This window comes from Hemiscyllium ocellatum, chromosome 10, assembly GCF_020745735.1.
Source record: "Hemiscyllium ocellatum isolate sHemOce1 chromosome 10, sHemOce1.pat.X.cur, whole genome shotgun sequence".
Lineage (NCBI taxonomy): Eukaryota > Metazoa > Chordata > Chondrichthyes > Orectolobiformes > Hemiscylliidae > Hemiscyllium > Hemiscyllium ocellatum.
Genome location: NC_083410.1, coordinates 65401468 through 65978183, shown reverse-complemented (window position 1 = coordinate 65978183; position 576716 = coordinate 65401468). Strand labels below are relative to the sequence as shown.

Genomic DNA, 576716 nt, shown 5'->3' with positions numbered 1-576716 from the left:
CACTCTTAACTTAACATGGTCCATCTCAGACACCTCCCTCCCCTTTCTTGACCTCTTTGCTTTCATCTCCAGCAATAGTCTACCATCAGACTTTTATTATAAACCCACAGACTCCCATAACTACCTCCTCCCTCCCAGTATCCTGCAAGAGCTCCAACCCATTTTTCCAGTCCTCGGATGAGGAGACATTCTACTCCCATGCATCCCAGATGTTCACCTATTTTGAAAAACATGCTTTTCCTCCTCTGTCATCCAGACAGCCATCCACTGTACCACCTCCATTCCCTGTTCCACTGCTCTAAACTTTATCCCTCCAAACGCAATAAAGAGAGGGTCCCTCTTGTCCTCACCTTCCACCCCACCAGTCTCCGCATCCAACGTATCAACACTTCCACCAACTCCAACTAGACCCCACCACCAAGAACATCTTCCCCTCCCCACCCCTCTCTGCCTTCAACAATCCTTGGTTTGAGCCACTCTCCCCACCGACCCCCCCTGAACCCCCAGGTACCTTTCCTGCAACTGGAAAAGATGCAAAACCTATCAGCACACCACCTCCCTCACCTTCATGCAGGGTCCCAAACAGCCCTTCCAGGTGAGGCAGAAGTTCACCTGCTTCTCTTCTAACCTAGTTTACTGCATCAGGTGCTCCCGATGTGGTCTTCTCTACATCAGGGAGACCAAACATAAACTTAGGGAACGGTTCACTGAACATCTCAGCCAGACCCACAGGAGCCGACTGGATCTCCCAGTCACCATCCATTTTAATTCCCCTTCCCACTCCCTTTCTGATGTGACCATCCTCAACCTCCTTCATTGCTACAGTGAATCAGACCGCAAATTAGAGGAACAATGCCTCTTTTCTGCCTGAGCAGCCTACAGCCTGGAGTACTCAACACTGAGTTCTCCAATTTCAAATAACCTCCCTTCCCCTCCCTTAGTGGGCGGCACGGTGGCACAGTGGTTAGCACTGCTGCCTCACAGCGCCTGTAGACCTGGGTTCAATTCCTGACTCAGGCGACTGACTGTGTGGAGTTTGCACGTTCTCCCCGTGTCTGCGTGGGTTTCCTCCGGGTGCTCCGGTTTCCTCCCACAGTCACAAAGATGTGCGGGTCAGGTGAATTGGCCAAGCTAAATTGCCCGTAGTGTTAGGTAAGGGGTAAATGTAGGGGTATGGGTGGGTTGCGCTTCGGCGGGTCGGTGTGGACTTGTTGGGCCGAAGGGCCTGTTTCCACACTGTAAGTCTAATCTAATCTAATCCAACCCCCAACTCTCTTTCCAGCACCTCCTCCTCCCTTCTAATTCACTTACTGACCCTCCCGCCGACCAACCAACCGCCGAACTCTCTGCCTGTGTTCACCTATCACCACCTCATCACTCCGCCTCTCTCCCCTCCCAAAACCTTCCCCAAACCCCCTTTATCTGCACCTCCCTTCAGCCCTACCCCCAGTCCTGAAGAAGGGTTATACCCAAAACATTGACTTCTGCACCTCCTGATGCTGCCTGCCTTGCTGTGTTCTTGCAGCCTCCTACCTGTCTACTTTGGATTCCAGTATCTGCAGTATTTTTTTGTCTCGCACAATACATGCAACAATATTCATGAGTCTATTGGCTGGATTTGAAGCGCTCATTGTAGCTGGCCGCAGTCTAACCATTGAGTAGAAAAACTCTTGAGTCCAAGCTACTCTTTCAACTCGAGCATGTTTTTCCAACATCAACTTTCCACCACCTAGAGACGAAAGTGCCAGGAAATAGTTAAACAAAACCAGCTCACTTCACTGAATAATGTACGTCAAAAATATTCATTCCAAGGACAGTTCTCTGCATGAAAGTATGTGGAAGGATTCACAATTATTAATAAGAGAAGTGACATCTATTGCCTGGCTCGTGCCTTATCATTCGGTAAAACCGCAAAGGTGGTGTGTCTACAATGAACTTACTGCTCCAAGTGTTATCGAGTGCCGGATCTATTGCACTGAATGATATAATTTATTTCTGAGAGTGTATTGAGAAGTGTTTAAATATGATGCAAGCAGCCAGAGTGATTTTATTCCACAAGAGATACTAACTAATGTAAACATATTAGTTATTCTTATGAGACACAAATATGTACATGCCATATTTCAATAAAATGCACCTTGTAGGTTAATTATATTCACACCAGTCACATTGCAGTGTTGTTTGGCTTTTCACTCAAGCTTAATTATTCTAATTTGATGATTTGATTGCTGGCATGATAAAAACCTGCATGTTTTCTTTCTGTGTTCTGTCAATCTGCCAAAGCATGTGAGCAACAAAGTAAGTTAAAGCATTGTAAAATATTTTGGTAATTGTCCAAAGTATTTAATCTTGTACGTCAATTGTTAATAAAGCATTTCAGAGGTCTGTAAGTGTAGTTAAGCAGCCCTGATGTTAACACGCAATCTTTCTCTAACATGGTGCCAGGAAACCTGAAAACTATGACAGTTGTTCAGTAAACTCTTTCACTTTGGGATAAAGGTCAAACAACATCAATGACCCACCTTGCAGCTACTTTCAAAGGGTTTGTCTGGAGGAAGAGGAACTTTGTGTACTTCATTAATTTCACAGATCACATGTCATCCCTTAAAAAGTTGGCTGTATCATCTTACCAGATGTGAGAATGAGTCAGGAATGAAGGCAAATATTATCAGAATAGAAAAAATACTACAAATACTAGTCTAGAATACTAAAGGGTCAGTGTGGACTTGTTGGGCCAAAGGGCCTGTTTCCATACTGTAGGGAATCTAAAAAAAGTCTTAAGGAGCTAAAATTTAATCCTTCAGTAGACCTGAGTGCCTATATCTAAGGTTTGAGCAGCCAAGATAGTGGAATGCTGGCTGTGATTTTCCAAAATTCCCCAGATTCTGCAACCCTTCCAGCAGATTAGAGTTAGTGAATGTGACAGGGTTGTTCAAGAAAGGAGGGAGAGAGAAAACGGAACGACAGACCCAGGTAGTCTGATATCAGTTGTCAGGAAAGTGATGGAGTCTAACGTGAAGGGAGACTCAACAAGGCACTTAGTAAATCATGGCATGATCAAAGAAAATAAGTGTTGTCACTGAAGGAAAATCATGACTGGGAAGTTTATTAGAACTTTTTGAGGATTTGACGAGCAGGTGAAAGTTAGAGAACAGGAACAAGTGGATTTAGAGATACTTAGATTTCCAAATGGCACTTTATAAGGTGCCATACTGAATGTTAATCAGCAAGGTATGGGTTCTTGGAGTTGTGGACAATATGTTAGCATGAACACTGGATTGATTAATGGGCTAGAGGCAAAGTATATGGATAAGTGGACTATTTTCAAGTTGGCAGGCTGTGAATGGTGGAGTGCCACAAGCAACAGTGCTATTTACAACCTTATATTACTAATCTAAATGAAGTGACAGATGTTAATGTATCCTAAGTATGTGTATGATACGGAGGTAGGCTGAAACACAAATTGCAAGGAGGACACTGAGAAACTGCAATACACTCAGCAGCAGTCATGACTGTCCCTCGACTAAAGGATGAATTCTATTCAGAATCATAGAGGCCCTACAGTGTGGAAGCAGGCCATTCAGCCCATTCAGTTCCCATCAAACCTCCGATGAACATCCCACCCAGACTGACACTCTTACCTTATCTGACAAATATCATGGATATTTTGTCAGATCCATGAAGGTAACAAAACGTTTCTGGTGCTGTCTTCAATGTGTCTGGCAGCAAATACCAAATCCAAGGTCCCTTTGAAATGCAGCATAGCAATGCGTGATTTTTGGGTCAAATGAGTAGACAACAAGATGGTGAGTGCAATATAATGAGGGAAAGCGTGAGGTCATTCAGTTTGGTCATAAGAACAGAATATTTACGAAAACTTATAAACGATGTTTAGAGAAATGATAGTGTACTCATATGAAGCACACATACAGCGAGCAATTTGGAAGATGACTATTGACATGCCATATGCAAATTACATATTAACATTAATTAATTGTAAGGTGATTGGAGTATAGGAATAAAGACTCCACATTTGAGGAAGAATATATTTGTATTTCACCTCTGTAGAGAAGGTTCAGTATATTAGTACCTGGAATGAGAGACTTGTTTTATGGTGAACAGTTGAATAATTCTGGCCTATATCCTCTGGAGTTTAAAGAAATGAAAAGTGGATCCCATTAAAGCATATAAGATCCTGAAGGGGCTTCACATGATAGATACTGTAAGATTGTTTTTGCCGTCTGTAATTCTAAAACATAGTGCACAGTGTCTCAGGATAAGGTATTGTTTAGGACTGAGATGAAGTAAACCTTTTCACTCAAAGATTTAAATACTGGGAATGTTCTACTCCAGAAGATTATAGATGTATTTGATGCTGGGATTGAGAGATATTTGATGTCTTGAGGAATCAAGGATATGAGGATTGGGCAGAAAAGTAAAATGGAAGCACCAAATCAGCCTCACTCCTGTTAGAGACACTCAATGGCATTTATTGATTATCCATGCTCCTATTCTTCATTAGGTTAGATTATTTACAGTGTGGAAACAGGCCCTTTAGCCCAACAAGTTCACACCGACCCTCTGAACAGCAACCCACCCAGACCCATTCCCCTACATTTACCCCTTCATCTAACACTGTGGGCAATTTAACATGGCCAATTTACCTAACCTGCACATTTTTGGACTGTGGGAGGAAACTGGAGCACCCAGACGAATCCCACACTGACATGGGGAGAATGTGCAAACTCCACACAGACAGTTGCCTGAGGCAGGAATTGAACCTGGGTCTCTGGCACTGTGAGGCAGCAGAACTAACCACTGTGCCATCCTGTTCCTTAAGTGTTGCAGAAGGTGGTAAATGATTGGGAAAGTCAGGCAGAACAATACTGACTTGTAATAGGCATTCCTCTACAAACAGGGTAAAAAATGAGGTCTGCAGATGCTGGAGATCACAGTTGAAAATGCGTTGCTGGTTAAAGCACAGCAGGTCAGGCAGCATCCAAGGAATAGGAAATTCGACGTTTTGGGCATAAGCCCTTCATCAGGATTCCTCTACAAACAACAAAATAGTGACTCTGATTTTTTGCAGTGAATTCTGCTTGAAAGGCCCTTAGTCTCAGGCAGTGCATAAGAGGCCCTTCTGCCCATCAAATCTACCTCATAATGTGAGAAATACTTGACCTTCAACCTCATCCCATTTACCAGCACTTGGCTCACAGCCTTACATATTATGCAGTACCGAGTGCTCACCTAAGTACTTTTTAAAGGATTTGAGACAATTCACCTCCACCACCCTCCCAGGCAGGACATTCCAGACTGGCACCATCCTCTGGGTAGAAAGGTTTTTCTTCACATTCCCCCATAACCCTCCTGCCCCTCACCTTGAACCTGTATGCCCTCATGACCGACCCTTCAACTGAAGGGAACAGCCACTCCTTATAAACTCTATCCATGCCCCTTAAAATGTCGGACACCTCCATCGGATCAGCCCCCAGTCTTCTCTGCTCCAATTAAAATAACCCAACCCCATCTAACTTTTGTGCAAACTAAATTGTCCACCCCTGGTAGCATCTGGTGAATCTCCACTGCACCCATTCAGTGCAATCACATCCCTCTTATAATGTGGCCACAGTGTCACACAGTACTTTGCTGTGCTCTCACCAAAGTTTGATACAACTCCATGCTTCCATGCTTTTGTAATCAATGCCTTGATTTGATAAAAGCAAGCATCCCACAGGCCTTTTTCATCTCAAATGGCCTTTACTAACATGCCATTCCATCTTCAAAAATATAGGGACAAACAGTTCAAGGTCCCTTTGTTCCACAGAACTGCCTAGTGTCATTCCATTCATTTTCAAATTTATTCCTTCCAAAGTCTATCACCTCACACTTTTCAGGGTTAAATTCCATCTGCCACTTCTCTGCCCATTTTACTATCCTGTTTGTATCGTCTTGTAAGCTGAGATACTCAACCTCATTGTAAGCTACCCAACCAATCTTTATATCATCCTCAAACTTACCAATCTAACATCACCCCCACCCAGTCATCAGTGTCATTTTTTTTTCCTTCATTCACGGGATTTTCGCAGGTTAGACCAGCATTTTATTGCCTGTCCCTAATTTCCTAGAGGACATTTAAAGAGTCAACCACATTACTATGGATCTGCAGTCACATGTAGGCCACACCAGGTAAGAAGGGAAGATTTTCTTTCCTAAAGAACATCAGTGAGACCATGGCAGGATTTGAAAGCAGGTCAAAACCTAGATCTCTGGATTAATAGTCTACCAACAATACCACCAGGCCATCTCTGCCCCAAATTTATATAAGTGATAAATAACCCAGCACAGTTCCCTGTGGCTCACCAGCGGACACTGGTTTCCAGTCACTAAATCAGCCTTCTGTTATTGCCTGCTGTCCCCCGTGACTGAGCCAATTTTGAGTTCACTTTATCAAATTATCCTGTATCCCATGTGCAAATGTTTCCTTAATAAGTTTATATGTAGGACCTTGTCCAAGGTTTTACTGAATCTACATAAACTATATTAAATACAGCACTCTCATCTATACATCTGTTCACCCCTTCAAAAATTTCAATCAAATTTGTTAGCCATGACCTCCTTCTGACAAAGCCATGTTGACTATCCCTGATCAAACCTTACCTCTTCAAATGGAGCTAGATGCTCTCCTTCAGAATTTTCTCCAATTGTTTCCCTAACATTGACTTGAGATTCATTGGTCTATAGTTTTCTGGCTTATCTTGCAATCCTTCTCAAATATTGGAACCACATTAGCTATTTCATCCTCTGGAATTTTCCTCGTGCCTAGAGGGGAATTAAAAAATTGGATAGGTGCCCCTGCAAACTCCTCCTTTGCCTCACGCAGTAACCAGGGACACAATTTATCACAAGATAGAGATTTGTCTATTTTTAAGCCTGCTAACACCTCCTATACCTTTCCTTCCATATGTCAATTTGCTCAAGTGCCTCGCAGTCTGTTCTCCTGGGTTGTGTCCCTTCATCCATGCTGTCTTGGGTGAAGACAATGTGATGGGTTGGTTCAACACTCTATTAATGTTCTCTGGCTCCACCCATAGATTGCCGCTTGATCCCAAATGGACCCCAATCCTTCCCTGCTTAATATCTTCCCATTGATATACTTATAGAATATCTTGGGGATTTTTTCCTCCTTTTAGCAGACAGAGCTTTCTCATATCCCTTCTTTGTTTTCCTAATTGCTTTCTTAAGCTCCACCCTGCACTTTCTATACTTCAATAATGCACCTGCTGATTTGTTCGTCTAGTACCTGCTAAAAGCCTCTCTTTTCCCTCTCATAGTATCCTGAATATCTCTGGTCATCCATGGTTCTCTGGGCTTTAGTCCTTCCATTTTTCCTGTTTGAACGCCCCCACTGCTCTTCAGTAGATTTTCCCACGGGCAGCTGTTCACAGTTTATCTTGGCCAGATCCTGCCTTAGTTTTCTAAAATCCGCTCTCTATAATAACTGACTAGCAATGTGACTGCCCTCTTTTTTATTGCTAAGCTCTGCTCATAAAGCTTCATTTGATATTGCCGCCAAGATATCATATTTCTTTACTGCAGTAACTGTCCTTTTAACAAATAGTGCAATGCCTCCTCCTGTTTTAGCCCCTCCCCAATCTTGTCTGAAGATTCTATATTGCAGAATGGTGAGTTGCCAACCCTGTTCCTCCCTCAAGCACATCCCTGTGGTGGTTACTACATCACATATCCATGTGTCAATCATCACCCTTAACTCATCTTGTGTCAATATGTGATGGTTACTATATCATTCATTCTTTGTCAATCATCACCCTTTACTCACCTGCTTTGCCTGTTATATTCCTGGCATTAAAGTAAAGACCATCCAGCCTTGCTTCACTCCCTTGAAAATTAATACAGCCACACTGCCTCTAACTTGATTGTTTTCCTGTATTATTCAGTGCTCTTATTCTGCCAACGGTCTGTGTCTCCTCCCTCTGTTGAATTATTTTAAACTCCTCCCGATAGCCCAGCAAGTCAACCTACAAGAATGTTACTTCTGGTTCAGAAGTAGACCATCCCACTTGTATAGATCCTACCTTCCCCATGAATGTTCCCAGAGATCCAGGAACTATCCTCCCCTGCACCAACTGTTAAAGCCATGCATTCAGCTGCACTGTTCTCCAATTTCTGAGCACGCTAGCATTTGGCATTGGGAATAACCCAGAGATTACAGTCTGAGAGGAGCTGCTTTGTAGTCTGTTGTCTCTTTGAATTATTGATGCAAGACCTCATCCTTCTCTACCTTTGTCTTTGATGCCAACATGTACCATGACCTCTGCTTTATTATCCTCCTCCTTTAGGATGCCCTGCAGCCATTCAGTGACATCCCAGACATTAACATCAGGGAGGCAACCCACCATCCTGGAGTCATGTAGGCAGTAGAGCCTATCTGTTCTCTTAACTCCAGAATCCCCTATTACTATTTTCCTTCTAGTCATCCTTCCTTTCTACACACGTTTGCTGATTTTCTGTCTGCACTCTCTGGAGGAGCAAATGCCCACATCAGCTTCCAACCTGGAATACTGATTTGCGAGCGGGACCCTAGGGGACTCCTGAACCACATGCCTGTTTCTCTTGGACTGCCTGATGGTTACACATTCCCTTCCTTCTCTCGGCATTCAATGCAGTTTTCACCGAAACAAACTGCAATAAGAATGACTTTGCTGTAATGCCTTCTGCAGGGATCTGGGATTTGCATAAAAGTAATTGTTTATCTCCAAAAACAGATGATAAAAATGAATGATGAAGCGTGCAGGATATGAACCAGAAAGTGTTAGTTAAAAAGGTTAATTAAATTCCAAATCAGGTATAGAAAGCAGAATAAAACAAAGAGGAAAAGGAGATTAAGATGCATTGCTAAAATTATTAGTTTGATATTTTACAATCTCAAATAAAATTCAAAGAATGCAAATACACAATTAAAGATGATAGTCAGTTCTACAGTAGTAGCTGGCATTAATTTGGATTTCTCATAACATTAAAATCATCGAAATGTAATTTGATGTCACTCTATGTATTTGAATGCGGGGTTTCTTAGTGAGATACAGTGTTTCAAAACTTCTGGAGGAGCAGCGCAAATAAGGCAACAGTGCTCTGATTTCATATTTCACTGCACATGTACCATTGCCAAATGATGCTCTCCATGGGTCGAACAATATTGTGAGCAGCCTTGGGCCTCTTCACTAAGGAAGGATGTGCTGCCATTGGAAGGGGTCCAGAGGAGGCTTACATGAATGATACTGGAGATAAAGGGCTTGTCATATGAGGAGCGATTGAGGGCATCTTGATCTGTGCTTGATAAAGTTTAGGAGGATGAAGGGTTGTTCTGACTGAATTTACAGAATACTGAATGTGGATGAAATGTTTCCATTAGCAGGAGTGACTAGGACTCAAGGACACAGCCTCAGAGTGAATGAACTGAGATAAGAAATTAGAACTGAGATAAGAAATTTCTTCAGCCAGGTAGTAATGAATCTGTTGAACACAATGCAGTAGAGGGCTGTTGAGGCCAAGTTATTGAGTGTACTTAGGACTGAGGCGGATAGGTTCTTGATTGATAAGGGGATCAAGGGTTTCGGGGAGGAAGCAGAGGAATGCGGTTGAGAAACTTGTTGGCCATGATCGAATGGCAGAATGGACTTGATGGGCTGAATGGCCTAATCCTGTTCCCATATCTTATAGTCTAACATTGGACATCAACCAGGACCGTGTTAAAATATTCAAATCAAAATGAAACAAAGACATACATGTGGATTTTGCCAGCAGGTGAGCTGAGGCTGAGATGGAGGCAATTAATAAAATTGAAAATAAACACCTCAGTGATAGTTTAAACATGTGGAAGAATGCTCACTTTGGAATAGGTCACAAAAGGTCAGCTTGAGCCTTAGGCAGTTGCCAGGGAATGGGTTTGTGTTAGTGTGTAGGGAAAGGGATTTGAAGATGTGGATCAAATGCAATAGCTTCTGTCCAGGATTCAAAGCAGGACATTTCTGTTCACTTCAGGATTGGAGTGGGACAAGCCAGCTGACAATTTAGAGATAGTGAAGGGGGTCACAAGAGTTGCTTGTAAGATGGAACTGGACATCATCAGTGTACACATGAGAATTGTTGCTGTGTCTTTCAGATGATGTTACCAAGGGACATGTCAATCAGAAACAGCAGGAAGACAAGACAGCAGAGCCATTGATGTGGGAAAGACAAGAGAAGTTTCTGATGGCAATTCTCCAGCTATAATTAGATAGATAAGAATGGAACCAGGCAAACACATCCTTACCCTGCTGGAACCATGGAGAAGAATTGAAGGAGGATGCTCTGATAGCCACATTTGCTACTGCAGACTGGTGGAGAAGGATGAAGAGGGTTAGTTTAATTTTGGCAAAGATACATAGGGTGTTAACAGTGATGTTGATAGGAGCTGTTTTGGTATCATGGTATCCCCAGAAAAGATCATAAAGCTCAGTGAATGGCCAGGATACAAAAGCTGTGACCACAAATGTTCCTGCTTGTCAGTTGTTTTTTTGAGTGACTTATTGCATATTACGTTATTTAAGCTAAAAGGAAAAGGAATGAAAAGGCAAAAAAAGAGATTAAAGGAAATTAAACCAGTCAGACTACATGACATTAACTATTACAATATCAAACTCTGCCCTATCAACCCTATAAGGTACTCCTTATCAACTTCAGGGGGCCAGTGCCAAAATTTGGAGAACTGTCACACAGACTAGTCAAGCAGTAGCCTGACAGTCATATCCATAGATTCATACCTTACCGACAGGTGGCACCGTAGTATACAACCAGAGAGAGCTACACCAGAAGTCCTCAACATTGTTTATCTCATGGAATCAGCTCAAACATGGGCAAGGAAACCTCCTGCTAATTAATAGATAATCCGCATAAAGCAACATTCACACAAGGGCCAAGCATTGACCACCTCCAAAAAGAGAGAATCTAACCACTGCTCTTTGAAATTCAATGGCATTACTATCACCGAATCCCCCATTATCAACATCCTGGGGGTTGTCCATCAACCAGAAACTGAATTGGACAAGCCGTATAAACACTGTGGCTGCAAGAACAGTTCAGAAGTTAGGAATCCTACAGCGAGTAACTCATCCCGTGACTCAGGAAATTCTGTCCACCATCTATAAGACACAAATCTGGAGAGTGATGGAATACTCTCCATTTGCTTGGATGAGTGCAGCTCCAAGCTCAAGTTCTAGGATAAAGCAACCCACTTGACTGGCATTATAAAAATTCACTGCCTCCACCACTGATGCTCAGTAGCAGCAGTGTGTACTATCTAAAGGTGCATTGCAGAAATCATCAGCACCTTTCAAATCCATGACCACCACGATCTACAAAGGTAAAGGTGATACATAGGAAAACAAACACCTGTAAGTTCCTATCTAAGCGACTCAACATCCTGATAAAGAAATATATCAAGATGATGGCGGGGTAGGGTTCTTGAGCTGGGGTTTATTCACTTTGACTGCTTTTCTTCTATCTTCTTACATACCCTGAGCTCAGTGGCTGCAAGGACCTCCAGCATGGACCCGAGTGTGGGCCCTAGGGCGGACTCAAGTGGGTCCAATGTGGACCTCATGGCGGTGGCAAGGGAGCCCAGCACAAACTCAAGTTTTATCAGTACAGTGAGCCCAGCATGGACCTCTTGGCAATATCGAGTGTTCCTATTTACTCTTCTGAGCCTAGGGCATCAGAATTGGCAGTTGCTACATCAACGGGGATGACATCATTGGGGTATGCGCAACGGTGAAAGATGGCACCTGAGGATTAGTAACTTTGGCATTGGTTGGATCTGGTGGTGATTGCAGCAAAGTGGTGTTGGAAGGGCATCACAGTGACATTGACAAGGTGTGTCCAACAGTGAGAAATGCAACTCTGACATTGGCTGGTCCAGTGCAGGCAGCAGTGAGGTGGCAGTGCAGGACAGTTAGCCCAGTGGTGAAAGGTAGTGCCTAAAGAGTGGCGACTTCAACGCAGGTTGGTTCTGGTGTAGATAGCGGTGAGGTGGTGGAGGAGGAATGGTGACACAAGCATTACTGATGATGAGCTGGCTTAGGACTGATAGACTCTCTTTAAGCTATCTCTTCCGGTATTTCTTTCTTATTCTTAAAGCTATTCAAAATGGCAGTGGATCGTAGTGACTGTGGAAAAGTTTTTCACAGTATTTTTCATTTTTTCTCACTGCAAAATAAACGTGACAATAAAATCATTAAATCTAAAATAAAATCATTCACTCAATCTGTTTCTTTGGTGTTACTGGATCGAGATGCTGGAAAACCCTTCCTTTCAGCATTGTGGGTCTATCCACACCAAATGAACTGCAGTGGTGCAAGAAAGCAGCTCAGTACCTCATTTTCAAGGGCAATTAGACACAGACAACAAATGCTGGCCCCGTCAGCAAAGTTCACACACTTTGTAAATTTACTTACAAATCTATTACCTTGAAAAGTATCATTCAGGTTTATTAATCAATTACCAAATTTATTGACCTTGTGGTTGCATTGAAATATAATCATTAATTGTCTTCAAATTCAAACTTTCAGAATTCAACAAATAATGCCATGCTTTGTAACATATTCATAAAATTGTTTAAGCTGGTCTGCTGTGAAAAACAACATGAACAACTCAAATCAGAACAGAAGACTGGAGAAATAGTTGCTTCCTTTCATTAAAAATAAACACTTTAACTTAAAGGTACTTTGGTCAAGATGTGACTTGTAGATATCTAGCAACTAGTATACATTGAAATTACCTCAGTTTCCTAATCCTAATTTACTGTTTTCATCCACACCTCTGCGCTATCATCAGTGCTGCTTTGAACACAGAAACATTAGGCTTAGGGTATCACATCCAATACTTTTTCCCATTGTGACCCCATTTTGAAAACTGCCATAATTCCAAAGTTGTGAGAGTGGTGGTGGGGTGGGGGTGACTTGAGAGACCAGTGAGAACCGAGATGGAGTAACAGCTGGAACAAAAAACAAAACGGATTTCAGGGTAAGAACCATTTCACTTAGGGCTCCAGAATGGCTATGCCCACGATGAGAAAAAATACTGCTAGATTTTAAAGGGACTACAGTTGTTAGCAATTGGTCAAAGTCTATGTCAGCCATTGCTGTCTTGGTGTTCATGATCCCAAAATGTCAGCTTGCAACCAACCCAACATTTGGGAAGGCCTGACTTAGGAGCTGCAGTAGATAATTTGCCCCTTTGACTCTGCTCTGTGACTCAATGGGTGATCTGGTTGTTGTCTTAACTCTATCTTCCTCATTAACCACCTTCAATCAAAAATTTATCTAGCTCTGGATTGAATAAATTCAGTAACGCAGCATCTATAGTTTTCTGCAGAAGAGAATTACACAGTCTAATGACCCTCTGAGAGAGAGAAAAAGACTCTCGTCTCTTATATGTGTCATCTGTTTCTAGTTTCCACCACAGGATGAAACATCCTCCTGGTATCCACACCATCTCAAGTCCCCTCAGGACTGTGTGTTTTTCAATAAGATCTCCCTTCGTTCTTCAAAACTCCAATGCTACATCCCCAAACCATTCAACCTTTATTTCAGACAATACCCTTCATCCCAGTCAAGTGAACCTTCTTTGAATTGCTTTCTAATGCATTTACAGCTTTTTCCAAATGAAAGCTGAATATTGCACACAGTACTGCAGATGTAGTCTCACTATATTTCTGCAGTAAATCATTATTATTCTTATATTCCATTCCCTTGCATTAACAATAGCATTTCATTTGCCTTCCTGTTGAATCCATATGCTCACATTCTTATGATTTTTATACCAGAGCACCCAAACCTAACGATACAATTGAGTTCTGCTGCCAGTTTCCATTTATGTAGTAAACTGCATTTTTGTTCTTCCAAAGTAGACCAGTTCACACTTTCCCACATTATACTTTATCTGTCTTTTTATTCTCATTGCCTTAATGTGTCTGTATCACTTTGCAGACTCACTAACTCCTTTTGACAACTAATTTTCCTATCCATGTTGGTATCATTGGCAACTTCAGCTAACATGGATTGAGTCCACTCATCCAAGTTATTCATAGAAATTAGAGATCCTCTTTTAATATAGAGATGAGGGGACTTCGGTTTCTCTCAGAGGTTTGTATGATGGTTTACCTCAGGAACTCTTTACCTCAGAAGGTAGAGGAAGCAGAGTAATTGAATATTTTTAAAGTTGAAGTAGATTTGTGTTAGATAAGGAAACAAATAGTTATCAGGGATTGATGGGGATATGGAATTTGGAACACAAGCTGATCAGTGATGATTTTATTAAATGACAGAGCAGGCTTGAAAGCCAAATGGCCTACCTTTGTTCCAAACTTGAATAATTACTTGAGGCTCCAGCACTGATCCCTGTGGCGGTCCATTAGCTTTTGTTTGCTAGCGAAAAAATGATCCATTTATCCCTACTTGGCATTTTCTCTTGGCATTTTCTCATAAAAATTATTTTTCTTTACTCGCATGTTATCCCTTACATCTATCTTGTGTAGGAACTTTTGATGTTGTATCTTACTAAATGCCCTTTGGAGATTCAAGTACACCACATCTACAGGTTCCCTTTATCCGTATTCCTCAAAATGTGTTAAGAAATTAGTTAAACATGATTTGCCTTTCACAAAGCCACATTGTCTATACCTGATCACATTACGATATTCCAAGTACTACATCCTGTTATAACTTACTTATTAATCGATTTGAGCACCTTCATGATGACAGATGTTAGGCTAACTAGCCTACAGTCTCCTTTCAGTATCTTTTCCTTCTTGAACCCAAGTATTAAAAATACTTTTTCTATCTGCTGCATTTCCAGAATCTAAAGAAATTAGGAAGAAATTAGAAAGATATTAGAATCTAAGGAAATTACCATGGTATCCATTATTTCTGCCTCCACTTCTTTTAGGATCCTAGGTACAGGTTATCCGGTCCTTGGGACTTCTCAGCCTTTAAATTTCCCTGCACTTTTCTCTTGCTGATGGTGAGGGTTTTATGTTCCTCCCCCTAGTCACCTCTTGATTTTCAATATCTTGGAGAAGGATATAGTTTAATGCTATTTGTTTAGCAAATTACAATTATCGAACATTTTTGATTTACTTGTGGAACCTGAGCGTTGCTGACTGGCCAGTATTTATTGGAATTCCAGGATTTTGACTGAGCAAGAGTGAAGGAATGATAACACATTTCCAAGTCAAGACTGTGAGTGGCTTGGAGGGGGAACTTGTTTGTGGTGGTGTTCCCATGTATCTGCTGCCCATGTCCTTCTAGGTGGAAGTTGTCATGGATGTGGGTGCTGCTATCTGAGGATTTTTGGTGAATTTCTGCATTGCATCTTGTAGATAGTACACATTGCTACTACAATGTATTGATGGATGTGGTACCAATCAAGTGGGCTGTTTTGTCCTGGGTGGTGTCCAGTTTCTGAAATGTTATTGGAGTAGTAACTATTCAGGGCAAGTGGGGAGTATTTCATCACATTCTAGACTTGTGCCTTTGGGGAATCAGGCAGTGAATTATTTGCCACAGCATTACTAACTTCTGGCATACTCTTGTAGTCACTCTGTTTATGTGGTAAGTCTAGTTGGGTTTCTGGTCAATGGTAATTCCAAGGATGTTGATAGTAGGAATTTCAATGATGATAACACCATTTAATGCCAATCGGCAGTGATTGTTTTTTATTGAAGATGGTGATAGCCTGCTGTTTGTGGAGCTTGAATGGTACTTGCCACTTATTAGTCCAAGCCTGGATATTTTCCAGATCTTGTTGCATTTGACTGCTTCAGTATCTGTGGAGTGGTGCTGAACGTTGTATAATCATCAGCAAACATTCCATTTCTGAACATATGATGGAGGGAAGGTCATTGATAAAGCAGATGAAGATGGGTGGGCCAAAGACACTAAAAGGAACTCCTGCAGAGATGTCCTGGAGCTGAGATGAATTACCTCCAATATCCACAACCATCTTCCTCTGTGCCAAGTATGACTCCAGCCATCAAAAAGTTTGGCCTTTGATACCTGTTGAGTATTTCTGTGGCCACTTTTATTCTCCAAAGTTATTGTGAATATAATTACAAGTACATTTTATATGTTATAAAATGAGTTGGTCTTGCCTTGGACTTTGTGAATGTATAAAGGTCTATAAACATGCAGTTATTAACCACATAGAAAGATTGTAAGCTGCATCAGTTTAGGAAAATTTATAGAAGTACTTCATCTCTCAAATTTGTGGCAGGAGGAATTGCAAGGGAATTGGAGTGACAGGTTTTATTGATTAACTCTTAGTGATCAATCAAGAGACCAGTACTGGATTTTCGTGGTCAAAATTTTGTTTTCTTCTTTAAATAATTCATTTTATAAATAAAGCCACTAAATAAGTTAACTTGTTATAGAAAATGGTCAACATTGTTTGTGTTAGCAGTCTTCTGTATTGAGATGAGGCAGAATGGAATTATATGTACAATTCAGTAGCAGGTTTTAAATTTGTTTTGCATTAATTTACAACCAATGTACTAAATATAAAAAGTTTCAGGCCAAAATGAGTGCTGGCTTATTCCAGAAGATGCCATGTTGATGAGAGATTAAGTTTAAAAATATTGGCCACATAAATGGATCACAATGTGTCTAGCCTCACAACATGAACTCAGTTTAAATCTTCTACCATCTTGAAGTGTACCTCATGTAGAGGGAGATTTCCTTTCAATTGTCCCTCTGAGGAGAATAGTCATTATTGGTTACTGTATGACTGATATTATCGAACTTTTTTTATTTGAGTCCCAGTTTGATGGGACAACATTACTCTCAGAATTCTTCCCAAGTGGATTGCACAACACAAATATAAGTACATTGCTACCATTCTACTAATCACACTATGGATACTATAATCAAAAATACATAACTGTATTATGTCACTATATAAGGGGACTGTGATAGTGATGGCATTTCTTGCAGATGTTCTTGGATGTAGGTAGCATTTCTGATTGGTATTGATTGGCAAAATCCACATTACTGAGGACAATGTTTCTAAGAATATCCCCATTGCTAATAAGAATTTGACAGATCAGATCTATCCTTCGGACAAAACAATGTCACTTAACCACTTCAGCCAACAGAATGACGAAAATGAACAATTACGATATTGACATCAACATTGATCCACACTGCAGCCTAGGGTCAATTTCAATGAACTGTCATCATTCTTCCAATGAAGAAATGGCAACAGCGACTGTCATAGAAGAATTTGCTTCACAGTCTCAGGTTGCTTCCCTGTCAAAATCCAACCCATAGTGTGAACAATGGTTTTGACAATTGAAGGAATAGCATTTCATTATTTCAACCACTGGATTCCCAAAGGATCATCCCGTGACACCGGTGGAAGTCCTGACTCCATAAACTGCTACTTTAATACGGTCATGAGCATTTATATATTTTGGAAATACAATACTTCAATGCTCTGTGTGCCAAAGAGCCTCTGGCTGTACTCACCTGTCTGACTGCAGGTCACTCTGTTATAACGCACGTTTCCTCAAAGTGAATTCACTGTAATGCGATTGATGAATTAGGGAGGCTGTTTCTAAAGTGCAAATTTTTAAAACATATATTGGCGGTAACGCGATTACAGCGCCAACACTAACAGTCATAGAGTCATAGGGATGTAAAGCATGGAAACAGACCCTTTGGTCCAACCCGTCCATGCCGACCAGGTATCTCAACCCAATCCAGTCCCACCTGCCAGCACCTGGCCCATATCCCTCCAAACCCTTCCTATTCATATACCCATTCAAATGCCTCTTAAATGTTGCAATTGTACCAGCCTCCACCACTTCCTCTGGCAGCTCATTCCATACACGTACCACCCTCTTTATGAAAATGTTGTCCCGTAGGTCTCTTTTATATCTTTCCCCTCTCACCCTAAACCTATGCCCTCTAGTTCTGGACTCCCCAACCCCAGGGAAAAGACTTTGCCTATTTACACTAACCATGCCCCTCATAATTTTGTAAACCTCTGTAAGGTCACCCCTCAGCCTCCGACTCTCCAGGGTAAACAGCCCCAGCCTGTTCAGCCTCTCCCTGTAGCTCATATCCTCCAACCCTGGCAACATCCTTGTAAATCTTTTCTGAACTCTTTCAAGTTTCACAACATCTTTCTGATAGGAAGGAGACCAGAATTGCACTCAATATTCCAACAGTGGCCTAACCAATGTACTGTACAGCCGCGACATGACCTCCCAACTCCTGTACTCAATAGTCTGACCAATAAAGGATAGCATACCAAATGCCTTCTTCATTATCCTATCTACATGTGACTCTGCTCTCAAGGAGCTTTGAACCTGCACTCCAAGGTCTCTTTGTTCAGCAACACTCTCTCGCACCTTACTATTAAGTGTATAAGTCCTGCTAAGATTTGCTTTCCCAAAATGCAGCACCTCACATTCATCTGAATTAAACTCCAGCTTCTCAGCCCATTGGCCCATCTGGTCAAGATCCTGTTGTAATCTGAGGTAACCCTCTTCGCTGTCCACTACACCTCCAATTTTGGTGTCATCTGCAAATTTACTAACTGTACCCCTTATGCTCGCATCCAAATCATTTACGGAAATGACAAAAAGTAGAGGACCCAGCACTGATCCTTGTGGCACTCCACTAGTTACAGGCCTCCAGTGTGAAAAACAACCCTCCACCACCACCCTCTGTCTTCTACCTTTCAGCCAGTTCTGTATCCAAATGACTAGTTCTCTTTGTATTCTGTGAGATCTAACCTTGCTAACCAATCTCCCATGGGGGACCTTGTCGAATGCCTTACTGAAGTCCATATAGATCACATCTACTGCTCTGCCCTCATCAATCCTCTTTGTTACATCCTCAAAAAACTCAATCCAGTTTGTGAGACAAGATTTCCCATGTACAAAGCCATGTTGACTATCCCGAATCAGTCCTTGCCGTTCCAAATAAATGTACATCTTGTCCCTCAGGATTCCCGCCAACAACTTGCCCACCACCAAGCTCAGACTCACTAGTCTATAGTTCCCTGGCTTGTCCTTACCACCCTTTGTAAACAGTGGCACCACGTTTGCCAACCTCCAGTCTTCTGGCACCTCACCTGTAACTATTGATGATATAAATATCTTAGCAAGAGGCCCAGCAATCACTTCTCTAGCTTCCCTCAGAGTTCTCGGGTACACCTGATTAGGTCCTGGGGATTTATGCCCTTTTTCAGGAATCAGCCCTGAAGAAGGGCTTAGGCCCAAAATGTTGATTCTCCTGCTCTTTGGATGCTGCCTGACCTGCTGCGCTTTTCCAGCAACGCATTTTCAGCTCTGATCTCCAGCATCTGCAGTCCTCACTTTCTCCTGGGGATTTATCCACTTAAATGCATTTCAAGACATCCAGCACTTCCTCCTCTGATTCTGTGCTGTTGTAGTACTATTCATTTCTAAAGCATAATTGTTCTATAATGCGGGGTTGCACAAGAATGCAACCATCACATAACAGAAGAACTGACTGTATATGACAACTAATTTTTTGCTGTTTTCATTACTTTATGAACCCTTTGCTTTAAAATATTCAAGCATGTATTGTCCTTTCTCTCTCCTTCCCAGGTATTTCCAACTGCAGGGAGCTTAACCTTGCATTAAACTCACAGCCTATATAGTTAGTTACTCCATGTCCATTAAATGTGTTTTTGCTCTTGCTTTTGAACCAAAACCATGGCCCTGATATTTCAATCTCCAGATTGTCAAAAAGATATGAAGCAAAATGCAGACTGGGAACCTGAAAAGTTCCAGGTACACTACACTCCATGGAATTGATCAGCAAGTTTGCACTTTCCAATGGGCAAGTCAAGCTTTTTGGGCAATTCCCTTGCCCCCAGTACTTCTATGAACATCTCTGTCTTGGAGAAAAGGTTAAGGGTGGAAGTTTATAGAAGTCTGAATCACATGAGCTGAGACATGTGGCAGAATTAGATGGGAAGAGTGGTGAGGCTGAGCACAACATTGAGACGATCTCGCCCCATCTTTTATACTTTTCACAAGAGGCAGTCGAGATACTTGTCAGGCAATGGCAAGTTGCTAATTTGTTAAGATCCTTGTGGACACCCCAACTCCCCTCATTACATTTTCATTTGCAGTTGTACTGAAGCTACCAAACAAAGTAGCCAACGGGAAAACTGATAATGAAACCATGATGGCTTCATTGTGCCTCTTCCTCCGAATGACCTCCACTTTGTAATCTGCAGAGCAGGGTGCAAGCAATGAGCAACAGCCACATACACCCTTCCACTAAGACACTGGCACCTGACTTCCAGGGAACCATCACTGCCATCCTCACATCTCTCAATGTACGGGCATTGCATCCTGCAAGCCCGGCCTTCTCTGCCAGGGCACACTGGCAACCAGCAGTGCATGGCTGCAACAGATACAGTTATTGCAGAGGGACAGGTACCCAGTCTATGGCATGGATCAGGCTGCCTGCCAGTACTGCTCTCTTGTTGTCTAAGCATGCAATCACCTGTCACCTACTGATGCCCACAGCATCCCTTTCCCTGCCATGCCCTGGAGTGGAAATTGCTGTAGTCACACGACCAGGATGGCGGCCATGTTGTGCAGCTGTCTTGGTCAAAGACATCCTACAGTACATCACTGTGCCATGTTGGTCTATTACCTGTGCCGCGTGGCAGCAGCATTCACGTGGAAACTACTGCAATCAGTGAGACATGTGTGAAAGTGTCAGGGGAGCTGTCCACAGTGAAGACTGCAGGGTACCCACCAGCCAGTGGATCCAGCATCGTTATACAAGTGCAGCTTCTCATACCAGTCCTGGACTTTGGCCACAATCAGGCATTAGTCAGGGTGTCTTTGTACAGGGAGTCCCTGCCACAGTGCAGCAGAGGGCAGGTCATGGTCATTGCCTTTTCTCTTTAGAGGCCAGTTTGGTGAAGGGAGGTTGGTCTACCACATTCAGGAAATACTGTGGCCACCAGTCAGGGGTCCATACACTCCAGGCCAATACTGGAAGGTCAGTTTACTCAAAAGAGTGGCCACAGTGATCTCATTGTTTCTGTTCACTAAAATGTGGGAGAAAGTGATGTGGGCAGTGAAGGGGTCAGACAGCTGTAGGCACATGCACACAGCTTCATGGATGACTTGGGAAAGTGTGAAGCCTGTGTAATTCATGGAATGGACACCTAGGAAGGCGGGAGTGATGATGGGGGCTCAGGGGCACATTATTGCTGAGACTGAAATACAGTGGCAGAGAACTGCTTGCTGTTATTTCAATCATGAAGCACACAGAAAGTGTGCAAGGAGAAGAACATGAGTCAAAATGGGTGGTCAGTGAGCTGATACATGAGGTAGAGGGACTGCATCTGAAACTTGTCATTGGTCATTCGCAAGGAAGAATAGTGGCAGTGAATACAATAATATGTTTGCGAGATAGGAATGAAGCATGTGTACTCCCTGGCCACCCTACAGCCACTCTTTGTGTTGCTCCTCCCTGGCACAGTCACTGCTGGGGAATTTCTTAATGCACACAGCCAGCTGGACAGTAGGCAATGAGGAAGGTGAAGTAGCTTAAGGTGTCAGAGTGAGTCAATGCCATGCACATGCATTGCTAGCCCAGATCTGACATTATATATTTGGGGACTATTTGTCAATCCCAATTTAGTCCATCATTACAGTTCAAGGAGTAATGCTGCAGGGCGCAACAACATGTCTAAACCATGCACACAGACACAGAGATGTGAATGGTGAAAAACAAATATTTATGAACATAGCAAATTATTTACATAACTGTAACATGTCCACCATGCCCCCACCCCATGTTCCCTCAGTATAGTTTCTTGCTCTTCTCCATCCTGCTCCAGCACACTGGGCTCTCCTGTTCTCCAGATGGGGTGCAGCGAAACTGTTTGCCTTTGAGGTTTGGTCAGGCGACTCCATTGGTGTCTGAGTCTGGATGAGGGTCTTCTTGCAAGAGGCAAGTTGACTGTTCTCAGTCAGAACTTCCAAGGGTCGAAGAGGACAGGCAGGGTGGGAGGTGGAGGGCCCACCCACCTCTGCAGTGCCCTGGGGGGAGACTGTGGAGGAACTTCAGTGTGATTCCTTCTCCAGATGAGTTTCAGTGCAAAGGAGTGTGAGGTGATGCATCTCATCGAGTCAATTTTGTCAACATTAAGTACCAACAGCCTATCTAAGTCTTCTTCCTTATTAATTTTGAATCTTTCTAGTGACAGAGTTTTCTTCTCTGTCACCATGGTCTGGAAAACATCCTCCTCTTTTGTAAAGACAGATGCAAAATATTCATTTAATGTCTTAACCATGGCTCCTGTAAAAATCCCATTGTTGGTCTATGATTGGCCCTAATCCGCCTTTAAACGCTATTTTACTGTTTATATGCCTAAAGACAACTTGGGATTCCCCTCAATGTTAGCTGGTAATCTTTTCTCTTAGTTCCTCTTTACTTCCTTTATTTGTTTTTGTCGTCTTTCCTCTAAACCTGCCACATCCTTCTTAGTTCTCAGTTGTATTTTTTGCCTTACAAAGCACACTTTTTCTTTCCAATGTTAATTTCTGCCTCCTTTGTCATCCAGGACATTCTGGATTTATTTGTACAATCTTTCCCAGTTGAGAGACTGTACCTCTGTGGTACCTGAACCATCTGCTCTTCGAAAGTAGCACTTTGTTCAGTTACTGTTTTTGCTGGTCCTCTGGTTTTCCAATAAGTTTTGCCCAGTTCTGTTTATGCCCCATTGACATCAGCTCTCCATCAATAGATTTTCCTTATTCTGCACAAAATTCTCCAACACCATCCTGAGCCTTATGATACAATGGTCACCTGTCTCCTGAATGATGCCTCACTGACACTTGATCCACTTGGCCTACCTCGCTGGCAAGGTCCCTGTCTAACAATACATCCTTTCCTGTTGGACTGGACACACATTGCTGTAGGAAAACACAGTTTATGAACACTTGCCTCTCACCACCCTTTGCATTACAAGACTCCTAATCTAATAAAAGCAAAACACTGAAGACGCTGGAAATCTGAAGCAACCACTGAGAATGCTGGAAAAACTCGGCAGATCTGGCAGCATCAGTAGAGAGAGAAATAAAATTAATGTTCTGAATCTTGTGTGACTCTTCATCAGACTTGGCCCTGGCACCTTACTCCTTTCCAGCTGGCAACCCTACCCAGCTGATACCCTACCAACCTGGCACCATACTTATCTGGCACCCTATCTCCCCATCCATCTGTCATCCTGCCCATCCAGCACCCTAATTTACTTATTCTTTGACAGCAGCTGTCAAAGTGGTTGTCAACACATTTACATTTCAGTACGCAGCAGCTGACTACTGTGAAAAGGGGGCTAAGAAGTACTGTCAGAATTGAAGTACAGTTCTGCATTTCTGAGGGAGTTCTGAGCAGAATTACCTTCCAGAAATTCAGAGTTCCCTTTTTTGTTGACAAGGGGGATCAGAAGGGCTTGCTACTCCTTTCAAAAATGGCCAATTTTCTTTGTAACTGTCCATGATAAATGATCTCTTCTGATACTTCTTAACCTGTTTACAACTTTCATAAATTGATAACAGCATCCTCCTCAAAATCCTTTCTTTTGATGACCAACTGAGTGGAACTGCCCAAACCAATCATAGTCAGTGAATCACTGCAAAGGTTTCTCTTCCTGTACTCTGTCTGTTACCTCAGAAGTTACTTAAATCTATTCTTCACCCCACTTCTATTTCTTATCTACGCACTACCTCTCAGAACTTCCATCTGAAAAAAAAAATCATTAGGTTCCATTAGTATCCCAGCAACACTAATCTCTATCAGACCACCATCTCCACGGACCTCTCCATAGTCTTTGATTTGTCCACTCCTTGTCCAACATCCAATATTTAATAGGTAAAAATTTATTGCAGCTAAATAATGACAAGAATGTGGACATTGCCTTTGGTTTTTCACAAATCTGTTCCCATTCTTAAAAAAGACCCTTGTACCAAATCTTTCACTCATATCCTCACTACTCAATGTCACAGCTATGGGTAGTCCCACCTTTTCTATTCTCATTATATTTCCTACCTCTTGTTCCAATCCTTGTTAACTGTCTTGAATGAGCAAGACTAATCCCAACTCGTGGTGTTGCATTTGATCCTGCAATAAGTCCCAACCACATATCTGCCCCTAGGCCATCTACTTCCACCTCCGTAACATTGTTTAAATGCATGGCCGTTTCCTCTCATCTGCTGCTGAACCCATCGTTCATATTCCTGCTACCTTTAGACTTGATTCTTCCAATGAACTCCTGCCTGCCCTCCTAGCTGTCAGCCTACGTAAAGGTGTGCTCATTAGAAACTCTGATGTCTATATCTTCATTTACTCCAAATTCATTCACCTAGCAGCCCTGTTCATTCTGATCTTCATTGGCTTTTTATCTGACTCAGCCTCAATTTTGGAATCCTCATCTTTGTTTTGAAACCTTTCATGAGCCTGTAACTCTTGTTACAACATGGTGTGTTAAAGAAAATAACATCAATTGATTTTTTTACCTCTAAAAGAGAACGTTAAACAACAACTATTCACAACTCTAAGCCCCCCGTTCTCTGAAATGCTTATTATCTGCCTCCAACTCTATAACAATATGCTGTTCCAATAAGACACTTATTAAAATTACATCAACTTAGTTTCAAAACCACACAGCGACTATCATCTTTGGTGTCTGTCTTCTTCCGACTGAAGAGCTCCCTGGGTTATCTTCTTTCCTTTTACTGCAAATCTGTTTCATTTGAAAAGGTACCTTTGATAGACAGTGTTTCTTTTTTTTTGGGTCTCTCTTGATAGTAATTGCTCTCTCTTCAATTTTCAAAGTGCTTGCATTTTTATACTCCCAACATCAGATTGTCTCTTGCAAGGTTTGTAAAGGTTTGTTGCTCAGGTTGAGATTTAGGATGTAGGTTTGCTTGCTGAGCTGTAGGTTTGATATCCTAACGTTTCATTACCTGGCTAGGTAACATCATCAGTGGTGGCCTCCAAGTGAAGCGAAGCTGTTGTCTCCTGCTTTCTATTTATATCTTTCTCCTGGATGGGGTTCCTGGGGTTTGTGATGATATCATTTCCTGTTCGTTTTCTGAGGGGTTGATAGATGGCATCTAGATCTATGTGTTTGTTTATGGCATTGTGGTTGGAGTGCCAGGCCCACTGGAATTCTCTGGCATGTCTTTGCTTAGCCTGTCCCGGGATAGATGTGCTGTCCCAGTCGAAATGACAGTTAGCCACCAGGAATCACGAACACCAGCTAGCCACAAAAAGACAAGACCCTCTCTCCCTCGTAGCCCTATGCACGGATGAAAAAAACCCACCATTATAGAGGCTTATGAAATCATAAGGTCCAAAACAAGAAGGCAGAGGTTTGAAGTGAGATAGGAAAGAGTTAAAAGGGTCCCGGGGGTAACTTTTTCACACGCTGGGGGGTGCATGTACAGAATGTGCTGCCAGAGAAAGTGGTAGAGGTGGATACAATTGCAATAGTTAAAGACGTTTGGACAGGTACTTTGATAGAAAAGGTTTAAAGGAATATGGGCCAAATGCAGGCAAATGGAACTAGTTCAGTTTCGAAAACCTGGTCAGTATGGACAAGTTGGGCCAAAAGGCTTGTTTCCATGCTGTATGAATCTACGATTCCCTTTGCTCTGGAACTCCCTCATTCAACTTTTATCTCTATTTCTTTATCTTCTTTTAGATCCTCCTTAAAACCCATCTGATTGACTGTGTTTTTAGTCATCAATCCTGATAAGGCCTGAACCTCATGCCCATCTCCAACTGCTACTGGTGAGCTGTTTTCTTGAACCACTGTAGTTTCTTTTTCCCCACTGTAAGTACATCTATAGTTTTCAATAGGAAAGTGTTGTAGATTTTTGGTCCAACAACAGTGACGGAACAGCAATATAATTCCAAGTAACAATGGCTTGCACAAGAGCTAACTGATGTTGTAATGCAGCTGCTGCTGTTCTCTGACATGGTGGGTGTCGCAAGTTTGGAAGGGGTTCTCAAAGGATCCTTGACATGTTGCTGCAGTACATCTTGCACATGGCACTCACTGTGCTCTTGCATTTGGTAACATGCCTGCAGAGCAGCTGGGTCTTGACCCAGAGGTAGGAACACTTTCCCTAAGCCAGGTACAATCTATGTCTTGAGTCATTTGTGGACTTTGGGAATTATTGATTTTTATCTACATGTTTTGGCAGAAAAGGTAGATCATGTCATCTCCTACAAGTTTTATTTTCTTCTTTTTATCTTATTCCGACTTTCTTACTTTACCCATTTGTCTTTCATTATTCAGTCTGTTTTCACTTTACTAGAGGGTGATTGAGAACTATCTACTGAATGTAATCAGCCCTCCAAAGGACGGGCTGGGTCTCCCCAGAATAGGCCACTGAACCGTAGCTATCTTTTGTTCTAACTTCGCCAGTCTTTACTAGAAAGGTAGTTGCATTCAAAGTGAGTCAAAGAATTGTTGGGTCTGCACACTCTGGGTAAGCCCTGGTTAAGGAGGAGAAAGTGAGGACTGCAGATGCTGGAGATCAGAGCTGAAAATGTGTTGCTGGAAAAGCGCAGCAGGTCAGGCAGCATCCAAGGAACAGGAGATTCGACGCTTCGGGCATAAGCCTTCATCAGGAATCGTGGTTAAGACAGACTTAACTTTACATTGACAATTATGCTGTCTATTCTTCAGATCAAACAATAAATAAAACCGAGGTCCTTCTACAGCATTTTCTGTTTTTATTTCAGCTTTCTAGCATCCGCTTTTAAAAAAAAATGTCAACAGCCTGAACTCCACAAAGGCAATAGTTTCTGCAATGATTTGGGATGTTAAAAAACAAACGCGAGATTGGTTTCTATGTGGCGTTAACTGCATCCCGCTCCAATCCAGCATGCCAGGGTAGGACTGATGTATCATAATCTTTGATAATTGCAAAGTAAACAGAAGTACCAGAAACATCATCAATCCGGTTAATCTAAAGGTTGGAGATTTTCAATGTTTCCCATTTGCTGAGCTCCGCATGGTGCCTGTCATCTTGATCACTGGAGTCATATAAATAACGTGGACAGTGAACTCCTGAACATTACTGGATCATCTTGAACACGTTTTCGAAATCATGTCACATAACAAACCGTTTACATAAATCTGCTGTATCCTGATCTATATAAATCCTGCACATATGCACACCACAGCAATAGCTAATGTGCGGCCAGAGAGCTGGAACATGCAGCCTTAGATCACATTGTAATTTATTGTAGCTTTCATTTCACTTGTTCACCCGTAAAACCATAAGCTGGAGACGGAGGCTCTGCATTGACAATCATATATAACTGTAACCCCACCACCACATACACGTTATTTTCATTCTGACAATAATAACATGTTGAAACAAATCAAAACTGTAATCCCCTCCCCCCATCCACAAATGTTAAAGTACAAAAATCTTGGAGCAAAGCCTAAAAAATTGCTGGCGCAAATCTTGGGCCAGGTTTTGCAACGCATTTCAAAACTGTGCAGCTCCTGAAGTGTCCTGTGTCGCCCCCCAGTCTGTCCCAAATGTCAGGTGGCAAGAACTCCAGCATGAACAGGGGGTAAGTGACCACTGTCTGCCAGCAGAGGAAGGAGACTGCAAGGGCTGGTGGATAAAACCGCGCTTTGGCTGATCTTAAAACAAAGCGGGGGAGGCACTCCAGACTCTGAAGTATTACTTTACAATCTGGAACCGTGCGTTTTATGAATTCCATGCTCGGTATAAGGACATTTTCAACGCAATCAGTTTGCTCGTTTCTCTCTTGATGATTGCCAGAAGGAGATGATTTTTTTTTATAATCCCATTAGGGTCGCATTGGGAAAAAAAAGCTTCTTGTGTCAAAGCCAGAGCATTGACGTCAGTAGCTTTGACGTCAGCGGCTGCTCTCCCAAACCTGAGTGTTTGCTTTAGAAAGCTCATCAATAAAGAGGAGCTGCCACATACTCAGTGAAAAGGCAAGGGAACGAGGTGGGGGCATCGATCTGTTCGGGAGTGGGGGGGGGGTGGAAACACAAATAAATCCGAATTTGCCCCCTAATGCCCCCCACTCCACATTATAGTTTATGCAGTAAATAGTTTAAGATTGGAAGCAAAATAAATGGAGCAAGACACAGCCACATCTCCAAGTAGGAGCTAGCCTGACCGATGGTGATTGTTTGATTATGTGTGGCCAATGAATATATTAATGATGATTGAGGTGTTGGTATGTTCACATTACTGTGTGGAGCTGTCTCTGGGTGAGTGGGATTCTGATTACCACGCTCCTTTCCAGGGGAGCTTGTCTTGAAGTGCATTGTGTTAGCACCAACTCCCGGCGGAGTTATTTCATTCATTCGTTCATTCACAAGACCAAGGCACGTTTAAGTGGAGCCTCCTCACGCAGAAAGGAAGGGGAGAGCTGATGAAATGGCAGCAGTTCAAGGGGGTTTAGCCGACTTCTGATAGTGACAGCTCCAGTCTCCGAACTGTCAAAATCCAACCATCGACCCTGAAACCACAGCCCCAGCCCAGTGCCTCTCTCCGCAGCTACTGCTGGACCCTCAACATCTGCCGGTGCCCCGGTATGTAAATATACCTGTCCTGCTCATGTTTAAACTCGCTGATTGTTAACCCGGACTCTTCGCAATCTGCCAGGCGCAGCTTGGTATTAATGCTTTCTGTGTGTGTGGGTGGGGTGGGGAGGGGGGTAATGAATAGCAACAGGGGGCTATGTAGTGCTTTCAGGGATGGATGGGAAGGTACCCCGGGTTCACTGGAACTGGGTGGAGTGTTTCTGTTGGTCTTTAATGGACCCCAGAACGGGTTCGGGGTGAGGAAGAAAACGAGACAAAGTTGTGGTCAATAGACAAGAGAGATTTGTCGAGCCAGCAATTGCGTCGGCAGCGTGTTATCATTTTCATTATCCAAGAACGTCAAAGTCTTGCCAGTGGGCGTGAGAGCGGGGCCACCATTCCTCTCAGTCCCCAGTGCTCACTCACTCCGGCTTCTCGGCTGTGGGAGCCAGCACCCTCTGCTCCCATTCAAACCTTCACTCCTGGCCGTTGGTCTCATGAGGGCTGGTTCATTGAAACTTCAAGGTTTGTGTCCCAGCTTTGAGGAGACGGCGGAGAGACCGCTGCACAGAGGACCCCATCTCCCAGGCTGATGCTCACCCTCAAATGTCAACCCAACAGAGTGGGCTCCGCTGCGGGTCTGCAACGAAGCAATTGTTTCTTTTACTTGGACCAACTGGAAGGAACAGGCGCAATGGGAGGCGAAGGGGACCCTCTCCAGGAGGCGGTGGCTGGAGAAAAATGCAGGGACGGCTTTTGCGAAGGAGGCGAAGCAAGTTACCCCCCACACCCCCACTCTGTCTCACCTCCCCCCCCCCCCCCCACGTGAAATCTCCGGCTGTGAGAAGCGCGGAGCCCCCGGCGCCGAATGGCCGTGTGCTGCTCTGTGGCCGTGTCTCTCCCACCTCTCCTCTTGGATAAGATGCTGACTGCACAGAGCTCATGGACAAAGTGGGACCTGACACCCCCCTCCCTCCCCGGGGGGGTGGGGGCTTCCCTCTGCACCTCGGCAGATGGCAGCTCTCTGGCCAAGCTGCGGGTGCCCAGCTCGGTTTGTGTCAGCTCTCATTAGGAGCTTGGCACCGTCAGAGCACTCACCCACTGAGGCTGGGCAAAGGGGCGCAAACTGACTTTTCCGCCGAAAGCAACCAGCCCCTGGAAGCCATCCTGGGCCCACGTGATCTGGGATCCACAGCAGCAGGTCCTCCATCCCTCCCTCCCTCCTTCCCTGCCTTCGCCTCTGTGGCTGGGAAAAGCGCGGGGCTCGAAGTTTCATACTCCAAAGATGAACACAGGAAGAGATTGAGCTGCCAAGCCCCAGCGCTGCACAGGAAGCCACTGGCACGGTCAGGGAGATCTTCACTCGTCCTCCTGTCAGCTCCAGGCTTTGGAGACAAGCTCCACTTTGTCCCTCCGCCCAGCCAGTCCTGAACGGAACACCAGCCAGAACAGCAACAGACACACACACACACAAACCGGACAGCAAGGAACATCGAAACATCCTCACCGATGTCGAAGAAACGAAAAACTCTTGAAGGATCTCCGGTCTCAGCAACCTCGCCATCTTTCGACGCTGGCGATCAAGGTAAGAGACCGGTCCCCACAAAGGTGCACTTTTACATTGTCAAGGCTCGGCTCTGACCAGTTGTAAGGCCAGGCACAAGAATGGTCCAGTGGGAGAGGTGACCAATTCCCCCATCCCTCCAGCTCTTCACCCTATCCCCCTCCCCCCCCCCCCCCCCATACCTTCAGACCCTCAGTCAAAACCTGATCATTCCCCTCGGTTCAGTGTCAAAGGGGAATGCCAGGCCAGTTGGGTACATCAGATCCCTGAGTAAGCAGAGACCTTAGAGACCAGTTGGTGTAAAATTCCGTTTCAGTTGCTTTTCTTGTTGGATGTTTGTGGCCTTTATCGCATCTGACGTCAAATGGCCAGATTGCACCATTGAGTAGTGAAATTAGAGGGACTGAGCAGGCACCAAGGGCTGGATTTCCCCCAGGTTCCAATCTTCGGGGGTGTCAGTGCTTGTATTCTGCTCATAACAGTGGAATATGGAGCATCCAACAGTCCCAAGAATGTGCCCATAAATTAGGTGGCCTTTTCATCCTGGTTGTTTTCGCTGGTAGGAAACAAGCCTTTTTTTTGTGTGTTCAAAGCAGAGTTCTTCCACTCGACACAACCACGTCAGGATACTGTGGTGCAGTTTACTGAATGTAATTCAGCGTCTTCAATCAAAACGGGAAATTTGAATTACAGATGGCATTATGTGTCACCGGAGTCGACATGAATAGTAAAAATCTAAACCAAAGCTTGAGAAATAAACTCCGCATCTCTGACACTGGAAAGCAATTGATTGGAAAACGTTGTACCCACTTTGTCCAATAGGTTAAGGAGCAGGGCCCTGAGCTGTATAACAATTGTCTAGGTGCAAATATAGAATTTACATGCACTTGTAACTTTAGGAAGAAATGACATTCAACTACAGAGCTGGAACATTCTGAGCAGGCCATTGTGGCAGATTTGACTGTATTTTAATTCTCCCTTCAGGATTACAACGTTTTACGTGCATTTTTGTGTATTTATTAATGGAAATACACAAAGTAAAGATGCAGTTTACTGGGTATGTTATTTACTTAACCTGTGACCATCATTGGTGCTCTCAACTCACTGCGCCATTTGAGATTCGGAAAACATGAAACATCATTTTGTTAATGTGTAATAATGAAGCAGAACATAACAGGAACTTAAGACCTTCTTAATTCAGTCATTTTGATGTTAGCTTTTCTTTCCTCTAAGACATATTTGACTAGCAAACTACAGAATCTCTGCACGTGGAAATTCTGCTTTACTAATATTTAATAAAGAATATTTGATATTATTATTCTGGGTACCTTGTGCTGCAATGCATCCACATATTGGGATATGACAATCTATTGAACGTCATATCTTCTGGAATCTGCCTTGTTGTAAATGAAACATTCCAAATAGCTGTTGGATATTTGTAATGTAAAGGCAGTCTTGAACTCATGTCAGAGAAAGTGAGAAAACTGTTTTTTTTATTTAAGTTGTAAAGATGAATGACTGTAAATGGACTTTTTTTGCAATTTGCTCCTCCAAAAAAAATGTTTTTCATGGGATACACAATGAGTTCTTAATTGGCTTCTGAGATTTTTGGGGGGGACTGATTCATGGGATGTGAATTTCACTGACCAAGCCAGTATTTATTACCCATCCCCAATTGTCCAGAGGGCAGTTAATAGGCAACCACATTGCTGTACATCTGAAGTCACATGTATGCCTGACCAGGTAAAGACAGCAGTTACCTTCCTTAAAGGTCATTAATGAATCAGACGGGTTTTTTTTCTGAAAATCAACAAGTTTCATGGTCATCATTAGACCCTTAATTCCAGTATTGTATTGACTTCAAATTCTACCACATGTTATGGCAGGATTTGAACCCAGGTCTGCACAACATTACCTGGGTCTGTGGATTAATGATTTGCCACTAACTGATAGATTCAGAGCCAGGATTAGTTAATAACATCTTAGAATAGGCAATAGAAACTTTAACATGGCAGAATTTCGAATCCAGTTTGAAGAGGTGAAGCCTGGTTCTAAGACTAGTGTAGTTGCATCAGTATGAAGGCAAAATTGGCTAAAGTTAGCTAGGAAACTTGGTCGCACAGTAGCAAAGTAGAGATGCAGGAGGACACATTTAAGGAGATATTTAATATCTCTGAGTAAAACATTACCCCAATGAGCAAGAAAGACACTTGCAAAAGGAGGTATCATTCATGGCTAAATAAGTTAAGTTAAGCATAACTTAAAGGAACACCACAAAATCCTGCAGAGGTTAATGTTTACTTAGAAGGTTGGTCAGATTTTAAGGAAAAGAAGGAATGTGTTGTAGCTGTACAGGACATTGGTGAGGCCATTTTTAGAATACTTCGTTCTATTCTGATCTACATGCTCCACGAAAGATGTTGTTAAACTTGAAAGGGTTCAAAAAAGATTTGCAAGGATGGTGCTGGGATTGGAGAGCTTCAATGTTCGGGAGAAGCTGAATTGGCTGGGGCTGATTCTGCTGGAGCATCAGAAGCTGAGGGGTGACTTAATAGGGGTTTATAAAATGATGGAGGGCATGTACAGGGTGAATTTGCAAGGTCTTTTTCCCAAGGTAGGGGAGACCAAAACTAGAAGACATAGGTTTAAAGATGAGAGTAGAAAGATTTAAAAGGGACCTGACAGGCAATTTTTCATGCAGAGCGTGATGCGTATATGGAATGAGCTGTCACAGGAGGTGGTGGAGAAGGGTACAAAAGCAACATTTAAAAGGCATCTGGATGGGTGCATGAAAGGGAAGCATTTAGAGGGATGTGGACCAAATGCTGACAAATGGGACTGAATCAATTCAGGATATCTGATTGGTGAGGACGAGTTAGACCGAAGGGTCTGTTGTTGTGTTGTATAATTCTATGACTCTATGATAAAACGACACAGAGGGGGAAAGTGGTGTATGAGTTAAAAATTCATATTAATATAAAATCATGTAGTAGGGTTCAGGAAAGATTTACAAAGGTGTTCCAAGGTTGGAGGGTTTGAGCTATAGGGAGAGGTTGAATAGACTGAGGCTGTTTTCCTTGGAGCCTTGGAGGCTGAGGGGTGATCTTGTGGAGCTTTATAAAAGCATGAGGAGTATGGATCAGATAAATAGACAAGGTCTTTTCCCTGGGATAGGGGAGTCCAGAACGAGAGGGCATAGGTTTAGAGTGAGAGGGGCAAGATTTAAACGGGACCCAAGGGGCAACATTTTTATGCAAAGGATGGTGCATGTACGGAATGAGCTGCCAGAGGAAGTGGTGGAGGCTGGGACAATGCAACATTTAAAAGGCATCTGTATGTGTATATGAATAGAAGGGTTTGGAGGGATATGGGCCAAGTGCTGGCAAATGGGACTAGATTAATATAGGATATCTGGTTGCATGGATGAGTTGGACCAAAAGGTCTGTTTCCATGCTGTACATCTCTATGACTCTAACGTTGGTTATTCTAGAGAGTGAGTCTAAGGAAATGACAGAAACTAAGAAATGATGATTGCATTGAAAAGGTATTAGTATGTGTCTTCACTGCAGAAGACAGAAAATGTCCTAAAGGCATTGGAAATTCTGACATGGAAGGAAGGAAGAATTGAAATCAATCACCATAAGCATCAGGGAAGAGGTTTTGGGAAAAATGTTAGACCTGAAGTCTAGATCCCGGGCAAGAAGGCCAACATCCACAGAAAGAAGTGGCGGCAGAGTTAACAGAAACCTTGATTACAATTTTCCCTTGTTAGGAGAAAGTGGAACTAAGGGACAAAGTTTCAGAATAAGATGGCTTATTTTTAAGATAGAGATTAGGACAATACTTTTCTTCTGGATAGTTGTGAGTCTGTGGAATTCTCTTCCCCAGAAAGCAATAGAGACTGATTATTCACTTTACCTAAAGCTGAGATAAATAGATTTTTAATAGACAAGGGAGTCAAAGGTAATGGATAGCGTGCAGATGAGAAAGTGGAGTTGATCAGCTGTGATTTTGTTGAATGGTACAACAGGATTGAAATGCCAAATGGCCTACTTCTGTTCCCATATCCTCTGTACCTCTGTTTAGATAGACGATGGAAATGATAATCGATGATAGATGATAAACAATGGACATATGACAACAGAGGTGAAAAAGTACATCGCACTTGCTGTGTGATTCAAAATATTGCCAGGTTCATTTTCCTTCCAGAATAAGAAGTAGACTGACTGAGTTGAATTTTTCTCTTTATCCTTTAATTGGAAGTGACAAAGCCAGTATTTGTTGCCCATACCTGATTGCCCTTGAACTGAGTGACTTGCTCGGCAATTAAGAGTCAACTACGTTTCTGCAGGCCAGCCCAAGTAAAGGTGGTAGATTTCCTTCCCTAAAAGACACAAGCAAGCTAGATCAGTTTTTATAACAATTATGAGAATTTTGTGGCATCAGTTTTGAGACCAGCTTAGATTTATTTATTGATTGTAAATTGCATTCATTGTTACACTGGATTTTGAAACCATGCTCTCAAACCATTACTTTGAGCTGTTAGCTTACCCCAGTGACTTTATCATTACACCATTGTCTCTCCAATGTAGCCATTGAGGCTGAATGAGCAAGTGACGTATGACTAGCCCTCTGCCAATGCTGCACTCAATTCCACACTAAAAACCAGTTGAGAAAGGTGAACTAACAGTTTCATTGAGTTCTGAAGAAGGGTCACAGGACCTGAAACATTAATTCTGATTTCTCTCCACAGATACTGCCAGACCTGCTGAGTTTTTTCAGCAATTTCTGTTTTTGTTTCTCATTTCCAGCAGCTGCAGTTCTTTTGGTTTTTAATCAATTTCATTAGTTTGCATTTTATTTGCTTTTCACCACAAGCCAGCATTTAATTTCAAGTCAACACTTATCCACGTGTTCGGACTGAAATTGGATGCTGTGCACTCCCAGAAATCACAGCGACGATCACTTTGATACGTTGGAATTTCACATGCAGGGTCACCAAAGGGATGTACAGGCTAGGTGGGTTAGCCACGGTATATTCAGAGTTTCAAAGTTCATTTTACTAATAAATCAGAATGTCACATTTTGGGCCTTGGACCTAGGCATAGAGTGGGGAAGTAGAGTTTGGGTGAGATACTGTGCGAATGGTCACTGCAGACTTGATGGGCTGAATGGCCTCTTTCAACAGTGTAGGGATTCTATAATTGATTGTTTGATTCTATACAGAATGGTGGCAGAATCTTTGTGTATATTTAAGGCTGATATAGATAAATTCTTGGCCAGCAGGGGAATCACAGGTTATGGGGAAAACACAAGAATGAATATGAGCATGATCCTACTGAATGAAGAAACAGGCTTGAGCGCCTCCTCCTTTTAAGATCTCATGGTCTTGTGCATTGATGCGTATTTGGACCAAATACATATTAAATGTCTATTACCTTTTATTTGATTATGTGAATTCTGATTATCTACATCTGGATTCTCAATCCACTACAAACCATTAATTTCTATTATCTTTTATCTCTGTTACTTCTTAGACCCTTTGAGGTTTGAAAACATCTAGTAGAATTATATGTTTGGGCGGCACGGTGGCACAGTGGTTAGCACTGCTGCCTCACAGCGCCAGGGACCTGGGTTCAATTCCCAACTCAGGCGACTGACTGTGTGGAGTTTGCACGTTCTCCCCGTGCCTGCGTGGGTTTCCTCCGGGTGCTCCGGTTTCCTCCCACAGTTCAAAGATGTGCGGGTCAGGTGAATTGGCCATGCTAAATTGCCCGTAGTGTTAGGTAAGGGGTATGGGTGGGTTGCGCTTTGGCGGGTCGGTGTGGACTTGTTGGGCCGAAGGGCCTGTTTCCACACTGTAAGTAATCTAAAAAAATCTCATGTGCCTAATAATGAATGTATTGGATAATACTGCTTTAAAGTATGTTGCTTAAAGACTCTTCCCCTAGGCCTGTCCCAGCCAGAATTATTCTTCTACTTTTGATGTTGCTGCTCTAAAGTAATATGTTTGAAATGTAGCCAATAATTATTGTATTAGGTTACATGAATTAATATTACATCCATATGTCATTCGTCTTTCAGTTGTTTCTAACAGAAATGTTTATCTATTTTAAATACGGTGTATACAAAAATGCATTAAACATTATTGTGCTATCACTACAAACCATTAATTTCTATTATCTTTTATCTCTGTTACTTCTTAGACCCTTTGAGGTTTGAAAACATCTAGTAGAATTATATGTTTGGGCAGCATGGTGGCTCAGTGGTTAGCACTGCTGCCTCACAGCGCCAGGGACCTGGGTTCAGTTCCGGCCTCAGGTGACTGACTGTGTGGAGTTTGCACATTCTCCCCGTGTCTGTGGAGGTTTCCTCCGGGTGCTCCAGTTTCCTCCCACAGTCCAAAGATGTGCGGGTCAGGTGAATTGGCCATGCTAAATTGCCCGTAGTGTTAGGTAAGGGGTATATGTAGGGGTATGGGTGGGTTGCGCTTCAACGGGTCGGTGTGGACTTGTTGGGCTGAAGGGCCTGTTTCCACACTGTAAGTAATCTAATCTAAAGTAAATGTGTATGCACACCATCAGTATTCAATAAAGTTGAACAGAGGCATTCTTTATGCTGGTTAAATAAATTCAGTGTATAAGTCTTCAGTCTCTGAACTATGAACTGACTGTTTTCATAAAAACTGACCTTGGGTCCAAAAGATAGTAACCATGTTAATTAATTTCAAGTCAAAGATTTTCCTTAAAATGTTATCAGGATGTCGAATTATGGGCTTTGGACCTAGGTGTAGATTTCTTTTGAATTTTTGTGATAGCAAATGAAAACAATTGCATTTTTTAAACTCTGGCATCAAATCCAACAGAAGAAAAGCTTGAGTACTCATCTCAAAACACTAAGCAATTTTTTGAAGGTCTATCACAACTTTAATACATTAAATTGGATCAAGAGGACTCATTCCACCCTGTTTATCTTTTTTTTCAACTTAAAACCTGACCATTTTGTACAAATGGTTTACCATATAAATAACCACAGTCATTATATCAGTTGATGTAAAAACTGTAGCAAAGCGTGTAGCACCCTTAACTTTAAAAAAACTCCAGATATTTCACAGTATGTTACTGGAGGACATTTGACACCAAGATATATAGAGAGATATTAGAATAGATGGTCCAAAGTTGATTCATAGGTGCTTTTAAAGGGACTGCGGTGGGTGTGGTGAGGGACTGAATTTCAGAACTCAGGGTCTTGGCAGTTGAGTTCACAGAGGAATGGAGTTGTGGAATGACCAAGGATGATAGCTTTGGTCCTCCAAATGATTAGAGGAGGGAATTTCTGCTAATCCAAAAGTGGATGTAGGACCAGCAGCCTAATAACTCTGAGATAGTGGTGGGTACAAAAGAGAAATTTGTAAGAGACAACTGGAATGTGCATCAGTGAATACAATAGGAAACTAGTATTGTTATCTGCCCCATAAGCCAGATCCACCATCCAATGAGATCATGGCTGATTAGCAGCTTAACTCCAGATATTGACCTTTGTCCCATACCCATTAATACTTTTGGTTAACTGCAGCCTATTAAACTCAGCTTAAAGTATACCAATTTATGTAATATAAATTATCATTTCCAAAGTGAATTCCAAACTTTGTCCATTCATTACACATAGATTCATCATGAGTCTGGCTCTATATTTTAGGATTTTGTAGTCCTAGACACATCAACCAACGGAAATTGTTTCTCCCCTCCTACCATATATTTTCCAATTAATATCTTGATTACTTTCAACAAATCACCATTTTATCTTCTAAATTCCAGGGAGTATTACCCTTGTTCAATCTCTCCTCATAATGTATCCGTTCATGTACAATATCAATCTGGTAAATCAATGCTGTGTTTTCTGCAAGCCCATTATATCTTTCCTAAGTTGTGGCGGCCAAAACTGCACATAGTCCTCCAGGTGTGGTCTACCTAGGGCTTTGCATAGCTGAAGCATGACTTCTACCCCCTTATGTTCTAATCCTCCAGACATACTCATCACACCATGGAGCTGTAAGTGTCTTTCGACCATTTCACCATTTAGAAAATATCCCATCCTACGCTTGTTAGGTCCATTGTGGATGAACATGTATTAGTTTCTATTGAAATCTATTTGCAAAAGCTTAACCTATCAATATCTCGCTTAATTTCATGATTCCATCTTCACTGCTTACAATGTCGCCATTTTTAAATCCTGAGCAAGTTTAAATATACAACTTTCTATACCAGCATCTAATAATAAGATCTTCATAGGCTATCACAAGTCTTATTCTAGTATTTAGAGTATCTATCTCCACTTCCTGTCTCCAGCCACTGAACCAATTTCCTAACTAGGTGAATAATTTGCCTTTGGAAGCAGCTTCAACTTCAGCCAACAGTCTCTTATGAAGGGCCTTATCAAATACTTTTGAGGGGTCCATATCAATTGCATTTATAGACATGCAGCTGAGCACTACTTAAGTCACCTCTTCAAAAAATTCAGATTCAATATTTATGCTGATCGTTTCTGATCAGCTGGAAAATTTCAAGGTGTTCAATCACTCTATTCTTAACAATAATAGTAATTTTCTGACAACAGATATTGACTAACTGGCCTATAATTCTATGAATTTCCTCTCAAATCTTTTTTCAATAGCAGTGTGGTACACGCAATATTTCTATCAAAATGAATAGTTCCCAAACCATGTGAACTCTGGAAGATTAGAATTTGGGTATCTACAATGTTCTCAGCTACTCCTTTTGAAATCCAGGAGTGGAAACCATCTAGTCCTGGGTATTTATCATATGTTAGTGCCATTATGTTTTCAATTATTGTTACTTTGCTTACAATTAACGGGTTCCTGGCCCCAGTTCCATATTGCTTTCCTTGGCTAACTGGTACCTCTTCCTTTACTATTAATACTGCCACAAAGTAATTATTCATTATATTTACCATTTTTGCTCTTTCATTGGCAATATCAACGTTATGTGGCTCACTTTGCACTTAACCACTTTTAAAAAATATAAACAATTGTATAGATATAGAAATTATGGAGGGGGGGCAGGGAGATTGTGATAACATAAACAAATTAACATTGAGAGGGAGGAGGTATTAATGGTCTTAATGGGTTAGAAAGTACATAAATCCCCTAATAGTATGTATCTCAAGCTGCTGTGAAAGGCATGGAAATAGATTGCAGGAACCCTGTCATTAATTGTCGAATCCTCTATGACCATTACAGAGATGTTAGAGAACTGAAAGATATCTAATGTAGTACCATTATTCAGGAAGGGTCGTAAAGATAAACCAAGGTACTATATGTCCGTAAGTCTATTAGCAGTGGTATGGAAACTTGCAACAGAAATAATCTTCACTTAGTTAATCAAGACTATAATGACTTTATAAGCAGAGAACATACCTAACTAACTTGACTGAATTTTTTGAGAAGGTGACTCAATGTGTAAATGACTGTAATGCATTTAATGTAGTCGACATGGACTTCAGTAAGTCCTTGATAAGGTGTTACATGGGAGACTGGTCAAGAAGGTAAAAGCCCAAGGGACTTAGGGCAATATAGCAAATTGGATCCAAATTAATTTAATGGCAAGAGGCAGAGTGTTCAGATTGAAAGTTGCTTTTGTAACTGGAAGCCAGCATCATGTGGTGTACCACCGGGTTTAGTGCTGGACCCCTTATTGATTGTTGTGTACATTAATAATCTAGAATGAATGTAGGAGGTGTGATCACTAAATTTGCAGACAACATAAAAATTCATGGTGTGGTAAATGACAAGGAGGTCTTTAGGTTACAGAATGACATAGGCAGGCTGATCAGATGGATAGAGCAGTGGCAAATGGAGTTGAATCCTGATAATTGCAATGAGATTTTGGTAAGACTAACAAGGTAATGAATACACGATGAATGATGAGACCCTAGGAAAAACAACAGTACCTTGGTATACTGAAGGGTGGCACAATAGCTCAGTGGTTAGCACTGCTGCCTCACAGCATCAAGAACCCAGGTTTGATTCCAGCCTTGGGTGACTTCCTGCGTGGAGTTTACACATTCTCTGGGTTCTCTGGTTGCCTTCCACAGACCAAAATGTGCAGGTCAGGTGCATGGGAAATGCAGCATTATGGGGGTTGGGGGGGGTGTGGTGGAGGGCCTGTGGAATAGTGGTCCTGATGGGATGCTCTTCAGAGAGTTAGTGTGGACTAGAGGTGCTGAATGGCTGGTTCTACTATTATGTGGATGTACTGTACCTTTAAGAGATTAAAAGCTAACAGAACTAACTGACAGCACCAAGTGTTCTGAATAAGATAAAATGTAATATCTGGTTCAGCTACTGGGATAATGTGTTGCTGGTTAAAGCACAGCAGGTCAGGCAGCATCCAAGGAATAGGAAATTCGACGTTTCGGGCATAAGCCCTTCATCAGGAATGATGAAGGGCTTATGCCCGAAACGTCAAATTTCCTATTCCTTGGATGCTGCCTGACCTGCTGTGCTTTAACCAGCAACACATTTTCAACTGTGATCTCCAGCATCTGCAGACCTCATTTTTTTTACCCCAGCTACTGGGATAGCTGAGGTAGCTGGTTGCCTGGAAACAAAAACAGATTTGAATTAGTTCAATCAGTTTAAATTATACTTCCCAAAATACCAAACTCCAATCAAGATGAATTTAGTATATTGACAATCTTAAAAGCCAATGACACAAGTTATAAGTAGTTGTTAGTTGATTATTCTCTGTTGTACTTAAGAAATAATGTTGTTAATTTTTACTTTAAATAGTTCTTAGCCTGTCGAATTTTCACAGATTACAGCACAGGATAAATCATTTCTGTGTTGCTGGTTTAAATTAAGCAGGAGGGTTTACCCCATTTTGGGGGCTTGTCATTGGGATTTGAACTGGTTTAGACAGATTTAAGTAGATTTGGAGGTACGAAAAATCCCAGCAGATTTAAACACTTGCAGGTTAGTGTCCTAGATCTTTAAATAAAACATAGGTGAGGCAATTTGTTTAATTTTGGTGAGTTGTTGTTGATTAAATTAAAAGTGAGAGAAATGGCTCTTAAAATTGCTAAAGAGGCTCTGGGATTTGAAGATGCTTCCCAAATTTGCCAAGAAAGTTTAGAAGGAAAGAAAAAGGCCATACTTTCAAAATTAGAAAATAAGTTAGATTTGGGTTTAACCAAGGACAAAAGTAAAGCTGAAATTGTAAGGGAATTACTCAGACACTTAGATGTATCAGAGAAACAGGCAAGTGCAGTTGAGGTAGAAAAACTTAAATTAAAACTCGGGAAAGTGGAGTTAGAAGATAAACTTAGAGAGAGAGAGAGAGTTGAAAGAGAGAGAGAAGAGAGAGAAAAAGGAAAGCGAGAGAAGGCTCTTAGCTGATCAAAGGGAGAAAGAGAGAGAGGAAGAAGAGAGACAAGGTTCTTAGTTGAGCAAAAAGAGAGAGAATTTGAACTTGAAAAGTTGCGACTTAGTCAGCAAAGTCAAGTTAAAGGATGGAAATTAAAAGAGAAAGGTAGTGATAAATACAAATATGTCAAAACTGATGAGAAAGATGTTGAAGCCTTCTTTATTTCATTTGAAAAATTGGCGAGGCAGACGGAGTGGTCTGAGGATTTATGGGTAATGCTAGTTCAGACTAAACTGGTAAGCAGAGCTAGTGAGGTATTTGCCACACTGTCAGGTGAGAGGTCAAGAAATTATGAAGAGGTTAAACAGGCTAAATTAAGTGCTTACAAATTGGTACCATAAGCATGTAGACAGCGGTTCAGAAACACAAAGAAGGAACTAGGTCATACTTATGTTCAATTCGAAAGAATCAAACATAGTCATTTTGATCGATGGATGCATACTTTGAAAATAGATAGGACCTTGAGATTATTCTGCTAGAAGAGTTTAAAAACTCACTTCCAGAATTCACGTGGAGGAACAGAAAGTTCAGAAAGTGAGAAGGGCAGCAGAATTAGCAGATGAATACATGTTGGTGCATAAGACAAGCTTTCGGCCAGAATTTCATCCCGTAAGGGATGGAAGTTGGGAGAGAAAAAAGAAGCCTAAGAGGATGAAGAGGAGGTGAAAGGCCTCAGGTGTTTCCACTGTGGTAAAGTGGAACCAGTAAAGTCATAGTGATAGTCGTTAAAGAAAGACGCTTTGGAAAAAGATGTGGTAAAAGAAGCCAAACCAGTGGCATCAGTAAAGATAGCAAAGGAGATCCTAAGAAGAGCTGAGGAGCTGCAGGAGAGTGCACAGCTTAGGCTGGGACTGGGTATGGAATTAATACCTGATCTCTGCAAAGAATTTGCCTCTTTGGGTAAAGTTTACTCAGAAAGAACAGGGGGAGAAGGACAAGAAGTTATAATTTTGAGAGATACAGGATCTAACCTATCGCTGATAATAAGGAATGAGTGAATATGCACTTTTTCTGATCTGTTACCTGAGAGTGTGGTATTTGTGGGATGGATGAACAGAAATGTAGTGTTCCTTTATGTGAGATCAGATTGGAATGCCAACTTAAGACTGGAGAAGTTACAGTGGGAGTGATTGACAGAGTGTCAATTCCAGGAATTCTTGGGAATGATTTAGCAGGATCCAAGGTGGTAGCGACACCCTTTGTTGTGGAGAAGCCCAAGGAAGGCCAAGAAATTGAGAAGTTAAAACAGAAATATCCTGGTATTTTCGCAGACTGCGTAGTAACCAGATCCGACAATTATAAGTCACTGCATGAAGTGAAAAGTAAAGAGATTTCACCACAAAGGTATACAGGAAAGCCACACACACAGACCAAGTCCTGAACTATGAAAAGCAACCACCCCAACACACACAAAAGAAGTTGCATCAAGACACTATTCAAAAGGGCCACAATACACTGCAGTACACCAGAACCGCAAAAAGAGGAGGAACACCTGTACAATATATTTGCCAAAAACGGATAGCCCCACAATTTCATCATCAGATGCCTAAGGGAAAGACAACGGAATGAGGACATGCCACAACCCAAAGGACTAGCCACACTACCATACATCAAGAGAATTTCCGAACTGACAGCCAGACTACTGCGACCACTAGGACTCACAACAGCACACAAACCAACAGCCACTCTCAGACATCAAATCACCAGAACGAAGGACCCGATACCCAGCATGAGCAAAACCAATGTAGTGTACAAAATCCCATGCAAGGACTGCACAAAACACTACATAGGACAAACAGGAAGACAGCTAACGATCCACATCCATGAACACCAACTAGCCACGAAACGACACGACCAGTTAACCTTAGTAGACACACACGCAGATGACAAGCAACATGAATTCGACTGGGACAACACCACTATTATAGGACAAGCCAAACAGAGAACAGCCAGGGAATTCCTAGAGGCACGGCACTCATCCACAGATTCAATCAATAAGCACATCGACCTGGACCCAATATACCGACCACTGCAGCGGACAGCTAGAACTGACAACTGGAAGCGGCAGATTCAAACCACTACAAATGCCGGAGGAAAGATCACAGAAGCGCTTCACAGGGGACTCCCAAGCACTGAGGATGTCACCTAGACAGGGGATGAAACGTCTGCAACACAAATTCCCAGCTCGGCGAACAGAACCACAACAATTAATAGCAAAAGTTTGCAGTGTGATGTAACTGAAATTATACATTGAAAAATACCTTGATTGTTTGTTAAGTCTCTCATCTGTTAGAATGACCATGTTAGTTTCATTTCTTTCATACGTAAATCACAAAACATTTTTTACAAGTTACGTTATCAGGTTAACTTTAACAATTGGTGTCAGCCCACTGTAGCAGTGGCAGTAGTGTATACTATCTACAAGATGCTGCGATTCATTAAGGTTCCTTAGTCAGCATTTTCCAAACCCACCAACACTACCATCTAGAAAGACAAGGTCAATAGATGCATGGGAACACCACCGTCAAATTTCTTTCCAATCCACACACCACCCTGACTTGGAAATATATTGTCAATTCCTCACTGTCGCTGTGTCAAAATCCTGGAACTCTCTGTCTAATGGCATCGTGGATCAACCTCCAGCACCTATAGCAAATGGATTGGCGTGGTATGGCAATAAATGCTGACCCAGCCAGTGATGCCCAAATCTCAAGAATATATAAATATGATAATGTTCACTCACCATTAGGCTATTAACTACATTAGGCATTTTTTTACATTACTTAAGGTAATATCGCATTCTCCCTTATTGACTCTAGGACCTATTTCTTGCACAAAACTATCTTGCGCAACTTACGAAACTCATTACATTTCTTACATCTGCTATTCTATTCTATTTGGAAATAAAGTCCCTGTTAACCCATTGTGTTTCTGCCATGGATTTGACTTATCTAATCTACCACATCACACCTACTATGAAATACCCCATTCACAACTCCCATGAGTCTTAAATCTTTTTCTGTTTCTGAATTCTAAATATAAAGGCACCACAGGAAGTAAGTGAATCAGTGTTGATAAGGTGAGATGAAATTAAAGTGGTAGGAAATAAAGCATCTGCATCTCCAGCATCTGCAGCATTGTTCATTGATATTATTCTTTATTAATGTGGTAGGAGGCCAGCCTAGAGCTTAACCAATAGCATTAAACCTGCTGCACTTTCTAGTCTGCTTCTCTGCTGTAAAATCAATATGTACCTGAATGTTGAGATTAGTACTGCACAATCATTCAAAGGCAAAATACTGCAAATGTCAGAAATGTGAAATAAAGACAGAACTTGCTCAAAAGACTGAGTAGATCTTGCTGCATCTGCAGAGAGACTAACAAAAGCTAGTAGGCTGAATCTGCCCATTTTTAGGTTAAGTGTTATTTTGGGGGAGTTTCAAGACAGCTTTCTTTGTCTTAGCTCACGGCAATTGTTCTCACACTATCTTCTACCCCTCACCTCAATTATTATGCGAGTGGCCTCTTTGGCATTTTTATTGTGTAATCATGCAGCAAAATTCCTGCTGTTCCTGGGATTTTCTGACAAGCCACTGGCGCCACTTTAAAGCCTAACTGCTCCCCACTTTGGATGCTGCAAGGACCACCTTTGACACTGAGCTCTTTGGAAATTGAAATGTCTTAGAAAGGGGAGGGGGCATCTCACGTTCCAGATAGGGACCCAAAAGTCCTGGAGTTCTGGCTCTCCAGGATTTTCTGCATGAGGACATGGTAGCTGCTATACGTTGTTTTCCAGTACTTGCTATAGATTATTTTGCCAAGTGAAATCATCAGTTTCAGTTTTTAACTTCCTTGTTACAGTAAGACTTACATCACAAGGTGTCAGTCAGTGGACACAATGTAATTTTCATTGTTTTCTGAGGCTAAACTGTTTATCAGCATTATTTGACATTTACTAATCTCCAGGACAACTGAGAATTGAAGGTAGAGGTTAGCACTGCTTAAATCACGGAAGGCCTGATTACTGGAATTGCCCCTTGCAGGCCCTCCAGAACAAAAGGTTGCTAACTCCAAGCCAGTAGAAATAAAGACACTTGCTCCTCCTACTTTGTATACAGTCCAAGCCATTTTGAGAACTTACTGAGCAGTTAACTTTCAACTAAGCATGGTAAGGCTGTAATTTTAAGTTCGCACAAGTGACTTTCAGGCTCTGCCTGTGACTAATGAATTATTCCTGATTCTTCATTTCCCTCGTTCTGTTGCTACTTTAGTGATACTAATGGTCCAACCCAATCCCAACTGCATTGGGTTGAGCCCTTTCACATTATTATCAATGTGTCTCTGTATGCCCAGAGCCCAGGGATTCCTATACCCTTGATAGCTCTATATCTTCCCATGTAGAAGTCAGAGTAATTATGACCTGCTTATACACACATTGTATTTATTATTGTAATGCAGAATAAAATCAAATAGGTATGGAAAAAAATTAAATATCATTCAATCTACTGCATTAATGTTTGATTATTTTCCCTGCATCATTACACATAATTTTCCATAAATAAATTTTATACAGTAAGAAACTAAGACTTAACATGAGTAAACCTCATGAGTACAATAAAATTAACAATGCATAAGTGTGACGTGCTTATACTATTGGACTATCAATTTATAGGTGTGAATTCAAATTCTGCTGTGACAACTTGTGAAATTGAGCTCAACATATTTGACAGATAAAGCAATGGAAAAGGTTCAAAAAAGATCTGCAGCAATAATACCAGAACTGAAAAGGTATAACTATCAGGAAAGACCAACACGCTACAGCTCATTTTTTGATTTCACTGTTACAGGATCAAAATCCTTGAACTCACTTGCTAATTGTATTAAAGTATTATATGAAGGCGGCTGAAGGGCAATTAGGGATGGGCAATATAAAGCCCCATCCTCTGGACATAAGAGGAAAGAATAAACTGAAAGGTGACCGAGGAGATTTGGTAGCGATTACTGAGATATGACCAGGTCTGGGAATTGAATATCCAAGGGTACTCAGCATTTTGGAAAGATAGATTGAAAGGAAAAGGCAATAGTATAGTTTTGCTGGTGAAGGAAGGGATCAGTGTTATAATGAAAAATTACACAAGCGCGGGAGATCAAGGTGTGGCATCAGTCTGGGTAGAAATAAGAAATAGCAAAGGGAAGAAGTACTTGGTAGGAGAAATCTATAGGTTCCTAAACAGTAGTTCCATGTGGGGCACAATATAAACCAGCATATATTAGAGATTTGCAAGAAAGGTATGGCAAGAATCATGGGTGATTTTAAATGCACATAGGTTAGAAGAATCAAATTGGTGAGGGTAGCCTGGAGGCAGAGTTACTTGAATGTATTAGAGATTGTTTCTTGGAGCAGTATGTTATGGAACCACCGGGAGCAGGCTACTCTGGATGTGTAATGAGGAGAGATTAATTGATTACATAGTTAAGGTCCTCTAGAGAGTAGTAACCATAGTGTAATAGAATTCAAAATTCAGTTTTGGGGTGAGAAAGTGGAGTCCCACACTAGTATTCTGGAATTAAACAAAAGAAATTACATAGCCATTAGGACAAATTTGGCCTGAACAGATTGGGCAGGAAGGCTTAAAGATAAGACAATGGATGAGCAGTGGTAGCTGTTTAAGGAGCTACTCAATTCCTCATATATAAAATATATCCCAGTGAGGAAGGAAGATGGTAAAGGGGATAAAAGAAATCCATGTCTAAACAAGGAGGTTGAGGACAATATAAAGTCACAAACTAAGGCAAACTTGATTATCCAAACGACATGGGCGGGGAGTATTTTGTATGGATAATCGAATGTTTGGATAACTGAGGTTGCACTAACTGTCATATTGCAAAGGCCAGTGGCAGGCTAGAAGGTTGGTAAACTTTCAAACATAAACAAAAGGATACTAAAAAATTTTTTAAAAAGCGCTAATGTAAATTATGAAAGAAAGCTACTACAAAATATCAAAAAGGATTGCAAAAGCTTCTATTGGTGTATAAAAGGGAATAGCTAAGGTGAATATTGGTCCCTTGGAAAATGAAATCTGACAGTTAATAATGGGGAAAACTGAAATGGCAGAGATGCTAAATTAATACTTTGCATCATCAATACTTTCACAGTGAAGGACAACAGTACCATTCTTATTGGAACAGGAGAGTCAGAGGCAATCAACATCAATAGGGAAAAGGTACCCAGCAAACTATTAGGATTGAGGGCAGACATGTCCCCCAGGCCTGATGGCCTACATACTAGGGTGTTAAAGGAAGTGGCGGTAGAGATATTTCCTGGACATGGGAAAAGTCCCAATGGATTGGAAAAGTACAAATGTATTCAAAAAGGGAGGAGGGCAATATGTGAAAAATTACAAACCAGTTGGTTTAACGTCTGGTGTTGGGAAAGTGTTAGAATCAATTATCAAAGAAGCAATATCAGGACATTTGGAAAATCAAAGCACTATCCATCAGAGTCAGCTTGGCCTTATGAAGGACAAATCATGTTTGACTGATTTATCAGTGTTGTTCGAAGATGTAACAAGCAAAGTGAATAATGGGGATTCTGTCGATGTAATATATCGGGATTTCCAGAAGGAATTTGAAAAGGTGTTGCATTAAAAGGTTAATTCACAAGGTTGGATTATATGGGAATAGGGTAATTTATTAGTTGGTAGGTGACTAGCTGATGGACAGATGACAGAGAGTCAGGATAAATGGATTTTTTTCTGGATGGCAAGTAGTAATTATGGGCTGCCACAGGGTTCGGTCCTTGGCCCCTATCTATTTATAATCTACATTAACGATTTGGATACAGAAATAGAAGGCTCTATAGCTAAAATTATTACAAAAATAAGTGTGATGATGAGTTGCTATGAGGAAATAAGAACCTTACAAATGGATAAAGATAGGTTAGGAGAATGGGCCAAAATGTGGCAGATGGAGTTTAATTTGGATAAGTGTGTGGTCATGCATTTTAGTTGGAAAAATGGGAAGGTGACCTATTATCTAAATGGGGAAAGACTTTGGGGTGCTTTGGGTACAGAGGGATCTGAATATCCACATTCATGAGTCACAGAAAACTAGCATGCAGGTACAGCACATAATAAAAAAAAGCAAATGGAATGTTGGGTTTTATAGCTAAAGGAATAGAATATTTAAAAAAAGAAAGTATTGTTACAACTGTACAAGATATTGCTGAGACCACACTGGAGTAGTGTGCACAGTTTTGGACCCCTTATTTGCGGAAAGATGTAGTGGCGTTGGAGGCAGTTCAGAGAAGGTTCGGTAGATTGATCCGAGAGATGAGGTGTTTGTTGTATGAATTCTCTATTCCTGAGATGCTGCCTAACCTGCTGTGCTTTGACCAGCAACACATTTGCAGCTGTGATCTCCAGCATCTGCAGACCTCATTTTTTACTGTTTGTTGTATGAAGAGAGATTGAACAGTTTAGGCCTCTGGAATTTGGAAGAATGAGGGGAGATCAAATTGGGTATTCAAGATAATAAAAGGTGTGGATAAAATAGACGTAGAGCAGATGCTTCCTCTTGTGGGGCATTTTAGGATGAGAGGTCATTGTCTTAGGATAAGGGATAGCAAACTTAAAACAGAATTGAGGAGAAACTACTTCGCTCAAAGCATTGTGAATCTGTGGAATTTGTTATCCCAAGGTGCGGCGGATGTTGGGACAGTGAGTAAATTTAAGGAGTAATTAGACAGATTTCTAATAGACATTGTGTGGAATGGTTACACAGAGAAGGCAGGGAAATTGGAGTGAGGAGCATCTCAGCTATGATGGAATGGCAGAGTTGACTGGATGGGCCTAATGGTCTAACTCTGCTCCTATACCTTATGAACTTATGATTTTACAAGAGGTAACATGACCTCCCAACTCCTGTACTCAATACTCTGACCAATCAAGGAAAGCATACCAAAAACCTTCTTCATTATTCCATCTGCCTGCTACTCTACTTTCAAGGAGCTATGACCTGCACTCCAAGGACTCTTTGTTCAACAATACTCTCTAAGACCTTACCATTAAGTGTATGATTGCGGGTGACACCAAAATTAGAGGTGTCATGGACAGCGAAGAAAATTACATCAGAGTGCAATGGGATCTTCATCAGATGGGCCAATGGGCTGAGGAGTGGCAGACAGTTTAATTTAGATAAATGCGAGGTGCTGCATTTTGGAAAGGCAACTCAGGGCAGGACTTATACATTTAATGGTATGGTAAAAACAATGACTGTAGATGCTGGAAACCAGATTCTGGAGTGGAGTGGTGCTGGAAAAGCACTGCAGTTCAGGCAGCAACCAAGGAGCAAGAAAATCGACGTTTCGCGCAAAAGCCCCTCATCAGGAATACAGGCATAGTGCCTGAAGCGTGGAGAGATAAATGAGAGGAGGGTGGGCGTGGGGAGAAAGTAGCATAGAGTATAATAGGTGAGTGGGGTTGGCGATGAAGGTGATAGGTCAGGGAGGAGGGTGGAGTGGATAGGTGGAAAAGAAATTAGGCCGGTAGGACAGGTCATGGGGATGGTGCTGAGCTGGAAGTTTGGAACTGGGTTGAGGTGGGGGAAGGGGAAATGAGGAAACTGTTGAAGTCCACATTGATGTCCTGGGGTTGAAGTGTTCCGAGGCGGAAGATGAGGCATTCTTCCTCCAGGCATCGAGTGGTGAGGGAGCGGCGGTGAAGGAGACCCAGGACCTCCATGTTCCTGGCAGAGTGGGAGGGGGAGTTGAAATGTTGGGCCATGGGGCTGTGTGGTTGATTGATGCGGGTGTCCCGGAGACATTCCCTAAAGCGCTCTGCTAGGAGGCGTCCAGTCTTCCCAATGTAGAGGAGACTGTATCGGGAGCAACGGATACAATAAATGATATTAGTGGATGTGCAGGTAAAACTTTGATGGATGTGGAAGGCTCCTTTAGGGCCTTGGATGGAGGTGAGGGAGGAGGTGTGGGCGCAGTTTTTGCAATTCCTGCGGTGGCAGGGGAAGGTGCCAGGATGGGAGGGTGGGTTGTAGGGGGGGCATGGATCTGACCAGGTAGTCACGGAACAAACGGTCTTTGCGGAAGGCGGAAAGGGGTGGGGAGGGAAATATATCTCTGGTGGTGGAGTCCGTTTGGAGGTGGCGGAAATGTCGGCAGATGATTTGTTTATGTGAAGGTTGGTAGGGTGGAAGGTGAGCACCGGGGGGGGTTCTGTCCTTGTTACGGTTGGAGGGGTGGGGTCTGAGGGCGGAGGTGCGGGATGTGGACGAGATACATTGGAGGGCATCTTTAACCACGTGGGAAGGGAAATTGCGGTCTCTAAAGAAGGAGGCCATCTGGTGTGTTCTGTGGTGGAACTGGTCCTCTTGGGAGCAGATACGGCAGAGGTGGAGGAATTGGGAATACGGGATGGCAGTTTTGCAGGAGGTAGGGTGGGAATAGGTGTAATCCAGGTAGCTGTGGGAGTCAGTAGGTTTGTAAAAAATGTCGGTGTCAAGTCGGTCATCATTAATGGAGATGGAGAGGTCCAGGAAATGGATGGAGGTGTCAAAGATGGTCCAGGTAAATTTAAGGTCAGGGTGGAATGTGTTGGTAATTTAAGGTCAGGGTGGAATGTGGTCCTGGGGAGTGTTGCTGAACAAAGAGACCTTGTCGTGCAAGGTCATAGTCCTTGGGAAGTGCAGTCACAGGTAGATAGGATAGTGAAGAAAGCGTTTGGTGTGCTTTCCCTAATTGATCAGAGTATAGGAGTTGGGAGGTCACTTTGCAGCTGTACAGCTCATTGGTTAGGCCACTTTTCAAATATTGCATTCAATTCCGGTCTCCCTTCAATGGGAAGGATGTTATGAAACTTGGAAGGGTTCAGAAAAGATTTACAAAGATGTTACCAGGGTTGTAGAGTTTGAGCTACAGGGAGAGATAAATTGGCTGGAGTGTTTTCTCTGGAGCGGCAGAGATTAAAAGTGTATAAAATCATGAGGGGCAAGGATAGAGTAAATCGACAAGGTCTTTTCCCTGAGGGGCAAGTCCAGAACTAGAGGACATGGGTTAAGGGTGAGGGGGAAAGATTTAAAAGGGACCTAAGAGGCAACATTTTCCTCAGAGTGAGGTGCATGAATGGAATGAGCTGCCAGAGAATGTGCTGGAGGCTGGTACAATTGCAACATTTAGAAGGCATCTGGAAGGGTGCATAAATAGGAAAAGCTTAGAGGGATATGGGCCATGTGCTGGCAAATGGGACCACATTAATTGAGGATACCTGGTCAACATGGACTGAAGGTTTTCTTTCTGTGCTGTGCATCTCTATGACAATGACTTTATTTTGAGTGGGAATTTGCATTGGCCTGAAACCATTGGCGTGTGATACCAGGAGAAATAACTACAAAAGCTGGGAAGTTTCTGTAAAAACACAATGGAATACCTGGTCTGGCCCAGATCTGATTCTTGATCACACAAGGGTGTAATTTAGTGAGGCCCACTGGAGTGATCAAGATGGTAGCCATGCCTGGAGAATTGTATACATAGGCCTATGTCAAATTCTTTCCAATGGAGCAACTGTCCAGCATAAGAATAAGCCATATGGTTGGAGTAAGGGAGAGTTTACTCATGTGAGACTGGGATACAGTGAGTAACTGGAAGTTTGGAGTAATGTGGGAATATGGGGCAGAGGGAAAAGAGACATCTTAAGTAAGGCTTAATGCAAGAAATAAAGTATCTGGAGTGAAAGGTGAATAGGATAGGAAATAAGGCCTTATTCCAGTGGCCTACCTGAACTAAGACCAATGGCACCATTACATCATGAGTATAGGGCAAGTAACTTTTGGTGAATAGGCCTGGTTATCATGTCCAGTCTTTAAATTGAAAATTACGTATTTAGTTTGTTAAAGTCTGTAGACTTGTTTCCTCTCTTTTCTAGGAAATAACTTGTTAAGTTTTAATATTAAGGTTTATATTTATTCTAAGGGCAACAAATAGTTTTAGCATTGCGAGATGGTAGTCAGAAGGACCAAATGGAGTGCAGTATGTGTGAAACTATGGATGTGCCATGTATCCCAGACAACAACATCAGCAGGAAGTGACATCGACTTTGGAAACTGGAGCTCTGGATTCAGAACATGAACAGCAGCTGCGGTCATTGTTTTGCATCCGTGTGGATAGCACAATGGAAGGTAGTCCCAGCATACAGCCAGAGAGAGAATGGTGACTACCAGGCAGGTCATGCAGGAGTCCCCACGTCTATCCTGCTTGAAATCAGAATATTATTTTGGAAATTGAGGGTAATGGTTCCTCAGGAGAATGCAGCCAGAGCCAATGTGGGTGTCTCAGCTATACACGGGATGAGGAAGAAGAAGGAAAGTGGGATAATTGCAGGGGATTTCAAAGGGCACCAGACAGGTATTTGCATGGTAGTAAACGTGACTCCAGGATGGACTGTTGCCTGCCTAGTGCCAGGGTTAAGGATGTCACAGAGTGGCTGCAGGACATCCTTCTGAGCGAAGGGAATAAGCCAGAGGTCATAGTCCGCACTGGTACCAATGACATCAGGTGGAAGACGGGTGAGGTCCTGAATGCAAATTTCAGTGAATTAAGAAGGAAATTAAAAAGCAGTAATATCAGGATTAATCCCAGAGTCACAGACGAGTGAATATAAGAACAAGAGGATTGATTATTTGAATATGTGGCTGTAGAGCTGGTGTAAGAGGGAGGCACTGGATTTCTGAGGTATGGCAGGTGGAACCTGTAAAAACAGGAAAGGTTATGTTTTAACAGGATTGCGATTGATATTGTCCTCACAAAGAGATTTGCTAGTGCTGTTGGAGAGACTTTAAACTAGTTTGACAGGGGGATAGGAACTTGAGGGGTAATCCTAACTGGAAAGAAGTGTTGTTGATGACAGGAAGTCAAAAAGATGCCGGAGAGTCTAGGAGACAGGATAAACAAAACTGATCATTGAGTCTGCTGCAAAGGCAGAGTGGTATCAAAAGACAATGTTAATGACAGAGCACTCACATTTTACTCAGAAGTTTGTGAATTTTTGGAGTTCTCTACCCCAAAGGGGTGTGCAAGCTCTGTCTTTGAGCGTTTAAGGTAGAGATCAATAGACTTCTGATTGCTGGTTGTGTGCTAGCTTACGGGGATGGGGTGGGCATGTATTGAAATGCGATCAGATATGATTGTATTGAATGGCTAGGCAGGCACAACTGGCTAAATAGCCTGCTCCTGTTCATATGTTCCTATTAAGTAAACAGCAGCAAGGGTCTGACACAGGAAATTCTCCTATTGGATATTTTATAATCAATCGATTCAGAGATATTATTACATACCTCTGAGAAAGGTGAGACTTGAACTCAGGTCACCTGCCTCAGAGATAGGGACACTATTATTAGGGACCCCTAAGTTCTCCTGCTATTTGTGAGAAGTCAATTAGGCTTGTTTATGAGCCACTTGAATCCAATTATCCCTGAATCCATTGGGAATTAATGATAGGTAAGGAACTTGAATAGTTCCAGAAATCCAACCCATGAACCCTGTCATGGTAGCCAGTAGCCAACCAGAGCAGGCCCCTCATTCACAGACATTCTGAAGCCAGTTGAGGGACCAAATATCAGGAAGGGAAGGATCCTCTGAAAGTGACATGTCTGCCCTTGACCCATCTACCATCTTCTGACTGGCAATCCACCCTTCCAATATCCCTTGCTCCCCTTACTCTATCTAATACGAATCCCTGCTGAAGGCTCCAGCTCCCAGTAGAAGTGCTGTGTCTAGACAACTACTAGCCTCTGATTGATGGTGGCTCTTGGAGGTTGGATTTCTGCCCTATTGAGCTCCTATTCTGATGGGAGGCCCGACACTATTTAGCGAAGTGCCTGATTGCCCTGTAAATACATCAGACCTTCAGACTTTGCACAGAAAAGTGACATGATGTTCCTGCTAGATTCCCTCCAACACTAAAGATGTTGTGAAACTTGAAAGGGTTCAGAAGAGACTTACAAGGATGGTACCAGGATTGGAGGATTTGAGCTTCAGGGAGAGGTTGAATAGGCTGGGGCTGTTTTCCCTGGTGCATCGGAGGCTGAGGGGTGACTTTATAGAGGTTTATAAAATCATGAGGGGCATAGATAAGATAACTAGACAAAGTATTTTCCCCGGTGTGGGGGAGTCCAAAACTAGAGGGCATAGGTTTAGGGTGAGAGGGGAAAGATATAAAAGAAACCTAGGGGGCAACCTTTTCATGCAGAGGGTGGTACGTATATGGAATGAGTTGCCAGAGGAAGTGGTGGAGACTAGAACAATTGCAACATTTAAAAGACATCTGAATGGGTATATGAATAGGAAGGGTTTGGAGGATATGAGCCGGGTGCTGGTAAGTGGGACTACATTGGGTTAGGATATCTGGTCGGCATGGACGGGTTGGACCAAAGTGTCTGTTTCTGTGCTGTACATCTCTGTAACTCTATGACTAAATTCCAGCCTTAATGAGTGGGTTATCAATCTATTCTGTTGTCAGGACAACTACAGGTGGGGAATAAATAGGAATTTGCCAACATCTAGAGAAGATTTTTTTTAGATGTGGTGATTCAGGAGCTGTTGCTGGCTTAATTTAATTAGATCTACTCCCAAGTATTAGTTATTGATGTTCATCCACGAGCATTAAAACTTAACGTGTGTGGCATAATGTAAATTACCATTTTTGCTGCTAAGCTAAGCCATTACACCTGAAACACAGTTACTCGGAATGTTAGCCTGCCTTTCCACCTGATCAATTATTACCCTAAGGTGTTTATATAAAGTGCATGATAAACTAAGTATCAAAGGCATAATGTTTTGCCATTAACTTGAAAGTCCAAGTTTTATGTAATTAATATATATGTAAGGCATCGATTTTTACTATTTGTCAAATACTCATACCCAGATTCATGTTTAAATGATTTGACAAACCTTTTTCTCAATTAAACACCGGTGTAGGCTGGTTAACTGAATGGCCTGTTTTATATATTGCTAAATGGATCACACAATATTTGGATAAGTACCATTAAACAACATTATTATACCATTTGGCTGTGATGAGCAAAGTGATGGTATTGCTTTTATGCCTCCTAAAACAACAAGAGGATGTTTCCACTTTCTCATCTAGATAATGGTCCCTTAACTTTGGCGAGCTGGTATCGACTATTTTTACAGCTGCTAATGCCAACATGACAGATATCTGAAGATGAAAAAATATATAGTTAATGGGAAAGCTTATCAGGAATAATGAGGTAAATGGGGAAAATAAATGAGCTGAAATATAACATGTCCTCTCGTACTGTTTTGAGAAAAAAATTTTAGAACTTACAATGGGCTGGAGTATTCCAAAGAACGGAATTCCATTTTGCTGTGTATTATGAATTACAGGGTGCTGATTGAATCTAAGCTCTAAATGTTTCAACCTTGTAAGTAATCCCACTCGAGAGGATTATCTGTAATTGACATTCTTTTGTTTACCCCATTAAAGATAAACTCAAAAAAAATAAACTAATTCTCCATCTCTGATGGAACCATTTTTACCTACTAGTCTATATTCTGTGCCTTTACATACAGGGAGTAAGCAGTCTTGTGGGCTTTAGATTTAGAGAGATAGAGAATGCAGGATGATTGGACCAGGATATGGAAAAATAATTCAGACTAATTCTGAAGTCATTTTTTTGCGGAATGCTTTTGATTTTTAAAATATATTATTATAAGATGAAATCTATATTATGTGGAAAGACATGAAGTTGGCTGTAATTTTCCAGTTTGGAGTTGAAGTATGGCAATAGGGAACTTAGAAGGTGTCACTTCCTCCATGGTGCATGGGGGATTTTCTGGAGCAGTTGATGTTTCACAGCTCATTTTGTGTGTATGCAAGTTTAATGGTAACTTTCGGTATGGCTGAAGGATAGTTCTGACTGTTCTGGATGTAGGTTTGCTCACTGAGCTGGAAGGTTCGTTTTCAGACATTTCGTCACCATACTAGATAACATCTTCAGTGAGCCTCTGAATGAAGCACTGGTGGTGTAGCCCGCTCTCTATTTATATGCTTAAGTTTCCTAGGGTTGGTGATGTCATTTCCTGTGATGACGTCATTTCCCATATTGATGCCATTTCCTGTTGTTTTTCTCAGGGGGTGGTAAATGGGATCCAAGTCAATGTGTTTGTTGATAGAGTTCCGGTTAGAAGCCATACTTCAACAAATTCTTGAGAATGTCTCTGTTTGGCTTGTCCTAGGATTGATGTGTTGTACCAGTTGAAGTATTGTCCTTCCTCATCCATATGTAAGAATACTAGTGAGAGTGAGTCATGTTGTTTTATGGCTAGTTGATGTTCATGTATCCTGGTGACTAGCTTTCTACCTGTTTGTCCAATATAGGGTTTGTTACAGTTCTTGCAAGGTATTTTGTAAATAACATTAATTTTGCTTGTTGTCTGTATAGGGTATTTCAAGTTTATTAGCTGCTGTTTTAGTGTGTTGGTGGCTTTTTTTGGGCTACCATGATGCTAAGTGTTCTGAGTAGTCTGGCAGTCATTTCCGCGATGTCATTGATGTAGGGGAGAGTGGCTAGGGTTCATGGCTTGGCATCATGATAGCCCACAAACCCACCAATAATTGTTATTTCTTGAAGAATGTATGAAATATTCAAGATGGTTTTCAGTGATGTAACTCTTGTCAAAAGGCATCACTAAAGACGAGCAGTTGGCTCTGCAGTTTTTAAATGCAATGCATTCAAGAATTGTTCAGAATTTAGAGGCCTTTCAGGAGAATAGCTGGATCAAGTTTTCAGTTACCACACTGGACCCTCCAAAAGTAGATTCTTAGCTCGGCAGATAAGTGCTGGGTCACTTCCATCTCTCCTTCTCTCCCTTGCAGCAGGCAGTGCCTCAGCTGAATGCCAAACAATCCAAAATCAGGCCATAAACCCAGGCATGTGTTTTCCAATAAATAAATTGAAGCAATTAGTTCAAACCATATGATTTTCAAGATGTGTCTTTAAAAACAATATCCAATTGATCTTTTAGTGATTCCCTTTTAAGCAATGCATAGAGGGGCTATCTTGTGGCATCCCGACCCCTCAACCAGAAAGGCTGGGTTCAATTTCCGTCTGCTACAGAAGTGTGTATTGCCAAACAAGTTGATTAAGAAAAAGAGGTTAAATAAACAAAAATGAGAAAAAGCAGTTCAGATATCTCTTCCAAATGAACCACAATCCTTTCAACATTAATACTCAAAACAATAATTGTTTTCATAACAGTTAGTTAAGGAAAAAGAAATCCCATTGAGGACATCTCAGTGTTTCATCAATCTATAGAAAACATTCACATGTAAATATATACTTACTGTAGCATTCTAACATTTGTCGTAGACTAATTTCTCTGCTTGGTGCTGACCTGATTGTCTGAAGTCAAAGTAATGGAGCATCCTCTCCTATTATAGTGAAATGTTGCCATTCCCTCAGGACACTTCTGATTTTCTCAACTTGCCCCTGTGGAAATGCTGCAATTGTAGCAAAGCCATCTGTCCTGGCTGCCTGACTCCCAGCACCCAATGGTACATGGAGAAATAGGTGAACTTTATCAAAGAGAGATCACTCAACTGCCACATACATTGAGTGGATGCCTGTGAGAGATCCTACAGAGATCCCCTGTGGCTCCCTGAAGTGATCCACTGGTGTAGAAATCAAGGGCCACTGTTACTTTCAATTCAACTGGGTAGGTATTCAATTGGGTGGGTGGGGGGGGGGGGGGGGCGGTCCCAGAGAAGTATGTTGATGGCAGAGTCCGATATCAGTCTAGAGGATGGGCCATGGTCAGGGGTCCAGTTGGGCTGCACTTGATGCTATCTCCATGCCACAGTGGTCCAGCAAGTGTGCCACTGTCAGTCTATTGGCTCCATAACAGTAAGTCCAGGGAGGAAGGCTAGTGTAGGGGAGATGTATAGCAGTCTCTCACCAAGCTAAGTGAATCATCTAATCTCATTTCATATGGTGACCGCCAAGTCCAGTACCTCTGACAACTGTGACTATATCACACCTTCTTCCCAGTAAGACAATCTATGACAATCAAGCCACCCTCAAGTAAGTCTGGCAGAATTCAGAATGTATCATATAAGCAATTACATAACATACAAAAACAGAAAATACTGAAGAAACTCAGCAGGTCTGGCAGCATCCACGGGGAGAGAAACAGAGTTGATATTGCTAGTGTAGGAAGAAAAGGAAATGTAAATGAGTGGCAAACTTAGAATATAATTTAGGTGCAGAAAGAAAGAGAGGAAAATAAATATTGGATAAAGGGAGAAAGAAGGAAAATGTAATTTTTAAAAATATTCAATCACAGTTCAAATCTTAAAGAATAAAAGATCAATTTTAATAGTCAATTTTCAGTGTCAAATTGGTTCCTTGGCAGTAATTAACACACAGCATATTGCTTTAAGTATCTCTGACAGCTAATCCAGGTTTAATGAAGCATGTGCTGATATCAACTGGCTTCACAGACTCTTATGTAGGATGTTAGAATAGCTCTAACTTTCTGTGGCAAGTTTGATTCATGCCAACTACCGAAATATTACAACTACACATTTCCAATAAAGTTAGTTAGTTAATAAATGCCCTTTTACAAAGCTAACAATAGAGTAACACATTATTGATCACGATTTGCAGATGCCAGTGTTGGACTGGGGTGTACAAAGTTAAAAATCACACAACACCAGGTTATAGTCCAACAGGTTTAATTGGAGGCACTAGCTTTCAGAGCTCTGCTCCTTCATCAGATGGTTGTGAAGTATTATTGATCACTACCTTTGAATTTCTACATTCAGCCGTACATCTGCTGTTGCTGAAGTTTCAGTTGCATTTGCATATAAATATCACTGAGTGCTATTTGCCTCAGTTGTTTTATTAGCAAATTATAGGCAATGCAGTCTAGGTAAAAATACAATATTAATATTTATAAGCAATTTCTATGTATGATAAAATGATGCTTTGTGAAAAAACTTGATCAATTCAGGAAATTGATTGAGAAATGAGACTTTAATTTCTAGATAGCCTTTAATTCTTATATATGATGATGTAGTAGAGGTAAAGATGTCTTTCCATGTAATGTCCGTGGCCCAACTGAACAAAAAGTTCACCAAAATCCAAAGTTGATATAGTGGGACTGGATACAACATCTAATTAGAAAATTAACCATGGATACTGAGCTGTCGGACCAAGGTAACAGCTATTTTATGTGCAGTTAGTTATGATAACTAATATGAATAATACAACTAATATGAATAATACAATAATACTAATAAATGTAAGTGGGAGAAAGCCTTAAATTACCATTTTTTGGGCAAGGAATCTACTCATAATTCTTGCTTTCATGGTTTAGAATGAATATTTCTGTTCTTTCTTGGGTTGCTATTTCTGGCTGTCCTTCCATGGGTAGATGAGCAAAGTAGAGTCATAGAGTCATACAGCATGGAAACAGACCCTTCAATCGAACCAGTCCACACCAACCATGTTCCCAATGTAGCCCCACTTGCCTACATTATAGAAACAGGCCATTCAGTCAAGTCCATACTGGCCCTCTGAAAAGCATTCCCACCAGACCCATGCTCTCCACCGTCTCCCCACGATGACAACATCATAGAACAGCCTCAGCGCTCAATACCAACAATTGTCGATCTACAAGCAGCATCCTACAACTCATCCGCTTCATCCTCGACCACAACATTTTCACCTTTGACAACCAACTCCTCATCCAGACACACGGAACAGACATGGGGTCCAAACTTGCACCCCAGTATACCAACATTTTTATGCACAAATTTGAACAAGACCTCTTTTCTGCCAAGATCCTCCAACCAACACTAGATATCAGATATATTGACAACATTTTCTTCCTCCGGACCCATGGTGAGGAGTCACTGAAACAACTACACAGTGACATCAACAAGTTTCATTCCACCACCAGACTTACCATGGGCTACTCTTTAGTATCTGTCTCATTCTTGGATGCATCAAGGATGGGCACCTCAGCACTTCACTCTCCTGCAAACCCACAGATAACCTCATGATGCTGCACTTCTCAAGCTTCCACCAGAAACAAATTAGAACAGCCATCACCTACGGGCAAGCCCTATGCATACACAGGATCTGTTCAGATGAGGAGGAATGTGATGGGCCCTTGGAAGCACTCAAGGTTGCCCTCATAAGAACAGGGTATGATGCTCGACTGCCAGTTCCGACGTGCCCCAGCAAGAAACCATAATTACCTCCTCAAGAGACAGACATGAGCTGCAACCGAAGGGTACCATTCGTTGTCTTGTACTTCCCAGGAGCCAAAGACTATGCCATGTTCGCCACGGCCTGCAACACACTATCAATGAGGACGAGCACCTTGCTGAAGTGTTCCACGACTGGGAGGGAACAGTCCTGTCTGGTGATCATTGTACGTGTCTATTCATCCATTGTCGTAGTGTCTATTCAGTCTCGTCAATGTACCAAGCCTCTTTGCCTGCAGCGTCTGAGCTGAGATGGCACCAATTATTAGATAAGCTGACACCACCTTGAGAATGTAATTCTGGGATTTACTTACTAAGAACCTAAACCACCATATCCCATTCTAAAAGATGGAAGACTTAATCTAAATTTGTTCAATAACTATAGCCTGGTGTTGTGTGATTTTTAACTAAAATTGTTTAACATATCATTACAACTCCATGACACTTGTAACCCTTTTGCTATAAATTCTGTGTCGCATGGCCATGTTCCACAACCACATGATGGACAGACAGCATCTCAAAAGCTAGCTTCCAAATAAACCTGTTGGATTATAACCTGGTGTTGTGTGATTTTTAACTTTGTCCACCGCAGTCCAACTTCGGTACCTCCAAATCACCCTATCCCTGTAACCCTCCATTTCTGCTGGCTAATCCACCCAGTTAGCACATCTCTGGGCACTTTGGGCAATTTTAGCATGACCAATCCACCTAACTTGCACATCCTTGGACTGGGAGAAAACTGGAGCACAGAAAGAACTGAAGAAATTAATGGGACTAAAGCTTGACAAATCCACTGAACCTAATATCCTCCATCCTAGAGGCTTAATTATGGGGCTAAAAGAATAGTGGGTGCATAGGTTTTAATCTTCCAGAATTTCCTAGCTCCAAGTACTGTTCCTGTGGGCTGGAAGATAGTACATATAACTCTGCTGTCAGGAAGGGAGGGAAAGAGAAAAGGGAAGTTACCAATCATTTCATGTGAAATTTGTCAAAGAGAAAAGGTCGGAAACTCTTACTGAGGGCATTGCACTTAGAAAATCAAAACATGGTGAGGTAGAGTAGCATTGATTTATAAAATGGAACATGTGTTTGATAGACATATAGGATCAGATATTAGGTTCAACGCTAATGCTGCATGCATCACAGTTGACTGCAAAGATCATGTGTGAATGCATGAGTGAATGAAGTGATGGGGCCATGAATAAATGGTTAAGAGGGTGAGTGAATGAATGAGAGGGTGAATGGTTGAGTGAATGAATGAGTGATGGAAATGTGTAGTAGGAACAGGAGGGTGACTAGTTGGGTTGGATCGTTTGGGTGTGTTGGGAGAAAGGGTAGGTATTGACGTCAAAACAGTACAGCTGGTTAGTTGGTTTGAATGGTTAGTTATGTGTGAGGTGGATGCTCAGTTCAGAGGATGGCTAGTCACTGGAGAGTTCAGGGCAGTAGATCGTCAGATTGGGGGGGTAATTGTAGGTGTGGCAGGCGGGAATAAGTGAGTGGGAGATTGTTGGTTATGTTGCACTGTTGATCACTGAGTTATACCAGAGATTAAACAATGTAACAAATCTTGGTACCAAAATAAGTATCTGACCCATATTTCTGGCACTAAGGTCAGTGTGAGAGACACTCACGGATCATCCAAGCCAATAAAAGTCATCCCATTATAATTATAAATGTCCCTGCCAATTACAGCAGTTCTGCACACATCAGGACCCCCAGTGGATCCCAAGCACATGAGAAAATTTAGTGTATTGCTGCTCCCGATGCACAATATCTAGCCTATTAAGAATTTTTGAAGGTGCGTCAATTAAAAAGATCTTAAATCTGAGCCAGGAGGCCTGGGTCCACGACACATCTTCTCCAAAGGTGTAATTACATAACAGGTTGATATAGAAAATATCTTTAATCACCATAATGATCAATCCACCTGATTACTGATATTCAGGACAAAGATAACTCACAACAAGTTTCAACAATAACTAGAAAATAACTCTTTATTGTAAACACACTAATTCTTTAACAAATGGTAAACAAAAATGTGTTCCTCATCACTCCAATGCAACCTCCACACACAACCATTCATTCATGAATAAGACAGTGTCTCACCACTCACTGGGCTAATCAAACCGTGCTATTCCCAGAGACGTCACAAAAGTTAAAGATTTTATAGACGTCCACAAAATTCCACAATTTACCTGGTTGTTGCTTAGAAAAGGTTGATGTATATACTAGAGAACTGTGGATGCTGGAAACCAGAAACAAAAAATGGAAATTGCTGGAAAAGCTTAGCTGGTCTGGTACCATCTGTAGAGAGAAAGCAGCAATAAGGTTTCGAGTCCAGTGACCCTGCTTTAGAACTGATTATAGCTGGGAAAGGATTGGTACAAATGCTAAAGAAGGGGTCGGGGGAGGAATAAAGTGTCAACAATAGGTGTAGGTGGAGCCCAAAGAGAGAGAAAAACAATTGGGCAGACAAAGGACTGTGTGAAGGTCAGCCTGGGAGAATTAATAGCTGCTAATGGGCAAAAGATTGTTTGTGTTAGCAGCCCATGTGATGACAAGGCCTGGTGTGCAGAGGTTGGCGTAAGGACATAAGAGAACATGGGAGAAAAGCCCTAAAATTGTTGATGTCGATATTGAGTTCAGAAGGCTGCAGGGTCCCCAAGTGGAAAATGAGATATGCCAGGCTGATCTTTACACAGTCCTTTGTCTGTCCAATTGTTTTTCTCTCTCTTTGGGCTCCACCTACACCTATTGTTGACACTTTATTCCTCCCCCAACCCCTTCTTTAGCATTTGTACCAATCCTATCCCAGCTATAATCAGTTCTAAAGCAGGGTCACTGGACCCGAAACCCTATTTCTGCTTTCTCTCCACAGATGGTGCCCGACCAGCTAAGTTTTTGCAGTAATTTCCATTTTTTGTTTCTGGTTTCCAACATCCACAGTTCTTTGTTTTATTATAGAGTTACAATGGCTTATATGAACTGTTCTCCTTTGGGACCCTCGAGCCCCTCCCATTCAACATTAGTAGCCAGGCAACTATCTATAATGGCACCCTTTCACAGTGACCATTCCCTCAGTGATCCAGTGGAGTGAAGCACACCTCCAAATTTAAGTTGTCCGTTTTCACCAGGGCTCCAAGAGTTGCCACAGATAACTGCCAACAGGGCTGCCCCTAAGTATTATTGTTCTAACCCACATGACTGACAGTGGCTCAGTCCCCAGAATGATGGCTCTGCAGCATCCAACTGATCTACTTATAATCCCCTGATGAAAAGTCACTAAACTCAAAATATTAACTCTGCTTTCTTCCCACAGATACTGCTAGACCTGCTGTGTTTCGCCAGTAATTTCATTTTTGTTGTGATCCCCTGACTGGTTGTGCTTTACCTACAGGACTGTCAAGACCCAATCCATAGACCAAGAGGACACAGGACCCTTAACCCTTGCAGGATCAAGTGTCTGACTGACTGTGGCCAACACCCTTGACTAGAAAATTACCAACTTTTTGACTGACTATATTCTCCCTTCCCCTCACTAAGGACTGTTGCCCTTTGACTTTCACATTGGCCATTTGCTTGATCTACATTCTTGATGTGTTGTATAAACTGCCATATCTGCTGCAGCTCTGATATTGATGTAGCACCGTGCCATATCTCATATCACCCTACATACAATTACATATCACCCCCAGTCTGACGGATAGGTTTACTGTTCAGTGGGCCACCCTTGTCAAGCTTTCTCTGCCTCTGCTAAAACTGAGAGGCTGGCAGCGTTTCGCTCAGCACTCAAGAGCTTTTCTGCTAAAAAGCAATATCACCCACACAGAGGCAGAATGTCACCAAGTAAATGTTGAAGTCAGTCTGTACTAAGAAAGCAAACTGAGAGCCACAAGATGACATGTATCCATGTCAGTGCAAAAGTATCCTCGACAAATGCATGGGATGTGTGTTTATGTGTGTTTTTATATTCATCGTGAATTGGTAGCAATTTGCAACTCATAGGTGTCTACCACCTCCTGAGCAGTGTCGAAGGCCTGAAGTGATGCGTGACTTGGCCGAAGTGCAAGCATGGTGATACTGGTGAGGCTCGTGGCTTACTGAGGTCAAGTTACATAGTCGAAGGTTCAACAAGGGTGGTGGACATGGACCATGCAGGGATACTGTGCAGAAGAGGCAGTTGCACGATGGCTGGGACTGGCATTCAGCGAGTGCAGCCGCCAAGTGCTTGTACCTTTTTACCTGAAGGGTTTTGCGCCACCAAGTTTTTGGTTGGAGGAGAGGAGAATTGGCAGCATGATGTTAATGGGGTGAGTTGGAGGTTTAATGAGGTGCAGTTGCATGGAAATAATCTAGTCACCACTCTCGAACAAAATTCTGAAATTGCCATATAAGACTTGAGAAAAAAATTGTGACAGCTTTTTCCTTAATGTTGAGAGTCTGACTTGATTTCATTCTTGCTCAGTTTAGTCACATCACTCCCCATTATTCTCGTCCAGTCCACCCCAAGCCTCATTTACAGAGACGGAATACAAATTATGTAGTTTTGCTAATGATAAAATTCTAGGTGGGAAAGTAAGGTCTATGGAGAACGCAAAGGCATTGCTAACTAATGTAGATGCTTTAAGTGATTGGGCTAAGTGTTGATACATAGAATATAATGTAATTGTGAAATTATCTACTTTGACAGAAAGAATATAGAAGTAGAATATTTTACAGAAAGAGGAAACTAGTAAATGTTATTGGATTTGAGCATCCCAGTACATACAGATTTGACAAACAATTAGAAAGACAAAAACTATGTTAGCTAGGTTATTGGAGTGTAAGTGAGGAAGCCTTTCTGCAGTTGTAGCCTCGGTAAGACCATGCCTGGAACACTGTTCAGTTTTATGAAATGATATATTTGCTTTAAAATTGATGCAAAGAATTGATTCCTTTGATGAAAGGACTGTTCAAAGAGGAGATATTCAGTCAGATGGAGCTATATTCTCTGGAGTTCAGAAAAATAAAAGATAATTCCATTAAAGTGCATGTCATTTTTAAAGAGTAGCTGCTACCAAAATATTGTCTAGAACAAGTTTTCATAATCTTAGCTTCAGGGGTCAGTTATCTAAGACTGAGATGAAAATAAATATCTGCTCTTGAGGTTGTGAATCTTTCGAATGCTTTATCCCAAAGGGCTGTGGTTCCTCAGTCAATAAAATTGACATTATCCTCGACCAGATTTGAATCTTCATTGTTGTGATCCTAGACAAGATCACCAAATTATGCTATGATCTGCTTCGAGACCAGTAACCTTTGTTTATAAAGTAGATAAAAGTAAGATCCCAGGGGCTTACAAAGAAATAAAGCTAGAAAATTTCACAGTCTTGAATAAGCAGCAATAAAGTTCAGGATTCAGTGTTAGAACTGTAATACAATCTACAATCATTTCTAGCTCCCAGAATTAGCATATAGTAAACATTGGTAATATATTATCATCAAACCTCACAGGACATATCAAATATCAAATGTGCTCAGGACAGACCCCACAGATTTCGCAACAACCCCCTTCAGACTTTAATGGCATGATGGGTCTTAACATCTCATTAAACTAGAAATTACCATTTTTTTACTTCTGCTGATCCAATCTTAAATCTTGCTCTCAGGAACTGCTCTTCGCCTATTTTGGTTGATCATCCTTTGTTCCCAATCTATATTTTCTGGACTCTGAAACTACACTCTAGTACTCATTAATGTGTCAGTATAGTTCTTTGCTTCTGCTGAGCCAGATATTTCTCTGGGTTTTCCCTGAGCGCTATTTTGCTCTATTTTGTATGAAGCTAATTGAGCTTCTCAACCCCCACTAACTCAGCTCCATTCAAGTGTAAATGCCCACAGACGTCTTTCATGGCTTCCCTAATGCAGAACCAGTGTGCTGCCCACTTTTCCAGGTGCCTAGGATTTCTACTGAGTCCTCATTCCAATGCTTAGCTTTTCATTAATTCCTGGAACTTCTCCCTCATAACCGCAGAGCCATCCAATTGTTATGATTTCTTTCCCACAGGAAAATTAGCGCTCCTAAAATGCCTCTGTCTCTTTCTCCAACTATCCATAATCCTTGAACTGCTTTAAGCTGAGCCCTAAACTGTTCTGAATTGATCTGTTGAAACCCTTGCAATAAGCCCTGCCCCTAAAGCTAGGCTGAATTGAATGTTAACACCTAACAGTTCTGGAACTGAGCATGCCCGAATGGTACATTCTCACAGAATGCATGCTTTTCTGGTTTAAGTGAATGTATAGGAAATGGGTCTCATCATAATATTTAGAACTGAGGAGAATACATGTTTGAACATGAAAGAAATCAAGAGACATGAGGAGTGGATGGATTTTGTGCAAACATTCTGTCATGATCTTATTGAATGTGGAGCATGCTTGATAGGTTATATGTCCTATTCCTGCCCTTACTTCTAATATTCTCCCCAGCATTTTATCTTAAGAAAGCTGTCCTGCACTGTGGTGGATGGGGATGGATAAAAAGTGAGCAAAGACTGATATGTCATCAGAGTACTGACAGTATCATTTGACCTTGATTTAAATATTACCACCAACCCTTGTCTGTTCCAGGTAGGGGTGTGAGCCAATCTATGTCAAGGCACGCTTGAATATCAGAACAGATGGACTTCCAGCAATGTGTCAGTGATTAGATTTATTTTTAAATTTGCATCCTGATACAATTCTATTCACATCTAAAATTAGGCCAGGAGCAGGATTTATATAGACCTCATGGACATCTAGGGTCTGTGGTAAATAGCCATTTTGAGTGTACTATATGTTGGTCCAGCTTGAGAGCTTTTGTATTATTCCAACAGGACTCCAATAAATATGATTTCTACAGAGGTCTGGTTATGTGGTTATCATTAGATACAAAGATCTCGGTAGCCATTTTAAAAAATTTATATCAAATGTAGCAGCAACTTCTATATCACTTTCATCTTCATTGCAGCATTGTCCAACAAGTAAAATTGCAATCAAGCAATCAGCAGAACTATTCTTTCAGTTCCCTATACCCAGCGATAAAAGTATTAAATAATTGGTTGAAACCTTTGTCAGGACTCCATTAAAAGTAATAAAACCGGAATAGAACTCAAGGTAAATTGAGGCATAGTGATTCATTAGTACCAACTTGAAATTTCAAAGCCATAGATAAATGGGGAAATTGAATACTATAAATTTAGGATTGCTTGAATTAATTAATTTGAGTATGAAGTTTTCTGTTAATTTTACAAATTGAATTTTTACCATTCCACACAACTTAAAGAAAGCTGTAGGAAATTGCACTGCTTTGTATTCAAACTCATGCTTTTCAACAGTCTTAAATTTAGAATGTGCTGTCATGTTATTGCATTTATTCCATCCTGGATAAACAGTGTATCTTTAAGAGAGATGATATCATGACATGAGGCAATCCAGTATAAAGGTAACTGCCTCAGCAGAATTAATCATAACACTCTGCTTGCAGTTATTGTATCTTTGTTCTTTGTAGTTAGGAAGCACAGAACTCAGACTACGTGTAAGTCCAAAGATTCCATAGCATGTAAATAGGTAATACTGTCAATAAACATCAAGAGATTTGTCTGAAAAGAACCCAGTCTTCTTTCTTAATGTTATTTAACATATAGCTAATTTACAATACTGGCAGTGGTGACTCAGCCTTCTTGCTTTATGCTGCTTAGCATATAGCTAACCGTACAATACCAACAGTTGAATTTTACATAGAAACCACATCATGGTAGCAACTAGTTGATACTAAAAAAACAATATGGCATTGTGAAGACATTTCCTAACCCTCACTAATTATTTTCCTGAGTACAGAAATGAAATTTGCCAGCCGCAACCAGGACCAACGTGCTCCAACCTATTCTGCAACATAGTAACCTCAACAGAGGAGTGTTTATGAGTGTCAAAAACAGGAGACCACAGTTTATCTGTCTATCCAATGTTGAAAAGTGGAATCTTGCCAGCAGATAGTAACCGGGCTCAACACCAGACAGCTGGGAGGTCTGCAAGTGGTAGTTTGCACTTGTTTCTGGTTCACTCTGGCAGTGACCCTTAGACAAACACAGGCAGAACCACAGGAAAGTAAAGGTCTGCACTCTGTGCTCTGTGCACCTAAGGTCTTTTCTCCATCCAAATATTCATCAATTCCACCATCCTACATCTTAGAAATGACATGAAAGCCACAAAACAGATGCCTCAAAACATAATAAATCATGAAGCACTTCTAGACAAACCCAAACAATATACCATTGATACACTATTAAACGACAGGTGCAAGTTCAAAATCATTGTTGTGGGCCAGCAATATCTTCAGTTGCTTGGCCCTGCAACAACTATTGCAGCCATTAGAAAGGGTCAGTAAAACCTTTGAATCTTGCGTGAGGTGTGGCTTATCTTGCCCACCAAGATAGTGTCCAGCATTTTGTGATATATGAACATTATGAATATATCCAAAATAAAGGATGCATATTTCTCTGCTGAAAGTACAGCACATCGTGGAATGAAGTTACGCAGCCAAATTGTGATAACTGTAAATGGATAATCATGTCATGCACCTGCCAAGATGTTATCTCATGTATAGAGATAGTATATCTAGGTGCATCCTTGTAAGTGTTTGTCAGAAAAGAGGAAAAATTAGGGAAACTTGTAATTTTGCATAGATTTCACATTATCTATGCAAATCTTATACATTATTCGAAGGACATGGGCGGGGAGTTTTTGTTTGGTTAATTGAGTTCCGGATAATAGCTTAGCTAAGCATCAGTACCTTGCGATCTTGTCAGATAATCCGATATTCAGATAATGGAATGACAGATAATCAAGGTTCCTGTGCATAGAGGCACTGTAACTTTAAGACAGTTAGATGACACCATGACTTGTGAGGTCCCAGTATAAAAGAATCCACCTTACCTCCAGTCGCAGCAGTAAGAGAAACAGCCTGCTCGCAGTTCATGCATCTTTACTTTGTGCCATCAGTAAGCACAGAACCCAGAACTATGTGTACATTGGAAATGTTATAGTAGTGTAAAAAGGTGGTGTCTTTAATAAACTTTAAGATAATTGCCTCAAAAGGATCATGTCTTCATGGTATATGTTACGAGACTAATATATAAGGAGCATCCAGACCATATCCTATTGGCAGTAGTGTTTTACTCAGAAACTGCTTCATCTAAAGTTGTCTATTGTCTCTTTTATAAGGTCATAATAATAGTACTCTCCAAAATAGTTCAGGATGAAGTTGAAAAGGATTTCAGAGTAGAATAGACATGATACTCACTATGTATGAAAAACTCGACAAAGCAAACAGGCCTTTTAACTACATTCTGAAAATGTGTGGCTGGAAAAGTGCAGCAGGTCAGGCAGCATCCAAGGAGCAGGAGAATCGACATTTCGGGCATGAGCCCTTCTTCAGGAATGAGGAGAGTGTGCCAAGCAGGCTAAGACAAAAGGTAGGGAGGAGGGATTTGGGGGAGGGGCATTGGAAATGCGATACGTGGAAGGAGGTTAAGGTGAGGGTGATAGGCCGGAGTGGAGGTGGGACGGAGAGGTCAGGAAGAAGGTTGCAGGTTAGGAAGGTGGTGCTGAGTTTGAGGGTTGGGACTGAGACAAGGTGGGGGGGGGGCGGAATGTGGAAACTGGAGAAATCTAAGTTCATCCCTTGTGGTTGGAGGGTTCCTAGGTGGAAGATGAGGCGCTCTTCCTCCAGCCGTCGTGTTGCTATGGTCTGGCGATGGAGAAGTCCAAGGACCTGCAGGTCCTTGGTGGAGTGGGAGGGGGAGTTGAAATGTTGAGCCACAGGGTGGTTGGGTTGGTTGGTCCAGGTGACCCAGAAGTGTTCTCTGAAATGTTCCGCAAGTAGGCAGCCTGTCTCCCCAATATAGAGGAGGCCACATTGGGTGCAGCGGATGCAGTAAATGATGTGTGTGGAGGTGCAGGTGAATTTGTGGCGGATATGGCAGATTTGGGGCCTTGGAGGGAAGTAAGGGGGGAGGTGTGGGCGCAAGTTTTGCATTTCTTGCAGTTGCAGGGGAAGGTGCCGGGAGTGGAGGTTGGGTTGGTGGGGGTTGTGGACCTGACAAGAGAGTCATGCAGGGAGTGGTCTTTTTGGAATGCTGATAGGGGAGGGGAGGGAAATATATCCTTGATGGTGGGGTCCGTTTGGAGGTGGCGGAAATGACGACGGATGATATGATGTATATGGAAGTTGGTGGGGTGGTAGGTGAGGACCAGTGGGGTTCTGTCCTGGTGGCGATTGGAGGGGCGGGGCTCAAGGGCAGAGGAGCAGGAAGTGGAGGAGATGCGGTGGAGAGCATCGTCGATCACGTCTGGGGAGAAATTGCAGTCTTTGAAGAAGGAGGCCATCTGGGTTGTTCGGTTTTGGAACTGGTCCTCCTGGGAGCAGATGTAGCAGAGACGAAGGAATTGGGAATATGGGACGGCGCTTTTCCAGCAGGCAAGGTGGGAGGAGGTGAAGTCTAGGTAGCTGTGGGAGTCGGTCGGTTTATAGTAAATGTCCGTGTTGATTGTTCATCAGTAGCAATCAAAGTGGAAGACTTAATGTTTAACCTCTATACTGCTCAGGACAGATTATGCCAAGAGTATTATATAATCTAGATGATATTTAAATTATCAAGGTATTTCAAGAGCTCAGAAAATAATCTTTGGTTCATCAACAAAAATAGATCAAAGAAATTTCGGAGTTCAGACCTTGAAGTAGCTGAGTGGTAATTTTCGAGCAATATTCAAGTTGAAAAATGATACACAAAGGGTAAATCTGACAAATTATTTTAAAATAAACTATACAAAGAGATAAAAATATACAGGTTCAAACTAGTAAAGTCATAGTTAAAACAATTATTGGGAACTTTATTTCAGGTCAATTAGCGGAGATGAAATTCCCAGAAACATTTAAGGAAAACAATTACATGCTGTGACACCAGACTTGAGGTCAGTCAGCTTTGAACCTAGGTCCTCACACTGTAATCCAGGAAGCCTGAGTTAATTTATATTAATTATGCCACTCAACTGTTTGTTTATTTCATTCAGGTCTCTCATTTTTGTCCAATAAAGAAAAATCATAGACTTTGCAAATCATTTCTTATAACAAAGACCCCAAACTGTTGAATTTTTCTTCTCATTGTTTTCTCTCCTTCTTGAAGTTAAAACATTTGGAGCCATGTAAACCTTCTACATTTGCTGTTTTCAAGATTTTAAACTGAGGGTTGTCAGTAGTAGGCTGTCGAATCATCAGCTCAAAATTTGGAGCATTTTCTCATTGAGAGGTTAAAGAAAAAGTGTTATTTTTAGGTACCAGGTTTCAAAGCAAAGTTTATTTGAAAACTTTTAAGATGTAAAGATATACATTTCAAGAATGTTCATTATGCTTATGAAAGCTTGGCATTCATACAGTTGCCAAGTATGACTGGGAACTGGAGGGAAGCTATTATCTCATTGTGGTACCTCTCAACCATCACTAACACCATGTAGTGATGAAATAGAGTGGCACTCACTGTTGATCTTCCCATGTAGTGAATTTCAAAGGGAAGTGACTATGAGAAAATTAACAGTCAAACAGGAGCAGGCAGCAGAAAACAAGGCCCAATGTTTTGTCAAGTCTCAAAAAAGATGATCAAACCCTTTCATGTGAGCAGCCAATTCTTAGCCAAGGACGGAAGCTGTGAGAGCTGCTAGGTTTTTGGCAACAGAGGGCACTGTGAAAGCAAATGCAAGTAGAAACTTAGGGAAATGCATGAGTATTATTCTGTTTAAATAATGACTCATTGAGCTGTGGGAGTATGGCATATTCAAAGTTTTATGTTATTATATAAAGGCAAGACTTATTGTTTGAAGTCATAGCTTTGCTCCCATATGTTTGCTGGTTGTGAAACAAAATGGCTCAAGATTCATTTCAAAGTTTATTGCACCAAATATTCGCTTTTGACTGGGATAACAGAGGCATGCAATCATGCAAATTGATGTGAGGCCATGATGGTCAGCTCCCTTAGAGCAACATGCTCATACCAACTGCCCTTAACTTATTACATGACAAATTTTTCACTTGCAGACAGATGGAGCACAGGTCGAGGATTATGCAGAAATATACAGTAATAACACCGCCCTAGCCATCTGTATAGTCATCTTATATATGACTACAAATTTAATGATAAATACTGGGGAGTTTGCTGTTTAAATTAGTGTTTCCCAAGGAGGAAGGCTGAATAGGCTGGGTCTATTTTCCCTGGAACATCGAAATTTGAGGCATGGCCTTATAGAGGTTTATAAAGTCTTGAGAAGCATGGATAGCGTGAATAGCTAAAGCCTTTTCCCGAGGATAGGGGAATCCAAAACTAGCATAGGTTTAAGATGAGAGGGGAAAGATTCACAAAGAGGGTAGTGCACATTTGGAATGAGCTGCCAGAGGAACTGGTGAAGGCTGGTACAAGTGCAGCATTTAAAAGGCATCTGGATGGGTGTATGAATAAAAAGGGTTTAGAGGAATAAGGCCCAAATGCTAGCAAATAGGACTAGGTTAATTTAGAATATCTGGTCAGCAAGGATTAGTTGGATTGTGTCTGTGCTATCACTACTCCCTGCTCACCCTAAACCCTTGTCCTCGAGTTTTGGACTCCCTATCCTGAGAAAAGACTATGGCTATTCGTCCTATCCATGCCCTTCATGATTCTATAAACCTCTGTAGGGTTACCCCTCAGCATCCAACAGTCCAGGGAAAACAACCCCAGCCTATTCTGCTTCTTCCTCTAGTGCAAACACTCCAACTGGCAACATCCGTGTAAATTTTTCTGAAACCCTTCAAGTTGAACAACATCATTCCGACAGCAAAGAGACCTGAATTGAACACAGTATTCCAAAAGTGGCCTAACCACTGTCCTGTACAGCCTTAACATAACATCCTAACTTCTATACACGATGCACTGACCAGTAAAGGCAAGCGTACCAAATGCCTTCTCACTACCCTGTCTACCTGTGACTCCACTTTCAAAGAACTATGAACCTGTACCTCAAGCTCTCTTTGTTTGGTTACATTCCCAGGATCCCAGGATCCTACCATTAAGTATATAATCCAAGAATAGATGTGCTTCTGCAATTGGACAACATATGCCAGCTAATTCTGAGTGCAAAAGTATTTAAACTGACACTGACAAATTATGATTATCACTCAGGTTCACAGTTTGATCAACTTGTGGGTACATTTTAATAATACACAATTCTTTGTGAACAAAACATGCACATGCATTGTGCCCATTTCAACTCAACTGAACATTTCTCAGAGCAATACCCTGACTAATCAGAGTTTATTTGTGTGTTTACGTTTAAACAAAGCTTGACAGTTAACAACCATCATTAACTGGCATTTTTGCCATGGTAAAGCCTATACCAATCAAAATCTACTTTCCAACTAATTATTTGTCTTCTCAATCATTGTAATTGTTGATTTTCCCCTTGAATTGATCATTTTGAAATTGTGTGTGCAAGACAAAAATTATTGACAAACCGAATTTTTTTTCAATAATCTTCAAACTTTGTAATATCAAATGACTAATGACAATATAATGAGCTGGATATAAAGGTCATAAATAGAAAGTAGAAAAGAATAGAAAACCAATCACCAGTGAAGTCCAGCAGGGGTCGATGTTGGAGTTTTTGCTTCTCTAATGTACGTAAACCTAAATACTGATATTTTGGTAGATTGTGACGATTCTATGGCTTTAAGAGATGTGTTCTGTCCTGCTTTGTTTTAGACAGAGATTGGGGGACAGGTGATGAGCAATCTATGAGAAGATAAACAACTTGTGAAACCTTGGGGATTTCTTTTAAAAGTTGGAACAATAGAAGCAGCCTGAATGGATGTAGTCAAGCTCCCACCCACATAACCAGGGATTTTGGGTTTAGCTGCTGCAGTTGCTGTTGGGATCTTAAAGAGCTAGAAACTATTTTTTGTCCCTCTCTTGGTTACAGCCAAAAGCTGAGGATTCCACACCTACTATGGGAGCTACATGTGAGACAATCTGTTTTTTAAATTTGCCTTTTGCCAAGGGTGTGTTTATGGGATGTTACTATATTGGAACTGTTATTTAGGTAATATTTACTGTACTTATTGTTCAGTTAACTTTTCCAATAGGGTTAAGTTACTTCAATTCTTTCTTTTTTTTGTTGTGTTTTCACTATTGTATTTGAATAAATTGTGTTTTGCTTAACCTCGAGTAATTGGCATCTGGATTTGCATCTGGAACACAGCACCTCCTATTTACCTTTAAAATAAGAGAAAGTTAGAGTCTAGGCTACCTTCTTAATATATTTTGAAAGGTTTGGATCTGGTCCATAACAACATTCTGCAAATTTGCAGATAATACTAATGTTTGCGTGAGTATAGCACTGTAGGTGATTATCAAATACTTCAAGTAAATCCTGATATTTTGGAAGATTGAGATGTTTAATTTGGAAAAGTACATTCCTGTGCATATACACTTAATTAGCAGTAGAGGGGTTCAATTGCATAGAAAATTAGGAACTCAAAGGTTAAAGAAGAGGTGGGATTGCAGGTTTGTGATGGGGCTGATTTTACCAGAAAATAAAAGGAAGGGATAAAATTTGTGAATGTCATATTGCACCAAGGAAACACAAAACTGTAGAGAAATTCCATAATAGAACAAACTTAAAAGTTTTATATCTTAATGCATGAAGCATTTGGAATAAGGTAGATGAATAATGTAAATGAATAAACCATTATGTGAATACACTTACAAGGAGATCAAAACTGGGAGATTAACATGCAGGGATAATTAACAGGAGGGATGGAAAACGTTTTGGGGTAGCATTGTTAATAAGAGATGAAATGCGGACAGTTGTAAGAGATGATCTCAGTTCAGATGATATAGAGTCCATTTGGGTGGGGGAGAAAACAGCAAGGGGAGAAAAACATTGGTAGGAGTAGTGTGCAGCCTCATCAAAAATAGCCATTCTGTAGCAAAGGCTGTAAATCAACAAATAATAGGAGCATGTAAAAAGAATGGAGCAATAATTATGAGTGACTTTCATCTTCATATTGATTGGGTTCATCAAATTGAAAAGAATAGTTATGACAAAGAATTCATAGAATGCATTAGGGACAGTTTTCCTCGCGTAATATGTCATGGGGCCAATGTGTTGTCTTGGACCTGGTTATGGGTAATGATGCAGGTTTAATAAATGACCTCTGAGTAAAAGATCCCCTGGGAAGTAGAGATCATAATAGAATTTAATATTCGGTTTGAGAGTGAGAAACTTCAGTCAGAATTAACTGTTTTTAACTTAAAGGGAATTACGATAAAATGAGCTGGGTGGATAGATTAGTAGGAATGACAGTAAGCAAGCAGAGGCAGCCATATAAGGAGGTACACCCACCCCCAGTCCTGAAGAAGGGTTACACCCGAAACATTGGTGACTAGTTTGTGTTTGTATATGATGAGTCCCCTGGCCTTCTCCATCTCCTGATGCTGCCTGTTGAGCTGTGTTCTTCCAGCCTCTTGTTTATCTGCCTTGAATTCACGATTCTCAGCAAAAATATATCTCAATAAGGAGAAAATTCTAAAAGAAAGATAAACCAACCATGGCCAACCAAGGAATTTAAGGAGAATATTGGAGATCAGTATGTCGGTTTGTTATCTGAGCTGGTGGGTTTGTTCTTAGACATTTTGTCACCATGCTAGGTAATATCTTCAGTGAGCCTCCGGTGAAGCGCTGGTGTTCCATCCTGCTTGTTTTTTATGTGTCTTGGTTTGTTGTGATGGGTGATATAATTTCTGGTTCTGCTTCTGAGAAGTTGATAAATGGGGTCAAGATCTGTATGTACCTCTTTGATTAGTTCACATAAGTCAGACATGCTTGCCCTTTCATGAAACCTTGCTGATTCTGCTTGATTAGATTATGAATTTACAAAAGTTCTGCTGTTATTTCCTTGTTAATTGGTTCCAATACTTTTCCAACAATAGATGTCAGGTGAATCAACCTCTTTTTATCTCCTTCCTTTTCATAGAAGGGCTTCACATTGGCAGTTTTCCAATGCTTCAATACTTCTTCAGAATCCAAGAATCTTGGTAAAATTACAACCAATGCATCCACTGTTTCTTTAGCTGTCTCCTTTAGGATCCTAGGATGCAAGCAATCAAGGCCAGGGGACTTATCATGTGCGAGCTCAAACTAGTCACCAAAAGACCTGACCATCTATCACTAGTATCCATGCACACAGCCGAAGAGGGACACCAGTTCGACTGGGACAATGCATCCATCCTGGGACAGGCCAAACAAAGACATGCACGGGAATTCCTAGAGGCCTAGCCTTCAAATCGAAATTCCATTAACAAACCAGTAGTTGTACTTGGACTTCCAGAAGGCATTCAACAACATACCTCACAAAAGGTTAAGTCATATAATAAGAGCCATGGTGTTGGACATAGTGTATTGGCATGGACAGAGAATTGACTAATGAGCAAGAAATAACGAATGGGGATAAGGGGGTCGTTTTCAGGTTGACAACCTGTAACCAATGGGATTCGACAGGGATCTGAGACCTGGACTGTTTACAATATATATCATTGACTTAGAGGAAGGGAGAGAATGTATTGTAGCCAAATTTGGAAACAATGCAAAAAATGCTGGAAAGGCAAATTACAAGAGGGATGCAAACGTTTTACAGAGACATAGCGATAGGTAAAGTAAGTTGACAAAAAAGTTGATACATGGAGTATTATGTAAGAAAATGTGAAGTTCTTCATTTTGTAAGGGAGAACAAGATTAGATTACTTACAGTGTGGAAACAGGCCCTTCAGCCCAACAAGTCCACACTGACCCGCCGAAGCACAACCCACCCACACCCCTACATTTACCCCTTACCTAACACTACGGGCAATTCAGCATAGTCAATTCACCTGACCCACACATCTTTGGACTGTGGGAGGAAACCAGAGCACCCGGAGGAAACCCACGCAGACACGGGGAGAACATGCAAACTCCACACAGTCAGTCGCCTGAGTCGGGAACTGAACCCAGGTCTCAGGCGCTGTGAGACAGCAGTGCTGACCACTGTGCCACCACGCCGCCCACAAAAGAACATGATATTTAAATGGAGAAAAACCTGCAGAAAACTGCAACAACCTGGGACTTGGAGGTCCTTGTACATGAAATACAGAATGCTAGCACATGGGTGCACCAGGTAATCAAGAATGTGAATGGAATGTTGGCTCTTATTTCAAGGGGGCTGCAGTATAACAGTAGGGAAATCTTACTGCAATTGTACAAGATGTTAGTGAGCATTTCTGATCCCCTTAGAAAGAGGAGGCAATTCAGAGAACATTCAGTAGGATGATCCTTGGTATGGAGGGATTGTCTCATGAGCAAAGGCTAAACAGGTTGGGATTCTACTTACTGAAGTTTATAAAAATTAGAGACGATCTCATTGAGACAGAGAGGATTTGTAAGGCAATTTTAAAGGTAAATACAAATAAGATGTTTCTCCTCATGTGAGAGTCAAGGACCAGAGGTCATAGTCTCAGAATTAAGATATACCAATTTAAGATTGACATGAGGAGAAATTTCTTCTCTCAGAGGCTTGTGAATGTTTGCAACTCCTTGCCATAGAAGGCTGTGGGAAAGAGTCCTTGAGTATATTTAAGGATGAGATAGATAGATTCTTGTTCAAGGGTTGTGGGGAAAGGGCAGAAAAGTGGATATGAGGGGTGATGGATCACCCAAGATCCTGTTGAATGGCAGAGGAGGCTCGAAGGGTTGGGCATGCTACTCCTGTTCCTATTTCTTACAGTCTTACTGGTAAGAACTCAACGTGCATATGCCCATTCAGTGTCAGGCATTAAGGAAGGTGAAGAAAGGAAGCATTTTAGTACAAAGCCTCGAATAGTTACTAAGCATTGTCGTGAAGCAATATCTCAAGCGAATAAAATATTGGGTTGTATTCATTAGACTGTGGACTGGAACACAAAGCATATGATTTTGCCCTTGTGGAAAACTTTGGTCAGGACTGAGATGGAAAATTGTCCAGTCTAGGTCTTCTCACATTTACTTTTATTCTTTCATTGAGTGTGGGGATCTATGGCTGGACCAACATTTATTGCTCATCCTCAGTTGCCCTTGAGAGGGTAGTGGGGAATGACCTTCTTAAACCACTACAGTACATATAGTGTCGAAGCATCCACAATAGTGTTAGAAAGGGAGTTCAAACATTTGGTCCAAAGGCAGTGAAAGTAAGACAATGTAGTTCCAAGTCCAGAAGGTGAGTGGCTTAGACTGGAACTTGCAGATGGTGGTGCTCCCATATATCAAGATATATTCCTAATCATTTTCTAATTGGGCTGGGATTTTCATCTGATTTTTCTGACACTTCCTGGGAGTGCAAGCTTTGGTGTGGCTGAAAATTAAATGTATTGTGAGTCCTCAAATGTTGCTAAATTACTGAGCAGCTTATCTGACATCTTCAGAACTTTCAGTTTTGAATCCAGGCCCGAAGAAGGTTCACTGGACTGGAAACATTAACTCTGCTTTCTTCCCACATGCTGCCTGACCTGCTGAGGTTCACAGCAAGTCCTGTTTTTGTTTTGGATTTCTAGCATTCACAGGTCTTTGTTTTACTCATGACATTAAATCAGCCTGCTCGCATTCTTGGTACTACATTTGACTCCAAAATGAGGTTCCAACTTTTCATCAGTGCCTGATTGCACCCCATTTCATTCTCTCAAACTCTCATTCATGATTTTATTACAGTTAAAGTTTACTATTCGATTAGACTCCAACTAATGTCTCACATCCTACTCTCCGTAAACTAGAGGTCATTCAGAACTATTCTGCTCAAGCCATAACATGTACCAAGTTTTGTTCACTTATCATCAATGCGGTCTGTGACCCATTTGGTCAAGCAATGTCTTGATTTTGAAATGTTCTTTCTTGTTTTTAAATTGCTCTATATCATCAAGCTCCTTATCACTGTAATCTCCTCCAGCCCACAAAGCCTCTGCGTTTTCTGTGCTCCCCTAATTCTCATCTCTTTTGCAGCTCTATATTTAATTTTTACACTTGGTGCAAGTCTCATGCCTTTCATTACCCGGGTTCTAAGTTCTGGAATTCCATCCCTCCAGATCTCCACTTCTCTGCCTGGCTTTCTCTGTTGTGAAATACTACTTATAACCTAACACTTTGATCATGCTTTCCATTATCTTAATATTTCTTTAAATAGTTATTTTGTGTGTTACAATACCTCTGTGAAGAGCTTTTAGACATTTTATTACCCTAATAGTGCGATATAGGGGTGCTATATAATGTTAGAAAAATGGATCTTGATGGGCTTTACTTCAGATGTTTGGTGTGGATTTGATGAGCCATATGGTCTGCTTCCAAACTGTAGGGGTCCTATGATTCTAAATGGATTCTTGCAACAGTATGTAAGATACCAAAGGACCATTTCCCGCCTGCCATTGTGTATAGGTCATATGTCAAGGCCAAGAGGAAGATATTTATGGACTAGCATTGGGGATGTGAAATTTCAGTTATGTGGGAAAACTAGCGAACCTGGTAGCAGAGAATGTTAATTGATACTTTACAGAGATGTTTAAAATAATGAAGAATTTTGACAAGGTCATTAAGAAGAAACTATTTCGATACCAAAAAGGTTGATGGGCCAGACAACATGTTGCAGTAACTGGCAAAAGACTCAAAAGTAAAGTATGAGCTTTTTAAAACTCATCGAGCCATTACAATCTGGATTGTGCTGCCTGAAAAAGCCATTGTTGTCGTCTAAGCAACAGGTGGAGTGACTTATGTCTTCCAAACTTTCCCACCAGAGCAACAGTAGAGGACCTGAAAAGCTGATGAAAGCAAATTCAATAAAAATATCCAGAATTGGATAAATACTTGAATGGAAAAAAATTGGTTAAAGGACAGGCAAAGGGAACAAAATTTATTTCGAAGAGCCAGCACAGATATGAAGAACTGAATGATCTCAGTTTGCTCTGTGTTATATTATGAGTGCATGTAAACAATTATGAGTGAAGCCAGAGCAGCTTTATCATTATTGCTGACCTCAGGGTTACAATAGTACTGACATCTCTTTATTTTCTGTCGACTATCACTGTAAATAGTGGAAGAGTATTATTTGTGAGTTATATTGCATTTAGTAGCCGCCTGGGCTCTCAGCATTTTCGGTGTCTGTAAGCAATAGTGATAGTCATTCAACAGAATGTGAGATGATGATAAAATGGCTCAGCCATTGAATTAGTTCAATATTCAGATCATTCAATATTAGACAATGAATGCCCTCTTAGTATCTTTGGAACCATTATGTGTGAGATCTAAATCACATTATAATACATGTACAGAAGGTGATATTTATTAAAGCAGAAAATTACATATATGTAATGGAACATTCTCCTGCGTAAAATAAACATCACAGAGCATCTTGCAAAGTGAAGTATGGGAATAAAGTTCCAAATACTTTTAGACACCTTGGAAGGCAAAAATAAAAATAAAAAAACAAAATTGTCTTGGAAAAGGGTGTAGTCTCAAAGATTGTATTTTGATGGTATAGTGAAGGTGAAGAAGAATAAACAATAATTCACAGAGGATTGATAAACCGATGGAAATGGGTGACTTCAGGAGTGGAAAGAGGGGACAGAGGCATGTAGGTGTTTGAAATTGTGAAGGTAACACCGGAAGCTATTGGAGTTGAATGAAGATGGGGTTGGTGTTGGCAGTCTTGGTGCAGGAATCATTGTTTTGGGGGAAGTTTGCTAAAGATAGATTCATGGAAACTGGTCAGGAGACCACTTGAGGAATTGAATGCTGAGATGGTGAAACCGTAGATGAGACTTTCAGCAGGAGCAGAGGAGGATGTAAAAATGTGGGTGATGTTGCACTATTAATTAAAGAATCAATCACTACAATAAAGAGAGGTGATATCTTGGAAGGGTCCTCCCTGATTAGGGATAGTCAACATGGTTTTGTACATGGGAAATCATGTCTCACAAACTTGATTGAGTTTTTTGAGGAAGTAACAAAGAGGATTGATGAGGGCTGAGCGGTAGATGTGATCTATACGGACTTCAGTAAAGCGTTCGACAAGGTTCCCCATGGGAGACTAATTAGGAAGGTTAGATCTCACAGAATACAGGGAGAACTAACCACTTGCATACAGAACTGGCTCAAAGGTAGACAACGACAGAGGGTGGTGGTGGAAGGTTGTTTTTCAGACTGGAGGCCTGTGACCAGTGGATTGCCACAAGGATCAGTGCTGGGCCCTCTACTTTTTGTCATTTACATAAATGATTTGGATGTGAGCATAAGAGGTACAGTTAGTAAGTTTGCAGATGACACCAAAATTGGAGGCGTAGTGGACAGCGAAGAGGGTTACCTCAGATGACAACAGGATCTTGACCAGATGGGCTGAGAAGTGGAAGATGGGGTTTAATTCAGATAAATGCGATGTGTTGCATTTTGGGAAAGCAAATCTTAGCAGGACTTATATACTTAATGGTATGGTCCTAGGGAGTATTGCTGAACAAAGAGACCTAGGAGTGCAGGTTCATAGCTCCTTGAAAGTGGAGTCACAGGTAGATAGGATAGTGAAGAAGGCGTTTGGTATGCTTTCCTTTATTGGTCAGAGTATTGAGTACAGGAGTTGGGAGGTCATGTTGCGGCTGTACAGGGCATTGCTTAGGCCACAGTTGGAATATTGCATGCAATTCTGGTCTCCTTCCTTTCGGAAAGATGTTGCAAAACTTGAAAGGATTCAGAAAAGATTTACAAAGATGTTGCCAGGGTTAGAGGATTTGAGCTGTAGGGAGAGGCTGAACAGGCTGGGGCTGTTTTCCCTGGAGCGTCGGAGGCTGAGGGGTGACCTTACAGAGGTTTACAAAATTATGAGGGGCATAGATAGGGTAAATAGGCAAAGTCTTTTCCCTGGAGTCGGGGAGTCCAGACTAGAGGGCATAGGTTTAGGGTGAGAGGGGAAAGATATAAAAGAGACTTTTTCACACAAAGGGTGGTACGTGTACGGAATGAGCTGCCAGAGGAAGTGATGTCGGCTGGTACAATTGCAACATTTAAGAGGCATTTGGATGGGTATATGAATAGGAAGGGTTCGGAGGGATATGGGCCGGCTGCTGGCAGGTGGGGCTAGATTGGGTTGGGATATCTGGTCGGCATTGACGGATTGGACCGAAGGGTCTGTTTCCATGCTGTACATCTCTATGACTCTATAACTCTAAATGAAGCTTTGTGGATAGAACCTTGGAATGTTAAGGATGCAGTTACTTTACTGGAAGTGTATTATAGGCCCCCAAAGAGTCAGTGGGAAATAGAGGAGCAAATATATTTACAGAGTTTACACAGGTAAGAGTACCATTGGGTATATGGGGATTTGAACTTTCCCAACATAAATTGACATAGCTGTAGTGTTAAGAGTTTAGATGGGGTGGATTTCTTGAAACGTATCCAGGGGAGTTTTTTGTATCAATATCGTGCTGCATCAGATTCTGGGGAAATAAGCTGGACAAGTGTTCAATGTAGCAGAGGGGGATTATTTAGATGATAGCAACCACAACACGGTATGGTTCAAATTTGTTCTAGGTAAGGAAAAAGATTCCCTGCAAATGATGGCTTTGGGCTGGAGAAAGCAGATTTAATATGATAAAGTAGAATCTGACCACAGTAAACTGAGAACAGCTCCTTGCAGGTAGGTCTCCAGCAGAGCAATGGGAAGCAAGCAAAACGGAACTGGGGAGAGTACAGGTCCAACATATACCCTTTACAGGGAACTGTAGGAGCAATAAGTTCAGAGAACCCTGGATGTCTAGGACAATTCAGGACTCAGTAAAGAAGAAAAGTAGGGCTTTTAGCAAGTCCAAAGGGAGAAATTCAGCTGCGGTCCTAGATGACTACAGGAAGCACAAGAGAGAACTTGAGAAGGCAATTAGGAGTGCGAAAAGGTGGCATGAGAAAAGACTTGCAAACAGGATTGGGGAGAATCCTAAGATATTTAATAAATGGATTAAAGGGAAGAGGTTAACCAGGGAAAGAGTAGGACCCATTAGGGACCAAGAGGGAAACCAGTCTGTGGAGCTGCAGGATATTGGAAGGGTGTTAAGTGAATAGGTCTCTTTGGTCTTAACATAAAATGTAGAACAGTGCAACACAGTACATGGCCTTCAGCTCTTGATGTTGTACCAACCTTTTATCCTATCTAAAATGAAAGTAACCAACATACCCTACATTTTACTAGCATCCATGTGCCTATCCAAGTGTCACTTAAATATCCCTAATGTATCTCTCTACTACTACTATTGGCAGTGCATTCCACGCACCCACCACTCTGTGTAAAGAACCTACCTCTCACATGCCCCCCATACCTTCCTCCAATCACCTTAAAAGTATGCCCCCTTGTGATAGCCATTTCTGCCCTGGGCAAAAAAATCTGACTATCCACTCTATCTATGCCTCTCATCATCTTGTACACCTCTATCAAGTCACCTCTCACCCTTCTTCATTCCAATGAGAAAAGCCCTAGCTCCTCAACCTTTCTTGACAAGACATACCCTCTGTTCCAGGCTGCATCCTGGTAAATCTCCTCTGTATCCTCTCTAAAACTTTCACATCTTTCCTATAATGATGCAGCCAAAACTGAACATGATATTCCAAGTGTGGTTTAACCAGGGCTCCATAGAGCTGCAGCAAAACCTTGCAGCTCTTAAACACAATCCCCTGCTACTGAAAATTAAGAGTGTGGTGCTGGAAAGTGCAGCAGGTAAGGCAGCACCAGACAAGCAAGGGAATTGATGTTTCAGGCATAAGCCCTTCATCAGGAATGAGGCTTGTGGGGCAAGGGGGTAGAGAGATAAATGAAAGGGGGAGGGGCTGAGATTGTGATAGGTAGATGAAGGTGGGGGTGAAGGTGATAGGTTGGAGAGGAGGGTGGAGCAGATAGGTGGGAAGGAAGATGGACAGGTAGGACAGTTCATGAGGGCGGTGCCGAGATAGAAGTTTGGATCTGGGATAAGGTGGGTGGAAGGGAAATGACAAAACTGTTGAATCCACATTGGTATTGTGTGGTTAGAGGCTCCCAAGGCGGAAGATGAGGCGTTCCTCATCCAGTGTCGGGTGGTTGGGATTTGGCGATGGAGGAGGCCCAGCAGCTGCATGTCTTGGTGGAGTGAGAGGGGGAGTTAAAGTGTTCAGCCACATGGTAGTGGGGTTGCTTTGTGTCCCAGAGATGTTCTCTGAAGCATTCTGCAAATAGGCGTCCTGTCTCCCCCGTGTCGAGGAGACCGCATTGGGAGCAATGGATACAGTAAATGACATGTGTAGAAGTGCAGATACACTTATGATGGGTGTGGAAGGCTTCCACATCCATCATAGATTTACCTACACTTCCACACATGGCCTTCCACATCCATCATAGACTTACTTACACTTCCACACATGGCCTTCCACATCCATATAGACTTACCTACACTTCCACACATGGCCTTCCACATCCATCATAGACTTACTTACACTTCCACACATGGCCTTCCACATCCATATAGACTTACCTACACTTCCACTCATGGCCTTCCACATCCATCATAAATTTACCTACACTTCCACACATCACCTTCCACATCCATCATAGATTTACCTACACTTCCACACATGGCCTTCCACATCTATCAAAGGGTTATCTACACTTCCACACATCACCTTCCACATCCATCATAGATTTACCTACACTTCCACACATCGCCTTGTGTGCCATATGGCAGGAGATTCGACATTTTGGGCACAAGCACTTCATAGGTTAATTAGGGACAGCCAGCATGGCTTTGTCAGAGGGTGGTCATGCCTAATAGGTTTGTTAGAATTGTTTGAAAACATGATCAAATGTGAGGATGAAGAAGTTCAGCTAATGTAGTTTATATGGATTTTAGCAAAGCTTTTGACAAGGTCCCACATGGGACACTGCTTGAGAAGGTTAAAACACATGGAATTGAGGGAAACTTGGTGAGATGGGTCAGAAACTGGCTGAGTAATAGGACACAAAAAGTAGCGGTCAAAGCTGTTTGAATAACTGGAGGCCTGTATCCAGTGGTGTACCTCAAGGATCAATACTGGAACCCTCATTGTTTGTTTTATACATAAATAATATAAATGAAATGTGCAGGGAAAGTGAAGCAAATTTGCATGTGACACCAAGATTTGGTTGAGTGGTTAGTAGTGGAGATGGTTGTAGATTACAGGAAGATGTAGATGGATTGGTCAGATGGGCAGACCAGTGGCAGATGGTATTTAACCCTGATAACTGCAAGGTGATGCAGTTTGGAAAAAGAAATAAGGTTAGGGAATATTTAATGAATGGCAGGGATGGGGTTTAGCGATGGAGGAGGCCGAGCCCCTGCATGTCTTGATGGAGTGAGAGGGGGAGTTATAGTGTTCAGCCACAGGGTAGTGGGGTTGCTTTGCGAATAGACGTCCTGTCTCCCCAATGTAGAGGACACCGCATCGGGAGCAATGGATACAGTAAATGACATGTGTAGAAGTGCAGATACATTTACGATGGGTGTGGAAGGCTTAGAGGAAGAGAGGGATCCCTGAAATTGGCAGAGCATGTGAATAGGATAGTTAAGAGGGCATAAGGGACACTAGCTTTAATCAGTCATGACAAAGAGTATGGAGGTAATATTGGAATTGTACAGAGTGTTGGTCAGGCACAACTAGAGTCCTATGAGCAGTTCTGATTAGCTCACTACAGAAAGGATATGATAGCACCAGAGGGGGTACAGAGGAGGCTCACAACAATGTTGCTTGGGATGGAGAAATGGAGCTATAAGGAGAGACTAAACACACTTAGATTGTTTTCTTTAGAGCAAAGAAGACTGAGGGAGGACAGGATTAAGGTGTATAAGATTATGAGGGGTATGGACAGGGTGAATAGAGAACAGCTGTTCCCCTTAGTTGAAGTGTCAATCACAAGAGGTCAATATTATTAAAAATATTGTTAGATCCATCAGTTCAAACAACTGTTACCTGCAGGGTGGTTGGAAGTGTGAACACATATCATGACAATGAGCAAAAGAGGTTACTTAAATTTGGAGAATGGCCAATCAAACAAAGTCGCTCTTTAATCAACGAGATTTCGGGTTGAGAAATAAACAAAAAAGAAGGACTGAGAAGGCGAGTGAATTTAAATGGATGAACTAAATCAGCAATAAAAATAAAGAGCTACAGAAAATAAAACTGGATTAAGAGAGAGAAAGGAGGCAAAGAAAAGGTAATGCTTTCTTGTTTGAAAAAAACTGATATTTTGTAAATTCACTAACATCAATTCATTACGTGCGTGAGTGACAGTTTACATTTCCAACCATTTCCTCCCTTGACCAGAGAGATTGCCTGGCAGTGTTTATTCATTATCAAGCATTAAAAGGTTGCTTGTGCTCTTAATTAGTCTTTCAATTATGTGGATCTACTTCATAAAAATCGGAAGGTAGTTAGGGATGCCATTTTTGTCAATCTAAATAAACATCAGATCAAATTGATAATGACTTATAGAAATTTAAAATTGACAAGCTGATGACTGGTTATTACATTAATAGTGGCACACATTGGTCACATCTGTTTATCCAGCAAATCCTGAGCAACTGTGTGTGAATATTGTTCCAATGTTCAGAGGTCTCTTGTTTTAAACTGCTGGAATATATAAAAAAAAGTTCTGTTAGTCACTTCATTTGGTTACTACATCCCATCTTGTTTTGTGAATTTAACCTTTATCTGCTGAATTTAATAGCAACATCTTAATATAAATTTACAACAATGTCTTCTTGACCAAGTAATGAAAACTTCCGAAACATATAGGCGGGTCTGTGCTGGTGACTCTATCCTCTCTTTGTACAGATGTTGTTGATAAGATGCATTTCTGAGCATGAAAGTATTTGTGAATATGAAATTGTGTGTGTATCTTCACTTGTAAAAGATCCACCCTCCTCCATTATGATCTGTGCCCTAATCTTAACTCCTCCCAGTTACAGGTCTTAAACAACCTAACAGCAGATAAAAACTAGAAGCTGTTCAGATATTCTGCAGCTATTAGAATTAGACCAATGACTTGTCACAATTTGGTTTGATTTATTACTGTCATGTATACAGAGGTTGAGTTAAAAGTGTCACCTTACATACTTACAGGCAGATCACACTATACAAAAACATCAAGGTAACCAGGACAGAGTTTAAGATATAGTTACCGAGAAGATATAGAAAGAGATCAACATTAACATTTATAGGGTTCGTTCAAAAGTCTGATAACAGCAGGGAAGAAGCTGTTCTTGAATCTGTTTGTGCATGTATTCAAACCTTTATATCTTCTGCTAGATGGAAGAGAGTATAACTGGAGTGGGACGGACCTTTGATAATGGTTGGTGCTTTCCTGAGGCAGCAGAAAGGATAGATGGAGTCAATGGAAGGAAAGCTAATTGACCACTCTCTGTAGTTTCTTGCGGTCTTAGGAAGTGCAATTGGCATACCATGCTGTGATGTAACCAGATAGGATATTTTCTATGGTGCATCTATAAAAATTAGTAACAGTCTTTATGAACATGCTGAAACTCCTCAGCCTCCTGAGAAGTTAGAGGCATTATTGTGCTTTCCTGGCCATAGTGTCAATGTGGGTGAACCAGGATAGATTGTTGGTGGTTGTCACTTCCAGGAACTTGCCACTGTCGTCCATCTTCACTTCAGCATCATTGACACGGGTATGACCTCCACCTCCACTTCCTGAAGTCAATAACCAACTCCTTTGTTTTGCTGACATTGATAGAGAGATTGTTGTCTTTACACCATGCCATTAATCACTCTATCTCCTCCTGTACTCTGTCTCATCATTGTTTGTGATCTGAACACACAGCTGGGCTCTCCATCTGGCCTGGTTGCTTTCCTGGGGTTCACCCTTAAGAAGGAGGAGAAAGTGAGGTCTGCAGATGCTGGAGATCAGAGCTGAAAATGTGTTGCTGGAAAAGCGCAGCAGGTCAGGCAACATCCAAGGAACAGGAAATTCGACGTTATTCCTGATGAAGGGCTTATGCCCGAAACATCGAATTTCCTGTTCCTTGGATGCTGCCTGACCTGCTGCGCTTTTCCAGCAACACATTTTCAGCCTTCACCCATAAGAAGACCAATTTAATGTCTGCAATGACCGATGGTACGGGTGCATCTGAAACTGATGGGACAAGTGATATAATTTCACTGCCCTTCTGTTCAAAGTGAACGTAGAATGCATTGACCTCATCGGGTAGGGATGTACAGTTTCCCATGATTCTGGTCGATTTCAATTTGTAGCCAGTCATGTCACACAAGCCTTGGCACAAACAACTCATGGTCATGTGGTTAATCTGGGTCTCAAGCTTCATTTGGTATTGCCTCTTGATGTCCTGATGGCTTTGTTGAAAGTTGTACCTGGATTTCCTGCATAGGTCAGAGTCCCCCAACTTGAACATCTCAGACCTAGACTTCAGTAAGGAGTCTCAAGACTTTTTGTAGCGTGGTATACTTCATCCAGTGCACTCTTCACTTCTGCATGGGTTGGGATGTAGACCATGAGGTAGGATAGTGGAGGTGAATGTATGCAGCAGGTAGTATGATGGCATGTCACTGTTACATATTCTAGGTCTGAGGAGCAGTAATTTGCAAGGCTTGTCATGTCTGAGCACCAGAAGGTGTTGATTGGGAGGCAGACCCCACTGTCCTTTGCCTTACCCAAGGACACTGAGTGGCCCAATTGGTGAACTAAGAAACCCCCCAGTTGTAAGACGCAGTCAGGTATAGTGGACGCTCAATTCTCTTTGGAAGGTGAGTCTAGCTTTTAGTCGTCCATCTTGTTTGCAATAGCTTAGATATTTCCCAGAAGTAGGCTGGGGAGTGGGGCCTTGAATTTCAGTCTCACATTCCATGGGAAGAGAAAAGAAAATGAGAAAGAACAAGGAAACTGAAACTTTGTGGGAAGAATATGACATAGTGGGGAAAATAAAAGGAAAGAAAGTGTTAGCAAAGACTCAAAATTGGACAGATGGGCTTGAGAGAGACAAACAAAGACCAGCAGGTATACTCGTCTCAACTGCAGATCTATAATTCCTAAGATATAATCACATGGCATCCAGTCACATAATGTGGTGTAGATGCATAGCATTTGATCTTTTCTCATCTTATGGTGAGATTAATTGATTACAAAAAATACACAAAAGGCTACACAGATTTAAGGATAAGTAATGTTTAAGTAAGAGCTATTTGTGAGGTTTTCACACTTCAACTATATTGTTAAAGACCACCAAATCAATAAAAACTTCATTAGTGTAATGAGTAATTCCTGACATGTTCATACAACTTTGACATTCAACAAATCTCACAGGTTGTGCAAATCAGAACTAAAACCAAAGGAAAATCTACTTCATTGATTCTCACAGCCTCTAGTGAAGCTCAGCTTCAGGAAGTTGAGGCTCAGTTTTGAGGAAGAGGTACCAAAGCTGCTTGATCGTCCTAATGAAACACATCCTACAAAAGTAGACATCACAGGCTGACATAAACTGTCCTGCTTTCAGCTGAGATTTATCCTTCTTCTCCTCTCTCTGCTCTGGATAGTGTTGGAAAACAGGAAGACCTAGGGTTCACATATATAGTTCTTTGAAAGTTGTGTCACAGGTAGATAGGGTGGCTAAGAAGGTGTTTAGCACCCTTGCCTTCATTGCTCAGACCATTAAGTATAGGAATTGGGGTGTCATGTGAAGGTTGTACAGGACGTTGGTGAGGCCACTTTTGGAATACTATTTACAGTTCTCATCACCCTGCTATAGAAAAGATATTATTAAATTGGAGAGGGTTCAGAAAAGATTTACCAGGATGTTACCAGTTCTGGAGAGTTTGAGTTATGAGAGAGGCTGAATGGGCTAGGACTTTTTTTACTGGAGCATAGGATGTTGAGGGGTGACCTTATGATAAGGTGAATAGGGTCTTTTCCCTAGGGTAGGGGAGCTCAAAGCTAGGCAGCATATTTTTAGGATGAGAGGAGAAAGATTTAAAAGAGACCTGATGGACAACTTTTTCAGACCGAGGGTGGTTCGTGTGTGGACTGAACTGCCAGAGGAAGTGGTGGATGCAGGTACAGCTACAACATTCAGAAGACATTGGAATAGGTACATGAACAGGATAGGTTTAGACAGGCACAGGCAAAATGCAGGTAACAGGGACTAGTTTAGTTTGGGAAACTTGGTCAGCATGGGTGAGTTGGACAAATAGCTCTGGTTCTGTACTGTATGACTTCATGACTCAATGACCCTCCAACTTGTCTCTGTTCCCCAGTTTTTGTTGCCTTTGCTCCCTTCCTCTCTAGTTTGCTAGACCCCAATTTATTTTGGATTTCTCCCTCTCTGTCAACTCTGACACAGGAGTAATTTTGGTTTCAGGCAGTAAAAATTTGATATACAGAAGCTGTATCAATGCATCACAGATGATTGAAAATCTGGATTCAGAATGCAGTTTTAGTCCCAATTACTGATTATCCTCATTTGTACTTGCCTTATGATGCCCTCTTAGATAATTACTAATGTTTTGGCTGTACAGGACATTGGTTAGACCACTTTTAGAATATTGCATTCAATTCTGCTCTCCATGCTATAGTAAAGATGTTGTGAAACTTGAAAGGATGCAGAAAAGATTTCCAAGGATGTTGTCGAGATAGGATAGTTTGAGATATAGGGAGAAGCTGAGTAGGCTGGGGTTATTTTCCCTGGAGTGCGAAGGCTGAGGGGTGACTTTCAGAGGTATATAAAATCATGAAGAGCATGGATAAGTTGAATCGTCATGTTCTTTTTCCTGAGTAGGGGAGTTCAAAACTAGACGGTATTGGTTTAAAGTGAGAGTGGAAAGATTTAAAAGGGACCTAAGGGGCAGCTTTTTCACACAGAGGCTGGTGTGTGTATGGAATGAGCTACCAGAGAATTAGAATTAGAATTAGAATTAGAATCCCTACAGTGTGGAAATAGGCCCTTCGGCCCAACAAGTCCACACCGGCCCTCTGAAGAGTATCCCACCCACACTCATTACCTGACATTTTCCCCTGACTAATGCACCTAATCTACACATCCCTGAACAATATGCAGCAATCTAGCATGGTTAATTCACCTGATCTGCACATCTTTGGACTGTGGGAGGAAACCTGAGCACCCGGAGGAAACCCACACAGACATGGGGAGAATATGCAAACTCCTCACAGACAGTCACCCGAGGCTGGAATCGAACCCGAGTGGAGGAGGTGGTAGAGGCTGTTACAACAGCAGCAGTGAAGATACATCTGGATGGGTACATGCACAGGAAGGATGGGCCAAATGCTGGCAAATGGGATGAGATTAATTTAAGATATCTGGTTGACAGGGACAAGTTGGACTGAAGGGTCAGCTTCATTGCTTTATATCTCTATGACTCTACTATTTTAATTCAATTTAAATGCTCATTATATTCATTTTTTTGTGGAGGAAAATGTATACATGAATCCCTAGGGAGCTGCTCCCGATGCGGTCTCCTCTACATTGGGAAGACTGGACGCCTCCTTGCAGAGCACTTTAGGGAACATCTCCGGGACACCCGCACCCATCAACCACACCACCCTCTGTCCCAATATTTCAACTCCCCCTCCCACTCTGCGGAGGACATGGAGGTCCTGGGCCTCCTTCACCGCTGCTCCCTCACCACCAGACGCCTGGAGGAAGAACGCCTCATCTTCTGCCTCGGAATACTTCAATCCCAGGGCATCAATGTGGACTTCAACAGTTTCCTCATTTCCCCTTCCCCCACCTCACCCTAGTTCCAAACTTCCAGCTCAGCACAGTCCCCATGAGTTGTCCTACCTGCCTATCTTCTTTTCCACCTATCCACTCCACCATCCTCCCTGACCTATCACCTTCATCCCCTCCCCCACTCACCTATTGTACTCTATGCTACTTTCTCCCCACCCCCACCCTCCTCTCATTTATCTCTCCACGCTTCAGGCTTTCTGCCTTTATTCCTGATGATGGGCTTTTGCCCAAAACGTCGATTTTACTGCTCCTTAGATGTTGCCTGAACTGCTGTGCTTTTCCAGCACCACTAATCTAGAGCACAATAAGATGTTGGTGACCAGGCACCTACATTTTCCTGCAACTGTTATAAAGTGGAGTAGCACAATACGAACTCTTTTTAAATGGAGCGCTCAACAAAACAGGCAAAGAAAATGTTGTTCCACTACTGGTAGTGTTTTGACAGTCTCAGTAAAGCTATCAATGTTTTTCCAATGGCTTCTTACTATCTCCAGAGGCAAATGAATATGAAATTGTGAGGATCTCTTTAAACCATGAACCATGACCTTAGCATAAATGCTGTGTTTGTACCCAATTAATTGGCTGGCCCAATTCAGTGTCGAGTCAGTAGTGACTTTCCAGGATGTTGATAGTGGGGAATTCAGGAATGGTAATGGCATTGAATATCAAGAAGGGATACATAGTTAGATTCTCTCTTGATGGAAATGACCATTCTCTTGCAGTTTCATAGCATAGATATTAATTCCCACTTATCAGCCCAACATTGGACCTTGTCCATGATTTGCTGCATATGAACACAGGGAGGTGTGTCTGAGAGTCATGAATAGTGTTGAACATTGTGCAATTATCTGCAAACATGCTATTTCTGAACTTGTGTAGGAGGAAACATCAACGATGAAGATGAAGAAGCCAAACCTGAAGGTGGTTTGGCTTAGGACACTACCATTTAAAACTCCTCCAGAGATGTTATGGGATGGAGATGATTAACCTCCAACAACGACAGCCATATTCATTAGTGTTAGTTTTGACTCTAATCAGCAGAGAGTTCCCTCAATTTCCAGTGAATTCAGTTTTGCTAAGGCTCCTTGATTTTGCATGATCGAATGCTGTCCTTATGTCAGAGGAAGTCAATCTTTAAGATTGGTTCTTATGCCTATATGGCCCCTTAAGCTCCACCATTCAATACAATCATGGCTGATGTTCTATCTGAAGTTCCCTGCCGAATCCCTATCTTATGACTCCCCAAAAAATTCAACTCTATCTGTATAATAATTATTAAACAGTTGAAGCATCAGTAATGATCTATGTGGTACTCCATTTCTTACAGCCTGACAGATCGGAAGCACCCCATTTTCTCTACTTGTTGGTTCCGGACTGTTAACCAATCTTCCACCTGTACTTATATGTTACCCCTCATCCTATCTCATGTTATAGTATCTTACAGGAAGCCTTTTGGAAATTCTACTACATATGGGTGGTGCAGTGGCTCGGTGGTTGGTACAGTGGGCTCAGTGGTTAGTAATGCTGCTTCACAGTGTGAGGGACCCAGGTCCAATTCCACTCTTGGGCCACTATGCAAACTCCAAACAGGCCTTCTCCCTCTGTCTGTGTGGGTTTATACTAGGTGCTCGGTTTCCTCCGACAATCCAAAGAAGCACAGGTTATGTGGATTAAGATTTCAATCCAGTTGGTAAGACATGACTTTCCCTGTACAAAACCATGCTGCCTTTTACTAACTAGTCCATTTTCTTCCAAATGTGCATACATCTTGTCCCTCAGTATCTTCTCCAAGAGCTTTCCTACCACAGACTTCAGGCCTCTAATTTCCTGGATTATCCCTGCTTCCTTTCTTAAACAGGATATCTGCTAATGCCCCAACTGTTTCTTCCCTTTCCTCTCACTGTAACCAGGGATAGATTCCATCTTGCCCTGGGGTCTTGTCTTCCTTAGTGCAATTTAGAATACTGAAAACTTCCTCCTTCAATATATTGGCATTCTTTCGAGTATTCACACACTTATCCCTGACCTCAACATCAGTCATATCCTTCTCCTTGGTGAATAACAATACAGAGTACTCATTAAGGATCTCTCCCACCTCTTGCGGCTCCATACATAACTTCCCTCTTTTGTCCTTGAGTGGGCCTACCCTGAAGGGTACCCTTTTTCATTTAACACATGCATAAAATGCCTTGGGATACTCCTTCACCCTGTTTGCTAAAGACATTTCATGGCTCCATTTAGCCTTCCTAATTCCATGTTAAAATTCCTTCTAATTTCTCTATACTCTTCAAAGGCTTTGTCAGTTTGTAGCTGCCTAGACTTATTGTATGCTTCCTTTTTCCTTTTGACTAAGCTTACAATTTCCCTTGTCATCCATGGTTTCTGAATCCTGCCATTTCTATCCTTCAGATTTGCAGGGACATACATGTCCTGCACTTTAATCAACTGATCCTTAAGACCCACCACATGCCAGATGTAGATTTGCCCTCAAATAACTCCTGCCAATCACATTCCCCCTTCCTGTCTAATTTAAATGCAAGTGGCCCTTGCCTAATTAAACACCGTCACCTGAGGGCTGTTCTTGTCCTTGTCCATGACTACTCGAAATCTTATGGGGTTATGGTTACTAAGCCCAAAATGCTCTCCTACTGAAACATTGATCACCTATCCTGGCTCATTCCCTAATACTAAGTCTTGTATGGCTTTCTCTCTGGTTGAGTTGTCAACATACTGTCTTAAAAAGCCCTCCTGGACAATCTAACAAATTGCTCTCTATTCAAGCCCCTGGCTCTAAGGGAGTCCCAGTCAATAGAAAGCAAGTTGAAGTCACCCACCATAACTACCCTGTTTTTTTCTGATCTTTCCAGTATCGGACTATATATCTGCTTCTCTGCCTCCCATGGGCTGTTGGGCAGTCGAAAGAAAATTCCCAACGTTGTGATTTCACCCTTTCTATTCCTATGCACCACCTATAATGTCTCACTGCAAGATCGCTCCAATGTGTCCTCCCTTAACACAGCTGTGATGTGATCCCTAATCAGCAATGCAACTCCCCCATCCCTTTTGTTTCCCTTTCTGTCCCATCTAAAACAGTGATATCCTGGAATGTTACGCTAGTTAGTGGGCAGCACGGTGGTTGGCACTGCTGCCTCACAGTGCCTGAGACCCGGGTTCAATTCCCGACTCAGGCGACTGACTGTGTGGAGTTTGCACGTTCTCCCCGTGTCTGCGTGGGTTTCCTCTATCCAAAGATGTGCGGGTCAGGTGAATTGGCCATGCTAAATTGCCCGTAGTGTTAGGTAAGGGGTAAATGTAGGGGTATGGGTGGTTGCACTTTGGCGGATCAGTGTGAACTTGTTGGGCCGAAGGGCCTGTTTCCACACTGTAAGTAATCTAATCTAATCTGTCTCTCCTTTAACCATTACCTGCAGCTATTTTTCTGCTCCTATTCAGGCTGTTGAACAAAGGCCTCCGGTGTTGCTTTCCTTTTGTGAATGCTGTCTGCTCTTTTGCACCATTAGTCAGTGTTATTCCTACTTATAGTCTCGTCTGCAACCAGTTCTGCTACTTGATGCAGCCAATGTGCCCCTTCCCTTTAAGAAGTAGAGGTAAGCTTTACATGGTGCATAACTCATACTGACCTGGACCCCTTCTGAATTGAGTAATCAAAACAATACATGTTAATTCATTTCTTTTAGAGTAAGTTTGTGTGCTGCCTGCACAGAGGAAATATTAGTTCCGAAGAAATAATACCAGGCTTGAAACATTAACTGTTTCTTTCACCACATGTGCTGCCAGACTTGCTGAGTTTTTCCAGCATTCTCTGTGTTCATTTCAGATTTCCAGCTTCTGCAGTATTTTTTATCTTTATTTACACAGAGGAAGATGTTTTGGTTAGCTATGCACTGTAAACCCCAGTCTGATTTTCAGACCTGATCCAATTTTTCCCTAGTGTTTACTAAATGGAGGGAAAGTTTGCAGACTACAACATAGTGGATTTGGCAAGGATAATGTGTACATATTCCAGAATGGCAATTTGTGACATACATCAATGCTTCCTTTACAAGAATCAGTTTAGATACCATGAACAATGTCTTCACATCCAATATCAGTGAAATGACATCCTGAATTCACAATGATGTTTAAAGTTGATGAATATATTTTGATGATCACTGTTTATATCATCAGCAATCCTGATCATGTTATATATTACAGATAGGTGAAAAGGCCAATTAAAGTTTATAAAGCTAAAGGGCAGGACAAAATATTTCCAAGAAACAGCATGCCAAAAGATAAGGGAATAATGCATTTCTGTAGTATTGTAGATTGACAGGACAATCTGCACAAATAATTTCAAACATCTTTCTGACTGAATAACATCCTTAAACTGAAGATAAACTGATCGTCTTCAGATAATGTTCAAGAATGTATTACAGAAGCAGATTTTTGAATACTATTTGTGAAGTCAGATTAAAACAAGCCAAATAAAACAAATACAGCACATTGGTACTGTATTTTGGTGGGAACTTTAAGCAAACAAGCATTTGCATTGATGTAGTGTCTTTCACTACCTCAGGAAATTCCTGAGCACTTCACGTCTTAGCACAATTTGAATATTGAACTGCAGCACAATTTGTGGACAGTCACCACGCACAAACATCAATGATAATGATTACATAATGAATCATATTTTTGATGATGTTTTGTTAAGAGAAAGATCAAGGAGACTTCAGAGTAACATCTCAACCAAAAGAAATTCATTTAACAGTGCACCATTGGCAGTCAACATGAATTGTTGCTCATTCTCTGTATTGGGATTTGAACCCACTAGCTTTTGACTTATAGATAACAGTGCTGCAGCTGAACCGTGGCTGACAATTCTAAAAAGCATCAGTAATTTTTCCCAGATTCACATGCAGTCACAAGCTTAGAGATAGGAAAGGCTTCTAAATAGGTGGAGCGTGCTGAACATAAATGTTCCCACCTTCTCATTTCCACCAAAAGTAAATCCAGGGTGGAAGGGTCCCTTGTTGTCCTCTTACCCTGCCCCATTGCCAATTGGAGCCCCTAAATGGCCAATTAAGTCCTTCTGCTGCTATTGGGATTAACCCAGCTGCTGGAAAGCCTGTCAGACAGCATTTGGTCCACTTGTTCAGCCAGCTTGTCAACTGAAGAGAGTTGAATCAAACCCAATAAATGCCTGATCAATGTACTAGACATAAGGGTGCCAACAACACCATCTCCACCTGACCCCTCTCCACACAAGTTCCAACCTAGATATCCCTTCCAAAACTCACTTACTTTTTGGGTCTTGATATGAACATATGGGTGTACTTTAACAGAGTTAAAAGCAGCAGAAATACCAGACACAGCACCAAGTGTTCTCAATAAGGTAACAATGTAACACTCGGTCGAACAACTCAATTAACTCGGTGCCTGGAGACAAAAATATTCAAATTTGGCCAATCAGTTTAAATTAAACCCCGAAAAATACCAAACTCCAATCCACATTGAATTTTGTATATTGACAATCTTAAAAGCCAAAAGCTTTGGGGGGGCGGGGTGTGTGTGTGTGTGTGTGTGTGTGTGTGTGTATAAGGTCAAGGAAAATTGAACAGTTGAGAGGAGAACTGCCCAGCCAACAACATCTGCACACTGCCCAGAAAGATAGCTCTCTGAAAGATACCTTTTTGATCAGTAACCTGTGACACAAAAATTCCTAAGAAGAAAAGAATACACAGGAATATCCAAATAGATGAATCAAAAGCTTCCTGGTTTTGAAATAAGAAGTATTGTTTTATAAATCTTAATTGGGAGTTTTATTTGACTGTTATTATAGAAGGGAAGGTAAAGATAGGTTAGAGTAAGGACTTGTACATAGTTGTTAGTTAATTATTCTCTGGTATACTTTAAGAATAAAGTTGTTAATTTTAACTTTAAATAGTCCTTGGCCACTCAAATTTTTACAGGTTACTGCACAGGATAAATCTTTTCTGTGTTGCTGGTTTTAAATAAACTGGGAGGGTTTATCCTGTGTCATAACAGTCTCCAAGAGAAGTCTCTCACCACTGACATCTCAACAAGATTCCGCCCCTCAAAAGCAATTTCTACTTGTATCAGGGGTTACATTCTAGAAAACTCTGACTAGCTTAAGAGCCCACAGGGCAGTGGGCACTCCACTTGTTTTTCAGCATTTGTCTGCAATCACAGAATTTGATATCCATTTTTAATGTTAACAATTCATAGAAAAACATCCTTAGCATTAAACATCCATACTTAGATTGGTATGTGTGAGACAACATTCATGCCTCAGAAATGACAAGAAGTAAATCTTTGCCCTGACAGAGAGTCTAAGTACATCTCTTTGACCTCCAATATTGTTGCCATCTTGTGGTGCAGTAGTAGTGTCCCTACCCCTGGATCAGGAGGCCTGGGTTCAAGTCCTACCTCTTCCAGCGGTGTGTAATAACAACTCCAAACAAGTTGATTAGGAAAAGTAGGTTAAACTAAAAAAAATTCACCTTTCATAATGACCTAGGTATTTACATGAGCTCCACTGGCGCCATCACATCGATGTGGCTGCAACAGAAGGCCAATGATTAGTATTCACATCACTTGACCCATAAAAACTTTTTCATCATCATCACAAGACACAATCTAGGCATGTATTGAGGCACTTTATATTGTCTGGATGAGTGCAACTCAAACTTACAGTTGGATTGATTGACACACATTCACATTAATCTCTTTCACTCTCAAACATCCACACTGTACACGAGTTTTAAATCCCCTTTGATGCCAAAGAAAGCACAGAGTGCAAGGAAGCAACAAAGGAAGCATCTGTCAGATACTACAGAAAATTATGTGGGAACGAGAAAGGAAATTAAGGAAGCAAGTAAAATCAAGAAAAACCCAATGATGCTTCATAAATATTTAAGGAGCTAGAGGTTATCTGAGGAAATAGTAAGGTCAATCAGAAACAAAAACAAAAGTAACTTGTGTGGGGAACCACAAGGCGTGGCTTGTGATTAATACTTCGTATCTATTTTCAGAAAAGTGCAGGATGACTCAGGTATTGGAGTAGAGGAGGAGGAATATGTAGTATGAGATACTTTAAAATGTTGTGGTTCTGTTCGCCGAGCTGGATGTTTTTGCTGCAAACGTTTCGTTCCCTAGCTAGGGAACATCATCAGTGCTATTGGAGCCTCCTGTGAAGCGCTGCTTTGATGTTTCTTCCGGTATTTATAGTAGTTTGTTCTTGCCGCTTCCGGGTGTCAGTTTCAGCTGTAGTAGTTTGTATGTGGGGTCCAGGTCGATGTGTCTGTTGATGGATGTTCTTGCCGCTTCCGGGTGTCAGTTTCAGCTGTAGTGGTTTGTATATGGGGTCCAGGTCCATGTGTCTGTTAATGGAGTTTGTGGATGAATGCCATGCCTCTAGGAATTCCCTGGCTGTTCTCTGTCTGGCTTGTCCTATGATGGTAGTGTTTTCCCAGTCAAATTCATGTTCCTGGTTGTCTGAGTGTATGGCTACTAGGGATAGCTGGTCGTGTCGTTTTGTGGCTAGCTGATGTTCATGGATGCGGATTGTTAGCTGTCTTCCTGTTTGTCCTATATAGTGTTTTGTGCAGTCCTTGCATGGTATTTTGTAAACTACGTTAGTTTGGCTCGTGCTGGCTATTGGGTCCAGCTCGGCGAACAGAACCACAACATTTTAAAGTATCTCATACTACATATTCCTCCTCCTCTACTCCAATACCTGAGTCATCCTGCACTTTTCTGAAAATAGATACGAAGTATAGGCCGAACCTATCAACAAGGACGGCATACTTAAACTACTAGACCTGTGCCTCACCACACACTTTACATTCAACAATCAGATATACGAACAAATCAACGGAACACCCATGGGATCACCAATCTCGGGACTCATAGCAGAGGCAGTTATGCAAAGGTTAGAACATACAGCCCTACCACAAATCCAACCCAAACTCTGGATCAGATACGTCGATGACACCTTTGTAATCATCAAAAACACAGAAATAGAAAAAACACACCGAATCATCAACGCCACACTCACAGGAATACGATTCACGAGAGAAGAGGAAAAGGATAGCCAACTCCCATTCCTAGCCGTGTTAGTAGAGAGAACACCCAACGGAGAATTCACCACAAGGGTACACAGGAAACCAACACACACAGACCAAGTCCTAAACTATGAAAGTAACCACCCCAACACACACAAACGAAGCTGCATCAGGACACTATTCAAAAGAGCCACAACACACTGCAATACACCAGAACTGCGAAAAGAGGAAGAGGAACACCTATACAAAGTATTCGCCAAAAACGGATACCCACGCAACTTTATCACCAGATGCCTAAGAGGTAGACCACGGAACAAGGACATGCCACAACCAAAAGGACTAGCCACATTACCATACGTCAGGAGCGTCTCAGAACTGACAGCCAGACTACTGCGACCCTTAGGACTCATAACAGCACACAAGCCAACTTCCACACTCAGACAACAACTCACTAGAACAAAGGACCCAATAGCCAGCACGAGCCAAACTAACGTAGTTTACAAAATACCATGCAAGGACTGCACAAAACACTATATAGGACAAACAGGAAGACAGCTAACAATCCGCATCCATGAACATCAGCTAGCCACAAAACGACACGACCAGCTATCCCTAGTAGCCATACACTCAGACAACCAGGAACATGAATTTGACTGGGAAAACACTACCATCATAGGACAAGCCAGACAGAGAACAGCCAGGGAATTCCTAGAGGCATGGCATTCATCCACAAACTCCATTAACAGACACATGGACCTGGACCCCATATACAAACTACTACAGCTGAAACTGACACCCGGAAGCGGCAAGAACAAACCACTATAAATACCGGAAGAAACATCAAAGCAGCGCTTCACAGGAGGCTCCAATAGCACTGATGATGTTCCCTAGCCAGGGAACGAAACGTTTGCAGCAAAAACTTCCAGCTCGGCGAACAGAACCACAACAACGGACACCCGAGCTACAAATCTTCAACCAGACTTTAAATACTTTAAAATTGTGAGGTCGGATATCGTAAGGTGTTTCACTTCCTTGAAAGTGAACAAATGCAATATTTTCCTGGCTACTAAGGGTAGCGAGGGATTAAATAGCGAAGGCTTTGCCCATCAGTTCTCAGTCTGGCAACAAGCATGGTGCTGAAAGACTGGAGGACTACCAATGTTGTTGCATTGTTCAAAAAAGAAGAAAGGGATAACCAAATAATTACAGGCCAGTCGACTTAAAATAGATGGTGCACAAAATATTGGAAAAAGATTCTGAACTCTGCATGGATTAATCAGGAATTATTAGCACAGATTTGTTAAGGAAGCCATTTCTGACTAATTTAATTTTTTTGAGGAGATAAGAAGGAAGATCCACAAGGATTGTATATTTGATGTATTTTCCAATGGGTGGAATCTTCCTGATCTTTCAATAATGTGAGCCATGCAAGAGATTTTTTAAACTCGAGTGAGATGTCCAGCCAGGATTTTCCCAAACTTGAGACCAAAATGTCCCATTTTTGAATCAAATTTTGGACATTGAGATGAGGTTCTCATTAATGAGCAGTGAGAGGCCTGTTAGCATTGATTATCACTAATTATGACTTATTATTTAAACTTGCATCATTAATATGCAGGCTCCTGTTCTATCTTATGCCTGATAGACACTAGATGGTGCGAATTCCTGGCATGAAAGTCAGTGAGTGCACCTATGCAATTCTCTCCACTTGTTCTTCCAAACCTCCATCCTGGACACCTGGAACCAACATGTCAGAGTATGCCACATAGGCAACGATTGCACACATCCCATGTCCATTGACCTAAGTAGGCAAATAAGTGAAATAATTACACAATAAATAGGATAGAGGAACAGAGGAACAAGGAGTGCATCTCTACAGTGTCCTGATTGTATCAGGACAGGTGCATAAGATGGTCAAAAATACATTGAATATATGTTCCTGCACTGGCTATGGCATAGAGTATAAGCCGGACGGTTATGATAGAAAAACACTAGTTAGCCTGCAACTAGAGTTTGCCCATAATTCTGGTCACTACATTACAGAAAGAATGTGATGATACTAGCAAAAGTTCAAAGAAGACTTATGAGGAGGTTGTCAGGCATTTTTGCTATGGAATAAAACTAGGTAGGCTGGTGTTATTTTTCTTGAAACAGAGGAGGTTGAGAGCAGAAATAGTTGAGGTGTATAAAACTATGAAGGGCCTAGGTAGAGTGGATAAAATTGAGTTATTTCCCTTAGCAGTAAAGTCAGTAACTAGGAATAATGCATTAAAAGTAACTTGGTTGAAGATTATAGGTGAATTGAGAACAATTTTCATCCAGAATATGATGGGGTTTGTAGTTCATTGCCTCAAACATTCTGAGAGGAGGGAATCCTTCATTGCATTTGAAAAACATTCGAATACGCATTTGAGGTGCCATAGCCAACAGGGTTACAGAGCCAACCTCGAGTGGTATGATTCGGCTGGATAAAGTTACCTCAGCCATTGCGGGCAATATAGCTGGCTGCCTTCTTTCTCTGCTGTAAGCATTTCTATCTTTCCATGGCTCTTTAAAGCCATGGTGTGTACCATCTACAAGACACAGCAATTCACCAAGGCTTCTTCAACAAGAACAACAACTTGAACTGAACTAACATAACAATGAAAGAATTTTTGGAAGGCATGTGTGGATGCACAAAGGCCTGCTGGGTGCCTTTTGTCCAAAAAGATCGATGCCAATTCATCTGTATATCGTTTATACAGAAGGCAAAATTAAATCATTCCCTTCCTACCTGTGGGTGTACTTACATCACATGGACTGCTGTATTTTAGGAAGTTGCTCACCGTCCATCTTTTCTAGGTCAATTAGGAACAGGCTATACTTATTGCCTTGCCAGTGACACCCACATCTGAAGATTGAATTCATAGAATCAGAGAATCCCTACAGTGTGGAAGCTGGCCATTCAGCCCATGCCAACCTTCCACAAGCATCCCACCTCCCTACCCTATCCATGTAACCTTGCAACTCCTATGGCTAATATGCCTAGCCTGCACATCTTTGGACTGTGGGAGGAAACTGGAGCATCTGGAGGCAAGGAGACAATCGCCCAAGGATGGAGTCAAACCCAAGTCCCTGGCACTGTGAAGCAGCAGGACTAACCACTGAGCCACCTTGCCAAAAACCATATTTGTTTGCTTTAAACCTTGTACAGTCTTTCAGTACATTTAAAAGATGTTCTACACTCATATTGATGTTAACACTAAAATTGTTAGTCAGATTATCACAACTATTAGGCTGCATTGTTATCAGTTAGAACTGTGAAATATAGATGTTGCAGAGTATAGACAACTTTATGAAACCAACAGATAGAAACAGACTGAACTCTACACATTAATACACATTTTGTTTTCAGCTATTCTTGCAAAGATTTATGCTTTTGGAATGCATGCAAGGAACTTGAGAAGGCATGTTCATTTTAATGAAAATACGAAAATTTTCAATAAATGATCCTGCACTAAAGTTTCCAGTATACAGTACCGCACACAGAACTGTTGAAAGAGCTACTGTTCACTTTAATACACCTGGAATACTGTATGCAGTTTTTGTCCCCTTTTCTGAGGAAGGATGTTCTTCGAAGAGAGAAAGTGCAACAAACATTTACCATGTTGATACCTGAGCTGTCAGGATGGATATATGGGGAGAGATTGAATCAGTTAGGATTGTATTCACTGAAGTTTAGAAAAATGGGGAGGTTGGGGAATATTCATAAAATTCTAACAGGACTAGGATGGCTCGACGCAGGATGCATGTCCTAACTGTGGGGAGGTCCATAACCAGGGGTCATAATTTAAGGATAAGGAGTAAACCTTTTAGGACTAAGATGAGGAGAAATTTCTTCACCCAGAGAGTGGTGAGCCTATGGAATTTGCTACCACAGGAAGCCGTTGAGGCCAAAATATTGTATTTTCAAGAGGGAGATAGATATGGCTGCTGTGGCTAAAATGATGTAGGGAGAGGGTGGGATTAGGTATTGAGCTCAATGATCAGCCATGACCGGAATGAATGGCCTATTCCTGCTCTTCTATATTTCTATGTTTCTCACTTTAATTCAAAACTGCATCAAATTTTCTGAGAATTGATGTTTGTAAAGAACAGAATTCAAATATAGCTATACAAAATTACATTGCTTTTTCAAGATATAAAATACGATTTAAGTGAAGAAAATGCATGTTTGAGTAGCAGCTGTGATTCATATTTAGTTGGTTAGAGCGTGGTGCTTAATGGCAGCAAGGAAGCCAATTCAGAGCCCTTATCGGCAGACATACTTTCCAAGGCCTTCTACTTCTAATTGCCCCATTAAAATCTCATGGTATCATTGGGCTTTGATTAGTAACTATCAGAAATTGAGGACATTATATGGAGAGTGAGAGACAGAGAATATATTCTTATTTGCAAAGTATGCCTACATTTGACCAGTAGAGGACACTGCACAACATCAGTTCAGCAGGCTAAGTGTCTTCCTGCTGCAAGCTAGGACAAGCTGACTGCATGTTTTGTCAATACAGGTACAATGTTATTCATTAGTTACAAAGATCTCTACTGAATAGTGACTTTGCATGCAATAGCACGGTTTAGCAGTCGGGTAAGATTTGTAATAATGCGACCATTAGGCCACTGTAAGTCTATACAAGATAAAATTTCCATCTGATATAAAGTTACTTCATTTTTTGATCATGTAGAAAACCAGTCCAAGGTCCTGAAAGCTATATCAGCATCAGTTTCTCAAGGCATTCGGTGTCCTCAGCATAAGCAGACATTTGTCATGAGTATCAACCACCTGTTCAACTGCTGAAGTGTCACAGGAAACTATTTCATTCTCTCATGGGACTTTAATGTTGGCTTCACAACAATTATATTGGCTGTTCTCTTAAATTTTGCAATGGCTGGAAACATTTCCAAAAATGAAGAGGGAGCCCATGTCCACAGTTCTGAAGTCAATAAGACCCAGAGACATGCCTGTCATCAGTCTTTTAATGTTGCTCAGATTTCTGATCAGACACATCATTTTTATTTTGTTTTCATACAATCCAACAATGTGGAAGCAGGCCATTCAGCCCACACCAACCCTCCAAAGAGCATCCATCCAGATCCACCCCTTCATTATCCCTGTAACTTGTATTTCCTATGGCAAATCCGCCTAGCCTGCATACGATGAACAATTTAGCATGGCTAATCCACCTAACCTGCACACCTTTGGACTATAGGAGGAAACGCACACAGACATGGGGAGAATATGCAAATTCCCCACTGACAATCACCTGAGGCTGGAATCAAACCTGGGTCTCTGGTCTGTGAGGTCCTGTGCCATATTTTGTTAACCTATCTTCCAGTTTCCACTCTTTTCCAACAGTGCTGACTTTTCACTGACATGCAATCCCAATGATACCAACCAGTCTTCGACACCCCTGGCCAATTCTCCATCTTCATGGATGACTATTGAAGTACATACAGACACACCCTTTATTCAGCAACCCATCCCAATGAACTTTTTATTGCTTTATAAGCCTTAAAAGGGTTTAGTTTCGATAAGAATGTTGATCTTTTTAAATTTTGTAGCTATGAATGACAGCTGGCATTGTAACATTATATTGTAAAATGGGGGACTGTTTGTGCTGAATGTAACAGCATCTGCAACATCTGACATGAAGCACCTGGAAGGGTGGGTGTGTCCTGTGTTTACAATGGTGTTGCATTTCCTTCAAATTCAAACTCCCCAATCACAATATGGTTAACCATATTCTGAGTTCTTTATTCAAAGATTGAAGCCATTTACACACATTTCTGCAGAGCTGTTTGTGGGTAAGTCCCTTAACCTCAGAGTTGTGGCTGCTCAGGTGACTGAACAGTTCGATCTTGGAACCACATACCCTGCCACAGGGAGGGGCAAGTCAGGTTTGAAAAGGTGAGTGGGTGAGATGCTTGGGCATGCTTCTTCCGCTGTTTGCATTTGGCCTCCATGCGCGATACCTCCATGGATACTGCCTGTCCAATTTAGATGGTTTTGGGCAGTGATTCCTACAAGTTGGTGCAGAATGTTGCAATTCCTCAGGTGGCTTTGAACCCACATCACAACCACTGTGTCAACTGACAGAAGACATCTAATGCTGTCTGATTGTACAGATTATCAACAAATACAAATAAAGAGATGCATCCTCTTTGTTGTCGTGTCATTTTCCATCTCTGCCACATTTAAATATCCTGAACTTGCTCAGTTTCTCTTCCTGCATTCATTTTGGCTACTGTTCCAGACATAAGTCTATTCTTCTTCCATTTCATCCCAGCACAACACCACCACCCTGGCAGTAAGGATAATCTTCAAAACATGTACAACTGCAAAAACTTTGATGTGCAGAGCCAACAAAGTGGAAAGAAAATTTCAGGCAAAGACCAAGCTTTTCATATTGCCAACCTCATATGCCATGGTGATGGTGGAAGGCAATCAGAGGCTTTAAATGACCAGTGACATCATAAATCATAGAATCCTTACAGTGCAGAAAGAGGCCATTTGGCCCATCAAGTCTGCACCGTGCTACCAAAGAGTATTCCATCAAAACTTGGGTCCCTGGCACTATGAGGAAGCAGTGCTAACCACTGAGCCACTATGTCCTCCTTAAAGGTAGGTCAATATACCATGAAAGCTAAAGTCAACATAGGAACTAGTGCAGACAAATATCCTAGAACATGATGCTCCATTGTACAGCCATCTTACAACATTTAACAGTCGCCAATTACATGCAATGACCCAATCACACTACAGTGCCTGATACACAAGGTCAGCTTGCATTCTTGAAGTCTTCTACCTAGTAGACTTTGACAGTCCAGAAGTGACTAGACTATTGGTGTGATCGCAGTATTGTTACCATTTCTGAGATCCAAGCCACACCCACTATGATAAAACAAACCAGGCATGATTGAATTGAATTAATTAAGCTGCCACACCCAGACTGCTTTGACATAATCAGAAATTTTAAGGGTCATGAAATATTCCATTTCTAGACAATGCAACTCCAATTATTGATCATCCAAGGAAGCACAGCATGCACATTCTAAAGTAGGGACCACTAACTATACTTGGAAGATGAAAACCTTAGCATAATAACTAATTTGTTTCACTATTTCAAGACACAGCATGTTCTTCTTCAAAGGCAGAGGAGAATGAAGGAGTCACATGACCAGTAAGTAGGTAGAGACTATCACAGCTATGCATTGGACTGAGAGAGCAAATCAGAAATCCAGTCATAAATACCTTGATACCAGCAAGACTTTCTAAAGTATGCAATTTATCCCAGTTTGTTCAAGTCATTATTGGTTATGGTGCTATATTGTGAAGGAACAGGGCCAGCTCATGCTATTACACACCAATCATGAGTGCCAATGGTGAGGAAGAATATTCTGTCAAGTTTGTGCAATAGTGCTGACTGACATTGACCAACAAGAGAAAACCAAGTTGTCTGCCACCAGTAAATGAGATTTACACAAACCTTCCCAGATGGCTATACAATCACCAAATCAAAATGAGTTGTCAATGCTCCAAAAAGGCAAAGATTGATTTGCTAATCTTAACTCCTGCCTGCATGTTTATTGATTTAACAACATATGCCTATGTACAGTGCTGTGTAGCTGTTTGGAATTTTTAAATTTTCTTGGAGAAAAGGGAGATGTTGTGTTATGTCTCACAGCGAATATGCCTTTAACAGATATGAGCTTGATATTGTCATGGAATCATGGCATCTGACCTGATGGTTTAAAGGTTTCAGTCTTCATCTTACTGGGGCCACTTGCAGCATGGCATGCTCGGGTACACATGCTACAGGTTATAACCAAATTGCTCAGTGCTAGCACAGGCACAGCAATGCTGGTGATTCTAATTTATGTGAATGCTTTTGGAACTGTAATAAAAGTCTATTGAATTCTCCAGTGCTATGTTACCAATGTCTTGTTCTTATGTTATGGGAATACAGGTATTACCTCATCAGGTACAAATATCCTTCTGAAGGTAAAAAGCCCATTATTGTATCTATAGCAGATCATGTCATGTTGGGAGATGGTCTAGTTGGAGATGGTCTTTTTCTATGTCTTAAGTGGTGCAACAGTTACTGTAACCTATAAGCTCAAATCCAGACCTTTCTGCATGTGGACAGAAAGTGTTTCCTTATTGTGAAATTGTGATTGCAGTTGAACTAAGGTTATTGATGAGGTATCTGAGGACAAAGTTCAGTTCTAGGATGCTGTTCTGATGAACTCATTTAGCGATGATGTCCTAGTTCTGAGACAATTCCCTTCCAACAATCACAACAACTTTCTGCTGTTCTGGTTTTTAGAATGTTTTTGAATGAACATTGCATCTGCAAAGCAATGTTATTACACACCTTTCCTGCAGGTGGCACTTGAACCCAGGCCTCCTGGCTCCGAGGTAGGGACACTACCTCTGCACCATAAGAGCCCTCTCTGTCAATTTGGTTATGAATCCAGTCACAAGGGGCTTTTTCCTCTAATAAATGCTGACTTCAGTTCTTCTGGAATTCAGCTCTTTTATTCATATTTAACCAAGGCTGTCATGAGATCTAGGGCTGAGCAATTTGGGCAGAACCCAAACTGAGCGTCAGTAAGAAAGTTATTGGTAAAAAAAAATGCCACTGTATAACACTGTTGCTAACTGCTCCTGCCAGATAAGTTGTTTGGATTTAGGCTGGTAGGACTGCATTTTACATATAGGAGTTTTCCTGATTTTTATGAATGGCATACATTGTAGGATTAACTTTGCAATATACAGGTCTTGTGGCACAATGTAACACCTTACCTGTGTGCCAGAAATTCCAGGTTCAGATCCCACCTGAGGCCATGGTGGCCACAGACTGAATGTGAAAGCAAAACTAAATAAGTTGATTATTAGTATATGAGCTTTCATGATGTGTCTCTGCCTGGTGGGAAGAGTAGGAGAGCTTCCTGGTCAGTCAGACCCATGTGGTAGCTGCAAAAATAAACATATCCTAGCTACATTCCAAGATCTTAAAACTCTTACAGTTGAGAAGCTTGATATTGAGGGTGCAACATCTCCCCCATTAAGAGACTGCACACATAGGTTCTAACCAAGAACAAGTGCCACCTCTAACTTCAAGCTACGACCACATATGTAGGGCAACTACCTACAGATTTGTTGTAAATCCTGACCTATTGTATGGGATCAGTTTCTACTTCCTTTCTTTTGTTGGGGCTGCTTGGTGAAATTTAATGAACAGAGACTATCTTAAAAGTATGTGGATTTATTAATTCATTTATTTATAGATTCCTGGCTCTGGGAATATTCTGTTACACACTTAATCTAATTCAGGTCGTAATTCATGATGTTCATTTCATTATGGAAATCTATTTCTATATAGTAGAGTGTACCAATTAATTAATAGCAAAGCCACACACCAAGTTTCTCAATTGTCAGACTTTTGAAATCTTGGAACGTAGGTAGGGTGTGCTTATTTTTGCATGTTTTATTACATCTCATGGAAATATCAAGGTTCTTATCCACAATCATATTATGACAGTAAAGTGTAAATTCAGCAGTACTTTGTACATAATTCATACCAAATGACTTGTTGCTTTATTTTGAACATTTAGAAAGTTGTCCTGGATTGTTCTGTCATAAAAAACAGGACAAATCTAATTCTGTCAATTGTCATTCCATCAGTGCAGCCATGTGGCAATCAAATATCCTCAGCACAACCCTAATTCATATATGAGCAGAAAGGGTTTCCATTCCTGTAATGTAAAAGATATATTTGATCACAAACATTATTATTCTGCATGCTATGCCTGATATCTAGGGTGCACATTTCCATGCAAATGTATAGCACCTAAGCTATCCAGCTGGCTCTTGGAAAAACAGAATTTGCTTTGACATGAAATCCAGATGGCAGCAGAGAACTGATGTAACAACACCCATTGCAAATCACAAAGTATATTACAAGAAGGCTTGAGTAATAGTTTGCTATTTGAACAACCTTAACTATTTGAACCAAAATCACCAATGCTGCTGTTTATGCACAGTGTTGTGGTACTAAAAAGATAGGAAGCTGTTGAAGGGCTTATGCCCGAAACGTCGAATTTCCTGTTCTTTGGATGCTGCCTGACCTGCTGCGCTTTAACCAGCAACACATTTTCAGCTGTTGAGTTAGACAAAATATCTATATGCACTACAGTATGTGAAAAACTGAAAGGTATCGAACTGTTTGGGCATTCCTGGATTAAACAGGGTGTTATCGAGGATTGAGGTCAACAGTTTATTGTTGACTGTACCATCTGCTGATTGTAGAAAGATAAGTGATATCAGAAAAATAGCCAACCCAAGGTTTTGGGGAGATAAGAGATGGGGTTTATAGTCTCTAATTGCTAGAAAATCTTGTTATAATCGACTTTGCAAACCCTAAAAAGTTAAATTATTATTACTTCCCAAATTCTTGGAATTGGCTTGATTTCCTTTCAAATTGAAGCCTTGTTTGGAGGAGCTTTCATCAACCAACAGCTATTAACAATTCAAGTTTGTCAACAAGAAATCCAACAGACTCTGAGAATTTATCAAATTTTGTCTGTTGTTTCAAAGATCATTGGGCACTAAGGGCATTTTTTATCTTTTGCTCTTCTGAAATATCATTTTGCAGAGTCGGGTTGTTTTTTGTATTGTGTGAGTTAGGGTCAAATGCGAATATGGCTCTAATTCTGGAGTTTTAACCAGTTTTGTCATTTGTTTGAAATGAGGTATATTTTATAATAAATATGTTATTTTTGAGTCATATGGAAGACTTGTGGAAGTCTCTTTCACTTTAAACAGCAATGCTGAAAGGACAATCATTTTGTTGGTTGGTGCAACTCATGGGCAGTGAGTCTTCATTACCAGCACATTCCTCTAACTACTGTAGTAATAAATGAAATAGCAGACACACAGAAGGGTGCAGGGATCCAGGTATGAGCTATGCAGACAGAACAAGTAGTCTAAAATACAGCTTAAAAATTGTTTTCAGGTCACGCATTGAACTATTTATTCTCACTAAATATCATCCTTCTTCCTTGCATGTTTTCTGCTTCACACATTCCAATCTCTAAGCTGTCAGTACTATTCTCATGACTTACATTTTGAAACCTACTGGAACTCTAAAAGAAAAGACAAATAAAATTTAAACAGTTATTTATTTCATTGTCATATCCCCTTCGCTCTGCCGCTGAATCTGTAAAGGGTGCTGAATTTACTTCTTAATATTGAACTGTTACTATTTTTAATATTAAACTGTGACGAAATGCAAAATAGAATGGACATCTAAGAAAATGGTCATCTCATCAAATCTTTCTATTCGTGATGGGAATCCAGACCAGGTCCGGTTCACTATAATGTGAAAGAATTGTAGAGGTCTTGGATAGAGTACAGACTCACAATGTAATATCTATGAGGGAAAGATGAACAATTCACTCTCTTTTTCTCTTGAAAAGTGAAGGCTGATGGGTGACTGATTAAGGTTTTTGAAATTGTGAAAGCTTTTGGCGAGAAGATACAGAGACACCATTTCTTCTTGTGAGCTTGAGAGAAACCAAAGACCATTAGTAATGGATCGTCAGCACCAAATTAAATTGAGAATTTGGAAGAAGTGTTGAGAATGTAGTAGTTGAAGTTTATAGTATAGACACAGTTAAAAGAGAGGCACAGAAACAAATGAAGGAGAAGGGAATAGACAGTTACTTTCACAGAGGTAGGTGAAGAAGGATGGAAAACAGAACTATTGTCACTTCTGTTCCAAACAATCTACCTCTTTTGACTCTCTTCCTGAAAAAGTGATGGAAGCAGAGTCTTTGTATATTTTTAAGGCAGAGTTTGACATATTCATGGTAAGCAAGAGGATGAAAGCTGATCGAGGCTGGGCGGAAAGGTGGATTCGAGATTACAGTGGTGCATCAGGCTCATGCTACTTGTTCTTCAGTTTGTGTATCTTTTGAATCCAGCATCATCTAAGATGTCAAAGGGCGCTTTCTCATTGGTCATTAGCTTTGCAGTGCTCAGTCCGTTAGTCCTTTAGGATTTCCCACAAATGGCAGTGGATGATGTGGAGTGGTGGTGGGGGAGGCGGTTGGGGGAGGGGAGGCAGCATGGAGGAGTGAATGAAAGCTCTGGAAAGTCCTTGCCATGAAACTTAGCCACTTATCTTGGCTCCACCATTAAGCTTCATTAATTTCCTTGAGGGATTGAGCAATCCCTTTTACTCACATGGAATTAGATCTTGGGGCTTCGAGGCCCTCTCTCTCCCAGTGCTGATGTGCAGGAAAAAGACCAAGAAGCCACATCTTTGCATCAATGTGGAGACAAAAACCAAGTCTGGGGCAGGAAGGCGGTAACAGGATTTTCTGCTTGATTTGCCTGGTTAATTCTGTTGTGTTCCATTCAACTTAGGATGGGATAGCAGCAAAAATTCCAGCCCAATGTGCCTTTGATTTCTTGAATGCTAGTGCCTTTTACATGACATGTAAATGGGAGGATTCAGTGAGGTTTAGCTTGAAGAATGAAGATAGACTCCCAGGGCTCTGGTAACATAAGCAACGTTTTGATAATTATAGTGATGCATCACATGTGTATCCTAAACAAGGACCTCCCAGTTATGTATTACTTGCAGTGGTCACATTGTTCTTGGAGGCCTGCAATGCAGTCAGGCCACTGTGTTACGACTTAGTGAGGAGTTTAAACTGGCACCCCTCTTTTCAACTTCCACAGTGTGCAGCAGCAACGTTTTAATTCTTTTCTTCTTCTGAAAAGAGGAGCCTGAGGGGTGATTAATTAATGTTTATAAAATTGTGAAGGCTATATATTCCTGCAACTAAAGTGCAGCTAACTAATTTTTAACTGTGGAGACAGTGAGGTCTGCAAATGCTGGAGATCAGAGTTGAGAGTGTTTTGCTGGAAAAGCACAGCAGGTCAGGCAGTATCCGAGGAGCAGGAGAATCGACATTTCGGGCTGAAGCCCTTCATCAGGAATGAGGCTCCCAGCCTCATTCCTGATGAAGGGTTCTGGCCCAAAACATCGATTTTCCTGCTCCTCGGATGCTGCCTGACCTGCTGTGCTTTTCCAGCAAAACACTCTCAACTAATTTCTAACTGTAGCAGTAAGGAGTCAATCACAAGATTTTCTTGAGAGAAAATCCCAAAAGAAACAATAAAGATGGAATGTTAAATATACATATATACACACATGAGCAAAGTTAAAAATGATATTGTCCAATCCAAAAGGGACAGCAAAGGAATAGTATGGCTTAAAGTTCTTCGGGTGTCATTGAGGCGTAAATGGTTAACCTGTGACAAAATTGTTTTGTCAATATCTTGAACTCATTAGCAGGAGTAAATGTTACAGTTATCCTTTCAGGTCCTAATGTTCTGTTGTCCCTTTTTAATCCATATTTTCACCAAGTGTTTTCTCTTCTTAAGATGCAGTGAGAGAGATAGAGCTCCCCCAACCTTTTGATTCTGTATCGTTAATTTCTTCTATCTCACTATAAAAAACAGCTTTTGAAATACAAGCTTGTCTCTCAGTTCATTGACTTGAAGGTTGAGGTTTTTGTCTCCAACATGCAGTCATTCCCATCAAGGTGTAAAGTATAGGAGATGAACGCCATTTTGCAGGAGGGATTGATCCACTTCCTTGCTTTTGGATAAAATGATAACTTAACTCACTTGTCTGGTGTTTAATCCACATGGAAACTTGATCATAGAACCATAGAAAATAGGAACAGGATTTTACCCTTCAAGCCTGCTCCGCCATTCAATATGTTCATGGTTAATCATTCAACTCAGTACTACTTTCCAGCTTTCTCTCTTTGATCTCTTTAACCCGAAGAACTATAACTAACTCTTTCTTGAAAACATTCATTGCTTTGGTATCGATTACTTTCTGTGGCAGAGAATTCCACAGCCTTATCTCTCACTAGGTGAAGAAATGTCTCCTCATTTCTGTCCTAATTGGCCTACCCTGTATCCTTAAACTATGGCCCCAGTTCTGAATTCCCAAGTATTTGAGAACATCCTCCCTGTATTTACCATGTCTAGTTGTGTTTGAATTTTCGAAGTTTCTGTGACCTTCTGCCCCCGCCGCCCCCCCCCCCACCCCCCACCACTCCATTCTTCTAAGCCCCTGTATATATTCCTAACTGATCCAGCCTCTGTTTGCATGTCAGTCCTGCCATTCCAGGAATCAGTCTGGTAAACTTTTGTTGCACTGAATCCTAGGATAAGGAGTTGAAATTGGTTAACAAGTCAGCATTGATGGAGGACAAGACCATGAAGGTTGAAGGACTGGAGGAATGTACAAAGAGGAAAAAGTGAGGCCAGACAAGACCTGCTCCTGCACCTATTTTCTATGTCTCTGTGCTGCATTTTAATTGTTCCACTATTGGTGGGCATGCATTCAGTTACCTAGGCCCTATGATTTGCATTTTCCTACTTAAACCTCTCCACCTCTTTGTGTCTTTTTAAAAACAATCCTTAAAATTTCGGTCATCTGGCCTGATATCCCTTGTGTGGTTCAATGTCAAATACTGTCCCATAATGTTCCTGTAAAATGCATTGAGACATTTTGTTGCAGTAAAAACATTACCTAACTGCAAACTGTTACTTGTTGCTACTATTAAATCTTAATAAATTAATTGTCAGGCCTCACCTGGATTATTGAGCTCAATTCCACACAAGAAAAGCTTGATTTGAGGCTTCCTTGCTAGAAGGTTTGAAAACGGGGTCTACTGCAAAATTAGTCAATGTCATGTCTGGAGCTGACCTGTCCAACCTTGCCTGCACTGTAGTTTTACTGTCTGAGGAATGCAGGAAAACATTTGGTTGTCCACCTGTTCATGGGTAAGTTGAGGCTCTCAGTTAATCCCCACTTAAAGGCCTTATCCTACCTCAGCTCAGCTTTAAGCAGTGATGAGAGAAGTCCAAGAAATCAGCATGGCAGCCTGGTCTGCATGGAATGGTAGTAGGCAGAGGGATCCTTCTTCCCATAAAATAAGGTTTTCTTCCCTTCCTGGCCTTACAGCCCATCCCCCTAAACCACCTCCCTGGTACCTACCTAACTGGACCCAACAAGGCCCCTGTATTTACCTTGTGGTCCAAATCCGGCACCTCTAATCTTCCTGCAAGTCTCACTGCAGTTCTGACAATGTCCAGCCCTTCTAGTGGCACTGCCATCTTACAATTATACAAGAGCCCTGAGTTGTTTGAGAAAAGGGCCAGAGCCACATGAGAGAATGTTGTTTTATAAAGTGTGTTGCAGTGATCTGGAGTACAATGCCTGGAAGTGTGATCAAAGCAGATTCACTTGTAATCTTCAAAGAGAATTGATTACATTCTTAAAGGTTTTGTGCAAACAACAAAAAAGTGGATTTAATTGGATGGTTCTACCGATTGGTAGACTTGATGGATCAAATGACTTCCTTCTGTAGAGATGTTATTCTATGGTTCTATGAAGATCTCTAAATTCTTTAATTGAGAATATGCCATTTAGCCATGTTTAAACCTCAACATTCCTACAAGCTTCTCTTTCTAGGCTGTGCAGCCTAAAGATTACAAACTATTGAGTTCACTTCCGTTTAAGATTGAAATCTTGCTTAATTCAGTGTTTTTCAATGTAATTGCAACAGGTTTTATGCTAATTGTATGGCAATTGTGTATAAAATTAAAGATTGTTGATTATAAGTAATTAAACACTAATTTACCAAGGACTCAAATAAGTTTTAAGAGTGAAGCATTAGCAATTTATAGATGTCTTTGAGTATCAAGATGTAAGCATTCCTTTTGTCAATATAGTAATTCTTAAAATATTCAAGGCAGCCTCACTAGAACAAAGGTTGTGCAATAGTAGTTGAAAGAACTTGAATGCATTAATTAAACCCTTATGAATTATAGTGATATCAGCAATTCCGTCTATTATGGTTTCCAGGAGATTAGAATAAATAAATGGACAAGGTATATAGCCTCAGATTGATAATCCTTTTTTCATTTCTGTCCTCATATTAACTCGTTCATACGTGATGTTTCTTGTCTATCTTCTTAAAATAAACGTTGGCTGTGCTCATCTGAGCTACCTGTTTTGATCATTTCAAGGTGCAAATATATTCTATATTGCATTTGTTTTCCACATCATCTCCAAAAGGAAATCAGGATTTCTTACCCAAGGCTTCATAACTGGAGTTCTGCCAAGTTTCTTCAATCTATCCATTCTCAATTATGCAATCTAAAAAACACAAACTTGATGGTCCTTCTTTCAACTTTTAACTTTGGCAGTGCTTATGTTTTCAATTTTTTACCTAAACCCTCAACTTAAAAGCTTAAGAGTTTAGGATTAAATGTGATTTATGATGCAATTTATAATTAGACAAAAATGAAAATTTGCAGATGAAAATTTGTCGCTGTGTTTGCCATATTAGTAGTTTCTTTTAAGAATTGTTTCGATGTAGTGGTATTTTGAAGTTCATTATCGATTTTCATATTATGGTGCACCTACCAATTGATACCAGTGTTGGGCTAAACTTGAACATTATATGCATCAACTTAATGCTGCAAATGTTGGAAATCTGAAGTAAAACTAGAAATGTTGCAAATGCTCAGCTGTTCTGGTGATGTTTCATAGAGACAGGAAGAGAGTTACTGGCGTGGGTTTTATGTGGGGTGCATAATACTCATCCATTCGATACAAAAGTCAATCTTCATCCTACTGACTTTAAAAAAGGCTTTCCCATAATGATAATACATGAGGGTCAACTATAATAAGGTGGGAGTGGAACTTTTGAAAAATAAATCAAAAGTGCTGGAAAAAATGAACAAGTCTGGCAGCATCTGTGAATGGAGAATAGAGTTAATGTTTTGAGTTCAACGACTCTTCTTTGGAACTGGAACTACCCACTGTAAAGGACAGGAAGTCCTGGCCTCAAGCACTACCAGGAAGTTTGAGTGACTGGCAGCTTTTGACACACCAGGATTAAGTAGTGCCATGAAGAAAAGAAGGGAACATGCATACTGGACAGAAAAAAGCCCAGCCATTTTCTTCAGAGACAGGTTGGGAGAATCCTCGTGAGTGAGCGTGAGGGTCATGTTTTAGAGGCTGGGGATAGGGAACACTGCTGGGTAATATCTTGGGGCATAGTTGATCTATGAAAGGTAATAGGCTACCTATTTGTTTGATTCCCCAGCTGGCCTAGCCAAAGATGCTTGACTTACCTTGCAACCTCAAATGCTCGTTTTCCTTTGCAGTTGCTATTTCTAGTGCCTGCTGAATGGAAGCCTAGAAAGTGATTAAAGAGATTTATGTCATCACTGAATTTTATGTGCCCATTTTGATCTGGTTTTACCTGTGATGTAATTAGGTCATAATGGATGCCACGGTACTTACACATAAATATTTTCCATTAAGATATCATGGTCAAAATTCCAATCTATCTCAGACATAAAAAGCTAGAAATAAAAATAATGATAAACAAAGTATAACTTGCTTCCTGTCTGTTCTTTCCAGGTAAAGTAGCAATCAGCATTGCCTGCATTTGATTGGAGAGGCTGAATTTCAGTTCCAGGGAGAAAACGTGCTTTGCTTGGTGTCAGATTGCCATGTTAGGGGTTTGCAAGAGGGTTGAAATGGGGGAATTGCTAAACCGGCTGTATGACGGAGGTTGGTTAGCTAGGATGGTTGGTTCGCAATGCAGAGTAACACCCACACTGGCTGAGATTAACATAAAGTACTCTCCTTCTCAACCTTTCCCCTCATCCAAGGTATGGTGACCCTCAGGCGAAATCACCACCAGTTATTCCTCTCGAATAAGAGAGCAGCCCTTTGGTCCAATAGGACTATGGTGACTTTATCTTTACGTTGCATGTAAAAGCTTTCATGATGATGGAATTCTGATGTTGCCAGGGGCAATTCATCTCAATAGTGGCATTTTACTACTGTGTTTTGCATTCATACAAAAATAGATAGCTTTTTAAAACTCTGTGTGCATTCAAATTAATAACTGGGCTGGGCACTTCACAAGGCTTGGAGTATCATTCTGAGTTGCTGAGACAAGGTTCCATATTGCGAGTCGTGGGAACCAATTGCTAGGGCAGAAACATTCTTCAAGCTCCATTCTAATTTATCATTCAGTTATGCGTCATTATTCCTTGTAAATTCAAATTCAAATTCTCAGTTGTAAAATGTCCTCAAAAGGGATTATGCCAAGGTCACAGACTTGCTTAATAGGGTTTCTATTTCACAGCCTTGGGAGCAATCAGCTTCCTTCTTTTATATTTCCATTTTTTTTAAATTTCCATGCTCAGCAAGTCTGGCCACAGAGAATAGTGTTATTATATTCACCCTGCTTTCTTGCAGCTGATCATTGCATCAGCCTCAGATTGTGCGTCACAAAAGCTTTGGATTGGTGCCAGTTAAAACAGTAGCTATGATGCTGCTGAGAAACAAAGGCTTTTGCTGCACAGTCTTATCAAAACGGACTGGCACTTTGATGCAGTTAGTACTCAAATCCATACAGGCAGTGCATGACATTTTATACCTCGGACCCACCTTGCTATTAATCCAGAGGCAAAAATCAAGAGTAGCTGTCAGAGTTTATATTTTCCTTGTAGCAATTTTTTTTAATCAGTATCTCATGAAAGCTTTGGCATTTGTTCAGAGATGGTCCAGAGGGGTCCAAACTGACGCAATGACTGCTAGAAGGTAGATTGACTATTCTATATTTGTTCATGGGACCTCACTGGAAAGACCAGAATTAGTTGCCTATCTGTAGCAGCCCCAAGTGGCATGCTCGGCCATTTCAGAGGGGAGTTAAAAATCAGTTACATTGTTATGGGTATGGAGTTACATATAGGCCAGACCAGGTAAGGATGGCAGATTTCTTTCCCTAAAGAGCATCAGTGAACCAGATGGGTTTTAATGACAATCCATAATAGTTGTCATCGTCACCATCACTAGCTTTCAATTCCAGATTTTCTTTACTGAATTTCAATTCCGCCAGCTGCTTTTGTGGTAGTGTGAACCCACATCCTCAGGGCTGTAGCCTGGGCCACTAGGTTAGTGGCCTACTGATATTACCACTATGCCACCATTTCAACCTGTGTGCGCTATTTAATATGATTCGGTTTTCAACTGATAACAATCTGAAGAAGGAGCCCGGCTGATGTTTATTTTCTTTCCCAGGCCCAGCGAATTAGAATTCCAAATACCAATATCATAAATTTTATCAGAGACCAAAAACAAATTTCAGATGGGTTGATTAAGAATAATGTCACACCAATGATTCTGGGATTGAACCATTCTGAGTTGAGGAGCAAAGAAGGAGCTGTTATATTTTAGGAAGTTTTTTAATAAAGTTCAAAACAGTGGGAGAGAGTTGGATGAGGACATTTGATGGGAATTTTCAAGTTTCAAAGGGATGTAACAAAAATGGAGAAATGTAACAAACATTAGGAGGCTTTACTTATCCCAATGACTGAAATAGCAAAGTGTTAAGGATAGGGAAGATATTTCTGATATGTACAAAGAAAAATTCCTTTGATCCAAATGTCTCTGCTCTCTAACAACTGTCCCTCAAACAAAGAAGGAAGCAGTGTCAGCTCTGGTTCTGGGAAATGAGTTAGTGGAAGTGGAATGTGAAACAGTATGAAATCATCCAGCTCATATTGACCACAACATAATTCACTTTAAAGAAATTATGGAAAGAAAGCAGTTAATGTTGCAGATAAATAATGTCAAGCTACTTTGAATGATTCAGGAAGTGATCTGATACAATAGATGGGAAAATGTAAAGCAGTGCAAGAACACCAGGATTAAGAGCAAGCACAGTCCATTCAGCCCTTGAAGTCTGCTTTACTATTTGATATGATCATGGCTGATCTGATTATGGCATCAGCTCCACTTTCCTGTCTGACTCTTTTGTCAATCAAAAATCTATTCAAATCAACCTTGAATATTTTCACTGACCCAGTTTCCACTGCTTTCTGGGAAAGAGAATTACACAGACTAGCAATCTTCCTTCTCTTCATCTCTATTTTAAATGGTATCTCCTAGATCAAGATTCCCCCAGAAAGGGAAACACCTTGCCAAGGCTCCTGAAAATCTTGCATGTTTCAATAAGATCATTTCTAAATTCCAATGCACATAAGATCAACCTGCTCAACATTTCTTCCTTGTCTAACACCTTCGTCCCAATGATCAGAAGAATGAATCTGTTCGCTCTATCTTAGATAGAGAGACCAAACCCTCGCAATATACTGATGCAGTCTCACAAAGATCCTGTACAAGTGTAGTAACACTTTCCTACTTCGGTACTCCATTCCCTTGCAGTAAACACCAATAATCCTATGCTTTCCTTATCACTTGTCATATCTGCTCTCTAACGCTGTATGATTCATGTACCAAAGATATAAATTATATAAGCTAGGATTGTTTTCCTTGGAGCAAGAAAGTCTGATTGATGGCTGCAAAATTTTGAGGGGCATAGATATAGGGTTGATAGGAATAAACATTTCTGCTTAGTAGAGGAGTCAATTAACAGGAGGCATAGATATAAGGAAAGTCGCAGGAGTTTTAGGGGGTTTTAAAGAGAGATGATGAGAATGTGTAACTCACTGCCTGAAAGGGTGGTAGAGGTGGGAACTATTACAACATTTAAGTATTTAGATAAACACGCAAAATGATATAACAGACAAGGTGATGTACCCAGTGCTGGGAAATGGGACTAGAGTATATAGATGCTTGATGACCAGAGCAAATATGATGGGCTGAAGGGCCTATTTTTGTGCTATAATCGTCTATGCCTCAATGACTTTACATCCAAATCCCTTTATTGCCCACAGTTCTGCAGTATCTATTCATTTAAGTAATATTCCACGTATTTATTTTTCCTGCCAAGGTGGACAGCTTCACATTTTTGCCTACCCTATTTTCTGTCATAAGTGATTTTAGCAACCACAAATTTGACCCCTTCATTTATGTCATATATTTAGATTGTATATAGTCAAGGCCTGAGCGCTGAGTTCTGATTACTAAAAACAAATTTACAACTCAAAAATGATTGTTTATCTACAGCCTCTTCTTCCTGTTAGCTAGCCAACTCTTGATCCATACAACGCTATTATTCTGTGTAGTAATTGTTTGATGTAGCACCATGGCAAATGCCTTCAAGAAAGCTGAGTAGACGACACATATAGTTCCCCGTTGACCACCTTTCTTATTACCCCTTTGAATAACTCAAATAAATATTTCAAACATAAGCCTGAATTTTCACTGAATTCCTGGCTCCACGAATCTGGGAGAAAGTGTCATGCAAGTTGGGATTTTCATTCTGCGGAAATTAAGATTGCTGAGGAGTAATTGTGTAAACAGAATGGCCACTGCTGGATGGGGAGGTGAGCTGATCAGAAGGCCTTCCTTGGTGTTCCAGCACTATGACAATATTTCAATAAAAACCAATAAAACATCAAAGACATTGTAGTCATCAGGAAGCAAGAGTACAAGACAAACCTTTTATCATCGTGATCAGGAGATTACACATTCAATTACTCTCATCATTCTTGTGCCACAATAAGGAGGATCATAGACAAAATCTTCAAAATATTCAAACTCGATTCTAGTCTTTATTTTACAGATAGTGATGAGCAAATGCCCAGGAGAAAAGAAATTTGATCAAGACAAGGTAACCCCAGAATAATACAAGACTGAAGCAGTTATATTGATCCCATGGGCAAGTAGGATTGTTTCAACTTTCAATAGTCTGCCGTTGAGTGTGCTAAGTATATAAATTAGCTCGCTGAGCTTGAAGGTTTATTTTCAGATGTTTCGCCACCATACTAGGTACCACCATCACTGAGAGTCTCTGGTGAAGTGCTGACGGTATGTCTCACCTCTCTATTTATAGGTCTTGGTTTCTTAAGGTGGGTAATGTCATTTTCAGGTGTTTTTTTTTCAAGGGAAGGTAGATAGGGTCTACATTGATGTGTTTATTGCTGGAGCTCTGGTTAAAATTCCATGCCTCTCAGAATTCTTGTGTGTGTCTTTGTTTTGCCTGTCCTAGGATATGTGTGTTGTCCCAGTCAAAGTGGTGTCCTTCTTTGTCTGTATGTATAGGAACTAGTGAGAGTGGGTCGTGTCTTTTGGTGGCCAGTTGGTGTTCATGTATCCTGGTGCAAGTTTCCTGCTAGTTTGTCCAATTTAGTGGTTTTTACAGTCCTCGCATAGTATCTTGTAAATGCTATTAGTTTTGCTGGTGATATCTAATGGATCCTTTAGGTTCATTAGTCACTGTTTAAGTGTGTTGGTAGGTTTGTGGGCTGCCATGATTCCAAGGGGTCTGGAAATTATTTATGATATGTCTTTGATGTAAGGTAATGTGGTAATTCTTAGAGGCATAGCATTCTAACCAGAACTCCATCAATAAACATATCGATTTAGACCCTATCTACCTTCTGTTGAGAAAAAGAACCTGAAATGACATTATCCACCTTAAGAAACCAAGACCTATAAATAGATAGGCAGGACATACCATCAGTGCTATTCGAGAGACTCTCACTGATGATGTTACCTAGTATGGTGACGAAACAACTGAAAACAAACCTTCAAGCTCAGTGAACTAACTTACAGACTTACCATCTACGCAAGTTACAAACCTTCTCAAAAAGCGCTAATTGAGTGTGCTATTTAGCCACCGTTATGGTACTAAATATTAAAAGAAACGTTTACAGTGTAAGATTAACATAATCAATTATATTTAACCTAAGTCGTTGTAAATGCGCAAGGTGATTTAATATCTTTGTTCATGGAAGTTCTGGAAAGTATTCAATAAGGTGATATGCAATGTTTATGCACGTTAAATGTCTCATTTTAATGACTCATGGAAACTAGTCACCAAATTAAGTTAATACATCGTTTTGTAAATCCAAAATGACTCTGTTCAACAGAAAAGCCCCAGTGATGATGGTAAACATGAGTCTGTGTTTAGGAAGCAGTTCCAGTTCTCACTCCAAAAATGTAAAGCAGGAAATAATAAATGCTTATTCATTTGGTTGAAGTTTCATGAAGCAAGTAAACTCAGAACTAACTGTATTAATCAGCTTTCCTCAGCCAATGAATAAAATTATATTTTAACTTACAAGTGCATTACACTCACTGTACCTCAGAGTGTTACTTAAATTGTGCTAATGTTTAATTACATTGCCATATGTCAGATTATCTCATGGACACTGACTCTCAGGAGGTTGGTATCAAACTAAATGTTGCATTCTTCTGATTTTCTAACACCAAGTTATCAATCTCACTCCAGGACTGATAAATGACTTAAGTTTTGCTTATTAAAAGATCTAAACTAGTATTGCTCATCAGATTAATTTGGTATAGCGAACATATCCGCACACCCTTAAACTTGCATACTATAAGTTGAACTGACAGTGACTGCGAATCACAGGAAGTGCAGGACAAAATTAGCAGTTCTGGCTGCTTATGTGGGCGAGAAACAGAGTTAATCATTTCAGTCCAGTATTACACTTCTTTGAAAATAATGTGCTCCTAGCCCTTTCTGAGATGCATTAACTGTTAGGGATTCTCATGGAATATCTTTGTTTAAGAGCTCACTTAATGATGATTCTTTGATGGAAATTGGTGTTTTGCAAGGAGCAAGAATGTTAAAAGGTCCAAGGCATATCTGAAGGTCCTCTATGTTCTGTACAGAGATGGCCGTCCCGAGAGAGAGATGAAGGCAGAGCAATACCACAACAGTCAGAAAAAGCCTTCTCACCCTCATTACCCATTCTATCCTGTCACACTCACTTCATTCCATTTCAACTTTCCTCAATCCTCTTCACCATCCTTCATACCCCTGCACTCTGCTCATCCTCCGATTTGGAGAAAGTGAGCACAGCAGATGCTAGAGATCAGAGTCAAAGAGTGTAGGGCTGGAAAAGCACAATCGGTCAGGCAACATCCAAGGAGTAGCAGAATTGATGTTTCAAGCATAAATTCTTCGTCAGGAAAGTTCCTGATGAAAAAATTCCTGACAAAGGGCTTATGCTCGAAACATCCACTCTCCTGCTGCTCTGATGCTGCCTGACCTGCTGTGATTTTCCTCATCCTCCTATTCCCTCAGCTCCCCTTTAAACCTCATCACCCATTCCTTACACTCAACTCCTACCCCAACCACTTATCTCCCTCAATCCATTCCATTCTTCACCACCTATTCATCCCTGTATTCATTTTCATTCCACTTTCATCCATCCTTCCATGCTTTTCATTCTTCCCTTCAGGCCCCTCACCCAATTTTGAATACCTTTACCCCATACTCTTTAATGCTGTCATCACTCATTCACATCTCACCCTTGGCACCCTCTACACTGTCTACCCCCTCAACTCCCTGCAACCCAAACCTCTTATCCAATATATCTCCATATACATATAAAAGTTTGCAAGTCAAAATTTTGGCAAATATAAGACATCATTCAAATAGGCAATTCAAAAGCATTATCCTCTCCAGAAATTCACAAATCTTTCAAAACAGAGAAACATTATTTGACAAAACACTTGAAAAGCCAGTAGCTCATAGTTCTGTCCAAAATAAACAAACACAATTTGAACAGCCACTTGAAGTAAACATAATCCTCTTCAGAAGCTATCTGTCAAAACCGTCAACTCTCATTCCACAGAAGAACTAAGTAAAATGATCTCTCCATTACAAAATTCATTTGTGTTTTTCAAAGCAACCAAAAAGCACATATATGAATTAAAGATTTCAAACAGCCAAACAGAGAGCTGAGAAGTTCTCTAAAAAAAGTGTAGAGTTGAAGATAGTTTAAATAATTAGCTGTAGATCTCACACAAATAAATAGATTATCTGGTCATTTTTAAGTTTGAAGCAAGCCTGTTAAGTCCAGTTTATTTAGTCTAACAGTTTAATTTTGTTTGAATACACATGAGTACAACATGCTCCTAAGGTTTAAAACATATCCATTATTTTAGTAAAAGAAAAAAGAAAATCGTTCACATCATAACTTTCAACTTTCAACTTTCAGGATGATCCAAAATACTTTATGGCTGATGAGGTAATTTTGGAGTTCTTGATTAAATCCATTCCCTGCAATTTCGCTGTACCAGGGATACAGAGTGCACTCAGTTCCAGATTTGATTGGTGGCAACATTCAATTCTGCTCTGTGATAGGGCAAAACTTATTGTAAGGTTTTAATTGGTTCACTCAGAATAGTTCTATGCTGCCAGAGGATTGGAGAAAGAGACAGAGACAGGAGCAAGACTCCCAGTTAGGAGAGCTAAACTTTAGCAGTCATACAGGGAAGGACTCAAGGCAAGTGGAAGACTTCATCATAAGGACTTCACCCCACTGCTGTGTGCTAGGAGCTTCTGTGTTGCTCAGCATCAAATGGTATGGCATGATCAACAGGCATCAGGTGGATACACCCCTCATGAACAAATATTGGCATTTTGTATTTGTAAACCCCTCATGACCATCATGGCACCTCTCCCTCCAATACTTAAGATGCACAACAGGATGCACCGGCAACTGGAGTTGAAAGCTCTAATCAGGAGTTGGTGCATAGGGACAAGCACCCAGCTCACACTGGGCCAGGCTGCTTGCTTGCTACTTTAGCACTTGCTCACTTAGCACTGACCTGCACCCTTAGAGTGCCATTCAGTTAGCACTTTAGCTAGAGCCAGAAGTGTTGATGTATTCACAACCTCACACGTGCAGGCACATGGGCAGGCTGCTTGTTAGTGGGGAGGGGGCTGATATCTTGTTGCATGGCACATCGAGACATCAATTTAAATCTACAGCATGTGCCTGTCAGCTGGCTGTTTGGAAAATGCACTGCATGTTTATTTAATCAAATGGCATGCTGGAAACTGGTTGGGTGAGGTCTTTGATCTAGTCAGGCGGGGAAAGAGAAGGGCAGTGTCATACAGAAGGTCCCAGTTCCACAGTCATTGGCACAATCTATACATAGTTCAGGGCCTTGGCCACATTCAGTTGTCATTTCAGGCCACTCACAGCGAGGGGCTATAGAGATAGAGTCAACAGCACAGAAACAGGTCCTTCAGTCCAAGTCGAAAATAATTAAACTAGCCCTACTTGCCTGTTCCTGGCCCATATCCTTCCAAAACTTTCCTATTCATGTACATATCCAAATGTCTTTTAAATATTGTAATTGTACCCACAGCCACCACTTCCTCAGGATATTCATGACACATATGAACTTCCCTCTGTGTAAAAAATGTGTTCCTCATGTCTTTTTTAAATTTCTCTCCTCTCACCTTAAAAATGCCCTTCCTAGTCTTGAAATTCCCCCATCCTAGGGAAAAAGACACCTATTTATATTCCTCATGATTTTAATAACTTTTATAAGGTTGCATCTCAACTTTCTAAGCTCCAGTGAAAAAGGTCCCAGTTATCCAGCCTTTCTTTATAACTCAAACCTTTCAAACTTGGCAACATCCTGGTAAATCTTTTCTGAACCCTCTCCAGCTTAATAATATTGTTCCTATAACCAGGTGACCAGAACTGGACACAATATTCCAGAAGAGGCCTCACCAATGTCCTATATAACCTCAACTGAACAAGGAAGGTAAGTGTATTTAAGGCCTTTTTAACCACTCTATCCATATGTGACACAAACTTCAAAGAATTATATACTCAACATTTAGGTCCCTCTGCTCTACAACACTACCCAAGCCTTACTGTAAATTGTATAAAGTCCTACCCCCATTCATTGTGTCAAAATGCAATATCTCACATTTATCCAGATTGAACTCCATCTGCTATTTTTCAGCCCATTGACCCATTTGATAAAGATTCCTTTGTAATCTTAGAAAACCTTCTTCACTGTCTATTTTGATTTAATCCACAAACTTACTAACCATGCCTTCTATATTCTCATCAAATCATTTACATAAATGACAACTATGTCCAAGTACCATCAGGGCAGGGTAATGGTCAGTCCTGTAAGACCACTGCCATCAGAATCACATATTATCAGTCAGGAGCAGTAAACACAGTTCAGTTCAGTCATATCTAGAGGCAGCTCTTCAGAGTCAGATGTCTGAATAGAATAGACTTGTGGTATTGATCCATTGAATGTTAAGAGGGTTTCAAGGGGGTGCAATTTGTAGGCACGTTCAGGAGCATTGAGGAGACCAGCCGGAGGAAGGAGAAAGCAGGAACATTTGGTGAAGGCGGTAAAATCAAGGTGCACAGAAGATATGGAGAACAGCATTGGAGAGATGATGGAAGGGGAAATAATTGACAGTGACTACCATCATGGCCTCCACAAGAGAAGCAGAGAGGACTAGGATGAGCATCTTTAAGATGTAACACCAGAGTTTAGGTGGTAGGAAAAACAGTTCATAGAATCCCCATGGTGCAGTTAGAAGCCATTCTGCCCACCAAGTCTGCACTGACCCCTAAAGACTATCCCACCCAGAGCCAGCCATCCACCCTAACCCCATCATTCTACATTTACTATGGCTATCCTACCTAGGCTGCATATCCCTGGAAACTACAATTTAATGTGGCCAATCCACCCATCTGCACATCTTTGGTCTGTGGGAGGAATCTGGAAGACCTGTAGGAAACTCATACAGACAGTTTATGAACAGACTCCTTACTGCTCGAACAAGGCAATATATTAATATGACTTACAACGAGTTTCAATCAATTACTTTTAAAGGTGTAACTTGATCAGCATGGACAAGTTGGACTGAAGAGTCTGTTTCTGTGCTGCATGACCCTATGACTCTATAAAATACATTTGGAGAGGTACATGGATAGGAAAGGTTTAGAGGGATAAAGACCAAACACAGGGTATTGGGACTAGTTCGTGAAACTCTGTCAGCATGGACGAGTTGAATTGAAGGATCTGTTTCTATGCTGTATGACACAATGACACGGGGAGAACTTACAAACTCCACACAGGAAGCTGGAATCAAACCCAGATCCCTGGCACCGTGAGGCAGCAATGCTTACCACTGTGCCACCGTGCCACCCAGTTGGAGGTGCAGTTCAACGTGGTATGTCTCTGTATGGAGGAAAATGGGCTGGCAAGATAAAAGGGGCCATAGAGTTGCACCTGGTGACCAGGCAGAGCCTAGTGATTATGGACCCATCGCAAGCTGCATGCCATACAATCACTTGCCGTTTCTAGATGTGAAATGAAACTGGAAAATGGCTGGGATAGTGCCCAGCGTGGGTGAGCAAGGGCTTCATATCTGACACTCAAGTACCAAATATATGAAGCATGGATTTGTAAACCATAGCGATGTTTCATTTCCAAACATTTCTTCACCTAAATGCAATGCATGCAGAGTGAACATGGTTATGCATCAATTATTCATCAAAGATAGATTGTATCCCATTGCTGTGAGCTAAATTAACATTCTCATCTTAGTGATGTAGACACTAGCACCAGTCATTTAAAAGGAGGAGTTTGCTATCTAAAAGTGCCTGGTTATTTATGGAAGTGTGCTTTGGGAGGAGGGGATCCTCACCACATAATTTGTCATGTTAAATGTGACAACAGGTTCCACTGAATGCAGTAGAAAGTTGAATGATTAATGAGGGTCTGGGATGTGGGTCTGGGATGGGAAAGGGGTAAGAGCATGGCAGATTCTTCCTTTTCGATATAATGTGCCAGTGTGGCGCCTTCATTGAGTTGTTGCAGGTTGTAGGTCTGAAAGTCTGCTTTCTCAGTGTAGTGCAGGCAGACTGGTATTGCACCACCCTGGAATGCTGTGCTCTGTGCAGTTAAAACCGGCAATGAGGAGCTGGGGAACAGGACAACCTTTTTGAGGAAAAGAGTGAAGGTATTGATGTAGAGGGAGCTCTGCTTGTAGATAACCGAGCTCAGCTGCAACAAGGCAGACAGGACCCGACTGACCCCAGGTTCCTGTCAGTGTGAGCTGGGTGTAGAAGACCATCAAGAATTGCCAAGGGCACATTTGGTTCACATTGTGGGGGTGAACTGCAGCCCGTATCCGTTTCCTTTGAGTTCCCTTTTGCTGGCTGTCAATGAAAGCCCATGTTTGGAACAGTCTGATTGCTCTCCTGTATGTGATATTCCTCTAGCTGACAATGACAAGATGTCGGTGATTGTAATGCATTGGGGAAACACTAAGGGTAAAGTCACTATCGTCCAAGAGGACCATAATAGACAGAAAGAGGAAGAGAGAGAGAGAGGCATCTGGTGGTGGCCTGAGGGTCATCATGTCTCAGGTGTGATAGAGAGGTAGGACCATCATGGAGACCCCAGCCAGTGCAGGAATTAAACTGATGCTGTTAACATCACTGCTTCACAAACCGCCATCCAGCCAACTGAGCTAATAAACCCCAATGCAGAAACATTATTTTGCGAGTTATTAAAGGCAAAGAATATGGGATTATCTTTTTGCCAGAGATGATCAACTGCCTAGAGTCTGACAGTCCTATGAATGTCTGAATTTGGGAAAGTGAGGGCTGCAGATGCGGGAGAGCAGTGTCGAGAGTGTGTTGCTGGGAAAGCACAGCAGGTCTGGCAATATCCGAGGAGCAGGAGAATCAATGTTTCAGGCATAAGCTCCTTGGATACAGCCTGACCTGCTGTGCTTTTCCAACACACTCGCGACTGAATTTCTTCCTGGCCCAACTGTGGAGACCCATGTCAGAGATGTGTTCATTAGATTGAGTCCCCAAGTCTAACCTAGATAGCGTATCCACCAAGGTGAAAGTCTCCGAGCGGGTGAAAGCCTCCGAGCGGGTGGAGGGTCCAGGTGAAAGTCTCCGAGCGGGTGGAGGGTCCAGGTGAAAGCCTCCGAGCGGGTGGAGGGTGCAGGTGAAAGCCTCTGAGTGGGTGGAGGGTGCAGGTGAAAGTCTCCGAGCGGGTGGAGGGTGCAGGTGAAAGCCTCTGAGTGGGTGGAGGGTGCGGGTGAAAGTCTCCGAGCAGGTGGAGGGTGCAGGTGAAAGTCTCCGAGCGGGTGGAGGGTGCAGGTGAAAGTCTCTGAGCGGGTGGAGGGTGCAGGTGAAAGCCTCTGAGGGGGTAGAGGGTGCAGGTGAAAGCCTCTGAGCGGGTGGAGGGTGCAGGTGAAAGTCTCCGAGTGGGTGGAGGGTGCGGGTGAAAGTCTCCGAGTGGGTGGAGGGTGCGGGTGAAAGTCTCCGAGCGGGTGGAGGGTGCAAGTGAAAGTCTCCGAGCTGGTGGAGGGTGCAAGTGAAAGCCTTCAAGCGGTGGAAGGTCCAGGTGAATGTCTCTGAGCGGGTGGAGGGTGTGGGTGAAAGTCTCCGAGCGGGTGGAGGGTGCAGGTGAAAGCCTTTGAGCTGGTGGAGGGTGCATAGAACATAGAACAATACAGCACAAAACAGGCCCTTCAGCCCATGATGATGTGTCGAACATTTGTCCTAGCTTAAGCATCTATCCATGTACCTATCCAATTGCCACTTAAAGGTCACCAATGATTCTGACTCTGCCACTCCCACAGGCAGCGCATTCCATGCCCCAACCACTCTCTGGGTAAAGAATCTACCCCTGACATCCCCCCTATACCTTCCACCCTTCACCTTAAATTTATGTCCCCTTGTAACACTCTGTTGTACCTGGGGAAAAAGTCGCTGACTGTCTACCTTATCTATTTCCCTGAACATCTTATAAACCTCTATCAAGTCACCCTCATCCTTCAACGAGCGGGTGGAGGGTGCAGGTGAAAGCCTTGCTGGTGTATTTTCTGAGGGATGAGTAGCTTCCTCCTCAGAAATGGTGGAGCCAGGGATCTTCAGAATTAGCCTCTTCCTGGTGTGTATCTCTAGTTTCTGCATAAGAGAAGTAGTGAATTGTTTAAGAGTGATAAGAAGAAATGTAAATTATGAATGAGTTAGTACTGGTGAGAATAAGAGTGCGGTGCAGAATACCACATGAGGCTTGCTGGATTGGTTGGCCACTGGGATTTTCCTGTCCCCATATGAGAGATCATGCTCCTCTGTTGTCAATTCTCATATTTTCTCCTTGTACAGAGTGAGGAACTGAGTATGTCCTATAATTCCAGCACTTGGTTTTCTTGACCTGGCTGTGGGACAATTTTCCACCAATGAAACAAAAGGAGGGATTGTATAGAAGAGCAGTTAGTGATGATGCAGGAGGAAGAGAGGGGAGAGGAATAAACTGTCCCTAGTGAGTGAGTGAGGTCAGGAAGGGGCAGTACCTTGGGAGAGTTAGGTGGGTCAGTGGCTTTGAGTGGAGAAGATCGATGCATTGGGGGAATAGTAGCTGATGAGTCTTTTTGAGAAGCATGTGCAGTGGGAGAGTTAGTGAGTGGTGGTCCTGTTAGTTTGAGGTAGCAGAAATAAGATGGTAGCTCTTACCCTTGCAGAGTTCTGAAGATCACTGACCTTCTTCCTGCATTGCTGGGTGTTTCTTTACAACCCACGATATTAGAATTCATCTCGATTTCCTGCCACCCAGTCCTTTGTCTCGCTACCCAAGGCATCTGGCTCCAACTCCTTTTTAGCCCACAGCCAGGACTTCAGGATCTGCCTCTGCTTCTTGAAACTTCATCGCTGTTCTAGAAAGGAGCCAACAAGACCAATCAATTGCCCTGCCCTCCATTCCCCTAAGGTGACTACCACAACTGGTGATGACCCAGTGCCTTGCAGTAGGTGAAGCCAAGGTCCTGCTCACCTCTCTTGGTACAAGATAGGTTGTGAATGTGTGACAGAGATAGCTTATGATCATTTTGATGAATCTGTGAATGAAAACGTTTTGAGAAAGTGCTATGACCCAGAGACAGACGGCTTAACCAAATCAGCCATTCTACCTCTGTGTTTGCAGCACAGTAAAGATAAAGCATTCAAAGACTCTCTCAAGTTACTCCAAAGGTTCCTAACCAGAGTGTTGAATGATCAATCATAGTTGTTGTAAATAATTAATTCCAAACACCGGTTTTGTATCTTAAACAAAAGCCTTAACAATTTATTAAATATACAATAATTTTAGCAGAGAAAAAAAATTAAACAATAAGGTAATCTAATTACTGTCTATGCTTTACACCCAAAACATGTGTTTTCAAATGCTGGTCACACAAGACAAACATCAAATCAAAGAAAATAACAAAACCAGCCAGATGATTAAATGTTTTTCATGCGTTGTTTCACAGGAATAGATGTGGACTCCTTGAATGTTTTTCTGGAAATATTGATCAGGGTCACTTTCCAGTTCACTCGGGAAAAGGTAGCAATATTTCAGACACTGATCAGGGTCACTTTCCAGTTCACTCGGGGAAAAGTAGCAATACCTTTCGAAATCTTCATGCTGTGTCATTAACAGTCAAGTATTCTCAGAAAATAAAGCTTAAAAAAAATCAATTGTGGTTCCGTCCTGAATTGTCTCTTCCCAATTGCTATTCAACACTGCCATTTGCTTGAAGTAGGATCTCTTCCAGACTTGGCGGATCCAAGTTCTAGATACTGACCTTGTTAATAGCCAACTTTCGCTACCTGTTTAAAAACAATGCTCTTCTCAGTGTCACTGTGTTTGTTGGAACTCTTTTAATAAAGGATCAGTGTGTAAATAATCTGCAGGCCTAGCCTCACAAATAAACTAAAGCTTGTTTGGTCTGTTATTTTCCTTTTCCCACAAGATGTTTCTCAAAGTCCACAAGTCACCTTCAGCTCACAATTCCCAATTCATAGCTCTAAATCAAAATTGATTAAAAAAAAAGATTAAAATAATGAAAAATCAGCGAGGATTCTAACTGAAAATATCTGAGTATCTGTGTGAGAGAGATTGTGTAAGCTGCATTGACTACCAGTTCAACAACCTTCAAATTTAAAATGCTCATTCCTATGTTCAAGTCCTTTTATCTTGCTGTCTAGCCTCCATGTCCCCAGATTATTTTATTCCACTTTTAATGCCTATACCTTCAGCTGTACTGGCTTCGAACATGATATTTCCCTCCCTTTCTACCTCTCATTCCTCTTTTAAGATGCTCTTTGAAATCTAACCTTTTAGTCAAGGTTTTGGTCATCTAATAGTCTTAATGTCTTTTTATGTAGCTCTGTGTCAGATCTTCCTGGACCACCCTGCCCCCTGTAAAAACGCCATCCCATACTCCCAATTCCTTCGTCTCCGCCGCATCTGGTCCCAGGAGGACCAGTTCCAACACCGCACAGCCCAGATGGCCTGCTTCTTCAAGGACCGCAGATTCCCCCCAGACGTGATCGACGATGCCCTCCACCGCATCTCCTCCACTTCCCGCTCCTCCGCCCTTGAGCCCCGCCCCTCCAACCGCCACCAAGACAGAACCCCACTGGTTCTCACCTACCACCCCACCAACCTCCGCATACAACATATCATCCGCCGTCATTTCCGCCACCTCCAAACGGACCCCACCACCAAGGATATATTTCCCTCCCCTCCCCTATCAGCGTTCCGCAAGGACCACTCCCTTCGTGACTCCCTCGTCAGATCCACACCCCCCACCAACCCAACCTCCACCCCCGGCAACTTCCCCTGCAACCACAGGAAATGTAAAACTTGCGCCCACACCTCCACACTCACTTCCCTCCAAGGCCCCAAGGGATCCTTCCACATCCGCCACAAGTTCACCTGTACCTCCACACACATCATCTATTGCATCCGCTGCACCCGATGTGGCCTCCTCTATATTGGGGAGACAGGCCACTTACTTGCGGAATGCTTCAGAGAACACCTCTGGGCCGCCCGGACCAACCAACCCAACCACCCCGTGGCTCAACACTTTAACTCTCCCTCCCACTCCACCGAGGACATGCAGGTCCTTGGACTCCTCCACCGGCAGAACATAACAACATGACGGCTGGAGGAGGAGCGCCTCATCTTCCGCCTGGGAACCCTCCAACCACAAGGTATGAATTCAGATTTCTCCAGTTTCCTCATTTCCCCTCCCCCCACCTTGTCTCAGTCGGTTCCCTCAACTCAGCACCGCCCTCCTAACCTGCAATCTCCTTACTGACCTCTCCGCCCCCACCCCACTCCGGCCTATCACCCTCACTTTGACCTCCTTCCACCTATCCCACCTCCATCGCCCCTCCCCCTAGTCCCTCCTCCCTACCTTTTATCTTAGCCTGCTTGGCTACTCTCTCTCATTCCTGATGAAGGGCTTATGCTCGAAACGTTGAATTCCCTATTCCTGAGATGCTGCCTAACCTGCTGTGCTTTAACCAGCAACACATTTTCAGCTGTGTCAGATCTTATCTAGCTTTAGTCCTATTAAGAACCAAGAGTAAAAAATGAGGTCTGCAGATGCTGGAGATCACAGCTGAAAATGTGTTGCTGGTTAAAGCACAGCAGGTTAGGCAGCATCTCAGGAATAGGGAATTCGACGTTTCGAGCATAAGCCCTTCATCAGGAATAAGAGAGAGTAGCCAAGCAGGCTAAGATAAAAGGTAGGGAGGAGGGACTAGGGGGAGGGGCGATGGAGGTGGGATAGGTGGAAGGAGGTCAAGGTGAGGGTGATAGGCCGGAGTGGGGTGGGGGCGGAGAGGTCAGTAAGGAGATTGCAGGTTAGGAGGGCGGTGCTGAGTTGAGGGAACCGACTGAGACAAGGTGGGGGGAGGGGAAATGAGGAAACTGGAGAAATCTGAATTCATACCTTGTGGTTGGAGGGTTCCTTAGGCAGGTGCTGAGGAAGGAGATGTGGCTGTGGTAACGAGTCTGTTTGAGAACGTGGCTGAAGAGTTTCTGTGCAGAGGAGATGACCTGGGGGGTGCAGTGAAGAAGCATAGGACATTTTACTACACTTCAGTTGATAAATAAATTCAGCTTGTTGTTACAGTACAATTGAATAACGCCTACAATTTTGAGTGTATTACCTTAGTGAGTGAATGAATGCTGTGAGCATCTTATGGAACTGATTCACAAATTTGATACTAGAATGAAAGACCTTGATCATGTGAGAATACCAAAGAAATGGGACAACTTCTATTTTGAACAAAGGATAAAGAGAGATCTGAAAGTGCCATTCAAACCTTGTATTGGCTTTTAATCAGATAAATTAGGTAAGATTATTTCTGCTCGTAGATGAATGAACAACTAAAGAGCATAAATGCTAACTCCAAACGAATATATAGAAAGAGGTTAAAATAAGTATTTGTGAATCTTATTAAGGTTTGGGACAACAATGAAAACAGAATCCACTGTTGCTTTAACATGGAACTAGATATGTACATGAAACAGAAGAAAATAAATTATTTGAGGCAATGGTAAGGGAGTGAGTAGGTGGAGGTTACCAAAAGAATGATGTTGATTTTGGAAACTAAGGTACCCATGAACCTTCAGCATTCACATCAGTTTGGAAGCTGCAAGGGAGTGAAGTTGAAAATATTTTGTAGTAGAGAAGTGGAGGTTAGGTTTGTTTTTACACTCCAAGAGGAATCAGCAGAAATATGTAGTTTTGATCACAAGGGCTTGAGCTTCAGTACCTACAGCCAGGCTGCTCATGAACTATGTTTATTCCAGCCATGCTCAATGGTGGGAGCTGTGTCACAGTGAATGGAGGAGCAAAACATCCCAATTCAAACCTAATAGAAGCTGGTTATGTTTGTAAGGGAAGAGAAAACAACCTTTAATGGCATTTAAAACTTTAAAACATCAAAATGCTTTATTTTGAGGTGGTGCTCAAAACTACAATTAAATGAAATATTCTGTAACAACAGGCAGTAGACATTTGTTTTCCACCAGAATACCTATTAATATTTTCCTCAATAACAATAAACAGCTTCTAATCCTACAAAGGAGCTGCCATGTTCATAGAAAAATAGGCCAGCTAAATGAAAATCCATTTGAAATGGATTGAAGTGGGCATGGATTTCACTGCATCTATTTTCTGTTCAATTGAGTGAAGTGCTGACAAATGTATTGTGAGGCATCGCAAATTTAATGACGCAATTCCACAATGTTCAACCTCTAGTTCAAAATCATCTCTTATCGACTTTTCTAGACAACTGTCTTTAGATGTTTGCTGATGACAGAAACATTATTTATTTTTAAAAATTTTTTTAATATTTAAAATCAGCATTTTAACAGCCTTTAAAACAAATCGTGTTCTTTTTATTCAGGCGTTACATTCATGAATTTGTGTTCAATTCAGTTGTTAAGATTAGTAGAAATATTAACATTATGAGCCCCAAAGGTTTAACACTATCAGAATCCCAAAGGAACAGACTACTTTAAGGTTGGTGCAGATGTATAGTTCAACGATACTGTCAAAGCTGCAGGCTGCTGGCTTCTGCAAGTATCTGCTATTCACATCACTTAAAAAATGTGTCATTGTTCCCGTATTGAGGAGGGTTCATGCTGCTCTTGTCCTGTGCATCAAGATTATCTCCCTCCTTCATACTAATTCCTTGCTTTCTGTTCAAAGTAATTCCATCATTTTGATTTTGTAGAAAATGGATGAAATTCCAGTAGCACCAAATCTTTTGAACCACAGAACTGCACTTTGGTGGAGAAAATGGAAAATAATCTTCTCCACAGAACAATTACCATTCATTTACACATCAGCAGAATCATAAATACTTGTCGTTTTAGATAGTTTAACATATGATTTTTAGCTTATTCCAAAGAATTTATTGCACATATATTTCATCTTTTAAATACCATGCATAGTCCTTTGCATTTTTTACACAAACTGAATTTAACGTTTTGAATATTTTGAAAGCTATGATTGCACCGATCAGGCAATGAACATGTACTCTTTTCTAAAAAACATGGATTGTTGAAAGCTGAAGCTTCAAGACTGGCTAGAGGTTCAGTGCCTAGCAAAAGACCCTTGTTACAATCTGTGTTTTCAGCTGTAGTCTCTTTGATATTTCATAAGGCACTGGAGCTACTACTCTGTGAAAGAAAATTAAAGTGAAACATGATATCAAACAAAAATATGTTGATTATGAGAAGCAAGATAGAAATCTTTATTTAAATTTGAAACGCAACCAATAAAATTACTCGTGATGTAAGTGTTGGTAGGCACATAGATAACGTAATTGGGGGATTATAGATTACATATTTTTAACACACTAAGGAAAATCTCAGAAGGCGGTGAAAACGAGGATGTATTATATAAGAACAATTCTCCGTTAACTACATGATGGCAAAGTTCTTGAATGTTGGAGGCACCATTCCAACTCTGCTCTGCACTCTTTCAATCACTGTTAGCAGAACTAGGATGTCTGATTAACACAATACAGGTCTTTGTAGACTTCAAGCTTTTTTCTCTGCATGGGGTGTCTAACCCTCCAACTTTGGGAACAACTTCATTATTATGAAGAAATCAGTAACATAGTACATATATGTGGGGAACATAATCCAATGCGTAGATTTGAATCCCACCAAGGCAGATAGTGAAATTTGAATTCAATAAAATCTGGAATAAAAAGCTAATCTGATGGCAACCACTGATCATTCTAAAGACCCATCTGGTTCACCAATGTTCTTTGGGAGCAGGAAATCTGCCATTCTTACCCAATCTAGACTACATGTGACTCCAGCCCCAGAGCAATGTGGTTGACTTTTAACTGTCCTCTGAACAATTATGGATGGGTAATAAATACTGACCTAGCCAATGATGCCAACGGAGGGTCATAGAATCATAGAGATGTACAGCAGGGAAACAGATCCTTTGGTCCAACCCGTCCATGGCGACCAGATATCCCAAACTGATCTAGTCCCACCTGCCAGCACCCATCCCATAACGCTCCAAACCCTTCCTATTCATATACCCATCCAAATGCCATTTAAATGTTGCAAATGTACCAGCCTCCAGCATTTCCTCTGGCAGCTCATTCTATACAAATATCACCCTCTGCGTGAAAAAGTTGCCCCTTAGGTCCCTTTTATATCTTTTCCCACTCACCAAATAAAAAAAGTACCCTAATTTGCTATTCAAATTACATTGAACATATTAACATAAAAATAGGAGTAGGAGTAAGCCATTCACCCACTGGGGCTGGCTTTGCCATTTAAAATGATCATGGCTGATGTCTATCTCCATTGATCCCATTGTTAATCAAGAATTTATCAAACTCAACCTTAGAAGTATTCAATTACCCTACTCTCTTCCCTCCACTTCTTTTGCAGGAAGAGGATTCTTCCTGCTTTGAGAATAAAATATTCTTTTCAGCTCTGTCTTAAATGGCTGACCCCTTATTTTTAAATTGTGTCGCCTAGTTCCAGTCTCTCCCAATGGGGCAATTTTGCCAAATTTTTCAAATTGATACTATGTTGGTACTTGAAAATTTCTGTGAGCCCAGAGATGTGAGAGCCATGGTGGGGTTGTGGGTGCTGACCTGTGAGAATAGGTTGCAGAAGGTGAGACCTGTGAAAGAGGGCAGAGGAGTGCTATTTGGTCTTGGAGGCTGAGAGATTATGTACAGGCTGATTCTGGGGTTTTAAATAAAGAACACCTCCTTTTCAGCATAAATCCCGTCAGGCTGCTTTAGAATCTGTGTGCGTGTGACAAAGTAAACTTCCCCTTCTCTGTCTTGTCAACCTGCTTACAGTCCTTTGAGTCAATTGACTAAACCATCCGCCCAAAAACCTCTCTAGTATTGTCCTGCTGCTTTCAAGTGTTTCATTCTTACCTCTTTAATCATAGCTGGAGACTAATTTGCTATTTTCTTTACTTCCTGTTTCTGCACTGTTAGTTCTGATGTTCCCCAAGGGTCCATACTTGGCTGCCTTCTATATCTGAAGGCACACCATTAGTTTTCACATGTACACTGACAACACCCAGTTTTAATTCACCACCACATCTCCTGACTCCTCTACTCAAACTAAATTATTTGCTGCTGATCCAACATCCAGCACTGGATGACCGCGAGTTAAATACTGGAGAAGTTAAACCGTTGTTTTTGGTCCCCACTTCAAACACCATTCCCCAGCAACTGATTCCCTCCTGCTTCCTGGCAACAATCTGAAACTAAACTTGACTGTTCTGAACCCTGGTGCAAAACTTGATCTCAAGATGAGCTTCTGGCCTCATACTCATTTCCTGCTGAAACTTTAAATCTCATCTTTGTTTCACAACTAGTCTTAACTATTGCAAAACATTGCTGGCTGGTTTCTTAAATGTTACTTACCACAACCTTGACCTCATTTAAATCCCTGTCTTAATTCACAGCAAGTTCTCATTCCTGTGTTCACTGACTTATTTTGACACTCAGCCATGCAACATATTGATTTTGAAATTCATAACCTGATTTTGAATCCCTCCCTATTACTGTGATGTCATCCAACCCCATAACTTTCAGAGACACTTCTTTAATGCCAGGCTGTTGTGCATTCACAATCATAATCACTGCGCTTTCAGTTTTAAATCCTCAAGCTGTCTCCACCTCTTCCCTTTGTTATATTGTTTTGCTCCTTTAAAAATCTTATTAAAACCCACCACTCTGACCAAGTTATTGGCTGTATGACCCAATATTTAGGTTAGAGATTCAGTGTCATAATTTGAATCATAATGCTCTTGCTATATTTCAATGTGTGAAGGTGCTATATAAATTGTTGTTAATTGAACAGGGAGTCTGGCTCCACGCTAATTAAGAGGATGCGATCACAAAAATCCCAAAAGGTGATTGTTGTCACCATGGTTGGGTTCAGGAGCTGAATCAGTCCCAACTGATGTCTGCGTCCCTGGATGGAAAATTTATCCCAGTAAGTCTTGACCTAGTTGCACATGGGTGTGAGCTGACAGCACTAACTCACATAACAACATTGTTTATCATTGGGGAGTCAGATACCGCCAAGAGAAAGTATCTATGCTTCTCAGTGAAGCATTAACAAGATAATTATTATTTTGCATTAATTCGTGCACAGATTAAATTACACTCACCAGACAATATCTACCACCATGAGTTCTATACATATACATTAGTGACTGTCATAATGGCTTGTATGAAAACTGTTAACAACCACAGCGGTATAGGATAGGGTGGTGTTTGGAGTTGAGAACTTAACACATTTTTAAGACAAGTGAAAGAAACTTTATTCCAGCTAATATTGTTTAACCCAGTGAGCAGAATTGTGCTCAGTATTCCAAAAATGGCCTCACCCATGTCTTGTACAGGCGCAAAACGACATCCCAACTTCTGTACTCAATGTTATGACCCATGAAGGCAAGTGTGCCAAACACATTTTTCATCACCCTATTTACCTATGACTCCAGTTTCAAGGAGCTAGGTACCTGCATTCCAAGGTCTCTTTATTCGGTGACACTCATCAAGGCCCTCCCACTAAGTATATAAGTCCTGCCCTGGTTTGTCTGACGGAAATGCAACACCTTATATTTATTTAAATTAAACTCCATCCACCTCTTCTTGGCCCATTGGCCCATCTGATCCCAATTCCATTGCACTTTGAGATAATCTACTTTTCTATTCAATACACCACCTATTTTGGTATCATCTGTAAACTACTAACCACACCTCCTATATTCACATCCAAATCATTTGTATAAATGACAAAAAACAGTGGACCCAGCACCAATTGTGTACACCACTGGTCACAGGCCTCCAGTCCAAAAAGCATCACTTTACCACCAACCTCCGTCTCCTACCTTCAAATCAATTTTGTATCCAATTGGCTAGCTCCCCCAGATCCCATGTGATCTAAACCTTCCTAACCAGTCTACCATGCGGAACCTTGTTGAACACTTTACTGAAGTCCATGTAGACAATATCAACTGCTCTGCCTTCATCAATCTTCTTTGTCACCTCTTCAAGAAATTCAATCAACTTAGTGAGACACAATTTCCAGCACACAACACCATGCTGACTTTTCCTGAAGAAGGGCTCATGCCTGAAACGTCGATTCTCCTGCTTCTTGGATGCTGCCTGACCTGCTGCGCTTTTCCAGCAACACATTTTCAGCAATCACTAATCAGTGCTCACTTTTCCAAATTCATGTAAATTCTGTCCCTCAGAATCCCCTCCAACAACTTACCCACCACTGACGTAAGGCTCATTGTTCTTTGGTTCCCTGGCTTTTCCTTACAGCCTTTCTGAAATATTGGCAGAACATTAGTCAACCTCCAGTCTTCTGGCATTTCACTTGTGCCTGTCAATGATACAAATATGTCAGCAAGGAGCCCAGTAATCTCTTCCCTAACTTCCCGCAATGTTCTGGGAAACACCTAATCAGGTCTCAGGAATTTGTCTACCTTAAGCGTTTTAAGACCTCCAACACCTCGTCTTCTGAAACATGGACACTTTTCAAGATATTTCTGTTTATTTCCTCAAGTTCTCTAGTTTCCATGTCCTGTTCTACAGTAAATACTGACATGAAATACTCGTTTATTACCTCACCCATCTCCTGTGGTTCCCCACTTAGACTGCCTTGTTGATCGTTAAGGGGCCCTGTTCTCTCCGTCGTTACTTTTTTTGCATTTAATGTATTTATAGAATCTCTTTGGATTCTCCTTAACTCTATTTGTCAAAGATATCTCATGTCCCCTTTTTTCCTCCTGATTTCCCTTTTAAATATACAACTGCCCTTATACATTTTTAGGGATTCACTCAATTCCAGTTGCCTAGACCTGATAAAAACCTCCTTCTTTTTCTTAACCGAAGTCTTAATTTCCCTAGTCATCCAGCATTCCTTACACCTTTTAGTCTTTGCCTTCACACTAACAGGAACATACTGTCTCTGAACTTTCGTTATCTCATTCTTAAAGGCGTCCCACTTCCCAACTGTCCCTTTACTTGAAAATAGCTTCCCCCAATCAACTTTTGGAAGTTTCTGTCGATTAGCATCAAAATTGGCCTGACTCCAATTTAGAACTTTAACTATTTGATCATTTAACTTTTAAAGAGAAGGAATGGGGACAGTAACAGTGAAAATAGAAAGAAAGGTGAGGATGGTTCTGAATCAGAAAAGAGCAAGATAATTAGAAAAGATAGATAAGTGAAAATCAAAGAATGAAGTAACTCTGAAGAATTAAAATGCATTTATTTCAATGTAAAAGATCTTACAGGTAAGGCTGATGAACTCAGAGCATGTATGGGAACAGGGGATGAGACATTGCCTAGCTACCACAGAAACTAGGCTGCCAGAGAGACAGGACTAGCAGCTTAATTGTCAGGGTTTTAGATGCTATAGAAAGACAGAAAGGAGGGGGGAGTGTCGTTTTTGCAACATAGGATTTACATGCATTCGAAAAGACAAGAAATGAGTAGGATTAGTCAACATGGTGCAAAGAAAGGTTTGTCTCACAAGCTTGATTGAGTTTTTTTAGAAATCAGAATTTATTGTCATATGCACTTTTACAACAAAAATAAATTGAAAATTGTTATAAGTTGTCATGCTGTGGCACCTATATTACTGACAGTAGTCGCAAGTAAATTCATAACTGACAAAAAAAGTAAATTTAAGACAAAAGTTCATCAAAGTCCATTTAAAGGCTCCTGGTCTCAGAAAAAAAGCCAATCAAGAGATAATAAGCACAGCCAGTGTGAGATTACCAATCCATGATGAGAACACCATGCAGGAACGTAAACTGAAAACGCTACGACGCTGGGAAAACTGTGCCAAAAGCCTGCGAAGAAAACTGCCACCAAGAACACCACTTAAAATGCCCGGTCGTTGGATCACTTGGCTAGAAGCATCCGCCGAAGAAAACACCACCAGGATAAGACTGCCACCCATGGAAGAAAATGGTATGCTGGGCCATCGGACCACCAAGCTGGAAGCACTCGCTGAAGATTTAGCCAGGCTGCTGTTGTGGCCTCAACCAGGAAAGCCCCCTCCATCAGGACATTGTTCCGCAAGGCCGAGACCACCACTCCGGGAAAGTCTGCCAGTCCAGACTGCCAGTAGTCACACAGGAGGAGCTCTCAGCTGAAACTCTTAAATGAAGGTAAGATGAATTTTGATAATTGAAAACATTAAAAACAGTGAAAGAGAAAGAAAAATAGTAAACACAAATGGAGCAGATGAGCTAGGGGCTACTAGGCTGAGGAGCCCACATGCTGCGCTTCTACTCAACCACCGCCATCTTGGATCTTTTTTAATGAAGTAACTAAAAAGATTAATGAGGGCAGAAGTGGTTTACTTGGACTTTAGTAAAACCATTGACAACATTCTACATGGCAGACTCATTAGTAAAGATAGATCTCATGAGATTCAGCGTGAGCTTGCCAATTAAATATGAAATTGGCTTAATTGCAAGGACAGAGAGTGATGGCACAGTATTGTTTTCTGGACTGGATGCCTGTGATCAGCAGTATTCCATAGGGATTGATGCTGAATCCACTTTTATTTGGAATTTATTTCAATGATGAAGCGAAAATAAAGAAGACACGATTAGCAAGTTTGTGGATGACTCCAAGCTTATTGGTATAGTGGACAGTGACGGGCTGAGGAGTGGCAGATGGAGTTTAATTTAGATAAATGCAAGGTACTTCATTGTGATAATACAAACAAGGACAGCACTTTTATAATTTATAATAGGACCCTGGATAGTGTTGTAAAACAGAGGGACCTAGGGATTCAGGAAAGTAAATCGTTGAAATTTGTGACACGTTGTGATTAAGCAGGCGTTTAGCACACTTGCCCTCTTTGGTCAGGTCTTTGAATAAAGGAGTTGGAATGTCTTACCTTGCTTTTGTATGTCTTGACCATTTGGCCTGCTCCCCTTATCTACTGAACCAGCCTCACATTTTCCTCTTTTCTCATTATTGCTTAGGCTCCCAGCATCCCTTCCCAACACCCCCCCCCCCAGTTTAAAGCTTCCCACGTAGCATGAGTAAATCTCCCCAGAAGGATATTGGTCCCCTTCCAATTCAGGTGGAACTCATGACTCTTATACATGCCATTTCTACTCCTGAAGAGACCCCAATGATCCAAAAATGTGAATCCTTGCCCCTTGCACCAGCTCTTCAGCCAAGCATTCATCTGCCCTATCCTCCTATTCCTACTCTCACTCGCACATGCCACCAGTAGTAGTCCAGAAATTCCTATCCTGGAGGACCTATGTTTTTACCTCCTGCCTAATTTCCTATGTTCCCTCTCATCCCTTTCCCTACATATGTTGTTCGTACAAAAGTGCACAATGACACCAGATGAGAAAAGACTACTGCCTAATCTTGATATCGATGACATTAATGAGTATTGCAATTCATCAGAAACTATTAAGAAGTTGGGGAGAAAAATAGAAGAAGTTGGAAATAGATCATTGTTTCAAAAAGAATCTGGCTTTTTTCCTGGCAGGATAATCAAATCCTGTGGGATCACTATCATTGTGGTCAAGCAAAGAAAATTTTAAATTTGGAACTAGAACATTAGAACACTCATGGATAATGCCAAGAGTGACCATCCAGAGAAAAATAACTCCAGTTTTGTCATTCAGTTCCAAGGAAGGGTCACCAGACCAGAAACATTAACTGTAATTTCTCTTCACAGATGCTGCCAGACCTACTGAGCTTTTCCAGCAACTTCTGTTTTTGTTTGGGAAATAGTTTGTCTGGAAGTGTGTGAAGGTGAGGTCGAAGCGCTAGAGGGCCTTCCCTTTTTCATTAAATCTGGGACAAAGTCCCATAGCACTAAGTAAAGTCTTTTAAACAACCCACTTCTGCTCCCAGAAACCCCAATGGCTGCTTCTGATCTGAGTCAGCTGACTTGACTGCAGCCTTGCACACACACTTCTCCCATGATGAAAATGTCATCTTTGCAGGGACCTTTTCCAAGCAGGACGAGCAGGAATTTTCCCAATTCCGGCTACATGCCTCAACGGTGAGAATAAAACCCGACATCACAATAGCAATTGATGGACACCCCATCCACCACCATTCACTTCCACCATCATGGTTACAGATGGTGCAATTCACAAGCAGCTTGCTAAGGCCTCTTCAACAGCACCTGCTATGACATTTACCAAGCCTGACAAGAGTAGTAGATGCAAAAAAACACCATTATTTCTAAGTTCCCCTCCAAGTCACACACATTACCAACTGGAATGTATACCACCATGCCTTTGATATAGTGGCACCCCCCTAAAACACTGTGAGAGTGCCTGCACTAGATATGCTGCAACAATAGAAGAAGGCAGATTACTATCTTCTCAAAGGCAAAAACCAAATCGCATGAATGAATGTTAGAATAAAGTACACATGCATTATACTGACAGGTTAGCTTTAGTGAACTATTGAAAACACAAACAAGAAGTTCTCGTCTATGCTAACTTAAAGAAAGAACTTGCATTCATGTAAACCTTCCATGTCTTCAGTAGAGATCAAAAAAAGCTCAATAACCATTTGACATATTTTTGAAGCCAGGTTATTATTCTAATGTTGGAAAAAGCAGCAGCCAATTTGAATATAGCAAAATTTCACAAACTGCAATTAGATTCATGATCAGATTTTCTGTTTTTGTGATTTTGAGGGATAAATGTTGGGTATGACATAATGCAATTATTAACTCATTTTCAGTGACATAATTTAAGTGGGATGGATACAATTTAAACACAATTGCATTACCCAAGCATGTATGCAATTAAACATCTTGATAAGAAAACTTTCCATAAATATTCACTGTCAATGTAGTCCATTGCAAAAAGAATGTATTCAGGAATATTGCAGAGATGAGTAAAATATACTGTATTGCAAAGAGTTTCTACAATGTTGTTAATCATATTTGCTGCATAAAGGGCACTGAAAGTTATAGAAAAATGGTGAAACTACTGATAATGAAAACAGTTTAGTTTAGTGAACAAACTAGTCAATATAACAATTAATTTAGTCAGCAGATTAGTCAATGCAATATCATGAAACCTAATCTTTATCTTCTTTAAATTAGGAAAGATTTGCCATTAAAATTTAGATTGAAATAGACTTTGCTAATTTCCAGCTAATTTCACCCAAATTAGTCTTCCTGAAATGTGGTTGGACTTTCAGTGTAGATTTCTGTCAGGCATTGTGTTATTGATATTCTTGGATAGCTTTGTTATAAGAATTCTTGGCAAGCTCTGTAATCTCTCGTGTTTCTGTTTGCAAAATAGAAATGTTAGATAGCATCTATTAATTTGCAGTTACTTTTCACAAGCTTTGATAGGTTTTTAGGTTTAATGTTGAGGATGCCTGTTTCAATACATTTATTTAGTGCAAAAGTCACAACTTCCCTTTCTTTTAAGCTTTGTTCATCATACCTCAGAATTCTGGAAGATGGATAATCACAGAACACGATTATTCAAGATACAAACCTTTGTCTAGCTTTAGCCTGGCAGACCTATTAAGTTACCCTGGTCTTTAAAAGACTGAACTAAAGTGTCATTGTCATACTACTTGCTGAGGGCTTAATCTGACAAAAGAACAGTGCCGTTTCTCTCCCTCATGCACTGCTATGTGAGCATTATACTTGCATGAAGTCTGGTTGTGTTTCCATGCTGTCATGAGTGCCTATTTAACTTGCTATATGTGCTTGAATCTTCAAAACATTGCAATGGTCACACAAAAGTGTGTCTGAACACGAATCAATTCCATTTTCATCTCACATAGTCTTTAATTGTACAAATCTCTTAATGGCATGGGTGTACATTGTCATTGATTGTTGGTCTGATATCTGCTGAGCCTCGGTTGGTGATTGTTCTCTGAAGTGTGTCATTCCTCTGGTAAATGATGTTGCTGTGTAATTCTTGAAGATCCATTTCTGTTGCTGAGGAATGGTAGACCTCTGGGTCTAATGCTCACTCTCTACTATGCAGAGTACCTGATCCGCTGACTATGGTGAAATCTGAGATGATCACAATATAGTTAATCTTCAACACATATGCTTGAGGTGACAACAGCTATAAACACATCTTAAGTTGTTACAAGATTAGATTAGATTACTTACAATGTGGTCCACACCGACCCGCCGAAGCACAGCCCACCCATACCCCTACATTTACCCCTTATCTAACACTACGGGCAATTTAGCATGGCCAATTCACCTGACCGCACATCTTTGGATTGTGGGAGGAAACGGAGCACCCGGAGGAAACCCACGCAGACACGGGGAGAATGTGTAAACTCCACACAGTCAGTTGCCTGAGGCGGGAATTGAACCCGGGTCTCAGGCACTGTGAGGCAGCAGTGCTAACCACTGTGCCACCGTGCCGCCCACAAAGGACTATCTCCATCAGTATCCATATTTTTATACTGAGCAGATCAGAAATATTGGCAATGGAACAGATAATGCTGACCAGCAATAAGGAAGAGGCTTATTGCAAGGCTACAAAAGACACTCAGGACAGTCCAGGGGTCACTGAAGAGAAGTTCAAACATCACAGGCAGTGAGTGAGGATTTAAAGCAGATTCAATGTTAGGACTGCTTCAGTTAGCTGGATAGATGGGAATATAGATGAACTATACAGATTCCACATAGGAGACTCAATAATAAGTCAAGGTCAACTTGATGTCTGTGTATAGATACAATTCAAGAATATATAGTAGGAATTATGATTGGAGTTTGGGCTCAGAAGATGTTTTGAGGTGCTAAGAACATGGAAAGGCCACTGGCTATGAGTTATAAAAAAACCAAGAGGAACATGAAGAAAGCCTGTGAGCATTTATACTTCAGTACAGCTCAGACAGTAGGGCTTGAAAAGCTGATGAGCAGTGTTTGTGTGATGACACAGAGCAAAACATGAGCTCAGGGGAAACCTTGAGCAGGACTAGCTGGTGAAGTCCACTGCTAAAGAAAAGATGGAGATATTTTTATTAATGAGTATTCGAGTGCAGTTTCAAAGGCCAGGGGAGTATAGAACCAGGACAGGATCAACCAGAAAGGAACAGTCATGAATGGAGCGTTCTTAAGAAGGATTTTCAAGGCCAATTGAGAAAAAATGGAAGATTTAATCCCTTGAGCAGATTAGTGAGATTTGATGACCCATTGAGTTATAAACATCTGAGGGGAGTTGCTGAGAAATTTGCTGAATCTATTTTGATGAAATAGTGAGATTTTTTTCAAAGCTTTATTGAAATTCTTTGGATCTACGTTTGCTCTTAGTCGTTTCTTTCATCATACTATGTTGATAATTTCACATGTAGGGTTTCCCACTTCTTCATTACTCCCTTCTCTAGTTCTATCTTGTCATGGACCTGAGGGCAACTGGAACAGTCCTGGTAGATGCTGCATTGGTCTCACACTCTCATCCACTTTGAGATGATTTTCACTGGAAAATATCCCGTGCTTGTAAAAAGTATTTCTTTAATATCTTAGGATCTGCTTGGCAGTCACTAGTTTAGTGGGTTTGTGAAGTTCTGCATATCTCCTCTGATTAGGATTACCAGTCCAAACTTTCAAGCTGCTTCAACTGTGTGGAAATTTTGCTTAACATCTACCCTCTGGAACTCCAATGGACTGTAGCTCCATTGGTCATTTTGGCATGCAAATCATTCCATCATATACCCTCAACTTTACTTTCAACAGCATCATTTTTGGGTCACCATCTTCAGCCACTTTACACACATCTGAAAATTCATGTTGTTACAAGAAACACAAGTATCTATCTGACACTTCACGTTTACTTGATGCTCTCCTTCTTCTGCAGTCATTATTCTTACAACATAAATCATTTACCACCTTTAGTACTAATAATACCAACTTCTCATAGAATGCTGAGAGATTTGTCCAACATATTGTTCATTTCTGCAGTAGTCAATTTTATAAACTTTCTTTGCCTCTTCCCACCTAAACATCTGCATGCAAAGTTATTCAGTTTTTAAAGTTGAAGCACTGCTTTACCCACACTGACTATATGTCCCTTTCTTTGGTGTGATGCCCTCTGCAATATTTACAACCCATCCTTTGGCCTTGATCTCTCTGCTGGCTTTTCTGCAAATATTTCTCCCTTTTCTCAATCTATTGTTCTCATTCAGCCTGGAATGTCTTTCAGCATAATGCAAAGCCTTATCTGTTCTCCCATTAATGTGCTGTAGCTGATATCGTCAGAGCCCTTTATATATGTTGGTAACTTCCTTGAAAGAATGCTCCTCATTTTTCAGAAGACCTGCTGTCACTGCAGGGTGTCCAATGCCTAAGACAATCCTATCTCTGATGAGATCATCATTCAGTTGTCCTAACTCACAGGATCCAATGTGGTCACATCTAAATCAAATGTCTTTCTCCCTCCATATCTCCAGTATTCATCTGCCCACCCCTTACCTCAAACTTTGATATTAAACATAGAAACATAGAAAATAAGTGCAGGAATAGGCCATTCGCCATTCAAACCTACACCACAATTTAAGACGATCATGGCTGATCATGCAATCACAGTATCCCATTCCTGCCCTCTCCCCATACCTCTTGATCCCTTTAGCCACAAGGGCCATGCCCAGCTCCTTCTTGAATATATCTAATGAATTCCACAGGTTCACAACTCTCTGAATGAAGAAATTCTTCCTCATCTCACTCCTGAATGGCTTAGCCCTTATTCTTAGACTGTGACCCCTTGTCCTGGACTTCCCCAACATTGGGAACATTCTTCCTGCATCTAGTCTGTCCAGTCTCATCAGAATTGTACATGTTTCTATGCGATTCCCTGTCACTCTTCTAAATTCTAGTGAAATAAGCCCAGTCGATGCAGTCTTCCCTTATATGTCAGTCCTGCCATCCTGGGAGTCAGCCGGGTGAACTTTCACTGGAATCCCTCAATAGCAAGAATGTCTTTCCTCAGACTAGGAAATCAAAACTACGCACAATATTCAAGGTGTGACCTCACCAAAGCCCTGTATAACTGCAGCAAGACATCCTTACTGCCATACACAAATCCTCTCGCAATGAAGGCCAGCATGCTATTAGCTTTCCTCACTGCCTGCTGCACCTGCATGCCAACCTTCAGTGACTGTTCCACCATGACACCCAGGTCTCGTTGCATCTCGCCTTTTCCTAAACTGCCACCATTTAGATAATAATCTGTCTTCCTGTTTTTGTGAGCAAAGTGGATAACCTCACATTTATCCACATTATATTGCATTTGCACAGTTTTTGGCCACTCAGCCAGTCTGTCCAAGTCACCCTGCAGCCTCTTAGCATTCCCTTCACAGCACACACTGCCACCCAGCTTAGTGTGATGTGCCAATTTGGTGATATTGCATTCAATTCCTTTATCCAAATCGTTAATGTATGCTGTGAACAGCTAAGGTCCCAGCGCTGAATCCTGCGGCAGCCTATCCATCACTGCCTGCCACTCTGAAAAGGACCCATTGATTCTAACTCTCTGCTTCCTTTCTGAAAAAAACACAGTTCTCTATCCATGTCAATGTATTCCCTCCAATACCACAAGCTTTAATTTTCCTTACTAATCTCTTCACTGGAACATTGTCAAAAGTTTTTTGAAAGTCCAAATACGCCACAACTACTGATTCATCATTGTCTACTCTACTTGTCACATCCTCAAAACATTCTTGAAGATTTGTTAAGCACGATTGCCAAATTCTCAGTTATTACATCCTTAATGATTGACTCCAGTATTTTCCTCACCAACTTCTCAGGCTAACTGGCCTATAATTTTCCATTTTCTCTCTTCCTCCTTTTTTAAAGAGTGGAGTCACATTCACTGACCTCCAGTGCATTGGAACTCTTCCAGAGTATATAGAATGCCGGAAAATGATCACCAATGCATCTGCTATTTCTAGGGCCACTTCCTTGTACTTTGGGATGGATAGCATCAGGCCAAGGGGACATATTGAGTTTTAATCCGATCAAATTCCCCAATGCCATTTCCTGATAAACAAAGATTTCCTTAAGCTTGTCCTTCATGCTTGACCCTCTGACCCCTAGCATTTCCTGAAGATTACTTGTGTATTATTGAACTCATATCATCCATAAGTAGCTTTAAAATGAGGTTGAAGGTATGTCTTCAGAGGCTGAAAAATTAATTCTGTCTGGCTTTTCTACTCTTCAGTGAGATTCTGCCCACAATAAAGCTTGCCTCACGCTTTCCCCAGCATCAATACAATGGTTGTTACTATAATTTTCACAGTCTCCATATTTAATTTTGTACTTGTTTCATCATTTTGCCAGTGGAAAACAAAATTCCAATTCTCCTTTATATCTCCTTTCATTTCCACAGCAGTAGGGAATGAAAAGTTCACTGCCATTTTACCTCAGCCAGTAATTGCAGATCTTTTTTTGTTACTTCCAGAATGTTGTTTCCTTTGCTGGCTTTTAACTACACCACTGAAATTCTATACATTTGTAGCTGCATCATTTCTGGCACTATGTTTCAAGTGCTATGCTTTTAATGGCTGCCACAAATCGTAAACATAGTCACTTAAAGTAGAGGTAGCGGACACAGGGCTAAGGCAAGCCAGACAGTACATTGCATACAATTGCCTTTCTCCAAACAATAGGAAACCCCAGCTTCACTGTAATTGTTACTTATGATTGGTTTGCAAAAACTGCACTTGAATTGTGAAGGTTTCCAAAAAATGTTACAATACAGCCATTTTTCTGCAATTTATTGCTATTTAATTGTACCCACTTGAACTGTTATGAATTGCTCACCATTGAAGTCAGTTTCAAATGTTTTCCATAGATTAGTCAGCTATATAAAATATAGGAAGTACAATTTTAAGTGGTTTAAATAAATTGCTATAGTATGCTATAAATTATCTTTTATATTAGTCAGCACTCAGACAGATAATGTAATCTAAGTGCTGGTGCCCACATGGATTTAGCCTTCTACTGTCAGACAAATTGTTGCATTTAGGTATCATCTTAAACCACATTTAGAACAATGGAAGTGCTTGTATCTTGTACTCACATCCAATAAGGAAAATTGGTTTGTCTTGTACACCTCTAAACAGCGCAGAGAAAGTTTTCCCTGCTAGCACAGGAGACTGAATTGTAATTTCATTTTCGTGTAGAACAGAGCCAATGAAGAACCTATTTTCTTCTCTCAATCATATTGGTGCCAGTTTTCTATTCTAATTGGGAATTTATAGCTTATACCTTCTATGCCTTTAAGTTTTACAATGTGTTGAATCTTTACTTATACTACTTTTGAAATGATTGTGAAGATACTTGATGATTTTTGGATTACCATTACTAATTCCTACATGTTCAAATTTTAAAAAGCAGAGAAGTACCAGGGGAGAGACAGCAGAGCAGTCTCTGCAAAACCTTTTGCTCCCTTCAAGCACTCCTCACCATGTAGAAGTTCTCTTCATTTCCATTAATTGGGCTGAATGCAATAAGGAATCCCACCCCAAAAAGAATGTGAAGTTGCACAAACAGTTTATAAACATAACTTAAATGGAAAGTGTTTGATGCATCTGCCTTTATTGGTCAGTGCATTGAGTTTCGGGTTGGGATGTCATGTTGTAGGTGTACAGGACATTGGTTAGGCCACTTTTGGAACATTGTGTGCAATTCTGGTCTCCCTGCCTTAGGAAAGATATTGTTAAACTTGAAAAGGTGCAGAAAAGATTTATAAGGATGTTGCCAGGGCTAGAGGTTTTGAGCTATAGGGAGAGGCTGAATAGGTTAGGGCTATTTTCCCTGGAGCATCAGATGCTGAGGGTTGTAGAGGTTTATAAAATCATGAGGTGCATGGATAGGGTTTCTGGGGTGAGATGTCAAAGAGCAGCCTCAAGTTCTGTGTTCAGAAGTAAAATTGATAGTTATTTGAGCTCTTTAGCATGTGTCTGGGAGAGGCCAGAGACTACTGGCCATCACATGAGGCCCTGTGGCCGTCTTAATACCGGCTCAGATCAAAACAGAAGTCTGTTTTGGTTTCCCCAGTGAGATGCAGCATTTTTATGCATTTGGTATTACAATAATTACATGCAACATTGTCATCGTTCCTTTCCCCCTTAATCTATACATCCAAACACCTGGTCAATGATAGACATCCCTATGGACAGTCTGAGGTTCCCCATGACTTCACGATGTTTATCAGACATTGTAATCATCAAGCCTTGGGATCTTACAATGTATCCCATTAATTCACATTCCAAAGTTAACAGTTATATCTTTTTTCAGAAATTTCCCAAACTTGCTTCTATCTAAAGACTGCTCGAACTCAGCTATTCATTGTGTTCATTGCTATCATTATCAAATTCTGTTACTTACATTTCCCACTGTCATTATCACAGGAGATACAAAAGGAAGTAAGTTCTCACTAATTGCTACAAGATTCTTAATATCAGTTCTACTATCAAGTTCGTGATATGTAAAGTTTTATGTTTACATTTGCGTTAACATTCTTTAGCTCATGAGTTGTCAGCAGTTTCTGTCTTACCTGACCTGTGAGTGTCAGTTCGACACTGTCCGTCTATCTTGCAGCTGCATTATAACTCATTCTAGTCACATACTGTCTTTTGAGATGAAATTTACTGCCCCTACTCTGACCAACTCTCTGAACTTATAGGATGACATATTTTTCATTACTAAGACTAAATCTCAATCACTTTCACAGCTCAATAAACTTGTCCAATCTCCTAGATTTTTACAAGACATAATCCCACCCTTATCATTTATCCCTGTTATTGTGGGATCCTACTTTTCTTTTTAATGCTTACTACAAACTGTTCTCAAACATCTCTTATCGAACTATCTCCTACAGATATCTGCAGCTGTTGTTTTTATAGAATTCCTGGTATGTTAATTTGTAAAATCTTTTGTTCTAAGTAGACCCTGTTGCCTTGCGATAACTCCTTCTCAAAGCTACTATTGTACTAATGTACGACCTCACGTTAATACTGGATTAGGCAAGGTAATCCTGTTACTGAAGCAATATTTATACCAACGGATGAACATATTGCACCACCTCTGAACCAGGGGCTGCCCCAACAGGGTGAGTAGCCAAGATCTTTTATCCAGGGAATGGGAATCCAGATCTAGAGGGCTTAGAACAAAGAACAGTGCAGCATGGGAACAGGCCCTTTGGTCCTCCAAGCCTGCATCAACATATTTTGCCCTTCCATATTAAGGCTGTCTTCACTTACAGGATCCATATCCCTCTATTCCCTTCCTATTCATGAATTTGTCCAGGTGTTTCTTGAATGATGCCATTATGTCTGCTTCAACCACCTCCTCTGGCAGCATGTTCCAGGCATTCACATTTTGTGTGAAAAACTTGCCTCTCACATCTCTTTTAAACTTCAATCTTTGCGCCTTGAACCTGTGTCCCCTAGTAATTGACCCCTCCACCCTGATAAAAAGTTTCATACTTTCCACTCTGTCCATGCCATTCACAATCAGGTCACCCCTCAACCTCCTACATTCCAGTAAAAACAAATCCAAATTTTCTTCATAGCTAAAATTCCCCATACTAGGCAACATCCTGGGAAACCTTTTCTGTACCGTCTCCAAAGCATCCATATCTTTCTGGTAGTGTGGTGACCTGAACAGTATGCAATATTCCAAGTGTGGCCTAACTCAAGTTCTAAGAAGCTGCAGCATAACTTTTCTATCCTTTATACACAATGCCCCTTCTATTGAAGGCAAACATGCCATAAGCCTTTTGTCCTACCTTATCTACCTGTGCTGCCACCTTCAGTGATCTGTGGACCTGCACACCCAGACCCCTCTGCATATCAATACACTTAAGGGTTCTGCCATTCACTGTATAATTTTTACCTGTACTTGACCATCCAAAATGTAGCACTTCACATTTGTCCGGATTAAACTCCATTTTCCATTTTTCTGCCCATGCCTCCAACTGACCTACATCATGCTGTATCCTCTGACAATCCTCTTCGCCAACCATAACTCTACCAATCTTTGTATCATTTGTAAACTTACTAATTAGATCAGCTGCATTTTCTTCAAGTCATTTACATAGACCAGGAACAGGAGAGGTCCCAGCACTGACTAGGTGGTATGGTGGCTCAATGGCTAGCACTGCTGCCACACAACACCAGGGATCTAGGCTTGATTCCAGCCTCGGGTGAGTGTCTGTGTGGAGTTTGTACTTTCTCCCCGTGTCTATGTAGGTTTCTTCTGGGTGGTCCGGTTTCCTCCCATAATCCAAGATATACAAGTTAAGTACTTTGGCCATGCTAAATTGCCCATAGTGTCCAGGGATGTGCAAAATACTGGGTTAGACATGGGAATTGCAGGGTTATGGGGATTGCGTGGCGTCTGGGTGGGATGCTGTTTGGAGGGTTTAGTGTGACTCGAAGAACTGAAAGGCCTGCTTCCACAATGCAGGGATTCTACAAATCCTGAGGAACACCACTCATCACAACCCTCCATTCCAAAAAGCATCCTTCCACTGCCACCCTCAGCCTCCTATGACTAAGCCAGTTCTGTATCCATCTTGCCAGCTAATCCCTAAGATAATCCTTCACTAATTCCTTCTTTTTGGTGAATACTGATACAAAGTATTCATTTAGGACCTCAACTACTTCTTCTGGCTTCACACAAAGATTCTCCCCTTTGTTGTTGAGTTGGCCAACCCTTTCCCTGGCTAGATAAGACAGGAAAGATTTCAAAAGGATCTCAGGGATGACTTTTCACGCAGAGGGTGGTGCATGTATGGAATGAGCTGCCAGAGGAAGTGGTGGAGGCTGCAACAATTGAAACATTTAAAAGGCATTTGGATGAGTTCATAATTAGGAAAGGTTGAGAGAGATATGTTCCAAATGCTGGCAAGTAGGACTAGATTAATTGAGTATGTCTGGTTGGCCTGGACAATTTGAACCAAACAGACTTTCTAATAAGCCTTTACAAATTCTCTGTGAGAGAGGTTAACACCTGACAGTTTCAGCCCTTAAACAGTTTTTTTTAGATTACTTACAGTGTGGAAACAGGCCCTTCGGCCCAACCTGTGCACACCGACCCTCCAAAGAATAACCCACCCAGACCCATTTCCCTCTGACTAATGCACCTGACACTATGGGCAATTTAGCATGGCCAATTCACCTGATCGGCATGTCTTTGGACTCTGGGAGGAAACAAGAGCACTCAGAGGAAACTCACAGGAAGAATGTGCAAACTCCACACAGTCACCAGAGGCTGGAATTGAACCTGGGACCCTGGTGCTGTGAGGCAGTAGTGCTAACCACTGGGCCACCTCCACATCAGTAGTGCAGCCTCTATTTTTGTGAAATAAAAACAGAATATTAGGAAAGAACATTTTTTTTCTAACCTCCTGCATTGTAGTTTCATTTCACACTGACACCCAATATTGTAAATGGCTTTAGTAGATTTACAATAGTAAGCTAGCAGAAAGCCTACTGCAGTAAATTATTTTCCCTCTGGATTTCCTTATAACGTGATGTTCCATTCATTCTTATTTCATTTCTTTCCCTTCATTTACATGGATTAATTTATGAGGTGTCTGTCATAGAATTCTCCAGGAGGATCATCAATTTCTGTTCCCACATGATTCTTCTGACTGTGTCACAGATGGTTGTTAGTCATTGCCTTCATGCTCAAGGGATCTCTGGGATTAATTTCTCGATTAAAGAGTGATGCACATTTAAAGGAAGCATTATCACCTCACTGAGGAGTTTCTAGACTGGCAAAGTTCCTGGAACAATCTGTTCCAAAATCATGCTATTATGCTGAGGTGTTGACCAATTCAGTGATCACAGTAGTTCATAGCCGCATAGAATTGAAACAGCAGAGCAAGAGGCCATTTGACCCATCATGTCTGTGACAAGTACCTAAGACCTCTGCATCAGAGATCAGATCAGTTTTCCTTCGTATCAATCCAAGGAAAACGATGGGACCAGATGGAGTGCACAGAGAGCATGCGCAGATCAACTGGCAGAGGTCTTCTTGGGCATCTTCACCCTCTCTCTGCAGCAGGCCACTGTCCCTGCCTGTTTCAAGAGCACCAACATCATCCCTGTGCCTAAGAAGGCTCATGCAGCATGTCTCAATGACTACCGCCCAGTGGCCCTAACTTCAGTTGTCATGAAGTTCTTTGAAAGGCCGGTCATGGCATTAATCAACTCCAGCCTCCCCACTACTCTTGACCCACTCCAACTTGCCTATCAGCCAACAAGTCCATGTCAGATGCCATATCACTTGACCTTCCTTCCTTCCGAGAACATCTTGACACCAAGAACAGCTATGTAAGAATCCTACTCATTGACTGCAGTTCAGCCTTCAACACTATTATTCCCTCAAGACCGATTACTAAACTTAGTGATCTTGGACTAATCCCTACTGTCTGCAACTGTTTCCTGACCCACAGGCCACAGTCAGTGAAGATTGGGAACAATATTTCATCCTCATTAATACTCTCAACACTGGGCCCACCAGGGGTGTTTACTCAGCCCCGTACGGTACTCACTGTATACCCATGACTACATCACCAAATACCAGACTAAAGCCATGACTAAAGTTCGCTGATGACACCACCATAGTCGGTCAAAACTCAGATGGCAATGAAACAGACTACAGACAGAAGGTGGAAGACCTGGAAAAATGGTGCACTGAGAACAATCTAGCTCTCAATGCCAGCAAAACCAAGGAACTCATTATTGACTTTCTGCAGGGTGTTACTCATGCCCCCCTACACTTTAACAGCACAGAGGTGGAACGAGTGGAGGGTGTCAAGCTCCTGGAAGTAGTAATCGTCAACAAGCTTTCTTGTACTCTTCATGTTGATGCACTGGTTACAAAGGCCCAACAATGTCTCTTCTTCCTCAGGCAGCTGAGAAAATTTGGCATGACAGTGAATGCGCTTGCCAACTTTTATAGGTGAGCCATTGAGAGCATTCTGTCTGGATGTATCACTACCTGGTATGGCAACTGTACTATTCAAGATCAGAGACAGTTATGAAGAGTAGTGAACTTGGCCCAGACCATCACAAAGGCCAATCTATAGAATCCATCTACCAGGCCCACTGTCAAGAAAAGACCACCAGCATTCTCAAAGATCCATCCACCCTGGCAAAACTTTTCTACAACCTCTACCATCGGGGAAAGGTACAGAAGCCTGAACACAAACACCAGCCAGTTTTGAAACAATTTCTACCCTACTATTGTTAGAATACTGAATGGACTCTCAAGCTCATAGCATTCGCCTGTACCTGTGTTTTTGTTTTGTCGCTGTTTACCTATTATTTACTTTTCTATGCTATATAACTCTGTGATCTGCCTGTATTGTTCTCAAGACAAAACTTTTCACTGTGCCTCGGTACATGTGACAATAAATTCAATTTAATTCAATTCAATTCATCCAGAGCTATTCCCACCCGAAACTTCTGCGATGTTGAGTTGAGGCTTCCTAGTCCCTGAATGATATGGCAAGAAAGTTGATAAAATTGTGTGAGATCAGCAGAAAGGAGATTCTCAACATTGAGAGAAAAAAGTCCTATTTTCCAACCATGTGTTGAACATGGAGACAAGATTTTTGCTAGTGAGCAGCACAAGGCTTTTTACATGCATTATTTCATTTTACTCACCTATGCGTTGTGGACATTGTGGACTGGCCAACATTTATTGCCTGTCCCTTGTTGCCCTTGAGAAGCTGCTTTCTTGAACTACTGCAGTCCATGTGCTGCACAATGCCCTTAGGGAGGGAATTCCAGGATTTTGACCCAGCAACAGTGAAGGAACGGTGATATATTTCAAAGTCAGGACGGTGAGCAACTCGGAGGGGAACTTGCAGGTGGCGGTGTTTCCATATATCTGATGCTTTTGTCCTTCTAGATGGCTGTAGTTGTGGGTTTGGAAGGAGCAGTTTGAGAATCTTTGGTGAATTTCTGCAGTGCATTATGTAGTTAGTACGTACTGCTGCTACTGAGCATCAGTGGTGGAGAGGGTGGATGTTTGTGGATGTGATACCAATCAAGCATGCTGTTTGATCGAGCTTTTTGAGTGTTGTTGGAGCTGCATCCATTTAGGCAAGTAGGGAGTATCCCATCACACTGTAGTCTAGTGCTTGCAGATGGTGGACAAGCTTTGGAAGTCAGGAAGTGAGTTACTCACTGCAGCATTCCTAATATCTGACCTTTTTTTTAGCCACTGTGTTTATGTGGTGAGTCCAGTTAGGTTTGATAATTGGCATTGATAATTTCAGTGCTGGTAACAGCATTGAATCTCATGGGACAGTGGTTAGATTGTCCGTTGTTAGAGATGGCCATTGCCTGGCATTTGTATGGCACAAATGTTACTTGTCACTTGTCAGCCCAAACCTGGATGTTGTCTGGGTCTTGTTACATTTGAAAATGGATTGCTTCAGTATCTGATGAGTCATGACTGATGCTGAACATTGTGCAATCATCGATGAACATTCTCATTGCTGACCTTATGCTGGAGAGAAGGTCATTGCTGAAGCATCTGAAGATGGTTGGGCCTGGGACACTACCCAAAGGAACTTCTGCAGAGAGGAATGGCCTCCAACAACCACAACCATCTTCCAAAGCACCAGGTATAACTCCAACCAGCAGATAGTTTGCCCTGATACCCATTGATTCTAGTTTTGCTAGGGCTCCTTGATGCCATATGCAGTTGAATGAAGCTTTGATGTCAAGTTCTGTCATGCTCACCTCACCTCGGAATTCAGCTCTTTTGTTCATGCTTGAACCAAGGCTGTAGTAAGGTTCGGAGCTGGGTTGCCCAATCAGATCCTCAACTGGACATCACTGAGCAGGTTATTGCTGAGCAGGTGCTGTTTGATGGCACTGTTGATGACACTTTTCAGATGATTGAAAGTAGACTGATGGGACAATAATTGGCCAGTTTGGATTTGTCCTGTTTTTTGTATACAGGACAAACCCAGGTAATATGCCATTGTTGTAACTGTACAGGAACATTTCATTTTTAGATAATCTCAACTCATTGATACGCAATTACCCAATTTTCCATTCTCTGGATAGAAACTTAACAGTGACAATTCTTGACATGAAAGTCAAAATAGTTAATTGGCATCTCCAGATTCTTTGGCATTCCATCTTGGACAGTGGTCATCAATATGTCATGCCGTGCTCCATTGGCAGGGACTGTCCACACCATCCATCCACAAAGACCTTCAGGTCCCTGTTGGCAAGGTAGGGTTACAGCTTCCCTCTGTCTGCCTTGTCTGGAGCAGTTGACAAGCAGTGACATTTTGCCAGTTAAGGGGGAATTATGACTCATTTAAAAGAAGAGAAAGTGAAGATTGCCGATGCTAGAGGTTAGAGTTGATAGTGTGGTTCTGGAAAAGCATAGCAAGTCAGGCAGCATCTGTGGAGCAGGAGAATCGACTTTTCGAGCGTAAGCCCTCATTCCTAATGAAGAGCTTATGCCCGAATTGTCAATTCTGCTGCGCCTTGGATGTTGCCTGACCTCTGTGCTTTTTCAGCACCACACTCTCCACTCCAAGCTCCTTAAAAGAGTCCACCTTCCCTCCTCACTATTCAGTTTCCTGACTTCACAAAGGTGACAAACAAGCTAGACATCAAGAAAACCCAACATGGAAACCAGAGCAGGTACCTAGCAAAATCGACTCACCACTTACTCCAAAGTACCTCCATGTTGGACACTGGGCACCAACATCTTAGGCATGTTCCCTGGGCACTGGTTACCCATACCCCATGTCCATCGATATTGATATGCAACATAGGGCAGCCTCTACAAACTCTGATCCCAGCACATCTCCAACCCCCATATAGGAGAGAGAAGCAGGTATCGTGGGAGATGAAAGTTGGTGGCACAGCTGTTACTACTTTGTGCAGTTGGGGAGGTGTCCTGAGTGAGTGAATAGGTAGCTCAGAGGTCATGAAGGGTTAGTAGTGTCAGAGGTCTAAGATTGGTGGCAGTGGGGCCTGAGGTGGGTGACAGTGCTTGAGGGAAAATGTTGCAGGCAGTACGGAGAGTGATGGAGCTTGAGCCTTGTTGGGAGATGGGTACAGAAGCAGAGATAGAGTCAGTGAGGTATTGGAAAGAAAATGCTGACACATACACTGGCAGAGTGGAGAAGGTCATTGTTCTAATTCCTCCAGGGCTGGGTTTTCCTCCAGATGGTTGAGACTACTTTGACCCGGGTGGGTAACCTCAGATCAGGTTGGCATGGTCTGATGTCATGGCCGCCACTGTTGGAAGTGGAAATCCTACTTCTGCACAACCCATTCAGCAGGACCTCCTGCGCACAAAGTGGGGCCATGCATTCACCTTGTCTGCCATGTCTAGAGCAAATATCAGAAACTGTGCAGGGCAGCTCAACACTGATAGGAATTGAGCTTTTAAAGACACACAAGGGAAATGGGTGAATTCTGAGATATCTGCTGAGAGGTGAGTTGTTCTGGGAGTGGCACTTGGTAAAATGGGGCCGGAATCAGATATGAGGGACATTGTAGAGTGATGGAGGTAATTAATGAACCAAATTTGGTCAGAGAGTATGAGGAAATTCATTCAGCCTTCCTGTAGAAATCCCTCAAACATAACCTCATAGAACTCAGACTTAGCCAAAAAATATAAGATTCAAAAATGGAAGTTGCTGGAAAAGCTCAGCAGATCTGGCAACATTCAATCAGAATTAATGTTTTGGGTCAGGTGACCCTTCTTCAGAATGAAAGAATGCAAGATTCAGCCCATAATGTAACAAATCTTGCCCAGCCTCATGGAGATAAACTTGCCAAATTTAATACAGAATTAATATCTGGTAAAATTCAGCCTTCTTTTCTCTTCAGATAATTATCCACTTCTCTGCTGGAAGCCATGATTGACTCTGCCTTTGCTACCTCTTCGGTAGTTTATTCCAAATTCTAACAACTTACTCATGGGTAAGAAATAAGAGACAGAGTAAACAAAACTCTGAAGATCAAAAGTCCAGAAACAAGGTGTGAAATTATTTTCTCACAGTCTTTTTGCTTTTAACAATGGCAACACACTGTTGTCTGTGGTGTGTCATTGTCCTTCAATTTGCTGGTTGGTCAGGTTGTCCCTTTTAGAATTCTTCCTTTTAAGCTGTATTGGTTTTCATCACCTGCATACAGAGAGAGAGAGAGAAAGAGAGAGAGAGAGTGAAAGACCAAGAAAGAGTACTTTTTGTTTGCAGGCTCTGGAAGTTTCTTCTCTGCTGACCTTGGCATTCAACAGTTTATTAACACCTAGCAATTCAACCAATCAACAGACTGTTGTCAGGCAGAATTTCCTTAACATAAAAGACCTCTGGTACCATTCAGTCTCAAATTCTCATTCTCACTGCTTCAAAATGATCATTGTGTCACACAGCTCAAAGAATAGGCACAACTTGATTTTTAAGTTGCAAAACTCTCCTGGTGTTTCAGTTATAACAGTCCAGCTTCCATTTCAGTTTCTGAAACAGAGAAAAATATGTGGCCACCTATTTACCCAACTTCCCTCATCTAATGAATCAGCACTGCTCTATGTTGAACACTGTAGGAGCACCGAGACATGGTCACGGACTGTATTCTGAGTGGGAGACTTCAGTCTCCATCATTAAGAGTATTTCGTTAATATTGAACACGTCTGCCAAATCCTGAAGCATGTACCTGCCAGACTGTACCTGCAGCAGCTCTGGAGATCTTGTCCTCACCAATTCAGATATCGTAGATTCACCTAGCTATCAGATCTCCTGCTGACACATCTTTGAAGCCTCACTCACAGCAAAAGTTCAGGAGAGAGAAGCAACAAGCAGAAGTGTCCAAGCAAAGGGATGTTTTTTGAAATAGTGGGTCAGGGAGCAACAGAGGTCTACAAGTGAAAGGGTCAGCAAGGGGTTAGATCAGTGTGATGAGAGAGTAAGAGTGTGGACTGTGTAGAGAGCTGAATCATCAATGAGGAGAAGCTACTTTAAGCAACAAGTTAACCCTATCTCTTTTATACATTAAAGTGTATTTCGTTTAAAAAGTTATTTCATTTACCAATACAGGAATTTAGCAATGTAATATGTTTCAACTTAAATGGTGTCATGTTTTAATTAATTTTCTGATGAGAAAGGTTCTTTAGAAACCAATTACAGATTTTACTTTGGTTTAATGAGAAAATATGATTTGCTCAAAGTGGTTTCACTTAAAGCTGTGGTTTTCATATAGGCACCACAATTTTAAGTAATGACTTATTGTATTTCTCAAGGCACTGAAATATATCATTTTCACACTTGAATGCAAATATATTCACTTTCCTGAATGAGTCACTGAATAAAGACCAGGAGCATGACTCATAATTATCCTCCTTTGACCAGGTTCTATGAAGCTCATTTTTTGTACTCCTACTGCACTCCCCTGCTGAACTCAGCCATTATAAAACGAAAATCTCTTATTTATAAACAAGGCAAAATCTCTTGTAAAGTGCGTGCAAATAATTTAAAAGACAATCAAGATATGATAAAAGCAAATAGCAATTTTAAATAAACTAACTATTAGACTTCCAGAAGGTTCTCTTTGGTAGGGATGTTATGACACAGAAGCAGACAACTAGTCTTCCTACCTCTGTATTCACAGCATAGTAACATTAAAACCTTGAACGATGCTCAAAATTAACCCCAATGGTTCCCAACCAGACTTTTCAATAATCAATGTGGTGGTGGAAAAACACAGCAGGCCAGGCAGCATCCGAGGAGCAAGAGAATCGGCGTTTTGGGCATAAGCCCTTCTTCAGGAAAGAAATGTTTCTTGAAGAAGGGCTTATGCCTGAAACATCGATTCTCCTGCTCCTCGGATGCTGCCTGGCCTGCTGTGTTTTTCTAGCACCATATTTTTCAATCTGGTACTCCAGCATCTGCAGTCCTCACTTTCTCCTAATTGATCTTAACCTACTGCAAATCCTCTTCCAAGGATGCCTACCTTGAAGAAGCTCTCTTCCTCCCTCTACAAGGATTTCAGTGAGTCCCTCTCTCACTGCACCCCCCAGATCATCTCTTCTGCCATGATGCTCTTCAGCCACGTCCTGAGACAAACTCGCTACTACAGCCACATCTCTTTCCTCAGCACCTGCCTACAGAACCGACTGACCCTGCATGGACTCCGGACTACATTCAAACCAACACAATTTGGACCCAACCAGGAAAGACTCCTGAAGAAGGGCTTATGCCCGAAACGTCGATTCCCCTGCTCCTCGGATGCTGCCTGGCCTGCTGTGTTTTTCCAGCACCACATTTTTTCAATTCTTTTCAATAATCAATTCCAGATTCTATAACCAATCAATTCTCAACACTGCTCTGTAGCTTAGATAAGATTTAGCAATTTATTAACAATATAGTAACTTTAGCAGAGCAAAATTAAACAACAAAGTGATATCTATGTTTAAACCAAACAACCTTTGTTTTCAGACTCCATTCATAGAATCCCTACAGTGTGGAATCAGCCCCTTCAGCCCAATAAGTCCACACTGACCCTCCAAAAAGTAACCCACTCAGACCCATTCCCCAACCCTATTACTCTACATTTACCTCTAACTAATGCACCTAACCTACACATCCCATGCAATTTAGCACGGCCAATTCACCGAACCTGCACATCTTTGGATTGTGGGAGAAAACTGGAGCGCCTAGAGGAAACCCACGCAGATAGAAGGAGAATGTGCAAACTCCACACAGACAGTCACCCGTGGCTAGAATTGATTCCGCGACCCTGGCACTGTGAGGCAGCAGTGCTAACCACTGAATCACCATGCCACCCTAGCCACCGTGCCACCACACCAAACACAAGCAGACAAATAACCACAGTTAAGGATGAATAAAACAAAATAACAAGACTGGCCAGATTACTTCAGTGATTTTCATGTTGTGTTGTTCCACAAGTGTAGATGGTTGTTTCTTGATTGGTTTTCTGAAGATGTCAATTAGAGTCCCCTTTTCAGTTCGCTCAGAGATAAAAAGAAAAATTGGTGGAAAAACCCAGCAGGTCTGGCAGCATCTGTGGAGAGAAATCAGAGTGAATGTTTTAGGTCCAGTTATCTTTCTTCAGATTTCAGCGGTACTTAACTTAGCTTCTACTGTCTGCACTTTCAATATTCCAAACTGATAATGGGAGGTCAGGCATGGAGCTGTCGCTCGCACTTTGGACACTTTGACCAGTTACGATGTAAACTCATTTACTCAGACACTATAGTTGTGAGACTGTTTGTCTGCTGACGTGAATGACAAGCTGGCTTTGTGTCTACTCCAAACAGCAAGGCCCGGCAGAAGTATATTCCCTCTTAAAGATTTGGCAAAACCGCCAAAGCACAAAAAAGGCAAAGCAAGGCAGGGATGCTGTGAGCATCCAGTAGACACAAAGTGAGTGAATACTAACAAAGCAATGAATAACACCGAGATGCGATCCAATTCATGACCTAGCTACACGTCCCTATGTCCTCACAGCAATATTCTAGTGAGTGTACTCTGAAGTGCAGCATTAAAAAGATTCCATCATGTAAGTGGAATGGAGATGTACCATGATGAAAAGATGAGGCTAGTACTTGTTGGATGCCAATGTCTATGGGGCATGTGCAGTCACTGCAAAATGGAGCGTGCCCTAAAATATTGGTACTCGACTCCAAAATGGAATCCTGAAGGAGCAAAGACAAACTGGAATTGCCAGACACCCTCCCGATGTTCATGTCGGGAATTGTCAGCATCTAGTTTTTATCTGGCAGATGGGAGATTATGAGCCTGCATATTAATGAGGATGCAATTAAATAAAAATAAGGATGATAGTGGGCAATAATTCCTGTTAACAGGCTTTTCATTGCTCACTGGTGAGAACATCTTGGACTTGGTTGGAAAATGCTATTTATTTATCTCAACATCAAGAAGAGCATTTTCGTTTAATATCTTACCCAATTTTCCCAAACTTCTTGCCGCGGTCCACATCATTCAAGACCTAGGGAGGCGTTTTTATTTTTCCCAATGCCTCCTACACTCGCTTAACAAGATTGAAAATGCTGAGCTTTTAGTGTTACAAAAGCAGATAAAAGGACAGGTATCAAAGTATTTGATAAAGCCAATGTTGGAATTTTAACATTGTTCAGTCTTTAGTATTTTGCACCTATCAAGCCCAGAAGAACAGTGTAGGATTGGCATCAGAAACCTGACAATCTAGCTGAATATTCTAATTTGTGCGTTAAGTGTTATCTGCACATAGTTCATTCCATAATCTTTGAACCTGACCAAAGTGTTGAATAACAGTTGAATGTACTGCAGCAGAGCTGTTGTGGTCCTGCCTGGTTAATTTGATTTAATGTTTTGCAGAGAGTACAAGGAGTTTCAATGGGCTCAGTACATTTTATGTCATCTGTGTTAATAGATTCCAGACTAGATGGAAAGATAAAAATCAAGACATATTTTTTTCTTTTGTGGGCAGAGTTTACTGACTTTCTCCATCAAAATCATTTGTCCCCACATCAATTCCAACATCACTTTGTCAATTCATTGATCTTATCTTTTGTCCCTCATCTTAAATGTTTAAGTCAATGTTTAGATTTACCAGTTTGTATTTGCCTGCTCTCCCTACAAGGAAGATGGCAACTTTCCACTCATCAGCCCTTGCTGGCATATTTGTGACTCTAATGATGAATTTTGGTTGTTCTTCTCTGGGATAAATGGAGTTAATCTGTTCTTTAGAATCATTAAATAAAAACCGAAAGAACTGCGGTTCTGAGTGTTGGGACGGACCCGTAGGGTCTCGTCTCCACGTGTTCTTTGGAAGGAGAGATCACACCGGCTAGAGTTTGGAGCAAAAACACCGTTTATTACAGAATCAAGACTGGCAAGCTATACAACGAATTCAAGAGCATGCAATTCGTCGGAGAAGGCGTTCTGTCTTCCTCTACGGACCTGGAGCAGTTATACTTCGCGCTTCCTCGAGTTCCCGGTCAGGTTCCCCTCGTTCGGTTCTCTCATTGGTCGGTTCACCTGTCTGTGAAGGGATTAGTGTCTCTATTGGCTGCCCCGAGATACCTGTCCAGCTCCTGCTGTGCTGAACAATGGGTAGACATCCTGGGTTCAGCAGTTTCCGATCTTGTAATTTAAAAGTTTATTGTTTGGAAGGGTTTCCTCATTGCTATGCGCCTGGCTGTCTGGGCGTTCGCAATAGTTCTCCTTAGTTGAATATACAGGTATTATCATTTAACACAGGACCCGAATGAGTTTGACGTCAGCGGAGGCATTAGCAAGTACTTTATCAATCAAGTGTAGTATCGGTGCGATTTACACTATCCGATAGTTACCGGTTTCCTTTATTAACAATGAGATTGTAACAGGATGATCTGAAACTGACGGACATGTTCTAATCCCCAAGGAATGTGGCCTGCAGTGGCTGGGTTTACTTTACATGGCTGTGTTTTAGCTGGTACCTGACAGTGTCTGCTTTAATAATGGTGCTCCCCTCCCTAGCCCCAATGTAGGTACCCCGATAGCAGATTATCCCCAACATTCCCTCCCTTGGCCTCGAAAGAGGCCACACACCCTTATCCCGTAAGGAATGTAACCCCACGAGGCGACCGGTGTCCGGTGTTGTATCGACCAGACTCACCGGTTCTAAGGAGACAGTCATATGGGGATGAAGGGTGCCCTGAAAAACGCGCCGGTACACAATTAAGCAATAGATAGTCACAGCTGCATGCTAAGCTAAACTAATAGTTGAAGTAATTGAGGCAGTGTCTGCAGAAATAACGAAAAGCACAGGATTAGACAAGCATTGCAATAAGTCATTCAGAGCTGGCGAAATGTACGCGAGTGCGTTAGAATGAGTAAGCCATTTAGTAAATGCAAGTCTGTAGTCCAAAGAGCCAGCAAATGTAAATAGGTGTTGTAAGTTTGGAAAGGGAGTAGGAACAGCCTGGTACCAGCAGTTAGGTACCCGCTAGAGATCTGAAACTCAGTGTGAAACTGTACTGTGCCCCGGTGGTCCCGTAGATCAGTATGCTCCAGAGAGCAGCAGTGCTGTCCAACCGTCCGACACGGATGCAAGCAGGCAGAAATCTCATCAAATGGAGACGAACAGAGGCCACCCGTTCCGATGTCAATGCGCGACTGTGCCTGTCTTAGGTTGTCCCTCGCCCGAGGGATCTTACCCGTCATTGGCTAACCAGTCGTGCTGCATTGAATAATAGATGGCGACATCCATTTTACCGCCACAAGGACAGATGTGGGCAGCTCAGTAGCATAGTCAGTGGCCTCCAAGAGTGGCTGAGGCCAGTCAGGAATATTGGACAGTCCGCAAGGGCCGCTTGCGAGAACAGCAGTGTTTCGATTGCCAGGGCGCACAGTACATCTCCCCCACCCGCTGTTATGTAAGGATCAATTCACATATCCCCAATTTAGATGGGCAAAATAAATGAGTAGGGGCTCTTTGGACAACCAGGCTTCATTCAATGTACATGAAGATGAAAATTTAGTCATGAGCACAACAGGATGCACAACAGGATCATATGAATTTGAAAGAAAACCATTGAGGGAGCTGGCACGCCCCGGAGAGATAGCCTCTACTACGCCCGAACCCCGAGCTCATGCAACGGCGGTACTATAGCAATGAAGAAAAGAATTGGGAGGTCCCCACTCGCCCGTCCTTATCGCAACCAGCCGTAAGCAAGAAACCCGGTATCATGGCTCACGAGCGGAAGTCGCATTACAGCATGTATTGGATATGTCCCTGTCCGTTTGTAGGAGGTCACACACAGGCTGTCGTGTTGTCGGAGTTGGTGGCAGCGGCGTCTCCTGGTGGAGCTCAACGTATGGGGGTCCGGTTGAAAAGTAATGATACCTCATCACCTTTAAATCAGTGAGATGGGGCTGTGGGAATGCAGTAAAAAGGAGTCCCCGCATCACCAGGGTGATATATGGCGGGGTCAGTCAGGAACTATGTGACTACTATGGGAAATAAAGTGTTGTGTTGTATGGGGTCTTTGGGGTGGCATGTCTGGGAGACCGGAATGGACGGGAGACAGTCCCCAAATTCTCCAGTCAGTACTCCTGAACATAAGGTCTGTGCTCATGTGGACTGTCAAATGCAACCAGGAAGAGTGTACTCCACCATTTGTGTAAGAGGAATGGGGGCAGATATAAAAAGACAATGGTGAAAATAATGAAGGTAGTCTGAAACCCTTAACCATTCTTATGAGTTGCGGACCTGTACGTGGCAGTATTTCAATGAAAAATATCCACCAAAAGGAGTCACATAAAAATAGAGAGAACTCTGTGTGAGGTAGAAGGAGTGGTTTCATGTAAGGGAAAGGGTACAACTTTACACAAAGGAAGTCAGAGGGATTCGTGATCTCAAATCAGAGAAAAAGGCTCCCCAGCACGGGCTGCCACAAAAAGGCAGTCGAGGCAGGGGTAGCCAGATTATACTATAGGTGTTTTAATGTTCGTCGAATTACGAAGAGGCAGAGGAAAAATGTAAAAAACGTAATCATGACACTGGTCCAGTGTCGGTGAGGTAATTGTGGGGAGCAGTCACGCAAAAGGTGTCAAGTCGCAATATTCTGACAAAGTTAAAATCAAGTGTGCGTAGACTGTGGAAGACAATTAGTAGGATAATCCGTGTCCATTTGAGCAGCAGCACTACACGGGGTAGATGAAAGTCGGGACACTGATACAAATGCAAGATAGTACGAGTGGCAGTTATGACTCGGTGGGAATGTGTGCTAGCAGCTGCAGGAGCACAGGCGCCTGTATGTTTTAAAACGCAATGTTTGAAGAGTAAAAACATTCGTCCAGGAGTTGTGTCGAAAAAATAGAGTAAGTCCCTCGAGAGGGAAGTGGGATTGGTAATAGTGAGAAGGGAACCACAATAGACTGCATAGGGGAAGGCAAACGGTACGCTTTGATAATGCACAGTAAGGGACACAAGTAGTTTCGATTAGCACACCGGGGAACTGCCGGTGCTCGGGGCGCACAACCAATGGTGTTGTCGTAGGACAATCGTTTGATGAGGCGCCCATGGAGACCGTTTAGTATAAAGGTGGAAATGATGAGGATCCCCATCAACTCTGTGGTAATAGGACAATAGAGCAGGTGAAATTCCAGTGTGTGGTTAGGGAAGACAAAGCGCAGGAGATGCCCGTAGCCTCACAGGGTGCGCAGAATAAGCGGCAAAGTAGCCGGGAACCCCCTTTAGCAAGCAGGGCGGGATTGTTGCCCTCAGACACTTGGGTAGGATATTGGAGCGATCCGCGACTGTGAGGCAGAAAGTATTGGTAACATCATGAAAGGCGCCTATACAATGGAGAAAGACCAATGTAGATAAAAAGGGGGTTGAGCCACCAGCTAAAGGGCACAACCTTATCCTGGCGGCTATTTGCCCGCTCGAAGCGGAGTCCATGATAAACAAGGTGGATCTCTTAAGATAAGGCTGAATGAAGAGTTTAGAGAGCGGAATAAAGTACACGAAGAGTAAGGATATTAGTGAAATGGACCCATGTCGGGCCGTGTGAAGGTGGGGCTGCATGTTTCCAGCTCAGACTGCACCTCCCCATCAGGTCGTGTCTCATCAATTGATTTTAGAGATATATTAGGTTCTGCTGACCTGGAGCAATGAGAGAAGTGGTGCGTGTAGTGGCGTATGTGTTTCCAGCCAGCTCGGTACAAGATATGATGATGATGATTATGGAGTGGGGCCGTTCTCACTGGGAGACTCATGAGCAAAGCAAAACTCTGGGCAATTGGGAGATTTGCGGTGGTACGAAGTTGGACCAATTCCCTGAGGGGGCGTGTTGCCCTGAATGAGGCGCAGAACGAGAGGTGCAAGGACGATCCTGGCCTAATGAAGAACCTGCTTGTGAGAGGGGCCGTGTGCTCTAGCCAAAGGAGTGTGCGCAGGTGCTGCGGGCATGTTGGAAAGGAGACAGAGAGAGAGAGAATCTCAAAAAGCTGGTCAGACAGATCAGGGCAGAAATTGGCTGTGTAGCAGTTTCCTACGTGAAATACATGAAGATTTGATGAATTTGGGGGAAGTAGCAGCCTTTAAAAGATACCCCTAGGAGAGGATTCATAGAGGAACCTGGTCACCCTGCCATTCTCAGTGCGAACCTGCGCGTCGCAAAAGATATGAACAGATGAATTGGTGAGGAGTACTCGCAGTTGAGGAGACTGAAGGATTTGGGTAGGAGCTGAGTATTGATCCCCATGGGAGGCGTTTGTCTGCCTTGAAGCAAAAGGCAACGGCAAAGTGCTGCCGAGACTGTAGGTGCGGTGGAGGACAAAAGAGAGCGTTGGCAAGGAATGTGACAGAGAAAAATGATAGGCCGGCGTGAGCGCCCACAGTGCAACAGAGGGGTCGGAAACCTTTAAGTTTGCAGTGGCGGTGGACCCATTTATTATTTGGAGATGACGTGACGAAACCTGGTAGCAAACCTCAGGGAGAATAAGACTTGGGAAAGACCTGGTAGCAAACCTCAGGGAGCATGAGACTTTGGAGAGAAGATGGAGTATGAGAGTGTGGAAAGTCCTGGTAGCAAACCTCAGGGAGCATGGGACTTTGGAGAGAAGATGGGGCGCAGAGAACGGCAGTAGTGAGTGAAATGCGGCCAGAAGATGAGTTACTGTGTCCTGGTAGGAAACCTCAGGGAGCTGAAAACTTTCTATTCAGTGAGACCCATGCAGGCTGAGTGAAAGACAGAACTAAGACGACCTCAGATCCGGCGGTGAACATAAAGTGTGTAGGTTTGGGAGAAAACGATGAAGGGGCGTGACCATGGCGTGGGGAATGGGGAGCGGGGGTGTAGGATAGGGCAGTACAATCGGCCAGAGGAGTCTGTACGAGATTTCAATGGGAAGGTTTGGTACTGACTGGCAGTTACAGGTTGCATGTTCAAAGCATTGGAGAGTGTAGCCTCAGACAGGTAGACTGGCTGGCATCTTCACCCCGCATGGTTGCCAATACCCGCTTTAGGGACTGGAAATGGCAGTGTCTGTGGCAGCAGTAGCTCAACCCTCCCTAGCCGCAAACTTGAGGAGGGGGGACAAGTAGCAGGAGGAAATTGCTTTAAAATGAGCGTCCATAATGCTTTAGCGAAAGAAAAAAATCTGTGGACTTGGGAGAAAAGATAAAAATGGGTGCGTGAGAAGGGGCATTAAAATTTGGAGGGCATAGACGGAAGAAGGAGTAGGTGGGCCCCCCCTCGTTCTTGGCACTTTGTGAACACGAGGGGAAAAGGGATGGCCTAAACACCCATGTCGGCGGACAAAAAGATGAGTGAGCGGCCGCGAGGAAGAAAGATGGGCCAAGCACCCTGCTGTGTGCTGAGTAGCACGTCCTAGTTGGAGGCCTGAGGCCTGTGACCAGACGGGGAAAAAAGAGAGAGAGACAAAAATAAGTGGGTTGGGGGATATTTGGGCAGTGGGACGGCCAAACACTGGACATACAAAACATTGTAAATGAAAACGCACAGTATGGCGATACGGCAATGCGCATGTTGTTGGTCGGGACGTTATAGTTAAAAGTAAAAGGTACAACCTGTCAAACAAGATGTGGTTAGAGGCATGATTCATATCGACATCCCAATAACTGAAGAGGACCTGTTCATCGAGTAATCCCATGGAGTAGGGCAATGACGCTTGAGAGGCCCATCGGTGTAGTGGTGGCGCGGTAGTTGAGCTAATAGGGTCGCGGCACGTCCGCAGGCGAGCAGCCCCTTCTAGACTGTGCAATCCTGCCAAGAGTGAGCATTCGCGCCAAAAGCGAACGGGCACCGCCCCAACTGAACGTTCGCGCCAAAAGTCAGCTGGCCCCGCCCAACCTGAGCCTTCACGCCAAAAGCAAGAAAGCCCGCCAAGAACTAAGGTGACCCGCCCAGAGAAGGGTGACCCGCCAAAACTAGGGTGAGCACGGGACACCCCGGGATTTACCGTCTTAGGATTCCACCACCGTAGTGTTATTAAAATAAAAAGCTCCACCATCCCTTCCTGCGCCCCCTCCCTACATCCAGGTATTCCTTTCCAAGTATAAGAGTAATTAAAAGTGATAGTGGGGGGACAAGCGGTATTTAATCCTAAAAATCAAGACGAGACTATGGAGAAAAATCCCAGACCGTTAAGTTATCAATCCCAAACCGCTAAGTGTAGAGAACAACACTCACGTACTCCGACACCAGTAAAACTGCTTTCGGCTGCTGGGCGGCTTCCCACGGTCCCACTCTGTCACTCAGGCTGTCGGCGCCGGTCCACTGTACACCGAGACCTGGGATGAAACATTTGCTGCGACACCTCCGTTCGCCACGTCCGTTAAAAATCACTGCACTCACTCACTCCCTCCCTCTCTCACTGGGCCGGCCCCACACTGGTTTTCATCCACATACATGCCAAGCCACGCCTACTGTCGGTGTGTCCGTACCCTCGTCTCCGTCTGTCGCAGTCCCTCATCCCCAGTTTTAGTTACGTGTTTCGAGGCATTACATCCTCGGCGGTCCGAAATCAAGTCCCCCATGTCGGATCCCCCTGATGGGTACCGCTTTAAAAAACAGCGTCTTTCAAAGCCTGACCTTCGCGTGGCAGACTTCTGCTCTTAACAACCGGTCTAAGGCAGACGCCTGTGCAGGTAAACCCTATCCAGGAGATGAGATCCGCCCTCTGTCCCCTTAGGATGCTAGCAGCGAGTGTGTCTATCGATAGTTGTCAGAGTTAAAGTGCTTATTAAAAAGAGAAAGGGTCCAATCAGTCAAGTGCGGTCAGCGCTGTATTAATTAATTTCAAAAAGCGTCCAGGCTCCGTAAGCCACGCTGTACCTTAACTCAGAAAGCTGCGTCCAGGATCCGAAATCCACGCATTAACTTAACTCAAAAACCGCGTCCAGGATCCGAAATCCACGCGTAAACTCAACTCAATAAACTGCGTCCAGGATCCGAAATCCACGCATTAACTTAACTCAAAAACCGCGTCCAGGATCCGAAATCCATGCGTAAAACTCAATTCAAAAAACTGTGTCCAGGATCCGAAATCCACGCGTAAACTCAACTCAATAAACTGCGTCCAGGATCCGAAATCCACGCATTAACTTAACTCAAAAACCGCGTCCAGGATCCGAAATCCACGCGTAAAACTCAACTCAAAAAACTGCGTCCAGGATCCGAAATCCACGCGTAAAACTCAACTCAAAAAGCTGCGTCCAGGATCCGAAATCCACGCATTAACTTAACTCAAAAACCGCATCCAGGATCCGAAATCCACGCGTAAAACTCAACTCAAAAAACTGCATCCAGGATCCGAAATCCACGCGTAAAACTCAACTCAAAAAACTGCGTCCAGGATCCGAAATCCACGCATTAACTTAAGGCTAGCCACGGATCAATTAGTCACTTCAGTACCGCGAAAACAGGCAGGTATTAGTGAAGAAGTGAGAAAGTAGCTTACCAGTATGGACTCTGCAACGTTGCTGCCAAACTGATTTAAAAGTACTGTTTGTGTTGGTGAGGATCAGGGAGCAGACAAAGACTGACTAACTAAAAGAAATTTACCTACTGGAAGTCTTTGCTTTAACAGGCGCTTCCTCACCTTTTGAAAGTTTGGCCGAAAGTTTGTCTGCCCTCTGGTCCGCCAACGTGGCCAACTTGCGGTCATCTCTTTCCCTTCCCACGTTCAGGCTCACCAGCTGTTGGGACGGACCCGTAGGGTCTCGTCTCCACGTGTTCTTTGGAAGGAGAGATCACACCGGCTAGAGTTTGGAGCAAAAACACCGTTTATTACAGAATCAAGACTGGCAAGCTATACAACGAATTCAAGAGCATGCAATTCGTCGGAGAAGGCGTTCTGTCTTCCTCTACGGACCTGGAGCAGTTATACTTCGCGCTTCCTCGAGTTCCTGGTCAGGTTCCCCTCGTTCGGTTCTCTCATTGGTCGGTTCACCTGTCTGTGAAGGGATTAGTGTCTCTATTGGCTGCCCCGAGATACCTGTCCAGCTCCTGCTGTGCTGAACAATGGGTAGACATCCTGGGTTCAGCAGTTTCCGATCTTGTAATTTAAAAGTTTATTGTTTGGAAGGGTTTCCTCATTGCTATGCGCCTGGCTGTCTGGGCGTTCACAATAGTTCTCCATAGTTGAATATACAGGTATTATCATTTAACACAGGACCCGAATGAGTTTGACGTCAGCGGAGGCATTAGCAAGTACTTTATCAATCAAGTGTAGTATCGGTGCGATTTACACTATCCGATAGTTACCGGTTTCCTTTATTAACAATGAGATTGTAACAGGATGATCTGAAACTGACGGACATGTTCTAATCCCCAAGGAATGTGGCCTGCAGTGGCTGGGTTTACTTTACATGGCTGTGTTTTAGCTGGTACCTGACAGTGTCTGCTTTAATAATGGTGCTCCCCTCCCTAGCCCCAATGTAGGTACCCCGATAGCAGATTATCCCCAACATGAGGAAGGGTCACTTGACCTGAAACATTAACTTTGATTTCTCTCCACAGGTGCTGCCAAACCTGCTGAGCTTTACCAGGAATTTTTGTTTTTGCTTCAAAGTCTTTGTCAATCAGTCCTTCATCTGCCATTACCTGCGCCTTATAATTGTCCAACATATTTGTATGCTAAATGTATGGTACCTCATCACTAGTTCAATACCAGTTACAGAAGCTGAATAAGTAATCATCAGTGCCAATTAATCTGAAAAATTAAATAGTCTGATTGCAATGTTGTAATATTGTTATTTTACCATCACTATATATGTCATACCTGGACTTCAATCATCATACTTCTGTTTTCTTTTGTAATATACTATATCCCCTGGATTAAAATGTATCACTGTTGCTCTTACATAGTGCCATCAGGCTCCCTCAATCTTAATGAATACCCTTTTGGCTGCGTACATTTGCTCAGAAAAAAAACTTGAGCTTATCTTAGTCTTTTCCCAAACTAGGGGATTATTGCTTATTACTAAAGAAAATTTTGGATTTCTTCCAAAAAACAATTGCTATGAACAGTAAATGTCAACCATCTGCCATGGGTTCTTCCCATGGGGTGTCCTTGGGAGCCCATACCATAACAGGTGTTAGTTTACAACATGGTTATTCCTCTAACATTTTAGAAAACATCTCATCTATTATTTCATAATTTCTTTTATAAATTGAATTACTAAAAAGGCTTTCCACCACAATTAAAATATGCATATTTTCACACATATCTTTAAACTTACCGTTAGCAAATACCCATTCCTCAGTAACACTGCTGCAACTGCTATCATTGCAATTAGGAACTGAGTTGAAGCCCCCAGTCTAATTCCTATCCATTTCTTTTGTCCACAGTCTTTTTTCTTCTCCAATATATTTATTGCAACAGGACTGATTAAAGTTGCCATGAGCTTAGAGTGTAAGATGACAATCATTTTCCATGGTACCTTCAAGTCCACTGCTATAACTTTACTCAAATACTTTACTATGGGTTGCGATGATGTCTTTTTAAATTTGGCACATGCTACAAGTTTACCACTGATCTCTTAAATTAGTTTAGAATATCCAATTACTCCTGCAACCTTTAGCAGGATTTTTAACCTTGAGAAATGGATAGACGAAACTGCCAAAGTAGTATGAAAACTGTTAACCTCTTTTTCACTAAGCTCCCTCCCTTTGATGCCATTAATACCTTTTTCATATTTTGCTTAGAGACATTAGCATTTCTTAAAAGGATACAATAATATCCAGATTGTCTGAAATGGCTTCCACTGACTACCCAAAAATGATTTCCTTATCATGTTCCACATCCAGTTTGAGCATTTTCTCATTGACAACCCATGCAACAAAAAGTACATTTCATTTAATGTCACATCTGTGCTGATCAAGTGATTTACTATTTTGTGTGGCATTGTTATTCTTTTCATCTTGCGTGTTCTCATCTCCAACCCTAAAGAAAGTACAACTGCCAAATTTCTGAGCCTTACTTCAATCTATTATTTACAGCACCCACTTAATATTTTAACCCTTCCATTAAATACATCATGGTTGCATATCCACTGTCAAATATAGCATTATTGATGCATTTATCACTGCGCTGACCATTCATTACAGTGCTGAAGCTATTTATGACCAATACAATTCTTTCGGCCTTGTCAGTATCATCATCTTCTCCATTTGAAACTTCTGCGTTGTGAGAAATTTTGAAAACTTTGTTATTCTGTTTAGGACAACTCATAGTATAATGAGATTTAGAGTTAAACCTGAACCCCCATTGATCATTCCTTGTGCATTCCTGGGGTTCATTGTTCTATTGTAACTCCCCACCTTCAGACAGATTTCATAACTACTGAAGGTGGCTACATCATCAATCTCTTTCATATTATTGCATGTAGTCCATATCCGACAATTTCAAAATACTGTTACTATTAAATCCTCCATTTTCTGTGAGAGTCTAAGTATCCCATTGTGCAATGAAATCTACTCGGAATTAATGTTTTCCCAGAAATTTTTTACAGACGTTTGATATCTGTTCCAAAAGCATGTTTTCTTTCTGAAAATCTAACTCCAGTTAATACTCAGAGTTTATTGATATTTGACACCCTAGCACAGAGCAACAATTTAAAAGGAAATAATTGAATTAAATAATCCCCAAATTGAATTTTTTCAATCCTACTTATACTCTGCAAATTCAATTTTACATTCTTCTACAGAATATTTATCCAGCTTTCTAAATTTATTGAAGTCTATGTCTCAAAAGCATTTCATACATCATCATTCTTATAAACTACGTTCATACATTGAAGTAGAATTTCCAAAATCTTGCTGAATGTCTGTCTCTGAGAATACTTTACCTTTAGTAAAAAGTGAGGTCTGCAGATGCTGGAGATCAGAGCTGAAAATGTGTTGCTGGTTAAAGCACAGCAGGTCAGGCAGCATCCAAGGAGTAGGAAATTCGACGTTTCGGGCATCAGATTCCTGATGAAGGGCTTTTGCCCGAAACTTCGAATTTCCTGTTCCTTGGATGTTGTCTGACCTGCTGCGCTTTAACCAGCAACACATTTTCAGCAATACTTTACACTTAGTCTTGCTTCTAGTGGGATGCAACAGTGCCAAAGTCATACCCTTTTTTTTCTCTCAGTAAAGATGTAACTTTTTTCTGCATGTCTATTGTATGCAAAGTTCAGCTTGGGAAGTTATATACCGACACTTTGAACTTAGCTTCAGCTATTCTTTTCCAAAATACTCCAATTAAAATCATTTGACTGAAAATTCCAATCTCCACTTTGGGCAACTAATAGGTTAGTAGGTTCCAACCCAGTTGAAGATATTTAAATCAAGACACAGTCATCTTTTCTTCTGCAGGAGTTTATTGCATTCCTTAATCTTACCCCAATCACAACATACGCAGAATAATAGTTACTCCTTATTTTTATGCTCAGATAAGTAATAGCCTCTACCTATTTTTATTAACTCTTAAATAAAGACACTAACAAATGTAAAAAAGTAATTAGCAAGATGGTAATAGCCTGCATGCATTTTAGCAAGATTTTGACAAAGTTCCAATGGTGGACTAGTCAATAGAGAAAGAGCCAATGGATTTCAAGGGACATTGGCAAGCTGGTTCAGTGGTTGTAAGCAATGGATGTTTTGTGACTTGAAGACCATTTCCAGTTGAAGTTAATTGGATGCAGATCTAGAACCCTTGCCTTTCGTGGTACATGTCAATGCTATTGTGTTAAATGGTGGGGGCAAGTTTAATCAATTTGAGGATGATTCAAAATAATTGCGTCCTTGATAATGAGGTGAATCCTTGACAAGATATGTTTAAGCGAATAATTCATGGTTCAGATCTATCTCAGTGAGTAAGAATAATTCTAGAAATGAGTTAAGCTAACCATGGTTTACAAGGAAAGTTAAGGATAGCAACATATTAAAAGAAAAACATACATTGTGGCAAAGATTAGTTGTAAGCTACAGGATTGGGAAAGTTTTAAAAAACAACAAAAGACAACCAAACATATAATTAAGGTGGAGAAGATGGGGCACCACGGTGGCTCAGTGGTTAGCGCTGCTGCAACACACGCCAGGGACCTGGACTCAATTCCAGCCTTGGGCGACGGTCCGTGTGGAGTTTGTAAATTCTCCCCGTGTCAGTGTGGGTTTCCTCCGGGTTCTCCGGTTTCTTCCCATAATTCAAGGATATGCAGGTTAGGTGAATTGGCCGTGCTAAATTGCCCATAACATTCAGGGTTGTGTAGGTTTGGTGCATTAGTTAGGGGTAAATGTAAAGTAATAGGGGACTGGGTCTGGTTGGGTTACTCTTCAGAGGGTCAGTGTGGACTTGTTGGGCCGAATGCCCTGTTTCCACACTGTAGGGATTCTATGACTAAGAATAAACTTAGAGCACAAACTTGCAAGTAATATCAAGACGGACAGCAAGAGCTTCTATAAAAATATAGAAAGAAACAGAGAGGTGGACATGATGCGGAAACAAGAAATGGCAAAGGAGTCAGTTAAGTAATGAGTAGTCTTCACATTAGAAGAAATTAAAAGCAAAATTACTAAATAAACAAATGGCAAAAATAAGATATTAGATAAATACAATAACTTTCATTAGAGAAAAAGTACTAGGGAAAACAATGGGGCTGAAAGCTAATACGTTCCCTGGACCTGATGGTATGTGTCCTAGAATATTAAAAGAAATATCTACTGAAGCATTGATAGCAATCTTCCAAGAATCCTTAGATTTTGGAAAAGTCCCAGAGGATTGATAATGGAATGAGACAATAAAGCAATAATCATAGGCCGGTTAGCTTAACATGTGTAATTGGAAAATTCAGGCAGTATGGTAGCTCAGTGGTTAGCGCTGCTGCCTCACAGCGTTCAATTCCAGCCTCGACCGACTGTCTGTGTGGAGTTTGCACATTCTCCCCGTGTCTGTGTGGGTTTCTTCCAGGTGCTCTAGTTTCCTCCCACAATCCAAAGATGTGCAGGTTAGGTGAATTAGCCATGCTAAATTGCCCACAACATTCAGGGATGTGTAGGTTCGGTGCATTAGTCAGAGGTAAATATAAGGTAGGGGAATGGGTCTAGGTGGGTACTCTTCCAGAGGATTGGTGTGGAGTTGTTGGGCCAAATGGGCCTGTTTCCACTGGACATACATAACAGAACACAGGAGGCCGAACCTATCAACAAGGATGGCAAACTTAAACTACTAGACCTGTGCCTCACCACACACTTTACATTCAACAATCAGATATACGAACAAATCAACGGAACACCCATGGGATCACCAATCTCGGGACTCATAGCAGAGGCAGTTATGCAAAGGTTAGAACATACAGCCCTACCACAAATCCAACCCAAACTCTGGATCAGATACGTCAATGACACCTTTGTAATCATCAAAAACACAGAAATAGAAAAAACACACTGAATCATCAACGCCACACTCACAGGAATACGATTCACGAGAGAAGAGGAAAAGGATAGCCAACTCCCATTCCTAGACGTGTTAGTAGAGAGAACACTCAACAGAGAACTCACCACAAGGGTACACAGGAAACCAACACACACAGACCAAGTCCTAAACTATGAAAGTAACCACCCCAACACACACAAATGAAGCTGCATCAGGACACTATTCAAAAGAGCCACAACACACTGCAATACACCAGAACTGCGAAAAGAGGAAGAGGAACACCTATACAAGGTATTCGCCAAAAACGGATACCCACGCAACTTTATCACCAGATGCCTAAGAGATAGACCACGGAACGAGGACATGCCACAACCAAAAGGACCAGCCACACTACCATACGTCAGGAGCGTCTCAGAACTGACAGCCAGACTACTGCGACCCTTAGGACTCATAACAGCACACAAGCCAACTTCCACACTCAGACAACAACTCACTAGAACAAAGGACCCAATAGCCAGCACGAGCCAAACTAACGTAGTTTACAAAATATCATGCAAGGACTGCACAAAACACTATATAGGACAAACAGGAAGACAGCTAACAATCCGCATCCATGAACATCAGCTAGCCACAAAACAACACGACCAGCTATCCCTAGTAGCCATACACTCAGACAACCAGGAACATGAATTTGACTGGGAAAACACTACCATCATAGGACAAGCCAGACAGAGAACAGCCAGGGAATTCCTAGAGGCATGGCATTCATCCACAAACTCCATTAACAGACACATAGACCTGGACCCCATATACAAACCAGTACAGCTGAAACTGACACCCGGAAACGGCAAGAAGATCCATCAACAGACACATCGACCTGGACCCCACATACAAACTACTACAGCTGAAACTGACACCCGGAAGCGGCAAGAACAAACCACTATAAATACCGGAAGAAACATCAAAGCAGCGCTTCACAGGAGGATCCAATAGCACTGATGATGTTCCCTAGCCAGGGAACGAAACGTTTGCAGCAAAAACTTCCAGCTCGGCGAACAGAACCACAATAATTTGCTAGAATTCTTTGAAGAGGTAACAAACAGGATCAATAAAGTGAAACAGCGGATGTAACGTATTTAGATTTTCAGAAGACATTTGATAAGGCACTGCACATTAAACTACTTAATAAGGTAAGAGTCTATGGTGTTGGAGGCAGCTTATCAACATGGATAGAGGGCTGGTTAATTAACAGGAGACAGAGAGTTGAGGTAAGGCAACCTGTAACTCATGAAATGCCACAGTGATCAGTGCTAGAGTCACATTTATTTACAATATATCCTATTGACTTGAATCAGAAAGTAAATGTATTATAACTAGTGTTGTGGATGATAGAACATAGGTGGATGACAAGTGATGAGAATGACATGAAGAGTCTATAGAGGAATGTGGACAGGTTATATCAGTGGACAAAAACCTGGCAGATGGAATATAATGTGGGGAAATGTGAAGTTATTCAGTTTGGCACGGAAGAATTGGCGAGTTGAATATTATTTAAATGGAGAAAAACTGCAGAAAGCAACAGCATAGAGGGATTAAGGTTTTCCATGCATAAATCTCAAAATATATATGTTCAACAAATAATAGCGAAAGCAAATGGAATGTTGGCCTTTATTTCAAAGGGAATGGAGTAATAGATAATGTGAGTCTTGCTAAAACCCTTTAAGGTAATATTCAGATCACAGCTGGAATAATGTGAATAGTTATGGACCTCTTCTCTAGGGAGGGAGTTCAGGGAGTTCTCTATTGACATTGGAGGCAGTTCAGTGAAGATTCACTAGGCTGATCAGCAAGGAAACAAAGAAGAAATAACTGCACAGAGGCTGGTATCTGTCACCAGGTCACCCTCTATTTACTTGTGCAGAGTACACTGGCTGTGGTCAGTCTGTTCAGAGTCAGTCCCCTAAACTGAGGAGATGCGAACTCCCCTGTTAATATTGGAGCCAGTGCCTCTTGATTGGCCCAGGATAACAACCCCAATCAAGGATCATGTAGTCAATAAGGTCCACTTGATTCCATTCACTAAATGTAAAAAGTGAGGTCTGCAGATGCTGGAGATCAGAGCTGAAAATGTGTTACTGGTTAAAGCACAGCAGGTCAGGCAGCATCCAAGGAACAGGAAATTCAACGTTTCGGGCCAGAGCCCTTCATCCTGATGAAGGGCTCTGGCCCGAAACGTCGAATTTCCTGTTCCTTGGATGCTGCCTGACCTGCTGTGCTTTAACCAGCAACACATTTTCAGCTCCATTCACTAAATCCCTCACTCCCTAAGACCAGGGATGGAGACTTGATCTTCCTCTTGTGGCTATTCCTTCAACATTTTTGGCCCAGGTCTGGTTCCTCTGGTTTGGACTGTCTGACACGGGTGATGTGTACCAGACCGTAGCTTGTCTCTATTGTCTGGATCATCTCGGGAACGTTTCCTCCTCTTCTTCCGGCAGCAATGGTGCCTAGGCTGGATCCATCTTGGACTCCAAAGTTTCCTCGACACTAAACAGAGGGGGAGAACCTACAGTTTCTGACAGACCTTTTGGCTGTCCTGAGGGGCCAGGTATGTTTTGCTTCTGCCTGGTTTGTGAGGTAACAGCTTTTAGCTTATCCACATGTTTGTTCAGAACTGCCTCACCCTCCCAAACTTTGTAAGTCATGGGACCTGACCTCACATCAATCTTATCTTGTACCTATTCAGGGCCTTTCCCATGGTTCCTACCCAAACTTCAACCCCTGAATTAAATTGTCTCTCACGCTTAGAGGAGGCATGTGGCCAGCATTGGCATTGCTGCTGCCATTTCACTCTTCCCCCTCCCCAGGTCTGGGATTATCAAGTTTAAATTGGTGTGAAGTCTTCTCCACATCGGCAACTCTGCTAGAGCTATCCTGTTGTTGTGTGAGTGTTGGTCCTATTATTGAACAGCAACCAGAACAGTTTGGTATCAAATGAGACTTCAAGCTGCTTCTTCAAGCCTGCCTTCATTGTTTGGACTGCTGTTTCCACCAGACCATTGGATGCTGGCTGGTATGGAGCTGTCATTATGTGCTGAATGCCACTCAACTTCAGGAAATACTCACATTCCTTGCTGGTCAATAGTGTTCCATTTTCCATGATGAATACTTCAGGGAGTCCTTTATCACGAACGGTGCTCACAACTTCTCAATTATCATCTCTGAGTTTGCTGAACGAAGTTTGTGTATGTCTAACCACTTTGAATGGGTGTACACAATGACCAGGAACATTGAGCCATGAAACGACCAGCATAGTCAACATGGAACTGGGTCCAGGGTTTACCTGGCCATTTCTATGAATTGTTGCTGCTGATGATAATTTGTGTCCTTGTTGGCACTCAAGGCACTGCCCCACCAATGCAGCTATGTCAGCATCCAATCCTGGCCACCAGACATAACTTCATGCTAGCATCTTCATCTTGGAAACCCCTTGATGATCCTGGTGGAGTTCAGCCAGTATCTGATGGCAATCTTTACTCAGGACAATCCCTCTTGCTCACCAGAATAAACTGGGTGCAGAAAGGTTTCAGTTCTGGTTGCAATGGCCCTTCTGTCTCCCCCATTACCGCCAGCTGCTTTTGTTTTGCTAGGACTGGATCTTTTGTGTCCGCAGTCGGATATTGTCAGCGGTGACCGGAAAGATGTCCAGGAAATTTAAATCCAGAATGGACTCTTCCAGGAGAGACACGACCAGTCGAGCATCTGCCAGTGGGAGGAGTTTCAGGGCAACTGCATGAGCCACTTAGCTTCCTGGATAATGTTCTAGTTGGTACTTGTATGTGCAGAGAATAAGAACTCACTGCTGAATTCTACTGGAAGCTATGGGCAGCACCACCTTATCTTCCTTCAGTACTCCCAGCAGGAGTCTGTAATCTGTTACTGTGACTAATTCCCATCCATAAAGGAGAGTCTTCCTCAGACCAAAGATGACCACCAAACCTTCCTTCGCAATCTGGGCATGATTGAATTGGCATCAGCCTAATTTCAGGAAGCATACATTATCGGGTATTCCTCTCTGTTGGGCAATCAGTGAGCCTCGACATTGCATGGGGAGGCATTGTATCTACCTCCTCTCACTTCTGATCATAGTGGGCAAACACCTCAGATGATGATAGCTGCATCCTAACTTCCCTAAAAGCTGCTTCTTGGCTATGCAACCTTAAGCTGACCCTTTTTCAATAATAGGTGTAAGGTGCTAAGATGGAGGCCAGATTACATATGAATTTTCTATAATATTTCATCCACCCAAGTCAAGACCTAAGCTACAGGAACCAGGGCACCTTTGATCACCTTTACTTCATCTCTCAACAGGTGTAACCCAATTTTGTCAACTCTGCAACCCACGTTAGTCATTTGGGGTGCCTGGAACTTTCATTTTTCCCTTCTAAAGCATACACCAGCCTGGGAGAAATGTTTAAGCACTATCACCAAGTTCTCCAAGTGCTCTATATTGGTCTTCCTGGTTTTTAGCATGTCATCCAGACAAATGACAACCTCGGGTAGCCCTTATAAAACATTCACCATGGTCTGCCAGAAAAGGCTGATGATAACCCAAATGGCAGTCTTGTATATTGGTATAAACCCTTACAGGTGTTAATTGTGGCGTACGCCTGGGACTCCTCATCCAGTTGCAACTGCAGGTAGACATGGCTCATGTTCAGCTTCATAAAGGACAGCCTGCCCACCAACGTTATGTACGAGTCCTCTTTGCGAGGGATTGGGTGTTTATCCAGCTGTGAGAAGCAGTTTACTGTTTACTTAAAATCCTTCCAAAGGCGAAGGGACCCATTCGGCTTCACAATTGGTATGACTTGTGCTGCCCATTCTGCAAGCTACACTAGTTTAGTGACTCTTTTGCTGTCCAGCCTCCTGGTTTTCCTCTCTACGTTTTCCATGAAGGCAAATGCTAAGCCCTTTTCGAAAAACTCCTGACTATTTTACGAGGACTTCACTGAGGCAGCTATTTCCCAATTGAAAAATGTTCAGCCAATCTAGGTATATCTTTTACAACTAATTCTGCCCCAACGGGCTTGGGCCCAAGCTTCTTACTGGTAACTGCACCAACTGTTTCTCACAGGAGACTGGAACCGAGGCCATACCTTTAATTTGCAATGAGTCCCTAGTGCATATTCTCAGTCTGGCTGAGGTCTTGTGCAAACTTAAAGATTGGAGACCCAAACAAATCTTAATAAAGACAGATGTCACAGATGCAGCTGCACCAGTATTGAACTCCTTGGGAAATGGGTGACCATTTAACTAACCATTAATTGTTCCAACCCACATTTAGGGGGACTTTCCAGGGTGTGCACTCTCCTGGGTATTGGCCTATGAGTTTTCTCATTCAGGTCAGGCCTTGTAGGACTCCTTTGCTGTCTTGAGTCCACATTCTGGAGGCAACTACAATGGCTTGCAATCCAGATCCTGAAGAACTTTTTAGCCACTTGGCTTGGGCTTGGCTTTTTTATGGGTTTCTGCTGTAGGCTAGCCTAGGGTCCCTCTGCTCAGGATTTTGCCTGTATGAGGTTCTGCAATTACCTATACTCATATGGTGTTCCCCAAGCTCAGTTGGACAGGTGAGAGTGTCCACTTCCATTGGGATGCTGTAGTTCCCATGCTCTACTTGCCACAGCTGCAGTGCCTGTTTGAGGTCCAGTTGGGCTTCAGCTAGAAGATGCTTCTGAATGGTTACATCATTAATCCCAGATACCAAATAATCTTTCAGCATCTCATTCGGTATTAACCCAAAATCACATCCCTCTGTCAGTCTTCTTAACCTTGTCAAAAATCCTGCTATTGATTCCCTCGGTTCTCTGACAACTGAATAAAACTGATAGCAATGCAGAATTATTGTCTTAATATTCCTTAGGTAAAAACAATGATTGCAGATGCTGGAAACCAGATTCTGGATTAGTGGTGCTGGGAAAGCACAGCAGTACAGGCAGCATCCGAGGAGCAGTAAAATCGAAGTTTCGGGCAAAAGCCCATCATCAGGAATACACAGTAGAGTGTCTGAAGGGTGGAGAGATAAATGAGAGGAGGGCCTCTCATTTTACTGCTCCTTGGATGCTGCCTGTACTGCTGTGCTTTTCCCGCACTATTAATCCAGAATCTTAATATTCCTTAACAAACTCCTTCAACTCTTGGAAGGTTTTAATGCCGGCTGCATCTGGGAAAGTTAAACCTCTTATAACTGAAAATGCTGCAGGTCTGCAAGCAGTCAGAAGAATTACTCATTGCTTTGCATCTGCCCCAATGTCATTTTCCCAGAAAAGATATTGCATTCTTTCCAAGTCTTCGACAGCAAGATCAAATAAGTCAAGCTTCCCAAATAAAGGCATGATGCCAGAAATGCTTACCCCAACTCAAAGATGACTGTTGTGAGGCCCATGTTCTTCATGCATGTACTGTGTCCTCCCATTGCCACTGAAATAACTGCACTGAGGCCGGTATCCCATCCCCAATTCACCCTTGAGCATAGTACATTGGCTGTGACCAGCCAGCTTGGGGTCAGTCCCCTGAATTAAGGAGATTGTAAATCCCCTGTTAATATTGGTCAGTCAATGCCTCCTGATTGGCCCAGATTAACAATGGAGACTCAACATTTTGGGCATAAGTCCTTCATCAGGAATGTGATCTTGCACATTCCTGATGAAGGGCTGATGCCCAAAATGTTGATTCTCCTACTTCTCGGATGCTGCCTGACCTGTTGTATTTTTCCAGCATTGTACTTTTCATCTCTGACTCTCCAGCATCTATAGTCCTCACTTTCTCCAGATTAACAACCAAAGACTTCACAGTCAATGAAGTCAACCTGGTTCCAATTGCTACAAAAGAGTTTTGAGAAAAAGACAGGAAAGTAGAGTGAGGATTATTTGATCAACCGTGACCTTATTGAATGGTGGAGAAGTCTCAAATGGCCAACTTTTGTTTCTATGCCTTATGCTCTTTTAGTCTTGTATCAATGGACTGGCCAGGCGGGCAGAAAAATTGCCAATGGGATTTAATCCGGAGGAGTGTGAGATGATGCATTTGAAAGAAGTAAACAGAAGCAGGAAGCACATGATGTGTGACAGGATACTGCAAAGTGAAAAAGAGCAAAGGCACCATGGAGCCTAAATCCATGCATCCCTGAAGATTGAGATAGTTAGGCATAAAAGCAGAATTCACAATGCTGTCCAGATCTTGTTGCAAATGAACACAGACTGCTTCAGCATCTGAAGAATCATGTCTAACGCTGAACATTATATAGTCAAAAGCAAACATCCCCTTTTCAGATCTTAACATGGAGGGAAAGTCATTGCTAAAGTAACTGAAGATTGTTGGGCCTGGGACCTGAGGAACCCCTGCAGAGATGCGCTGGAACTGAAATGACTCACCTCTAAAAACTATAACTATCATCCTTTGTGCCAGGTATGATTCCGGCCAGTGGCGAGCTTTCATCCTGATTCCCATTGATTCAGTTTTGCTAGAGCCCTGTGAAGCCATAGTCAATTGCTTATACATCTTTCAAGCTAGTCACCTGTGTTCACTGCTCGCAATCCAATACAATGGGGAGACCAAAACGTAAACTGAGTGACTCCTTTGTGGGACACCTTTGCTATGTCCATGGGATTGACCCTCACCTTCCACCTACCTGTCATTTCAATATATTACTTTGCTTCTGTGCTAACATTTCCTACCCTGGCCTGCTTCAATCTTCCAATGAAGTTCAACATAAACTGAAGGACCAACAGCTCACTTTCTGCATGGGCACTTTACAACTTCTAGGACTCAATATTAAGTTTACAATTTCAGCATATAACCTCAGTCCTTCATTTTCCTTACATCCCCACCCTCCCTCAGGCATGTATTTTAAACGTTGTTCTCAACAGAGTATATACACATTTTCTCTTTTTCACATCTCATTTATATTCATTTTACATCTCTATCTCTCTTTTCCCCCAATTATCATGGTCTTTGTTTTTTAATCTGGGGACCTTCATAAACTCTTCCATTTGCTCCTCCTCCCCCTCTATCAATAGCATAAGAACAATAATTTTCCTGCTCCTTGCAAATCTAACAAAGAGTCACACTGGACTCAAAATTTTCACTCATTTCTCTCTCCACAAATGCTGCCAGACCTGCTGAGTTTCTGTAGCACTTTCAGTTTTTATTTCAGTGACCTCTGTATTGTTGTCAAGGGCAGTTACTCTTGTCTCACCTCTGGAAGTCACCTCTTCTATGTTTGGACCAAGACTATATGAGGTAAGGAACCAACTCACCCTAGTGGAACCCAGGTTAAGCATCAGCAAGGAGTTTATTTCTTTGAACATGCCATTCGATAGTACTGCCAATGTCAACATCAGTTTGCTAAATATTGAGATTAAAGTGATAGGCCAGTAATTAGTAGAATGGGATTTGCCTTTGTTTCTTGTATGCAGGACATACCTAGACAATTTTCCACATTTGTGAGTAGATGCCAGTGTTATAGCTATACTGAAGCAAATTAAATAGGTACATAGCTAGTTCTGGAGCATAAGTCTGCAACATTATTGCCAGAATGTTGTCAGAATCCATAACCTTTGCAGTATCCAGTGTCTTCAGTCATTTCTTGACATCAGTTGGTTGAAGACTAACATCTGTGATGCTAGGTCTGTGGGAGAAGGCCGAGATGAGACAGAGTACAAGAAAGAGAATGCTTGGGGGCGTGTGTCAAGATAATAATCTTTCCTTAAACATCAGCAAAGCAAAGAGCTGGTCATTGACCACAGAAAGCAAAGTGGAGGACATGCCTCCTACCTGCATCAATGGAGCTGAGGTGGAGATGGTTGAGAGCATCAACAATCCATCCTGGCCCACCCACATTGATGTAATGGTCAAGAAGGCACAACAACATCTCTACATCTTTTGGAGGGTAAGGAAATTCAGTATGTCTGCTAAGACTCTTACCAAGGTTTATAGACATGCCATAGAAAGCATTCTATCCAAATGCATCACAACATGGTATAGCAATTGCTCTGCCCATGACTATAAGAAACTACAGAGAGCTGTGAATACAGCTCAACCTATCATGCAAGCAAACCTTCCATCAGCTGACTCCATCTATACTTCGCGCTGTCTCAGAAAGGGAGACAGCATAATCAAAGTCCCCTCGCGCCCCAGTTATAATCTTTTCCAATCTCTTCCATTGGGCAGAAGATATGAAAACTTAAGCGCACATACCAACAGATTCAAGAATATCTTCATCCCTGCCGTTATGAGTCTTTTAGATTAGATTGCCTACAGCATGGAAACAGGTCTTTCGGCCCAACAAGTCCACACCGACCCTCTGAAGAAGAACCCATCCCCCTTCCCCATATTTACCCCTGACTAATGCATCTGACACTATGGGCAAATTAGCATGACCAATTCACCTGACCTGCACATCTTTGGATTGTGGGAGGAAAGCAGAGCAAACCCACACAGACAGGGGGAGAATGTGCAAACTCCATACAGACAGTCACTCAAGGTGGGAACCGAAATTGGGTCCTTGGTGCTGTGAGGCATCAGTGCTAACCACTGAGCCACCGTGCCGACTTCTGAATGGACTTTAAATTTGACGATGACCTTGCTGTTTGTGCATCTTCTCTGAAGCCATGGCATTGTATTCTTCGCTCTCTTCTATTATCCTTAACATACTTTGTATGGTATGATCTGCCTGTATTTGTATGCAAAACAAAACTTTTGACTGTACCTAAGTACATGGAAGAATAATAAATCAAACCAAAAAAAAAGAAACATCAATTGGTACTTTTGTCAGAAGATGGATGTAAATATTTCGACTTTATACTTTACATTGATGGCTTGGCACCTACATTCTTGAGAGTGGGGATATTTGTGGAGCTTCCACATCCTGTTAGTTTTTTAATTGTTTCCATTTATGACTGGATGTCATCAGGCATCCAGTTGGGATAAAAGGTTCTTTTTCGGAGTGGCAGCTAGTGACAAGTGGTGTCCCGCAGAGTTCAGTGCTTGGGCCGCAGCTATTCACTTTATATATTAATGATCTGGATGAAGGGACTGGAGGCATTCTGGCGAAGTTCACTGATGATATGAAGTTAGGCGGACAGGCAGATAGTTCTGAGGAGGTGGGGAGGCTGCAGAAAGATTTAGAAAGTTTAGGAGAATGGTCCAAGAAATGGCCAATGAAATTCAATGTGAGCAAATGCGAAGTCTTGCACTTCGGAAAAAATAATACAGGGACGGATTATTTTCTATATGGCAAGAAAATTCCTAAAGCCAAAGTACAAAGGGATCTGGGAGTGCTAGTCCAGGATTCTCTTAAGGTTCACTTGCAGGTTGAGACCATGGTTAAAAAAACAAATTTAATGTTGGAAGAGGGTTGGAATGTAAAAGCAGCAATGTGCTAATGAGACTTTATAAAGCTCTGGTTAGGCCCATTTAGAATACAGTGTCCAGTTTTAGGCCTCAAACCTCAGGAAGGACATACTGGCACTGGAGCATGTCCAACGGAGATTCACACGGATAATCCCTGGAATGGTAGGCCGAACATACGATGAACGGCTGAAGATCCTGTGATTTATTCATTAGAGTTTAGAAGGATGAAGGGAGATCGAATAGAAACTTACAAGATAATGCATGGTTTAGAAAGGGTGGATGCTGGGAATTTGTTCTGTCAGGCGGGGATACTAGGACACGTGTGCACAGCCTTAGAATTAGAGGGGTTCAACTTAAAATGGAATTGAGGAGACATTTCTTTAGCCAGAGAATGGTGGGCCTGTCGAATGCATTGCCATGGAGCGCAGCGGAGGCTGGGACATTAAATGACTTCAAGGCAGAGATTTATAAATTCTTAATCTCGCAAGGAATTAAGGGCTATGGGGAGAGTGCGGGTAAGTGGAGTTGAAATGCCAATCAGCCATGATTAAATGGTGGAGTGGACTCAATGGGCCAAGTGGCCTTACTTCCACTCCTATGTCTTATGGTGTTATATAGCAAGATTTCCCAGCTAAGTATGATCCGTTGAATGTGGGATCACTTAGTGCTATCTATCACTTGTTGCTGGTGCTATTTGGCATGCAAGTGATCCTATTTTGTAGCCTAACCAGGTTGACACTTTATTTTTAGGAATGCCTCATGCTGCTCGTGGCATGACTTCCTGCGCTCTCCAGTGAACCAGGGTTGACCACTGATTCGGTGGTACTAGTAAATTGGGAAATATACTGGGCCATAAGGTTACAGATTGTAGTTGAATACACTGATAACACACACAGTCTCATAGATCCCAGCTTTGTGTTGCGAGATCTGTTCAAAGTCTGTCCCATTTAGCACGGGTAGTAGTATCATACAACATGATGAAGGGCATCCTCAACCTGACAGCACAATTTTGTCCTCACACGGATTGTCTAGTGATCACTCCTACCGATGCTATGATGTGGTTTGAAATAACTGAGTGGGTTGCTAGGTAATTTCAGAGGACAGTTAATGTCCAACCACTTTGGTTTGGAGTCACGTGTGAGACAGACCAGCTAAGGATGGCAAGATTAATCGGCATTCCTGAACTAAATAGATTTTTAAGACAATAGTCACCATTAGCTTTTATCTTAATTGAATTCAGATTTCACCATCTACTATGGTGGGATTTGAACCTTTCTCCCCAGAACATTAACGTGGGTTTCTGGAGTATGAGTCCAGTGATATGGTCACAACATCACCTGTGATTCTATGAGTAGGCAGTGCAAAGGGGCAGGGAAGGTTAGTAATCTAGGAGGTTGAGGTTAATGAGAGTATTGAAAGGACATGGTGTGTAAAATATTGGAGTCCATGAGCCTTGCTGAGGTGTGTGTACAGCGACAGAGTTAGAGTGAGTCATGGTCTGTGAATGTAAGGCAGCAGAGAGGAGATGATGGCATTTACCTTTCTTTAACAGTGACACTTAATCTTCTGTGGCATATATTTTCTGTTTCAATGTTAATTTCATTACTCCACATCACAGTGTTTCTCTATTTCAAGGTGTTTATTGTACTGGCTCCTGGTTGGCCTTTTACTGCTTTCTGCCGTGTAATATTATCTGAGAAGTACTGTGTAACAGTGACCTCAATCACATATGGATATAACTGTCTTGGGTCATGTTTTCCAACTGATGAACATTAAAATGCATTAACATGGTTTGCAGCTTTAACCCAAATAAAAGTGACTTTGAACTGCAATGCGCGTCATGCATGACATTGTCGAATCCTGGCATAATAGAAATTAGAACAACTATTCTGCCATCAATTTCATTTTTAATCAAATTCCAGAAGTACTACTTTATCTAACTAAATGTGTCACACTGGAAGATATTTTAAGTAAATAGGATGTGCAAGATTAATTTGTCTTCTCAGTCATCATTTTCATAGTCTTCAATAAACCTGTAGTAACGATATGATAAGTTATTAATCCATGACATTATGTGTGGCAGTGGCATTGAGTACTAAAACAATGAAAGAATAGCCTATTTTAAAATATATTTGTCTTTGATTTTGTATATTTAAATTCAAAACATTAATGAATACAACTCTTTGGTAAACTCTGTCCATGTTAATAAGCATTGAGCAATATGATAGAAAATGCACTAAATTCCATGCCCAAACAGAATTTTGAGCCTGGCTGAGGCTGGGAAATGGGACAAGCAGGGGCTATGTGTAGTGTGACTATTTTCCCAGAATATACAGGATTATGCACCTCATTCATAGCTGGTTAAACTCAAGTCACCTAAGGCCAATGATGCCAACATACCTGGCAGGAAGAAGGCTTTCTGTGCCTGCTAGGGGGTGGCAGCAGCTATTGGCCCTTCCGCATCATACTCATCCCCATCCCCCCATGCCCCTTCCACCAACTCCTACCCTCCGTCAAATAGTTGTGGCCTTGCTTCAAAGCCTTTCTCAATTTAAACTGAAAAGAGATGGCTCCCCTGACTTGAAACTCTCTCTCTCTCACCTAGCAGCAATGGCACTCTGCTATTCCTTTTAAACTGAAAGACCTCAGGTTGGAACTCCAGATCTAATAAACGTGTTCCATTTAAGTGGATTTTTAACCTGCCCTCTGCTATCAATGGATGCTCCAAACAATCACTGAGCGACTTTTCCTCATACAGTGCAGGCTCCTAATCCTCCTTCAACCCTGGCAATGGGGATCAGAGCTGTTCGCAGAAATCAGTGTCTGAAGTCACAACCATCAAGAGCTGTGTACACCAGTCTGAGGCTGGTAGGTATGGCATTCATCATGTCTCATGGTGGAAAAGCAACCTTCCTTGGTCCCCTATCCCAGGACAGAGATCGTAGAGGGTCCAGCACAATGATGGGTTTAGAGGTGGGAGGTTCCCAATGGGCATTCCCTGAATGATGCCTAATACTTTGATCAAGGGAATCCTCATTGGCCTCCAACCCAGAGATGACAAGGTGCCACCACTGTGCACGCCGCACAGAGCCAGAGCCATCTGCAGCTGGGTTAATCCAAGCAGTGGTTGGCTGATGCACAAAATCAATCTTTAATTGATCACTCAAGGGCCTCTGTTGGTGGCAGTGTAGGAGCACAGTGGCACAGTGGGCGGCACGGTGGCACAGTGGTTAGCACTGCTGCCTCACAGCGCCTGTAGACCCGGGTTCAATTCCCGACTCAGGCGACTGACTGTGTGGAGTTTGCACGTTCTCCCCGTGTCTGCGTGGGTTTCCTCCGGGTGCTCCGGTTTCCTCCCACAGTCACAAAGATGTGCGGGTCAGGTGAATTGGCCAAGCTAAATTGCCCGTAGTGTTAGGTAAGGGGTAAATGTAGGGGTATGGGTGTGTTGCGCTTCGGCGGGTCGGTGTGGACTTGTTGGGCCGAAGGGCCTGTTTCCACACTGTAAGTCTAATCTAATCTAATCAGCCATGAGCTTCCAGCCCAGGACTGGCGAAGGTGGGAAGTCATCAGAACATCAGCAAGCCATCTAATTAACTGTCCTGTCTGCTCTGCAAACTCACCTGCACTGGGAGCAGAGATTCCATCCACAATAACAGAAACACTGTTGTCTCATCTGATACCTCTGTGATGAAGGTTCATCACATTTGGAAATGTGGGTTTAAAGTGGATTGACCCATGTAGATGCATAAGTTTGATTTATATTTCCATATTGTATTGTTAAGAAAGGAAATACACAGGCTTAGTTTCTTTATAGATTATTTCTGTGAGTGGTATTTGGCTGTCTGCAAATTTGTTTCCATGTATTTAAATGAGGCTTTTAAAATTGTTTAAATTGAATAGTTGAATGTTTTAGAAAACAAGGGTAAAAGAAAGAGAATGAGGTGTCCCATGGCACAGGGGAATAAGGACAAGAACAAGATTCCTTTTAAAAAGAAAGACAAACATTAGCAAGGTTAGCGTGTATACAAGTTTCTTTCAGTGAGAGGCAGGTCATTCAGAGGGGAAAGGGCCTGTGACAGCAGCAAGTGCAGTTAAGCAGTAACCAAAACATTCAGGACAGAAGGAAAGGAACCTTGAGCAGCTTAGAAGCTAGTAACAGAAAAGCTCCAGAAACAGAACACTTTCATATGTCAGAGAGGAAAACATCCTATAAGGCTGCTGAACACATGAGCTTAAGGAACACGTGTAAAGAAGTAAGGGAATTGTGTTGGTGTTTTTTTTTACAGGGTCTCATACAGACAACTAAAGAAGATCACATTAAGTAGATGCAAATGTTTACCAGAAAGAAACCAAATAAATTGCACCCTCTGAGCAAGGAAATTTAAAAAGAGACCCTTTACTGAGGTTAGCATATCTGAAAGGCTTTTGTTGAGGATAAAAATGTTGAATTTATTTCCCTAAATTTGTAATAATTCAAGTAATTCTTGTATGGGTTAAAACAGTTTTTGTTTTCTTTTTCTGTTGTGTGTAATGAGCAATGTTGTTCTTCTGTTAAATGTACATTGACAGCCTCTTGCAAATATGTTTAATGACTGACCACCCAGGCAAACAAGCAACAAAAAATAACTTATTCTATCAAGCCAGGTTTCACTCTAGGATGTCATCTGATGTGTATTATCATCAGCTGGAATAATAACACGTTGATCTCAGTAGCATAGAAACATGGCCATGAAAATAACAATGTGGATCTTTTGTTCCCCATGGTAATGTTTGCTGAGAATGCAGTTGAGTACTGTTGAGGGTTCACCCAGGTCAGTGCCCTCTTGCCATCTGGAGGAATACAGGGGACTGTATCACCTTCGCCACTTTGACAGGGTTGGTGCAGTAATCTTCTCTCTAATACCTCACACTCACTCTGTCGCTGCTACTGCACCCATTTCTAACTAAGGTTCACACTTCATCACTTCCTTAACACTGCTAACTCTGCATACCTTCTGCTCTAATAATTCACTCACTCAGGACACCTCCCAACCTAAACCAAAAGAAACAGATGTGCCACTCACTTTTACCTTCCTTCATATTTGCTTTTCTCTCAGTCCTGCAGGTAAGGGACAGAAATATAATAGGGCATAAATACTAAAGATGTTTGGTGGGCTGCATGACATTCAATTTCTCATTCCTTTTGTGGAGAGCATCCTGACCCTGACCTCTCTGAGTAACTGACTGAAAGTGTCCAGATCCCTGAACTGGTATTGACCTTAACTTATTGTGCCATAATGCCCTGATTGAAGGCTATCCCCCTTGACTTGACTGAGACCTGCTGACAAACGTGACAAGCTTTCCTGGCTTTGTGTTTGGACTAATTGGCAAGGCAAGGAAGGCAGAAATGCTGTGAACATCCTGGTAGGTTCAGAGTGATTGTGTACTAAGAGCAATTGAATAGCTCAGAGGTCCAGTGCATGAGCTGAGTGTGTGTCTTTGGCTGCACATTGTCTTTGCTGAAATATTACAATGATAGTTGCTGGTGCAGCTTTGAAGTGCAGCAGTGTTCTGTAAACGGATCGATGATGCACCATGAGGGCTCTTAGACACTGGCACATGTTGGATGCCAATGTTTGTAAATATGGGTGTATTTGGCTGATGCCCATAGACCATGGTGGTGTCCAATGTGCCACATGGAGGCTCTTTGGGGCAAATGTTGAACTGAAGTTACCCAGTGCCTGCTCTGGTTTCCATTTCAAGTTTTCTTGACATCTAAATTAGTTGCTGAGTTTGGTAAGGTACAAAACTGAATATTAATAAGGCAAGTTGTTACCACATTTTTACAAGCTTTTATCACTGTCCATATACAACCCTGTGTTGTCATCTTGCCAATTGCTTATGAAAAAGCAGAAAGGATAGAGTGAGATGCTCCCAATGTTGAGATGGGTCTTGGCAAATCTCACTCCAACCCCAATAAATTCAGGGTGGCACGGTGGCACAGTGGTTAGCACTGCTGTCTCACAGCACCAGAGACCCGGGTTCAATTCCCGACTCAGGCGACTGACTGTGTGGAGTTTGCATGTTCTCCCCGTGTCTGCGTGGGTTTCCTCCGGGTGCTCCGGTTTCCTCCCACTGTCCAAAGATGTGCGGGTCAGGTGAATTGGCCATGCTAAATTGCCCGTAGTGTTAGGTAAGGGGTAAATGTAGGGGTATGGGTGGGTTGCGCTTCGGCGGGTCGGTGTGGACTTGTTGGGCTGAAGGGCCTGTTTCCACACTGTAAGTCTAATAAATACATGGCCATAATGTAAAATGTAGTCAGCTACAGATATTTCAACTCAGCACTATCAGAGGAGAAAAATCTTTTCCAGAATGGATTTGTTAAATATTAAATGCCATGTTAGAGCGCTCTTCCCAGTAAGAAGGAATGCAGTAAATCAACTTGCTAATGAAGAGACAGCATCAAGGTCTTTTCATCAATTAAATTTGAAATGAAAATACCATTGTCTCTTAACTATGGAAATACCCGAAGGAAGGAAGATGTTTTCTTATGCTCCAAGGTGATCATAACAGGACAAATTAGATCCCAGGGTACAACCTGGCTTTATTGTTTTTTTTGTAACAGGGAGGTCAGTCACTGAATATATTCACAAGAGATTGCCAATATATCTTTAGCAAAAGAACTTAAAAGATTATTACCTAAAAGAACAAGAAAAACAAACTAAATTTCTCTAGACAGGAATATTTGAAACAATCTCATTACAAACATTAGAAAGAAAGATTAATTCCTTTTACCAAGCAATAACTTGACAGACACTTGAATCTCAGTGTGGCATCACCCCTATCTCTATACTAAAATTTCTTGCTCAGCTGAAATGGCTATAAGGGGGTTTCACTCAATTTTCTTCAGTTCATGTATCTCCCTGAACCCCGAACACAAAGTACTAACTCATATTTTCAACAACATTGTAGGATGTCTTCCTCTGACACCTCCAAGACCTTCCTCCTCACTGTCTCCTAATCAACCCAGTAATTCTTTCAGCCTTGAAAGCATGAAAGATCAACCTTGGTGTTAGTAAGTATATCTCTGTTGTTGTGGGCCTCCTCTATCTGCACCAACCTGCTTCAAGCATCACTGCTCCCACCACCACCACCACCACCACCACCTGCACGTTCTTCTTTTTCTCTCTTCTTTAAGAGTTTCAAAATTCAAGTCAGCAAAACCCTTAGTAATTAGCTGCTCAGGTGGCTTGCTGATCATTTAGCTGAAATCACATGACTTTTTGTAAACATTGATTTCAATTCAATATCAAGAAACGATTTTTAAGTCAGCTTTTCGCAGAACTGAAAACTAAGTTACATTTTCCTACGCTTTAAAACCCAAGTGATATTATTTTGAAGATTCATAACAGTTTGTTCTCCAAAACATCTCCACAAGAGTTCCTCAGGATACTGTCCCATACCCAACCATCTTCAGCTGCTTTATCAATGACCTTCCCTTCACTATAAGGTCAGAAGTAGGGATGTTCACCAATGACTGAACAATATTCAGAAGCAGCCCAACTGTAGTAAGGCCTGTACAATATCCAGACATGGTCTGACAAGTGGCAAGTAACTTTCACATCACCTAAATGCTAGGCAATGACTATCTCTAATAAGAGACAATCTAACTATCACCCCTTGAAATTCAATCTCCAAGGCACAAGTCAAGAGTGTGATGAAATATTCCACTCTTGCCTGTGTTGGCGCACCTCCAGCAACACTCAAAAAGCTTGACACATCCAATAGAAAGCAGCTCACTTGATTAGTACCATAGGCACAAACATCCAGTACCTCTACCACTGACACTCAGTATTAGCAATGTATCATCTACAAGACGCACTGCAGAAATCCACCAAAGATCCTTAGTGAGTATCTTCCAAATCTACTAAAAAAGGTGAAGTCACAGAATCCTTACAGTGTGGAAGTAGGCCACTTGACCCTCAGTGACCCTTTGAAGAACATCCCACCCAGACCCACTCCCCTGTCCCTGTATTTCCTGTGGCCAATCCACCTAACCTGCACATCTTTGTACTGTGGGAAGAAACTGGAGAACCTGGCAGAAACCCGCATAGACATGAGGAGAACATACAAATTCTATCCAGACAATCACCTGAGGCTGGAATTGAACCTGAGTCCCTAGCTCTGTGAGGCAGCAGTGCTGAACACTGAGTCACCACGCTGCCCTATCCTTTCATTAGCCAATTGGTGGTTGTTTAAACTGAGGGTCACCACACCTCAGGCGAGAGGGAGAGGTTGAGCAGGAGAGTCCCTCATGATAACTTGAGCCGGTGTGGGAATTAAAACTGGATTGTTGGCATCACTCTGCACCACAAACCAGCTGTCCAGCCAACTGAGCTAATCAACCCCTGACCACTTCCATGCAGAAGGAGAAGGAGAGCAGACACAGAGGAACACCGTGACCTGCAAGTTTGTCTGCAAGCCACTCACCATCCTAACTTGGAAATATGTCACCATTTCTTCATTGTCACTGGGCCAAAATCCTAAAATTCCCTCCCTAAGGGCATTGTGGGTCAACCAACAACACATCCACTGAGTGTTCAATCTGGGAACTCATCATCGCCTTCACTATTAGATCCCAGGGCAAAACCTAGCTTGATGGATCATGAGTTTTAACGTTCTTTTTGCGTACCATGGAGATCAGTCACTCAACATATTCATATGAGGTAACTAGTATTGGGCAACAAATGCTGGGACCCCCATGTCCCACAAGTGATGTTTTTTTAAAAATTCTCAACATTCCAATCATGTGGCCAATCTTCTAAGGGATGTCAAAGAGATCTGTTTCAATCTCCATAAAGACAGATAACTTTTAAAAAGGAATTTGAACTTCCAATGAATGCTTGAAAATGTTGGAAAACAAGATTACACAGTTCAAGCCTTTTATTCTAACATAAAAAATAAAAGCAACAATTACTAAATAATATTTCAGTATGCAAAATGTTCTGAACTAGCATTTAACATGATTGAAAACCATCCACTTTTTCTGTTCCTTAAGTAATAGCTCTATTTTCCTGAAATCAATTCAAAATAATTCCTAGCTCCTAGGAGCATGTTCCTTTCATTCCCTTTTCCTGCCGGATAACATCTAACTTCTAAAAGCTATCATTGGAGTGGCATTGGGAACTGGGTTTTCCTCAGAGATCTGTCCTATTAGTGAAAGCTAAATGAATCTTCCAGTCTCCTTCAAATCCTAATAAACATAATCTTTTTGACCTGTGCATAAGGTTTCATTCACATTCTTCTGGTGTATCATAAACACACTTGTGTACACCTCTCTGTTCTCCCTCAGATTTTTGGAAATTGGCTCAATATGTGAGATTCAGTGGTATTTGTAGGGAACATCTGTAAGCCAATCCTGGAATGGCTTGCTATTGGATAATTTCGCTCTGAAATCTCATGGGGAATGCAACACAAATCCTTGGGCCATGCACCCATGTAGAGACACACAATTCTGTTCCATCCTACTTAGAATTAAATAGATAGTTAAAAGTGCTTTTGTTTTCCTGAAGTCTGGCATTCCTATCATTTCCCTGAGACTCAGAGACTGAAGTCTAAACTTCAGACTTCAGAGTCAAGAGTACAAAGTCAAAAAAGAACCAACTCCACAAACGAATTCAAGGAGATGTCCTGAAAGGTATATGTTTTATTCCAAAGACTTCCATAGTGCGAACTAATTAGTAAAATTAACAATAACACACAAATGCTTATTTCTCACGCCCCCAAAATATTACCTGTGATCCACTAACACATGCCACTTCATGCGTCCCATGTGGACAGCATGGTGGCTCAGTGGTTAGCACTGCTGGCTCACAGTGCCAGGGACCCGGGTTTGATTCCAGCCTCGGGCAACTGTCTGTGCGGAGTTTGCATGTTCTCCTCGTGTCTGCATGGGTTTCCTCCGAGTGCTCTGGTTTCCTCCCACAATCCAAAAATGTGCAGGTCAGGTGAATTGGCCATGCTAAATTGCCCATAGTGTTAGGTGCATTAGTCAGGGGTAAATATAAAGTAGGGGAATGGGTCTGGGTGGGTTGCTCTTCGGAGGGTCAGTGTGAACTTGTTGGGCCAAATGGCCTGTTTCAACACTGTAGGTAATCTAATCTCATCATAGTCCCATCAATCTCATAGTCTATCATATCTATCAGGTCAATGTCCCATCTACTTCCTATGTCCCTTTATTCCCTTCTTGTCAACCTATGTTGCCTCAAATCCCCTTACATCTTCCATGGCAACTTCATGTCAGCTCATGCCAATACTGAACCCATTCTACCTCATAGTCCTTTATAGTATCCATGCTAACATAACCACAATGATATTAACCCTTAGCCATACTTACCAACTTTTGCCTTTATACCATTCTTTCCATGTCACCTGGTATTCACAATTGGAAAACCTCAGAAATTATGCTTAGATAAAATAAAACAAACTTCTAAATATCTATTACAGAATTCCCTATATTAAACAAATACTCCATTGATAAAAGCCGATTCAACACATTAAAATCTTTTCAGGTACTTAATCCCTTATAAAAACAAATATTTCCTTCATGTACTTGATTCATTGGAAAAACACATGTTTGTTTTGATAACCCCTTCACAAAGATTCTGACCTGTAAATCAAAATATTAACTTACTGAGACTTTTCACATTTTAAAGGAGAAGGTTTTTAAATGACTTGATTGCTTAACTATTCCTAAGGCCTTATCCACCGTTTATGCACAATCATGTCAACAATCCCAAGAAGTAACAAGGAATCTCCCAAAGAGTACTTCACCTGCCCAAGGAATACCTTACTGTTCCAAAGCACGGCAGTAAGTTTAAAACCTTTCTTTCAAATACATAAGCCGATAAGCTGTGTTTCAAAAACCTGGGTGATGAACATGGCTTCTGATGGAGGGAGCTGCACTTTTAAATATGATTCTGCCTTTGCAAGCTTCTCAAAAATGAAATGCCTCTGCTTTTTTCTCTACATTGTTGCTGGCAAAAATAGTGGATGTTTCAGGAATGACATTTCTAAATTCTGAGGTCCAGCACCATTTTAGTTAAGACATGAGGGGGCCCTTATAACTTTAAAAAGATTGGGAACGAATAATTTATTCATTGTAAGCACATCTTCATTGGTGATTGTTTCCAGTCATAAATATATTGCACCTTTTTCCCAGTAAAATAACTTGGACAACTAAGGCACGTAGGTTTGTTACCAGACAGAATTCAGAATGATTCATACGAAACCCTTCGATTTTCCATCTTATGCTAAACCAAGCTTGAGTGTCATGGTGGCTCAGTGGTTAGCACTGCTGCCTCACAATGCCAGAGATCTGGATTCCAATCCACCCTTAGGTGACTGTCTGTGTGGAGTTTGCATTTTCTTTCTGTGTCTGCATGGGTTTCCTCTGGGTGCTCTGGTTTCCTTTCTCAGTCCAAAGATGTGCAGGTTAGGTGAATTAGCTATGGGAAATACAGGGTTATAGGGATACGATAGGGGGTTGGGTATGGATTGGATGTCCTTTAGACCATCATGAATGGCCTGAATGGACTGTAGGGATTCTAAGTTGAAGATGATCAGGCAGAATCAACATGTTAAAAGTAGACACTTTTGAAACAGTGCAACCTTATAAAACCTTGCAATTGTGACAAGTGTTTGTACTTGATCACCAAATGGATGTATTTATGAAAAATAGTCTTTTAACTTCATAAGCATGAGTTGGATACCTTGATTAATTCATCTTTCAAAAAGCTTAAGAATTGTACTATTGCCAGTAAAATTGTTCTGACAGCCCTTTTGTCTTGCCATTGGGTTTTCAAAGCCCATGGAAAAATCTAGCTCATCATATTGTTACTTTTGTAAGATGAAACAATGTAAATTCTATCAGACTGATCTCAAGCAACAAACAATAATAATTAACAGGGAACTAGAATTTTCACCATAACTCTTTAAACTCTTTGCTGAAACTATAAGAGCAATCAAAGACGCTACATCATTCTCCCTCTCAATATAAAATTAGCTCTTGATGCTGTTCATTTCTTAAACAGCAAAATTTCACTGTAACCTTTGATAACTCTGTAACAAAAACAAAACTTGCTGGAAAAACTCAGCAGGTCTGGCAACATCTGTGAAGAGAAATCAAAGTTAACATTTCAGGTCCAGTGACCCTATCTCAGGACTGATGGTGGCTAGGAAAATGTAGGTTCATATGCAGAAGATAGGGTATGGGAGAGGTAAGGAGTAAATGATAGGTGGTGATAGAGCCCAAAGAGAGAGAACAACAGATGGACAGACAAAGGAGTGGGTAATGATCTGGCTAGGAGAGTGAATAGCTGTTGATGGAAACGGTTAGAGGCTAACAGTAGACAGTATGTAATAGTAGACTGCGTTATAACAAGGTCTGATGTGTGGTATTAGATTAGATTAGATTACTTACAGTGTGGAAACAGGCCCTTCAGCCCAACAAGTCCACACCGACCCGCCAAAGCGCACTCACCCAGACCCATTCCCCTACATTTACCCCTGCACATAACACTGCGGGCAATTTAGCATGGCCAATTCACCTAACCTGCACATTTTTGGAGTGTGGGAGGAAACCGGAGCACCCAGAGGAAACCCACGCAGATACGGGGAGAATGTGCAAACTCCACACAGTCAGTCGCCTGAGGTGGGAATTGAACCCGGGTCTCTGGCGCTGTGAGGCAACAGTGCTAGCCACTGTGCCACTGTGCCACCCACTATTGTGGTCTAGGACATGGGGGAGTTCAGGCCGTAAAATTATTGAACTCAATATTCAGTCTGGAGGATTGCAGGGTCCCCAAGTGGAAAATGAGGTGTTGTTCTTGCATTTGTGCTGGAGCATTGTAACAGGCCTGTTATAGAGATGTTTGCCAGGAAACAGGGTGGTGTGTCAAAATGACACGCAACTGGAAGCTTAGGGTCTTTTTGTGACAGGGTAATTCAGTCTACACTACGTTTCTCTAATGTAGAAGAGACCACATTGTGAGCAGTGAATGCAGTAGACTAGATTAGAAGTGCAGGTAAAGTGCTGCTTCGTTTGTAAGGTATGTGTGGGCCCTGGGATACTGAGGAAGGAGGAGGTAAATGGACAGGGGTAATACCTTCAGCAATTGGAGAGGAAAGTGCTATGGTACTGTGGGGATGTTGTTAGAAGTGAAGGAAGAGTGGAGCTGGGTGTTCCAGAAGGAAGAGTCTCTGTGGAAGACCAACAAGGAATTGGTGGCATCTTTCTGGAGGTGGCAGATTTAGCTGCTGATTATCTTCTGGATGTGGATGCTGGTAGATAAGGGCAAAGGGAACACTGCTGCTATTATGGGAGGGAAGAGAGGAAGAGAGTGCAGAAGTGTGGGAAATAGAATGGACCTAGGTGAGGGCCCTGTTGACAACAGTGCTGTGGAATCCTCAGTTGAGGAAGAAAGTGGACAATGCAGAGGCTCCCTTGTCAAAGTTGGCCTCATCCGAACAAATGCAATGGAGATGGAGGAACCAGGAAACTGGGATGAAGTCTTTATAGGAAACAGAGTGCGAGGATGTATAGTCCAGGTAATTGTGGGAGTCAGTGGGTTTATAGTGGATATTAGTAGCCAGTCTATCCCCAAAAATGGAAACAGATATTGAGGAAGGAAAGGGAGGAATCAGAGATAGACCAGGTGAAAGTGAGGGCAGGGTAAAAATTGGAAGCAAACTTGAAGAAAGCATCTATGAACATTTCCAATTCTGGACGAGAGAAGGAAACAGCTGAAAAATGTGTTGCTGGAAAAGCGCAGAAGGTCAGGCAGCATCCAAGGCGCAGGAGAATCAACGTTTCGGGCATAAGCCCTTCTTCAGGAACCATTCCTGAAGAAGGGCTTATGCCCAAAACGTCGATTCTCTTGCACCTTGGATGCTGCCTGACCTGCTGCGCATTTCCAGCAACTCATTTTTCAGCTCTGATCTCCAGCATCTGCAGTCCTCACTTTCTCCGAGAGAAGGAAACACTGATGATACCATTGAAATACCGAAGCAAGTGTATCATCGGTGTTGCATTCCTCTATCATCTGGAATTTGAAATGTTCATGGATCTTACTTCCAGTTTCCACCCCGAAATGTTAACCCTGATTTCTCTTCACAGATGCTGCCAGACCTACTGAGCTTTTCCAGCAACTTCTGTTTTTGTTTCTGATTTGCAGCATCTGTAGTCCTTTCAGTTTTTATTTGGTAACTTTGGATGTCTCTCATCCTGACTGCTGACTAGAAGAAAGTAAACCTCAGATATGCCTTTCAAAATGACTAAAAAAGTGGAAACAAATGGCATTGAAGACTGTGAGATGGATTTTAAGTTTACAGTGCACGATAGCTCGTAGGAAACCTGGAGCTAAGTGGAACATCACTACCATTTTTATTCAATAGCAACTACCCACCTCTATCAATTATGGGTTTACTTTTCCAGCCAATTTGTGTGAGGAATGTTAATGACAAGTCATCTGAGGCTATTTCAAATCCAGTATTTGGAGGAACACTCTGAACATTGAAATGTGGGAATACATTAGAAGTAATTGGTATATTGAACTATATTAGATTAGATTACTTACAGTGTGGAAACAGGCCCTTCGGCCAAACAAGTCCACACCGACCTGCGGAAGCGCAACCCACCCAGACCCATTCCCTTACATCTAACACTACGGACAATTTAGCATAGCCAATTCACCAAACCTGCACATTTTTGGACTGTGGGAGGAAACCAGAGCACCCGGAGGAAACCCATGCAGACACAGGGAGATTGTGCAAGGTCTGAGGCGGGAATTGAACCTGGGTCTCTGGCGCTGTGAGGCTGCAGTGCTAACCATTGTGTCACTGTGCCGCCTACATTCTGATGTGCATATCAAATTAGCCTCCTACACTACCCAACCCAACTTTCTCAAGTTGAGTTAAGCACATTACTCTTCATGCCAACTTCAGTGTCAAAAATACCCTCTCTATCCATGCACCCTTACATCTCTGCCCATCCTGCACTGAGAATTATCATAATGCAAAAATGGCCATATTCAATTTTTGTCCTCCAACCATCCATTCAACATATATCACTACGATCTCTCATTGGTCTCTTTCCCTTCTTGCAAGTGAAGAGAGCACAAAAGATGAGAAAGAGGTAGAGAACTAAAGATGACCCTCCAGGCATTTCCCAAGTGACAACTGCAGAGGAAGAGGTCCTGGACATCAGTGGATTTCAAACTGCCCAACCTTTGGAGATGGAGATAGTCACATGGCATTTAGCATTCACTTATGTTAACTTGATGTCAACTATTAATGAAATGTGATCCTATGCATAAGGATGACTTTTACTGTGACATATCAAACCCATGTCTTTAATTTCTCACAGGGGATTATCCAGGAGGTGGATAATCAGTTCTCAGAGGAGACTACACCTTCTAAGGTGCATTGTCATGGGACTCTTGCAGACCATGCTAAGATCAATGGGACTGATTAAGTAGATGGCTGGATTTCCAGTTGATGACTCGTGTTGCAAATAGAGATGTGAAAACTGGGACAATAATTGAGTGTGGGTGTTGAAGGCCAAATAAAGCTTCACACTTTGCTCCACTGCATGTCAGTCAGACTCTTGAGGTTCATTAGCAGCAGTACACTTCTGTAAAAGTGGCAAAGAATGTGTGACATCTTGCCAATGTTTTGCAGCCTGATTGTGCTGCTTGTAATGAGATTGAAGGAGTCAGTCTCAAACTTACGTGGTATGATGTCACAGACCTTTACAATTAGCCTCTGCTTTTTCATTCATCCATGGATAGAATGACCATTTTTGAACAATTTTCCTGTTCAATTTTCTTTCATTACTTTAAACATAGGCACCTGTAGAGCAACTACCAAATTAGTTCCGTCTTTTATGAGTTCATGTTACACAATTCAATGTGTGTACACAGTCAAATCATACAACGTGATTCCATATGATTCTTTAAGTTCATATTTTTCTTTGAAAATACAGATAGAACATTTTATAATTCTAGCCTTACAAAAGCAACCAGTTGTTTGCTCAAAACACTTATAACAATTCTATATTTGATCTCTATATTCCGTGCAAATAACAAAATATCATTAAGGTAGGCAATGCAGAAATGAGATAGCATGGAGCCAAGAAGGTACACTCATATGCATCTCAATCTCTCCCAATGATTTTATTCTCACAGTTACAGGTTCACCTAAACTCTTCAGTCAGTATAAACCATGGCCAAATATCATATTCCAGATTCATAAGGCATAGATAAATGACTTTCCTTTAAACTGCACTGTTTCGCAAAGCATACCTATTCCAGAAACAGTGAGGTATTTTGGAATACATGAGTAATGTGAACATGCTAATACACAAGTATCCAAACTGGGGGAAGGCCAATTTCAATACCATTAGACAGGATCTGGCAAACAGGGACCGAGAGCAGCTACTTGTAGGTACTTTGACGTTTGGAAAGTGAAAGCCTTTTCAAAGTAGTATGGTGAGAATCCAGGGCCAGTCTGTTCACCTGTGAGTGAAGGGCAAGGGCATCAGGAGCAGGGGGCCCTGGATGCCAACGAATATCATGAGTCTGATTTAAAAAATGAAAGCATATATTAGGTAAAGCACATTAAAAACAATGGATGCCTTTCAAAAGTAAAGAGTGTGGGAGGTTGCTTAAAAAGAAAATTCGGAGGACAAAGAGGGGCCACAAAATATATTTGGCAACTGGGATGGAGGAAAACCCCAAGGCTTTTTGTAAGTATATTAAGAGTAAGAGTGAAAGAGTGGGACCTATTAGGGACCAAAGGGGCAATGTGTGCATGATGCCAGAGGATGTGGGCAGGTCTTAAATTAGTATTTCTTATCTGTACTCACAGAGGCAAAGACATTGTAGCCAGGGATATCAGTTGAGATGGTGAAGCTCTCGATTAATAAGGAGGAGATATTACATGTTTTACTGGGTATAAAGGTGCATAAATCCACAGGGCATGATAAGAAGTACCCCAGATTGCTGCGGGAGGCAATGTAGAAGATAGCTGGAGCTCTGGCGGAGATATTTAATACTTTCCTGGCCACAGGTGAAATGCTAGATGACTGGAGGATAGCTAATGTGGTTTCTTTGTTCAAGAAAGACAGTAGGGATAAGCCAACTAATTACAAATGAGTTAGTCTCATGTTGAAATGGGGAAATTATTGGAAAATATTCTGAAGGACAGAATAAATCAATCTTGCAGAGGGAGAGATTGATCAGGGATGGTCAAGGATTTACTAGAGGGAGATCCTATCTGCTTAATGTAGTTGTTTTTTTTTGAAAAGGGGACTAAATATATTGATGAAGTGATGCAGTTGATATGGTATACACGGACTCCAGTGTGCCTTCGTCACCAAGGTCCCACATTGGAAAGCTGGAGCCCATAGGATTCCAAGCAAGTTGGCAAAGTCTATCCAAAGTTGGTTTACAAATAGGAGGCAAAGAGTGATGTAGGGAGTTGTTTTTGTAACTGGAAGCCTGTGACAAGCAGTGTACCACAGGATTAGTGCAGGGGCCCTGGTTGTTTGTTGTGTACATTAGTGACTTGGATGTGGATGTGGATGTAGAAGGTTAAATTAGTAAGCTTGCAAATGATGAAAATTGGTGGTGTTGTTACTAGTGAGGAGGATGGTCTCAGGTTAGTCTAGTATTGATCAGGTGGTCAATTGGGGCAAAACAATGGCAGATGGAATTTAATCCCAATATGGTGCAAGGAAATGCACTTTGGAAGGTGTAATAAGGGAATGAATGGTAAGTCCTTTTAAACAAAGGGATCTTGATGTACAAGTCCTTAGTTCCCTGAAGATATCAGCACCAGTAGGTAGGGGAGGTGATGTAGGCATACGGGATACTTGCCTTCATTAGCCAGGATGGAAAATATAGGAACACAGAAGTCTTGTTACAACTTTATAAAAATTTGTTTAGACCAAAGATGAAATACCGTGTGCAGTTCTAGTAGCCACACATAGGAAGAATATGATTGCACTGGAGAGGGGGCATAGGAGACACACCAGGATGTTGCCTGGAATGAAATGTCTTTGTATTGAGGAGAGTCTGGAGGGGTTGGTTTGATTTCTGTGGAACAGAGGAGGCTGACGGGGATCTGATGGAAGTACACAAGATTATGGGAAGCATAGACAGAGTAGATTGTGAGAATCTCTTCCCCATGACAGACATATCAAAGGTCAGAGGACATAATTTTAAGGTGAGGAGCAAATGGTTTAGAGAAGATCTGAGATTTTTCTTTTCACCCAGAGCATGGTAGAAATATGGAACATGTTGACTGAGAGGGTTATGGAGGTCCACTTGCACCATTTAAGAAGCAGCAGGATGAGTACTTAAACTGCCAGGACATAGTAGGCTATTGATCAAGTGCAGATAAATGGGATTAGTCTAGTTTGGTGTTTGTTGGTTAGCATAGACATGGTGGACTGAAGGGCTTGTTTCTATGCTACATGTCTCAATGAACTATGAACTCGACATATTCCTGCAATCAGCTGCATTAAGCATTATGCACAACAGTCAAATAAATGCATACAGTCTTCACAAATGGTTGCCATATTATGAATGCCATTTTAAATAGGAGGGATAATATCTTTGTCTGATCAGTTAATCATCTCATTGATCTGCAGTAAGATGCTCTCCAACCTTTTGCTAGTAGGACTAAGTTAGTGGGCCATGAAAGGATATATAGTGAAAGGGAACACAGAAGTGGGAACTTCCAAGTCTCAGCTATTCTTTCCTTTTCTCAATCAGTATCCCACATATTGCCTTGTGACCCAAAGACAGTGCCAATCCCTATATAGATGCAAGTGGCACTATCATTTTGGGGGGCCCTGACATCTATCTTCAGCATGCCAATGGTTTGCTCAATAATACTTTTGGTTGTTATACGGCAACTAAGTTCCGGCTAACAAGTGTCATCAACCCTATTTTAAGTGGTATTCCTTCTCCCTGAACAGCCACCTGCTGCTTTGAAGTGAAAAAGACAAGGGAGAGTGTACTTTCACAGTATAAAAGCATCATTGTAACTGCCTGGAAATCTTGCCTACATTTGAATAAAGATTTTATGGGGCTACACACTGATAGTGTGGACATCTTTGTTATTGAAAACTTCTGGGTAATCTTTGGCGAGCCTTAATTGTCACACCTATCTAGTCAAGGATGGCCCACATCTGTGGGAAATTAGTTAGTGTCCCATCACTCTGTGGCTTTGTAGCAACTGCACCCCCAGCAAATTGGGATTCAATTGCGTAAATATCACCTGGATCTGTCCTGCCCCGTGTGGTTAGGATAACATAGAGACCATTAATTTTATTAACAAATTAAAAGGAAGAGAATTGGAGACAGAGTTTCATAGATCCAAAAGTAGTTTAGTACCATTCAAGTTTGAATGCTGTAAACTACTCAAGGTTAGGAAGGAGATAACACTATATTATTGATTTGTATGACCATGCTATTTCACCTGCTAACAATGGATGTTACAAAGTGGCAGGTATATTGCTGACATTTTGCATCCTTAAGTAAACTCAATAAACCTGTTTTGAATCAAAGTCACTTTCATAATATTTATAGTAACACTCAAATAAAATGTGTACAAATTACCCATTTGCTTTGGAAAAACTATTGTACAACTCTTTGTACAATGCCTCTTTTAACACTAGGATGAATTGGATGACTAGGATGATTTTACAAAAGGGTTATTTGTTGATATTATTAGGTCCTAAGAAATGGCCATTTAACCTGGGGTTGCCAGTAGAAGAACAGAATAGCTAAGAAGCAAAGGATATTTGGAAAATTAACTGCAGTGAAATCAATTCATTCAAAGAGGCAACAGCAATGTTCCTTCCAATAGTCTTCTAACAGAGCCTGGTATTGAAGCAAGTCTTTGAGATGAGACCAAAGACTGTGTTACTGAGTATTATCCGGTTAGTAAGAGCAGAGAGCTGAAGCCAGGCAGGACACTAAAACCTCCCACCAGAGTACATTTGAAATCCTCCCACCCCTTAGTGTTTATGTATGGTGTCAGCAGGGTGTTTCCTGATGCCATACGACTTTCATGAAGTCAGGAGTCAATGTTGAGGACTCCAAAGGGCGTTTCCTCCCTACCCATTATTACCATGCTTCAACTCCAAATGGCCGTGTCCTGCCAATGGGACAGAGAATACCCAGCGAAACTGATGGTTTGTGACTGGACAAGATCCACTACCAGATTCTACCAGACTGCTTAAAGGCAATCCTTACAGCAAGACAGCGTTCAAAGCTGGAGATAACCCTATGTCTGTATTTCAGGTGGAATACAACTACTAGTGAATGTGACTCAAGAGCCAAAACAAATTAGTGGGAAATGAGAGAATCTAAGTAGAGGATGTCAAGTTGGAAAAGTTGTGAGTTTGCACAGGATCCCACATTTGTGGAAGTAATGCAAGTATTTGTGACAACCTGAGGCATATCTTTATTAGGTCAACCTTATAAAATGAAGTGTATCTCTTTGTTTGAAAAAGCCTTCTGGATTTTAATAATTGAATGTGATGATTTGTTACAGCAAGTTTAAAAAATGAAATTGTATTTTAAACAGAATTTGAGGTGTAATAATCACACTGATATTAATGATATCTTGCTAATGACAGTGGAATAAAGATTCTTATTTAAAACATGGTAGTGTCACAGAATACAATGGAAGGTGTCTTCAGTCGAATGATGGGGTTGGTCTCCACAAGGATTATGTGGCGGTCATTCCCACCATTCCTGTCACGGACGGAGGCATCAGCAGCAGGCAGATCGTGGGGATGAGATCAAGTACGTTTTTCCTTTTTGTTGTTTCTGTCAACATGCACCACAAGTGTTCAACCTGTCAGATATATTCTTAAGGATTTGACCTGCTCAGTCTGCAGCAGTACTGCAAAGCCATTGTTGTAGTGGTGGACACTAACATCTCCCACCCAGAGTACAGTCAAAATCCTTGCTAACCCTCAATGTTTATGTACGGTGCCAGCAGGGTGTTTCCTGATGCTATATGATTTCAAGGTTGAAGACTCCAAAGGGCGTTCTCTCCCCACCCATTATTACCATGCTTCGACTCCAGATGGCTGTGTCCTTCCAGTGGGACAGAGAATACCCAGAGAAACTGACTGTCTCGGCTGTAATGTATTATTTGGTGCATATGATTATGTCAGGCTGTTACTTGACTTATCTCTGAACAGCTCTCCCAATTTTGGTTTCAACCCTGGATGCTATTAAAGGAGGACTGTGCAGAGCTACCTGGGCAATGTGTACGATTGTTGTTTCTGGTTCTTGATGCTGAATGGCCCAGTTTGGTTTTATCCTTAGTGAACATAGAATTTGAATTCCTGTACCCCTTTTCTAATAATTAATTAAGTTTACTTGTCATATTTAGATCATTCGTATGCAAGCTGGAGAATAGCATATGGCTGAAGAAGGATGATGAACAAAGCAGAAATCACATTCTGTTCATCTTGTTGTTGGATTAATACAAAGTGTGTTTGGCCAGATTTCAGAAATGCATGGTCTAGAAGATCATAAGACCATAAGACATAGCAGTAGAAGTAGGCCATTCAGCCCATCAAATCCATCTGCTATTCAATGACTGGTCTGACCATCCACGACTCAACTTTCCAGCCTTTTCCCCATAACTCTTGATTCAATTTCTTGTTAATTTGTCAATCTCAGCCTTGAATATACTTAATGACCTAGCCTCTACAACCTTCTGTGGTAAAGAATTTCATAAATCCATAGCTCTCCGTGAAAAGGAATTGCTACTCATCTAATCTTCAATGTGCCCCCCCCCCGCCCCAATACTTGCTGAAATTAGAAGCTAACATATTGTGAGTCATGGATGAAGACTCCCAAATCTCTCTGTTTTGTAGCTTTCTGCAGTTTTTCCCATATAAATAACATTCAACTCCTCTACTTTCCCTGCAAAAGTGCATAACCTCATATTTCCTCACATTATAGAACATCACCAGGTTTTTGACCACTCAGGTAACTATTTATTATCACTCTGAAGACTCTTTGTGTCATCCTCACCACTTGCTTTCATACCTATTTTTGTGTCATCCACAAACTTGGCCGTTTTCACTTTCCTCATCCCCATTATTGTAAATAATAATGGCCCCAGCATTAAACCCTGTAAGACACCACTAGTTACAAGTTCCCATCCTGAAAATGTGCACCCCCCCATCCCAACTCTCTAACTTCTAATAGTTAGATAATCCTCTATCCATGCTACTGTACTAACTCCATCACCATGGGATAATTTTCTTAAGAAGCATACTGCGCAGAACCTTATCAAATGCCTCCTAAAAATCCAAATATGTTACGTCCACTGCTTCCCATTTATCTAACCTGCTTGTTACCTCATCATAGAGTCATAGAGATGTACAGCACGGAAACAGACGCTTCGAACCAACTTGTCCACGCTGACCAGATATCCCAACCCAATCTAGTCCCACCTGCCAGCACCTGGCCCATATCCCTCCAAACCCTTTCGATTCATATACCCATCCAGATGCCTTTTAAATGTTGCAATTGTACCAGCATCCACCACTTCCTCTGGCAACTCATTCCATACACATACCACCCTCTGCATGAAAAGGTTGCCTCTTAGGTCTCTTTTAACTTTTCCCCTCTCACCCTAAACCTACGCCCTCTAGTTCTGGACTCCCCAACCCCAGGGAAAAGATTTTGTCTATTTACCCTATCCATGCCCATCATGATTTTATAAACCTCTATAAGGTCACCCCTCAGCCCCCAATGCTCCAGGGAAAACAGCCCCAGCCTATTCAACCTCTCCCTTTAGCTCAAATCCTCCAACCCTGGCAACATCTTTGTAAATCTTTTCTGAACCCTTTCAAATTTCACAACATCCTTCTAATAGGAAGGAAACCAGAATTGCATGCAATATTCCAACAGTGGCCTAACCAATGTCCTGTACAGCCACAACATGACCTCCCAACTCCTGTACTCAATATTCTGACCAATAAAGGAAAGCATACCAAACACCTTCTTCACTATCCTATCTACCTGTGACTCTACTTTCAAGGATCTATGAACCTGCACTCTAAGGACTCTTTGTTCAGCAACACTCTCTAGGACCTTACCATTAAGAGTATCAGTCCTACTAAGGTTTGCTTTCCCAAAATGCAGCATCTCGCATTTATCTAAATTACTTCCATCTGCCACTTCTCAGCCCATTGGCTCATCTGATCAAGATCCCTTTGTAATCTGAGGTAGCCCTCTTCACTGTCCACTACACCTACAATTTTGGTGTCATCGGCAAACTTACTAACTATACCTCTTATGCTCACATCCAAATCATTTATGTAAATGATGAAAAGTAGTGGAGATACTAGGGAGTGTTGCTGAACAAAGAGACCTAGTAGTGCAGGTTCATAACTCCTTTAAAGTGGAGTCGCAGGTAGGTAGGATAGTGAAGAAGACATTTGGTATGCTTTCCTTTATTGGTCAGAGTATTGAGTACAGGAGTTGCAGCTGTACAGGACATTGGTTAGGCCACGGTTAGAATATTGCTTATCAGAAAGATGTTGTGAAACTTGAAAGGGTTCAGAAAAGATTTACAAGGATGTTGCTAGGGTTGGAGGATTTGAGTATAGGGAGAGGCTGAGCAGGATGGGGCTGTTTTCCCTGGAGCATTGGAAACTGAGGGGTGACCTTATAGAGGTTTACAAAATTATATGGGGCATGGATAGGGTAAATAGACAAAGTCATTTCCCTGGGGTCAGGGAGTCCAGAACTATAGGGCATAGGTTTAGGGTGAGAGGGAAAAGATATAAAAGAGACCTACAGGGCAACATTTTCACACAGAGGGTGTATGGAATGAGCTGCCAGAGGAAGTGGTCGAGGCTGGTACAATTACAACATTTAAGAGGCATTTGGATAGGTATATGAATAGGAAGGGTTTGAAGGGATATGGGTCGGGTGCTGGCAGGTGGGACTAGATTGGGTTGGGATATCTGGTCAGCATGGACGGGTTGGACCGAAGGGTATGTTTCCATGCTGTACACCTCTATGACTCTATGACTAACACACCAACTATATATGTTAATTCAAAAAAAAATTGATTAAATTGGCTCCATTCAAAACAGAAATTCATTTGGCTCTGGGAGTGAGATATCCACGAGGAAAGGGATCTGTTATAAAGTAATCTTGTTGCTACCACTGTGTGAATAAAAGAAGGGGAACCAGTTAATCCCTCCTCAACCAAGAGCTTAACATTTTGGGGTATCATGTACAGAACCATAACAAATTGGGGAACTTCACCCTGGGACTAGTCATAACACAATTCATTCGGGGAGCCCAAATAACTTTTACATGTATGTTGTAGTTTGGAGCTCTGCATAGTGATGATAGAGGCTCCAATGTTCTTCCTAACACATAGCTAACCAGAAATCTTTCCTGTACCCTCTACCAAAAACATGTGTTGGAAGGAATTACAGGTTGATATTTAAGCTGTATGCCTGAATTATGAATGACTTTCTTTGTCCACCAAGTCTGAGAGCTGGCCTCGAAACTGAAGTTTCTGACTCAGGTAGCATGGGCTACTCACTGTGCCACAAGGCCTCCTAAAGTCAACACCTCAGTTACATAAACTTCGAATATTGTAAGACATTGGCACGTATCTTGCTGTACTGAATGCTGGCTTAATAATTAAGATTTAGATAAATCAAGAAAAAGAGCTAAAAGTTGGATCACAACACTTTTTGTGCACAGGTCTATGCTTTGCAATCTATTGCTTTTTGTTGACATGATGCAGGCCAAATAGAAACCTGGTACTGCCTTATTTACTTGTTTATGACAGGGCGGCACGGTGGCACAGTGGTTAGCACTGCTGCCTCACAGTGCCAGAGACCCGGGTTCAATTCCCGCCTCAGGCGACTGACTGTGTGGAGTTTGCACATTCTCCCCGTGTCTGCGTGGGTTTCCTCTGGGTGCTCCGGTTTCCTCCTACAGTCCAAAGATGTGCGGGTCAGGTGAATTGGCTAATTGCTAAATTGCCCAGAGTGTTAGGTAAGGGGTATGGGTGGGTTGTGCTTCGGCGGGTCGGTGTGGACTTGTTGGGCTGAAGGGCCTCTTTCCATACTGTAAGTAATCTACTCTAATCTAATTAGCTGCCAACCAATATGACTGACTGCCTGAGCACTCAGTACAGGTCTGAGCAGCATTCACATGGAATACTTAATTCACCCAGTCTGCTGTTCCTCAGTGTAACTTTCCCCACTTAAAGAGAACTCACTGAATCATAAAAGCTAGTGTGGACTGCTTTTGCTACATTTTTGATCAAGGAAAATGGAATAACATGGCAGAGACAGCACTGTCAGTTTCGTAGATGCAATGTCAGAGACCTTAGTGATGAATGTAGGTACAAGAAGATGGGCAGAAAGAAGAAAATGAGAACGATTGGCCAGAGCAGTTAATTCTTGAAACCTGGTCCCAAAGACCTGGCAGGAGGCTGGAAGAACACAACAAGCCAGGCAGCATCAGGAAGTGCAGAAATTGATGTTTCGGCTGTCACCTTTATTCAGACAGTAGTTCCACAAAACGTTTAATGGCACATGTCAGTACTCAAGCTGAGTGATTGCATTCTCAAATGATGTCAATTGTCTATCACCCCAATAATCAGGCTGCCAAATGCGCCATATATCTGTCACTTACCCAGAAACACTTCCTGGCTGCTAGGACACGGACATACCATCTAGAACTCCACCACATCTTAATACACATCCCAATTATGCCTATCTTATATCCCCTAACCATTGCTTCAATATATCTCCAGGTCTTCAGCTGTGCCAAGCACATCACTCTAACACTGTGCAGCACAACACTTAGCCACCCAAGAACTGTCACTTTCCCAATCCCAGCATACCCAGAAGGAAGAAAGGGAGCAACAGCAGGATGGTTAAATGGGAACCTGTGAATACTGTACACTTGAATTTTCAAAAGACGTCTGATAAAATGACACACAAAATATTAATGTGTTAGCTAAGAGCCCATGCACTGTAGAGCAACATATTAGCATGCATGGGTGATTTGTTAACAGATAGGAACCAGAACGTGAGGATAAATAGTGCATTTTCAAGATAGCAAATTGTAACAAATGGAGTACCTCAGAGGTCAGTGCTGGTGCTTGAGCTATTTATAATCTTTATTAATGGTTGAGAAGAAAAGACTGAAAGTAATAGAACTAAGTTTGCTTGATAATACAAAGTTAGACAATAGTGTAAACTATAAGGAAGTAACAAAGAATTTGTAAAGGGATAAAGTGAATGGGAAACAAGACAACAAAAGAAAATTAATATGGAGGAGTGTGAGATCTACTTTCGAAGAAAGCTGATGGAGTTGCAGGGGTCAATCCTGCCAATGCATGTTCTGAGGCCTTGGAACTCTCTTCCGTGGAGGTCATGGCATTGCCTTTTGGGAGAACAGCTCATTTTTCCATTGTCAGCCACAAGATACAAGGGAGAGAAAATGTCATGTCCAATGGTGTTGTGTAATGAGTGATACTAATAGCTGTGTTAAAATGAGAATTTAAATGAAATGAAAGTGCTATTTATTCAGTAGCTGAGACATGGGTATTTCAGCATCCCCACAGGAGTAATACTTCTTCTTCTGCGAATAGATAGTAGATACAGCACTGACATCAGTGATAACCTTGGATCAGGCTACCTCAATCTGGTGGTGCACCCTTTTCTGCTGACTCTCTGGAAAGACATAGGAACCTCACGGGAATGCAGGTAGAAGAACACGCTCAGGTGCAAAATGTCAAATTTTGCAGAAGGTCAAATGAGGCTGGAAGATTCATCTAGTGAAGAAGAATCTTGAGTAAAAAGAAAAACTCCAGTAAAAGACATTTCTGAGATTGAACGTTCCCAGGCTTTAATAGAATCTCTACAGTATGGAAACAGTCCCATCAGCCCAATAAGTCGACACCAACCCTCCAAAGAGTATCCCACCCAAACCCATTTCCCTACCTTATTACTCCACATCTACCCCTGGCTAATGAACCTAACTTACACATCCCTGAACACTATTGGCAATTTTACTATGGCCAATTCACCTAACCTGGAGGACATCGGAGCACCTGGAGGAAACCCACACAGACACGAGAAGAATGTGCAAGCTCCACATAGACAGTTGCCCAAGGCTAGAATCGAACCCAGGTCCCTGGCACTGTGAGGCAGCAGTGCTAACCACTGAGCCACCATGCCACCCCTGAGCCACCATACCGCCCTAACGCTAAGAAAGGAAAAAGCATAAGATAACTCTTGGGAACTAAGATTCACCTTGGACTGGTTCCAGAAGACTTCAATGCCAACTGAAGACATTATAATTATTATATCTATGAAAGCTAGTATTGATTGAGAAAAAGGAGAATATTCAATTTTGTGGTTTAAATTATATATCTATGCATATTATGTTTAGTCAGTAATGGCTTTTATCTGTTTTGTCAGTAGAAAGAAAGGCCTTGAAATGTCTAAATGTGTCATTTCATCCTCTTACCCATTAGCTGGAATGTTTAATTTATTTTTAAAATGTTATCTGTCTCTACATAGATCATAACGACAGACATGTTTGAACTAGGAATATCAAACTTCAGAATTGCTCTGTCAAATTCCAATTAACTCAAGAGTGAGCAAAGTGTGAAATGAATTTCCACATGGAGTGGTGAAAAACCTGAGACATTTCAGAAAAAGTTAGATTCTCTTTTCGATTAGATTACCTACAGTGTGGAGGCAGGCCCTTTAGCCCAACAAGGCCACACCAACCCTCCGAAGAGTAAACTGCCCAGTCTTATTTCCCTACATTTACCCCTGACTAATGTACCTAACACTATGGCCAATTCATCTGACCTGCACATCTCTTGAAAAGTGGGAGGAAACCAGAGTACCCAGAGGAAACCCGCGTAGACATGGGGAGAATGTTCAAACTCCACACAGACAGTCGCCTGAGGCCAGAATCAAACCCAGGTCATTGGCGCCTGTGAGGTAGCAGTTCTAACCACTGAGCCACCATGCCACCCTCTTACTGTAAGGGAACAGGCCATTTTATTTTATGTTATTGTGTAATGAGATAGAATCATTTAGTGATCTTACAGGAAAAGATGTCAAACAGTGATCATAATCTCATAGAATTTTTAAAAAATTCCTTCGTGAGATGTGGGCATTCACTGGCTTAGCCAGTATTTATCGGTTATCCCTAGTTGTCCTTGAAGAGGTGGTGGTGTGCCTTCTTAAAATCACTGCAGTGCATTTGGCACTGATAGACTCACAATGTTGTTAGGGAGGGAATTCCAAGATTTTAACCCAATGACACTGAAGGAATGGTGATATATTTCTAAGTGAAGATGACTTGAAGTGATCTGGAGATGGTGGTGTTCCCAAGTTTCTGTCGTCCTTGTCCTTCCAGATAGACGTGATCTTAGGTTCTGAAGGTGCTGTGGAAGGATGTTTAGTGAATTTCTGCAGGTGATGTTGGACATGGTGCACCTTGTTGCTACTGAGTGTAGTGGATGTATTCCTGGATGGAGGAAGTGAATGTTTGTGGATGTGTTGCTAATCATATCAAGTTTGTGAGTGATGTGTTAAAGCCATAAACTAAACTTTAAACAAAATTGAAACAAATCAAATGGAGACAAGAGGGGTCAATTAACTAAGGTAGTTTTGAAGTTAGGTTAAAAATATGATGGCAGGTAAGCAATGACAAACATTAAAAATAAAGAAATAAAAAGAGCTTAGTCAAAAAAGTCATTTTTAGGAGTTATAAACAGGGGGATAGGCAGACTGTGGGATACAAATATGTTCCATTCTGGAGTTTTTTCACTAATTGATTAGTACATGAGTCAAAACACAATGTAAAGCAGCTATTCATAAGTACATGGGATATTTGTATGTTGGGTATTTAAAATTACACTCAGTATGGATTGCATTCATAAGTGTAAGCATTCGTAAAATGAATGTATGTAAATCAGGGACCCAGTGAATTCTTAACATAATAATGTTCCAAGGTACTTCACAGGAGCAATTATAAGACAAGATATGGCACGAAGCCACATGATACGTTATTGAGTCAGATAATCAAGAAGTTGACCACAGAGGTAGGTTTGAGGAAAGTTTTAATGGAGAAGATTGAGGTAAAGAGGTAGAAACGTTAAGACAGAGAATTCCATTGTTTAACTCCTAGAGGATTGATGAGGGCAGGGCAGTAGATGTGATCTATATGGACTCCATTAAGGCGTTCAACAAGGTTCCCTATGGGAGACTGGTTAGCAAGGTTAGATCTCACGGAATACAGGGAGAACTAGCCATGTGGATACAAAACTGGCTCAAAGGTGGAAGACAGAGGGTGGTGGTGGAGGGTTGTTTTTCAGACTGGAGGAGGCCTGTGACCAGTGGAGTACCACAAGGATCGGTGCTGGGTCCTCTATTTTTTGTCATTTACATAAACGATTTGGATGCGAGTATAAGAAGTACAGTTAGTAAGTTTGCAGATGACACCAAAATTGGAGGTATAGTGGACACCGAAGAAGGTTACCTCAGATTACAACAGGATCTTGATCAGATGGGCCAATGGGCTGAGAAATGGCAGATGGAGTTTAATTCAGATAAATGTGAGGTGCTGCATTTTGGGAAAGCAAATCTTAGCAGGACTTCTACACTTAATGGTTAGGTCCTAGAGAGTGTTGCTGAACAAAGAGACCTTGGAGTGCAGCTTCAAAGCTCCTTGAAAGTGGAGTCACAGGTAGATAGGATAGTGAAGAAGGAGTTTAGTATGCTTTCCTTTATTGGTCAGAGTATTGAGTACAGCAGTTGGGAGGTCATGTTGCAGCTGTACAGGACATTGGTTAGGCCACTGTTGGAATATTGCGTGCAATTCTGGTCTCTTTCTTATTGGAAAGATGTTGTGAAACTTGAAAGTGTTCAGAAAAGATTTACAAGAATGTTGCCAGGGTTGGAGGATTTGAGCTATATGGAGAAGCTGAACAGGCTGGGGCTGTTTTCCCTGGAGCGTCAGAGGCTGAGGGGTGACCTTATAGAGGTTTACAAAATTATGAGGGGCATGAATAGGATAAATAGACAAAGTCTTTCCCCAGGGTGGGGGAGTTCAGAACTAAAGGGCATAGATTTCGGGTGAGAGGGGAAACATATAAAAGAAATCTCAGGGGCAACTGTTTCACGCAGAGGGTGGTACATGTATGGAATGAGCTGCCAGAGGAAGTGGTGGAGGCTGCTACAATTGCAACTATTAAGAGGCATTTGGATGGTTATATGAATAGGAAGGGTTTGGAGGGTTATGGACCAGGTGCTGGCAGGAGGGACTAGATTGGGTTGGGATATCTGGTCAGCATGGACGGGTTGGACCGAAGGGTCTGTGTCTATGCTATACATCTCTATGACTCTATGACTCTATAAATGAAGCACAGCCACCAGTTGTGGAACAACGAAAATTGAGGATGCTTAAAAGACCAAACTTAGACGAGTACAGATACCTTGGAGGATTGTGAGACTGGTGGAGATTACAAAGGTAGGGTGTTGTGAGGTGAAGGAAACACTTGAAAAATATGTATAAGAGTTAGGAGCTTGTGTAGGTCAGTGAGCACAATGGTGATTGATGAATGGGACCTGGTGTGACTTAAAATGGGCAGCAGAATTTTTGATTACTTCAAATATACAGAAATTAAAACATGGGAAATCAGCCAGGAGAGCACTGGAACAGTCAAAACTAGAGATAACAAAACTACTAATGAGAGTTTCCATAGCAGACAAGCTAAAAACAGGAGCAAAGTTGAAGAATGTTATGCTCATATGCGCTCTTAGAGAACAAAAATAAGGTAAGAAGTTCATCTCAGGATCTAATGTTACAGCAGATTGCAAGCAGACTGACTTAATTTCAGATTGTTGTCAGGGAGACAGATAGAGTCATTTGTTAGGGAATGGAGCTTTGAGTGAGAACAGAAAACAATGGCTGCAGTCTTTCCAATATTTAATTTGTACAAAAATCCATTCATCCAGTGCTGGAGATTGGATGACTATTAAATGGCCTTCCCGAAACTTTACACGTGTTTAATATTTACTTTTATACTTTATTTGAACTATATTCCTTGTTCCTGAATCTATTCAGTTATACCTTTATAGGTTGTAATTTTGTATAAATCCTGTACAAACAGGACCCTTATTGCTTATATCCTGCCTCAGTTATGTAGGTTTATGTCAGATTACATTATATAAGAGAAACAGTACAGAATCAATTTAGCCCAACCATTCCTTTAAGCTCCACTTCAAACTCCCGTCCTCATATAACATTATCATTGTTTTACTCAATTCCCTTCTCCCTCCAATGCTTGTCTAATTTCCCCATGAATGCATCTATACATTTCACTTCAGCCACTCTATATGGGAGTGAATTCCACATTCTCAGCACTCTGGATACAGAAGTTTCTTGCAAGTTCTGAATTTATGAATAAAGTACATTTTTTGCAAAATAAAAATGATTCATACTGATAAACTGATGCAGCTGGATGATCTGGAGGGACTGTAAGTAAACTGGAAGACACATCAAAACTCCTAATGAAAATGGTAAAAAGACACCAAGCTACATGATATCTTCAGCAACCCTGCAGATGGAGTGCAGCAGAGATATGGCCAGATAGGTCTGTCTGCTCCAGGATAGGCTTCCCATTTGTATGTTGAACATTCGTGGTCAGAATCACCGACATAAAGCTGGTGTTCTTCTGTAAACACTGTCTGCCCCATGCTGATTGTCACCTACAGGTGGATCAGAGGCGTGGCAAGCAAATGTGGACATTGAATGTAGAAGTGTTGACCCGAGAGAACATTGAAGAAGTCAATAAGGATTGCAAAGGTTGAAGAGCCATGAGACCCCTCTTTGCGTCTCCAGTGCAGTCAAAGTGAACAAAAGACATTCTTCATCTTAAAAGGTGTTCGGAAGGTAATAGAGAGATGGCTGCAATTGTTTTGACTCCAGAAAAGCAGTCATAACCTGTTTCTGATGGAGGAAGAAGATGGCTCAGTGAAGTTATCTCACCCTGGTATTTTGAGGATCAGCAAATCCGTTTCTACTAAACTGTATGATGTGAATCCTACACAAAGCATAGCCTCCTAATTGTTCCTGTCCTCTACCATGGAGCCTTAGCTGGTGATATGCCGGAGAATCTGGAAACTAGGAAAGTTGACAAAAGGGAGCAAGTGGATGTGGTTAACTTGGATTTTCAGAGGCTTTCAATGAGGTTCTACCTAAGAAATACACATGTAAAGTGAAAATGCATAGGATTGCAGTTAGTTTACTGACACTGATACAGAACTGCTGGGCAAAAGATTGGAAATAAAGCTGGCTCAGTGGTTAGCTCTGCTGCCTCACAGTGGCAGGGACCTAGGTTCAATTCCTGCCTTTGGTGACTGGCTGTGTGGAGTTTGCACATTCTCCCCATATCTGCGTGGGTTTCCTCTGGGCAGTCTTGTTTCCTTCCACAATGCAAATATGTGCAGGTCAGGTGAGTTGGCCATACTAAATTGCCCATAGTGTTAGGTGCATTAGTCGGGGTAAATATTGGGTAGGGGAATGGGTCTGGATAGGTTACTCTTCAGGGGCTTGGTATGGATGTGTTAGGCTGAAGGGCCTGTTTCCATACTGTAGGGAATCAAATCTAATCAGAAAAGAAAGTCTTTTTCCAAATGGCAGGCAGTACTCATGGGAAACCATGGGGATTGGTGCTTAGGCCCCACTTATTCACAATGCATATTAATGGTTTACTTGAGTAAACTACATTTAATATCTCCAAGTGTGCAGACAGCACAAATTGGGAGGGTGAGTTCTGAGGAGGATGCAGAGGTGTTTCAGCATTACTTGGACAAGTTGAATGAGCAGGAAAATCATGAAAGAAGCAGTATGATGTGGCTGAGTGCGATGTTATCCACTTTGGTAGCAAAAATAAGAATGTAGATTATCTGTATGGTGATAGACTGGAAAGGGGAAGGTGCAAAAAGACCTGGGTATCCTTGAATACTAGTTGCTGAAAGTAAACATGCAAACGGAGCATGTGGTGAAGAAGCAATTGGTATTATGGTTTTCATAGTAATAGAATTCAGATACAGGAGCAGGAATATCTTGCTGCAATTGTGCAGGGCCTGGGGAGACCACACCTGGAGAACTATATGCAGTTTTAGTCTCCTTATCTGAGAAAGATGTTCTCGCTATGGAGGGAATGCATCTAAGGTTTATCAGACTGATTCCTGGGATGGCATATTTAGCATATGAAGAGAGGCTGGATTGAATAGGACTATATTCACTGCACTGTGGAAGAATTGGGGGAACCTCATAAAAATCTATAAAATTCTAATAGGATTAGACAAGGTGAACACAGGCAGGATGTTCACAATGACCAGGGAGTCTAGAACAGCGGTCACAGCTTAAGAAATTGAATAAACCATTTAGAATTGAGATGAAGAGAAATGTCTTCACTCTATGGAATTCTTAGCCACAGAAAGCAGTTGATGCCAAACAATGAATATTATCAAGAAGGAGTTAAAAATGGTTCTTAGAGTTAAAAGGATCAAAGATTATGGGGAGAAAGTAGGAACAGGGTACTGAGTTGAATGTGGTATTGAATGATGGAGCAGGCTTAAAGAGCTGAAAGGCTTACTCCTGCTCTTATTTACAATGTATCTATAAACATAAACACTTTCGCTAAAGAGCCTGACAAGGCTCTTGAGTCCTTTGAGAAGAGTAAAACTCACAGAGTGAGAGCTGAGCTGTATTCACCTCTGTTGCCCAGAACCTTCTGAAGGTGCACAAGAACATGCCTCAGGCCAGTAGCCTGTATGAAAGCATGAGGAAGGGCATCATCACCTTCATCGAAATGCAGGAGGGGGAAAAGGAGTAAATTTGGAATTGATGCCCAGTTTCACTAATGAATGTACAATACAAAATTCTTTGTAAGGTCCTTGCCAACCAGGTCAGATCTGCTCTGGGATCAGTGATTCACACAGACCAGGACTGTGCTGTAGTGGGCAAGAAGTTCCCTAAGAACCTTATATTACTTACCGATATGATTGCCAAGGTGCAGGGCTGTGGGATGGACAATTCCCTCATCAGCCTGGAGCAGGAGAAGGCTTTTCACAGAAAATGAATGGATAGCCCAGCTCCACATCAACTTGATGGATGTGTCCTCTACAATCAGCTTTAGGGAGGGAAGGTGAAATTGGATCAGATGGCATTCGACAAACATTAATAATGCAGTCTCAATCAATGGGTGAGAATCAGAAATCTTCCTGATCAAATCTAGAGTGAGGCTCTCTCTCCTGCTTTGAACCTTTATGTCAAATCCGTCAGGAAGGATGAGGACTTGAGAGGGGTGATAATCCCAAGTAGTGAAAACTTGCAGGTCAAGACTTTCCTGAGCAACATCACCATCTTCTGCTTAAATCCACAGTTGGTGCTCAGACTCATGAACATCTTGTGACCAGTTCAAACTGACCTTCGGCCCAAAGTAAATCGAGAATGACACCATGCTCTTTGGGAACTGGGCTAACAAATCTTTATCACCTACACCATTAGGTCACATTGTCTGATGGTGCTGCCATATGATGCCCTAGGTCGAGGGCATGCAACAAAAACTGGGAGGCACACATCAACAAGACGAGGCAGAAATTGGGCATATGGGGGTATGGCTTCTGAGAAACCCGGTCATTAGGTGAGAGGTCCTCTTAACGTTATTGCACGCAGCATAGGGTCCCCAGGCCTGAGCTTTCGTCTAATTCATTTGAAGGTCAAAGGTGAAATGAATGTAAGGACACCATGTACAAACATCTGGATAGAGGGAGAGAGATATAAGCCCAACATTATCCTCATCGTGTTGGTTCCCTTTTGTGTGCAGCTAGATTAAGCTGTGCTTGGATGTTCATTATGCAAACACCTTGTGTCACTACATGCTATCTCATTCTACCTATCTCCAGTATTATGAAGGACTGGTCTGGCCACATTGCAAGAACATAAAACATAGAACATAGACAGTTACAGCGCAGTACAGGCCCTTTGATGTTGCACCAACCTGTGAAAATAACCTAATGCCCATCTAACCTACACCTTTCCATTATTATCCGTATGTATGTCCAAAGCCCATTTAATTACCCTTAATGTCGACGAGTCTACTACTGTTGCAGGCAGGCTGTTCCATGCCCCTACTACTCCCTGAGTGAAAAAACTACCCCTAATATCTGTCCTAAATCTATCACCCCTCCATTTGAGGCTATGTCCCCTTGTGTTAGCCTTCACCATTTGAGGAAAAAAAGCTCTCACTGTCCAATCTATCTAATCCTCTGATTATCTTATACATCTCGATTAAGTCACCTCTCAACCTTCTTCTCTTAAACGAAAACAGCCTTAGTTCCCTCAGCCTTTCCTTATAAGACCTTCGTTCCATACCAGGCAACATCCTAGTAAATCTCCTCTGAACCCTTTCCAAAGCTTCCACATCCTTCCTATAATGCGATGACCAGAACAGTACGCAATACACCAGGTGTGTCTTGTACAGTTGAAGCATGACCTCATGGCTCCTAGACTCAATCACTCCACACATAAATGCCAACACACCATATGCCTTCTTAACAACCCTATCAACCTGGGTGGCAACTTTCAGGGATTAATGAACCCGGACACCGAGATCTCTCTGTTCATCTACATTGCCAAGTATTTTACCATTAGCCCAGTACTCTTCATTCCTGTTATTTCTTCCAAAGTGAACTACCTCACACTTTTCCGCATTAAACTCCATTTGCCACTTCTCAGCCCAGCTCTGTATCTTATCTATGTCCCTCTGTAACCCACAACATCCTTCAGCACTATCGACAACTCTGCCTACTTTAGTGTCATCTGCAAATTTACTAACCCATCCTTGTACACACACATCCAAATCATTTATAAAAATGACAAACAGCAGTGGCCCAAAAGAGATCCTTGTGGCACACCACTGGTAACTGAGCTCCAAGATGAACACTTCCCATCAACCACCACCCTCTGTCTTCTTTCAGCTAGCTAATTTCTGATCCAAACTGCTAAATCACATACAGTCCTGAAACTCTATATACACTACATGAACTGCTTTACCATCATCCACCTGTTTTGTCACCTTCTCAAAGAATTCAATAAGGTTAGTGAGGCACAACCTACCCTTCACAAAACCGTGTTGACTATCCCTAATCAAATTATTCCCTTCCAGATGATAATAAATCCTATCTCTTATAACCTCTTCCAACACCTTACCCACAATTGAAGTAAGGCTCACTGGCCTATAATTACCAGGGCTGTCCCAACTCCCCTTCTTAAACACGAGAACACCATTTGCTATCCTCCAGTCTTCTGGCACCAGTCCTGTTGATACTAATGACATAAATATTGAAGCAAAGGGTTTGCAATCTCCTCCTGGCTTTACAGAGAATATGAGGATAAATCTCATCCAGCCCAGGGGTCTTATCTATTTTCAGATCTTCCAAATTGCTAAAACCTCTTCTTTGTCAACTTCAATGCCATATAATCTTGTCGCCTGTATTCTCACTAATATTGCCCTTTTTCGATGTGAATACTGATGAAAAGTGTTCATTAAGTGCTTCCCCTATGTCCTCAGATTCCACACACAACTTTCCCATACTACCTTTGATTGGCCCTAATCTTAATCTAGTCATTTCCTTATTCCTTATATACCTATAGAAGGCCTTAGGGTTTTCCTTGATCCTATTCGCTAACAACTTCTCATGTCCCCTCCTGGCTCTCCTTAGCCCTCTCTTTAGATCTTTTCTGGCTAACTTATAACTCTTCAGCCCCCTATCTGAGCCTTCATGCCTCATCCTCACATAAGCCTTCTTCTTTCCCTTGACAAGAGCTTCAACTTCTTTAGTAAACCATGGCTCCCTCTCTCGACCTTCTTCTTCCTCTTGATAAATGATTCAACTTCCTTAGTAAACCATAGCTGCCGCACTCGACAATTTCTGCCCTGCCTGACAGGTATATATTTATCAAGACCCAGAGTAGCTGTTCCTTGAATAAGCTCCACATTTCAATTGTGCCCATCCCCTGCTGTTTTTCCCCCATCCTATGCATCCTAAGTCTTGCCTAATCGCATCATAATTGCCTTTCCCCTTATACCTCTTTTCCTGCGGTATATACCTACCCCTGCCCATTGCTATTGTAAATGTAACCAAATTATGGTCACTATCGCCAAAGTGCTCACCTACCTCTAAATCTAACACCTGGCTGGGTTCATTCCCCAGTACCAAATCCAATATGGCATTGCTCCTTGTTGACCTGTTTACATACTGTGTCAGAAAACCCTCCTGCACACATTGAACAAAAACTGACCCATTTAAACCAGTTGAACTATAGTATTCCCAGTCAATACTGGGGAAGTTAAAGCCCCCATAACAACTACCCTGTTACTCTTGCTCCTATTCAGAATCATCTTTGCTATCCTTTCCTCTACATCCCTGGAACAATTCAGAGGTCTATAGAAAACACCCAACAAGGTGACCTCTCCTTTCTTGTTTCTAACGTCAGCCTAAACTACCTCAATGGGTGAGTCCTCACATGTTCTCTCAGCTGCTGTAATACTACCCTTGATTGACAATGCCACACCCCTGCCTCTTTTAGCATCATCTCTGTTCTTGCTGAAACGTCTATATCTCAGAATCTGCAACAATCTGCAGAATTCTCTGCTGTACATGCTTTTCCTGGAGATGCACACTGAGACAAACATCAAATGCACTTCAAAGACTATCAACTCAGTGAAATACACTCTTTGATATGCCTGAAATTTATTTATCTTCCAATGCAAAGAGTTATCCTTTACTGAGTGTTGTAGACTGGTACATTCCAAGGTCCAGGACTATGTGTCAAGGGATGCATTAACTTTGGGCCAATCATCAACAAGGCACTGTCTAAAGTCTTTTTGTCATAACATAGTGTGGGGCTGGTAACTTATAGAACTCCTCATAGCTGGAAATTGGAATGTATATAGTTATTGTAATTGTCATTTAAAGTTTAAATTTTGCATTTGGATCAAGACATCTATAAGTGCAAAGTGCTCAGCTGAGAAATATGACATTTCACTTGTATTTTCTGTAATGTCTGATTTGAATTATTTTGTAATGTACTTATATTTTATGAATAAAGTACAATATACTTTTTGCAAAAAAAATATACCGATCGTTCTTCTAATGTTAAACCATGTGCACGAGCATAATCATTGCAGATGTGTTTTGGCCATACATGCATTTCTGCCAACTCAGATAGGAACGTCATGTTTAAAAATAATACATTCTTGTTCATTTATATGAAGAAAACCGTGGAAAAGTATTGTACTTTACCACTTTTCCAGACATCCAGCCCACATGCCTGTTTGCTGATGTAATGTACGTGGATTTGGCAAACTTATTCTAGTAAAAGCCTCAGTGGAAAGCGATGCTTGTTATCTGTCAGGATATGTGAAACTTGCTGTCACAGTAAGGAACATTGATTTTATATCTCGCACGCAATTGTTTAAAATTCCTTGTAAATTAGAATTGCTCCTGATTTCAGGGCCAGGACGTATTTCTTCGACCACTCAGATTCATCAACCTGTTTGCAATTTTAAACGGATTTGCGTAATCAAACAGATCTTATCGATTTCTCCAAAAAGACTGATTGTAGTTAGGAGGAGATTTTGGAGAAATTCGTTTTTTGACATGGAACTGTTCCCATTTAAAAGCCTGTATCCAATTTTTGGGATTTTACTTCGCGATTTACATGCATAACTGAAGTTGATGTTCTAACGGATTCCGAATGTCTCGACTTTGTTCCCTTGAATTTTTTTTTGTCAATATGACATTAACGTCCTAAACACATTACAACTTGATTGTGCAAACCTGTTGTCATGATGACTTAAATCCAATACGTATTGATACTGTCACAATAACAAACTAAGGAATTGTATGAAAACCTAATTAGCTCAAGTACAAAATTCCGAATATTTCTACTGTGAGAATTTGCTAGATTCAATGCTTTTTTTACAGTTTGAACTTTGCGATTGTGATGGAAAACACAAGTTGTCGTTGATATAGAAATAAAAATATTATGTAAATCGCAACAATTATTTTCAAAATATGTACTTTAGTCATATCGGATATTTCGTTTCCTAGTTAACTTTTTATGATTAAAAATATTTGATTCCTCCATATGTATGTGAACTACCTTTTCATGTTACTGTAATCAGACATCAAGAGCCATCCGTACTGAATATCATTCCTTTGCCCTTTAGCGAAAGCATTGCGGAAATTTGATCCCGCAGAGTAGTCACACGGAATTCGTACTCCATTAGGGGCTGGCATAAAGAACGCATTTACACTCCATAACCGGAAGAAAGGTTAAAATAACTAAAACGAAATAACTTTATTTTTTAGCAATTTGCTGATATTTAAAGTTCATTGTCCCTCTGTACATGTTAATTACACAATACTATTCATCCATTGAGATTTTACAGTTTTGTCGCATTATTGTATTATACAAACACCAGGTAGGAGACAAGGCATCACTGGAAGAGGCTTCCTGATGAAGGGCTCTGGCCCGAAACGTCGATTTTCCTTCTCCTCGGATGCTGCCTGACCAGCTGCGCTTTTCCAGCAACACACTCTCAACAGTTATTAAAAACATCAGCCCGGTTACGTTTACCAGAAAAAAAATCGACGTCAAAACTTGAAACATACCCTCAAAATAATGGTTCCTATCTAGTTCGAAATTTAAAAAAAATTAAAGGCTTTCTTGTTATTTTATTTGATATATTAAACAAGCAACAGAAAGGTCAGCAATGAGGGGCACTTCTCCGTTGATGGAAATAATTCAGAGGGAAAGCGTCCAAGTACTGAAGAATGTTTTAACTTTTGTAAGTAAAACGTCACAACCCTTTTTAAATTTGGAAAATTGCCCTGAAATGAGATAATCCTATTAATATCTGCAATACTGCAAGGCAGACTGCAACATGGTCATTTTGTAAATAATTCCAAGATGGTGACCTTTTTTTCCACGTGGACCCCCTAAACTGCCAATAAATAAAGCACATCCGCCACTATACATATATGATGCATTTACAATAGACATTTGTTGCATGCTTGGCAACTTCAAAATGCTTGAGTACCTATGTGAAAACTTCGTAAACATCTACTGCTCCCCTTTTTTTTCTAATATATAATATGCTATAATATTTGGAATCGCAAAACAGTTAGAACCAGCTTTGCGATTTCAGTCAGTCTTTTAGTGGTTGAAAGATAATGAAAAGGCTGGAGGAGGTGGGGATGGTTGTTGTCAAGTTGTACATTACATAGACATGTTGCTGTATTCACAATCAAATATTTTAATGTTGAATGGCATTTATACATATACATTCGTTTGCCAAGCTTCCATGGTAACATAATAGCTAATAAACTTTCACGGCAGTTAAGTTCACATTGTGTTAATCGTTAGAAGGTGCAATACATGTGACTGAAAATTACCAGGTGAATAGATTCATGGTTTGACCCCAATATCTGGCATGATCCAAACTTCGTCGCTGAATTGATAGCATTCATGAAAAAAAATGTTCAGTGTAAATGTTAGGAAATTTGAGTTAAATTAGAGATTCGTAACGGCGAACGATTACTTCAAATTAAAATATTGCAAGCCACGACTTCTAGAATATAAACCAGAATTCATACAATAAGTACAGTAAGGAATTTACTTCTTTACCCAGAGTGGCAAAAATACGGAACTATCCCAGGACATGGTTGAAGTGAATATTATAGATGCGTACAATGGATAATGCCGTGGGAGGCGATTTGGGGAGATTGGGGGCTGCTGGTGAGGATAGTAGATTTAGATGAGCAAAGATAGGAGGAGGCTACAAACAGAGGATAACCATGGCAAAGACTTGCTGGATGGAATGACTTACTTCTATGCTATTTATCTAATGTAAACTTCATTTATATGACTCATTTAAATGATTAATAATTTCTTTTATTTAAAATTTAAATGTTTCAGGACAGCCCGTTCTTATGTTCACAACTTTTGATAGTAAGACACTGCCTTATTATTCTTGAGAATCTTTGTCTATTATTTTCCATAAGATCGGGTACAGACTCTAAAGGCAGCTCAAGCCGAAGAGACTGTGTGGGGCCCGACAGACGTCAGCAATACGTAAATGGCACATCTGCAGGAAATCCCTTGTATAGCCTCTCCCACAACACAATACACAGCGAGACATCGCGTTTTTTTCTGTCACATTAACATGAATTACAATGCGGTTTATTGCTCTAAGTAGACACAAACTATGCATCAAAAATGGACCCGCGTTAAAAAATGCATGGCTTCCTGTCAAGTATCTTTTTATCAAGATTAAGGGATAGTAAGAGTATTGAGATTGCATGTTATCCCTTGGGATTCGTTTTCTTTTAAGTTATCGAAGATAGACACTGGGGTTGGGTTAAGAGAGAGATAATTAAACACAATTTAAAAAGACTGATATAATTATTACAGTTTTTTTTTAATAGCTGCATTTGAATGGAACGTTATTTTGACATTGGTAGGATCTATCCATCAAATGAGACTATAGGAGTTCATGCTTTAAAAAATGAAATTAAGGGATTGAATTTCGTAAGATTTTGCATTAAAGTTGGCCTCTAACTTTAAATTCTCAGTGCACCGAAACTCAAAAACTAGCGCGTTTATGCGAATGCAAAAGCTTCATGCCTTTTATAGCAGACCCGAGCGGGTTTATTAATGAATATTTATGAACAAAGCTTGAGATTCCCTGCACGGCGACCTGCACTGTGCTAATGTGCGCCCCGTGTAAACTGACGATTCAAATACATCCCGAGATACAGTTTTTATCTTCCAGCTCATCTTCCATGATGAAGTGAGTTGTTTAGGTAGATCGCTCCTTATTTCCTAACGGGATCATCATGTGCTTGCCGCATTCTGTATGTACTACGCGCGTTCTGACCTCTCTGCAGCAAATTCAGAAAGAAAATGTGGTTTGCAAAAGACAGAACAAGGCACGAAAATTAATCATTGCATGCTTATAAACTCTCTAACTCCTGCCATATACATAAAATGTTTCACTCAAGTCATTTCTTTACAAACTGCTCGTTTATTATCAAAAGTTGATAATTGCAAATGTACAGTTTCGAGTTTGTAGGATTTTGAATTGTAATGATTTGTTGCAAGAAAGTACGATTTTTGATTTCGCCAGCCGGCGTGATTCGCTGTGGTGATCTAACTTGCGTTAAGGAACTTTGTCAAGAAATGTATGTTTAAAGAAAAACGATGACCTGCAACTTCCGAGTAATGATCACAACAGAGTGGGGAAACACAGTTATAAAACCAGAGGGATATCTACAGGACTGAGCCAACTCGGTGATTGAGCTTCGCTTCGCCCCGTCCCCTCCCCCAGGCGCCCAGCCAGGCCGGCCGGCCTCTGGATGTTGTCCGCCTCTCAGCAACAGATCCGCCCTTTCAGCATCTTCCTCCTCCCCCTGAGCGCTCTCGCTTTTGGAGCCGCCACTTAAAGAGCCATCTCCGGCGTCAGCCCCTCCTGCGGATTAAAACAAGCGGGAAACGGAGCGAAGGAAAGAGCCGGTCCCCCCACCCCCACCCCGTTCTCGGGACCGGCTGGCACCAGGGAGACATGGAGGAGAGAGGGGAGTCTTCCTCCAGCGGCTGCTTGCAGAGGTTCGCCAGCTGCTTCCTCAACAGTATGTGCACAGTACTCCGTTATCTACCGCCGCGTTAGCTCCTTGCTCGCCGCTGGGGCTGGGGCTGGGGGTTCCAGTCAGCGATTCTGGGACACGGCTGGCCTTAGGAAGACTCTGGTTGGGGCCCAGAGAGTGGGAGATGGGTGTGGGATCGGGGGAGGGGGAAAGACCTGCAGAGTTGGGGGGTGACGGAGGAGGATGGGGGGGCGGGAAAGGTGGTGATCCAAAGGGGGGGGGGGGGGGGGTGAAATGGTGATGTGCCGGTGGGTGGGGTTGTATGGGGTGCCCGGAGAGTGGGGGGTAGGGAAGGTGGTGTCCCAGAGAATCGGGTTGAGGGAAACGTGTCCAATAGAGTGGGGGTGGGGTGGAGTCCCGGAGAGTGGGGGTGGGGTGGAGTCCCGGAGAGTGCGGGGGGGGGGGGGCTTTTGTCCTGGAGTGTTGAGGGTGTGTGGTCCTGGAGGGTTAGTTGTTGTCCTGGAGAGTGGGGGTGGGAGGTGCTGCCCTGGAGAGTGGGGGTTTGGAGGTGGGTGGGTGTGTCCCAAAGGGTGGTGATTGAGATGGTTGGGGGTTGGGTTGTGCGGGACAGTGGAGAATGAGGTGAGGGCGTTATACAGTGGAGGGTAAGGCCATGGAGGGGTAATGGGTGTCCCCTAGAGTGGGGGTTGAGTTGGGTGGGAGCTGTGTCGCGAAGAGTGGGGTTTGGGGTTGGACAGGGTATTGAGTTTGGTCCGGAAATTGGGAGGTGGATGTGAGGGATGAGAATAGGCCAGTCTGGAATGTCGGAGGTGGGGAGGCTTCAACAGTAAGCCAGGGCAGGTGGACATGGAAAGTGGGATCTGGGAGTGGGAGTTGAAGGCAGGGTCTGGAGAGCTGAGGGGAGGTGGGGCACTGGGGAGGAGCTGACGGGAGGCAGGGGACTGAGGAGGGTTTGGTGAAGGTGAAGAGTTGGAGGCACATTGGGAATTTAGCAAGGATGGAGGGAAGATTTAGGGCCGGGGTATTGTATTAAGGAAGGAAGGGCTGCAGGTAGGAATGTGAGGGTGAGTGACCCCACCACCTGGGGGGCTGGGGATGAGGGGGAGTGACCCCCACCTGGGTTGGGGATGATGGAGGTGAGTGACCCCGGATCTTGGGGGGGGGGGGGGGAGACGGGGTTTCAGGGTGAGTAACCCAGGGGGCTGGATAATGCGGGGTGTGGGCCTGACGATGTGTTTGTGATGGGGCTGCCCGCTGTGATCACACGGTTGCCGTGATATCAGGCCGGGCCTGCGTGTCCCGCTCAGGGCAGCGCGGTGTCGGAATCTCCATTTGTCTTTTCACTGAGACAGTGCCGGGCCCCGGGGGGTCTGCCCGGAAGATTGAATCAGGTCGTCATGCTTCGTCCCCCAATGAGTTCTACCCGCTCCAACAATCCCAGCTCAGCAGGGTTCAGAACAGTCCGGCGGAGCAAAGGGCGAGCAGCACCTGGTAACTGCTTTCATTCATCACACTGCCCACTGAACATTAATAACTTCGTACATACACTATGTTATATATAAATAAAAAACTTCACATTGAGAAACGGCGATTGCCATGTGAGTGGAGAATAGGAACAGCCTCCCACCTTAGATTGTCTGTCAGGCCACAGGGACAACTCTCCTCATTGCCGTTCTCAACGAAATGTTTATCACGAGGACGTGGTAGAATCCGAAATGAGGTATAGTAACCTTCCAAAACGAAATGTTTTGTTTGAAGGGGGAGACATTTGTTGCCCAACAGCATCACTTGTGGCTGAAGTTGCAGGCCCTTTAGTAAGTTTGCGTTGTCACAGATCTTTAATTGAGCCTGATTCTTATGAACGAGTTTTTCTTTCGAAGAGCAAGTTGAGAAGGGAAGCCTTTAAAACGGGTGACCATTTTCACTTGTTTCCCATGTCTTAGTGAAAATCTCTTGTTGTTGTGACTATAGTCTCGAGACTTCAGCTGTGTCTCGGCAGTATTGTATTTGCAATAATTTACTTATGCAAAAAAATAGACATTGCTCGATTAACAATTGCCTCAACATACTTTTAAAATGATTAACGTTTCTTTGGGGGTAACATTTATTTGCACTAGTGGTACTTTGTAACAAAAGGAGCAGTAGCAGGAACAGGGACGGTACGGTGGCACTGTCGCTTCACAGCAACAGGGTCCCAGGTTCGATTCTGGCCTCGGTTGAATATCTGTGCGGAGTTTGCACATTCTCCCCATGTCTGCGTGGGTTTGCTCTGGTATCCTCCCACAGTCCAAAGATGTGCAGGCCAGGTGAATTGGCCATGCTAAATTGTCCACAATGTTAGGTGAAATGGGTCTGGGTGAGTTACTCTTTGGAGGGTTGGGTTGGGCTGAAGGGCCTGTTTCCACACTGGAGATAATCTAATTATTCACTTCTAAGAAGTCTTCATCAATCAGGTATAATATTTCACGTTTTTACATGTTCCGATTTAGCACCTTCACCAGGTTATTATATGTGATAATATATTTGGGAATTTCTCTAAATTTGAAAACATGAGTTGTTTGTTAGAATACAATTTTAGAATGACTATTTGCAGCTAATCGGGTGACCATACTCGCTGTACAAGACTGTCCCTGTAAATAGGTGATTGAATTTTTAGAGCACTGGGCCCGATGAACGATTCCCTTGCTTTTCCTCAGGCAGCCCCTGGAATTGAGGATGACTTGCTTCCACTTTGGTTGGGTAGGTTTTGAGATGGCTGAGAAGTCCATTTACAATTTGATACACAGACTCTGCCATGCACAGAGCAAATAATGCTTGGAGGGTCAGGTAGATAAGTTGACGAAAGGTTATGTGCTTAAGCCATCAAACTGATTTTCACCTGTGTTCCCAGCAAAGTCTCTTGATGTTTTTAGTGTCTTCCTAAATAAACCTTTAACGTGATTATAGGCTTAGGAACAGAAGTAAACCATTCCGCTCAGCAAGGCTGCTCTGTCATTCAATGAGATCTTGACTGATCTGATAATCCTCAACTCTGCCTCCCTATCTTTTTCCCCACATGCTGATTAAAAATCTGTATATCTTTGCTTTGAATATATTTCACGACCCAGCCTTGACAGCCCTCTGAGCTAAAGATTTCCACAGATTGATCGTTCTCATGAGGAAAAAGCCTTGCTCATCTCTTCTCAAAAGGGCTATTCCTTACTCTGAGATTATGCCCTCTGGTCCTATACTATCCCATGAGGCAGAACCAATATCTCTGTATCCACTCTGTCAAGCCCCCTACATTTCAATGATGTTTCCTAAACCCCAAAGAGTACAAGTCCAACTTAACCTCTTCTCACAAGACAGTCCCTCCATACCTGGAATTTACCTAGTGAATACAAAAAATGCTGGAAATCACAGTGGGTCAGGCAGTATCTGTGGAGAGAGAACAAGCTAATGTTTCAAGTCTAGCTGACTCTTCATCAGCTTTAGGTTTTAGTACAGATTCCAGCATCTGCAGTAATTGATCCTATGTTAATCTGTTGAGTGCTTCTAATGTCACTATATCTTTCATTGGATAAAAAGAACAGAACTGTTCACAGACATGGTCTGATCAGTGCCTTGTATAATTTTAGAAAGACCTCCCTATTTTTATACTTTCTAGCTGTTTTAAACAAAGGGCAACATTCCAGTTGTCTTTCCAATATCCGCTGAATCTGGGTTTTTTTTTGTGATTCCACGATGACTTGGATAGTGTCCGGCTCCCTATTTATGGGACAGAGCGTGAACACTTTACTGGAGGTGCACTGATGATGTTATCTCGTGTGGTGACGAAACATCTGCAAACAAACTTACCAGTTCAGTGAGCAAGTCAACAACCTCGTAGATCGGGGTGGTTAAAATACATTTAGCATGCTTGCCTTCGTTGCTCAGTCCTTACGAGTATAGGAGTTTGGAAGTTATGGTGAGATCTGTTCTGGAATATTGTGGTAAAAACAATGACTGCAGATGCTGGAAACCAGATTCTGGATTAGTGGTGCTGGAAGAGCACAGCAGTTCAGGCAGCATCCAAAGTGCAGATTTCTGGAATATTGTGTTCAGTTCAGGTCATCCAATTATAGGAAGGATATGATGAAGCTGGACAGGATTCAGAAGAGATTTACCAAGATGTTGCCAGATAAGGAAGGTTTGAGTTATAAAGGTAAACTGGGATTTTTTTTTCACTTGAGCGTAGGAGATTGAGAGGTGACCTGATAGAGGTTCAGGTCACCTCTCAACCTGATAAAATCATAAGGGGTATAGACCGGGTCAATGGTAGTTTCCCAAGAATGCGGGATTTCAAAATTAGGGGACACATTTTAAAGGTGAGCGGAGGGTGATTTAAACAGAGTGGTTCATGTGTGGAATGAACTTCCTGAGGAAATGGTGGCTATGGGCACAATGACAATGTTTAAATACATTTGGATAAGTACATGAATACGAGAGGTTTGGAGGGAAATAAGCCAGGCACAGGCAGATGGACTAGTTTAGTTTGGGATTATGTTCGACATTGACTGGTCAGACCAAAGGGCCCGTTTCTGTGCTGTATGACTCTTGTGATTCTCAAATCTGAGTACTGCAGCTTCTGCAATTTTTTTTCTCCATCTAAATATGTTCAGCTCTTACATTATTCCTGCTAAAGTGCGTAATCTCTAATTTTCCCACATTATATTCTGTCTGCCAAGGTTTTGCCCATATGCTTAATCTGCCTATATCCCTCTACCTGTGTCATTCTCACTACTTGTCTTCCCACTTATTTTCAGCAAATTATCTGCAAATTTAGCTATAGTCCCATTTGCTTTCCTTGTCCATGTCATTAATATACCGTGAAAATTATGGCCCCAGTACTGATTCTTGTGGCACCACCCGAGTTACAGATTACCAATCTGAAAATTCCTCTTTATCCCAACACTGTCTTCTGTTAGTTCACTCTTTTAGTTGGTCACAGGCCAGGGAATTCCATGAGTTGGCAAGATTTTTGACATCTTTGAGGACCCATTGAGAATGCCTCTAAAGTTTTCCTGATGCTATCATATGTTCCACACAACAGAGCTGGTTTTCATTGACTAGTACCTCAATGCTGGACATGGCACATTAGCTTGGGAGTAGGTGCTGTGTGAACTGCCTTTCTTGCCACCGATTTTGAAGGATCTTGCAAAGGCACTGCTGTGCTACCTCTAGTATTTTGAGCTGCGTGCTTTAAGGTTTTCAAGTCTCTGAAGCATATGGGTATGCAGACATCATTGCTGCCCTGTAAACTGTGATTTTATTCTTGCATTTAAGATTCTGGTCCTCTGTCTTACTTTGTTATCTGAAGGCTGTGTAACGTTTTAAAAATTTGCTCGAGGGATGTGGATGGTGTTGGTTAGGCCAGCATTTATTGGCCTTGAGAAAGTTATGGTGGACTGCAGAAGTTCTTGGGATGTAGGAATGCACACAGAGCAGATAAGAATGGAGTTCCAGGATTTTGCTTAAATTGTTTTTAAATGAGATGACTAACACTGCGGACAGCAGTCCCAGATGTAGTCTCATCAACACCATGTATAATTGAAGTAAACTGCCCCAATTTTGTATTTAATTCTCGTTAAAATAAACTGTAGCATTCTTTTAATTTTCCTTTTCACTTGCTGCAACTGCTGTTAATCCTTTTGCACTCTGACACCCAGATCTCTCCACAGTGTCCTACTTTGACTTGCTTGAAGGAATCTGGTGTATAAAGTGGGTGTTCCTTCAAAATTGCACTTTCAATTATACCTTCTTAAAGATTGGTTAAGCCACTTTTGGAATATTGTGTGCAATTCTGGTCTCCTTCCTATCAGAAGACTGTTGTGAAACTTGAAAGGGTTCAGAAAAGATTTACAAGGATGTTGCCAGGGTTGGAGGATTTGAGCTGAGGGGAGAGGTTGAATGGGCTGGGGCTGTTTTTCCTTGAAGTGTCAGAGGCTGAGGGGTGATCTTGTAGAGATTTTTAAAATCATGAGGGGCAAAGATAGTATAGACAAAGTATTTTCCTTGGGGTGTGGGAGTCCAAAACTAGAGGGTATAGGTTCAGGGTGAGAGGGAAAGATATAAAAGAGACCTAAGGGGCAACCTTTTCACGGAGAGGGTGGTACGTATATGGAATGAGCTGCCAGAGGAAGTGGTGGAGGCTGGTACAATTATAACATTTAAAAGGCATCTGGATGGGTATATGAGTAGGAAGGATATGAGCCGGGTGCTGGCAAATGGGACTAGATTAGGTTGGGATATCTGGTCAGCATGGACGAGTTGAACCAAAGTTTCCGTGCTGTACATCTCTGACCATATTAGGCAGCTTTATAGCCGTTCATTCCAGTTTATAAGATTATGCCTTTCTAATTAATTCTTGCAATTTAGACCTCCTCTCATTAGGCCAGTATACAAGTCAACGACATTGCTACAGGTCTGGAGTCACATGCATCCAGATCGGATAGAGAAGTCAGATTTCCTTCCGTAGAGGATATTAGTGGACAATCGAAAATGGTTTCATGGTCATCATTAGACTTTTAATTCCGGATATTACTGATTTCAAATTCGATTATCTCCCGTATTCGAATCCAGAATATTGTGAGTTTCTAGGTTTCGTGCAATAGGAGCTCCGGTTGAGGGTCTGCGGAAGTTAGAGCAGGTTTTTAAACTTCTTAACATTTCCTGGATAATAATCAAGTTTAATTGAGTCAGAACCACTGTCAGAAGTTCCAGATGCAGGGAAATTGGACATCAGAATTCTCATTTCTAGGGCAGTTTCATAGAAGTCAGCTTTGTCAGGAATGTTGCATGGTGTCGATGCAGCTTACAGCCTGCACTGCTTCAACAACTCGCTGGTCATCTGTGAAAATAATGGACCAAACAGAATATGTCTTTCTATGTGTGTACAGAAACAAAAGGTAGCCGAGAATCTTGATGTGCACCTGTAATCAGCAGGCTCTGCATGTGGAACTCTTACTCTGTTGTGTAAATTAGGAGTTTAGTTTATTTTTGACCAATGGTTTCCACTTTTTAAAAGGTTAGCCTTGTCCCTCTTAAGTTAAATTTTGAATGTAATTTCCTAATGTGGCTGGGAATTTCTTTTCATGTTCCCTGCAAACTTTGAGAATTGTAATTAAGTTGGTTGTATAAAGGATCACTGGAGTCTTTTGCTGTTGCAATAACTGACTGAACACATTTCACAGTTTTATGGTTCATTTTGTGATTAGATTTTGACAGTTGCTCTGGAAATGAGAGTATAGCAATTAAACCATTATTCAAATCCAACAAGCTGCAATTGTCCAGTTTGTACTCCCATTTAGAACTGTTGTATTAATGCTACATGGTGATATTGCAATTATGTAAATGTATTAAGAAGATGGAATCTCATTTCATTTTGCTTATCTGGATGTAGGAGACGCCAAATTACCAAAATTCATTAACAAGGCCAATACGAAGCTGCTTCCATTTTGCACTAATACAAACTCAGACCTGAGATGCAAGTTAGAACCATCTCTTCCCAGCACATATACCACTGCAGTGACCAACTTTTGGAATAGTCAAATCTCTGACTGGCAAATCCACTGCTCGACTGATTCCCCTCTTCCCCTCCTGAACTGGCTCAACTGTGCTCCCCAACCAACCTGGCCTGACTGTGACCCTGACCCCCAAACTGGCCAGGCTGAACTGTCCCACTGATTTCTCTGACTGAGCAATTTCTTGGATCTAAAACTCTCCTTTTCCACATGCAATGTCCAATTCCTCTAAACCTTCAACTCCACCTAATGGCCTAAGACCTCTTTATTTCATCCTTCAAAAGAGGTGTAAGCAGTCCCCATCTGCCACCATCCCTTAGCTGAGTGAACATTTTTTTTGAACATTGAACAACAAATCGTTTTCCACTTGTTTGTTCCAAGTACTGCTGTTTCCATGTCAGCTTACATACATATGAGAAATTATAGCAGGTATTATGTGATGGTGTTTGGGATAAGGAATTCTTGAGCTCTTGAAGCCAGTGTGCTGAGCTTTAATTGTAGTGCAATTCACTCTCCAGATTTTACATTCTACAGAGTTGGTTCTGGTTAGTTTGGCTTACCCACCCACTAGATAGATCACTTAAGGTACTTTGGATCATTTATTGGAATAATGATTTGACAGAATTTTAATAGAAAACATTTGTCACCCAACGAGCAAAATGTTTATAAGGAAACATATTGCAAGATTGCCTTTTAATGTTAACATATTAGCTGGTGTTTGGCTGTTATTTAAATTTTTCGAGTAGATAATCAGCACAGCATTTTACTCCATATACTGTGTAGTGTTCAAGGTCATCATTTAACCCACAATTTGTTTAGTATGTTGTTCTATTTATTGATTTTCAGTCAATTATCCTTTTGGTTCTAAAGAAAAGTGTGCCCTAAACTGGCTCTATAAAGCACGGTACAGCATGTGCTGCTGATAAAATGGATTTATGGGGTATTAATGGGATTCTAGAATGAATATAAAATCTGGAGTGTAAATTGTCATTGAACTGCCCTGGCTAGATTCATGAGTGTTTTATGTTTCATGGCTTGTAGAACAAAGTTCTTCAGCTCCTGATGTTGGTAATAAATATGACACTTGCATGTGGATTGAACTGTGACAAAAATCTTAATGTTAAAATGTAGTTTATTTCAATGTTCCAAATTTTGTTTTGAAAATAAAATGGTTTGGGAGTTTGTCTTGAAGAAGAATTTCAACTTTTAATGTATTTAAAAAGTTGTCGCACTGTGGACTTTGTGCAAAATGATGAGTAGATACCCAAGTTCTTGGATCATGCAATTCAACGCTAAACAACCCAAGCCTGAAGTTTTACAATTTGATTTGTGAAATTAAAGTAAGGTGCAACTGCATGATCACAAAAGCATGCTGTATTATTGACTCAATAGGCTTGTAATTTGTCTGAGTAATACTATGTGAGGCGCAACTGTATAAAAAAAATTAACACATTCATGCGCTGTATATCATTTACGTGCGAATCACATGACCATTGTGTTTTTTAAACATGAAACAATTTGAAATCTACAGAAAAATCAGAACTGTGACTGACGGGCTTTACTTAACTCAACTCAAATACAGATTTATAGCTTTAATTCTGCCGCTAAAGTGTAGTCATTAGTTTAAAATTAACTTTTTAAATTTTATATGGGGACTGGATAATTTGAATTATTTCCTTCCTGACTTTGTGTTTGTGGGTTTCAAGTATCTTTTTTCAAAAGTTCTGCAGTTGAAAAAGAAATGTGCTACCAATTATTGAAATGTTATACTGGCCAAGTTCTTGACATTGTTAAACTGTTAACAACCAGATACAGTTAATATGTGTGCATTTTGGAGTAATGATGAGCAAAGCTGCCATCACTACTTTGTAATTGATCGTAATTTGTGGAACTATCACATACACAGTTAAATAGTGAAAGACAAGAAATTTCTGTCAGTAAACCTGAATTTATCTCTTGGTTGTGATGTTTAAATCCCTCCACATTGCAATCAATTTGAAATCATTAATTTGATTAGAGTTCCATCCTTCATATTGTTATTAAATATCCCTGTCAAGTTTTTCTGTCAATCTGATGAAAAGTTCTGATTTTTAATTTTGATGATTTTTTTGATATTTCAGCTTTGAAAATATTCTAACCTGTTTTTACTTTCTGTAAAACTTCTTTAAAAGAAGTTTTTTTTTAGTTTCTGAGAATACTTCAGTGTCAGCTCTACTTCCTGACATCATTGTTGCCAGATGCCTGGCTACCCACTTGTTTTGACATCAGATTCAAATTAACATGGAGAACAGTATAATTTGCATCACAGGGCAGTATGTGCAGTACCTCTCCTCAGATGCTGCCTGAACTGCTGTGCTCTTCCAGCACCACTAACCAAGTATGTGCAATAATTGTATCCCCACCTCTGAGCCAGGAGGCCTTGGTTCAAGTCCCACCTACTCCAGGGGTGTGTAATAACATCTCTGAGCTGGTTGATTAGAAAATATCTATAATTTATATCCTACTAGATTCCTGTAGGTATCTTTGTTAGTGGCGTCACTGCTCAATTCAGTTGTCTCATATCAAAACTTGTTTCTTTTTGCTCAGCATGTTAAATGATATAACTTCCTGATGCAAATGTTGTTAAACTCACTTGAGTAGTTGTAAGAAGAAATGGTCTTTGCAAGAAATGTCAATATTCTGTGATCCTATTTTGTGGTTAATTGTGGTGTAAGATTTGTGTGTGTGTGTGTGAAAGTAAAGTGTGAAAATGTCCCAGTAGTGCATCAGCAACAATAAAACAGTTTTCTTCTGGAATTTGGATGTACTTGGCCTGAGTCAATGTTTGATACAACCAGCAAAAGGAAACTTTGTGCCAGTTGTCATGCATGTCTATCTTCATTCTGAATGGCATATCATTGAACTGAGAGATTGTACAAGTCGTTCTGCTGTAACGCGCGTTTTGTGAACATGAATTTGCTGTAAGGCAATTGACGAATTGGGGACACCGTTTCTAAAGTGCGAACCTTTTTAATTATGTGTTGCCAACACTTTAAGCACTATTTCTAAAGCGTGATTTTTCTATAATACAGTGTTGCACAAGAACATAACCATTGTGTTATAGAAGAATGACCTGTAACTGAAATCATTAGGCACCTGTCTTAGGATAGTCATGATTTGGAGATGCCGGTGTTGGACTGGGGAGTACAAAGTTAAAAATCACACAACACCAGGTTATAGTCCAACAGGTTTAATTGGAAGCACACTAGCTTTCGGAGCGACGCTCCTTCATCAGGTGGGCTCAATCCTAACAGAATTTATAGCAAAAATTTACAGTGTGATGTAACTGAAATTATACATTGAAAAATTGATTGTCTGTTAAGTCTTTCATCTGTTAGAATACAGTGATAGTTTCACTTCTTTCATATGTAAGTCACAAAACCTTTTTTTTAAAAAGTTGCATTCTTGGGTTAGCTGTTAACAATGGTGATAGCTAGACAATATGTTAGGATAGGGCGTAGGTTAGAGATGAGTGAGCAGCCTCAAGTTCTCCATTACAGATGAACTTAATTTCTTTGATATTTTCTGCCCAAGAACTAACATTTGATTCTTAATTGTGCAGTACTGTGTACATTTACTCGTAACCAGTTGTTGCTTAATCCTTTTGACGGGAATTAACTATTGTGAGTGGGAAGATGAAGCAATGTCACTTTCTGTTACTTTAATCAAGTCTGCTAAGAAATGATTGATAATATGGTGTTGTAACACAGATAACGTCATTGCATATTCCACTGTTTATGGACCTCAAGAACTTTTACAAGGCATATCCTTTATCCTTCAAGTCATGCTAAGTTGTATTTATTAATGTAAGATGTGCAATTTGAAAAATGTTCCCAACTGTTGAATCAGTATTTCATGTTGAGCACCAGTTAGAAGGAAAACAAAGAGTAGGGGTAGCACAGAATGTACTCTTCGTGGAAGACCTCATTGTCTAGGACAGCTTGGTTCAGTAACCTGACGACTGAGTTCAGCTGGGCGTGTCCAGAAGGACATTCCTGTCAGCAGGGCCTGCATCTAATGGTGAAAAAAGCCCCAAGACAGAAACACTTACTTGGCTTTGCACTCATTAATTGACCTGTCACAGAAGCTTGTGTCCATGACCACCATATGGTGCTTATGGTGATAGAACATCATTTCATCCTGAGGGACACCTTGCATCGTATGGGTACCACCATCTACCTCAATAGGATAAATTCAGAACACATCCAGCAGAATAAGGCATCCATAAGGCATTTGGACTATTGGTAAGAATAGGAACAGAATTGCTTTTGATTACAATTTGTAAACCTTGTGACTTGACATATCTTCGCTCTACCAAGCAAGAGGATCAAAGCTGGTTCACTGAGGAGTGCAGAAGAGTATAACATCAACCTGTTGAAATTGATAGAATGGGAGTGCATGTATGCTAAAAAGCAGAAGTACCATGCAATTGATAATGTAAGGAAGTTTGTTTCTATCCCACCCCCTTACAATAGTTCTTGTACATCAGGAATTACAAGAACAAATTGCATACAGCACAGTTTGACTCAAACTCAGATTGATTAATTTTTTTTATTTTAAGGAACTCAAAATTCCTACCTCAGTAAAAATTGTCCTGTGACTTGTCCAAAATTTTTCTCTCAATCCTTGAGCAAATTTGCCTGAAATTTAATGAACTACCACAGTTCAAACCCTTCCATGATTTGATTGCAACTTGAAAATAACCAGGGTACAGACTGCTTTGATTTGGCTGACGCTTATTATGACTCATTGCCATTGTTGATTGTGGACCTGGATCTAGAGATGGCCAGTCTCCATTCAATTGTTCAGCACGTCATTACAGAAGGCAGATTCAAGGTTAATTACAGTATTGTCTTAGTGAAGAGCAAGTATGTTATTTTTATAACCAAAACCTCATGTAAACAGGGCCACTGCAGTATGGCCCCTGGGAAGACTCCTTCCTGGGCAGTGTGACAGACAGATGAGTGACATGGAATGTGGTTGAGGAGATCTCCTGTGGAAACCCAGTTGGGAAATGGAAGCTCTGCCTAGTCTGCCTAGTTTTGGGTGGCACAGTGGCACAATGGTTAGCACTGCTGCCTCATAGCACCAGAGACCCGGGTTCAATTCCCGCCTCAGGTGACTGACTGTGTGGAGTTTGCATGTTCTCCCCGTGTCTGCGTGGGTTTGCTCCGGTTTCCCCCCACAGTCCAGAGATGTGCGGGTCAAGTGAATTGGCCATGCTAAATTGCCCGTAGTGTTCGGTAAGGGGTAAATGTGGGGGTATGGGTGGGTTGCGCTTCGGCGGGTCGGTGTGGACTTGTTGGGCCAAAGGGCCTGTTTCCACACTGTAAGTAATCTAATCTAGTCGGCTTCAACTCCATCATTCCAAATCCCTTTGCCTCCCCCCCGCACCTCCTCCTTGTTTCCGATCTCCTTGCCTTCTCTTTCCCAGCTTGGTGACATCAGTGACGCTTCCTGTGGTTTATGGCCAGCTGTCATCATTTGGCTGTTTCAACACTTGCAGGGTAACATTTTGGTGTAATTGATCACTTCAGTATCTCAAATACATCTCCTATTGCTGTCTTGTTGAATTGTAGGATGTTTAACATGCCTCTTATCTACGGTATGGCCCAGACTGGACAGGACTGGATAGAAATAATGTTTCCTGAATAGAAAACAGTCCAAACCCTATGGGTCTATGTGGCTTCAGGATTTATGGATGCGTGAATGCTCCCTCTGTATTATTGTTCATGATAATGCCTGTTCCAGTCTTATTGATTTGTGTAAGGCAATAGCAGTTACCTTTCACCATTGTCTGTGATAATGTTACTTGGTGTTTTAATATGCCAGAGTTCACCTGCCACACATTTTTTTGCTATCTTATAATTATTTCCTTTTATACCTGTATAGCTCACCTATATGTTGAGGTTTGGCTATTCGTGTTTTACAGTTTGGGATCATGTCTCTAGTTCGGCATTTTTAGATCTCATGATTTTCCAAGTTTGTCCTTCAGCAGAGGCCAACTCTGCAACCAGCAGATCAGGTCAAAAGTTTTCAATGCTGCACATCAAAGCGTGAATGGTGGTGGACAGTCAGACCATTAACTGGAGTAGGTACACATTTCCTGTCTTAAATGATATAGAATCTAACTAGCCATTGCTGCTGATGCTTCAGCCCTGTCTTTACATTCTTCAGATGGAATTGTAGAGTGGTTGATCCTGGTTAACCTGTTCTGGAGTTTCCCAGTATCACAGATGCCAGCCTTCAGCCAGTTCAACTCACTTAATCTGTTATGAAGAAATAACCTGTGTGCTCTGCCACCATTGTAGCTGTTGTAGTTTTCACTAGGGTAGCATGCTGGAAATCAAGCATGATATTCCTAGAGCTGTCACAAAAGTTATATTTTATCAAAGTTTACCAGATTTACCAATTTCCAATATTCCTTTAAGACCCCAAGTTAACAGAAAGCAAAACCAGTTTTCTCAACATAACAAGAATTACTATTTAGATTCTACCTTTCGGTAAACAATAATGAATGTTGATTGTATAACTCTGTGTACTAATCCCTACATAGACATACACACATGCAGAAAAGGTTTGGTGGTATGAGTGGAAGGGAAACCTGAGAAGACCGTTCAGTGATCCTTATCTCTTTATTCATTGAGATGATCCTTTTGGTTTGCCAGGACTTTTTGAACCTCTGTTTCTCTTCTCCAGGTATTTTCACATGCTTGCAAGAGGCACATAGCAACTGGTTCACAACTAGTATGTGTTTGTGACACAACTTGGGAGAAATCTAACTGTGTGGCAAGCTATCCTCCAATGTTGCACAATAACTGCAAGTTATATCAAGTAATGCAGCAGCTTCAAAGCTCATAAGCTATGTGTGAGTGTATGAGAGAGAGCAGCATGTGTAAAATAAACATTGACCCTATAGAAAGTCAGATTGGAGAATTAGTAATGGAAAATATGGAAATAGAAGCTCCTTGGATGCTGCCTGACCTGCTGCGCTTTTCCAGCAACACATTTTCAGCTCTACCTATAGGTAAACTATTATGAATGGCCATGTCAAATAGTGGAATTTGAATTCAATAAAATATCTAGAATTGAGTCTAATAACGGCTATAAGACTAATGTCGATTGTTGGAAAAATCCATCTGGTTCATGAATGTCCTTTTAGGGAAGAAAGTCTGCTATCCCCTCGTGGCCTGGCCTAAATATGGTTTGAAAGAGCAATATGGTTGACTCTCAGCTATCTGAGCAAACTGGCCCATTGTATCATCACTGTGATGTCTCATCAAGTAAATCAACCTGGCATCGACCTAGGCACTAGAAATGGAAATGGCAAAAATAGCCCTGTCGACCCTGCAAAGTTGTCCTTGCTAACATTTTTGGCTACTGTCAAAATCGGGAAAGCTTTCTCAGACTAGTCAGGCAACTGCTTAATGTAGTCATACTCATGGGATAATATTTTGCAGATAATATCCTAGACATCCCCATCCCTAGATTTGTCCTGTCCTACTGGCAGGACAGAACCAATAGAAGTGATGGTATTAAGGGTATTACCGTCAGGAGGGAGTTGCCCTTGGGTGCTCAACATTGACTCTAGATCCCATTAAATTTCATGACATCAGGTTGAACATAAGCAAGGGAACCTCCTGCTGATTACCATATAATGTCCTCCATCAACTGATGAGTCAGTAATTCTCCATTGTTGACCATCATTTGGAGGAAGCACTAAGGGTGCAGACTGGGCAGCACATTGGCTCAGTGGTTAGCACTGCTGCCTCACAGAGCCAGGGACCTGGGTTCAATTCCAGTCTCTGGTGATTGTCTGTCTGTGTGTGTGGAGTTTGCGCATTCTCCCCATATCTGCACCCTAGTTAAAAAAATAAAGGGTGCATAATGTACTCTGGATGAGGGATTGTCCACTTGCAGGAGTGGCATGACTGATCAAGTGATTGAGTCATAAAGGCTGTAGTTGCTCGACTGGGTCTTTTGTAGGTGGTGAAAGAAATACATATTTGACCTCCTCTTCACCACATTGTCTGTTGCAGTTGCATCTCTCTGTGACTGTATCAGTCGAGTGACCACCGCAAATTCCTTGGGGCGGACAAAGTCCCACCTTCACATTAAGAATACCCTCTTTTGTATTGTGTGACATGACCTTATTGCTATTAGGGCATCCTTCAAGTAGGTGTAACAAAATGTTTGGGTATCTAATGAGGTGATGTGGACCATCAGCAACAGTAGAATCATACTCCTAACACAATGTGCACTTCATAACCAGCATATTCCCCACTGAACCTTTACCATCAAGCCAGGGGATTAGCCCAGGTTCATGGAAAGTGCAGGAGGGGTTGTCAGGAGCAGGAACAGTTTCCTAGCCATAATTACTTTGTCTATCTCACTGTTGAATTTGAAGTCCTCAATCAGATCTCCTGTTTGTTGCATTCACTCAAAGGAGTACAGGCCTAATCTGTCCTCATAACTGAAGTTCCTCATACATGGAACCACTCTTGCAGACTGTTTGCCCTCATTCTCTCCAATGCAATCCAGTAATTCATATAATGTGATGCCCTGAACGGTACGCTTTAGCTGAGGTCTAACTAGTCTTGCACTAGTTAAATATTATCTCCATGCTCTTGAACTCATCTTAAATGCTCATAAATTTTGGTCTAGATTTTCAGTCTCTTGCTGATTCTCTCCTGGATTCTTGTGAATCAACCTATCAGAGAATTCTGTGGATATTATCGCAAACCCTTACTATCTCAAAAGCCCATCTTCAAGAGAACATGAATCACATGAGCCTTGTATTTAGGCAACATGCTGACCAACTATTAATGTAACACCAACTCCCTTTTATCTTGGAAGTAAATAGACAGTTTAAAGTATAACTGTTTACAACGAGACATTCTTCACTTTCCTGGGCATTTGAAGAGTAGCAGGCTAACCACAGGGAAAAACAAATGCTGCTGTTGTCTCCAAATATGAACACGTTGCATCTTATTTTCAGCAAAACATCTCTGACTTTCCTTTTCAACTTTAATGTAACCCAGATCTGTTATCATGCAGATAGCAGAACAGTTCTCATAATCTTTTTTTAACCATAAATTTAAACATGCAGACACAAAAATGATGATTTTATACACCTCATTTTAGAATAACTAGTGTCCAAGGATCAAAAGGATGTAACTTTTCCAAATGGACTGCTTGACGCCCTTGTTGGTATGATTGAGCACAATTCTGACTTTTGGAATTTGATATGGGAGAACTTCTTTTAAGCAAATCTTTCTTGGATTCAAAAGTACAAGAGTGTACCTGCTTTTTGCTTTACACTATATGGCTGAATTTATACTGAAAAAATCTAGTTTCTTGCTATCGTCTTGTACTAGCCTTCAAAATAACTTTAAGAGAATTGGTTTGAAAAACTCTTCATATGCATTAGCATATGACATGCAACTAACACTGAGGATGGGTTACGATTTTAATGTGATGGCCTCTATTTTAAATCACAAGCAAATATCTACAGTGTGGCGCATTTCAAATGTTGATCAATTCAGATGTTTAAGTTTTTCTACAATAATTGAACCTTTCTAGTACAATTCTTTTGAAGAAGAACCTTAAGGATATTATTACATTGAGAGCTAGTTTGGTTTCCCAGACCTCATTGGTCATGGTTGAATGTTTGACCATAGATTCAATAGGAGCAGAGAAATCTGGTTTACAATCTGGTGATTTAGTTTGCTATTTGATTTGCTGTCTGTCTTTCGTCTCTACCATAGTAGCCACTTTGTTTTTGTCTGAATCAATATTGTGTCACGTATTTATGTTCTCGTCTGTCTGCATATTAGTACAAATAACTTGAGACCTTTCTGCTCAGAGGTTTTGTGGCTGTATAAGTATATGCAATGCTTGCCCTCCTTTTGTATATTCAATAACTTTGCATGTTAAAAACCAACAAAGACAGACTATTGTACTGATGACTTTTTGGCTTCCATTTCTCCAGGATACAAGAATGCTCCAGGTTACATGCATTAGTAACGTAATACAGGTGTACTGTCTCAAAGCTAGTGATATTGGACTGAGGCTTTATAGAATTTTGACAGACTTTGAGTTGGATGCTGTGAACAATTCAGGCCATTTTGGGTTAGATGGGGTTAAGAGCCCCTCAGGTGCTGGAATAAAACTGTGAGATAAATGGTAAAAATGATAATTGTGGTGACTTTCAATGTTTAGCCAAATTATCCAGGTATGTTGATTTTCATTGAATAACGTGACACATTCTGAAAGGATACCCAGCTTTTAGACAATGAGGTTTTTAGATTGCTGATTTTTGAGAGCATTTACCTTAGGCTCTTTCAACAAAATTTGCCTTTTGTGGATCTGATGAATTTTGTCATGTGTTTGCAAGTACACTTTCTAAGTTAGCTATATTTTTCTAATCCACTTGAGCAGAGATGTTTTACACACCTCCTCGAAGAGGCAGGACTTAAACTCAGGCCTTCTGGACCAGAGGTAGGGATACTACCATTGCGCCACAAGATGGAAAACAATTGTTTAAAGAACAAGTCTTTTAAAAAAATTGCATTTTCATGGATTCAGTTAGTATCATACTTTTTGAATTCGCAGGAGCTGGTTTTGGACTGGGGTGGACCAAGTTTAAAAATTACAACACCAGGTTAGAGTCCAATAGGTTTATTTGGAAGCACTACGTTTCGAAGCACTGCTTCTTCATGGATTGGCAGCGCTTCGAAAGCTAGTGCTTCCAGATAAACTTGTTGGACTATAACCTGGTGTTGTGTGATTGTATACTTTTTTGAACATTTTGACCATTTTCCAATATGCACAAAATATGATTTTGCTTTCCATAAGCAAAACTTTATTTAAAACAAACACAATGTAGTCAAAAATAAAGGTCAGTCCTCCTCTCCGGGGCAAAAAGGCCATTCGAGATTTGATTGATCCTTTCTTTTGTGTTGCTAAGATACAAGGAAGTTAAGACACACTTCAAATAATGCGGAGTAATAGAAACAGCTAAAATTCTGATCTCGTGATTCAACTTGTCATGACTCATTGAGAACATGCACTGGAAATCAAGCCTACTTTCTTGTAGTCACCACAAATATGAAAATGTAATCAAGCCTCCAACTTTTCAAATTCTACCTCTGTCTAATTCAGATTTAAAGAATATGCACAATTGTGCAGCTTTGAAGAGTAAAGAAAGAGAACAACTGAACTTTGCATCAGTAAAGGAGGTTGGATCAAAAGAGAAAACATTTTGAGGTAGTCCATGACTGGCTCTTGAGAGGATGTTTCAAGGCTAGATCAACAAAAACTGAAGAATTGTACTTCCTGAAGCATTTTAATGAAATTTGATGACCCAACATGTCATTAGTGTCTAGGGTTGGCTAGGAGGAGGATTGCTGACAAATCTGAGATTTGGCTTAATACATACAAACATGCCATTAGCAGAAGGAGTAGGTGGTTCAGCACTCTGAGCTTGCTCTGCTATTCTGTAAAATCATGGTTAACTTGATTGTAATTTCAAATTCATATTCCTGCTTACATCTGATAATCTTCCCCCATCTCCTTAATAGGAGTTTATTAGCCTCTGCCTAAAAAATATTCAAGGACTTTGCTTCTATCACATTTTTAGGAAGAATGTTGCAAAGACTCCGATCATCTGAGAGGAGATTTCATATAATCTCTGTTTTAAATGGGTGGCTCCTGATTTTGGAACTGTTTCCCTTAGTTCTAGATTCTCACAACAGAAAATATTTTCTCCCCATCTATCCTGACAAGCCCCTTAAATCTTATTTTATATTGGTTGCAATTGTTGTTTGATGTGCCATATTTTAGGTGTTCAATTAGTGTTTAAGACATGCTAATTCTGAGTGTTAGGATATTATTGAGGCTGAGGGGTGACCTTATAAACTCACGAGGGGCAAGGATAGGATAAATATATAAAGTCTTCTCCCTGGGGTCGGGGAGTCCAGAACTAGAGGGCATAGCTTTATGGTGAGAGGGGAAAGATACAAAAGAGACTTAAGGGGCAACTTTTTCACTCAGAGGGTGGTATGTGAATGGAATGAGCTGCTAGAAGAAGTGGTGGAGGCTGGTACAATTACAGCATTTAAAAGGCATCTGGATGAGAATATGAAAACAAAGAGTTTGGAGCTGTATGGGCCACGTGCTGGCAGGTGGGACTAGATTGGGTTGGGATATCTGGTTGGCATGGACGAGTTGGACCGAAGGGTCTGTTTCAGTGCTGTACATCCCTATGACTCTATGACTATATATTACTGTTCTAAGCTTTTATTGTTTGTTCACAGCTGGGGAATCATGTGGCATTATTCTCTTAGTCCCCTGCAATGTTACCTTTTGTCCATTTTAAAGTTGCTGGTTCCAAGCCAGAATGTAACTTAAATTTAGCAGTTTGGTTTAGGATCGTAACATGAGCAATTGGATTGTACATCCAGCCAATCCTCAAATATTAAAAGAAGGCTTGTCATTTGTGTCAAGTAAATCAGGTCATAGTGCAAAATGACAGGCAAGTCTTAGAAATTTGTAACTCAAGTGAATCATTTAACCCCTGAACTGTCTGGCTGATTTGCACATTAATAATTATATGCACCATTCACAAAGAGTTCGAGGGATCCTGATTTTTTTTTTCTTCCTCTTTAGCCTGGATGAGCTGAGGTTGATTACAGCAAATTTTATGCTACCCAAGTTGCGATCAAATGCCTGGGCCATTTGTAACCTAACTGGCTCAGTTTCCTGCTGCATTAACCAGTTTGTAGTTTTACTGAATCCGTGGTTTCAGTTTTTGACGCAGTTGGCAATCTGGGTGTTCAAAGATGCGTGACAAATCACTTGCCAGTTACTAAAAGGAATCTTCTACAAATCAGCCTAATAAAAAGATTTCAGGAAAGATTTCAATATGTTTTGGCCAGATTTAAAAGATATTGAATTTCTGGAAGACTGTATGGTTGAAATTAATTTATGAAAAAGGTTACATTTTTAATTGGCATCTCGTCCACCCCTTCATAAATTAATTTCAACCATATAGTCTTCCAGAAATTCAATATCTTTTAAATCTGGCCAAAACATATTGAAATCTTTCCTGAAATCTTTTTATTAGGCTGATTTGTAGAAGATTCCTTTTAGTAACTGGCAAGTGATTTGTCACGCATCTTTGAACACCCAGATTGCCAACTGCGTCAAAAACTGAAACCACGGATTCAGTAAAACTACAAACTGGTTAATGCAGCAGGAAACTGAGCCAGTTAGGTTACAAATGGCCCAGGTATTTGATCGCAACTTGGGTAGCATGGGCATTTGGATGGGTATATGAATAGGAAGGGTTTGGAGGGATATAGGCCGGGTTTTAGATTAGATTAGACTTAGTGTGGAAACAGGCCCTTCGGCCCAACAAGTCCACACCGACCCACCACCCACCCATACCCCTACATTTACCCCTTACCTAACACTATGGGCAATTTTAGCTTGGCCAATTCACCTGACCCGCACATCTTTGTGACTGTGAGAGGAAACCGGAGCACCCGGAGGAAACCCACGCAGACACGGGGAGAACGTGCAAACTCCACACAGTCAGTCGCCTGAGTCGGGAATTGAACCCGGGTCTACAGGCGCTGTGAGGCAGCAGTGCTAACCACTGTGCCACCGTGCCGCCCACGGTTCTGGCAGGTGAGACTAGATTGGGTTGGGATATCTGGTCGGCATGGATGGGTTGGACCGAAGGGTCTGTTTCCATGCTGTACATCTCTGTGACTCTATGACTCCACTTGTGGGCTGATGTCACTTACATTATTTTGCTCTCGTGCACCTATAATCTTGGTCACTTGTTGATCTGTGCCTATGGTGAGTGCAACATTGGCAGCTACAACTGCTCCCTGTGTTGCTGCAGCTCTATGGTCCCCAGGATTTTGGTCCCCAGGAACCATCATCTCCGGGAATGTCCACTGCTGACTTTTAAGCGTCTGACTGACGCAATAAGACAGACTGTCTTACAGGAGGCGACATAGGATACCATACAAATCACCGTTCACCTGGATTAAATTCCAACCAAATCACATCGAAAGCTTGAATGAATCATAACTTAATAAAGACAAGATGTTTGCAAGTTGTTTATTCTTTGCCATTGGCAAATTAGATTCTTCACCATGGTCCCTTGCCCACATTTTCTGCAAGGTGAACTGGAATTTGTATGGAGCCTTTCACGAACTTGTTCTAAACCAATTTATAGCTGATGTAGTACTTTTGAAATGTCTTTTGTTTCATATAATATAGGACACGTGATAGTCAATGATGCATCGAAAGATCCTACAGTTAGCAGTCTGATGACACCTTTATCTATCTGCTAATTTTTGAAAAAGTAAAATATATTTGACAAACATGTTGTTTATAATGGCTACTGATTAAAAATTGTGTTGCTATGTTTTGACAATGGTAAATCCTATCTTCTGACTTCAATATCATGCTTTTTTTTACTAGTAGTTTATTTTTATCACTTGGGCAAAGAAATGTTTTACTTAATGAAACAAACAGGGATTGCTCTTCAAAAGAGAAATTACAGACTCCGGGCTGAATTGCACCTGTACTCTTCTCTGATTTTGTGGATTTTGATAAATTTAAGGTTGGAGGCAGGTCATGCTAGTTTGCATGCCTGATGTACCCCTGAATAGATTAGGCAATGGTGGCATTAAGAGTACCCTGCCAATTTGTAAAAGATTCAACATTAATTTTGGAAAGTGGAAGAATATAGTCATGCCATGGCAGGTTAATCACTTACAAGAGTGCTGTTACTGCAAACATGTTTCCTACAATGTATGAAAAGAGAAAAATTTGAGACTGGTACAGTTGGGGAAAATGAGCGAGTCAAGGCAGGCAGGACACAGCAGAGAATAAGGTAGGACAGATAAATTAAACTGCATTTACTTCAATGCAGGAGGCTTAACAGGGAAGGCAGATGAACTCAGGGTATGATTAGGAACATGGGACTGGGATATCATAGCAATTACAGAAACGTGGCTCAAGGATGGACAGGACTGACAACTTAATGTTCCAGGAAGGATAAAAAGGAGGGCAAGAGAGATGGGGGAGTGGCATTTTTGATAGGAATAATATTATGTCTGTTCTTATGGAGGATATTCTGGGGATACATCCAGTGGAACTGAGAAATAAGAAAGGGATGATCACCTTTATTTGAATTGTATTGTTGAACCCTCCCACCATAGTCAATAGAAAATTGGGGAATAAATTTGTAAGGAGATCTGCTATCTGTCGGAATAGTGTGGTTATGGTAGGAGATTTTAACTTTCCAAACATAGTCAGGGACTGCCATAGTGTTAAGGGTTTAGATGGAGAGGAATTTGTTAAGTGTGTACAAGAACATTTTCTGATTCAGCATGTGGATGTACAGACCTACTCTTGGGAAATAAGGCAGGGCAGGTGAGTGAGGTGTCAGTGGGGGAGCACTTTGGGACCAGCGACCATAGTTCCATTAAGTTTTAAAATAGTGATGAAAAAGGATATACCAGACCTAAAAGTTGAAGTTCTAAATTGGAGGAAGGCTAAGTTTGATAATATTAGGCAAGAACTTTCGAAAGCTGATTAGGGGCAGATGTTTGCAGGTACAGAGACAGCTGGAAAGTGGGAAGCCTTCAAAAATGAGCTGAGAGTCCAAAAGTAGTATATTCCAGTTATAGTGAAAGGAAAGGCTTGTAGGTGTAGGGAAAGCTGGATGATTAGAGAAATTGAGGGTTTGGTCAAGAAAAAGAAGGAAGCATATTGTCAGGTACAGCCAGCAGAGATTGAGTGAATCCTTAGACTATAAAGACAGGAGGAGTATACTTGAGAGGGAAAACAGGAGGGCAAAAAGGGGACATGAGAGCTTTGGCAAATAGGATTAAGGAGAATCCAAAGGGACTCCATAGCTACATTAAAGACAGAAGAATAACTGGGGAGAGAATAGGGCTCATCAAAGGTTAGCAAGGAAGCCCATATGTGGAACCTCAGGAGATGGAGGAAATACTAAACGAGTATTTTCTGTCAGTGTTTACTGTGGAGAAGGACATAGAAAATATAAAATGTGGGGAAATAGATGGTGACATCTTGAAAAATGTCCATATTACAGAGGAGGAGGTGCTATAATTTGCGTAAAAGTGGATAGATCCCCAAGACCTGATCAGGTGTATCCCAGAACACTCTGGGAAGCTGGGGAAGTGATTGCTGGGCCCCATGCTGAGATATTTGCATCATCAATAATCACAGGTGAGATGCTGGAACACTGGTGGTTGGCTAATGTGGTGCCCCTATTAAAGCATGGTGGTAAGGAAAATGCAGGGAACATTAGTTTGGTGCACCGGACATCAGTGGTGGGCAAGTTGTTGGAGGGAACCTGACAGACAGGATTCACATGTATTTGGAAAGGCATGGATTGATTCGGGATAGTCAGCATGGCTTTGTGCATGGGAAATCATATCTTACTAACTTGATTGAGTGTTTTGAAGAAGTAACGAACAGGATTGATGAGGGTAGAGCAGTGGACATGGTCTGTATGGACCTCAATAGTGTTCAACAAGGTTCCTCATGATAGAATGGTTAGCAAGGTTAGATCTAGTGGCATACAGGGAGAACTAGCCATTTGGATACAGAACTGGCTCAAAGATAGAAGACAGAGGGTGGTGGTGGAGGGTTGTTTTTCAGACTGGAAGCCTGTGACCAGTAGAGTATCACAAGATTAGTGCTGGGTCCACTGCTTTTTGTCATTTATATAGAATGATTTGGATGTGAACATAGGAGGTATAATTAGTAAGTTTGCAGATGGCAGCGGACAGCAAAGAAGGTTACCTCTGAGGAGAACGGGATCTTGATCAGATATGCCATTGGGCTGAGGAGTGGCAGCTGGAGTTTAATTTAGGCAAATGCGAGGTGCTGCATTTTGGAAAAGCAAATCTTAGCAGGGCTTGTGCACCTTTAACAGTAAGGTCCTAGGGAGTGTTGCTGAACAAAGAGACCTTGAAATGCAGGTACATAGTTTCCTGAAAGTAGAATCGCAGGTAGATAGGATAGTGAAAAAGACGTTTGGTATACTTTCCTTTATTGGTCAAAGAATTAAGTATAGGAATTGGGAGGTCATGTTGCGGCTGTACAAGACATTGGTTAGGCCACTTTTGGAATATTATGCGCAGTTCTGGGTTCCCTCCTGTAGGAAGGATGTTGTGAAACTTGAAAGGGTACAGAAAAGATTTACAAGGATATTGCCAGTGTTTGAGCTATAGGGAGAGGCTGAATAGGCTGAGGCTGTTTTCCCTGGAGTATCAGAGGCTGACAGGTGACCTTATAGAGGTTTATAAAATCATGAGGGGCATGTATAGGACAAATAGACAAGGGAGAGAGGGGAAAGATTTAAAAGGGACCTAAGGGACATTTTCCATGCAAAAGGTGGTTCATGTGTGGAATGAGCTGCCAGAGGAAGAGGTAGAGGTAGAGGAAGAGGTTTAAAAGGCATCTGGATGGGTATATGAATAAGAAGGGTTTGGTGGGATATGGGTCAAGTGTTGGTAGGTGGGACTAGATCAGGTTAGGATATCTGGTTGGCTTGGACGATTTGGACCGAAGGGTCTGTTTCAATGCTGTACGTCTCTAAGACTCTAAGTACTTACATGATAAAATATAGGTGTAACTGGCTACCTAACTACTGCCTTGGTGCAGGTAAATTGTCATGAATTTTAACTAGCTTCTATTTAATGTATCAAACATTGTAATTTATAGTATTTCTAAAATACTATAATCGGCTTTTCTAAAAGAAATTTCAATTCTATCTACTTCATGCAAAGTCAGTGGCATGTAGGGGGTTGTTATTTGGACAGGAGGCCTGTGACCAGCGGTGTGCTGCAAGGATCAGTTTTGGGTCCATTGTTGTATCAACAATTTGAATGAGGATATAGGAGGTACAGGTTGTAGGTTTGCAAATGGCTCCAAAATTGGTGGTGTAGTGGACAGTGAAGAAGATCGACTAAGAGTAGAACAAGATCTTGATTAGATGGGCTAATGGACCAAGAAGTGGAGTTTAATTTGGATAAATGTGAAATGATGTATTTTGGTAAGGCAAATCAGGGCAGGACTTGCACAGTTAATGGTAAGGCCATGCAGAGTGTTGTTGAACAGAGGCACATAGGGGTGTAGGTTCACATTTCCTCGAAAGTAGGTCACAGGTGGACAGGGTGGTGAAGAAAGTGTTTGGAACACTTGCCTTCATTGGTCAGGGCATTGAATATGGAATTGGAACATCATGTTGAAGCTGTTACAAAACATTTTTAGAATATTGCATACAATTCTGGTCGCCCTGCTATAGGAAGGATGTTGTTAAACTAGAAAGGGTATAAAAAGGGAGGTGACTAACACTGTAGACAGTACTCCCAGATGTAGTCTCATCAACACCATGTATAACTGAAGAATAGTGTCCCTACTTTTGTATTTAATTCTCATTTAAAATAATGCTATAATTTATTTCACTTTCCATTTCACTTGCAGCAGCTGCAGTTAATCCTTTGGCACTCTAACACCCAGATCTCTCCACAGTGTCCTACTTTGACTTGCTTGAAGGAATCTGTTTGGTGTATAACGTGGGTGTTCCTTCAAAATTGCACTTTAAAGCAATCCTTAAAGATTGGTTAGGCCACTTTTGGAATATTGCGTGCAATTCTGTTTTCCTTCCTATTGGAAAGATGTTGTGAAGCTTGAAAGGGTTTGGAAAAGATGTCCAAGGATGTTGCCAGGGTTGGAGGATATGAGCTATGGAGAGAGGCTGAATAGGCTGGGGCTGTTTTCCCTGGAACGTTGGAGACTAAAGGGTGATCTTATAGAGGTGTATAAAATCATGAGGGTGTAGATCGGATAAATAGGCAAAGTCTTTTCCCTGGAGTGGGGAAGTCCAGAACTAGAGGGCATAGGTCTAAAGTGAGAGGGGAAAGATATAAAAGAGACCTAAGGGGCAACGTTTTCATGCAGAGGGTGGTGCATGTATGGAATGAGCTGCCAGAGGAAGTGGTGAGGCTAGTACAATTGCAACATTTTAAAAGGCATCTGGATGGATATATGAATAGGAAAGGTTTGGAGGGAAATGGACCGGGTGTTGGCAAGTGGGACTAGATGGAGTTGGGATATCTGGTTGGCATGGATGAGTTGGACCAAAGGATCTGTTTCAGTGCTGTACATCTCTGACTCTGACAAAGTCCTGATGAAGGGCTTTTGCCCAAAACACCGATTCTCCTGCTCCTCAGATACTGCCTGACCTGCTGTGCTTTTCCAGCATCGCACTCTTGACTTCAAAGATGTTTGCTAATCTCTTGCATGTTTAAATGAACTTGATAAAGAGAATGGAGCTGAATCAAAGGTTGGCAAGGTAAACAGTAGCTGAACAACGGTTCATCTTTTAAAGAGAGGTGGTTGGGGCACAGTCAAGGTACCTGTCCTCAAAATTGAATTGAGAGCTGCCTGGATGAAAAAGGAGATAGGATACAAATTTAAAAAGAAGTGCTGGTCTTATGACAAGTACAGTTGAGAACCAAGCTGCATGTAAACGATTCAGAATAGAGGTGAAAGACCAAAAATGAGCCACAAAGAGACTATGAAAAAGACCAGCAGCTGATATGAAGTGAAATCCTTCAGTATTGTATACCAACATCAATAATAAATGGTGGTGAAAAGAAGAATAGGGGTGATAAGGGAGGCAAAGAGGAAGCAAAGATGCTTAGGGGTGTTAAATAGATACTTTGCATCTCTCTTTCTTCACTAGGCAGATACTGCCCAGGACAATTCAACGGTGGTGTGAGAAGACTGGAGAATTGAAAATTTTATGTTCTTGTTCTAAAAAGCTAATAAAAATACTCCCAGCAACTGTAGACCAATCAGTTTCACTTCAATGGTGAGCAATTTTCTTGAAACAATTATTCAGGATAAAATTAATAATCACGTGGAAAAATGTGGAATAATTCAGAAGAGTCAACATTAACTTGGAGTTTTCCTTTTTGGAAGAGGTAGCAGGAAAATTGACAGAAAAAAACTGTTGATGTGATGTACATGGACTTTCAAAAGACTTTGGATACAGTGCCACACAACAGAATTGTTAGAGAGTGGGAGCATGGAGTACTAAGGCAGGGACATTATGCTAAATTTGTTTAAGGAGAGAGTGAGGACTGCAGATGGTGGAGATCAGAGTCAAAAAGTGAGGTGCTAGAAAAGCACAGCAGGTCAGGCAATATCTGAGGAGCAGGAGAATCAACATTTCAGGCATAAGCCCTTCATCAGGAATGTATGGTGGGGGAAGAAAGCTAAAAGGTAAATAGGAGAGTGGGGGTGGGGGAAGTTAGCTGAGAACATGATAGGTAGATGGCAGTGGAGGGTGATGGTGATTGGTTTGAGTGGATAGGTGAGAAGGAAGCTGGACAGGTAGGGCAGTTCAAGAGGGCAGTGCCGGTAGAGGAAGAAATGGTGAATTTGACATTGATGCCTTGTGGTTGGAGAATCCCAAGGTAGCAAATGAGGCCTTCTTACTCCAGGCGTCGAGTGGCTCGGATTTGGTGGTGGAGAAGGCCCAGGACTTCCATGCCCTTGATGGACTGAGAGGGAGAATTGAAGTGGTCAGCTACAGGACGGTGGAGTTTGGTGCATGTGTCCCAGAGATGCTCCCTGAAATGTTCTGTAAGTTAGTGTCCTGTCTCCCCAATGTAGAAGAGACCACATCAAGAGCAACAGACACAGTAGGTGAGGTATTTGGATGTGGAAGAAAATCTCTGGTGGATGTGGAAGGATTCCTTGGGACTTTGGACAAAGGTGAGGCGGGAGGTATGGGTGCAGGTTTTGCATCACTTGTGACGGCAAGGGAAGGAGCTGGGAGTGGAGGATGGGTTGGTGGGGGGAGTGGACTGTGAGAAACAAAGCTCACTCACATCAATAATTTCAGTCTGAGACAAGATCTAAATCAGTCGTGTCATTTATTTCACACTTGCAAGTGGGTGTGATGTCCACAAGGCAGGGACAAACACACCGAATTCAACGAATACTCGATATTTATATAATTGGGTTTCTATATTTTTTTTATCTCATTGCTCCTCCCCTGTTTACATCCTCCACTTCCCTAAGACCGGTACCCATTACTCCTGTTTATCTCTTGTCTTGTCCGGCCTTGTCTGTGACAAAATGCTTATTCCTGTTCTCACAAGGCTGTTTGATCTCATCCTGCTGTAGATCATTGTTAGACACATCCTTTGCTTACCATTATCTACTCCCTCCATCTGTGCTGCCCCTCACAGCATCTCATCTTGTCGCCTCTATTTCTACCATTGTTTTGCAGTCCTGTTTCTTTCTTGCATACATTTTTAGCTAATACAAAAAAACAATTATGCATTTCCTCCACATAGTTTCCATTCTTGTTGACTCAGCTCTTGGTTGAAACACTGCTGTCTCACAGCGCCTGAGACCCGGGTTCAATTCCCGACTCAGGCGACTGACTGTGTGGAGTTTGCATGTTCTCCCCGTGTCTGCGTGGGTTTCCTCCGGGTGCTCCGGTTTCCTCCCACAGTCCAAAGATATGCGGGTCAGGTGAATTGGCCATGCTAAATTACCCGTAGTGTTAGGTAAGGGGTAAATGTAGGGGTATGGGTGGGTTGCGCTTCGGCGGGTCGGTGTGGACTGGTTGGGCCGAAGGGCCTGTTTCCACACTGTAAGTAATCTAATCTAAGTAATCTAATCTAATCTACACACTGGTGTGAGTTCATTTACTTTGCATCAGTAATTATAATTGCAGAAGTAACATTAATTTATCGATATCCCACAAACCTAACGAGGGAGTCTCAGAGAGGATGGTCTATATGGGATGGGAGAGAAATATATCTCTTGTGGTGGGGTCAGATTGTAGGTGCCTGAAACGTTGGAGGATAATGCGCTGTATCCGGAGGTTGGTGGGGTGGAAGGTGAGGATCGTGGGGTTTCTATTCTTGTTGTGGTTGGAGAGGTGGGGTTCAAGGGCAGAGGTGTGGGAAGTGGAGGATTTGCACTGGAGGGTATTGTTGACCATGTAGGAGGGGAAATTGTGGTCCTTGAAATAGGAGGCCATCTAGAATGTTCTGGAGAGGAATAGCTTTTCCTAGGAGCAGATCAGGCAGAGGTGGAGGAATTGGTAGTAAAGGATAGTGTTTTTACAGGAGGTGGGGTGGGGGGAGGTGAAGTCCAGGTAGCTGTGGGTCTCTGTGGATATGCAGTAGATGTCCATGTTGAGTTGGTTGCTGGAGCTGGGAGACGGAGAGGTCCAGGAAGGGAGGTATCTGAGATAGTCCAACTTGTAGAAGACACTGTTTAGATTTCACCTGGAATATGGTGTACAGTTTGGGTGCCACACTTTAAGAAGGATATTTGTACTTTAGAAAGCTAATATTTATTTGTATGTCATTGTTGCAAGGCAGGGAAATGGTAGGGAAAATAACTGTTAGGGAAAGTACATGCCATATGCATAATACCATGTTTGCTATGAGTGTTTGTCGTCTATCCTTGAAGACCAGGAAATGTGCCAAAAGTGTTAAAGCAACGCTGCCATGCTAGTTCTTTCAGCATTGATAATAAACTCCAAGATCAGATTAACCAATTTTTTTTACAACAAATAAGGCATTTAAACCTATTCCTTGAGTTTTAAAATGAGGTGAATGATGAGTTTTCCATTATGTTTGGGTTGTGCTGTTACAAACCTGTGTGCTCAATTTCATTTAGTTTTCTGCATTGTAGAATGGCCAGTAAAACATCAACTCTAGTGAAAAGTTGTTAATCACTGTGCAATAAGCAGCAGCTATCTGCTTGGCATTTCTAGGAATACTGTTGTCTGTTTAGTTTTAAGCAGCTTATTAAAAATTTTAATAATTCAAAGTGAGCATGAAATTTACACTAGTTACATTTTTTAATACACATTGAGAAATTCAATTTTCAGCACGTTTGCACTATTAATATCAGTACATACTGGACAGTTCCTGTGATTACTGTACCTTCCCATTCATTCTTTTGGTGGCAAAATTGACAAACTGAAAGGAGAATAATTCATGGGTATGGGAGCTGAAATTCATGGCATGTCATGCCTATTGATATGAAGGTGTTTAGGGCATAAAATTTGTCCATCCACGTCACTTACATGTTCTCACATACGTCAACAATCTGATGGTGAAATAAAAGGGATCAATGATAAAATCATTCTTTTTAAGGAAGAAAACCGATTTATAAGTAACAATCTTATACTGCAAGTTCACTCCATTACCACGGGAATTAGCGCCTCAGTTATTGTTGGGATGAAGATTCAAAGCACAGCTTCTTATCCCATTGAAGAAAATACTCCTAGAACAAAATGTCCAGGGTTATGAAAGACTATAAGGCAAAGAAACCTTGCATAACACAAGAACATTAAAAAAAAGAGATAGCGTTCTCTATCAAAAGTATATGAATCTCAAAAGGTTTGGAACGGATGTCAAAAGAGAAGGGATAATTGTCCAGACAGATGTAAATCAACAGAAATCTGACACATGCATCAGAAAGGACTATAAGAATAAATAAGAGAAATCTTATCCTAATTATATCAATGACGGCAAATAATCATGTATCTGAGTGAAACTTTAAAAAGTAGGAAGAATCATATTCTATTGGCCTTTATGAAAACCATCAAAGTCACAAAAGTAGAATTAGAAGAACTACCCTTGATCTTCTGAGTCAGATGAGAATGTGATCGAGAAGAGTCATGAAACTTCCTGACAGATTAAATCTCTGAAGTCAAAAGACCTGGATGATGCTGGAACTGTATTTAAGTGTTAATACAAAAATGAATGAATGTAAAATAACCAGCAACCAGTTTGGAGGGGGACAGAGGGTGAATGTGGGAGAGCTGTATCAGAAGAAGATTTAAAAAGGTTAGCATGTGAGGGTCATCACCCTCTGTGCTGATGACAGAGATCACATGGTAAGGATTTATTGCCTAACATTTAGAAATAGATTTGTCTCAAGTACTTTATTTTGGCAGTAAAATAACTGCAGTCATTCCTCCATATCAGCGATGGTTCTGTTTCTGAAAGCCCCAGCGAATGATTAATTTGTGAGTGTGGAGCTTAACTTATGGTTTTTAAAAAAATAATAGGGTTCCAGACCCCAAGATTATGACTTTACATATTATTTTTGGGGTTTTTTGGCTTTTAATAATAAATAAAAATTAATATTTAATGGAATAAACTATTGTGTATTGTACCTTACTGATAAAGGTGAAAAGTTCTGTGTACTTAGGGCTGTGCGTGTTGGGGGAGGTTATGGCTGGTTACTGGATGTGGGGGGTGAGGATGGTGCAGACACATCGTCCTCCTATCCACTGTCCCCTGATGATGCACCCTCCTCCTCTACTTCCATCTGGCAGATGTCCACAAGGCTTTCTTCGACCCGTTCATCCTCCCGAGCACCCAAGTCCTTGCTCGTGGAGGTTGATGGAAAGAGCTGTGTACCAGAACAGGTCGGAAGAATTGCCTGCCACCAGATAGCCTTTACATAACTATATAATTACTTACATGATAGAGAGAGGGAAAGACAATGATAGAAGGATTTGAAAACTTGGAAACACACTTTAAAATTTGAGCCGTTGCTTGACCAGGAACCAGTGTAAGTCAGCAAGCACAGGAGTGACAAAGGGTCGGGACACGGTGAAATTTAAGATCTGTGCTGCAGAATATTGGATGACCTTATGCTTATGGAGGGCAGTATTCAGGAAGAACACCGGCTTGGGTTGGAAAAAGTCAGATCTGTGATAAGGTTTGGACCCAAGCGTTTGGTCTCCTTAATAAGTAGTTTATCTAATTAGTAAAGATGTAAAAGCTATTTTAAACAGGACAGTCATTCCTCTGTATCCACAAAATACCTGTGCCAAAAAGTAATCAACATCCACAGGCAAAGATTACATATCCATGACCTCTTTCACAGCAACTCAAAATTGGTTGCGTGGGTCTTGGATTTTTTTGACCTTTGTGTTATTGTGATAGCTCCCAAGCTACTGTGCCTAAATGCAAAAAGGGGATGATGAAGTTCAGAAAAGGTGAATGTTGTTGGATATGACACAAGTGGCATGTTGGCTAGTGGTGATGTCAGCTGTGAATTCAGCCTCAATGAGTCTGTTGTTCAAGTGAATAGGAGCAAAGACGCTGAAGTAAGAAAAACTGAAGGAATCTTCAAAGTGCTAAGGTGACACCTGTGGTGTGGGATATTCACTACAAAATGATAGAAAAGAGGCTTAGTTTATGGATTGAGGAGATGGTGACAGAGAGGACAACTATAGTGTATAAGGTATGCCCAGTGACAGCAAGTGCTGCATATCTATGAGCACCTGGCAAAGTCTTTCACTGGCAATAAGAGAGCAAGGAAGGTTACCAAATTGCTATGGCCTTCACAACATTAAGCTGAGTGGGGAGACAAGTTCCACAAACCAGGAGATCATCAACGTTGTCGTGCCAATGTTCTTCAAACTGTTTGAGAAAGGATATAGGAGTGAGAAAGTATTTAATGTAGATAAAACCAGCTGCTTCTACAAGCAAATGGGGTCCTGCAGGTAGATCACCAAGCAAGTCACCAAAGTGCTGGGATTCAAGGATCGTGCCACAACACTACATGCTGCCAGTGCTAGGGGAGAGTGCAAGTGCAAGCTGCTGGTCTACCAGGCTACGAACCCTCACATTTCAAAGGAAACAGCAAGAACTGTTTGCCTGTGCAATGAAGGTCTAAAAAGAAGGCTGAGTGTCCACTTGCATCTTCTGGGCTTGGTTTAACAACTGTTTTGTTCCAGAAGTCAAGAAGTACATCCAATCAAAGAACCTCAAAGTTCTTGTCATCCTCGATAATGCAATCATCCAGTGTAAGCATCAGGCAGAGTGCCCACCTTACTATCAAAGTTCTCTTCGTGCCACCTGATTGCTCATCGGTGATTTAGCTAGTCCACTAGGAAATCATCAAGGCACTGAAACTGCACCCAGAAACCTGTACCTAGGGCAACCTGGCAAATCTCGTCTACAGATGAAAACCTGGTGATGATGGACTTCTGGAAACAGTTTATCATCTGTCATGTTATTGACTTGGCCCACACCGTGTGGGAGGAGATCACACAGTCCCCGACAACTGCTGGAAGAAGGAGTGGTCTGACTGTGTGACTAACTTTGAAGTTTCCCAGCATCAGTGGTGTCTTTACATTTTACATCTCGCCAAGGAGATTGGAAGGGAAGGCTACAAAGACGTGAGCAAGGACAAGATGCCCATCAGGAAAATTGAAACTCCACTTTATAACTACTTTGTAGTTTTTGCCAGTAAAATAACACTTGAGAGGCTGGAATCTTGTCACCGTGTTATTCTTGATTTACATGTGGAGGCTCGCAGACACTGATCCAGCTCCCTCAGAGGCAACTCTCAGACTGAACAGCATGGCTGACACTCCTGTTATTATTTGTCAGCCAGGGCTCCCTGATTAAGACTGTTATTATGGTACAGTCAGGGAACACACATTCTATAAGGTCCACCTGGCTGACCTTATTACAATCAATACAGCCACTCCCTGTAATTTCCTTGTAAATGTTTTCCTTTCTATTTCCCACCAGCTAGTTGTTTATAAGGATGTGTAGGCAAGTGTAATGGGGCTTCTATTGATTCTTAGCTCCAACTAAATAGATTTCTGTCCTTAATCCCTTGACCATGTCCTCTCTCTTCTGTTCTATAATAATCTCTTTAATGCCGCCATCTTTCCTTCATAATTTACTTCTCATCTTTCCTGGTTAGCCTTGTTTCCAGAAGTTCGTAATAACTAGTCTTGTCCATTTTTGAGTTTAAATTAGAGTGGTACTAGAAAAACCCAGCATGTCAGGCAGCATCCAAGGAACAGGAAAATTGATGTTTCGGGCAAAAGCCCTTCATCAGGAATAGAGACAGGGGTGCCTGCAGAGTGGAGAGATTTTTGAGCCAGGCCTCCATTATTACCGCACCTGTCTTAAGATCTTATTAACCTTGCTTGCCACAGTCTGGGCAGTATTTAATGCTGTCCTCCAGAATTAAGATACATGGCAGAAAGGATATTTATTTGGGTGGGATGGTGCCAGGTCAGGATTCTGACACTTGCCGACATCTTGCTGGTTAGATCTGGGATGGATAGGCCTATGAATGATTCTTGCGCCCAGATGTCCACTGAGGGCAATTAATGCTCACTAAGGGCCTCACCATGCCATGTTGATATTCAACCAGTGACAGGCAGAGTGATTGCCAACTGGGGAGCCTGTAAAGCAAAGATTGTTGAGTTTCTTGTGTGCTCCTTGTCTAACAGGGAGAAAGTGGTGCTTTCTGGTTTGGTAGCTCTGCTAATCAGTGCCTGATTGAGGAACCCAGCTTTGGGACAGATCAGGGTTGCTGGCTCAAAATTCATCAACTAGTGCACTAGGTGTCTCCATGATCCTAGGCCTTTGTGGTTGCATTATTAGTGCAGGTAAAGTGTTGCTTCACCTGGAAGGTAAGTTTGGGTCCTTGGATTGGAAGGAAGAGGTAAATGGGCAGGTGTTAAACCTTCAGTGGTTGCAGGGGAGGGTGCTATGGGGCTGTGAGGGTGCTGTGGCCCCATGCATCTGGCCTGCACTCAATCTGTTCATTGAGAACTGTTAATGGGACATTGGTCACCTCAATTCCTCTGCTCCCCTCACCCAATCCAACCTCTTTCCCTCCGAACTGACTTCACTCTGCGTGTTTAGATCCAAATCTGACTTTGTTATTGAGCTTGCCAATGAGGGTGGTGCTGTTGTAGTTTGGTGTATTGACATCTACACTGCAGAGGCTGAGCAGCAGCTCTTAGATACCTCCTCCTATCTCTCTCTGGACCATGATCCCACCATGAAACATCAGGCCATTATATCAACAATAGTCACTGACCTCATTTCATCTCTCCGCAACCCCCCCCCACCGCCCACCAACTGCCACCAAGCTGATAGTCCCCCCCCCCCGTCCCACACAGCTCGCTTCTACTTCCTTCCGAAAATCCACAGGCAGGACTGCCTGGGCAGACCCATTGCTTCTGCCCCACAGAACTCATCCCTTCCTACTTTGACTCAGTCTTTTCTCCCCTCATCCAGTCTCTGCCCTGTGTACAACTGTGATTCCTCTGACACTTTATGCTAGTTTCGGAAAATCCAATTTGGAGGCTCAAGTTGCTTCCTGTTTACCATGTACGTGTAATCCCTTTTACATGTTCACTCCCACCAGGATGGTCTCGGGGCTCTCGGCTTCTTCCTGGAGTGGAAGCCTGAACTATCCCCGCCCACCCCCACCAACCTCCTCTGCTTGGCTGAGCTAGTTCTCACCCTCAACAACTTCTCTTTTAACTCCTGTCATTTTCTTCAGGTCAGAGGGTTGGCCATGGATACTTGAATAGGCCCCAGTTAGGCCTGTCTCTTCATGGGGGACGTGGGACATTCTGGACCCCAACCACAACTTTTTCTTCGATATATTGTTAAAGCATTGGTGCTACTTCCCCCTCTCATCTTGAATTAGAAATGCTCATCGACTTCACTTTCCCTTCCAATTTCTATCTTGCCCCTACTTTCACCTGGTCTATCTCTGACTCCTCCCTTCCCCGACATCTCTGTTTCCATTTCTGGGGATAGACTGGCCCCTAATATCCACTATAAACCCACTGACTCCCACAGTTACCTGGACTATACATCCTTGCAGTGGATTCCCCAGTGCAGTTGTCAATCAGCCCCTGAACCAGATCCAACCCATTTCCTGCACTTCCACCTTCACCTTCTACCCTTCTCTTCCTTTTTGCAACATCCCTGGCTCTTACCTAATATCCCACCAGCATCCACATCCAGAACATAATCAGCGCCATATTTGCTACCTCCAGTGAGATGCCACCACTCCCTTATCTGCTTTCTACAGAGATTGTTACTTCTGTGACTCCCTGGTCCACTCTTTGGCTCCCAATAGCCAGCCCCCAACACACCCACCCACCCAAAGCCCCATGGCACATATCCCTGCAACCGCCAAAGGTGTTAGACCTACTCGTTTACCTCCTCCTTTCTCAGTTTCTGAGGGCCCCAACATTCTTTGTAGGTGAAATGATGCATAGACTGGGTCACCGCTTCACAGAATTTCCACATTCTGCCTGCAAAAGAAGACCCTCCGCTTCCAGTTGCCTGCCACTTTACTACACCACCCGGTTCCCTTGCAAACATCTGTCTCAGACTTGCTACAGAGCTCCAGCTCATGCTGGAAGAACAACATCTCATTTTCCACATGAGAACTCTATTGCCCTTGGGATTCTATGTCAAGTTCAACAATTTTAGGGCCCGAACTTCCCCCGTGTCCCAGTCCCCATCCCCACACACCAGGCCTTGTTATCACGTAGTCTGCCATTACACACTATATCTATTGTTAGCCTTTAACAGTCTCCACTAATGGCTGTTCACTCTCCCAGCCAGCTTGTTATCAACTCCTTTGTCTTCTCTCTTTTTGGGTTTTATCCTTGGCTATCATTTACTCCTTCACTCCTCTCACACCCTATCTTCTGCATATAAGTCGACATTTTTCTAGTTACCTTCAGTTCTGAGAAAGGGTCAATGGACCCAAAATGTTAACTTTGATTTCTCTTCACAGATGCTGCCAGACCTGCTGAGGTTTGCCAGCGACCTGTTTTTGTCCCCCATATTCAAGCAGCTGACTTTTTCCAACATTCAACAGCTGCCAATCAGTCTCAGGGCAAAACCAGAATTAAAGTTTTTTGCTAAGTATTTTTTCTAAGATATTTTCTGGAATGCTGCAGCAACAGCTTGAAGATTTGAAAGCTCCCTGTGGAATCTGATACACCAGATTCCAGAAGCTCAGGGAGAGGAAAACTGAGTTAAAAGTCTCACTGCATTTGCCTGGGTCAACTGAGAAAGTGATCCACATCAACATTTGAGAAAAGCAGTCAAGGAATGTATATTTATGTGTGTTAACATCACATTTTGTAGAACAGTTAAGTAATTTGACCAGTTTTTTTTCCTTCCTTTTATTTATCCCTGAATTAATGTTTGGCTTTAAAGCACAGAAGTCAATTAGCTTACAGTTTCGTTAAATTTTCTCCATGTTATTTTATGTTTAATAAATTGTTAAGTCTTTTATTCTTTGACAGTTTAATTTTACTGTGTTGCGAGAGCAGAGGTAGAAAGGTTGCCTCAGTTTCGCTGTCTGTAGGACAATATAAATGGACAAAGTTAAAAAATGGAAACAGGCCATTCAGTTGAACCAGTTCATGTTGGTACTTCACTCAAGTAAACCTGAGTCTAACCATCTTCCCTCATTCTCATCCCATACACCTAAAAGTCCTTTTCCCTTATCCACCTGTTATTTTGTGATGAACTGTTAACCATATCCTCAATCTTCCAGTCACTTGTATCTAGATAAATGCTGCTAGATTCTTCCCAAATTTGTTTAGTGACTACCCTCAATTCCCAAATTTACTGCTCTAAGGAAATTATGCCAGAGCTGTGATACATGTTGAGGTTTGATTATTCATGTAGGTTTTTGTGTTGATGTTTATAGGAGGGATGACAAAATAGATGCAATTGGAATTCGTTGAAGTATCAATTTTTCAATTTCTGTTACTGCCCGTAATCCAGAATCTAATCAGGCCTTTTGTGTTCTAGGGCACAACCTCTTCTCCAGTCAATTAATAAATTATTCATTTGTTATTATTGATTTTCTCACAATGCACGTTGACTGAGGAAGCCATAATGTATTTGGTACTCTTTCTTTGAACAACATGTTAAAAGTCCAATTAGGCTATTTTGAATCTAATGATGTGTAATGAGGCAAGTTTAATAAATTATGTTAGAATAAAAGATCCTCTTGGAAACAGTGACCATAAGATGATTCAATTTAGCATTCAGGTTGTGAGGGAGGATCTTGGGTCAGAAACAACTGTGCTTGGCTTAAAATGGGTTAATTACAAAGGAATGAAAGAGGAGCTAATTGCAGTGGACTAGGAAGGAGGTTAGCTGCAAAAACCATTGAGGATTAATGGCAGATGTTTAAGAGAGTGGTTCATAGCAAAGACACATTCTAGTGAAGGAGGAGGATTCTAAGAAGGGAACAAGCCAACAATGGTTAACCATGGCTTGGCATCATGAAAGAAAGAACACACAATGTGGCAAATGTTACAGCAGAGGATTGGAAAGCTTTAAAACCTGGCATGTGACAATGCAAAAATGAGTGAGAAAATAAACTTTGAGGGTAATATCAAGATGGACAGCAAGAGCTTCTTTAAGTATATGTAAAGGAAGAGAGAAGCCAAAGTGAAAATGGGCTTCTTAGAGAATGACATTAGGGAAATAATGATGTGGAATCGGAAACAGGTTAGTTGAATAAATACTGTGCCTGAGACCATCACAGTAGAAGATACTAATGGTATCTGTAACTGCAAATATTATTCATCCTGGTCAGTGTAAAAATACAATGGGAATTGTGGTTAGACCATGGCTAGCATGGGAAATTAGGGGGAGTATTAAATCCAAGGAAGAAGTACACAAAAAGGCCAAAAAAATGCAGCAAACCTGAAGATTCAAAACAATTTAGATTTCAATGAAGTAAGACCAAGAGACTGAGTAATAGGGGGTAAATATACATACATACTCTCATGTGACTACTTAGGAGTGTCTCTCTGTTTTATGATTTACCCTGGAATGATCACCCCTGTTCTTTGGGTTTCTATTGACCAAAAAAGAATTGGTTGTCAGAATGGAAACCCTGTAGAAATAATCTTGCACTCTTATTTTTATTGTCTTTTACCGTTGCAGGTCTGACTGATGATAAAGTAAAGTCGTACCTATCTCTTCATTCAAATGTACTTGATGAATATGTAGCAGAAAGCGTTCCTGCTGAAACTTTGGAAAGGTGGCTGATGAAAAAACAAAGCAAGCAAGATGGTAAGCTTACTGCTTCACTGTAGTTATTGAGAAGCTATATATTTGGTAAGAGTTATGGTTCATGCGTTAAGATATTCCGTTACTGAAGCCAAAACATGCTTCGCAATATATCTCCTACATAGTTGTTGATAGTACTGAGAGACGTAGAGTGGTAACTGCTGTATTTCCGCATCAAGCCTGTGCTATTTGGATGCAAACACTAGCATAGTCATTCTTACAGTTAACTACCTAGATATATTTCAACTGAAAGCAAGATTTTCAAACATGGAAAACAATTGTCAGTGATGAAATAATTTCATTTTGATTTCTTTATTGGAAAGCCACTCAAAGCTTAAAATGTCAATGATTTGAGAATGAATCATTTATCAGTCTATATACAATAATCTATATTTTATTTTATTCTTTGAGATGTCAATACTACATGAGAATATGAATAAAATGAAATATCTCCATGAAAGTTAATAGAATTTTCAAATCCAAGGTCGTGTCTATTATTTCCAGCCATTTTGCATCTTACCTGTTTCTCCCCTTCATTGATTTGTTGTTTTGCTTTCATTGCTGCCTTATTAAGTTTTACCATTTGCTCCTCTAGGTGTCTTTGAGACAATGATTAGCTACAAAATAACTGCCAAATTGTCTGGCAGAACACTTTGGGAGTTTACCAGTAGTGTTAACATCTTGGAGAAACACCGTCAAATTCTTGTTGGAGAATCCCATTGCTGAACTTGATGCAGAATGTTTCTCCAATTTTTAAGAGCAAACTTTTTATTTGGTGGTTCTTGTTGATTCAAAAGGGAAGTTTTTTTTTGGCATCTCATTTCGATGATAGGATGTTTTCTAATTGATCTAAAGTTGTTATTACACATCTTTGGAGCAGCTTGGACATGAAGCTAGGCCTCTTAATTCAGAGGTAGAGAAACTACCACTGCACCACAAAGGGCCATTATTTCCAATCATATTCCTGCTCTCTCAAATGATCTTGCATGCAAGTTGTTAGTAGAATATTGAACATTTTAATTGTGTTTTGGTGATATTAACTGGGGATTCACTTGTGCACGCTGGAATTGCAGTGGCTAGATTTGAAGGTGCATGTTTGTAACATGCCATTTCAAATTAAATCTATTGTGTGCAGTGAATAGGATCCAGTTCTATCCTTCATCATCTAGCTGCCTGGAATGAGCACGCTCATTGAAGTGTTTGATAGAATATTTTCATTTTATATTGTCAAAATGCTGATATTTGAACTAATTTAGCTTTTAAAGAAGAATTTGTTTGTAATTGACATGAATTCAATCTGTATTGTCAACAAAGTCTACATGAATTAATGTATATATTGTTCCAATTGTTCACTGGAGTTTTTGGCAGGAAAACCACAAGAACCCCAAAGAAAGTTGCATGAATGCTCTTTTCTGCCAAAGCTAAAGTGCTGATTGCAAGAAGGTTTTGGCAAATCAGCCACTGTCTACATCCTGCTAGTTGCTTCAACATATAACTAAATCTGATGTGTTAGATTTTGGAATTAGAGACCATAGCTACCTAATATGGGCAGTCGACCATTCATGAGGATTTTTGGTTAGTTGTTAAAAAGCAACAGCTGAGATATGACATACAGTCTGTTCTTCTATAATGCGATCATTGCATTCTTGTGCAACCCCGTGCTATAGAAAAATTGTGCTTCAAGTGCTGGTGATGTAACCACATTACAGCCAACACATGTTTTAAAAGTTTGCGCATCTGAAACAACAACATCCCCAATTTGTTAATTGCATTTCAGCAAATTCGCGTTGACAACCTATTATTGTTCATTAGCTGAATAAACATGTGACTTGTAACAGATTGAAGAGATGGAGGCAACATCCTTATTTTCAGCTGAGGGGTTGCTAATCCCTTAGAGCAACATCCCACAACCCACCATTGACAAAGGCAACTTCAGGAAAATAGATTGTCTCACACGCAATGTTTCTCAGTCCAGGAGGAAAGAACATCAGTGACTATATCCAAGGACACTTGGGTCTCGTTGCATGTGCCCCTTTCCAGATCAAATGCCATTCAGATCATCTGCCTGCCTGTTTTGCTACCAAACATCTGTCTACCATCAGTGTCTGCCATCTATTTTCCCACATGGTTAATGTGGAAAGATCACACTGAAGCTTTTCAGCATCCTTTTTGCAGTTCTTTCTCCTACCCAGCTTTGTATCACCTGCAGTTTTGAAGATATGGTATATAGTTTCCTCATCTAAATCATTAATATACATTGAATTCGGAGATTCAACATTGCATCTGATCTGCCAGCATCACCTATGGATGCCGAAGGTTGAGAGTTTATGACAACTGTGGCATTTGTGCTGATACCAAGATTCTTGTGTATGAGGCAGTCAACCTTCTGACTCTTCTGTGGGGTTATGAGATTTGGATTCTGTATAATTGCCAGTTCAAGGTTCTTGAGGTGGTACCATCAACACTGTTTGAGATGGATTCTTCACATCAGCTGGGAGCACCGCGCTAATATCATTGCCCTTGAAGCAGCTTATTAACACCATCTGAAACCAAATCTGCTGGGCTGACCATGTGCTTAGCATAAAGGCATTCGAATGAGAGGAGGACAAAGGAAGTATTTCAAAGACTCCCTGGAAGTGTCCTTCAGGAAATGCAAGATAGATGTCAACATGTGGGAATCTGTCATTCGGAAGAAACTGACTTGGAGGAAGCTTCTGTAGGAAAGGACTCAATTTGTTTGAGAACATCCGTCAGCAAGAAGAGGTACAGAAAAGGAACTGGAGAAAGTGATTTCAAGGTCAAGGAGAAGGCCCACCTTTCGGAAATGCTTGCCAAATGTGTGGTTGGAGATGTGGCTGTAGCTTCAGGCTCTGCCTCGCAAAGCAGCACAGAATTTCCTAGGTGGACAGTCAGACTCATTAGTGACTCGATTGGCGATGATATTATGGAGGTAGCTGCATCCAAACAATGATCCCTGAAGTTCTTCGCCATTAACAACTTTTTTTTTGTCTTTTACATTGGGCCTTTGCCTCAGTCAGAAGTACATTTTTTAAAAATTCCAACCCCTTTTAGTTCTATACAAGTCACACTGGATTCTCTTCCTCTTTCCGTATATGCAGCTAGATCTGCTGCATTTCTCCAGACTTGTGTGTATTTGTTCCTCGTAATAGTTATGAATGCTTAAAAGATTTCCCGAGGCAGTCCCTTTGAGGAATATTGTGGCTAAAATGGGAATGGAGAAATTAAATGAATTTGTTTTAAATTATGGCTTGCCTAAGGCAATACAATGACATTAACTTTCAAATTTCACATTGCAAGTATGCAAAGAAATAATGAATAGTTCGGGAACCAAACAAATTACATTTTTTACTTATCAGCGACAATGTTGAGGAACATTATTCAGCGTCAGACTTTAAGACCATGTGTAATGACCAGACCTTTACAGGCCGATGGAATATAACCTGAGAAAATGTGAAACATTTCATGTTGGCAGGCAATTTTTTAAAAAGAAGATGTTACCTAAATGGACAGCAACTGCAGAATTCTGAAGTGCACAGAAATCGAGGACTCCTAGTGCATGACTCACGAAAAGTTAGTATGTTATTACAGCAAGGCTAAAGGAATGCTACCCTGGATTATGAAAGAAATTGAACTTAAAGGCAAGGATGTTCTGCTTCTGTTATGCAGGGCATGTATAGTTGAGATCATTTCACAAATACTATACAGTTTGGTCTCCTTTACTGAAGGAAGGATGTAAATCTGCTGGAGCCTATTCACAGGAGGTGTACTGGATTGATACCTGGAATGAACAGCTCCTTGACCGAGAAGTGTTGGACAGACTGGACTCATTTTTGTAGGGTTAAAAATCACACAACACCAGGTCATAGTCCAACAGGTTTAATTGGAAGCACACTTTCGGAGCGACGCTCCTTCATCAGGTGATAGCGTCGCTCCGAAAGCTAGTGCTTCCAATTAAACCTGTTGGACTATAACCTGGTGTTGTGTGATTTTTAACTTTGTACACCCCAGTCCAACACCGGCATCTCCAAATCATTTTTATAGGAGTTTAGATAGGAGTAAGATAGGGAGAATTCTTTTCTCTTTCAGGACCGGAATAGGGAGAATTTTCTTTTTCCGAAGGGTTCTGCAATTTCAAAGATTATTGGGCGGAAATGGGAATGTAGAATTTGAAATATGAATAGAATTTCTGGAGATAAGGTGTTAATATTATTACTTATCTCAGGTGCACCATTAAAATAAGGTTCATTGGCTCTTTCCAGGTTACAAAGAAATTTAATGATGTGCCTTATGTAGTGAGTATTCAAAATAGGAAATAAAATTAAGTATGTCATGTTAATATACATAAGTGATACTACAACAGGGAGAAAAGTCCAGAGATATAACAGCACAAAAATAGCTGGAAAGGTAGGGGTTTGAGAGGGATACAAACAGTTTGCAGAGACATATCAATAGGGTAAGTAATTGGGGACAAAAGTTGGTAATTGGAGAATAATATGGGAAAATGTGAAGTTGTTAATTTGGGAAGGGAGACCCAAAAAAAATTTAAATGGAGGAAAAACTGCAAAAAGCTACAACAGAAAGGGATTTGGGAGTACTTGCGCACAAAATACAAAGCCAGCACATCTTTAAACAAAGACTATTGGAATATTGGTCTTTGTTTAAAGAGGATTGGAGGATAAGAGTAGAGAAGTCTTACTGCAACTGAACAACATGCTGAGGCGATCTCATCTAGAATACTGTAAATAATTTTAGTCCCTTTATTTAAGGAAAGATATTATTGCATTGGAGGCAGATCAAAGAAGGTTTACTAGAATGATCCCTTGTATAAAAGGATCATCTTAACAGCAAAGGCTAATCAGGTTAGAACTTTACTCACTGAAGTTTAGAAGAATGAGAGGAGATATCATTGAGACATATAGGATTCTCAAGGGGCTTCACAGGGAAATGATGAGAGGATGTTTCCCTTCATGGGAGAGTGTAAAGCCATAGGACATAATCTAAGAATAAAGGGGTGCCAATTTAGACTGAAATGATGAAGAATTTCTTCTGAGGATTAAGAGTCTTTGGAATTCCTTGCCACATGCTGGTAGCAGCAGACTCCTTGTGTATATTTAATGCTGAGATAACGTCTAGATCAGTTGGAAAATTGACAGTTACAGGGCAAAAGCAGGAAAGTGGATGTGAGGAAGTCAGATCACTCATGATCGTATTAATTGACAAAGTCCTCTCCTGTTCCAACTTTTCATGGTCTTCTTGAGAGAAGTATTCATAACAGTTGTTACAGTAGTATGGACTGAAATAAAAAATAAGGGCAATTTGAGAATCCATCAGAAATTGAAATTTCTAAAATAAGGTGGGATAATGTGGTGGTGCTTAAGATGTTTGAGGGAATATTATGCTGTCTCTCAGAAAACAATTTCGATGACTTACAAAAGCCATTAAAGACTAATTTAATGAAAATGTAAGTAGGCCATTAAAAATGTCTTTGGCCAACTAAAATAATATAGTAATGTGTTAACCAAAGGGCCCCAACTTTCCTGACTCAACCAGATTCTGATAGACAATGACACTCTTGAGCTGAACTGAAGCCAGCCAGATCACAATGTAAAAAACCAAAACAACTGCGGATGCTGGACATCAGAAACAAAAACAGAAATTGCTGGAAAATCTCAGATAGGGTAGCATTTTGGAGAGGAATCAGAGTTAACTTTTCAGATCAAGTGACCTTTCTTTAAAACTGATTGTGACTTGGAAAAGTTGTTTTCTATGCACAAATAGGGTGTGGGAGGGGGTAAGGAGCATATGATAGGTGACCTGACATTGATCGCCTTTTTTGCACCCCTTGCCCATTCTAACCCTTTTCCCTGTGAACGGACTACATTCAGAGCTCTCCGATCCAATGCTGACTTTATAATTAAGCCTGCTGACAAAGGTGTCGCTTTTGTTGTTTGGCAGACTAACCTCTACTTTGCAGAGGCTGGATGTCAGCACTCACATACCTCCTCCTTTCTCCCCCTGGACCATGGTCCCTACATGGAACATCAGGCTCCTATGTCCACAACAGTCGCTGACTTCATTTTGACTGGTAACCTCTCTCTCTCCCCACCCCCACCCTCCAGCTCCCACCTGCTCTTGTCCAGTCCCTTCCCACTGAAATTTCATTTGCGGGCTCCAGGCACCTCTTTACCGTAGATGTGCAATTCCTTTACATGTCCATTTCCCAACAGGATAGTCTCAGGGTTCTCTATTTGTTCTTGAACTGTCCCCATCCACCACCTCTGCCTGGCCAAGCTTGCCCTCACCTTGAACAACTTCTCTTTCACTTGCTTCAAGAAGTGGCTATCGGTAACTGCATGGGCCCAGTTAAGCCTGTCTCTTTGTGGGGTACGTGGAACAATCCTTGTTTCAGTCCTATTCCGGCCCCCAGCCACAAATCTTTCTACCTTATATCAATATCCTCATTGTGCTTCCCTGTCTTATCAGGAATTGGAAAAGTTTATCAATTTCACTTCCAAATTCCATCTGCCACCTTCATCTTCCACCTTCATCTTGTTCATCTCTGACTTCTCCCTTCCTTTCCTTGACATCTTTGTTTCCAATTCTGGGCATAGGCTGGCCATCAATATCCCCTACAAACCAACCGACTCCCAAAATTACCTTGGCTATACATCCTCTCACCCTGCTTCCTGTAAAGACACTATTCCATTCTCCCAGTTCCTGTTTCTCCATTGTATCTGTTTTGAAGATGCCAACTTTGACAAGGGGGCCTCCAAAATGTCCACCTTCTTCCTCAACTGAGGATCTACAGCACCGTGGTTGACAGGGCCCTCAACTGGGTCTGACCCATTTCCTCTACTTCAGCCCTCAACCTCTTTCTTCTCTCCCACAGCTGAGATGAGCTGCCCCTTGTCCTCACCAACCATCCCACCAGCATCCACATCCAGACGATCATTAGCTGCCATTTCTGCCATCGCCAGCAGGATGCCACCACCGGACACATTCCCCTCCCCTTTCTTGTCAGGCTTCAACAAGGACTGTTCCCTCCAGCACATCCTGTCTGGTCTGGTCTTCCTTCACTTCCAAACCATGGCAACTTCCCTTGCAACTGCAGAAGGTGTAGCACCTGTCCATTTACTTCTCCCTCTTCAGTATCCAAGGGCCCAAACATACCTTCCAGGTAAATCAGCGCTTTACCTTCACTTCACTCAATCTAGTCGACTGCGTTCACTATTCACAGTATGATCTCCTCCACATAAGGGACCATGATTTTATTGCTATAAAGGAAACTTGGCCTAAGAGAGGCAAGGGCGGCTGCTCAGCATTCCTGATGTAGAAATTTCAGGATGGAAAACAGATAAAAACATTTGGGAATGTAACAATCTTGATTAAGGAATCAATTACAGTGAGGAAGGATGACTTGTTTATGAAGTCCGTTAATATAGTCATAGAGATGTACAGCCCTTGGTCCAACTTGCCCATGCCGATAGAATATCGTAACTAATGTAGTTCTATTTGCCAGCACTTGGCCCATATCCCTCTATATCCTTCCTATTTATATACCCATCTGGATGCATTGTAATTGTACCAGCCTCTACCACTTCTACTGGCAGCTCATTCCATACACGTACCATCCTCTGCATGAAAAGGTTGCCACTTAGGTCTCTTTTATATCTCTCCCCTTTCACCCTAAACCTATGCCGTCTAGTTCTGGACTCCCACAACCCAGGGAGAAGACTTTGTATATTTATCGGATCCATGCCCCTCATGATTTTACAAACCTCTATAAGGTTGGCTCTCAGCCTCCGACACTCCAGGGAAAGCCAATTCAACCTCTCCCGATAGCTCAAATCTTCCAACCCTGGCAATATCCTTGTAAATCTTTTCTGAGCCCTTTCAAGTTTCATAACATCTTTCCAATACAAAAGAGACCAGAATTGCAAGCAATATTCCAAAAGTGGCCGAACCAATGTCCTGTACAGCTGCAACATGACCTCCCAACTCCTGTAGGAAAAGTGAGGACTGCAGATGCTGGAGATCAGAGCTGAAAATGTGTTGCTGGAAAAGCGCAGCAGGTCAGGCAGCATCCAAGGAGCAGGAAAGTCGATGTTTCAGGCATGAGCCAATAAAGGAAAGCATACCAAACGCCGCCTTCACTATCCTACAGAGCTGTGACTCTACTTTCAAGGAGCTATGCACCTGCACTCCAAGGTTCTTTGTTCAGCAACACTCCCCTGGATCTTACCATTAAGTGTTTAAGTCCTGCACTGATATGCCTTTCAAAATGAAGCACCTCACATTCTAAAGTAAACTCAACCTGCCACTCCTTGGCCCATTGGCCCATTTGAACAAAATCCCATTCTCCTCTGAGGTAACCTTCTTCTCTGTCCATCATTTTAAAGAGAATCCGAAGCAATTCTGTATATATATTATGGACAAAAGGGTAAAAGGCAGCCTACGTGTCGAACCGCAGGAGATGGGAGCGATACTATGAGTATTTTGCCTCAGGGTTTACTGTAGAGAAGGGTGATGAAGATACAAAATGGAAGGAAATAGATGATGACCTCTTAAAAAATGTCTATATTACATAGATGGTGGCGCTGAATGTTTTAAAACACACACAGATTAAAAAAATCCCCAGGACCTGATCAGGTGTACCCTAGAACTCTGTAGGAAGATTAGATTATATTCAGCCACGTTCTCAAACCCAGAAGCTCTTCAGCCACGTTCTCAAACAGACTCGCTACCACAGCCACATCTCCTTCCTCAGCACCTGTCTACGGATTCCTGAAGAAGGGCTCATGCCCAAAACGTCGACGCTCCTGCTCCTTGGATGCTGCCTGACCTGCTGCGCTTTTCTAGCAACACATTTTCAGTTCCCAACTCCTGTACTCAATACTCTGACCAATAAAGGAAAGCATACCAAATGCCGCCTTCACTATCCTATCTTCCTGCTACTCCACTTACAAGGAGCTATGAACCTGCGCTCCTACTAATATTTGCTTTCCCAAAATGCAGCACCTCACATTTATCCAAATTAAACTCCATCTGCCATTTCTCAGCCCATTGGCCCATCTGGTCCAGATCCTGTTGTAATCTGAGGTAACCCTCTTTGCTGTCCACTACACCTCCAATTTTGGTGTCATCTGCAAACTTACTAACTATACCTCTTATGCTCGCATCCAAATCATTTATGCAAATGACAAAAAGTAGAGGACCCAGCACCGATCCTCGTGGCACTCCCCTGGTCACAGGCCTCCTGTCTGAAAAACAACCCTCCACCACCACCCTCTTGTCTTCTACCTACTGAGCCAGTTCTGTATCCAAATGGCTACTTCTCAGTGTACTCCATGAGATCTAACCTTGCTAACCAGTCTCCCATTGGGAACCTTGTCGAACGCCTTACTGAAGTCCACATAGATCATGTCCGCTGCTCTGATCTCATCAATCCTTTGTTACTTCTTCCAAAAATTAAATCAAATTTGTGAGACATGATTTCCCACGCACAAAGCCATGTTGACTATCCCGAATCAGTCCTTGCCTTTCCAAATATGCAGACATCCTGTCCCTCAGGATTCCCTCCAACAACTTGCCCAACACACATGTCAGGCTCGCTGTTCTATAGTTCTCTGGCTTATCTTTACCGCCCTTCTTAAACAGTGGCACCACCTTAGCCAACCTCCAGTCTTCTGGCACTTCACCTGTGACTATCGATGATACAAATATCTCTGCAAGAGGCCCAGCAATCACTTCCCTAGCTTCCCGCAGAGTTCTAGGGTACACCTGATCAGATCCTGGAGATTTATTCAGTTTTATGCGTTTCAAGACATCCAGCACTTATCCCTCTGTAATATGGACATTTTTCAAGGTGTCACCATCAAGTTCCCTACATTCTATATCTTCCATGTCCTTTTCCATAGTAAATGCTGATGCAATATACTCATTTAGTATCTCCCTCATCTCCTGCGGTTCCACACAAAGGCCGCCTTGCTGATCTTTGAGGGGCCCTAGTCTCTCCTTAGTTACCCTTTTGTCCTTAACGTATTCGTAATAACCCTTTGGATTCTCCTTAACTCTATTTGCTAAAGCTATCCCATGTCCCTTTTTTGCCCTCCTGATTTCTTTCTTAGTATACTCCTACTGCCCTTTCTACTCTTTCAAGGATTCACTCATTTCCTGTCTATACCTGACATATGCTTCCTTCTTTTTTCTAACCAAACCCTCAATTTCTTTAGTCATTCAGCATTCCCTATACCTACCAGCCTTTCTTTTCACCCCAACAGGAATATACTTTCTTGGATTCTTGTTATCTCATTTCTGAAGGCATCCCATTTTCCAGCCGTGTCTTTACCTGCGAACATCTGCTCCCAGTCAGCTTTTGAAAGTTCTTGCCTAATACCATCAAAGCTGTCCTTCCTCCAAAAAGTGGTGAAAGAAAGAACAGTAAAAAATTTACATGGAAAAGGTAAATTTTACAACTTGTGGACTTGTATCAAAATGAAAAAGGGTGATACTGCCAAAGAGTCCCCTGATTACTCAAAGATACTGTGCATGATCAAACAGAACAAAATTTTGTTCTTTTTATCTATTCATTTGACAGATGTGGGCTTCGCTGACTGGCCAGCATTTATTGCCTATCCCTCGTTGCCCTTGAGAAGGTGGAGGTTTACCACTGTTGTCCATGTTCTGTGGGTTGACCCACAATGCCACTAGGGAGGGAATTCCAGGAGTTTTACCCAGCGACAGTGAAGGAACAGCAATATATTTTCAAGTCAGGATGGTGGATGGCTTGGAGGGGAACTTTAAGGTATTGGTGTTCCCACATATTTACTGCCCTGTCCTTCTAGTTAGAAATGGTCATGGGTTTGGGAGGTGCTATTTGAGGATCTTTGGTGAATTTCTGCAGTGCATCTTGTGGATAGTACACACTGCTGCTACTGAGCGTTGAGGTGAGGGGAGTGGATGCTTGTCAATGTAGCACCAATCAAGCAGTCTGCTTTGTTCTGGATGGTGTTCAGCTTCTTGAGTGTTGTTGAGACTGCACCCATCCAAGCAAGTAGCGAATATTCCATCACACGCCTGAGCCTCTGACCAGCTATTGTAACTACAGTGTTTTTGTGGTGAGTCTAGTTGAGTTTCTGGTCAATGATAACCCCAGGTTGTTGTTAGTGTAGATTCAGCGCCGGTAACACCATTGAATGTCAAGGATCAGTGGTTAGATTGTCTCTTAATGGTGATGTGATATAGCCTGGCTTTTGTGTGGCTTGAATGTTACTGGCCACTTTGTCAGCCCAAGCCTGGATATTGTCCAGATCTTGTTACGTGTGAATATGGACTGCTTCAGTATCTGAGGAGTCGCAAATGATGCTGACCGTTGTGCAATCGTCAGCAAACATCCCTACTTCTGACCTTACGATGGATGGAAGGTCACTGATGGAGCAGCTGAAGATGGTTGGGCCTAGGACACTGCCCTGCATAGATGTCCTCGAACCAAGATTACTGACATCCAACAACCGCGACCATCTTCCTATGTGTCAGGTATGATTCCAACCATCGGAGGATTTTCCCCTTGTGCCCATTGATTCCAGTTTTGCTAGGACTCGGTCGAATGCAGCCTTGATGTCAAGGGTTGTCACTCACCTCACCTCTGGAAACCAGCTTTTTTCTTCCTGTTTGAATTAAGGCTGTAATGAGGTCAAGAGCTGAGGTGCCTTGGAGGAACCCAAACTGGGCATCTCTGAACAGGTTATTGCTGACCAGGTGCTGCTAGGTAGCACTGTTGATAACACTTTCCATCACTTTACTGATGATTGAGAGTATACTGATGGGGCAGTAACTGGTCAGATTGGATTTGTCCTGCCTTTTATGTACAGGATATACCTACAATTGTCCACATTGTTGGGTAGCTGCCCACTTGGCTGGGGGAGTGGCAAGTTCTGTAGCACAAGTCTTCAGTACTGTTGCTGGAATGTTGTCCGGGCCCATGACCTTTTGCAGAATCCAAAGCCTCCAACGTTTTCTTGATATCTTGTGGAGTGAATCAAATTGGCTGAAGACTGGTATCTGTAATGCTGGAGACCCCTGGAGGAGGCTGAGTGGGATCATCCACTCTGCACTTCTGGCTGAAGATTGCTACAAAAGCTTCAGTCTTATCATTTCCAGTGATGTGCTTGGCTATTCCTCATTGAGAATGGGGATATTTATAGACCCCCCCCCCCCGCCCCCTCTCCACTGAGTTGTTTAAGTGTCCACCACCATTCCTGACTGGATGTGGCAGGATTGCAGAGCTTAGATCTGATCCATTAGTTGTGGACTCGCTCAGCCCCGTCTATCACTTGTTGGTTGTGCTTGTTTGGCACACAAATAGTCCTGTTTGGTGGCTTCACACTAGGTTAACACCTCATCTTCAGGTATGTCTAGTGCTTTCACTCTTCATTGAACTAACTTAGAGCTATACATGATGGAGCTTATGACAATCTCTCAAAAAGGTAATAATTTAGGAAGCTTGGAGTTATGTATAAAGGAAGGGGTGAAGTGAAATAAGAAATTGGATAAGCAAACAGGATACGAGAAAGGGTAAAAATTAGGAAAGTCCACATATGTTTTATTAGTACTTCAGGAGCAAGAGGATGACTATGAAAAGGTTAAGGCCTATCAAATTTGTACATATTAATCTTTTGCGTGGATAGAAAAGATCTGGGTAGGATTCTTAATGAGTTCCTTGTCTCCCTCTCCATAAAGGAGAGGGATGATGCAGCTATCCTAATTGAAGAAGAGGAGTGTGAAATAGATAAAATCAGCATATTGAGAAGGAGGATACTGGAGGGACTGGCCACCTTTTGAAATCAACAGGGCTGGATGAATTATGTCCTAGACTGTTAAAGGAAACTAGGTTGGAAATTGCTTGTATTCTGAAGATCTGATTTTCCAATTCTCACTCAATGTAGATCATGTACTAGGGGATTGAAGGTGTTTGAATGCTGTGGCATTATTCCAAAAAGATGCAGGGAATAGACCAAATAATTACATGCTGGTCATCCTGACCTCTGAGAAATTATTATCACTAATACTGTGTTAGTATTGACTGTTAATTTGAAAGGTATCAGGAATTATAAGCATGGTTTCTGAAGGGAAAGTAGTGACTAGTATCTTGATTTTTCTTTTGAGAAAGTCACAAAGGATTAATGAAGGTAGTGGATATTATTGATTATAGATATTGTCTGTATGGATTTTAGAAAATATTTGATAATGTACCACATGGCAGCCTGATTGGGAAAGTTAAGGCCCAAAGAGTACAGGGGAATGAGGCAAGCTGGGTCCACACTTGGCTTAGAAAGGAAGAATAATGGTCAACATAGGTTTTTGGGAATGGAATACGGTTTCCAGTGGTGTTTTCAGGGCTCAAAGTTGGGTTCAATGCAGTATGTGGCATATGTAAATTATTTGGACCTAAATGTGGGAGGTAATGATTGGGAAATTTGCACATGACACAAACATTGACAGTGTAGGTGATTGTTGAAGAAGATGGTGTTGGCTTGAGGGTGATATCAATGGTTTGATTGGGTGAAAACATGGCCAGTGGAATTCCTAATGAAGAACTTATGCCCGAAGCATCGATTTTCCTGCTCCTTGGATGCTGCCTGACCTGCTGTGGTTTTCCAGCACCACACTTTTTGACTTTGACTGTCCAGCATTTGCAGTCCTCACTTTCTCCGAGTGGAATTCAGTCAGAGAAGTGAGATGTGATGCCTGTGGGGAGTGAAAACAAAACAAAAAATGCAAAGAGTCAGGGAAGATATTGAAAAGGTTAGAAGAAGTGAGAGACTTTGGACTGTATGTCTACAGGTCCCTGAAGGTGGCATGACAGGTAAATAAGGTGGTAAAGAAGGCATATGGGATGCTTTTGTTCATTGGTTGAGAAATTGAATATAAAAGTAAGAGTGCAATGCTGGTACTGTAGAACTCACTGGTTAGGCCACAGCTGGAACTTTGTGCACAGTTCTGATCACTATATTACAGGGAGCACACAATTGTTCCAAAGAAATTACAGGTGAGACTTACGAGAATGTTGCCAGGGCTTAAAATTGCAAGTTTGAGAAAAGATTTGATCTGCTAGGGTTGTTTTCCTTGGAACAGAGGAGACTGAGGCGTGACTGCATTGAATGTCCAAATTAATGAGCGGCTTGAATACAAAAGACAGGAAAACCTTTCTCCCCTTGTAGAGGTGAATTACCAAGCATTTGTTGAATGAAATGGGCAAAAGTCTGGTAGGATGCTGTATAATTTGAGAAGTGAAGTTGTTCACTTTGGCAGGAGGAATAAAAACTGAGTATTATTTAAATGGAGAACACAGAACTCTGAGATGCAGAGGGATCTAGGCATTGATTATTGGGTCACAGAGAGGCTGAAGAAATTTTTCCTCATCCTAGTTCTAAACGGTTGTCCCTTCATTCTGAGGCTATGCCCTCAGGTTCTTGTCTCTCCTACTAGTGGAGACGTCCTCTTCACATCCAATCTCTCCAGGCTCCTCAGTATTCTGTAAATTTTAATGAGATCCTTCTCATCCTTCTGAACTCCATTGAGTACAGATACAGAATTTTCAACCCCTCCTCAGATGACAGTCCGTCATCCATGGCATCATTCTTGTAAACCTTCTCTGGACCCCTCCAAGGACAGCACATCCTTCACTGGTTATGGGGCCCAAACATGCTCTCAATACTGCAAATGCAGTCTGACCAGAGCCTTATACAGTCTAAGCAGTATGGTTGGGGCAGAGAAGGCAAGCATGTTGTATGGCTCCTTTGTCACTTTACTTACTGATGTTGTCGCTTTTAGGGAGCTATGGACTTAGGATTCAAAATCCCTCTGTATATCATGCTCCTTAGGGTCAAACAATTAAATGTATACTTCCCTTTTACATTTAACCTCCCAAAATCATAGATTCCTTGCAGTGTGGAAGCAGGCCATCGAATCCACATCGATCCTCTGAAGATCATCCCACTCAGATCCACCCCCCCACCATATCCCTGTAACTCCATATTTCCCATGGCTAATCCACCAAACCTGCAATCCCTGCACACTATGGGCAATTTAGCATGATCAATCCTCCTAACCTAAAATGTATTACCTCACAATTGTCCAGATTAAACCCCATCTGCATTTCCCTGGCCAGCTTTCCAACTGATCTATATTCTGCTGTATGCTTTGATAACCATCCTCACTCCTCACAGCTCCTTTTAATTTTTGTGTTGTCTGCAAACTCACCAATCAGTCCACACAAGTAGTGGAGGCTGTTACAATTGCAGTCTATGTGTGCAGCTGCAGGAGAGGGGGGAATATACTAAACAAGTACTTTGCATTAGTGCTTACTGTGGAGAAGGACATGGAAGATAATACAATGTGGGGAAATCGATGGTGACATTTTGTAAACTGTCCATATTATAGAGGAGGTGGTTCTGGATGTCTTGAAATGCATAAAAGTGGATAAATCCTCAGGACCTGATCAGATGACCTGACCCTAGAACTCTGTGGGAAGCTAGGAAAGTGTTTGCTGAGCTATTTGTATCATCGATAGTCACAGGTAAGGTGCCAGAAGACTGGAGGTTGGCTAATGTGGTACCACTATTCAAGAAGGGTGGTAAGAAAAAGCCAGAGAACTATAGACCGGTGAGCCTGCCAATGTAGACAATATCCATGGCCCTACCGTTATCTATCACGTTTGTCGCTTGCTCAAAAAATTCAGTCATGTTTTTGATACACTATCTCCCCGTATAACGCCATGCTGACTATCCCTAATAGGTCCATTGTTTTCCAAATACAAGTAAATTCTGTCACTAAGAAACTTCTCCAGTAATTTCCCTGCCACTATGAAGGCTCACCGGCCTATATTTTCCTGTATTACCCCTGATGACCTTATTGAACAAAGGAACAGCGTTGGCTATTCTCCAGTTCTTCTGGGACATTGCTTGTGGCAAAAGATCTCTGTCAAGGCCCCAGCAATCTCCTCCCCTGCCTCCTTCAGTATCCTGGGATAGATCCCATCAGGCCAGAAACATACTGGCCTTTAAAAGATCCCCATGTGTCAGATGCAGATTTACCCTCAAATAGCTGCTCCCAAACTAATTTTTCCACATCCTGCCCATGCTGTTGTAATTAACTTCCCCCTAATTCAGCACTTTCATCAGAGGACTAGACTTACTGAATTATGATCACTGTTCCCAAAGTTTACCCCCACTAAAACTTTGAATACCTGGCCAGGCTTGTTGCCCATTACAAGGTCTAGTATGACCCCTTCTCTAGTTGTTTAGATCAGAGTGGTGCTGGAAAAGCACAGCTGGTCAGGCAGCATCTGAGGAGCAGGAAAATCAACGTTTTGGGCAAAAGCCCTTCTTCTCTAGTTGGACTATCTACATATTCATTTAAGAAACCCTCCTGGCATCTAACAAATTCTGCTCCATCTAAACCCCTGGCACTAAAGGAGCCTCAATTAATATTGGGGAAGTTAAAATCACCCACTATAACAACCCCATTGTTTTTACGTTTTTCCATGATTTGTATGCATATATCTATTCCTCTTCTGTCTTCTGCTGGCTATTGTATAACCCCATCTTTCTTGTGCTTAAATTCTATCCATGTGGCCTTGCTGGATGAGCCCTCCCCACAAGATGTCCTCTCTCGGTACAGTTGTGATGTTCTCCTTCATTAGCAATGCAAATTCTACAGCCCTTTTACACCCTATCACACCTGAAACATCTAAACCTTGTAACACAGAGCTGCCAGTCCCGCCCTTCTCTCAACCAAGTTTCTGTAATGGCTGCCACATTGTATTCCTATGTAGTAATTCAGGCTCTAAGCTTATCTGCTTTATCTGTTTAACTCCTTATATTAAAGTAGATACACTTGAGACCATCACTCCTGCCATATTCATTAACCTTGACCTTCCGATTAGACTTAACATTGATCTTGTTCTCAATCACGCCACATGCTTACCAGCTGCTCCATTTCTCACCTCACTATCACTCTAGTTTAAAGCCTCTTCAGTGGCTCGAGGAAATCTCCCTGCAAGTGTATTGGTGCTCCAGTTGGTGCAGTCTGTCTTCCTTGTGCAGGTTCCACCTGGAAGAGATTGCAATGAACCAGATTTTTGAAGCCCTCCCTCCTATACCAGGTCTTTCACCATGCATTCAACTGGATAATTTTGTTATTTCTGGCCTCACTGGCACATGGCACAGAGATTACTCCTAAGAGTACAATCCTATAGGTCCTGCTTTTGAACTTCCTACTTAACTCACTAACTTTCTTCTGCAGAATCTTGTCTTTCTTTCTGCATATGTCGTTAATACAAATATTGATCACAACCTCTGGTTGCTAAACCCCCACCACCAACCCCCAATTTCAGAACATTCTGTGCCTGCTCAGAGACATCCTTGACCCTAGCATCAGGGAGGCAACAAACCATCCTGGAGTCTTTGTTGCAATTGCAGAAATATCTAATTTTGTTCTTGACCATAAAGTTCCCTATCACTCCTCCTCACCTACATTTCAGCCTTTGAGAGGAGAATGACCACAAAGAGCTGCTGCACTGCCTGTCCATGATTTTTCTGGTGGCTGCCGAATGCTCTTATGTCTGTGTAGCCCTTACTGGTAGTGTGACAGACTCATGAAAAATTGCTATCCACAAAGTTCTCGGCCTCATGGATGCTCCGTAGTGAGTCCATCTGAAGCTCCAGATGTTCCATGCAGCAAATCAGGGGTTGTAGCTGAACATCTTACGTACGTGGTCACCACAGATACTGGAGGTATCTCTGATTTAGCAGGACGTGCATTCCATGGGCTAAGTTCTCCTAGAATGGTGAACTTTAGCAACTACAAACAATACTAAGAACCAGTTATACAACCTTAAATACGACTACTCAAAATTATTGGATATTTCGTAAAGTAGAGGAAGGTAGACTGTTGTTGAGTGATAGAATTAAGTGTTTTTGGGAGAGGTGGGGCATTGGTGAGATGACATCTGAGTACTGTGCACAATACTGGTGGCCTTATTTAAGGAAGAATGTAAATGTGCTGGAGGCAGTTCAGAGAAGGTTGACTGGACTCATGCCAGAATGGGCAGGTTGGACAGGCTAGACTTGTACTTGCTAGGGTTTAGAAGACTAAGGGACAACTTGTTTGAAACATAAACTCTTGAAGTATCTTGATAGAGTAGATGTGGCAAGTTGTAGCTTTTAAGGGAGAATCCAAAACTAGAGGTAACTGTTTAAAAATCTCTGTCAGCCATTTAAAACAGATAATGTAAAGTTCTCTCTGAGTGTTGAGGCTTTGAAACCCCCTAAAAGAGTGATGGAAGCATGGTTGTTGAATATTTTTAAGAGATAGATAGATTCGTGTTGAGCAAGCATTTGAAACGTTATTAAAGGTAGGTGGGAATGTGGATTTGAAGTCCAACTTTTTACTTGATTGAATGGTGCAGCAGGCTGAGAGGCTGAATGATTGGTTTGTGAGATCATGTTTACACAGTGCTAATAGTACAGAATCTGACCATCGAAATTGAAAGAATCGTAAAACATACTTTTGTGTTTCAAAGCTTGTGAATCAATCGTTTCAGGAGCAGACTTTCTTTTTAGTTCCACAGTAAGATCTGGGAATCCTCATAGTTTCTGACTTCTCTGTGAGCTAGTACTCAACTTCAAACAAGAAATTGTGATGTTGGTGGGAGGTGGTTGTCAGTGTAGGTATGTTGAATGGGCTAGCAAAGGCAGGAGTGCTGCCCTCCTCTTTATTCCATGTTGGTCAAAACTGGTACAAACAGGAATAGGTGGGAATCCTGGAATTATGTTCTGCATGTCATTTTTGAAGGACACTTGTGTCTGTTCAATCTGGGTTAATATTTTCTCGTGCATTCACTGACTTGCAGCAAACAATAAGAGATATGAAGGTAGATATTGATGACAAAGCTAATTGAATTGGGTGACTTATTTTATCAACTGTATAAATTCTTTCCAATAAACATGAATGCAGATGGCTGTATTTCCAGTTGCAGTTTGTTACCTGATGAGCTGAATTAGAATATGAAGTATAGGATAGTATGAAAGAAGGAAGGTTTTACTTTAATTGTAGAAGATATTTGTTAGACCTCAGCTGGAATATTGTGTACAGTTCTGTGCGCCACAGTCATGGAAAAATGTGAATGTGCTGAAGAGAGTGCAGAAGAAATGTATTTTTTTTTAAAATGAATTTTCGGAGGAAATTTCCAAGAATTAAAGGGCACAGATTAAAGTGATTTGCAAATATAGCAAATGTATTGTCACACAAAACTCTTTCACACAAAAGCTCTTGGGTTTGGAATGCATTGTCTGGAAGTGTGCTGGAGCAGAGCATAACTGAAGTATTCAGGAGAGCATTAGATGATTGTTTCTATTCAAGTAATATGTAAGTTTGAGGAAAAGGCATTTTAAAAAAAGTACTAGATTGTAAAGCTCAGAGATGCAGTGTCAAAATAGTGGGTTGGAAGACTTCCCTCTGCACCATAAGGATTCTGTAATCTAAGTATATATACTTGTTATAAATTTTATTAATGCTGTAAATTGCAAAGGCACTATTTAAGCTTTGATTCAACAGTCGTGGAATTCACAAAGAATGGCCAAAGACAAAATGTCTGTGTTATTACAATGAGTTCCAATCGCCAGGAATCAGTGTTGGGACTGAAATTTGAATTGGAGTTGGGGACCAATTGAAGTGTGTCAAAATTTGCAGATAACACTCAAATGAGTTGTAGAGCAAAGGATATAGATATGTTAAGTGAGCGGGCAAGGACCTAGCAGATGGAATACAATGTTGGTAAATGTGAGTCATCCATTTTGGTAGGAATAACACCAAAATGGACTATTATTTAAATAGTGAAAAGCTGCACCATGTTGCTGTGCAGAGGTACCTGGGTGTCCTTGTACATGAATCACAAAATGTTGGTTTGCAGGTGTAGCAGGTCATTAAGAAGGCAAATGGAATATTGTCCTTCATTGCCAGAGAGATGGAGTTTAAAAACAGGGAGGTTATTGCTGCAGCTATATAGGAAGCAGTTGAGGCTATCTCGTTGAATGGTTTTTAAGGCAAAGATGGATGCATTTCTGAGCAGTAAAGAAATTAAGGGTTATGGTGAGCAGGTGGGTAAGCTGAGTCCACAAAGAGATCCCTCATTATCTTATTAAATGGCAGAGCGGGCTCGATAGGCCAGATGGTCTACTCTTCCTCCATTCTTATGTTCTTATTTAATACCGTATTTATATTGCAGAACTGTTTTTACTGGATGAAGCTTTACCTACTCAACAACAAGCTGAATTCGGATATTAGATTACTGAGCCTATCATGGAGACCTAACTTTCCAACTTTGCTTGGAAAATGTGAAATGGCTTTAGGCTCACCTAGCTTCTATCCTGTCTAATTCAATTAAGATAATCAGTAGTTGCTCAATGAATGTTTTCAAACAAATTTAAATTACGAGTAATAGGAGAGTGAATTGGAGTGGGTCAACCTAGAATCACAGAATCCCTACAGTGTGGAAATGGGTCATTTGGCCCATTGAGTCCACACTGACACCAACAAAGAACATCCCATCCAGACACTCCCATCTACCCTATCCCTATAACCCTGCATTTCCCATGGCTAATCCACCTGACCTGCATCATCCATAGCATGGCCAATCTACCTAACCTTCACATTTTTGGATGTGGGAGGAAAGCAGAGCCCCTAGAGGAAACCCATGCAGACACCGGAAGAATGTGCAAACTTCAGACAGTCACCCAGGGCTAGAATTGAACCCAGGTCCCTGGCACTGTGAGACAGCAGAGCTAACCACTGAGCTCCCATGCTGCATATGAAAGAGACACATTATAAAATAACAGATTATAATCTAGTAATTTTTTTTATGCAGAGAAGGTGGGGGTAAATATACATCACCTGCCTTGCCATGCATCAAAACTCTGTCTACATCTTGTAGCTTAACTGGCCAGGAATTTATTTGCCAGTTTTAAACCAATTTGTAATGGCTTCTTGCCTATCCTCACTTGTAACAAAGAAGTTAACTTCTAGGTGAAAGTGATTTTAAGTAAATTAGATATTTAAGTGTAGTGATTGTAATGAGGTCAGCAGGTGGACCTTATAGAATGAGTTCTCTGTTTGATGCTGTTAACCTGTCCAGTCAGAGTGCCCTGTTCACAGACGAGAACAGGAGTGTCACAGTTTCTATTTGCTGTAGCTCTGAGGAAATTGGATCTGTGTCAAGGGCTCTCTCCATGTAAATAAAGGGTGACCTGGTGATGGAATACAGGCCTATATGAAGTTATTTTAATAAGCGATGTATAGTTTTGAGTGATCTAACACATCCTGAAATTACAATTTTCTGTAAGTTAAATGAGACACTGTAATAGTAGATTTAATAGTTCATGGAATTTTATTTATGTAGGTGAAACATTGCAGCTATTAGCAGCCTCCAGTTCGGATGTACAGGCAGCAGATCTTTCTGGGGGTGAGTGAATTGAATGAGGAAACAGTTGTAATCTTTTAATAATAAAGGTAGCATTTACAATCTCTTAGTGTACCAAGAAATAGATCTTGCAGAAGACAAAGAAAAATTGAATAATGTTGTTGTGCAAAGTAAACGATTTTCACATTTTTCTTCTGGTTTAATGGTTCAGATTTAATTAAAGATTGTGAAGTTTTATTTTAATTAGTTGTCATAAGAAAGTTATTTTTAACAGACACCATTTGTTTCCCTTTTCTTATTACCTTTCTTCAATTCTTTCTTCACCTTTTTCCTCTCATCTTCCTTTCTTCTGCTTTCTTTTACGCCCTTTCTTCAACTCATTCTTTTCATCTGTTTGCTCCATTCCACCACTTCCTTCTTCCTCCCACAGAGTCTATTTTCCCTCCTTTACCTCCTCCCTCTCTCCTTCCTCAAATGTCTCTCCTTCTGTATCTCCTTCCTCTTCATCCTGCCTTGTGCCCATTTCCATCTCCTCACTCACATTTCATGGAATCAATCAGTTGTCATGTTCTGTGCAGTAAGCATTCAGTTTATCTTGTACATGAGGCCTTCTGTAAGATCAACTGTACCAGTCCAACTTTCCTATGTTTTCCTCTTTACGTCATAACTTTGCTTTCTTCAGCTCTTTATCTACTTTCCTTTCTCCTTGCTTCTATTGCATTCCTTCATGCCTCCTCTTCACTCGCTCTTCTACCTTCTGACCCCCATCTTTGCTCTCTGCCACTACCTCCACCTTTTAAAGATGTGCATTGTCCACCATCCACCATATTGAACATGGTAGTCCCTTCATGTACTAATTCCACAAAGACCTGGCACAGGAAAGAGCCTGGTCTCTCTGAAACTGATTGAAATTAGCCTTATTGTCTCCTCCAACCAATTGTGAAGTTGGAGAAGCTCATCCCATTCAAAGTGCAAGCTGTTGGCCTTTGTTCCAATGGAAATGGAGTATAAAAGTTGGGAGGTTTTGTTAAAATTATGTAAGGCAGTAGTCAGATCATAGCTGGAATACTGTGAACTTATCTAAAGAAAGATTAGATTACTTACAGTGTGGAAACAGGCCCTTCGGCCCAACAAGTGCACACTGACCTGCCGAAGCACACCCACCCAGACCCATTCCCCTACATTTACCCCTGCACTTAACACTACCGGCAATTTAGCGTGGCCAATTCACCTAACCTGCACATTTTTGGACTGTGGGAGGAAACGGAGCACCCGGAGGAAACCCAGGCAGACACTGGGAGAATGTGCAAACTCCACACAGTCAGTCGCCTGAGGCAGGAACTGAACCCGGGTCTCTGGCGCTGTGAGGCAGCAGTGCTAACCAATGTGCCACCATGCTGCCCACTAAGATATACTGGCATTGGAGGTGTGGTCTAGAGTAGATGCATTATGCTGGCAACATATGAACTCCAGTTCTGAAGAAATGTCACTGGACCCAAAGCAGTAACTCTGCTTTCTCTCCACAGATGCTGTCAGACATGTTGAGTTTCTCCAGCAATTTCAGATTTTGTTTCAGATTTCTAGCATCCATAATTCTTTGTTTGTTATACCAGGTATTGAGAGACTGTCTTATGAGGGGAGGTTGAGTAGATTGGGCCTGTATCCATTTGAATTTAGAAGAGTGAGAGGTGACCTTCTTAAACATACAAGAGTCGTGAATGATTTTATAGGTTAGATGTGAAAAAGTTGTATCTCCCTGGGAGAGTGTTCAAGGCCAGAGCACATAATCTCAGAATGAGAGGTTGCACATTTAATGTGGAGGAATTTCTTCTCTCAAAAAGGAGTGACTTTATTAAACTCTTTACCACAGAGGACTGTCAAAGTTTGATTATTAAGTTGTTATGGACCAGGCCAGACCCCCTCAAAACATTTCAAGAAAGTAGCCCAGACTCTAACTTTTCTAGCTGTTTTAAGCAGGTGTACAATGGCTATTCCAGGAGAGATGCAGCTGGTCAAACCACGTAGTTCTAAACAAAACAGAATTTAATTACAAGATTACTGTATGAAACACAAACAAAAGAGAACAGAATATCGAATAACTTAAGCTATCTGAAAACCTAGCAAATTATAAGAAAGTGAGGACTGCAGATGCTGGAGATCAGAACTGAAAAATGTGTTGCTGGAAAAGTGCAGCAGGTCAGGCAGCATCAAAGGAGCAGGAGAATTGACACTTCGGGCATAAGCCCTTCTTCAGGAATGAGGAGGGTGTGCCAAGCAGGCTAAGATAAAAGGTAGGGAGGAGGGACTTGGGGGAGGGGCGTTGGGAATGCCATAGGTGGAAGGAGGTTAAGGCGAGGGTGATAGGCCGGAGAGGGGTTGGGGGCGGAGAGGTCGGGAAGAAGATTGCAGGTCAAGAAGGCGGTGCTGAGTCCGAGGGTTGGGACTGAGAGAAGGTGGGGGGAGGGGAAATGAGGAAGGTGAAGAAATCTGCATTCATCCCTTGTTGTTGGAGGGTTCCTAAGTGGAAGATGAGGCGCTCTTCCTCCAAGTGTCATGTTGCCATGGTCTGGCGATGGAGGAGGCCAAGGACCTGCATGTCCTTGGCAGAGTGGGAGGGGGAGTTAATCCCACTCTGCCAAGGACATGCAGGTCCTTGGCCTCCTCCATCGCCTGACAATGGCAACATGACGCCTGGAGGAAGAGTACCACATCTTCCACTTAGGAACCCTCCAACCACAAGGGATGAATGCAGATTTCTCCACCTTCCTCATTTCCCTCCCCTCTTCTCCCCCCTCCCCCCCCCCCCCACCAAACAACCTTTTCTTAGTCCCAACCTTCAGACTCAGGCTTTCTTGACCTGCAATCTTCTTCCCAACCTCTCCGTCCCCACCCCCTCTCCGGTCTATCACCCTCACCTTGACCTCCTTCCACCTATCGCATTCCCAATGCTCCTCCCCCAAGTCCCTCCTCCCTACCTTTTATCTTAGCCTGCTTGGCACACCCTCCTCATTCCTGAAGAAGGGCTTATGCCCGAAACGTCGATTCTCCTGATCCTTTGATGCTGCCTGACCTGCTGCGCTTTTTTAGCAACACATTTTCAATCCAGCAAATTAGCCCATCTTAATGATACCAAATACTTTCAACAATCTCCAAAAATACTCCTTGGTACAACATAAAATCAAACACCGGGTCTTATAGGAGAGAAGTCAGAGAGAGGATTAGCATGGATCTGCTTCTTTGGTCCAATAGTTTAAGAACTGCCTGATTGCTTCCAGTGAATAGCCAGACCAAACCAGAGAAAAGCTGAGCTGGGAGGACTGGCTACTTCCCTTTCATTATACAAGTGTTTATCTTCAAAAACTTGAAAACCTTTTACCTAAGGCAGTATTTGTTAGCCGCCCCTAAAAGCTTCAACTTAGACTTTTCGGAGTCGGTGTCTTTTACAACCTCTCTGGAAAAATAAACCAATGACAATAAAACCTTGTTAAAGGAGCAGCTTTGTCACACAGTACATTCAAGGCTGAGATGGACAGATTGTTGATCGATAAGTGAATGAGAAGAAGGTGGAGCGGAGGACAATCAGATCAGCTACGATTTCATTGAATAGCAGACCAGACTCTGGTCATCAGACCAGAATGGCCACTTCTGCTCCAACATCTTATGGTCTTATCTGGGGCTAATAAAACAAATCATGATTTTAATACTCCTATCATATGTCATGTTGAGGTTACTGTAGTTCTTCATCCGATTGTTTCAACTATGAGATTTATAAGTTTGTTCTGTTTTAAGATTAAATCTTTTGAATTATAAGAGAGCTTTATTTTGGGACTTTAGCTTTAAGTCAAGCATAGAAAGCTACTGCCTAATAATCGGCCTGAGTGATTCAATTGTTTGAGCTCAGAGGAATACTCCAGATAGAGGTTTAAGATATTACTGCTTAGGGACTATGATATTGATATTGAAAATAACATGGACATACATCTTCCCGACTTTGAGAGACTTAAGAGTATTAATTATATCTACAAAGATGACGATAATGCTGCTGTTAACTGTTCCTTTACTTCTCTGATCAAAGTGTTTGAATATCCATGGTATCTAATTAATGTAAAAAGAGAAAATGCTGGAGAAACTCAGCAGGACTGGCAGCATCTATGGAGAGAGAAAATGAGTTACTGAATCAGTCTAGGCTGATTGTTTAGAATTGGCCTATTTAGTCTGATCGTAGCAATAACAACTGACGAGGAGCTGCCCATTGTCAAACTGGTCTCCCCAGACAGGGAGGAACAAGGTTATATGGTAGACAGGTATCAGGGTGCACCCTTTAAATCATTATTGTATCTGGTGGTCTCCCAGGTAGAGGGAGGAGCTGCATTCATCTGTGACAGTCTGAAACGCACAGGCACAGTCCTACATCAGTGACAACTTTGTCACCCACACAATTTAGGAAAAGTGTTGGAGAGGTGAACAAAAAGCGCACAAGAATATTTCCAGAGGTGAAGGACTTCTGTATGCAGAAAGATTGAAAAAGTTAGAACAACGACCAGTACAGCACAAGAACAGTCCCTTCAGCCCAACAAGACTGTGCCTACACATGGTATCTTTCCATACTATAGATGTTTTGCCTCCTATTTGATCCGTAGCCCTCTATTCATTCATCTGTCAAAATGCCTCTTAAACATTGCTATTGTATCTACTTCCATCACCATCTCTGGTAGTGCATTCTAGGCACTTACCACATTTTGTGTAAACTGAAAACACCTGCTCGCATTTGCTTTAAATTTATCCCCTTTTACCTTAAATCTACGTTCCCTATGACATTTCTACCCTGGGAAAAGAAAATCCATTCTATCCATTGCCTCTCAGAATTTTGTAACTTCCATCAGGTCGCCCCTCATCCTTTTTTCAAGTAAAAACAAGCCAAGTTTGTCTAATCTCTCCTCATAGCTAATACCCTCCAAACCAGGCAACATCCTGGTAAAACGTTTCTGTCCTCTCTCCAAAGTCTCCACCTCCTTTTGCTAGTGTGGTTACTGGAACTGTACACAGTATTCCAAAGGTGATCCAACTAAAGTTGTATACAGTTTCAACATGAGTTACAAATTTTTAACACTCTGCCCCAGACCATGAAGGCAAGCATCTGTATACCACCTTGACCATCTTAACCACTGGTGGATCTGAATACCTAGTGCTACCTATATGTTGATGCTACTAAAGGTTCTACCATTTAGTGTACACTTCCCTCCTGCATTACATCTTCTTCCAAAATGCATCACTTTGCATTTGTCTGGATTAAACTCTTATCTACAATTTCTCTGCCCAAGTCTCCAGCCTATCCATATCCTGCTGTATCCTCTGGCAATCTTTCTCACGATCTGCAACTGTCTCAATCTATGTGTCATCTGCAAACTTACGAATCAGGTCACCTATGTTCTCCTCTAAATCATATATATTACAAGCAACAGAGGTCCCGCACTGATCCCTGCAGAATACCACTGGTCATAGATCTCTGGTCAGAACACACACTTCCACTGCTGGTCTCTGTCTTCTATTACTAAGCCAGTTCTGATTCAATTTTAGCAGTTCACCAGGATCCCATGTGACTTAATATTTTGTATCAGCCTGCCATGAGGGACCTTGTCAAAGGCCTTGCTAGAGTTCATACAGACAACAGCTACTACTCTGCCCTCATCAATCATCATTGTCACTTCCTCAAAAACTGAATCAAGTTTGTGAGCCACAACCTTCCTCCTACAAAGCTATTGCCTATCGCTAATAAGTCCATATTTTTCTGAATGTGAGTAAATCCAATCCCTAAGAATCTTCTCCAAGAATTTCCCTACCACTGATGTAATGCTTACTGCTTGTAATTTCCCAGATTATCTCTGTTGCTCTTTTTAAACAAAGAACATTGCTGGCTATTCTCCGGTTCTCTGAGAATGTTCCTGTTACTAAAGAGGATGCAAAGGTTTTGTACGAGGCCTAAGAAATTTCCTCCCCTGCCGCCCTCAGCATTCTGGGATAGATCTCACCAGGTCCTGAGGACTTAAAAACTCCCAACATCACCATTTTTTAAAAAATTATTTTTATTGGAAAATAGATTTTTAAAATATTACAACAAATACAAAACAATACAAAGAACACAAAAATTTTTAAAACCCATCCTGCCCTCATGTACAAATGTAATAAATATATATAGAAAAATATATATTAAAAAACCCAACTAACTATTTAACTAAATAAATAATAACCAACAACAATACATAATAATAACTTAACTCGAATGTTTGCAGTTCCTCCTCCCTGGATATTACACTCGTAAAGCACAATCGTTATGGTTATATAAAAGCCCTTATTAGTGTGGCAAATAAATCTGTGTCCAGATATTCCAAAAAAAGGCTGCCATTTCTTATAGAAATTCTCATTTTCGTGGTGTACCACACTTATGAGAAAATCCAAGGGGATATGCTCCATAACAATCTTCTGTCAACCCAACAGACCAGGGGGTTTTCGGATACCCAACCCAGCAAGATGTCCTTTCTTGCACAGAAAGAGAGGATGTTGAAAAGTTTTTCTTTTCTTATGCTCATCGGCAGGGAACATACTGGGCAGGCCAAGAAGAAGAGGGACCGGGATCTTCTCCACCCTTACACCCAAAATCCCCTCCATTGCACCCGCCACAGCACTTCAATATGTTTGAAGCCTACCACACAGCCAGAGACAATGGATAAGAGTGCCCGTACCAAATTTGCACTTGGGACGTGTTGAAGAAACCCTTGGTTTAAATTTTGACAATATCGAAAATCAGGGGAAGCATCTGTATAACAAATTGGGGAGAATATTCATCTTAATAAGCGCTATCCGATCCAACCACAAGACCAGCGGTCAGAAGAAAATCAATCCTGGTGTGACACCTGTGTGGATTGGAAAAAAAAACGTAAAATCCCTGCCTGTAGGGTGGAGATGCCTCCAGACATCCACCAACCCTAACTCCACACACACATCCACTAATTGTTTAGTTTGTACAGAGAGTATCGAGGGGCCTTTGGGCAACCTGTCTACTGTGGGATCCATGAGACAGTTATAATCTCCTCCTATAATGATATGCCGGGACTGGAGACTGATCAGTTTAGAGAACGCACCTACCAGAAATTTGAGGGGATGGGCCGGAGGGCAATAAACATTTAAAACACCATATTCTCCTTGTTTATCAGGGCTTTGAGGATTACAAATCTTTACTAGAGTGTGTTAACTTAAATGGGAGAGTCCTCCTAACCAATATAGCCACTCCCCTACATCTAGTATTAAAAGATGAAAATTAAACCTGATCAAAGCCATTCTGCTGTAGTTTCAAACATTCCCTTATCATCCAAGTGTGTCTCCTGTAATAAATCAATATCTACCTTCTCCTTTCTAAGACTCAAAAGTACCTTCTTCCTGTTAATTGGTGAGTGACTCCCCTTGGTGTTCCAGATACACCAGTTAATCAAGTCATTAGCCAAAACCTTCTGCAGTAACATTGAAATTCCAGAGAGGAGGAACTTGAACCACAAATTGCTGAGCCTTCGTGTCACAAGATTCATTGAACATAAAAACTATATAAACTAAAACCACTACAGTTAACAAACCTACAAAGCTATCAAAGACTATGTACAACAAAAACCAAAAAACAAGCCAACATATAAAGCGCCAATGACGCTGAATAGGGGGAGCACGCCACCACCCCCACCCAAAAGGGGCAACTACCCATCCCTCTGCCTGAAAATACCTGAACCGGGCATAAACTGCCCGTAAGTAGGCATCTAGCCATTCCAACCATTTTCCCTCCTCCTAGCTAGAGCCGCACCACAAACACAAGCAGAAAAGAAAGAAAATACACCATGGAATAGCAATGTGAATAAATACATCTTAAAAAGAAAGGGGTAAATACCCCACCCATCCTTTGGTATAGCTTAACTTAGAAATTAAAATTACACATCTCAACCGCCACCAAACATATTTTAAACCAGATTATTTTCAATACAAAAAGGAAAATAAAACCCCAACCAGGCTTGTTCTTTTTTTCAAAAGAAAAAATACAGACATACCCAAACAGCACTACTATTTGTTCAGATTAAGTTAATTTGTCCATGAAGTCTGTTGCCTTCTCTGACATGTCAAAGAAATGTCCGGATTCATCTCAGGTGATATGAAGCACTGTTGGATATCTCCCAGTACTGGAACCAAGCTCCCTCAGTCTTGACACTGTCAAAGAATTTTCTTCTCTGGATCACCACCGCTGAGAAGTCCTGAAAGAACATTATCTTAGAGCCCTCGTAAACCAGGTCTTCGGGTCCATCCCCTGGATTTTGGAAGCTTCCATGATTCTCTGCTTTAGATCTATAATGATGAAACTGCACCAAGAAAGGACGAGGACGTTGACCTAGACCTGACCTCCGCGCCGTGACCTGGTGAGCCCCCTTGATCTTCAAGCTTCTCAATCCAGTCTCCATTTCGGCAACCAGTCCTCAATAAATTCTGCTGGCCGATTACCTTCCTTGCCCTCCGGCAAACCGACGATCCAAGTATTTTTTTTTCTCCTGCCCCTATTCTCAAGGTCATCCACTTGGTAATGCAAATTACCCTGTGTCTCCAGGGCTTGGATCCTATCGTTGGAGGAACTGGTATCTGCTTCCGCCACTGAGACTCTGTTCAACCTCATCCATCCTTCTCTCCAGGTCTAGCTGCTGTTCATGCTTCTGCAGCATGATAGTGATCGGGGCCACTTCCCCTCTATCTGGTAGGTAAAAACAATGACTGCAGATGCTGGAAACCAGATTCTGGATTAGAGTCGTGCTGGAAAAGCACAGCAGTTCAGGCAGCATCTGAGAAGCAGGCAAATCGACGTTTCGGGCAAAAGCCCTTCATCAGGAATACCAGCTAGATGAAGGGCTTTTGCCCGAAACATTGATTTTCCTGCTCCTCGGATGCTGCCTAAACTGCTGTGCTTTTCCAGCACCACTCTAATCCGGAATCCACCCCCCCTCTATCTGCTTACCCAACATTTTGCGAGATTTTGCAAGCTCCTTCACCAGGGCCTTTTGGTTAATCAAGTCCAAGAATCCTGCATCCCTGGATGGCGAAAACGGGGGTAAGTTGATTTTCCACAATTTCCTTGGACTCCACGACCTTTCCAGAGTCCCAGGATATTGCAATGGTCTGGGCTGGGCAGGTTAGACGTTCCTGCCGCTTGTGCTGCATTGTGGAGCTCTGCAATGTGACCCTCCTAGATCCCTACCATCTTGGATTCCCCCCACCATATTTTTAAAATTTTGACATACCTGAGAATATCAATATACCCTCTCCAGGCTCATCATCCACTATTTCCTCTTCCTTTATGAAATCCGATGCAAAGTATTCCTTAAGGACCTTAATTCCTTCCTCTGACTGCATACAAACTCCCTCCTTTGTTCTTCAGTGGACCTACCCTTTTCCCTAGCTACCCATTTGCTCCTATATGTATGTAAAATGCCTTGGGATTTTCCTTAATCACCTTGCCAAAGATATTTCATGACCCATTTTAGCCTTCCTAATCCCTTATTTGTTCTTTCTTGCTGACTTTGTATTCTCGAGCACTCTGTCTTCATTTTTCCTAAACCTTACGAATGTCTCCTTTCTCTTTTTGTCTAAGCTCTCAATTTCTCTTGTCATCCAAGGTTCCTGAATCTTGCCATGCATGTCCTTCAATTTCGCAGGAACATGCTGGTCCTGAAGTCTAAACCAGCTCACTTTTAAATGATTCCCACATGCCAGATTTGGATTTACCCTCAAACACCCATGCCTAATCTACATTCTCCAGTTCCTGCCTAATATTGTGATAGTTAGTCTTCCCTCAGTTCAGTAATTTCACCCAGGGATTATTCTTACTCCTTATCCTTAAGTAACTTAAAGCTTACAGAAAAGTATGATCACTGTTCCTGAAATACTCCTCCATTGAAACTTTGATCACCTGGCCTGGTTCATTCCCCAACACGAATTGGACTATTTACATATTGTTTCAAAAAACCATCCTGGGCATACCTGGCAAATTCCCCCTTCCAAGCCTCCAAGACTAAGCAAGCCCCAGTCAGTATAGGGAATGTTAAAATCACCAACCCTATTGTTTTGGACATGTTTTTATAATTTGCCTGCCTATCTGTTCTTCTGTCACCTGTTGGCTGTTGGGAAGTCTGTAGCACAATCCCATCAAAGTGATTTTCACCCTTCCTGTTCCTGAGCTCGACCCATATGGCCTCACCGGATGGACCTTCCAAGTCCTCCCTCAGTACAGCTGTGATCAATAATGGAACTCCCCTACTGTTTTGCTTTCCCTCTCCATCACATCTAAAATACTTAAATCAAAGAACGTTGAGCAAAGTTGCGCTATTTCTCTTGGAGGAGAGAAGATTGATCAAGGTATTTAAAATCATGAAGAGTCTAGAGCGCGTAGATGGAGGGAAACTCTTCCACTGGTGAAAAGATTGATACCATGAATTTTACTGTCCTACCATCCTCCTCCTCCTCCTCCCCATTTCACTTTCCCTCTTCAACTTCTTGCTCTTCTGACCTACCTTGGTTAGAAAGTCCTCCACTAGTTAGAACTATACCAAGCCCAAAGGAAGATGGTTGTGTTTGTTGGAGGTCATTGACTCCCTGAGTTCCTCAGGGCAGCATCCTAGGCCCAATCATTCTTCAGCTACTTCATCCACAGCTTTCCCTTCATCATAAGGTCAGAAATAGGGACATTCACAAATCATTACTCAATGTTCAGCACTTGATGCAACTCCTCAGACACTAAAACTGTTTGCGTTCATATGCAGTAAGGCCTGGAACAGATCCACAGCTGCTAAATGGCATCCAACATTTGCAATGCCAAAGTACCAAATAATGATGATCTTGAACAACAGAGAATCTATTCATTACTCCCTGATGCTCAATAACATGATCTGGAAATACCCCACAATTTACATCCTGGGTTTGTCTTTTACTGGGTTTGTTGTGGACTGGGTATCCTCAGGCCATTTTTCCACATTTCAAGATAGATTCTAATATTGTAGCTGTACTGGAGCAGCTTGACCAAAGGAATGGCTAGTTCTGTAGCGCAAATGTTCTGTCATCTTGTCAGAATGTTATTATGGCCCATAGCTTTTACTTTCACCTGTTAACTGGCAACTGAGAGGCCAAGATGAATTATTCCGTCAGCACTTCTGGCTGAAGATAGATGCAAATGTATCAGCCTTCAGTTTAACGGTGATGTGCTGGACCTCCCTATATTTGAGGATATTAGTAGAGTGTAAACAATCTGTAAATTGTTTAAATATCCACTACCATTTGTGACTTAGTTTGGATCTGCTTGTTTTGGTATAACTTCGTTTTGTCTGTTTCATGCTACTTTCATTGTTTGGTTTGCAAGTAATCCTGTTGTAGCAGGTGGATACCTCATTTTTTGGAATGCCTTATGTGCTAATGGCATGCAATCCTGTATTCCTAATTGAATAAAAGATTATCTGTCTGCCTGTTAGTAATGGTAGAGTGGGTGATATGCCTGGCCAATGAGGTTACAGATTGTGTTTAAGTATAATTCTGCTGATGGCTCACAACTCCTCATAGATGCCCAACTTTGAGTTTCTGGATGTTTTAGAATTCTGTTCCATTTAGCATGGTGGTAATATCACACAACACAGTGGGGTGAGCCCTCGATGTGAAGATGGGACATTGTCTTTCAAATGACTATGCAGTACTCCCTTCTACTAATATTATCATAGAGGACTGCATGTGAAACAGGTAGATTTGTGAGAATAGGATCATGTTGGCTTTTCCCTCTTTTGATTCCCTCATCACCTGCCACAGAGCCAGTCTAGCTGCAATATCCTTGAGGATTTGGCTAGCTCAGTCAATAGTGATGTCATTGTGTTATTGTTGGTGACACTGCGTACATTCTGTGCCCATCCTGCCCTCAATGCTTCTTTCAAGTATTGTTCAACATTCTGGAGAACTGATTCATGTTCTAAGATAGCTGGTAATCAGCAGCAGGTTTCCTTGCCCATGTCTGACATGATGCCATAAGATCTTATGGGGTGATGAATCAATGTTGAGAATTTCCAAGGCAACTCATTCACAACTGTTTGTGACTATGTCACCACCTCTGGTCTTGCCAACGGGACAGCACATATGCAGGGATAGTGATGATGGTGTCTGGGTCATAATCTTTGTCGTGGAATCATACCATACAACTAGTCAGATTGTTGCTTGACTAGTCTTTAGACAACTCTCCTGATATTGGTACTACCTCCAGATGCTGATAAAGGTTGACAGGCTGGGTTTGTCATTGTTGTTTCCAGTGCCAATATCCAGTTGTACGCCAGTTTTATTCCTTGCTTTTGACTTTGTTTTGATACAACTGAGTGACTTGTTTGGCCATTTCAGAGGGCAGATAAAAAGTCAACATTGCTGAGGGTCTGGAGACATGTAAACCAGATCAAATAAAGATGACATATTTCCTTCCCTTCAGGACAATAGTGATTACTTTGTAGTTAATAAACTCTTTGGATTATTTGGGTGTTTCTCTATCTATCCCTATTCTTCCTTTTTCCTCAGCATTGCCAAACCAACGCTTCCCTCTCATCAAAGTCAACACCTCTCCCCAGGGCTATGATAACGAATGCAGCCAGGCAACATAATGTACAAGACTGTGAAAGAGCATAAAGGAACACCATCCAACCCATCGAGGCATCTGAACCACCTCATCATTGTGGCTGAGGCTTACTCAGATGGCATTAGTTGTTGAGCCTTTTAACTTTCCATGGAGGGTTTATGCAGCAGTGTCATCAGCCGTCTTTAAAGGACTCTGCGCTTTCTGCTGTCAGCCATCTATGGTTTTCCAATTGCTGTAAGAAGGGCTATGGTACTAAGGTATAATGAAGGATGAAGCATAGTAGCAGCCTCCAGGATAGTCTGTATTCATGGGAATAAAACTCTGCTGTAATTATATGCCAAGTGAATATTTATTGATTTGAATATTTTCCAATTGTGGAATATCCCTAGCTAGTCAGTTGGTGCCTTGGTAGCCAAATTGATGCCTGTAAACATGGACTTAAACCAAGGTAAAGCCCACTGTCCATGGAGCTTGAGTGTTGCTATCCACCTGTAACTTAATGTAATCTACTGATTTCTAAACAGCGCATCCATGATTCCATGATGAATTACATTTGCAGCCTGCAAAATGATTCCAATAGAGCTAATACTTTTTCGAAAGAACTTACTGTGTAACAATGTGTTATTTACAACAACAAGAACACCCAGGTGTCCATTCCTTCAAAGCTTTGGATGACCTGTCAGAGCCACACATCTGGTGAGGTTTTCCACACCACTTCTGCTTTGACATGTCTCCATTAGCAGTGGATCCTGTGCTGTGAAGGCATTGCCTTCCTACCCCTTATTCCTCACTTCTGCACTTGTGTTGTCAGAAGACTGCCTCTATTTCTCCAGGTACTACTGCTAATCAGTGGCAGTTGTATATTGTAGCTAAATTATTTCCTGTTGTGTCCTTCCTTTCTGTTAAGTTGGAATGTGAAGCCTTCCTCAACTCCCCTCCGAATCCATGAGACCTGTATACAGAAGAACTCCTCAAACCCCAAAGCACTAAACGACATGTCCTGCCTCGTGTTCTTGTCCACAATGAAGAGCAATTCTGCTGACACTGCACAACTGGTTGCCTGTGAATGAGAGGTCTGTCTGAGCCTTTCCTCTGTCAAGTTGCTGTCTATTCCCATTGTCCATTAGAGTCTTTTAAACTTCAAGCATTTTAGTCACATGCAGAAACCAGGACACTGACCCAAGGAGTGAATTTAAATATAAATGCCAGCAAAGACTTTTTACTGAGATGTATACATTTCACCCTCTTTCCAATAGGAAAGTACCTGGCAAATTTATTTTTTATGTGCAAGTTGTGGGTGTGATCAGCTTTTCTCCCTCTGGTTTTAAGATTTTAATAACATTAATCAGAATTTTATTCAATCATTATTCATGCATGTGTAAGTAAAACTGCAAAGGCATTAATGATTGTTACATTGTGAATGTGTGGAAGATAACAACTAAAACATTCTGCTGTCACTTTTCCAAGTACAGCTGGAGGGAACAAAAGCAAACAAACAATGATGCAACAGTTAAGTCCCAAACATAAGCGAGGAAATCTCATCCATTAAACTGACATTGGTATACAACAGAAAAAAGATTTTTTTATATTTCTTTTGAGGATTGTAAAACAAAGACCTACACTGGAAGATGTTAAGATTGAAAAGATTAAAGACTTAGTTAGTCAAAAATAATGATTATGGCCTCAAAATTATGTTCATAACGCATTTAAAATATAAGAGGAAGAAAAGAGCGGAGAGTTGAGGAGTTCTGTTTTTCAGTTTCATACAGAATAAGAGCCTGTGCAATGAGCTTTGAGTTTGGTGCAGGAGTGAACTAGGGGGATTGAACATAGGATGTTTAAGAAGAGAGAAACATTCATAAAACATTGCTGAGAATACTATAGATGGAAACAGAAGTTGATATAATATAATATGAGAATTAGTGATTAAATTATCTGAAAAATATTAAATGCAATACTTAGAGCAATGTCATCAACTTTGATCAAAGTTACATGAATTAAAAGACAATGTGAGAAGTCAAAAATAAATTATTTAGAATATGATTCTAGACTAGAGTGGTGCTAGAAAAGCACAGCAGTTCAGGCAGCATCCGAGGAGCAGGGAAAATCGACGTTTGGGGCAAAAGCCCTTCATCAGGAATAGAGGAAGGGCTTTTGCCCGAAACGTCGATTTTCCTGCTCTTCGGATGCTGCCTGAACTGCTGTGCTTTTCCAGCACCACTCATCCAGAATCTGGTTTCCAGCATCTGCAGTCCTTGTTTTAGCCTGTTTAGAATATGAGGCAGGTGAACATAGTCTAATTTCAGGATCAGATCCTGACCAATAGACATTAGCCTTGACGCAATTAGCTGAACAAAATGAATCAGTTCAACTTAGAGACTTTGATATTGAGGTGGTTCTCTCCTTCCCGAACAATGACTTTACCATACTTGAACAGTACTAACAAATCAATACAACTCAATTGTAGAATATAAACCTGCAATCCTCCAGAGTACGTGAAAGCATGAAGAGAACTTCTTTTCATACATGGAGTAATCTGTATTCTGATCATGAATGATATACCAAAAGATCCAGTATCTCCACCAGACACTGGCAAAGTGAACATCATAATCCATAATTCAGGATGGCAGCAAGTATGCTACCAATACTTTTTTGTTTGGTGGCAGGAAGAATATCATGCAGTAAAGAAAGGGATTTTTAGCACTTGTGTTCCCACACAATGTCCACATTACAGAGGAGGAAGTACTGAAACACATAAAAGTGGATAAATCCCCAGGACCTGATCAGCTGTACCCGAGAACTCTGTGGGAAGCTAGAGAAGTGATTGCTGGGCCTCTTGCTGAGATATTTGTATCATCGATAGTCACAGGTGAGGTGCCGGAAGACTGGAGGTTGGCTTACGTGGTGCCACTGTTTAAGAAGGGTGGTAAGGACATGCCAGAGAACTATAGACCAGGGAGCCTGATGTCGGTGGTGAGCATGTTGTTGGAGGGAATCCTGAAGGAGAAAGTGAGGACTGCAGTTGCTGGAGTGCAAGAGTTGAAAAATGTGGTGCTGGAAAAACACAGCAGGCCAGACAGCATCCGAGGAACAGGAGTATCGACGTTTTGGGCATAAGCCCTTCTTCAGGACAGAACGTACATGTATTTGGAAAGACAAGGCTTTGTGCATGGGAAATCATGCCTCATGATTGAGTTTTTTTGAGGAAGTAACAAAGAGGATTGATGAGGGCAGAGCAGTAGATGTGATTTATCTGGACTTCAGTAAAGCTTTCGACAAGGTTCCTCATGGGAGACTGATTAGCAAGGTTAGAGCTCATGGAATACGGGGAGAATTAGCCGTTTGGATACAGAACTGGTTCAAAGGCAGAAGACAGAGGGTGGTGGTGGAGGGTTGTTTTCAGATTGGAGGCCTGTGACCAGTGGAGTGCCACAAGGATCGGTGCTGGGTCCTCTACTTTTTGTCATTTGCATAAATGATTTGGATGCGAGCATAAGAGGTATAGTTAGTAAGTTTGCAGGTGACACCAAAATTGGAGGTGTAGTGGACAGTGAAGAGGGTTACCTCACATTACAACAGGATCTTGACCAGATGGATCAATGGGCTGAGAATTGGCAGATGGAATTTAATTCAGATAAATGCGAGGTGCTGCATTTTGGGAAAGCAAATCTTAGCAGGACTTATACACTTAATGGTAAGGTTCTAGGGAGAGACCTTGGAGTGCAGGTTCATATCTTCTTGAAAGTGGAATCGCAGGTAGATAGGATAGTGAAGAAGGTGTTTGGTATGCTTTCCTTTATTGGTCAGAGTATTGAGTACAGGAGTTGGGAGGTCATGTTGCGGATGTACAGGACATTGGTTAGGCCACTGTTGGAATATTGTGTGCAATTCTGATCTCCTTCCTATCGGAAAGATGTTGTGAAATTTAAACGGATTCAGAAAAGATTTACAAGGATGTTGCCAGGGTTGGAGGATTTGAGCTATAGGGAGAGACTGAACAGACTAGGGCTGTTTTCCCTGGAGTGTCGGAGGCTGAGGGGTGACCTTTATAGAGGTTTACAAAATTATGAGGGGCATGGATAGCTTAAAAGGCAAAGTCTTTTCCCTGGGGTCGGGGAGTCCAGAACTAGAGGGCATAGATTTAGGGTGAGAGGGGAAAGATATAAAAGAAACCCACGGGGCAACCTTTTCACGCAGAGGGTGGTACGTGTATGAAATGAGTTGCCAAAGGAAGTGGTGGAGGCTGGTACAATTGCAACATTTGGATGGGTATATGAATAGGAAGGGTTTGGAGGGATATGGGCCAGGTGCTGGCAGATGGGACTTGATTGGTTTGGGATATCTGGTCGGCATGGATGGGTTGGACATCTCTATGACTCACAAATTACCTTTGTAACAAAACCTTTTACACTGTCACAATCCTTCACTAGCTGTAAAGTTATTCCTGCACCGAAATGAGTCCACAATACTGTATGCAGTGTTGTTGAAAGAAAGCTTTGTGATTATTATGACACTGCTGCATGTTTATGAAATAAAATTGATTAACAGGCTGTGATATCAGTTTCTAAAATCACAGTGGAACTGTTTGGTAGCAAACAGTGCAGTTATGAACAAAGTGCTGATGGGATTGAGGGAAATAAAAATGGTACGAACAAACTGTCAGCATGATCTTGGCAAGATGTTAGTTGTCCTGGAAGACATGTTGAAGGCTGCAAAGAGCATGGCGTAGTTTCTCTGCCCTAGGGAAAAACTGGAAATATCTCCATTTCTCACCTTCAGACAATTGCCAAACCTTAAACAGGCCATTGTTCACAGCAAACTACACAGCCTTCAGGACAATATCGACCACACCACACAACCATGCCATGGCAGCCTCTGCAAGACACACCAGATCATTGGTGTGGATACTACCATCACATGGGAACACTACCCACCAGGTACTCCTGTGACTTGACCACTGTTGTCTACCTCGTACGCTACAGGCAAGGATGCCCCGAGGCTTGGTATATTGGTGAGACTACTCAGACATTATGGCAACAGATGAATGGAAACTGCACAACAATCGCCAGACAGGAATGTTCCCTCCCAGTTGGGGAACATTTCAGTGGTCAAGGACATTCAGCATCCGGTCTTTAGGTAAGCATCCCCAAGGCAGCCTTTGAGACGCACAATATCACAGAATCACCGAGCAAAGTCCGATAGCCAAGTTATGTATCCATGAAGATGGCCTTGACCATGATCTTGGGTTCATGTCATGCTACACATAACCCATAACTTATTATGAAGTTTCTACCTTAATTTGTTCGTAAAGTTTAGGATTACTTGTTACTTTGGTTAGTCCCTTGTACACTGCTATAACCTGTCATGTCATTCCAGCCATTTGGTTTGTTCCCAACACCACTTTATTTGTAATTTTTTGTAATTATCTTTCTGCCTCAATTATTCTGCTGTTGAAACTTTACTCACACTGTCTGACACTTTTGGTTATCTACAGAGACTTGTTATTCAGCCTGTCGACACTCCACTTCTACCATTTGTATGATCTTTTGATTTCTCTGTGTATAAAGTCTGTGCCTGTGTCCTTCTTTTCACTGCACCTGATAAAGGAGCAATGCTCTGTAAGCTTGTGGTTTCAAATAAACCTGTTGGATTATAACCTGGTGTTGTGTGTTTTCTGACTTTATAAAATTCAGCTGGCAACTGATTTTCCTATACTGTGTATTCTGCATGATTTCATACATCACCGCCTCGATCCTAGTTGATAATTTAAAATGTTCATTTGTGAACAACAACACCAGTCAGAGGTAGGAGAAAGATTTGAGATTAGGGTCATTGTTGCTCTAATTTAAGTCAGAATCTTTATCCTTCATGTACTGAAGTCTAGTACTGTTTCGATGCACAGGTTCAGATGTTCTTTGAACAAATGATGTCAGTGATAAGATAGGTAATTTTTCATGGCTTTTGATTCATTTAGTTGCAAAGAAGAGTTCTGAAGAAGGGTCACTGGTGTCAACAGTCAACAGGTGAAAACAGACCCTGTTTTCTGTCACAGATGCTGCCAGACCTGCTGAGGTTCTGCGGCAGAGTTTGTTTTTGTTTCAGGTTTTCAGCATCCGCAATTCTTTGTTTCATTTCAATAAAAATCTTTACATTTGATTTGCTTTATAGGTATAGATATTTTGGTGCAGATATGCTTTTTATTTCTTCAATCATGCACGAAACCGTCTAGTCTCTAATGCCGAGCCTTTTGCAAGTTACAAATTAAGTTAAAACTTCCCATTTGGGTTTCTAGGACTTTCAGTCAGTTGTTTATACTATTTAAAATGTCACCAGTGACCCTCTTTCCCGTTTATTTTGTTTGTTCACAGGATGTGGAGCTCATAAGCTAGATCAGCATTTATTGCCCATCCCTATTTACCCTTGATAAGGCAGTGGTGATCCTCCACCTCGAACAGCTAACAGACCATGTAGGTATTGTGAGGGAGGGCCCTCCAGTCTTTTCACGCAGCAGCTGTGAAGGAATGATATGGTTCCAAGTGAGGGTGGTGTGTGCCCTGGCGGGTAACTTGCTTGCTGTGATACTCCCATGTCTCTGCTGCTTTTGTCCTTCTACATGACAGTGGTTGTGAGTTTGAAAGATTCTGTCTAAGACACCTTGGTGAATTTCTGCAGCACATATTGTAAATGGTACACACTGTTGCTACTGTGCGTTGGTGGTGGAGGCAATGAATGTTTCTGAGTACGTAGGCTGCTCTGTCCTGGATGGTCGAGCATTTTTTTTGTAAATATATGTGTTAACAAATTTTTTTTAACTTTACAATATGTAAAATTATTGTAAAATACAAAAAATAACAAATATCAGTATAATAAAAAGAAAAAAACACAAATTACAGTACAATTACAATCTAACTATTAACCTACCCACTAATACAAAACAAACCCTAACACTATGCAAAACAACACCAAAAAAAAGAAAAGCAAATAAAACCAAAAAAAAACACAAAACACAGAACAGCTATGCTCGCGCAAAGCTCCCAAACAGGGGATCAGGAGCATTGTATATATACCTGTATTAACTCAGGAGACCCCCTCCAGGGCCCAGAGCTTGACAAATCTAACCATCTTGGTTAAACAATCGCCCTAGTTAAGACAACGGACAAATGTGTTTCCAAATAACTCAAGTAGGGCTGCCAGGTCTTATAAAAATAGTCTGTTGTGTGGTGCACCATGTTTGTAAAAAAGTCCAAGAGAATGTGTTCCATAATTAATTTCTGCCATCCCAGCAAGCCCGGCGGGTTCTCAGACATCCAATTCATCAGAATATTCTTCCGTGCACAGTATGCAAGAATATTAAATAGTTTCTTCCCATGCCCGTCTAAAGATGGTAAATTTGGTAAATCTAAGAGGAGAGATATCAGATCTACTTTGACTTCAGTCCTCAATACCCTCCCTATCTCTCCCGCCACAGCGCTGCAGTAAACACGGAGCCTGTGGCATGTCCAGAAGCAATGGGTAAGCGTACCGACACTGATTTTACATTTGGGGCACAATGAAGATGCCCCTTTTTTAAACTTCGCCAGATGATCTGGTGCCAGATGAGCCCTGTGAAGAACTTTTAACTGTGTAGCGCATGTCCTATTACAGATTGAGATCTTTCGAGTATTCTCCCATGTGTCCGCCCATGTTTCGGAAGAGATCTCCACTCCTAGCTCTTGCCCCCAGACCTCACATAATCGGTTAATATCCTGCCAGGCCCTGCCACCCGGCAGGTGATAGAGGGCACTAATCGAAAGGGTGCTTGTGGAACATAGCAACAACCTCTCTGTATCAGGCTTATAGGGCTTAGTGACAAGCGTAGTCTTCTTCTGGATGAAATCCCTAACCTGAAAAAAATGGAAAAGATCACTGCTGGGTAACCCGTATTTGCAGCTCAGTTGCTCAAAAGACATCATAACCTCCCCCTCAAACAAGTCTCCCAAACTAGAAACTCCTGGGTGGCACGGTAGCACAGTGGTTAGCACTGTTGCCTCACAGCGCCTGAGACCCGGGTTCAATTCCCGACTCAGGCGACAGACTGTGTGGAGTTTGCACGTTCTCCCCGTGTCTGCGTGGGTTTCCTCCGGGTGCTCCGGTTTCCTCCCACAGTCCAAAGATGTGCGGGTCAGGTGAATTGGCCATGCTAAATTGCCCGTAGTGTTAGGTAAGGGGTAAATGTAGGGGTATGGGTGGGTTGCGCTTCGGCGGGTCGGTGTGGACTTGTTGGGCCGAAGGGCCTGTTTCCACACTGTAAGTCTAATCTAATCCTCTCACTGCCCATAGTTTGAACCCTGAGTCCATCATCCCTGGTCGGGACGCTGGCATGCCAACTATAGGTGTAAGTGGCAAAGTCTTGGATAAACAACCCTCACTCTGATGCATCGCCCTCCAAGCCCTGACTGTACTAATGACAATGGGGTTCCGCAGTGGTCCATAACTGTCCTCATCTTATCCATGAACAACAGGTTAATAAGAGGGCACTTTGCTTGGGAGGCCTCAATATCCAGCCATATTGAGTCTGGATCGTTAACCACCCAATCACAGACAAAGAACAGCAGGGAACTCAATTAATACCTTCTGATGTCTGGGAAATCAACTCCTCCCCCTACTTGAGGCAACTGCAATTTAGTAAGTTTGATGAGGGGCTGCCACGATGCCAGACAAAGGAACCAAACCACCCCATAAGCTTCCGCAGCGTTGACCTGGGAAACATTATAGGGAGCGTACGCATGGGATAAAGCAAACGAGGAAGAGCATTCATTTAATGAGAGATATTCGGCCCAGGCTTGAAATTGGAAGAGCCTCCCATCTCTGGAGATCTCACCTAATATTGTCGAGCAAGTGAGCAAAGTTAGTCCGAAATAACAGATCAAACTTGGGGGTAATAAAAATGCCTGGATATCAGAACCCTGCCCGTGACCACTTAAAAGGGCCACCTTCAACTTCTGGCACATCTATAATGTGAGCAGAAGATTTTTCTGGATAAGTACCGCCACTCCCCTACTTTTAGTCATACAGTCATAGAGTCATAGAGATGTACAGAATGGAACAGACCCTTTGGTCCAACCCGTCCATGCCAACCAGATATCCCAACCCAATCTAGTCCCACCTGCCAGCACCTGGCCCATATCCCTCCAAGCCCTTCCTATTCATATACCCATCTAAATGCCTCTTAAATGTTGCAATTGTGCCAGCCTCCACCACATCCTCTGGCAGCTCATTCCAGACACGTATCACCCTCTGCGTGAAAATGTTGCCCCTTAGGTCTCTTTTATGTCTTTCCCCTCTCACCCTAAACCTATGCCCTATAGTTCTGGAATACCCGGTCTAAACCCCCCTGTTGTAATTTCAGGTGTTCCCCATCATCAAGATGGGTTTCCTGCAACAAAGCGATATCAACCCTTTCCCTCTTATGGCTAGAAAGCACTTTTTTCCTTTTAATAGGCGAATGACTTCTCTTAATGTTCCAGGTGCACCATTTAATAAGACACTTAGCCATATCCCCTTTCAAACACTCTCGAACCCCTCAGAGGGAGAACCCTGCTTACAAAGCGTTGACTCATAGAATCAAAAAAACATATATACAAAAACTACTCTATCATAACTATAAACACCTATTACTATCAAAAAACTACAAAGAAAACCAACTATAAAACCTTGAATGGAAGACTCTTCCCCCTGCACATAGGGGGCACTCACCCTACCCATCCCCCTCCCTCACAGTTCCTTCAAACCCGGACTCTGACCCAGCCTTAGGCCAGAAAAAAAATAAGGCGATGATCCTTTAAACAACAGAAAAAAAGACAAAGTCAGGATGAGCAATTTCCCATCAGAAAATCCAGTTAATAATAAAAAAATAGAATCAATTTATTCCAAAGTCTTTCACCCCTTTCCAAACAGGAAATTATTATGGAGAAAGAAAGGAATAAAAAAAAGGAAGGGAAAACATGGGGAAAGATAGAAAAGAGAACAAACATTAACCATATTTTTCAGGCCAATAACGGGGCTATTTTAAAGTGTCCACAAAGCTTTTAGCTTTATCCACTGAGTCAAATGTATAAACTGAGTCCTCGTGGCTGAAACAAAGTACTGTGGGATATCTCATGGAGTACTGGATGCTGAGGTTCCTCAGCCTCTTTTTAACTTCATCGAAGGACTTCCTCTTTCGAATTACAGCTGCAGAGAAACCCTGGAAAAACATGATTTTTGACCCCTTGTACAGCAGTGCCTGCGGATCTTTTCCCAGGGATCTGGAAGCTTCTATGACATTTTGCTTGTCCTTATATGAGTGGAAATGCACTAGGACTGAGCAGGGGCACTGCACTGGGCCTGACCTGTGCACTCTAACCTGATAAGCCCTTTCAATCTGCAGCCTGCTGGACTCCACATGAAGGCCCAAAAACCTTGGCAGCCAGCTTTCAAAGAAGCTCACTGCCTGCTCACCTTCAGGGAGCCCGACAATTCAGAGATTTATCCTCCAACCTTGATTTTTGACGTTGTTGATATAGTTTTGCAAGGCCCGCACCTCTCACTCCAGCACCTGGATCCGACTGGATGAGGACTCCATCGCAGCTTCCGAGGCCTTAGTTTGACCCTCCACCTCCTCCAGCTGCTCCCTGAGGCCCTAGATCTCCTGTTCATGCTTCTGCAGCATGGATATGATAGGTGGGACCTGGGCACGATCTCCCCACGGATTTCCTCAATCGCAGCCCCAACTTTCAAGGTAAGTCTCAGCATCACCGCAGCCAATTCCTGTGAGTCTGTCAGGTCCCCGGCGGGTCCAGGAGAGGCTGCTGCTGCTGCAGTCTCTGGTGTGGTAGGTGCTGCAGAGGAGTGTCCTCCCTGCTGCTGTTTACTCGCTCCTTTTCCCTTTGGCATCCTTCCAACTCCCAAATTTTAACAAATATGTGTTCTGTAAGGTTTTAAACTAATAATTCCACCGCATGAGTTGGCCAGGGATGACAAAAAACATCAGTATGCCTTGGCTGTTAGGCAGAGCTGTCCACAGCAGTTCTACAGAATCGCCGCCACCTTGCTGAGTCCTCGGTCAAGCTTTTTCTGTGTGGTTGGAGCTGCACTCTTTCCGGCAAGTGTGGATTATTTCATTGCACTCTCCTGACATCTGCTGTTTAAATGATGGATAGATTTTGGGATTCAGGTGATTTATCGCCCCCTCTCATATTTATACAAGATCTAATTCGGCTTTTGGTCAGTAGTAGCCCCAGAATGCTGAAGGAGCCTTGGTGAATTGCTGCAATAAACGTAGACACTGTCACCACCAAGCATTGGTAGTGGAGTGAGTCAATGGAGTACCAAACAAGTGAGCTACTTTGTGGATGCGGTTGAGCTTCTTAGTGTTGTTGACGCAACATTCATCTCGTAGGTGGAGAGTATTCCATCACAGTACTGACTTCTGCTTGTAGATAGTAGACAGCTTAGGGAGCCAAGGGAGAGTTACGTATTGTGTTCCTAACCTCTGACCTCATTCAGGGGATGTGGGGGTCGCTAGCAAGGCTAACATTTGCTGCCCATCCTTAATTGCCCTACCATGAAGAGCAGTTAAGAGTCAGCCATACTGCTGTGGGTCAGGAGTCACAAGTAGGCTGACCATATTCCTGATGAAGGGCTTATGCTCGAAACGTCGAATTCTCTATTCCTGAGATGCTGCCTGGCCTGCTGTGCTTTGACCAGCAACACATTTGCAGCTGTGATCTCCAGCATCTGCAGACCTCATTTTTTACATGTAAGGATGGCCAATTTCCATCCCTAAAAGGCATTAGTGAACCAGATGGATTTTTTACGACAATGGACAGTGGTTTCACGGTCATTGGTAAGACTTGCTTTCAGTTTCAGATTGTATTAATTGAACTTGAATCCCACCAGCTACTGTGGCTGGATTCGGGTATTTATTATATTAAAGCTCTGGATTACTGGGCGAATGACATTTCCATTTCCCCTAACCATCCTATGGGACTAGTCTAGTTCAGCTTTTGGTCAATGTTGATAGTATGGGCTTCAGAAATAGTAATGCCATTGACTGTAAGGGTAGATGATTAAATTCTTGCTGAAGATGATGATGCCTTGTATTTGTCTGGTGAGAATATACTCAATCTGTCTGAATCTGATCTGAGTTGAGGTCTTGCTGCATATGCAGTCATCAGTAAACACACAATTTTTGACTTTATGAGAAAGGGAGGTTCACTCGTCTTAGGACACTACCTTGACTAGTTACTATAGCAATGTTCTTGGACTGTTCAGCCTACAAGCACAGCCATCTTGCTTTTTGCTAGGTATGACTCCAGTTAGCAGCAAGTTTATTTCCCCCCCCCAATTCCCACTGACTTCAGTTTTACTGGGGTTCTTTGAGACCATACTCCATCAAATATGGCTTTGATGTCAAGAACAGATCCTCTCATTTTGCCTCTTAAGCAGCTATTTTGTCCACACAATAAACAAAAATCTGTAAAGGTGTCAGTTGCTGAGTGGCCCTCGCAAATCCAAACTGAGCCCCAGAAATACAGTTATTCCCTTTCGAGTACTGTTATGGTTTGATAGCACTGTTTATGGCCTTTTCCACTGTTTTACTGATGATTATAAGTGGTTTAATAACCAAATACACACTGGGTTGGATTTTGTCCTGCTTTTTGTGGACCTGGACAATCTCTCATATTGTTGGGTAGTTGCCATTGTTGTGGCTATACTTGGTTAAGACTGCAGCTGGAGTACCTTTAGTACTTTTGCTGGAATGGTGTTTGGGTCATAACCTTTGCTGTATTCGGAGCCTTCAACTGTTTCTTTATTCCAGAGGGAATGAATTGAGTTGGTTGTAAATTAGCATCTGTGTAGTTAGAGACCTTGGGAGCAGGATAAGGATGATCAAATGCTCAGACGTTTGGATCAAGAGTTTTGTAAATACTTCAGCCTTGTCTTTTACACTTGTGTTCTGGGCTTCTCTGTCATTGAAGATGGATATACTTGTGGAGCTGCCTCCAGGGCATTGTTTAATTATCCACCACCATTTATGACTAGATGTGACAGTGCTGCAGAATTTAGATTAGATCTGTAGTTTTTGGGATTGTCCAGCTGTCTATCGTAAGCTGCTTCCACTGTTTTAGTATGCCCGTCTGTACACTTTACCAAACCACGATTAGTCCCCTGGTTTGATAGAAAAATGGAGCAATGTGCTAGTCCTGTGTTAGACTGTTATTGTTAATTTTATGGAAGTAGGATAAAGATCATAGGAAGAAGATGGATTGACTGTGGAAGAAGCACTGGTAACTGGGATCTAGGAATATTGAGGAAGAGTGTCCAGACATCTATTGCTGCATTGCTAGTTTAGATATTGTGACAGAATGGAGTGTTGGAGGGGAATTTTTTCAATGAGCACTGGAATAGTGGAAGAGGATGCATTGGGTATGCAGAGTCACTAGCTGGAGAAACCTGAGAAGTGTTCTCCTTGAACAGGTTATTAAGGAGGTTGGGAATACAATGCAAGACAGCTATTGAAATTTGCACCAATGGGTAATACCCTGAGCTTCAGGGGCACATGAAAATACCTTTCTGGGTACAACAAACATCCTTCAGGCAATAACAAATGGAAAGGCTACCGAAGCAGTGGAGAATGAACATAAGGATCTGGGAAATTTCAGTGGTTTTTGAGTTAGGAAAATGGGTTTGCTCTGTTGATTTAGATGATCTTGGAGCTTTGACCTCTATGACTCTGTGAATGGAGCTTGGGATTGGTTAGTAGAAATTTGAACCTGACACAGTTAGTGAATATGCTGAAAATGTGTTGCTGGAAAAGCGCAGCAGGTCAGGCAGCATCCAAGGAACATGAAATTCGACGTTTCGGACATAAGCCCTTCATCAGGAAGGGCTTATGCCCGAAACGACGAATTTCCTGTTCCTTGAATGCTGCCTGACCTGCTGCGCTTTTCCAGCAACACATTTTCAGCTCTGATACTCCAGCATCTGCAGACCTCACTTTCTCCACAGTTAGTGAATATATCATCTGATATTCTATTTACTTTGAAATAATGTGAACATTGTTTCATAGAATCCCTACCATGTGGAAGCAGGCCATTCGACCTACTGAGTCCACACCGACCCTCCAAAGACCATCCCATCTAGACCTACCACTTGCCCAATGCCTGTAACCCTGCATTTCCCATGGGATAATGCACCTATCCAGCATATCCCTGCAAAGTATGGGCAATTTAGCCTGGCCAATCCACCTGACCCTGTACATCTTTGGACTGTGGGAGGAAATCAGAGCACCCGGAGGAAACCCACACAGACACTGAAAGTATATGCAAACTCCACACAGACATTCGACTAAGGTTGGAATCAAACTCAGAGCCCTGGTGCTGTGAGGCAACAGTGCCAACCACTGAGCCACTTGCTTTCATGTTTAGTATCTTGACAGGTGGACACCGCCTTTTCTCCTTAAGAACTGCACAGCATGTGTATTTTGGCTTTCACCCAAATAGCTACCTTAAAGTCTTTGATTGTTCACTGTGCTTTTGTTAAAGGTTTTGTGCTTTTAAAAAAAAATCTGAAATAGTTCCAGGTCACTACCAGGGAGCTTTGACATCGATTTACCCAGGTGGCAAAGAGTAGCAGCAAAATTACAGAACTTGAGCAAAGAAGGGCAGGGGATCTGGCAGCAAGAACAAGAAAGGAAGTGCTACAAGGTGGCAGTGAGTGATTAAAACATCTGGAATTGGGAAGGTAATAGGCAGAAGTGTTGGATGAAAGACATGATTTTCACAGGTTTTGGTGCAGCCTGCTTGCTGGGGGGGGTCCATGCTGATAATCAATGAGACAGAGTTACAAAATAATTGTACTGTCTCCTTAAGTTTTAGCTGGTTGTACCATTCTCTCACAAATACATAATTGGTTAAAATTTGCCATTTTACAATGTTTTACTTATTCTTCCATCATTCCATAGGTTCAATGGCTATTTTAGAGGAAGGACAATAGTGAACCAATTTTCCTTGCCATGATCCCTACCATTCCCCTTTCTATAGCAATCCCTCCATATTCCTTCCCTATAGAAATCTATGTCACATTTTCATTTATGTCATTTCCTTCAATAGCCTGTTTCTGTTAGGCTTCTATTTGGTCAGGCCAAAGTCTTCCTTTTCCCAACAGGAGTAATCTTAAGTTTGTTTGTAATCTTAATTTAGAAAATGAATGTTGGCCAACTTTCTGTTCTCAGTGACGCAGTGTGTCATTGACACAGCTTCAGTTGGGATCTAACCAGTGTCATATACAGTTACAATATATTCTCTTTGATTTATATTGTACGTTTTGATAATGCATACATTTTCATTTTTTTAATTAGAAGAAACTGTGTTACTTCAGTTGGGTGCAAAGTACTTGTGTGAGATATACGACAGAGTTGGTTTAAGAAAACTTGGTATGCAGTAGGAGCAACAGAAGAGAATGTGGATGATTAGACACCAGAAAAGGATTTGTGCTTGGAGGTAGGCATATGGCTAAATGACTTCTTTGCATTAGGCTTTACCAATGAAGGAGAGCTGATCAAGTAAAAGAGGAGGTTGTTCAGATAACTGATTAGTTTAAAATGGATGAGGATGATGACTGAAAGAGGCTGACTACTTAAAATTGATGAGGAGCTAGTTGCAGATGAGGTGTCTAACAATACTAAGGATAAGTGAGAAAACTTGTAGAATCAGTACTTTATGGCAAATTTCGACTAATTAAGGAAAACCAGCATGGATTTATTGAGGGAAGATTGCATGTAACCTACTTGTTTGTTTTTTTTTGTTTTTGAGTTGACAGATAGTTGATAATAATGCCATTGTTGTGGTGTACCTGGACTTCCAGAAGGCATTTGATAAAATGCCACACAACAAGTTTGTGACCAAAATACAATTTGTAGAATAAAACAGTAATAAAATAGATATAAAATTGACTGAGTGACAGCAAACAGGCGTTAGTGATTAATGATTGTTTTGCAGATGGGAAGGTGTTTTGTAGTGGAGCTCTCCACAAGCCTATGTTGAGATTCTTGCTCTTCCTGATATGTAATAATGACCTAGACTTGGTATGCCATTTCAAAGTTTGGTAGCCATCATGAAAGTTGGAGGTATTGGGATCATCAGTTTTAATTTCAAAAGAGCACAAAAAGTGTTAGATGAAGTGTAAAGTGACACATTTTGGTAGAAGAACATAGAGAGAATATATTTTAAATGCAGGAGCCCAGGGATCTACAGCATGTGTGTACAAATCTGGGAAAGTAGAACTATAGGTTAAGAGAGCACTTGATATCTCAAGTGTAAGAGACGTGGGCTGCTTAAATTGGAGCATAGAATATATCAGCACAGAGGTTGTGATAAACCTGTATAATAACCCTGATTCTGCCTTTGTTCTGGAGTATTGAGTTTAATTCTGAGCACAATACTCTGGGAAGAATGTGCATGTTCCAGGACTGTAGCTAAATTTCATGACAATTTCATTCTTGAGGAACTTAAGGAACCTGGAACAGTTCTTCTTGGAGATGAGAAGGTCGAAAGGAGATGTGAGAGAGGTGTTCAAAATCATTAGAATATAGACCTGGTAGGGCGAGAGAAACTGTTGGCATTGGTGAATGGATCAAGGTCCAAAAGATTTAAGGTAATTTGGTAAAAGAAACAATGGTCTCATGAAGAAAATCATCGTTTAACCCGGGGAGCAATTACAATTTGGAATGTACCACCTGAGAGTGCAGTGGAACCCAGTTCAATAATAGCATTCAAAACTGGAAAGAAACGTTTTGCAGTGTTATGAGGGAAAACCAGTAAGGAGCTAAGTAATTAAACTGCTCTTCAACATGGATATGACAAGAAGTGTCTTCCTGTTCTATCATCAGTCTATGATTCTGAGAATAAAACAACTAATTTCCTCAAAATAGTTACTGACATTTTAATCCTACTTTTTATTTAAACAAAAATGGTCTTTGCATGACTAATAATTTGTTTTATTTTTTTTCGTAGATAAAGCTAATTTCCAGAATATTAACAGGGTAAGTAAAACAGTATTGTTTCATCGCTTATCTCTGGGATGGTTTGTAATTGCTTGACTATGCGACAATGTCTTGTTTGAGAAAATTAAACAGCAATGGCACAGAAGGATTATTTTGCCCTGTAATTACCCCATCTGGGAACACTGCAGAGATCTGAGTAGAAACATTGCAATCTATCTGAGTGGAATGCTGAGGACGTTTTACGTCAAGCTTATGCTCTTGACGTAAAAGAATATATTTTAGAAGAACAGAAGGTACTGTGTTTAAATCACTCATGAACCCCAGGTGATAACTCTTGAAATTTCTAATTATCGGGACTAAATGCAGGACACGAGGGAAGTTTCTATTCCTGTGTTGTATTAAATTGTAGGGATCCACTGATTGCAATTGTTTTTTAACTGGCTAAGCATTTTGCCCTAAAACTCTTTGATTAGAAATGTACGACATATTTTTCAAGATTATGTTAAAACTGCACGATTATCATCTCCCAAATGTTGGTTCAAAAGCATCAAAAATATATTTCCTGGTATTGAATATTCTCATGTACAAGTACCAGCATTAACTACTTTAGATACCCTGAAAATTAGTGCCTAACAGTCCATAGTGCTGTAGTGAAATTCCTCTTGTTGACTCTTGCTGATAGATTTAACAAAAATGTAAGAATAAGCAAGATTTTGCTGCATATTTAAATTGACTGAAGCATCTTCCTTGTACTTTTTGTATTTGGCTGAAAACTTAAATCAGTTGGGGTAAATACAAAAAAACTATATCAAATGACTATGTTTTTTGAAACAAAAATTATTTCAGTAACAGGGTTCTGCGTGCAATTTAAACATTTTGGGCGTAATCCATTTAATACAATCGATAATGCATAGGATATCAAATAATGCACCGTGTGGGGCTTTTAAACTTCAACATTTGAAATCATTACTTGCTATTCTGTCACCTCTTAGAACCGTAGAATCCCTACAGAGCAGAAAGAGGCCATTTAGCCCATCAAGTCTGCACCAACCCTCTGAAGAGCATCCCACCCAAATCTACCCTATCCTCATAATCCTGCATTTACCATGACTAATCTACCTAACCTGCACATCTTTGGACTGTGGGTGGAAAACAGAGCACCCAGTGGAAACCCACACAGATACAGGAAGAATGTAAACTCCACACAGTCAGTCACCCAAAGTTAGAGTCGAGCCCAGGTCCCTACTCTGAGACAGCAGTGCTAACCCTTTCTCTTTCCCTGTCTCCAATTCACCCTTCATTTTGTCCTACAACTGTGTCTGGGTCTCATTAAGAGAAAACACAACAATAACTGAATTATATTTTTGTTTTCATTTACTGTGACCCACAGTTGAAATTACATATACTCTTTCAAGCTTGCTTTACTTTACTCCATCAGTTGCTTAAGTCAGTGGTGTGCTTACTCCACCCAACATGACCCTGACACAATTAGTTTTCACAAGGTAATTTTGGAATTATAGATCTATCGCTGAATGTAAGGTAGGAGAGGTGATCGTCATTTTACGTTGTCCCATTTATTTCGTTTGAATGAAATTTTATTTTTAAGGCCTCTTTGAATTACATTGGCATTTCCGGTTTAACATCGTTGCCTGTCCCCCACTCCTGCACCCCACCCACCCTTCACCACCTACCCGGCCTTGCCTCCCACTCTTTGTTCTTACCTTAGGCCGTTCCCTTCATCATTGAAGTTGCCCTTCTCCAGGCTGCTGTTCTGAACTTGCTCTGAAGGGCTCCATCTGGTGGCAATAGCTGTTCAGTTCAGGCATTGCTGGGACTCTAGGTCCCTGCACTAACTTCTGCCACACGATGGAGCCTAGTCAGTCTAAAAGTACAGGTGAGTATATTTTTTAAAATACTACACAGGGGTTATAATGTATTTCTTTTACATTTTGTTATCTATTTTGTTTTGATAGTTACTTAAGCTAGGAGCACACAGTGTTGTACACATATGGTGCACAACATTTTGAACTGTTCATTAGTTTTTCTGGCAAGAAACTGTCTGAAGGAACCGAACTCTGCCTTTACCATTGATTCCTACGGCAACCCATGATTCACTTAAAAATACCAATTCTCTGGAATGAAATCAGAACTTTACCTCAAAATCAGTCTCAGGATTTTGCCTACAAACTGTCTCAAATGTTGCTGTACTGTTTCAAACAATTGCTCAATTGAATTGGCAATATCCATGCTGCACCATTAGAACAATTACTCATCAGTTACGCGCGACTGACTATTCCAACAATTGAATTTGAAAACAAAGAATTAGGAAAAGCATTTGTTAAGCAAATCTAAATTTTAAAATGATTTTCCATTGATTGTGGTTTGAGGATGCTTTTTTTCGTGTTAATGCAATCGACAATCCAACAACAATCAATGTTTTAATCCTGGGGTATATTACCTACCAACGTCAGCACTAATGAAGAGCAGAAATGCAGAATATTTAATATCTTCATCCCCATATTTTGAACATATTGGTATTCCATGAATATTCATTTAAATATGATCTGCCAGATACTTTGGTGTAAGTCTGTTAGATATATTCTGGTCTTCAGAACATAAATGCATACTCAGCATTGTTTGTTTTCTCATATAGCATAAGACTAAGTATCAGTATTTTTAAAGTTATGATCACTACAGAGAGCAATACCTTTAAAAGAAAGACATTTGAATTTTCAGTGAATGACTGAAAGACTACAAAACAATTTAATGTTTTAAGACTTTCAATGTAGCAAATGAATTAAAAACAATATATATTATTTCATTAGCAACCTACGCTCTAAACAAAATTTTAAAAATCTCCATTTAACTTGTACAATGACTAACTGAACCATTGTCTGCCCCCAAAGAGTCGTACCTTATTCTAACCTTTACATGGATATTTTGTTCTCCGGTAGGAAGATAAAAACATTCTCTGATCCGTTTGCCTTTTCCCTTTCCTTTACCTCACTGAACTGATTTCATGGTTTCAACGAATTTCAACGAATGACAATCCCTCCAGCCATAGTTTGGCAAGTCTTCCAGCTTTGTTTAAACCTCCAGGAACCTGGTCACTTCAATCTAAGTATGAATTTCCATCCACATTCTGTATGGTGAACAAGAGCGCATTGATGCTTTAACTTACTTTTGGATTTTTGCAAACAGAGTGTTTATAGAGTTCACTGATGTTTAGAGAACCCTGCAACTTGATCCTGTAGTGATTTCTTATGAATTCTTGCCCTCTGAGACTCACTTTTCTCTGCCAATGTGAATCACAAAGGCCTTTTATGTTGTTCCCATCCATGTAATTAAAGATTGTGAGGTTTCCTGTCTCCAACAACCCCCCATTCAGGCCACTTCACATTCCCACCATCTTCTGGTTCTTATACCCAAAGTATTACCAATTGCAAGACCTGAAATTCCTTCCATCTCTCTCAAAACTGGAGAGTAGCATTCGGTCGACCTCCAGCACATCTGCTATGTTCATTGCTAAAGAGTATAAATATATTGCATATTCTCCACATAGAACAACCTAGGTCTCCTTCTTTTAATCTTTAAACCCTCAAACTATTATCAGTAAACAGCGAATTTTGAGAAGATTTATAACTCAGGTTGACATTCTGGATGTAGGTTTGTTCGCTGAGCTGGAAGGTTCATTTTGAGATGTCTCATCACCATACTGGTAACATCTTCAGTGAGTCTCTGAATGAAGCTTCATCCGGAGGCTCACTGAAGATGTTATCCAGTATGGTGACGAAACATCTGACAATGAACCTTCCAGCTCAGCGAGCAAACCTGCATCCACATTAGCAGCAGAATTCAGAAGGTCCAAAAGGAGATAGTGGTACAATAGTAATGTCACTGAACAGGTAATCTAAAGCCCCAGTGGGAGCATGGTTTCAAATCCCCCACTATGGCAGATGGTGGAGTTTAAATTCAATTAATAAATCTAGCATATAAGACTAGTATTTGTAATGTGACAATGAGATTATCATTAAATGTAGTTTAAAAACCCATCTACTTTATCTACGTCCTTTAGGGAAGGAAATCTGGTGTCCTTAACGTCAGCTAACCTACGTGTGATCCCATACCTTGCCAATGTGGTTGACTCTTAATTGCTGTCTAAAATAGCCAAGCAAGTTGTTCAGTTTAAGGATAATTGGAAAGGGGCACCAATTGCTGGCCTTGCCAGTGACACCTGCCTAACATGAATCCAGTTGTCCCATTCATTCATCTGTCTTACCGTGAGTTAGAGATGGCCCAGAAACAAAACACACATATAAATCTTGTATGTGTAACATAAAATGACCGTAAATGGTTGACTTGGATAGAAGCTCACCATGCTTGGCAATTTACTGATGTAATATTGCTATTTTTGACCATTGCAGTTGCTACTCTGCAATTGATTTGTAGAAGTTTAAATAAAGTCTGATTATCAGTTTAAAAAATTGTTTACTTGGCAATAGTTTAAATATTTTTGATGAATGTTAATGCTCAAAAGTTACTAATTTTCAAAGACAATATGCTGTTCCTCTAATTTGCTTAGTACCTGGACTCTAACATGCAAGCAGTGGTCTATGAATTAAACTCCAGTGTAGAACAGCGGCTGGACCGTGGCAGTGATAACCGACTACTCATATTTGAATTGTGTAACATCATAAAAACAGGTAGGCCATTATATTTGTGAAATTTTGCATTTAGAAATTACTCAGTTGCTTCATTTATTCCTTTATTGAAATGTAAGGCAATATTTTGTTTTTATGTTCCCTTCCTTCCTGTGGGTTAGTTATCATGCTTGATCTCCAGCCACATTAATGTGTTGGGAGATTTGTGGAGAGGCCTGCCCCAGTGCTGTTCTAAAATTGTCCCAGAAGTGCCCAATGGAATCCCAGTTTTGTTATTTTCCTTTCCAATTGGCAAATTATTGTGATATTCAGATCCTACGTAATAAAATCAGAAATTATGCGCAAGATCAGAGAAACATGATGGAAGCATGTGAATTGATCTTGGAAAGTAGTAGAACAATGGGACAGTGTTTAGCAAAGCATTTGGAGTCTTGGATTTAACATGTAGAAGGATTGAGTACAAAAGTTACCCAACCATAGAATAATCACTGTTGAAGTTAGTGAAGGGAAGTGAACCAGAGCAGAGAACTATACCTTTATTAAGTTTTAAGTAATGAGAAAGAAAGACACAAGTAAATCAAGGACCTAGGGAAGAGTTTGGGGGGATAAAAAATAAATCCTGAGTTAATCAGAATGGACCTAACAAAGATAAACTGGAAAAGATCAAGAGGGGTAATTAGGAGGACAGAGAGCGATCTTTGTGAGCAGGATCAAGAAACCCACTTAGTGTGACGCCAGCTGATGTCAAGGTGAAGGACATAGTCATACGGAACACAAATAGTCCCTTCAGTCCAACCAGTCAATGCTGACCATGACCCCAAACTAAACTAGTCCCACCTGCCTGTGCTTGGCCTCTTTTCCTCCAAACCTTTCCTGTTCGTTCACTTATCCAAATGTCTTTCAGACTGTATCCCAGGAAGCCTATTTCAGACATGAACCACACTCTGTGTAAAACAAAAAGTATAAAATTAAAAGGAAATTGGCCCTTTTGTCTTTTTTAATCTTTCTCTTCTGACTTTCAAAAAATGGCCATAGTCTTGAAATCCCCTACCCCAGGGAAAAGGTACCTTCCATTCACCTTAACTCTGTACCCCCATGATGTTATAGACTTCCAGTAAGAAACATTCCAGCCTCTGCTTATAACACAAACCATCCACTCATGACAGCATCCTAGTAAATCTCTTCTGAACCCTCGCCAGCTGAATAATATCACTACTATAACAGGGTAACCAGAACTGCACACAATACTCCAGATGAGGCCTTACCAACGTCCTGTACAACCTCAGCATAACATCCCAAGCTCTATACTCAAAGGTCTGAGCAATGGAGGCAAGCATGCTATACACCTCCTTAACCACCCTGTGTATATGTGCCGCAAACTTCCAAGAATTATGTACCTGAACCCCTAGGTGTCTCTGTTCTACAACACCACCCAAGGCCCTACTTTTAATTGTATAAATCCTGTCTCTGTTGTTTTACCAAAATGCAATCCTTTGCATTTATCCAAATTCAACTCTATCTGCCACTCTTCAGCCCATTGACCCAACTGATCAAGATCTGTTTGTAATCTTAGATAACCTTCTTTATTTTCCTCTTTACAGCTAATTTTGGTGTCATCTGCAAACTTACTAATATGATTTCTATATTCTCATCTAAATCATTTAGATAAATGACAAAACAAAAGTGGATCCAGCACCAATCCCTCTGTAACACCACTGGTCACAGGCCCCCATTCTGAAAAACAACTCTCTACGATCACTCTGTCTCCTGCCTTTAAAAACGAATTTTGTATCCAGTTGGCAAGCTGGATCCCATGTGATCTAATTAGTCTACTATGCGGAACCTTGTCAAAGGCTTCACTAAAGTCTAAGTAAACAAATGTCTGCCTTTCTGCCCTTATCAATCGTGTTGGTTTCCTTTAGAGTCGTAGATATGTACAGTACAGACACAGACACTTAGGTTCAATTCATCTATGCTGACTTAATCCTAAATTAATCTAGTCTTATCTGCCAACATTTGGCCCATATCCCTCTAAACATTTCCTCCACTTATGCCCATCAGATGCCTTTTAAATGTTGTAATTGTACCAGCTTCCACCCCTTACTCTGGCCGTTCATTCTATACACGCACCACCCTCTGTGTGAAAGATTTGCCCCTTGGGTCCCTTTGAAATCTTTCCCCTCTCACTTTAAACTAGTGCCTTTTTGGACTCCTCTCCCCTGGGGAAAAGACCTTGACTATTCACTATATTCATGCCCCTCATGATTTTATAAACTACTATAAAGTCACCCCTCAGCCTCCAATGTTCCAGGGAAAACAGCCCTAGCCTAATGAGCCTCTCCCCGCATCTCAAATCCTCCAACCCTGGCAACATTCTTGTAAGTATTTCCTGAACCATTTCAAGTTTAATAACATCTTTCTTTCAGCAGGGAGGCCAGATTTTAACTCCGTATTCCAAAAGTGGCCTAACCAATGTCATGTGCAGCAGCAACATGACGCCCCAACTCCTACACTCAGTGCACTGACCAATAAAGGCAAGCATACCAAACGCCGTGCTCACTACCTTGTCTACCTGCAACTGCACTTTCAAGAAAGTATGAACCTGCCCTCCAAGGTCTCTTTGTTCGCCAACCTTCCCCACAAGCTAACCATTCAGTGTAGAAGTCCTGCCCTACCAAAATGTAGCACCTCACATTTAACGAGATTAAACTCCATCTGTCACTCCTCAGCCCATTGGCCCATTCCTGTCCGAGGTCCCATTGTAACCGGAGGTAACCCACTGTCCACTACACCAATTTTGGTGTCAGCTGGAAACTTACTAACCATACCTCCTATATTCACATCCAAATCATTTATATTAATTATAAAAAGCAGTGAACCCAGCACTGATTCTTACGGCACACTGCAGGTCACAGACCTCCAGTCTGAAATACAACCCTCCACCACTGCCCTTTGTCTCCTACCTTCAAGCTAATTTTGTGTCCAAATGGCTAGTTCTCCCTGTATTCCATATGATCTAACTTTGTTAACCAGTCTACCATGCAGAACCTTGTTGAATACTTCACTGAAATCTAATAGACAATGTCCACTGCTCTGCCTTCTTCAGTCCTTTTCACTTCTTCAAAAAACTCAATCAAGTTAGTTGAGACGTAATTTTCCATGCACAAAGCCATGTTGATCATCGCTTATCAGTCCTTGCCTTTGCTAATCCTGTCCCTCAGAATCCCTCCAACAACTTGCCCACCACTGAAGGCAGGCTTATCAGGTCCGTAGTTCCCTGGCTTTTCCTTACCACATTTTCCAACCTCCACACTGAGGCACCTCACCTGTGACTATTGATGATGCAAATATCTCAGCTAGAGATGTAGCAATCATTTCCCTAGCATCGCACAGAGTTCTAGGGTTCGTCTGCTCTGGTCCTAGGGATTTATCCATCTTTCTGTATTTTTAGATGTTCAGCACCAACTCCTCTTTGATGTGGACACTTTTCAAGGTGTCTGTTTATTTCCCCAAGTTCTCTAGCTTCCATATCCTTCTCCACAGTAAACACTGATGCAAGATACTCATTTAGCATCTCCCCTATCTCTTGCAGTTCCACACATAGACGACCTTGCTGATCTTTGAGGGGCCCTATTCTCTCCCAAGTTATTCTTTTGTCCTTAATGTATTTGTAGAAAACCTTTGGATTCTCCTTAACCCTATTTACCAAAGCTATCTCATGTCACCTCTTTGCCTTCCTGATTTCCCTCTTTAAGTATACTCCTACTGCCCTCATAATCCTCTCTGGATTCACTCAATTCCTTCGTCCATACCTGACCTATGCTTCCTTCATTTTCTTGACTAGAACATTAATTTCACTAGTCATTCAGCATTCCCTACACCTATCAGCCTTGCCCTTCACGCTAACAGGAACACACTGTCTCTGGACTTGCTCATGATCTCATTTTTGAAGGTTTGCCACTTTTTAGTTGTCCCTATACTTGCGAATATCGGCCCTGAATCAATTTTTGAAAATTCTTGTACAATACTGTCAAAATTGGCCTTCCTCCAACTTAGAACTTTAACTTTTAGATCAGGTCTCTCCTTCTCCCTAACTATTTAAAAATTAATATAATTATGATCACTTGCCACAAAGTGACCCCCCACTGACACCTCTGTCACTTGCCCTGCCCTGCTTCTCAAGAGTAGGTCAAGTTTTGCTCCTTCTCTAATAGGCACATCCACATACTGAATCAGAAAACTTTCTTCTACACATTTCACAAATTCCTTTCCATCCAATCCATTAACACTATGACAGTGCCAGTCTATGTTTGGAAAGTTAAAATCCACTATTATACTTGCAGATAACTGAGATCTCCTCACATATTTGCTTCTCAATTTCCCACTGACCATTTTGGGGGTCTATACTACAATCCTAATAAGATGATCATCCCTTTCTCATTTCTCAGTTCCACCCAAATAACTTCACTGGACCTACTACCTGGAATATCCTCCCTAAGCACAGCCGTAACATTATCCCCAATCAAAAACTTCTCTCACTCTGTCTCTCTCTCACTCTCTCGCTCATCTGACACCAGGAACTTTGACCTGCTGGTCCTGATCATCCTTCAGCCAAGTTTCTGTCATAATTATAATGTCCCAATCTCATTTTTCCAAACATACTCTGAGTCCATCCGCCTTACCTGTAGGATCCCTTGCATTGAAGTAAATGCAGTTTAATTCCTCAGAGTTACTTGAGTCTCTGAAGTGGTCTTCTCTGTTTTTTTTCTAATTAACTTGTTCTTTTCAAATTCAGAACTTTCCTTATCTATCTTTCCATTTCCTCTGTAGCAAATCTTCCTGCTAGGATATTGGTCCCTTTCCAATTTAGGTGAAATCTATCCTTTTTTGAATAGGTGTTTTCTTCCCCAAAAGAGGTCCCAATGATCCAAGAACCTGAACCCCTGAACTTCACACCACAGCGTCAGCTATTAATTTATCTCCTTTACACTTGTATCCTTGCCCTCATTCCAGCTAGGCACCAGAAGTAGACCAGAGATTACTGTTTTTGAGGTTCTATTTTTTTGAATTTTCCACCTAACCTCTCATATTCACACTTATTTCTTTCCTCACCATCATTCCTACCATTGTGTACAATATCTTCTGTCTACTCACTCTCCTCTTAAAATTATTGAAGTATATTGTTAGAGACACCCTTAATCTTGGCACCAAAAAAGCAACACAGAATCCTAGATTCTCACTCACTGCCGCAACATCTGCTGACTGTGCTCTTGTCCCCTGTAACAATTACTCTTTTAAAATTTTGTCAAACCCTGAAAATAGAGTTAAGGATAATCCAAAGGGTTATTATAAATACACTAAGGACAAAAGGGTAACTAGGGAGAGATTAGGGCCCCTCAAAGATCAGCAAGGCAGCTGAAGTGTGGAGGTGCAGGTGATGGGGTATATATTAAACAAGTATTTTGCATCAGTGTTTACTATGGAGAAGGACATGGAAGACATGTAATGTGGAGAAATAGACGGTGACATCTTGAAAAATGTCCATATTACAGAGGAGGAGGTGCTGGGTGTCTTGAAACACATAAAAGTGGATAAATCCCCAGCACCTGATCAGATGTACGCGAGAGCTCTGCGGGGAGCCTCTTTGCTGAGATATTTGTATCATCGATAGTCACAGGTGAGGTGCCGAAAGACTGGAGGTTGGCTAACATGGTGCCACTATTTAAGAAAGGTGGTAAGGGTAAACTAGGGAACTATAGACCAGTGAGCCTAACGTCGGTGGTGGGCAAGTTGTTTGAGGGAATCCTGAGGGACAGGATTCACATGTATTTGGAAAGGCAAGGACTGATTAGGGATAGTCAGCATGGCTTTGTGAGTGGGAAATCATGTCTTACAAACCTGACTGAGTTTTTTGAAGAGGACTGATGAGGACAGAGCAGTGGACATGGTCTATATGGACTTCAGTAAGGCGTACAACAAGTTTCCTCATGGTAGACTGGTTAGCAAGGTTAGATCTCATGGAATACAGGGAGAACTAGCCATTTGGATATAGAACTGGCTCGAATATAGAAGACAGAGGGTAGTGGTGGAGGTTGTTTTTCAGACTGGAGGCCTGTGACCAGTGGAGTGCCACAAGGATTGGTGCTGGGACCACTACTTTTGGTCATTTATATAAATATGAACATAAGAGTTATAGTTTGTAAGTTTGCAGATGACACCAAAATTGGAAGTGTAGTGGATTGCAAAGAAGGTTACCTCAGATGATAATGGGATCTTGATCAGATGGGCTAATGAGCTGAGGAGTGGCAGATGGAGTTTAATTTAGATAAATGTGAGGTGCTGCACTTTGGGAAAGCAAATCTGAGCAGCATTTATGCACTTAGTGTTAAGGTCCTAGGGAGTGTTGCTGAACAAAGAAACCTTGGAGTGCAGGTTCATCGTTCCTTTTAAGTAGAGACACAGGGAGGTAGGATAGTGAAGAAAGCATTTGGTATGCTTTCCTTATCGGTCAGAGTATTAAATACAGGAGTTGGGCAGTCATGTTGTGGCTTATAGGATGTTGGTTAGGCCAGGTTTGGATTATTGCGTACAATTCTGGTAGAGTAGATTGGAGGAGCTTTTATTTATCATTTATACCATATACAACTGATACAGTAAAAACAAGACAGCATTCCTCCAGCACTGAGGGTGCTAAATGGACAGCACAACTACACAACCTGACACGGCATAAAGTGCATAAAAAGTGCAAAACGCGCAAGTTACAGTGTAACAGAAGAATGATGGATAATAGACATTTTTCTAGCAGCAATACGGAAGAATTTCAGTTGGGAAAATGTCCGATTACACTGTGTCAAGGAACCTGATGACTTGGGGGAAGAAACTGTTGTACAGTCTGGCTGTGAGACACCGTATGCTCCAGTATCTTCTGCTAGATGGCAGGAGGGAGAAGAGTTTGAGTGAGGGATGTGAGAGGTCTTCCACAAAGCTCTTAGCCTTTCGGATGTAGCGTGTGGTATAATTGTCTGTAATGGAAGGAAGAGAGATCCCAATGATCTTCTCCACTGTCCTCACTATCCATTGTCACGTGTTACGATCTGAGAAGGTGCAATTCCCGAACTAGGCAGTGATTCAGCAGCTCAGGGTACTCTCAATAAACCATCTGTGGAATGTGGTGAGGGTGGGGAGTGGGAGGTAGGCTTTCCTCAGCCTGCGCAGAAAGTAAAGACGCTGCTGGGTTTCTTGGCTATGGAGCCAGTGTTGACGGTCCAGGTGAGATTCTCTGCCAGGTATGCAGAGTGCCCTGGTGCCCTTCACGATCTTCACAGGAGAGCCGTCGATGTCCAGCAGAGAGTGATCACTCTGTGCCCTCCTGAAGTCAGCAAACCATCTCTTTTGATTTGTCCAGTATCAGAGACAGGTTGTTGGCTCTGTACCAGTCCGTTAGCCGCTGCACCTCCTCTCTGCATGCTGACTCGTCATTCAGCTACAATCGTATCATCAGTGAACTTGATGATGTGATTCTACCTGTGCATCGCTGCACAGTCGTGTATCAGTAGGATGAACAGCAGTGGACTGAGCATACAGCCCTGTGCTCAATGTGATGGTATTGGAGATGCTGTTCCGAATCCGGACTGATAGAGATCTCCCAATCCGGAAGTCTAGAATCCAGTTACAGAGGGAGGTATTCAGGCCCAGCAGAATCAGCTTTCCAATCAGGTCTCCCTCTTATGGGAAGGATGTTGTAAAACGTGAAAGAGTTGAGAAAAGATTTACAAGGGTGTTGCCAGGGTTGGAGTATTTGAGCTATAGGGAGAGGCAGAATAGGCGGGGGCTGTTTTCTCTAGAGCATCAGAGGCTGAAGGGTGACCTTAGAGAGATTTATAAAATCATGAAGGGCATGGATAGGATAAATCGACAAAGTCTTTTCCCTGGGGTGGGGGAGTCCAGCACTAGGGGGCATAGGTTTAGGGTGAGAGGGGAAAGATATAAAAGGACCTAAGGGGCAACCTTTTCACGCAGAGGGTGGTGTGTGTATGGAATGAGCTGCCAGAGGAAGTGGTGGAGGCTGGTACAATTGCAGCATTTAAAAGGTATCTGGATGGGTATATGCATAGGAAGGGTTTAGAGGAACATGGGCCCAAATGCTGGCAAATGTGTCTAGATTAGATTTGGATATGTGTCAGCATGGACAAGTTGGACCAAAGAGTCTGTTTCCGTGCTGTTCATCTCTGTGACTCGATAAGGTTCATTCTTACTGCCCAAGATCTGACTGACTCCTGTATTTTGCTTTTGAGAGACTGTCCTTTTCAACAGTAACCAAAACTGAGTATCTGTTTAAGAGAGGAATTAGCCACAGGAGACTTCTAACTACCATCTTCCCTTTCCTGACAGCCACCTGCTGTGTACTGACTTCTCTAAGTCTCCTAGCCATCAAACTCTGTGTCTCTTATGTGCCCTCACTGACATTAATCTTAACAAGAAGTAGCTTCCAATAGCACCCTATATATAAAATAAACTAGCTGTCCTTATCCGAAGAATTAATACTAAGCATGCAAACAAAAAAAGAAAAAAAAATCAACTCTCCAAATTTTAAATAAAATCAGCACTTAGCTGAACAATTAAATTTTAAAAAGGGCTCCTGCACAAGTGGTCCATCTGACAGCTTTTATTCTTCACTCCAAAGCTGTCCATGTGTCGGCCTTTCTGAAAGCTCCGTTTAAAAAAATTTAAACACAACTCCATTTTAAGAAAAAGACTTCTACAATTCAAAAAAATTCTTAAGTGATGTTTTAAAAAGTCTCTCCTTCTACATGGATAATTTTAGAGAAAATTGTGTCGGCCTCTCCAAAATGTACATTAATGCAACTCCATTTGAAAAAAATCAAGCACTTTATTTTGCTTCTGTTTTATGTCATTCACTTTAAAAACAAAACTAAATATGAATCAAAATAAAAACTTACACTACTGAAATGTAATAACTAAGAAATCTAGGTAATCTAAGTAAGCCTGCAATCTCAGGTGCAGCTGCAAGATCCACACTACTCTCAGTCCACCATTTTAGAATATGAAAGGATACTTGAGAGGAAGGGGGCGGATCCAGTTGTTCTGGTCTGTGTTGGCATCAAAAATAAAGACAAGAGGTTGAGAGATCATGTTTCAATCATAACAGCAATTCTGAACAAAGTTAGAAACAAGACCTCAAAGGCTGCAATCTCGGAATATTTGCCTGACCCACATGCAAATTGGCAAAAAGATAAGATTAGGCAAGCAAACTTGTGACTAAAAGAGTGTGTAGGAAAGAGAGGTTCCATTTTGTGGGGCACTGGCATCAGTGCTGGAACAAGAAACAATTGGACCATTGGGACAGGCTCCACTTAAGCTGGTCTGGGACTAGTGGAAAGGCTAAATAGGGTGGTCACAGGATTTTGATTAGTTTAAGAGTGAGAGTTCAGGAGAGATTATCAAAGTTTCCAGAATAAGTAATAAATCGGAGTATCAAAAGGGTGAAGAATCCAACTTAGCCACAGCAGACAAGAGGTATGAGAAGGGAGCAGTCAATGCAGGACTGAGGGTGTGGTACTTAAACACTTAGAGTTTACAAAGCCAGATAAATGTGCTAATAGTGCAGATTTAAATTGGCAAGTGCGATATTGCACTTAGTGCATCACCAAGACGTGGCTGCAAGGGGATCAGGGCTAAGAACTAATTATCCAAGGATACACGTCCTTTTGAAAGCTCGAGCAAAGGAATCAGTGTTGTCTTATTAGTAATTAATAAGTCTTATTAATTAAATTAAATTGAGAGCAAACAGTGGTATAAGATTGGAAATTATGAATCTGTGTGCGTGGGTAGAGTTGAGGAACCACAAAGGTAAAAAAACTCTAATGGGAATTATGTAGGGGTAGAAAATAAATCGGGAGATAGAAAAGGCATGTTGGAAATAATCATGGGGGATTTCAATATGCAGGTGGGCTGGGAAAAATCAGGTTGGTAGCAGATCCCAAGAAAATAATTTTGTGGAATATCTACGTGATTATGTTTTTGGAGCAGCTTACGGTAGAGCAGTAGGGAATAGGCAATTCTGGACTTAGTAAAGTGTAAGGCAGACATGTTTAGAGAGCTTAAGATGAAGAAACCTGAAGCGGGCAGTGATTATATGATGATAGAGTTCACCCTGCAGTTTGAAAGGGAGAAACTGGAATCAGATGAAATGCTTTTACAATTGAGTAAAGATAAATACAAAAACATGAGGGGGGAGTTGGCCAGAGTTGATTTGAAAGGGAACCTAGCATGAAGACGCTGGTGCAGCAATGGAACAAGTATTTTGGGCTAATTTGTGAGGCACCACAGAAATTTATCCCAAGGAATAACAACCATACTAAGGGCTGCCAAGGGAAGTCAGGAACAGCATAAAAGAAAAGAAAAAGCATGCAAATTGCTGAAGATTAGTAGAAAGCCAAAAGATTGAGAAGCGTTTAAAAACCAACAGAGGATAACTAAAAAGCAATAAGAGGGAGAAGATGAAATCTTAGGGTAAACTACCTAGTAATATTATAGTAGATTCTAAGAGTGTTTTTAAAGATATCTAAAAAAATGAAAGTGAACATTGGACTGGTGAAAAGTGAGGGTGGAGAAGTAGAAATGGGGATACAAAAATGGCGCAGGTACTGAATAGGTACATTGGATCGGTCTTAATGGTGGCAGACATCAGTAGCATACCAGAACCTCAAGTCAGAGGGCAAAGATAAGTATATTGGCCATTACTAAGGAGATGAAGCTGGTAGGCTGAAAGGTCTGTAGGTGGATAATTCAGCTTGACCAGATGGTTCTAATGGATATAGCTGCAGATATTTTGGATGTGATCTTTCAGGAATTGCTAGAGTCAGGGAGAGTCCGAGGGGACTGGAAACTGACTGGTGTAACATCCCTGTTTAAGAAAGGAGGGAGGCAAAAGACAGGAAATTATAGACTGGTTAGCCTGACCTTGGTTGTCAGTACGATTTTTAGAGTCCATTATTAAGGATGAGATTATGGAGTCCATGGAAGTGAAAGGTAAAATAGAGCTGAGTCAGCACCTCTTCAAAGAGAAGTAATGCCTGACAAATCTGTTAGAATTCTTTGAGGAGGTAATGAGAAAGTTAGACAGTGGAGAGCAGACTGCTTTCTCTTCATAAGTGCTGCCAGACCTGTTGAGTTTCTTCAGCAATTTCTGTTTTTGTTTCAGATTTCCAGCAGTTCTTTGTTTTTTTTGGTTTAGTGGGGTTAAAGTGGTCTTTTTCAGGATTGCAACCAATGGAATTCCACAGAGATCAGTGTTGAACCACAATTATTCATGTTATATATTAACGATCTAGATGAAGGAACTATGGGCATTGTTGCTAAGTTTTCAGATGGCACAAAGGTAGGTGGAGCGATGTTTACTGTTGAAGAAGCAGGGAGGCTGCAGAAGACTTGGACAGGCTAGGAGAGTGGTCAAAGAAGTGGCAGATGCAATATCATGTGGAAATTGTGATGTTATGAAAGTGTGATTTGATGTGACAAATAGTGGAATATGCTATTTTTAAGTGGAGAAAGGCTTTGGAAAGCTGAAGCATAAAGAGACTTAGGAGTCTTATTTCACAGTTTTCCTGAAGGTAACCTGTAGGCCTAATTGGCAGTTTTGAAGGCAATTGCAATGTTAGCATTCATTTCGAGAGATCTTAAATACAAGAACAGTGATGTAAGGCTCTGGTCAGAGTGCATTTGGAATATTGGGAGCAGTTTTGGACCCATATCTAAGGAAGGGGATGTGCTGGAATTGGAGTGGGTCCAGAGGAGGTTTGCACGAATAATCCTACGAATGAAGGATTTGTCTTGTGAGGAGCAGTTGAGGACTCTGGGTGTGTATCCGATGGAATTTAGCATGAGGGAGATCTCATTGAAACTTAGAGTATTGAGAGGCCTGGATAAAGTTGATGTGGAAATGATGTTATCACGAATAGGCGAGAACTAGGACCTAAGTACACAGCTTCAGAGTGAAGGGATGACCCTTTAGAACTGAGATGAGTAGGAATTTCAGAGGAGAGTGACCCTTGGAACCTAATGCTCCAGAGGGCTGTGGAAGCCAAGTGTCTTTAAGACAGAGATAGGTATGTTCTTGATTTGTAAAGGATAAGGATTACAAAGAGAAGGAAGGAGAATGGGATTGAGAAACATATCAGCCATGATTGAATGGCAGAGCAGATTTGGTGGACTGAGTGCCTAATTCTGCTTAATTATCTTAAGGTCTGAGATGTAGAACAACATTTTAAATTTCTTAAAAGGTGATTAATAGACTCAGAGGGAATATATTCTGCAGAAAAGGGACAAAAAATTGCTAGTAATGAAAAGTTTATGGATAATTAGATTAGATTACTTACAGTGTGGAAACAGGCCCTTCAGCCCAACAAGTTCACACCGACCCGCCGAAGCGCAACCCACCCATACCCCTACATTTACCCCTTACCTAACACTACGGGCAATTTAGCATGGCCAATTCACCTGACCCGCACATCTTTGGACTGTGGGAGGAAACCGGAGCACCCGGAGGAAACCCACGCAGACACGGGGAGAACGTGCAAACTCCACACAGTCAGTCGCCTGAGTTGGGAATTGAACCCGGGTCTCAGGCACTGTGAGGCAGCAGTGCTAACCACTGTGCCACCGTGCCGCCCATGAGATGGGAAAGATGGGATAAGAGATGGGAAAGTACTGAAAACCCTGAGCAGACGAGCTGAAGTTTAAAGGTGGATCTGATCTTTGAAACTTGCAATTTGATTGATAGGATAGTTAGAGTGGTTACTTTCATTTACTGAGGAGTTTAAAAGGAGCAATAAATGTAAAACCTGAAACTGGTCATTACTTTTATTAGTAATTTTTGTCTTCTTACTCTCATCTTTCTTATGCAGACTTCACCTCTTGTCTCTGTCTTTTCCATTTTGGTAATATTTGCTTTGTGTATATTGTATACTTTGGTTTGTGTTTTTCCAGTTGCTTTCTAATTTTTTTTTCCCAAGAACTCAATTTGTTCTAATTCTTCAAACCTGAGATATTCAATTATTTAAAACAAAAAAAAGGGCCTCTCTGATTCATCTTTAAACACCTCAGAGACTAAATGGTGGCATTTTCTTTTCTGGTATCTTCAGCTTCAGTTTAATTGTTTCCACAAGTGGATGATTTGAATTTCTGTCCACTTCAGAGTTGGTGAGTGCGGTGCTGGAAAAGCACAGCTGGTCAGGCAGCATTCGAGGAGCAGGACAGTCTACGTTTCAAGCATAAATGCTTCATCAGGAGTTGGTGGGGAGGGATGGGGGCATGGCCCAAGGGGGCTGAGAAATAAATGGGAGGGGGGAATGGGGCCAGTGGGAATATAGTTGAGAGTGCAATAGGTAGTTGAAGGTGGGGAGAAGGTAATTGGTCAGGGTGGAGCAGATAAGTGGGAAGGAAGATGGACAGGTAGGACAATTCAAGAGGGCGGTGCCAAGTTGGAAAGTTGGATCTGGGCTAAGATGGGTGGAGGGGAAATAGGGAAACTGGTGAAATCCACTTTGATCCTGCGTGGTTGGAGGGTCCCAAGGCAGAAGATGAGACGTTATTCTTCAGGGTGGATAGATTTTGGCGGTGGAGGAGGCTCAGGGCTTGCATGTCCTTGATGGTGTGGGAGGGGGAGATAAACTGTTTGGCCACAGGGTGGTGGGGTTGTTTAGTGCCTGTGTCCCAGAGGGGTTCTCTGAAATGCTCCGCAAGTTGGCGTGCTGTCTCCCCAGTGTAGAGGAGACCACATCGAGAGCAACAGAGAGAGTAGATAACGTGTGTGAAAATGCAGGTAAATCTCTGTCGGATGTGGAAGGATCCTTTGGGGGCCTTGGACAGAGGTGAGGGGGGAGGTGTGTGCTCAGGTTTTGCACTTCTTGCAGTGGCAATGGAAGGTGTTGGGAGTGGAGGGTGGGTCGGTGGGGGTGTGTGGACCTAACAAGGGAGCTGCAGAGGATGATGCGATGTTTCTGGAGGTTGATGGGGTGGAACGGAAGAACTGAAGGGGTTCTAATCTTGTTGTGATTGGAGGGGTGGTGTTCAAGGGCAGAGGTGCAGGAAGTAGAGGAGATACACTTGAGGGCATCATCGACTACGTGGGAGGGGAAATTGTGGTCTTTGAAGAAGGAGGCCATTTGGGATGTTCTGTGGTAGAATTGGTCCTCCTGGGAGCAGATGCACCAGAGGAATTTGGAATAAGGGATAGCATTTTTACCGGAGCAGGGTTGGGGGGGGAGGTGTAGTCCAGGTAGCTGTGGTAGGTGTTGGGTTTGTAGTAGATGTTCGTGTTGAGTTGGTCGCTGGAAATGATGATGGAGAAGTCCAGGAAGGAGAAGGAGGTGTCCAAGATGATGGTCCAGGTGAACTTGAGGGCGGGGTGGAAGATGTTTGTGAAGTTGATGAACTGTTCAATCTCCTGGTGAGAGCATAAGATGGCACCGATATAGTCATCAATGTAGTGGAGGAAAAGATGTGGAATGGTGCTGGTGTAGCTGTAGAAGATGAACTGTTCCAAGTACCTGACGAAGAGATGGGCATTGCTTGGGTCCATGCGGGTGCCCATGACTATCCCATTGGTCTGGGTCCCAAAGCAAATGGATTTTTTATCCTGTATCTAAAACGTTTCACCAACGTTTACTCCACCTAGACTTCTCCAAGTCTCCAGCCTTTTGGTTGCTAAAAGATGTATGTCATCAGAGAATTTTCTTGGTAACACTTGCTTGGAGAAAGATCTGGCCCCATGATGAAAGGAACTAACTGAGAATGTAGAAAAGAGGGGAGTTAGTTCACTCCTTACCCGCTCAGAGGGGAGTTGAGTGTTATGGGGAAAAGGCAGGAAAGTAAAGCTGAGCATTTCAGATCAGTCATGAAACTGACGAATTGAAGCCATAGATGACATCATAACAAAACATCTAAAAGCCTGTGGGAAATAGAATAAGGAATGCAACATAAGTCTGAGAACTATCCTTTCATATATATTTGTTTCAGTGATTTGAGTCATTCGTTATTTGTTAGTTAAGAGACCTAAAACATAATTTTACATCTACAGGTTCATGAATCATCTTATTAATGTGTTCAGAAAAATCATTGTAGAAAATGGTAGCACATTTGTAGAAATTGGTAACACACCTTCTGAATTTAGACCTGGATAAGGAACAGCAGGAGGTTATATTTAACCTAAGAACAGTCTTTGATTAATATCCAGAAGTAGAAAAATCTTTTTACATTTGTTCCATAAAGTATCAAACAGTATTCCATTATATTTATCACCAAAAGTTTTAAAAATTTGTTATTTGAAATGTGACTTACAAAGTAAAGCTGTGGGGATATGAGAGAGGACCAAATACCGAACATCAGACTATAAGTGAAATAATCCAATATGTTTCAAATTGAGAGAGGAATACCGCCAAGTTCTTCACTGTGACCAAAATTAATCACTTTGTACACAGGACAAATATCCAAAGAATCAGGTGTATTTTCAAAGATAGAAATTGGTAGCATGGACATAAATAATTTGTGCGATGATGACACAATGCTACTTGCAGAATCAGAAAAGGCCCTACACAATATCGGAGTTCCATCAAAATCCAGAGGTTTCGAATACGGATAGAGTATGAAGACTAAAATGATCAAAACAATTGTATTTAGAATACATTAGAAACTAGAATATTCTATCCATTTCAAGTTTTAAAATTGTCAATACACTAGCAATAAAGTGAAGACAACTCATTTAAGATTGGCATTAAAAAGTAAATAATGTAACTAATTAAAGCTCATTAAGAATGGTAGTACAGGTGATCTGTCAAAGCTGTGGTATGTGGGAGCTCAAGGATACTATTCTGATTCAGGCAAGTATCTGTGATGTTTGAATTTAAGCAGCTACTGCTCAGTTTATGAGCTGGAGACTCAAGTACAGACAACGTGATGCATCAAGGAGGAGGAATGTTAACTAGATTCTTTGGACCAGAAGGCAGTCTCATCTCTTCAGGATAAGGTGTCCTGATATGGTCAGTGGTCACAGACAATGGGGTGGGACTGCAAATGATGTAAGGGGACCCAGAGGACAGGAGTATCAACCTCAGCAATTGTCCAACAGGCTTGAAGTTCTCTCAGTTTGTTTGGTTGAGAGTGGAGGTCTGGGATGAGTGGGCTAAATGGTTATGATACTGTGGTGCAGGATGCATTTCAAGTGAGGGGGAGCCAAAAGGAATCTAGTGGCAGTAGAAGAGAGCATCGTCAGGGGATTGTCAATGTTCTCTGCAGCAAAGAGTCAGTGTCCAGATAGCTGTGTTATCTTATCAGTGCCAAGGTTTAGGACATATGCTCTGGGCTGAAGAAAAACTAACAGTGGGAGAGGGAGGTTTCAGTTATCAAAGTCCATCTAGGCATCAATGACACAGGTAGAACGTCACGTTTTACATAGCCAGTATGAGAAGCAGAACCTCAAAGGTAATAATCTCTGGATTATTGTCTGAGCCATGTGCAAATTGGCATAATGGTAACAAGGTTAGGAAGATGGATATGTGGCTAAACAAATATGTGGGAGAAGCGAGTTCTGGTTTGTGAAACTCTGGCATTAATGCTGAGGAATGTGGGCTCTCTAATGCTGGGACGATCTACATTTGAACCATGTTATTGGAAAGTAGAGTGGATTTTAAACAAAATAGTGGGACCAAGGGCCAAAATTTGAAACGAGTGGAGAAAATGCAACAGAAGGAGGAGTTCATGTGGGAAATGATAAGCGTACATTGACAGGCAGAGGCAGAGACTGCAGATCTAAGAACAAATCAGCAGAAAAAACTAGAGGTAACAAAAATAATAAAAGGATACAACTTAAGACAGTTTGAATACATGAAGCATTCAAAACAAAACATGATGAACTAATAGTATAAATTGAGATAAATAAGTATAATCTAGTCGCCATAACTGAGGCATGACTATAGGATGACTGAAATTAAGACCTGGGTATTGAATGTGACATGTAGGAAAAACAAGAAGCAAGGAAATGGTGGAGGTTTAGCTCTGTTTATTGAAGATGATATTGATACAATAGGGGGGAATGACTTAACTTGAGGAAACTAGGATCTGGTGGAGATGAGGAATGATAAAACAGGTCATTGTTTGTGGGAGTTGTGTACAGGTCCCCTAACAGTAATCACTTGGTCAGATATGGTATCAAGGAAGAAATAACGGGAGCTTGTCAACAGGGTACAACAATTATCAGAGCTGAAAATGTGTTGCTGGTTAAAGCGCAGCAGGTCAGGCAGCATCCAAGGAACAGGAAAGTCGAAACATCGAATTTCCTGTTCCTTGGATGCTGCCTGACCTGCTACGCTTTAACCAGCAACACATTTTCAGCTCTGATCTCCAGCATCTGCAGACCTCACTTTTTACTACAACAATTATCATGCTTGCATTTTAACCTATCTAAAGACTAAAAAAGTCAGATTGGAAAAAAATAGTTTAGAGGAGAATTCATGTTTTCCGGAGAATTTCTTATGGCACCAACCAGACAGCAGGTTATGCTAGGCCTGGTTTTGACCAATGAAATAAGATTAATTTCAGAATTTAATGAAAACCTCTGCAACAATGATATAATTGAATTTTACATGTTAATCAAGGGCGAGAAGTGTGGGCCCAAGACTAGTTTGAATTTAAACAAGGGCAGTTATGAGAGCATGAAAGCAGCGTAGCAAAAATGAACTGGCAACATAGATTAATACATCAATAGAGATGCCATGACAAAAGTTTAAGGGGATATCCCAGAAAGTGCTGAATTGATATATTCCAACAAGGAAGAAAGGTTCTCAGAGATAGACCCGCCATCCATGGTTAACTAAGAAAGTTGAAGATAGTATTAATCTTAACAAAAAGACATATAATTGTGCAAAGACAGGTAGCAGGTCAGAAGATTAGACAGATGAGAAAAAAAACTGGTCTTCCAGATACAGGAAGGCTATTATCAAGCTGGAGAGGGTTCAAAAGAGATTTACCAGGGTGTTGCTGGTTTTGAAAGGTTTAAGTTATTAAGAAAGGCTGGATTTTTTCATGAGAACGTAGGAGGTTGAGAGACAACCTGTTAGAAGTTTATAAAATAATGAGTGGTTTAGATAGAGTTGATGGTAGTTGTCTTTTCTCTAGGATGGAGAATTTCAAGACTCGGTTGAACGTTTTTAAGGCAAGAGAAGAGAAAGATTTTAAAATGTTATTAGTGTCAAATATTTTACACAGATGGTGGTTTGCATGTGGAATGAATTTCCTGAGGAGATGGTGAATGTAGGTACAATTACAACATTTAAAAGACATTTGGATAGATAGATGAATAGGAAAGATTTGGAGAGATATGGGCCAGGAGTAGGCAGGTGAGACTAAATTAGTTTGGGATTATGTTCGGCATAGACCGAAAGGTTTGTTTCGGTGTTGTACGACTCTATACCTCTATGAATTACTTAGATCTTAATAAGGAGGGAAAAATTAGAGATCAAGAGAAAGTTTACCAAAAAATGAAAACAGATAGGAAAGGTTTTTCAGCTATTTAAAAAAAGAACGGGAACAAAATAAGTGTTGGTCATATAGAAAATGAGTCTGAAAACTAGGTAAGTTGTTGTAACTGAGAGTTGACAAGTCCCAAGATCCTCATGAATTTCATACTAGGGCCTTAAAGAAAGTGGCTAGTGAGATAGTTGATGCATCAATTTTCCAAAACTGATTAAATTTGTGTAAAGTTTATTTTTAAATTAGAAAATAGTTAATATAACTCTTTTATTCAAAAAGGGAGAGAGCTCGAAAGGAGGAAACTATACACCAGTTAGCTTAAAATCAGTCATAAGGAAAAGCTATTATTAAAATTATTACCTCGAATTTATCCAAATTCTCTATTCTAATTAGACACATAGTTTTGTCAAAGGGATATCATGTTTAAATAATTTATTGGAGTTATTTGAAGAAGTAGATAAAGGGGAACCAATGGATGTATTGTGCAGAGATTTCCAGAAAGTGTTTGATAAGGTGCCATGTCAAAGGTTATTGTTGAAAATAAAAGCTCATGGTCTCGGGAGTAACATTCTGGCATAAATACAAGATTAACTGGCTAACAGGAAGCAGAGACTAGGAATAAGTGAGTCTTTATTCAGGCTGGCAAGATGTAATGAATGGTATACCACAGGGGCAGTGCTGGGACTTCAGTTGTGCACGGTTTATACAAATGATTTATATGAAGGGTTTGAAGATATTGTAACTACATCGCTTGATTACACAAGCAATTACACACAAAGATAAGTAAGAAAATGATTTGTGAAGAATATGCAAAGAGATAACAAAGGGATATAGGTAGGTTGAGTTGGCAATGATCTGGCAAATGGAGTGCAATGTAGGAAAGTGTGACATTGTCTATTTTGGCAGAAAAAAAAGTATATTATCTAAATGGTGAGACAATGAGGAGAGATCTGTGACCTAATGCATGACATGCAGAAGATTAGTGTGCAGGTACAGCAAGTAATCAGGAAAGCTAATAGAATATTATGGTTTATTGCAAGGGAAATTGAACTTCATATTAGGATGTTTCAGGTGTTCAGGGCATTGGTGAGGTTGTATGGTATTGATTATCGTACTTGTAGAAAGATGTTAATGTATTGGAAAGAGTTCAGAGAGAGTTTGGTAGGTTAATATCTAGAATGAACAGATTGCTCTATGAAGAAAGGCTAGATAAGCTAGGCCTATACAGTGCAGAAGCAGGTCATTTGGCCCAAAGGGTCCACACCGACTGTCCAAAAAGCATCCCATCCAGACCCATCCCCTTACCCTATCCCTGTAACCCTGCATTTGCCATGGTTAACTCACATTGCCTGCACGTCCCTGAACACTATGGGCACTTTAGTATGGCCAATGCACCTAACTTGCACATCTTTGGACTTTGGGAGGAAACTCGTGCAGACCCGGGGAGAACGTGCAAACTCCACACAAGGCAGTCACCCGGCGTGGAATCGAACCTAGGTCTCTGGTGTTCTGAGGCAGCAGTGCTAACCACTCAGACACTGTGCTGCCCACTTTAGAAAAATCAGGGGAGACTTAATTAAAGCATATAAGATCCTGAGGGGACCTAACCGGGTGGATGTCAAATGGATGTTTCCTCTTTCTGAGAATTTAGAACTAGGGTTATACCTTAAAAATATGGAGATGCCGACTTAAGACAGAAATGAGACATTGTTTTTTCTCAGAGGGTTGATAGTTTTAGAATTCCTTTCCTCAAAAGGCTGTGGATATAGAATCTTTAAATGTTTGAAGGCAGAAGAGAATAGATTCTTGATTACAAGGGGATGAAAGATTATCGGGATATGGAGGAGTTGGGATTAAAATTAGATCAGCCATGAATTTATTGAATGATGAAGCAGTTTGAAGGGCCAAGTGGCCTACTCTGGTTCCTTGGTTCGTAGTGGATGGTATTGTACAGTTGCAAGTAGCTAAGTTTGTCTATTTAAGATGATGAAGATAAAACAAAATGATGGGTCACTGAAATTAGAAGAAAGACCGAGGTAGCCAGAAGTAATTTTGTGCAGATGAAAGATGTGTTAACGCAAGAAGTCTCAAGCTTGTAACAAGCAAAGAAACATCATAAGATGCTACATTCTGTCCATGTTCCTGTGTGCCTCAGAAATATGAACAAAAATTAAAGATCTGTACAAGAACACAGAGGCCTTTTGGGATATAGATGCTAAGACGTATACTAGAAGTTCCACTTACAGACCACAAGACAAGTGGAGAAACTCGAATTTGTGGAAGCTAGAAAATGTTATTCAGAAAAGGAAGTGTCAGTATTTTGGCCATTTTATTGGAGCTGAAGAGCAATGGAGATCTCTTGTTGAGGCAAAACGAAGGGCAGCAGAAAGGGGGATCGACCTATGGACATAATTAGATGCCACATAAGTGTTTTCAAGTGAGCTACAGTGGATGTGTCAGATTAGTACAAGTACAACAAGCATGGACACCCCATGATGGGATCTCCTGACAGTAAAACCTACAAGTTGTAGCAGTGAACACTTAGTAAATCACAAATGAGACACTTCTAAGTCACAAAAGAATGAACATCATATGTCCCAAGTGTTGTTTTCTTTTTTAAAAAAGTGGCAAAACAAGCCAAAATTCTCTTTGAGTAACTTTGATACTTTAAGAATGATGAGCAATTGCATTTGGCTGATGTTGTCACCTTGCAGATTTTACCCATCATGTCCAACTTACCATTGGCTTGCACTTTCCACTGCCTGTCAAATTCGCGCTGTCTTGGTTTTGTGGTGGCATTTTTATTTAAACTGTTATGGTTCAATGACACTCCAGAGATTTAAACATAAGTCTTAGCCAAAATTTCAGCCCTATACTAGGAGTACTGCATTGTTGGAGGAACCAACTTTTGGATTGGACATTAAATGGAGGCCACATTTGCCCTCTTGGTTTTCTGCCCATAATTTATCAAGGACATTAAATGTTATAAAATAAATCCAGATTGTTCAAAACATAACATGGAAAGATAATATTAATGTTTAACGTTTAATATATAAACATTAATCATTAAGTAAATATAAAATGTGTATCAAAAATCTGTTTAACAACATTAATGTAATCATAATTATTAAAACTACACAACCAATTAAAACTCTAAAAGCAATGAAATTGAGCTTGCTAAAAATACACTAAAATCATATGATGAAATTAACATTAAGGAATAAGTTCAGCAGGCCAAGTAATTATTTCCTTACGGTGAAATTTCTTTCTATTTTTATGGCTATGTCTCCAAATATAAGCAAATCATGATGAAATTGTAAGATGTAGAATTTTCCCGGTGGGCTTTGGGACCCCATTGTTGGGCCCAAATGGGGGTCAGAAGCATTGACTATGGCATTCACTTGTGATTTTTCTGAATTGGCCACTTAATCTCTAGAGAGGAGACTCATTGCCTAATTAACAACAGGCAGATTCCTGATGTAAGAGGCGAATAGAAGTCTCCCAGCTTGGCAGTACTCTCAATATTTCGTGCAGGAGGCTGGAAGAACACAGCAAGTCAGGCAGCATCAGGAGGTGGAAAAGCCAATGTTCCTGATATAACCCTTCTTCACGAATGGAGGGTGGAGGGAAAGCTACAGATAAAAAGAGGGATGATTTGGGTGGGGAGAGAGGGGGTCTCTCTTTGCCTGTAGCTCCCCCTACCCCAACTCCATTCCTGAAGAACAGTTATACCCGAAACATTAACTTCTCCACCTCCTGATGCTGCCTGGCTTGCTGTATTCTTCCAGCCTCCTGCTTGACTACTTTCAATTCCAGCACCTGCAGTATTTTTGTCTCCAGCAATATTTCATGGCCAGCAAATGAGGGAGAAGAAGATGAAATTCTCCAAATTTCTAAAACTAAAAATGTGGGTGGCACGGTGGCACAGTGGTTAGCACTGCTGCCTCAGAGCGCCAGAGACCCGGGTTCAATTCCCACCTCAGGGAAGAGGTCTGTGTGGAGTTTGCACATTCTCCCCGTGTCTGCATGGGTTTCCTCCAGGTGCTCCGGTTTCCTCCTACAGTCCAAAAATGTGTAGGTGAGGTGAATTGGCCATGTTAAATTGCCCGTAGTGTTAGGTGAATGGGTAAATGTAGGGGAATGACTTTGGTCGGTTAGTGGGTCGGTGTGGACCTGTTGGGCCAAAGGGCCTGTTACCACACTGTAAGTAATCTCATCTAAACTCCAACCCTCTTGAAATAAGGGCTAACATTTCTTTAGCCTTCCTCGTTGCCTGCTGTACCTATGTACTAGCTTTGTGTTTTGTGCATGAGTACTCCCAAGTCTCTTTGTGTTGCAGTTTTCTGGAGTTTTTTTTATTCTTTAAATAATATTCTGTCGTTTTGTTCTCTTTCTCCAAAATGAGCAACTTCACATCATTTGCCTACTTAATGCACACTTATTCTATGACTATTTTCCTGTGAATAGTTTCGATCTCTTTTGCAACCTGCCATTTTACCTATTTTTGTATCATGTGTGAGCTTGGCTGCAAGTTATTTGCTTCCTTGTTCCAAGTCATTGAGATATACTGTAAACAGTCCCAACATTGATCCCTGTGGAACCCCATTAATCACAGGTCGCCAACTTTAACAGAAAAACTCCACTTGCTGTTTCCTGCTCATTAGCTAGTTGTGCCGCAGATACCCTGATATTTAATTAAGCATCATGAAAATTATTTGAGTAGGTTTTAATTTTATTTCCCTGTCTTTCTACTTTTCCTTTTAGATCAAAGTTTGTGAGAAGATTTGTAGCTCGGGTGCTCGTTGTTGTGGTTCTGTTCGCCGAGCTGGGAGTTTTTGTTGCAAACGTTTCGTCTCCTTTCTAGGTGACATTCTCAGTGCCTGGGAGCCTCCTGTGAAGCGCTTCTGTGCTGATTCCTCCGGCATTTATAGTGGTTTGAATCTGCCGCTTCCGGTTGTCAGTTGCTATCCACTGTAGTGGCCGCTATATAGGGTCCAGTCAATGTATCTGTTGATAGAATTTGTGGATTTCCTTTGTGATATTGTGAATGGAGTAGAAACTCTAAGCTTTCCCTTAAAGCACTATAAATGCTGTGTTGTAACTGTGTCCTAATTATTTTAGACCTTTCTTCATTGCAATAACTTACCTTTCTCAATTACTGTTTTGCAGCTACGATGGCTGATGGATTTTCATTATATTTTGTGGGAGAATGCAACAATGTGAGTACATCGTATCAAATGTCTCTAAAAAGGTGGACTGACCGTGACGTTGCAATAACGTTTGAACCAAGGATTGCATTTGGAACTTAGATACTGAGAATATAGCAGCAGGAAAGTAGGCATTCTGCTCCCATTGGCAGCATTGAAGTAGAGTTGGATTTGTCCCCCAAAGTTTTCAACTTTTACTGCTGCAATCTTATCACTAGAAATAAGTCTAAATTCTTGTCTTCAATAATCTATTTTGTTATATGAGTGTTCGCAAGTGGAAGTGAACAGTTCATCTTTACAAATTGATAGTTATGTTGTATTCCGGTGCAATTTTAGAAAACATTTAAGCAGATCGGATTTCAGCCTACTCTGTAGGTCAGGTTTTCACCCTGATATGAGGGCAGGAACTGAGTTTGCTGACACTGTCTGCCAACACCATACTGACAAGAAGCTGATTAAGAAGCCAATTGCACCAATGATCAGAGGCCAACTAGAATTTTCCAGGCAGCCTCGAGCAATTGGAGACATAGGGGTTGCTTTGAAACAGCATTGTGGAATAGTGGGGCAAGGAAGCCCTCAGAATACTTTGAGGCCTCTGTGATCTACTTACTGGTAAGACCACTGTTTTCATTGGTTTCCACAGTGGTGACCTGCAGCTGTAGATTTTGTTTATTTTAATTCTTTAAAAATTCTGAACATCAGGATGCAGCACCTTCTAAGTTGTAGGGCATTCCATTGGTCCGTAAACCTAGGGAGCACTCACAGTTCTTAATTAGCATGTTCTTTTGCCATTAATCAACCAATCCAGACAAACTGTGTGGTAGATGTGAGATTGTGTCCCCCCATTTTCAGGAACAAGAGGCATAAAAACTATAAGAGGTTGTTAAGACCAAGGGGCTATATCCCCACAGCTCCCTAGAGGGTTGCTTCTATAGATCAGGGGCAAATGTGTTCAGAAATCAGTGGAGTCTGGTGCAGGGGAGGCTGTATATGGTGCAGGTAAGTTATTCTTTTCTGCATCTTCTCCATTAACTCCTCATTCTTAAATGTTCCATGAAATGGAAACTGGAGATAGGAGTTCCTCCTATCCCGAGCCTCCCATTGTACTACCAGGCTGAAGAAACAAGTGTAAGAGAGAGAGGAAAAGAAAAGCAACATTGTCACTTGATGCAGCAGTCAACTACTAATTCAGGTTCTGGATCAGTGCTGCTGGAAGAGCACAGCAGTTCAGGCAGCATCCAAAGTGCAGCGAAATCGACGTTTCAGGCAAAAGCCCTTCATCAGGAATAAAGGCAGTGAGCCTGAAGTCAGAATCTGTATATGATGAGTCACTAAGCACAAATGGGCTGTGTCAAGCCAAGAGAGAGGTCAGCTCAGGTGTGACCTTCATGGAAGGCAAGGTTTCACACCAGCTGTGCTGCAAGGTGTTTATATTTAAAACCTGTTGAGGTGAACTGCTTAGTGCATTGGCAGGTCTGTCAGCTGGTTGCCAGTTACTGGCTTGGTGTTACAAGGCGTGTTGAGGATCTTAGAACACATCTTTGCCACTGTACAAATGGTAAGAACTTCCATACAGACATGGCAAATTAGCCCAAGATAGAAAGACTTTTGGCAACTGTCTCTTTTTCCAATTATACCAATATAACAGCTGCAAGGAATGTTCTGGCAGGGTTTTGAGATCTTTGTCCTGGCATGAAGGCTCAGGCTGCAGCTACCCAGACTGATAGCTCCATCCAGGCATGGGTACAGATTTTATTGCTCAACGTGGCACAGGTTTATGGTGAGAGAGGAAAGATTTAAAAGGGACCTAAGGGGCAAGTGGTTCCGTGTATGGAATGAGCTGCCAGAGGAAGTGGTGGAGGCTGGTACAGTTACAGCATTTAAAAGACATCTGGATGGGTATATGAATAGGAAGGATTTAGAGGGATATGGGCCAAGTGCTGGCAAATGGGATTAAATTAATTTAGGATATCTGGTCGGCATGGACAGGTTGGTCCAAAGGGTCTGTTTCCTAGCACCACTATCTCTTCAGTTCCACATTTGCATTCTCATTCCAGACCAGAAATCTTTTTTTCTCTAACTGGGAGATGCAGGAGTAGCAGCATTTACATTGTCAAACCATTACTTCTGGAATTCTAAACACATCCAAACAAATGGAACAAACTTTAGTCCTCAGACTCCCTGTCCACTGTCCTTTCTCTAAAAACCATGTCCACTTTGTATCTCCAGATTCAAACTGACTTCATGTTTTATTTTGATAGGCTGTAGGATATGTCATGTCGCCACCCCCCACCAAACTGGCTGCGTCCCCCCTGACCATTTTTGTTCACTATATTCCAGCTCCTCCTCCTGGCAGGGCTAGCAGTTTGAAACAATCACACTTGCTATGGTGTAGAAGGTGGTGATTTGCCCAACATGCCTGCATTACCTAATGCCAAACTCCTGCCTTTTTTTCATACCTCTGCACAATTATCCTATCTAAATAACCATTCAATGCCCTCTTGAATGACTCAGCTGAACCTGTCTCCACCACGTTTCTAGGTAGTACATTACTTATGCTTAACTTGTGTGAACAATAATTTTCTCACTCTTGCTTCATTTACATCTCACTTTAACTTGATAACCTCTTGTTATTTTTCTTTTACAAGCAGGAATGGCTTCTCCCTGTCTACTTTATCTAGCCCACTCGTGAATTTGAAGTCGTCTCTCAAATCTCCTCTCAGCTGCCTTACCTCTCCATCTCCATCTCTGGCGACTAACTCAACACACAACTATTTCAAACCCACTGACTTCCACAGCTACCTGGACTACACCTCCTCCGACTCCCCCTCCTGCAAAAATGCAATCCCTTACTCCCGATTCTTCCGCTTCCGCCATATCTGCTCCCAGGAGGAGCAATTCCACTCAAAGACATCCCAGATAGCCTCCTGTTTCCAGGACAGCAATTTCCCCTTCCACATAATCAACAATGCCCTCCAACGCATCTCTTCCATTTCCTGCTCCTCTGCTCTTGACCACCACCCCTCCAACTGCAACAAGGATAGAACTCTACTAATACCCAGATACATTAATTCCTAATGAAGGGCTTATGCCCAAAATGTCAGTTCTCCTGCTGCTTGGATGCTACCTGATCTGCTGGGCTTTTCCAGCACCACACTTTCGACTCTAATATCTGGATACAGCGTATTATCCTCTGCCATTTCCGCCACTTACACTCAAATCCCACCACCAGAGATATATTTCCCTCCCCATTCCATCTGCATTCTGCAGACACCATTCCTTCCGTGACTCCCTCGTTGGTTCCACACCCAGCACCTTCCCTTGCCACTGCAAGAGGTGTAAAACCTGTGTTGACACCTCCCCCCTCACCTCTGTCCAAGGCTCTGAGGGATGTCTTCACATCCGGTAGAGATTTTCCTGCATATCCAAACGCCTCATCTACTGTGTCTGTTGTTCTCGATATGGTCTCCCCTACACTGGGAGATAGAAAACCAACTAGTGGAATGTTTCAGGGAACATCTCTGGGACACACACACCCAAAACCCCACCACCCTGTGGTCGACCACTTCAACTACCCTTCCCACTCCACCAAGGGCATGCAAGTCCTGGGCAGCCTCCACTGCCAAATCTAAGCCATCTGACGACTGAAGGAAGAACATCTCGTCTTCTGCCTTGGGACCCTTCAACCACAGGGCATTAACGTCGACCACTAGTTTCCAAATCTCCCCTCCCCCATCTCATCCCAGATCCAACCCTTCAATTCAGCCCCACCCTCTTGACCTGTCTGATTTTCTTCCCACCTATCCGCTCCATCCTCCCCACCGCCCTATCAAAATCACTCCCCTCCTGCATCCACCTATCGCCTTCCCAGCTAGCTCCCCACCCTACTACTTATCTGTCAGCCCCCTACTGCCCCCTCTATACACACAAGGGGTTATGCCTGAAATGTCAACTCTTCTGCTCCTCAGATGCTGCCTGACCTGCTTTGCTTTTCCTGTGCCACACTTTTCGTCACTTATCTCTAAGGAGAACAGTCCTAACTTGTTCAGTCTATCCTCACAATGATGTTTCTCATTCCTGAAACCGTTCTTGTAAATAGCTTCTGCCTTTTGTCCAATGCATTCAAATTCTATAATGTGCTCACAACTGTACTCAGTATACCAGTTGTAGTTTAATAAGTGTCTTGCACAAGCTCCACATCAACCTTCTTGCTCTTATGCTCTACCCCAATTAATAAACCCCAAAGCACGAACACTTTATTAATTCACCTCTTCCCCTGTCCTGCCACATTCAATGATCTGTGCACAATCCAAATCCAGTAAATGTGGAAATAACAGAGCAGATTCACAGAAATAATACTGAATTAAACAAAAAAGAACAATATTTCTCAAGAGAATTGTTATACTGAACCAATTTATCGGTTATATTACAAGATGTCAAGTGCAGTCACTTTCAATGTATACTGACATTGGCTGGGTGTCTGGCTGATTTGTTGCTCCTTTTACCCGGGGCATTTATCTGAGGTCTTGCTGTGAGCTAGCAGGCTGGATTTGGCCCATTCCTATACTATCCCCTCCCCTATTAGCGTTCCGAAAAGACCACTCCCTCCATGACTCTTTCATCAGGTCCACACCCCCCACCAACCCAACCTCCACTGCCGGCACCTTCCCCTGCAACCGCAAGAAATGCAAAACTTGCGCCCACACCTCCCTCCTTACTTCCCTCCAATGCCCCAAGGGATCCTTCCATATCCGTCACAAATTCACCTGCACCTCCACACACATCATTTACTGCACACGATGTGGCCTCCTCTATATTGGGCAGTTAGGCCGCCTACTTGCGGAACGTTTCAGGGAACACCTCTGGGACACCCGGACCAACCAACCCAACCACCCCCTGGCTCAACACTTCAACTCCCCCTCCCACTCCACCAAGGACATGCAGGTCCTTGGACTCCTCCATCGCCAGACCATAGCAACGCGACGGCTGGAGGAAGAGCGCCTCATCTTCCGCCTAGGAACCCTCCAACCACAAGGGATTAACTCAGATTTCTCCAGTTTCCTCATTTACCCTCCCCCCACCTTATCTGAGTCAAATCCCTTGAACTCAGCACTGCCTTCCTAACCTGCAATCTTCTTCCTGACCTCTCCGCCCCACTCCCACTCTGGCCTATCACCCTCACCTTGACTTCCTTCCACCTATTGCATTCCCAATGCCCCTCCCCCAAGTCCCTCCTCCCTACCTTTTACCTTAGCCTGCTTGGCACACCTTCCTCATTCCTGAAGAAGGGCTCATGCCCGAAACATCGATTCTCCTGCTCCTTGGATGCTGCCTGACCTGCTGTGCTTTTCCAGCAACACATTTTCTGCATCATACAATCCCTATACTGTGGAAGCAGGCCATTCAGCCCATTGAGTCCACACCATCTCTCCAAATACTCTTCCCAGACATCTTCACCGTGATGCCAAGTGCAAGGACATTCTTCCCAGATATTAACCTTCCTCTGGAGAAAGTGAGGACTGCAGATGCTGGAGCTCAGAGTCGAGAGTGTGGTGCCAGAAAAGCACAGCAGAGAACAGGAGAATCAACATTTTGGGCATAACCCTTCATCAGGAATGTGGCTTGTGGGTCTGGGGGGCTGAGAGTTAAATAAGAATGGGGTGGGGCTGGGGCTGGGGGGGAAGGTAGCTAAGAATGCAATAGGTAGATGAAGGTGGGAGAGAAGATAATAGGTCAGAGAGGAGGGTGGAGCGGATAGATTGGAAAGACGAAGGACAGGTCAAGAGGGCGATGCCGCATTGGAGGCTTGGGACTGGGATAAATTAGGGGGAGGGGCAACGTGACAACTGGTGAAATCCACATTAATCCCATGTGGTTGCAGGGTCCCAAGGTGGAAGATGAGACATTCTTCCTCCAGGTGTCGGATGGTTAGTGTTTGGAGGTGCAGAAGGCCCGGGACCTGCATGTCCTTGACGGAGTGGGAGAGGGTATTGAAGTATTCTGCCACGGGGTGGTAGGATTGTTTGGTACGGGTGTCCCAGAGATGTTCTCTGAAACGATCCACAAGTTGGCATCCTGTCTCCCCAATGTAGAGGTGACCACATCGGGTGCAAAGGATACAGTAGATGACATTGGTGGAAGTCCTGGTAAATTTCTGTCGGATGTGGAAGGATCCTTTTGGGTGGGGACGTAGATGAGGGGGGAGCTGTGGGCGCACATTTTGCACTTCTTGCAGTGGCAGGAGAAGGAGCCAGGAGTGGGGTGTGGGCTAGTTGTGGGTGTGGATCTGACAAGGGAGTCGCGGAGGGAATGGTCTCTCTGAAACGCTGATGGGAAGGAGACCAGAATTCTCCTGCTCCTCGGATGCTGCCTGACCTGCTATGCTTTTCCAGTACCACACTCTCGACATGAACCTTTCTATGAAAAAATGTATTACTGGCCACCAGACTGGTCTATGAAATCATTGTTTCATCTTAATGACAGCTGGATATTTTCATGAACAAGATTCAATAGTCCTTTAGTGCTTTCTGGTAAAACTTTGAGTTCTCCTTATGGTGCAATTAACATCAAACAATGCAATCACATACTGTCATGTACTGACTTGCTTTACATGATGACTGTTGCCAGTTTTGTCTACGTCTTCTCTCGTGTAACTAGATTCTCAGTTGCATGTGAAATACAACAGTTACTTAGTATTCAGTGTTACAGGCTTTTCACAATAACTAACATCTGCGATGGTAGTACAGGAAAATGTGTTAGCTGCTCAGTTGCATAAAGCTGGAGGATACTTCGAAATTGTACTAGTGTAGGCTATTTGACCATCAGCAGATATATAGAGATTGCTTTACAGACACTGATGTGATTAGCAATATATTTAGGACTTCTTGCTTAATTTGGATAGTGAACTTTCTTCCAGTAAGATACATTTGTGCATAAGTGTACTTTCAGGCTCGTGCTCCCAATTTTGAGTTGTGTATGTGCATTCAGTGCCTGTCAACAAGTGTAACATATCAGCAATGGGCCGTTCGCTATCTTCAATGTATTGCTGGAGTATAGTGTCATGCAGATTTCCTGATCTGTTGCAGCATGCAGGTTGATATACAGAATGTGAGAACTGGTGGAAGTGCTATCTTTGCCCTTAATATGTCAAATGGTTCTTTTGCTTTGCAATGTTCATTCTCATTCTGTGTCTGTGTGGTGGCTTTTGAAGTCGCCTTGCGATCTCTGTGCTTAGGAACAAATTTGCAATAAAAGTTGGCAGTGTTGACTAACATTGCCAACTCTTTCAGGTTAGATGAAGTTGAAACTTCTTAACTGGCTTTGACATTATCGAATGCAGGCTTTACTTCAGCTGATGTTACTCTATACCCAAAGAATAATTTTAGGTGTGCAAATAAGTTTATTTCTTTGTTATATGTCAAATTGTATTGTGTGCGTTGAGTGAGTGCCACTGAGAACTGCTGATTATGTTCTGCTTTTTCACTTCCTTGAACAATTGTGCCATCAAGTGGGTTGAACATCCTGTCCATGTCAGAAAGACTGAAGAAGCACTCTTCTAAAAGGTGCTAGCTACTGGACTTAGTCCATTCTGCAGTACTGAAATAAGTCTTTGAAAGTGGATACCATTTGTTTTGCTAGTGGTATCTAAAGATAGCTTTGACACAAGACAAACCTCAAGTAAACTGTAGGCATGAAATTATGCCAATAGATCTTCCCTCGTAAGAAGAGGATACTTGTCTGGAGTAATTGCTTTGTTGGCTACCTTATGGTTGAGGTATCTACATTCATCATTTTCACATACAATGGCTAGGTTCAACACAATGGGGATACAGTAATACAGTCTGCTTTGAGCTATTCAGTTCCTGTGACATTTTGGCACAGACTGCAAATGGCAACTGTCTCAAAATTCGTGTAAGTGGTGATGTGTCAATTTAAAGATCATGGCAGTACTTCTTAATCTCCTTAAATCCTAGGAGATCAAATGTCATTAATCACATTAATGTTATGTTATTTGGGGTTTTCCAGTTGAAAGCCAAGTTTGTCAAACAGGTTTGCTTCCATCAGGGTTCCAGTAAAACACAAAAATATCCAGGTTGACATTTTTTGATGTGCACTAGATCCTTCTCAAAACCAGAATAATTGAAATGCCACAAGCTTGAGGACTGTTTGTTGCAGGAGGGAGAAAAAGATTGTGAATATAATGATGCTAGAGTTTCTTGGCTCTCAATATCAATACTTTCACACCAACATTGATGAGTGTCATTGATAGGGGGATTGCCATGGTGTCAGTTCAGCTTTCTTTTGCTGGCCTGTTGCTGTATCATCCGTAGTTCACACAAAACAATAGATTCATCCATGTGCCAAACTGATGACATCTTCAATCACCTTTATCCCTTTGTGAAGTGGTTTCGCTTTTGAGCCCGCGATGCACTTTTTTCTCAAGATCGACACAGTGTTGTGAATCATTGTGTATCTCCACAATTTGGGGAAATATTTAAGTATTCCTCCTGTGATGAGGAAGGTTTTGCTGAGACTGCTACTCTTTGTACGCCTTACACTTGAGCTGGTTTGGAAACCTTTGTCTACAAACAGTTGTGTTTCTGCATCTCCTCTCTGAATCTCACGTGATGTCATCAATTCAGACTGCTAAAGTTCCTCAGTGAGAGCTATTCTGTAACTTGCGGAATTAAAGTTTCTTCAACAAATTAATCACACAATAATTTTATTGGTTAGTGTGCTATATTTATATGTGAAATAAACCTACAGTAATTCACCCACCGTTTGTTTTATGGACACCCCATTTGCCTGGCACCTCTGTCAAAATATATGTCCCTTGATCATTACAATTTTTTTTGAGCTGGTGTCCTTTTAAAACACTTATTGCCGTATCAAAAGTAAGTGTGTCTTCTATGAGCTACTTGTTTCTCCAGTGCAATGGATTATTCTTTTTCTGATTTGATGCTGCTACCTGTGGACTGATAATACCCATTGCAATCAAGTAGCTTTGAACCAGAAATTCATCCACCTCATGGCTTGGATGCACATTCAGCTTGGAAAAAAAGGTGCTGGAGGTGATTTTATGCTCTGCAATTTTGGGGCTCATCGGGAATGGTAGAAGGTTGGATGATCAATGGAATTCAGGTCAAGGAAATAGGATATAGGTCTCATGGTCACGTCAGACTTGGATTAGGCTTAGGGAAATAGGAGAGAAACTTGAGGAAGATGTAAATTTAGACCAAGAGCAGGGAGAAACCATAAGGAAGTCCTAACTACTCAATCCCCCCAACCCACAACATTTTTCTCTCTTTTGATATTTCTCCAACTCTCTTCCTTTTTGTTGGCCTCCTTCAATTCTTCCCTTAAAATATACTTGTATTTGTTTTTAGTACCTACCTTCATATTTGTTCTGGTGGTTTAGTGTCAAATCATATTTGATGATGTTTCTGTGAAGTGTCTGGGGTTTTATTACTCTAAAAGAACTATATATATATGCAGTTTGTGTTGCTGTTTGGCTTAATGGACCTGGGTATGATTTCTTTACCAGAGGTCCATGAGAAAGATTTAAAAGGGTTTTTCAGATACAAAAGCTGTTGCTCAATACTGTACCTGTGGTTAGACCTAGAATATTGCTGTTACTCAGTGAATCCCCAAGGAATTGCAACTATAAAAAAAAATTAACTTTGCGTATAATTTTAGTGCCTAATTCACTCATTTTAATAGGGTTCTTGAGTGTTGTTCACATAGCATTAATTGGAGAAAGCAAAGCAGTCGCGAGGCATTTCATTAATTGATTGCCTACATGATTGAGTCCAGTGAAAAGGAGGAAGAAGCAATTTAAACTACCACATCTCCAAAAAATAAGAAAAACCAGAATAAAAACTCACAAGTCCAATAAGCTCTTTGAATTAATGATTAACGTATTGTAATTTTTAAGACAGTTCCATACAAAGAAAGGGAACAGGATGAGGAAGAATAAATTAAGAATTCAAGTTTTTCAGTTCCTTCTAGGAGTTGTGACAAAGACAGATAAGAACCTGGTGCTGCAGTGCTGGAGTTGGAAAGAGGAGGGACGTTTGAGAAAAGAAAATAAGAGAAAAATTCGCTATTACATTGCACTTTGCAAGACTCTTTATAGCTAGTGATTTTTTAAAAAAATTATCTCCGTTATAATGCGGAAAATGTTGCCGCCAATTTTGAATGGAGCAAACTCCCACAAACAGCAATGTGAGACTAACCAGATAACTAGTTTTGTTGATACTGATTATCGATACATATATATTGACCACAATAACTATTGTTATGAAGGTATTGCGGTACTGTACCTTTTGAGAGTTGAAAAGCTAGCAAGGGCTGCCTGACACAGCACACAGTGTTCTAAACAAGGTAACAATGTAACACTTGGTTGAAACCAGTACTACAGCTGTGGTGCTATGGAACAGAGAAACAAATTCAAATTTGGTCAGTCAGTTTAAATTATGCCCCAAGATACCAGAATCCAATTACATTTGAATTTAGTACTTTGATAATAAAACCAACAAAATTATCTGATGTTTTGTGGTATAAAACTGGACATTTTGAACAGTTAGGGGGAGAGCTACCAAGCCACCAAGTATAGACTGCCAGCAGAACAACTCTCTGGAAGGTACCTGGCTAGAAGACTTTGCACAGCAGAGCATCGAAAAGATGATAGGAAAATCTGCAGAGGAAGGTACAAAGAGAGGATTCAACAGCTTACTGATTTTGAAAGTTGACTTTTTTTGTAAATCTTAATTGGGTTTAAGAGAAAGGAATTGTAAATTAGATTAGATTACTTACAGTGTGGAAACAGGCCCTTCGGCTACTTGTGGCTACTTGATGTTCATGTATCCTGGTGGCTAGTCTTCTACCTGTTTGTCCAATGTAGTGTTTGTTACAGATCTTGCGAGGTATCTTGTAAATGACATTAGTTTTGGTTGTTGTCTGTGTAGGGTCTTTCAAATTCATTAGCTGCTGATTTAGTGTGTTGGTGGGTTTGTGAGCTACCATGATGCCAGGAGACCTGAGTAGTCTGACAGTCATTTCCAAGATCTTTTTTCAAAGGGTTTACACTATCCTGCTTTCTTTGAAATAGTATCAGAGAGACATTCATATGCACCCGAGCAGGCAGATCGCCCTTTAGTTTGACGTTTTATTTAAAAGATGACAGTTTTAGCATGATCATACATGAAAAACATCTATAATGTTTTTAAAGGTAGTGTAAAACATAATCTTTAGGATCTTGTGGTGCAGCTCCATTTAGCGCACAGTAAAATCACTGCCTTTTATTGTGACTTAATTCATAGTGATATTGAATCATTATACCTTCGTAGAATGTAAAATTATTTTACAAAATCTTGACATCCAGAATTGCCATTGCATATTCCTTTCACCTTTTTGGTAGAAACTGAGCCCACATTCCTCAATGGAATGCCAGCTCTGAGAAAAGAAAAATAAATTTGCTGATTTCCACACACTATTAGTGCATTGTTGTTTGATTAGATTACTTACAGTGTTGGAAGCAGGCCCTTCAGCCCAACAAGTCCGCACTGACCCTCCAAAGAGCAACCCACCCAGACCCATTCCCCTACATTTACCCATTCACCTAACACTACGGGCAATTTAGCATGGCCGATTCACCTAACCTGCACATCTTTGTGACTGTGGGAGGAAACCAGAGCACCCGGAGGAAACCCATGCAGACACGGGGAGAATGTGCAAACTTCACACAGACAGTTGCCTGAGGTGGGAATTGAACCCGGGTCTCTGGCGCTGTGAGGCAGCAGTGCTAACCACTGTGCCACTAAACATGCTTAACATTGACTAACATTTATAATTGACTTGGCCTGATTTTTTTTTTCTACAGTCATTGTGCCTGTTTACATCAGCTGGAATGAAAGACCAACAACAACAGAAACCTATTGCTGTTGAAACTGCTGGATTTGGCATTACAGTGGCATCATATGTAGCTAAGTTCAGGAAAACACTGTTAGTGCAAGACCTTGCTGAGGTAAGAATTAAAATAAGACCAGGATCTAGGTCTTGTGAAATTCCTTTAAATTTTCTTGGTTTTTCTGTCTTATTCTCCATATTGAGAGAGAAGGGAGGAGTGGGTGCTTTCAGTTTGCAGCCTCTGGCAGTTTGTTTTTCTCTCTGCTACTCTGGCACTTGCAGCTTTTTCCAACTCACCAGCAAGAGGGGCTATTATCAGGGCAAATTTCCTTAACTCAGAAAATATGTGCCCTCAGAATCAATTTCTCTCCCTCACTGCTTCAAAAGTCAACCTTGTCATGCTCAGACAGCTATATGTAGCACTTAATTTTCAATTTATAAAACTCTCTGCATTTTTACAAATGTAACAGTCCAACTTCCATTTCAGATTATAGTCCAAAAAAAAAGAAAATTGTGTTTTCTTACACATTATGAAAGCCATTTTCAACAAACTCTTAAGTTTACTTGTTTTAAAGTTGAAGATAATGATTACTGTAGTGTTATAATGAGGTCAGTCAAATGGGCCTAAAATAGGAGTTCGCTGACTGGGGCTGTTAATCTGATGTAGTCAGGAAGCCCTGGCTGACTGATATAAACTGGAATGTCAGAGGTTCTGTTAACTCTGACAGCTGGCTCTGAGAGAGCTGGATAAGTGTGGACTCTCCATGTGTAAATAAAGGATGACATGTTGACAGGATACTAGCCTCTCTGGAGTTATTTCAGTTGCCATGTAACTTTTCTATGTATTTCTCGTGTAAGATATTGGCTCATCCTATTATTCTCTTTTTAAATGTGCCAATATGTTCATTAATCTCACATGGACAAGGTTTGTTACATTTACTGTTTCTTTCGGCTTCCCAATGTACACTGGTAAATGTAGTGATACAAAGAACTGGTCCATTCTGACCACATAAGTCCCAGTTTGATCCCAAGTCTATTGAATCAGTTCATCACAGATGATGCAATGATGGTTGTTTTGTGTTTTTCTTCACTTTTCCCATGGTAGTATTCAACAAATAATCTATAAGTAACCATTTTCCAGTGCCCTTTGCTGGCAAAAATATGCCTGCCTCTCGAGCACAAGAGGTTGCTGTAGAGGGAGTGACTGAAGTTGGGGAATTTTGACTTGATAGATCTATCTCCGCTTAAAGCAAACCTGTTAGATCCAATTTCTAATCCATGGTAAGTAAGGACATGATCAAGTCATGTCCACCGACCCTGTAAGCAGATCTTAGGTGGCCACGTGCTGGGTGAATGCTGAGGCAGTCTAATTAAAAAGTTCACTGGTGTTTCCAGGAGTTTGACTTTGCACCAATTATTTTACATGCTATCAGTCCTTCTAGCACCCACCCCTCCTACCCCGTCATCGTTCTGTTACCACCTCCCCCACCACCTCCCATACCACCTCCATAGTCATTCACTCAGACCTTAGGAGCAATGTAAGGAGAAGAAACACATTTCTGACAATATGATGTAGCTCCTGCTTCTACACACCTGACAGTGAAAAATCTCCCATTCAAGAAACCCAGTCACAGCATTGCCCATAAAAACAAATCAATTTCTGTTCAGTCCCCAGAAAGACAACTAATCCTTTAATAACACATAAAGCTGTCAACCAAACTGGGAACTCCCTACTGAGATATTAGTTGTTTTTGAAAATTCAGTTGAGTTTTCATAATGTCACAATAAGAACTTTTAGGAAAATGTCAGCGAAACAACTCGATTGAAACTATTTGGAGAGAAGGTGGCATAGTGGAAAAGTCACTTTACTAGTCATCCAGGTCAACCTTCTGGAGGCATGGTTTTGAATCTCACCATGGAGGTGATAAAATTTGAATCCGTTAAAAATTTATCCAGAAATACTAGCTAATGATGAACATTGTCGATTGTCGGTAAAACCAATCTGATATAATGGCTTTTCGGTAGGACAATCTGCCATTCTTACCTGGTCTAGCATATATCTGATTCCAGACACAAAGCAATAGGTTGGCTCTGACTCTTAACTGCGCTCCGGACAATTACAAATCAGCAATAAATGGCAGCCTAGCCAGCAATGCCCATATCCAATGAATGAATCATAAAAGAACTCTACATCTAGATGGTATTCTTTTCAACTATACGGATGGCCCATCAATCAAGGCATTCCAACATGGGTTTGCACAGGGCTTTTTTTTAACGTTAAAGTCTTTCAAACAGCAAAATGGGATACATTTGATCTCCATTATATGTTCAAATGGCCCTGCTGAGTATACCTGTCACTCTTCTGTAATCTATGCTGCCATTGTTATCTGTGCCAGCATTGGATTTGTTGAAAAAAGTGACAGGACTTCCTTACCTGGGACTTGAACTTGGAAATTGAAATTACTTGTTTGATAAGATCCTATCCAAGAAGCTGTTAACTAGAAAGGATCACTGTTCATAGGTTGGAAGTAGAAATGATGTTGAAATTTAGGATTAAATTGTTTTTTTTCTTCTCATTTACTATTTCTCCATAAAATCCAAGTAAAGGAAGTTCCCAGTTTACCAACAGTGCCTTATTAAACCAGGTATTGTTAGGTGCAAAAATGAAGTCTAAAATGACAATGTATTCGTTTTTTTTAGGATAAACTTGATGGCGTCCATCTGTGATTTGCCTGAGATTGGGGTGAATAGAGTGGCCATTAAAGTTTAAAAATATATATTCTGCAATAAAAATAAAATACATTGAAACTTCCCATAGTTGCAAATAAGCATATTACTATTATAATGAGAAATAAATTGCAACTATTGTTTCAAACAATGCAAATTTGATTAACAATCTTATGATTACCCACCCATCCCACCACTGGTGGGCTGGCTTGTGCTGACCTCTATGCTAATCATAGAGCAGATGAAGTCTTGGGCAACTACCTACCCTCAACCCAATTGAGGCCCTTATATGGTTAAAGTAATGAGGAAGCTTAAGAGCTCAGACTATTTTTGTGTCGGTTCTAAAGGTAGGGGCCGGGGGATCATTATCTTCAATGGTTCCCCTTTGCACGTGGGATGCAGCCTTTCAGGGCCTGTCAACTGAAGTCAACTTATGGAGTTCTCCATTAAGTTCTTCTTTAAAAGCTGGTCAACTTATCTAGGTTCCTCTGGTTTCATCACCACTCCCCTCTCCTTATGAGCCCACCATACTTACCTGGCTCTGAACCCTAGGATTTAGAATTTAGTTACTAGTTGTAGGATCAGTCTTGGTGCATCCAGGATTACAAACTGATGCCTCTGAGGTGAAATATCTGCCCTCAATTTCACAAAAGTCCCGTTTCCAGCCATTTAATTCTTTCAAGTTGCTGCAGGAACACTGATTGGAAGGGTTGCGGACTCTCTTGTCAATTCATCGGGTAATAAATTGGGAAAGTTTGCCAACCAAAAAATTCTGTCCTTAGTTTTTTTATACATACATAACATTTCATCCCCATTCAATACAATTAAGTTGATTATGCGTTTCTTTTCTGATCACAATTGAACCAATTTTGGTATTTCTGTAGCATCAAATATAATGAGAAGCCAAAAGAACATTGAAGCATGCATATCCCTGCATTGAATTTTATAATTCAGAAAGGACCCTTTTCACACATTATCAGGTTCTATCTGGTAGATTGTCAAAGTCTGACAAACACCATTTCCTTGCCCTCCAGAACCTACTTCTAAAAGTTTCTTGTGCCCTGTCATTTATTAAAAAGTATGAACTCAATCAGGAATGTTATGAAAACGATATTCCACTCTCTCCCTGTATTCTTTTAGTGATGGCCTTAAATAATGCCTTCTCAGTTTGGGTGCCTGTATCAGATTTCTTTATTTTCCCTGTTCTGACTAAAAGTGCCTCACTTTCTCAAGTTCTTCTCACAGACATGTTTTAACATTAGTATCATCTTTGGCAGTTGCTTCTGCACTTCTACATGAGCTTTGCTCTCCTTTATTTTTGTTGATTTAACCAATGATTTATATTTTTTTTTAGATTAGACTTACAGTGTGGAAACAGGCCCTTCGGCCCAACAAGTCCACACCGACCCGCCGAAGCGCAACCCACCCATACCCCTACATTTACCCCTTACCTAACACTATGGGCAATTTAGCTTGGCCAATTCACCTGACCCGCACATCTTTGTGACAGTGGGAGGAAACCGGAGCACCCGGAGGAAACCCACGCAGACACGGGGAGAACGTGCAAACTCCACACAGTCAGTCGCCTGAGTCGGGAATTGAACCCGGGTCTACAGGCGCTGTGAGGCAGCAGTGCTAACCACTGTGCCACCGTGCCGCCCACTAACTATTAGGTTGGATTTTGTGCTCGCTACTGGGGGCTTGAAGGTGGATTATCAGGGTGATCTCATAAATGCAGAGTGTGGCCTTCCCATTTCTTACCTGTCCACTGTCAATTAATACAAAATTTAGCAGTGGAAGTGTTGATGCATCTCACCACTTCGGGCCTATTGAGGCCATTAAGTGTGCAATTAATGGTCATTTGAGAGCATCATCCTGCCCCCATCACTATTTTAATCCTGACAAGATGAGGCCAATATCAAGCAAGTTGTCCAGCAACTTTAGCTGCATGAACTGGTGTTTGGCAAAGTGGGAGTCCACCATTGCAAATCCCCTGGGCCCATGGAAGGTACTCACTCCATAAAAATCGCACTTGCTTCTTTACCCTACCCTCTTGACCTCTGATACCCCAACACTCTTCCTCAGGACCTGCCAACCTGACCCTGGTAAAATCGCCCCAAATTACTTTGCTATCCAGCTCCAATAATAATCTCCATGAGAGCTCTACTGTGGCTCCAGAAGTAGTCACTACTTCCACCTGGTGCTTATAGAACTGCAGAGTTCCAGCTATTTAATTGGTCAATTGGACCTTACGCCTGGCACCTCATACGATCCAAATAGATTTAGCGTTGCACCTTTACTTTTGTAATCAGTTCCTTTTTTTCCTCATAGTAATTGTACTTTGAAAATATTTCAGCAACTGTGGGTGAAATCTTATTTCCTCTTTCATAGTATGCTTGGAGGTGGGAAAGGTAGAATTAGGGAGGATCTCAATCCTGTCACTTTTCCGCTTGCACCAGAATTAAGAACCGATCAGATTTTCTACCTTTCTACAACTATGGGCTTTAAGTTGCCAATTAATGACAACTTAGAGGCCTTATCCCACAGCCACTTATATTAACCTAGTTGCAGGCCTGACTGTTGGAATGCAGAATGTGTGCAATAAATAAAACTGTGTGGCCAGCTCACCACCTGGGAAGGAGTGGTAGTGGCTCAATCTAAGACAGTCAGTGCCCAATTTGAGGGACTTGATAATCAGAAAGGTGTGAGGGGCAAAAGCTGAGAGCCCTTGCTGCCCACCTTCCTATACCTCTTTCCCCTTGGCCCATGCAACCTCTCCTTGATATTATAGTTATCTGTCATAGAAACGTAGAAGATAGGAGCAGAAGGAGGCCTTCTACCATTCATTCTGATCATGGCTGATCATCCAACCCAATAGCCTAATTTTGCTTTTTCCCATAACCTTTGATCCCATTTGCCCTAAGTGGTATATCTAGTCGCCTCTTGAATACATTTAATGTTTTGGCATCAACTTAATTCCTGTGGTAATGAATTCCACCACTCTTTGGGTGAAGAAATGCCTCTTCATTTCCATCCTAAATGGTCCACCCCAAATCCTCAGACCGTGATCCCTGGTTCTGGACACACCCACCACCGGGAACATCCTCCCTGCATCTGCCCTGTCTAGTCCTGTTAGAATTTTATAAGTCTCTGAGATTCACCCCCATCCATCTAACTCCAGTGAAAATAATCCTAACCTAGTCAATCTCTCCTCATACCTCAGCCCCATCATCCCCAGAATCAGCTTGGTCAACCTTTGCTGCACGCCCTCAAGAGCAAGAGCGTTATTCCTCAGAAAAGGATATCAAAACTGCATACAATATTCAAGGTGTGGTCTCTGTAAAACTGCAACAATACACCTGCCAACCTGACCCTGAACCTCTCACAATGAAAGCCAACATACCATTTGCCTTGTTTACTCCCTGCTGCATCTGTATGCTTACCTTCAGCGACTGGTATACAAGGACACCCAGATCCCACTACATACTCCCCTCGCCTAGTCTTTGAATCTGTAACTCCAACAAAAGCCACAGCATTCCTAATTATGCTGCTGAGCAATAATTTCTCATTAGCCGGCCATTCTCAGAAAGTGGGACCTCCAACCCAGGATCCCAATTCCAATGAGAGCTCGCCGCTAGCTTTGCCACTACTTGATTGGCTCATGGTTCATTGCCTCATTTCTGGAAGAATCAATGCAACTATCTCACTGCTGTCCAACTGGCAAGTATAACAAGCGACGCTGAAATCAGATTCTGCCCTTCAAAATACTTTAGGGCGTCTTTAGACTGTGATAGGTATTATCTAAACGCAAGTTTCTTTTCTTCTAATAATTAAACTTAGGATTTCATGTTCTTTTCCTGAAACAATTGTATTTACTTGCTCTCACTTTAAAGACTACAAACTTTTAAAATGTTAGCATTAATATATGCATTCTCTTATTCCACTCAGAACTTTTCACCTCTCATTTCTGTATTAAGTTTAATCTAACATCTCTTTATATTATACTTCTAATGAGGTAACAGAGGCCACATAAGATCATCAGCAGTTAAGCACGCATGATTCTTTTTGTCATCTGAAATGATAATATTAAGCCCTTATCTATGAAGTGCAATAGGTTCAACCCTGGCCCAGGAATTAGAATTATTTAGATCCATCCATTAGTAGCATTGACCGCTTCTGTTTTGTGTTCTTAAGCCAACCTGTAACATGTTGTGTCTTGCTGTTAGCAATGTTCCTTGTACAGTGCACAACAAATTTACAATGTAGGACTCCATAATGAGAGAAAAGTTGTTTTGTATACAAAAATATTTAAAAATTGAAAATTAACGTTCTTATACTTCTAATCTTGTAATACTCATTTGCAATGTTTATTGCATTGGAGGAGTTTGTAACTATTGTCAAGAAAATGCCATTGTATTAGAATAATTTCAAAATGACTGTAATATTTTAGCTACGACCATTTGAAACTTAAAGCTTAAGTGATGAGTTAACTGTTTGAAGCTTGAACTTTTATTAAAAATGTTATGTACAGGGAAAATTCATGAGTCACAGCACGCTCCACATGCTGCTCTGTATATGATTAAAGCAAGACAAATCCACTTGTTAAACAGATTAGCAAACAAACAGTGGTGACATTCTCAGGAAGGAATTATGCAATGACATCTAGTCATATCTGATGCACACCCAAGTTCTCTTTTTCTTTTAGGATAGTCGATTTCCTAAGGGAATATCAATGGACTCAAAATCTCCGATTCAGTCTGTCCTTTGCTTACCAATCGTTACTGCCAGCAATGACTTGTTAGGTGTTTTGGAACTGTATCGACAACGTGGCAGAAATCCTTTTGACAGTGACCAACAGCAGGTGGGTTTCTACTCTTGCAGTCAAGCAGAAGTCTCATTAACACAGGAGACATTAAACATAAACCAAAAATGCAATTTTTATTTAATATCTCTATGATATTCAGCAGTCCTAATGTATTTTAGCATGGCTAACCCAGAAAATGAAGAGGTCTTGTGTAGAAGTGAGTAGCATCCAATCCTCTGAGCTAGAGTCTCTGGGTTCAATTCCCACTCCAGCACTTGATAGCCTCAGAAGGTGAATTCGTAATGTGGCCAAACCGGTTGATTAGTAAACTGCAAATCCTTCAAATAAGCCAATGGCAGGCTGTAAGAGCAGCATAGTCTTCCTGATGAGCTATGTTTAATGCAAAGTAATGTCCCTCAAGCTACAGCCTCTGTTGATAGGTTCTGGGGAAAAATAACCAAGGAGACAAATATGTTTTGTGTCCCTCTTGCACCACTCGGTATGGTAAGAGAAAAGAAGAATCCAGAAAATCAGTATGATTCAAAAAGACATTAGCAATTGACTATTCTGCTTGTGAAACCCTGATAGTTTTAAAACTTATTGCAATGTCTGTGAGTTGTGAAATAAAAGTTCAAATGACATGGAGTAGTAGTTCCACAAATTATTGATTGAGTATACTAATGAGTCACCTGTATCAGAACAATAATAAGCAAATGCTGTTTAAGCTGATATAAGCAAAAGCGGTTGCAAATACATTATAATTGGTCAGTGTGCCCGTGGTCTAGAACAGGAATAATTCAAATGGAATTTCTGCTTCTGATCAACAGTAAGTTGATTAAAACCAGTTCAGGCTTGGTAATATTCACGCCAGTCAAAGAGTCTGCCATCATTCATGGTCAAGGTCAACATGTGGAAAACACATAATTGTCCACTTGATGAGGAAATTAAAAATTCATGTGCTAATTGAAACATTCTAAACAGAAGTCTGTACTTTTAGAGGAAGGAGGACGATATTTAAGATGATGATAGAAAGCTTCTCCTAATTCAGATAAACCATGTGTAAAAACCTTATTTGTGTTCTTTATTACAGATTGCCACTGCAAACCTAGCGTGGGCTTCAGTGGCAATACATCAAGTTGAGGTAAGTTTCCAGCACTTCCTCAATTTGTCTCCGGTCTCATGTCAAATGGATGTGCTGACAATTTTTTCAAATCCTCTGATACTCTACACTGTTTGGCCAATGGTATCCTCAGCCACTTCCCACTTTCTGTAGCAGCTTCCAAGCCCAGATGTAAGAGATTACTAAAGAAGTAGTTGTGGTTGCAATGTCTGTGAGTTGTGAAAAGCGAACTGTATAAAGATAAAGAGTAAAAATGAGGGAAGAAAATAATTATGGAGAAACAAAGCGTTCATGAGAAGTGTACAGAAGGTTCCAGAAAAAATATTCAAGGGAAGAATAACAGAATAAGATCTGGATTTTCGTGAAGATGACAGGAAATATAATTAAGTAAAGTTTTTGACTCGGTGAGCTAATCTCCTTTAAAAAGGCCAACATCTGCCTTATTTTCATTCTGTTGTTGGTCGGAATTGAGCCCAGCACCTCCAGAAGTAACCGAGGCAGGATGACAGGTAGTGAGGCTGGCAGGCTACAAAGCACACCTTTGTATACTGGGACACAGGCCCTTTTGTAACCATGATAGCCCATCAAGCACTCACCGTTCTTATATCCTTTTGTATCATCCCTGCTTCATATAGCTGCAAAATCAAGCAGCATAAAATAAGATATTGTTGAGGTATTGTAAACCATCAACAACAGCAGAATCATAGAGCCACAATCCAAAACCCCATTGTCCAGCATATCCCTTGCTCTACCATGATTATCAAAGCACAAGTACACAAGAGACTGGGTACTTTCTTGAAGACTAGCTTTAAAGCTTGTAAACCACCTACAAGGCAAGAATCAGATGGGTGTTCAAGTACATTTCAAATGTCTGAGTAGAACAAAACTCCAAGAAGCTTGGTGCCAATCCAGCACAAAGCAGTCTGCTTCATCGTTCCTCACTATAAAATTATGCAGCATAGGAGGAAACTACTTACCCATCATGCTGCTACTAGTTCCTATAAAAAAAGTTTGTCCAATAGCCTTATTTACATGCTGTTTCCTAAAAATTTGCAATTTTGTTCCAGTTAACGTTTATATCGAATTCCCTTTTGAAAGTTATTATTGAATTTGCTGTCTCCAATAGATTAAGTGGTATATTCCTGATCATAATTTATCAACCATCTTGTTCTTTTGGAAATTATTTTAAATTTATGTCCTCTGGCTACCAGCTCACCAGTTAGTAAGAAGGTTTCCCCCTTTTACGAATCAAAACCCCTTCATTCATTAGGTTATACATTCACTTGCATACGTACAGAAATACACTAACAGATGGCTAATTGACCTCCTTGGGGGCAAAGGTCTTTTTCAAATATTGCCCTGATTTGAAACCTCATCTTTCAGATTTCCAAAGGTCTTGCCAGACAGAGTGAAATGAATGATTTTCTGCTTGATGTATCCAAGTAAGTGATTCATATTTTTGATTTGATAAATACATTGTTTGGTGTGATCATTAATGCAGAGTAATATATTGTGTTATGACTAAATGAGGAGGGAAAACTGCTTTCCTCTTTAACCCTGTCTTGGTCAGTTGCTTCAAATTCTTTTTTTTTTCAGCATGAACTTTTATTAAAATATACTTAAATGAATCAAAATAAAGGAGCCAATTATAAGATATTTGTGAATGAAATGAGGCATTTTAATACCTATTAACCTCAACAACAGTAATAAAACATGACAACAAACACACCCAAACATGGATAATACATTTATAAAGGTGAGAGCGGTATAGATAGACAGACTAATGCTAGACACCTTAAAGGTTCTTAGAGAATTTAGGGTATAAGAGCGAAATTTGATTCCATGACAATTTAGTTGGTGTACTGCTTCCCCAGGAGTGGTGAAGTCATAGAATTCTGGAATTCTCAATGAATTGTTTTTCAACTTGTATCTTTACTGGGCCTTGACTTTGGAGCTTTAGAGAAACAGAGAAAGAGAGCAAGCCTTCCAAACTCCGTTGTTATGAAACTGCATTGCTTTCTGCCTGCTGAGCTAAACAAGCTACTAAACTATGGTTTGTTTGTATACTCTTTTGTCAAGCTCCATTGTCTTTCCAGTCTGAATATTTGGCAGACAACCTTTCTTCTACCCATATGTGAACTTAATGTGCAAATGTGAATAAAACAAGATATGCATATTTCTTCAAGTCAGCCTAATTATCTGGTTTCACTCTCTTTGGATGAAATTATCATTTCAGTATAATTGATTTATTCTATATGGGTTCCCAGGACTTGCCTCAATCTATAATCAGATGATCACAGCAATTAATTTAAGTCTTTCTAAATCGCTTTAGTCCATGAAGAACTCAGATATTAAAATCAGATGATGGAAGTTGAATATTACTAGTCAATGCTTACCATTATTTTTATTGTTTGCAATTGTATGGAGACTTTTAAAAAGAAATGAATTTCCCAAAAGACCAACAAAAATCTGGAGGATAAGTTTTCATATTTCAAGATTTTTACTGGAACAAACTAGAATGTACATAGCTCGAACATCAATTCACAAGTAACTATTGCATCAAATAAGATATTGAACTAATTCACACATTCAAGAAACCTCATAGAATTCTTTTCACTTTGTACCATATTTCTAGCATTGCAAGTACAAGTCCAGTGGTATTCCTGCTACTCCAGTAGGGTCACTTCTCTCCACCGTGTTCGGTCAAAATTTCAACTGTCGTTCACTCAGCATGTGTTTTTCAGATCTGACATTATCCAAATATCTCACCTCATTGACACCTTGATCCTTAAATTTCTAAAAGATTGGTTGGTTCTATTCCCTTCCTATCGAATATAAAACTGAATTCCTCATGCATTAGATCAACCATGATTGAATGGCAGAACAGGCTTGAAGGACTGAGTGGCCTACTCTTGTTCCTCATTCATATGTTCATCCTGCGTTGTTATTAAAACACAACAGTCCTTCTCTGCTTCCCATAGCAGTAGCTGCTTTTGCACTCACGCTCGTTTTCTCTCTCTCTCTCTCTCTCTCTCTTTCTGTGTCTCAATGACAATGGTCCTATGTGTACAAGGTATTTCACTAACTTTGGTTTGCGATTCTTTTCCTACGATGGCCAGATTACTTACAAGTTCCCAACTACATTTTGGGGTTTCATTTAAATATTATAAAAAGTTGTTCTACTTCTCCATAGCAGCATTCAAACATTCTAGGCAATCCATCCCTCTGAAAATGGCAGACTAAAAGATTGTGCTATTGTCCTCACATAGGGTTGTATTGCTGAAAATTGTGACTTTGCGAAGCATTGATTCTGTAGAGCCTTCCTTAGAGTAAAAAGAACATTATTTGTACCCTCTAAGTTCAAATGCAGTACCACCTGTACTTTAAATGTACATTAAATTTCTACATCAGTTAATTAAATAATTAATCGTAAATTTGAGAATATAAAAGGAAGATCTAATAATTTACTGTTCTGTCAGATTGACAGTGCTCCATTTAGTGACAGAGGTCAGTCTGTATAGCTAAGTTTATAGGACTCCTTGTACTGATAAACGTCTGGCAATAGATGAAGCCAGTAATCTCAAATTGAGGAGAAAAGTGAAGACCTAGCAGCAGTGAGAGGAGCAGATCTGGAGCCTAAAGGTGAAAACAGGAGGCAAGAAACTCTGGGAGACTGAGGCCAAGGAACAGCAAACCATTGTTAACTGTCATTAAAAACCCATCTGCTTCACAGATGTTCTTTTGGAGAAGAAACTCGCTGTTCTTACCTAGTCTGGCCTATATGTGACTGCAAACCCACAAATAATCTGGATGATTCTCAACTACCTTCTGAAAGTCATGCAAGTCACTTAATTTTATCATAGAGTTATAGAGTTATGCAACATAGAAACAGACACTTCGGTCCAACTCATCCATGCTGACCAGATATCCTATATAAATCTAGTTCCATTTGCCAGCATTTAGCTCAAATCCCTGTAAACCCTTCTTATTCATATCCCTATCCAGATACCTTTTAAATGATGTAATCATACCAGCCTCCACCACTTCCTCTGGCAGCTCATATACACACCATGCTCTTGTGAAAAGGTTGCCCCTTGGGTCCCTTTTATATCTTTCCCCTCTCACCTTAAACCTATGTTGTCTAGTTTTGGATTCCTCCACCCCAGGGAAAAGACCTTGTCTATTTATCCTATTCATGTCCTTCATGATTTTATAAACCTCTGTAAGGTCAAGTATCAGATGTCAAAACAGCATCAAAAAAACTCATACAAACCACTTGTTACCAACTTAGGCATTGGAAATAATACTAAAAAATGCAACCCTGATCTCCTTGCTAACATCTAGGGGCTAGTGCCAAGTGAGAGCGCTGCTTTACAGAGTGGTCAGCATCAGCCTGACACTGTCATGCTCTCAGAATTGGGTCTTGCTGACCATGTCTCATTCAATAGCATCACCATTCCAGACTATGCCCAGATTACTGGCAGGACAGACCTAGCAGAACTGATGGTAGTGAGGGTATGCTGTTGGGAGAGTGTATATCCTGAAGTCTTCAGTATGATTCTGGACCCGGTGAGGTCAAACATGGAGAAGAAAGCCCCCTCCTGAGGAATCAGTATTCTTCCATGTTGAAAACCACCACGAGGAAACACAGAGGCTGGCAAGGGCACAAAATGGACATTAGGTGGAGACTTCAACATCCATCATCAAGAGTTGCTTGACAGTGCCACTACTGACAGCACTGGCCAAGTCCTACAAGATATAACTACTGGATTGGATCTGCAGCAATAAGAGGGCAAAACACACTTGACTCATCCTCACCAATATACCTGCCAGATGATTCTGCCCATGATAGTCTTGGTAGGAGGGACCAAAGCTAAGGCCCTGATTTCACACTGAGAATACTCTCCACTGTGTGTTTTGGCATTACCACTGTGCTAACTGGGATTGATTTTGAATAGATCTAGCAGCTCAAGACTGAGGCATTGTAAGGTATAAGCAGCAGCAGAACTATACTCCAACATAATCTGCAACCCCACTCTACCACTACTGTTAGGCCAGAGATCAAACCTGTTGAATGAAGAGTGCAGATTGAGATGCCCGGAGGAGCACCAGGCATTCCTAAAATGAGATGTCAACCCGGTGAAGCTACAAAACAGGACTGATTGTGTGCATTGGCAGGACCAAGTGATACCGCAATATCCAGTCATGAACAGCACTAGACAAAAGGAGTTTTGGACATAATGGCCGACTCATATTATTGCTAGGATATTGATCCAGAAACCCATGTTCAAATCACACTATTGCAGATGATGAAATTTGAAATTAATAAAAATCTGGAATGAAGAGTCTAATGATAACCATGAAACCATTGCCAATTATCGGAAAACTCCACCTGGTTCACCGAAATCCTTTAGAGAAGAAAACTGCGTACATACTTGGTTGAAAGAAATGCCTTAGATAAGGGAACCAAACCCACTCAGTATTCCAGCTATGATCTTATTAGTCCCTCGTATACTTTTAGCAACACTTCCCATTTCATTACACTCCATTCTGTTTAAAATGAAGGTCAGTATTCCATTTGCCTTCCTTATTAGCCACTGAATTTGGATGATAGCTCCTTATGGTTCATGTATGATTGCCCTTTGAAATGGCCTAGCAATCCTTCACTTGTAACAATCACCACAAAATTTCAAAATAGAAAGAAACCAGATGAATCACGTGGCATCAACCTAAGTGCATAAATGACAATGGCAAGAACAGCCCTGTCGCCCCATCAAAGTTGTTGTTGCTAACATCTGGGGGCTAGTGCCAGAGTTGGGTGATGCTGGCTCATAGACTAGTCAAGCAACAGTCTGACATTGTGTGTAACGTATAATTCCCAGAATATGACAATGTGTCAAATAGCAACACCATCACTGATGCCTATCCCATGACAAGGAGCACTGAAAGTGAATACCACATACTGCCCTCCCTTGCCTGCTGAATCAGTACTCTTCCATGTTGAATACCACTGAGAAGAAGCACTGAAAGTGGCAAGAGTGCAGAAATTACTGTAGTTGGGGAATTTCAATGTTCTGAACCAAAAGTGGCTCAGCTGCAGTACTATTGATTTGAACTGTTCACTTCCAAAAGAACATATCTGTTAGACTGTGTCTGTGGCAGGTGGTGAAGGAGCTCACGAGAGGGAGAAACATATTTGATCTTATCCTTGCCAATCTGCCTGTCATAGATGCATCTGTCCATGGTAGCATTGGTCAGTAAAGCACATTGCTTATGGAGACAACATACCATCTTCACAATGTTGTTACCTTACCTGATCTTGTGTGGCATTATCACCATACTAAATTGTGCAGATTTCAAATGACTCACGACTGAGCATCCATGTATGAGGCACTGAGGGCCATCAACAGCAACAGAATTATATGCTCACTACAATCTGCAACCTCATGAACTGGCATATCCCACACCATCAAGCCAGGGATATCAACCATGGCTCAATTAAGAATTCAGCAGGGCATGTCAGAAGCAGGACCAGGCATACCCAAAAATGAGATGTCAACTTGATGAAGCTACCAGATTGGTCTACTTGCACGCCAAACAGCATAAGCAACAACTAATAGAGCTAGCCGATCCACGACCTATGAATCAAATCTAAACTCTGTCGTCCTGCCTCATCCAGTCCTGAATGGTGCTGTGCAATTCTTCAACAACTTATTAGAGGAAGAGGCTGCACAAGTATCCCCATCCTGAATAGTGGGAAAACTCAATACATCAGTGCAAAGGATAAGGCTCAAGCATTTACAACAATCTTCAGCCAGAGGTGCCGAGTGAATGATCGTTCATAGAAATAGAAATACAACATGGAAGCAGGACATTTGCCCATCGAATCCACACCAACCCATCAAAGAACATCCCAACCAGACTCATGCCCGATCCCTGCACTTCCCATAGCTAATCCACCTAGCCTGCACATCCCTGAACACTATGTGCAATTTAGCATGGCCAGTCCACTTAACCTGCACATCTTTAGACTGTGGGAGGAAACTGAAGCCTCCAAAGGAAACCCACGCAGACAAGGGGAGAATGTGCAAACTTCAGATAGAATTGGACTTGGGTCTCTGGCACAGTGAAACAGCAGTGTTAACTGCTGAGCCACACCTCTAGTAATACAAACTCTCATTCTCACTAGTTTTCTAAATTAATGACAGTATTCAAAATAAATACAGATGTCGGAGATTAGGAATTGTACTTCATCAAATGAATTACCAATAATACAAAAAGATTCATCCACTGGGTAAGCAACAGAAACACAAAAAAAACCAGGAGTAGCCCTCTACATGTTGATGGTTCCCTGGAGTTTCTCTTTTCTGCTATATATATCATATGTTCTTTGTAACTATGGTTAAAATTAAAAAGGTGGGCCAGTTTAATCTTCTGATTTGATGAATTCGTGAAGACTGAGTTCCTCCTTTTGGATTTCAGCTACTCAATTTATCAGATTACGTAAACAAGATTTAAAAAATGTATTTACTATATTGTAAACAGCAAACTTCATTTATAAAAGTTTGTGATCTTGCTGCTTTCAGAGGTGCCAACATCACAAGTTCAAGTCTTCAAACAATTCAACTCACTCACATGATATTAAGAAACGATTAGAGAAGTATTAAAGGCTATGCTCCAGAACTTTCTGCTCCCCTAACCAAACTCTTCCAGTACAGTTACAACACTGGCATCTACCTGACAATGTCAAAAATTGCCCAGTATATCTTGTCCACAAAACACAGGACATATCTAACCTAGCCAATTACTGCCCCATTAGTCTCCTCTCGGGCATCAGTAAAGTGATGGAAGATGTCATCAACAGTGCTATCAAGCAGCATCTGCTCAGCAATAACCTGCTCAGTTGCAGTCAGTTTGGGTTCTGCCAGGGCCACACAGCTCCTGACCTCATTACAGGCTGGTTCAAACATAGACAAAAGACTAGAATTGCAAAGGTGAAGTATGAGTGACTGCCATTGGCATTAAGGCCGTATTTTTCTGCATGTGGCAATAGGTGACCTAGTAAATCTGAAGTCAGGGGGATTCGGGGAAAACTCTGCTGGTTGGACACATACCTGGTGCATTGTTATTGTTGTCGAAGGTCAGTCATCTCAGCTCCAGCACACCTCTGCAGAAGTTCTTTAAGGTAGTGTCCTTCAAACACCTTCAATTGTTTCGTCAATGACCATCTCTGCATCATAAGGTTATAAGTTGAGATGGGGATGTTTGCCAATAACTGTGTAGGGTTCGGTGCATTTGCCACACCCCAGATACTTAAGCAATCCATGTTCAAATGCAACAAGATCTGGACAGTATCCAGGCTTGGTATGCAATATAGCAAGTAATATTCACACCACACAAATGCCAGGCAATGACCATCTCTAAAAAGAAAGAATTTAGTTACTGCCCTTGGGATTCAATGGTGTTTACCATTGCTGAATTCTCCACTACCCCAGAGGTTACCATTGATTAGGAGCCGATTGAATTTGCCAAATAATTACAGTGGCTACCAGAGCAAGTCAGAACCTCAGAATACTGCAGCATTCAACTTTCTTCCTGACTCTTTGAAGCCTGTCCACCATCTACAAAGCACAAGTCAGGAGTGTGATGGAACATTCCCCACTTGCCTGAATTAATGTAGCTTTAAAGCTTGAGCAGTTGAACTCCATCCAGGACAAAGCAGCTACATCCGCATCCACAAATGTCGAATTCCTCCTTCATTGACAGTACACTTTACTGCCATTGACTATCTACAAGATGCTCTGCAGAAATTCACCAAATATCTGTCTAGAAGGACAAGGGCAGCAGATATATTGGAACGGCACCACTTGCAACTTCCACCCGAAGCCACTCACCATATTGACTTAGAAATATATCACCATTCATTCAGTGCTGTTGCATCAAAATGCTAGTATTCCACCCTAATAGATTGTGGGTCTACCTATAGCTCATGGGTTGTAGCAGATCAAAAAGGCAGCTCACCACTACCTTCTCAAGTGCAACAAGGGATAAATGCTGCCCAGCCCCGAGCGATATCCATATTCCACAGATGAGTTTTTTAAAATATCTTTAAAAGGTGGTGTGCTTTGCATCTTAAATATGTAGTACATTCCATATGGTCATATGAATCTTATTTGACAGTCTATGGGGGTGTCATTATGATCATGTAGTTAGCTCTGCTGTTGAAACCAGACAGTTGATAAGGAATCAGGTATGGTCAATCATGGGTATCTCACTCTAACTGGGTGGAACCACTTAACACTTTGGCCAATATTTAAGATATCCCATGAGATAATTTAGATTATTTCAAATAGAGTTAGGTGTATCCAAAGTGCCAAAAATACTTTTTTAAATAAATGACGTATGAGTTTGTAGTGCTATTAACACTTAGGTTATTCCATGCAGCACAGTTCCTTCTCATTAAAAGAATAAATGTTACCACAGAGAATTTAAAAGCAATGTGGTGTAGATAACGCTATTTTAGATATTTCTTCATTTTTTTCAGAACCTATTTTGATAATATACTGGCAATAGATTCTCTGCTTGAACACATCATGGTGAGTACCCAATGATGTTTTCTCCACTGTCTCTGTGATAAAATTCAGACACAAGAAAGGAACCTTTGGTTTCAGTGAGAATCAATGGAACAGAAGTGTAATTTACTGGTTCTGCTTGTAGTTCCATGAGTCAAGCATACATATTTTTTCTTAAGAAAAGAAATCTCACCATCTGTTGGACAGAAAAAGTTCAAATCAAGTATGACTATTCTTTTGAAAAAGAGTCATTAGACTTGAAGGAGAGTCACATTCAACTCAAAACATTAACTCAATTTCTCTCTCCAAAATGCTGCCAAACCTGCTGATTATTACATTGTTCATTTTTTTTTTAATTATAGATTTTTGGTTCCATATAGTTGGTTAGCACTTAGTCCTCTCTGTATGATCCCTTCATGAGATGCACATCACATGGAGTAGTACCCTAATTATTTACACAAGTGCTTTTTTTAATATGTGCTAACTATTGGAGGTGTGCAGGAAAAATAATTATAGATCCATAAATCTGTGTCAGTCATTCTTACTTTGTAACAGTAGGAAGTGAAGCTTGTGCAACTTAGTCACACAGGATGGTGAGTGTGTAGAATAAACTGCCAGAGGAAGTGGTAGTACAGGTACAGTTACAACATTTAGAAGACATTTGGACAGGTACATGAATGGAAAGGGTTTACAGGGGTTTGGGCCAGATGCAGACAAACAGGACTGGTTTAATTTGGGAAACCTAGTCAGCAAGGGTGTGTTAGACCAATGGGTCTATTTCCATGCAGTGTAACTCTGTGATGAATTTTTCAAAATTGGTTTTAGCACTGTGCACAAGTTACTGCCACTAATTTCAACTTTAGCAGTTTATTCATTTTCGACTTGATGTGCATGTTAGCGCAATTCTTGATGCACACATGGTAAAATTTGTTTGACCCTGTTATAATGTTACCAGGCAAACACATTACATCAAAAACAAAGAAGATATAGATCTTAAGAGTCAACAGCACTCAGAAATACAGCAAATCTATTTTTTTAAGGCATGTTTTTGTTTTATTTAAAGTGATCTTGATTTTTTTTAAGGATATTGTCTCAGCTGCTGTGTTGGAAATTATCGAACCTGTCAAATGTAAGTGGGGTTTTCAGGGCAGATTTTGAACGTAAATTGGCTAGATCGCTTTTTCACTGAAATGGATTTTTTTTTGGTTTATAGTTGTAGCAGGGTAAAGCCTCAAGGAAGATATATCTGATAATGTTAACTGACATAGCAAAAGTAGGCACTCTATGGAGTGCCCTCTTCACTTGTTCATTTCTGTCATTGATGCACCCAAGTAATTGAGGCTTAACTTTTCCACTTAGCGTCAGTGGGAGAACCAACTGAAGAATACCTCGTTAACCCCTTACACTTCTTTAACAATGCTCTTCTCCTTAATAATATCACATGTAAATGTAGGATTGGATTTTACATGTTTACTGATGTCATCCAGCTCTAACACTAACCCTAAGCCTCCCCACAAAAAGGGTGATAATGTCACTGGATCAGTAATCCATAGAACAGTGTAGTGCCCTATAATCTCACCATGGTAGATGGTAAAATTTGATTTCAATTCTATATCAGGCATTAAAAAACATGTCTAATAGTGACTATGAAGCCAGTATCAATACTATCATTAAACGTCTCTGAATTATCACTGTCCTTTAGCAAGGAAAATCTGTTATCTTTACCTGGTCTGGCTTATATGTTATTCCAGACCCACAGCAATGTGCTTAAATCTTAACTGCCCTCCGAAATGCCCAAGCAAGCCACTTGAGTTGTATTAAAATCACTACGAAGTCAAAGAAAATGATTGAAGTCAGACAGACAACCTGATTTCAATGTGAGCACTGCAAATGAAAAAGACAAATGCAGCCCTACTAACACTGCAAAGTCCCCCTGACTTAGTTTTGGGGTCTTATTATATTAGGAGAATTGACTCACAGCAAATTAAGTACATTGTAAGGCATGATTCCATGAGTATGGCTATGTCCCAGACACCATCATCACCTTCTCCGGGTATATTCTGTCCCACCAGTTGGACATAGCCATTGGAGGCAACAGTGTATTGATGTACAGTCAGGCATTCTCAACCTTGAAACTGAAGCCCATGGTGTCTCGTGGCACCAGGTCAAACATGGGCTTGGATATTCATCCTGTTGATTAACACAGCCCTTCTGCTGCTTCCCTTCACTAATCAACAGCACTGCTCTATATTGAGCAGCAATTGGAAGACATTGGCAAGTGCACAGAATATATTCTGGGTGAGAGACTTAAAATCCATCATCAAAGGAATATGATAACATCACAACTCACTGGGCTGGCCAAGTCCTAAAGTATGCACCTATTAGGCTGGATTGACAACTGGTAGAGAAAGAACCAATAAGAGGAAAAAATGTTTTCTTGACCTCGTTTACACCAGTTTATAATTGCAGATGTATCTATCTATGACAGTATTGATAGGAATGAACGCCAGACAGTCCTTTTGGAGACAAGCTTCTATCTTTACATTAAAGATACCCTCCATCATGTTGTGTAGTATAACCCACTGTGATAAATGTGACAGATTTTAAACAATCTACTCAAATTGTGTTCAGTCTCTATCTGTAACTTCCTGGCTTGGCTGTATTGTTACCATCAAGTTAGGGATTCAATGAAGAGTGCAGGAGAGCATGTCAGCAACAGCTCCAGGCAATACCTAAAAAAAATTAGATGTGTGATCCAACAACGTGAAGCTGCAACACACTTGCATGCCAAACAGTGATTGTAGAATTCACTAGACTGGGATAAATGATTCAAAACCAACAAATCAAATCTAAACTCTGTCATTCTGTTTTATCCATTGGGTATCTGGCATGGACAATTATCTCACTGGAGGAGGCATCTCCACAAATATCCCCATCTTCAATTATGTCGGAGTCCAGCACAACAGTGCAACAGATTTGCACCTATCATCATCCAGAATTGTCAAATGGACTATCCTTCTCAGCAGTCTCCTCAAGTCATATTTGCTAGCTGACTTGATTCTCCATTTAGTAGCAAGGGATAGCTAAAGACACTGGATTCTTCAAAGGTTCTTGGCCATGCCAGCATTCTAGCAATAGTACTGAAAACGTGTCTTCCAGAACTAGCTGCCCCACGAACCAAGCTGTACCAGTACAGGGACAATGCTGGGATCTCCCTAACCATGTGGAAAATTCCCAGGTATGTCCTGTCCACAAAAACCTGGACCAATCTGGCCAGTTGTCATCCTATCAATGTACTTACAATCATCAGCAAAGTGATAAAAGATGTCATCGACAATTATATCAAGCGGCACTTCCTCAACAATAACCTGCTCACTAACAAAAGCTTGAGTTCTGCCAACCCCACCACTTACCTTCTGACACTGATGTAACAGACCAACGATGATCCTATTGACTAGCAGGACAAGTTCAGGGTGGAATGGTCTATTCCTGTTTCTCAGTTCTGTTATAAGTGATTTCTGTCTAGGCTTTCTGAATCTCCGGAGAATAGTTCCTGACACTTGGCTAACTATTCCAACTCTAGGGATCTGATTCAGAACAACCGGGTCCTGCCTCCGAACTCTGCCAACCGCGGACTGTCCTTTAACCCTTGTATCAAGGGAGACTGTCCGCAAGGTTAAGTTCAAAAAGGCGAACTCCAAGTTGACTGGTATCAGTCCTTATCCCCACCGGCTATCACTTCTCCCGTGGCAAATCGAAATACTGCGAGACACACACAAACGGAGCAACAGATGTTTATTCAATCTTCGAAGATTGGGCGAGTTTCCAAAAAAGACTTCGGAAATCGCAACGGAAGATTTTACAGCACTAATACTTATACATTATTTTTCCATTCAAATACATTGGTGATAATTTCATTGGTTTAAACATCTCACGCTATGGATTTTTCTTACATTAAAAATCATTAATGACAATTCCATTGGTTAAAGCATTTCACGCTTTTCTCTGCCAATTTCTTTAATTAAAATGTTATATTATTTTACAATTTCTGCTATTTGGTATCTTCATGTTCTACTAGTTATAACATTTATTGATTTTTGTGTATGTCATGAAAAGAGCTTTCATTGTATTTTTGCCCTCTGTGTCTAACTGAAGCATTCCTTGGTTTCTTGCCCATGTTCCTAGCTTTACAGAGGTGACTTAGTTCATGCTTCTTTATGGCCTTAGTAAATTATTAGTCTTACAATTTCAACTTTTATTCATTAAATTTCTGTTTTAGTATAGAAATTACCCCACTTATACCAAGAGAGTGTGTGTGTGTGTGTGTGTGAGTGTGTGAATTGGGTGTGTGTGTGTGTAATATGTGTGTGGTGTGTGAATGTATATGTGTGTGTGTGTGAAGGTAGTGTGGGTCTAGTGTGTATATGTGTGTGGGTCTTTGTATGTGTGTGTGGGTCTAGTGTGTATCTGTGTGTGTGTGTATGTGCGTGAATTGGGTGGGTGTGTGTGTATATGTGTGAATAAAGAAATATGTGTGTGTGTGTGAAACTGCAGAAATTACATTAACCATATCAGTTCCTATAAAGCAGCCCTAACAAAATTCAGAACTAAGCACAGAAGAAATTGGTATCTCAGTCCAAGGACCTCACTGCAGGGGTTCTTCAGGGTAGTTCCCTGGGCTCAAACATCTTCTACCTCATCAGTGGTCTTCCCTCCATTATGAGGTCAGAAGTGACAATGTTTGCTGACAGTTGCCCAATATTTAGCACCAACAACAGGCAGAAGGGATTACTTTAATTTGGCATCATGTTTAGCACAATATCATGGGCTGAAGGGCCCAGTCCTGTGTTATACAGTCCTATATTCTATTCAGCACTCCTCAGGTAATGAAATACGTGTGTCAAAGTACAACAAGATCTGGACAACATTTAGTAGCAAATAACATTTGTGCCACAAATGTCAGGTGGATTTTGGTAGATCAAAACCCTTTGATTCCCTTTCTAACAGCCTCTCTGCAAGGGCAATAGGTGGTGGCCAGTTAGCCAGTTATGCTTTCATCTCAAAAACAAAAAAGACCTTCTCCATTGAAATGCTGTCTAACATCTGGGCTGATTTAACTTCTCCACTGAATGGAGAGTATGACAGCATGACAAATTTCTTCTTCAAGTTCTTTCCTATTGTCAAGTATCGGATGCAATGTTACGATAGCCGCTTCTACTGCAAGCCGTCCTCTTTACCTCTTGATAGCTCAGTTTCACTAATTTATTTTTACTGCTTATTCAAGAAACTCTTAGTTTCGCTTAGCATTGATGGAGCTCTTTCCATTATAAACATGAGCATATTGATTAATAGTAGAAAAGGTTAATAGCAAGTACATGCAATTGCATTATTCTTTTGATCATATTATTGAACCAAATTTTCCAGTTGCTGAATCTTTTGAAACCTGATATATGACTAAAGATATGCTTCGGAACTCTGTGAACTCTGATGTGAAGACCTACATTGGAATTAACTGAGGATGGACAATTCCTTGCTGCTGGGAATCTCTGCAGATGTTTTTGAATGTTAGACTTGGAGATTTTGGACAATTCAATGTTACCTGCTTGGATAGTTACTAAGGAATTGCAAGATAGGTTAAGACCTAATTTAACACCTAGATAATTCCATTTTTGACCCCTTCTGCAAACCTCCTCAACTGTCCTTAACCCATTCCTGAAGAAGGGCTTATGCTCGAAACATCGATTCTCCTGCTCCTCGGATATTGCCTGGCCTGCTGTGTTTTTCCAGCACCACATTTTTCAACTTCGGTCTCCAGCATCTGCAGTCCTCACTTTCTCCTAGTTGTCCTTAACCCAGTACCTCTTGAACCAATTCAACTAAATTCTCAACCAGACTACTTCTGACCTGACCCAATTGCTCCGTGACTATCTTCTAGGTCTGACCGAGCGCCATCTCATAACTCCATACCATCTCCATATCACCTTATGTTTCCTCCATGCATCTCCATTCCCATGCCACTCTAAAGTCACTTAGCAAGTATCCATAATGAGAAGACCTCCAAATCTATTTTGGAGGTGAAAATAAATTATATTTTTTGAACTTGTAATGTCTGTACAAGGCACTAGTCAGACCACACTTAGAATTCAATGAGCAGTTTTGGTTCCTTTATCTAGGGAAAGTTGTACTGATATTGGAGGCAATCCACTAGGTTGATCTTAGGCATAGAGGAATTTCTTATGAAGAGAAATTGAGTCGATTGGGTGTTTACAATTGTAATTTGGAAGAATGAACAAAATTATTGAAATGTATAGATTTCTTGGGCTTTACAGGATAGATGTGGAAGCAGTATTTCTCCTTGTGGGAGAGTCTAGACAGAGGGCACCATCTCAGAACAAGCGGTTGCCCATTTAAGAACAAGATGATGAAGCATTTCTTCTCCGAGGATTGCGAATCGGTGAAATCCTTTATTGGAGAAGCCTGTTATGACTGGATCATCAAGGTTGACATAGATGTATGTTTAATCAGTAAATGAATCAATGTTACAAAGATCAGACAAAAAAATGGAGTTAAGGATTATCAGATCATCCATGACATCATGAAGTAGCAGATCAGACTGGATGCTCCAAAAACAAACGATTATTCAGTAAACACATTGAAGATAGCTAATATTTTAATTGCCATGTAAAACTGCTAATCAAAATGTGGAATTTGACTCTGACCTACCGAAATAAGTGATCTTGAAACTTATGAACTGCAACTAAGCATCGTTAATGGGCTCATTTGTGATAAGACCTCTTGGAAAATTTCAACTATGAAGTCTATTGCAAAGAGTAATTTCAGATCATGACACTTAAACAAGCCTTATCTGCCTTTCAAAATATTTTACATCTCTTTCATGAATGAGTGATTCCCACACAGTGGGTTCAGGCCTTTGGATTGTGAAAATGTGATCTGCTTAAACTCAACACTATTTTCATGTAGCCAAACAGATTTACCTTTCCTGCTTTTGAGGGCGATTCATGTCCTATTTCCCCACCTACCAGCAAAAACTGTATTGGTCAGGAATGGGTGTGAGACTTCCATCTCCGGGTTTGGTCTGCCATTCTTAGTTCAAGAATCATCCTGACTCTGGAAAAGACAATGGCTTTGTGATTTTGCTTGCTGCTCATTACCTTTTTAAATTATTTTTCCAGATAAATGCAAAAAACTTGGTGAACGCAGATCGTTGTGCGTTCTTTCAGGTGGATCACAGTAACCAAGAGTTGTACTCAGACTTGTTTGACATCGGTGAAGAGAAGGAAGGAAGGCCGGTTTTCAAGAAAACCAAAGAGATTAGGTACCAAGTTGTTGATTTACCTGCACTGAATATAACTTTGATTTTCCATTTAAAATATGACATGATGAAGAAGAAAGGTAAATATAATTGTGAAGATTAGCTCAAATTTTTGCTTTGTACTAAGTCACATCTGGTACTGAAACTGAAGTGAACTTTGCGGCAGTTTTGTAATAATTAGGAATATTGCTTTGGATCATGCAGTGTGGTAGTAACACATAAATGCTAAATGTGTGTCTTTTAAATCTTTTCAAGAGCATTTATATATTTTGCTGACAAACATCAATTGATGCAGCATCGAAAGGAATTATAATTCAAGATGCTAACATTTGTATCATAAACATATCAATACTATACGGAACAGTTGTACGGTCATTGTTTTAAACACTAGAGGATCTTGAACAAGGCATCATTTTAAGAAAAGGTAGAAGTTGATACAAAAGCTTCCAAAATACGCTGAAACATTTGAGGCAAATTGTGATTGTTCTTAACCTTTGTAACATAGTTTGGTATATTAAACTAAAATATTTTGTATTGTTCAAAATATTTCAGAGTTGGTAGAACAATTGAAATTTGCTGAATCATTGATATGCGAGCTTGTCTTCAAAATGCAGAAAACTCCCAAACCCTCTCTTTTTTGCTGCATAGATTTTCAATTGAAAAAGGAATTGCTGGGCAAGTAGCACGAACGGGAGAGGTTCTTAATATTCCTGATGCCTATGCAGATCCTCGCTTCAACAGGTAATCATTTGCAAAACACTTTGGTATTTTCAATGTTTGAGACTGTATCAGAGGATTTTGACAGCACAGTCAACCAAATTATGAGTCATAGAATGAAAAGGTTATCCCTTAGGTCTCTTTTAATTCTTTTCCCTCACACCCTAAACCTATACTCTCTATTTCTGGACTCTCTCACCCCAGGGAAAAAACTTTGTCTATTTATCCTATCCATTCCCCTGATGATTTTACAAATGTCTGTAAGGTCACCCCTCAGCCTCCGACACTCCAGGGGTAACAGCCCCAGCCTATTCAACCTCTCCCTATAGCTCAAATCTTCCACCCCTGGCAACATCCTGGTAAATCTTTTCTGAACCCTTTCAAGTTTCACAACGTCTTTCTGGTAGGAAGGAGACCAGAGTTGCATGCAATATTCCAACAGTGGCCTGACCATTGTCCTGTACAGCTGCAACATGACTTCTCAACTCCTGTACTCAATACTCTGACCAATAAAGCATACCAAGCGCCTTCTTCACAAATATATTTTTCTGTGGGTGTGTCTTTGTACAAACCGATTTTGAACTTTATTTCCATCTTTTCAATTATTTTTGTCACTCAGAGCACTCTGGGAAGCTCAGGTTATAGAGTCATTGAATCAGCCAAGAAGGAATGGTCACCAGATTTATAAGGTGTAGAGTGGATTTTTTTTCTGATTTGTTGAAGGTCTTGAACAGCAACTACATGGGCCTGATTTAAAACAAATAGAATTAGGAGCAGAGTAGACCACCCCACCCTTTGAGCATGCTCCATCATTCAAAAAGGTCATGGCTGATCTGATGACTACATAGAGTCATAGAGATGCACAGCACGGAAACAGACCTTTTGGTCCAACTCGTCCATGCCGACCAGATATCCCAACCTCATCTAGTCCCACTCGCCAGCACACTGCCCATATCCCTCCAAACCCGTCCTATTCATATACCTATCCAGATGCCTTTTGAATGGTGCAATTGTACCAGCCTCTACCACTTTTCTGGCAGCTCATTCCATATACATACCACTCTGAGTGAAAAAGTTGCCCCTTAGGTCTCTTTTATATCTTTCCCCTCTCACCTTAAACCTATGCCCTCTAGTTCTGGACGTCCCTACCCCAGGGAAAAGATTTTGTCTATTTATCCTATCCATGCCCCTCATGATGTTATAAACTTCTGTAAGGTCATCCCTCAGCCTCCGATGCTCCAGGGAAAACAGCACCAGCCTATTCAGCCTCTCCCTGTAGCTTAAATCTTCCAACCCTGGCAACATCCTTGTAAATCTTTTCTGAACCCTTTCAAGTTTCACAATGTGCTTCCAATAGGAAGGAGCCCAGATTTGCACGCAATATTACAAAAGTGGCCTAACCAATGTCCTGTACAGCCGCAACATGACCTGCCAACTCCTGTACTCAATCCTCCGACAAATAAAGGAAAGCATACCAAACGCCTTCTTCACTATCCTATCTACCTGGGAGTCCACTTTCAAGGAGCTATGAAACTGCACTCCAAGGTCTCTTTGTTCAGCAACACTCCTCAGGACCTTACCATTAAGTTTAAAAGTCCTGCTAAGATTTGCTTTCCCAAAATGTAACATGTTCCTGCCTACTTCCAATAATTTTCAACACCTTGCTTGTCAAGAATCTATTTACCTCTACCTTAAAAATATTTAAAGACTCTGCGTCTACCACATTTTGAAGAAGAGAATTCCAAAGACACTCAACTTTCTGTAAGAAAGTAATTCGGCTTATCTTTGTATTAAATAGGCAACCCCTTATTTTTAAACAGTGAGCCTAAGTTCTAGATGGTCTCTAAAGTGAAAATAATTCTTTCCACCAACTCCTAGAATTATTCTGGTTACCCTCTGAATTGCTTCTAATGCATTTACATCAAATTCCTTAAAGAAGGAAGTCAATGTGATACACACTGCTCCAGATGTGGTCTCATTAATACCCTATATAACTGAAGCAAAACCTCCCAGCTTTTGTTTTCAATTGCCCTCTCAATAAGCTGTCACATTCTATTAGCTTCTTTCTTAATGTCTATGCCTGTATTCTAGCTATTTTGCGATCGTCCCTAGAGCAGCCAGATATCTCTGCTACTCAGATCTCTGCAATCTATCACCATTCAGCTAATATGCTTCTTTTTAATTCTTTCTATCAACACAGATGGATTCATATTTTCCAACATTTTACTCAATTTTCTACATCTTTGCCTGCATTTCTTCATTGCCTCCTTATGTCCTATTCACAACCTAGCTTCATACCTGTCTTTGTGTCACCAGCAGTTGATAAATATGCCCTTGGTCCCTTCATTCATGTCATTTATATAAATTTGAAAATGTTCAGACATCAGCACTTGTCCCTGGAGCACACCAATCATTACATTTTGCTAGCTACTCTGTTTCCTGTTAGCTGGCCAGCCTTCAATCCCTGGGAATATATTAGCCCTTCTGAGCATCTGTTTTCTGCAACTTTCTCCACTTTTGATATGGCGCCTTGACCAATTCATTTAATTTACCCTCCTCAAAAAGCTCCAATAAATTGGTTAAATGTGATTTTGCTTTCACAAAACGTTGTTCAATCTGCCTGCTTACCTTGAGCTTTTCTAAGTGCCCTCTTTTTGAATAACAGCTTCTAACATCTTCCCTATGACAGATATTAATTGAACTGACATGCTTTCTGTCTCCCTCTCTCATTTTGAATAAAGAAAATTACATTCATTAATTTCCCATATAATGGAACTTCCTCAAATTTGGAGCTTTTTGGAAAATTAAAGCAGACACATCAATGATCACACTGGACATTGTTAAGACCCTAATATAAAATACATCAGGTCCTGGGCACCTATTAGTCTGTAGCTGCAACTTATCGCGTCCAGGAGATTGCATTTTTTACTCCATACCTGCTTTCCATTTCCTGATTTACAACTATTTTGGGATATTTCTTATATCCCTATAGTGAAGACTGCTGCAAAATACTTGTTAAATTCATCTGGCGTCTTTTTCATTATTAATTCTCCATACCCTACTTATCGGATCTTTTATTTTTAAAATCTGTAGAAACTCATACCTTTTCAAACATATTTCTAGCTAGCTTTCTTTCATATTGTGTCTTGAATAATCTTTATAAACTCCTCAGCTTGAATACCTGTTTTTCCAAACTATATGTAGATTAAAATCCATATTTCTGACACTGCAAATTATTTCTTATAGTATATCCTGTCCTACAGTGTGGTTGCAGTTAGGTTCGATACACCATTCTCACAAGTGATCTTTTTTAATTAATTCACAAGATGTGGATGTCTCTGGCCAGGCCAGCACTTATTGCCCAGCCCTAATTGGTCAGAAAACAGTCAAGTATCAACAACATTGCTAAGGGTCTGGAGCCACATGTAGGCCAGACCAGGTGAGGACCAGTTTCCTTCCCTAAAGGATATGAGTGAGCTAGGTGTGTTTTTACGATCATGACAATGCTTACATGGTCACCATTAGCCTAGCTTTCATTTTCAAATTTTATTCAATTCAAATTTCACCATTTGCTATGAACGTAGATTCTGGATTACTAGGCCAGTGACATTACCACTACGTTAGTACCTTCCTCAAGTAATGATGCTTCTATCCTGTGACAGTCCACTATTGCTGCAAACTTCCAGCCACCACATGTAGGGCAGATCAGGTGAGGACCGGTTTCCTTCCCTAAAGAATATTACTGAACCAAGTGATTTTTCTGACGATCAACATGGTTTCATGGCCGTCAGTAGACTCTTAATTCCAGATTTTTATCAAATTCAGATTCCACCATGGTGGTGTTTGCACCTGGGTCCTTAGAACATTGCCTGGGTCTCTGGATTAATTGTCCTAGCAATAATATCAGTAAGAAATCTCCACCCAAACCACTTCTTCATACTGGTTTTGTGAACTCTGGTCACCTATCTCTTGGGTTAATATTACCTGTTATTAACAGAGCCTCCCATTCACCTTTTCCTAACTTCCTGTCCTTTTTAAATATCTTTCAAGCTTCAATATGCCATCTTGCAGCCGTACCTTTATAATGTCTATCAGATTATACTCAATTATTCCTATTTACACTACTATATATCTTTTGTTTAAATGCTAATTACATTCAAATATAGACCCTTTAGCTCTGTCCTGTTTTTATTTTTGAAGGCTCTAACCTTAGCTGTTAATTTAGATTTGTACTCTCTGTCCCTTCCTGCCATGGTCTGTTTATCATTTCCCAGATTAACACCTGTCCTTTTTGGCCTGTCATTACTATTGGGTTAATTCCATCTCCCCAAATTTGATCTTGCTTAATTTTAGGCAGTTGTTTTTAAATTGTTCCTGCTGAAGTTAAGAATCTTCTTTTATCTACTCATTTAATCTGGGGCTGCTCATATAGTTGAAATGTGTGGCATTTGTTATTTTATAGTTTATAATGTGGCAGGTGAATATAATGTTAAATGTAATTGTTTTGTATTTCTATCTAAGAACAATTTGCAATTACATAAAACTTCACAAAGTAAATTGCCCCAAATTATTTCATGGAAGCAATATCAGAAATTGTTTGACACCAAGCCTTTTTGAATAAAGAGGTAGATTTTAATGAGCATCTCACTGAAAAAGAGACCCATGTGGTGAAGACCATATTTAGGGAGGAAATTATAATTTACAGAATTGAGCTGTAACTGCTAATGGTAGGATAAAAGAATGAGATAATACATGAGGCTAGAATTGGAGGAGTGAAATGTTCTCAGAAAGTTAGACAGCTAGAGTAGGTCAGAGAAGGGGAGGGAACAAAGCCAAGAAAGATTACAAATGCAAATGTAAAGGTTTTAAATATGATTTGTTTCTGGTTGAGAATGGCAGGTAAGGGGTGAAGAAGTGTGGTGGAAAGCTGGCAAGGTGACAAATGGAGTTTTGGGTGAAAAGAAGAATGATAGTTTCAGCAGCAGAAGATGGGAGAGAGGAGCAAATTATTACAAGTGTGAATAGTTGATATTAGTGTTGGAGAATGCACGAACATAGAGGGATGGGGAGGATTTTTCGGATACTTTATTCCATATCACAATCACAGCCCAGAAAAATCCATAGGTATAGGAAGGTGAGGTTTTTTACTTAGTCAACAGGATAGGGAGAACTGAGGGGAGATGGATGTCTTGCAAACATCAGCTGCCTTCAACAGGTATAGTGTACTTGCTACTTTTTGAGGATAAGGAGAGAGACTGCGAAGGTCAACTGCAATGTTGAGCTAGGAAGTGTAAAGGTAGAGGCTATCCAAAGAGGAAGAAGCAAACATGGTAGTTATAGAGGCGAAACATTGGTGTGGGAATGAAGAATTTCATAAAATATTGACATTAGTATTGGCACAGATAGGAGATATTTTCTAATCGATTTGTTCAAAGAAGTTCTTACACATCTCTGGAGCAGGTGGGCCTCCTAGTACAGGGACACTATCATTGCACCACAAGACCACCATCACAGGTAGAAATTCTGTCACTTGACTTGTTTTAATCTGAAACAGAATAGGATTGCCGAAAGTACATTAAACTAATAAAGAGAACAGACGAGGGAGGGCAGGGAGAGGTCAGGAGAAGGTCTGGCTCAAACAAAACCAAAAGATTGAAAATGGGGTGACAGCAAAGTCCTTTTCCTCTATGACAACTCGCCAGATACTAAAGCAATCCAACTCCAAATGCAACAAGACCTAGACGATAATTGGGCTTTGGCTGAAAAGTGGCAAATAAAAGTTTTGCCACACAATGCCATGCCATGGGAGAACCGTCTCTCAGACCAGTCGAGCTGCAATCTGACATAGGCGAAAGTGAGGACTGCAGATGCTGAAGATCAGAGTCAAGATTAAAGTGGTGCTGCAAAAACACAGTAGGTCAGGCAGCATCTGAGGAGCAGGAAAATCAATGTTTCAGGCAAAAGCCCTTCATGAGGGCGGCACGGTGGCACAGTGGTTAGCACTGCTGCCTCATAGCGCCTGAGACCCGGGTTTAGTTCCTGACTCAGGCGACTGACTGTGTGGAGTTTGCACGTTCTCCCCGTGTCTGCGTGGGTTTCCTCCGGGTGCTCCGGTTTCCTCCCACAGTCCAAAGATGTGCGGGTCAGGTGAATTGGCCATGCTAAATTGCCCGTAGTGTTAGGTAAGGGGTAAATGTAGGGGTATGGGTGGGTTGCGCTTCGGCGGGTCGGTGTGGACTTGTTGGGCCGAAGGGCCTGTTTCTATACTGTAAGTAATCTAATCTAATCATGAGGAATGGACCTGTTCCTGATGAAGGGCTTTTGCCCGAAACATCGATTTCCCTGCTCCTAGGTTGCTGCCTGTCCTGCTGTGCTTTTCCAGCTCCACTCTAATCTTGACTACAATCTGACATAGTCATCCTCACAGAATCATACCTTACAGACAATGTCCCAGACACCACCATCACCATCCTTGGATATATCCTGCCCCATTGGCAGGACAGCCTCAGCAGAGATGGAGATACAGTGGTATACAGTTGGGAGGAAGTTGTCCTGAGAGTCCTTTAACATGCAGTCTCATGGTTACAGGATAAACATGGACAAGGAAACCTTCTGCTGATGACCATGTACTGTCCTTCCTAGGCTGATGAATTAGTACTCACCCATGTTGAACAACACTTGAAGGAAGCACTGAGATCAGCAAGGGCACAAAATATACTCTGAGTTGTGGATTTCAGTTTCCACCATCAAGAGTGGCTCGGCAGCAATACTACTGATCAAGCTGGTCAGGTCCTAAAGGGCACAGTTACTAGAGGACATACTACTGAGTCTTGCAGTGGCTGGTGAGGGAACCAACATAGGGAAAAATATACTTGACCATACCTTTACCAGTATGTTGGTTGCAGATGAATCTGTCCAAGGTTCGAGTGACCATTGCACAGTCCTTGTGGCGACAAAGTCCCAGCTTCACATTCAGAATCACTTTCACCTAGCAAATCTTGACTGGGTATCCTTGAGGCAGTGTGGGTCATTAATAGCAGCAGAATTGTACTGCAGCACAGATGGACACAGGCCTGGTTCACATCATGAATTCCATCGACCAACCAAGTCGTACCCACAACCTGTGTTCACCTATCAGTCCCTCACCACTCCGCCACTCTTCCCACCCACCTTTTATCTTCAGCTACCCCTATCCCTGCCTCCATTCTTGAAGAAGGGTTATACCCAAAATGTTGACTTCTCTTCCTCTTGAGGCTGCCTGGCTTGCTGTGTTCTTCCAGCTCATCTGTAAGCCATTAACTACTGCTTGACCCAGCAACTAAGTAAACAGCACTTACAGTGTGCAGCGGGTTATTTGCTTTCACATAGTATTGCAGTCTTTAACAATTTTTTTGGTTTTTAATACAGATCTTCTCCCATTTCAATCCACAATCAAAATGAACAGAGAAATAAAAAGATATGATCTTTACATGAAACATATGAAGAAAGTGAGCCTAAACAATGAACAGTGTAAAGTCCCCAGCTCTCGTTGAGTGGCTACTTTACACCTCAGTGTGCTCACAAGAGTGCAGAGGGGAGCTCCGGTCTGGGACAAATTTCTAGCACTTGAATTCCTCGTGTTCTGGAGCAACAGCCCAACTCTGAGTGACCGTATGTCTTGACAGCCAGCTTACATTTTGAATGACAGAGTCCACATTCACTCTAGACTGCATTCTTCCTGCAGCATAGGCACCTGCCCATTAAAGGACTCCACATGCTGTTTTTGAACCACTTTTTCCTCCATGGGCAATTAGAATATCTTCACTTGAACATGACAGAGTAAAGATAGGACTAGGTCCTGTAAATTGTTAGATTTCTTATTTGCATTGCTGTAATTTTATTTGTGTGTGTCAAGGTATACACAGAGAGTGGAATATTACTATTTATTTCTTTTTCTCTTGCTCTGGCTATTAAAGCCAAATATTTTTGCCACAAATGTGTGAAAATGTAAAATGCTGTGTGTAACTATATTTCTAATTGAACTATCTGATTTATTTCTAATTCACTTTTTCATTTAAACTGGCTACCTGCACAATATTTCAAACTAATATAAAGCCAGAAGCGCTTCTAAAACCGGCTTCCTCCTCCTCAGTAGTGTAACATGAGATAGAGTCCATATCTGTGCACAGACCCTGAGACTGGAGTGAGCCAAACAGGCATACATGCACATTGACATGGACGCACAGGCTACTTGCTGCAGACACACATTCACACACCCATACACTGACAGAGGCTGCTTGATGGGGAAACACGTGCTTACACATTCTTTTGGTGCCTTTTGTCTGAATAGTCTTTCTCACTGAGGTTTTGCAGCAATTTCTGTTTTTGTTTCACACTCATTCATTTGACTTGTTGACTCAGGTTCCAACTTCAAGCCATGTCATTAGTGACAGAATTCCCATTCCCTTTGGTATGTAAGTTCACTTTCTATTGATTCTGAGGACAGTCAGTTGCCACTACCATCATTATACTGTTAAAAGGAGTTCAAGTCCTGAGGGAAAGAACATAAAATGAGACTGTGATTCTGAATTGACATGTACAGTTATAGATGCAGGATTCACTTAATTTCATGGAAGTCATTTGTTTGTGTACGTGAAATCGTGCCGATGCAAATAGATTGCTGGGAGTGCACATTCCATTTCTTTGCGTGTTTAGTTTGTAATCTTGTTTTTCCTTTTTGCTCTGTCTTTGGAATGCAATTATTCACTGTTCTGCCATTGTGTTCTATGCATTTTACCTTCATTGTCCTGTTACCATTCACAATTCCCACAAACTCTTGTGTAATTTAATGTCAGCAGTCTTGCACCCTATCATAGACCTTCCTGTTTGTTTTTGTTTACCTCCCCGTTTGTCCTGTTTAAATTCTAATGAAAGATCATTGATCTAAAACATGGATTCTCTTTCTGTCTCTACAGATGCTCCAAACCTGCTGAGTATTTCCAGTTTATTTTCATTTCAAATTTCTAATATTTGAATGATTTTTGTAGGATCCATTTGCTGTGGTGTTCATTGTAAATTCATAAAAAGTTGGAGTTCCCTTCAATCTTGTGTTTTCCTCCTCACTTAATGAGGAGCATTGGTGCTATTTTTGTTTTACTTCTTTGGTCGCTGGAACTTTGAGAAGAAATGGAGCAGCAGTGGTGTCAGTTACTGGCTGTAGGTGAGCCTTAGAAGATAGCAGATAATTGGGAGCTGATTTTAGAAGACATCACCCAGCCAAGGTTTTCAGTCATTGTTTGATGATGCCTAAAGTACCATTTAGGTTTATAATGGTGCATTACTATTTCATTTGATAGGGTATATTGCTCTTTGAAGTGAACATTTTACAACAATTTTAATAAGTTAAAAAATTCACAGTTAAGTAGAAATAATACTTCAGGGATAGAGCCTGCAACACACTTTGCTTCGTGAACTTGTAAAATGCTCATATTCAATCAACTTAATACCATCTTAGTATTTCTGAGGTTGGGCTTGGAAGAAGGACAGGTGTCTAAACATGTCTGCTTTGGCTGAAATTCAGTGATAGCAGTGAGCTACTGGAGCTTGTAAGAAAACAAAGCACAGCTAACTAAAGCTCTGTTGTGCCTTTTCCCTTTCTGGACAACGGGTATTTTTTTTCTCTAAGACTGAATGATGTTTATTTGTATATGTTCCCCAATCCCATTTTATCTCAAAGCACTCCACATCTGAAGAAGCTCTTTTGTTTTCATAGCCATTGTCGTAAGATAGGAAATGAATCAAGGACTTTATCCCTAAGGAAAGATTTCAGAGTCCTAAATTAGAAACTTATCTGAAGAAATGTCACAATGTTAATCATTTCTCATTCTCATTTTGTATCATACCAGCTCTTTCATTCCACCCACAAACAAACAAAAACTTCTTCCCAATAGCAGATGGCCTGGAGGTCACGCTCATTAGTGGGCTTGGGAATGTTCAGTTTTGTGTGCTCAGCCAAAATCGACAATGCAGCTTTGCAGTTTATTATTTTGATGTTGAAGTGCTGTGTTGTACAATGTGCTGCACTTACCTATCCTGCCATAGTTTAAAATTCTCAGTCAAAATATATGAAGAGACTTAACATTTCTTCAATGACATTTATTTTGCCTTAAGCTGAAAATGATCCGGGGAGCACATATTCTCCAGCTATTCCATTTCCATCAAGAGGAACTTCACATCTTGAGTGTCTTGTGCCATTTTCTTGCCAAGGAACAAAGATGGCCCTTAAAACATGGCTGATATCACCCCTCTGCATCAACAATTGCAAAACAATTGGAGCTGTGACACTACAAAAACTGAACATGTATTGCTACTTTGAAGCAAAGCCACAAATGCCATGATTGCTCCATATCCATTTACCAGTAAAGCTATGAAAGCTGTGAACATTGACTGCTATTGAGAGGATCTAGCTGTAGTATATGAGAGGTGTCATTCTCCTGAGTAGACTGCAGAGAACTCCTATCATGGAAGAGATTCCTCAATATTTTAGTCACGATTTTGAAATTGTTTGGCAAGCCTTCTAGTATTTGGCATATTTGCTCATATGAGGCAAAGAGTTTTCTATTTGAACCCTTCATTATCTTTCATCAGTAAAGGGGATGGAAGACTTCACTTTCCAGTGAGATGTCTCTTCAACTTTAGCACCTGCTGCCACTCAATAACACCTTGTGCAGGTATCTCTAACTTCTCTCTGCTGGTGATCATGACTGGTGCAACATGTGTCAGTGCTGCTTCAGAAGGATTTTTCTTTGTGGCATCTGTAGTGCATGGCTTCTCCCCATTCTGAGCACTCATGTACTGCAGATGTTTTGCATTGTAACAGACTACTATAATCATTCCACAGATAACTTATTACAGTATTCAAAAAATTGCAACATATTACTGGTTTTCTAAAACATCACTCAATGACTAAAAAAGGTACAGCACTTGTACAATATTTTCTTTGGCAACATTAGAATTTTAGAAATTTATTCCAAGAAACAACCAAGGATATTTTGTGCTGATCCTAAGAACTAAGTTTAATTTGAAAGGAATATGGCAAAACTTAGCATATTAGTAGAAATTAGATTAGATTCCCTACAATGTGGAAACAGGCCCTTCTGCCTAACAAGTCCACACCAACCCTCCGAAGAACAATCCACCCCAGAACCATTCCCCTCCCCTGTATTTACCCCTGACTAATGCACCTGACGCTATAGGCAATTTAGCATGACCAATTCACCTAACCTGCACATCTTTGGACTCCAGGGCACCCAGAGGAAACCCACACAGACACGGGGAGAATGTGCAAACTCCACACAGACAGTTGCCCGAGACTTGAATCAAACCTGGGTCCCTGGTGCTGTGAGGCAGAAGTGCTAACCATTGAGTCACCGTGCCGCCCTGTGAAATGTGCGTTTTGTGCAAAACTTAGCATATTAGTAGAAATGTGTGTGTTTTGTGCAATGAAATATGACAAATGTTCGCCTGAATGTTTGCAGTCAGTGTTGATACACCTCTCAAATTAAGTTGCGGATTTGCCAACATGATGGTGAGAGGGAGAAATTGCTCAGTGTTGTAATACTCTTTGCCACAGTGCCCTGCTAATGTGTATTAATAGAATTGATTATGATAAGGAAAACATGACCTTGCTTTAAGAAAAATCTTACTGTGTTTTCATCTTGCCATGTGACATTATAACGCTTCCTGTGATTATGTATACTGTGTCTGATTAGCATATCTCACAGTCAGGCTTAAATCAAAGACTGGCAGATTAAGAGATATTAAAGACATCTAGAGATATTGAAGACATCTAGAGATATGGGTCGAAAAGTATGGTGCTAGAATAGCACAGCAAGTCAGGCAGCATCTGAGGAGCAGGAGAGTTGACATTTCGGGCATAAGCCCGAATGTGGGTAGGGGGAGAGGGGGCTAAGAGATAAATAGGAGAGTGGGGAGTAGGTAGCTGGGAAGTTGATAGGTAGATGCAGGAGGGGGGTGATAGTGATAGGTCAGAGGGGAGGGTGGAGCAGGTAGATGGGAAGGAAGATCCCAGGCTCAAGAGTGTGGTGCCAATTTGGAAGGTTGGATCTGGGAAGAGGTGGAGAGATGTGGGGTGAGGAAACTAGTGAAGTTGATGTTGATGCCGTGTGTTTAGTGCAGGAAAATGGCATTGCATCAGTTAAATGGCAGAACAGAATTAAAGGGCTGATAGACTTACTCTTGCTCCTATTATCTACATTCCTATAATATTCCTGGTCTTGGTTGATGAAGAACATTTAGGAGTCCACTGAGGTAAAGACAACATTAGCTTTACTGAAGAAAAACCTTACTGGTGCCTCATTTCCCTGTTAATTGTTTTAATTGTCCACCATCATTCATGGCTGGCTCTCACAAAGTGGCTTTAGGACCTTTAAATTATGCAATATAGCAGCTATTGTCACAAAAGGAGGGTGTAGTTTCAACGTAGGTCCACTCTCCTCCTCCCTGTGGGCTGCTTCAGTTGGTAACGTTCTCCCTTGGGGGTTCTGCCAGAAAACGCCTGTAAAGGATGTGGGCAACTCTCTGATCTGGGTCAAAAATAGAGATTCTGACCTAGTTGGAAGATGTAGGCCATTGTTTGCTGATATGATTAAAAAGCAAATTTGGAGATGGTAGCGCAAATTTGAGTGCACTCGTATAAGATTCTCATGTTAATTAATTGATTATTCCTCATTAACACAGATTTAGCCTTAAACACATTTAAACTAATAGTAATATGTTTTATTTCCTTCAAAAGGGAAGTAGACCTATACACTGGGTACACAACACGAAACATTCTGTGCATGCCTATCGTCAGCCGAGGAGCTGTCATTGGTGTTGTGCAAATGGTGAACAAAATGAATGGAACTGCCTTTACTGAAGCAGACGAGAACAACTTTAAAATGTTTGCTGTTTTCTGTGCTTTGGCCTTACACTGTGCAAATGTGAGTAATTTAAATAATGTCTCCTTTAATGTCTGAAAGCTATGATCATTATCTAGTATCTATCTTTTAAAATTTCTAATTGAAACATATGCTTTATTTGTATTAATACACTGTTCAAGTTATAACTAAAGAAATTAGCCATTCTGAGTTGTTGCCACTGATTTATTTTAGATCTTGTATGTGTTAATTTATAAGTACATGTGCCAGGTACAAAGCCATGCAGCTGAGAATTTCAATGCAAACAGCTCATATCTTTGAGTCTATGTGAGTTTAATGGCGAGAAGATTATGTAAATTATGTCGATTTGTATGACTGTCCAAATTATTTGAAAGACCAAAACAAAATTCTGGAAAACTGAAATAAAAATGAAAATACTTGAACTACTGAGCAGGTCAAGTGGCATCTGTAAAAGAGTGAGGAAAGGTTGAGTTTCAAGATTTTTTGATATTTTGTTAAGTTCTGATGAAAGGACATGCCGCCTGAACTTATCCAATCCATTTTCCATTCTCCACAGATGCCACCTTACCTGTTGAATGTTTTTGTACTTGTTTCTATTTGCAATTATTGGCCCAGATCCTCCAGTCAGTTTCACAGAGGATGTATCTTATGCTGACTGTGCTTTAACATGTCCACTTAACCAGTTCACATCAGAGCCCTTGGTATAATCCAATCCCAGCTGCAGGAGGAATGCAGGGGTGAATTGAGGAGTGCGACAAATTGTCAAGTGTTATTCCAACATACCTATACCACTTAAGGTCTGTCTTCACTACATTGACTCTGACTGTTTATAAATGGAGCTGTGAAAGCCCCAACCTCCAACAATGTTCAGCAAACTCCGTCCCCCCCCACCATCCCCCCACCCACCCTGCACTTCCTGACAATGCTAACCTTTACGATGTTGGATGTGAAGATCACTGGGTTTTGGGGCAGGTGGGATGGTAAACATTGCCAAAAACGGGATGATCATATAACAGGATGAACATTAATGGAGACCTCAACATTATTTAGGGAATGGGTGCTGAACATTTTCGGGAATGTTCAGGAAGCAACTGAACACTTGGGGTTGCTGTAGTGCTTTGACATTACAGTCGATGTACATAAGAGTTACACTGACTTTATAACTGCTCTGAGAAGTTCAAAATAAATCCTCGGAAAAACCAGGGTAAGTGCAGAATAATAGCCTAAGTCCTCCACTGTCTTAGTAATTACAGAACAATCTGGCCAGGGTAAAATCAATTCACGGAAATTTAAACTTATCGCAGAAGTACCAAGATAACACAGAAGAACACACTGGACCTCCCCAGGAAAAGAAACAAAATTGCAGATGTTGGAAATCAGAAAAAAACACCCAGAAATTGCTGGAAAACCTCAGCAGGTCTGCAGCATCTGTGAAGGAAAGCAGAGTTAAAGCAGAGTGACCCTTCTTCAGAACAGTTCTGAAGTCACAAGTAGTCCAGACCAGAATATGGCTTGCGGATTTTCCTTCCCTAAAGGACATGAGTCAGCCAGATGGGTTTCACGATAATTGAAAACAATTTCATGATTAGCATTAGACCAGCTCTGTGTTAAATTCAAGATTGAATCAAAATTTCACCATCGAACATGGTGGGATTTAAACCAAATCCCCAGGACATTAATCTGGATCTCTGGATTAGTAGCCCAATGATAATACCTTTCTCTGCAAAAGTGGAGGGATTATGCCAATGTATTAGGGGAGGCAGTGGTGTGACACTATTATCATTGGACCATTAATCTGGAAAGACACAACTGGTTCACTAATGTCCTTCAGAGAAGGAAACAGCCATCCTTAACTGGTCTGCTTTACATGCGAGTCCAAGCCCATAGCAATGTGGTTGACTCTTAACTGCTCTCTGAAATGGTCTAGTAAATCATTCAATTGTAATAATCGCACCGGTAACAGTAAAATAGAACTAAAACCAAAGAACCACCTGACATTGACCTAGATACTGCAAACAGCAACAAAATCAGCATGTCAACTCTGTATGTTTCTCCTTAGCTCTGAGAGCTAGTGCAAAAATTGGGAGAACTGCCTCTTAGAAGATAGTGAATGACTTACAGGAGGAACATAGAGGAGATGTATGTATCTGCTGCTCTTGCCCTTCTAGATGACAGTGGTGTGCGTTTAGAAGACGCTATCTAAAGATCTTTGGTGAACATCTGCAGTTCTTATAGACGATGGATCACAGTGCAGCACTCCCTCTCCTCAGGTCATGGCATGGCACTTCCTCCCGCCCCGGGGCCGCAGCAGTCTCGCTCTCAGTTGATCTCTAACACTCAGTCAGTGTATTACTCTCTCTCAGTAGTGTATGACTCCCTCCCTGTCAGTAGGTGTGTACTTCTCACTGTCAGCTGAAGTGTGTCACTCTCTCCCTCTCGGAGGTATATATCTCGTCTCACTTGCAGTGAGTGTGTACCATTCTCTGTCCCTCTCAGTTGTTGAGTACCACTCCCCTCCCTCTCAGTGGGTGCACATCACTCTTTCTTTCTCACTCACTCAAACTGTCTTCAACCCCAGCTTGCTGTCTTGCCTTCTCCCTCTGTCACTCTGGCCTGCTCAGTTGCGTGTGTAGCACCAGATTGCTGTTGTTCAATTTGTAGGTTGGTATGTAACTGTCTACCTCAGTCACTGCATAACTGCCTCTAATGACTAGTGTTTAATTCCCTCTCTCTCGAGTGGTGTGTTGCTGACTTTGTAGATGTTTAGCTCGTTTAAACTGTCCTCGTAGTTAATGTCTTTCATTATCATGTTTCCCCTTTGAAGTGAACCTCTCTATCTATTTTACCATCTCGTATTTGACCCAATATTGAAAATTTTGGCAGAAATTGCAGAAGATCACTAATTTTGAAGTTCTTATAATGCTGATTGCCTTAGTCTGTATAAACATGGTATTTTCACATCCATACAATGAAATATGTACTAGTTAATTCCAAAGTAGAAAGGGATCAGTTAGATTTCTTTCCTGAGCTGGATTTACTATCATGCTGTCTCATATAAGTCAGTAGATTTGAAGAGTTACAGCAGTAAGTCAATGTCTATTACACCATACCATATTTAAGGAATAGGAAAATCTTGCTAAATTTTAGAGAGTAAACTATGGTATTCATAATTGTGTTAACTAGTTTTGTTGGTATTTTGCTTAGCAAAATAAGGCACAAGGTACATGAGGAGTTTTATAGATATTTTCTAATCAACCTGTATGGAGAGAGATTCTAACATAACTCAGGAGCAGATGGTACCTTAACCCAGGCCTCCTGGCTCAGAAGTAAGGACACTATCACTCCACCACAACAACCCACATTTATACATTGTGAGTGACTTGACTGATGGAGCTGACCCATTATGGAATATCCATGTATGAATATTTCTTTTCCATGTGTTTAACAGATGTACCACAGAATCCAACAGTCAGAGTGCATTTATCGGGTCACAATGGAGAAGTTGGCTTACCATAGTATTTGCACTCATGAAGAATGGGAGGGCCTCATGAGATCTGTAATGCCTACATCTATTGCTAAAGAAGTTGAACAGTAAGTGAACTTTAATTCAATCTCAGGGATATATTCTAAGAACAAAACAAAAGCTTGTCTGCTATATAAATGTGTAATTTGAATTTCAGTGTCAGTACAATGCCAGTTTCGAGGGTTGTATGTCCCAATAGCTAACAGATGATACCAAACTACACATCCCTTAAACTATTTTCAGTGGACAGGGTACTAGTTGTAGTCAATGAATTTGTGCTTGCGAAACCAAAATAGTGTCTGATGTGGATATGATTTTATGATTGTCAGCATTTGCTGAACAATCTTACATATGCTAAAACTTACGTTAACTGCCTGCCCAGTCAGTACACAAAATGATTTGCTTAGTCTGGTTTCCAGCTACATATATATTTATAAGCAGAGACTGTTTTCTGCAGGAAGAAGGAACATATCGAGGAATTGTGATTCTTTTAAATTAACACAAACAATTGTTTGCTGGTTTATTCTCCATGACAATGTCTCAAACAATTAGTCAACACCCATTTATCATACATAAATTTTTACAATATAAATTTTTACAGACTTTGAAATTTGGCTTTCTTGCATCTGTCCTGAGAGTGCAAGTCAAAAAGCTTCAACAGCATATTTCTGTTAGTGATATATTAATATTTGTTAACTCAATGCCAAATTAGTCTGCCATTAATAACGCTAATAATGTAAAAATATAACAATGAAAAGAAATAACTTTACTTCTTAAACTGTTGTTTATGTATTTTTTAACAAGATCTTAGATTATATTTCTCTATGACTGTAAAGCATTGCACCATTATGTAAAACTTTAATCCCCTTATAAATTCCTCCATATATACACACACATATAAAGAGACAAACAAGTTGGGAAAATTGGTGGAGGTAGAGACAGACTGGAAAGTCAGCTGAGCTGTCTTTGCTTGCCAGTTTCGATGTTAAGTGGATCCTATTTCAGCTAGCTTCACTCTTGATGTTTCTATCTCTGGAAATAATTGTTACATGCCTTAAGGAGAAAGAAACACCATTTTAAAATGGTTTCAGTGAAAATATGTAATATACAACAACAAAAACAAAGACCTGCATTCAATCATTCTTCTTTCATAAGTTCCTAAAAACCTCATGATTTCCCTTTTTTTAGTAACAGGAAATCCTAGTAGGGTCTTCACTTTCATTGCCCTTGGCAACACTTATCCAGAAAACTCAATGACGTGGGAGCAGAAATAAGTCATTCCTGCCTTTGAGCCTGCTTCAGTGAGCTCATAGCAGATCTGATATACCTCACTGATTTTCCTGCTTTTTCCCCATAACACTTGATTCCCTTACAGATTGAAAATTTGACTATCTCAACCTTAAAAATGCTCAATGACACACCATCGGTAGCCTTCTGCCTCACTACCCTCCCAAGCAGTGCATTCCAGATTCCCACCACACTCTGGGTGAAAACATTTTTCCTCAAGTCTCCTCTTCCTCCTGCCTTTCAGCTTAAAATTATGCCCCATTGTTATTGAATCTACAACCAACAGGAACAGTTGTTAATGTCTATTACCTTCATCGTCCTATAACCTAAATTTCCCTTCTTGGCTCCAAAGCACCCAACTTTATCCAGTTTCTTTTCGTTGCTAAACATTTTATCATTTCAAAAATGTACTTTATTCATAAAAAATCTTTATGTACGTGTATAGCCACTAGTGCAGTTCCATTCTATACAGTCCTTGGAATATATGGAGAACAAACTAAACTGAAAGCGTTTCTTACTTATACAAGAAACAGTTTAATGTAATTGAGGCACTAGGAGCCTCTGATAACTGAACAGACCCCTGTTGTACTTTGGCCTAAAGACTTTAGTCAATGATCATTCTCCAGTGCACCTTGGCAGCAGCTGCCCCAAGCTTTAGTGCATCCCTCAGCATGTAATCCTGGAATTTGGAATGTGCTAGTCTGCAACCAGAGAAGTCAACTCTTTGCTCTGGAAGACCAATACATTTCAGGCAACTTTCTTCTTGATTTCTAAAGGAATTTTGATTCATAAAAAATATCTTTGTGTATATATACAATGTCACAAATGCAGTTCGATTCTGTACAATATCATATCAAGTAAACTCTGTCCAAAGCCCAACCCAGGCAGAGTTGGGAGTGAGTTTCTTGCACAGCATTTTGCTATTGTTTTTGAGAAGGCTTTAAACTAACTCACCAGGGTTGTGGAAACCAAGAGAAAGTCACAGAGAGGAACAGCCAGGGTGCTCAAAATACTTGAATTGATGGATGGCACTAACATTGAGAATAGAAAGTCAGTATTGGAAGTTGAAGTAAGGGAGAAAGAAATGGAGTAGAGAAATTAAATCTGCAGGGAAACTATATTGAGATGCCAGCATTATAGTGTGTTATATTTGGGTACTTTTAAAAATTAGATAGCGTTAAGGGTGGAAATTGTGTTCAGGAAAGTTTCCTACAGCAATATGTGTCCAGTCCAACTTCAAAGGATGGTTTTGGAAATGACATGGTCAAGGAGGTCGCATGTTAGTGGGATATCATTTAGAAAATGGTGATAATTGTATCATAACGATTAGCAATGCTAGAAAAGGACAAGAGGCAATCCAGAGTAAGAGTAATTAACTGAGAGAGAGCTGACTTGGTAGACTGGAACTAGAGGCTAGTGGGGAAAAAGTGTAGAATTGGGGAAGTGATGGCTTAGTGGTATTATCATTAGACTATTAATCTGAAGACCCGAGTTCAAATGGTAGAATTTGAAATCGATTTTTAAAATGTCTGGAATGATGAGTCTAATGAATACTATGAATCCATTCGGAAAAACCTATCTGGTTCACTAATGTCCTTGAGGAAAGGAAACTGCCATCCTTACCTGGTCTGGCCTACATAAGACTCCAGACCCATTGCAATGCGGTTGACTCTTAACTGCCCTCTGGACAATTAGGGATGGGCAATAAATACTGGCCTAGCCAGTGGTTCCCTCATCCTGAGAATGAATATTTTTTAAAAAACTGACAATTGATCTTCAAAGAGGAAATAATGCTGGCACAGAAAAGATACATTGTTTCAAATGGGAAATGGAAGACAAAACAAATCTTGAACAAAAGGGGCGATAGATTAAAATTTTTAAAAGTGTGCTTACAGCCAATGTCAGGTAAAAAAAAATACAGTTGAGAGCCAAGAGGAATCCATTAAGTTCTGAAGGGAGGTGGAAAAGTATATCTGAGAAACTAAGAAAAGAATGGCAGCCAGCATAAGGGAATCCCGATGTCTTCAGGAAGCATATCAATAAAGGATGGCATAGGCTGCATTCGATACAAAAATGGGATTTACAGATCGAGACAAAAGCATGGCTAAGGTGTTAAATGAATGTTTTACATCTATCTTTACAAAGATCAATGCTTTCAGACCATGGTGATCGAGGAGGCAACTCTGTAACTGGAAAGCTTCAAAATTGGTGAATAGATAGTGTATCTATATTTCACAAGCACTGGGGTCAGATCAAATTCAAGAATATAGAAGGAAGTGAAAGTGGAAATTGCAGGGCCCTGTTGTATTTTTTAAGTGTTCCCTAGAATCAAGGGAGGTGCCAGACAACTTAAGAATTGCAGACTTTATGCCTTCAAAAAAAAGGTTTCAAGCATAATATCAGTAATTAGAGGCCAATGAGTTCAACTTCAGTGGCGGGAAAGTTTCCAGAAACCATCATTCACAATTGTATAGTAGTCATATGGGGAGAAAAGTGAATTGATTAACAAGGCTTTCTTATCATCTGGTTTTAACTGAAGCGTCCCAGAACATTTTACAGGAATTGGACTGTGTTATATGAGGTTTTATTAAGGAAATTTTAAACTTGCCACTTTATACCACCAACAGCATTTTATATGCTAGAAATAGGGATGGAAGTCTAAGGATCCCCAGATTAGAGGTTCAGATCTGCAATTAGGAAACGCAAAGCCCTTGAATCCGGTACAGATAAGATTATCTGAGCTTCCTTTCATTATTGCAAAGAGAACAATATTGAGACCATCAGAACATTGTCCAGACTGAGAAGTCTTCAAGAGATTAAGACTTTGAAGATCAGAACATCCAAACTAGCTACAGAACAGGCAATGAGAAGAAGCTGGAACTAACAGGTATGAGGAATATTAATTATAACACTTGGAGGAAATTGGAGCTATTGAAATGGATTAACCTCCAAAGTCAAGGGCTTGGCATTAGATATTTTAAAAATGATAATATTTCAAATTTGTAGATCAATGCATCTTATAGCATCAAATTATCTAAGCTAATTAAGAGCCTACTATTGCGATGTATCCCACTGAGACAACCTTGACATATGGAATACCCCTTTTAAATAAGGAGTGCCATCAGTGTAAAGCCCCATTCAAGATGTGATCCCATAGTTCTGGTTTATGTCCCTTTGTCCAGAACACTAGAATCAAGTGACATAATAAGGTTATGGAGAAACTACACTTGTATTTGGCGAATATGGCAGATTACTTTATCTTGAGCCTCAGTTGAGAGAGAGAAGGAAAAATGTGGAAACCTGATTTAATATTTAAGAAAGGTTCAAAAGTTGTTGTCAATGTAATAATCTGTTTTGAAAAAGAAGACAATTCAATACAGAACCCTGGACCGAAAAAGCTAATAAATATAAGCACCTAAACAAAGAAATTATCACTCTAACAAGTGGAACGGAGCTTTCTTTCCTCAGATTTGTCATGATTGTTGGAGGCAAACAGCTGAGTTGAACAATAACCTTATGAATCCAGTTAGGTATTCAGAAATATCAGTCCTTTGCTCAAGAAATATTAAGACTCATAATCTCACTTACTTTAAAAATGCTGCAGATTTTTAACAATTAGGACTTTTAGGACATTCTTAGGATATTATTTTAATATTGGATATTTTACAGTTTTAATATTTATTCATTGTTTAGTAATTTAGAACATATGAGTGTTTTAAGATTACTGTTGATACTTAGTTTTAAGTACATTTTAATATTTTAGAATTTGTTCATTTAACTAATAACAATTCAATTTTAGATAAGCCCAGGTAAAGGTAGTGGGTAGTGTTAGGTGTTAATAGTTAAATCTCAGAAACTACACATCGAATGATGTCAATATCAATGGTCTATAAACTAACCAAACAGTGTTACCTCTAGCTGTAGTTCAATCTGTCCTAGCTTGATGAGCTGCTTCAGGTCCATATGTCCCTACCCATCGCTGTACCGCCTAGCTGTGAGATAGCTACATAGTGGTGACACATAGATCAATGAGCAACATTAAATTTGGAAGAAGCACTATACTTAGAGCTAGTGTATTAAATTTGCCAAATGCCTCGTCATCTACTTAGAGATGCACATGAATGGATAAACGAGATTCCCGGTGTTGCTACCTACTATCTAACGAAACCACAGCCAGGGGAGTGGGCTTGGCAGAATCAGCAGGGAAAGAAGATCCTGTTGAGCTTAACTCTGGTCTGGCATTGTGAAGAGACATGAGAGGTGTAGAATAAGGGTAATAGGTAAATAATGTTTAATTTAACAAAGCCAGAGATTTTTGAAGAAGTAAGAGAAAAGGTATATGAAAATAATGCTATTGATATGGTATACAGAGATTTTCAAAAATCTTTCATTACAGTACCACAGAACAGATTTGAGAAAAATTAAAAGCTCACAGAGTAAAAGGAACAGAAGCTACATTGAATATTAAAATGACCGAATAATAGGAAACACAGAGTATCGGGGTTAATGTATATTTTTCATGCTGGCCGAAGGTTTGTAGTAGAGTTACCAGGGGTCTGTATTGTGACCTTTGCATTTCCTGTTACATATTAATAATCTGGATCTCGGCATGTAGTGAATGTTTGGAAGTTTGTAAATTATACAAAACTTGGGAACATTGTAAATTGTGAGGAAAATATATAGAACTCCAAAGTGATATAGATAAGTTGTTGGGCAGATAGGTGACAGATGAAGTTCAATGTAAAGAAATGTGAGGAGATGCATTTGGTAGGAAAAATGTGGAAAGTCAATTCAAATTAAGGGGTACACTACTTAAAGGATGCAGGAGGAGAGGGACTTGGATATATATGTGCACAGATCATTGAAGCTGGCAGAATAGGTAGAAAAAAGTAATAAAGCATCAGTCAGGACATAGTACAAGAACAAGAAGGTTATGCTGAGTATATGTAGACACTTACTTGACCTCAGTTGGAGTATTATGTATATTTCTGGACACCACACAATAGGAAGGATGGGAATGCTTTGGAAAGAATGCAAAAGAGAAGTACAAATAATGGTTCCATGGTTGAGAAACTTCAGATATGAGGATAGTTTGGACAGAGTGGACTGTTATTCTTGGACTGAAGAATGCTAAGAGGAAATCTGGTAATTTTCAAAATTATGAGGGGTCAGGATCTCCCTTTAGATTAGAATTCTCTGTAGTATAGTGACAAGTTGTTCTTGTTCATAAAAGAATTGAAAATGAGAGGACACAGATTTAATTGTGACTGTGATATGAGAAAACAGCTTGCCACGCAATGAGTGGTTCAGGTTTGGAATGCATAGCTTGAAAGTGTGACAGACAGAGGAAATTGAGGCATTTAAGGGAGCCTTCGAAGATTATTTGAATAGAAACAATGTACAAAGATAAAAGGAAAGGGAGGTGAATGGCACTAAGTTATAACACATGTTGGAGAGCCAGTGATGACATGACAGGCCAAATGACCTGCACCATAACGTTTCTGTGATTCTATGACTATCAGGTGAAGCCTGTGGCTTACTCACCAAAGCACAAAGTGGATAGTATGCCATCTTCAACCAAATCTCAATTGCCCAATAAGACACAAAAATGGCTGTCAATACATTCAAAGTGTGAGGAGTAATTTTGTGAAGTGGAGTTGACATGTATGAGGCCCTGCTAGGGGCAGCTGCATTGTTCAAGAATACATAGAGATTCAGTAATGTCACACATCTGTCATCCAGCTGCCCTTCATGTGGAGTTCATACATTGATCAATAATGCCATTACAATTTTCATCTCAAGCAATAATGACCATTCCATTGTTATTACAATTCATTCCTTAACATCTCATTGATCTCTGAGGTAATCACAGCAGAGTTTAAAAGTTTACCAATTCACAAACAAATTTCATATGTCCCATGGCTGCACAACATATCTGAGCGGCAATCTTTGCTCACTGAATGGGTAGTAAGAAAGAACATGGCCTGTTATAATCAGTAGGGTGTTATAATATGAGTATCTGGAAAGACACTGCTTGATTAGGGACAGCCAGCACAGATTTGTGAGGGGTAGGTCTTGCCTTACAAGTCTTATTGAATTCTTTGAGGAGGTGACCAAGCATGTGGGTGAGGGTAGAGCAGTGGATGTAGTGTACATGGATTTTAGTAAGGCATTTGATAAAGTTCCCCATGGTATGCTTATGCGGAAAGTTAAGAGGCATGGGATAGTGGGAGATTTGGCCAATTGGATAGAGAACTGGCTAACCGGTTGAAGTCAGAGAGTGGTGGTAGATGGTAAATATTCAGCCTGGAGCCCAGTTACAAGTGGAGTTCCGCAGGGATCAGTTCTGGGTCCTCTGCTGTTTGTAATGTTTATTAATGACTTGGAAGAGGGAGTCGAAGGGTGGGTCAGTAAATTTTCAGACGATACGAAGATTGGTGGAATTGTGGATAGTGAGGAGGGCTGTTGTCGGCTGCAAAGGGACTTAGATATGATGCAGAGCTGGACTGAGGAGTGGCAGATGGAGTTCAACCCTGTCAAGTGTGAGGTTGTCCATTTTGGAAGGACAAATAAAAATGTGGAATACAGGGTTAATGGTAGGGTTCTTAGTAAGGTGGAGGAGCAGAGGGATCTTGAGGTCTATGTTCATAGCTCTTTGAAAGTTGCCACTCAGTGGATAGAGCTTGTAAGAAGGCCTATGGTGTATTAGCAGAGGAATTGAATTCAAGAGTCGTGAGGTGATGTTGCAGCTGTACAGGACTTTGGTTAGGCCATATTTGGAGTACTGTGTGCAGTTCTGGTCGCCTCATTTTAGGAAAGATGTGGAAGCTTTGGAGAGGGTGCAGAGGAGATTTACCAGGATGTTGCCTGGAATGGAGAATAGGTCGTACGAGGATAGGTTGAGAGTGCTAGGCCTTTTCTCATTGGAACGGCGAAAGATGAGGAGTGACTTGATAGAGGTTTATAAGATGATCAGGGGAATAGATAGAGTAGACAGAGACTTTTTCCCTGGGTACAACAGAGTGTTACAAGAGGACATAAATTTAAGGTGAAGGGTGGAAGGTATAGGGGTGATGTCAGGGGTAGGTTCTTTACCCAGAGGGTGCTGGGGGCATGGAATGCGCTGCCTGTGGGAGTGGCAGAGTCAGAATCATTGGTGGCCTTTAAGCGGCAATTGGATAGGTACATGGATAGGTGCTTAAGCTAGGACAAATGTTCGGCACAACATCGTGCTGTGCTGTAATGTTCTATGTTCTAATCTGTGGTGTCAATCTGGGGGGCATTGTGAGGGGAGGTGTGAGCAATGAGGCTGTGGTTCTGACAGACTTAAGCTGTCACTGATGCTTGATGAAATGGCTAGTTCTTCAGGCCTCTGGATAAAGTGAAATAACTCAGAGGTCCATACGCACTTACTATGTCGCTCTTCTTAGAGGCCTCCATGCATAATATATTGTTGCCTCATTTGGGTTTGTTGTGGCTGTTCAGAAACCACATCACAGAAAAGTTTTTCTCATTCTGATATTTTCCACATCATCCCATTAATTTCTGAATTCATTCAAGAACTAGTGCAATTGTTCCTTACCATACACAGAATACGCAGGAGGAGGTAACATTAGTAAACTCCTCCAGCCTCCTCCAGTTTACTAAATGTCTCTGATAAGCTTGATTGCTGTTGCTGTGCCTGTCTGTGCATGAAGTTATAAATTGCCAATGCTATCTTTTGCCTGGCCTGAGTTGGTGTCTGATCTCTGGCCACTCTTATGAGTGCCTGCAAGCTGAAGCATTTTCTTCTTCTTCCGTTTGCAATGTGGAACAAACATATAATGCAGCCCAAGCTTCTGTCAGGGCCATAGCGGAATAGACTACAGGGCCTCTTAAGTTTAAGTTTTGAATCCTGCAGAGCATTGTAGAATAGAGCAGAAAAGGTTTCCTGTACCATTGTGGCATGCTGTATCCTTCACAACTAGAGCTGACAATCAGAATAAGGATTAGAACATAGATTGTAAAGGACATCTAAGATAGTGTGAGAAATCAGTGCTTTGTTGCGTACAAGAAGCCAAGAGAGCCGAAATGAAATTTGTTTCCTTGGAAGTTTGTTCTTCCTTTCACTGTGTAACTTTCTATTGGTTATGTGGCAAGCAGTCCTCGCTTAATGTAAAATACACATGGAGCTGGTGATTTTTGCAATTGTTAACTTTGGCTATTGCTGAGTAAAATGCCTCCTTGTCCACCTGATTGTGGACTTGGTATCTTCAATCAATCTCTTTTCAAGTTTCTACATATTACAAGCCCTACTGGCCATTAGGGAAACATTGCAGTCAAGTGGCTCTAAGGTTCAGTAGCTCTTCAATTATCAAATGTCAACCAGGTGCTGTACAGCGAAGCCTGGTGTGAAAGGCAGGACCTTGAGTGGAATCCTGAGATGTCTCCTTGCATTGAACATTTCACACTTAGCATCGTCTGCTAAATTGCCCTGAAATTCTTGACCATCCTGTGTTTAACCTGAGATAGGCAGTGCTTAGTGCAGCTTCTCTTGCCAGACCACTGCGATCTGAGGGAGAGTGGACAGGTGAATTGTCCATTGTACACTTCCCAGCCTTGGGACGCTTTCTTGAGAAGCTAATGGATAGAATGAACCTTTCCCTCCAAAGATGAGTGCTATCACTGATTCCATACTGTTATTCATAAAGTAAGTGAATATGAATGGAAAATTTGTGTCCTAGCACCCAGACCCTAGCATAAACCTTGCATGTTTCGTTTAACTTTAGTGTTGCCCACATTAAATACAACACTTTGACTATAGTCGTCAACATCACAGTTCAAAGATCCTTGATATCTGATGCTATCTGCAATCAAGGGGTCTGTAGCTTGTGAGAGATGAGAAATGCTTGGCCATTACAATATCTTTCATCCTTGTGATACCTGAAAGGCAGCTCATTTTCCACATGGGTGCAACTTAACCAGGTCCAATAGTAATAAAGATGCTGGAGCAGACATTTTAAGTACGCAAGTCCATGTGTGCTTCTACAAAAGTATAAGATAGTTTACAGTGAAATTTCACCCATGCTCCCCACATGCCTTTATTGAGTGTGTTTATAACTTTGCTTCCCTCTCGCTGCTTCTGGTGCACTCCCAACTGTTGCAGCTGGGCTGGAGGAATCCTGCTCCTGCAGTTGGCCCTGTTGCCTTGAAACTATGAGAGAGTCATCTCGGGGAGCATTTGGATCTATGAAGATGGCAAAAATGAGAAATTAGCCCCTGAAAACAAAAAACATTAACCCTGAGATACTAAAAAAGCAGCCCCCAAGAAAATCTCAGAGAGAGTCATTGGGAGAAGAAACATTGTTTTCACTCTTGACTACATGGCTAAATGTAAACAAATTCTGCTACCTGAGGTCAACAGTCTCAAATTAAACAAAGCTCAGTGCAGAGATATTAGCTTGTCTAGGTAGTGCTGCTGCTACATTTTGAAAACTTCAGACAAAAACCCCAAATTGAGAATTACCTCTTGATTATGAAACAGTAATGCCTGCCTGGGTATGAAATGGGCCACTGTGTGGTGCTGAAAATTGGACTACATACCAGAAGTAGAAATGCAGATGGAATTAATTTCACATGCGATGGTTAAGAAAGATCCTAGGGATCACTTGTCAACATATGACTACTTTCTAACTCAAAGCATCTATGGTAATGATCTAGTGAAGTTGACTACAATGGCTTAGTCCATGTTATGAGAATAGATGCTTCTGTCTCCCAAACAATGCACTGTATGGAGACAAAAACAAAATTGCTTCAATAGCTCAGCAGGTTTGGCAACATCTGTGAAGAGGAACCCAAGTTAATGTTTCGGGTGCAGTGACTCTTCCCCAGTTCTGTCATGCAAGATGGTGGGGATCTAGGCAGCTTTCGGCCTCCTGTGCCCAGGCTTGTCCACCTTGTCTGCATTTTTCTTTTTCCTCCTACCCCTTTTGGTCCCCCAAATTTACTGTATAAAGAGAGCTGTTCAGCAGGGGGTGACTGCGATTGGCTCCGGAGCAGTGGTGGTGCCTTCAGAGGCAGCGCGGCTGCAGAGATGGTTGGTGGGCCTGTGAAGCCTGGAGTGGAGTCTCGCTTCCAAGTGGATTGGGCCCCTGACAGCAATCCAACATGGACTGGTGAAGCCCAAAACAGGACACTCTTGGCAACATCGAATAGGCTGGAAAGCCAGAAGTGGGACACTGACAGTGGTATGCTGTAGCAGCAGCAGTGAAGGAAAATGTTGGACTCTATTTTTATTCTATGAATGGTGCTTATGTACATGCAACAGTACACACTTTTCACTGTATTTTATATAAAATGCACATAACAATAAAAGATATTCTATTTTTTTTAAAAATTAAAGAAAAAACTATTTTACAAGGATTCATGCAATTAAGATATCAATTCATGCCAGATCTGCACAAGTTTATACTAATTTGGGTCACTGTCTCCAGTATGAAGCAAGGTGATTTGAACATCTGCATCGTCAGATTCACACAGAAAAGCACCATCACTGGAAGGTGCTTGCAGCTGTCATCCTTGTAATGGTAAAAGAAGACCCTTGATGCCCTCGCTCAGGTTAATTGAGGTGAAGAGACCAATTATAACATATCCAAGTTTGCTAACAGTTGGTTTGGGAAGTATACTGAGGACACAAAGAGGCTGTAAAGGGATATAAATAGGTTAACTCAATGGGCAAGCATGTGGCAATTAGAATATGATGTGAAGAAGTATGAAGCTATCACTTATAGAAAGAAAAATGGCAAAACAGATTTATTTTTAAATTCTGAGTAATTAGGAACATAAATGATATGGATAGTCTTTGTTTCAAAGAGATCAGAGCATAAAAGTGAAGAAATCTTACCAAATGCTTGAACCGTTGGTGAGATCACCATTGGAGTATTGTGTGCACTTTGAGTTTGCTTACCAAGAGAAGGAATATGAGAAAGTTGACTACACTGACTTCTAGAATGAGGGTATTGTCCTGAAAGGAGCAATTGTGTAGATTGAGCCAAAATTCCTTGTAATTTAAAAGAATGAGGATTGATTGCACTGAACCATATAAAATTCTTAAAGGACTAGATGCTGGAACTGTCTCTCCCTTGCTGGACAGACTAGAATTAGGGATCACTGTCCCAAAAGAAGGAATCAGGCATTTAGACCTAAGATGAAACGTTTTTGTCTTGAATCTCTGGAATTCTCTACCTCCAAGGTTCTCAGACATTGAATATGTTCAAAGCAAAGATTGATAGAATTTTGTATATGGGGAATGATAAAACTTGAAGCAAAAGGTCAGCCGTGATTGTATTGAACACTGGAGCCGGCTCAATAGACAAGAGCATATTTTGCTTCTTTGAAGATGTTTTTTTATCCAGTTCACTCTGCTCATCTAAAGCCCCAAGCCTACTTTCTTTCAGAGTATAATTACTGCTGTTATTTCCTACCATATTTTTGACAAAATGATGATAGCTCAGTGGACTGGGACATTTGGGATGAGTCGTATAGAGAATTAGGAAAAATAATGAATTATTATTGTAGCTTTACAATACTAAAATCATATTCAGCGGAGAAGTTGTACTGAGAAATTGGAGGAGCTGTGAGCTTACAAGTATCCTAAGATTTAAAAGAAGTGACTAGTGAGATAGTTAATGCACTGGTGTGGTTGCTAAATAATTTAACAGCACTAAGGTAGGTAGGAAAGTAAGTTACGAAGAAGACACAAGGTGATCACAAAAAGATATTGATAGGTCAAGTGAATGGACAAATATGTGGCAGATTATCACATTGGAAAATGTGAAGTTGTGTATTTTGTCAAGATGAATAAAAATCAAGCATATTATCTAAATAGTGAGAGATGGAAGAGGGGTCTCAGTGTTAGGAGTATGAAATATGGAAGCAGAGTCTGTGAATATTTTTAAAGCAGAGATAGATTCATTCATCTTAAGCAAGGGATTGAAGTGGAAGCTGGACATGGCCCTTGTGGCTAAAGGAATCGAGGGCTATGGAGAGAAAGCAGGAGTGCGATGCTGAAATTGCACAACCACCTATGATCACATTAGATGGTGGTGTAGGCTCAAAGGGCCGAATGGCCTACTCTTGCACTTTTAGTTTCTCTGATATCAGGTTGGGCAGGAATGCGGATATGAGGTTACATTCAGAACCTACATGATCTTGTTGAATGATGAAACAGACTGAAGGGGCTGTATAGCCTTCTCCTCCCGATTCACTTATCGCTTTTGACAAATATTTATAAATATTGACAACTTCTGTGGAAATACCAATAGATTGTACTGATATTTCATTTTATGTAATTTTATCTCAGGTTCCATTTTGATATCACTCCCCATGAGGATCTCTGGCCAACAATTTTTGTTTATATGATTCACAGCAGCTGTGGAAAAAACAGGTACAGATAATAAAAAAGATCAGTTTTTTAAATTAGGACAGAAAATCTTGACCAGTCACAATGGAGATGAAGTCAACATTCCGTTTTTATAACAATAATTTTGTTTTAAAATTGTATCATTTTTGATGGAAGTTCTGGATAAGTGTCTTCTGGATAAGCTTAATTCACCAGTATGGCAGTTATGCTGCATTTGACTCATTATGTTACATTATTAAGCCCCAGTTATCACTTGCATGCCACTACAGTTGTCAATGAAATTTCTTGTTGGTGAGCTTTCATAATTTCCCCTGTGAAAGTTGTCTTAGGTTTCATAGAAAATTAATTAATAGGTATTTCATCCAACCTATTAAAAGCAACATATGCTTTAGAATCCTGACAAATTACAAAAGGATAATGTTAACTCTTTGGTATCTTGGATCACTGACATTTCTAATCTTTATTTAGTTGCTGTCTTTCTGCTTCTGCTTTCTTATCTGTCTAGCTTTGATCTGGAAAAACTGTGTCGCTTCACTATGTCAGTAAAGAAAAACTACCGCCGTGTGCCCTACCACAATTGGAAGCATGCAGTCAATGTGGCACATTGCATGTATAATATCCTGCAAAAGGTTCAAGGGACATTCTCACAACTAGAGGTAGGTGAATGAAATGTTTGTGCCATTGCCCTGGGTCTGCACCTCTCATGGCCATTTATTCACATGTATTAATCTTAAAGGCAAATTACAGACCCAACCAAATAACACTTTGATTTTAAAAAGAACTCTTTATAATGGAATATTTTGGATGATTAAGAAACACCTATGTGAATTATGAATCCATTTCTCTTTTATTATATAATGATCCAAAATGCACGTTGCTGAAGATTATTGTAATATGAAGCATTTTATTAATATCCCAATTGTATGTGCAAAGACAACTCATGGTACATTATTATTTGGAAATGTGGGTTTGAAAGTGGAAGAACCATGTATAACTAAGTTTGATTTGTATTTATTGTGTGTTGAGAGAGGAAAACATTGTTCAGTTTCAGTTTAAAATTACTCTGTCAGTGGTGATGAGGTGGCTCAAGATTGTTGACCCATCCAATTATATTGAGGGCTTACATTAGAGTAGAGCTTATGGTTAACAGTTTGGTACATGAAAAAAAGGAGAGAAAAGAAAGAAATCAGCTGCCTTGGGTCAGGATTCTCGTATGACAGGGGATAGAACCATCCAGAGTGTCATGTAATAAGTGCAGTTTCAGTCAGAGCGATAAAAAGATGCTATTAGTTTAATAACCTTCAAAAACAGCCAAAGTTGGAGGAAAAATGTGAAATGTATGAGGAAATGTAGCTATGAAATGCAGTGTGTCTGCAGATACTAGACATTGGAGGTTGACATGCTAAGCTAGTAAGAAGACTGGCCAGAACACTACCGGAAGCTGAGTGTATAGAAAACCCAAGTGTTTTTCCTAAATGTAGTTGAAAGTTAGTAAAAAGGAGCCAATATAGCCAGGCCAACTGAATCAGAAATTGTAAGGTGGAGTCAGGTTTACCCTTAACTGAGATTTGTGTTTCTATAAGGTTGTAATTGTGAGTAAAAGGGTTGAAACTTTATTTTTGACATTTGTAATTATAGCCTTTCAGCTAGTTCATGTACAGCGCACCATATTTTCTATTTTTCTTTTGCGTAACAAAGATTCATGTTCCTTTGATAAGAATACATTGACAACCTCTTATGAATATGTTCAGTGACTGACCATCATGGTGAATGAAAACAAAAATAAGGTCTCACATTGGAATCTGACTTGTTCAGTATTACCTTCAGCTCCGTCTATAACATATGCAAACCTGCCGACACCTAGAAGATACTTGATCACAAGCCATTGCAAAATTAATAGTAATGAGAGAATAACAGCAAAGCACCTCGCATGAAATTGAGCTGTGTAAGTCTTATATGTATGAAGAACAAATTATGAGGATAAATATTAATGAATGGTCTATTTTTGTCTTTGAATTTTATAGTGCCAGAGTTCACCAGAATATTCTGTTTGACATAATGTAGGATGAAATGTGATAATGGAGGAACATCTTAAATAAGATTCCACCAACACAAATTTAGTTTGGCCCAGGCTGTTCTATAAATGTTTTTCTAGCACTTTGAAATGATGAAAGACATGAATGACTTAATGAACAGAGGTCACAATTTTAAAGTTAACGATCCTTACTGAAGATGGAAGGTGAAGAAACAATCTTTCCTTTATCTCCTTCAGAAGGGTGGAAATACAGAACAAACTCTCCAATAAAGCAATTATTGCTAATAAAGTCAGAAAATGCTGGAAAAACTCGACAAGTCTAGCAGCATCTCTGGAGAGAAAACAAAATTAATGCTTCAGTTTTAGTGACGCTTCAGAACTATTCGGATCTTTTGAAGAAGGGTCACTGAACCCAAACTGTGAACTCTGCTTTCTATCCACATTTGCTTCTTGATCTGCTGAGTTTTTTCCTGCAGTTTCTGATTTTGCTTCTGGTTTTCAACAGCCTTAGTTATTTTTTTGTTTCATAAGCAATCATTGATTTTTTTAAAAATTTGCTCGTGGCACTGGGACCACTGAGTGGATCTGCATTTATTGCCAGTGCCACTTGATAAGTGTGGTGAGCTGCTCCAGCCCTGAAAAATGGCTGGACATACTTTCACTCCTGCCCATGACAATAAGAAGGGCCACAACACATTAAATCTGTTGTCATTGGTTTGAATGTGAGTATTGGAGGTTTGGTTAGTAAGTTTGCAGATGACACCAAAATTGGTTATGTAGTGGACAATGAAGAAGGTTATCTCAGTGTACAACAGCACCTTGATCTGATGGGCTGAGGAGTGGCCATTGGAATGTAATTTAGATAAATGTGAGGTATTGCATTTTGGTGAGGCAAATCAGGGCAGAACTTATACAGGTAATGGTAGGGTCCTGGGGAGCGATGTCAAACAAAGAGACATCAGGGTTCAGGTTCATATGTCCTTGAAAGTGGAGTCACGGACAGACAGGGTAGTAAAAAAAGATGATCTTGAAGATGATTTGTAGCGCAGTTAGTGGATCAGGTTGTTGGTTTGCTGACTGAACTGGTGTGTTTGTTCTCAGATGTTTCACTATGCTCGGTAACATAATCAGTGAGCCTCTGGTGTTCTGTCCCACTTGCTATTTATCTGTTTCGGTTTGTTGTGGTGGGTGATATCATTTCTGGTTCTGTTTCTGAGGGATTGGTAAATGGGGTCCAAATCCATATGTTTATTAATGGAGTTCCAGTTTGAATATGAGGCCTCTGAGAATTATTGCACTTGTCTTTGTTTGGTCTGACCCAGGATGGATGTATTGTCCCAATCGAACTGGTATCCCTCTTAGTCTGTGTTTATGGATACCAACGATAGTTGGTCATATATCCTGGTGGCTAGTCTCTTGCCAGTTTGTCCAATGTAATGTTTGTTGCAGTCCTTGCAGGGTATTTTGTGTATGACATTTGTTCTGCTGGCTGTGAGTACAGAGTCCTTTAAATTCATCCGTAGTTGTTTTAGTGTCGTAGTAGGTTTGTGGGCTACCATGATGCCTAGGGGCAGAGAAGTCTGGTGGTCATCTATGAAGTGTCTTTGATGCATGGTAGGGTGACTAGAGTCTCTTGGCGTGTTGGGTTTTCCTGTTTTGGTCCTTTGTTCAGGAATCAGCGGACTGCACTTATCCGGTATCTGTTGTTCCTGAATACGTTGTATATGTCTTTTTCCTTGGCTTCTCGTAGTTCTGGGGTGCTGCAGTGTGTTGTGGCTGGTTTGAACAGTGTCCTGATGCAGATGCATTTGTGAGTGTTGGGATGGTTGCTCCTGTAGTTGAGTATCTGGTCAGTGTGTGTGGCTTTCCTGAAAAATGTTGGTCTGCAGCTCTCCATTGGCTTCCCACTTTACCATGACATCCAACCAGGGCAGTTGGTTATTATTCTCCTCCTGTTTGGTAAACTTTATACTGGTCAGGATGTTGTTTGTGTTTGTGGGTTTCTTCTAGTTTGTCACGCTTCATGATGATAAAGTGTCATCTACATAGCAGACCCAAAACTTGAGCTGGATCATGGGAAGGGCTGTTTGTTCACACCTCTGCAAAGCTGCTTCTGCTTCAAGTATTGATATTGGTGATTCCATAGGTGGAGCACTGTGCATAATTGGAAGGTCAGTTTTATACTTAGCCAGTAGTTCAAGCAGTTCCTAATTGCACTTGCCATTTCCTGGCTAACTATTAATGTACGTAAGTTATAATTGTATGACTTCCTAATGCTGTGCCTCAGAAGGTGGTAAATGGGAGTTATTGACTATTTCTAAGTCAAGAGGTGGACATGTTCTTGTTAGGCATGGGATTAAGTTTATTATGATAAGAGTTGGAAACTGCAATGGATCAGCCATGATTTTATTGAGTGACTGCGTAGACGTATGGGGCCAAATGGTCATCTGTTGCTGATATTTCACATGTTCGCATAAGTCAGCATTCTGTGAAGCTTCTGACTCAATCAGAGTTGGAGACTTTTTTGGAGGGTTCCAGATGTCAACTGCTTTTTTGAAAGTAGTAATGTAGTGAGGACATGCATCTTTCAGGTTAAGTTTCAGGCTCTAACCATCCAGAGATCAGAAAATCTGGCCTATTAGGACTAATCCTTCAAGATGAACAATTCAAATATTACTAATTCTCACAACTATGTCTTGGGTGCTACAAATAAGCAAGACTACCATCACAGTACTTTTGCAAACTGGCGACTTCCTTCCTTTTACCCAAACTCAAGTTGCAAACATACAGGACCTACAAAAATGTTCTGCCAATTTATAGTAATTTCACGGTGCTGTTACACTTAAAACTAGTCCTTCATTACTACTCAACTATTAGGTCTACAAAACACAGGACATTAACTCCCAACTTGGTGTTTCATGCCCATAAGTTTGATATTTACCTCCTGATCTGCTACTGTCACTTCTGAGTTGTCAAAACCATACCTTTTTATTTTTCTGTGTTCTTGATTGGAGATCGAATTGAAAAAAAGAACTTTAATCACAAAGATTTGTTGAAAGAGTTGCTCCATTTTAAAAAAAAATTACTGCAACTCATTATAAGTTATGTTTACGCTGTTGCTTTGTTCAGCAATCTAAGGAAGTTGATTGGAAATGGACTGGCAACAGGGAAATGTGATTCTGCCAGTCACATGTTGCTGATTGGTTTGTGCAATTGTGACCAATTGTATGACAAAGATGATAAGTCTAACAACAACTATCTGGCTCCTGACTGACTGAGCAGCTTTTGGGTGTACATGACAGTGGCAGACTCGAGAAGGGATAAATGTAAATCTTCAGTAAAGTGCCGAAAGGCTAAAGAGAGACAGTGTATTTTCCCTCACCAGTTGCTGTAAGCTATGGCCTTTAACTAATAATTAAGAAACTTTGCAGTTCACGTACCAATTGCCTATGTCTTCTGCAAAAATAGTGAAAAGAACTAGCAGAAAGCTTGAAGAATGGAAAGTCCAAGCAAGCAAAAGGATCACCTCAGCTAACCCTGTGGACTGATGCCATTGAACTGCTTTCCCAGCCATTTTTCCCTCCAATTATAATATCAATGTTTTCTTGTCTGTCTGTAAGTGTGGTGTAGACAGTTTTAGAAGGAGGTTAATTTTTAACTAGTACAGTTATATGTTACCAGTTCATAGTTGTTTACATGCATCTAGATTTATTTATTTCTAATAAATAGTGCTTTCTGTTGAATATAGAAACTTGGTCCTTCTTTGCTAATGGCATGGATCTATCCAATAGGTAAATTGAATACTTGACGTACTTTAAGATTTTTAACTTTGTGATACCTCCAGAAATAATGGTGCTTGAGTTCCAGCAGGATCCCAGTGAGACTTGACAGTCTCAGTTCCCATATGAAGCAGGCCTTTAATGAATTGCTGTGTATTTATACAGTGTTTGTATCATGCCGCACATTTCACGTGTTTTATTCCTTTTGCATTTGTAGTTTTAGCTGTCATAATCAGTAACTGAGAAGAGATTTCCAATTCGTTTTCCTTCTAACATGCTTGTGTTGCATTTGCTGTGCTGTAGGGTTAAGATGTAAAATATATGGTATTACCATTTGGGTATTTGGACTTTTAAAGTTGAGCAGCTTTTGGGTAGACGTGATAGTGGCAGAAGCCTACAGACCAAAAGTAACCAAAATACATAATTTCCAAAACAAACTGTAAGTGCCTGGCCATATATCAGTGCTGTTAATTAATGAAGTGTTTATACTGCACAGTTTGTGACAAGTAGAAAAACAAATGTTCAGAGGCCTCTGGTAATTCAATTTGTGTTCAGTTTAGACAGGTTTCAGTTTCATGCTAATGGAAGAACAGTCTCACTCTAACAGTCAAATCAAATTTGAGTTAATAGAAGTGTTTGACCATGAGGAAGGATTTTTTTTAGTTTATGAAGTCTCCAAACTCACTGCCTGTAAGGGTGGCAGAGGCAAGAGCCCTTGTGACATTTAGAAAGTACTTAGATGTCTACTTGTGATGCTCAACGTGAGAGTGAGAGGGGTGTATGTATGTGTATGAGAGAGTGCTCTCTCTCATACACATGCAACCTCTCACAGGCTTGTACTCCATCACACTTGCACACATGCACACACACTCACATACAGTCTCTCTCTTTGATATGCATGCACGCACACACACACACATAAGTCTATGGGGTGAATTTGCATTTGCAGAATTGTATTTGCAGATACATTCTATTTTGCTCAAAAAGCACACAATCTGCAGGCAGTCAATCCGTGTAATATTTTATAAATTTTTACTTTGGAAATGGAACCAATGTCACCTTTTTTTAAATAAAACCTTAAGTTATCTCAAGAATGTGACTTAAAAGAAGGTCTGAATGACCTTCAATGAACTGAAACCAACCCATTCTAGAAGATAAAAGACTTAATTTGGTCTAGGTTTGTTCAATATATCATTTTAGTTGCATGACACTGTAATCTTTTGCTATAAATTCTGTGTCTTATGGTCCTGTTTCACAGCTACCTGATGAAAGAGCAACGCTCTGAAAGTTAGTGCTTCCAAATGGTTAGGTAGGTTTTGACTGGTGCAAACTCAATGGCCAAAGTGCCATTTTTTTGTGTTAGAGACCTCAATGACTCTATGATTCACTGTGCCTGATCACAGGGCTGATCCTGGATGTGCAGAGACTATCTTATGAGGAGAGATCGAGCAGGTTGGGCATGTGTCTGTTTGGAGTTCAGAAGAACAAGAGGAGACCTTATTGAACTATAGAAGATTCTTATGGGACTTGACAATGGAGATGTGGAGAGGTTATTTCCTCTTGTGGAAGAGCCTCTGATCAGAGGGCATAATTTCAGAGTAAGGGGTTGGCTATTTCAGGCAGAGGTGCAGAGGAATTTCCTATCTCAGTCTGTAGTTGATCTAAGCAATTCTTTACTACAGGGAGCTGGGTCATGAAGTACATGTAAGGATGAGCTGGGCAGATCTTTAATTTGTCATGAAATCAAGGCAGCAAAGTGGAGGTGAGGATTATCAGATCAGCTATGATCTCATTGAATGGCAGTGCAGACTTGATGGGACACGTGGCCTTTGTCTGCTCCTACCATTAATGACTTTATATCCTTATTTGCATGAATGTTAAATATCAATGTTCCCAGAAGTAGCTGTTCTGGCATTTAACTGATATCTCACACAAAAATATACATGTGGGAAAAGGTCATATGGGAATGTGCAAGTAAAATCAAAGCAAAATCTGGAGGTGAAAATGTATTGGGTTCAGGAAACAAATATATGGACTTCAATTACTACTATCCTAACAATCTACTCTTAAACATCAGCAAAGTAATGAATGGGTTTGTGGACAATGCTATCAAGAAGTACTTGCTTAGGAATAATCTGCTCACTGGCACTCAGTTTCTGCTCTGCCAGGACCATTTGGTTCTGACATGGGTCTAAATATGAATTGAAGAACTGAACTGCAGAGGTGATCAAGGCAGTACTTGATCAAGTGTGGCATCAAGGAGCCCTAGCAAACCTGCAATTATTGGGAATTGGAGGAAAAGTTCTCTGTCGGTTAGACTCATACCTGGTTCATAGGAAGATGCTTGTGATTCTTGGTGGCCAGTCATCTCAGCTCCAAGGCATCTCTGCAGGAGTTTCACAAGGTAGTGCCTTTGGCCCAACCATCTTCACCTGCTTCATCCATAACCTTCCCTCCATCGTAAGGTCAGAAGAGGGGATATTCACTGATGATTACACAATGATCAGTACCTTTTACAATTCCTCAGATACTGAAGCAACCCATATCCAAATGCAGTAAGACCTGGACAACATCTATATCTGGATTTCTAAGAGGTTACTAACACTTGTGTCACAAAAATGACTGGCAATTTCTGTCTCCAGTAAGAGATTCTGATAATTTTCTCCTGCCACTCAATGGCATTACCATCATTGGACCTTCACTCAACCAGCCACTCATAGAGTGGCTACAAGAACAGGTTGGAAGCTCAGAATCCTGAGATGAGTAATGGACTGCTTATCTTCCACATGTCTCCCTGTCCATAGTCAACAAGGCACAAGGCATGAATATGATGGAATATTCTCCACTGGTCTAATTAAGTGCAGCTTAAAAGGCTTGACACCATCCATGACAAAGCTACCTGCTTGACCGCATCCCATCCAACACTTCCAGCATTCATTCCCTTCACCACTGATTCACAGTGGCAGCAGTGTACCATCTATAAGGTGCATTTCAGTCACACATTCAGTCTCTTTCAAACCTGAGAACTGTTCTGCCTGGAAGGTCAAGGTCAGCAAATGCATGGATTCCCACCATCTTCAATCTCCTCTCCAAGCTGCACACAATCCTTACAAGGAACTGTATCCTTATTCCTTCACTGTCGTTGGGTCAAAATCTTGGAACTTCCTGCCGAACAATGTTGTATGTGTCCTGATTTAAGAACGCCAGCAATTCAAGAAGACTGCTCACCACTAAATTCTAGCCTAGCAGGCGATGCCCATATTCCATGAATAAATTTTAAAATGGAGAAAGACCAGGACCTAAAGTGACATTAAATAATGATACATTTTGATCCTAACAAGACTGGAAATGCTACAACCAGTTGTTGGAAGTTAAGTGGAAAACTGATTGCAGTAGTGGGAATAATTAAGAAATCACCAGGAAAGAATTCAAGAGGAAAGTAAATGGATATTAAAATTGTAGCAGAAGTCAAGTGGAGGATGTTCCCTTAGAGTCCATGAGGAAAGCAGAGATAACTCAGGCCAGTCAAGAAAATGCTTCTCCAACTATTGATTAAAACTATCAAAAAACTGGAGATTCTGAATACTTTCTTTCCAAATGACAAGCGTCTTATTCTATTGAGATACACTGGAGCAATGCAGTTGCTGATGCTGGTTAGTGATACAATTCATTTTGCAGAGGGGTTAAAATAGAAATTTAAATTCGACATTTCTTCAGATGCATTTTCAATTTTTTTGTTGTGAAGTGATGTGATAAAGGTGTATAATACATAATTATCATATAATACATAATTACCATTTGGGAATTTAGAATTTTAAAACAAAAGGCAGATGGGTTTTAGCTTCAGATCTGTGAAGGTCACTATTTTTAAGATGTCAGAAAGACATTTAGAAAAGTGAGCTAAATACCTCAGAAACCAAAACAGAAATTGCTGAAAAAAGCGCAGCAAGTCTGGCAGCATCTGCAGAGAGAAGTCAGAGTTAATGTTTTAGGTCCAGTGACCCTTCCTCTGAACTGATGGTAGCTTTGAAAGTGTTGGTTTTTATGTGGAAGATATGGAAGGGTTGAGGAGTGAACGATAGGTGGGGATCGAGCCCAAAGAGAGAGATGGACAGTTGGACAGACAAAGGAGTGGGTAACAGTCAGCATAGGAGAATGAATATCCATTAATAGAGGACTGTTAGTGGCTAACAGTGCGTTATGTGTAATAGCAGACAATGTAATAGCAAGGTCTCTGGAGTGTGGGGTTGGGATAAGGACATGGGAGAAGCTCAAGGCTTAAAGTTGTTGAATTCAATATTGAGTCTACAAGACAGTCAAGTTCACAAGCAGAAAATGAGGTGTCGTCCTTCCAGCTTGCGCTAAGCTTCGCTGGAGCACTGCAGCAAGCCTGAGACAGAGATATTGCCCAGGAAACAGGGTGTTGTATTGAAGTGGCAGGCAATTGGAAGCTCAGGGTCTTTTTTTTTGCAGGTAGAATATAGGTGTTCTACAAAGTGGTCACGCAGTCAATGCTTTGTTTCTCCAGTGTAGAGGACGCCGCATTATGAGCAGTGAATGCAATGGACTAGATTGAGTCAAATGCAGGTTAAGGGCTGCTTCACCTGGAAAGTGTATTTGGGCCTTTGGATACTGAGAAGGGAGGAAGTACACGGACTTCTGCAGTTACAGGGGAAGGTGCCGTGGGGCTATATGGGGATGGGAGGATATTGTGAGTGAAGGAAAAGTGGATCAGGGTATCCTGATAATAATCCTTGTGGAAGACTGACAAAGGAGGGGAGGAGAATGTGTGTTTGGCATCTTGCTGGAGGTGGTGGTTATAGAACCTCTGGATGTAGATGATGGTGAAATGGTAAATGAAGACAAGAGGGACTCTATCGCTCTTGTGGAAGGTTAGAGAAGGGGTAAAGGCCGAAAAGCAAGAGATTAATCAGACCCTGCTAAGGGCCCTGTCATTTACAAAGCTGGAAAACCTCATTTGAAGAAGATGGTGGACATTTTGGAGGCTCCCAGGTTGAATTTGGCATCATTGGAACAGATGCGACAGAGACCGAAGAATTGGGAGAATGGAAGAGAATCTTTACGAAATGTGAGGATGTCTAGTCAAGAGGACTGAGAGATGGTGGGTTTGTAGTGGATATTGGAGGCCAGCTTATCCCCAGAAGTGGAAAGAGATGTCAAGGAAGGGAAGGAAGAAGTCAGGGAAGTTGAGAACAGGTGGAAATTGGAGGCAAAATTGATAAACATTTCCAATTCTGGATGAGAGAGAGAAGCAGCACAGTGATATCATCAATATACCAGAGAAAGAACTGTGAGTGGAGGCCAGCATTGGACTGGAGCAAGGAATGTTGGAGGAGGCTGATGTATGATGGGGACAGTTCAGGCCTTCGTTTCAGGAAAAAGCAGAGAGCCCTGAGATCATCCTGATGGGGAAATGGACCTAAAAAGGGATTGCATGTCCACGGTAAAAAGGAGGTGGCTGGAGCTTGCAAACTGGAAATTCTGAAACTGACATAAAGCATCAGAGGAACTGCAGATGTAAGTGGGAAGGTACTGGACAAGGGAAGAAAAGATATACTATTAGCACAAAGCTTGTGATTTGATAAGTGCCTAGCCAGATATCTGCAGTGTTAATGGATGATGTCTTATCACTGCTGAGTTTATGGCATGCAGAAAAAGAATGATCAGCGGCCACTGGTGGTTTAGTTTGAGTTCAGTGCAGAAGAATTAGGTATCAGTTTCATGCTGGAAGAATAGTTTCATCAGGTGAATCAAATTTCCATTCAGGAGAACGAGTTCATTCTGGCCGAAATGTTTTAATTTGTGAAGTCTTTGAGCTGTGAGAGTCAGTGCAGAAGTATCTTAAAAATGTTTCAACAGTCCAAGAAAGAAAATTGGAAAAGGTCATTTAAGTAAGAAATTAAAGTGTTGGATGTATCATTGTAGTTACTTACTTGTAAAGGATATTCCTAGCAAAAAGATTGAGTCTATGATGTTATAGTGTGTGTTAAGATATTTTCATATCAATGGATTTTTAAAATTACTTTGTATAGTCACCTCATATTGTGTTAGAAGAACACTGGCAGCCTTGTGTGAAAAGCCTCAGTAACCAAATACCACAATAACCAATCATGAAAATAAAACTTACAATCAATCAAAGCAAGATTTCATTGCAGAATCCAACTTATCCAGTATTACATCAGCTAGGATTGAGTGGTACTGAGTTTGATTTCTGTAGTTTAAACTGAAATGAATCCTGGACAGTTGAATAAGTTCTGCAGATAAAGACCTGATTAAGCAGGATCTCACATGATAATTTGAGTGATAGAATGTCTTTACTGCGGTATACCTCACCCACCTAAACCCCTCCCCCACGTATGACTGTTAAGAAATCTGTTTTGGTGCACAAGGATGGAAGTTGTCTTCTTCCAAAATTGTTCTATGATTCATTCATATTCAGTTTCGTTTCATAAAATCATAGCATTCCTACAGTATGGAAACAGGCCACTTGGCCCATCAAGACCACACCGACCCTTCAAAGAGCATGTTGGCCTGCAATGTGCAGTCTTACATGGCTATTGGATAGTAGATGCATTGGTTATGATCTTCCAAATTCTCTGGATTTTGAAATTGTCCCAATTGATTCAAAAGTCACAATTTAGCCTCCCTATTCAAAAATAGGCAGAGACAGAAATCTCGAAACTGTAAGCGATTTAGCCTAAGCTCAATAATTAGGTGGCACGGTGGCACAGTGGTTAGCACTGCTGCCTCACAGCGCCAGAGACCTGGGTTCAATTCCCGCCTCAGGCGACTGACCGTGTGGAGTTTGCACATTCTCCCCGTGTCTGCGTGGGTTTCCTCCGGGTGCTCCGGTTTCCTCCCACAGTCCAAAAATGTGCAGGTTAGGTGAATTGGCTTTGCTAAATTGCCTGTAGTGTTAGGTGAAGAGGTAAATGTATGGGTGTGGGTCTGGGTGGGTTGCATTTCGGCGGGTCAGTATGGACTTGTTGGGCCAAAGGGCCTGTTTCCACACTGTATGTAATCTAATCTAATTAGGAAAATGCTGGAATCCATTATTGAATAGGCAAACAAGGCATTTAGAAAACCGTAATACAATCAGATAGAACATAGAACATTACAGCACAGTACAGGCCCTTTGTGACAAAGAAGTTGTGTTTGACTAGAGTTCTTAGTGAAAATAAAAAGCAGGGTGAATAAGGGGAACCAGTAGATGTAATGTATTTAGGTTTCCAACAGGCATCTGATAAGGTGAAACATCAAAGGCTACTGAAAAGTGAGAGCCCAGGATTTTGAAAAAGGATTAGTTAGTTTACCAGAAGCAACGAATCATTTTTGGGTGTCAAACTGTAACTAATAGCTAAGTATTGAGCCCTTAACTTCGCATTTATATTAATGACTTGTTGAAGGAGCCACGTTTATGGTAGCTAAATTTGCAAATGACACAAGGCAGGTAGGAAAGCAAAAAGTCTGCAAATGGATTTAGCTTGGTTCAGCAGATGGACAATAATTTGGGAGATGAGTATAATGTGGGAAAATGTAGGCTTGATCACTTTGACAGAAAGTATTCAATCGTGATCTGACTATTGTCTTAAGATGTCCCATTTGCATGCTTCATCCTCTTTGAAATAAAGATCAATATTTAATTTGCCTTATCTGCTGAACTAGTTTCTAGTTTTTGTGATTCATGGCCAAGAACTCCCAAATCTCTCTACTCTGTAGTTTTTTCCTTTTAAATCATGTTCAATGTTTCTATTCTTCCTATTAAAATGCACAACCTCACATTTCCTGTCCCACCTGCCTTGGAAATGTGCCATAACGTGTCTACATATATTGATCGAAAATGTTTTTTTGCCATTTTGAGAAAAGTACTCTGTTTTAACTAAAGAGAATAATACAACTGTTGTTAAAAGGTACAGGTGTTGCTGGGATGGCTTTGTCATTTGTTAGCACAATTGTATATTTCACACTCGCAGTGAGTAGAAAAATTAAGACAAGCTGAATCTTTCTAATAGCAGAACATGGGGTAAACACACTACTTTGGTTAGGCCACATTTGGAGTACTGTGTGCAGTTCTGGTCGCCTCACTTTAGGAAAGATGTGGAAGCTTTGGAGAGGGTGCAGAGAAGATTTACCAGGATGTTGCCTGGAATGGAGAATAGGTCGTACAAGGATAGGTTGAGAGTTCTCGGCCTTTTCTCGTTGGAACGACGAAGGATGAGGGGTGACTTGATAGAGGTTTATAAGATGATCAGAGGAATAGATAGAGTAGACAGTCAGAAACTTTTTCCCCGGGTACAACAGAGTGTTACAAGGGGACATAAATTTAAGGTGAAGGGTGGAAGGTATAGGGGAGATGTCAGGGGTGGGTTCTTTACCCAGAGAGTGCCCGTGGGAGTGGTAGAGTCAGAATCATTGGCGACCTTTAAGCGGTTTTGGATAGGTACATGGATGGGTGCTTAATCTAGGATAGATGTTCGGCACAACATCGTGGGCCGAAGGGCCTGTTCTGTGCTGTATTGTTCTATGTTCTATGTCCTATAAGCTTTTTTCTAAAGTTCACTGTGGTCTTACAAATCAGCACTTCCAGGCCATAAGGCTTTGAAATGGCACATTAAATGAAAGTGATTCTGATTGAAACTGACTGTGTACATGGAAAATAGAGAAAAAAAAGCAAATTATATAAAATTTGGATGATGTTTTCATTGCACATGGTATGAAGAATCATAATTTAACTTGATGTAATTTTGAATTTCAACCTGAGTTTTCTTAATGGCAAATGCCGAAGGTAAATTCAGAATGTGGAAAGAGCACTACAAATATTGAAAATCAGAAAACACAGATACTGAAATTACAGAGCAGGTGCTTCAATATCTGAAAAAAATGTGTTGACCTTTGTTGTAATTTTCTAGTCGCACTTGTTAATAGATGCATTAATGCAGTTTCCTTTTCATATATTGTAATTTGTGCTGTGTATTTCCAAAACATTTTGGGTTTTTTTGTTTTGAAGTGTGAAGAACTTGCTCAACCTGACAGTAACAGATGTGCTGAGTGTACCAGTGTGCTACGTTAAAGTTGTGTAGCTCTGTTGCACTCATTCCCATCGTCATCCAAACAATACTCATTCAGTTCATCAACTGCTGAAGAAAACATATTTAAGATACCAATATGTGTTTTGAAAAATATTTATGCACATGCAAAAACCAAACCAGTTGCCAAATAGATCCATCATGATTGTGATGGCTTATATGAAACTTGTTTTATGATTAATGATTGCTATTTAATTTATTTTTAAAATACTGTTAGCTGCTTTTAAGTTGCTCTGTTACAAAAGTAGAGTTTCAGAACACATCGATAGGGATATTATTAGTTAAGGGTGGAATTGTAACCAATTTTTTGTTTCCTTTTTTTATGAAAAGCGGAAAGGTCTTCTTGTGGCTTGCTTGTGCCATGACCTAGATCACAGAGGTTACACAAACAGCTACCTGCACAAGTTTGACCACCCACTGGCTGCCTTATATTCCACCTCCACCATGGAGCAGCATCACTTTTCGCAAACTGTTTCTATTTTGCAGGTAGGATTACCTTGAATGTGATTTTCAGAATTATTATTAAACAGTGCTGACAAGATAATCTCTTGGAATAAATCATTTGTATATGATATTAAAAATATACATGCATATCATCCCAGATAGCAAATGGATTAATCTTTAATTAACTTATTCTTTGCCAGAACTTTCAATCTATAGGACTGTTTGTTTCATACACTGATCTCCACATATTGAATTAAGCAGCAAGAGGTTTTACCGTACATCTATAGTTTATCAAAAGTGACAGTTTTTAATTTTATCTTCTTGACCCCCTTCCCTGTCAAAGGCCACAAAAGTCCTCCTGGGGAAGAAACCATCTCTTTCATTTTGCAAACCCACCACCAAATCACGTAATTAACTAACAAATAACAATTAACACAGAATCCCCATTAAGAGTAGTCAAAACAGCTCTCTTTTTTGAGAAATCCCATCTGCAAATCACTGAAATATTAATTAAATAAATAACAACCACACTTCATAGGGGCATGGACTTGGTTTTTATATTTATGAGCCCCTCAGAACTCAGCTCTTTGTAAAAATCAAAATTTCAGAAGCCATGCCACCAAATCACCCACTTGAATATTTTAACAAATTGCAAGCATTGCTTACCAGGAGCAGCAAACCCAGCTCATTTTCTTAAATTAAAAGACTGTCCACCAAATCATCAAACAGCTAATTAAACAAATAATAATATAACTGGTAATGCCCAACATGGGCAAGAACACAGCCTTTATTAAATCAACCAATTCAAAGGTGAGACTTGAACTCAGACCTTATAGCTGAGGAGTCGAACACTATTATTGTGCCACAAACTAAATCCAACTCAGTTGTATTTTTTCTATCTAGAGATGCTTTTACACACCATCGGAGTGTTTTTTTTCTACCATGAGACTTTTTTACATCCAGAAGTGCTCTTATACAATTGTGGTTCTTTTCCTATCACCCATGGTATTTTTCTTACCTATTAATCATCATCATTAAATCACTTGTATTTACCAATTGATTACATGCATTGTCCATTAAGGGCAATGCAGAACATTAAGGAGCAGAGCCAACTGAGCTCTTAAACGTATCTCTCAATCAACTTTGGAACTGTTCAAGCTTTAAAGAGACCTACATTTCTGTCTCTGTCACTGGTTTCCTCAAATCCAAACAGAATTGTCAACCATTGATTCTGGAATGACTTTGTCTCATCTATGTTTACAATATTGATGGGATTTGTCTATAGTTTCAAGATTTTATCAAGGTTTCCCTCACTCAATTCATTTTAACATTGTAATAAAATATTATTTTTGTGTTCACAATGAATTAAACGCCTTACATTGTCAATTGTTAGCCTACATTCAACAAAATATGCTGGTGTTACGTAGCACGAAAAAGTCCTTCAGAATAATCTCAAGTTTAGAGGCACATAAAATTCTCAAATTACTCTCTGCTTGGCCTAGGGAGCTGAAACTCAGTTCCTTTCTGTTAATTCTGCTGACTTGCTGCATTTGGAAACAGCAAAGACTACTCTTCACAAAGCTGCTGCTCCAATATATGGCCTGCATAGCACTTTGATCCACCTTAAGCTGCCTTTGTGACTGGAGCCAATGCTGATTAGATTGGGATAGGTGGATGTGAGGTGGAGAACGGGAAGCTGGCTGGTGGTGGTGGCTGAGTAACACCGTAGTGTTGATAGCAGGGGGGAGTGGGGCCAGCAGTGGGTGACCATTCAAGGTGAGGGAAGAGCAAGGTGTGGCCGACACCCAGAGTTGGACCTTTAATCCCTTACAGCTACGGCTCTTCAGTCTAATTCTCCGCACCCATGTGTAATGGAGAATCCAAGGTAGGGAAGAAAGTAGAGAATGAGTAAGTGAGGGGATAAGAGGCCATGTGAGTGAGTGCAAGTTGAGTGGAATTAGAATGGCACAAATGAGAGTAAAGGAAGCTGAGTAGGAATGGAAGGCTTAAGTGAATGAAGAGTTGAATGGGGATGTGAGAACATGAGTACATAAGAGTCACTGTGTAGGAGTTGGTAGAGTTGGAAATGCAGGTCCATTCACACAGATTAGCTCCAGTTGACTGGGAGCAGTTGATGCTCATGAATTTTGTATTTAAGGACTGAGTTCTAAGAAGAGAGAAAAAGGACTTGAGATCTGAGGGGCCGAGCAACTCAGAGCATCTCTTCATGGGTCTACTCCTGACCATTAACAGGTTCAGGCAGTGGACTGTAGAGAGGGGTCATTGTTCTCGACTGCCTGACCCTCTTCCGCAGCCACAATTGAGTACAGGTGTCTTTGGAGAGGCAACATGTGGTGTCCACCAATATTCTCAATGTCCTTAGAGAGAGGTGGCACTTACAGCGATGGAATGCCGTATCCTCCCCATCTGACTCCCATTTCGATTTAATCCTGTCCCTCTCTTCCTACCTTTCTCTCACTTTTCACATCATTGCACTCCCCCTTACAGGGTCTGCATGTAAATTAGTTATGGAAACATGGGCAATTTAGAGGTGGGGAGTAAAAAGGCTTTATAGGCATGGTCTGTAAATATATCCAAGGCTGCAACAGACATTTTTAACCAATAAGGGAATCAAGAGTTATTCAGAAAAGGCAAGAAAGTGGATTTGAGGATTATCAGATCAGCCAAGATGGTGGAGCAGACTTGATGGGCTGAATGCATCTTGTGGACTTCTGTTTAATTGTGTGTTTGAATGGTAGGTTTTCAAACATAAAGGACTGAGTTCTTTACATTACCCTTTGTGATTTGTAACTGGTTAATAAGGTGGATAATTAATTTCATGGTGAGTTTATATACAAAAGAAGAGTTGAATTCTTCCCCAGTGAGGATTACTTCTGGAAACGAAAAAGTAGAAACTGGTATTTGTTCTATATTGTAGAAAAAAAACAACAGGTCAAGCAGCATCAGAGGAGAAGGGGAGTCAATGTTTCAGGCTGGAGCCTTTCATTAGGACTGGGAGAGGGGAAGGGGTTGAGAAATAATGGGGGGGCAGTGGGGCTGGGGAAAAGGTGACTGGGATGGCAATAGGTGGATGCAGGTAGGAAATGGCATTGATTGGTCATGGAAAGGGTGGAGTGGATAGTTTGGAAGGAAGGTGGACTGGTTGGGTCAAGTTCAGGTGGCAGGGTGGAGATGGAGGGCTGGGTCTGGGATGAGGGGGAGGGGTGGGGAGATTTAAAAGATGGTGAATTCTATGTTAAGGTCATATGGTTGTAAGCTCCCAAGGCAGAAGATAAGGTGTTCTTCCTCCAGTTTGTATGTGGCCTTATTTTGACGTGGAGGAGGCCCAGGGTGGACACATCATCAGGGGAGTGAGATGGGGAATTGAAATGGCTGGCAACAGGAAGGTGTGGTTGTTTGGAGCATAGGACCATAGATGTTCCCTGAGCCAGTTCCCAAATTTGCGCTCAGTCTCTGATGTAGAGACCATGTCAGGAGGAACAGATGGAATAAATCAGGTTGGCAAAAGTGTGAGTGATTCTCTTTCAGACTTGGGAATGACTGTGTTTTGGGCCTTGGACAGAGGTGAGAGGGGAGGTTTGGGGGTAGGTTTTACATCTCCTGCGGCTGTAGGGGAAGAGGGGTTAGTGTGGATTGTGGACATAACAAGGGAGTCGTGAAGGGAATGGTCCCTGTGAAAAGCAAATGGGGTGCGAAGGGAAATATTATTTTGGTGGTAGGGTCAGAATGCAGTTGGCAGAGGATGATGCATTGGACTTGGAGATTAGTGAGGTAGAATATGAGGACCAGGAGGACTCTGTCCTTATTGTGATTGAGGGGACCTTATTTGAGGACAGAGTTGTGGGAAATGGAGGAAATGTGATTGAGGGCGTTGTTGATCACGGGGAAGGTGAACTTGTGGTCCTTGAAGTAGGAGTACATCTGGGATAAGCTGGAGTGGAATCATTCATCCTGGGAGCACCAGTGGAGGTGGAGGAATTGGGGTCGCATTTTTGCATGGTTGGGGTGGGGTATGGGAGGAGGTGTAGTCAAGATAGCTGTGGGAGTCGGTGGGTTTGTAATAGATGTTGGTGCTGAGTCGGTTACTGGAGGTGGAGACAAAGACGTTCAGAAAGGGGAGGAAAGTGTCAGATGTCCAGGTGAGCTTGAGGTCAGGGTGGAAGTTGTGCGTGAAGTGGATGAACTGTTCAAGTTCCTCTTGGGAACACGAGGCAGCACCAATACAGTCATTGATGTAGCCGAGGAGAAGGTGGGGAATGGTGCCAGTGTAGCCACTGAAGAGGGACTGTTCCATATACCCTACGTAAAGGCAGGCATAGCTCGGACCCATCCAGGTACCCATGGGCACCCCTCTAGTTTGTAGGAAGTGGGAGGTTTGAAAAGAAAAGTTGTTAAAGGTGAGGACCAGTTCTCCCAAGCTGATCAGCACGTCAGCAAAGCGGGACTGATTGGGTCAGCGGGAGAAGAAACAGAGGGTCTTGAGGCCCTCCTTGTGAAGGATATAATTGTAGAGAATCTAGATGTCCATGGTGAAGCAGAAGTGTTGGAGGGGCTAGGGAACTGAAAGACGTGGAGAAGGTGGAGGATGTGGGTGATGTCCCGAACTTGGGTGGGGAGTTCCTGGACCAAAGGGGACAGGACGGAGTTGAAATAAGAGGAGATGATTTTGTTGGGCAGGAGCAGGCAGAGATGATCAGTTGACCGAGGCAGTCAGGTTTATGAATTTTAGGGAGAAGATAGAAATGGGTGGTGCAGACTTGGGTAACTATAAGGTCGGAGGCTGTGGATGGGAGATCTCCCAAGGTGATGAGATTGTGGATGGTTTTGGCAATGACTGTTTGGTGGTGAGAGTTCAGATCATGATCAAGGGGGCAGTAGGAGGAGCTATCAACAAGTTGGTGTGTGGCTTTGGTGAGGTATAGATCGGTGCGCCAAACTACCACCATTCCTCCCTTGTCAGCTGGTTTGGTGGTGAGGCTGGGGTTGGAGCGAAAAGTTGAGTGTTCAGATGGGGAGAGGTTAGAGTAGGTGAGAGGGATGGAGAGATTCAGGCGGTTGATGTCATGAAGGCAGGGGGAGATGAAGAAGTCAAGGGAGGGTGGGAAGCCAGGAAAGGGTGTCCAGGAAGATTAAGTTTATTGGAGGCAGGAGAAGGGGTCTTCGGAGGGTGGGTGGAATTCACAATCAAAGAAGTAGGTACAGAGGCATCAGAAAAAAGTGTTTGACCTATAGATGTGTGCAAAATTTATTTATTTATTAGCCCCCTTCCCCTCTCCCAATCTTGATCAGAGGCTCTGACTTGAAATATTGACTCCCCATCTTCTCTGATGCAGCTTGCCCTGCTGTGTCCTTTCCAGTTCCACTCTTTATCCACTCTGACTCGCCAGCATCTACAGTCCTCACTAGCTCCACTATGCTGTAGATGGACAATAAAACACATGATAGTGTTTTTCTCTCTAACTCAACTTGTGATTATTGGTGTATGGAACAGTCAAGATTTGATTTGATTTATTGTTGTCACGTGTACCTAAAGACAGTGAAAAGCTTTGTTTTGTGTGCAGTACAGTCAGATCATAACATACAAAGATAATAGAGTGATTGAACAGAGTGAGAAATACAAAGTTACAGCTTGCACAAAAAGCAAGATCAACATTAGATTTGAAATTTAAGAGGTCCATTCAGAAGTTATAACACCGAGAAGAAGCTGTTCTTGAACCTGTTGGAACCTGTGTTTCGGCTTTTGTATCTTCTGCCTGCCAGAAGAGGTTAGAAGAGTGTGTAACTGGGATGGGAGGAGTCTTTGATGTTGGCTGCCTTTTCGAGGCATCAAGCAGTGGACATAGAGTTAATGGATGGAATGTTGGCTTGCGTGATGGTCTGAGCTTTCTATAGCTTCTTGAGGTACTGGGCAGAGCAGTTGCTGTACTAAGCTGTGATGTTATCCAGATAGAATGTTTCCCGTGGTGCGCCTATAAACGTTGGTGAGACCCTTTATGGATATGCCGTATTTCCTTAGCCTCCTGAGGAAGAAGAGGCAATGTTGTGTCTTCTTGAGCATCACATCAACATGGGTCAGCCAGGACAGATTGTTTGTGATCATCACTCCTAGGAACTTGACATTCTCGACTGTCTCCATTTCAGCTCCATTGATGTAGAGAGGAGCATGCCCTCCTCCTCGTTTCCTGAAGTCGATGATCAGCACTTTAGTTTTGCTGACATAGAGGAAGAGATTGTTATCTTTGCATCACGTCACCAAGCACTCTATCTCTTTCTTGTATTCTGTCTCACCATCCAACCTACAACGGTGGTGTCATTGGCAAAATTGTAGATTGAAATTTGAATGAAATTTGGCCACATAGTCATGAGTGTACAAGGAGTACAGTAGGGGGCTGTGTATGCATCCTTGTGGGGAGTTGGTGATGAGGATTGTCGTGGAGGAGGTGCTGTTGTCTATCTTCACTGATTGTGGTCTGTGCGTCAGGAAGTCGAGGATCCAGTTACAGTGACAGCAGAGACTAGGTCTCAAAGTTTAGAGATTAGTTTGATTGGAATTACAGTGTTGAAAGCTGTGCTATAGTCAATAATTAGAAGCCTGACATAGATATCCTTATTATCCAGATGTACCAGGATAAGTGTAGGGCTAGGATAAAGTGAGGATTACAGATGCTGGAAAGTTGAGAGTGTGGTGCTGGAAAGACACAGCAGGTCAGGCAGCATCTGAGGAGCAAGAGAATTGACATTTCGGGTATAAGCCCTTCATCAGGAATGAGGCTTGTGGGCCAGGGGCTGAGAGAAAAATGGGAGGGAGGTGGGGTCTGGGGGAAGGTAGCTGAGAATGTGAGGTAGATGGAGGTGGGGGAGAAGGTGATAGATCAAAGAGGAGGGTGGAACAGATAGATGAGAAAGATGATAGACAGGTCAGGAGGATGGTGCCAAGTAGGAGGCTTGGGACTGGAATAAGATGGGGGGAGGGGAAATGAGGAAACTGATGAAATCCACATTGATCCTGTGTGGTTGCAGGGCCCCAAGGTGGAAGTTGAGGCGTTCTTCCTTCAGGTGTCGGATGGTATGGGTTTGTCAATTGAAGTGGCCCAGGACCTGCAAGTCCTTGCCAGAGTGGGAGGGGGAATTGAAGTGTTCGACCATGGGACGGTGGGATTGATTGGTGTGAGATGTTCTCTGAAGCAATCCACCAGTTGGTGTCCTGTCTCCCCAATGTAAGGAGACTACACCGCGTGCAGCGGATACAGTAGATGACACTGGTGGAGATACGGGTAAATTTCTGTCGGGCTAGGAAGATGGCGTCTGCTTGTGGTCCTATTGCGCTGGATGGGAAATTGCAAGATTTGGGGCAAGTGGGAGGCTAGAGTTGATATGAGCGATGACTAAACTCTCGAAGGATTTCGTAATTATGGACGTCAGACCCACCAGGCGATGGATATTGCGTGTGTTTTCTTTAGTGTCGGGATGATGGTGGTCTTCTTGAAGTAGGTGGGGACTTCAGATTGTAGCAAGGAGAGGTTAAAGATGTCAGTGTGTTAAAGCTCACTTGGCTTTCCTACTAATAATGAGAGAACAAGAAAAATATTAAAATATTAAAGGTCCTTTATTGATTGCTTCTCACCACGTGGCGGGGAAGCCCAGCAATCCCGGGTGTGTGCTTACACACTAGGCAGTGCTGCAAGTGCTGTTCCGGGTAATTAAACAAACCAAGGCTTTTTATACCTCTTCACACACAACTGCCCCCAATACAGTTACTGCTGGGACATGTTAGGGCAGGCTACTGCTGGGACATGTTGGGCAAGGCTTTTGTCACGTGCACTCGTTATCTTGCTGTTCACAGTAGTTTCTTTATTTTCCGAGTTTACACTCGGCCATGTCCAAGCTAACCACACTCTGCCCCAACACCATTTTGTTTAATATACCAGTTTCATGCAAGCTAATATGTATCCTAAAATGTACCATTTTTACAATGAATATTCCCACCAACTGGTTCAAACAGGATCTGAATGCACGGCAGCGGACTCCATCTGGACCAGTTGCTTTCTGTGGATTCACTCTCGTGAAGACCAATCTGACATCTGTAGCAGTGACTGAGGGAACAGGTGCATCCAAGGCTGTTGGAGTAGGTGACATCGTTTCACTGACCACCTGTTCAAACCGAGCATAAAATGCATTCAGTACATCAGAGAGATGTATTTTTGTTCTGTTCTGCTTCATTTTGTAGCCTGTTATGTAGGCTTTGCCATTGTTGGTAAGTGTCCATGTGGTTAGTGTGAGTCTCTAACTTAGTTTGCCTCTTGAGATCTCTAATAGCCTTACTGAGGCCGTATTTGGATTTTCTGTAAATGTCAGGGTTGTCTGATATTGCACGCCAGTTCTTCAGTAAGCTCTGGATTTTCCAGTTCATCCATGGTTTCTAGTTGGGGAACTAATGGATTGACTTCTTTGGCTCACAGTCCTTTACATGCTTGCTAATGAAGTCCATGACGGTGGTGACATACTCATCTAGGTTGGCTCTTGAATTCTTAAATATGGACCAGTCCACTGACTCCAAGTAGTCCCACAAGAGGAAGAGCATTAATGAATGGATAGCTAAGTAGTTGTAGTTAAGTATGAGTGGGCATCAGAGAGCATGAGTGAGTGGATGGGGAAGAGAGGGCATAAGTGTATGTGTGTGGAGGAGGATATTTGGGAACAGGGTTCATTGTGGGGAGATTAGCTGCTTACAGCGGTGGGACAAGAAGTGTTTCACCAAGTCTTCTGACATCACAGAGTTGCGGGAGGGGTGAAATCTATATGAGTGTGTCTAATAACATTGTCCTATTGTATTTTAAAATTAGATTTTCATATGCATTATCATCTATGATATGTTAACTTATAACATATCATGATGTTGCTTTATTGCTATTTTGTTTTCATAGAATCCCTACAGTGTGAAAGCAGGCCATTCAGGCCATCAAGTCCACATTGAGCCGCCAAAGAGCAGCCCACCCAAACTGACTGTCCCACTTATCCCTGTAACCCTACATTCCCCATGACTAATCCATCTAACCTGCATATGATTCTTAGTCACAAGAGATTCAGAATATTTCATCTTTAACCACTAATTTAAGGCCTTTTTTGTCTGGATGCACTCACGTCTGGAGTCAGAATTTTTAATTAAATTTACTATTGGGTGGCTTCCACAGATCACATTCCACTTGTACTGCACAAGTATTTTTTCTTCCAAATATTACTGTAACTGAACTGTTAGCAATAAATCCACACTCTGCACATTGTCTCTCCTCACATGGGTGGTATACTAGAAATCAGGACTTATTTCTTCTCTGAGTCATCACAAAAGTTAAAGATATTAATAAGTATATCGAATTCCCCCAGTTCACTCATCTTAGACCTGGATTACTGACCAAGCTTCTAAACTTAACAAAAATTGCTATTTATTGCAAGTAATTAGAATTTAGCTATTAATAAACAATTATGAACCTTTGGCATATAACTCTACTAATGAAACTCTAATTCCCCTAAAAACCCCTCTTCTCTCTCAAACACACTCCATCTATAACTCCAGCTCTTGTGTGTGTGTAAGACTCAGTAGTTCTTGTTCACAAAGTTGCCGAGATGACTCTTGTAACTCTTGGGCTGGTCAAAGCATTGCTTCTCGGTCTTCCTTCTCTGAAGGTTTCACTAATTTGCACTGGGGCCAAGTTCATACTTACAAAATTTGTCTGACTTACAATTAAAAGTTACAGCTTACAGCAATGGCAGAAGAAGAAAACTATTTTCTTCAGGCTTAAAATAGATTTTACTACAGAGAGAACTCCTGAGTTGGTGGAGGTCTGGAAGTGTCTCCTAATCTTGTTCACATCCTGAGAACCCATCATAGCCAGAAGGCTTTTGTCACCAGTGACTGGTCATAGACTAATCAGTTTTTTGTTGTCAATCAAAGCTGTATTTGCACACAGTCCTTAAGCTCCAGGTCCTCTGCGAACCACACCTTTCCTACTGTAGCTATATCAACAGTGTTTACAGTGAGTGTCAGGTTACCTACTTTCAAAAGTTACAGCAATCCTCTATCAATCCTTGCTTTTTAAAACTGTTCTTTTCCAGTGTCAATCCACAATTTAAGATAGAAAAATAATACAGTTTTTACATGCTTCAGCCTTTGAGGAAAATGAAATGCCGTTTCAAAAACTAAATTTCGTTGCAAAATATGCAAACAGCACACAAGAGTTGTGTCCATTCATTCTTCCTCCTTATTTATGCAACTTTTTATAAACCTAGTGTTTCTTAAATCTTTAACTTATTCCAAAATTTTACATTCGGGGCAATGCATCTGCAATGCCATTTTTTTTCTAACAATGTGAAGCAATTTTCAAAATTTTTATATTAAACAGTCGCAACATAAGACTGCATTCTGAATGGCCACCTGTTCTGAATTTCAAGCTCTTGAATTAAAATTGATGAATCCTGTTCTGTGAAAATTGACTTTTCCTTGTTATATGTCAGACATTGACTTCAAAATATTGAAGTGCCAACCAAAGACTTCCATTTTGGTTGAGTACTTCTTCAAGTAACCCCTTGATCTCTTAGTATTGTTATGGCGTTGCATGTTTACATTGAAGAAAAAGGGGTTGTCTTTCCTTTAGACAAAACTCCTTCAAATTTGTCATCTAACTCCAAGTACTACTTCTGCACTTACAGCAATGTATATCCCTGGTTCTTTAGTTGTAGTTAAAACTACACTCTGATCTGTGAGTCTTTACTTTTGAGTTTCCTCGTCAATTTCCTTATGAAAACCAATAAATCCCATGGCTTTCTCTGGAACATCTTTATTTTTGATTTCCGCCTGTACCCTCAATGCTGTTTCTTCAGATACATTGAGAAATGTTGGCATATTCCCAGTTATCCATTCTGTACCTAAGCTACTTGCTTTCCTTTCACTCTCCCATTTTTTAGCACTGCTGAATTTTTGGTGTGATGATAAAAAGATTAAATTTTGTAGATTAACTTGTAATTATTAGCTATTGTTGCTGTTTGTCCACTACTTGCAATCCTTTGGTCCCCAGCATGAGTTCTTATTGTAGAAAGTAGTGCGTTTTTTAAATTCCTCAAGCAGAATAAGAATGCCTATCAATTGTTACTTTGCTTATTTCCTCCTCCTCACAATCACTACTTAGCTGTTTGATTATTTAGTACATTTAGAATGTTATTATGTCTTCTATCACAAAGACTGATGCAAAGTATTAGATTATTTCCCTGGCCCTTGTTTCTTAAGGTGTCTGTGTTCACAGTTGCCTATCTTTTCCTTTCTACATATTTAACTGAGCTCCCACTGTCCATTTTTATGCTACCAACTAGTTTATCCTCATTTTATTTTCATCCTTTTTTTACTTTTTGGTCATATTTTATTGGCTTTTAAAACTTTCACAATACTGAATTGCCACAAGTCGTTTTTGCTTTTTTTTCTTGATTTGGTACTGTCCTCAACCTTTCTGGTTAAACATGGTCAGTTTATCCTCTTCCTGACTGAAATATATCTTTGCTGTGAGTCACAAACTTTTTTTTAAAAGTCTGCCATTGTCCAACTATCTATCCTTCCCCAGTCCACTCCAGCTAACTTTGCCCTCATTTCTGTGTAAATACCATTATTTAAGTTCAACACTGTTAAATTCCAGTGTTATGATCACTGTTCCCCAGGAGATATTTTATTCTGAGATCATTTATTAAATCTACCTCATGACACATTACCCAATCCAAAATAGCCTAATCTCTGGTTAATCCAGATCACATTATTTTAGGAAATTATCCAAATACACTCATTGCTATCTCTCCAATTTGATGATCCCAATATGCATGAGAATTAAAGTCACCCATGATTAATATACTGCCTTTTTTATGTACTCTCGTTATCTCCTAATGTATTCTCTGTTCAATAGAAGAACAGTTAGGGGATTATCAGTGTTTTGTTCCTCTTGTTATCTCTTGCCTTCGTTCATGTGGATTCTGCATCATCTAATCCAGGGTCATTTCATGCTAATGTACTTGTCCCATTTCTTTCTAACAAAGCTTTCCCTCCACTCTTCCCTTCATGTCTGTTCTATTAGAAAGGTCACATAGTCCTGAATATTTAGTTCCCAGCTTCGATCTGTTCATAACTTTGTCTTTTTAATTGGCTATTAGTCATACACATTAGACTTAAGTTATTTGATTCTGAATACTGTATGCATTTAAGTAAAGTGCCACATCTTGTTGGCTTTTTTTTTATTTGGATCCCCCTCGTCCCTGTTTGCTGCTTTGTTAATGCATGTATACTCTGTCCCTTCCTGTCCTACATTGGGTATGATTTTCAAAATAGTTGCTGTGCAATGCCGACATGTTCTTTTGCTTTGCAAAGCCCCAGCACCCTCGACCACCATCACCCTCTAGGCGCCCCGCCCCACCCCACCCCCCCTCCTCCTCCCACCTTCTCCTCCCACCTCTGCAAAATATTCTAGTTTGCCGAATGATGGGGACCAAATGGACCATCATGGTCCCTGGGTGTTTCCTGTCTCACGGGGAGGACACAGTAGAGCTGACAGCATACTGTATGCTGTCATGGAGCGTGCCGTAGGAATCCTCAACTTTGACTCTGAACCCCATGATGTGTCATGGCATTAGGCCAAACATGGGCAAGGAAACCACCAGCTGATTACCACATGCCATTCCCTCCCTCAGCTGATGAATCAGTACTCATCTATTTTTAACATCCAGGAAATACTGAGGGTATCATGGGCAAAGAATGTACTCTTGCTGGGGGAGTTCAAAGATCTCTACCACAAATGATTCAGTAGCATCATTACTTGCCAAGCTGGTTAAGTTCTAAAGAATATGGTGCTGAACCCAGTCTGCAACAGTGGGTAAGGGAACCAATAAGTGAGAAAAACATACTTGACCTCGTCTTCAGCAATCTGCCTGTGACAGTGTTGGAAAAAGAGAGCGCTGCACAAACCTCATTAGAGACAAACGTTCCATCTTCACATCAAGAATATCCTTCATCATGCTATCACTATGATAAATGGAACAGATTTCGAACAGGTCTAGCACTTTCATTAGGCACTGTGGGCCATCAGCAGTAGCTGATTTGCAGCCCAACACTATCTGAAATCTCGTGGCCCTGCATATTCCCCACTGTACTGTGACCATTAAGCCAAGGGATCAACCCTGATTCAATGAAGAATGCAGGAAGCATACCTGGTCGAGCTACAAAACAGGACTGCTTGGCATGCCAAACATCATTAGCAGCAAGTGATGAGCACAGCTAAGCTAATAATATCCAGACTTGGGCTGACAAGGGGCAAGTAACATTCATGCCATGCAAGTGCCAGGCAATGACCTTTTGCAATAACAGAATCTAACCATCACTGAATCTACCACTATCAACATTCTGGGTGGGACCATTATCCAGAAATTAACCTGGATCAACATATGAATGCTCTGGTTATAACAGCAGTTCAGAAGCTCAGCATGTACAGTTCTGGTCACCCTTGTATAGGAAGGATAATGTAAAATTGAAAAAAGTGCAGCAGAAAAGCTTTACAAGGATTTTACTGGGACTGGAGGGCTTAAGGAAAGGCTGGATAAGCTTGGGACTTCTTTCACTAGAGCGCGGAATTTAAGGGGTGACCTTATAGAGATTTATAAAATCATGAGTGGCACAGGTAAGGTGTATAGCAAAGGTTTTTTTTCCCCCCTCTCTGGTGAGGAAGTTCAAAACTAGAGGGCATAATTTTAACGTGAGAAGGGAAAATTTAAAAGGAACTTTTTCACACAGTGGATAGTTCATACATGGAATGAACTGCCAGAGGAAGTGTTAGATGCAAGTCCAGGTATGACACTTGAAAGACATACATGAAAAGGAAAAATTTAGAAAATATGGGCCAAATGCAGGCAAATGAGATGGGTTTTGGTTGAGAAATGTTGACAGCATGGACAAATTGGACTAGGGTCTATTTCTGCGCTCTATGATTATGACTCTATCACTCAATAACTCAACATACAGGTAATAGAGTTCTGCCCAAATGAGAAAACTGTTGTTTCATATACCTGACACCATATGAAATTTCTGTACCTGACAACCTTCATTCATTCGAGTAAAAAGTGAGGTCTGCAGATGCTGGAGATCAGAGCTGAAAATGTGTTGCTGGTTAAAACACAGCAGGTCAGGCAGCATTCAAGGAACAGGAAATTCAACGTTTCGGGCCAGAGCCATTCATCAGGAATGAGGAGAGTGTGCCAGGCAGGCTAAGATAAAAGGTAGGGAGGAGGGACTTGGGGGAGGGGGCGATGGAGATGTGATAGATGGAAGGAGGTCAAGGTGAGGGTGATAGGCTGGAGTGGGGTGGGGGCGGAGAGGTCAGGAAGAAGATTGCAGGTTAGGAGGGCGGTGCTGAGTTCGAGGGAATCGACTGAGACAAGGTGGGGGGAGGGGAAATGAGGAAACTGGAGAAATCTGAGTTCGTCCCTTGTGGTTGGAGGGTTCCCAGGTGGAAGATGAGGCGCTCGTCCTCCAGCCGTCGTGTTGTTATGGTCTGGCGATGGAGGAGTCCAAGGAACTGCATGTACTTGGTGGAGTGGGAGGGAGAGTTAAAGTGTTGAGCCACGGGGTGGTTGGGTTGGTTGGTCCCAGAGGTATTACCTGAAGCGTTCCGCAAGTAGGCGGCCCATCTCCCCAATATAGAGGAGGCCACATCGGGTGCAGCGGATGCAATAGATGATGTGTGTAGAGGTGCAAGTGAATTTGTGGTGGATATCCCACTTCCTCCAAACTAAAGGAGTTGCCATGGGCACCCACATGGGCCCCAGTTATGCCTGTCACTTCGTAGGATATGTGGAACAATCCATCTTCCGCAACTACACTGGCACCACCCCCCACCTTTTCCTCCGCTACATCGATGACTGTATCGGCGCTGCCTGGTGCTCCCACAAGGAGGTTGAACAGTTCATCAATTTTACCAACACCTTCCATCTCGACCTCAAATTCATCTGGACTGTCTCAGACTCCTCCCTCCCCTTCCTAGACTTTTCCATTTCTATCTCGGGTGACCGACTCAACACAGACATCTACTATAAACCGAATGACTCCCACAGCTACCTGGACTACACCTCCTCCCACCCTGCCCCCTGTAAAAACGCCATCCCATATTCCCAATTCCTTCGTCTCCGCCGCATCTGCTCCCAGGAGGACCAGTTCCAATACCGTACAGCCCAGATGGCCTCCTTCTTCAAGGACCGCAGATTCCCCCCAGACGTGATCGACGATGCCCTCTACCGCATCTCCTCCACTTCCCGCTCCTCCGCCCTTGAGCCCCACCCCTCCAACCGCCACCAAGACAGAACCCCACTGGTTCTCACCTACCACCCCACCAACCTCCGTATACAGCGTATCATCCGCCGTCATTTCCGCCACCTCCAAACGGACCCCACCACCAGGGATATATTTCCCTCCCCTCCCCTATCAGCGTTCCGCAAAGACCACTCCCTTCATGACTCCCTCATCAGGTCCACACCCCCCACCAACCCAACCTCCACTCCCGGCACCTTCCCCTGCAACCACAGGAAATGCAAAACTTGCACCCACACCTCCTCCCTCACTTCCCTCCAAGGCGCCAAGGGATCCTTCCATATCCACCACAAATTCACCTGTACCTCCACACACATCATCTATTGCATCCGCTGCACCCGATGTGGCCTCCTCTATATTGGGGAGACAGGCCGCCTACTTGTGGAATGCTTCAGGGAACACCTCTGGGACGGCCGGACCAACCAACCCAACCACCCCGTGGCTCAACACTTTAACTCCCCCTCCCACTCCACCGAGGACGTGCAGGTCCTTGGACTCCTCCATCGCCAGACCATAACAACACGACGGCTGGAGGACGAGCACCTCATCTTCCGCCGGGAACCCTCCAACCACAAGGGATGAACTCAGATTTCTCCAGTTTCCTCATTTCCCCTCCCCCCACTTTGTCTCAGTCGATTCCCTCGAACTCAGCACCGCCCTCCTAACCTGCAATCTTCTTCCTGACCTCTCCGCCCCCACCCCACTCTAGCCTATCACCCTCACCTTGACCTCCTTCCACCTATCACATCTCCATCGCCCCTCCCCCAAGTCCCTCCTCCCTACCTTTTATCTTAGCCTGCCTGGCACACTCTCCTCATTCCTGATGAATGGCTCTGGCCCGAAACGTTGAATTTCCTGTTCCTTGAATGCTGCCTGACCTGCTGTGCTTTAACCAGCAACACATTTTCAGCAACCTTCATTCATTCCTCAAGTTTGAGATAAGTATTGATGCTTTGTCCTTACCCTGAGGTTTAAAAGAAGGAATACCTGGAAATAAATGTGCCAGTCATTCTGGCCCTCCATTTTAATGTGTATGACCAGAATAGGACCAGTATATATTACTTGTCAGTGCTACTGGTTTTACCTTCTAGTGACATACCTTTAAATCATTGTTGCATTGTAAGCTGTCCCAAGACAGGCAAAGTATTTAAGGGGAGGAAGGCAAGATATGGCTTAGGGGAATGGAGAGCCTAAATGGTGAAAGTGGTTTTTCTATAGTTAAGGGCCATACTAAAGTACAAATGGGAGAATTGATGGCTGTGGTTGAGGGTCATGTTAAAGTGCAAGGATCAGTAGGACAGTGGTGGGACACAACCATTTCACAAATTGGTCATCGACTGTAGAGGGATGGACTGATGGACCTCAGTGTGTTCTGTTTTGGGGAATTTGGGGCTATAGCTAGAAAGGGAAGAACACAGGAGGGAGGTGACTGTCCAGATGTAGTCCTTTCTGCAAAAAGATCACATACAAGGATGTGACTTGGAGGAGGATGGGAGTTGGACAGCATATGATCTCATGGGATGTGGAATGATCAAAAAATGGAATAGGCATGTGGTGCCCATCATGAGATGATAAAGGGTCAGGAGTAACATTGGGACCTGCTTTGTGCTGGTCGTCTTTTGGGGTGATGGTTATAGAAATTAGTTATCGTGTGGAGGGGATCAGCTAAAACAGGGAGTTTGCAAGATCACAAAGCCATCAAGAATTATAAGGCACTTCGCGCGGTAAAGAATGTGGGGAACTTGCTGAGTCACAGGAGAGAGTTGAAAATATTAGTTTGAAATAGAAAACAAGATCTCACATCTGAAAGAATTCACAAATGTCCTTCGGTTTGAACAAGGCCAGCTATACTCAGTATGGGAGAATGATTTTATTTTGGGTGAGAGGAGTTAAATTTGAGTATTTCTGGCTGACTGAGGGACATGAGACTAGTGGTGGAGAATCATGATCAACTGGGTTCCACCAAATAACCAGCCTTACTCCAGGATTCATGGCATCACATTCCTACAAGATCCCCTGAAACCAAGTGGAGACATCGTACATTTTAGGTAGATTACCATCATGTGATGTCTCCAGTATGGGTGCAGACATGGGGAAAGAGAGGTATGTTTGAACTATCAGGTGCTCCACCAATAGCAAGCTCTGAAATCCTGGCTGGAAGTTCATCTAAGGGAATGGATGGGGGAGAGTTGGGAGATAGGAGCTGAGGGATTGCTGATAGCTCGACGTGTCAACGCAAGATCAGCAGATTCTTCAAGGAATATGATTGTTGTGCATGGGAAGCTTCACTGGTGTACTGTGAATACCCAGCTTTATCTCCAGGCGCACAAATGTATGGTCACAAGGAGCTGTTCTATGAAACGGCATAGGATGGAGCTTTTCATGGTATGCGTGATGGTTGGAGAGGAGACCAGATGGAGGCATTACTAGGTATTCCCTCGCAATCAAGTGCATATGGAGGAGGCTTGCAGCACAAACCTGCAAGAGAAGGATAACTCTATTTGTCAAATTAATGATTTTACAGATCTCTTGAAACTGAGAACACAATGACACAAGTCAGCACTGCTATTCTTCTGGTCATTTTGCAGAAGATGAAGAACCGGTGGTGTAGTATATGGGCGCAGCAGTGGTTGCCACCATCTGTGGTCTAGCATGAAGGACAAAAGTGGCCATGTTGATGACAAAGAGTACTAGACAGAAACCCCATTTATGGCTTCAGTCCAACTATCTGCAGCGGGCAAAGAGGCAATACAAAGCTACCTTAAGGATGTCTCGAGATATTGTTTCCTACATTTGCCAGCAATTGGATGACCACACAAGAACTTGGGCTCTATCCTAAGGTGGCTGTCTTGAAAATAACATCGACCATCAACTTTCACGGAGCCACAGGGAATCTCGGTGAAATTTCACAGCAGCCACTTGAGTGTATTCCGGAGGTGACTGAAGCTGTCTTTGTTAAAGTTCACAAGTTTATGCAGTTCCCCTCAAATGCAGGAGTCTGGCAGCCAGGTCAGTCAGCTTCACTGCCAAAGCAGATTATTCACATGCAGGATGATGGTTCCCACACATCCATCAGAGTACCCTATTAATAACCAGTTGCCTTTCTCAAAAGGAAAGGGTTCTACTTAATATGCAGATCATTTGTGACCATACCAACCAAAATCTCCAAGGAACTCCTAGATCCTGGAGTGCTTAGAAGTGCCTGAATCTTTTAATGTCCTTCATCTCAGACCATGCTGGCTGCTTGGCAGTGAGGGCTACTTCCTCAGGACCTGGCAGATGCATAGTTCCCTATATGGACAACAGCACCCCTCTGCTTGTCTGGGCCCTCTCCCTCCTAGTGTGGCCCATCATCTCCTGAAAACAGGAAAAAACTCCTGTTTTTGATGGCAATGGCTGCATGAACTCTTGATTAGGTTACTTAACCAGGTCCTGAGCTCTTCCCAATAATGATTAGGAGTTCTACTGCCTATGAAGTGTTGAATATTGGCAGTATGAGGTTACTGTCATCTTCAGTCAACATCATCTGTGTAATATTTGCAGGTGATCACCTTATGATATGCTTCTGCAGTTGCACAGCTACACTGATGCATCTATTAGTGATAGCTTGCAGTGAATGGTGCCATTTACTCACACAGGATTCATCCTGTTCCTGCATGTGATTCAGGTTCTTTTGGTGAGGATCATCCACATCCATTGTGACCTCAGTCCAGCCCACCCGCATCTAAACATGAAAACTTCCTGCTGCTATCTCTGGCAAGGACAGCCTGGAACAAAACTTGCAGCAAAGTGTCGCTGAACCTCACAACCAGTTTCTGTCTATTCTGCCACGTCTCCGAGTGGTGGGACTGACTAGTTCAGGCTCCAGTGATGCTGCAAGCTTGCAGTGGGTGAAGGGTTATCTGGTTGTCTTTTGTTATGGCATCTGAACCTTCAACCCCAGAGAGTCCCACAAAGGTGAGAACTTCCTGGTCACTGGCCCATAGGTTTCAATTTTCACAACATCTCTCATACATGTACCGAGCTGAAACATTTGTGATCAAGTGAGAAAATCCATTCTGAGCTCTGTCAGAAGTGTTGACCTCAACATGCCTGATGCCAAATTTAATTCCACCAAATGTTTTCATTGCACAATTGACAGACATGAAAAAGAAAAAAGATGAATGGATTCACCTGTTGAACTGAATGTGGAATGGAGGTTGACTGCATTCTGTGGATGGAAACTAAGATTCTGTGCTCTGTCAAAAGCTGACGAAAAAGAATTAGGTTGCTGGATGGGTCAAAAAGGCTTTTGTTATGAAGAAGGAATGGATTGGAAAGAGGAAGAGTGGTAGGTAATCCAGATATTTGAAAACAGAGACAATGAAGCTTCAACGCCAGAATGAGTTGAGAAAAAACTAGATCCTTTGGAATGGGCTTGGACTGTGCCTTATTGTTGTTAGTATTTTATGTAGAATTGCATATTGTTTAATCCTGCTTAAAGCCTTTGAATATATCCTGACTCAGGAACAAGATTCAAAGTTGAATAGTTTGCTGAAAACTGTGCTGACACTAATGAATTAGTTGAAACCTTTCGAAGTGATGGATAATTTGGCTTAACAGCAAACTTGTAAACTCAGAGTGTACAACTAGAAGTTCAGTAAGCCTTGAGGTTTGAAGGTTGAGTCTGATAATAATCTTTCATTGTCATTATGTGAAAATGAACAGATTTCCAATGAAGAGAAGTAAACTTTCTGAATTCAAGATAAATTCAAAGGGGGACATGGGCTGGAGGCAAACATTTTAAAATCCTTGGGGAGCTGTGCATGGCATCTATTGTACGTTTTGAGATCCAGGAGAAATGGATCCAACAGATTAGTTGAAATAAAACATTCACCATATTAATAAGACAGAATCATACACTGAAGGGAAGCTCTTCAATTTGCTCTTTTGAATTTAAGGTTGGGAAAGAAAAGTGAACCAAATATATCAGCTTTCTGTTCAGGAAAGGGAACTAGTATACTATCAGGAGATAAAAGGCATGAAAAGGAGGGTTCAGGCCTTTAAAGAAGATTCCGCCAAGTGATCAGAAGTAGCAGCAATCGAGTTTGCAGGGCCACGGGAGTTCACACTTCTATTCAATTAAATTCGCGTGTAGTTAATTTAACAAAGTTGAGCAGAAATGATGCTGGCTTGATACATTTTGACAGATCAAGGTGATAATTGTAATTGTTGGAGGAATGGTAGAACCCGGTCAGGTGGAAACCTACATTCAACACATGGTGCAGGTGGCATTGGAGAGCCTGGGGCTGGGTGCAAGAAGTGGAAGGATTTTTTATTTGTTTCGATACAATCTAATTGCTTTTAGATCAATTTCTCTACACAGAGATATTTAAACAAAAGCGACTTCTTAGAGAAGAGACCTGAGTGACAAAATAAATGTAAATAATTTTCAGTAAAATTGTAAAGGTTAAAATTAGCTTCTGTACTGTTTATTGAATTTTTTATTTCCACCAGTTGGAAGGGCATAATATTTTCTCCAGTCTGAATGCTGATGATTATGAGCAGTTGCTTGAAATCATTCGGAAAGCCATCATTGCAACTGATCTTGCACTATATTTTGGAAACAGGAAGCAGATAAGTGACCTGCTGCAAGCAGGAGCATTGGACATCAACAATCAAACCCACAGGTAAATGTTTTATGTATTTAAACTGAAGTTAAATATTATTCAATAATTGTGATAGCTTCAATTATGATAGCTTTCTACCATTGCAGAAATTGTAACAGTTTAATGAACAATTTGAATCTCCAAAAAAAAATGCATAACAACTGTGGGTGCTGGAAATCTGAAATGTAATCACGAAATTCTGGAAAAAAAACCTTACAAAATCAAAATTAACATTTCGGATCTGGAACCTTTCATTGGAACCAGGAAAATTTAGAAATGTAATAGATTCTGAGTGACTGAAGGCAGGGATGATAAAAAAAAGAGGTCAATCCATCCATTTTCTTTCTTGTACCGTTTTGATGGTGTAGTGGTTAGCAAAGTTGCATGAATTGCTGGTGTCACAGTTGAGAGCTGTTCCTCCATTTGGGGCAACAATGTGACATACGGACAAATACATCAAAATTAAGGGTATCAAATATGTAATGCACTGACCATAATCTTCTAGACTAATTCATTTTTCAATTTTATTTTACTTCTCTTTCAACAGAGACAGGGTGATTGGTTTAATGATGACAGCTTGTGATCTCTGCTCCGTCACCAAGTTATGGCCAGTTTGCAGGGCAACAACTGATGATATTTATGCTGAATTCTGGGGAGAGGTATATGCCTTTTCTAACATTCTTAATAACAGACTTGATAATAGTAAACAACATCCAGACTGAGTCACTGCAGCGATATTCTAAAACAGGTGCAGCTGCAATGTCCTACTACCCTAGATATGATCAGTTGTAATCCTACCTGTAACCACAGGTCAGTAGCTTTGATTAAGCTACTCAATTAATGAACCTTCACTAGGGCCTACCTTTTTGCACTCTGGTTCTATGTACTATTGACAACTCTCAATGGCGAACTAATTTGTATTTGATGCATATATCAAATTGTTTGGTGAATATAACACCAGTAATGATTCCACAAAAGGTAGTAGATGTGGTGTTTCAAGAAATTCCTCCAGGGAATACAGTGACAGTGGGATGAGGTTGTTAGGTGCTGAGTTATGAGCCTCACCAGGCAGTGGTGGAGGAAGTCCACCCATGGGCCTTCCCACCATGGACTTTACTAGATGGAAGTAGGAAAGTGGCGAGGTCTCCAACTACCACATTTCCATCTAACGAAATGCCTCCCCACCACAAAATACACCATGGGGAGGATACAAGATTCTGCCAACATTTCTAGATCTCTGCCTGAGTTTAATCTCAAAGAAGCAGAATATACATCAAGTTACAGCTCATGAGTACACTATTCAGGTCCTGATGCTGCTGCTCTCTCTCTGTAACCCCATTCCTTGCAAATCTTTTTATATTTCTCTTTTTTTTATATTAATGTCTTTCTCTTAAACCAACTTTTATTCTCAACCTCATACCCATGAGTGGTGAAGGATCCCATGGACCCAGTAAAGCCGGATTTCTTCCTTGAAGTCAGAATTGTAAGTCAGGCCATTTCCCAATATTGTGATTCTACCCCCTGCCTGGTAGTACCCACCAATGTTATATTTATGTTGAGGTATGAGGACCAGCCTGAATTTTTGACCACCATCTCCAAAAGCAGGCCCAAGGAGGAAGGAGAGACATACTGATGCAACTTGGGCAGGGAGGGAGGCTTGTCTCCATTTCATCCACCTCTCCCTCATCATCCCTGCAATGCTATGCACCTCCTGCCATCTATGTTCACCACACATGCCCTTGCTGCCACATCTCTTTGATTGCCTATATCTTCCATATTCTGCTCACCCCACTAAATCCCCAAGATACCTATATTTGTCTTCCACCCTTATCCCTTCTACACACTCATGCCACACCCACATATCCTCAATGTACTCCCTTCAGAACACACTCCATTCCCACTCATCCATTATCCATTATAAGCAGAATTCTTAAGCCCCTGACAATATCAGGGAGTTTTTCAGATGCCCAGAAAACTGAAGATAAACTAAAGATCAAAACCATCATTCAAAAACTATGTCAAAAAAAAGCCTTTAAGTGGTCATAAAGCGGCGCTATTGGTCATGTCACTAGACTAATCCAGAGAACCAGGCTAATGCTTTGATACTGTGGGTTCGTATTCCACCATGGCAACTTGAAGGCATAAGGAATTGAAAGCTACTTACAATCACAGCAGCCATAAACTATCATAGCATATCATAAAGCTAATTTTGTTCCTTACTGTCTGCAGAAATCTACCTTCCTTACCTGGTTTGGCCTAACTGTGATTCAGAATATATAGAAATGTAGTTAGTTCTTCATTGATCTTGGAAATGGTCTAGCAAACCATTCCATTCAATGGAAAATAATGATGGGTAACAGATATTTGCCTTGCTTGCAATGCCCACATCCTATGAAAAATGATTTTAAAAAACCCCTGATAGCTGTGTCAGTAAGGCTTGCAGAGTTGAATCCATTGATTATGTTGGACCTCAGCCACTTATATGTAATTAGATATTATAGAATGGCCATATCAAGAACCACTGCAAGAATCAGTCTGTTTTCAGAATTTGGAATTCACCCAAGCATTCATAAGAGCAGAACTGTGCAAGCAGAATTCCCAGAACTAAATAGATTAAAACCCTTTAAACTTCAGCAGTTTGTTAAAGCTTTTGAACCAAGGCATCAGATTTCTGAGTTTTAATTCAATGGCAAGAATAAATTGCAGGGAATAATTAGTATAGTCAAAGCTGAATATCAATTTTTTCAATGTAGAAGAGCACTTTACCCAGTTTCACAATAATATGATCAATTTAAACAAAAGAGAGAGAACCAGAGGCTAGTAAGAAGTAATATTTCTGTTAGGTGGGAAACATGATCATAAGTTAAGACAGTTTGTATAAATTATTTTCAAAGTTTTTGTTTTTAAACCAATATGTACTCTTTATAATGATTGAGAAGTAAGATTGAATAATGGAAATTAATAACCATAATTAGCTTTATTTCAATTTCTGTTAATTAAATCAAATGGTGTTTTGCATGTAGGGTGACGACATGAAAAGAATGGGAATGCAACCGATCCCTATGATGGACAGGGAGAAAAATGATGAAATCCCTAGTGGCCAGGTAAATAACAACTTGTCTTTGAAATTTTCACTGTTCAGAAAGTTGTGATTGATCAATGGTTAGTGTTGTGCATTTGCTTTGATGTAGGCAGTCTAAAGTGCTTCATTAACCATCCTGCCTGGCACAGAATGTGATAATCCTTGCTTAAGGTTTAAGTGAATTTCTTGCAGGTGCACACACAAAACAATTTACAATCTGCATTGTGAGTTAGAGAAAGAAATTGAAGTGTCTTTCTTCATAACTTCCATAAAATCCAGAGACTAAATTTGATGTTGATGACAGGGGGTCTCACCTGCCAACAAGACCCCCATGTTGCTTACTTTTGGGAAGGCCTGGCCTTTAGTCAGGTTGTGAGTTGAATAATGGCAGGTTTTCCAGGAACCAAGTGCCCCAAAAAAGGAAATTCCAGCTTCCAGAATTGGGAGTGCAAAGTGGGAAGGTTTAAAACTGTCCAGTCTGGTTTTAATCAGGGAAAAGAACAAGGTGTCCATGTACCACCTTTCTGCCCAATTAAATGCCACTGGCACTGCATTCCATCCTCGGACTCATAACTGTTACAGTTCTTTGAACTCCCCCCTTCATTGTTTGTAGAGAAACTTCATCAGTGGTCTAATTTTTGTAACAAAGAAATTAACAAACTCACTAATAACTCAAGACCTAATAGATTCATTTAACTTATAAACAGTTTCTAAACTACTGTATCACAATAGTATTGCATAACGTTTGATAATGCCCCACATTCTTCTTCACTGTTGCTAATACCTCATTTGAATAGTTGACTAATTGATACACACCATAACGGCTGACATCTCTTTCCTCACTTAACATCTTCCATTACAGCAGTTGTTCCTCCTGCCTACATGAACTTTGTGCAGATTTCAACATCACTATCTCCACTTTCACATAAATGTAAAGATGTCATTGAGGTGGACAGCTGAGGCTGAAAAGTGACCACGGGCAAAAAACAAAACAAAGACCAAAATCCCAGGAGATCCCAAAGGTTTATAAAATGTGGGGCCAGACCTGGACGGTTGTAAAGGAGGTGGTGGTGGTGACAGCAGGGGGGACTTTACCACTGCCCACAAGTGGCACGTCTAATTTGTACAAGTAGAAAGTGAAGCTTGTGCAACCTTTTCATGTAGAGGGTGGTGCATATGTGGAATGAACTACCAGAGGAAGTGGTAAATGTATGTGTAGTTATAACATTTAAAAGACATTTGGACAGGGAAATGAATAGAAACTGTTTAGAAGGATATATACCAAACATAAGCAAATGGGACTAGTTTAGTCAAGGTGGACTGAAGGGCGTGCTTCAGTGCTGTGTGACTCAACATCTGTATTTAAAACTGTCCTCACTTAGATCAAGTCCCCCAAAAGAAGATGTTCTACTGTTGGATTTCAACAGTGAAACAAGTATAGTATAGTTTAGTTTGGTCAATAAATTTAGTTTGGTCATTTCTGTCAATTTATTCTATACATAGAAGTAATCTTCATGGCCTGCATGATGACTATGTTGTCCATCTGTTCTCTATTTCTAATAATCTAATCATTTTCCTTATTAGTCTTTATGCTTTTGATAACTAAAAATTAAGTAATTAAAATTTAATAAGGACTTAGAGTCATAGAGATTTACAGTATGGAAACAGACCCTTTGGTTCAACCCATCCATGCCGACCAGATATCCCAACCCAATCTAGTCCCACTTGCCAGCACCCAGCCCATGCCCCTCTTAACCCTTCCTATTCATATACCCATCCAAATGCCTCTTAAATGTTGCAATTGTACCAGCCTCCACCACTTCCTCTAGCAGCTCATTCCATACACGTACCACCCGCTGTGTGAAAAGGTTGCCCCTTAGGTCTTTTTTATATCTTTCCCCTCTCACTCTAAGCCTATGCCCTCTAGTTCTGGACTCCCCGACCCCAGGGAAAAGATTTTGCCTATTTACTCTATCTATGCTCCTCTATAAGGTCACCTCTCAGCCTCCGATGCTCCAGGGAAAACAGCCCCAACCTGTTCAGCCTCTCCCTATAGCTCAAATATTCCAAGCCTGGCAACATCCTTGTAAATCTTCTCTGAACCCTTTCACAACATCTTTCCGATAGGAAGGAGACCAGAATTGCACGCAGTATTCTGACAGTGGCCTAATCAATGTCCTGTACAGCCACAATATGACCTCCCAACTCCTGTACTCAATACTCTGACCAATGCAGGAAATCATACTAAACGCCTTCACTATCCTATCTACATGCGACTCCACTTTCAAGGAGCTATGAACCTGCACTCCAAGGTCTTATTGTTCAGCAACACTCCCTAGGACCTTACCATTAAGTGTATAAGTCCTGCTAAGATTTGCTTTCCCAAAATGCAGCATCTCGCATTTATCTGAATTAAACTCCATCTGTCACTTCTCAGCCCATTGGCCCATCTGGTCAAGATCCTGTTGTAATCTGTCCACTACACCTTCAATTTTGGTGTCACCTGCAAACTTACTAACTGTACCTCTTATGCTCGCATCCAAATCATTTATGCAAATGACAAAAAGTAGAGGACCCAGCACCGATTCTTGTGGCACTCCACTGGTCACAGGCCTCCAGTCTGAAAAAAAACCCTCCACCACCACCCACTGTCTTCTACCTTTGAGCCAGTTCTGTATCCAAATGGCTAGTTCTCCCGATATTCCGTGAGATCTAACCTTGCTAATCAGTCTCCCATGTGGAACCTTGTCAAACGCCTTACTGAAGTCCGTATAGATCACTTGATGCAATGGCAGAATGTTTCTTGTGATTTGAACCTAAGAAAGTGCTTCAAACTTTGTTGTAGTTTGTCACGAGTGAGTGGCTTTCAGGGGAAAATAAGCTTTAACTATATTGTTGTGGATCTGGAGTCATATGTAGGCCACACTACGTAAGGGTGGTGATTTCCTCTCCTAAAGGACATTTGTATATGAGTTTTTCTATGACAATTGACAAATTTTTAGCAGTCACTATTAAACTAGCTTTTAATTCTAGATTTGTTAATTAAATGTAAATTCTACCAGTTTCTATGGTGGGATTTAAAATCATGTGCCCAGAGCGTTAGCCTAGACCTCTGGATTACCTGTCTGATGACAGTGGATTTGGATTGGCTCAGGCTTGGTGGGCTGAAGGGTTCCTGGGTTGTAAATTTTCTTTGTTCTCTTTGTTCTTTGAAATAACTGTGTCAACATATTTTATTATATAGAATTATAGAGTCATACAGCTCGGAAACAGATCCTTTGGTACGCTGATCAGAACCCAACCTGATCTAGTCCCATTTGCCAGCACTTGGCCCATATCCCCCCAGATCCTTCCTATTCATGTACCCATCCAGGTGCCTTTTTAATGTAATTGTACTCACCTTCACAACTTCCTCTGGCAGCTCATTCATGCACCATCCTTTGTGTGAAAATGTTATATCTTGGATTCTTTTTAAATCTTTCCCCTCTCACTTTCAACCATTGCCCTTAGTTTTGGACACAGCCTTAGGAAAAAGACCTTGCTGTTCACTGTACCCATGCACCTCATGATTTTATAAACCTCAATAAGGTCACCCCTCAGCAGTGGGCCCAGCAATCTCTTCCCTAGCTTCCCACAAGGTTCTGGGGAACATCCGATCAGGTCCTGGGGATTTATTTATGTTTATGCGTTTTAAGGCTCAGTAATAAGAACTGTCTACGAGACATCAATTTTTATTTCTCCAAGTTCCCTGGCTGCCAGATACTTCTCCACAGTAAATACTGACACAAAATATTCATTTGATATCTCACCCATATTGGAGTTCCACACATAAACAGCCAAGCTGATCTTCAAGGAAGTTTGAAGAGCTAAATATTTTTCTTTTACACAGGTTGTTTTCTTTACTGGTGTAGCCGTGCCTTGTTACCGTACACTTTCAGAGGTTTTCCCATCAACCTCTCAACTGCTCGGGTCTTGCAGGTAGGAGTTTATGGCATTGGCCATTTTATAATGCATTAGATCCTGCGGTACCCTCGTCAAGTAAATGAAGCAAGCATATTTAAATACAGAAGAAATTGAGAAGTATAAACATGATTTGTAAAGCTTTCATAGTTCAGCATAATGGTCCCAGTACAGAGTGACTTACTCAAATTAACTCTATTGAGGACCAACAATGATCCTAGACATACAGAATCTTCTTGGAAACACCAATCTTTATCCTTTGGAGAAGGTGAGGACTGCAGATGCTGGTGAGTCAGTTTAAAAGTGTAGAGCTGGAAAAGCACAACAGGTCAGGCAAATTCTAAGGAACAGGAGAGTCAACGTTTTGGACATAAGCCCTTCATGAAGGTTTTATGTCTGAAACATCAATCTCCTGCTCCTCAAATGCTGCCTGACCTGCTGTGCTTTTACAGCGCCACACTTTTAGACACAACATGGTTGTCAGTACTAATGGTAGAAATCTCCATACAGCTTTTGCAGTGGAACAAAGCTGTTCAATTTCAATCATAAAAATAAAAATACACAAAATAGGAGCAGAGAAAAACTATATGCCCCCTCAACCCTGCTTTGCTGTTTAGTGTGATCATAGAATCCTTCTAGTGCAGAAAGAGGCTATTTGACCCATGGGTCTACACCGATCCTCTGAAGATCTTGCCCCACGCTCCTGCCCCCATCCCAACCTGTAACCCCACATTTCCCATGGCTAGCCCACCTAGCTTGCACATTTCCAGACACCACGGGGCATTTCCCCTGGCCAATCTGCCCAACTTACACATTTTTGGGCTGTGGGAGGAAACCGGGACAGCTGGTAACTGATCATCGGCGTAAAGTAAACATTCCCACTCGCCTACCATCCCTTGATTTCCTAATTGACCAAGAATCTATCTTAGCCTTAAATAGATTCAATCATGACACGTCCAGAACCACCTAACATAAAGAATTCCAAAGATTCACAACCCTTGAAATGATTAAAAAAATTCTCCTGATCTGACTCCTAAAGGTTCAGCCCTTATCCTAAATTGTGCCACTTTATTCTAGAACTCCAAAGACAGGGGAATCAAAATTACAGTATCCATCCTGTCAAATTCCTTCATAAACTTGAATTTTTTAATGACACATTCTTTTAGAACAGTACAGCACAGTACAAGCCCTTTGGCCCTCAATGTTGCGACGGCCTTTTATCCTATTCTAAGATCAGATTAACCTACATCCCCTTCATTGTAACATCTTCCATGTGCCTATCCAAGAGTCGCTTAAATGTCCCTAATATATCTGACTCTAGTACCACTGCTGGCAGTGCATTTCATGCACATACCATTATATGTTTAAAGAATCTACCTCTGAAATCTCCCCTAAACATTCCCTCCAATTACCTTAACAATATGTCCCCTCATGATAGGCATTTCTGCAATGGGAAAAAGTCTCTGGCTATCCACCCTATCTATGCCTCTTATCATCTTGTACACCGCTATCAAGTCACCTCTCATCCTTCTTCGCTGCAATGAGAAAAGCCATAGCTCCATCAACCTTTCATCATAAGACATGCCGTCCAGTCCAGGCAGCATCCTGGTAAATCTCCTCTGCACCCTCTCTAAAGCTTCCACATCTTTCTTACAATGAGACGACCAGAACTGAACATGATATTCCAAGTATGGTCTGACCAGAGCTCTATAACCTTGTAGCTCTTGAACTTAGTCCCCCTGCTAATGAAAGCCAATACACCATATGCCTTCTTAACAACCCTATCAACTTGGGTGGCAACTTGGAGGGATCCTTGGACATGGACGCCAAGGTCCCTCTGCTCCTCCACACTGCCAATAACCACGCCTTTAACTCTGTATTCTACATTCAAATTTGGCTTTCCAAAGTGAATCACTTCACAACTTTGCCAGGTTGAACTCCATCTGCCACTTATCAACCCATTTCTGCATCCTGTCAATGTCTGGTTGCAACCTACATGACCCTTTCACACTATCCACAACTCCACCAACCTTCATATCATCGGCAAATTTCCTAACCCACCCTTCCACTTCCACATTCAAGTCAGGGCAGCATGGTGGCTCGGTGGTTAGCACTGCTGCCTCACAGCGCCAGGGACCCAGGTTCGATTCCCAACTTGGGTTACTGTCTGTGTGGAATTTGGATATTCTCCTTGTGTCTGTGTGGGTTTCCTCCAGGTGCTTTGATTTCCTCCTACACTCCAAAGATGTGCATCGGTGAATCGGCCATGTTAAATTGCCCAAAGTTTGAGGTGCATTAGTCAGGGGTAGTATGGGAATGGGTCTGGGTGGGTTACTCTTCAGGGGGCCGATACGGACTTGTTGGACCAAAGGGCCCATTTCCACACTACAGGGAATCCAATCTAATCATTTTTAAAAATCACAAAGAGCAGAGGTTCCAGAACTGATTCCTGTAGAATACAACTGGTTACCAAGCTCCAGGCTGAATACATTCCATCTACACCACCCTCTATCTTCTATGCACCAGCTAATTCTGTAACTAGACGGCCAAATTTCCCTGTATCCCATGCCTCCTTACTTTCTGAATGAGCCTCCCATGGGGAACCTTATCAAATGCTTTGCTAAAATCCATGTACACCACTTCATTGCTCTACCTTCATCAGTGTATTTTGTCACATTCTCAAAGAATTCAATAGGTTTTGTGAGGCATGACCTGCCCCTTACAAAACCATGCTAACTATCTCTAATCAAGCTATGGTTTTCCAAATAATCATAAATCCTATCTCTCAGCATTCTCTCCCAAACTTTGCCCATTACAGATGTAAGGATAACTGGTCTATAATTCCCAGGATTATCCCTATTCCCTTTCTTGAACAAAGGAATAAAATTGCCATCGTCAAAAGCACAGCAATCTCTTTCCTTGCTTCCTGTAGTAACATAGGGTATATCCCATCTGGCCCAGGGGATTTATCTGTCATTATGTTTTTCAAAACTTTCAGCACATCCTCCTCCTTTATCATCAACCTGTTTGAGCATATCAGTCTATTTCACACTGTCCTCCCAAGGTCCTTCTCACCAGTGAATACTGAAGCAAAGTATTAATTAATGACCTCCCCTACCTTCTCTGACTCCAGGTGCAAGTTTCCTCCAGTATCCCTGATCGGCCCTACCCTCACTCCAGCCATCCTCTTGTTCCTCACATAAGGGTAGAATGCCTTAAGATTTTCCTTAATCCTATCCGCTAAAGTGCTTTCACGGCCCCTGCTGGCTCTCCTAAGTCCATTCTTCAGCTCCTTCCTGGCTACCTTGTAACCCTCTAAAGCCCTGTCTGATCCTTGTCTCTTCAACCTTAAGTAAGCTTCCTTAGAACATAGAATAATACAGTGCAAAACAGGCCCTTCGGCCCTCGATGTTGCACTGACCTGTGAACTATTCTGAGCTCGTCCCCCTACACTATCCCATCATCATCCTTGTGCTTATTCAAGGATTGTTTAAATCTCCCTAATGTGGCTAAGTTGATTAAATTGGCAGGTAGGGCATTCCACGCCCTTACCACTCTCTGAGTAAAGAACCTGCCTCTGATATATATGCTTTTAGCTCAGCGAACAAACCTACATCCAAAACCTCAACCTGAGCTACAAATATTCTCAAAACTCACTAATATGTCTTAAATCTATCACCCCTTAAATTGTAGTTATGCCCCCTCGTACACGCTGACGTCATCATCCTAGGAGACACTTTCACCGTCTACCCTATCTAATCCTCTGATCATCTTGTACGTCTCTATCAAATCCCCTCTTCGCCATCTTCTTTCCAATGAGAACAGACCCAAGTCTCTCAGCCTTTCCTCCTAAGACCTTCTCTCCAGACCAGGCAACATCCTGGTAAATCTCCTCTGCATCTTTTCCAATGCTTCCACATCCTTCCCGAAATATGGCGATCAGAACTGTACATAATATTCCCAAGTGTGGCCGCACTACCGTTTTGTATAGTTGCAGCATGATTTTGCAGCTCCGGAACTCAATCCCTCTACGAATGAAACCTAACGCAACGTGTGCATTCTTAACAGAACTATGAACCTGGGTGGCAACTTTCAGGGATCTGTGTGCATGGACTCCAAGATCCCGCTGCACATCCACACTAGTACTCTGCCTTCCTGTTATTCTTCCCAAAGTGCATCACCTCACATTTAGCTGCACTGAACTCCATTTGCCACCTCTCAGCCCAATTCTGCAGTTTATCCAAGCCCTCTTGCAACCTGTAACATTCTTTCGAACTGTCTACTACCCCACCGATTTTAGTGCCATCTGCAAATTTACTAATCCATCCACCTATGCCTGCATCTAAGTCATTTATAAAAATGACAAATAGCAATGGTCCCAACACAGATCCTTGTGGCACACCACTCCTATCCGGACTCCAGACTGAATATTTTCCATCAACCACCAGTCACTGCCTTCTTTCAGAAAGCCAGTTTCTAATCCAAACTGCTGCTTCCTCTTGACTAGATGTTCCACATCCCTGGTCACCCAAGATTCTTTCAATCACCATCCCTTCCTTGCCTCAGTATGGGATAGGTTTGCCTCACTATCAGCAGGTGCTTCCTAAACAACCTCACATTTTTGTCTTGTGTGGATGTAGGTTTGCTCGCTGAGCTGGAAGGTTTGTTTTCAGATGTTTCATCACCATACTAGGTAACATAGTCAGTGAGCCTTCAGGTGAAGCACTGATGGTGTAGCCTGCTTTCTATTTATGTGTTTAGGTTTCCTTGGGTTGGTGATGTCATTTCCTGGGGTGATGCCATTTCCTGTGTTTTCTCTCAAAAGGTTGGTAAATGGGATTCTGGATTAGAGTGGTGCTGGAAAAACACAGCAGTTCAGGTAGCATCCGAGGAGCAAGAAAATCGACGTTTCGGGCAAAGGGCTTTTGCCCAAAATGTCGATTTTCCTGCTCCTCGGATGCTGCCTGAACTGCTGTGCTTTTCCAGCACCACTCTAATCCAGAATCTGGTTTCCAGCATCTGCAGTCATTGTTTTTACAACCTTGTTAAATGGGATCCAAGTCATTGTGTTTGTTGATAGAGTTCCGGTTGGAATGCCATGCTTCTAGGAATTCTCATGCATGTCATTATTTGGCTTGCCCTAGGATGGATGTGTTGTCCCAGTCTAAGTGATATCCTTCCCTATCTGTATGTACCTATCAGGCAGGAAAGAAATGGTCGTGTGAGGGAGCCTTGGTTGACGAGGGAGGTTGAATGTCTAGTAAAGAGGAAGAAGGAGGCTTACATAAGGTTGAGGAAACAGGGTTCAGACAGAGCAGTGGAGGGATACAGGATAGCCAGAAGGGACCTGAAGAAAGGGATTAGGAGAGCTAAGAGAGGGCATGAAAAATCCTTGGCGGATAGGATCAAGGATAACCCCAAGGCATTTGATGCGTATGTGAGAAACATGAGAATGACGAGAACGAGGGTAGGTCCGATCAAGGACAGTAGTGGGAGATTGTGTATTGAGTCGGAAGAGATAGGAGAGGTCTTGAACAAGTGCTTTTCTTCAGTATTTACGAACGAGAGGGACCGTATTGTTGAAGAGGAGAGTGTGAAACGGACTGGTAAGCTAGAAGAGATACTTATTAGGAAGGAAGATGTGTTGGACATTTTGAACAACTTGAGGATAGACAAGTCCCCCGGGCCTGACGGGATATATCCTAGGATTACGTGGGAAGCAAGAGAGGAAATTGCAGTACCGTTGGCAATGATCTTTTCGTCTTCACTGTCAACGGGGGTGGTACCAGGGGACTGGAGAGTAGCGAATGTTGTGCCCCTGTTCAAAAAAGGGAATAGGGATAACCCCGGAAATTACAGGCCAGTTAGTCTTACTTCGGTGGTAGGCAAAGTAATGGAAAGGGTACTGAGGGATAGGATTTATGAGTATCTGGAAAGACACTGCTTGATTAGAGACAGCCAGCACAGATTTGTGAAGGGTAGGTCTTGCCTTACAAGTCTTATTGAATTCTTTGAGGAGGTGACCAAGCATGTGGACGAGGTTAGAGCAGTGGATGTAGTGTACATGGATTTTAGTAAGGCATTTGATAAGGTTCCCCATGGTAGGCTTATGCGGAAAGTCAGGAGGCATGGGATAGAGGGAAACTTGGCCAATTGGATTGAAAACCTGCTAACCGGTCGAAGTCAGAGAGTGGTGGTAGATGGTAAATATTCAGCCTGGAGCCCAGTTACAAGTGGAGTTCCGCAGGGATCAGTTCTGGGTCCTCTGCTGTTTGTAATGTTTATTAATGACTTGGATGAGGGAGTCGAAGGGTGGGTCAGTAAATTTGCAGATGATACGAAGATTGGTGGAGTTGTGGACAGTGAGGAGGGCTGTTGTCGGCTGCAAAGGGACTTAGATATGATGCAGAGCTGGGCTGAGGAGTGGCAGATGGAGTTCAACCCTGCCAAGTGTGAGGTTGTCCATTTTGGAAGAACAAATAAGAATGCGGAATACAGGGTTAACGGTAGAGTTCTTAGTCAGGTGGAGGAACAGAGGGATCTTGGGGTCTATGTACATAGATCTTTGAAAGTTGCCACTCAGGTGGATAGAGCTTGTAAGAAGGCCTATGGTGTATTAGCGTTCATTAGCAGAGGGATTGAATTCAAGAGTCATGAAGTGATGTTGCAGCTGTACAGGACTTTGGTTAGGCCACATTTGGAGTACTGTGTGCAGTTCTGGTCGCCTCACTTTAGGAAAGATGTGGAAGCTTTGGAGAGGGTGCAGAGAAGATTTACCAGGATGTTGCCTGGAATGGCGAATAGGTCGTACGAGGATAGGTTGAGAGTTCTCGGCCTTTTCTCGTTGGAACGGCGAAGGATGAGGGGTGACTTGATAGAGGTTTATAAGATGATCAGAGGAATAGATAGAGTAGACAGTCAGAAACTTTTTATCCGGGTACAACAGAGTATTGCAAGGGGACATAAATTTAAGGTGAAGGGTGGAAGCTATAAGGGAGATGTCAGGGGTGGGTTCTTTACCACTGCCACGGGCAGCACATTCCATGCCCCCACCACTCTCTGGGTAGAGTCAGAATCATTGACGACCTTTAAGCGGCAATTGGATAGGTACATGGATGGGTGCTTAATCTAGGATAGATGTTCGGCACAACATCGTGGGCCGAAGGGCCTGTTCTGTGCTGTATTGTTCTGTGCTGTATTGTTCTATGTTCTATGTTCTATGTTCTGATACTAGTGAGAGTGGGTCATATCTTTTTGTGGCTAGTTAGTGCTCGTGTATCCTGGTGACTAGTTTTCTGCCTGTTTGTACAATGTAGTGCTTGTTACAGTTCTGAAAATGTGTTGCTGGTTAAAGCACAGCAGGTCAGGCAGCATCCAAGGAACAGGAAATTCAACGTTTTGGGCCAGAGCCCTTCATCAGGAATGAGGAGAGGGTGCCAGGCAGGCTAAGATAAAAGGTAGGGAGGAGGGACTTGGGGGAGGGGCGATGGAGATGTGATAGGTGGAAAGAGGTTCTTGCAAGGTATTTTATAAATGATATTAGTTTTGCTTGTTGTCTGTATGGGGTCTTTCTGTATAGAATTGTGTAGACTGGAAGGGGTCTATGAGTGTAAGTGTTGGGACATGCACAAAGGGCTGAATTCCTGTAGATGCAGGAGGAGCAGCTAACTGCACCTGACAATCTCTAGCCCAATGACCCTTCCAACCACACTGACAGCAAATGTCATTATCCTTAGACTGAACCGACCCCTACCTCCCCATTCTAACCAAGATGTTAATATCTTCAAGGCCTTTGTTCAGCTCGAGAGCTAAACACATCAGCCTTTATGTATAAAGTGATACAAACAACTTTGCTTACATTCCACACTTTACAATAATTCAAGACAAGGATGAGCACAGTGTTCAAGGACAGAGAAGCTTTATGAGCTTAAGAAGCACCCCTATTAACGAACTGATGTTGTATGGGGGAACCTTGATTATCCGAACATGATGGGTGGACACTATTTCGCTCGGATAATTGATTTAAATGCCTTTCCTCTGGGGCTCGGAGTTTTTAAAGGGCTACTCCCCGTTCAGGAGACTGTAGAAGCACACAGCGTGGTGCGACCCCCGGTCAACACCGCCTCCCCCTCCCCCAACCCTGTCCAACACTGCCCCCGTCCCCCGCCTGCCCCTCCAACAACTCCCCTAGCCCCCTACCCCATCCAACACCGCCCCCCTCCTGCCCCAGGCTAACTCCTCCCCCCTCCCCCCTCCCCCAATCCATTCAACACCGCCTCCTGACCCCGCCCAACCCCCATCCCCATCCAACACCTCCCCCCATATCCAAAACAGCCCCCCACCCACCCCTCCATCCCTGTCCAGCAGTGGGCCTCCCCATCCAATACTGCCCCCACCCCCTATCCAGACACCAACAATAAGACTGCTGCTGCCTTTGTGGGGTAAGTCTTCAATATAGCGTACACACATACACACAACTTTTTACTGCAACTTTTTGACAGGTTCCACCTCTGCCCTGTACAGGACAACGTTGATCAGATTATCTGGGGAAGGGCGGGGAGGTGGGGGGTAGATAGAGTACACCCCTCTGTAGAACTCCAAGGAAAGTGTGGGCAGAGAGAGAGAGAGCGGGAGGTCAGTCATTTGGAGACGGTGCCTGTTTAATTACTGATCACTGTTGGAAACATGTCTTTGATGTAACGTTTCTATCAGGACCTCAATATCTCCTTCGGATAATCCAATTTTTGGATAATTGGTGTTCGGATAATCTAGGTTCCTCTGTACTCCCTATATTTAATCAAATTATAACAACCTCAGTCTTTATCTCCAGCAGTATCTTTCTAATAAAGCAAGAGTCTGAGAGCCAAGATACCTTTTACCTTGGTCAAGTATCCCATCATGCAGCATTATTCTTACTACTTCCACAAGGTTAGACCCATCCTGTTTGAACAGGTCTTTTCTAACCAAAAGACATTCCAATTGTCCAAAAACCTGAATACTTGAAAATACACCAGCTCTTTAGCCATTGATTTATTTCTCTTAACCTTTTGTTACTTCCCTTATTTGAGTTTGGCATTGGGAGTAAACCAGAAATGACTATTTTGAAGGTTTTATTTTTTAATCTACTTTACCTTTAAAATTCACTCTGTACTACTTTAATCTTTCCCCTAAAAATGTCATTCCTACTGATGTATACAATGATTTCTAGCTTCTCAATCTCACCTTTTAATGCTGTACTTAAAATGTTTGAGGAGAAGCTTGAGCTCGTTAAGCTTCTCTGTCCTTGAGCAACATCAAAGAATAAAGGTGATAGCTGCACTGTGCTTATCCTTATCTTGAATTATTGTAAAGTGCAGAATGTAAACAAAGTTGTTTATGTCACTTGATAAGTAAAGGCTGACTGTTCAGCTCGAGAGCTAAACACAAGGCCCTGAAGATATTACCCATCCTTAATCCTAGTGCCAGAGTCTTATGAGGAGATGTTGAGTCGCTTGGGCTGTACTCATTGGAATTTAGAACATTGAGCTAGACAGATTTTTAAGTAGTAGGGGAATCAAGGATTAAGAAAGGTAAAAAGGCTTTATTCCTGATGAAGGGCTTTTGCCCGAAACGTCGATTTCGCTGCTCGTTGGATGCTGCCTGAACTGCTGTGCTCTTCCAGCACCACTGATCCAGAATCAAGGATTAAGAAGGCAATGCAGCAAAGTGGAAGTTGGGCTACGATCAGATTAGCTACGATCTCATTGAATGGTGAAGCAGACTCAATGGGCTAAAGGTCCTACTTCTGCTCCTGCATTTTATAATATTATGTTAAGCTGCTGTTACGTGATGCAAGTGCAAGATTGATTTAACATTTTGCCATACAACAAGAAATATGCCCCTTGACTGGGAACTGCTGACCAACAAAGCTTGCTGTCTGGTCATTTGACTGCATATATATGCATGGTAAAGTGAGACAAGACATTTATGCAAATAGGTGCTAAATGTGAGAGTGCTAAGAGATCAAGGAAGCTGCCTTGAAATGCAGCCTGGTCAATCCAAGTTGGGTGGTCGTTGCTGCATGTAAACTATCCTTATGGCGGCTGTTTAGAGCTGGTTGCTGATTCGTCTTGCAATGCAAGTCTGTCCTTTCTCAGCAGCCTGCAAGTGTACTTGAGAGGGGCCAGGATAGTCAACGAGTGTTTGGCAATATTCTCATGCCAATATCTGTGGATGAAGGATGCACACAAATCATGTCCTGACGCTCTGTTCGTTCCTGACCAACACAGAGGCTTCTTGCAGCCACTGGCAAGCTGAAGTCACCAGGCCCCCCACTCTGACTTTCATGTTGATAATTCTCAACTTCTGTTTATTTGGCTTGGTTGATAAGACATGAAACTTAATATTAGTGAGGCAAGTTGTGGAATTAATAAAGTGTTCAGCAACTGTAAACCCTCTCAATTGGCAAATGGTGCTGCCCAGTAAGAAATTTGCTAGCCACTCATCAAAAGCATTAAAACATTCAAGCGAGGTACTCCTGGCATTAAGATATGCCTCTTGTTCAATTCTGCATATATCTTGTCATAACCCACATTGCTCATACTCTACAAGTTTCTGCACATTGTATCTGAAACTCTCTGTCACAGCTCATTAAAATTTTGTGCTTCAATTAAATCACCTCACATTCTTTGTTAAGGTAGAGAATACAATCAATGATAATAGGGCTGCACAGTGGCTCAGTGGTTAGCACCAGGGTCCCAGGTTCAATTCCAGCCTCGGGCGATTGTATGGATTTAGCATATTCTCCCCATATTTGCACGGTTTCCTCCCACAGTCCAAAGATGTGCAGGTCAGGTGAATTGGCCATGCTAAATTGTCGATAGTGTTAGGTGCATTAGTCAGAGGGAAATGGGTCGGTGTGGACTGGTTGGGCTGAAGGGCCTGTTTCCACACTGTAGGGAATCTAATCTCATAATAGGTTGTCTAGAGAAAACATGAAGAAATATATTTGTAGTGGTGGGAGAGTGAGTAATCAGAGAATACTAACTTAAGGATATTGGCAAAAGAACTGAAGTTGACTTAAGAAGAAGGTCTCTTAAGCAATGACATGTTATGTTTTGTAATGAAGGGTAACATGACCAGATTCATTCAAGGGAAATTAGACACTGCTTTTAAGGGAGGCAAATTTAGGGCTGAGACAAAATGGTCAAGGATTGGGATTAATTGGATAGCTCTTTTAAAGATTTAGCACAATCAGACTTATGACCTTCAGTGATGTAACATGTTCTATGTTGCTAGGGCCAGTGAGTATTTTGATTCTGTAAAATATTGATGTAAGAGCTTCTGAATCTAAAATCAGCAACTAAAGGTAGCTTCCATCCACATTACATTTGACTTCATCATGTGGAACTAATTTCAGTAGTCTTGGTCTGGTTTTAATTGAAATAATCCCACAAAATTTAATTAAACTGACCTGGAGAAACCACAGGGATGTGCAAATCAGGAAATAGCAAAATCGTCTTGATGCTTTAAGTTTTGTGTTGTAAACAGTTTGTGACTTCTTATTGTGTAACTCTATCTCATTTCATCCCCCATGGATATAATTTCATATCTGTCCTTTATCCCATTATAAGGGAAACAGGAAGAGCTAATTCCTAGAAACCACCATTTTGTATTTAGAAAAATAAATGATTTTGAAATGTTGAATGGAAGATGGCATTTTAATATTCCTGTGCATTTCTGCTTTTCAGGGAAAATCTTGCTCAGTGGGAGAAGATAGCACAAGCAAGTCAAACCTCACGAGATCAGGGCCAGGCTGCTTCCTCAAACAATGCTTCTATGTAAATTGAGAATTGATGGAATTGGTGCTCTATGTTGAATGCTCCACTCTTAAGTGTTTGATTCTGAATTGGGAAGAGACCTGTTACTGTAGGTAATACAATGGCATTACCTCATGAGTTCCTGACAAACATGGCTCCCAGTCTAGCTAACAATACAAGTCATTTGGAGGAACAGTTTTTAAAAGCATCAGATCTAGCTGCCTTAGCAATTCTGTTGTGTTTGAAAATGACTGTTTTTTCAAAGACAGCATTTGCTCTTTCTTGTATGCTGTATTGCTGTGGCCTTAATATTTACTCTGAGACAGGCAGGTACTTTCCATGTTATTTTACACTTGTGTAGCACCTTCAAATGTTCTGTCTGGGTCTGATATTATTTTCAACAAAGTTTACATGTTAGTATGAATGCTACAAGAAGATAGAATTAGACTGCATTATAACAGTTGTGGTCTGACAATAACAGATATTGTTGAAATACTAAATACTTGAACCAATGACCACATGCATCACTGATGCCAATTGCAAAAAATACTAAAATTTCACAGCCATTCCCAGGTAATCGCTACTTTTAAGGGAACGGCAAAATATCTGAAGAAATTCATAGCCGCATCCCTGTTGGGGATGTAAATAAGGCACGTTATGGAATGCAAAACTACTTTGAAAAGCCAGGTGAAGCAGTGCATTTCACCAGCCCTATAATAGACTGCTTAAGGCACTTAGTTTTCCATCATGAATTGGAGCAGTAGTTGTGATGAACAACAATAGAGTGAGTCTGGATGTAAAAAAGATCTGAACTTGAGTTTGGTAAATAATTTATAAAAAAAATACTAGTGATCATTTACTATATATCTGAACAGATATTTATTGGTTTATTTGTCTCCAAGAATGTAATGATGGCAAGAAAGAACAAAACAATAATAATGCAGTAAAGAATTCTCTAAGATCTACTTGTCTGCATTCGTGATACGGACTACAAATTTGTTAATATCTTTTCCCCCTCTTTGCTCTTCAATGGGTGAGGCAATCCAGAGATGGAAGTGGAAATTTGTCATTTTAGTTACTGAATGCCATTCTTGAGTTATATGGGATGACTCAGCATAGGAAGCACCAAATGATTCGCATAGATGCTCTACAGTCAACACTCCACCAGTTAATTATACCATCACAATTATTTTTGTAGCTAAAGTAGTTGTGTTATTGAATCCCAACCAGAAGATCCAATATCTGAGTATGTTTCATCTGACCCTAGACTTAAGAAACCTACTAAAGCAAGAAGAGGCAAGTGTGAAACCATCTGACTGTCACACGAGAAGTGAACTTCCTGTTAATAGATCAAAAGTTAGTGTCAGTGTGATAGTGCCTGCACAGGAGACTCCCTCCAGAAGTGTCTGACTTTTATGTATTCATCATTCACTTACCTGAGTATCATTCATTGCTATGGGGCATTTATAAATGACAAGACAACAGCACCTACAAATAACTACTGAAATTGAGTATTAAGTTTGTGCAGTTAAAATATAAAAGTACAATTTATGTTCACTAGTTGATTAGCTGAACCTATTGGAGTAAACCAGAAGTACACACTCCCTAAGACTTTATGGCCCTATGATGTCTAACACTCCTGAATGATGCTAACAAACTTTGCAAAAGAAATATTGGCAATATGGTCTGGAGAGAGATTTGCACCCTTCCTTATCTTCTGATAATTAGAAAAGAGAAACATTGAAATTAATTCACACATTACATAGACTTTTAGGACAATCCTTGCATAAATAACTTGCGATTATTTGTATCAACACATTGATCATTTCATCAATGATATGATATGGAAATTTATAATACCTGCGAAATGAAGGAAATCTTTCAGATTGCATTGAATCATCTGAACTTCATTTGCATCCCTTATATCCATTGTGGAAAACCATACCACAGAGCTGTAAGATATGTAATGGACCTTTGAAAATACTTCTAATATTATAGTATATTGCACTAGTCTATTCAAGATTCGATCAATACTAGCTTTAGTCTCTTCTGGAAGTTGTAGAGGATTTTTTTTTATACTTTCCGTGTGCTTATTATAATGGAATGCTTTGTGTGCATGTAATATGTACAAACAAACTGGAACTTGTAGCATATTAGCAATTATGCCTGCTGCCTAAGCAGCTTCAACATCACATGTAAATACAAGAAACTGCTGACCATCTACTTAAGTTTTATTTTGAAATGTCATGTTTCAGTGTAACAAATGTTAATATTTAGGCAACTGTACTACAAGTGATTTTGGTTATGTATATTTACAATGTAACAAGATGTTACTGTAAATTAATTTTTACACTGAATATAGTACATTTGATTTTTTAAAAGTCCAAAATTTTGGATGGGCTTTTCTATTACTAGAGAAGTAATTCCAGTGTAGATACATGTCAAGTAGTTACGGGATATTGTCTGTAAGAGGAAAAATATGAAAAAGAATGCAAGTGCAATAATTTTGAGGTGTCTTAATTTTTGTTTATAAATTATAAATATTGTATATCTTCCGTAAGTTTTTCATCTATTCATTTGCAGTCTTTGTATGAAAAATATTATGCTCATGTTTGTACTATAGAGCATTTAAAACCATTTATTATATCTTTATTTATAAATAAATGCTCAAACTACCTAACACAATAAGGCAATACCAGAATTTCCAATAACCGTATAATTGCTGACTAATGTCAAGTATAATAGTGCCCTACGACCTTTACATTTACGAGCTGACGTGGTGGATTATTTTAAATGTGGTTTCTGTTGTAAATCAGTGTTTAATTAATTTTAGTTAATATTCTTTGATCATTACAAGTTTAACTTCCCTTAATGGTGACTACTTAGTGTCATAAACATTTCCATGAAATCTACTTAACCTTCAATATTATAGGACTTGCATCTGATATTATTCTTAAACAGGAGGACTGTTTTTCAGACTAGCGGTCTGTGACCAGCAGTGTGCCACAAGGATCATTGCTGGGTCCACTGCTTTTTGTCATTTAATAAATCATTTTGAATGTGAACGTAGGAGGTATGGCTTAGTAAGTTTGCAGATGACACCAGAATTGGTGGTGTAGTGGACAGGGAACAAGGTTACCTCAGGGTATAATAAGACCTTGATCAGGTAGGAAAACGGGCCAAGGAGTGGCAGATGGAGTTCAATTTTGATAAATGTAGGGTGCTGCATTTTAATAAGCCAAGTTGGGACAGGACTTCTACGCTTAATGTTAAGGTCCTGGAGAGTGTTACTGAACAAAAGAGAAGAGGGGTGCACATGCATCATTCCTTTAAAGTGGAGTCACAGGCTGAAAGGGTGGTGAAGAAGGCATTTGGCACACTTGCTTTCATGGTCAGTGCAATAAGTTTAGAAATTGGGATGTCATCTTGGAGCTGTACAAGACATGAGTAAGGCGATTTTTAGAATATTGCATACAATTCTGTTATAGGAAGGGTGTTGCTAAACTTGAAAGGGTGTAGAAAAGATTTGTGAGGATGTTTTTGGCACTCGAGGGTTTGAGCTATAGGGAGAGTCTAAATAGACTGGACTTCTTCCCCTAGACCATAGGAGTTTCATTTATGAAGAAATTGAGACTAAATTTGAAACGCATAATACAATACATTCTTTTGTCACTAATGACGTATATAGAAAACACAACTCTACATCCTTCTAAAGGTGACCACAACATCTCCTTGTTTTCAACTGAGTAACTCTTCCTTGCAAATAAGATTTTCCATGTATCATCATGATTATTTACACACAACAAAATTACAAGCTAATAATCCCTTAGATTTATAAATCCCTAAAATATAGTGATAGTCTGCTTTTCTGCCGCAACGTAGTACCTGTTATACTAATGTGATAGTCATTTGTGGGGATGTCACACTTGTATGTCACAATGGATCTTGTCCTGCATGTAAGGGAGTTACACGACGGTTGCAAATGTATTAATTCTTTGATTCAATCTCTTTCATCATTGAATGTGATAACTTAGTTTAACTTTGGTGCTAGATAAATCTTGTTTTCTCCACACAATTGCTGAAATGTTGAATTCAAACCAGTTACCTGTGAATTTATTTTTCCAATACTTGTGGAATGTGGGTGTCACTGGGAAAGCATTTGTTGCCCTTGAACTAATTGTCTTTTGGGGTTATTTCAGAGGGCAGGGAAGAGTCAACCACATTGCTGTGTATCTGGATTCACTTGTAGGCCAGACCAGGTAACAATGGCAGATTTCCTCTCCGACTGGACGCATAGATGTTTAAAACAATCAACAATGATTACATGGTCACCATTAGACTGGCTTCTATTTCCAGATTTTATTGAATTCATATTTCACTATTTCCATGCTAGGACTTGAACCATTATCTTTAAAGCATTAGCTGAGACTCTGGATTACTAGGTAAAAACAATGACTGCACATGCTGAAAACCAGATTCTGGATTAGTGCTGCTGGAAGAGCACAGCAGTTCAGTGCGTTACCACTTTCTCCTGACATGGTAACTCTTCGCTTACATTCCTGTCACACACATCTTTCATCTTTCCTGTTTTGTTTTATTTTCAAAAGCTCTTCCCTGGTTTCTGAAAGAGTACATTGATAAAAGCTAAATAAGTTTGTTTACAACTGCCTTGCAAGCTAAAGTTCTGCAGGTGATCACTTAGAGATGTTAGCATAGGATTTGGCTTTACAATGTTGTTCTGTCTACATTTCAGAATTTAATATTCAGAATATAAATTATTGTTTTGACTGTGTTAGATCTGGGTAGTGTGGAGAAGAGGAATTATGATCTATTCCTGTTTCTGTCACATGCATGTTTGGTTTACCAATAAATTGAACATTATTTCAAATGTCCCAAGTCAGCTGAAAATCGCTGTTAGATAACACACATTATCATGCAAGTTATATTAAGAGATATTTGGAAAAATAATCAGCGACAACTAAACCATTGATATGGAAGAAGTTGGAAATAATCTTGACCCAAGGTTGCGTTGGAAATTCATATGGTAAAAGTAATTCCTTGAGCTGATTTGACATGTGTCCTGCCATGCTTCGCGATTCTTAACTGTGTGACTTGAATATCATTATTCATACTCAGCTGCTAGACTCTCTCTCACAAGCCTCCAATGATTCAGGTATCATTGGCCTTAAAGACAACTCCCTGGCCTTAAAGCCTAGCTCATCCCGATAAGCCCAAAACAGTTTCATGCTGATGGACATACTGAACGTAGGCTAGTCATCCTTCAGTAAGAGTTTTTCAGAGTTCCTGCAGTGTAGTGTCTTTTACCTTCCCCTCCCCCACCCCCCCCACCCCCACCTCACCGAGTAGTGGGCTGAACTTTTCCCTGATGAATTTTGTACCTCAATATGAAGAACAGCTTCAAGCTCAGGTTGATCTGGAGACTATTAGGTACATCTGGGGTCTTCGGAACCTGGAAAACTTACTGAGTTTATTGGATTTGACCATCAAGTTACCAATTTATACTGAACGTCACAAGCTCTGTATCTTTACAAGTAAACATAACAGTCTTAGTTGTACGTTAGTCAATACTTTTTCTCTGATTCTGGACTAGTATTCCAGAATCTCAGCTAATGCTTTGAAGGCAACTTTAGTCATTTACAACTGTTAAAGTGAATAACAGTAAAAGTTAAATAAGGAAAAAGTAATAAGCAGATTTCAATTAATGATTTGGCCACCACACAGCACATTAGGACTAAGCAGGGAATGTACAACATGCCCTTCACTGTTAATCTTGTAAAAAGATCACATGAAAGTGGAGAGTACGTGACATGATCTTGAGATGCTGGTTTCATGTGCAGAAGTGATTTGTTCCATCTGAAGTAACGAACATGAAGGAGTGTATGGTAAAAATGCACTGAAGAACACAAGGCATGTACATCGACTTGATAAAATGGTTATATTCTAAATGATCATGGCATGGCATATCATCTATTAGAGAAACTAACTTTATGACAATCCAAGTTGTACTGGTGAGAGGAGGGTAAAATTAATGTAAAAAATAATTTTGTTTGGAACAATTGGAGGCCAAATGGGGAAAATATGTAAGAAATGTCCACAGGATGGATATAGTAAAGGGGGAACTGCTAAGATATTAAGTTCATTTGATGTAATAGTTAAGGCATTTGTGTTTAAATGCTAGTAATTAAGAATTAGCAATTTTTGTAAGAGAGGATTCCTGTGCAAAGTTATGTGTGGGTACCATCAAAAGTAGATGGTGAAGAGGAGAAAAGTAAACCTTGAAAACAAATTGAAATGTTGGGTGCAGATTATCACAGTGTGCTGCCAGTTTCAACAGGTTAACATTTACAGAGTTAAGTACAATTTAGGAGTTTAGAGATCAACAGCTCTTGTGTGTTATAGAAGCAGAGGTACAAGGCAAATTGGCTGAGGGACCCAGTGTGGGTTCTGACCCGAAATGGATGGAACCATACAAAGTCATTTTGACAGTGATCCATGTGACTGTATGGACATTCAAGGAATGGAATTGGAAACACTGGTCACAGCTAAAGTATGTTATTCATTCATTTTTCATTTTCTCTTGCAGAATTAATCTTGACCGACTAATGCCAAACAGGACAGTTATTTGTTTAATTTGCAGAATGTTGTTTAACATATCAATACTTGTAGGATTGATGTTCTTAACAAACAAGAGGGGTACTACCCAAAAAAACTCACATTATGATTTGGACTGTAATACAACACACTAAATGTGGAGTTTAAAACTTAACATAGGACACCGAGAGTAACAGGAGGAAAGCAAGTAACCATGCATTGCAGAATGCGTGTAACTGAGTTCAGAATAGAAACAAGGATTTGACACATTTGGATAATTGATCGGGACTTTGGAAAGACTGGATTACTTGTTAAGTTCCCATATTTGACTAGACGATTGTCTGTTTTTGAAAAACACGGTTTTGACCACAAAATTGACTTGTGCTAATTAACATACAATCTTGTATGGTAATATACACCAAAAATTGATACCGGTGATCCTAAGCATCTCAGACACAACCCTGCCCAATGGTGCTCAACTCATACTCAAACAGTGTATATGACCTGGATGCATCCATTAAACAATAGAAACAGCTCGGTTCAACAATGGACCACTGCCAGTGGCCCAAGGAAAGCATAGGTCACAGTGTGGCCTGATAAGTGTTGCCACAACAGTATTCAGTACTGGAACCTGGATAGTGAATTCCATTGATTTAACTAATCTGCATCAGTTCAAGAGAATTTTAGAAAAGGGCCAAGATGTCCAATAGGAGCAGACTAAGACCTGAAATAAATAGTTCAGAGTTTAACCACTGTGCTGGAGTTCTTGTGGACAATATTAATACATTAACTGAGATGGATAAAAATACATTTCCAATGATACAAGTAGAAGAAAATATTTGCAGTACTTATGGGCTATCGATACTTGAAGGATAGAGTTTCACCCGAGTTCAAACATAAATAATTGGTCTGTTTTGGCAGCTGGTCTAATTGAGATTCTAGGTGAAAGTGAGGACTGCAGATGCTGGAGATTAGAATCAAGAATGTGGTGCCGGAAAAGCACAGCACGTCAGACAGCATCCGAGGAGCAGGAGAGTCAATGTTTCTGCCCACACTACCTGGTTATAGTACCGTGTCACAATTCATTTTACCTACATCATTGTATCACTTAATCATAGAATCCTTAAAGAGCAGGAAAGAAGCCAATTGGCCCATCAAGTTGTATCAGCTCTCCACAGAGCACCCCACCCAGACCCTCACCCTTTTCCTGTTACCCTGCATTTACTGTGGCTAATACACCCAACCTGTATATCTTTGACTGTAGGAGGAAACCACAGCACCCAGCAGAAACCCACACAGGCACAAAAGAGAATGTACAAACTACAGAGAGTTATACAGCACAGAAACAGACCCTTCAGTCCAACTCATCCACAACGACCAGACTTCCCAATCTGACCTATTTGCCTGTATCTCTCTAAATCATTTCTATTCATGTACCCATCCAGATGCCTTTAAATGCTGTAATTGAACCCACCTCAACTACTTCCTGTGGCAGCTTGATCCCTGTACGTACCACTCTCTGCATGAAAATGTTACCCCCTTTTAAATCTTTCCCCTCTAACCTGAAACCTATGCCGTCTGGTTTTGGACATCCCCAGCCTTGGAAAAAAACCTTGATTATTCACCCTAGCGTTGCCGCTCATGATTTTCACCCAAAGCTGGAAGTGAACCTAGGTGTCAGGTGCTGTGAGGTAGCAATGCTGACCACTGAGCCATCATTCTACCCCTTATTCTGTTTAAGGTACTAGCTAGATTCTTGTGGTATCCCTTAACCCTCTCAGTTCCTGCTTGACAATGATATTGGTCATAACCAGTTCTCACTGCTTCTAAGTGAATCTTGTTGTATTTTTCTCTTTCAATTTCACTATTGGCAATTGGGAAAGCCCAATAAAGTAACAATATATGTTGAGAACTCTTCCTATTCTTTTGAGGGCCAGTCATCCAGATATCACGAGGAATCCTATTGTGTCAACTTTAATATTGTATGGAACTCTGCAGTCCAGTTTTCCACATTAGAGATACCTGCATGCACCTCTGCACCATGGAGGGTAAGGTTGTCTGCAGCATTGTCCTGTCTCAGCATCACAGACATCAGCTGTAGAATAAGTCCAGAAGTTGTTGTTTCTCCTTTATAAATTCTTGCCAAGTTATCATTCAATCTTCAGTGGCTTAGTAGTTTTGAAAAGCCTGATATTTCATGTTTTGATGGTAGTTCTCATATTCTGAAGCACATTGTTATCAAATGGTTTGAGTGAGCAAAATATGATTCATCCATCACTCTGCTGTGACATTGAAAGTCCATAGGCAGATTGAGAACTTCTCAAAGCTGTTGCAAAACTTGCTTCATCTGCAGTTGTCTACAAAACAAAAACAAGATCCACCTATTCTGTCTCAAGAAGAATTCAGAAACTTAAAATATTCTGTTGGGCATTATAAATTCTCAGAGGTATGCAGTCAGCTTAATTCTCTGCTAATTTAAAAGGGGTGGGTAAAATTTCTTAGATGTAGTTACATCATCATCACTTACTCTTTCAAACAAAGCCAAATTCCATTTGTGTATTTTCTTTCCCTGAACAAACATCTTTTATTGAATTTTACCTTTGTTTTAAAGTCTTTGGTATCAAGGTTCTCAGATTTCAGAACATAGCTTCAGATAGTTGTCATTCTAAGAAAATTACTCTTCAAATGTTTCAAAATTCCAAGTTTCCTTATTTTTTCTAAAGCACCAATTCACACCAATAAACTTTAAATATGAGCAAACCTTGTGATTTGGAGTTAAAGATTGATATTTGAAAGTTCACTCTAGCCAGAAAATGAAATTACAAATTTGACAATTCAGAATTAAAATTCTGAATAACCACTTCTCTGAAAATCTTCTCTTAAACTAAATACAAAACTGTACATTTGAACAAAAAAGGGAAATAAATTACAATTTTCCTTCTTTCTTCAGTTGGCTTCTATGTGACTGCAATTGTAACTAAGAGATAAGTTCTCACAAGAAAACAATACACATATCTACTCCAAATCTTGTTTTAGATGACCACTGATAGCTCCTTAAAAAGGGCAGAACATTACAACCTCCCAAACTATTAATCAATTTGTACTTCTCTGCAGCTCCCTTCTTTTATCTAGAAGGGTCATAATATCACAATAAAATTCCAACTCTAAATATTTCACTTAGATCCACAACTTTAAATGTTAATAAACTGACACAGACACACATCACAATGAAATCCACATTTTCATATCTCCATGCACCCAGAAATATGAAGATCTGTAAATTATAAACACAAAGTGCAAAATATATCCAATGATCTTGAGCTCTGGGGGCAACACAAAAGTTAAAATTTAAACAGGTTTAACCATAATACAAATATGTAGGACAAATTCAGCAACTAAGAAACTAAAACCTATACAAGAACCCAGACCACAGAGGGTTAACATTTAGTGACTGCAAACACTCAAGAGACACATTTTCAAACATATTTATTACCAAAATCGCAAATACAAAGCAAACTTCTAACCCTCATATACAACTGTCTTCAAATTATTTAGCAGTGATACTCCATTTTTCTGAAGGAGAAAATGAAACTGGCCCTGAAACATTAACTCTGTTTTCTCTCCATAGATGCTGCCAGAGCTAGTGAGTATCTCCAGCAATATCTGTTTTTTGATTCCAATTTCCAGCATGCACAGTTCTTTGTTTTATTTCCCTTTATTAATTTCTTGGTTAAACAGAGCTAAAGAGTTGGGAGCCTGTATGCTTTCCTGCATGGGATTTCCTGCCACCCTTGCTTTGTTTTCAGTAAAAGAAGTATTAGTTTTCTATGCTTACTGGTGAGCTGAAGGAACAACATCCTCTCTCCTCCCCTTTGGCTTTGTTGGCAGCTATATCTGATATACATAACAGATAAGGAAAGAGTGGAGTTAATGGTCCAGTGCGGACTATATAGTCAGTGGAAGAACATACATATGCGCCAGCCTAGCAACTAGAAAATTTACAAGAAATTGCCTTAATACAGTCCATTTTACATCTGTAGGATGTTCCAAAGCAGTTCAGGTTCAATAGCTTACAAGTAATAATATAGGAACCTCTCGCTGCAAGGTTCCAAACCAACACATCATCTAATTGAGCAGCTCAGGGTTTAACTGGTGTTGGTTAAAGAATAAATGTTGGGCACGACAGTTGTTCTTTAAAATCACTCAGATCTTTTAGATACATTCAATTAGGGTCTCAGTTTAATATCTCATCTTAGTGACAACACCAACTTCAGGACTACACTGAAAGCCCTGATTAGGAGCGAAATTGGCGTGAAATCAAGCCAATCCATGCAGCACGAGGCCTAAGAAACTTGCAGAAATTCAGCACAGCAAGAATGGAGTTTGGCCCTCTGCTAAGTCATGAAGAGATTTGGGTGGAGCCTCATGATTTGATGGTGTGTTGAGGGGAGCAAAGAGGGAGGAGAAAGAGGCAGAGGATGGTCAGAGCAATAGAGGCATGCCCCTGCTCCACTGAACTCAACTAGGATACAGATAATCTGGATCACTTCTGACCTCAGTTCCTCTTCTCACTTGGTTTGGCATAACAGTAAAACCATCTTGATGATAATAATGCAGTTGGATCCAATCTTCACGTGCAAAGAACCCAGGTGGTCTCCATCACACAAGTTTTGTGTCAGATGAAAGTGCACTATTACATAAATCAAGTTTAGAGTTGCAGTCTCTTTCCCCCTTTCCAACTGTTAACACATAGATGAACACAGAAGTGACTGCTTATCACAAACTAATGTTCTGCATCCAGGCAAAGTGCAAATCTGCCCTTTACACATAGATGAGGCATATATCTACAGTTAACAAAAGGATTCCTCCTACATTTTGGGTGTTACTAGACTGTCAGAAAGGCAAATATCTGACATTGATTATCCTCCGAGTAGAATGCAAGAGGTACAAGGTAACAACTCCTCCTAAAGTCTGAAAAGATGTGGTGGACTAACCTTGGAAGTCCATTCTCCATATAGACACAATCATTGATATTTTCCAGCCATAACACTGCTAAAATAACTTGAAAACCTTCACAGCAGCAGCTGATGCTTAGATATGGCCAGCAATCTTCGCGTCAATGTATGCCCTGAATCATGTGACAAAACTGGAGTAAGTTCACAAAAAGAGGTGAAAGAAACTACACAAATTTACTGCCCAGCAATAAGTTTAATTACTGCAGTAGGTAAAGCCAAATTTAGTTTCTTCATTAAAAGTTTATAATATGCTGTATATTGGATCAAGGAGGACATAAGCACAGGTCTCCAACATTGTTCCAATTAAAGTACAAGAAACAACTCCGTATTTCAACTGAAACTTAACATGCTGGACTCAAAGTTGTGTTCAACAATTTTTGATCATATTTCTTGTTTTGGTTGTCATTGTTGGTGGCAATTCTGCTATTAACATTTATCATTCCTCAAGGCACATCATTTGTCCATTACCATCACTTTTCGTTTCACTATTCCTCCTTTTGATATCGAAACTCTTTCCACCCCCTTCTGTTCCCTCCTGACTTTTCCCTGGCTGGTTTAATTACACTTCTTAACACTTCCTGTTTTTAACAAAGGGTTATCAAGCTGAAAGGATAAACTGATTCTCCAACCATCATCGCTGCCAGACCTGCTGAGCATTTCTTGCTTTTCTTTCAGATTTCACAAGGACAATACTTCCTCTTGCATAGGTTAAAGTTTGGTCATTTGATATAACAAGCAACACGTATTATTGTGTAACAGATCAATGTGTTTTATTATTATTATCGACAATGTAAATACTTATTCTGAATTCCAAGCCATGTACTTCTTGCAGTAAAACCACTAGCTTCATCAGAATTTAAAATTTAACACATTGAAAAAAAAACAAAAATAATCAATAATCACCTCATATGAATGAAAAGGTTTCTAACTATAAAATTGCTTTCATCATCTTATGAACAACGGATATTAATTCAGGAAACTTTTCATCCTGAAAGTGCCCTCTGTTTGAGAACTGGTGTAATTCTGCATTAAGACTATCTGCTACTTCTTGCTGTTCAGACCATGGCAGGAAAGGATCATCGGTTGAACCAAACTGAACAATATGGTTACAATTACTTTTGATCTTCTCCCATTGCCATGGACTGCAGAAATATCCTGAGGAAAGAAAAAGGAAAATGTCACATGAAATTAAATTTAAAGTTTGATTTCTTACATGTCAATACTTTTATTAATAGAAATTCAAAACTGAAAGCTTCATGCTTATTGAAAAGCAGATAATCTGCGAAAAAAACTTGTAAAAATTGTTTGTTGCATTTAAAAATAAATCACCTTTGATTTTCTGATGGGAATATGGTAATTTCAATTGCTCAATCTTTGCCCCTCTTCTTTGCCTTAACTTTCTATCAACTTTCTGTACGACCTTCCTGCAGGGGGTCCCTGATCATCTGAATAGGGCATTACAATGTAAATGGCTTATGAATTAAAATCCTTGCCATTAAGCATATGTGCCAATTTCCCAGGTGTTATTTGCTTGTCAGGGTAGGTCATCGGTGCTGTGGTGGGAGCCACAGTAACTCTGGTCCCTACATGAGGAGGGACCATGGAACTTTGTAAAACCTTACTAGCTAAGAAAAGTGGGCACATTAATCATCTCCAACAAGAGAGAATCTAACCATCTCCCCTTGACATTCAATGGCATTAACCATCATTAAAGCCCTACTATGAACATTCTGCAGGGTTATCATTGTCTAGAAATTCAACTGGACTAGCCATATTCAATACTGTAATTACAAGAGCAGAACACAGGCTTGGAATTCTGCAGCAAGTAGCTCACTTCTTGGCTCGGCCAAGTCATTCACTATCCGTAAAGCATAAGTCAGGAGTGTGATAGAATAGACTCCACTTGCCTGGACAAATACAGCTTCAATAGCATTCAAGAAGCTTGATATGACCCAGGACATAGCAGCTGGTTTGACTGGCACCACATTCGTTCTGCCAATGATGCTCAGCAACAGCAGCAGCAATATGTACCATCCATAAGATACACTGCAGAAATTCACCAAGGCTCCCTCCAAAATCATGACCTTTTCCCATTAGGTCAAAGCAGCAGATACGTAGGAACACCATCACCTGCAAGTTTCTCTTCAAGCCACTCATGTGAGTTGGAAATACATTGCTATTCCATCGCTGTTAATGAGTCAAAATCCTGTAACTCCCTCCCAAATGGCATTCTAGGTATTGATTGCAGTGGTTCAAGAAGGCAGCTCATCAGCATCTTTTCAAAGGCAATCAGAGATGGACAATAAATGCTTACCCAGAAGTAAAACTGAACTTGCTTAAATGAATAATAAAGAGGGGCTCAACATGAGCATGGGAAACTGAAAGGCCACTGAGCCACACAGTAATGGGAACAGGCCACTCAGCCCACCGAACTTATCCTGCCATTCAGTACAATCACAGCTGATCAAACACTTCCCATTTACCACTCACTGAGAAAAGAATAGGAGATGACATCATGGGAAATGATGTCACAACCAGAAATTACATCACCAACCCAAGGAAGCCCAAACATATAAATAGAAAGTGGACTACACCATCAGTGCTTTATTCGGAGGCTCACTGAAGATGTTACCTAGTATGGTGAAATAACCTACATCCAGAATTTCACTGCTTTTTACAAACGCCCATCCCCATTAGTCTTTATGCCATTGGAATGATAACTTTCATTCTCTACCTTAAATATAGTTTCTTCAGCAATCCGTGGTAGAGAATTTCAATGAGTGACAACCATTTGAATAAAAGAAACTCTACTTATCCCAGACTTAAAGTGTCCCCTTCTTTTTAAAGTGTACCCCTTTGTACTAGACTCCCAACCATTGGAGATATCCAACCTGCATCAATTGTCGGCGTAGTGGCTTAGTGGTTCACACTGCTGTTTCACTATGCCAGGGACCCAGGTTTGATTCCAGCCTCAGAAGACTGTGTGGAGTTTGCATGGATCTGCTCCGGTTCCCTTCCACAATTCAAAGATGTGCGGGTGAGGTGAATTGGCAATGCTAACTTGCCAATTGTATTCAGAGATTAAATAGGTTAGGCGCATTAGTCAGTGGTAAACATAGGGTAGGGGGAATGGATCTGGCTGGATTACTTTTGAGGGTTGGTGTGGATTTGTTGGGCCGAATGACCTGTTTCCACACTGTAGCAGTTCTATTAATCCCATTAATCCTTTGAAGCATTCTATAAATTTACAATGAGATAGTTTCTAATTCTTTGACACTCCCATGAATATAGGCCAATAATTGTCCAATCTCTCTTCATGGTAAAGTCCTACATTCCAAGGAACAAGTCTGGTGAACCTTTACTGCATCCCTCTATGGCAATAAAATCTTTCTTGAGATAAAAAGACCATAACTACACAAAATGCTCTATGTGTGGTCGAACCAAACTCCCATACAACTGAAGTAAGACTTGACTATTCCTGTACTCACATCCTCTTACAACAAAAGGAGACAATCCTTTGACAACATAGAACATAACAGCACAGTACAGGCCCTTCGCCCTCGATGTTGCACCAACCCGTGAAACCAATGTGAAGCCCATCTAACCAACACTATTCCATTCTCATCCATATGTTTATCCAATGCCTGTAAAGTTGGCAAGTCTACTACTGTTGCAGGCAGGGTGTTCCACGCCCTTACTACTCTCAGAGTAAAGAAATTACAACTGACACCTGTACTATATCTATCACCCTTCAATTTCAAGCTATGTCTCCTTGTGGTAGCCATCACCATCTGAGGAAAAAGGCTCTAACTGTCCGCCCTATCTAACCCCCTGATTACCTTATGTGTCTATTTAGTCACTTTTCAACTCACTCTCTAAGGAAAACAGCCTAAGGTTCCTCACAAGACCTTCCCTCCAAACCATGATTTGGAGATGCCGGTGTTGGACTGGGGTGTACAAAGTTAAAAATCACACAACACCAGGTTATAGTCCAACAGGTTTAATTGGAAGCGCATTAGCTTTCAGAATGTTGCTCCTTCATCAGATGGTAGTGGAGTACTCAATCCTAACACAGAATTTATAGCAAAAATTTATAGTGTGATGTAACAGAAATTTTACATTGAAAAATTGATTGTTAAGCCTTTCATCTGTTAGTTTCACTTCTTTCATGTGTAAATCACACAATCTTTTTTTAAAAAGTTGCATTCTCAGGTTAGCTGTTAACAATGGTGATAGCTAGACAATATGTTGAAGGTGTTAGCCCCGTGTTCTCTGTCTATGTACACACACAGGCACTCCTATACACACATACACACGGACACACATATACACAGATGCGCACACAGACACCCATACACATCCTTACAGACACACACACTCCCACATGCACCCCCTCACAGACTTAAGACACTCTGCACTCACTACACACACACACACTTTCTCACACTCACAACCCCCCAACCCAGACAGACACACACAGAGAGACAAAGACCCATATGCACACATATATTTTGTGGGGTGAATTTGTACTTGCAGGGTTACATTGTACTTTGCTCAAAAGCTGCATGCATTCATGTAGGAGCTCAAAAACTGCGTGAATTCATGTAAAACTCCATTATCTCACTTTTTAGATTAGAATCAATCTAAACATCAGGTTGTAGACAGAATACAGGAGGCTAACACCTTCAACATATTGTCTAGCTATCACCATTGTTAACAGCTATCCTGAGAATGCAACTTTTTTTTAAAAAAAGATTGTGTGATTTACACATGAAAGAAGTGAAACTATCATGGTATTCTAACAGATGAAAGGCTTAACAGACAAACAATTTTTCAATGTATAATTTCAGTTACATCACACTGTAAATTTTTGCTATAAATTCAGTGTTATAGGATTGAGCCCTCCACTACCACCTGATGAGGGAGCAACGCTCCGAAAGCGAGTGTGCTTCCAATTAAACCTGTTGGACGATAACTTGGTGTTGTGAGATTTTTGACTTCCCTCCAAACCAGTCAACATCCTGGTAAATCTCCTCTGCACCCTTGTCAAAGCTTCCACATCCTCCTTATAATGTGGTGACCAGAACTGTATGTAATACTCCAAGTGCAGCTGCACCAGAGTTCTGTACAGCTGCAACATGACTCAAAAACTCAATCCCTCTAACAATAAAAGCCATCACAACATGTGCCTTCTTAACAACTATATCAACTCGGGTGGCAACTTTGAGGGCTCTATGTACATGAAGACCGAGGTCTCTCTGCTCACTCACACTACCAAGAATCGTACCATTAGCCCCCAGTACCCTTTATTCCTGTTGCCCCTTACAAAGTGAATCACCTCACACTTTTCTGCATTAAACTCCATTTGCCACCTCTCAGCCCAGCTCTGCAGCTTATCTATGACCGCCTATAACCTGCAATATGCCTCTGAACTGTCCACAACTCCACTGACCTTAGTGTCATTTGCAAATTTACTAACCCATCCATCTGCGCCCTCCTCCAGGTGACTTATAAAAATGACAAACAGCAGTGGACCCAAAACACCACTAGTAACTGAACTCCAGGATGAACATTTCCCAACAACCACCGCCCTCTGTCTCCTTTCAGCTAGCCAATTTCTGATCCAAACCACTCAATTGTCCTCAGTCTCATGCCTCTCTATTTTGTGCAGTAGCCTACTGTGGGGAAACATTTCAAATGCTTTACTGAAATCCATGTACACCACATCAACCACTTTACCTTCATCCACCTATTTGCTCACCTTCTCAAAGAACTCAATAAGGTTTGTGAGGCATGACCTACCCTTCCCAAAACAGTGTTGACTATCCCCAATCAACTTCTTCCTCTCTAGATAATTATAAATCCTATCTATTAAAATCCTTTCCAACACTTTACCCACAACAGAAGTAAGGCTCACAGGTCTATAATTTTCTGGGTTATCTCTGCTCCCCTTCTTGAATAAGTGGTCAACATTTGCTATCCTCCAGTCTTCTGGCATTATTCCTGCAGACAATGATGACATAAAGATACAAGCCAAAGGTTCTGTAATTTCCTTGCTAGCTTCCCAGAGAATCCTAGGAAAAATTCCATCCGGCCCGGGGTCTTATCTATTTTTCACACTTTAAGAATTGCTAACACCTGCTCCTTATGAACGTCAATCCTGCCTAGTCTAATAGCCTGTATCTCAGTATTCTACTCAAAATTACTGTCATTTTCCAGTACGAATACTGACGAAAAATATTCATTTAGTGCCTTTCCTATCTCCTTGGATTCCACGCACAAATTCCCAGTACTGTCCTTGACTGGCACTAATCTTACTCTAGTCATTCTTTTATTCCTGACATATCTATAGAAACCTTTAGGGTTTTCCTTGACCCTACTTGCCAACAACTTCTCATGTCCCCTCCTGGCTCTTCTTAGCTCTCTCTTTAGGTCCTTCCTGGTTAACTTGTAACTCTCAAGCGCCCTAACTGAGACTTCACTTCTCTTTTTTACATAAGCTTTCTTCATCCTCTTGATAAGAGATTCAACTTCTTTCATAAACCATGGCTCCCTCACTCGCGATCACATCCTCCCTGCCTGACGGCATATACTTATCAAGGACATGCAGTAGCTGTTCCTTGAATAAGCTCCACATTTCAACTATCCCCATCCCCTGCAGTTTACATCCCCATCCTATGCATCCTAAATCTTGCCTAATTGCATCATAATTGATTTTCCCACAGCTGTAACTCTTGCACTGTGGTATATACCTATCCCTTTCCATCACTAAAGTAAACATAACCGAATTATGATCATGGAGCCATGGTTTATGAAAGAAGTTGAATCTCTTGTCAAGAGGATGAAGAAAGCTTATGTAAAAAAGAGAAGTGAAGTCTCAGTTAGGGCACTCGAGAGTTACAAATTAACCAGGAAGGACCTAAAGAGAGAGCTAAGAAGAGCCAGGAGGGGACATGAGAAGTTGTTGGCAATTATGATCATTATCACCAAAGTGCTCACCTACCTCCAAGCCTAACAGCTGGCCTGGTTTGTTCCCCAGTACCAAATCCAATGTGGTCTCATCTCTTGTTGGCCTATCTACTACATACTGTGTCAGGAAACTCTCCTGCACACATTGGACAAAAACTGACCCATCTAAAGTACTCGAACTATTGTGTCTTCAGTGAATATTTGGAAAGTTAAAGTTCCCCCATAACAACTCCCTGTTACTTTCGCTCCTATACAGAATTATCTTTGCTATCCTTTCCTCTACATCACTAGTACTTTTTGAAAGCCTATAGAAAACTCCCAACAGAGTGACCTCTCCTTTCCTGTATCTAACCTCAGCCCATACTGCCTCAGTAGACGAGTCCTCATCAAATGTCCTTTCTGCCACCGTAATACTTTCCTTGACTAATAATGTCACACCTCCCCCTCTCTTACCACCTTCCATATTCTTATTGAAGCATTTAAACACCAGAACCTGCAACCACTCATTTCTGTCCCTGGTCTATCCATGTCTCTGAAATGGCCACAACATTGAAGTCCCAGGTACCAACCCATACTCAACTTCACCCACCTTATTCTGGATGCTCCTGGCATTGAAGTAGACACTAGGAGAAAGTGAGAACTGCAGATGCTGGAGACCAGAGTTGAAAAATGTGGTGCTGGAAAAACACAGCAGGCCAGGGAGCATCCGAGGAGCAGGAGAATCGAGGCTCCGGGCATTCCTGAAGAAGGGCTTATGCCCGAAACGTCGATTCTATTGAAGTAGACAGACTTCAAACCACCTTCCTGCCTGCTGGTGTACTCTTGCAACCTTGAAACCTTATTTCTGATCTTACTACTCTCAACCTCCTGTACACTGAAACTACAATTTAGGTTCCCATCCCCCTGCTGAATTAGTTTAAACTGCCCCAGGATACTGGTACCCCTTTGGTTCAGGTGTAGACCAACCTGTTTGTAGAGGTCCCACCTACCTCAGAATGAGCCTTGATTATCCAGATATCTGAATCTCTTCTCCCTGCACCATCCCTGCAGCTACGTCTTCAAATCTTCTCTCTTGGGTTGGTGGGGGGTGTGGATATGTCTTTGGTGGTGGGGTCTGTTTGGAGGTGGAGATCTGCCACCTCCAAACAGACCCCATCAAGAACATATTTCCCTCCCCTCCCCTATCAGCATTCCTGAAAGACCACTTCTCTCGCGACTCCCTCGTCAGGTCCACACACCCCACCAACCCAACCTCCACTCCCAGCATCTTCCCCTGCAACTGCAAGAAATGCAAAACTTGCACCCACACCTCCCCCCTCACTTCCCGCCAAGGCCCCAAGGGATCCTTCCATATCCATCACAAATTCACCTGCACCTCCACACACATCATTTACTGCATCCGCTGCATCCAATGCGGCCTCTTCTTCATGGGGGAGACAGGCCGCCTACTTGTGGAACGTTTCAGAGAACACCTCTGGGACACCCGCACCAACCAACCCAACCGCCCTGTGGCTGAACATTTTAATTCCCCCTCCCACTCCGCCAAGGACATGCAGGTCCTTGGCCTCCTCCATCGCCAGACCATGGCAACACGACGCATGGAGGAAGAGTGCCTCATCTTCCGCCAGTAACCCTCTAACCACAAGGGATGAATGCAGATTTCTCCAGCTTCCTCATTTCCCCTCCCCCTACCTTTTCTCAGTCCCAACCCTCGGACTCAGCATCGCCTTCTTGACCTGCAATCTTCTTCCCGACCTCTCCGCCCCCATCCCCACTCCGGCCTATCACCCCAACCTTAACCTCCTTCCACCTATCACATTCCCAACGCCCCTCCCCCAAGTCCCTCCTCCCTATCTTTTATCTTAGCCTGCTTGGCACACCCTCCTCATTCCTGAAGAAGGGCTTATGCCCGAAACGTCGATTCTCCTGCTCGTACTGAGACAGTAGTCTATCAGCCACTAAATAATGACATCACATTGGGGGCAGGCAATAAACAAAGAAATAACTAATGCCTGTAAAAATGGTACAGCAATTATCATGGGGGATTTTAATCTACATGTAGATTGGTTGAACCAGCTCAATCAGGGTAACCTTGAGGAGGAATTTATTGAGTGCATCTGCAATAGTTTTCTTGAAAACTATGTAATGGAATTGACGAGGGAACAAGCTATCCTAGATTTGGTCCTGTGTAATGAGACAGGAATAATTAATTACCTCATAGTCAGCAATCCTCTTGAAAGAAGTGATCGCAGTATGATAGATGTTAGAATACAGATGGAGAGTGTGAAGATAAACTCCAATACCAGGGTCCTGTACTTGAACAAGGGGGCCTACAAAAGAATGAGGGAGGACTTGGCAAAAGTAGACTGGAAACAAATATTTTATGGTGGGACAGTTGATGAGCAGTGTAGGACTTTCAAAGCAATTTTTCAAAATGCTCAGCAAAAGTATATTTCAGTGAAAAGGAAGGACTGTAAGAAAAGGAGTAATCTGCCATTAGTGTCTAAGGCTATCAAATTGAAAGGCAAGGCATACAAAGTGGCAAAAAAACAGCATGAAACTAGAAGAATGGGAAAACTTTAAAGGTCAAACGAAAGCCACAAGAAGAGCTATAAAAGAAAAGTAAAATAGAACACGAGAAAAAACTAGCACAGAACATAAAGACAGAGAGCAAAGGTTTCTACAAATACATAAAATGAAAAAGAGTGGCTAAAGTAAAGGTTGGTCCTTTAGAGGATGAGAAGGAGCATTTAGTTATGGAATATGTTGAAATGGCCGAGGCATTGGATAGGTATTTTGTAACATCTTCACAATGGAGGACACTAATAACATGCCAGTAATTGACAGAGAGGCAAGGATAGGTGAGAACCTGGAAACAATCACTATTATGGAAGAGGTAGTGTTGGGCAAACTAATGGAGCTAAGGACAGATAACTCTCCTGATGGAGTGCATTCCAGGGTACTAAAAGAGATGGTGGGAGAAATAGGAGGTGGACTGGCGGTAATTTTCCAAAATTCGCTAAACTCTGAAGCAGTTCCAACAGATTGGAAAAACAGCAAATGTGACACCACTGTTTAAAAAGAGAGGTAGAGAAAAGGTGGAGAATTATAGACTGGTTAGCTTAACTTCTCTGGTGGGGAAGATGCTTGAGTCTATTATCAAGGAAGAAATAGCAAGGCATCTCGACAGGAATTGTCCTGTTGGGCAGACATAGCATGAATTCATGAAGGGCAGCCCATGCTCGACCAATCTTTTGGAGTTCTATGAAGACATTATGAGCAAGATGGACAATGGGGACCCAGTGGTTGTGGTGTACCTAGATTTCCAAAAGGCCTTCAACAAGATGCTGCACATGAGGCTGCTGCATAAGATAAAAATGCATGGCACTGGGGGTAGAGTATTAGCATGGATAGAAGATTGGTTGACTAAAGGGTAGCAAAGAGTGGAGATAAATGAGTGCTCTTCTGGCTGGCAATCAGTACCTAGTGATGTGCCTCAGAGATTGGTGTTGGGACTGCAATTATTTACAATTTATATAGATTCTGGAGTTGAGGACCATGTGTAGTATGTCAACGTTTGCAGATGACACTAAGAGGAATGGCAGAGCAAAGTGTGCAGAGGACTGTGAAACTTTGCAGATGAACATAGATACATTGAGTGAGTGGGCAAAGGTCTGGCAGATGGAATACAATGTAAAGAAATATGAAATCATATATTTCGGTAAGAGTAATAGTAAAAAGGATTATTACTTGAATGGTAAAAGGTTGCAGCATGCTGCTATGCAGAGGGACCTGGGTGTCCTTGTGCATGAATCACAGAAGGTTAGTCTGCAGGTACAAGTAATTAGGAAGGCAAATGGAATTTTATCTTCCATTGCTGAAGGGGTCAAGTTTAAGAGCAGAGAGGTGATGTTGCCGCTGTACAAGGTGCTGGTGAGGACACACCTGGAGTACTGTGTGCAGTCTTGGTCTCCTTATATGAGAAAGGATGTACTGGCACTGGAGGGGGTGCAGAGGAGGTTCACTAGGTTGATTCCGGAGTTGAGGGGGTTGGCTTATGAGGAAAGATTGAGTAGATTGGGATTATACTCATTGGAATTCAGAAGATTGAGGAGGGGATCTTATAGAAACATATACAATTATGAAGGAAATTGATAAGATAGATGTAGAGAGGATGCTTCCACTGGCAGGTGAAACTAGGACAAGAGGGCCTCAAAATTAGAGGGAGCAGATTTAGAATTGAGTTGAGAAGGAATTTCTTCACCCAGAGGGTTGTTAATCTTTGGAATTCCTTGCCCAGGGAAGTAGTTCATGCTACTTCAGTAAATGTTTTTCAAGCTAACGTACATTTTTTTTTAACAATAAAGGAATTAAGGGATATGGTGAGAGCTTGGGTAAGTTAATCTGAGTCCAAAAAAAGATCAGCTATGATCTTATTGAATGGTGGAGCAGGTTCGAAGGGCCAGATGTCCTACTCCTGCTCCAAGTTCTTATGTTCTTATACAGTGGAAAGTGTCATTTTGCATGCTATACAGTCAGACCTTACCATGCAAAGTATATCAGGGTAGCAGAACAGAGTGCAGAATACAATGTTACTGCCCCAGAGAAGGTGAAGAAAGAGAGATCAAAGTTAACATTTAAGAGGACTGTTCAAAAGTCTGATAAGAGTGAGGAAGAAGCTGTTCTTGAACCTGTTTGTACATGCTTTCAAACTTTTATACCATTTACCCAGCAGAATGGAGGGAGAGTATAACCGGGGTTGGGGAGGTCCTTTGATTATGTTAGTTGCTTTCCCAAAGCAGCAGCAAGTACAACACATCCATCAGCTCTCCTTTATCAATTTTACTAATAACGTCTTCAAACAGCTCCAATTGTGACCCATTCTTCAAGCATTTCCCTGACATACATCTGACACTGTTATAGCTCTTTGTTTTTGCTCTTGCTCCTTTCTTAAATAATGAGGTGACATTTTCAATCATCCAACCTGTAGCATCATTCTAGAATCTATAAAATTGTTACAAAATAATCACCAATGCATCAATTATTTCTATAGCCACCTCCTACAATACTCTAGGATACAGATCATCAGGTCCCAGAGATTTACCAAGTTGCATCTTCATTGATTTCTCAAATACAATTTTTTTACTGAAGCAAAAGTTCAGTCCAACCAATCCCTGCCGAATATAATCTCAAACAATGTTTAAAAGCAGCTCATAAAAATACTCAAAACACAGTGAAGATTATTGAGGCAAACACTGATTGTTGTTTAGAGAAACGCTGTGACAGTTATTTACAGAAAGGTAGCATGTCAGGATGGTAGCTATACGCCATTATTCTTGACACCTCAGGGGAAAGCATGTTTCATTGTTACGTACAACAGTGAATGGAATGAAAATTTGAAGAAAGTATGTTACCACTTTCTCGTTCATTTGCATCTCCAAGATCAGATGTATATGCAGATACCAATATAATACCGTATACTCTGTGTGTCTCAGCATATCTAAAACAAATATAAATATATAACATAATGAGCAAACCATGTCCTCCGTTCTTAGTTTAAAGGTATTAGCATTTCTATTTTCAGCAATGTTTGAAAGAGGGATGGATTATTACAATGCACATGTGTTCAACATTTTAATTCAAACATCCCACAATGTCAGGTGCATATTGCTTGCTGTTATTACTTTTCTACAACTTATATTTCTAGAGCGTATGCTCTTTTACAGGAGCCATTATAAAATAAACCACAAAAAGATATTAAGTCAGATGAGTATAAGCTTAAGTTAAAAAGCTCTTCATTCTGGATCAGTGGTGCTGGAAGAGCACAGCAGTTCAGGCAGCATCCAACGAGCATCAAAATCGATGTTTCGGGCAAAAGCCCTTCATCAGGAATAAAGGCAATGAGCCGGAAGCGTGGAGAGATAAGCTAGGGGAGGGTGGGGGTGGGGAGAGAGTAGCATAGAGTACAATGGGTGAGTGGGGGAGGAGATGAAGGTGTTAGGCCAGGGAGGAGAGGGTGGAGTGGATAGGTGGAAAAGGAGCTAGGCAGGTCGGACAAGTCATGGTGACAGTGCTGAGCTGGAAGTTTGAAACTAGGATGAGGTGGGGAAGGGGAAATGAGGAAACTGTTGAAGTCCATATTGATGCTCTGGGGTTGAAGTGTTCCGAGGCAGAAGATGAGGCGTTCTTCCTCCAGGCGTCTGGTGGTGAGGGAGTGGTGGTGAAGGAGGCCCAGAACCTCCATGCCCTCGGCAGAGTGGGAGGGGGAGTTGAAATGTTGTGCCACGGGGCGGTGTAGTTGATTGGTGCGGATGTCTCAGAGATGTTCCCTAAAGCGCTCTGCTAGGAGGTGCCCAGTCTCCCCAATGTAGAGGAGACCGGGAGCAACGGATACAATAAATGATATTAGTGGATGTGCAGGTAAAACTTTGATGGATGTGGAAGGCTCCTTTAGGGCCTTGGATAGAGGTGAGGGAGGAGGTGTGGGCACAGGTTTTACAGTTCCTGTGGTGGCAGGGGAAAGTGCCAGGATGGGAGGGTGGGTCGTAGGGGGGGCGTGGACCTGACCAGGTAGTCACGGAAGGAACGGTTTTTGCGGAAGGCAGAAAGGGATGGGGAGGGAAATATATCCCTGGTGGTGGGGTATTTTTGGAGGTGGCAGAAATGTCGGCGGATGATTTGGTTTATATGAAGGTTTGTAGGGTGGAAGGTGAGCACCAGGGGCGTTCTGTCCTTGTTACGGTTGGAGGGGTGGGGTCTACGTAGCCAACAAAGAGACAGGCATAGCTGGGGCCCATACGTGTGCCCACGGCTATCCCTTTGGTCTGGAGGAAGTGGGAGGATTCAAAGGAGAAGTTGTTAAGGGTGAGGTCCAATTCGGCCAAACGAATGAGAGTGTCGGTGGAAGGGCACTGTTGGGGACGTTTGGAGAGGAAAAAAACGAAGGGCTTGGAGGCCCTGGTCATGGCGGATGGAGGTGTAGAGGGATTGGATATCCATGGTGAAGCTCTTCACTCCACCACGTTACCTTAACAGCTACTTGAACTTGACCCACCACATTCATATATAAATTCAGGTTCAGAATACAAACATTATACTAGGCAGCATGGTGGCTTAGTGGTTAGCATTACAGCCTCACCGAGCCAGAGAGCTGCATCCGATTCCCGCCTCGGGCAACTGTCTGTGTGGAGTTTGCACATTCTCCCCATGTCTGGGTGCTCTGGTTTCCTCCCAGAATCCAAAAATGTGCAGGTTAAGTGAATTGGCCATGCTAAATTGTCCACAGTTTTAGCTGCATTAGTCAGGGGTAAATGTAGAGTGGTATGTTACTCTTCAGAGGATTGGTGTAGACTTGATGAGCCAAATGGCCTGTTTCCATACTGTAGGCAATCTAATCTAATCAACCCTACTTAAAAACAGATATACCTGTATATATCAAATTCAAGGAATTCGACGTTTCGGGCCAGAGCCCTTCATCGGGAATCCTGATGAAGGGCTCTGGCCCGAAACGTCGAATTTCCTGTTCCTTGGATGCTGCCTAACCTGCTGTGCTTTAACCAGCAACACATTTTGAGCTCTGATCTCCAGCATCTGCAGACCTCACTTTTTATATCAAATTCAAGCATACCGTTCAACCATCTCTTAAAAAAAGCCTATTATCAAAATTAATATCACTTGACTTTAACAATAACAGTATTGCTTTTGGTTGCCTCTTTCTGTCCTGTGAAAAATCAATACAATAACCTCTGAAATTTTGAAAAATAACTGCATTAAAGTCATCACTGTTTAATGAACTCAAATCGCATTTATTTTCCTTTGGCAAACTTTTACCTCATAGCTGCAACAGCACCAGAACTGTGTCCAATGATAACAGTCTGTTCATCACACTGCAGTGTTTTTTCCATAAAAGGAAGCCATATTGTTTTTCGAGCTGTAACTGAAAATCACTCATGGATTAAATAAACAGACCATACTATACAATTAAAAAGAATTTCATCATTAACTGCAATATCAGCTATCAAAAATCACTTACGAGAGTCTGGCATGTTTTGAAGCAAGCACTGAAAATCTGGAATCTGCAAAACATATTTTTAAAAGTGAAGTGAAGAAGTATGAACTGCAATCTGATGAAACAATCATTTCTTTTGTGTGCATCAAGGAATAGCAATCAAGTGTGATGGCTATGGCGAATTAAATGATTGCATCATAATTGCATAAGAAAGACATAGGTAAACATAACAGTAAACTATTAAAGCTCATTGTTTACCTTAAAGGTTATATTTAATGAGAGTTGATGCACTTTCTTTGGTGTTTCAGGAAGATTAGTCAAATGCATTACATTCATAGGTGAATGTTGGGTAAAATATTTTTGGTAAATATAGTGGTGCTAATACAAATAGTCCAACCCAACAATAGGTCCCAATAGTTTATCCTGAGAAGAGCAAAGAATTAGAATTTATAGGAACAGCAGAATAGAAGCAGGCCATTTGACACATCTTACTCATACTCGCACCTTGAATGAGCTAACCACTTAAATATACTTTTTTTTCCCTACAGCCTTGCAATTCTTTTCCTTTTTAAGTGCATACTTAATTCCCTTTTTACAGTTATTACTGAAGTTTATTTATACTACTTCTTTAGGTAATGCATTCAGCCCATAGAAACACACTTCTTCATCCCTCTTATGTTGCCAGTTATCTTAAGTCCTTTCTGCCAAACCAGGAACAGTTTCCCCTTATTTACTTCATCAAACCTGTCATTATGATTTGTGCATTGTTACTACAATAGTATGGTGTTCTGCAATATGATTACATTCACCAAAATTTCAGAAAGTGTCATTACATATGAGACAGATATGGGAACGTTGCACAGCAGCTGCTATGTTTAATTTTCTTTCTTTTTCTTCACATCAGATGACTTTCTATGTTACAGACAGGAATAGGATTCACTACATGGAAAACAACATATCACAAGTTGCATCGTACAAACTACAAAAAGGAGTGTGCTATTTTCACTCACTGTCAGCCAGACATTGAAAAGTGCAGGAATGAAACAATATTTCCAAAGGCAGGCCTTAATCCAAAATCATATTTTCACTTTATGATTGAGTACTGCTATGTGACACCCTCACAGAAAGAGATTACAACATTTACATGTCAGAAAATCTTTACAATAAGCATTTCAAATGCACAAAAATCGATAAATATATTGCTCAGGGGAGGTGATGACCTAAGGGGTTTATTGCTAGGCTATTAATGCAGAGATTCAGATATTGAGTTTGAATTCAATAAAAATCTGGTTTGAGAGTTTAATGGTAACCATGAAACCATTGTTGCTTGTCCAGAAAACACCATCTGGTTCACTAATGTCCACCAGGAAAGGAAAATCTTTACTTGGTCTGGTCTACATGTGACTGTTGACCCACAACAATGTGCCTGACTTTTCACTACCTTTGGCAATAAATACTGCCCAATCCAGGAATGCCCATATCACATGAGCAATTTTTTTAAAAGTTGTGCATAAATTAAGATGTTAACAATGACAAAAGTCAGAACTGGAGGATGCATTAAAAAGCCAGGGGAATGAAGTGTTCTCTGATGCGTGGAAGGAGTTGAGTAGGTCAGGTGACGACATTTCTCAGAATATGTCCAGCAACAGAATCACATGAAAACAGACGCATTTTAACTTTTTGCGAGGGTTATCCTGGAAGATTTAATGAAAATTCAGGACTATCCTAGCAAAATCTGCATGTCTGGTTACTCCTGCAGAAGTAGCCCTTGAGAAAATGTGTTCTTTGAGCTGCATTGCCATTCTCAGTCTCTATGAACAACTGAGATCATTCCCCAGTCACTTCGAAAGCAAGCTTGGTCTACGTAAATCCAAGTTATAAAGAAAGATTAAGACAGAAGAATGAATAAATCAGATTCTTGGGCTTGACGAAACGATCACATTTAAAGAACGGACATGCCAGAGGAAGCAGAAGCAATTTATCGTTTAGGTGAGGGCAGAGTCCGCCCGCAAAATATAAGATCTCCCTGTGAGTCATTTAGTATTTCCAGCCACAAGGCAGCTGCTCCCCTTGGAAATAAACTCTCGATTACCGACCTGATTCAGATTATCCTTCACCCATTTGTACCAGTTGCTATGCTCCACGTCCCCCACCCCATTGCCAGGGACGATCACTGCTCGGCGAAGCTGTTCACAGTCGCTCGGAGCCATTGCAGAGGCGGGACCAGCTCCCAGTCACACAAATCCCTTGCTTTACTATCATAAATTAAAGGCGATTCTCACTCTTACGGCATCATACCAATATGTATATAGATTTGAAAATATTGCAAACAACCCCGCCGACTGGTCATTAGTACACGAATTTTGAACTCGGAATTGTTGTGCACATTTGTTTTTTGGTTGCGAGGATATAAAACACTGTACAGTTTGTAAGCTGAATGGCCTCCTTCTGAACTATCAAGTTCATTCCTGTCTGAAATCAACGCACAGCAGCAGAATTAGTCACAAACACCATCATAAAACAATCAGCTTGCTCAAGAAATGAACAGGTTGATTAGAAAATACTCATTTATTTATGATAGTTCTGGAGCAGCTTTGCAGATTGTATCTCAGCAGGAATCCAACACTATCTTTCAAAGGTTCATAGGATGTGTTGCTAGCAAATGCAATATTTATTGTCTATCTCTAATTGTTCTTGACGAAGGCCATGTTAATTCAACTATTCTTGATATTTAAGAATTATAATTGTTGTTAAGGAGTTGAACATTGTCAGGAGGTAAGCATTGTTGAAGAATTGAGAGTTGTTGGAGTATGGGGGTCACATTATTGATAGGGGAGGTGAGCAGGCTAAGCAATTATGTATATGGTCAGGATGATCATTAGTGGAAGTGCAAGCAAGTGGGGACAGGTGAGATTGGGGTGAGCCTGTTTTTGGAGGGTTAAGTGTTAAGAGTGCAGAACTAGAGGGCATAGACAATAGGTGCAGGAGTAGGCCATTCTACCCTTTGAGCTTGCACCACCATTCAATATGATCATGGCTGATCATCCTTAATCAGTATCCTGTTCCTGCCTTATCTCCATAACCCTTGATTCCACTATCCTTGAGAGCTCTATCCAACTCTTTTTTAAATGAATCCAGAGACTGGGCCTCCACTGCCCTCTAGGGCAGAGCATTCCACACAGCCACCACTCTCTGGGTGAAGAAGTTTCTCCTCATCTCTGTCCTAAATGGCCTACGCCGTATTTTTAAGCTGTGTCGTCTGGTTCAGGTGAGAGGGGAAAGATATAAAAGAGACCTAAGGGGCAACTTTTTCACGCAGAGGATTAGATTAGACTTACAGTGTAGAAACAGGCCCTTCGGCCCAACAAGTCCACACCGACCTGCCGAAGTGCAACCCACCCATGCCCCTACATTTACCCCTTACCTAACACTACAGGCAATTTAGCATAGCCAATTCACCTGACCCGCACATCTTTGGACTGTGGGAGGAAACCGGAGCACCCGGAGGAAACCCACGCAGACACGGGGAGAACGTGCAAACTCCACACAGTCAGTCGCCTGAGTTGGGAATTGAACCTGGGTCTCGGGCGCCATGAGGCAGCAGTGCTACGTGGTACGTATATGGAATGAGCTGCTAGAGGATGTGGTGGAGGCTGGTACAATTGCAACATTTAAGAGGCATTTGGATGGGTATATGATTAGGAAGGGTTTGGACTGATATGAGCCAGGTGCTGGCAAGTGGGACTGGATTGGGTTGTGATATCTGGTTGGACCGAAGGTTCTGTTTCCATGCTGTACATCTCTATGACTGTATAAGTGAGGGGTGAACATTTATATGGTGCAGAAGTGGTGAACTTTGTCAACGCTGTGGGCAATTGTGAAGCATAAGTAATGGGGGAGGGAGTGTAAGCATTGTCAGATGCAGGGTAGAATCAAAGATGCCCTACAATTTGGACACAGGCCATTTAGCCCATCCAGTCCACACCAACCCTCCGAACAGCATCCCATCCAGACACATTCCACTTCCCTAGCCCTATAAGTTTAGGTTTCCCATTGCAATCCGCGTAAGACACAAGTATAGTCATCCACCTAACCTGCATATCTTTGGACTGTCAGAGGAAACTGGAGCACCAGGAGGAAACCCACACAGACACGGGGAGAATGTGCAAACTCCACACAGTCACCTGAGGCTGGAATCAAACCTAGGTCCCTAGTGTTGTGAGGCAGCAGTGCCAACCCACTGAGTCAACATGCCACCCCAGATCAAGATTGCAAGAGTATTGTAAGACAAAATAGTAACAGACTTAAAAAAAACACACAACTTACCATTGTCGAATTGAAGAATCACGACTATGCAGGAATTCATCTTTTTCATAATTGTCTATGGCACATTTGCAGGCTAGGTTTGTTTTTTTGAATTGGTGTGAGCACTGAGAGAGGTACAGGGGTCTTGTGAACTGTCAGAGGTGCAGTAGGTTGAGCACAGCATGGGTGGACATTTTCAAGCCATTTGGGGACTGAGACTTTGTTAGACCTCCCATACACAGTTCCCTTTATCAATCACCAAACTATACCTGGAATTAACAAAGGGTGGGGTAAATATCTGAGTATGTGTAGGGTATCGAGCCTGAGTTCTTCATTGTGTGGGCTCATCTGGAATATCTTTATGTAATTCTTCTCTTTGGAAATGTAGATTTTCTCAGTAAATGCTCCATAGTTACATCAACCTTTTTTTATATTTAGAAAAACTAGATCTATGTTAGATCTAACTGAGTCTATTTCTTTTCATCATTTATATAAATGATTTAGATGTGAGCATAAGAGGTATAGTTAATAAGTTTGCAGATGACACCAAAATTGGTATAGTGGACAGCGAAGAAGGTTACCTCAGGTTACAATGGGATCTTGATCAGAGGACCAATGGGCTGAGAAGTGGCATTTGGAGTTTAATTCTGATAAATATGAACTGCTGCACAAGTAGTTAGGTTAGTGAAGAAGGCATTCGGTATGCTTTCCTTTATTGGTCAGAGTATTGAGTACAGGAGTTGGGAGCTCATATTGTAGCTGTACAGGACATTGGTTAGGCCACTGTTGGAATATTGCATGCAATTCTGGTCTCCTTCCTATTGCAAAGATGTTGTGAAACATGAAATGGTTCATAAAAGATTTATAAGGATGTTGCCAGGGTTGGAGAATTGGAGTTATAGGGAGAGGGTGAACAGGCTGGGGCTGTTTTCCCTGGAGCATCAGAGGCTAAAGGCTGACCTTATAGAGGGATACAAAATCATGAGGGGCTTGGGTAGGACAAATAGACAGTCCTTTCTCTGGGGTAGGGGAGTCCAGAACTAGAGAGCATAGGCTTAGGGGGAAAATATAGAAGAGACCTAAGGGGCAACTTTTTCACAGAGGGTAGTACATGTATGGAATGAGCTGCCAGAGAACGTCATGGAGGCTAGTACAATTGCAACATTTAAAAGGCATCTGGATGGGTATATAAATAGGAAGGGTTTATGAGGAATATGGGCCGGGTGTTGACAGACGAGACTAGATTGAGTTGGGATATCTGGTCAGCACTGACAGGTTGGGCAGAAGGGTCTGTTTCTGTGCTATACATCTCTATGACTCTATATCATTAAGCATGTTGTATCTTGGAGCAAAACTCAGGGAATGGTGCATCTTGTCCTTTCCTGTGATGGAAACTGTATTTTGAAGATGCTGGAAAGAAGTTGTGGTGATTTATTGCTGTGTATTCTCTGGGTGGTAGATACTGCAGTAATAGTGTACTGCTGAAGTCAGTAGAGACTTAAATCTAGTTAAATTGCCAATCAGACTGCTTTGTCCTGGATAACATTGAGTTGTTTTGAGTGTGATTGCAGTTGCACCATCAAGGCAAGTAAAGAATATTCCATCATCCCCTGACTTTTGGTGAACATGCTTTTGAGAAAAGCTGAAGTGTATCATTTGTTGCAAAACACTTTCTGTTCTGAAGCTCCACTTTCTCTTCGCAGATGCCTGAACTGTTTAGTATTTCCTCCATATTGTTATTTCACTAATACCATCTGCACCCCTCACCCAAATCTTCTGACCATTTATGTGGTCATTCCTATTGGTTACTTGTTAATAGTTACCAGGATATTGATGTTCAGGTGATAATTGTGTCATGAGGCCTTATGGTCACTCACTACACCTGCACTTGAACTATCTTCAGAAGCCTCTGCAGATCAGATAGCAGGACCAAGTGACTTTCTTGAGGTGCTCATCTGAAGTGACATACCAAACAGCGCCACAGCACTAACATTGTGGCAAGTAAGTTGAGCTATCATGTAGCCAGAATGCCTATTACTTGCTTCCCAACATGATTATTCTGTGTAAGCTTTAGTCTGTTTCTTCTGGTGGTGACATCATGTGATACAATGACACACAGGTTTCACTTAGAAATTTGGATATCGACCCCAAAACCTAGGAGCTCACCCTGAATCATTGCATGTTATGGGAGAACCAAATACCAACGGGTATGGCCTACTTCGAAAGCTCCATCTTATCCATTTAAGGATGGCAACAAATGCTGACTATAGTCAGTGATATTCTGTGAAGTAATTTCTAGCCAGCGGCTTGCCCAACACTATGGTATCTGTTCTTGCGGCAGAAGGGTGAGCGCAGGTCCACCTTAGCACCACCTTCATCCCTATCAGCACCTTCAAAACCCTCTTAGCATAAACGTCATCTCAACCCTGACCTCCTGGACCGGTAGTGGCATCACTTGCAGGTGCATGCTGAGCTGTACTTCCTGTCGTTGACGTCAAGAAAGGAAATGACGCACAAGCTGGGGAGCCGGATCCGGCTGAAGGGGGACGTGTTGTGAGGATCGACAGCCGGAGGTGTAGAAGCGGCTGTTCTCAGGGCTGCCCGCGGTCTAGGTGGTCTCAGCTTCCCGTGACCGGTTAGTACCCTGTGTGGCTGGCCATCAGCACGCATTGTGCTCTGCTGATTAACGCTGTGTAAATCTCTGGCTGATGTGTAACTGTGAGGGGAATTGCTCCTGTTGGTGGTAGATGTCACTGGTTTGGTTCATTGACAGCTTTTTAATCAGCATCTGGTTACAAAGAGGGAGCTAGAACTGAGTGATGGTGAGAAAACCGGTTGGATTGGAATTGATCTTTGGCAGAAGGTCGGGCTTTTTAGAATCGTAGAGACTGGTACACAACGGAAACGTCTCCTCGCTCTAAGTCGTCTATGCCGACCATTTATCCGAAATAAATCTAGTCCCGTTTGCCAATATTTGGCCCATATTCCTCTTAAACCCTTCCTATTCGTGTACCCATCCAGATGCCTTTTTTAATGTTGTAATTGAACCAGCTTTCACTACTTCCTTTACCGTTCCATACATACACTACTCTCTGTATGAAATCCATTTTTAAAACTTCCCCTTCTCACCTTCAACTTATGCCTTCTAGTTCTTGCTTGATTATTTCCGATATGGACATTCTTAAGATCATAAGATTGCTGATGGACCTCAAATATGAACTTGTCTTGTTTCTAAGCTTTCTCTCCATACAAAACGCACTGTTTAATTTTGTTTCTCACAGCATTTTGTCTATGGTTGAGATGAAGGGCTTATGCTCGAAACGTCGAATTCTCTATTCCTGAGATGCTGCCTAACCTGCTGTGCTTTGACCAGCAACACATTTGCAGTTATAGTTGAGAGTCAACAATTAGCAACAATCATTTCTATACATTCATAAACTTTGTAAAATATTTCAGGATCATTCACAGAGGTGAATATCATTTCATTAAGGATGTTGTATCTTGGAACAAAACTCAGGGAATGGTGCATCTTGTCCTTTCCTGTGATGGAAACAGAATTTTGAAGATGCTGGCAAAGAAGCTGTGGTAACTTGTTGCTGTGTATCCTCTGGATAGTAGATACTGCAGTAATAGTGTACTGCTGCTGAAGTCAGTAGAAATGTAAATCTGGTTAAATTGCCAGTCAGCCTGCTTTGTCCTGGATAATGTTGAGTTGTTTGAGTATGACTGCAGTTGCACCATCCAGGCAAGTCAATAATTTTCTGTCAGTCATAGAAGATGTCATACTGGACTTGGCTGATGAGTCCTCTAGATCTGATGGCCTGAATTCTATGATCTTAAAAGAAGTAGATGTGTTGGTTGTATTCTTGAAAATCTCCTGCAATTATAATAACTCCATCAAGAGAAAAGTACAAAGCAAGAAACTATATGCCAGTTAGTCTTACGTCTGTTGGAAAAATGTGAATCTTCATCATTAAAGAAGTCACAGCAAGAAATTTATAAAACTAAAATACAATCAAGTTGAATCAACATGGATTCAGGAGAAAGAAACTGTTTGAAAAATAAGAATTCTTTTGAGTACTTAATATGCAGGATGGGCAGAAGGGAATCTGAAGATGTAGTGTAATATATTTGCTGGAGTCATTCAGTAAGTGTCACAACTCATAATAATGAAAAGAGAGTACTGCGGATGCTGAAAATCTGAAATAGAAGGGAGAAAATGTTGGAGAAAAGTAGCAGGTCTGGCTTCAGCTCTCGAGAAGCACAATTCACATTTAGAGTTCAGTATGATTTTTCTTCAAAACAATTCACAAAACTTTAGCATGTGTGTACACCAAGGATGGTGAGGAAGATTAATGGACTGTTGACATTTGTGGCAAGGGAGTAGAATTAGGGTGGCCCGGTGGCACAGTGGTTAGCACTGCTGCCTCACAGCGCCAGGGACCTGGGTTCAATTCCCACCTCAGGCGACTGTGTGGAGTTTGCATGTTCTCCCCGTGTCTGCGTGGGTTTCCTCCGGGTGCTCTGGTTTCCTCTCACAGTCCAAAGATGTGCGGGTCAGGTGAATTGGCCATGCTAAATTGCCCGTAATGTTAGGTAAGGGGTACATATAGGGGTATGGGTGGGTTGCGCTTCGGCGGGTCGGTGTGGACTTGTTGGGCCGAAGGGCCTGTTTCCACACTGTAAGTAATCTAATCTAATCTAATATAAAAGTAGGGATATTTTGATACAATTGTGTATGGCATTGTTGAGACCATATTGTATGCATTTTTTCTGTCTTCGTTTCTTTATTTAAGGAAGGATATCCTTGAATTTGAAGCCATACAGAAGATTCACTAAGTTGATTCATGGTATGAATGGGTTTTGCCTTAAATTGGGTATATAATCTTTGGAGGTGTGAAGAAATGATAGGTGATCTTATAAGATTCAGAGAGGGCTTAAGAAAGTAGGTGTTAGGTGGATGTTTCCCTTCATGGGAAAATCTACAATAAATCTAAAATAAGTGCCCTCCCATTTAAGACACAGGCGAGGGATTTCTGATGAGTGTGATCAATTTTTGGAATTCTGTACCCAGGAACATAGAGGTTGGCTTATTAGAATATATTTAAATTGGAGACAAATTTTGTTGAGTCCAGGATCATGGAGACTGTCAATAAAATGAAGTTAAAACTACCAGCAGCAATTATCGTCTCAAATATTGGGGCAGATTCAAGGGACCAAATTGCCTACTCCTCATATTTCTTAGGTTCTTATTGTACAGTATCCTTGTATCTTTTGAACAAACCACCATATGAGGATCAAGCTTTTGTTCAACCTAGAATATCTACTTGAGTAGTCCAGTAATCAATTATGTGGCCATCCTACCTTGGTTAAACTTGGTACTATGAATGTCTCTGTGCTTTATATGTTTCCTTTTTTCATAAGTGTCTGACATTTTGTGTTGCCACAGAATATTCATGACTTTTCTGAGGCAACCTTAATGGAATCAGTTTAATTTTCTGATGTGGGAACTAATGTGTATAGTTAAGGATGCATATCATATTTCTGGGCTTTCTGTTTTGTTGCCAATTTAACATCTCTGTCATCCCATGAGCTCCCATGGAACATTTCAAAAGGGTTCAAAACTTTTAAAAAATCTGATTCATTTCAGTGTTTTAGTTAGCTATCTGCTACATGGAAGGTATGCCATTAGCTGATATTGGATTACACCTTAGATGTCCACAATTCATTTATAGATATTTTCTGATCTGCTTGTTCACAGATGTTATTACACACCTCTGGGTCAAATGGGATTTGAACTTCTGTCTTTGCTCAGAGGTATGGACACTGCCATTATGCCACAGGAGCCCCACATGACTCGTTTATAAGCATGTTTAATTTGGCGAGGATGGAGTACTTCTAGATTAGATTAGATTCCCTACAGTGTGGAAACAGGCCAATTGGCCAAAGAAGTCCAAAGAGCAACCCACCCAGACCCATTCTTCTACACCTAACACTACGGGCAGTTTAGCATGGCCAATTTACCTAACCTGCACATCTTTTGGACTGTGGGAGCAGACCGGAGCACCTGGAGGAAACCCACGCAGACACGGGGAGAATGTGCAAACTCCACACAGGCAGTTGTCCAAGGTGGGAATTGAACCTGGGTCCCTGGCGCTGCTAACCATGAAGCACCGTGCTGCCCTTGTGTATATTTTTCAAAAGTGTTTGACAAAATAACGTGTATAGTACTTGCTAGTAAAATGTGGAATGATTAAAGGAAATTGTGATATGGAAACAAAATTGACAAGTACAGAAGCAAAGAGTAATAATTTATGGTTGTTTTTCAGATTAGAAGGACTCTGCCATGGAGTTCCCTAGTGAGAAAGAAAGACTCTAAGGGAAGGGTGCACCATCAGTGCCAACTAAGGAAGCTGAAGATATTATTAAATTGAAATGAAAAGATGAGTAACAGACCAAAAAGAAATAAGGAGAGAGAAATTACAATGTAATATCAAGCAAGTTAGAAATATAAAAACGGAACTTAAAAGTTTTTTCAAGCATTTGAAAAGCAAGAGGAAGTAAGGGGAATATTGGCTCCTTGGACAGGGAGAGGGACTGGGGTATTAATAATGGAAAAATGGAAATGGTATATGATTTTTGTCTGTCTTCAATATAGTATCCCCAAAATAAATCTGAATCAGAATGTGAAAAGGATTGAGCAACTTAATTACAGTACTATCATTGGGGAAAGGGTATTAAGAAAACTCTTACAAAATTTCCCGGGTTTCCTGGTCCTGATAGAATTCATCCGAGGGTGATGTGGCTGCTGAGAGTGGAGATGTAATACTTTTAATTTTCCAGAATTCACTAGATACTGGAAATTTCCCATCAGACTGAAAAATAGCTCATGTAACTCCACTTTTTAAAATTGCAGTGCGACAGAAAACAGGAAGCTACAGGCCAGGTAACCAAATATCTATCAGAGGAAAAATGTTTGAAGCGATTAAGAATGTTATATGGCAAGGCACTTTGAAAATCGTATTGTACACAAGCAGAGTGAAAATGATTTTGTGAAAGAGAAGTAGAGGAGTCAGGGGATATACTCCACTGTACTTGTGAAGCTATTTACAAGGTGCCCATCAAAGATTACGAAGCAAAACAAAAGCTCCTTTTTATAAGAATGGCCATCCTTTTGCCCTAGATGGAGGATTGGTTGGCCAATAAGAAGCAGAGAATGGACATAAATGAGAAACTTTTAGGTTGGCAGGATGCAGTGAGTGATGTGCCATGGGCATCAGTGATGGGATCTCAATTATTTATAATGTATATAGATGATTTGGATGTAGAGACCAAAGATATGATTTCTAACTTTCCTGATGATACAAGAATTGGCAGTTATGAAAAGGACATTAGTACAACAAAGAGACCTTGGAGTGCAGGTTCATAGCTCCTTGAAAGTGGAATCGCAGGTAGATAGGATAGTGAAGAAGGCGTTTGGTATGCTTTCCTTTATTGGTCAGAGTGTTGAGTACAGGAGTTGGGAGGTCATGTTGTGGCTGGTTGCAGGACGTTGGTTAGGTCACTGTTGGAATATTGTGTGCAATTCTGGTCTCCTTCCTTTCAGAAAGCTGTTGTGAAACTTATTAGCCATTAGTAAGATTAGCCATGATCCTATTAAATGGTGGAACAAGCAAGAGGGGCAAATGGCCTACCCTTGCTCTTAATTCATTTACTCCTATGAGTTGACTGAGGGGCAGTGCTGTTTTTGATTTAAATGACCTAACATGAGCAAATGGAGCCTATTTCAAACTTAATATAAGGGTCAAATAGTGGTAAACAATAAGTAGATCAAAGCAGATTCAGGATGACATAGTCTACTGGAATAGGCCATGGTGGAGAAGTAGGAAATTATAAATTTTGGTACAAAGAATTGAGGTGAGGCAGCACAATTTTATAGGAAGTGCAGTGACAAATCATTGGCTGTTAAGGGCAAATTGTAGTTTTGATAGAGCAATGGAGTTTAAAAGCAAGGACATTGTACTAACCCATTATAAAATACTGATTAGATCACAACTGAAGTATCATGCAAGAAACTGTTTTGAAAGATGTTAAGTCCTTAAATAAAAGGGGAAAATTGATTTGTCGGTATGGTCATGTAGTTGAGGGATTTCAGTTATTGGAGAGAATGGAGACACTGGCGCTGTTCTCCTTTCAGTGGAGAATGTGAAAAGGAACTTTGGTAGAAATGTTAAAAATCTTGAGTAATTTTGATAGGGAAGTTGCAGGTGGTGATGTTCTAATGTATCTGCTACATTTCCCCTTTGGAATGATAGAAATCGCAAGTTTGGAAAGTGCTTTCTAAGAAGCCTTGATAAGTTGTTCCAATGTGATCTCAGTGCACATTGCTGTCATGGGGCCACGGGGTTAATGATGGAGGGGGGTGAATGTTGATGATGCTACATGGTTTGACAATGAAATAGATGAATTTGTCTTGGTTGGTGTTAAGCTGCTTGAATGATTTTGGATTGCATCCATCCAAGCAAATAATATTCCATTGAACTCCTAACTTGTATCTTGTAAATGGCATGCAGGCTTTGAGAAGTCAGGAGGTGTGTTTATTTCATCAGAATTCCTGAACTCTGACTTGCTGTTATAACTGTAGTTCACTCTCTGGATATTGATAGTTGGAATTCAGTGAAAGTATTGTCTTTGAATATCAAGGGGTGATGATTCAATTTATTACTGTTGTAAATGGTCATTACCTGCGTCTTAACAACTGGGAAAAAGTGAGGACTGCAGATGCTGGAGATCAGTGTGGCGCTGGAAAAGCACAACAGGTCACGCAGCATCTGAGGAGGAGAGTCAACATTTAAGCTTAAGCCCTTCCATGAATGTTACTTGCTACTATTTCAAGCCAGGATGTCATCCAGGTCTTGCTGCATTTGGATTCAGATTGTTTCAGCAACTGAGAGGGTTGCAAATCATGCTGACATTGTACAACAATTAATAAATAGCTCTATCTTTTAAAGGGCGAGCTCATTAATGGAGCAGTTATAGAGCTTTTGGACTGTGACCATAATATATTGGAGCAGAGCCAGACCATTCAGTTCTGCGATTTGATCATGGCTAATATGTTTCTCAACCCTATTTTTGTTTCATTCCTTTTTGGGATGTGAACGTCTCTGGCTGGCCAGCATTTATTGCCCGTTCCTGGTTGCCCTTGTAGGTTGACCCACTGGGAATTCCAGTATTGTGACCTAGCAACAGTAAAGACTCGGTGAATATGGTTCCAGATCAGGCTGGTAAGTGACTTGAAGGGGAGCTTGCAGGTGATGATGTTCTCATGCATCTGCTATCCTTGTCCTTCTACATGGAGATGGTCATGCGTTTGGAAGGTGCCGTCTAAGGATCTTTGGTGAATTTCTTTAGTGCATCTTGTAGATAGTACACACTGCTACTGAGCATTGCTGGTGGAGAGGGTGGATGTAGTGCCAGTCAAGTGGGAGGCTTTGTCCCAGATAGTGTCAAGCTTCATGAGTGTTGTTGGTGCTGCACCCATCCAGGCAAGTGAGGAGTATTTCATTACATTCCTGACTTGTGTCTTGTAGATGATGGACAGGAAGTGAGTTACTCGCTGCAGTATTCCTAGCCTCAGACCTGCTCTTGTAGCTACTGTGTTTATGTGGTGAGTCCAGTAGGAGAAAGTGAGGACTGCACATGCTGTAGATCAGACTCAAGAGTGTGGTGCTGGAAAAGCACAATAGGTCAGACAGCATCCGAGGAGGAGGAGAATCAACGTTTTGGGCATTAGCCCTTCATCAGGAATGAGGTTTGTGGGCCAGGGAGGCTAAGAGATAAATGGGAGGGGGTAGGGCTAGAGGTTAGGTAGCTGGGAATGTGATAGGTGCGAGGGAAAAGAGGATAGGGTGGAGGGGATAGGTGGGAAGAAAGATAGATAGGTCAAGAGGCCGGTGCCGCATTGGAGGCTTGCAACTGGGACAATGTAAGAGGAGGGGAAATGAGAAAACTGGTGAAATCCACATTGATCCCATGTGGTTGTAGGGTCCCAAGGCGGAAGATGAGGCGTTCTTCCTCCAGGCATCAGGTGGTTAGGGATTGGCGATGGAGGAGGCCCAGGATCTACATGTCCTTGGTGGAGTGGGAAGGGGAGTTAATTTGATCAGCCATAGAGCAGTAGGGTTGGAAGGTGCAGGTGTCCCGGAGATGTTTCCTAAAGTGCTCTGCTAGGAGGCGCCCAGTCTCCCCAATGTAGAGGAGACCGCATCGGGAGCAACGGATACAATAAATGATATTAGTGGATGTGCAGGTAAAACTTTGGATGTGGAAGGCTCCTTTAGGGCCTTGGATAGAGGTGAGGGAGGAGGTGTGGGCACAGGTTTTACAGTTCCTGCGATGGCAGGGGAAGGTTGTAGGGATGCATGGTCACGGTAGTCACGGAGGGAATGGTTTTTGCGGAAGGCGGAAAGGGGTGGGGAGGGAAATATATCCCTGGTGATGGGGTCTTTTTGGAGGTGGCGGAAATGTCAGCGGATGATTTGGTTTATGCGAAGGGTGGAAGGTGAGCACCAGGGGCGTTCTGTCCTTGTTATGGTTGGAGGAGTGGGGTCTGAGGGTGGAGGTGCGGGATATGGACGAGATGTGTTGGAGGGCATCTTTCACCATTTGGGAAGGGAAATTGCGGTCTCAAAAGAAGAAGGCCATCGCCCCCTAGCAGAGCGCTTTAGGGAACATCTCAGAGACACCCGCACCAATCAACCACACCGCCCTGTGGCCCAACATTTCAACTCCCCCTCCCACTCTGCCGAGGACATGGAGGTCCTGGGCCTCCTTCACCGCCACTCCCTCACCACCAGACGCCTGGAGGAAGAACGCCTCATCTTCCGCCTCAGAACACTTCAACCCCAGGGCATCAATGTGGACTTCAACAGTTTCCTCATTTTCCCCTTCCCCACCTCACCTTAGTTCCAAACTTCCAGCTCAGTACTGTCCCCATGACTTGTTCGGACCTGTCCTACCTGCCTATCTCCTTTTCCACCTATCCACTCCACCCTGTCCTCCTGGACCTATCACCTTCATCCCCTCACCCATTGTACTCCATGCTACTTTCTCCCCACCCCCACCCTCCTCTAGCTCATCTCTCCACGCTTCAGGCTCTCTGCCTTTATTCCTGATGAAGGGCTTTTGCCCGAAACGTCGATTTCGCTGCTCCGTGGATGCTGCCTGAACTGCTGTGCTCTTCCAGCACCACTAATCCAGAATCTGGTTTCCAGCAACTGCAGTCATTGTTATATCTTTAAATACAGTGTTTTAGTAAAAATCTCCCTGTATGTATTCAATCTACATAGGAGAGTGATTTTTAAAAAAAATACATAATTGCAATTGTCATACCTGAATTTTGCTCTCTCCATATTTTTAATGCTTATGTGGTGCATTCAGAGCAAATATCTTTAAATATTACCTGAAAAGGCTGCACAGTATGAAGAAAAGGTATGGGAAATACTAGCTGAATTAGTTATTTGGAGATTATGTTGGCTGAATGGCTACGTCCTATGCTGTATCATTTTTGTGATTCTGTGATTTTGTTTTTTTTTGTAGAAAACAGCAGTCATGGCAACATACCAGGAATTCATTCAACAAAATGAAGAACGTGACGGTGTTCGGTTCAGCTGGAATGTGTGGCCATCCAGTCGACTTGAGGCTACGCGCATGGTGGTTCCTTTGGCTTGTCTCTTTACACCTTTAAAAGAACGTCCAGATCTGCCGCCAATACAATATGAACCCGTGCTGTGCAGCAGGGCTACCTGTAGGGCTGTCCTCAATCCACTGTGGTACAGTATCTGGAATCTCATTATTGATATATTTGTTTTAAAAGATAAGAATTGTCTTATTTTAAAATTCTTTTAGTTATTTATACATTTGTATATTGCAAGCAATAAACCAATAGAAATGAAATTAGAATTGATTAGTGTTTTGCTGTGGACCTCATTCTAAGATAGGTTGTACTGTCAACCCTTACTAAGAGAAAATTGATCCAACAGCAAAATCATAACATTGTCCCAATATATTTTCAAAGGTGTACAATCCAGAACCTGAAGAGGTTTTAATGCAGAAATGTAGTTTTCTTGTTGAAATTACTGTTATAAACCATGAAAGAGCTAAATATTGAATATTTAATACAGACATCTGAACGCCTTTATTTGGTTAATGTCCTTGGCCTATTTTTTCTTTATTTCATTTAGTCATATTGTATTGCACATTTCTTTTTCTCCTGGATGTGAGGTATTTTTAATTTCAAGATTCTTGTACCTGTAATGTTGTTTAGGTCATTTTGTAACAATTAAACTACTTTCTCAAAAGTCACAACAAAGTGGATTTTGTAGCATTTTCCAATGAAATGCAGTTTTGGTTAGTGGCATGATTATGCAGTAATTTGCTTTCTATTGAATTTGACCACCAGCATATGGATTCTGTCTTGATATGATCTTTGGGGAGTTGCAATTTATATTACATTTTAAAATTAAGACTGATGACGCACTATCTTTGAAAAACCTTTTTTGTCAAAGTTTTATTCTTGCCCTCATCAGGACAATTCACAAGAAGTACTAAATGAAACCCAAAAAACAATATTATCCTCTGAGAGGAAAGAGCTGATTGTTGGCAAGTAGTCTTTGATGGAAGCATTGCCATGGTGACTGTTTCAGTTAATGATGACTGACAACTGCTAAGCTTTGTTTAAATTTTAAATCTGGTGTGTTGACTTTGACCAACAAGTATCACTCTGAAAAATGAAGCAGATAATGGCTGTTACCTCTTTCATTGAAATGGTGTGTATACATGTTCTTTCTGTCTACAAAGAACAGGGCCTCATGTATTAATCTATGTAGCTTCTGGTATGTACAAATATGCCAACAATGATTCTCAACTGATAATCCTAAATTATTTCTCAGCATAACTCTTCCCACACTCAGGATTATTTAGGGTATGTTCTGGAACGTGTGCCATTTGGACACTGTTGTTAGTGCTGTAAATGCTCACTGGTTGAGTATGATCTGAACCTTGTCTGTTATGAACAACTAAGAATACATGCTATTTGATGAGATCTTCCAATTTTTAGGTTGTATGACCTTTTCATCAATCTCTTCTATGCTTAAAGTATGAGATGACGTGATTAGGGTGGTTTATTGGAGACTGAATGAAAACCTGCAGGTTGAAGTAAATTGATCCATTTGATTATATTTGACTTCCTTGCAGTGTCAGCTATTTAAATCCCTAATTTTCTGATTCAGTCAGGTAAACTACATTGAAATGGTCAGGAATATTTTTGCCTATGTGTTCTGATTTGGATTGGTGTGCTACTAACGAATATTATATATAACGAGACTGATCAGACTAGACTTGGCCAGAAAAAGAAAAAAAAACTTTCTAAATATTCCTATTATTTTAAATCAAACCATTAATTATGTAGCCTAGTGTATTTTGTCAGACTAGCATAATACTTAATTTCACAATTTTTGAGTTTTATAGATGGACAGAATTGAATGATGTGATATGTGTCCCATTTTAAATATGCTCAAAGTAAATAAAAATATATTTGCATAATGAAAAATAAAGTTGTTCTTCAAAGTAACAAGATTGACTTGATTTTTTTTTTCTTATTTTAAAACAGTCAAGTGGACTATAGAGCAAAATTATGGGCATGCAACTTTTGTTTCCAGAGAAACCAGGTAAGGTTTGGGGAATTTTAACCACCTAATGTGTGAGTTGGCAAAATGAAAGATAACAGTTGGCCATGAAGAAATTTTTGAAAAAGGCTAAACTCTTGTTCTAGCTTTCCAAAGTTCTGCTATTCATTTAAGTGTTCCACACTTAAATACCCACAGTATCCTGTGGATTCTGAAGGATGGGATTTTACAGGTTTCTACTGTTTTAAGTTTAGAAGGATGAAAGATGATCTTATTTGGGGGGAATTAAAAAAAATCCTGAGGACACCTAATAGGGTGGATTCTGAGGGAATGTTTTCCTTGTAGGAGAAACTAGAGTTTGAGTACTCAGTTTGAGAAGAATAGATGAGATAAGATCATTTATCTCTTTTGAGAGAATTGTACAATTCTCTTTCCCAGAAAACAGTAGAAATTGGATCATTGAGTTAACTGAAGTCAAGCCCAGTCCTCCACTCAACAAGATCATGACTGATCTAATCTTAATCTCAACTAAAGAATCCTGACTACCTCCGATAACTTTTCACCCCTTTGCTTACCAAGAATCTACCTATCTCTGCCTTTAAAAACCATTCAAAAATTCTGCCTCCACCACTTTTTGAGGACAAGTTTCAAAGATACCAAAGCCACTGGGAGAACAATTTGCCTTATCTCTGTTAAATGGACAACTCCTAATTTTGAATCAGTGACCTCCTTATATTAGATTCTGCCAATAGAGGAAACCTTTCTTCCTTTCCATATCTACATTGTCAAGTACCCTCAGGAATTTGAATATTTCAATCAATCTAAATTCTAATGGATACAAGCTTGGCATGTCCAGCCTTTCATCATAAGACATCTCATCCATTCCCATGACAGATACTCTAATAAGCCTTCTCTGAATTACCTCCATTGAATTTCTATCATTCTTTAATTAATGGGATTGATATTCCGGGTCTCCAAATGTTGTCTCAGCAGTACCATGTATAATTGAAGTATAATTGTGCACTTTCATATTCATTTCCCTTTGCTCTAAACTTTAACATTCGATCAGCGCTCAGAATTACTTGCTGTACCTTCATACTAATCTTTTCAGATTAAAGCACTTGGATACCCAGATTTCTGAGTGTCAAGACTCTGTGATCACTCTCCAGTTGAGATAAAAATACTTTTTTATTATTCTTGCCAAATAGACAATTTCACATTTTCCTACATTATGTTTCATTTTCAGATCTTTGTCCATTCACCTAACACATCCATGATGGTTATACCCTCCTTATCTCTTCTTCCCAACTACTTTTCCAAATTTAGTTACCATACCTTCAATTCATTCATCTAAATCATTTATAAGATCTGTTAAGATTTGAGGCCTCAGCACAGATCCCTGTGGCACTTGTTACATCTTGCCAACCTTAAAGTTGCTAATTTATGCCTACTGTCCATACTTGTCCAGAAGATCTCCCATTTAGGTTATTAGACCAAATTAAAATAAATGTGGGCGGTTCGTAATTCTTAAAGCTTTAATACACGGTGAAGAGTATGGCATTCTAAATGTTTAGTCTCCCAGCACACCCCCTCAAATTCTTGACTGCTGCACTTTCGACTTTGATTGCCCTTGGAATGCGACACAATATTATAGGGGGAGATTTTAATCATCTGATGAACCCCACAGTAGATAGAATGCCCAAACTTCTCTTGCAATCTAAGCAACTAGTTGACTAACGTGTGGAATTGGGACTGGTGGATGTTTGGAGATGTCTCCACCCTACAGGTAGAGACTTCACCTTTTTCTCTAATCCGCAAAAGTGTCTTACCAGGATAGACCATTTTTAGCTCCCCTCGGTTTTTCTGGATTCGGCGGTGTCCTGTAAAATTGGAAACATAGCCATTTCTGATAATGCAGCTGTGTTTTGGAGGTTAAAATTAAGGGCAATGGAACAGGTTCGCAGCATTGGCAAATTGCTCTATTTATTCTCAAGGACAATAAGTTTATCGAGTACTTCTCGAGTGAATTTAAAGTGTCCTTGGCTATCGATTCGGATACAGCTAGTAACCTGTCTGTACTCTGGGAGACTGCTAAGGCATACGCTACAGGGATATCTTTTATTCGGCCAGTCGAAAGTGACAGAAGGGAAAGCAGCAGCGTCTGCTCAAGGCATGGTTGAAGGCAGCCGAGACAGCATATTTTGGCTATCAGTAACTAAACTGCAATGAGTCACAGCTCTCCGGGTTACATTGTACTCAATGCTCTCTCAAAGAGCGAAGACAGAACTCTCTTTCGTGAACCAAAGGCTGTTTGAGCATGACAGTAGGCCAGGCAAATATGTGGCATATCTGGCCAGGAAAAAGAATACCTCCCTCCTCAATCCATTACATCAATCAGAGAACGCACTGGGATTCTTACTTGTGACTCTTAAAAAGATCAATGCAGCATTTTGGAGATTTTACTCTTAACTATATCGAACTATATAGGTTGGCTAAGAGTTTTGTTTTAAGAACCTGGACCTTCCAGGTGTGACCTCGGCACAGACGTCTCTTCTTAATGTCCCCTTAACAGTACAAGAGATACAGCAGGCAGTAAGATAGATCCAAAGTGGAAAGACACCGGCCCAGATAGTCTCCCAAGTGAATTCCAGAGAATTTATAAATATATTGTCAGGGCTGATGCTGGATGTGTATAATATTCATACAGTCATGACTGCCTCCTGCCATCCCTGAGAGAGCCTAACATGTTTCTCATTCTCAAGACAGGGAAGACCCTGGAGGACTGTGCTTCATATTGTGCTTCAATTTGTGGGCACGCTGGCTCAGTGGTTAGCACTGCTGCCTCAAAGCGCCAGAGACCCGGGTTCAATTCCCGCCTCAGGTGACTCTGTGTGTGGAGTTTGCGCATTCTCCCCGTGTCTGCGTGGGTTTCCTCCGGATGCTCTGGTTTCCTCCCACAATCCAAAAATGCGCAGGTTAGGTGAATTGGCCAGGCTAAATTGCCCGTAGTGTCAGGTGAAGGGGTAAATGTAGGGGAATAGGCCTAGGTAGGTTGCACTTCGGCGTGTCGGTGTGGACTTGTTGGGCCGTTGGGGCTGTTTCCACACAGTAAGTAATCTAATCTAATCTAATATAGGCCCATTTCACTGTTAAATTCAGACTTTATAAAATTTTATCCAAGACACTTGTGTTGAGATTGGGGAGGATGTTGCCCTCTGTTGTTGAGGAGGACCATACGGGTTTTATAAAGGGCCACAGGTCCTCCAATAATATTAGAAGATTATTGAATATGATGCAAGTATGTCAGCAGCTATCAGTTCAGGGACTGGTGATGTATTTAGACGCAGAGAAGGCGTTCGACTAGATGGAGTGGCCATATCTTGTTTATACTTTGGAATGGTTTGGTCTCGGTGAGATCTTTGTCAGATGGGTGAATGTCTTGTATAGTGATCCACTGGACAATGGTTCTCACCAGTGGTGTAAGATCCAGTAATTTCAGTATCAGTAGGGGCAGTCAGCAAGGTTGTCCCCCCTCACTGCTACTGTTAACGTTTGGTGATTGAATCATTAACAGAGGGTATCTAGAGGGACTCCAACATAGCTGCCCTGGAAGTGGGATCAAGGGCACATTAGATCACATCATATGCAGATGATGTTTCTCTTATCAAACCCAGCAGTTTCTGTACCCCATTTAATACATTGCATTAATTTATTTGGCTCTTTCTCGGAATATAAGATCAATTTTGCAGAGTCGAAGGCTATGCCCATGGGAGCCTAAGGGAATACCTGATATTGAAGGTGAATTACGATTCCCCTCTAAATGGTGGTGTGCACGGGGGGTTTCTTTAATTGTTTTTGTTACTCTCACCTTTTGATCAATTATTTAAGACTAACTTTGCTCATTTGCTTGACATGATAAGGCAAGATCTTCAAAGATGGGAGGCCTTCGAAAACCCTGGTTAAGTCAGATAACCCTTATCTAAACGAATGTCCTTGGTCGTTTGCTACTTCCCATGTGAATGTTCCCTCTGATGTTTCCCAGGCAAACATTGTGGAGACTCACTGGTTGCTTAGTTCTTTTATTTGGTGTCACAGGCTGCCCCTCATTAAGCTTGCCAAATTGCAGCTACCCCAAGGGGTGGGGGGAGTAAACCTTCCAGATATTAAGACATACTGACTGAGCTTCCTCCTGCCCTTTGAGTGACTGGGCTTGAGGTTCCGAAGTCAATATGGTTGGATATCAAGGCCTCCCAGGCAAAGTGCCCCTTTACTAGTCTGTTGTTTAAGGGTAAGATGAGGACAGTTATGGAATACTGTCAGAATCCAATCAGTGTTAATATGGTCAAAACCTGGAGAGCAATGCAACAGCAAGGGCAGTTAATCTAAAACCTCCTTTCTTACCCCTATAGTTGGTGGCACACCAGGATTCCGGTCAGTGATGATGGATCCTGGATTCAAACTTTGGGCAACTAGGGGAGTCTCTACTTGGGAGACTTGTTTGAGGGGGAGATTATGATATCCTTCAACCAAATGAGCTGCAAGTATGGATTGCCCGGCAGAGACCATTTTCATTTCTTTCTGGTTAGGGATGTTATCCGATAAAAGACTATGCCTTTGACCAACCCCTAAAGGTCTGACACAGAAGAGAGTGCTTCATGCCACAAGTAATCTCTTGATTAGTGCTTTCTACCACCAACCGAAGTACAGTGCTTCGAGCGATATTGAGCGGCTATGTGAAGTCTGAGAACAAGAGTTGGGAATGGAGTTCACCTTAGAGACTTGAGAGGACATTTGGGAGAATGCGAGAAAGTTCTGGATCTGTAACAGAACACACGCTATGCTGTTGAAGGTGCTTCACAGGATGCATTTGCGAAATTCAAAAAGGGAGCATCTCCAATGTGCCCCAAGTGCACAATAGGCATGTGCACCCTCACTCATTGTTTGTGGTCATGCCACAAGCTTCATAGGTACTGGAGCACTGTGGCAGGAGTAATAACTTTGGTCCCCAGGACCCTCTCTAAGGTAGACCAGTCTCTTTTCTCTTGGGCTTGCTGACTTTATCTTCCTCAGATGCACATGGGAAAAAAGTTTTTTAACATTCTGACTTACTGTACAAGGAAGAACATTCTGATGAGCTGGGAGTATAAGAACCCTCTGGACCTGATGGGGTGGCGTAAATTAATTATGGAGCACATCCCTTTGGATTTCCTCACAAACATGGTGCACCGTGAAACAGAACGTTTTTATAAGTCATGGCAACCCTTTTTGAATTACCCGGAAGCAGATTTGTCTACCATTTTAATTAGAGCTTTTGTTTAGTTATGATCAATAGGTTTAGTGAACGTTGCATCTTGAGAGGAAGAATCCCAAATAAATATGGGTGTAATAATTAAGGCTTCCTAAGGTTGGGAGCTTCAGTGTGGTTGTGCTGAGTGGCGTTATTTATTTACTGATTTGTTTTGTAGAGTAGGGTAGTTGTTAGTTCATTGTAAATGTTATAATTTTAGATTGTTGTATTCTTGTAATTTTATAAATTTTGCAAAGATAAAATTTCTCAATAAAAAATTTTTTTTTAAAAAATGCTACTGGACTGCAGACATTTTCATTCTTTTCATTACTTTTTGCAATTCCATCGTCAGTGGGTTACCTATTGTTTCTACACAGAGTACTAGAGGACAGCTTGAGAACTGCCAGCTGCTGTTATAGATTCATGGTTGAAGAATTGTTGGAAATGTTCTTTCCACTGTTGATAGGTCACTTTTCATACTTAAGAAGAGATTCATCTTGATGGAAGAACCTTTGTTTATAGATGCCCCTTGTGGATTCAAAAAGGCTTGTTTTTTTTGTTGTCAGCAGTGAAATATACTTTAACTATGTCTCAGTAAAAATAGTTTTGAGTATAGATGTAACAAAAGCAGTTTAAAACAAAACCCAAAATGTCTAACTATTTTAACTTGGGAACCCAGAAGAGCACTGATGCTCTAAAAATTTTAATGTTCCAAAGACCTTAAAGTACGTCTATTTAATACTTTGCAGGTGAGTGTTCGACAATCAAGTCAAATCATGGAACATGTCTATCTTTATCTGGATGGAATAGCTCTTATTTAAATTATTAATCCCCTTGTACCTACAATGCATAATTTGTAGTGGATAATCTCTAATATTTAGGGACTTGGCAGAATGTGTGATGAGCCAGCATCACTACGGTGCAGACTGGAAAAGAATCATAGAATCAAGGAATCTCTACAGTGCAGAAAATGTGCAGCAAGCCAGCATCACTGAAACAGACTGCGGAAGAACCAGCAGTAGATGACTAAAAAGCTAATAAAAATGGAAAAAATTGATTGTGAAAGTAAATTGGCAAGAAATATAAACACCAACAACAAGAACCTCTGTGGGTATATCAAAAGAAATACAAGCTAAGATAAGGGTGGGACCTCAGTAATTGATAGTGAGGAACAGTGAAATGGTAGATCATTTAAATCAGTATTTGGTGGTTTTTAATGTGGAGTACACTGTAAACAGAGAAGCAGTTTGCTAATGGGAGGAAAAATCTTGTAACTCTATCACGAGGGACGCAGTATTTGACAAACTATTGGGACTAAAGGCAAACAAGTCACCAGGACCTAATGGCTTGCATCCTAAGATTTTTTTAAAAATGACTGCAGGATAGTGGATGCATTGGTCAAAATATCCTAGGACTTGCTGAATTCCAAGAGGGTTTAGCAGATTTAGGAAACTGTCAATGTGATGCCAGTGCAAATTAGAATATACTGGCAGTTCAAAAGATATTCATTAGGTTGATTCCTGACTGAAACGATTTGACTTATCAAAAGCTGATAAATAGACTAGGCCTTTATCCCTGAGTTCAAAATAATCTTATTAAACCACACAAGACTCTGAGGGGGTTTGAGAGGGTGATGTTGAGAATGTGTTTCCATAAATGGAGGAACCTCAAACTAAGGGTCATGGTCGCAGAATATTTAAAACTGAGTTATGAAGAAATTTCTTCTCCTAGACGCTGGTGAATGTCTGGAATTATGCACCCAACAGAGTTATGGGGGCTAGGTCACTGAAAGTATTTGAAGAGGAGACAGAGAGACTTTTTAAATATCAGAGTTGATAGCTGTGCTGAGCTCACATGAAAGAGAAGTTGAGGCCTTGATGAGCCTTAATGAAGACTGATGAAGGAGAAGTGCCCCAAAAGTTAGTGCTTCCAAATAACCCTGTTGGACTATAACCTGGTGTTGTGCAATTTTTAACTTTGAGCCTTGATCTTGTTGAATGGCAGAGCAAGCTTGAGATGTTTAATTGTAAATTCCTGCTTCTTCTACTTATATTCTTAATATATTCTTTAATCTTTTGAAGATTGAAATTGGATTGTTTCAAAAATGTAACTAATTATATCAATTTTGTTCACCTCTCATTGAATGATTTTTGTCACCTGTTGCAAATGAGTTGTGAAAATATACTGTATCTTGAAGTATCTGGTGGATATTATCAGCCATTAAATCTAAAGGTTTCATAAAGTATAATGCTCATCATAACAATTTGGATGTGTTTTTTCCTTAATAATGTAAATATAGTGGAATATTCCTGCTAGAATATTTGAATGATGGAAAATATCCACCAATATTGCAGATACTTTGTCCTTCCAAACATTGTGTAATGAAGGAATTTTGCACTGTAAATTCGTATTCCATGTGATTTCTATATTTGATTTTCAGTGCACACTTTTGTGTTTGTCGAGTCACAAAATTACTTGTTTCTTATCTTTGCAAATTATCTGTTCTACAGTTTTCATCATCTTACTCGGGCATTTCTGAAGTAAATCAGCCAGCTGAGCTACTGCCACAGTTTTCAACTATTGAGTACGTTGTCCAGGTAAGGTCAGGGGCATTCTCACTGCATTCATATTACAATGCCATAGTATTTTATTTGTTACATTAATTTGTAATTTAAATGATTTGAATTCACAAGATATTTTGAGTCGTCTTATGTATCTCTTAATCTTTATATAATTTGCATAATGGTCTTTTTAACGGGTATTGAACAGCGAGGTACTCCGGCCCCCCTCATCTTCCTGTATGTGGTGGATACTTGCCTGGAGGAAGATGATCTTCAGGCTCTGAAGGAATCTCTGCAAATGTCCCTGAGTCTACTTCCTTCCAACGCACTAGTTGGTCTGATTACATTTGGTCGAATGGTACAGGTCCATGAACTGAACTGCGAAGGGATTTCCAAAAGCTATGTCTTCAGGGGAACAAAGGACCTAACAGCAAAGCAAATTCAGGTGAGCTTGAGAGGTTATTGCAAAGTTCAAAGATTTCATTGAAGTTACTTGAAGTAAATCTCTTCAAGACGTAGACATTTCAACTTCCAGGTTTTTCTGTTTTACAGCATTGTTTTTAGCCAAAAAATGCATTTCTTGCAAGTGAAGGTTTTGTAACTTTGCTCTACTTCCCATCAAAGTTAATTATTAATGCAGTAGTGCTGTATAAGTTCTACAACATTAACTGACGGTTCTTTTGTTGAAGCTAGCATTTGCAGAATCATAACCTATTATCATCTCTGCTTCTATGAATGCTTCTAAACACTATTTTCATAAGGAGAGTATTTGCAACTTTACTCCATCCTGTATTGTTCAAATTAATGCCATTTTAAAAGTTTGCAACAAATTTTAGCTTTTGTATTTTCCTTTTTGAATGGTACAGTTGAGTTCAACTGTGCTCATCTCTTATTCAGTAAATCAATCTAAAGCATTCTTGTTAATATTGCTTCTATCAGTGTTAATTCAGCTTCCTCAGTTTCCATCCGAAAAAGTTTGAGATGTGGTTAGTTTTCATTATGCAATTATTTTGTCATAAAAGCGTAAAAAAGACATAACTTTTATACAGAAATGGTTAAAATATATCTGGATAAGGTATGTCCATGCTGACGAGGAATAAGTTACTGCTTAATGTAGTGTTCATATTTTTCAAACTACTAGTATGTTTTAACTTGCTATGGTGCAAGAGACTTGAGTGAGAATATTAAATCTCCACTATCTCCATAATACCAAGCCGGTTGATTAGTTTCTTGTATTGAAGTACAGGTATTTAGTTTTTTTTCACTTTGCCTACTTTGAACAGGATATGTTGGGTCTCACAAAGCCATCTGCAGCAGTTCAAGGAAGGGCCCCTCAACCACAGGAACATCCTGGCATATCCAGCAGGTATTATCACTGCAGGCAGTTAAGACTTATTTTTTTTCATGCAACTCTTAATATTTTATCATTTAAAGAAAAATATATTTAGGGAGAAGCTTTTTTCCCACCTAATTCCCTCAGTTAATTATTTGTCAAAATTAAAATGTTCAACTATAAAGCTTCTGTTGCCTATTAAATACATGTTGAATAATTAAGTAGCTATTTGTTAAAATTCACATGATAATCTTAGATAGGGATGTTCATTCCTCCAAGAGCAAGTTTTTATTAATCTGACATTTTAGAATCTGGAATCGACAGTTTGGTTATCATATTCCATTTGAAGTACCATCATAAGAGCATATTTAATTCTCGAGATTCTTATCAAAGCTTCACTCCTTTTTATTTCTGACTAGATTTTATTGGAATGCACACCATGTTTATAATGAAGTATGGAAATAACAGTCTGTTTCTGCCACTTGAACTTATTAATTTAACGTATCATTGAGTTTCTTCTGATCTCTTCCTTTATTTTCAGTATCAGTTTATTCAATATTGGTCATAAGATTTTTTTTCCAGTTATCATAAATGCTTTACTTGAATGAATACATAGTAAATAAAACCCTCAAGAATCAAGACTTCAGGCTGTTATTACAAATTTGGTTAATTTCAGATAGTACATTTAAAATAAAACATCACCCCAACTGTTTCCTTTAACTTCTGATAATTCCTAACACTATTTACAAAGTGGAATACCTAGCTGCCTGGCAGTGAGCTTTGATAGTTTATGCTTATTTAAGATCCTTCAGCTAACAACACAGATGATATGCTGCTTTTTCTAAGGTTCTTGCAGCCAGTGCAGAAGATTGACATGAACTTGACAGACCTGCTTGGAGAACTTCAGAGAGACCCCTGGCCTGTACCTCAGGGCAAAAGACCTTTGCGATCTACTGGTGTGGCCATATCCATAGCAGTTGGTTTGCTGGAGGTAATGAGCTGTAGCTTCATGTTCGTGTAATTTATTTTGGGATGTTAAACCATTAAAATAGACTGAACAAACACATTTCTCCATTTCCCTAGTAGTTTAATACCTGACATTTAATTTATTTTAGAAGAAATTGTGAATTAATTTCCTCACGACAGTATTCATTTTGGATAGAACATAGAACAATACAGCCAGAACAGGCCTTTGGTCCTAGCTTCCTGTTGGACTTTTAATTAAGGAGATCGATTAATAAACATTTCCTGGAACAAGTGTGGTTGTCACATGGGTCAGTTGGGCTCTCTTCACTGGTCTCCCACACAATGGGAAAACTGACCGTACATATCCACTGTTCGCACATACTTCTGTACTCGCTCATTCAGCAACTAGAGGTTGTTGATGGAATCTACCCAGTGATTGGAAGTAAGTCATCTCACAGGTTCATATATAACTGTTTGAGCTCAAGAATTTCTAAAAGAAAAGAAAGTGTTTGTATCTCATATCGATTTTTAATGGATAGATTTTCTCTTTATTTTTCACTGTTCTTGTTCCTTGATAAAGGGAAAAGCAACAACTCTTATATTTTTCTTCTCTGTTGGCCAATAGAAAACTTGCCATTAAGCAACTAGTTTGGAAATAAACACTCAGCAATATTAAATGTTTGCTAGGTGCTAATCTGTGAGTTTCCCAGTAGAGAAATTCATCTGGGGAAAGAAATTATATACGAGATGTCTAACTGACATTTTTCAGTGTCCCACAATTTGGAGGAAGAATATATTGAAGCTTTATGTGCAAGAAGTCTTTGTTTTTAAATTGTGTTGTTAATGCAGTTCTGTTGCTACAAGTTGTTCTGTGACTTGAAGTGATGCTGTTGAAATATGGTGGGAGCTAAAGCCAACACTGTATTTGATTATCTTGATCTCTTAAAAACAACCAATGTTGGAGATCACAGCAGGTGAGACAGCATCCATGGAGAGAGAGCAAGCTAACGTTTCAGAATTGGCTTGCCTAGAGGAGGCAGAGGGTAGAGGTGAAAGGTTGTTTTTCAGTCTGGAGGTCCATGACTAGTGGTGTTCTGCAAGGATCTGTACTGGGGCCTCTGCAGCTTGTGATTGGATGAAAATGTAAATGGGTAGATTACAAAAGATGCAGACAATGCAAAGATTGGTGGAGTTGTGGATAGTGTAGAAGGTTGTCAAATGATACAGCGGGACATAGATCAGTTGCCGATCAGGTCAGAGAAATGGCAGATGGAGTTTAATCTGAGTAAGTATGAGATGCTGCACTTTGGAAGATCAAATGTTAAGGAAAAGTATACCGTTAATGGCAGGACCCTGCACAAAATTGTACAGAGGGACCTTGAGGTTCAAATCCATAGCTCCCTGAAAGTAGCCATGCAAGTAGATAGGGTGGTGAAGAAGGCATATGACATGCTTGAATTTATTGGTCAGGGAATTGAGTACAAGAGCTAGGGTGTCATGTTGCAGCTTTATAAGACTTTGGTTAAGCCGCACTTGGAATGCTGCGTTTAATTCTGGTTGCCACATTACCTGGAGGCTTTGGAGAGGGTGCAGAAGAGGTTTAGCGGCGTGCTGCCTGAAATAGTGAACATGAACTATAAGGAGATGCTAGAAAATCTCAGTTTGTTTTCACTGGAGCGGCGGAGTTTGTGGGGAGACTTGATAGAAGTCTACAAAATTATGAGATGTGTAGATAGTATTGAGTCAAAATGTCTAATAGTTGTAGGCGTGCATTTAAGGTGAGAAGGGGAAAGTTCAAAAAAGATGTGAGGAGCAGGTTTTTCACAGTGATAAGAATTTGGAATGCACTGTCAGGGGTGGTGGTGGTGAAGGCATATATGATATGGGTATTTAAGAGACTTTTAGGTAAGCGCATGAATGTGCAAGGAATGGAGGGATATGGGCCAAGGGCAGACAAAAAGGATTAGTTTAGTGTCCTGTTTGGCACAGCGTCCTGGGTCGAAGGGCCCATTCCAGTGCTGTACAGCTCTATATTCTATGTCTAGATGACTGCTCATCAGAGCAGAAGTGAAGTGTGGAGGGGGCAGAATTTATGCTACAGTTGGTTGGGAGTAGGAGTGGCGTTGAAGTGCTGGGGGAGAAAAGATGTTGATATTCAGATTAAGTGATCAGAATGCGAGAATGGCAGAACAATGATGTTCCTAACTGTCAGACTGGAAATAGCAGTCCAATTGGGGTAGGGGAAATAGAGAGAAGACATGGTGACTGTGAATGTAACCAGTAAAGCTAAAAGGAAGGGAAGGAATGGGAGTTGGTTCACGATCTCTACTATCAACATCTTTTCTCCCCCAGCATGCCAACTCCACATCCCCTCCCCCAATTATAACATAAAGGCCCTGCCCCCACACTTCACTTCAGTTGTGATGAAGAGTCATCTAGACTCAAAACGTTGGCTTTCTCTCTCCATGGATGCAACCTGAGTCAGTGTGATCTCCAGCATGTTGATTTCAGATCAGATTCCAGCATCTTCAGTAATTTGCTCCTATCTTGATCTCCTGTCGATCTTTGTTTTATTATTCTAATATTTGAATGCCTTCCTCAGGGTAGCTTTCCTAACACTGGAGCTAGAATAATGTTGTTCACCGGAGGACCACCTACCCAGGGCCCCGGCATGGTAGTGGGGGATGAGCTTAAATCACCCATTCGCTCATGGCATGATATAGAAAAGGATAATGCACGATTCCTAAAGAAAGCGACCAAGGTTTGTCGTTTTTTTTATATTTTAGAATGTTATAGTTGCATGGAATGTCACTAATTATTTAATAGTTTTTGGCATACAAGCTAAGAGATTTAGAGAGTGAACTTGTTTCATTCTTTCATGGGATATAGCCATCACTGACAAGGTCAGCATTTGTTGTTCTTCCCAAATTGCCCTTGAACTGTGAGTGGCTTGCTTGGCCATTTCAGAGGCCAAGTAAACTTGCATATAGACCAGACTGGATAAACATACCAGATTGCTTCTGTGATAGAAATCAAAGGACCAGATGGATCTTAACAAAATTTTAGAGTAGTTCCATGATACCATTACTGAGAGGTGCTTTCTTGATGAAAGCACATTGATTTTCTTGCTTCTCGGATATTGCCTGACCAGCTATGCTTTTCCAACACCACACTCTCAACCCAGCTTTCCTGTAATAGTCAAAATTTATTAGTTAATTTAAAATCCTGCCATTTAATAATTGGTGAGATTTTAACCCATAACTTTAAAGCCTTGCTCTGGTCATTTGATTACTAGTCCAGTAACATTACCACTACACTTCTTCCCAGTTTTGTTTTTTTGTCAATGATTTACATTTTTATCCTCTTGCGAGTAAAACTTGTTTCTCCCTATGTCTATCAAATTCTCTTTGATTTGATTAATACTTTCTTGCATGTTAAAATTTAAACCAGCCCACTCATTATAATTTACCCAATTCCATCTGGATGGGCATCAAAATAAATTCAATTGTACCTCGATTAAGTTACCAGTGGATTTTCTTTTACAGCAATGAATGATTACTGTTAAATAATTCACTGGTGAGATAGAAATTTTGTAGTTGAGAAGTTTTTTGATTTTTAAATTCATTTTATGGAATGAAATTGTGATAGTTAATCACTATTGCACTCTTGATTCATTGATTAGCATTGGCTCTGCTAGTACAATGCTATTGACTCAACTTTTCATGTCAAACTTCAGTACTTGACCATATAATCTGAATTGACAACACCGCACGATGCTGAGTGACCACAGCATTGTAAGAGATGCCATCTTTTGGATGAGTCATTAAATCAAGACATTTCTGGCTGCTTAAAAATGTACATACAAATCTAGAGTCACTAGTTTTATCGTAGCAAGTTCTGATTTCCTGACCAAAATTACTTCCTACAAACAACAACCACCAAAATTAGATTATTTAATCATCCATAGAATAATCCATACAATCCCCGCAGGCCATTTGGCTCAACAAGTCTACAACAACCCTCCAAAGGGCATCCCACCCAAACCCATTCCCTTACCCTATCCCTATAACTCTGCATTTCCCATGGCTAACACACCTAACCTACACGTCTCTGAACACTATGGGTAATTTAGCATGGCCAATCCACCTAACTTGCACAACTTCGGACTGTGGGATGAAACCAGAGCACCCGGTAGAAACTCAAGAAGACATGGGTAGAACATGTAAACTCCACACAGTCACCTGAGGGTGGAATCAAACCCAGGTCCCTGCTGCTGTGAGGCAGCAGTGCTAACCACTAAGTTACTCTGTACTCATTCATTTTGTTTTTAAACCTCACAAATTGGCTGTTGTGTTTACCAATGTAACAATTATTGCACTTTAAACCCTCTCAAATACCCTAAAATGTGATAAGAGTAACGTACGTGCTCCCTCCTTCATTCTTTAGTTTGATCCTTCTTTAGAAGACCACTTGCTCTCGCTTCCGCAAACTCTCGGCATCACTAAAGCTGTAATCATGATTTTGATCTCCACATTTGACTGTTCCTGTGCTGGCTTTGTTGTTAGGATTGTTCTCTTTCAGTTATGTTTTGTAATTTTCATTTGTTCTTCTCTTCAGCACTATGACGCTCTAGCAAACCGTGCAGCAGTAAATGGACATTGCATTGACATCTATGCTTGTGCCCTGGATCAGACCGGTCTTTTGGAATTAAAGTGTTGCTGCAACCTGACTGGGCAAGTGTTTACCAATGGATTAGATTAGAATCCCTACAGTATGGAAACAGGCCCTTTAGCCCTCCAAAGAGTAACCCACCCAGACCCATTCCCCTACCCCACCCTATATTTAGCCTGACTAACTCACTTAAATGGGCAATTCACCTGATGTGCACTTGTTTGGATTGTGGGAGGAAACCGGAGCAGCCGGAGAAAATTCAAGTAGACACGGGGAGGATGTCGCTTGACAGTCGCCTGAGGTGGGAATCGAACCCAAATCGTTGGTGCTGTGAGGCAGCAGTGCTAACCACTGAGCCTCCACATAAAACATTGAGATCTAGTTATTGTGTAACTTAAACCATAAGCAATGGATTTATAGTTCTCTCAACCTGATGAGTTGAATCTTTTTTCTCTTGTTTTGAGAGAACAGTAAGGGTTCCTGATGAAGCAAAGTTCCATGAGTCTCCATTAAAATAACCAAACACTTAGTTGATATGAATATTCAGAAAGTGATTGGATGAAATATGATCAGATTTTCTCCATTATTAGTATGTAACATTTAAAGATGGTAATGTCTCTGATTTTTATTTAAAATGATTTCCTCATCAAAATATTGAATATTGCACTGAAAAAAAAATACACTGGCTAATTTTGCACAATTAAGGACCATCAAGGGAGTAGGAAGGATTACAACAAGAACAAGCTAAATAAAACCCCCTCAGATAGAGTTTACACTTGGTCGCATTTAAGAAGTCAAGGTTGAAATGCAATAGTTAATTTCCAAACCAGTGGCCCTTCTGAAGTAGAGGGACCATTTTTAAGCTTAGAAGCCTGGCTCAGCTGAGGCTCTCATGGCATTAGCAACTGTCTGTTGACTCTCAACCACTTTGGAGGGTGAGCAGGATGTTACAACAAAACTATTCCATGGTTCATAAAAGCACAGAAGGAAATATCCATTTGTGGCTTTAGGAGGAAATTAAGGAAACTTTCTCTTAAGAGCAGAAGCTTAAAATCTCAAAAAGCAAGCTTGAAAACTGTGAATATTTTGGAAACTAGACAACAAAGGAAAAATTAAAACAACAGTAAATAGAGTCAGAAATGAAGAAACCGAGCTCTTGCAGATATATTTAAAGGGTAGAAATACATGGTCATGTCTTTGAGGCAGAGACAGGAGACAAGAAACATAATAAACTCAAAGTCTGGTTCTGCAGTGAATAACTGCTCTCCTGTGTAGTGGGATGACTGGCTGAGATGCTGTTGTTTTTTTTTATTACCTATTTTTCTAATCAAACTGTTCAGAGAGGTTATTACCTACCTTTGGAGCAGGTGAGAATTAAATCCTGGCCTCTTGGTCCAGGATTAGGGACACTACCATGGTGCCACAACTGGATCCCCAAACTTGACTCTGCTGGGACCTGAACCCACAACCTTTAATGACCAACTCGAGCAAGCTTTAGAAATCCAATGCATTCTCCAGAGATTTTCATGAAGATTTGATTACTGTCTTCCATCTGAAGCTCATTCTCAGCCTTGTAATGGAAGTAACAGACATATTTCTTGTTGAAAAATATTTGAAGTATACATTGGTGAATGTCACAAAGTGTACATTAAATAACTTTACAATCTGTGTCCATTTCTGTCAACCCAGAGGTTACATTGTGATGGGGGACTCCTTCAACACTTCCCTCTTCAAGCAAACATTTCAAAGGGTTTTCAGCAAAGGTCTTCAGGGGGATTTCAGGATGGCTTTTGGTGCCACTTTAGAGCTTAAGGTGAGAGGGTGCTTTCAATTCCCATGTTATGTTTTTAACTTCTGAATTAACTTATCAAACTGTTGATGAGGATATCACTAACACTGTATTACTAGCGAGCATTTGGAATGCCTGTTGTTTTTCTTTCTTCCTTTCACTTGCTTTCATGATTTACTTTTATGGAGGAAAAAGTGAGGTCTGCAGATGCTGGAATCAGAGCTGAAAATGTGTTGCTGGTTAAAGCGCAGCAGGTCAGGCAGCACCCAAGGAACAGGAAATTCGATGTTTCCTGTTCATCAAGGGCTTATGCCCGAAACATCGAATTTCCTGTTCCTTGGATGCTGCCTGACCTGATTTACTTTTATCCCGCCCAAGTTTTTTTTTCTGGTGGAGGGAGACATCACTCATTTTACATAGTGAAAATGAAAGTACTTAATATCATAGTGTGATGTTGTTCTGCACATTATTGATGGCACAAAAGCAACAATAAGCATCCTGAATCACTGTTCCAAGTATTGGGCCACATCTGGTGTTGACTATCTGTTTGAACCTGACATAACTTCCGAAGTCTTGTAACAACTAGTTTACATGATAATGCTGACTGTGCTTATCATTAATATCATTTATACTTCCCCAGCCGTCACTGTGACTGTGTTTGTGTCTTGTTTGTAATGATTTATCTTTGTGAGCATTAAGTACAGTGAAAAGTGGCTTCACCTGGCAGGTGTGATTTTTAAGTTAGGGATCTTAATTTTTTAATACAAGTCATCAATGTAATTTGTGGACGTGACATCAGTTGCTAACATGTAAGTGCTCGAAGCAGAATTAAAAATGATCTCTGTGAAATGCAGTGTGTCAGAAATGATCATAAGACTGTAATTTCATCTTGGGTTAGAATGTAGTATAAGCATTTGCAATTTTAATCTTCTATTATAACATGAGAAAATGACACTGAATTTTTTTTTCAACATCTACTATTTGATTCAAAAAATGTACACCAGCAGAATCGTAGAAATGTGACATCTCATTATCTCCGAATTGGAAGAGAATAAATTCAAACCAGGTTTCCGTCTAAATTTTTATTTTTTATTCATTCACGTGATGAGGGTGTTGCTGGACAACCCAGCGTTTATTGCCCATCCCTAATGGCCCAGCAAGCAATTAAGAGTCAACATTGTTATGGGTCTGGAGTCACATGTAGGCCAGACCTGATAAGGGTGGCAGATTCCTTCCCTAAAGGACATTTGTAAACCAGATGGGTTTTTCCAACAATCGACAATGTATTCACGATCATTGTTAGATTCTTCCTTCCAGATTTTAGAGTTCAAATTACATCATCTACCATGATGGGATTCAAACCTGAATCCCCAGAACATTCCCTGCATCTCTGAATTAACAGTGTAGTGATATTACCATTTGGCCATTGCTGTGTTGTAATCTCTGTGAGAATCTATTGCAGCATCTGTTGCCATGACCAGGTTTGGTTTACAATATAGTTTGCTTATGCCTAAGCTGTTGGGTATTTCATTTAGACAGAGTAGATATTGCAGATGCTGGAGATTAGAGTCAAGATTAGAGTGGTGCTGGAAAAGCACAGCAGGTCAGGCAGCATCTGAGGAGCAGGAAAATCAACATTTCGGGCAAAAGCCCTTCATCAGGAAATTTTCCTGCTTCTCAGATGCTGTCTGACCTGCTGTGCTTTTCCAGCACCACTCTAATCTTGTCACTTGATTTAATTTGTTTTTGTTACTGATTTTTATTTTTAATAATAAGACACTAGTAAAATAATTTAGCTGTTACAGATTTGAATCAACAAGCCTACAGATGAATTTAGATCCATTGTCATTTTTGAAAATTTATAGATTGTAGTTTAATTTCTCCCTGAATGGAACAATCGGTTCTGCTGTAACGCAGTAGTTCTGTTCTCATGCAACCCTATATTATAAGAGAATGTTAGAATAGCTGCACCATTTAAACCAATGGGGCTGGAATTCCATTAGAAGCAATACACACTTTAAAGGTTTGCATCTTAGAAACAGTGACCCAATTCGTTAAGCTCCTGGGTAACCAAAAAAGCCCAATGGTTGTACACATTCTTGACATTTGTAGAAAAAAGATCCTTGTATATTAATCTATGTAATTTCTTGCAAATGTAAATGTGAGATGTAACAAACTTGACATCCCCTTAAGTTGGTTGTTGGTTGTAACTATTAGCCCATCGAGAGTGGTCCGCAAATGCTCCCCAAACACGTAGAACAAAAATTTGGAAGCTGGTTGATTATGATCTGTATTCTATTACAAGCAACTGAATGAACATGTTGTTTCCAGCCACTGAGGAGTAAGGACAATATGCCTGGCCTGGCATTGACATTGAAATTCATACATGATGTTGCTTGATAGTGTGGTAGGCAGAAGTTCTTTTTGAACTGATGGCAACATCTTGTTACTGCATTGTATTTTGTTTGCTCTTCACAAATTTATGAGAGGAGATTATGTAATTTCATTACACTGACACAAATCTATCAATACTTTATTTCAGACGACTAGAGAACTGAAGATTGCTGGTGCAATTGGGACCTGTGTGTCTCTGAATTCCAAAGGGCCTTCTGTGTCTGAGAATGTAAGTTTGAGTTTATTGTTTGTAGACATTCCATACCTAACTTTCTGGCATTTTTAAGCTCCAATGGGGCTATTATTTTGTTTTCAAATGACCAACTTTGTTCACTTCCACTCTGCATTCAATCAGCAAGATTTTTAATTTATCTGGACTTAAAGAAGTCCACATTATTTGAAAGAAGTGGGGAGGCTGCAGAAGGACTTTGGGAGAGTGGTCCAGGAAATGGCTGATGGAATTCAACGTGAACGAATGCGAGGTCTTGCACTTTGGGAAAAAAAAATAAAAGCATAGCCTACTTTCTAAACGGTGAGAAAATTCGTAAAGCCAAAGTACAAAGGGATCTGGGAGTGCTAGTCGAGGATCCTCTAAAGTAAACATGCAGGTTGAGTCCATGATTAAGAAAGCGAATGCAATGTTGTCATTTATCTCAAGAGGGTTGGAATATAAAAGCACGGTTGTGCTACTGAGACTTTATAAAGCTCTGGTTAGGCCCCATTTGGAGTACTGTGTCCAGTTTTGGTCCCCACACCTCAGGAAGGACATACCGGCACTGGAGCGTGTCCAGCAGAGATTCACACGGATGATCCCTGGAATGGTCGGTCTAACATACGAGGAACGGGCTGAGGATCCTGGGATTGTATTCATTGGAGTTTAGAAGATTGAGGGGAGACTTAATAGAAACTTACAAGATAATACATGGCTTGGAAAGGGTGGATGCTAGGAAATTGTTTCCGTTAGGCGAGGAGACTAGGACCCATGGACACAGCCTTAAAGTTAGAGGGGGTCAATTCAGAACAGAATGGTGGGCCTGTGGAATTCATTGCCGCAGAGTGTAGTGGAGGCCGGGACGCTAAATGTCTTCAAGGCAGAGATTGATAGATTCTTGATGTCACGAGGAATTAAGGGCTACGGGAAGAATGCTGGTAAGTGGAGTTGAAATGCCCATCAGCCATGATTGAATGGCGGGGTGAACTCAATGGGCCAAATGGCCTGCCTTCTACTCATGTCTTATGGAACATCAAATAATGGCAATTGGTAACAGAGCTTGATAATTGGAAATGTCTTAACTTGCGTGTTAATCCAAGTATCAAGAGAAAAGTAACATCAGTTTTAAGATTCTCTGAAGACTGTGTAAAGGCAGGTTAAAATTATAAGCCAATTAAAGCACTTTACAGTTTTAAAAATTTTCTAATCAAAAAAATTTGCTGTACTTAATAATTCAAACTATTTGAAAGAATTGACTTGTTGCAGCAGATTTGATATCTGCTCCATTCTTAAATACGTTTGTAGTATAGATGGACAATTCAAGCAGACATGCATTTGATTAAATTTTTTCTGTTCTTTTAGGAGCTGGGTGTAGGTGGCACATGCCAATGGAAAGTTTGCAGTTTGGATCCTTGCACTACACTGGGCATCTACTTTGAAGTGGTAAATCAAGTGAGTCTTTCTTTCTTCCACATACAGAAATCTTGGTGGGAACTCCTGCCTCTCTCAAGTCTTGCTGAAGTCTCATTAAAACCTACTGTTAATCTGAAAAGACTGAGAATCCAGGGTAAAAGTCTGCTGTGCCAAGAAATTAGCTAAACAAAATAACACATTTTTCTGTTATTATAGAAGGAATGCTAAGGAAATAAGGAGTAAAATGTCTCCTGCATCTCTGCTTAATCTAATCAAAATATTATGGTCAGTAAATAAGCAGGATAGAGAGAAACCATCTCATCTGGTGAAAAGTCTAGGAATAGAGAATGTGGTTTGAGAATGAGAACCTGATCTGTAGGAGTGAAATACAGAAAACATTGTGGTGAAAGTCTGTAACTCTCTCTTCCACAAATGACAGTTGATGCTAATTTAGAAGTTGATGGACTTTTTTTATGAACCAAAAGTATTAAAAGACACTGATAACTTAGACCACTGATCAACTATTTTAAATGGTGGACTAGCTCAAGGTACTGAATGACCTACTGCTGTTCCTGTATTTTTATACAGTGTTAATTTGGAAAAACAACGCTTAAATTCACAGATCTAAATTGGTATCCTTATGAGTTAGAGATTACCTGAGGTTACCATTGACCACAAACTGACCAGGGACTATTCACATAAATACTGTGGCTAAAAGAGCAGATTGGACTCTTGGAATCAGACAGTGACTAACTTGGCTCCTGGCTCCCCAAGGCCTCCCCACTTTCTAGAAGGCACAAATAAGGAGTGTTTTGGCATACTCCTCAATTTCCTGACTGAGTGTGGTTTCATTAATTTTCAAAAAACTTGACACCTCCGGGACACAGCATCTTGACTGAATGGAACTGTGTGCATAAGTATTCCGTTCTTCCACCATCAGCATACAGTAGCAGCAGTGTGTACTATCTATAAGATGCACTGCAAAAATTCACCATGGCTCCTTAGACAGCACCTTTCAAACACATGATCGTTGCCATCTAGAAGGGTAAGAGTAGCAGATACGTGGGGAGCACCACCACCTAAAAGTTCCTCTCCAAGCCACTTTCTATCTTGACTTAGAATTCTATTGTTATCTCTTCATTGTTGTTGGGTCAAAATCCTAGAGCTCCCTCCGTAATGTTGTGGATATACCTATACTAACTGGACAGTATCAGTTCGAATAGTTGCTCACCTCCACCTTTTTGAGGGCAAGTAAGGATGAGCAATAAATGCTGGCCTGGCCAATGATGTAAATATCTCAAGGAATGGAAAATATGTACCAAAGAACTTGGTACCCAGTTCATGACAGAAGACTTGCTGTTGTATTGTCATGCAAGAGTGGTAGGATAGGAACAGATTTTGCTGAACATCAAAGTCTCCAAAGAGCTGTATTTTTAAAAAAAACTTTTGATAGGTCAGTAAATATTATATAGACCTGTTTACTTTGACTTGGACATATCTCTTATTTGGCAAGTGACCATGATCGTGTATTGTTCCCCTAGTTGTTCAGAATCTATATTTACTCTGAAGAAGTATGTACATGCTGACAGATGGGTGGTACGTGTGGATTCTACAAAGTGGCAGAAGCGATGTACCTCCTATAGTTATCATCATAAATTGATTTATCATCGTTCTTGAAAACTGACATTGTGAAAGTCAAGACACATTATCTGTCCTTCTCAGATTTCTTTGCAAAATTGTCAAAGTTTGTGTGAAAGCCCATGACCATCAGCTTTATAGATCCTTGCAGGAAAGTTGTCCTGACTGCACACTCTGTTGTTTTTCATCTCTTGAATCACCTTCTGTGGACTTCTGATTAAGAAGGTTCCTGGTAGTGCATGCCCCTTCCAATAGTCTCAGATAGCTATGTTATCTTTGAGAAGGTTATTGTTGATGCCAGCTTGGTTTGGGAGGAGGAGAAGGAAAGACCAATTTGATTTTGATGCATGAATAGACTTTGTGGTCTGGAAGAAATTGTAACATAATGCAGAACAATGCAGCACTGGATTTCAATGGCCTTTGTGCTTGCCACATTCTTGATAACAAGTCATTTTCTGAGCTTTTTTAATAGCAAGTAGAAAGTATTATTTGGAATTAGCGTAAACACTTTTAGCAGTCCAGGGTCTGTGAATTCCTCCATTTGGTTACCTGAACTAATGTGTACTTCTTTGCTTTGGTTCCTGATTGCAGTTCTATAAATAGTTTTTAGTTAGGACATTTCATTGGGTTAAAGGTGTTTTAATAATGCCTGATATTGTAGTGGATTATTCTTTGCTTGGTCTAATAGTAGCACTGTGCATAGAGTAAGAGGATTTTCTGTCACGCTTTGTTCATCTTCATTATAATAAGACAGTATATCTGTTTCTGCCTGATTTCAAACTGGGCACCTTGAGCTTGTTAGGTAAATGCGATAACTACAGCAGAGAAACTTGCAACCTTCAGCCAGAAGTGCCAAGTGGATGATCCATCTCTGCCTCCTCCACTGGTCTCCAGCATTACAGATTCACTCTGTATGATGTCAAGAGATCGTTGGAGTTACTGGATTCTGAAAAGGCTATGTGCCCTGGCAATATCCCAGCAATAGTACTGAAGACTTGTGCTCCAGAGCTTAGCACTATGCTAACCAAGCTGTTTGAGTTGTGATATAGTACTGGTATCTACCTGACAAGTGGAAAATTGTCCAGATATGTCCTGTACACAAGAGCAGGATAAATCCAACCTTTTCAATTAACACCCTATTAGTTTACTCTCATCATCAATAAGGTTATGGAAGGTGTCATCAACAGTGCTATCAAGCAGCACCTGCTTAGCAGCTCATCAATGCCCAGTTTGAATTCTGCTGAGGCCACTCAGCTCTTGACCTTATTGCAGCCTTGGTTCAAATATGGACAAAAGAGCTGAACTCCAGGGCTGCAGTGATTTCAAGGCTGCATTCAACACGCATGACATCAAAAAGACCTAGCAAAACTGGAATCAGTAGAAATCAGGAGGCAAACTCTTCATGGGTTGGAACCATACCTTACGCATAGGAAGATGGTTATGGTTTTTGGAGGTCAGTCATCTCAGCTCTGCAGGAGTTCCTCAGGATAGTATCCTAGGCCCAAACACCTTCAGCTGCTTCATCAACAATCTTTTCCCCCATTATAAAATCAGAAGTGGGATGTCCGCTGATGTTTGCATAATGTTCAGTACTATATGTGACTCATCTGATACTGAAGCAGTCCACATTCAGGTATCCAGGCTTAGGGTGAAGAGTAACACACAACATTCATATCACTCAAATGCCATGTCCAATAAGAGACCATCTAGTCATTCCCCATGACATTCAATGGTGTTAGCATCATTCAGTCTGCATTATCAACATCCTCTGAATTACCATTGATCAGAAATTCAAATAAACTTGCCATATAAACACCCAGTGGCTACAAGAGCGATCGGAGGCTACGAATACAGAGGCAAGTAACTCACCTCCTGACTCCCCAAAGCCTGTCTACCAGTCACTGGAATATTTCTCACTTGGCTGGATGGGTGCAGCACCAAAGAAGCTTCAACATTCAAGGAAGCTTGACGGCATCAAGGACAAAGCAGTCTGCTTGATGGGCACTACATCCACATCTATTCCACCCACCACTGACACTCCGTAGCATCATTGTTTACTATCTACAAAATGTCCTGCAGAATTTCACCAAAGAACCTTAAAGAGCACCTTCCAAATCCTTACCACTTCCATTTAGAAGGACGTGGGAATACCTCCATCTGCATGTTTCTCTCGAAGCTACTCAACATTCTGGCTTAGAAATACTTCACTACTCCTTCACTGTTGCTGGGTCAAAATCCTGGAATGCCCTCCAAAATGATATTGTGAGTCTGCCTACAGCACATGAGCTGCAGTGGTTCAGGAAGACAGCTCACCACCAGCATCTTGGGCGGCACGGTGGCACAGTGGTTAGCATTGCTGTCTCACAGCGCCTGAGACCCGGGTTTAATTCCCGACTCAGGTGACTGACTGACTGTGTGGAGTTTGCACGTTCTCCCCGTGTCTGCGTGGGTTTCCTCCGGGTGCTCCGGTTTCCTCCCACAGTCCAAAGATGTGCAGGTCAGGTGAATTGGCCATGCTAAATTGCCTGTAGTGTTAGGTAAGAGGTAAATGTAGGGGTATGGGTGGGTTGCGCTTCGGCGGGTCGGTGTGGACTTGTTGGGCCGAAGGGCCTGTTTCCACACTGTAAGTAATCTAATCTAATCTTGAGCAACTAGGGACAGACAATAAATGCTGGCCAGCCAGTGATGCCCCTGTCCTACTAGTGAATTTTTAAATCAAAAATTGTAGGTTAAATGTTCATGACAAGACTTGGAATACCAGTTTTGGGCTAACATCAGTGCTGCACTGTTGTAGATACCATCTTTTGGGTGAGACTTTACATTGAAATCCTTTGTAATTAGTGGCATAAAATTACTCCTGGTGAGATTTGGCATACAGCATTAGATTTCAATGCCCCGGCTACCCTTACCGCAAAATTTCTCATTTTGTTTTGTAGGATTTTAGGTGTTACGTTGGCTACATTACATACCAAAAAAAAGCATTTCCTTTTGTTATGAAGATGTGGGTATACCTTTAAAAGAGTTAAAAACAGCAGAACTACCGGACCCAGCACCAAATGTACTCAAAAAAATGGTAACAATATAACACTGGGTCAAACAACCCGATGAGTTTGTTGCTTGGAGACCAAATCAAATTTGAATTCGGCCAATCAGTTTAAATTATACCCGAAACACATCAAACTCCAATAAAGATTGAATTGAGTACGTTGACAATTTTAAACGCCGATGACAGAATCCGATTCTCTGGAATATAAGACTGGGGAAAATTGAACAGTTGAGAGAAGAACTGCCATGGCCCAGCACGTAAATAGATTGCTTGAAAATAGCTCTCTCTTAAAAGTACCTTTTCGATCAGTAACCTGTGATGCTGAAATTCCTAACAAGAAAAGAAGACATAGGAAGATCTGAAGACCAGAACCTACAGCTTGGATGCTGCCTGACCTGCTGCGCTTTTCCAGCAACACATTTTTCAGCAAGAACCTACAGCTGCCTGGTTTTGAGATAAGAAGTGTTGTTTTGTAAATTTTAATTGGGAGTTTTATCGGACTAGTATTATAGAAGGGAAGCTAAAAGATAGGTTAGAGAAAAAAATTGTAAATAGTGGTTAGTTAATTATTCTCTGTTATATTTTAAGAAATAAAGTTGTTGATTTTTACTGTAAATAGTCCTTGCCCAATCAAACTTTACAGATTACTGGGATAAATCTTTTCTGTGTTGCTGTTTAAATTAAGCAGGAGTTTCACCCCGTGTCGTAACACCTTGTTTTTCTTTGTCCCATTGTTGTCTGTTTTAACCTTGCACTATCAGTCCTTCTGTCACTTTGTGCTATTCACCAGATCATAGACATTCCCTTTTTTGTTTCAGTCTGACTGATTTCACTGTGTTTATGGAAGGTGAGTAATGACAGCCAAACTTCTATAGGTAGTTGATGTAAATACACTAATTTTTAACTATATTCCCAAGGTTTTATCCTTTCAGATGTGAACGTGTCTGAGGAAAACCAGTTTAGTGATATGGGTTGGAATGCTAGTGGTTTCATTCTTATCAACAGTGCTTTAAAAAGTGTAGAATTAAGAATAGAAGCATATTCAAAATGTAAATGCAGCTTGTTTTGAATAGTTCATTTTATTACATGCATCAATACACTATTCTGACTGTTAAGCACATTGTTTTGATTTCTTTGGTACAAAATTTCTGATAAACTTCTGTTATGATTTTGCAGCATAACGCACCAATTCCTCAGGGTGGAAGAGGGGCTATTCAGTTTGTCACTCACTACCAGCATTCCAGTGGCCAGAGACGCATCAGAGTCACTACAGTCGCCAGAAAGTAAGTTTGTTGCAGATCTGCTAATGCGTATGTTGTGCAACCTATGTAATCTCTAACTTACAAGTTTCAATTATGCTTTAAATTCACTAAACTTTGGCAATTTTTAAATTCAAGTGGCACTGAACTTTGTTAATTTTGTAATCTGACACTGCAATGATTTATTAAGATTGATAGTGCACTGTAATCTCATAGTTAGCATACCAAGGCATTTCTGGCTTTTGGAATTTTTTTGGATTTCTGAATAATGTCAGAATGCCTAATCACAAATGAGTGAATGGGATGTAATATAAATATGTACCTAAGACATATAATATTAGTGATTTTTTTTTTAAGAAGATTTTTAGCTCTGGTTGATGACAAGTATATAAGTTAGCTTGCCAAGCTTGAAGGTTTGTTTTCAGACATTTCATCACCATACTAGGTAACATCATCAGTACGTATCTCTGGTGAAGCGCTGGTGGTATGTCCCTTTATAAGTCTTGGTTTCTTAAGGTGGGTGATGTCATTTCTGGTTCCTTTTTTCAAGGGAAGGTAGATAGGATCTAAATCGATGTGTTTATTGATGAAGTTCTGGTTAGAATGCCAGGCCTCTAAGAATTCTCGTGTGCGTTTTTGTTTCGTCTGTCCTAAGATGTGTGTGTGTTGTCCCAGTCAGAGTGGTGTCCTTCTTTGTCTGTAAGTACAGAAACTGGTGATAGTGGATCGTGTCTTTTGGTGGCCAGTTGGACCAAAAGTGTGGATTTGTTGGGCCGAAGGGCCTGTTTCCACACTGTAGGGACTCTATGATTCTATGATACTCTTAAATAACAGAAAAATATTACTAGCAAATGCCGAGTGGTCCCTGAATATTTCTTTGCCAACTTGACATAGGCAGAGTTTGGCATGAATAACTCAGTAATCGAGCACAAGAAAAACCGGAAAGGCCTGCAGTTGAGTCAGGAAGATGTATGTAAATTTTACTGAATTGCTGCTCCTGTTTACGACTGTACAAGCTTCTTATCTCAGGTTAGCAACTCTGACTCAGAAATACTAAAGGTATTGGATGAAAACGTGGCAACAAAGGGAGACGGTTGATTTAATTGGGACAAAAGCTGAATATTATACAATAATGTGTAGGAGTGGGGGTAGTTGGGTGACAAAAGGATTAATTAATGTATGTGCAACACAATGCTATCCATCCATTGTTCTTTGACTATGTCCCCTTCTAATTTGTAACTTCTTTATGTTCGAGCAATATTAAAGTAAAATGTATGTTTTCAATAAGCAGGAGGCAGGGCAGGTACATTTTAAATTCTTTTCTCATCTCTTGGAGAGCCAGTGTTCAAATTTCAGAAAGTTGAGGTTGCCACAACTGTAAACATAAATTTCATTTTTTAAAAATCCAAAGTAATAACTTGATGATTTAAATGAGTAACTAATCATTCTGACCATTGAAATGTCCCAAGCAGCAGAACTTAATTATAAGACCTTTGTTTGCTATGTCAGCTAAGACAGGGTAGAAAATAGAATAGGCCAAGTTCTGACCTTAAGAAAATGGGTGACGCTGCAGTTGAGGTAAGGAGTTTGATTGAACTAACATGGATTATGTATCACTTCTAGTGGTGCACACACTCTGAGCTGGTCTCAGTGAAATTCATGAATGCGGGATTGGCTTAGTCTCTGTCTTGCACCTGTCTGTCTCTGTCCCCTGTGCTCTCTCCACCCATCCCTCTTTTGTTTGTCTGTCTGTCTATCTGTCTCTCTGCCTTCTCCTTTCCAAGTATGTTGCTCTCAATCCCCTCTCCCATTTTCCCACTCTGTTGCGCCGCTGCACGATTTCATTCCACCCTTCACTAGCCTCGCTCTTTCCCCATTCTGTCTTGCCCCTTTTCCACTTCTGTCTTCCCTGCCCCCCCAACACCACTCTGTCACCAGTTTCTCTCCTACATGCTCTCCACTTCTAATCCTACTTCACGCTCTTAGCTACCCTCTAAGATAAATTAATTTCCTTTAAAACAGATACCTCTTCCTCTTAAATTATGATTTTAGTTTCTTCCACAAGCTGAAACGTCCTTCTAATATCCAATCATCTCAGGATTTTATATGTTTCAATAACATCCAGGACTGGGATCACTGTTTACAAATAAGGGGTTACCCATTTAAAAGGTGAAATATTTCCTGCTAAGGTTGTGCAGGTTAGGTGAATTGACAATGCTAAATTGCCTATAGTGTTCAGGGATGTGTAGGTTGGGTGCATTAGTCAGGGGTAAGTATAGGAGAAAAGGGTATAGAATGAGCTTGGATGGGTTACTCTTTGGAGGGTTTGTGTGGACTTGATGGGCCGAAGAGCCTATTTCCTCACTGTAGGGATTCTATGTTCCATGTTGGGAAACTTCTGAACTTTGGAATTTTAGATAATAGGCATATACTGTTTGACGTTTTTGCATGAGATAAAGCCATCATTCCAGGAATGAGTCAAGTGAAGCTTTTCTGAACTGTTTCTAAGCGTGTTTCTTTCAAATAAGGCCACCAAAACAGTGCACTGTAAAGTTTTCACCAAAGCCCTGACTACAGTAGGACTGCTCTTATATTCTTATGTGGCAAAATAACAATCAGTACATTAATTATGGATAGCTTTAACTTTCTCATAGCTCGGAAAAGTCAGATTAGCAGAGGCAGCCACAAGAAAGAATTCATAGTGTATTTGGGACAGTTTGCTAGAACAATATGTTGTAGATCCAATGATATCAGAATAAAGGATCCCTAGAAATCAGTGACCATTACATGAAAGAATTTAATATTCACTTTGAGGGGAAGAAACATGGGTCAGAAACAACTGTGCTAAATTTATAGCAACAGTAATTACAAAGGATTGAGTGCAGAGCTAGCTGGAGTAGACTGGGAAAGCAGTTTAATGGCAGAGATGGTTGAGGAACAATGGCAGACATTTAAGAAAATAGTTTATCACTCATAACAAACCTATATCCCAGTGAGAAAGAAGAAATCTCGGAAGGGGATAACTGTGTAAGTGCTAAATTGTAGTTAAAGAGGGAGGCTAAGGATATCATTAAATTGAAAGAAAAACGTATAATGAGGCAATTGAGATGGACAGCAAAAGCTTCCTTTAAATATATAAAAAGGAAGAGAGAAGTCAAAGTTTACATAGGCCCCTTTGAGAACAAGGCTTGGGAGGTCACAGTGAGAATGAGGAAATGACAAATGAGTTGAATAAATACTTTACATACATTTTCAAAAAATACTAAATAATAAAGAGCCAAAAGGAGAGGAAATAATTCAATAATTATCATTAGAGGGGGAAAAAGAAGCTCTAAGGGAAGGAGGCGAAAATAGAGGATAACTATAGGCCAGTTAGCTTAATGACTGTTACTGTGAATTGTTCAAGTCTGTGTTAAGGAAAATGCTAAAAGGGTGGCTCAGGAAAGTGTAGATCCACTGAAGAGAATTTATGCATGGAGCAGGAGGAAATGGGAGGGGTTCTTAATGAGCACTGTACATCATTATTTCCAAAGGAGCAGATTATAGTGGATGGTGAGTTTTTGAGAGCAATATATTTTTTTTAAAAAAGGAGGAAGTACTGTGATTTGAAAAAGATAGACAAATGCCCAGGACCTGATAGGACCTATCCCAGAATGTTGAGGGAGGCAGATGAGGAAATTGCTGGAGCCTCATATGAAACCTTTGCATCCTGTTTAATCACAGAAGAGGTCCCAAGGACTGTAGAATATCCAATGTTCCTTTGTTTAAGAAGGGCAACAGAGATAATCTAGGAAATTACAAGCCTGTCAACCTTGCATCAGTGGTAGGGAAATTATTGGAGATGGTTCTTAGGGTTACATTTAATCGCATTTGGAACAGTATTAGCAATAGGCAACATTGGTTTGGATGGGGAATGTTGTATCTCTCAAACTTGATTGAGTTTTTCAGGTGACAAAGATGATTGGGGCAGGGCAGTAGATGTCATCTAAATAGACTTTAGCAAGGCCTTTGACAAGATCCTTCATGGCAGGCTGATACAAAAGGTGAAGTCACACAAGATCAGCGGTAAGCTGATAAGATAGATACAGAACTGGCTTAGTGATGGAAGGGTTTTTTTTCTGACTCAAGATCTGTCAGCAGTGGTGTTCCACAGGGATCTGTTGTTTTTACTGTATAAATGATTTGGAGGAGACTATAAATGGTCTAATTACTAAGTTTGCAGATGACACAAAGCTTGGGGAAGCAGGATGAGGATTGCCAAAGGGTACAGCAGGATATAGATAAGCTGAAGACTTTGGAGGAGAAATGGCAGATGGAGGTTTGTCCGGACAAATGAGAGATGATGTGTTTTGGAAGATCTAATGTAAGAGGGAAGTATATAGTTAATGGTAGAACCCTTATTAGCATCAATGTGTATAGGGATCTAGACATGCAGGTTCTCAGTTTCTAAAAGTGGCAACACAAGTAGAAAAGATTGTCAAGAAAGTATATAGCATGCTTGCCTTCATTGGTCAGAGCATAAAGGTTAACAAGTCACGTTGAAGTTGTATAGAATTTTATTTAGGTCACATTTGGAATATTGTGTACAGTTTTCGTCACAACACTATCAGAAGCTTGTGGAGGCTTTTGAAAGGGTACAGAAACAATTTACCAGGATGTTAGCTACTTTGCAGGTATTAGCTACTAGGACATATTGGACAAACTTGATTGGTTTTCACTTGAAAGCTGAAGGATGAGGGGAAACCTGATAGAAGTTTACAAAATTAAGAGGCATTGATAGAATGGATAATGAGAGTCTTTTTCCAAGGGTCAAAATGTCAATTACTAGTGGCCATAGATTTAAGAAAAAAGGAGTATGTTTAAAGGAGATGTGAGAGGCAAATATTTTAAACAGAGGATGGTAAAGGGTTAAGGAGAATCCAAAGGGATTTTATAAATACATTAAGGACAAGAGAGTAACTAAGGATAGAATAAGGCCCCTCAAAGATCAGCAAGGCAGCGTATGTGTGGAGCTGTAGGAGATGGGAGAGATACTAAATGACTAATTTGCATCAGTGTTTACTGTGGAGAAGGACATGGAAGATATAGAATGTGGGGAAATAGATGGTGACATCCTGAAAAATGTCCATATTACAGAGGAGGTGGTGCTGGATGTCTTGAAATGCATAAAAGTGGATACATCCCTAGGCCCTCATCAGGTGTACCCTAGAACTTTGTGAGAAGCTAGGGAAGTAATTTCTGGGCCTCTTGCTGAGATATTTGTATCATTGATCGTCACAGGTAAGTGCCGAAAGACTGGAGTTTGGCTAACGTGGTGCCACTATTTGAAGAAGGGTGGTCAGGAAAAGCAGGAACTATAGACCAGTGAGCCTAACATCGGTGATGGGCAAGTTGTTGGAAGGAATCCTGAGTGACAGGATTTACATGTATTTGGAAAGGCAAGAAGTGATCAGGGATAGCATAGCTTTGTGTGTGGGAAATCATGTCTCAAGTTTGATTGAGTTTTTTGAATAAGTAATGAAGAGGATCGATGAGGACATAGCTGTGATCTATATGGACTTCAGTAAGGTGTTCAGCAAGGTTTCTCGTAGGAAACTGATGAGCAAGGTTAGATCTCATGGAATACAGGGAGAACGTGCCATTTGGATACAGAACTGGCTTGAAGGTAGAAGACAGAGGGTGGTGGTGGTGGGTTGGTTTTCAGACTGGAGGATTGTGACCGGTGGTGTTCCAAAAGGATTGGTGCTGCGTCCACAGCTTTTCATCATTTATATAAATGATTTGGATGTGAACCTAGGAGGTATAGTTAGTAAGTTTGTAGATGAAACCAAAGTTGGAGGTGCAGTGGACAGCAAAGAAGAGTACAACAAGATCTTATTAGATGGGCCACTGGGCTGAGGAGTGGCATATGGAGTTTAATTTGATAAATGTGAGGTGCTGTAAATCTTAGCAGGACTTATGTACCTTAATGGTAAGGTCCAGGGGAGTGTTGCTGAACAAAGAGACCTTGGAGTGCAGGTTCATAGTTCCTTGAAAGTGGAGTTGCAGGTAGATAGAATAGTGAAGGTGGTGTTTGGCATGCTTTCCTTTATTGGTAAGAACATTGAGTACAGGAGTTGGGAGGGCATGTTGCAGATGTACAGGACATTGGTTAGGCCACTTTTGGAATATTGTGTGCAGTTCTGGTCTCCTTCTATCGGAAAGGTGTTGTGAAACTTAAAAGGGTTCAGAAAAGATTTACAAGGATGTTGCCAAGATGGAAGATTTGAGTTATAGGGAGAGGCTGAATAGACTGGGGCTGTTTTCCCTGGAGTGTCTGATGCAGAAGAGTGACCTTATAGAGGTTTATAAAATTGAGGGGCATGGATAGGATAAATAGACAAGTTCTTTTCCCTGGGATGGGGCAGTCCAGAACTAGAGGGCATAGGTTTATGGTGAGAGGGGCAACAGTATTCCAACTATGCTCTGACTGGTTTTAGCTGAAAATGTGTTGTTGGTTAAAGCACAGCAGGTCAGGCAGCATCCAAGGAACAGGAAATTCGACGTTTCGGGCAAAAGCCCTTCATCAGGAAGCTCTGATCTCCAGCATCTGCAGACCTCACTTTTTACTCTGACTAGTTTTAGCAACACCTCCCTAGTTTTATACTCCATTCCCTTTGCCTTCCTTGTTACCACCTGATCTTTCATAATTCGTATAAGGACTGTGGTATTCCTCCATTTAAATAATACTCATCCTACATTAGATTAGGTTCCCTACAGTGTAGAAACAGGCCCTTCGGCCCAACAAATCCACACCAACCCTCCAAAGGGTAGCTCACCCACACCCATTACCATCTGACTAATACACCTAGCACATCTTTCAACTGTGGGAGGAAACCGGAGCACCCAGAGGAAACCCACACAGACATGGGGGGAATGTGCAAACTCCACACAGTCGCCCGAGGCTGGAATCGAACTATGGTCCCTGGCATTGTGAGGCATCAGTGCTAACCACTGAGCCACTGTTCTGCCCTAATTCTTGTATTATTGTTGTCAAAATGCATAATTTCACATTTTCCCATATTACATTCTATCTGCTGAGTTTCTGCTCACTCGCTACCCTGTCCACATCCTTCTGCCGACACTTTGCATCATTAAAAGTTAAAAACAAGGACTGCAGATGCTGGAAACCAGATTCTAGATTAGAGTGGTGCTGGAAGAGCACAGCAGTTCCGGCAGCATCCGAGGAACAGCAAAAGCCCTTCATCAGGAATACAGGCAGAGGGCCTGAAGGGTGGAGAGATAAGTGAGAGGAGGGTGGGGGTGGGGAGAAAGTAGCATAAAGTACAATAGGTGAATGGGGGAGGGGATGAAGGTGATAGATCGGTGGGGGGAGAGTGGAGTGGATAGGTGGGGGGAGAGTGGAGTGGATAGGTGGAAAAGAAGAAAGGCGGGTAGGACAAGTCATGGGGACAGTGCTGAGCTGGAAGTTTGGAATTGGGGTGAGGTGGGGGAAGGGGAAATGAGGGGGAACTGTTGAAGTCCACATTGATGCCCTGGGGTTGAAGTGTTCCGAGGCGGAAGATGAGGCATTCTTCCTCCAGGCGTCCTTCCTTCAGGTGTCTGGTGGGACCTAAGGGGAAACTTTTTCATGCAGAGGGTGTTGCATGTATGCAATGAGCTGCCAGAGAAGTGGTGGAGGCTGGCACAATTACAACATTTTAAAACACATCTGGATGGTTATATAAATAGGAAGAGTTTAGAGGGATATGGGCCACATGTTGGCAAATGGGACTAGATTGGGTTAGAATATCTGGTTGGCATGGATGAGTTGGACCAAAAGGTCTGTTTCTCTCCTGTACATCTCTATGACTCTAAGTACCCGGAATACACCTTAAGCGGAGGTGGAGAAGGCGGATACAATAGCAGCATCTAAGAGACATATACATGAATAGGCAGAGAATAGAGGGATATGGACCACACAGAGGCAAATGTTTTTAATTTAGAAAGGCATCATGTGTCAGCACATTCTTGGTGGGCCAAAAGGCCTGTTCTTGTTCTTTGCTTTTTTATTGTAAAGGATGCAATAGCAGAGCATTTAGAAATACATGTTATGATCAGGCAGATTCAGCATAGGTACACAAAGGTGAAATCATGCCTGACAGATTTATTAGAAGTCTTTTTGAGGACATAACCAGTACGATTGATAGATAAAAGGAAAGCAGTGGATAGAATATATTTGGATTTTCAGATAAAGTTTGATAACCACTAATTAGGTTATTTATTAATATGAGTCCATGGTGTTTGAAGTAGTATATTGGAATGGATAGAGGATTGACTAAATAACAGAAAACAGTTGAAATAAGGGAGGCATTTTCAGGATGGCAGTCTGTAACTGGTGGTATCCAATAGGGATCAGTTCTGGGACCATGTTTATTTTACAATATATATTAGTGATTTAGATTAGAAAAGTCAATGTGGAATAGCCAATTTTGCAGGTGACACAAAAATAGGTGGAGATGCACTCGTTGAGAATGATGCATAGTGTTGGCAGAAGGATGTGGACAGGTTAAGCAAGTGAGCAGAAACTCAGCAGATGGATTTTAATGTGAGAAAGTGTGAAATTATGCACTTTGACAACTCGAATACAAGAACTGATTTACAAGGGGAGTTGGAACCACAGTCAAAGTAAAACAAAAATAAAAGGCCTCCGTTGGGTCAGAGGCCTTATACAAATTATAAAAGATCAGGTGGTAATAAGGAAGGCAAAGGGAATGAAGTACAAAACTAGGGAGGTGTTGCTAAAACTAGTCAGAGCACATTTGGAATACTGTGACCAGTTTTGGTCCATTTGTCTAAGAAGAAAGGTATACTGGCATTAGGGGCAGTCCAGAGAAGGTACACAAGGTTGATTCCAGGTATAGAGAAAGAACATCTTAGGTAGGTTGGACCTGTATGCAGTAGAGTTCAGAGGAATGAGAGGCAAGAGTCTTAGGGAGCTTGAAGAGTAGATTCAGAAAGGTTGATTCCTCTTGTAGGAGAGTCTAGGACCAGAGAGCATCATCTCCGATTAAAGCATTATCCATTTGAAATAGAGTTGAGAAGGAATTTTGTCAGAGGGTAGTGAAACTGTGGAATTCCTTACTGCAGAGAGCTGCGATGGATGGATCATTAAGTATGTTGAAGCCTGTGATAGATTTATAATCGGTAAGGGAATTAAAGGTTATGGGGGAAAGGTAGGAAAATGGAGTTGTGGAGTATCAGGTCAGCCATGATTCCATTAAATAGCAGAGCAGATTCAATGGGCTGAATGGTCACTTCTGCTCCTACAACTTATGATCTTGTCTTCCATTCCCCTAGCAATAAATGACGATATCCCATTCAGTTTTCTACTTTACCACCAAGGTCTAGAGTCTCCCTGCCAAAATAAACAAGAATGCATTTACCCACATTATCCTCTATCTCTATCATATTTGTTTACTCACTTAAACTGTTGAAAGCATTTTGCAGTTTGAATACCTCCTTTGCTTTTTTACCTGTTGTCATCAGCACATGTAGTTACCATATCACAATAGTTGCCTGGATATATCGACTGTATCAATGCAACATGTGCGTTTTTGGCATTCAAAGGAAACATGTGGAAAGAATTGTCATTTTTAACCTTCTTAATTATTTTCCAATGTAAAAGTGTTGGATTCATAGTAATTATGTTATGAACTATACTTCATATTTAAAACGATGACCAGGACTTCAGCAACTGCGTGGAGGTGGAGGGCTGGTAAAATGACAGGGAACTACTTAGAGGTATACCTATAGGCCATCTATGCTAAAGTTGCCAAGCACGTCCCCTTATTGGGAAGAGCAACTTGGGGTCTTTTTTTTCTTGGTTTGACTTTGACTGTGATCCTAACTCCCCTTGTAAAAGTCCTGCCCATTGATGGGAAGCAGAGTAGCCTCAGTGAAACTTAACCTGTTGGTAATATTTGCTTTGATTTTTAGCTGGGCAGATGCACAGAGTCAACTCCAGCAGATAGAAGCTGCATTTGATCAGGAGGCATCAGCTGTATTGATGGCAAGACTGGGAGTTTTTAGAGCTGAGTCTGAGGAAGGCCCTGATGTACTTCGTTGGTTGGACAGACAGTTAATCCGACTGGTAAGAACATCAAGTACATATGTAAATCCAAAAATGCAGTCGTCTCATTTCACATTGATAGTTTATCAATTTTAAAAACCTGTTCATTATTTTCTGCCCTTTTTTTCCATCAGTGTCAGAAATTTGGCCAGTTCCACAAAGATGATCCTAGCTCCTTCAGACTTTCAGAAACATTTTCCCTTTATCCACAGGTAAGTTCTTATTTTAGAAGTATAATTTTATATAATGAAACTGTGAAGAAAGGTGTGATGGCATGATCTGTGAAAATGGTCTCAAACATGTAGAACTATTCCTTCCCAAATTTCACAAACCAGACTGTTCTGATGGGACCATCATATCAGCATGTTCCTCTCTCACTGAGCTCACTTCTTCCTACCTTGACTCCATTCTCTCTCCAATTGTCCAGACCCTATCCACCTACATCTGTGATTTATTTGGTGCCTTCCACCATATTAACAATTTCCAGTTCCCTGGCCCTAACTGCCCCACTATTCACCATTCCCGCCTTACGTCCCTCTTATAGAATGAGACCTATCTCCTCCTTCTTTGACAAGATGTCTCAACAATCCCTATCCATCACCACTGTCCTCCCGCCTGGCTGAACTGTTCTCTCACTGACAATTTATTTAATTCATCTCACTTCTGCCAGTCAAAGGAGTAGCTATGGGTACTTGCATGGGTCCCAGTTATGCCTGCCTCTTTGAGATCTGTGGAACAATCTTTGTTCCAGTCTTACACTGGCTCCCCTCCACAAATCTTTTGTCAGTATTGACGATTGCTTCAGTACTGCTTCATGCTGTCACCAGGACTTTGAAAAATTGGTTCACTTTGCCTCCAATTTCTACCCCTCGACAACTTTGACATCATCCATTTCCAACAGTTCCCTTCCTTTCCTTGACCACTCTGCCTCTAATTTGGAGAATAAACTGTCCACTGCCATCCACTACAAAGCCACTGATTCCCATAGCTACCTTTACTACAGCTCATCACACCCCACATCCTACAAGGACTGTTTTCCATTCTCCCAGTTCCTTTGCCTATGTTGCAACTGTTCAGATGATGCCACCTTCCAAATCAGTGCTCCTGAAATGGTTTGCTTCCTCCATGACCATGTTTCCCACCCACTGTGATTAACAGGATCCTCATCCAACCTATTACACATGTTTCCACCCTTGCTCCTTCCTCCATCACTCAACAGTGTAATCGGGTTCCCCTCCTCCTCACTTTTTTCATCCTACCAGCCTCTGCATTCAAAGAATCATTCTATGCCATGTCAGACAACTCGAGCAGAATGCCACCACCAAACATATTATCTCCTCACTCCCTCATCTGCATTTCGTGGAGTTTGTTCCCTCTAGTGCATTCCACAACAACCAACACTGCCCCCTCCCCATAGCACCTTCCCATGTAACTGCAGAAGGTACAACATCTCCCCCTTTACCATCTCCCTGCTCACCTTCCAAGGGCCTAAACAGTCTTTCCAGGTGAAGCAGCATTTTACCTGTACATCCACCAATCTTGTGTATTGTATTTGCTGCGTCTAATGTGGTCTACTCTATGTTGGAGTAATCAAATGCAGATGGGGTGACTGTTCTGTGGTACATCAGTCTATGCACAAGCAAGACTCTGACCTTCCCGTAGCTGGTCATTTTAACACAGCATCCTGTTCAGATGCCCACATGTCTGTCCTCAGTATGCTGCAATGTTGCAGTGGATCACAGTGCAAATTCGAGGAACATCTCATCTTCAGACCAGGCACTTTACAGCCTTCTGGACTTAATATTGAGTTCAGTACATTCAAATTTTGAACCAACTCCTATTTCTTCCCTTCTAGCTTGTTACATTCTGCAATCATGTACTCCCCCCAATCCCAGTGGGACTGGCTGTCCTTTCAAGTCTGTCAGGAGACATACCATTGTTCTACCATTCTCACATTCCTATCACTTAATCTGAACTATCAACGTCTTTTCTCCACCAGCAGCCTTCATCCATGACCCTCAGAACCCATCATCCCCTCCAAACAAAACGGTGTAGCATAAATGCTGTACCCTTCTCACTTCACTTAGTCATCTACTTTCAAAACGTTAGCTTGCACTCTCTCCATGGATGCTATCTGACCCCGTGATCTCCAGCATTTCTTATTTTCAATACAGATTTCAAGACCAGCAGCAATTTGCTCCTATATGTAGGTTTGTTTATCTTTACAAAACCAATTCTCAAAGATACATTTGCAGTCATCCTCCAAAGGTGGTCAGTCACCTTTTGACCTTTTGAGAAGGCAGTGAGTTACTTCTAACTATGGTTTTTAGAAATGAAAGCACCCAGGTGACTCAGCCAGAAAATCGTGGGATGAAATTAATACTCAGTGCTATAAACTGGGACTGTCCCAGATTATGTGCCTGACTAATGCTGTGTTATGATTAGTGGTGCTGGAAAAGCACAGCAGGTCAGGCAGCATCCGAGGAGCAGGAAAAACAACACTTTGGGCAAAAGCCCTTCATCAGGAATAGAGGCAGGGAGCCTCCAGAGTGGAGAGATCACTGAGATTCTTGTGGAGATTCTTATAGACTCTGGTTTCCAGCATCTTCAGTCCTTGTTTTTACCTAGTTTATTGTAACCCTACTGCGAATCCTCTTGCAAGGATGCCTGCCTCGAAGAAGTTTTTCTCCTCTCTCTACAAGAATTTGTGATCTCTCCACTCAGCAGGCACCCTGCCCCTATTCCTGATGAAGGGCTTTTGCCCGAAACGTCGATTTTCCTGCTCCTCGATGTTGCCTGAACTGCTGTGCTTTTTCAGCAACACTCTAATCTAGAATCTGGTTTCCAGCATCTGCAGTCCTTGTTTTTACCTAATGCTGTGTTATGACAATCATGGTTCGAATGGAATGCTACAGTTACGCTAACGAAGGGGATGAATCAGTCAGATTGTAATAGGTTGCTCTTTCGCACTCAAATATCTGTTGGCAAAGGAATAGTTGTGGATGTGGTTTGATTCTTCACCCTGCTTCCCCCTCCCCTTTCAAAATGGATGAATTGTCTATGGAACGACAGAATTCCTACAGTGTGGAAACCGGCCCTTCAGCCCAACAAGTCCACACAGACCCTCTGAAGAGTAACCCACCCAGACCCATTCCCCTACTCTATTATCCTATATACCCCTGACTAATGCACTTAACCTACACATATGTCCCTGAACACTATGGGCAATTTAGCATGGCTAATTCACCTAACCTGCACATCTTTGGATTGTGGAAGGAAACTGGAGCACCTGGAGGAAACCCATGCAGATAGAGGGAGAATGTGCAAATTCCACAGAGACAGTCACCCGAGGTTGGAATTGAACCTGGGTCCTTGACACTGTAAGGTAACAGTGCTAACCACTGAGCCACTGTGCTGTCCTGCTACTAAAACTATTCCCTGTGAAGATTAAGTATTTGGAAAAGAGACAGTGACATAACTAGGGGTCACAAAAAATAAGTGGAAAAGGTGCTAGCTCTACCTGTTGTGGCAATGCAATAGGGTTGGTTCTGATGTTGAATGAACATCTTATCAGTGATCTGTTAAATGTATTAATTGTTATGAATGTCAATGTAAGGTACCTATCTATTCTTCTACTTCCTCGTATAGTTCGGAAACTATTAAATAGTTCAAGGAAATCATTCTGAATGGGAGCATCCCTTTAAATGAGAGACAGTCTCTTAATAAAGATATAAATCCAGAAGACATAGGAGCAGAAATAGACTGTTTGGCATATTAGTTTTGTTCCACCATTCAATGATATTATGGTTGATTTGCCACTCCTTAATTCTACCTTCCTGTCTTTTGCCCTTAAACCTTGGTTTCTTTAGTAATGTAAAACTTTATCTCTACTCTGAACATACTTAATAACCCAGTTTCAGAAGCCATCTAGAGTAAAGAATTCCACAGATTCGGTACCCTCTGAGCAGTGTCACAGCTAGTCCACAGTTTTTGCATGCTGATCAGTATGCCGGTGCATTCTCTTCTAGTTTCAGAAGTTGATGCCTTTTATGGACCTTGGAGGTTCATACTCTGAAGAATGAATTAGGAGGAGGAGGATTGCCTCTGTGAGAAGAACACTCTCTCCCACAGGGGAAACAATCTCTCTGTATCTACCTGTCAATCCCCTTAAGGATCATCTTTGTTTCAGTAAAGTCACTCCACATTCTACTAAACTCCAATGAGAGGCCCAACGTATTCAGTCTCCCTTCAGAAGACAGTGTATCCAAATGCAGGACCAACTTAGCGGACTGGACAGTTTCCAATGTTAGTATACCTCTCCTTGGATAAGGGGACCAAAACTGTTCACAGTATTCCAGATTTTGTCTGACTAGTGCCCATGTAGTTGTAGCAAAATTTCCCTTTTTTATTCCATTTTCTACCCAGAAAAAAACATTTTACAAATTGTAAGAGAAATTTCTATTTTTTTCAATTCAGAACCTGCCTTATGGAGTTACTGCCATATAGCATGGAAACAGACCCTTCAGTCCAACTTGTCCACGCTGACCAGATATCCTAAATTGGTCCTAAATAATCTCTCCTCAGAAATAAAAATAATCAAGATCACTCCACAGATTTTAAAATACACATGAAAAAAGAGAGCAGATAATGAAGGGCAAGCACATGGCCTGAAAGTTTCACCAGTTCTGGTCAGTGATGTTACACAACTTACAAATTGCTGACATTTTAAAACTCTCATTTTTATTTAATCCCTTCATGAGCTGGTTTCTCTTTGTATCCCTTATCTCTTCAATCAATAATTCATAAATATTTGGCCATTTCCAGAAAATCTTTGATTTTCATCAGTGTATAATCGCCAACTGTGCCTTCAGCTATCAAAACCCTAAAATTTGATATATCCTTGCCAAACCTCTTCTGCTCTCCACCTTTTTTAAAGCACTCCTTGAAATCTAATTGTTTGATTTGTTTTTTTTGTCAATTGAAATTTTGTTTCTTAACACTCCATGAAATACCTCAGGACATTTAACGACAATAACTGCATTACATAAATGCAAATTAGAACTATAATTTCCTCAAGACAAAGAGAACTTTAATAACAATGTTCTGTTAAACTGTAGAATTTACACAACAACAATAAAGATAGTGCAAGTGTCCTTAGCTATCTGCAAGATGTATGGAGCCGGTATTGGACTGGGGTGGACAAAGTTAAAAATCACATAATACCAGATTATAGTCCAACAGGTTTATTTGTGCTTTCAGATAAACTTGTTGGCCTATAACCTGGGGTTGTGAGATTTTTAATGTTGACTACCTGCAAGGCATTTACTGTGAAGTTGCTTTGATATTTCACCATATGGTAAACAAGTCATCCACTGTAGGAGGGAAAAACACCAACCTGTTTGCACATCTTTAATATTCATACAAGTATCTCTGAACAGTTTCATACTAAACATCATAACAGACTGGAAAGTTCCCTCCACAGAAGTAACTAAACAAAGTCACTCCACATACTTTAAAGCACATGTGAACAAAAAAGTGATAACAGATAATGAAGGGTAAGCACACTGCCTGAAAGTTGCACCAGCTCTGGTCAGTGATGTTACACAGCAACTTCTGAAACAATTTTGAGATTTGTCATGCAGAATCAATCCTCATTTGAGGTCTCTTACCCTGTCTCAGACATCCCTTCTTGTTCTCCACAATCTTTCCATCTCTATACTTTCTCACAACCAATGACTCACAATACAAATTCTCATTCTCTCTCTCCCTCTCTCTCTCTCTCTCTCTCTCTCTCTCTCTCCCTCTCTCTCCCTCTCTGTAGTTTCTGCATTTCTATCAGTTTTAATGGGTTCCTTCACAGCCTTGATTATCTCCAAACTACTTGTCAGCTTATTCATTATTTTTGAAATTCACTTATTTATGGCAGACAATTTTCAGAAAACAAACAGCAGTGAGGTGAATGACTGACTGACTGTTAATCAGTCTTTGTGGGAACAGGAGCATGATGGTATTGTACACTCCTGTTTGCATCACATGTGACCCACCCCCACCCCCTACAGCCACTACAACAAGCAGATATTGGCTAGGTTTATGTTCCATCCAAAAGATAGGAACATAGACAAGTGGTCAGCCTGGAATGAACTGTTCAATTCCCGTAGCTCTCAGTGTGAGCCCAAATGTGTGACATTTGTCTCCATTTTGATGCATATTTTATATTTTTGAAAGAAACAAGTCACTTTTTAATTATAGTATAGAAAATAACTTGCTGCACTGTGGTTGAATAAAGTTGAAGTTCGTACTCCACTATCTACCAGAACACTACAATTCTGAATAGGACTATAGCCAAGTTAACAAAGATAAATTGAGATCCAGAACAAAAGGATGGTGGGTGGTGGTGGAGGCAAGTGGTAATATTAATTCACACACTTGTTGCTTTGACATACATTATAGTTTTCAATCTTCTCAGCCATGCAGTACCAATTTTTTGCCTGGTGCAACTTCAAAAACAAGCTATAAAACTACCATCCATAGTCAACCTATTGCTAGAATCCAACACCATGCTTAAAGCTCTCACTTTCACCTAATTTCATGCACTGAATCAGGAACTCATTCCGCCCATTTGACAATTCAACGAGGGAAAGCATGAAACAACATTGGAATGCTTCCATGATCTTTTAAATGGCTTTAAAAAATGGGTGAACAGGTGGGCAGAAGTGAGAAATAAGCAAAACACAGTTAACCTGCGTGCTCGGTCTATATTTTTCTCTCTACTAAACACAATGAATTTTACTTGCAGGGAATCATCTGACATGTGAACAATTCAAACAACACTCACTGCTTTCATTTCTTCTTGATGAATCATTTAAATGAGACATTTTTGGTGAACTTTTACAAAATGCACGCCCATCCAAAACACTTGCAGTATATTTGGGTGGCACGATGGCTCAGTGATTAGCACTGCTGGCTCACAGCGCCAGGGACCCGGATTCGATTCCACCTTTAGGTGACTGTCTATGTGGAGTTTGCAAATTCTGTGTCTATGTGCATTTCTGCCGGGTGCACCAGTTTCCTCCCACAGTCCAAAGAAGTGCATGTTAGGTGGATTGGCCATGCTGAATTGCCCATAACCTACACATCCCTGAAAACTAAGTGCATGGGAAATGCAGGGCTATTGGAACAGAAAAGGTAAGGAGCTGGGTCTGGATAGGAGGCTCTTTGGAGGGTCGGAGTAGAGTTGTTGGATCAAATGGCCTGTTTCCACACTGTAGGTGTTCTATGGTTCTATTATATTAAATATTTCCTGTCAATAGTTCCCTTTCTAAGCTTAGCAAAATTATGTAATTACTTGATGTGTACTGCTTAAATATTAATTACAGCTAGAGTGTGTAAATGAGACAGAACATTATTTTGCTTGGACAACTATTTATTTTCTGATTGTTTTTCAGTGCTAATCATTCAAGCTCTTTGACTATGGGTTAGCTCATTGATCCCAAGTCAGCAGAGTCACATATACATGGTGAAAGATTATAGGAGAGGAAGAAGTGGTGAAGCAGAGTAAGAGAAAAGAGTAAATGGATAAAATTAAATCAGGTTGGCGAATTCTTAAGACAAAGTAATTTCTTAAAATGTACATTATTTTTCAAAAAATAAAATTTCAAGTTCTATTTTTTATCATAAACTATTTTTTTCCAAAACACACATTCAAGTCACTTTTTTTTTAATTTTAACAATCGGATCAACTTCTGGCATCTATTGGTATTCATTTTCATGGCTGCACTCTAGATATATAAAACACCCAACCCACCCCCATGAAAAATAAACAAAGATGGGCATCTTCTGGAAATTCAATGGAACAAATTCAATTTGTAGGTGCCACTTAATTTCAATTGAAACTAACTGTTTAGAACTTTGAATCCCTACAGTGTGGAAGCAGGTCCATATGGCCCATTGAATCCACACCAACCCCCCTGAAGAGCATCCCACCCAGCGCAACCTCTACCCTATCCCTGTTAAACCCGCATTTCCCATGATTAATCTACCTAGCCCACACAACTCTGAACACCTATGGGCAATTTAGCATGGCCAATATACCTAACCCACACATCTTTTGACTGTGGGAGGAAACAGGAGCATCCAGAGGAAACCCAAGCAGATACAGGGACAATGTGCAAACTCCATACAGACAGTCACCTGAGGGTGCTGTAAGGTAGCAATGCTAACCATTGAGCTATCATTCCACCCTGAGTCCACTATTTTACAAGTAAGAAGGCTACAGTGTAAACTGGAAATATTGGAAAACACTCAACAGGTCAGGCTGCACCTTTTAGAGAGAAAAACATAGCTAACAGCAATGGTCATCTCCAAAACAATAAATAATTCAACCACCTCACGTGATATTCAACAACATTATCATTGAATGTTCCAGCCACCAATAGCCTGGGGCCAATTCTCCCTCTAAGTTTTTTCAGCACATAGACCACTGAGGTGTTTGCAGCATCGACTTCCTAAACCAGATGTGCCAATGTGTCAGTACACCAAGTGGCTACATCACTTAGGACCGTCATATTCTAGAAACCAAACTGGAATACCATTATAAACACTGTGGCTACTTGAACGAGGCTGAGACCAAAGATTCTGTAGCAAGCAGTTCACCTCATTTCTCGCCAATGCCTGATCACTATAAGCACAAATCAGGAGTAATTGAATTCTCTCCACCCTTGAGAAGACTTGTCACAACATGCTCTGACATGCTCACGACCTCCAGCAAATAGCTGCTGGAATTGGTATCTTTCCTTTCTTGGACATTTAGTTCTGTTAATCTGAATGTCAGCCTTTACAGCTTTGAGGGATTTATACAATGATAAATATAATCTGATTTGTCATGTGATGTTTTCAGTAATTATTTTATTGTCTTTTTAGTTTATGTTCCATCTGAGAAGATCGCCTTTCCTTCAGGTTTTCAATAATAGCCCTGATGAATCATCATACTACCGGCATCATTTCACGCGACAAGATCTAACACAGTCTCTAATCATGATTCAACCCATTCTGTATTCTTACTCTTTTTATGGCCCACCCGAGGTGAGATTTAGTATCAATAGTTTCAATAATGCATTGAAAGTTAATTACCAAGTTTACTCCACTGTGTGAAGGTTTTACATAAGAGTTCTGAAATATTTTCAGTGCTCAAAACTTTTATTCTATTTATGTCTTACATGTACAAATTAACATATGACAGTTTTCAAGCAAAGTAAACCTGAAAGGGTAAAAAAAAATTGGTGATACTCAGCAAATCTGAATCTAATCTAAAATCTGCAGTTTGTATGAAGAGAGAAGTAGGGTTAATGTTTCAAATTGATGACATTTTATCAGAGTTAGAGAAATATTTAAGTAATAGATTTTATATGGATCAAAGTAGGAAGGGTAGATAGAGAGCAAAAGGCAAGTCCTTTCAGAAGGATTTGAGATATTGAAATATATTTCAAATTTTCACCATTCGCAGCATTTTGCTATTGTAAGCCTGACCAACCTTTGGTTTGAGAACTAAGTTTCGATTTGAACATGATCTCAACCAGTGTTGTACCATGATATACAATTGGCTCCTGACCCTGGATTATCAAGAGAAAAAAGGTCCAGCTTGGTGATTCTGATTGTTATCAATTGGCTTATGCTAGAACTGCATGTGCAATGGCAATTAATTGCAGCTTAGCTGTTGTGGAATAGCCTGTTGCTGCTCATTGTCGAGGCAATCACCTGACAATGTTCACTTAGCAGATTTCTGTGGGGGACTAAAACCCCTCCAACCATGGTCCTGTTTTTTTAAAAAAAACCTAAGAATGCTTTTGGTATTTCTTGTGAATTGTCATGCATAAAAATGAAAAACAAAAAGTCTTTTTTTTCACAAATACTCAAGTTCTGTAATACCAGAAAACTACTTGAAAGAAAAATTAGGATGCATTCAAGGAGTTAATTATCATATTGTAAAGTGCAAACTGTATTCTAGGGAAATATTCTATCTATAGCTTGTTGATTTTTTTTTTCCCCCTCAGTTTAAGTTTATACATTTTTTTATGATTCCACAGATTTCCGTATTGTAAACACAGTCACCACCTTTTTAGATTATGTAATGTATTAGTATACTCACCAATTTATAACCTGTTATGACAACTTTAAACTAACAACAGTGTATATGAACTAAAAGTAACATACTGTTGATGCTGAAGGGTGGAAGCAAAAAAGGATGGGCAGTTAACATTACACTCAGAAATAAAAGATATTGCTCAAAATAGCATTTAAGAAAACTTAGTCGAGGGACTTCAATACGCATACACAAAGGGGCATGACCTGTAAAGTCTTGTGGTGGAAGCCAGGAAGTGAATATAAGGTAGAAGTGATATACTTAGTGAACAGTAAATACGATTGCCATAAAAATTACATGTAAAATAATTAGGGATGGGTAAGTAGAAAGCAAGGTGAAGATGTTTAAGCAAATTCCAGCAGCCCAGCTGTCTGCTGGAAGAACTAAGTAAACAGACTGACACTACCTTGCAAGCAGTGTGCTGGAGCAAGGAATGGAGGAATCCAACCTAATACTTGTATCCCATCTCACCACTGGAGTATGCTTGAGAGCTTCTGTAATTTAATTTAATATATCAATATTTGTGTAACATTAGTCATGACTGTCTTAAGTAATGAATGGTAATAAGTCTTTCATTCTTGTCTTCAGCCAGTGCTTTTAGACAGTAGCAGTATCTTGCCAAACCGGATACTCCTCATGGACACTTTCTTCCAGATTGTTATCTATCATGGAGAGGTTAGTGTTCAGTAAAATACTTGTAGAAAATGTTACACTCTATTTTGGTTTTTGTTTTTCTGAAAATACAAGTCAATTTCTCTTTTCATTGCATCACGGCAGCTTGATAGACCAAGTGTCACTAATTTTTGATAAAACTCTTCTTGCGTAGCAGTAATCAGTTCAAGAATTTGTTTTACAGATCTGTTGTACGAAAACTCCACTTCTTTATTTTTAAACAGTACTATGAGGCTTTATACATGAATCATAAAAGAATAAAATTGTGTCCATCAGACGAGGCCATTTCAGTCAGTTCAAGGGTAACAAATACTGGCCTTTCCAAAGATACCCAGATCCCATATAACAATCACGATTAGCTGTGCCGCAACTGTACATACACAACAGTGAGTGCTTGTGCCATTTTGTAGGCGAGTCTATCTATATGAATGACAAATCAATAGTTCCAGTGTTTGATATAGGTTTCTTCAGTGGTCAACAGTTCATGCTTGCCTACCTGTGACTAGAATCTATTTATTTGTAATAAATCGTAATCCTTGTTCAGGTCAGAAACCTAAACCACAGTTTCTGTCAACCTGAGTCTGAAAAGCAGATCAGTTGGGCAATTTTGCATACTTGATAAAATCTTTAATTTTCGTGACAACTCTGGGAATAACAGGGCTTGATTTCCAGTGCATTACCCCATTGAGATATAACTTCATTTGGTAAAGGAATTTAATAATGATTAACCAAAGGGCAAAATTAGAATAAAACCTCTCATCGTTTATTGAATTATATTTCAAAGAAAGCCAGTTTGTGCAATTGAAGGTCAATGGTCTTACTGAAATCTGAGATGATGGTCACACTGGAAGACACTTTGCTTTATGATTTAAGCTGAGCTCCTGTTTTTAGGTGTTTTTCATGAAATCCTGTTTTATTTGCTTATAATAAATAATCAATCCAGTAACGCTCCCTCTCAGGAGTTTAATTTTAATTAAGAATATCTTGTTTAGTGACATGATCATGCACCTGGTTTAGGTATTAATAATCTGCTTACGTTTTTGGATTTTTGATGCCCCTTTAGACAAAATAAATTAGCACTTCTGGAAGTTTCCTAGAGGTTAAACTAGAAAGGGGAAGTTAAATTGATAAGACAGCTTTTTGCAATGCAAGCAGCATGGATTCATTTCCTGTATTAAATGAGGTCACCCTCAGTAAGTCGTTCAACAAGGTGCGTCATGGGAGACTGGTTAACAAGGTTAGAGCTCGTGGAATACAAGGAGAACTAGCTATTTGGATACAAAATTGGCTTGAAGGTAGAAGTGGTGGTGGAGGGTTGTTTTCAGACTGGAGGCCTGTGACCAGTGGTGTTCCACAAGGATCGGTGCTGGGTACACTACTTTTTGTTATTTATATAAATAACTTGGATGTGAACATAGGAGGTTTAGTTATTAAGTTTGCAGATGACACCAAAATTGGAGGTGTAGTGAACATAGAAGAAAGTTACCTCAGAGTACAACAGGATCTTGATCAGATGGGCCACTGGGCTGAAGTGGCAGATGGAATTTAATTTGATAAATGTGAGGTGCTGCATTTTGGGAAAGCAAATCTTAGCAGGAATTATACACTTAATGTTGAGGTCCTGGGGAGTTTTGCTGAACAAAGAGACCTTGGAGTGCAGGTTCATTGTTCCTTGAAAGTGCAGTTCCAGGTGGATAGGGTAGTGAAGAAGGCATTTGGCATGCTTTCTTTTATTGGTCAGAGCATTGAGTATAGGAGTTGAGAGGTCACATTGCAGATGTACAGGACATTGGTTAGGCCACTTTTGGAATATTGTGGTCAGTTCTGGTCTCCTTCCTATCGGAAAGATGTTGTGAAATTTGGAAAAGATTTACAAGGATGTTGCCAGGGTTGGAGCATTTGAGCTGAATGGAGAGGGTGAATAGGCTGGGCCTCTTCTCCCTGCAGTGTCAGATGCTGAAGGGTGACCTTTATAGAGGTTTATAAAATCATGAGTGGTATAAATATGATAAATAGACCAGGTCTTTTCCCTGGGGTGGGGGAGTCCAGAACTAGAGAGCATAGGGTTAGGGTGTGAGGGGAAAAGAGGGGCAACATTATTCCAAATGTGGTCTGACTAGTTTTAGCAACACCTGCCTAGTTTTATACTTCGTTCCCTTTTGCCTTCCTTATTACCACCTGATCTTTTGTAATTTTTATAAGAACTTTGATCTTCCTCCATTTAAATAATACAGATTAGATTAGATTCCCTACAGTATGGAAACAGGTCCTTCAGCCCAATAGGTCCACACTGACCCTCTGAAGAGTAACCTATCCACACCCATTACCATCTGACTAATGCACCTAACACTATGGGCACATCTTTGGACTGTAGAAGGAAACGGAACACCAAGAGGAAATCCATGCAGACATGGGGAAAATGTGCAAACTTCACACAGACAGTCACCCGAGGCTGGAATCGAACTCTGGTCTCTGGCACTGTGAGGCATCAGTGCTAACCATTGAGCCACTGTGCTGCCCTAATTCTTGTATTCTTGTTGTCAAGATGCATAATTTCACATTTTCCTACATTACATTCCATCTGCTGAGTTTCTGTTCACTCACTTAACCTGTCCACAACCTTCGGCATCATTAAAAGGGACCTAAGGGGCAACTTTTTCACGCAAAGGATGGTGCATGTAGGGAATGAGCTGCCAGATGAGGTGGTGGAGGCTGGTTGGGTATATGAATAGGAAGGATTTAGAGGGATATGGGCCAAGTGCAGGCAAATGGAACTAGATTAGGTTAGGATAGCGGTTCGGCATGGACAAGTTAGACCAAAGGGTCTGTTTCTTGCTATATATCTCTGACTCTGACTCTGTGACACCTGCCATCTGAACCTTGTCGCTGATGTGAGACACAGTGACCTCAGGATAAGCTGCCAATAGTTGATGCTGTCTTTTGAGAGGGGAACTCTGTTGTCCTCTGGGACTATGGTGAATTTTCACAAGAAAGCTTTCAGTCCTGATTCATATTATTTTCATGCACTTCCAAACTGGCTGATTGAGAGTACTATTATCCATGGTCCAGAAGACAGTAACTCTCTTTAGTGACTAAACTCTATACTGCATAAAAAAAATTTTGAAGTGTGCAAATTAATAAAAATGTATCAAATACAACATTAATTTCATAGTGCCCAAACTGAAGCAAACTGAACATTTGTATAATGTAATGACCTGAAAACCTAATGTTTGTTTTTAAAAAAAGTTAGTGAATCTATTAGTGATATCTCTAATGTATAGTTATTGAACAATGATGAGTAGTTGATTGTACTATTTGTTTTATGTACGTGTGCCATTATTAAATTTTTTTCAATTTTTAAAACCAATTTAAAAATAATTGCCAAGTGTATTTAAAAATGTTTTTATTTAATAAAGGAAATAATAAATTATAATGTTCTTGCTGTTTCTTTAGACTATAGCTCAGTGGCGGAAGGCTGGATATCAAGATATGCAGGAGTATGAGAACTTCAAACAACTTTTGCAAGCTCCCCTAGATGATGCTCAGGAAATCCTTCAGACCCGCTTTCCAATGCCTCGTTATGTTGACACAGAACATGGACAGAGCCAGGTACCTGAGTTATGTTTAACACTTGAAAAATTGCTGAAATAAAACTTTTGGAAAGGACAAACAACTTGATTAATTTTCATTCTCTTTCTGTTGGTAAGAATAACCAGTCATGATTATTTTAAAGGGTCAAATTATCAAGTTGTTTTTAGTATTTTAATAATACTTGTGTTATTAAACTGTTGTTTCCACTGTACAGTCTGTTCTGATATAACACTATAGTTCTGTTCCCGTGCAATCCCACATTATAAGAAAATCATGCAATAGCAGCACCATTTAAACCAATGGGACCGGAATCACATTATTGCCAATACAGGGAAGGAAAGTTTACATTCTACAAATGACAATTAAATTCTTCAGTTGCGTTGAAGAAACATGTGTTATAGCAGAACTGACTGTGTACTAATTTTCTAGCCAATTGAAAGATTCCCCCACAACCCCAATTTAGGCAGTTAAACAATTATCAAATATATCTCACAACTGGTTTACCCATTTAATGAGACCTGGTGCTCAGTGATAACTTGGCTTAGTGAGTTAGAGGACAGATAAGATTGCAAATGCTTTCGCTGACACCATTCATTTCTGTGCTTATAAAAGAAAATCACCTTTGACTGACCGATGGATGTCATGGTCAAAACGTTTGAGACGTTGATGACCCAATTCAAGAATTACAAATGCAGAAAGAAATTGTTGAAAAATGATTTTTAAAATTGACCCACTTGGTTTTTATCTCTCTCTTAGGCTCGATTCCTTCTATCAAAAGTGAACCCATCACAGACTTATAACAACTTGTATGCATGGGGGCAGGTTGGTATCTTCTTTAAAGTTCTTATTTAATATGTTGGGGTTTTAATGCTATATATTTACCAGAGGTTATGGGTTCTAGTGCTACTCTTGGACTGAGCACAAAATCACGGTTGGAGCTCCAATAAAGTGCTGAAGCAATGTTGCTCGTTAGAGATGCAATGCCTTTGATGAAATATGAAAACTGTCTTCTCACGCCAAGATGAAACATTCCAAGATGCTGTTTGAAACAAAAATAGAGGAATTATTCCTAGTGTCCTGCTCAAAGTTTATACTTAATTTGTTTGATAAATGTTTATTTATATGGTCATAAATAACATTGCTTTTCGTAGGATCCTGCTACATACACATTGATTGCCATCTTTCCTGCATTGCACAATAACTGCACTTCCAAAACATTGGCTGTGATGTAAAGTGCTATATACATTCAACTTTCTTTTCAAGCAAGATTTGAAAAGCACCGATAATCAATGAGTCATACCGCATGGAATCAGACCCTTCGATCCAATTCGTCCGTGCCAACTTAGACATCCTAAAATGATCTAGCCCCATTTTCCTGCATTTGGCCCATTGCCCTTGAAACTTTTTCCATTCATGTATCCCAAAGCCTTTTAAATGGTGTAATTGTACCCCCCTCCTACGACCTCCTCTGGCAGCTTCCATACACACAGCACCCTCATTGAAAAAGCTGCTTCTGAGGTCCTTTTTAAATCGTACCCCTTACTTTGGCCCTATATCTCTCTAAGCCTTCAAAATCATATACTCGTCCAAATGTATTTTAAATGTTGTAATTGTACCAGCCTCCACCACCACTTCTGGCAGCTCATTCCATATGTACATCTGCATGAAGAAGTTGTGCCTTAGGCCTTTTTTAAATCTTTCCCCCTTAAATCTATGCCCTCTAGTATTGGATTCCCCCCTACCCTGACAAAGGATCTTGGCTACTCACCTCTCAGCCTTTGATATTCCAGGGAGAAATGCCCCATAGTATTTAGCCTCTCCCTATACTCAAACTGTCCATGCTCTGGCAACATCCTTCATTTTAGAAAAAAAAATTGTAAGAGTGCAAAATAAAAATTGGGACAGACACTTATGAATAAAGTAGAAATGAAAATGTCATGAACAATGTTCATTTATTTTAAATTGATTCATAAATTTCTCCAGAAAATAATTGTCATGCACACTTAACAACAGACCAGAATTATAAAATTGTTTTCAGTACCAGGTTGGTTAGTTAATACTCAGACCGCTATTAAAAAATACACCTCACTGAATAATGCTCACCTTTACTGGGATTTATAAGCATGGAAAAATAGTGGGGAAGTTCTCAGTTGTCCAGTTGATCTCATTGTTAGTTTTGGAAGTAGATCCATGATAGGCTGCATAGTGGTGATTTCAATAATGGAGTCCAACTTCAGGATTTCTGATTAATCTCCATTTGCACTGAATCCTAAAGTTGAGCTCAGGTTTTGAGGTGTAATTGACAGCAAATACTGACAAGTCAACATTAGAAGTGCCATAAACTCTGTGAATGTTATAATTCCTGTCCCCTAATTAATTTAACAAAAATATACTGGAAATTTATAACTCATGAGAAAAGAGAGTTTTACTTTTCTTAACAATTGGTTTATTTTTTTTAAATGATTCAGCAAAATCCACTGTGTAAAAATCAATTTTGCAATATGTTTTTATAGACAAGAATAATTTCTGCCAGAGAACAGATTATTTTAGTTCAAATTAATCCAGGATGGCATGGTGGCTCGGTGGTTAGCACTGCTGCCTCACAGCGCCAGCGACCTGGGTTCAATTCCCACCTCAGGCAACTGTGTGTGTGGAGTTTGCACATTCTCGCTGTGACCTCATGGGTTTCCTCCGGGTGCTCTGGTTTTCTCCAAAGATGTGCCCGTAGGGTTAGGTGGATTAATCAGGAGTAAATATAGGGGGGTGGGTTTCTTTCCGGAGGGTCGGTGTGGACTTGTTGGCCGAAGGGCTTGTTTCCACACTGTAGGTAATCTAATCTAATATATTTTAATAGCCCGTGATTTCATTTTTATTCGGCCCATTTCTAATCTGATTTTTTGTTCCTTAGGAATCTGGAGCGCCTATCTTAACTGACGATGTCAGTCTTCAGGTTTTCATGGATCATCTTAAAAAACTAGCTGTGTCTAGTGCTTCATAAATCCATTTGTTTATGGAAGAGCACAAGGAAAATACTGGGAAATACTGGATGTTACATAGATTGTTTATTCTAGATTATAATGGTTTAGTTGTATTCATGTTTCATCTTTCTTATTTGTTTTGCATGGTATTCGATTATTATATCATTTCTCCGCTCTCATTCTCAAAATCACTGGATTCTTATGAGCAATACTTTATTATTTTCTGGTAATATTATGTCGTCTACTAATATCATTCCATCTATCTTTTATATAAATGCAAGAGCTAGAAATAAATAACTTAAAAATGTTGACTAATTACCTGTCTAAATTATGTTTAATTATTATTTACATGGGGTATTTTTAAGCTTCTTCTGAAATTATGGCATTATTTTTGACCATTTGTTAAGGGTAACTGGAACTTTAAGCAGAAAGAATATTGAATTTGAAGACTGTTGCAAAATTAATCAGTGTAAAATCCCCACTTTTTGGAAAGACAACTGGAGGATATTGTTATGCATTATAATGAATATCATAATTATAGTTACCTTCAGTACATTTACAAACAAGATTTGATTGTTACTTTGCTTACATTGAAGCAGCCTGTGTCCATATGCAGGAAAACCTGGAAAATGTCTAGGCTTGGCCTGGTAAGTGGCAAGCTACATTTCATACCTCACAAGTGACAGGCAATGACCATTTCCAACACTAGCATATCTAACCATCTCTTCTTGATATTCAATGGCATTACCGATAATGAATCTTTTACTATCAACATCCTGGAGTCCCATTGACCAGAAATTTGACTGTTCTAGCCATAAAAAA

At 41.2% G+C, this 576716-nt stretch overlaps 3 protein-coding genes and 1 long non-coding RNA gene across 4 annotated transcripts; 2 read left to right on the top strand and 2 right to left on the bottom strand.

Annotated features, from left to right (window-relative positions):
• Nucleotides 1–234369: 234369 nt before the first annotated feature.
• On the top strand, nucleotides 234370–465466 carry pde10a (phosphodiesterase 10A). Its single transcript, XM_060830963.1, has 21 exons — nucleotides 234370–234490; nucleotides 273924–274052; nucleotides 325255–325283; nucleotides 329827–329947; nucleotides 353621–353670; nucleotides 365540–365683; nucleotides 372998–373153; nucleotides 374187–374237; nucleotides 375600–375658; nucleotides 383761–383812; nucleotides 390982–391124; nucleotides 391770–391862; nucleotides 404632–404818; nucleotides 408225–408367; nucleotides 421927–422010; nucleotides 422492–422642; nucleotides 437238–437393; nucleotides 458251–458423; nucleotides 458950–459061; nucleotides 461426–461506; nucleotides 465374–465466. Exons 1-21 carry the CDS (start codon nucleotides 234424–234426, stop codon nucleotides 465464–465466), a joined length of 2274 nt encoding a protein of 757 aa, XP_060686946.1. The 5' UTR covers nucleotides 234370–234423.
• A 24190-nt stretch (nucleotides 465467–489656) lies between these two features.
• On the bottom strand, nucleotides 489657–506090 carry rbbp9 (retinoblastoma binding protein 9). The gene is made up of 5 exons (XM_060830962.1): nucleotides 505943–506090; nucleotides 503871–503913; nucleotides 503669–503774; nucleotides 501253–501338; nucleotides 489657–490024 (listed from the first exon to the last, which is right to left on the bottom strand). The coding sequence occupies exons 1-5, from the start codon at nucleotides 506054–506056 to the stop codon at nucleotides 489798–489800; spliced, it is 576 nt and encodes a 191-aa protein (XP_060686945.1). The 5' UTR covers nucleotides 506057–506090; the 3' UTR covers nucleotides 489657–489797.
• Nucleotides 506091–510671: 4581 nt separating this feature from the next.
• Nucleotides 510672–576176, top strand: LOC132819788 (protein transport protein Sec23B). The gene is made up of 20 exons (XM_060831559.1): nucleotides 510672–510786; nucleotides 519750–519982; nucleotides 521821–521878; nucleotides 529634–529720; nucleotides 529893–530129; nucleotides 530968–531050; nucleotides 531864–532008; nucleotides 534586–534744; nucleotides 536601–536716; nucleotides 538344–538467; nucleotides 540986–541066; nucleotides 542411–542500; nucleotides 548322–548428; nucleotides 558383–558536; nucleotides 558650–558727; nucleotides 567435–567596; nucleotides 569242–569328; nucleotides 572779–572934; nucleotides 573673–573738; nucleotides 575825–576176. Exons 2-20 carry the CDS (start codon nucleotides 519762–519764, stop codon nucleotides 575912–575914), a joined length of 2301 nt encoding a protein of 766 aa, XP_060687542.1. The 5' UTR covers nucleotides 510672–510786; nucleotides 519750–519761; the 3' UTR covers nucleotides 575915–576176.
• LOC132819789 (uncharacterized) lies at nucleotides 572786–575172 on the bottom strand. The gene is made up of 4 exons (XR_009645121.1): nucleotides 575020–575172; nucleotides 574685–574770; nucleotides 573799–573955; nucleotides 572786–572978 (listed from the first exon to the last, which is right to left on the bottom strand). It is a non-coding gene; the product is annotated as an uncharacterized LOC132819789 (long non-coding RNA).
• Nucleotides 576177–576716: the final 540 nt, after the last annotated feature.

Coding starts and splice junctions, on each gene's coding strand:
- pde10a (XM_060830963.1), top strand. CDS start 234,424: ATGGAGGAGAGAGGGGAGTCTTCCTCCAGCGGCTGCTTGCAGAGGTTC. Junction 353,671..365,539: donor TTGTGGGAGAATGCAACAAT/GTGAGTACATCG, acceptor TTTTTTCTACAG/TCATTGTGCCTGTTTACATC. Junction 375,659..383,760: donor TTTCTGCTTGATGTATCCAA/GTAAGTGATTCA, acceptor CATTTTTTTCAG/AACCTATTTTGATAATATAC.
- rbbp9 (XM_060830962.1), bottom strand. CDS start 506,056: ATGGCTCCGAGCGACTGTGAACAGCTTCGCCGAGCAGTGATCGTCCCT. Junction 503,775..503,870: donor TCAAAACATGCCAGACTCTC/GTAAGTGATTTT, acceptor AGTGATTTTCAG/TTACAGCTCGAAAAACAATA. Junction 490,025..501,252: donor TGCAAATGAACGAGAAAGTG/GTAACATACTTT, acceptor TTCTTTCCTCAG/GATATTTCTGCAGTCCATGG.
- LOC132819788 (XM_060831559.1), top strand. CDS start 519,762: ATGGCAACATACCAGGAATTCATTCAACAAAATGAAGAACGTGACGGT. Junction 569,329..572,778: donor TTGTTATCTATCATGGAGAG/GTTAGTGTTCAG, acceptor CTGTTTCTTTAG/ACTATAGCTCAGTGGCGGAA. Junction 573,739..575,824: donor ACTTGTATGCATGGGGGCAG/GTTGGTATCTTC, acceptor TTTGTTCCTTAG/GAATCTGGAGCGCCTATCTT.